Source organism: Bacillus rossius, chromosome 17 (assembly GCF_032445375.1).
Source record: "Bacillus rossius redtenbacheri isolate Brsri chromosome 17, Brsri_v3, whole genome shotgun sequence".
Taxonomy (NCBI): domain Eukaryota; kingdom Metazoa; phylum Arthropoda; class Insecta; order Phasmatodea; family Bacillidae; genus Bacillus; species Bacillus rossius.
The window spans coordinates 9,039,363-9,594,407 of NC_086344.1; the positions used below are offsets into that span (position 1 = coordinate 9,039,363).

Genomic DNA, 555,045 nt, shown 5'->3' on the forward strand with positions numbered 1-555,045 from the left:
CCGTAAGCGCTGGTAGCCAGCCGGCCGAGGGTGGGTGACGTCACTAGCAGTCCCGCAGCTGCCGGATTTGTTTTTTTTTTTTCCTAGCCTAAGTTAATTCTAAGTGTGTAGGGGAGGGTCCAGGTTAGGGGAGGACCTAAGTGTGTCTCAGGCCGAAGCCTATACACTCTACCATGCGGGTTTTTAACCATGCAGGACAAGGGCGCGTGCATCGTGTGCTATTGGGGTTTACTGGCCAGCCATGGCTGCGATTGGCGCCATGACTGACGCCCCATTGGTCGCCTAGCTTAAAAGCTAGCTAAGTGTGACCCAGGTAAAACCTGCATAGACACAGGGAAAACCCTGGGCCGGTTCATGCGGGGATCAATTAACATGCATTAAGCAAGCAGGTAACTACTGGACAAGAGGAAGAAGGGTCCAGGTAAGAAGAGTTGGAGGGGCTGAAAATCAACCTTGGTGGAGTTGGGTGCTTGGGCCTTGCGGCCCGCATTTAAAAGCAGCAAGTGTCGCGTCTTAGATCGAACACGTTGTTAATACTATTACAACGACCCTTCCATAATTGTTCCATTACATTTATACTCGGTCTAATACTGATATGGCTGCCAAATTTTAAATATTATTCCCCCCCCCCCCCCCCAAATCGTAATAAAGTAAGTTAACACGCGAAAAAACAAAGATTCCATTCATATGATAAGCACAAAAATTATTATGTACATAAAAAGCCATTTCACATCACTGATGATTGTGAGTACCTTGCAAGAAATAGGCCTACACAAAAAAAAAAAAACAAGCATATGTGGAAACAATAAAATATATCGGTACTCACCAAACATTGCAACCGTTGCATATTTGGTTTGCTCATTGATCGTCCGCAGTTTCCGATGTCGGATTATCTCTTTACTCTTGGAAAATAAAAAAAATTAAAATAAAAAAATTCATTCAGCATTAAGTTTTTGAGAGATTGCTTTAACACACGTGTAACTTAAAAAAATTGTTCAGTTGATATGCACCATATAAATAAAAATTCTGTCTTCTTGATCAAAACTAGACCTAATAAAATATTCCGAATGTCACTTTAGAAGTCAGCTATTTAATGCAGCATACAAATTCAGGTCTTAAATGCCTTATTACTTAATGTAACAATTTTTTTTTTTGTATTTTTAAATTATTTTTCTTCCGTCGTCTGACATGGCACCAGAAGTTCTCTTGGTAGATTTTCGGGATTCTTCTGAAAGACACTTCATCCTTATGAATGTTCTTTAAAGAACAAAGGCTCTGATAATTTTCTTTGGAATATTATTTAAGGAAGGAGCAATCTTATCCACCAATTTTGTCACGACGCCTGGGCCTTTTAGAAGTTCTTTACCATGATAATTTTGTAATTCACACTCTAGCTGTTTTGCTTGACGTAACCATAGTTCAGACGGTATACACAATCCCCCATAAGACAGATGTTTGACCCACGATGATGCAGTTGGTCTTAGAGTATTCGCCTCATTGCTACTTTCTAAGTAGGAGAACTCCGATTTGAGTTTTTTTTTTTTTTTTTTTGCCACCCAACCACAAAGGTTATTCAAAAGCATTTTCTTCTAAATCAGTAGAAAATTTAAATTCTGTTTGTGTTGTAATGATATCATCCGCATTAACGTTTCCTTCAGACTTGCCTTCTTTAAGAAAATTTGTTTTCGATTTTTCAGTTTCACTTACTGAATCAAAAAGAGCGCTAAGTTTAAGCACTTTGCTTGCTACAAATTCCGTGTCATATGAAGCAGCAGTCGTATTTGTGCTCGTCCGTAGCACACCTTGTTTTTTTTCCTAAAATTATCATCCTCGGGTGGTATAGTGCGTCTAAAGGCGTGGGATGGTCGTTTAATCCTCCACGGGTGCGAATCTGCGAAAACAAATTTTCAATAATGTCTTGATTGAGACGATGGGTCAATGTGTAACAAAAACCATGTGTCCGTTTTAGATCTCTGTGAAGAAGCTGTAATGATTTCGCAGACACAATGACACCTTTCTGGAAAAGTTACATAGTTTTTTTTTTTTTTCCCGCAGCAACGCAATTTACTTATTGTTTCAATCATTTTGTTTAAAATTTCGTCTTGAGCAGTTAATTCTTGGCCGTATGCTTTTCGGGATGGTTCGCCAACACTACGGGGTATATAACAGTTCGTGGTGTCAAACCATTGGTCACACAGGAGAATAAAGTCTGCAGTTGCTTGTGCAACATTCTTGTCAATTCCGGGCAGTTTAGTTTTCAAAGCGATAGCAGTGGTTCGTGACAATAATTCACTTGCTTTCCTTACATTCTGCCGCTGCGTTTTTTCCACCGATATGTGTGTCTTTGTTAGTTTGTGGCATATTTTGAGATCTAAGGATTCTTCTGCATTCATAAGGGCTTCGACTGGTCCTTTATTAATGTGCATGTTACCAGGTAAATTGAACCCTGTATCCAAAAACCAATTCCTGATGAGTTTCAAAAGATGTGGCGGATCAACAAACACATAAATTTTCTCGATTTCTTCACTAGGGTGGTTAAAAATTGTCTTGTCTGTACTGATTCCCATTTTCTTCCATAGGCCTACATTTCCTCCCCCAAGATCACTTACTATGGCTTTCACCACGTATCCTGCACCACGAAACTTATCAATAATTGACAGAAGAATATATTTCATCATTTTTGTGTCAAAATGTATGTAAAGTGGCTGCTTCCATTTAGAAAACAAGCCTCGAGCCATTACAACTTGCATGTATGAAAAAGGTCCGACAACTTCATCTTTTTTCACATCGTATTCCAGAGTTATCTTCACTTTAACTTCGTCAACTTGCAGGACTGCTATGCGTTCTTTATCAATCAGTTTTGATCCGGCACCTTCAAGATACTGAAACATGTGCTGAAGTAGGCCCTCACGCATTTCCAAAGATGATGCCCACCTCTGAAGCGTGAATATACCTAGCAAAGGGATATTAATTTTTTTCTTCAGAAAAAGATAGCAACATTTGCTGAGGTACCTTAATATGAAAGCCAAAGATATTTCTTCATTTGTCCACCTCACATATTTCCTTATTCCAAGAAGCAACCCTCTTTGATTTTTCGTAAACAACGATGACAGCAGTTGGAAACATTTTTTTGATTCTTTAGTATCTTTTACATTCTTTCTGTTCAGGTTATTATTTTTTTCTTTAATTTTTTTAATATTTTTGGCGTCTGAGAGAAGTTTATTTTCTAAAAGTAATATTTTATGTTTCAGAATGTTCTTTTCTTTTTTTTCAGATTTTATTTTTTATTTTCTACCTTATTTGTAGCACTGAGGCTGCTAGATTCAATTACACTTATTTCTTGCGGTTCTTTTATCAGCTCTGTTGCAATTTTTTTTTTGTTTTGTCTTGAATTGTACCGAGAATTACGTTCTACAGAATTTGTATCCTCCCGGTGAATATGATCCTTAGAGTCCAGTGGCGTAGCTAAAGTGACTGGCGCCCCTGGCCAGACTTGAAAATGGCGCCCCATCTTGGATTAAAACAGAAGTGGGGGGGGGGGGAGGGGGGAAGTGTTCAGTAACCGCGAAACCGTCGCGGCAGTGCCCCCCCCCCCCCTGCTTCAGCGCCCCTGGCGGGGGCCATCCCTGCCACCCGCCTGCTACGCCACTGCCTTAGACAACAGATTTAGAGATGGTACAGCAGATTTCTTCGAAACTTTCTTCGGTTAAGTTTTTAACAGTTCAGCCTGTAGATCTCTTTCATAGTCCTCGACCATAAAATGACCTGAACAAACATAAGAAGTATCAGGATTGAATTTATTTTGTCGTTTGCAGCGTTGCACCCATTGGCTTCTGAACACAATTTCTTTTGGAAATCTGTGGTATATGACGTTTTTTTGTTTTTTCACGACGATTTTTACAAACAGCTACAGCACACCCAGTCCCGGGTATTTTACCACACAGCCAACTAGTATTGAACCTGCATTAATGTTATAAAATATTCGTTCAAACGCCGAACACTGCACATGTTGACGTTTATCAGGCTAGGAAATAAAACTCTAAACACACACGCGAGGTACACATAAAGTAGCTGAATTCGTCGTGCACATAAAGATGAAACTAGAAGTACGCGTGTCATGAGATCGTCTCTATGACAGTGTGTCCAGTTTTGTCGGGACGGAAAGATAAATTTGTGAAAGCGCGCGCGTCTTGACTGCGGGGCGGGACGGGAGCAAGGTCGAGTCGGTGAAAGATGCGCAGAAAGATGCGCACCCGTCTGAGGCAACCTCCCCTTCTACCAACCCTGGGGCCGACCCGCGGCGAGAGAGAAAACTGGCGGGTATGCCGGGGAATACTCGGAGCGATACAGGTGACCCCTGCTCCCTTGGCGAGCGGTAGCGGGCGACGAGAGACGGGCCTCGTGTGCTCACATCGGAGCATCTGGTGGCGGTGCGGCGGACATGTGAGCAATACGACAGAGGTGCTTGGTAAGAGATGAACTGTAGAGAGAGCCTTTGTCGAACCGAGCTCCAGTGGGAGAGAGTCATTAGAGAACTTACTTAACTGAAATCGATCTTCTTGGCAGCCGTCCAGATTGTTGTAATTTAACTAATATTGTAAATATTAGCTCAATTCGTATTACTTATTTTGGTTTATCCTTTCTGAAAAAGTAATTTCAACAGTAAAAATTATAATATTTGAACGAGTGGGAAAATACAGGTTTGGACGTGTAGCCCAATTAATTACCTACAGTTTTGTGTATTTACTCATATACACACTATTAATAAAGTCCTTATTTCCACAGTTAACTCTCCAAACTAGAGCTTGGCTTGACAGTAGCTCTCTATACTGCTAGTTTCTTACCGCGCACCTCTATATCAGCACACTGCCTCGCACTGCCCACTCGTCCGCCGCACACAAAACACCAGGATTCTTCGGTACACGAAGCCGTCCACTATCACTCGCCCCGTCACTGCCTCGCGGGTCAGTCCCTGCCGAGTCCCGCCCTGGATAGGTCTCGTAGCCTTTTGATGTGTCGCGTCATCAGAATCCCCGAACTTAACACTTCGAAGCTCCAAGAACAATGGCGTCCTAGTTAAGCTGCTCCAAGAACAATGGCGTCCTAGTTTAGCAACTCCACGAACAATGGCGTCCTAGTTAAGCCACTCTGCACAGACGGGGCTCTGGGAAAATGCCGAACACTCTAAAGATGCAGAGTATATACCTACGGGCTCAGTGGGAAAACGCTTGGGAAGGGGAAGGGGGTAGAGAGGTGCCGCTGTCCTAAATATTTTATTACTAAACAGTTTTATTGAATTCCAATATTTATTTCACTAACCAATAATTTTCTAACAATGCCTAATAATCAATTACACCTAAATAAATGTCTATTCCCCAGTCACTCAGTTCTTACACACCGCACACCTCGCTGAGCCGCACCTCTCGTGGACCTCCGTCGCGGGACTCCGTTGGATCCAATATGGCGATCTCCAGCAGACGAATACTAGTTGACTGACATGACATCATACTGGCTGACGTAATCTCTACCTTTTAATTAGTTGTGGAAGGTCATTTTGCCGGTGACGTCCATGGAGGAAGGATCCATTGCATCGCCACCGCCGATCCGCTGGAGTGCGCTGCCAACATGTTAGTTTTATTTGCATGGTAGAAAGAAGTACTCATTTATTAACATACAGTCAACTGTCGTGATATCCGCCATCTTGTTGAACATTTTTGCCGCCATCTAGAAAATCCGTAATTATTTATCTAGAAATTCGGGAAAAATTCCAAAGAAATCATAATAAACCACTTGTTAAAATAATTATTGATTCTATCGCACACAGTGCTTGGTTCGATCCTTAACTAATGCAAAAAATATATAATTTAAATTACAAAAAAAGTGACAGGTTCGAGAAAAAAACAACAAAGTAACAAATAAAATTTATTACAGAAATTCTACAAGTACAAAAAAAAAAGCAAATTACAAGTTTTATTTTTCGATGTCTACACTCTTCTTAGAAGGCGAAGGAAGTGCTTTGCATGTCTTGACATGTGTTTTTCAGGACATCTTCACATGACAGTCAATTAACCAGCCACGTCCAGTCGTTTGGTCAGGCTAACACAACAAGTTGGTGGCAAGGTACGTTCAGTCGGCGACCATGCATATCAGTCGGTGGTTAGGCATGTCCATTCAGTGGGCAGGCACGTAATCGGTGACCAGGCATCATGCTAGTCGGTTGGCCAGGATGACACGCCGAGTCGGTGTTCAGACACATCTATGCAGTAACCAGTAACGTAGGTCCAGCAGGTTTACCAGCCACATCCAGTTGGTAGCCAGACGCATCCAGTAGGTGGTCAAACACATCCAGTCAGTAGCCAAGAGGTGACAAATCATGCGCATAGGCCAAGCGTCTCCAAAACCAAGAGGTATGATTCGTCGATACGCGACCAACATTTTAATCAGGTCATGTTCAGTGTCAAGCGTATAGACCGGTGATCTCCAAACCACGAGGCCAATCGTCGAAAAGGAAGCACATTTAGAAGCACAAGCGACTTTTGGCGGACATTGGCACCATCACGTCACACCGACTCCAGTGACATCTGCACTATTTATACAGTACTACGTTAAATAAACTATTGGTTCATCAAATTATGACAAATTGGTTTCACTGATAAATTAAATATATTTATATTTTTAGATATTGCTTTTATTTAGAGCATTTAAACCATCGGTGGTTTGTTTGATAATTGTTTAATTTAAAGTTGGATAAAAAAATTTTTTTTTATGTAAAAGAGTTGTGCATGAACACTTTAAAACTGTAGTTGTTTGTTGTTTAAGAAGCATAATTTTCAAAATACTTCACATCATAAGTTGATAATTTAGAGTTTTTGTGTACCATTTTTTGATTAACTATCCGCCTTTTGTTGTGGTGATCTGTACAATCTGCACAACAAAATAACTTATTATTAAAGCGATTAATCAATTGCCGAATGTGTGTTGTGGTCGTAAGAGTCGCTTGGATTAGGCATTAATACTTTCGTAAAAAAAAAAAACATTAGTCTCTCAATTGAAGATTTTCAGATTTTGTTAATGTGTAGTTTGAAACTTAATCTGTAAAAAAAAATCAGTTTTGATTTTTTTTAATTATTTGCAACACCCAAAAAAATCCAGTTTTGCAACACTGAATTTGTTGTATTTCAGTTGCCACACTCTTCTTTTGGACTCTACAGTAGTTGTGCCTGTGTTACACGCACCCGTTGGCACCCCTTAGTCTACTGTTAGGCCGCGCGGAATTCTCTCCCCCTCGCCAGAAGCAGGCTGGTGTCTGACCTTGAAGATTATTCAATCAACAAACCCGTGATCCGGTTCAAGGGACAGAGTGAGCATCAGTAGGACGAATTAAAGTTAAATTAAGTTTGTGGAAATAAATACAATTTTTATTTTATGTATTAAATTTGTTCATCGGTTTTTGACGTGACAACGTCTAATGAATCGATGAACGCCGGCTGGACGCACGAAAAAGTGTCCCGGAACGCACCTTGTCCCGTTACGCTGTGTCCCGTTACGCTCATTGTACGCTTGCGTCGCATCTATCTCTCTTCCACTCGATTGGAACAACCATCGATTTGACTTTTTCGAGGCACATTAAACTTGAAACACTCCCATTCGTTTCCTACTTTTCCTATCATCGTCCTATCTTTAACAGAATAATACAGATTGGAAGAAGTTAAATAGCAAACATGTATAAAAGTTATAGTTAAAATAATCTCTTTGTTAAAGTAATAAACATATTTGAATTAATGAGAGCAATTAAAAGTAAATTGTAGATTTCATTTCACTCCTTCTTTGTATCCTATACAAAATAGTGATAATTCAATAAAAATGATTCAATTTTATTCATTAAAGTATGAAATCATTTCATTAATGTTTTGTTATGACGTTTTCACGTTAAACTATCATCCGTAAACCGACTTTACAGACAGCCAATTTTTTTTTTGGTTTGGAATATCAAAGTATTAACGGGTAAAACTAGGGCTTTTTGTCCACGGAAACGAAACAAAACGGCGAAAGCTGCGAACGAGATATGGAGGAAAAGAAGAGAAGCAAGCAATATTGACTGTGAGGTAGAGGGTAGGCAAAAATATATTAATAAGCTAAGTTTAATCGAAATAGAATAACATTTAATTTTAACATGAAACAATATAGTTTAAAATTGGAAATAAATTCCTTGAGTTTTGTCGAACTAATAATTGGAAATATGTTAAAATTAATGTCTTCTCAATGCGAACTGGATTTGAAAATGTAAAACTAAACACATATTTTTGCAATTTTGAGTTTTGCAATGTGTTGCTTCAAACTTTTAGGTGAGAGCTAACTTTCCCAAACAGTTTTAACAAAGTGTTAAATTCTACATTTCAGTTGGTATTTTACTTTGTCGTAGTTAATTATATTAAGTTTTATATTTAATATATGCAATTGTATAAGCATACTGAAGCTGCTATCATTGTGTACGCGGTAGAACGCCAGCAAAATGATGCGGGTTTGAATACTGGCCAGGTTTAATATTTTTTTTGCTGTCATAGGTCTAAGTTAATATGTAAGCCGTTCCCATAAGCAATGCAAATTATAAACCCAATATAGCTAGATAACGTAAAGGTCCGCTGAAACTTGATTTAACTCCTGCTTAAACAACATGGCTATACATGGCAGTCCATATCGCGGGATTTCTCATAACTGTTTCTTAGATTATTACTTAAGATTAACAAATTTTCCACTTTATTCTTTCATTATTTTCTGTGTACACACACGCGCGCGCGCGCAAACACACACACACACAGGTATGGACGCATTTTTGGGTTGCAGTAATATAAAGACATATTATATATAAATATGCTGTATGTTAAAGTTATGCTTAGACTACATTAAAAATTACACCTCTTTCTTTTGCATCGCTCTTTCTTGCGGTCAAGCTTTTTATTACGTTTTTTTTTAATACTTCTTCAAAAAAAGCACTACAAATATTTCAGATAAATAAATATTTTCTCAAAAGTAGCACATCCAAGGTACATAGTTTAAATTGCAAACTAACACTCTTAGTATTTTTTGAAACGTTAATTTCTTTATATTTGTTCAGCTTTGATGTAACTTAATATCCAGGGTGACATAAAATTATTGTGTATATTTACTTTACCTTTTTTTCCCTTTAGGTAGGCTACATGATTGAGTTGTCCTGCCGAAACATATAATACTGAACGAGATTTTGTGAAAATTTTCCGCGAGTTCGTATGTGAATAGTGATAAAGTATACTTACTTTTGGGACTGCCGAACTCAAGTATCTCATTTTTGCTGTATCTATTTTTCTTGTGACCACGATCCTTTTCGGTATACCTACAGGAGTACTATTTCACCTTTGTAAATAATTGTCGTTTATGATTAGAAAATACCTGTGTATTTAGTGTTGTTCATTTGAATCTCGTAAAGTGACGATTTGATTAGCCGATATACATATAAGGTGGCTGCCCTGCGCGGTGCTGGAATTTGCAGTGGATTTGTCAATGTGAGGCTAAGGACTCATTGTCAAGTAACATAACGCGTGCCTTCAGTTCCTGGAAATTTTGCAGATAGACTTCCGTGTAGGAGGGTGTGATTGAATGACGTGTTGGGCTGGCTGGCAGCCCGGCGGGAAACGACACAAAGTCGCCCCCGAAACAACCAGAGCAACCTAAATCAATGTGGACAGCAATGTCCAAGCCCCCAACAACCCCCCCTCCCCCCGCATGGTAGACTCTTTTCTATTTTGTCCAACTCTTCTTCCAGATCCATCCTTCTGTTTCCCGTAACCAACCTGCTTGATATTAATGCATGAAATTTCTGCATCCCGCATGTAAGTGCCCAGGGTTTTTCCTGTGTGTATGCAGGTTATACCTGGGCTCAACTTATCTAGTTTTAGTCTAGTATAGTCAGTGAGGTGAGTTAGTCATGGCTAAAACGTCATGGCTGGCCAATCCCCCTCCTAGCACACGATGCATGCTACCCCTCCTGCATGGCTAATACCCTGCATGATTAGAGCGTATAGGCTTCGGCCTGAGACGCACTTACTCCCTCCCTAACCCGGAACCCTCCCAAATACACTTAGTTTTAGTTAGGTTAGGAAAAAAAATAGATTAATGTGGAGAGGGGAAGAAGGAAGGCAATGGGACAGTACAGTTTCGCCTAGAACTTTGTAGCCGCGCAAATAGCAGACTTGCTGGCAGGTAATTTGGCCTTAAAGACCTGTGGGCGGTCCGTGTCCTTATCCTAATGTGAATGACGTCACATTGTCACACGGAAAACTGCCATGTTTACAATTGCGAAGTCCGATGTCAGAATATACTGATTTCTAAAGTAGTCACTAGAGCGCAGTAAATGATTTTCGATTGTTTTTTTTTTATTTTCTTCATGCATGTTTTTCAAACGGGAACCGGGAACTCAAATGTCGTGAGTGTTTTGTTGTTCTGTTGGCACAAAAAGTTAAAGTGGACCAATGTATTCGGACCAGGAAGATTTGGACCTTCACCTACACCACGCATGACGTCAGAGGGTCACGTGAGTCAATCAGTGATCAGTGTCCGACGGGCCTTCAAGGTCCCTCCTATGATAAAAGGAAAATCGTGCCACTCAAATTTCACAATTATTTAATACTTATCATTGTTAAATTTCACCGCTAACCTCTTATTCGTTTCACACTACCGACTAATACACACGTGGTACATGACGTAGCAACAGTGCGGTGCGATGCACAGCGTCTGAAATGTGTGTTCCTACTCAAAGGTTACGGTATATTCCGTCAGAATGTCAACAATGGTCGGAGTTTAATGAACAATGTGTTCGTAATCACGCTGCTTTTTCCTGCGGCTATCTCTACGGCCTTCGATGTTCGCCGTGTCTTGTATCGCAAAATGTGTGTTCGTAACCAACCCCCCGAGCGGTCGCCTGGACTGGTGGCGCTGCCTGGAACTGCCTGGAACTGCCCGCAGGTCCGCGGCTCAAGACCCGGATATGGCGGTCGACCCACATGCCCGCAGTGGCTCATGACCAGCTTCAAAACTGAACTGGAGGCATTTTCTTCGGTCTTCGGAAGTCAACCTCGTTCATGGGGGAGGAGGCTACATAGTGACATGCAATTATAAGCAACTACAAAAGGATGTACATAATTTACTATATATATATATATATATATATATATATATATATACACACACATATATATACATACATATACACATACATATACACATACATACACACACATACATAAACACGTGAGAGAATCTTACAGTACTCGCCAGAATTTTGTAACATCTAACCTCGGTAACGAGTAAAAAATACGTGTTCTCATGTTGCGAATACATTCATAATACGAAACTCGTACACGAAATTTAACGACGAATTATTTTCAAATAAAGCTGAGCGTGTGTGTTTTCAACTAAGTACAATTCAATAACGCGTTAGTTTCCGCACCCGCTGTTAGAATCCGTTGACGGAGCAGCTTTTGTCGACCACTGAACCATTTGAGCGAACCTCGTGCAAAAGCCTTTAGAGGAGGGCAAAGTTAAGACGTGTAGCAAGGCGCCGTGGTTATAGAGAACTATTCACAAACTATTATTAAAGCAAATGTTATTGATGTGTCAATATTTTATCTGACTCAGCGATAACAAGTCAGAGTCAGCACATCCGTACGCTTCCGTATCCACATGCGTGTCCTTATTTATTTTTTAGGGTGTCATTTGTCTGTTCGCGTCGTGCACGGGTGATGGCGCGCATGCGCGAGAGATCGACGCGACGCGATAACGCGATCGTGGAAAGAAGCCGACAGTCAGCTGCTGCCAGGCGTCTCAGAAGAATAGAATAAAATAAAGGGGGGGGGAGGGGAGGAGGTAGCGGAGCGGCTACCGCAGCGCTGCTAGCGGCGGCGATAGGTACTCGTTCGTCTGATCAAGTCCAGCAGTCAGCGAGTGAAGAGTAGTTCTCCGAGAGACGCAACGGAGAGCGCGCGCGTGTGTAACTTGGGTGAATGTTGACGTGAGTGACTGCAGCCACATTTTCGCACCTGCGAACGAACAGCGCATTTTACATCTCGCACGATTTTTTTAAATTTCAAAAAATACTGTTTCCGACATGGTTCTTGATGTTACACGCTAGGGAAATTAAATTAATTTTTTTAAGTGACTCGGGGTGGCCGACTGAAATCAGTTAAAAAATATTTTAGACTCGTTTCAAAGGGATGGAAACATACCTTATTACGCGTGCGATGTTAATGGTTGGTTGATTTTTTTTTCTTTCTGGATGACCAAGTAATTTTCTTCAGGGAAATGAAATCACATCAATAGGTAAGTAGCCTTTTTTTTTTACTCGCCCCGATTGTGTTGTTATTGACAGGTGTAGTGTTGTGTTAATGTGTGTGTGTGTGAGTGTATATATATATATATATATATATATATATATATATATATATGACCGTAGTTTTTTAAAGGCATTGGATTTCTCTCTCGTTTCGAGAATGTTATACCCCGAGGGAGTACCCTGAGAAAACAAAGACCCATAGAAGCAAGCAGGTAAAATATCGCACCTCAATCGAAAGAGGCTACAAGAGAGAAAAACTACTTGGCACATCTGTGAAGTGAATTGGAATGTAGCAAAATCTATGACATCAGAACCATTGGCAGGGAGAAGAAACATTTGAAGGAAAAAACGCATTTTCTTACTCTCATTTAGTTATTTTGTGTCCACCATAACTTACAAACTTTATGCTTTAATTTTTTTTTTCAAAAAAGTAAGAAATTGGAAGTAACGAACACTGGTGATTAGTAAACACCCCCTCCCCCCCTTGGACAATGAAATAAGATCATAAAAAATTAGTTGTCTGTAAAGTCGGTTTACGGACGATAGTTTAACGTGACGTCATAAAACATTGATGAAATGATTGCATACTTTATGAATAAAATTGAATCATTTTTATTTCAATAATAAAAGAATAAATACTTGAAATTATACTAGCAATCAGATTTTTAAAATGCAAGAATAATTAACCTTTATTGCCGACATTGCTGTTGTAATAAGCAATGAAAACCACATTAACTTTTCACTTCACTTTATAAACAGTCGAGTGGAAGAGAGATAGATGCGGCGCAAGCGTGCAATGAGCGTAACGGGACACAGTGTAACGGAACAATGTGCGTAACGGGACACTTTTTCTTGCGTGCAGCCGGCGTTCATCGATGTATTAGACGTTGTCACGTCAAAAAGAAAATTAAACGCGATTCAAACACAACATAGTAAGACGACAGGAAGACAACCACCAGACTCCAGGTTGTTTCGGGCCCATGAAATGTGTCATCACCAGGCAAGACGCCGTATGCCACAAACAATCACCGTGTTCTACACACATTCATTAAAAGCAAAAATTATTCCTGTTTTTAAAATAATACTCTGTGTACGAGTGAAATGGTTACTCTGGTATACAAAAAAAAAGGGGGGGGGGTTAAGGAGATGACTAATTCTTACTGTTATTTCTTAAAATCTTAATTCTCAACGAGTTCTTCCGTAACACATATCCAAGTTTATCCCTGTACCCTGTGGTACATGATGCTTGCTGTTTTAACTAGTCGCCTACGTCGAAAGATTCTGGACATAACAAAAATAACAATACAAACAAATTATGCCAGGTATTGGGAAATTTACTTTTAGGTATTTAACTTACTGTCATAATGCATTGTTATATCACACTTTTTTGGTTGTCACCGGATATTCAAAATAAATCGGCCAGCATTGTGAACCACAGGATCAATGTATACGTGATCATGTCATCGGTATCAAGGGGTTAACTTGAATACGTGATAAAAAAAATTTACCTTTAAGCTGGAATTACAATAGTCCGTCATCCGTCTGTCACATAACCAGCAGCCAATCATATGGCCCCAAAATTTCCATCCGTCCGTCAAAAGCTTGGTAGTTTCACACTTTTGACGGACGGATAGATTCAATTGTAATATCCAAATGGTTGCAAGGTGTTTTTTTGTGTCAAATGATAAGTTTTTGAATTTTGTTTAATTTTGTAGATGCTTACATAATTATTTTTTTTTAATTGTGTATGAACACATTTTAAATTTTGTGTTTTGAAACAAAAATCGTCCGATTCACATAAGTGCAATTAATTACGTATGCTAACTCTTGAAATGTTGAAATGATACCAGAGTGAAAAATAATACTACGTTTAATAATGAGTTATAAGTGAATAGCTCTCATGATTGTCAATTTAATCTATTTACATAAGAGAAAATTTTCTCCAAAATTTAAGTTTATTCTCAATATTTGGCTGCATGTTTTACGGAAAATGTTATGAAGGACGAACGGAGTGTTGTAAATCGCCTGGCGGCTCGCTGACGAACGGATGATGGCCCGTCTGCAATTGCAATGTCCCAAATTGTGTCCGACGGTCACTGATCGTCGATTAATCCACGTGACCCTCTGACGTCATGGGTGGCGTGGGCGATGGTCCGAATGGATTAGTCAACTTAAACTTGTTGTCCCAATGTGTGCATAGAAGCAGAACACTCGTAATATATTTGCTGTTTTCGGATCCCGTTTAAAAAGGGCGAACATAAAATAACGGACGGTGTGGTAAGAAGCCAAGAAGAAAAAGGACGAAAGAAATATTGACCGGTGCTGTGCGTTTGCGACCGGCTCTTTTCAAAGACCGAACACACGATTTCAGTTATCAGCATTTACTTTTTGCCTTTTGGGTTAAATAAATACAATCTAACTCCCACAACTTTCACAAGTTGAATGAACATTCAAAACTTAGGCGCCCCATACACTAGCGGACATGCTCGCCGACTTGGCACTAGTGTGAGGGCTGGTTCGGCCTCTGTCAGACCGAGCATGCTCGGCTTGCCGTCGGATGGCAGTTCCCTCCGAGCCGAGCCCCGGACCGAGCATATCCGCCAGTGAGCGGCAGGTCCCAACATGCTCGCCCCGAGCCCACAGCGAGTGTGCCGTCTGCTGTCGCATCATCACGTGTTCTAATGACAATAAAGTTTTTTGGAAGAAGTTCATAAATTTATATCGCACGCTTCGACCAGTGTGGGATGTAAGGAGTAAGGAATATATCAACAGGCATATCAAACAAGAGTGCTACGAACATCTAGTGAAAAAAGCCAGAGAAATGTGAATGAACATTACTTGTGAATGTACATTTATCCGTCCTCAAATAACTGTGCAGGTCTGTTGGCTCTGAGATTTCCAGCTCTCTCAGCATTGACATGTCACTACATATAACGATTTCGTTCCACAAGCCACCTTTTATACCAAACTCGTCGTTTCTTTTTAGTTGCTGTTCATCCAAACGAAATAATCCGCCATACAGTGCAATGCTGCTTTCAGCCGTTGTGCAAGTAGAACACGGACTGTCGTTATAGAGAAAGAGACGAGCATGCTCGTGTAGTGTGTGGGAGCGGCCATGCGCCGAGCATATCCGCTAGTGTATGGGGCGCCTCGTCAGGAGTGTATGTGTGTTAGTGAGGCGGGATACAAAGCGCGACGCTCGCTGGTATTTCTAGCGCGGTATAGCCTCTAAGCGCAAGGCCCTGAACTGGCGCGCAGTCTTCTCGTCACAGGATAACTGTTTAATTTAAGCGGTGACGGTAACATATTGCGGAGAAATGAAGATAAATGTGTAATGCAAGTCCCTTAAGTGCTTTCAATAATCTGTACCGGTTGTTTTACGTCTAAAAATTACTCTGGAAACACGCGTTTTAAATATTTTCACTCTTCTAAAAATACAGTTCCAAAACTTAATCCGAAATCAAAAGTGCTTTTCGGTCCTCAGTGAACTATTAAATGCTTTTCGTAAGCAGACCCCGCTCGGATATCTCGAGTAGTTTTTAAATCGCGTTGTTGTTCCTGAAGCTCTGCGCACCGCGTGTGTGCCCGGGTGGGCGGGGGCCTGAACACACGGACATCCCACAGGTTCGGGCGGTTGTAGACGGGCTTTGACGGATGCGACGAGCTATTGTAATCCTGGCTTTAAGACCAATGACTTCACAGGGAAAACAATTTGTAGCAGCCTGTCACTATTGACTTCAAAACATTCCACTATGTTGTAACATATGCTTCAACGAAGCCAAAATTTTAAAGAACAAATATATATTAAAACTGTTGAAAACCAAATGGCGTTCTTCGGTTCCTTTCTGTCCCTCTTAAGCTGCATTTTATTCTTACGTGTGCAAACTTAATGGATGGGCTTAACGTGTCGTTGAGGTTGAGACGATTTCAAACGATGAGGGTATGAGAAGAGAATGGAACACTGACGGAATGAAATAGTGGAGTAGCGGGAGTACCGTGAGAATACAAACGGCTCATAGCAACGTCCGCCGCGTTTCCCACTCGCAACCTTAATAAAAATTAGCTGTTAATTTCCCTTTTTAACACGCTTTCATTATCTTCACTTGTATCTAACTTTCTAAGTAATCAAATCTTGTAAGTGGATTTTAAAACTACTTCTAATTGTCGTATGGATTTTAATATTCAGTATAGCCCTATGTAATCCCGATGGCAATAAAACAATTTCATGACTATGACCCGAAGACTAACCATGTTTTTTGTATATAAATGAATCCGGGGCATGATGGAAAATTTGCCCGACGTCGACTCTCTCCCCCCCCCCCCCCCCCAGGAAAAAAAATGGGGGAGGCGGGGGTTAGGGGGTCAAAACCAAAAAATTTCAAAAATTGATTTTTTTTTTTATTTGGAGTGTTTTAGAGCCATTCGGGGTCCTGAACATTCTACCCCCTGCCCCTTTAGGGGAGAGGTCATTTGTCCTAGAAGTTTTGAAAGTCGTAACAATTAAAGTACGTTAATTTTGACGTGCCCCCGAAGCTTTCGGACACCGTCATACCTCCTTGTGCGGACGGTGAGAGTGAAGGGGGGCGGGGTCAATGACTCCAAAATTTTAGGGACTATTAAAATAGATTTGGTAGTGCATTTCGAGAAACTTAATTCAATATAAACTAAAAATAATAAAAAATAATTATATTTTTAAAAAAACTTAAAAAGACTCGCTTTAATTGATGTATGAACCAAAAAATAAATAAATAAATCTTTAATTTTGAGTAATCTGTTCAACAGTGACAGAATTAACTTTAACTCTGTATAACGAATTTTTTTTAATTCATTAGCTTAAAATAAGAATTAAGTAATGAACAAAACAATTAATTTTAATGAAAAAAAAGCTTGGGGGTGCTTGATATCAGTTGTATTAAATTTCTACCACTAATGTCTATTCATTAGGACAGAGTCATTATGAAAATGAAAGAAGAGAGCCCCACGCTTTTTTTCATTAAAATTAATGGTTTTATGTATGTAACCCCCAATATCCGCAAAGAGGTTTGCTATTCCCCCTCAAATAAACCTCTAGGGGTACCTCATTCACCTCTTCATAGTCATAATAGTCTTGCTCATCCCATTTCGCTCATACATCCGCCATATTGGGTTTTATTTTCGAATGCTCTTATTTTATTATGTGGCAGCCATTCTGTTTTTAATCTGATCGTTCTCTCTCATTTCACTTACTTTACCACCTTCTTGTATTTCATTTCCCAATCATCTCATATATACAACCATCTTGAATTATATAAATATAGGCTATGTCTATCTTTTATTATGTATCCCTTGCTAGAGTATGTGATGTATTATTCGTTTTTTTAATATTGTTAGTTGCTTTAGAATGTATTGTATGCAGTTAACAAATTTTGCATAGAAAAGATTATTAATTTCATATTTTGTTGAAGCAGTGTATAGAATATAAGAATGAATCACCTGATCATTCTAAATACTAATTAAAAATAATTTATACCAAAGGATGTTAGGCTCAGACCACTCAACTATCAGGACGGGAATAAGCATCGAGTGACAACTTTTATATTTCACTAATTTAATAAGTTTATTTCACCTAAAATCCTTTATTATTTTTTACACACCACCAAACTAAAAACTATTTGTTTTAATTATCTTTTAAAGATTTGTGCAATGGGAGTGCATGACTTGATGTAAGATTTTGGACATACGCCATTGATAAGCACATGTATGTCTGTAAAAGAAAACTACAAAAAACACAAATTAAGGAAAAAATTGCTGTTGTCAACAGGATATAAACACCACATAATATTCCATAACAGGAATATGGTCAAAAACAAAGAAAAAACAAAGAAAACTGGACCAACAGAACGAAAGAAAAAACCACAAGTGGTGACAGCACAAAAATATTGAACCCAAAAAAATTCAGCACAACAGTTGAAACGAGACACAAACACAGCAAAGCGAAAAGACGAAACAAAACAATAGTTTTCAAAAAAAAAAAACAGAAGAGAACGAAAAAAAAACCCCACAAATGATGACAGCACAAAAATATTGAACCCAAAAAATTTCAGCACAACAGCTGAAACGAGACAAAAACACGACAAAACGAAAAGACGAAACAAACACAATAGTTTTCTAAAAACAGAAACAATCGACGTTTCGGGAACTGCTATCGGCTCCCGTCCTCAGGCAGAGACGCACATGGTACGAAAAGAAAATGATTTGCTTTTTTTTTTTTTAACTTTGAAACAGATAACACTGAAAAATGGATAATATTCTCTGTGACGTTACATAAAATGTTGATAGTAATAGTTCGGAAGCCTACATTTCACTGTGATGAGAGCCACACATTAACTGTTCCGAAATTTTGGAAAGTTTTCCTATCGCTCGTGGAAAGCCACCACATTGCAAGGATTTATATATTTTACGGTCGTAGAGTATTTTGAAAATCGCTAACCTAACATAACCAACCTTTCATTTTAGTTACGATAATCTAACATACCTTCCCGAGAAGAAGAAAAAAAAACATTGAACTGTTATTTGTCACACTGACAAGAACCTAACCTAACCTCACCTCAACATTTACTCCGGTTGACTTTGGAACTGTTCGGATCGTGGTCGTGGCTGTGGCTTTGATAGGACGATAAAACTGTAACCCCTCGGAAAGGGTACCTTTCATACTTTTGGTGGTGGTAGTGTAGCTGGGTAGAAACTGGAAAGGTACCCTTTCCGATTTCTTAAAATGCATATTATTTTCTGCTCTAAAATCGTGAAAGTTATCCCCTCTAACCTAACCTAACCTAAGGGCTTCAAACCAAAAAATAAACAAATATGGAAAAAATTTGGCTGTAAAAATTTTTAAAATTACATAAGAAACACCTTTATGATAAGAAAATAATATTACAATTATAAGCTAATTTTAACCTTTTTTCAACATTCTAATACGCAATTGGAAACTAAAATTAGGTTAGAGGGGATAACTTTCACGATTTTAAAGCAGAAAATAATATGCATTTTAAGAAATCGGAAAGGGTACCTTTTTAGTTTATTTTTTGCTGTGTCATTATACAGAAAATCCTGAAAGGTATCCTTTCCGAGGGGATGCCTTTCCAGTGCATATTTGCATTAAAACCGAAACATTTTAAGAAATCGGAAAAGGATACCTTTCCAGTTTCTACCCAGCTACACTACTGCCACCAAAAGCAGGGGATACAATTCAGCTTTGATGGCCGTGAACTGTCGGCTGTCCGTGCCTAGACAATACGCGAGGTGTCCGAGTGTTTCCCTCACAAGGGACAGGAAGGCGGATCGGTTACACTAGTCCCTGGCGCGGGAGTGTGTCGCAAGGCGGGCTCGGTAATAGCACGGCCCGCGGCAGGGCATTTCTCACTCACGATCCCGAAAGTAGGTCCTCCGCGGGCCCGCCAAAGAGACGACTAAATTATACGGCCCGCAACGGGGAGGGAAAGGGGTAAAAAAAGGCGTAGCTTAAATTACTGGCCTTTTTTTTATCGCCTCATCTTTGGCTATAATCTGATGATACTTGTTACCAACCTTTTTCTTTTTGTAGGTTATGTTTCCAAAAGGTAATGTACAACTTTTTTATAGCCTCTTTGACTTCATTAGAGCCTAACGAAAAAGTAGAATAACGAATGAATATATATATATATATATATACATACATACATACATACACACACACACATATAACCTCAGAGCGTTACTGGAATATTAACGGTAGTTTAACTGCATTGCTATTTGGTGCCGTGTTTGTCCCACTTGCGGATACGTAAACTGCACGTTACACACTTTTCCCCTCCTGAAGTGTTAGTATTAAACAAATTTTAAAACACTTAACTCACACATATTATGTAATTGCACTGTACTAGCGGGCACGACTCGTCAGAGGTGTATCTGTGTCAGTGAGGCGGGATGATAAGCGCGACGCTCGCTGGTGCTTCTAGCGCGGCGTTGCCTCTAAGCGCAAGGCTGTGAACTGGCGCGCAGTCTCCTCGTCGTCACAGGATAACTGTGAAATTTGAGCGGTGACCGTAACATTATATTGCGGGGAAATGAAGATAAAGGTGTAATGCAAGTCCCTTAAGTGCTTTCAAGAATATGTACCGGTTCTTTTACACCTAAAAAGTACTCTGAAATAATGCGTTTTAGAAATTTTAACTCTTCTAAAAATACAGTTTAAAAACTTAGTCCAAAATCAAAAGTACTTTTCGGCCCTCAGTGAACTCTTAAATGCTTTTCGTAAACAGACCCCAATCGGATATCTTGAGTAGTTTTCAAATCGCGTTGTTTTTCCTGAAGCTCTGCGCACCGTATGTGTGCCCCGGTAGGCACGTCCCTCGAATCGCGAATTTATGCATCATATTTTAGCTGTCAAGTTACTAGCTGAAAACACATGGAAGCAGCATCGCTGCTTGTAGCGAAGTTAGTGAGCTAACGTACGACTACAACCAGTCTGAAGTTTCGCTCAAACGCCCAGACAGCCACGCACCCACGAGTTTACTAAATATGCCTACAGTAAATACGGAACATTTCCCAATACATTTTCCCGGGTCAGTGAATCAAACAAGTCATGAAGGATATTTTCGATACTCTTCTTTTTTCAACACCATTGAGTAAATAAATTGCCTTGTTAGTAGGGAGCTGACTCTCACCGCTTTTGAAACTTCGCATTTTTTCATTCTTTATTCGCTAAAATTGACAAACATGAAAGCAGTTTTTTCCATGCATTTAAAATACGATAAACGCAATGTAAGTCAGTTAGAGGCATTTTATTAATATATAATGCTGGCCTTTTCTGTAGGTACGAAATAAATATTTAATACGTGTGTCTATCAAACCTGCGCGTGAAATTTATGTACACTCAGCAGCAAAAAAAAAAAAAACTTACACACTGATATCCCCCCATAATCCTAGTAAATAGATTTTTTAAATTTGTGATAATGATTAGTTTCTTTATAGGTTATTTAAACAAATTCTACCATAAATAAATAATCTTTAAGAATAATTCTGTAAAAAAATTATAAATAATGAAAATAAGAAATTAACATATTTTAAATATGATAAGTCTTCATTTTCATTAGTTTTTCTGATAACGGGTATTACATCCTCTTGCACGGCGTAGGGTCCTAACCCTGTCAGGCATAGAAGAAATTACATTTTGGACGTACTCCGCCGGGACAGCATCCCATTCTTCATGAAGAGCAATATGAAGCTGATTTCAATCACTAGGAGGAGGATGACGGTGCCTAACACGTCTCCATAAATTATCCCACAAATGCTCTAACGGATCCATTGGAGGTTGGAATTAATTGAAAATCAGAGAACTGTGCGGTATTCATCGGCAACCTAACAACATAAAAGTCGTTAACTTTTCGCAAGAAAATGTTGGGTACCACGATATGTTTTTGTCTTCCGTTGCTGGGAATATTTATCCTAAATCTTTCGGTATCTATTTTCCAATACGGAACAACCAAAACACTATGTTAAAATGCTTTATCTTTTGTTTCAAAACTTTAAAACTGCATGGCCGCAAAGTATGTGTGTTGGAATTCATGACTTCAGTTTAAATTGTCAAAAATACACACGTGCACACGGCAGCCATGCTTTATTCGTTGCTTCCAAGATAATTCAACACTATTAGAAAATAATGCCTGTGAAATTACGTGCATAAAATTATTTTCTTAATTTAGTAAAACAATCGAGATAAATTTTATTTAACAATATAAATCAATGATATGCTGAATGTTTATTTCAATTTATTAATTTCAATTTTGTTTAATTAATAAATTAATAATTTACAGTGAAAATAAATCATACTTATGGGAACATAACTTCACATACATAAATATACTTGAAAAAGTTTATAAGCACAATTTATATCACTAATATTTACAATAAATAAATGTATTTTAATTATATGTACCAGTATACAATAACAATCACTAGTGAACAAGATTTGGAAGCATATATATATATTATTATTTTATTGTATCCTATTTTTTTCTTCATCCAGTGAAAATAACGTTGCATGGTGCGCGCGCAGCGTAAAAATTCCATCTATTTTTTTTCTCTCATAACGAGCCTAAAGAAATATAACTTCAAAAATTGATTAATGACTGAAACGCATGGTTAACATATCAAAGATTTTAAAATGTACAAAACCTACTCGCAGTTCAGAAGTGTTGAATCCGGTAAAGCAACCTCAAGACAAATTTGCGATACACCGAGCCTCATCTCCTGCCTTATTTAAACTGAATGGATTATTTCAATTAACATTGTCCGTACCTACTCGGTTATAACCAGATTACCTACAAAAAATAACACATGATTCATAATTAGAGCCATGTACATGGTGTACATAGAAGAATGTCCTAGTTTCAATGGTATAACAGCTTAATTTAGACTATTTATAACAAATCATACATCAAATCGAAGGTAAACTAACCTTGTTTTTTCCTACAAATGACCAATATGTGCACCTTTAGTTATACGGCACACATCCAACCGAAAGTTAAATTCTTCCCACACTTTGGTTAACAACTCCGGAATAATGGAAGCGATAGTGTCTTCAGTTCTGTGACTCAACTCTGGCAAGTCATTAGATTTTTTTTAATTTTTTTTTCCTAACCTAACTAAAAACTAAGTGTGTTTGGGAGGAGTCCGGGTTAGGGAGGGACCTAAGTGCGTCTCAGGCCGAAGCATATCACGCCCTAGTCATGCTGGGAATAGCCATGCAGGGAGAGGGTCATATGCATCGTGTGCTAGGAGGGGATTGGCCAGCCATGGCAGCGATTGTTGCCATGACTAACTCCCCTCACTCTTCTCTCTAGTCTAAACTACTAGTTAAGTTGGGCCCAGGTAAAACCTGCATAGACACAGGAAAACCCTGGGCACTTTCATGCGGGATGCAAGTTTGCATGCATTAAGTGTAGGAAAGTACAGGAGACAGAGGATGGTCTGGATGAAGAGTTGGCCAGAGTAGAAAGAGTCTACCATGCGGGGGTTGGGCACTTGGACTCGAGGTCCGCTTTCTTTTTGTCCAGGACTGGAATTTTCTGGCCAGGGACGCAGGCGCCCCTGGCGGTGAGGGTAACACGAACCACTCACATCCGCTCCAGACAGCAGCACCTATAACTAAAAGAAAGAAAATTAAACATCCTACAGACTAGACTAATTTTAGTAAATGCATGTTGCGCGGGCTAACATGCCTTAACATGTGTTATAACGCATGTGTGGGCATTAAATGTTTTAATTACGTTAAGTATCCGTGAGCTGAGCCATGGGCCTTACTCCGGAGAAACTATAGCTTCAGGTCGCCTGTCGCCTGTCAATGGCTGTCGGCACTTAGAGAAATTAGTTCGTCCGTCATTGCTTAACCCATTATCACAGCATCTACGCATCCAGAGCTACGAATAATTAATTTAAACAGTGTATCCGCGAGTTGGCGCGCCAGGAAACACTCAGGAAGAGGATACAGCACTTGTTGCCTGTCGTCAGTAAGGGCAGTCGGACGGTCAGCGAAACTATCCGATTCCCTCATCGCGAGCCCTTTAGCCCCAACTTCTACGCTTTATTATCTACGAGGTTGTGTGCGCTTAGTATTAACTGTAAATGTGTAATTAAGCAAAACTAAAACTATGTTTTTTGTTTTTTATTTTTTTTAGATTTTTATATATATATTTTTTATATAAACATATATTATATAACATAATATGGGCTAATATTATTATACTAACGTCTATTCACTAGTTATAGTGGAAGAACTGTCGGCGTATGGGTTTAAGGCGAATGGTGAAAGAGCATTCGTATTTTATTTTTATTAAGTGAGGTTTTATATGCGTGCCACTTTCGAAGGACGTCGCCCATTAGCATACAGCATTCCACTCGTATCGGTATCCCCAACTCGATCGGTGTTTATTTGCACTGAATGCCCAGGCAGGCGCCTCCAGTCATGGCACGCAATCTACAGTTAGTTGTGTTTTTAGTTCTTCACCTAGCACTTTGGCATGGACATGCCCATCATGCAGACAGCTTGCCACCCTACGGAGCCGCAAGTCATTAGGTAGCGGCGGAAAGAAGACATGATCTTTTATAAAGCCTGAAAAGAAAAAGAAAAAAAGCCTGGCGTTTTGTAATGTGAACGTGGAGGCAAGCGAAAGCTCTTTTGTCTCGACCATTACGAGCAATCCAACGATCAGGGACTTTGACGTTCAACCACTATCGTGCAAAGAGATTCCAATGGGGAAGGACTCTCCTGAAATTACAGATTCAACCTTAGCACATTGCAGAACACAAAACGCTTTACACGGGTCGTTACCACATAGCCGAAATACCACAACGCCGAAAGTACAATAACGCCGAAAGTACCATAACGCCAAATGCCAAATTGACCGCAACGCCGACAGCTAGAAAACTGCTGTGTACCACAACGCCGAAATACAGTAACGCCGAAAAATGTTGCTGCGGAGAGGGGGGGCCACAGGAGCAAAATGAAAAACATCTGAATGAATTTGTGTGCTAATCTTACCGAACCTAACCTTTGTGGCAGTCCTGCAATGCCATTTTTCGGGGTTGATGTATTTCGGCGTTGTGGTAATTCGGCGTTGTGGTACACAGCAGTTTTATAGCTCACGGCGTTGTGGTACACAGCAGTTTTATAGCTGTCGGCGTTGTGGTCAATTTGGCATTTCGGCTTTATGGTTTTCGGCGTTATTGTACGTTCGGCGTTGTGATATTTCGGCGTTGTGGTGCGTCCCCGCTTTACATTCAGGAGTCGCCATTTTGCGTAGGTGGCGCTTCAAGTGAGAAAATAACAAAGCAGTACTCGCGCATGCGCTTATCTAAAACTGAGTTACTCTTTGATTGTGACCTTGAACCAACACTCTACAAAGCTTACATGTGATACAATTAAATTTATAACTGGGACATGCTTTTATGGACGTACGGTATTTTTCGCGAAAATATTTCGAGACTAGCTGAGAGTCAAAACACTGTAGCATTGTCTGTGTTTTGTGATTGGTCGAGTTTCTTTCAGGTACAATGTCAGCGTTCCAATCACAATAATTCAGCGCAGAAGCAAACTCGGCCTAACTGCCCGGTCAAATATGGTGACGTCTTCTCTTTTCTTTCAGCCACCCACTACAAGAGATAACCACTGGCTAGGGCATATTATATTGCTGTCTAAAGGACGTTAGGATTTTTTTTCTCGCTATAAATGCCTTCCCTTGCTCATAATCAGCCTTTAAAACCCAAAACAATGCATTTGATGATTTCTTATGCGTTCCCTGGAAACGGCCGCTGCATTTTTAATGCTTTCTTCGACTCCTGGCAATGGTAACTAGATTTAATTTTTTTTTTATCTTCTGGCAACAGCAATTATTACATTGTTATGGTTTTCTTTGTCTCCTGGTAACGGCAACTAAATTTTTAATCCAGCAATTGCATTTTTGGTGCTTTCTTCTCCTGGCAACAGAAATCGCAATGTTGATGCTTTCTTGTCTCCTGGCAACAGCCACTGCATTTTTAATCCAGCAATCACATTGGTAATGCTTTCTTCGTCTCCTGGCAACATCTGCTGCATTGTTGATACTTTCTTCATCTCCTAACAACCGAGTGTCGTATTGTTGATGCTTTCTTCAGTAGTATAATTTAATCAAGAGAGGCCATTACAGGTTCGCCGATTCGAGAGACTACTATTGAGTGGTTCATCGTAGAAGTGAAGCCATCAGTAAGTTAAAAACCCCGAATGTGGTGACGTTTTTATTTTACCTCGTCGACGACAGAAGTGATCCCCAAGGCTTAAGCTACGGCCACACAGGGTGCTATGCTCGCTATGCTCGCTACGTTAGCTGCGCAAGTCAAATATAGCCAGTTGCATTTCAGGTGTCACTGGCCAAACAAAGCTGTGTTCGCTATGTTCGCTATGTTGGCGACGTGCCAGAGGTTTTGTTCTAGTTATTTTTCCAAAACGTTGCTGACTTCGCGCATGCGCAGATAAAAACATCTGTTTTCGCGCGGAATCGTGCTGTACTTCTGCGTTTCTTTTTTGTGACGTTTAATTTCTCTCAGTATTGTGCTTCAAATAGTCAAGTCGACCGAAAAAAGTCGAATTTATCCTGAAATAATCCATAAATTTGATTTCGTCCTCACTGAAAATGCTTCATCAAATGAAATCCCTCGAATTCTTTTTATTTTTATATTAAATTAATGAACCCATTTCTAGAGACCTGCAAAATTCGCGGGTTCAATGACCTCCAGGATAGACTCTACTACACTCTACACACTCGGGCAAATGCCACCTGTTCATTGGCTGCTGACTTGTGAGTCGTCTCGACTGTCTGTGATTCGACACTTCTTTGAGCGAGGGTCTCTAATTGGCCCTCAGTCCTCCAGATTAACAGTGAACCAATGGTAGAAGCAACGCTAAGGTATAATTATTTGAATTGTAGCATATTACGAAATGAATCCGCGAATTGTGCAGGTCTCTAACCATTTCTTTTTACGTTCACACACTGTGAGAGACAGCAGAATATCATCACCGTCGGAATCATCACTCGAATCCCACAGCATACTTCTCTCCGACGTCGCGAACTGGACTATCCTGTCTGGCCGCCTGGCGCAGCGAACATAGCGAACATAGCAAACATAGCGTAGCTTTCTGTGTGACCTCGGCTTTATTCATAGGAGCTGCGGGTCACGAAGTCGATACATGATGTTGTGACGAAAGGACGAGTGTATAAGTAGATACAGTAATCTACAACTGTATGTACAAGGATAGGTGATTGTTCTAAAGTTATTTGCGTGTTTGTTTTGTTGAAAGTATCCAATATACATATTGAATTATCTTTTCATATCTTTTTAATATGAACTTATTTTGTTAATTTGTATTGTACCAATTTTCATATTAATATATCTTAATTCTTTACTCTCAGAAACTGTTGATTTTTCGTTTACTCAGTGGTTACATAAAAGAAAAGGGTTTATTTTTTTCATTTGTTCTCTTTTGGTTTTAGTTTTCATTCATTCATTGATAATTATTGAGAATTTTGTTTGTTGAATACGACAGATATTTGCTTAACTGATTTTTAATTATAATATGAAAATTTTCTATTAATTAGCTACTATTATTAGATTTTGGATACTATAATTTCCATTATTAATATTATATTTTATTTAAAACTTGAGAGTATTGTGAATACTGTCATGTTTCTCATGCCAGAATAGTTTCTCGTTGACCTGCGTGAATTACAGTTTGAGATTGCTAAATCGCGAGTTATTATTGAACCAGTAGTAATTAAACGTGTATTAAAAGGATTGGTTATCGTGGATACGTAGAGGCAGGCATTATTCGCGAATTAAGCTGAACGCCTATTAGACTGCAACAAGGTATACGCGCACCAGCGGTTTCTTCCTTGTGATTGGCGACCGTCTGCGAGAGAAGTAGTTGCCTTGTTTGGCTGAGCCACTCAGGACGCATTTGCTTTCGCAATGAATTACTGTGAATGGTGTTTTAAAAATCGTCAATTACCTGAAAGAAACTCACCCAATCACGAAACACAGACGATGCTACAGTGCCTTAACTTTCAGCTGATGGTCTCGGAATCTTTTCGCGAAATATGCATGGTCCTATGGATACGCTTAAGAGATTCAACCATCCCGGTCCATTATATTGTGTTTAACCTGGAAGTGAAATCTGTGTTTACGAGCGGGTTATCACTTCGCCCACTCCCCGTCCCCTACCCCTGCATTTCCCTCTACACGGTTCACCAGCCATCTGTGTGAACCGCTGCAGTCTAGCAGAGGAAAGCTGGCGAGCCAGTAAACACGTGGGTCTCAGTGTACTCAAGACGAGGTGGTCAGAAGCAGGAACTATTACATTTTTAGAATTACTCCCCGATAGTGATTGTGTTGGTTCTCTTTACAGTGTACATTACAGATACAACGACATGGAACAGGCAACAGTTGAGGATATTACTTTATCCCTTCTATGCACTTCTAAAGATTCCCGAACCTCTTTTGAAACGCCTTTTCACAATTTTTCAATACACTTTTTTTTTGTAAATGTAACTGAAATAATCGTGTAAGATTACAGATATCTGTTAATATTACATTTACATGAAAGCAACTATACCATTACAAAAAAAATGTTCGCAGCAGTACTGGGTTCGGATTCTTGCCCGGGCATTTATGCTTTGTGTTGTCGCAGTACCGTTTAAGTTATTTGTAAACCGTTCCCTGAATAGCTTTCCAGTATTAATTGCGCACATCAATGAGCATAATAAAACAAAATAAAGTCCAATCATCGTTTAATACGCTCATCTTTTCCATGATTTAAAACATTTACGTTTGTACAAAACATAAATTACATTTTAAAATTATGCGCCAGTTTTTTATAAGCGTGACAAGAAATACTCAGTTTTGTTTCCAAAAACGTATTTAATGTATGCTAAAATAACCACCGCAACGAGTTGTACAAATTAACAATATTTGACTTGTAGTACATAAAATTACAAACTATTTCTTGGCAACTAGTTACTAAGGTATTTTTCTAAAAGTACATAACAAAATTCACGTGAGCGAGTTTTTAAGTACTCGCCAGAAATGTGTAACAACTAACCTCGGTAACAAGCAAATTAATTTGTTCTCATGTTATAATACGAAACTAGGACACGACATTTTTACTTAGAACTGTTTTAAATATTGCCGAGCGTGATCAATATCTAAGCAAATTATATTTTCATCACAGAATAAATAAAGACATCAGAAGCGAACTAGCGAGTCGGCGCCTTTGATGTCAGCGAACTCGGGCGCTGATTGGCTAGTGATGTACGCCATATTATAACTGCGTTCCCAAGGTAAACAACCCATATACGACAATGTACTTTCGTGTGAAATGTTTATCGTCAAATATGTTTTTTCATTGCGATTGAGATAATTAACAACAATTTCATAAACACGCCGAAGCTTACGGTTCGTAATAGAAAAACGTTTTTTAAGGAAATGATAAAATTTTTATCATAAACTTGTTATTTTATTAACCTGTGTAGCTGATGCTGACTGGTTATTTTACCCGAATTATCACCTGTTCTGATGGAAGACAAGTCCTTCTTATCCATTAAATGTGGTTTTGCACGAGTAATAGGGCCTAGTGTTTGTTTTTTTGGGTGGTTGCAATAGTTGTGCAGTGCGCGACAGGTATTTTCTTGTTAATATGTCCACTTACGAAGTGTAGGATTTCGAGAAAATAAGACATAAAATGCTATTAATTTATTAATACGTATTCAAAATCCATCGGAAATTTAAAGGGTAAACGCATTTATATAGAAATGCATGTTTTTTTTTGGCAACAGAACACAGGTTCGTGATTCAAGGTTAGTACTGCTATAAATGAGTTATGCATTTAAGTCGTTTGTTTATAGTAAATGTAGGCCTACTAATTAGTTTAGTGGTATTTATATAGTAGCTATCACGCAGCTTCGTATTGAAAGTGTATGTTATAATAAATGATTGGCTTGATGAAACCATACTATAGGAAAGCTGGCCTTTGCTGTTTTCACAGCATAAAAATGAGATAAACATAAGTAGGCCTACTTACATTGCATATTAATATAAAAAGGTATTTGTCCATGTCTTCGTGATCCAATCACATCAGTTTGATATAGGTAACCAATTCGTGTACCAAGTGTAGGCCTCTGTTACAAAAGTCTCACGAAAGACTTAAAACTAAAGAAAAGTCCTCACATTTTGGCAATTAAAAAAGCTTCCAACAGCAGAACTCTTTCCAATACCTACCTTATTTATTTTCATAGAATGTCTTGAAGAACATAATTACATGCTTACAGAAACTGTATAGGTAAGATTCTTAGGGTGGATTTGGTGAGTATAGGGAGTTTTTTTTTAGTTCACATAGTTACACAAATAATTTACTTTTTTTTTTTTATTAATCCTAAATTCAGCTCTGGGCTGTTTTACATTTGGTACATGTTATAAATTCAAGATACATGGTAATAACATTACATTATGTTAATACAATCCAATTAATAACATTACATTATGCAAATACAAAACAAATACAAGAGTACTTGAGAAATTATAGGTATATCAGTTTTCTCTAGTTTTACATAATTTGTATATTACTTAAGGAAAGCCAGGGTAATAAGAAATTTTTTTTTATTAGTTTTAGTTCTAATTATATGTATTTGATAACATTTTACATTCACAATTTATAGTGAATTTATTTTTTTTTTATTTTTTGGTATCTTATGTATCTTAAAACCCCATCAGAGGGAATAAGAGACATACCTTTCACTGCCAACTGTATAAGAATAAAAACGTAGCAAATAAAATGGACATTTGTAAAAATCTTGCATAAGGACTTTTCCATAAAAAAAATTATAAGTCAAAATTACTGCTAAGAAAATAACAGTAAACAAAAATATCAACACAAACTGAATTACCATAAGCTACAAGCTGTATAACCAGCTGATATATTATATTACTAAAAAACATTAGGTTAAAAAAAATATTTTATTTAGTGCTGGAGATATGATTACAACTTACAATTAAAAGGCCTCTCTAAAATACATTACAAATGAATACAAGCTGTGTGCAGCAAATCTGTCATAAACATGAGTACATACACAACTGACTCATTAATTACAACATTAACTTAAATGGCAACATCCATGTGCGCTTCAATGCCAAAACATATAAAGTCAGCATGGAACATTAAATAAATAGCAAAATGTACACAAATATGCTCTGAAACACAAACCACACAATGGGGTAAGAAACACTAATTCCAAATAAAATTTATCAATCAATTTATGTTGAAGAGAAACATTGGAACTGCCTGCACTGGGCTGTAAATGTTTACTGTTTATAAGGACATAATTGTACAAACACTGTTGATGCAGTAACAGATAAAGTTCAACAATCACTTGGCATAAATGCAGATTTATATACTATGAAGATGCTTAACTAATAGATTTAACTGTGCTTTGCTACTAGTGTTCAAAATTTGAAAGACAAAATGTATCTCATGAGAATCTAACAACGATACAATACAATAGAATACAGTAGAGTAACAGAAATTTGATTAACCAGAGAAAAAATAACTGTACTGTAATTTGCACTGTTTGCCATATACCTGTAAGCCAAGAGTACACACACACACACACACACACACACACACACACACACACACACACACACACACACACACACACACACACACACTTGTTGAAGCACAATTACCTGTGTAAAACTTTATTGGCTTTCCTGTTTCTTCTCTTCTTCTGAAGTCGTTCGAAATATATGTCTCTGTTGTACCGTTTCACAGAATGGTATATCTTCATTCTTAAAAATAGCTTCATAGTAAATAATTTTGGAAAACTGGGGAAAGGATGGCAGAAGTCAACACGCTCAAATGCTTGTAAAATGGTGTGTGCAATTACATGTGTCTTATGTTTCTCAAACAACAGCTGGAACAATTCATCAAGTTTATCAATGAAACTAACAAAATCTTCAAAAGCATCATGAAAGCTCCAAAATCTCCACGATTACTTTCATATGCTCTGAAATAACATAACAATTGTGAACTGTCAGTGAGAATGGCATTAGCACGTTGTCCCGTAAGGCTTTTTACGTTTTTTCATTCTTCCAAGAATCAAGTCATTAAAAAAATTTGAATGGAAATTCTTGCAGACAAATTTACTTGCCTACGAATCTGAGTAGTAAATCCGATTGCACAAAATCACCACAATATTATTCCTAAACAATCTGTCGCTCATATACACTAGGCACACGAATACGTTGGAAACGCAGTTATAACATGGCGGCCGTCCACGTGGTCGAGTTCGTGATTGGCCAGTGGAGTTCGCTTCTGATATCCCTTATTTATTCTGTTTTTTCATCTACATTTCAGGACGCGATTCACGCGTAGTTCCCGCGCCCGCCGCTAGAATTCGTTGCCGAAGCAGCTCCGTCGACTACAGAAACAGTCCATTTGCAGACCGAATTTTTAAACTATATAATGAAACGAATCCGATAAATGCGAAAAATACCTGAAAAAAATACAAACCATAGCTTTTCGACAAGGGGAATTTTATTAAAACACTGCCCATCTTGTGAAAATTCATTAAACAGTTAATACCATAAAATATTCCCTTTGTATTTGTGAACTTTGGTTCGCGCCATCCGCCGCAGATGGCAGCACCGTGGTTACACATTTCCGTTCCGTGCGACTTCCGTTCCATTTTCACGAAATTACTCCCACCAAATGCCGTACACCGAGAGCTAAGATGTTACACATGAGAAATGTTGCTGTGTGGATGGACAGCTATTATTCTATGTATGGGACACTATAGTTGTCAGGTGAGATCACTTTCCCTAGTTCATATCACGTTTACGTTTTTTCGTTGTTATTTTGAAGTTTAACGTCTACTCCTTGCTGATTTGTTATCACATTTGTTAATCAATACTCACTTCATGATGGCAATTTAATAATCTTTCTAGCGAGTTCTTTTCAAGCTGTCAAACACAATTATAGTACTAGCCTGTTTTGCTAACCGATTGCTAACCAGAGTGACGTCAACTATAGAACAGACACCCACGTCAATGTCCTTTTTTCCATGCTTTTTTTTGCATAGTACGTAAAAGGTTTAACGTCGAATAATAAATAAACTTTTAGATACTGCTTTGTGAGATTAGCTTGGATAGAGAAGAAAAAAAAACGTGATTGGGTCTTTCAGTACTCACCAATGATGTAAAAACATTTAACCTCGGTAACGGAGCAAATTCGTGTGTTCTCACGTAGTTTTCGTTGCAAATAAAATTATAATGCAAACTCGGACATGGAATTTAACTTAGAATTCTTCTGAAATAATGCCGAGCCGGATAAAAATGAACTGATAAAAAAATATTTGTTGTCTGTAAAGTCGGTTTACAGACGATAGTTTAACGTGACGTCATAACAAAACATTGATGAAATGATTGCATACTTTTATGAATAAAATTGAATCATTTTTAATGAATTATCACTATTTTGTATGGATACAAAGAAGGAGTGAAATGAAATCTACAATTTAATTGATAATTTTACTTTTATTTGCACTCATTAATTCAAATATGTTTATTACTTTAACGAAGAGATTATTTTAACTAAAACTTTTATACGTGTTTGCTATTTAACTTCTTCCAATCTGTGTTATATTTTTTAAGGATAGGACGATGATAGGAAAAGTAGGAAACGAATGGGAGTGTTTCAAGTTTAATGTGCCTCGAAAAAGTCAAATCTATGGTTGTTCCAATCGAGTGGAATAGAGATATATGCGACACAAGCGTACAATGAGCATAACGAGACACAGCGTAACGGAACAATGTGCGTAACGGAGCAATGAGAAACGGAACAATGGGCGTAACGGGGCAATGAGTAACGGAACAATGGGCGTAACGGGACACTTTTTCGTGCGTGCAGCCGGCGTTCATCGATTTATTAGACGTTGTCACGTCAAAATGTGTTCGGTTTTCCAAGTACCGACTCTTCTGGACGAGGAATCACGCACTGAAGCTCCTCCCCGTAGCGCTGGCAGATCGCGTGGACGTTTGGCCCGCGCCGTAGCCACTACGTTCCCGACCGTCTGCGCGGGGTTTCACGCACACGGAAGAGTTGGCAGCCGACCAACTCGCTGCCGCATCGCGCCTTGCTCGTGGGCCAACGGGACTTGGTAGCAATGTTACGTCAGTAGTTCAGTAGGGACGACAGAATTGTATCCCCTTTTGGTGGCGGTAGTGTAGCTGGGTAGAAACTGAAAAAGTACCATTTCCGATTTCTTAAAATGTTTCGGTTTTAATGCAAATACACACTGGATAGGTGTCCCCTCGGAAAGGGTACCTTTCGTACTTTTGGTGGCGGTAGTGTAGCTGGGTAGAAACTGAAAAAGTACCCTTTCCGATTTCTTAAAATGTTTCGGTTTTAATGCAATTATGCACTGGAAAGGTGTTACCGCCCTGTTGCTTTACGCCAGCAACACCGCGGTCAACATTCTGTCCTCACACTCTTGCCCCAAGGAGGGTGAAACTTCGCGCGGGTGGCACGATCCCACCGCACGCGACTGTACAAAATATAGTTCCCCTTTTCATTCCGCAAGTGTGAGATGTTTTAAAACTAAACAATGTAAGATCAGGATTCAAATTCTTTAATTCTCTCATGGCTGTTACTGAGTAGCATGATTCAACCTTACTCCTAAGAACATTAAACTATAACTCTATATTTACATTTTACATTTAATTCACTTGATTAAATGAAAGGTCCTTGAGTCTCTATAGTTACTGTGCGCGCTCTTTTACGTCATCATGCATGAACTCGTTTGCTGTCTGTTTCGAGCAATCACGGCCTAAGTGGGTAATGTTGCACCTCTCGTAAAAAACATCCAAAAAAAAAAGTACGCCCACTTCAAAAACTAGTAAGACACGGGCCCGCCCTTCGCCTGTTCTGGCAACCAGGTGTAAGTGCGTCAACTCCTTACTTTATATGCTCAGTGCAACCACTCACCACCAGGGGCGCTTGCGTCCCTGGTCACTAAATCCAGTACTGGACAATTAGCAAAGCGGACCACGAGTCCAAGTGCCCAACCCCCGCATGGTAGACTCTTTTCTACTCTGTCCAACACTTCATCCAGAACATCCTCTGTCTCCTGTAAATTCCTACACGTAATGCATGCCAATTTGCATCCCGCATGAATGTGCCCAGGGTTCCCTGTGTCTATGCAGGTTTTACCTGGGCCCTACCTATCTCTAGTTATAGTCTAGATTTAAGAGTGAGGGGAGTTAGTCATGGCGCCAATCGCTGCCATGGCTGGCCAATCCCCTCATAGCACATGATGCATGCGACCCTCTCCCTGCATGGCGAATCCCAGCATGACTAGGCGTATAGGCTTCGGCCTGAGACGCACCTAGGTCCCTCCCTAACCCGGACCCCTCCAAAATACACTTAGTTTTAGTTAGGTTAGGAAAAAAAAAATCAACACTTGGCGTCCGTTTAGCAAACGATTTCAGTTTCATTTTAGCATCCTAACGAAAATACATTAACAAAATGGCAAAAACCAATAAAAATGAATATTTTCTAATTAAACACAAAAATAAATACTTCTTCAAAGAAAATAAACTCATGTAGGCAACAGCCAACTAAACAATGAAGAAAGTTACCGGAACCTCGGAAAGGTTACCTTTCGTACTTTTGGTGGCGGTAGTGTAGCTGGGTAGAAACTGGAAAAGTACCTTTTCCGATTTCTTAAAATGCATTTTATTTTCTGCTTTAAAATCGTGAAAGTTATCCCCTCTAACCTAAAATTAGTTTCCAACTGCGTATTAGAATGTTGAAAAAAGATTAAAATTAGCTTATAATTGTAATAATATTTGGTTATCATAAAGGTTTTTCTTATGTAATTTTAGAAATTTTACAGCCAAATTTTTTTCCATATTTGTTTATTTTTTGGTTTGAAGCCCTTATTTGGTGAAAAACAGGTTGCAATTTTTTTTTTAACTATTGTATTGAATGTACACGAAAATATCCAGCTGACAAAACCAACCCCATCGAATTGTTTGTCATCGTTCAGTTTCTATTATTGTTTTTATAGTCTCGTCATTAATGCACGACGTGGACCTTCCTAGCCATCTTAGCTCAGTGCATCTGGGCACAGGTATATCGAGAGAGTTCCGGAGAGGCTGACCGCTGATTCGACCTGACTGACGACCGCCAGTAAGATTTTATTTCTTTTACCCAAAATTTATGTATAATTCTCTAAAAATATTCTCTTTTAGGTGGATTTCGAAGAAAGACTACCTGTACTTATTGATAGAGACCGGAAAAATTCGCGGATTCATTTCACGATACGCTATAATCCAAGCAACTGTACCTTTATATTGCTTCTTTGATTGGCTTACAGTTTATCTGAAGGACTTTGGAGCCAATGGAAAACCTTCAACCAAAAAAGTATCGAATCGCAAGCGTCCCAGTTGACAGGTCTCACGAGTCAGTAGCCAATGGGCAGGTGGCATTTGCCTGAGTATGTAGGGGGTTGTGGAGTCTATCCTAGAGGTCATCGAAAGCGCGAATTTTTAGTCTCTACTTATTGAAGCAGTTACCATGTTGAGACTTCAGGAAAAATTTTATATATATCTTTTTTTTGTTTTCAACCATCGTACATTAAAAAAAGTTTATATATGTTTATGTAAATGTATTTTGTATTAAATCTATCAAATAAAAAGTAATGAGGATATTTTTACTTTCAAACCTTGTTATTTACACCTCTTGCAGTAATGGTTTGTTAGATAAAAATTTATTTTAACAATATTTTTTGTCAATATTTAGAAAGTTAAAATAAAATCGGATTCGGTAATCTACACGTAGGAAAGTTTGTATATTTTCTTATTTCTACCCGAAGTTTTTTCAACTCCTTGCAACATTGATTTGTTTTATCAAAAATTGTTACAGAAAAAGTTTTAGCTTAAAATTATAAGATTAATTTATAATTTGTCGGAATTTGATGTTGCGCCTACGAAAGAAGTTACCATTTTTTTTTGTCCTCCAGCCCTTGTTTTTTCAATCCCTTGCAGTTCTGGTTGGTTGTGTCAAAAACTCATCCACACAAAATATTTTGGTATTACTCCTGCGAGTTACAATACGTTCGAAAGGATGTGATATATTCCATATTATGGCAGTTATAGCGATTTTACTATTTTTCAAAACACTTTCCCCAATTCTACCCCTTTGATCGAATATTTCCCATTATTAATTCTACCGAGATTTTCTACCACTTTATTTTTTATATCAGTTTGGAAGTGATTTGTGAAAAATTGATAAACTTATAGTTTCCACAAAATTTATATATATATATATATATATATATATATATATATATATAAACTATTGAGTTGACGTTGGTTTTGGGGCGTACGGACCATGAGAGATAAAAGTTTTCCGAAGGTCGTACGATGGTAACGGCTAGAATAGTTAGTTGAAATCTACTTAAAATAGGGATTGAAATAAAAAAAAATCATAAATTCCGTATCACGTGCACTTTCAAAACAGTTTTTATTTATTGTAAAACCTTAAACTATAATCTAAATTTTCGTCGGAATTGATATTAATCGACCAATTATTATAACAAAGGTGTAGAAAACAAGGGTTGAAGGACAAAAATATTTATAACTCCCTTAGACGCATATAATATATTTTAATTGTTTGTAAATCCTATAAATTTTATCTAAACCTTTTGTATAAAACAGTTTTTTTTTATAAAACGAACAATTGCAGCGTAAAGGTGAAAAAGGGGTAAAATAATAAATATCATAATTTCCGTGCATTGTGCACTATAAAATCCATTAATATTTAATGTAAAACCTTTTATCTACAACCTTTGTCCGAAATAAGTTTTTATTAAACCAACTATTTTAGCAAGGGTAAAAAAAAAAAACAAGGGCTAAAGGACAAAAAATTTCATATCTCCTTTGTAGGTGCACTATCGAATCCATTAAAATTATTTGTAAATCTTCTAATATTGGCCTAAAATTTTTGTGAAACTGATTTTTTAAAAAACGAACTATTGCAACAAGAGTATTAAAAACAGTGGTAGACTTTATATATATAATATTTTTGTACCATGTACACTATTAAATCCGTTCTTATTTTACTGTAAATCTACAACATTCATTTGAAATAATTTTTACACGACTAAAAATTATAGCAAGGGGTAGGAAAAAGAAAAAAAAGGGATCAAGGACAAAAAAAAAACCATTTCTCTCTATCTACCTTAGTAGACAAGCTATTAAATACGTTCAAATTGGTTGTAAACCTTAAATATATATTTAAAAACTTTTGCGCAAAAATATTTTGATACACCCTGGAAAGGGTGGAATTATCAGGGGTTAAAGAAAAAAAATCCTTAATTCCCTTAGTAAGCACACAATCAAATACTTTAAGTTCTTTGTAAATTTTATAATTTTCATCTAAAACGTCTGAATGAAACATGTTTTTGATAAGACTAATCATGCCTGCAAAAGGTTGGAAAAAAACATAGGTGGGTCTAAAAAAATTTATAATTTTTGAACCATGTACACAACTACCTTAGTAGGCTTAATATGAAAAATTGTTCTAAGCTTTTAAATGCTAGATGCATTGAGTTTAAAACATTTTTGTGGCATGGAATAATAAACAAATGTACATTAAGTTTTCAAAATGATCCAGAAACTTATAGAAGTTTGCAGAACAATTACATAATAGGTAGGTACTTCGAAATCTACCTACGCCTGTAGGCTGTGCAGAAGGGTATTTTTTTAATGGGAAAAATACCCATTTAGAGGAGAAAATTTCCCAATTTTCCCCTCAAAATGGGGTTGTAATATTTCCCAATATTCCCCTCAAAAAAATTTGTTGTAATTTTTCCTAATATTCCCCTCAAAAAATTCGTAGTGGCCATTTAAGAATGTGCAATATCTGATATGTTGATGATTAAAGTCAAAATTAGATCGTCTCCCCACCTACTTCATCATCTTGTAAACAAAACAATTATTATTTTTGCTTACACAGGAGTTTAACGCTTATGCCTTGCTAATGTGTTGTTATCATCACCTTTGTTAAACAATACTCGCTTTATGATGACAATTTTTCTATTCTGTCAAGCGAGTTATTTTCAATATATTAAACAAAATTCTAGTACTTGTCTTCTTGCAGCTACGGTATGTCTTGCTAACCAATTGCTAAGCGAAGTGACTATAACTTTAGAACTAAAGTTAAGTAAAAATTATATTTAAAAATAAATAGTATATGTATTAATTAAATGTTCTTTTTCTTCATGCTTTTTGGTAGATTACGTGAAAGTGTTAGTTCACCAAATTTGGCAAATTGCTCTGTGGGATTAGCCTAGATAGAAAAATATTAAAGCACTTTAGTGTCTATTATTTCAAAATGATTGAAGGCCATGCAGTTAGTTGACTTTGGTTGTTTGCAATCCATGTGCAAGACTAACTTGGTTGAAATTTGCTATCCCTACTAAGTTATCTCAGATAACGTTCAGCAGCGTATGATATAATTTTTTAAGTGATTCATTTCCTCTGTTGTAGCTTTCTCTTGCTTTTGTGCCCGACTGCAGCTCATACAAACCAGTTTCAAACAACACCGACAATGCTCATACGAAAACATTAACAAAAAATTTTTGAACTTAAACTTATTTACACACGGCAGGGTCGACGTCATCAGAGCGCAACGGCGAAAAAAAAAATGTAAAGCTCAGAGCTTTACGGAAAGTGTTACGATCAATAAGGCCCGTTCTACAATGACACGTAAACGCAACGGACCTCACGGAACGAAGTTCCTAAAATGGCACGCAGACGTATACGGATCCGTACGGATCAGTTCGGCAATGCTGAGCTCTTCCTTTTACGTAGCTCCGCGCGACCAATGGAAGCCGAGTGCTTGGCTTTGGTGGTAGCCATGTTTGGTTATGTTCTAAATACTGTTACGAACGTTAGCAAGGCCACGTCACGCGCAGGTGCAGAGCTAGCTGGGCTGCATCACATGCCGCCGTAACATGAGATGTGCTGTGCGCACCTGGGTCGCCGCTTTATCTCCCTCCAGCCCTCAGCTCCCTGCGCGGCGCTGTTAGTTTGACATCCGAAACCTGCCAGCTGCGGAGTTACGCGAGCCACCGACACGTGTTACGAGAGATTTCTGCCATCGGAACGGCTCGCGATGACGCGACTGGCCCCGGCCGCTCTCGTGAGTTCTGGAATTGCGCCGGGGCCTATATATATATATATATATATATATATATATATATATATATATATATGCCCGAGGACGTCAGGGCATAGAGTCAGTGGAGTTCAGAGAGAGAGTTCAGGCGGGAGCCTTCCCGCGGCGGAGCTTCCGGGGCGATAGTGCGCGGGTGCGGCAGAGTGGCGAAGTCCTTGGACGAAGGTTCCAGGGCAGGGAGTGAGTCAGTTCAGTGGAGTCGGGAGTTTTCCCGCGGCGAAGTTTCTGAGCGATAGTGCCGCGGTTGCGGCGGAGTCCCGAGTGAAGTTCCGAGCGAGGCGTCGAGTGGGATCTCAGCGAAGGGGAAGTGTGACGGCGGCGGCGGAGTGCGGCGACGGAGGAGGACCACGAGGGGTGCTGCGGCGAGAGTTGCGCCAGAGGTGCGGCCCAGCGAGGCGTCTGGATTGTGAGAAACGAGTGACTGGAGGAAGCAACATTTTTTAAGTACATTTGATTAATTGGCATTTTTAGATTATTAGCTAGTAATGTAAATAGTGGCAATAAATAAAACTGTGTGTGATAACAATCTTTAATTGGGCTATCCTTTACGAACCCGCAGTAAATCGTAACAATACGTTACAAATTGTTTCAAGTACGAGAATACCTAGTGTTATGTTATTTCTTTGTGGTTTATTTTTATTGAATATGTAACTTCTGTCCGTACCATAATCTCAAAGCATAATATATTTTTAAAAATAAACTAATATTTCGAAAACCTTGAAATGAAATCTCATTTGTTACGTTTCCGTGCATTGTAGAAGCCATAGAGACGCGATACGTGAAAATTTTCCGGGGAATCCGTTTCCGTTTACGTGATCAGTCTGCTTTTCTGTGCCATTGTAGAACGGGCGTAAGAAAGTTTGTTCCACTTGCACTTGTATGGTGACACCGATCAATTGGGTTTAGCGAGACCTCGTAGCTGCGGCGACGTCAATTGCACACCACACAAATCATTCTGAAGTTTCTTAATAACACTAAAAGCTGAATTTTCAAGTTTAAATTAAATTTTAAAAAAAATCAGAACTTCCACAACCTGTAACTATATTCTTCTAGCAATAACACTAAATCCCCTCGAATCGCAAATTTATGTATCAATATTATCTACAAAATTACTTCTCTAAAACACACATGGCATCAGCAGTATCCCCGTTAGTGAGTTGACGCCAAACTACAGCCAATCTGTGTAGTTTCAATTCTAACGCGAGTAGTGGCAACGCAACCACGAGTTCCCCCCCCCCCAATTAAATTAATTATTAAGTGAGTTGTGTGCCCTAGAATATTAAAAAATGTAGACAATCTCGTTAAATAATTTCGAAAACTACCTACAGCTAAGCAAAATATCAGCAACACCTGTATTATCCCTGTTAAAACGTGTGTCAGTAAAAAAAATCCTTCATGCAGAGTTAGATTGCTCACAAATAGCCAGAAGCACTTGGAGAATACCATCAGATGTCTAGCCAGGAAAAAATCAGGAGCACTCGGAGAAAACCGTCAATATATAATGTCAGAAAAAATCAGGAGCACACATTTTATTTCGTATGTAATTTTATCACAATAAAGATGTTAAAATAATTTTAGAGGCATAAGACGAACAAGCACATTGATTTTAGTAAATCAAATTTCGTCAGAACTCTCTCGGGGAAGCTGTTTTCGCAAATTCCTGAGTCGGACACAAAATTTTAATCGCCTGGCAAGTAGGCTGAACCGCACGACACACGGTATGCCAGGGTGGTGGAGCACCCAGGTGGAATAAATGTCATATGCTGGACTATGCACCTATGTTGGCTTCAGTGTATCATTTACTTGGACTTTTGCGCTCTACTCTCGCTGTCCACGAGAACGGTTCGAGTGTTCGACCACGAGAGTCGATACAGGCATAGAGCACAGTCGTTAGTTACATCGACTGTCACCACGTGACAGGCGTCGCTCGTGTGCCGACTGCAGAGGTAGCCTCTGGATGAAATACCGTGAACCTAACCAGCGACGCACACGCCACGGATTGCGTTTGCAACTGTTTAACATTTACTTGCGTCTAGCTGTGGTACCTGGCTTCGCTTCGGGTTGATATACGTTATGAACAGGGCAAAGTTTTCTTTAAAGAATTTCTTCAAAAACTGATAACGAAATCATTAACAAGTTCCAACTAATTTCGACGAGTAACATCTTGGCTCATGGTATACGGCATCTGGTGGGAGTAATTTCGTGAATGAAGCGGAAGTCGAATGAACGGAAACGTGTAACGACGGTGCTGCCATCTGTGGCGGAATTGCGTGAACTAAGGTCACAGAGCCAAAGGGAAACTTTTAAGTCGTAATTTTTTTTTAATGATTTTAACAAGAAGGGCAGTTCTTTATTAACATTTCTTGTCGAAAATCAGGCCCAAAGCCGGGGTTTAGTATTTTTAAAAGTCTTTTTCGCTTTCATCGGAGCTGTTTCATTGTATAGTTTAAAAATACGGTCTGCAAATGGAATGATTCGATAGTCGACGTGGCTTCGGGTGCGGAAACTACGTGTGATTCGCTTCAAGAAATGTAGTGGAAAACACAAGTCGCGTTCAACTATCACGATCGGCGTTAATTTAAAGAACTCTACGATAAATTTAGTGCCATATTGGATTATAAAAAGGTTGCAATTTTCGTTATGGCCACTATCTTGAATTCTAATATCATGTATGCCATCTTGGAATTGATTCCACATTCTTCTTTTGGGTTCCGATATCATGTTTCGTATTATAAGAGTATTTGAACCATGAGAACACATGTTTGCTCGTTACCGACATTAGATGTTACATATCTCTGGCGAATACTGAAATACAAATTTTTGTTCTTATTTGGCTTCTAAATTAAACTTTATTCAACCAAAACTGTGCCTGTATGATGACAAAGATATTTAAACAAACAATGGATAAAGAACAGAAAATTATATTTACATGTGGAAGATGTAGGTTATTTAATATATATGAGCTATATTTGTAATGCAATTGCGTACTACATGCTGACATGATATATTTATTACGTTATATCTGTTACGGTTTAATCAGCGCGAGCCAAGAATGCAGTTATATTTGGTCATTTTTCTTCGGGTTTATTTACTATATATATTTTTTTTCAAAAATAAAACCATGGCCTTTGTCCATCTGGAAGAATGTAGCCCTTGTAACAGTGAAATAATTTTTGAAAGCGGGCCAGTAGTTTTCGAATATAGTTCCTTCAAACAAAGAAACTAACTCACACTCTCCCTTCATAACATGATTAGAGTTGGCGCCACTTCGGTGTATCCACCACCACTCCAGCGTATTGTGTGCCGTCGTGTGGCCAGCCTGTTCAGGCCACTCGAATTCAGCTTCTGATACGTGCGCATTTCACGAAAACGGCTTACCGGAGAATGTTCCGAAAAGATAACAGATTTGTTGTTAATTTCGATGCACTTGTTGAAAGTATTCAGTTAATAATCTATTGAAGTGCTATAAAATTGCATGAAAAAAAGGGTGACCACCCCTATGTCATTATTCAGGTCTGATGTTGTCAACTGTCTCTGTCATAAGTTATATTATTGGCTGATTTTCGACTTAACTGGTGGTCGTTTATCTAGATTTATTTTAAAAGGTGGCCTAAAGTATGGTTTTGTTTAAGGCCGCATGACTTTCTTCATATATAGATACATAAGCACATTCGTGTATATTTAAAATAAATTGGTCACGCGCGACGTAGCCTGCACAGCCAAACAAACTTCCGGAAGAGAACAGTTTTTGAAAATCAGGTTACGCATGTAGCTGCCTTGTCTCTAAGAGCGCGGGGGCGATAAGGACGACAATTGCTCGCGCACCATATCCCTCCTCGCCTCTACGCGCCAGCCACCGAACTGGCGTGCAGTCTTTGCGCCGGTAGCGCGCCTTCATGAGACTTGTATCATTTATACCACTGACAATACTGTCCAAAAAAAATTGGTTGTCTGTAAAGTCGGTTTACGGACGATATTTTAACGTGACAACGTCATAACAAACCATTGATGAAATGATTGCATACTTTTATGAATAAAATTGAATCATTTTTATTTTAATAATAAAAGAATAAATACTTGAAATTATACTAGTAATCAGATTTTTAAAATGGAAGAATAATTAACCTTTATTGCCGAAATTGTTGTTGTAATAAGCAATGAAAACCACATTAACTTTTCACTTCACTTTATAAATAGTCGAGTGGAAGAGAGATAGATGCGGCGCAAGCGTACAATGAGCGTAACGGGACACAGCTTAACGGAACAATGTGCGTAACGGGACACAGCGTAACGGAACAATGTGCGTAACGGGACACTTTTTCGTGCGTGCAGCCGTCGTTCATCGATTTATTAGACGTCACGTCAAAAATACACCTTTTAGACGAAACTTAGGAAGGAAACTTGTATAGACATTGTTTATACAAGGGCAGTAAGTCTTAAATGCTATTCGTTATGAGACGGCTTTAATAAATATTGAGTAGTTGGTAAATGTTTCGTTAACACCGGGAGGTCTGCTCGCCGTCTGGAGACACAGCCAGATTTGCTCGAGATTTTAAATTTAACATTTGGCCTGTTTTAAATTTGAAAACTGACAATCTCCCCGTGACTTAGTTTGCGCGAGAAAAAAAAAGGCCAGGTTATTTTGAAGAAAAGTTGAAAAGTTATAGTTTATTAATAGATACGTGCTCTAAAAGTAAAATTTTACATTTGAGCATGTGAAGAACGTTTTGGGTTTTATTTTGCGGAGAAAGCACAAACAATTAATTTAATAGAATCGCTGCATCTAAATCATTCCACGCATACCTGATTGGATTTTACTGAAATATTGATGTTACTTCTTTAAGACACGAGGAAAAAAAAGTAATAGAATAACCGAGAGTGTAAGAGAGTGGCGGTGTATAATTTATTACAATTGTAGTCATTCTTAAGAAACAAAAGTGAGCTAGTTTTTCAGTACTCACCAGTGATGTATGACAACTAATATCGGTGAGTGACGAGCCAATTCATGTGATCTCCTGTTGCAAATAAACTTATAATACAAAACTCGGACACAAAATTTTACATAGAATTTCTTTTTTAAATAATGCCAAAAGTAGGGACCGGAAAAATTCGCGAATTCAATGACCTACAGGATAGAATCCAAGATCCTCTATGCACTAGGACAAATTACATCTGCTCATTGGCTACTGACTCGTGACAACTATTAACTAGAATACTTTTGATTCATTACTTCTTTCGTTGAGGACTATTCATTGGCTCTGATTCCTTCAGGCAACCTGCGGTCCAATCACTGAAGCAGCAAAAAGTTAAATGCATTTGGATTCTAGCATATCGCGAAATGAAACCGCGAATTTTTCCGGTCTCTAGCCAAAAGTAATAAATAAACGAAAATAGTGTTTTCAACTAAATTTCAGGACGCGAATCACTGTTAGAATTCGCTGCCGGAACAGCTACGTTGATTATTGAATAATTTGATTAACAGATCGAAATGTTATACTATGCAATGAAATGACTTCGATAAAAGCGAAAAAGACTTGAAAAAATACTAAACCCCGGCTTTGCACTTGATTGTCGACAAGCAAATTTATTAAAATACTTTCCATCTTGTTAAAATTTACTAAACAGTTAATACTCGTACTATAAAGTTTCCCCCCATTCATTTTTTGTTTATGAACTTTGGCGCGCGCCATCCACCACAGCTGGCCGCTCAGTTGTTACACATTTCCGTTCCATTCCACTTCCGTCGAATTCACGAAATTATTCCCACGAAATACCGTATACCGAGAGTTTAAATGTCTATATAAACTTTAGGTATCGAAAGATTACGTGCAATGTTTTAACATATTATATTTATTATTATCTATGAGCATTTGTTTTAACCTAAAAAAATCTGCGATTCATTTTTGTGGCTAATCGGTTTCTATGTATTCTTAAAGGAAGGATTTTTTAGAGATGAGCAAAACTATGAATTCCAAGAAGCAGTATGTTGTTGGTATTCTTGCCGATTTACACGTAAGGAATATACTTGAATTTTTCAATAGGTTGTTATTTGGAATAATACAGAGCATTTTTTAGTGAATACTCTGAAATTATATATTATTCAATAAAAAAATATACAATAAATTAAGCGCGTCTGTTGATAGGACGGAACTAGTTATATTGATTGTTCGAGCCGGAAATTTCCAAATCTACAGTTTTCATAAAAATTGCTTCTGTTGTGTTCTGTAAAAAGTTACAAGTACCAGGATTGCTGATATTATACACATTTTTGGGCCAAACTTCGGAAATGAAAAAAAAATAGTTCATTTCATTTAAAAGCCTGTTTCAATGCCTGTCTGTGTTATCTTGTGTTCACTCACACAACGCCGTGAAAGCCAACAGTAAATAACCGTTCAACACATATTGATACTAATTATTTCGCAACAGTTATTGTAGTTATATGGGAAGTAGCAACGTTTTATTTTACTGATTCACAAAAAAAAAAGTTTGTTACTAGACCTCTACTTTCGCATAACTGTAAAAAAATAAAAAAACAGATTGCTAATTCACAATGCATCTCTGAGAAATTTTTGAACGTATTTAAACCACGTTTAACAATATAGATTTTGTATTTATTACCTTCGTTGTCTCGACAGGGCATTGAGCCTATAGTCTGTCTCGCGCTTAGAGTGCAGTACATAGCGAATTGTGACCACTATTGCCAGATTGATACTACCAGCTTGTTAAAATTAAAAATTTAATTTTGTATATCATCTTTACTTATAAGTTTTATTGAAGTGAAACTTCTAATGCGACTTCCAACAAAGTTGCGTTAAACGTTTAACGCTACCATGGAGAAAGCACTGTTGCGTTAAACGTTCAACGCTCCTGGGGAGGGGGAATAGAAAGAGACAGAGCGAGAGTGAATGCGTGGCACTCGAACGCATGCGCGTAGTATACCTGTTACAGGCCAGCGCGAGCGTTAGCAACGAGTAGCGTCCAATATTCCAACGCAAGAGGGAGAGAGAAAGAAAGATACACAAAGGTAGAAAGTAGGAGAGAGAAATAGAGTGAGTCGGTAGATCCCAAGCACATGCGCGTGGTATTCTTGCTATGCAGCGAAGTAAACAGCGAAGTTTCACTTCTCCGCACGGAGGGACTCCACGCACTATTTTTTATTTTTAAACTGTTCTGATAGTTTTTAAAACTTTATATTAGTGTCGATCGACAGTATTATTAACAGCGGTAGTCGTTCTGACCAAAAAATTATTCAACGCTGAACACCAATTATCATTTCACAGAAGAAACTATTTGCAGCAGTCTGTCACTACTTATGTCACAGCAGTCCATTTAATTATGCCATATGCTGAAAAGAACAAAATAATTTCAATTTTATATGATATGAATATCGATGATAAAACAGTTGAAAAAGTAGGACATTTCTATTACCATTCCTTATAAATAAATAATCAATAGTGTTAGATGATGCTCTTGATGAAATACCAACAGAAATATGTATTTCCAGGATTCTCATTCCCAATTTTTCTTTACAAAAAAAAGTTTCAAATACATATAAAAAAATCATTACATCACAAAGTTGTGTCTTAAAACGTTTTTGCTCAACGGCGTAGATCTAGTAACAGAGCACACCGAAACAAGAACAGCGCTAATATCAGATAAGGTGCGCTGGAAAGAGAGAGTAAACGCGCATTAAAAAAACACAATGCAATCTAAGGTTGAGACGCATTGTAGCTTTGCATTTAAGTGATTAATTAGTTCTGCTTGCAAACATTATTTTGGACATATCTCTTTGCTGGTTCAACTGTATGTAATAGAGAAAACCCGAAGAACGGACAAAGAAAGATAAATATAAAAAAAAAGTCTGTAAAGTCGGTTTACGGACGATAGTTTAACGTGACAACGTCATAACAAACATTGATGAAATAATTGCATACTTTATGAATAATATTGAGTCATTTTTATTTTAATAATAAAAGAATAAATACTTGAAATTATACTAGTAATCAGATTTTTAAAATTCAAGAATAATTAACCTTTATTGCCGAAATTTTTGTTGTAATAAGCAATGACAACCATATTAACTTTTCACTTCACTTTCTAAACAGTCGAGTGGAAGAGAGATAGATGCGGCGCAAGCGTACAATGAGCGCAACGGGACTCAGCGTAACGGAACAATGTGCGTAACGGGACACTTTTTCGTGCGTGCAGCCGGCGTTCATCGATTTATTAGACGTTGTCACGTCAAAAAAAGATTAAGAAAACAAGCAAACATCATGTGATGTCAAATGTACCAGTCATAGACAGCACAGAGAATTTCGCGGTAAGAACTATCCATAACAATTACACAGCACAGACGAACACAGTGGGAGGACAACGATGAGACAGTTGCAACAAGAACAATAAGTACGGACAAACAACCACCTAGGAATACACAGGAAGCTGTACACAATCGTCGTTTTGTTGTCCAGGATATCGTTTTAGTATCTTCGTTGAGTTCCTTTGTTTTTTACTGTGTTGTCCTACTGTTTACAACTGTCGAGTTGTTTAGCCCACTGTGTTCGTTTGTGCTGTGATATATCCTGAATAACTCCTTCAACGGAATTATCTGTGCTGTCTATGCATTTAATAATTGACAACTACTGATTTCGGCTTGTTTTATGTGTGGTTGTATATTAATTATTCTTTGTAGGTTTTGACGTATAGGGTCAACCAGCAATTGCGTGTGATGTCCAAAATAATGTTTAGAGTCAATCTCCCCATTCAAAGAACTAATTAGTTTTAAATTGGGATTGTTATGTATTAACTGCTACAACTATGAAATAGCAGCTCTCAGCAGAAAGCTAGAAACTTTTATCGTCTGTACAGATCGGTTCAAAGCTAGTTCGTCGGGACGCGCGGGATGTCCGCGGATTGGCAGTTTGTGCATCCCTGAAAGTGACTCTTTCTTGGTCACCCTGTTATGTACAGATCGCTGCCCTCTTATCACTCCCCGACACACAGCGGCAGCGCTGTTGCTAGGAATTACTGTACGTCTAAGGGATTTCGGAAGAGGAATAATCCTCTAGCAAACTAAGTGATTTTTTTAATCTATAAAATCTTAGCTCCCGTTACACGGTATTTGGTAAGAGTAATTTCATGTAAGGAACGGAAGTTGCATGGAACGGAAATGTGTTACCACCGTTCTGTAATCTGTGTCGGATGGTGCAAACCAAAGTTCATAGAAACTAAGGGAAACTCTATAAAATTAAATTTTCAATGAATTTTTAACCAGATGGGCAGTATTTTAATTAAACTCATTTTAAAAAAATAACGTCCAAAGCCGGGGTTTTGTATTTCATCAAGTTTTTTACGCTTTTATCGGAGCCGTTTCATTATATTAACATTTCGGTCTGCTAGTCAAATGATTCAATAGTCGACGCGGCTACTCCGAGAACGAATTCCAGCGGCGGGTGCGGAAACTAATTGTGATTCACGTCAAGAAATGTGGTTTAATTCACTATCTGCGTATATATTTATCACGCTCGAAATTATTGTAAAGAATTGTACTTAATTTTCGCGTCGGAGTTTCGTAAAGTGTATTTGCAACATGAGAACACACGAATTTGCTCCATACTATTGGTTTGATACTAACATATCTGGCGAGTAACAAAAGATTCGCTAAGTGTTTTTTTCAATGTGTTAACGTCTTTATTGGTGGCGAAGTTAAGGCGATACGCCTCTTCTTTCACTAAACAACATTTTCTGCTATTTCATAATACATTGAAAGATAACAAAAATATATACCTAACATAAACATAATAGATGATAAAATATGCAATAAGATAGAAATAAGAATCAAGCTTTAACTAAAAGTTCAGAGAGAAGAGGTAACCATTACAAAATTTAACCATGAAGCTAATTTACAGGTAACTAAAAATGAAGCATAGGCGTACTCGTGCTGGAAAGTAATTAACACTTTTAAAAATTCTACGTTGCCAACACATGATGATAATAATAATTAGTTAAGTATTTTAACATTTACACAGTCACTCACACATTCAAAGATTCAAGTATTAGGTAAATCACGAAGTGATCATGGTAACAGTGGCGTAGCGTGGGTGGGGCGGAGGGGGCGGCCCGCCCCGGGCGGCAGCCCGCGGGGGCGGGTCGCCAGTGAAGTGGGTTGAGATCTGATCTATGATTCATTCATTACATGTGTCAGACACACTATAATGTTACATTTTTATCTAAAATTTTGCGTACCAACTATTTTTTAATATTTATTTAAAAGAAAAACTGCGAAATCACTGACAGAGCTCTTTATAACGTTTGTTTGTTTACATACGAACGGTAACATCGCATCACGCCGCGCCGCCCGGCGCGCGCGAGCCGAGTTGAGCGGCACTCCTTATTATGTTAATTACTCATACAAAATATTTTGTTTCACGCGTCGGCCCGTGTCGATGCCTCTCTTTCGCACTCATTGAATTTAGTACTACACATTGTACTGTAAAGTTTGACCTTAACCCAGGGCAAACCAAACAACTTCCGCAAGCCGGGACACAGTAAAACTCCTATATTGCCCCGTACCGCGAGCGCAGGTAAACCCAAAAAAATATTAAAACCCAAACTAATAGCAGGCTTAAAAAATACTAATAAGGTTGTGAACAGTGAGAGGAGGCAGCAAGTTAAAAAGACACAAAATTTATATGACAACATTTAATATATATATATATATTAGGGTGATGCTTAAAAATGAAGGTTAAAAAATTTAATGGTTCACCCTCTCATTTTATTCTCCCACATGTAAAATGGTCTAGAATTTTTTTTGGCTCTATTTAAAGTGAATTTAGGGGTCGCTACCAGCATTTAAAGTTTATAAAATTACCAATATTGCAGCACATGAATTTTTAATATAAGGAAATAAGTAATTTTAAAATACTTGAGCAACCAACCACCACTTAACACGTTAAAGGGAACATTGTCGTGCTGAGCCTCCCCTCCAAGCCACATCACCCCTCCCCCTCCTCAAAATCCCTCATTTACTCCTCTCCAACCAACCCACAGCCGAGGTCATGTGTGAGTGGCCTGTCAGTACCTGTCTGGGCAGTGTGCCTGTCTGATCTGTGCAGTTGTTCATGTAGCTTATCCAGTGTGTTTTTAAAAGTAATTATGATTGTGAGTGTGTGGTTAAAGTTGGTTATTGAAAGTGATTTTGGTTTGTGAATTCATAGTAAGTGTTTTTCATTCATTGTTTAAATAGTAAACCAAATAATTACACAACAAAATAAAAAATATTATTTACTTGAAAAGTTTTTATCTATGTATGCTGCAAATTTATGAATTTAAACTGAAAAGTCATATAATTTATGGTTACTAATTTTATAACTATTAGTATTTACCATGGAACATAGTAAAAACTCTGCAATTTCTACAAGGAAAAAGACAGAAATATGGTTGGTCGGACAGATGTCTGAAACGTTCGTTCATACCATACTTTCATCTAACGGTAAAGCAAAAGATTCGTGAAGCTGCTTATTCGACCTCTAAAGATTTGCTAGCCGTTTGGAATAAGGCTAGGATACCTACCAGACAGCAAATACATGTTGTTGATAAAGTAGAAAAGTTATTCAAAGAGTGGCAGAATCTGAAGAAAAATAAAGAGAACAAATCTAAAAGATCAGCAGTATTAAGACTAAAAGAAGAAACATGGAATTACAATTTAGATTACTTATTTGATGTAGCGCATGCAAAGGCACTGGAAATGATTCAAATTCAAGAAGATAGAGACTTTTTAGTGTTGCAGCGTGAAAAAGGACGTCCAGGGAAAATAGGTGGCATTGACAAGAAGCTATCCAAGAAGGAAGAAGAGCAAGAGCGTAAAAAGGCTCGAATGGAGGTGCTTAAGGCAAAAGAATGTGATAGTATTAAGGCAATCACGTGTAAATCAGAAATTCCTAGCATTTTTTCCGATGATGAATCCTCACATGATTACGACAGTGACTTTGAGGGCCCTTCAACATCTAAATCTGGGGAAATACAAAACATAGGACTAAAGAAAAGAGAAAGAAAAAATCTGCTTAACAGAGAATTGACTACAAGCTTGGATGTTGCAAAAATAAGTGATCGCAAAGCAGCTCTTGTCCTTACATCCACTTTAAATCGGCTGGGACGTGATCCTACAAAATATAATCTAAATTTTTCTTCTATACGCCGCCAGCGAGTTGAATGCAGACAGAGCATAGCAGAATATATAAAAAAAGGAGTTTTCAGCTGCTGTACCTTTAACTGTGCACTGGGATGGGAAAATGTTAGAAGATATTACAGGACAGGAAGTAGTCGATCGTCTTCCAGTTTTAGTTTCAGGGAAAGAAATATGAGGAAGTCAACAGTGTTTTAGCAAAAAAGGCATTGAACAAAATTTGTGGCCATTTATGGCACATTTCTGAAGAACTGATTGCTCTATCTTTTTTTGATGATAACGTTGCAAATACAACAAAGAAAAAAATGGTGGAAGCACGGAATAAAGAAGGAGCTGAATTCTCTCCAAAGCGCATCACTGTTGACCTGGACACTATTAATAAGAAAGGGCTGAAGGATTTTGTCAGCAGTAAAACAAAACGATTCTTTTCCATCGCCGGAATCGATTCAAAGTTTATTGAAAAAAACATTGAAGATTGGATTAAAGACGAAGAATATGTCAATATGAAAGAAATAGTGAAGTCATTCAAGGTAGTAAATGATACTGCAGAGAGAGGAGTGTCCCTTATACAAGAATATAATAAAATTCTTATTCCTAATGAATACCAGAAACAGTACATTTTATTACTTGTAAAATCATTCAGGCAGAAGTATCCAGACTACAAAAAATCCACATTGTTGTCTGCCTAGTGGACTATAGCAGTTGGTTAGGTTTGATTTGAATAGTTTTCAAAAGACTGTGTCTGTACGTATTTTTATTGCATCATTACGTTAAAACAAAAAATTATACTCTTCGTTAAGAATATAAAATATATATATATAATTTCAGACACATAATATATATATAAAATATATATATAATTTCATCACTGTATTACAAGACCATGTTTGATATAAATTTGTAAGGAAAAGAAAATAATAATAATAATTTGCCAAATTTTGTTTTTTTTTACCATTTACCAGTTATTTTATTATGTAATTAAAAACCAAATTGAGATAATTTTAGTATTTAAATTAGGTTTTAATAACATTTTTATGCTGAACAATCACAAACAACTGGGTTGTGATAAAAAATATTAATTCCCTAAAAAAAATTTTTTTTTTGAAAAATTTTAATTTTGCAATATTTTTTATAACTTCAAAGCTTGGTAGCAACCCCTAAAAATTGTCAAAAAAAATTGAAAAAAAAATATATTTTGTTTCTCTCATCAGGTAGAACAAAACGGTGGGGTGAACTACAGCAAAAATAAAAATAAATTTTTTTTGGTCTTTTAAGCATCACCCTTATATATATATATATATATATATATATATATATATATATATCAATCATAAAATCGTTTCATCACAAATCGGTGCATCCATCATAAAATACATAACCTATTACTACTTATAAAAAATAGCTATATAATAATACTAAAAAAATACTTTAACAATTCCCCCGAAAAATTATAATTTGATCATATACTTCGGAGCTCCGAAAATTAAATATAATTACCAAAAAGGCATTAAAAATATATAAGAACATAACTCCGCTAGACTATCAAACTTGACTATATTGTCGATTGAACAAGAATTGGCTGCTAATATTGATTTTGACAAAGCTATTTCTGACTTCGCTGCTCATAAGGCCCGTAGAATCCGCTTGTAAAACCGCTCATCCTATTTTAACTTCAATAAAAGGTACCTCATTGTATGTGAAATTTAATTTTAATTAAGCACCTATAGAATGGGGGCGGCAAAATGGGTTTCCCGCCCCAGGCGCCGAGATGGCACGCTACGCCACTGCATGGTAAGTAGGTGTTCCAAAGATGATTTTTTTTTCAGCCTGTGTTTGAAATTAGTTAGGTCTTTTGATTTTCGAATGGATATTCGTAGCAATTACACAGTATATTTTCTTTTAAAGTTACGAACATTGTTTTTGGAAACCAGCTGCCAAGATTTTTTGTAAAAGTATGGAAAAAAGCTTCTGTACATTACATTATATTTATAGAGAACAATAAAAGAAGAAAATTCTGCATTCTACAAATGTGTTTGTAAACAGACAATATGTTTTTAATGTTGCAATATATGGCTTATTATGGCACAATACGTGGCTTATAAAGTCACAATAAAATTCGCTGTACGTATATAAAGTCACAAAAAAATAGCTTGCAAGGTCACATACATGTCTTTACTGGTGTGACCCGGTTGTATCTTTCAATTATTTATTCCTGTAATCGTACAGAAGACACAGGTTTACAAAAAAAATTGTTACTTTGAAAACATTTGTACTTTTACAAAAAGAAATAGATTGGTTCCAATCACAACTTTTTTTTGTGTAAACATTAGCGCTCTGTATACGACATTTGGTTGGAGTAATTTTCTGAAAATGGAACGGAAGTCGATGAACGGAAATATGACACAAAGATGGCGGACCCACATGTAGCAACATAAACCCGTACATAGTCACTTTTGTAAACATTAGGTGTGGCAAATGGAACTTTATGGTAGTGAAACTACCCCGGAATACATTTGGCAAACTAAAGTCGTCATAGTGAAAAGTAATCTGAAGTTTTAAAATACCTAAGAAATTAGGCATTGCAATTATTGGAATACAGATTCTCCTTTCAGTATGTGAGCGGTCTCGGTAACACAGCAGTCGAGCGCGCGCTTTTTAACATCAAGGCAATAGGCACGTGGTACAAATCTCGCCTCTGGAACGTTTTTACTTTTTTTTATTAAATAATATTATGTAATATTAATTTTGAATAAGCTCAAAAATGGTGAAATTTTTGTTTGTAGGAAGTATTAATAAAATGAGTTTAGCCTTTTTAAAATGAAAAACAAACATATACTTTGTTTTATAAATATATTCTAAAATGTTTCAGGTTAATATTGTTACGATCGCGGGTTCGTAAAGGATAACCCTTTTATAGATTTTTATCACACGCAGTTTTATATTGATTTCCAATATTTACATCACTAACAATCTTCTAAAATGCCTAATAATTAACTACACTTAAAGAAATGTATCTTCCCCAGTCACTCGGTTCTAACAATTCACACACCTCGCTGGGCCGCACCTCTGGCGCAACTCTCGCCGCAGCACCCCTCGTGGATCACAGCCGCGGGACTCCGCCGCCGCCGTCGCACTTGCCTTCGCCGATGTTCCACCCGACGCACAGTGGGAGATTTGCCCGAAAACGTGGTCAAAATGTAAATCGCGAACTTAAAATCCCGACGAAACTGGCGATGTGGTAGTAATGTTAGATCATCCCTGCATGGGAAACCGGATATGGCAATGAGAAATTCCCATATCCTGAGGTTTCACGGAAAATGACAAGTGAGGGTAGAGTGAGTTGGGTGTACCTAACTATGTTGAAGATAATTCCATGCTGTACTAAAGTGAATGTCGCGGCCGTAAAAATTGATATTTTTAAGTTCTGAAAAATGGATGCAATTCCTGGAGATATGGCGTCTATATCGCTGCCTTATGTTGTTATATATAAAGCTGTAATGTTTTTTGCTTTATTTTCTAAAGCTACTTTGTGAACATAATGAAAATTTAGTTTTATCATATTACATCGAGGCTTTTAGTTGGGTATGCCACATTATGCACCTTTCTTTCGAAATAGAGTGTTTAGTTTATTGTTTTAGTAATACGAATTTACAATAACTAGCTGCTAATATGTGCTACCCTTTGTGTAAGATATTTTTTCCTTCATTGCTGCACTGGTGGCGACTCCCTGAGGCTATGGCGGGTCTAAGCCGACCCATCATTGTCGACAATGTGCATAGCCCGTTCAATACCAGATGCCTTTTTTCTTATTCTTTCATAAGTTTCACTAATTGTCAGTTCATTCTCGACATCGTCATCGATGTATGTTAAAGTCTGGAGAAGTTTACTAGTGGTGGTCTAGCCTTTCAGAAATCTTTGATGAAAACCACATGTAGTGTTGGTATAGTGCGATTTTTTTATTGATACGGAATTTTTTACTACTGGTAAGAAACAAATCTAAAGTCCTTCAAAGTTGTTCACTAAGAAGGACAATTCTTTTAGATTTTCCAGCTGTAAAATAACCATTTAATGATGGGTGGGTACACACAAACCCATAAGGAATTTATTAAGTTTATGTCTTGTGTTGTTTTACAATTCAATTTTTGTTATCTAATGAGATGAAGAAACTTCCTAAATTAGTTCACGAGACTGTATGGAATGAAGAAATGGCAACAATTGAGAAATTTGAGCGAAGTTTAACAGCCTAGGTCTTCAGTGCCAGTGACTGTGATTTGGGGTAGAATCGAAGCATGAATGGAATACAATAGTGAAATGGGAAGCACTCCGAGAAAACTAGCTTTTCTAGGGCCAAGTCAGTTACATTTCCCCCCTTAAGAAATTCCGGATCGACCATAACCAAGAATGAATCCCGCGAATAAGACATTATTCCTAAGGGTCTACTGTTGCGAACGCAAATTAGCACTGAACAAAGAACTTGTAAACGAATTCACCAAAAACAACACAATGTAATGAACAATTTTCGACATCTTAATTATGGTAGAATTTTGTTGACTATTTCTTTGGTATTTTATTTTTTCACTATAACAGAATGGCATAAAAATATCAGTGCATTTTATTACACTATTGTAATTATATTCAACAAAATGGTATTAATAATTTGTGAATATTATGTTTTTAATATTCCAAATTGTTTTTCATCTATGTTACTCTATTCATACAAAAAATAATCCAAGAAAGGACTCCATTACTGCAAACCAATTTCCCTCTTTCCCTGATCTGAACATTTTTACCCGCCCAATGATTTTAATAAGTGCCATTGCATTGCAGTCAGGCAAAATTTTCATTTTAGGATCAGGAGAAGAAGAACTGGCATATACTAGGAGGGAGCTATTCTTAATGCTGAAGGGCTTTTTAACTTCAGATATAAGAACTAGTCTGGAACACCTACAGAAAGTGTTGTCTGAGAAACGGGGTTGCATTATAACAATACCTGCGAGTGCAAGGCCTGCTTTGTCCACGTTTTTTTCTAAGCTAAACACTAAATGTAAAGAATATTCAAGAAACATTGACTATTTTCTGAATAAAAATCAAGCATGGCTCAGCAAGAACATTTGTATTCCGGTAAGTAATCCCAGTTCTGGAGAGTCGGCAAAGAAACGTGGATGCCCTTCCGTGAAATTTTGTTCAAGTAGTGAACGAACGAAACGAAGGAGAACAGAGCAACTACGTACAAATGTAGACATGTCGAGGTTGTCTTATGCCACTCAGATGAGCCTTCGTTCATCTGGTAATATAGATACTGCCAACATAGTAAAAGACATAACCACAACTACCCCAACAAGAGCTTCGAAATATCGGAAGCGTTATATAGTATGCAAGTCAAGAAGACAATATCTGCAGATGAGGCTTTGTCTACAATAATTGAAGCTAAATTGAGTAGGCATCAATACAGTGTAATTAGATCAACAGCGCGAAAACACAACTGCAAATTGTATCCCTGTTATGAAGCAGTAAGGGAAGCGAAATCGAGGTGTTGTGCACCGCGTACGAGTATCACAGTTATTGAGAAAAGTGCAGAAGTGAAGTTTCAAATTCTGTTAGATCACACCTGTCAACGTATTTTACTAGTCAAAGAAGAAGTGATACAAAGTTTACATCCCGACGATGTGCGTGCATTAAGTTTAATTTGTAAATGGGAATGTGATGGGAGCTCGGAACACAATGAGTACAAGCAAAGATTCAACAACGATTCTGATTCGGATGAAAATGTGTTCTTAACGTCTTTTGTACCATTGCAACTTGTTTCTTCTGAACTGAAATCTCGGGACGAAATTGTTATATGGAAGAATCCGAGGCCTTCATCTCCCAGGTTTTGTAGGCCAATCAGACTGCAGATTCTCCATGAAAACACTGAATGCATTATAAGAGAAAAAAAACTATATCGAGCAGCAAATTGAATCACTTGTTCCACTGACTGTAACAATAAATGGGAATGAGATATCTGTTACATACAAAATGTTATTTACAATGATGAGCAATTTTCAATAAAATTACAAACATTTAATATGCATATTATAGACTACAAATTATATGTATTTTTTGTTATTTTAGCCTCTATAAGATGAATCGCCATTAACTAATTGATTTTAACATTAAATTCGTAATCAGCGACCTCGAAAACCCCTATAATGAAGTTTGTATGAAATAACATTGGTTTTTGTATTTTTGACCACGTTTTCGGGCAAATCTCCCACTGTGCGACGCCTCGCTCGGAACTTCGCTCGGAACTCCGCCGCGCCCGCGACACTATCGCCCGGAACTGAACTCTCTGCCCTGGAACCTTCGTCCAGAGACTTCGCCGCTCTATCGCCCGGAAAATCCGCCGCGGGAAAACTCCCGACTCCACTGAACTCACTCCCCGCCCTGGAACCAAGGACTTCGCCGCTCTCCCGCACCCACGGCACTATCGCTCCGGAAACTCCGCCGCGGGAAAACTCCCATCTCCCAGCTGAACTGAAATGAACTGTGAGGCCGGCGTCCCGGGCATATATATTGGCCCAGGTGCCCTTCTAGAATTCACGAGCGTGGCTGGGGCCTGTCGCGTCATTCCACGCCGACCCGACGGCAGAAATCTCTTGAAACACGTGTCGGCGGCTGCCAGGTGGCGCGCGAAACTCCCCAGCTGTCAGGTGTCGGGTATCAAACTATCATCGCCGCGCGGGGAGTGGAAAGGAGGGGGAAGAGCGGCGCTCCTTGTAGTCTTCCAGGCGCGCGCGGCGCATCTTATGTAGCGGCGGCCTCGTGACGTCAGTGGCCGTGTTGGGCTCCCAGCCAGCTCTGCACCTGCACGTGTCGCGGCTTTGCTCACGTTCGTAACAATAGAGTCTGAAGTAAAAAGTCAAACGTTTACGGGAACTTTATAGTATTAACTGTTTGGCGAATTTTAAGAACATGAGCATTTTTTAATCAAATTCTTTGTCGAAAATCAGGTACAATGCAGGTGTTAAGTATTTTTTCAAGTCTTTTATCGGAGCCGTGCTGCTACCTGTGCGAAATGGTGGCAAACGATGTTTACGATTCGGGCAGCGAATTCTAGCGGCGGGCGCATGATGCCTGTGTGATTCGCGTCTCGAAATTTCGGTATGTACTTGAAAAGCGAATATTTTATTGATCAGTATATTTATCACGCTCGGCATTATTTTAAAGTAGAGACCGGAAAAATTCGCGGTTTCATTTCGCGATAGGCTAGAATCTAAATGTGTTTAACTTTTTGCTTCTTCGGTGATTGGACCACCGGTTGTCTGAAGGACTCAGCTCCAATGAATAGTCCTCAACAAAAGAAGTATCGAATCAAAAACATTCTAGTTAGTAGGTTTCTCGAGTCAGTAACCAATGAGCAGATATAATTTGTCGGAGTGCGTAGAGGATCTTGGAGTCTATCCTGTAGGTCAATGAATTCGCGAATTTTTCCGGTCCCTATTTTAAAGAATCCTGCTTTAAATTTCGCTTCCGAGTTTCGTATTGTAAGTTTATTTGCTACATGAGAACACACGAATTTGCTCGTTACCGAGGTAAGATGTTTACACATCACTGGCGAGTACGTATATGCCATATTCCGACGTTTTAGTTCTGTGTTTTATTGTTATAACCACGATTATCTTACGGGTTATTCTCACTCCAGACTAGACTCCACTTGCCTATACATAATCAATCCATTTCCGAGTTCTCATTGGTCGATAACTAGGTCGTGTACTTTGGCGCGTTACTTGTGATTGGGTAACCCCTTCTTCTACTTGTTTATGACTGGTTCAGGATAGTCAAGGGCGTGTCCAGAACACTGCCGTCCAATCAACTTGAAGTGGATGTACATGTGCTTCTAGACGTCTGGGTCTGGGTCCATCCCTTTCAGGAAAAAAAAGAATTGAAAACTGAATAAGAAAATTATAGCAAATTTTTGTACATTTTTCTCCAGAGACATTATTTTATGATTTTTGTAATCCTTATAGTGTCCTACAATAATATATTTCTTCCTCATTGTAACCAGAAATGTCTGTACACAGAAGAGGCAGGAATATTGTGTTTCCAGTGCCGGTTTGCATACTTTTTACTGTAGTAGCTATGTCTGTCATAAAAATTTTACAAGTGTGTCTCATGTATTTAATAACATTTATATCGCCTACGTGTATTTATGACTTATTTTTAACGAAATCGTCAAAACTATTGACTTAGAAGAACATTTTAAAAACAATTAAATAAATACCAGAATATAAAACTTTGTTTCAAGCAAACCCTTACTTAAATTTCTATGTTTAAACGTTGGAGTTCTAAAAGTCTACTATTCCCTGATATTTTAGTGTGACAAACAACTTTTTTTAAAATTCAATTACAAATAAAACTTTTCATAAAAAATTGTATGTATAATGGTTGTGGCTCTAGCAATTTAACGTTAAGAGAAAGGAACTCAGTGTATTAATTATAGTATTCTTTTAACTTTCAGGAACCGATGCCCATTTTTTCTTGATTCGAGCAGTGCAAGAGGTGAGTTTATATATTAACGAACTCTAGAAATTCCGCCATATTGTATGACATCATGACCACTATCTTGGCCGCTATCTGTAACTAAACAATTATTAAATATAAAAAATATTCCTAGAATAAAACAAATGAAAATTTTTGGTTAAAAATATAAAACATCAAGTCACTCCCTTTGGAGTTATTGGTTCAAACCTTACACGTGCAATTAAAAAATGAATAATTTGTTTCATCTCTGGTGTCAACAAGAATGTTTTATTTTCTTATCTATTTAAAAACTAAGGTATTTGGAAGAGGTCTAGTTAGAGAAGACTCTAAATGTATCCCAAGCGAAGCATACACGCCTAATCATGCAGGGTTTTACCCACGCAGATGGGGTAGCAAGCAACATGTGCTAGTAGGGGATTGAACAAACATGGCAGTGATTGATACCATGAATAACTCATTTACTATCTAACTATACTCTATAAATTATTAAGTTTGGTCTACGTAAAACTCCTGGCTCATTCACGCAGGATGCATAAGTCATGCATTAAGCTAGCAGGTTGAATACAGTACAGAGAAGGATCGTCCAGAAAGTAGAGTTGGTTGGGCAGAAAAGAGACTACCAGGCATGTAGCGGTAAATTGGTCATTGCTTTCCGCATTCGTTTTGGGCTAAATTGAATTTTTGGGGAAGGCGTCCCTCGTTTCCCACCCGGCTGCCAGTCAGCCTGAACTTAATGCTAAAAAGTATTTAACGCTTATTAATTAAATTGATCTAACCTAACTAACGCTACTGTGGCGGTCCCACCTCAGCATTGCCCAGAAACAGCATGCGACCCGCTGGTACGTACAATAAGATTGACTCCTCACTTTCACTAAGGCATATATGGACACACAACCGCATACAATCCCCTTCCCCTTAATTATTTTTTTCCGAAACTCTTAGGAACCCTTACCTTACCCCATTCTCTTACTCCCTCGATTTCCCCATTCTCTTACATCCTCACCTTCCCTCATTCTCGTACCCCCTCTCCTTCCCCCATTCTCTTACATCCTCAACTTCCCCCATTATCTTTCAATCTCACTTTCCCCAACTGTTAGACTCACCTTTTACCCATTTTCTTACCCTTCACCTGCCCCATTCCTACTTTCCCACTTTCCCATTCTTACTCCCTCACCATCATTTCCCCCACGTTTACCCTACGAATACAGATTCACGGATCTGGACCACCCATTTCGCAGCAGCTAGAGCGCACCAGTCGCCATCTTTGTTTGCAATGCTTGCTACTAGTGTCGCACATTGAACACGTAGTTTGCTAGAGTCTATATTTATTCAGTTGTTACACATTAGATTGCCCTAGAATTAATCACCTGTAAAGTTGTCAACGACTTGCTGCCGAAGATCGTTGAATGGAATTCTGACTCATTCTGTTTGTTGTTGAAGCAAACAAACTTTTATCTTAGTGTACGCCAACCCCCGCATAGCTACAAGTGCAGCTAGTTTAAATTGTTTATATTCAGAATGTGTCTGGATTCGACCGACAAACGTCAGCTGCAGGTTCATTACGACAAAAATAGGTTGAAAACATCTATAAAATTAAGGTCTAAAGTGCTTCCCAAGGCTGTTATAAGTTCTTGAAATTGGAGATGAAAAACATTTTTATTGTAAACAGTAGAAAAGTATATAATATAGAACACTGAGTGTCTGAATTATGTTTAATTAAACGATGTTCTACAACCACTGCGAATTTTGTCGTTGTAACAAAATTAACTTGCCACAAAATGTAAAATATTAAATATTAAATAACGTGTAAAGTATTAAATGTTACCTTCAACTATTTATATTAAATTATTTTGCTACGTTAGCAAAATTCGCGGTGGTTGTAGAACTTTATTCCATTAAACGTACTCTAGAATCCCAGTATCATATCTTCAGTATTTTCTTTATTATTTACAATAAAAAATGTTCTTCAGCTCCATCTTCAAAGACTTTAAACCAGACTTGGGAAACACTTACGACTAAGTCGTATATATTTTGTCAACTTATTTTGTCGTGTTGAACCTGGATCATAAGTTGTTGGTCTAAATCAGACTCACTCTGAGTGTAGGTATACGAGTATCATTCAAATATAGACTTTTATAACGATTTATTGGTTATTTCTGAAAATACAAACGAAATACATTATTAATGTACATATTTTCCTTCACCTGAACTACATTTTCTCCACTGGATGGAAATATTTTTGATCCCTTCATGAAAAATAGGAGATGGTTGCCCCGGTAGCCAATTGCGCACGTACTGTTCGACCGCAGCGCTGTCTTCAAATGTTTCCCCTCCTGATGCCTCTTCGAGTGGACCAATCATATGGTAATCACATGGTGAAAAGTCTGGACTGTGTGGTGGGTGTTCAAGAGGTCGCTTTGATGTTCCACTTTACCACGACCGTTTCGAAACTTCTGGATCCAATGGCACACTCGGTTTTTTTTCTCAGAGTAGCACAGCCGAACTGTGCTTGGAGTGTCTTCACAGTTCAACTGGATCTCACACCTTCGCTGGCGAGAAGACCAGCAACTGAAGCCGGTGCTACCACAGCGACACTGACATGAGTGACGTCAGTGTGTGTCCCCTCTCCCCCCTCCCGCCAACGACTCCCCGCCCACGTCCACGTCACCACTCGAGTCGAATCAACCAAATTCCGGTTTATATCTGAATTATCTTCGTATATACGAGGTGTGATCAAAAAATATGGAAAATAATTTAATTACGAACAATACTAATAAGCAAAGGTACATAAAATTTTAACTAATCTCTTTCAAAATACTCATCTTGGCTAGCGATGTGCACTCATCCCAACGATGATTCCACGATTGGAAGCATTTTTGGAAGGTTTTTCGGAAGGGCCTTCAGCTGCTCTATCGTGGCTATCTCAATGCTGAGGAATCGTGTCAAAACCGTTTTTCCTTTGGGCACGACCGATTTTTCTGGTCTCCGTTTCGCAAACAAAACTTCATGTTAACGTGTTGTTGGAACTCAATGATCAGAGATAACGGAAATTTCACGCAATCGTTCAGTCGCAGGTTGTCACGCCCCTCTACGACCGTGAGCCAACGATGCCCTGCTAGGAGAGAAGCAATCAGGTAGTGCCAATAAACAAGGATAAAAATGTTCTCTTCGAGAAATCAACCAATGGGAAAAAGAACATGGTTTGAGCACACACATATGACTTTGAATTCTAACCTGAGGCCAGACGAATTTCCTGGTCCCTATTCCGTGATTTGCGACAGACACAGTAAACACGACCTCACTCTTCCGGCTCTGGAAGCCGACTGACAAGTCATAACTTGTTCAAACTCGACACTGACTATCTCAACTGATCAGGCTATCGGTCTAATTACTTCAGATAGATGAAAAGTCAGATTTTACTGCTATAACAAATTAATAGAGACTGGCAAATTTCGCGGATTCAATTACGTATAGGTTAGACTACATGATCCTATATGTACCCCGGAAAATTACATCTGCCCATTGGCTATTCACTCGTGAGACACGCCAACTGTGAGGCTTGCGAGAAGATACTTATTTTGTGGAGGGTTTAACATTGGGACAGAGTTCTTCAAGTAAACTCTGTTCCAATCACAGAAGCAGCAGCAATGTGAAAGAGTTTGGATTCTGTCCTATCGCGATATGAATCCGCGAATTTCTCCGGTCTCTACAAATTAAATTCCTCTTGTCACACCTCGTATGTGTTTTTAAATAGCGGTAGTTCCCGGTAGACGTGCAATCTTGTTGTTAGAACTCGCTGATGAGCAAAGCCTTGGGCGCATCCTGACCGCCAAGGACTTGAGAGTTCCGCGCGAACTTGCGACCTAGTTCTGCAACCAGCTACAGGAAACAATTACTCAACAGCTGCGGGTGTTTTTAAACTTTAAACACTTTGGTCGCGGAGCGAGATTGCACAATTTAATGCACGTGTCTATATAATAATACTGTTACGATTTACTGCGGGTTCGTAAAGGATAGCCCAATTAAAGATTTTTTATCACACACAGTTTTATTTATTGCCACTATTTACATTACTAGCTAATAATCTAAAAATGCCAATTAATCAATTGTACTTTAAAAAATGTTGCTTCCTCCAGTCACTCGTTTCTCACAATCCACACGCCTCGCTGGGTCGCACCTTAAACGCAACTCTCGCCGCAGTACCCCTCGTGGTCCTCCGTCGCAGGACTCCGTCGCCGCACTCCGCCGCCGCCGTCGCACTTCCCCTTCGCCGAGATCCCACTCGACGCCTCGCTCGGAACTTCGCTCGGAACTCCGCCGCGCCCGCGACACTATCGCCCGGAACTGAACTCTTCGCCCTGGAACCTTCGTCCAGGGACTTCGTCACTCTATCGCCCGGAAACTCCGCCGCGGGGGAAAACTCCCGACTTCACTCTCTCTCTCTGAACTGATCTCTCTGAGGCCGACGTCCTCTTTTTATATATCAGCCGTCATTTCTGGAACTCACGAGTGCGGCTGGGGCCAGTCGCGTCATTCCGCGGCGACACGACGGCAGAAATCTCTCGAAACACGTGTCGGTGGCTCGCGTAACTCCGCAGCTGGCAGGTTTCGGATGTCAAACTAACAGTGCCGCGCGGGGGGAGCGGAGGGCTGGAGGGAGATAAAGCGGCGACTCAGGTGCGCACGGCACATCTCATGTTACGGCGGCATGTGATGCAGCCCAGCTAACTCTGCACCTGCGCGTGACGTGGCCTTCCTCACGTTCGTAACAATACTATCCGAAGTACCCGGAGTTTCCCGGTTGTCATGGTACAAGGGAACATCATTACCGAGTTTCAAGTCTGCAGGACGTACACTTGAAAAACGGGGAAATTTGATTTTATTGCAAAATCTCGATGCATAAAAGCTACGTCTCAGCAAAACAGGGTCGCCAATTTTCAGCGTCATGTTGTGGGAAGGCAGGTGACCCCCTAGGCAAGACGTAATGGACGCACCAAACGATAGCGAGGTTAAAAGTTCAAACCATATATCGACGAAGTTCCAAACTAAACTGTTATTAGCGTCTTTAGTAGGTGTATATAGTTCATCCTGGGACACCGGTGGGTGGTGGGGGATCCGGGGATCCGTGGCGGCCATCTTGGATTACGTCACTTCCGGCGGCCATCTTGGAATACATCATTTCCGGCGGCCATCTTGAATTTGACATTGACCTTTGGCCCCCGGCGGCCATTTTGTTTTTTAGAACATCCCGACATTTCGAGTTTCATCCGCCATCTTGAAAATCTTTATTTATTATCCGATTTTAATAAAAAAAAATTTTAAATTTAAAAAAAATTAAATAATCAAAATTTTAAAATAAAATTTAAAAATATATTATTTAATAAAATTTTATTTAAAAACCCTATGCATCGAGTACCCCACTCCTCTACATTACTAATACACCATCTAGCCCCCCACTCCTATGTTACAATGACATCTTCATCGAACACCCCACTCATACCTGTTACAATTTTTCGCTACATTGCTTTCTTTTAAATAATTTATTATCAAAATAAAAAATATATACCATCGTTGTCTGCCGGAGGCAGCCATCTTATTTAGTGGAGACCGCCATTTTGATTTCATCTGATGGATGTTATCATCGGTTGTAGGTTTATAAAGTATGTTAGTGTACGTAAGGTCGAGTTCCTATCCCGTACCAGCATTATTATGATCCTTATAGACAAGAATCAACAAAAATCCACAAAATCCACTAAATCCACAAAAATCCACAAAAATCCACAAAATCCACAAAAATCACAGTCATTTTCGTTGTTGTAACCACCACTTTTTCTTAAAGTCTTATCATTTATAGGTTTTAACTAAAATATATGTTATCAATACTATCGTTGTGGATGTGATGGTTAAAGTAATGATAATTTAAAAAAAAAAACATTTATTACTCCATCTTAGCGGACCAGAAATGTTTCCGAGTCCTAACTCACAAGTAATATTCTCTCCTCATGTTTGCGTACTCAGGTTTTAAAAGTTGCATGGAAGCGGATATTTTTAATGTCTGCATATAATTACGTTCCTAAACAAGTTCATGTTTGCGGACTCGTGTTTTAAAGCTGCATGGAAGCAGATATTTTTAATGTCTGCGTATAATTACATTTTACAATTCTCTAAGACATTTATAAGTATTAGTACCTTGGATGATATAGGTGTTATGTCAAAAAATAAACAATATGTAGGTAAAATTGTATTTATTAAATTAAGAACATATTTTACACAGCAAAAATGGAGCAAAAACAGAAACTATACATAAAAAACTGAAACTTTACAACAAAAATGGAAACTATACAGCAAAAACATAAACTGTACAACAAAATGAAAACTATAAAACAAAAAACAGAAAAAACTATACAAAAAAAGGAAACAACTACAAAACTATTTATATCAAAAACTATTTACAGGAAAAAAAAATTATTCGTCGCCTCCAACATATCCGTGGGGGACTGTGTGGATACCATCTTCACAGATCAGCCGTTTGTCGTCCTCCCACGTTATGGCCAGCTTATTGCTGTACTCAGTATAGAGTATGTGCTGAGGGGAGCGAATTGCTCTAACGCCTGCCCTCATTGTGCGGTGGTCTTGCAGGGCATCCAGGTAGTCGTCGAATGTTATGTGTTTTTTGACCACACATCGCTGGATGCCCTTGGCCTTTTTCTCGCTCTTACCACCACACCTGTAGGCGTAGAGTTTGGCCCGTAGGCTTACAAACTCCTCCATCACTTCTCCCCCACATTCATCTTTGAATTTACCGACAACTTTCTTGTTGATGGGGGAGAAGCATGGGTGGTCGGAAGGGTAGCAGCTGGTGTCGAATTTAGCCATCAGTGTAGGGTCGGCTTTGAGGTCTGAGTAAAAGTCTGTTGTCTGGATCTCATACACAAAACTGTCTGTATCCATATACATCAGGTGAATATTGTCGTTGTAACGGGGTTTCATGGTATTGTAGTGGAAGTCGTACATGAGAGTCTTTGAAAGATCTAGTACGGCCAGTCCGGCATAGATCGGCTTGTCGAAAATGATGGTCTCGTGATTAAGGTGGACTAGAGACAAATTCGGTTCGTACATGGTACGGTCCTTGAAGGACGGACGACACACCAACTTCTTGAACCTCTTCTCGGAGCACACCAACTCCATTTTGAGCCTCCGCCTTTTATTTTCCATCAGTTTACCAAATGTCGAGTTCACAGCGAGCTTAAAGAACTCCTTCTCGAACTCGTTGGCTGCTGCTTTCCGCTTGTTGGTATTCAGCCGAATATAGGGCTCCAACCATGCCGACTGCTCAAACTGTAGGACTCGGTGTATCTTAGTCACTCTCAGCCCATGAGATACTGCTTGCTGTAGATTTTTGTAGTGGACAATGTAGTGCTCTTTATTTTCAAGAGTTGTCATCAGCTTTGATTGCTTTGAGCCGGGCGGGCACTGCTTTACGGGGAGAAATGGCAGGTCTTTATGACTTTCGTGGAGCTCGGGAGGGTACTCCACATCACACTCAATAATGTAGCCTGTAGGAGAATCATCTGGGACAGACACGACATCAATTGATGTGTCTAACCATTGGAAATGCCGAATTGGAAGCGGCAGAGACATCGCCCACCCGTACAAATTATTTGCATCAATGTACTCCAGGAATGTGGATGGCTTGGATGCATCATATGTCTCAGGTATGTAGGAGTTATTGGCTACGCAATGACGTTTAATGCTTTGTGCTACTCCTCCCCTAATACCAGCCTCCACAAACATATACATATCATAATCTGTGAGAAGCTCTAGCTGTACACCTGTGGTTCGAAGCATCGCATCGAAAGCGAATCCAGGACAAGAAATATAGTGAGACGGATCTAAACTATATGTCTCCAAACATATGGAACGGAAATTCTCGAATACGTCCGCCAAAATCAGAACATCCGTCTTTAGGTACAAGTCAGCGTACTCCCCCAAAGTAGCACACTGAAACTTAACCCAGACTTTCACTGCATGAGCGTACTCCATCTCTGAAATCATGGAATCAGTCAGACTATTGTAGAAATCGCTGATAGGTGGAAGACTAGTATCATCTAGTCGAGCAAAAGAATCGACAAAATCATACGGGAAGACACCCTTGCGGGTAACCAACTACAACTCATCAGGCGCGAAAAACTCAGCAGTACTGACAAACTTGTCTGCCGGCAAGAACTCAGCGAGCGAAGCAAGACCCCGACTCATGAAACGGAACGTATCGACAAACTGAATGCTGAACTTATCATGCAACTTCTTGGAAAAAGTTATCAGCTTCTCCTCTGAATTCGGGATTATGAAGATGTCTTTACTGTCGTACCCCAACTTCCTGATAATGAAGTTCTGGTCGTACGCCAGGTTGTGGAAGAACACAATCAACTTTTTTGGTCTGCGCCTGAGAAGGTTGCAGTCATTACATGCAGGTCCCAGATATTCACCGGTAAAGTGATTGTGATCACGAACTTTCTTTGCAGTTCCTCCGAACTTTCCTCCACAGTAGCAACACACACTTGCTTGCAGAAAAGCAGTGTTCTGTGCATGTGTGAGCGGAGTCATAGGAACAGATGTAGAAAATATTTTTTGTACATCATGACCAATCTCCACAATGCGAGAAATGAATTTATGTTCTGCATCACAACCGCGATACAATTCAGGCTCTGATGGAAGTGCTGAAGTGAGGTGTGCTGGAATGACTGTATTATCTGCTTTCACATAAATGCAGTAGCTGTATGCTTTATGCTTTTAATACTGCAGCGTGTATGCTTCATCAGGATTCGGGTGACACGTATGGATTTTCTCCAGAATAGCTTCAAAGTCGCAATATACCACGATGGGCATCTTATCAGCATGGTGGAAGTTTTTGAACTGCAGAACAGGAGGCTGGCCATTTTCATCAAGCTGAGGCATCTCCATCCGAACAGCAGCATGCTGTTTGCAGAGCTCACGGTGTTTTTCCAAACACTGAAGACCAGTGAGCCCGCTAACCCTATCCTGATCATCATAATGCTTGAAGCATCTTTTGCAAACATGAATAGCATCATGATGTGTAGTTATTTGGGACCGAACAAGGGCAGAAAATTTTTTAATGTAGGTGAAATGGGACGAATTGTCATTGACCAAGAGCAGAAGGTCGAAATGATGTTCTTTTTCTTCAGGAGCGACTCGTGCAGGTACAACATTCAGATTCTCGTCGATGCTGTAGATGTTGATGGAGACTCCAGGGTTCTGTTTTTCGAACAGCGGTATTTGTCTGATTGGAGTAGGAAACTCGATGTTCGTGAAGTTGAATTTCTCTTCCAAGTCATGGTATCGCTGGTTGACACGCTCTGGATGCTCTCCTTCCACGTACTTCACAAGAATAGACCACTTAAAACACATGTGGTCTTCGAGGTTTTGCGGATTTATCACCGCATGTCTTGACTCGATGCTGGTAGGCAGTTCGATGTAGGAGCTGGCACGGAGTGGATCGAGCTTGTTTATGCGAAGTTGAAGTCGCTTAACGGCCGACAAAGTCCATCCGGACCCTTTTCCCATGTAGTCTTCCTCCTCCTTGCAGATCTTAGAGATGGATTCAGTTACTGCTTCCTCCACCTCATGAACTGCGTAGAGGGGCACATTAATGGTTTTGAATGCCCTCTTGTCTTCGCTGACATCCACAGGTTTTTCGTAATCACACTCAAGCACGATGTTGAATTTGAGTGGACCGTTCTCCTCTATCTCCTCTACAAGTTGGCTTATTATATTTGCCTTGATGGAGTTCAGGTACGAGCAGATATCCTTGGCAGTACTTGACGTGTTTTCTGCCACGTACGTCTTCAAGTTGCCCTTGAATCCTACTTCAGCGATGATGAAGCCATGGAAATTGGCCAAACCAGTCCCAGTCACCACCTTTGTTCGGTTGGTCGAAGGCTTGGGCGTAACTGCAGGCTTAACTGCTACCATCCTCTGCTTCTTTGTCGGAGGTAGAGCAGGCCCCTTGCATACCTTAATGTGGTTGCGAAGAGTGTCAGCCCTGGCGAACTCCTTAGCACAGTTCTCGCAGGAAATAACTATGCGGTTTCGGTTAAGACCGCAAGCCGACTTCTCATGTAGTCTGGCGACATCAGCACGGGCGAAGGCCTTGTAGCAGAAGCTACACCGGGTGCCTGATGTCGTGGCGACAGCTCCAGTACATGATGCAAGGTGCTACTGTATCTTATCGCTGCGTGCGACCATCTTTCCACATAGGTGGCACTGCTGGTGGTTACGATGCTGGTTCTCAGCACACTGGCGCTCGTGCCGGTAGCGGTTGTTGCCTGCCGTGAATGTAGCAGAGCAGAAACGGCATTTCTGAACGGTAGACGCCATCACGACAATCGGTAGACTGGTCTCAACGTACGGAACACGCTAAGTAAGCTCGACGTACGGAGAACTATAAAAAAAGAATTAAGAATACAATGTAGCTAGATGTTACATGAAAACAAACATAACCTCAAAACTCTAGCCCTCAAGCTTACTAACCTAAACTGAGAGCAATGTTACTAAATAAAAATATTGCAAACATAACCTCAAAACTCTAGCCCTCAAGCTACTAACCTAAACTGTTAGCAATGTTACTAAATGAAAAAGTTACAAACATAACCTCAAAGCTGCTCCTTCATGTACAATCCTAAAAATGGTAGAATATTTAAAGTACTGATAAAAGTTAAAGCTGAAATAGTATTCAATGTTAACTAAAAATGATTGACACATAACCTCAAAACTACTCTAATGCACAACCCAAAAATGCTACAATATTTAAAGTACTGTTAAAAGTTTAATCTAAAAAATTCCTGGCTACCCACACATAAGTGTACAGAGAAAAAACTAGCTAGCTGATAACCTACGAAAAAGCTGAGAAACATTCAATGTTAACGAAACATGTAGCATACCTCAGAAAATAATGAAGTGGAGTTGTAGAACACGAAGTAGCGTTGGTGGTAGAAATCGTGGTAGCAGCGAAACACACACGAACTAGCTCACTCAAACTCCAAGAACACAATGAAGCTCCGACAGCTAATCCCGGCCTTTTATAGCCACGGACCTGCTTGTTCTTGGAAAAAAAACAATTAGGAACATAGTATTTTTACCGAACCTACCAATAGGAATGTAGTATGTGGAGGGGAAGTACCATTGTTTTCGGAAAAACCCAGAATGACTCATGCACAGGTCGTAGCAGGTATGTGGAGAGGGGGGGGGGGTGGGAGGTAGAAATGTAGGTAATAACTTAACATAGGAAACCACTCTCGAGTAAAACCACTAATAGCCTAGGTGATTAGAGATTAGGTCGCAAGGCACTGCATGCATCGTGACTCATCACTCAGGAATGTCGTCTCGCAGTGCCGAGGGGACCCCGAACAATAGACTTGACTGTGCATGTCACAACAGATCCATTAGTCGCCCCGACTTTGTGGTGCCATGAGGTGCTCAGGTAGCAGTCATGGTCTACGGCAACAGACTCGTTAAAGTGTCATTACGAAGCACTCAAGCTGCGTTCGAGGAACATACAGCTAAATATTCATTATAGACATGTAAGGAAATAAATAAAAATAAATCGGGTAAGTTTAATACATTTATTAAAAGTAAGAACACATTACAAAACTATAACATTAAAAATTTATTCTACATTAGTTATGACCAACATTCGTTAAAAATTTTTAGCATTTCATTGCGAACAATCAGTTGAAAATCCACAGTATGACACATTTTGCTGATGTTCCAGGAACCACCCCATTTCACAACCATTTAAGGAGACTTTCCTTAAGCTCTCTTTTCATTGGTCAAATAAAACATCTCCCTCTCTTCCCCTCATACAATGATGCTGCTTCACCATCATGCTAAAATTCTGTAAGACCAAAAAAATTTACTTCCCTTAAACCTTACGGTAGAAATTTCATCCTAGGATGCTGTTACTGCATCTAGAAATTAAAAATTATATTTTCTCATACAGGTTTTATTTACATGTTAGACTTAACCATCCTACCACACACATGCACACACATGCACACACTTACACACACATGCATACGCATGCATGCACTGAGATGAAATACATACTCGCCCACATAATGTACTTTTTTTACAAAGGCAACATATTAAAACACATAATATTTAAATTTTGTGTATATTGGATGGTACCAGAAACCATACTGCAAAACGAGCGGACAACACTCGAGTCTTTACTAGGATTGGGCTTACGGATTACCTCTGGAACGCCCTTGTTTCCTTCAACGACTCAGAATTAATACTTTTATCCATCAAAAAACAACAACAGTTTAACTAAGCAAACACACACCCCACACCCCTCAAAAAATTGTTATTACACAAGGCATTATTTACATGGCAGGAGACCGCACATACGAAGTGCGCAACTTCAGTTTAGAAATATTGATTAAAATAACCGCTAAAGATTCTAATTTGTTTATGAAAAAATTGCACATGAAATACAGACACTTGGTTATTTACACACACACACACACACACACACACACCCATACATACAGCCTGCATGGCTTCAGAAGGAAACAATATTTTGAAAACCACTTAAGACTTACATCTGTTTATGAAAAGGAGCTAAAAATTGATATTTTTCAAAGTTAATTTTAGAGATGAAACATCATGTGCAAGTCCTTGCATGCGAGAACATTTTATAACACAATTATCTTCATTTTTCCCAAACCATAGGTCTGATGTCTGGATACCACACAAATCTCATACTTAACATATGAACTATGAGATGACTGCACGTCAGTCCAAGACCCCTACACTTAGAGACGAAACTGCACTAGAAGCGTTAGCAAGCATTGCAATTATCTCTTTTCACTAATGCAGTTTCACCTCTGTCTAGGTGGACCTCCTGAAACAGTAAACACAGGACAGTGAAACACATTAAAATAATGCATTTCAAAATAATGAATAATATAAAACACTGCATATTTCTCGAAAAATCACCACGCAACTGACAGCCCTTTCATTCACAATTCTGCGAATGCTATCACAGATCGCTAGATTTAGAAAGAAAGGATCATTCATTCCTTAATTATGGAACACAGTAATACATCACATGAAGAGAAACAAAAAAAGGCACACACTTCGTTCTTAGACTCGTGCCGCCTCCTTGACAGAGAGAGAAGATTTTACACATAAAATAGTATATATTTCTTTTCCAGCGATGAAGCTGTACTAATATAACCTTGACAAGCTTAGATGATCTAGGGAGAGACAAAGTAAATAAATATATTAACAAAAAATGTCGGCTAAAAATCATTTACAAACAAAATACTTAATATTCCTTCGATTACATATTTTTCTCAATTTAATAAATGAGAGAACACAAACATTTGCTTAAATAACTAGTTATCAATTTTAAACTCTCGTGTACATCAGGAAAAAATATATATATTATCATTCATTATTAGCTGTAATATAAAAAATTCAAAAACAGTTTCTTTGTGGGATGTGGAATGCTCACTCACGATCGAAAAAAGGAAGGGGCTTCGCTGTAACTCAAGGGGAGGGGGAAACCATCTTGAAAGTTGACGTTTCTCATATATTTGGATATATTAGTAATAAAGCAAGTAATAACATTTGGTGGTATAATCTCCGTCTGATTAAAGTTTATTTGCTAACATGAATTCACAAATTAAACGAATCTCTGAGTACATTTGCATATATTTTATAGAAAAAAAATGCACAGATTGTTTTATCATGAATAACCAGGAGCACACTAAAAAAACCAACGAAATACTCGCCAATAATAACCAACAGCAGACAAACAATAAAAAAAAAAGATTTGTCAGTAATAACATGCAGCATGCGGAGAAAATCACCAAAATATTGTCAAGAATAAACATCAGTACATGTAGAATACCAATAAATTCTTGACATGAAAAAGGCTGAAGTGCACGGAGAAAATATTCAAATTCTTCTCAGGTAAAAAAAGCAGAAGCACATAAAAAAACCAACAAAATTCTAACACAGTAAAGTTGAAGCACATGTAGAAATTTATCGAAATTTCACGTGAAAAAATAGGAGCACTCAGAGAAAACCATTAGGGAGAAGACGTCGTTTAAAAACATCATAAATTATCAAACTTTTTTTAAAAAGTTCAAATTATTTCATGCTAGAACCCTCGTGTTGTTTAAGCAACATGAGAGTTCTGGCACAAGCCAGCTTGTGAACTCTTTGCTTAAGCAACATGAGAGTTCTAGCATGAAATAATTTGAACTTTTTAAAAAAAGTTTGATAATTTATGATGTTTTTAAACGACGTCTTCTCCCTAATGGTTTTCTCTGAGTGCTCCTATTTTTTCACGTGAAATTTCGATAAATTTCTACATGTGCTTCAACTTTACTGTGTTAGAATTTTGTTGGTTTTTTTATGTGCTTCTGCTTTTTTTACCTGAGAAGAATTTGAATATTTTCTCCGTGCACTTCAGCCTTTTTCATGTCAAGAATTTATTGGTATTCTACATGTACTGATGTTTATTCTTGACAATATTTTGGTGATTTTCTCCGCATGCTGCATGTTATTACTGACAAATCTTTTTTTTTTTATTGTTTGTCTGCTGTTGGTTATTATTGGCGAGTATTTCGTTGGTTTTTTTAGTGTGCTCCTGGTTATTCATGATAAAACAATCTGTGCATTTTTTTTCTATAAAATATATGCAAATGTACTCAGAGATTCGTTTAATTTGTGAATTCATGTTAGCAAATAAACTTTAATCAGACGGAGATTATACCACCAAATGTTATTACTTGCTTTATTACTAATATATCCAAATATATGAGAAACGTCAACTTTCAAGATGGTTTCCCCCTCCCCTTGAGTTACAGCGAAGCCCCTTCCTTTTTTCGATCGTGAGTGAGCATTCCACATCCCACAAAGAAACTGTTTTTGAATTTTTTACATTACAGCTAATAATGAATGATAATATATATATTTTTTCCTGATGTACACGAGAGTTTAAAATTGATAACTAGTTATTTAAGCAAATGTTTGTGTTCTCTCATTTATTAAATTGAGAAAAATATGTAATCGAAGGAATATTAAGTATTTTGTTTGTAAATGATTTTTAGCCGACATTTTTTGTTAATATATTTATTTACTTTGTCTCTCCCTAGATCATCTAAGCTTGTCAAGGTTATATTAGTACAGCTTCATCGCTGGAAAAGAAATATATACTATTTTATGTGTAAAATCTTCTCTCTCTGTCAAGGAGGCGGCACGAGTCTAAGAACGAAGTGTGTGCCTTTTTTTGTTTCTCTTCATGTGATGTATTACTGTGTTCCATAATTAAGGAATGAATGATCCTTTCTTTCTAAATCTAGCGATCTGTGATAGCATTCGCAGAATTGTGAATGAAAGGGCTGTCAGTTGCGTGGTGATTTTTCGAGAAATATGCAGTGTTTTATATTATTCATTATTTTGAAATGCATTATTTTAATGTGTTTCACTGTCCTGTGTTTACTGTTTCAGGAGGTCCACCTAGACAGAGGTGAAACTGCATTAGTGAAAAGAGATAATTGCAATGCTTGCTAACGCTTCTAGTGCAGTTTCGTCTCTAAGTGTAGGGGTCTTGGACTGACGTGCAGTCATCTCATAGTTCATATGTTAAGTATGAGATTTGTGTGGTATCCAGACATCAGACCTATGGTTTGGGAAAAATGAAGATAATTGTGTTATAAAATGTTCTCGCATGCAAGGACTTGCACATGATGTTTCATCTCTAAAATTAACTTTGAAAAATATCAATTTTTAGCTCCTTTTCATAAACAGATGTAAGTCTTAAGTGGTTTTCAAAATATTGTTTCCTTCTGAAGCCATGCAGGCTGTATGTATGGGTATGTGTGTGTGTGTGTGTGTGTAAATAACCAAGTGTCTGTATTTCATGTGCAATTTTTTCATAAACAAATTAGAATCTTTAGCGGTTATTTTAATCAATATTTCTAAACTGAAGTTGCGCACTTCGTATGTGCGGTCTCCTGCCATGTAAATAATGCCTTGTGTAATAACAATTTTTTGAGGGGTGTGGGGTGTGTGTTTGCTTTGTTAAACTGTTGTTGTTTTTTGATGGATAAAAGTATTAATTCTGAGTCGTTGAAGGAAACAAGGGCGTTCCAGAGGTAATCCGTAAGCCCAATCCTAGTAAAGACTCGAGTGTTGTCCGCTCGTTTTGCAGTATGGTTTCTGGTACCATCCAATATACACAAAATTTAAATATTATGTGTTTTAATATGTTGCCTTTGTAAAAAAAGTACATTATGTGGGCGAGTATGTATTTCATCTCAGTGCATGCATGCGTATGCATGTGTGTGTAAGTGTGTGCATGTGTGTGCATGTGTGTGGTAGGATGGTTAAGTCTAACATGTAAATAAAACCTGTATGAGAAAATATAATTTTTAATTTCTAGATGCAGTAACAGCATCCTAGGATGAAATTTCTACCGTAAGGTTTAAGGGAAGTAAATTTTTTTGGTCTTACAGAATTTTAGCATGATGGTGAAGCAGCATCATTGTATGAGGGGAAGAGAGGGAGATGTTTTATTTGACCAATGAAAAGAGAGCTTAAGGAAAGTCTCCTTAAATGGTTGTGAAATGGGGTGGTTCCTGGAACATCAGCAAAATGTGTCATACTGTGGATTTTCAACTGATTGTTCGCAATGAAATGCTAAAAATTTTTAACGAATGTTGGTCATAACTAATGTAGAATAAATTTTTAATGTTATAGTTTTGTAATGTGTTCTTACTTTTAATAAATGTATTAAACTTACCCGATTTATTTTTATTTATTTCCTTACATGTCTATAATGAATATTTAGCTGTATGTTCCTCGAACGCAGCTTGAGTGCTTCGTAATGACACTTTAACGAGTCTGTTGCCGTAGACCATGACTGCTACCTGAGCACCTCATGGCGCCACAAAGTCGGGGCGACTAATGGATCTGTTGTGACATGCACAGTCAAGTCTATTGTTCGGGGTCCCCTCGGCACTGCGAGACGACATTCCTGAGTGATGAGTCACGATGCATGCAGTGCCTTGCGACCTAATCTCTAATCACCTAGGCTATTAGTGGTTTTACTCGAGAGTGGTTTCCTATGTTAAGTTATTACCTACATTTCTACCTCCCACCCCCCCCCCCCTCTCCACATACCTGCTACGACCTGTGCATGAGTCATTCTGGGTTTTTCCGAAAACAATGGTACTTCCCCTCCACATACTACATTCCTATTGGTAGGTTCGGTAAAAATACTATGTTCCTAATTGTTTTTTTTTCCAAGAACAAGCAGGTCCGTGGCTATAAAAGGCCGGGATTAGCTGTCGGAGCTTCATTGTGTTCTTGGAGTTTGAGTGAGCTAGTTCGTGTGTGTTTCGCTGCTACCACGATTTCTACCACCAACGCTACTTCGTGTTCTACAACTCCACTTCATTATTTTCTGAGGTATGCTACATGTTTCGTTAACATTGAATGTTTCTCAGCTTTTTCGTAGGTTATCAGCTAGCTAGTTTTTTCTCTGTACACTTATGTGTGGGTAGCCAGGAATTTTTTAGCTTAAACTTTTAACAGTACTTTAAATATTGTAGCATTTTTGGGTTGTGCATTAGAGTAGTTTTGAGGTTATGTGTCAATCATTTTTAGTTAACATTGAATACTATTTCAGCTTTAACTTTTATCAGTACTTTAAATATTCTACCATTTTTAGGATTGTACATGAAGGAGCAGCTTTGAGGTTATGTTTGTAACTTTTTCATTTAGTAACATTGCTAACAGTTTAGGTTAGTAGCTTGAGGGCTAGAGTTTTGAGGTTATGTTTGCAATATTTTTATTTAGTAACATTGCTCTCAGTTTAGGTTAGTAAGCTTGAGGGCTAGAGTTTTGAGGTTATGTTTGTTTTCATGTAACATCTAGCTACATTGTATTCTTAATTCTTTTTTTATAGTTCTCCGTACGTCGAGCTTACTTAGCGTGTTCCGTACGTGAGACCAGTCTACCGATTGTCGTGATGGCGTCTACCGTTCAGAAATGCCGTTTCTGCTCTGCTACATTCACGGCAGGCAACAACCGCTACCGGCACGAGCGCCAGTGTGCTGAGAACCAGCATCGTAACCACCAGCAGTGCCACCTATGTGGAAAGATGGTCGCACGCAGCGATAAGATGCAGCAGCACCTTGCATCATGTACTGGAGCTGTCGCCACGACATCAGGCACCCGGTGTAGCTTCTGCTACAAGGCCTTCGCCCGTGCTGATGTCGCCAGACTACATGAGAAGTCGGCTTGCGGTCTTAACCGAAACCGCATAGTGATTTCCTGCGAGAACTGTGCTAAGGAGTTCGCCAGGGCTGACACTCTTCGCAACCACATTAAGGTATGCAAGGGGCCTGCTCTACCTCCGACAAAGAAGCAGAGGATGGTAGCAGTTAAGCCTGCAGTTACGCCCAAGCCTTCGACCAACCGAACAAAGGTGGTGACTGGGACTGGTTTGGCCAATTTCCATGGCTTCATCATCGCTGAAGTAGGATTCAAGGGCAACTTGAAGACGTACGTGGCAGAAAACACGTCAAGTACTGCCAAGGATATCTGCTCGTACCTGAACTCCATCAAGGCAAATATAATAAGCCAACTTGTAGAGGAGATAGAGGAGAACGGTCCACTCAAATTCAACATCGTGCTTGAGTGTGATTACGAAAAACCTGTGGATGTCAGCGAAGACAAGAGGGCATTCAAAACCATTAATGTGCCCCTCTACGCAGTTCATGAGGTGGAGGAAGCAGTAACTGAATCCATCTCTAAGATCTGCAAGGAGGAGGAAGACTACATGGGAAAAGGGTCCGGATGGACTTTGTCGGCCGTTAAGCGACTTCAACTTCGCATAAACAAGCTCGATCCACTCCGTGCCAGCTCCTACATCGAACTGCCTACCAGCATCGAGTCAAGACATGCGGTGATAAATCCGCAAAACCTCGAAGACCACATGTGTTTTAAGTGGTCTATTCTTGTGAAGTACGTGGAAGGAGAGCATCCAGAGCGTGTCAACCAGCGATACCATGACTTGGAAGAGAAATTCAACTTCACGAACATCGAGTTTCCTACTCCAATCAGACAAATACCGCTGTTCGAAAAACAGAACCCTGGAGTCTCCATCAACATCTACAGCATCGACGAGAATCTGAATGTTGTACCTGCACGAGTCGCTCCTGAAGAAAAAGAACATCATTTCGACCTTCTGCTCTTGGTCAATGACAATTCGTCCCATTTCACCTACATTAAAAAATTTTCTGCCCTTGTTCGGTCCCAAATAACTACACATCATGATGCTATTCATGTTTGCAAAAGATGCTTCAAGCATTATGATGATCAGGATAGGGTTAGCGGGCTCACTGGTCTTCAGTGTTTGGAAAAACACCGTGAGCTCTGCAAACAGCATGCTGCTGTTCGGATGGAGATGCCTCAGCTTGATGAAAATGGCCAGCCTCCTGTTCTGCAGTTCAAAAACTTCCACCATGCTGATAAGATGCCCATCGTGGTATATTGCGACTTTGAAGCTATTCTGGAGAAAATCCATACGTGTCACCCGAATCCTGATGAAGCATACACGCTGCAGTATTAAAAGCATAAAGCATACAGCTACTGCATTTATGTGAAAGCAGATAATACAGTCATTCCAGCACACCTCACTTCAGCACTTCCATCAGAGCCTGAATTGTATCGCGGTTGTGATGCAGAACATAAATTCATTTCTCGCATTGTGGAGATTGGTCATGATGTACAAAAAATATTTTCTACATCTGTTCCTATGACTCCGCTCACACATGCACAGAACACTGCTTTTCTGCAAGCAAGTGTGTGTTGCTACTGTGGAGGAAAGTTCGGAGGAACTGCAAAGAAAGTTCGTGATCACAATCACTTTACCGGTGAATATCTGGGACCTGCATGTAATGACTGCAACCTTCTCAGGCGCAGACCAAAAAAGTTGATTGTGTTCTTCCACAACCTGGCGTACGACCAGAACTTCATTATCAGGAAGTTGGGGTACGACAGTAAAGACATCTTCATAATCCCGAATTCAGAGGAGAAGCTGATAACTTTTTCCAAGAAGTTGCATGATAAGTTCAGCATTCAGTTTGTCGATACGTTCCGTTTCATGAGTCGGGGTCTTGCTTCGCTCGCTGAGTTCTTGCCGGCAGACAAGTTTGTCAGTACTGCTGAGTTTTTCGCGCCTGATGAGTTGTAGTTGGTTACCCGCAAGGGTGTCTTCCCGTATGATTTTGTCGATTCTTTTGCTCGACTAGATGATACTAGTCTTCCACCTATCAGCGATTTCTACAATAGTCTGACTGATTCCATGATTTCAGAGATGGAGTACGCTCATGCAGTGAAAGTCTGGGTTAAGTTTCAGTGTGCTACTTTGGGGGAGTACGCTGACTTGTACCTAAAGACGGATGTTCTGATTTTGGCGGACGTATTCGAGAATTTCCGTTCCATATGTTTGGAGACATATAGTTTAGATCCGTCTCACTATATTTCTTGTCCTGGATTCGCTTTCGATGCGATGCTTCGAACCACAGGTGTACAGCTAGAGCTTCTCACAGATTATGATATGTATATGTTTGTGGAGGCTGGTATTAGGGGAGGAGTAGCACAAAGCATTAAACGTCATTGCGTAGCCAATAACTCCTACATACCTGAGACATATGATGCATCCAAGCCATCCACATTCCTGGAGTACATTGATGCAAATAATTTGTACGGGTGGGCGATGTCTCTGCCGCTTCCAATTCGGCATTTCCAATGGTTAGACACATCAATTGATGTCGTGTCTGTCCCAGATGATTCTCCTACAGGCTACATTATTGAGTGTGATGTGGAGTACCCTCCCGAGCTCCACGAAAGTCATAAAGACCTGCCATTTCTCCCCGTAAAGCAGTGCCCGCCCGGCTCAAAGCAATCAAAGCTGATGACAACTCTTGAAAATAAAGAGCACTACATTGTCCACTACAAAAATCTACAGCAAGCAGTATCTCATGGGCTGAGAGTGACTAAGATACACCGAGTCCTACAGTTTGAGCAGTCGGCATGGTTGGAGCCCTATATTCGGCTGAATACCAACAAGCGGAAAGCAGCAGCCAACGAGTTCGAGAAGGAGTTCTTTAAGCTCGCTGTGAACTCGACATTTGGTAAACTGATGGAAAATAAAAGGCGGAGGCTCAAAATGGAGTTGGTGTGCTCCGAGAAGAGGTTCAAGAAGTTGGTGTGTCGTCCGTCCTTCAAGGACCGTACCATGTACGAACCGAATTTGTCTCTAGTCCACCTTAATCACGAGACCATCATTTTCGACAAGCCGATCTATGCCGGACTGGCCGTACTAGATCTTTCAAAGACTCTCATGTACGACTTCCACTACAATACCATGAAACCCCGTTACAACGACAATATTCACCTGATGTATATGGATACAGACAGTTTTGTGTATGAGATCCAGACAACAGACTTTTACTCAGACCTCAAAGCCGACCCTACACTGATGGCTAAATTCGACACCAGCTGCTACCCTTCCGACCACCCATGCTTCTCCCCCATCAACAAGAAAGTTGTCGGTAAATTCAAAGATGAATGTGGGGGAGAAGTGATGGAGGAGTTTGTAAGCCTACGGGCCAAACTCTACGCCTACAGGTGTGGTGGTAAGAGCGAGAAAAAGGCCAAGGGCATCCAGCGATGTGTGGTCAAAAAACACATAACATTCGACGACTACCTGGATGCCCTGCAAGACCACCGCACAATGAGGGCAGGCGTTAGAGCAATTCGCTCCCGTCAGCACATACTCTATACTGAGTACAGCAATAAGCTGGCCATAACGTGGGAGGACGACAAACGGCTGATCTGTGAAGATGGTATCCACACAGTCCCCCACGGATAGGTTGGAGGCGACGAATAATTTTTTTTTCCTGTAAATAGTTTTTGATATAAATAGTTTTGTAGTTGTTTCCTTTTTTTGTATAGTTTTTTCTGTTTTTTGTTTTATAGTTTTCATTTTGTTGTACAGTTTATGTTTTTGCTGTATAGTTTCCATTTTTGTTGTAAAGTTTCAGTTTTTTATGTATAGTTTCTGTTTTTGCTCCATTTTTGCTGTGTAAAATATGTTCTTAATTTAATAAATACAATTTTACCTACATATTGTTTATTTTTTGACATAACACCTATATCATCCAAGGTACTAATACTTATAAATGTCTTAGAGAATTGTAAAATGTAATTATACGCAGACATTAAAAATATCTGCTTCCATGCAGCTTTAAAACACGAGTCCGCAAACATGAACTTGTTTAGGAACGTAATTATATGCAGACATTAAAAATATCCGCTTCCATGCAACTTTTAAAACCTGAGTACGCAAACATGAGGAGAGAATATTACTTGTGAGTTAGGACTCGGAAACATTTCTGGTCCGCTAAGATGGAGTAATAAATGTTTTTTTTTAAAATTATCATTACTTTAACCATCACATCCACAACGATAGTATTGATAACATATATTTTAGTTAAAACCTATAAATGATAAGACTTTAAGAAAAAGTGGTGGTTACAACAACGAAAATGACTGTGATTTTTGTGGATTTTGTGGATTTTTGTGGATTTTTGTGGATTTAGTGGATTTTGTGGATTTTTGTTGATTCTTGTCTATAAGGATCATAATAATGCTGGTACGGGATAGGAACTCGACCTTACGTACACTAACATACTTTATAAACCTACAACCGATGATAACATCCATCAGATGAAATCAAAATGGCGGTCTCCACTAAATAAGATGGCTGCCTCCGGCAGACAACGATGGTATATATTTTTTATTTTGATAATAAATTATTTAAAAGAAAGCAATGTAGCGAAAAATTGTAACAGGTATGAGTGGGGTGTTCGATGAAGATGTCATTGTAACATAGGAGTGGGGGGCTAGATGGTGTATTAGTAATGTAGAGGAGTGGGGTACTCGATGCATAGGGTTTTTAAATAAAATTTTATTAAATAATATATTTTTAAATTTTATTATAAAATTTTGATTATTTAATTTTTTTTAAATTTAAATTTTTTTTTATTAAAATCGGATAATAAATAAAGATTTTCAAGATGGCGGATGAAACTCGAAATGTCGGGATGTTCTAAAAACAAAATGGCGGATAAAAACAAAATGGCCGCCGGGGGCCAAAGGTCAATGTCAAATTCAAGATGGCCGCCGGAAATGATGTATTCCAAGATGGCCGCCGGAAGTGACGTAATCCAAGATGGCCGCCACGGATCCCCGGATCCCCCACCACCCACCGGTGTCCCAGGATGAACTATATACACCTACTGTCTTTAGTTCGCTGGCAGCCGCGAGCTTCACTAAGCGGATGGGTTTCGTCAAGGAGAAAGATAGGAAGTTGTCAGACTTTACCTTATGACCGTGTGGCGGACCTAGAGAAATGACACAAACTCACTGTTTGTGTGTCTATGATCTACCTCCTGTGATTTTATATTAGGGCCTATAAAACTTTTTCAACCCCTTTTTTAGTCCCTTAGGGATGGAATTTCATAATTATATGTAGTCGATGTAATTCTCCGGCCCATAAACTATCTATATGGAAAAAAATCATGCCTATTCATTGTTCCGTTGTTGCGTGAAAGAATAACAAATGGACAAACACACAATTGCATTTATAATACTATTAAATAATAGCTGATACCCGCCCGCTTAGCAGATAATTACGTAATGTCAGTTATAAATTGTATTAGTTGGTTATGCATTTCATCATAAAATGAAAATCCATATAAAACAAATATTCATAACTCCCTTAGTAGGCACATATCAAATCCGTTCAAATTGTTCGAAAATTTTATAGTTTATATCTAAAACTTTTGTCTGAAACAATTTTTTGATAAAATAAACCATTATTGCAAGGGGTTGGAGTAAGAAAAGATATAAACTTTCTTACCTGTACACTACCGAATATATCCTTAATTTCTTTCCTAACTTTCTAAATATTGACTAAAACTATTGGTAAATTAAATTTTTATCCAAACAACCATTACTGCAAGGGATGGAAATAAGGTTTGGAAGTAAAAATACCTCATTAATTTTTTTAATTAGATTTACTATCAAATCGTTAAAATTGATTGTATGAGTCCTAAACTTCATTTAAAACATTGGTTGAAACAAATTTTGTTTAATCAAATTATTACCGTACAATAATGGGTTGAAATATTAAAAAAAATAACTTTTTTAGTATAAAATTCGTTTGAATTTTTTAAAACCATCTTAATATTATCTTAAACTTTGGTACAAAACAAATTTTTATACTACCACGCTATAAGTGCAAGGGATGAAAGATAGTGTTTGAAGTTAAAAAAAATTAAATAATTACCTTGGTTGGCATATAATATGAAATTCGTTCTAAGCTATTCAATGCCGGATATATGGAGTTAAAAATAATCGTAATATTTTCGCTGCATGGAAAAGGAGAAAATATTTAATCGATCATTTTGTAATATTGGATAACATAAATATATTATGTTCATTAAGTTTTTTAAATGTTCCAGAAGTTTTTAGGGGTTTCCAAAATATTAAATAATAAATGGGTGCTTAGAAATCCACTTACGCCTGTAGGCTGTGTCAAAAAAAAAGGGGGGGGGGGGGTAGAGTTATCGTTTCATGTTAATTGGAAAGCGAAGTAATATTATAAGAAAATACGCACGCTTCAAAACCTGATTAATCAGGTTTTTTTGTACTGGCCTGCAAAAAAACGTTTACGAACACAGATCCCTGCAAACTTGGTGCGCTGATATCATCTACCTGTATTTTGTCGCATGCTAGAAACATTATGTATAATATCAAATTTGGTAGGGCGAGTAAATTGAAAAAAAGATATGAAACGAGTACGACTGTACAATCTTCGCTTTCGTAAAAGGATTTTATCTTTGTCAATACGTGTCACATCATGAGATATCTGTTCTATCTTTTTACCTTTTTTATTCCCTTATCGACCTAACGATTCGACTATAGTGTGTGCCACATAAATTGTCTTAAATCTGACCGTTCTCGTAAAGTAGTAGGTACAACAGTGGTATCCATTTCCCAAACTGTCCCTTGTAAAGCATCACGTGATGTTTGATTAAGAGGACCGGCAACCACATGGCGATTAGTGAAGTATAGTTTGTATAGGGACACGAGGTTCGGTGTGGGGATTCGGGATTCGGCCGCCATCTTGGCTGGATCTCTACCGCAGTCATCATCTTTGATGACCTTGACGCCGGCCTAATTTTTTTTCTAGATCTTTCCGCCATCTTGGATTCAACCGGTTTTTTTGTTTCTATAGTACTTCTATTTTTTTTTAAGTTGTAATTAATCCGGGGAAAATTCTAAAGTTCATAAAAAATCACTTACTGATGTAATTATTGAATTATTGATTCGCTCGATACATGTCCTTGGTTAGATTCTTGGTCTGTGCTAAGAGTAATTAAAGCGTAAAATATATATTATTTAAACTGATTTTACCAGTACCATTCGACGAATATATTAATCATGATCTACAAATTAATATTACTTTCTGCATGACAACTGTACGATAAAATAAACATGTTATCACTATACCTACTTCTCCTTTGTTGAGCAAGAAAATAAATTGAAGGATGCTGATGGTTTAAGGAAGACTGAAACTAATGGAAGTATCACCGTGAAAAGTGAGAATACATTCAAGCCCATATTCAGTAGATCCTCCATACATTAAAATAATGATGGACTCTTAAGAAGGAAGATTTTAGATGATAAAGAAGCTTTTACGTCAACGATTTCGAGTTCTTACAGTAATTCAAGTGAAGACGCTACTTCTATGAAAATGAAAGTGACTCTGAAGCTGGCGACGTGATCGAAGACTGTGATGAAGCACCTAAAGCATGCAAGATCGAAGACTGTGATGAAGACCTTAGACAAAAACGATGGAAACGATGTAATAAAATAAATTATTCTGATAAAGCTTACGATGATCGCTGGGATAAAAGTGATATTAAAAGTATTTTTAATAAACATGCAAGGAATATGGCAGCAGAAGAGATTAATTACTCATCATAGGAAGATCATAACATATTGGTTGACAGGTTAAGACTTCTACATGCTTCGCTTTGTGCAGGAAACTATTTGCACATCAAAGAAGTAGACCTAATACTCAAAGAACTGAGGGAAGCTGGCTACATACTATAATGACTTGTTTTACCTGCATTTGTATAAATAAAAATAATAAATTGTATTGAGGATTCTAAAAGTGATAGTTGTTATTTCACGAATTATGATTTCTAGGCCTGAGTTTACGCTACTGCATGTTCAATATCTGCATTACATGCCCATTTCATATCCTGTGTGTGTGTAATGTGGGTCCATGTGTGTACTGTGTGTCCAGTGTGTGTACTGTGTGTACTGTGTGTCCAGTGTGTGTATTGTGTGTTTACTGTGTGTACTGTGTGTCCAGTGTGTTTTTTTTTTCTTTTGTTGAATGTTTGCCATTTCGTTAAATTCACGTAGTCAAATCTGTAGTAGCTCTGAATATTTACTAGTCCAAAACTTCTTTGTCTTGATAAAACACTTTTCAGGGATTCTTGGTCCTCTTGTAAGCGTTAAAACATGACCTGTTGGTCAAAATGCTTGTAACTGATTTTATTGATACTTTAGGTCTGACAGCTCGAAGACTTCGGCTTTACTGGCTGAAATATGTTATATTAGCTGTCTACAAAGATGGTCATGAGATTTGGAAATGTCTGGTCTATACGACTGACATTGTTCATGACCTGGTCTCGTGGTACATTGACACTTGGCCTATACATTTAGCATTTTACATGAACTGGTCCGAATGTATTCTAATAATCGAAAAATTAGTCTTCCATTTTAGGCATAGCGAAAACGTATTTAATTCGTTGGACAGGTATTTTCGGCTAGTGATGAATTTTGTAGAGTGAATGATTAATAAACACCACGAAAGGTAATGGGAAAAATAATATAAAATTTATTTTAAGCTTAAGTTATCCTTATCACTGGCCGAGAATCAAACCAAGGACGGAAATCTATCGCGTCAACCATTATTTTAATAAGTGCATTTTTTTGAAGAATCTTGGAATTTTCCCGAATTTCTAAATATTAACGAATTTCCAAGATGGCACCCAAATGTCAATATGGTGGGTTCCACACTATTAATAAATGATTACTGCACTCTAGCAGACAAAAGTTAATCTAATGTGGTGGTAGCACACTCTAGCAGATGGCATATGTACTAAATTACACTAGCACTCTTTTTATGGATTACTGAAATCAAAATGGCGACAGTGCTCTCTAGCAGATGCCACGAGTGTTAACTAGCGCTACTGGTAGCAATGATTGAAAATAAATATGGATGTTTGGTCTCGAACAGACAAAACTATTATTAGTACTTCAAATAAAAAAATACAAGCCCGGATGTGTGTTTTTTATATACTTTATTTAATTATCAGCCTGGTAAATGTCTCGGTGGCTGTGCGGTTAAAGGCGTATGTTTTCCAACCTAGAGTTCAGAGCTGCGATAGTTCGAATCACAGCGCTTTCAATGTATTTTGTATAATATATTAAATTTAATATGGCGATAAAGACCATAATAGCTATGGTAGATAATGGAATATCGACCTTATTTGATGAGACAGAATGACACTGGCACTCTCTAGGGGTAAACAGAGAAAACAATGATGAGGTATCAAGGATGGTGGTCTCCATGAGAACAGAATAAAACCAAGATGGTGGACGTGTCGTCATCCAAGATGGCGGCCTACAGCAGACAAAAACAATGACATATCAGAATCGAAAAAAATGTATTAGAAATCAATTCCAAGATGGCGGACATTTTATTAGAGTTCAAGATGGCGACCGTAACTAAAATTGCAAGGTTCTGTAATCCAAAATGGCGGCCGTAATGAAAATTGCAACGGTGACGTCAAACACGTCCATGATGGCAGGCATAACGAAATGTGCAGTATTAGTGAGTGGGTTGTTCGATTTAAATATGGCGGATCCAAGATGGAGGATCAAAAATGTCCGCCGGGGTCAAGGTCAAAGGTTAAGTCCAAAGGTCAAGGTCCAGGTCATCCAATGTGGCCGCCGTGACGTCACAATCCAAAATGGCGGTCGGCTCCTACGGCTCCTCCTGCGGAGGCCTGTTCACGGAGCACCATTTCCATACTCCTAGCCTGGGAATGTATTGTTGCGATCGTTTTTTTTGTGACGAAACAGTTGCTTTCATATAAATGTACAAGTTTACAATTATCAGTAATTTTACATGATGATTTCAGATTCATTTATATAATATAATTATATGTTAATGAGTAGGTGTAATTATATATGTGCGTTAGAAGTTATACTTACTTGGCATAATAAAAAACTAATTTTAAATTTGGATACAAATAATTAAAAGAAATAAAATAATAAAATGACTTAAATTATATAAATAAGGTTGGTAAAGTATAAATTAAATAAATTAAAATTTTTAATAAATACTTAGTATACAATACTAATATAAACATGTGTATACAATTAATTATTTAATTTAGTAAAATAAACAAGATGAATTTTAATGTTTGATGAAAATCAATAAAAATGCTGAATTTTTGTTTAATTTATTAATTTTAGCTATGTATATATACAATGTAACATTTATAATGCAAATAAATTATACATACGGGAAAATAACATCGCTTACATAAATACACTTGCAAAAGTTTATAAAAATCAATTCCAATCATTAATATTTACAATAAATAATTTTTTAATCATATGGACCAATTACTTAAGTATATGATTTAAATTACGTAAATAATTTTTTATGTATACTTTCTTTTGTTGTTTGTAGGGTTTTTTTTCATCCTGTGAATATTACGTTGCGTGGTGCTCGCACATCGTAAAAATTCACTCTCATCCTTTTTTTTTATAACGTGCCGAAAGAAGTATAAATTTAAATAAATAATAGTTTTAAAAAACTTGAAAACACGCTTTATATACAAAACCAAACTAAAAAATGAAAATAAATTTGAATAAATTTGAATTAAGAATAGTGTAAATAATTTTAATTAATATAAACTAATAATAGTGTATATAAGAAGAAAAAATGTATTTTATTAAAAAAGCGTGGGTTTCTTTTTAAGATATTATCATATATGTCAATAAAATATTTATAACTATTGACACCATGCACCCCACGCTTTTTTTAAATAAAATACATTTTTTTCTTATATACACTATTATTAATTTATATTTAATAACATTTTTTTACACTATTCTTAATTAAAATTTATACAAATTTATTTTCTATTTTTTAGTTTGGTTTTATATATAAAGCTAGTTTTTTTTAGTTTTTTTAAACTATTATTTATTTTCTACATTTTAGTTTGGTTTATTTATAATTAAAGTGATACTTCTTTACCGACGTATGAAATGAATTTTATAACAATGTAAAAAAACTTTATAGTTATTACATCAATTTACTATTAAAGTAGATTTTGAATAGATATTGACTGCAGTTAAAATAAAATCGATAAATATTGTTTTATCTCAGAAGTGTCTCTAGACGAGGCTCAATTTTCTATTTATCACATGGCTTTACTATTAAAATGAATTTGAGTAGATATTGGCTGCTTCTAAAATATATATCCAATATAGCGTGTTGAAGAACTACAGTACTCAATAATTTCAATATCCTGCTATGAAAATCAATATATTCGGGAAGTCATTGATGTTTATTCTAAGTCAGCATATCTGATGGGTGACCATCCTTTGTTTGCAAATGTCTCACAATAATTTTTCTCCCATTTGTTCCAGTCCGATTCCACTGTAAGTTTGATTTGCATGCAGTTATACCAAACTACACTGGAGTATTCTAAGAAATGTTTTAAAATTTCTATTTTCTTTTTGTCTTCTTTGATTAGGAAACGTTCACATAATTTGTTGAAATCTTTAATCCACTGGTAAGCATTTGAGTTTCTGCCCGTGAATTTCTCAATCATGAAATCTTTTGCTATTTTCCCTAAATTTTGAGTTTCAGGTATAGTTTTTTTCCTTCAAGAAATTTTCTAAGTTTTTCCAATTTTTTATTTGATCCACTAGGTATAGATTCAGCACTTTTTGTTTTTTCCTCAATTTCTTCCATGTAAAAATCCTTAAACTGTAAGTTTTGCTCTCTATCCAAATATGTTTTTGATATATAATCTGTCAAATTTAGCCATTTTTTCCGTGTTTTATGTCTTTTATTTAATGATATACTGACCTTGCCATAGTTTGGAGTATTCGTAACTGCTTGGTGTAGATTTGCAGGTTGGTGTTCGAGTGGAATTTAAAAAATCTGTCCATCAGGTGTAGCTATTGAGGTTATGCATATGGTGTTTGATTTCCTATCTTCTGTTGGTTTCACAGCAAAATCAACACTCAATTTTTCCATGTTTCGTGAAATATTTGCAGAAAATTTTGTTTTATAATAATGTTTCACTCTTGGTTAATTGGTAAAATGAAACAAAGACGTAATTGTGTTACTCTATTTAACGAAAGAAACAACTTTTAAAGCCCTTATTTCAGTTTTTTTCTTCATATTTTTACAAATATAGATAATATTCTCTTCAAGAAAGTATATTGTTCACAATAATCATAACCACTCTCACTTTTCATTTAATTTAATGCCACAATATTTAGTAGGCTTTGTTTATATCGCGCCAAAGACAAACTGAAAGAAAAGAGTTCGCACATTGTAAAGAAAACAATTTCGCTCAAGTGCGAACTCTTTTCTTTCAGTTTGTCTTTGGCGCGATATAAACAAAGCCTACTAAATATTGTGAAATTATATAAATTGACAAAAAACTTATTTTGCAAATTGAATATTGGAATAATCTTATCAGATTAGTCATCGGTCCTCGATAAATCTACAAAGTTTGAATGAAATATGGCCGTTTAAAGTGCGTCAAAATCGCACCCAAAGGAGTCGGTTACAAGCATACAAACAAAAAAAAACATACAGGTTAAGCTAATATAAGGCGTGTAAAAAAATCGCAGTGTAGTAGGAACAGGGCAGTAAGTTGGAACAACTGCCTGCTTGGTTCCAAGAAGAAAGGAAATTGTGAGATCAAGTGTGTGTTGCCGCCCCCGCCACTCTCTCTCTCTCTCTATCTCTCTCTCTCTCCCTCCCTCCCTCCCTCCCCCCCCCCCCCACACACATACAGGGAATAAATGCTGGAAACGCCACTGCAACAATTACGCTCGACTGGTCGAGGGAAAGTCCCTCTTCGAAGAGAAACCTAGGATTCACAATCCCCGAGTCAGACGCTCGAATGATTCGCGATCGTGGTTTGTGCACGTCGATGTGTGAAGGTGGGTTCACACCAAGCGCGCATCGTTCGCACACGTCTACAAACATATAGGCACCGCGCAGGGAGGGCCCCGTCCACACCTGCGCGCCGAGCAGTTGTCCCCGAGCACTCGGCGAGGTTCCGCGGCGCCCGCGATGTCACAGCTCGCCGTCTGCGCTGCGTCGACTGTGTGCTGGCTCAACTCCAGAACGAGAGAGCGCCCAAGGAGGAAACACAGACTGTGGGAATCATCATTTCTGAGAGCCACAAATTACACCCAATTGCTTGCTGACTTGAAGGTGGATGAAACTCGGGTTTTCAAACAATTTCAACCGCACGTCATCATCAGACTTAGATTTTTTTACTGAACAAAATTGAAGGAAAAGTGTCGAGAAATGATACTAACTACCGCAAGTATGTTCCTATGGGAATATTTCTTTTTGCATCAACCCTTATATTTTTAACTACAGGGGACTCGTATGCCAATCTCTATTATCTGTTCCGAGTTTCAAAGACAGCAATTTCGAAAATAAATCCTGAAGTTTGTGAAGCCATCGCAGACTCACTGAGGGAGTATGTAATGGTAAGAACAAAGTTTGAATTTTTTTTTATGAAAACTTTTATTACGTCGAGGCCTGGGTGTTGCCATCAACAGTAAACACGGCCGTTGCTGTGCGTGCATCCCCTCCCTCGGTATTGAAGGCGGCCATCGCCGAAGCTGAAGCATTGCTTGGAACAGATGACTGCGGAGAAGAAAGTGTAGCATAGCGTTGTGGACTTGGGTGGTGCAAGTTAGCTGTCGAATCATGAGGACGGGAGGACGAAAGAACAGAGTAGCGTTGTGAGATCGGCTGATGCTGATAACTAGCAGGCAATTAAAATAAGCCCATGTCGGCTTTGAAAATAATATTATTTACGTAACGCTTAACTATAGCTTGCGTCTTCTTTTTGTTAGTTTTTAATTTCACAGCGACATTTTCACCATATAAGTCACAAGCGTCACGATCTATTGAACGTTTAAATATGTTCATGACTAGGCCAACTTGAAAAAATGCAGTTGGTGATTGTTCTGTGCGCTTGTTTGGTGCACGAGACTTGAAGAAACTCCCTTCTGCTGGAATAGATGCTCGAGACCTTATTATCCCCTGTTCTGCTTCGTGTGAACCAGCTGCATTTATGTTCTCGTCCTCTGTCTCGCTTTGATCACCAGGTGTTGAACCCTCCGAACTTCCAGTCTGCGCATAGAATAAGGAAAAAAAAAAAAAAAACTTTCTTTTGAAATATTATTTACTTACATATGTACATAATTAGGCATATTTTTCACATCGAACAAAAGTCCCAGTCATCTGAGACTGGGATAATTTTAACGGCTGACAATCATAACGCGCAAGACAGGGTTCCCAATTTATTCGTCATTTTCTAACTGATATGTTGTATTCATTTCAAAAGTGTAAAAAATGTTCTTTTTTTTTGTTTACATATGCCATAAAACGGAGAAGAGTGGCTACGCGTCTCCCAGGGTTTTGAACAGAAGTGGAACTCTCCACGTGCTGTATGGAGCCATCGACGGGAAACACGTGGTATTACAATGACCGGCCGGCAGTGGGAGTGAATACTTCAATCACCAGTCAGATTTTATTGTAGTTCTGTTCGCACTTGTTGACGCTGACTACAACTTTCTTTTCGTGGATGTCGAATGCAAGGCAGAATTTCAGGTGGCGGGGTTTCCAGAAATTCAATACTGTATAAGTATATTCAAAATAGCTGCCTATGGATCTGCCAGAACCATCTAGATTTTCAAACGAGGACATTTTTGTACGGTTTGTTATTTTAGGAGATGATGCTTTTGCACTGACCAATAGTTTGATGAAATCGTATTTGGGACTCTACTCAAAAGGCTCTTCGGAAAGAATTTCCAATTACAGATTGAGTCGAGCCAGAAGGGTGGTGGAAAAAGCTGAACGACGCGCGGTTGACATGTTAGCTCTCGGTATACGGTATTTGGTAGGAGTGACGGAAGTCGCGTGGAACGGAAATATGTAATCACGGTGCTCCCATCTGCGGCGGAAGGCACGAATAAAAGTTCACAAACCAAAAGGAAACTTTATATATTATATTATTAACTGTTTAGTGAAGGTCAGTATTTTTTTATATAAAATTCTATGTCGAAAGTCAGGTCAAAAGCCGGGGTTAGGTAAAATTTTCCAAGTCATTTTTCGCTTTTATCGGAGCCGTTTCATTAAATAGTATATATCGATCTGCAAATCGAATGTTTATATATTCGACGTAACTGCTCCGGGAACTAAATTTAGCGGAGGTGCGGTAACAACGTGTGATTTGCATCCAGAAATATAGTTGGAACCACAATTTGCGTATTGAAAGACTCAGTTTCCTTTTTTTTTTATTGTAAGAGTTAAAAAAAACAGGTGAGGTTAGATGTGTTAAGTACAAAAAATATTTTTACAAGATTTGGTCTCTTTTTATAACTAAATTAAAGTTTACTTGGGTTGGATGAACGACGTATAATCTTGAGAATATGTCAAATCTCGCAAAACAATTTTTTTTTTCGACCTCGAATTTATACGAGCCAGCAGTAAGAATTCCGGATACGTTCAGGGACTGATCGGGGTTAAGTGAATACGTAGTCTTCCCCTCTCTCTCGCTACACTGTTCAGGATACCTTTCGGACCAGACCGGCAATTATATCGCCCACACTGGCCAACGTCAAATTGCAGCCTCCGCTCAAACCTACTTTTTTTTCCTTCTCCATCCTCTCCACCTTTTCTTCCACGCCTTAATCAAGCTTTTGTCGGCTGGGAGCTATGGCCGTTATTTCTCTTGGGCAACTCACATCGGTTATAATGCCATCGTGTGGTCTAGACCGATGGCCAACTTTTCTTTTTCCGAGAGCAAAAGATCATTCTTGAAACTAACCATAGTGCCAGATATCACTCTTAAAACTTATCCGAGAGCCAAACACATATGTATTTATAATCTTGCGACAATTAGTTATTTTCGTACCTATTGTTATTTTGAGTAACCAATTAATGCAATACGTTGCATGTGACGAATAAAATAAATATAACCTAATGGTATTATTTAAAAAAATAAAAATTAATAAAATTTAAGAAGATTAACGATGATACAATACAAAGTGTACATAAATTTAAAAAAAAAATTCAACAGTTTTTTGACAACTTATTCTACACAGAAAAAATTATTTTGCACTTTTACAAAAGATTCTTTTGGAAACCAATAGCCAAGAATAATTTGTAATACTACAAGTAAACTACTCTAAATTTTTACAACTAATGGTTACGGTTATTTTTTCATGTATGAAAAATGCTTTTTTTTATGTATATATTTTTGCATATGAAAATTGTTAAATATTGATTGATGTTTAATACAAACATTTAAAAAAAAAACCATTGGAAAGATAATCGATTATGAAACAATTGGCCTTTATTTTTTTATCATGCTTATTAATGTGCACATGTAATACTGGAAAACTATTCAGGGAACGGTTTACAAACAACTTTAACTAATGAAGGCACTGGGACAGCACAAAGCATAAATGCCCGGGTGAGAATCCGAACCCAGTAGTATTAAGAACATTTTTCGTTGCTATATAGTTGTGGTTTTGTAAATGTGCAAATTTACAAATATCAGTAATTTTACATGATAATTTCAGTTCCATTTACAAAAACATTTACTGTGTAAGTATGAAAACAAAAAAAGAAAGCTTCAAACGACAGTAATACTTGGTATTATTTCTTTGTTGAAAAATTTTCTGAAATGTTTCTTAACGATGTGCCTTCAGAGGAAGGGGAAAATATTTCTGCAAACTGTAAACTACAATGTGGTTCACGTATGTAAAACGGAAAAGCAGGCGGACAAGAGGGAAAGTGGAATGGGGTTGTTAGCCGTTAAGTTTAAAGTGTTAGACCGTAATTAGGTTTAAAATATTATTATTTTGGTCATAAACTTCTGGAAGCGATAACTTATTAAATTTAATAACTCTCAAATTCTAAATTTATACATTATTAAATAACTAGTTAGTATTTATTAATTATAGGCAAAAACCATTGCGGTTAATAAGGACTTTAGAAAAATAACATTATTATATATAATTATATATTATATTTAATTTTCTTATAGTCTTTCTCTTTTGGAGGAACCATATAGGGGAGAGTTGGGTAAAACAGGGTAGTTGGGTAGAACGGGGTACCACTGTTATTTTCCGTACACGTGCTGCTATCTGTGTGTACGTTTGGTAAGTTACTCCTCTACACGTCGTCACTAGAGTGAGGTAGTATGAAGTGTCGCACAGTATTCTTTCGTGCGTAATAATGGAAATTACAAATTTATGATGTTGGTTGCAGATATATTTTATGGTAAGTTGTATTCAAGTAAAGTATTATATTTGCTATGTTTTGCCATAGTAACCGATGTAATTGACGGGTGTTAAGATTTTCTGTTGTCGTTTTTGCTTGAAAACCTGCATGTAGGGTAAAACAGGGTACACAGGTAATGGGTAAAACGGGGTAGTACGATCCTGGGAGGTAGTACCCCGTTCTGCCCAACCAGTTTCCTGTTTTAACCATCTTTTCGATCAATTGTGCAAATGACTTTTAAAATTAAAAACAGTTTTTTTATGCATACTAAATGTTATACAGAGTTACCTACAGTACATTTATACAGTCACCCAAAATACAACTGACCGAGCTAACTCCAGGCCTTCAGAACCGAGTGTAAATGACACTGTCGGTAATATTCCACTGACTGCTGCAACAACTGACCGAGCTAACTCCAGGCCTTCAGAACCGAGTGTAAATGACACTGTCGGTAATATTCCACTGACTGCTGCAACAACTGACCGAGCTAACTCCAGGCCTTCAGAACCGAGTGGAAGTGACACTGTCGGCGATATTCCACTGACTGCTGCAACAACTGACCGAGCTTACACAAGGCCTTCAGAGTCCCATGGAAATGTCAGTGTTGGTAATATTCCTGGGACATCTGGTTTGGTATCTTCACCAACTGAATCTCGTTTAGGCCTATCTGATAAAAACAATCGAAATGCTTCATCAAACAGTAGCTTCACAATCCACCGACTACAGTGATGCCTATTTCCCATGCCAAAATAAATCCTGCAGAAGGAAGAGGACGACGACGTGGCAAGGCAGCTGTGCTGACCGACTCGCCATATAAGAACCAACTAATTATTATTCAGTCAGCTTCACCAAAAGCTTTAAAAAGGAAAAATGCTGGTGTGCCTAAATCTCAAAACAGTTCTAAAAAACATAAGAATAAAGAAGACAGCAACAAATCCATACCAACACGAACAGTAACTTTGCGTGTGTCTGATGATGATGACGTTCCTAGCATGTATTGCGCTGAACAATTCTCCACTTCAAATTCAGCGGAAAGTTGGGTGCAATGCTTAAAGTCATTCTTGGAGCCATGAAGGGGGAGGATGTGCTGGTGTAGACACAGATGACTGTAGGCCATTTGAATGTGATTTCTGCCAGTTTGGAATATAGACTCTGGCCTTATTTTGTGTTCTGATGGGCCTACTAAGCCATATTAGGCTAATTAAACAATCATATGTTTTGTCAGATATTTGGGTTAACCGCATATGCAAGGTTGTATTAAACATAATTAGATTATGCTATTAGACTAACCACTTCCTCAAAATTAACAGTGTTGTGTTATTGTGTTCAAACAATGTTTGTGATTTTCCGCAAACCAATGTTTTTGTGAAGTTTTACTGCAAATACAGAGGAACATGTAAGGTGAAGGCTTATATTTGAATTTTTTTTTAATTCTCATATTTTTACTGACAGTTGCATTTATTTGTCATACTACATATTGTTCAGAATTTTTTATAATGCACATATTTAATCATTTAAAAATCTGCTTTCTGTACCCCGTTTTACCCAACCAGTTGGGTAAAACAGGGTAGTATGCATACATTCAAATAATGAAAAATCTCTGCAATAATAATATTTCAGAAGACACGGTACTAGTTGCAGAATTAAACTCACATTATAATATACGCATGCTGGTGGTTTCAGACAGATACCGCAATATTAAAACAATAAATTAAAGCGATTTATACTAAGTACCCCGTTATACCCTACTCTCCCCTACCTACCAATTAATGAAGAAAGAAAACAACAAAGAAACTCTTATTTATTATTTCAAAACCCGATTTCCCGATGTTGAAGAGAAGTTAAATCGTAATTTATTCGACTGTTGTTACTGTAAGTCGTTTATTTTTGATGATAGGTTGAATTTAATTTGGACTCACCATAATGGTTTATGCTATAAACCCCGAATATTTTCCGTCGAAGATACTGTATTATTTTGTAAGGCCCACCAAATAATATATTGTATTTTTCAACACTCGAAATATGAAACAATATAAAAACTACTTCGAATTATTGTAATTGTTCCTTGAAAACTGTTAAAACGATTACATTTTGAATTTGTTCTTCAATGATATTCAGTATTTTTTTTTGTTTTTGTGAGTAACATCTTAACTCTCGGTATACGGTATTTGGTAGGAGTGATTTCATGAATGTAACGGAAGTCTCATGGAACGGAATGTGTAACCACGGTGCTGCTATCTGGTGGGTGGCACGAACCATAGTTCACAAAGCCAAAAGGAAACTTTAGTATTACCGTTTAATGAATGTGAACAAGACGGGCAGTAGTTTAATAAAATTCCTTTTCGAAAATCAGGTCCTAAGCCGGGGCTTGATATTTTTTCAAGTGTTTTTTTGACGTGACAACGTCTAATAAATCGATGAACGCCGGCTGCACGCGCGAAAAAGTGTCCCGTTACGCACATTGTTCCGTTACGCGGTGTCCCGTTACGCTCATTGTTCCGTTACGCTGTGTCCCGTTACGCTCATTGTACGCTTGCTCCGCACCCACAGAAGTGAAAACTTAAAACTTTGTTTATAAAGTGTAATATGATATAATTTCTACGTCAAATGTACGTAAGAAAATGAAACTGATTACTAGTATAATTTCAAGTATTTATTCTTTTATTATTAAAAAAAGTAGCATCTGTCGGTGAGTGCAGTAATTATAGGTTAAGTTAGATATTTGATTACAGTTTATTTATATGAAAACTTGTTTATAATTATATTTAAACTTTATAGCTAAACGCCAGTTTTTAAAATTAATTACTAGTCATCTTTACGTGAACTGTTTCGTCGACTGTTTATAGTCACGTTAAACTATCGTCCGTAAACTGACTTTACAGATAACCAATTTTTTTTTGCTTTAATCGGAGCAGTTTCATTAAAAACGTTAACATTTCGTTCTGCTTAACAAATGATTCGATACTTAACGTAGCTGCTCCTGCAACGAATTCTAGCGGCGGGTGCAGAAACTACGTGTGATTCGAGTCAAGAAATACAGTTGAAAACACAATCTACGTATATTTATCACGCTTGACATTATTTTAATTATTAAAAATAATTCTTCATTTAATCTCATATCATAAGTGTATTAGCAACATGAGACCACGTGAATTGCTGAGGTTAGATGATACACATGTCTGGCGAATATTGAAAGACTCGCTCACATGTGTGTGTATATGTGTTTTTTACTAACAGTTTCCGATTTAGAGAGCATTTAAATTATATAATTTCAAAAGAAAACTGATGGTGTGTAAATAATAATAATTTTTTCAAGTATTTTTCTGGTTCCGAAGTTTTTCCACTAAAAATAAATTGCTCATACTTCCAGTATCATTGAGCCTAATCAGAGAATTTTCGAGAAAAAAATAAATAAACGCTTTATTTGAGCTTGAACGAACTGAAAGCTATGAAAGGTTACTATCGAGCGGTTTCTCGCCTCAAACGAATCAAATGAAATTTCGCCGAGATAAGATAAATCTACTTACGTTCTGGTTTGGAGCACACGTATTTATTTCAATTGAAATAGAGATAACTACAAACGATGTCTCTGATAACAGCTGTGATACACAGAAAAAAAAACATTTGCTGTATTTTACAAACCCAGTTGCTAAGAAATAGTTTGCAATATTACAAGAAAGATATGGTTACTTTGTACAACACATTACTGTGGTTATTTTTTTGCCTATATGAAATATATTTATTCGAAATAATACTGTAACGGTAACAATTTTAATGAGTTTCTTTTTCCGACGTGAGTCAATAAGAAAATAAATGAGTAGACTTAAGCTCATGTTATCTTCTGGCGTTAGTTTATAATTCACAAACGTGTGCATAATCAAGAAAATCCCAGTTGTTACTGGCTATTGTCGCAATTAATTTTCTCTTCTGGTCACATGTGATTCGGTGATATTATGAATAATTTGTAATTTACTGGAAACGGCTATATTTTGAATCAGCGTAGAGCATTTCTAACAGGTTTTGCAGCGGAATTACACTGATTTGTAGACAAGCTGTTTATTAAAAAATTTATTCACATGGTAAATCACCGATTATACAAATAATTCGTGATACAATAAAAAGGGTCATTAAAATACACACGGTATTGCATTTACCTCCCTATAATACCAAATTAATAAGTTATTTTAAGTAGGAGAATGATTGCTACTAAAAAAATCTGCTAACTAATTTAACACTGACTGGTAAATCAAAAAGATTTCACCATAGATCTGTGCTTAAATAATTAAAATCACTGTAAAATCAGTGAAAATAATTTTCAAAGCAGTTAAATTCACTCAGCGACCTACTGATTCAAGCGGAGTAATTCTATCAAGTTTACAACAAAATGTCTACTGATTTGGAGCAATTAAATTTTTTTTGATGTAAGTAGGGAGTGTATCGACAGTTAAAAAAAATTAAAACAGTATTATTGCTTCTTTTTGAAATAAAACTTTTAAACCTAAATCTAAAATATATACATATATACTAATACAAACCACACCTCTAGAATTCCCACCACCTTTACAGAGACAACGGGATCACGGTATCTGTAAATGGAACAAAAATATTAATGTAAAATTACAGATATTTGTAAATTCGTACGTTCACATGAAAACAACTGTATCACTACAAAAAAAATGTATTTGTATTAATACTGCATTCAGACTCTTACCCGGGCATTTATGCTTTGTGTTGTCCCAGTACCTACAATATTTCGTTGTTTGTTAATCGCTTCCTGGATAGCTTTCTAGTATTAATTGCTCACATTAATAAGCATAATAAAACAAAATAAAGTCAATTTATTGAATATTTTATTATTTTTTCCAATGTTTAAAAAATTATGCTTGAATGAAACATCAATTAAAATATAAAAAAATGCCACAATTTTTTTAAGACATACTGTCTCGAAAAACGTATTTCATATATGCAAATGTTTGGAACCTGGCTTTCGTTTATAGATCGTTTTTTATATGTAACTAGCTAATTCACGGCATGCGTGACAATGCCTCAATAATTTTATTTTCTGTTATTTTATTGCAGTAAGTACACATATACTAAGCATATCTTTCTGATTCTCTATATCTCTATCTCTATACCTCTATCTACATACACACCTCTCTATATCTCTTTATCTCTCTGTATTCTATCTTCATATATTTATACCTCTCTTTATATCTATCTCTCTATATATCTATCTACATATATATCTACCTCTCTGTATAACTTTATATCTGTCTACATCTATATATCCCTCTATATCTATATGTCCCTCTATATCTATATCTCTCTCCTGTATAACTATATCTATGTATCTCTTTATGTGTCACTCGATAGCAATTAAAATATTAAAAATCTATGTTCTTACCTATTAAAATTTAATTTATATTTTTACCTGTCACACGTGTGACATAAGTATAAAAAAACACGCGCATATTCGAAAGCATGGGACATTGTTGATTCCTAAACGAAAATATCACTGTTAAAAAAAAATTATATATTTATCCATTTGCTTGAAGACGTGCACTGCAGCTAATCTCGAATGAACGTCGTGCTAGTTTCGAAAATTTCAGAGGCCCGTCAGAGAGCATTGCCGCCTTAATTGCTGGCACTCCCACTAGGAACCCTCAAGGACGGTGGCAACTGTGAAGAGGTTGAGAGTCCAGATGGTTCATGGTTGACCTCTGACCTGCGGAATTAACGGTTCAGATCGTGACGTTGGCAATTAATTCTATATTGCAAGAGAACGTGACTCTCTCTCACACTATCTCTCTCCCATCTCCCATCTACAGTTATAATGTGTAACATCTTAGTTCTCGGTATACGGCATTTGGTAGTAGTAGTTTCCTGACTCGAACGGGTCTTATGGAACGGAAATGTGGAACCACAGTGCTGCCATCTGTGGCGGATGGCGTGAACCAAAGTTCACAAAGTCAAAGGGAAACTCTAATTATTTAATAGTCGACGTAGCTGTATGGGCAACGATTATAGCGCCGGTTGCGGAAACCACGTGTTATTCACGTCCAGAAATGTAGTTGAATACATAATAAGTTATGCGTATATTTATCACGCTCGGCATTATTTTAATAAATTCTACGTTTCTTTCGTGTCTGAGTTTCGTATTATTAAGTGTATTCGCAACATGAGAACACGTGAATTTACTCGTTACCGCATATGTTTATATAATTTTAAGGAGAAAAAAATAACATATTCGTTACAATGTAGAACAAGACAATTAAAAAAAAAACTCAATTTAAGTCAATTTGATTCTTTCCATTTCCTACTGAGCTTCAAGTTCAAAACACATGAACTCACTATATGCACGACAAGAAGACTGCGCGCCAGTCCACAGTGTTGTGCTTAGAGGCGACATCGTGCTAGAAGCACCAACGAGCGTCGCTCTTATCCATCCTCTCTAACATCACTTTGATGACCAGGTGAGCACGTTGAGGTATATTTAAAGACCATAACGTATATTAATAGCATTGTTACATTTGTAGTCATTCCCGAAAAAAGAGTTCGATACTACAGACGCCAATGGCTTCACTGTGAAGATGGCCAGTGTGAAGTAGCAGCCAGTCACTACACAAAATTTTTTCTGTACTTTTACAAAAGGTTCCTGTAGAAAACAGTTGCCAATAAATATTTCGTAATACTACAAGAAACATATTGTATCTTTTTACAACACATGGCTATGGTTATTTTTGTTTATATGAAATACGTGTTCGAGATAACACCGAGTTTTTCTTACGATACATAATTATATATTATAATTGATGTTTCGTTCAAGCAGGAATTTTTTAAACCATGGGATGGATAATCTAGTGTTTAATAACTGGACTTACTTTGTTTTATAATGCTTATTAATTTGCGCAGTTAATACTGGAAAGCTATCGGGGATTTGTTTACAAATAAGTTTAACTGTTTTAGGTATTGGGACAATACAAAGCATAAATGCCCATGTAAGAATCTGAACTCAGGATTACTGCGAACACTATTTTGTAATGATACAGTTGTTTTCATGCTAATTTACAAATGTACAAATATCTGTAATTTTATATGAATACTTCTGTTACATTACAAAAAATAAATCAGTGTGTTAACTTCAGGAATTCAAATGAATTACATATGATATTTAAATCAAATGTTAGCTTGGAAAATTAAAACGATACAAAATTGTCATGACCTGAAAAAAAATTGTTGAGAAACCAAGATGGCGTATTTCTTTTCCTTTCTCTCCTTTCGTTTCCTTTCTCTCCTTTCTTTTCCTTTCTCTCCTTTCGATTCCAGTGCGTGTGACCTAATCATCCCACTGCTGTTGAATGAATAAAGGCCATGTCCACTGTCAAATTTTCGCTTCCAACACGTTTCAGAATGTGTCCGATAAAGTTGGAGAGTTATGACGTCACCTAAAACGTCACTGGAGTAGCCATGTTTTTTCTTTGACAAGTTGGATGACTTGAGTTATCATAAAACATTTTGCAGAAGTATATGACAGGTTCTAAAATATGTTGGATGTTGGATGAAATCGTGCCAATTGAAAACGGAAATGACATCCGTTTCTGTCACAACGAAGAAAACGTGGGTGATTTTAAAAAGTTATAAAAGTGAAATAACTATAATTATGAGAATATGAATGTTGTGTACGAAATAATTTTACGTGTAAAAAAAGGAAATTATGTTTATACAACTTATAATATTACTGAACATTTAATTTTTATTATGTAAGAATATATTATTGTGATTTAAATTTATATATGTTTAAAAACTTTATAAGTGCACACACAAATAAAAATTTCAAAAATTCTGTCCAGCACTGTGATGCGTTACTTATTTTTAAAATAAGGTTAAAATTTGAAAGTTTGCGATAGCTCAGACCAAAAATAAACTTTGACAGTGAGACGTGATTGAAAACATATCTGATGTTATTTATCTGCCCATATTTATTTTATGGAAAAAATTGGAAGCCATGTAGGCTACCGTCCACTTCAATTCCCCCAACTCTGTTGCCAAATGTAGTTTGAGACCAGTATTCGACAGTGTGACAGGGCGTTGACACGTTATATTTCAACAGCCTCGTGCGGATCGTTGGGAAGGCGAAGCGCCGTCAGCTGCCTCTGCAGTCTGTCTCCTGCCCAGCCTCCAGCACAGATTATTCCGACCTACAGCCGGCATTCTCACGGTCCCTCCCACATGTGCGCCCTATCAGGGCAGGATGGGAGTAGCATTCCTTTTATATACAGTCCAGAGCTTATTTAAAACAGAACTGTTAGGGATCACTCCCTGTTGTTTGATCGGGAGGGTGTTAGAGCTTCGGCAATGACCAGCGGCTGGGACTACCAACCCAGCATGGTCACCGCCTCAGCCCCGTACCTCACTCAGCTGACCAGACAGTTGGCTGTGTCCTGAGCCCTTAAGACTTTATCAGCACTGCTGGCGCCTTCCCCGATCTCCTATCCAACCTCTGCTAGCTATCCAGGCTAGTGCCGTAGCTGTGTCGTCGCTCACCACGTCGCGTCGACTCCGCATCGGGCTAGGGAACCCGTGGAGCCTGCTCCAAGCGATCGGAGCACCACTAGCAAGTACGAGTCCTACCCAGCCTGCAGCACAGAGCGAGTCACGTTAGCTGTTGCCAGTGTGGCCCACAGCACGAAGCCCGCAGCCATAGTTCACAATTGTCTCCGATTATACCCGCCTTTTAACATGTATATACATTAGAGTTCTTGTTTTGTATATGACTGATCATATAATAATTTTTTTTTCAATTTTACTATTTGTAGGTTTTGTCTAAGACCATTGTAATAAATTATTTTGGCAGTATTCCCACAGCATTGCTTTCAAAAATAGTAGTTTCTCTTCCTGAAAAATTGTTTTCAAATAAAAAAAAAGTCAATCTTTGGCTACATAATATATTTTTTTAAATAAGGATTAATATACAGTTGTAACTTATTAACTTGTCCTTTTCATTTAATTTTTTTTTCCTTTTTTTATGTATAGATTGTTCTAAAAGACGTTATAGTTTATCTTGTATGTAAATTAATTTTCTTTTTAACTTTAAACTTTATAAAAAACTAATGTAAGATATCTTAAGTTATATTTATTTATTTGTCAATTGTTTTAGTTTTTAAAATGTTTACGTTTGTAAAAAAATACCACACTTATATTAAGTGAACTAGATGCACTCACACACATTCTTGATTTATTGATTGCTAATTTTTCCTGTTTTTATTTAGTGAATTGTACTCATAGAGTAAAAAAAGTGGAAATAAATAAAAAAATGTTTAGTTGCATTCTGAAAGAAAAAAAAATATCAATTCTAAATACTAATATTTTTTTCACAGAAGAAACTATTTGTACTATGTTAAAACTGGGCCAAATTTTTTAATAACAATTTACATCAAAATTTGAGAGCAAAAACGTTTCAAACCAAGATGGCTTCTTTCAGTTACGTTTTCTTCGAAGTAAGAAAAAAACATTATCAGATGATCCTCTTTATAAAAAAAAAACAAGAAAATGTATTTCATTTTTTAATTTTTTTTGTAATTTTTTTTAAAAATTGTTGTTATAATTATAAAATTTTATTTAACAGTTTTGAGCGCTTTTGGTATATCTGGCAACATAGCTCACTGGAACACGGATAGTGCTGATAGCTATGGACCGGAAAAATTGGCTAATTCAATGACCTACAGGATAGACTCCAAGATCCTCTATGCACTCGGACAAATTACATCTGCTCATTGGCCACTGACTTGTGACACGTATTACATAACTAGAATACTTTTGATTCGATACTTCTTTCTTTGAGGAATATTCATTGGCTCAGAGTCCTTCAGACAACCTGTGGTCCTATCACTGAAGCAGCAAAAGGTTAAACAAGTTTGGATTCTAGCCTATCGCGAAATGTAACCGCGAATTCTTCTGGCCTCTACTGATAGCAAATATGTATCCTGCTCTCAAAAGAGAGTAAAATGCCCATTAAACTGCACACTGCAATCTAAGGATGAGACACATTATATAGCGAAGCACAGAACGAGGTCGTAAGCTGCGCGTAGAAGTTATGTGTGAGTAGAGCTACGATCATTTAACGGATTCATTTCACTGCATGCTGAACTCACCCAGCCAATCAAGAATGCTCATTGGCAGAGACTGAAAAAAAAATTCGCGGATTCATTACGTGAAATGCTAAATAATTATTATGCCTTTGTGCTGCTTATGCTATTCGTTAAGTTTTAATCTGGAGGATTCTCGGTCGGTTAGAGACCCTCAATCAAAGAGGTGTCGAATCCCAAGTCACCCGGTAGAGACGACTCACAAGTCAGCAGCCAGTGAACAGGTGAAGTTAGCCCGTGTATGCAGAGGATCGTGGAGCCTATCCTGGAGGTCATTGAACCCCCGGATTTTTCCAGCTGCTACTCATTAGTCGATGACAAGGTCACATCTTTTGGCGGGTTACACGCGAATGGGCGTCACATTGGAAGATGGCTAACATAGATGAAATTTGGAACATTATCAGTAGGGACGGCATTTTTCGCGAATAAATCTTAACGTCTATTAGACTGCAACAAGGTATATCCGCGCCAGAGGTTTCTTTCTTTTGATTGGCGGCCGTCTGAGAGCGAAGTCGTTGCCTTGTTTGACCGAGCCACTCAGGACGCATTTGCTTCGCCACAGAATTACTGCGATTGGTGTTGTAAAAATCGACATGCGCCTGGAAGAAATTCACTCAATCACGTTACACAGACGATGCTACAGTGTTTTAACTTAAAACTAATCTTGAATTCTTTTCACGAAATATGCATGGCCTTAATTATCAGTGATCTAATGAAAATTGACGTTGGCGAAGCATTGGATATGCTAGAAGCAGATAGAGATGGACTTTCTTCGAAGAAAGATTTATTCGTGATTCCAGGTAACGGGATTCTATAAAACTACGCCGTATTGCAACTTCCGAGTTCAGTGTTCTGTGTTCTTAACAAGTTTTGCAACTTTATTTTAATACTGTCAGTGCAGTGAGTCCAGGCCCAAAGGAAGTAAATTTCAGTAATCGTTAATTTACGAAACTGCAGTTGAATTTACAAAGATATCCGTGGATTTACGAAAATATCCTTGATTTACTGAGATCTCTGGATAATTTGTTCTTCGTAATCTTGAGGTGAACGTTTTTAACCGTTCGTTGAAATAATTCTTGCAATAGGGAATTTTTATTTAAAATAATTTTACGAACATATCTCTTTGGTGGTTTAAACAGGTGCTGACTTCGTTGTGTGGTCCAGATTATCTGTTAAGTTTCATCGTTGGGTACATCTTTGCGTCGCTGCATTGTCCAAGGATGTTCTTTGTTTTTTTTCTTCTGTATTTAGGTTACTGTTCTTGTTTATCGTTGTCTTGTCTCGTCGTTGTTAGCCCACTGTATTCGTCTGTGCGGTCATATTTTCTTCTAACAAAATTTCTTCCATGGAATTCTGTGTTGTCTAGATTTGTAACGTTTGACGTCAGCTGAAGTTGGTTTGTTCTCCGTGTGTTTCTGTATTCAATTTGTTATCCGTTCTTAAAGTTTTTCTGTAACAACCTGTGTAAATCAGCAATTGTGTATGCCCATGACATTATTTTAAAATTTTAATTGCGCATAGTGACATAAATTCTAGTGAAAAACAACTCGGAATTTTTTATGACGAATTGTTTCTTAAGTAAGTACCGTTTTGAAATGCAGCCGCTGCAGCGCTGCGGTCGGCATATGTAGGTACCTATATCTGTGGGCAAGCCACAGGCGCCATTACGGAAACATTCGACCGTGTTTACGTTTTTTCGTGAGTGTTTGAAATGCCTCCGTCGATTGATAATCCCGCCGACTGTGAAATGCGCGATGTGATTCGTTTTCTTTGTGCTCAAGGTGTGACAGCGGCTGTAATTCATCTTCAGATCAGTGAAGTGTGTGGAGAAAACATCATGTCCGATGGAATGGTACGGAGAATGGGTTAGAGCTTTTAAAGATGGCCGCACGAATGTTCATGATTAATTGTTCAGTTATTAGATCAGGCGGCGGACTTATATGAGTGTGGGATTCTAAAGCTGGTGGTACGATACGATAAGTTCGTAATCACGTCATCTGATTACAGTCTGTGGATACATGAGACTAGTGGGACGATGAATGGCCGTAGAGACCGGCAAAATTCGCGGGTTCAATGACCTCCAGGATAGACTCCAATATCCTCTACACACTCGGGCAAATGCCAACTGTTCATTGGCTGCTGACTTGTGAGTCGTCTCGACTGGGTGGCCTGTGATTCGTCACTTCTATGAGTGAGGGTCTCTAATTGGCCCTAAGTCCTCCATATTAACAGTGAACCAATGGCAGAAGCATAACTAAAGTATAATTATTTGAATTTTAGCATAACACGAAATGGACCCGCGAATTTTTCAGGTGTCTATGAATGGGACAATGACTCTGAAGGAGGCAACACAGCCAATGCACTGGAAAGAGGCATCTCGAAAAGTGGAAGTGCTGGCGATGTAAGCGTTTTAGGTACGTATAGGCCAACTATAAATTATTTTTTCATTATGTAGAAAAGTAGATTAAGGTGCAGGCTTTCATGTAAAAATTAATTTGTTGAGAAAAAAGGTCTACTGGCTTTTGCTTTATTTCAAAACGTTACTTACTTAAAAAAAAACACGCTTCGTATCTGTCATTGTGTTGCTATGACGCGTTGTTACGCTGAACCGCGGCGTCTCAATCGCTAAGTGCCAATTAGTTTTAAACAGTAATTTAATCCGAGGAGTGTACATACACTTACCTTTGCTTCGAAACTTCTTAAAAAAAAAGGTGCGAACTGACGAGATAAGATACGTCGAGTACTTGGACACGAAAAGTAACTTAAGTATTTCATTGCCTAAGTTACTTTTCGTGTCCGAGCACAAACTAATAGCAATATACGAAAATGTGTGTTATTTTAAGATGGGTGCGTGTTTCCCGGTGATTGGTTCTAGACGGTATGCCAGCCAAGGCCATCAGAATATTTTCAGTGCTCGAGGGGTTGGGGATAAAATTTATCAAGATTTCTGAGAGAAGTGACAGTGGACAGAAACTACGAATATATGTGCCCCGCCTCACCAGCACAGACACACCCCTGTTCAGGCGGGCTGGGTGTACGGGGGCTCTAAGGGAGGCAATTGCTCGCGCTTCACACGCCTCTTCGTGTGTACGCTCCAGCCACCGAACTAGCATGCAGTCTTTGCGCCGGTAACGCGCCTCAATGGGACTTAAAGCTGTGGATACTTTATCATTTAATGGTGGAATATTAAATATAATGGCTCCTTGCGTGTCACTATATCACTGACAATACTGTGAGTAGGATTTTTCATACCTAAAAACATCCTTTAACATCCGTTACAAGTATTTTCCACGGTCCAAAAAATACATGTTATAGACGAAATTTAGGAACGAACTTGTATAGACAAGTCCATTGTTTCTTGACTGCTATTTTTAATTATACACTTTTAATCAGGGGTGGCTGATTCAAACCATACTATTTCAAACCACGGTTAAAACCATGTGGATTTTATAAAATTATTTTTTTCAATAATTTATTTTTAAATAGAATTTCTTAATTTCGTTAGTAGAATGAACATTTCATTAACGTTTCTTGTGATTTACAGGAACAAAAATTATATACTAATCAAGATCTAATCATTTAAATTATCTAAATAAGTTGTAAATTATGCCAATCTAAATACTCTTCTAACATTAAAAATATCCTATTTTGTGATAAATCCCCGACTGTACTGCAAATCCCCCTTCTGTGGGAAACACCCGTTCTATGGAGAATACTCTACCTGTGGAGGAATACCCTTTCTGTGGTTAAGTCCCAGTCAGATGTGCAGATTTGCTATACTTCAGTTCTTTGATGTTATAACTTTTCTGGTTCAACATGAGTGGCAGAAGGCAGGATGTTTTATGCTTTCTTTTGAACAGGGTGAGAACCAAAATAACTAACGCAATAAAAACATTTTAAAACCTTTTGAAAAACAGGTTGTTTGTTTTTTTAGATTGTTGTTTTCCAACTCTGCTTTTCTATCAATTTTGAGAGGTTTGTAAATGGCGCATAACACCTGCAGTTCTGCAAGCCGTTTGATGAACCAGCCAGACATCTTTCCTGCTTGTCTGTAGTCCCAGCTTTTTACCGACGGCGTTTCACGTAAAGTAGATTGCCGGCGTCTGTGGATATTGTCTGTGTGATAAACTATCTTAGCTCTTGAGTTTGAGCCGCGTAGCAGTGGTAGAGCGTGCCGACGTTTTGATCGCATTTCAGCAGGCATCTTCAGGGTTCATATCCAACTGAGAGCTGGGAGGGAGTAGGGTTCTATTAAAGGAATACCCCTGGTAGGTATATTTACACAGCCAATCCCACACCTCCCAAGTGTCTCTTGATCATCAACCCTAAAGATGCATGCTGCAATGCGGAGCGAAACGTCGTTTCACACTAGAGTCAAGATTGTTTCAAGTTTTTACAATTTTATTAACAATAACGTTTTTCTACAAACACGCTTTAAAATGAAAATCATTCTGTGCATTGCAAAGAGTAGAACATTATTATAAAACTAAATTTTAAAAGAAAAAAATTACTTTAGTGACTTTTTTGTTTGTCATTGTTTTGCAGTGTTTTTCATTCTAAGTTGTCTCCACATACTTATAAACGAAAATATACAAAAATATTTTTTCTGCTTTAAAATTCATAGCCATGTTTCTCTTTGCAAATGTGATGTGTGTTTTCTGAACCTTGCCTGATAATATAATATTTAACACGTGAAGCCCTATCTCGGTGAATGGATAGGTCTTCAAGTTGACAGGATCCTTAAACACGTTCCAATTAAAGTTTAATTTCCTTATTTTTTCTTAACATTTTCTTTTCGCAAAAAAGGGTACAATTAATTAAAAATATAATAGCGTTAAAACTCACATGTTTTTTGTACTTCTATAGTTTTAATGGTGGTTTCGTTTCAGGGAATTTATGAAAAAAAATAATAATCGCGTCCTACAAAACACTCTTTTGAGTATGCCTGTAGTCATGATTAGTAAACCTTTAATGAAAAGATTAACATACCTGATAACGTTAACCTTATTTTAATCTTAATGCGCCTTTTTTTCTTGTATTTAGTGATACATTTGTTAACGCTTGTGAAAAAGAGAAAATGATAGGGTTTCTAAAAAATGTTTCGTTTTTGTTGATTGCAAATACTTGTCTATACCGTTTGTTATACACACACACACACACACACACCGTGCGTGCAACTGTAGAGCTACAGCTACAGCCACGCAAGCGCAAGAATTTTAATTAATTTACACAAGAGTGATTACCTATAGCTGAACATGGTTAGTTCGCTTCCTTAATATCCTTAAAAAGTCCTTAATTTGATTATATTGCTTAAAGGCCCTTGCGCGGATATATTTATTCTTTTGTTTTGAACTCTGACAGCGAAGCATGTTTCTCACGTGCAACTGTGAAGCTCATCGCCCACTACGGCGCGCCGCGCAGCCCCGCGCAGCCCTGGAAAGAATTCCGGCTCAACAGTTTGCATGTATTTAAACCAGGGTGCGCCCACTATGGCGCGCTGCGGAATTGTTCCGGCGCCGGAACTCTCGGGAGAATTCGGAGCAGAATATTTCTGCGCGGCGCGGCGGCTTGCTACAGTGTGCGGTGGCAGACGGAGGAAAATTTGGGCTGACACCACCTTCGGGTGCCTTCGGTGCCACTCGGTCATGATCGGTATCTTTGTTGAGTCTGTTTATGAGATGCACCACCAGGGGCGCTTGCGTCCCTGGTCACTAAATCCAGTCCTGGATAAAAAGCAAAGCAGACTACGAGTCCAAGTTCCCAACCCCCGCATGGTAGACTCTTTTCTACTCTGTCCAACACTTCATCCAGACCATCCTCTGTCTCCTGTAAACTCCTACACGTAATGCATGCCAATTTGCATCCCGCATGAATGTGCCCAGGGTTTTCCCTGTGTCTATGCAGGTTTTACCTGGGCCCAACCTATCTCTAGTTATAGTCTAGATTTAAGAGTGAGGGGAGTTAGTCATGGCGCCAATCGCTGCCATGGCTGGCCAATCCCCTCCTAGCACATGATGCATGCGACCCTCTCCTTGCATGGCTAATCCCAGCATGACTAGGCGTATAGGCTTCGGCCTGAGACGCACCTAGGTCCCTCCCTAACCCGGACTCCTCCAAAATACACTTAGTTTTAGTTAGGTTAGGAAAAAAAAAATCGTTTATGAGATGGCGGAGTGAGTGGTCAGTGTAACCACTCACCACCAGGGGCGCTTGCGTCCCTGGTCAAATATTCCAGATACAAATAAAATCAAAGCGGACCACGAATCCAAATGCCCAACCCCCGCATGGTAGACTCTTTTCTACTCTGTCCAACACTTCATCCAGACCATCCTCTGTCTCCTGTAAATTCCTCCATGTAATGCATGCCAATTTGCATCCCGCATGAATGTGCCCAGGTTTTTCCCTGTGCCTATGCAGGTTTTACCTGGGCCCAACCTATCTCTAGTTATAGTCTAGATTTAAGAGTGAGGGGAGGTAGTCATGGCGCCAATCGTTGCCATGGCTGGCCAATCCCTCTCCCTGCATAGCTAATCCCAGCATGACTAGGCGTATAGGCTTCGGCCTGAGACGCACCTAGGTCCCTCCCTAACCTGGACCCCTCCAAGATACACTTAGTTTTAGTTAGGTTAGGAAAAAAAATCGTTTATGAGATCTGCGCACGTGGCCGTACTTATCTAGAGTAAAAAGATTAGTTCAGGTAAAGTTTGAGAATTTATTACTTTATTTAATATCTTTAATGGAAAAACTTCCGCTGATCTTTAAGTAAATCGGGAAACAGGTGATGGAATTCCCCGTATATTTCTCACTTCTCGTTAATCGGGTGAATCCACATCTGCCTTTGTCTCTTCTCCTCCTCTTCCGATTCCAGTAAGCAATATAGAAACAAATCTTCCTCCTCAGAGCTGCTCATGACGTTAAAATTAACAAACCTAACATGCAAACAAATAACAAAACTAAACTAAAACAGAACCAGTCACGCGATACACCTGTACACCAGGTCAACACTGAAGGAACTGAGCGTTCGGAATCACAAAACGGCGTCTGTAGTGTGTGATTCCCACGAGCGGAACCTTCGGAAACTTCCGCAGGGCGGCGCGGCGCGCTGTAGTGGGCAATGAGCTTGAGTGTTCGTGACGCTGTGGGCGTGACTCATGGAATACTCTTCGTGCCTGCATTTCTTGTGTCTGTGATGAAGTAGAGAATGTTCAAGAGTTCTTTTTTTTTAAGAATTGATTTTACTTTTTGTGAAATGTAAGTTAAAAATAAAGAAATGTGAGTTTTAAATATATATATATGTGTGTGTGTGTGTTTGTGTGTGTGTGTGTGTGCATTCTCATCATTAAGATACTTTAAAGTCTCCCTAAAAATTTCCGTGTATCTAAGTGAACTACAGCCTGTAGGGTAAGTTGAAGCGATGACATCATCTGAGCATAACGAAAGTGTAACCCTCCGAGGGTAACGAAAATTGCAACGATTGGGAAAAGAGGCGTTCGATGTTTGTGAGGGGGAGGGGCTTGGGAATAGAGCACCCGAGAGCATTTTTTTTCATCGTAGCAGTCTCGCATGTTAGCGCACGTACATACTATATTTGCGCACTCGCATATTATATTTGAACACTCGAATATTTGTGCACTTTTATTAGCAAAGTCGCATGTGTACGCACTTGCATGAATTGTATATATTTGCGCACCTGCGTGTCAGCAGACTCTCGCAGATTTACGCGCTGACATATTCTTTTGCTCACTTGCACATTTGTGCACTCACATATTTGCTCAGTTGCATATTTGTGCACTCGCATATTTGCTGATTTGCATATTTATGTTTTCTTACATATGTGCTCACTGGCAAATTTGCACACTGTCATACTTTCACTTTTGTACTCTTGAATAGCTATATGCAAATGAATCACTTGCATACTCGCTCACATTCTTATACATCCTTACACTTGTTTCACAATGAACGAGCCTTGTGTTTATTTCCATCAGCTTCTCGAGAGGGGAACTAATCGGCGCGCGCCCGGGGCGGGCGTGATTGGCGGCGCGAGACAAGCTGTCCGCTGGTTGGCTGCCGCCGTCAGCCGCGGCGAAGCGCTTCCTTTGCGCAACTCCGCAGGGACGCGTCGTCGCTGTCGCCTCGGACCCCGTGCTCCGGCAGTTGCGTCAGCGGCGGCGTTGCGCAATACGTAATAAGCCTCTCTCGCCGGAGAACATTATTCCTCCGCGGAGAAACACCTCCAGCGGCAAGTTGTTAACATCTCCGGCTTCTCTTGAATGATAGACTCCCGCTCCTTGATCACCTAATGGTCAGAAAATTACGAATGCTACAAACCCTAATTAAGCTGACGTTAAAGAACGTCTTGTGATTAAGGCAATTCATTTCCTGTCCAAGCTACTCTGAGAAGCAATATTTTTGTGAATTCTTTTTATTACATTTTTATCGTGACTATGTTTTGTTTTAATCTCGTATACGATCATTACCAGCTAAGGGGGGAAATAAATTTAATAAATTATACTCAAACGCTGGAGTTATTTATTCCATATCACAACAAAGAGTTCTGATGCATTTGTCCGTGTTGAATCTGTGTTGGTGAGGCGGGATGTTAAGCGCGACGCTCGCTGGTGTTTCTAGCGCGGCGTCGCCTCTGGACTGGCGTTGTGCGTAAGATAACCACGAGGTTCGAGCAGTAACTATTACATTCATTATACAGCGCGGAAATGAATGTAATGCAAGGCTCTCGAGTGCTTTTAAGAATCTGTGCCTGAGGTTTTGTGTCTGAAAATTGATCTGAAAACATGCCTTTCAGCTATATTGACTCTTCTAAAATTAATTGTTTGTAAACCAAATTCGGAAAGCAGAACTTCCACTCGTCCTCAGCGTATTCTTAAATGCTTTTCCATAAACAGACACCACTCGGATATCTTCAGGAGTTTTCAAATAACGTGTTTTTTTCTTAAGCCCCGCGCACCTATGTGCGCCTGGGTAGGTGTGGACGTTTAATGCGGTACATTCTGTAGTTCGGCACCGATCGAGCCGCTTTGGCGTTCCATTAAAAAAAAAAACATTTACATTCGATAATCCAATTTTTCTTTAATATTTAAAATACGAGAACTTTTATGGTTGTAAAAACGCCAATTTTTATAATTATATAAGAGTGATGTATCGAAAAAGGCTATATACAAGCGGTGGGCTGACAACAATGAGACAGTTGTAAAGAGAAACGAAAATACAGACAAACAACAGTTTTAGACAACAAGTGACAAACCGACCAACACAGCGATGTCAGTTCCCGAAAAGTCGCAACTGCTTGTGTTAGGAAGCCTACAGGGTTCGTCTGTGAAGTCTCTGTGTTAGTATAATCGCGGAAAGAACAATTCAGAGGACGAATAAGCCTGCGGTAGAGCAAAAGAGTGTTTTTTTTTAGTAGAATTGATTATTTTAAGGTTTGACAGTAAAAATACTGCAGGCTTAGTTCTTTGACAGAGTTTTTGTACATTATAAATATAGCTGACGTTGCCACTGGATTTTATTTCGGAGAAACACGCGAATGTTAGTAATTTAACTAATTCTTAACTACTTATATTAAATGATGTTTTTACATTAATGACGGCACATGTTTCAAACACACAACAATTTGCCAATTTATTTTTATTTTTCTGAGTAGTTCTGTTCTAGACATGCTTATTATTACTACTAATGGTTTACTGTATATGTGCATCAGGTGTCGGTTAAAATAAGACTGTTTTGGGAAAATAATTACTAAGAACTATTTTATTTTCATATTTGTTTAATAATATACTTTTTTTAATGAATTAAGACAAAATGCAAAAATAAAAACAGTAACATTAAAATCTCCTGTTTTAAAAAAAATTGTCCTGTAAATAAAACCATAAATTCTTATCCCTACCTCTGATTAAAGACTTGCAATACTAGCGTTATGATTCTTCAAAAATAAACACGTAAACCAATGATGTGGAACCAGGACAGAGAGTCTACAGAATGGCAGCAGCCAATCAGATAACGAAAATGTCCTTATTAAGTACAACAATGCGGATCCTGCCCTGGTGCCATAAAATAACAAAACTTGTAGATTTTTACTTATTATTTTTAAAATATAATAAAAATAAGGTGCACATTTTTTTGACGTGATAACGTCTTATAAATCGATGAACGCCGGCTGCACGCACAAAAAAACATGACTTATTGTCACGTTCCGCCTGAGCCGAGCGTGCAAGAACCGGCCAACCACCGTGCGAGAAAATCTTCTATAATATCAAACCGGTTAAGGCGGACTTTTTAACTAATTGTTCGGGATTATATTTAAACAAATTATTTAAATTTGATTTGCAAAAACTGTAAATAATATTTGAAAATTATAAAGTATGCAATTTTTCATCGATGTTTTCATATGACGTTATCATGTAAAATTATCGTCCGTAAACCGACTTTACAGACAACCCCCCCCCCTTTTTTTTTTTAGAAAATTCCGTAAGCCTTCTGCAGTTTTCAAAGGAACTGCAATTTTTACTAAGTATGTTTTTTACACTTATTTCTACTAAACGAACGAATGTCAGTTCCCGAAACGTGACAATTGTTAGCATTAGGAATCCTATTGTGTTTGACTGTGCTGCCGTTGATGTGCCGTCCAGAATATCTGTCTTGTATCATCGTTGCCAGAATCGTTCAAAGAACGAATAAAGCCTTTAGTGAGCGAAAGTGAGTTTTCTTAAGTAGAATTTATTAATTTAGAATTGAAAGTAATCATACTGTAGGTCTAAGATCTTTGCTAGAGTTTCTATTAATTGTAAATTTGGCGGAAGTTGCCGACGGGTTTTATTTCGATGCCTAGTTGGCGTTAGCAGAATCCACTCCACAGTCAGGCGTAATTTAATACCTAGCATCGTTTCTAAAGACTAAGTCCTGACTGAGGTTGATCTTCATCCATCTGTTTACCAAATGAATTTTTTTTTTTTTTTTTTTTAGTAGAAGAAAAGGAAATATCATATTCGGCCTGAGACTGAGCCGTAATAGGTTTTTGCAACCAAACCATTTAGGCATTAAAAATATTATATTCTTTGGGGAAGAATTTTTTTAAATTTTTTTTATATTTTGTATGATAAAATCTACCTCTGCATACTTTTATGAATAAAATTGAATCATTTTTATTGAATTATCACTATTTTGTATGGATACAAAGGAGTGAAATGAAATTTACAATTTAATTAATAAATTTACTTTTATTTGCATTCATTAATTTAAATATGTTTATTACTTTTGAAATGTCGAGCGCGCCGTATTTATTTTTACAAGTACAAAAAAAAATCTCTCAGTGGTCTGGATTCGAACCGTCAACCTTTGTATTAGTAGTCAGCGATGCTAACGCCCGGCCGCGAGGCCATATAGAAAATAATTGTTTCAGATGTTATATATATTTATAAAAATTTTGTTTTGTGTTGTGGGAGTTTTAAAAACGTATGTAGTCCGCCATGTTTATTTCTTATAGTGGTAGGCGGGAAATTAATAACCGTACCGATTTTGCTGAAAATCGGTGGACGATCGTTAAATTACATAATATTAATAATTCAAACGACTAAAATATGATTGAAAAGTCAAATCGATGGTTGTTCCAATCGAGTGGAAGAGAGATGCCACGCATGCGTACAATGAGCATAACAGGACACATCCGTAGTGGGACATCCGTAGTGGGACAATGTGCGTTACGGATACTTTTTCGTGCGTGCAGCCGACGTTCATCGATTTATTAGACGTTGTTACGTCAAAAAATACAGACAATCAATAACACATTATTTTAGTATGAAGATACATTCTGTTACATAAATGTCTGAGCAGCCGGGACTTTAACCACGCCAAACGAGATCAGCCCCAGCGACATCAGTCGTATACAAAAATTATTCAATATCACATTCATTCGAATTCTAATGGATCATGGTTATCGTCAATGTCCAAGGAATTATCATCGTTAACGCTGCTTGTCAATTGCAATACATCCTCAACTTGCAGGGGCATTTGAACGCGAACGACCCCTGTTGGTTTCATATAGTCATCCACGAACCAACCACCATTTTCAGGATTTGTTTTTCTTTAGATTACTCTCTTTCACGCAGTTCTTACTTTAAAGATTTCTAAGTGAAATTTCGTGTCCAAGTCTCGAATAATAAGTGTATTTTCTTTATGAGAACACATGTATTTGGTAGCTGCCGAGGTTAGATGTTGCACGTCTCTAGCGAAAACTGAATGAATTGGCACCTTTATTTCTATGGATCCATTATAATGGGCCTTCCTCCTGTCGAAATAACACTCTGAAATAAATTTGTTTGCTTTTGACGTATTAATTTATACAACCGTAATTTAAGTGGTATTGCGCTGACGCAAAATAAATATTTTATAACGTAGTGTAATATATATGCTGACTATCATCCTGAGTTTGTAGAAAGTTCATCAACATTTTCGGGCTTGCGAAACCTAAGTTGAGGTTAGAATTAGTCAGCAGGATTGCGAATAACACATCTCCTTTCACCTTTTTTTTTTGCAGGCAAATTGCGCAGTTATTGAGAACAGATGCCTTAAAAGGACCGGTGGGGTTCTGCAACACGTGTAGCGATTAAAATGAGCAGCGTTTATGAAAGGTGTTGCTTTGAAAAGCAGTGAAACACTTTTGGAAGTGAATGTACTCCTGCGGGAACAGTCTGTCGACACGTTGAAAAAACCCATGCAGCTCTCTTTGCAAGGAACAATCAATGAAACTTATCAAACGTCTCGTATGATAAGCTAGGAGCTCGGATTATAATGTTTCAATGTACAAAATTTGTAAATTTTACAAAGGATAATTTTCTGGAAATTTTTTTCTAGTAGATCTTTAAGTAAACCAGTGTAAATATTACAATAAATTTATTTGGCGTATTTTCACATATATAAAAATAACTATACGAATTATGATACGAATTGAGCTGCAGCACACATTTTGTACGTCCCAAACCCACGTGTTAGAAATTAAAGAATACTTACAGCGTTACAAATAATTATAAATATTTCAACCACTAACTTCCAAAAAAATTCTTTGAGTGAGATCTCACACGCCATGTCATTGTTTATAGATTATATATTTTTTATCATATTGTCAATTTTTATTGTCAGTATTTGAAGGACTATTTCTGAAAAGAACACGATATCTTTCACAATAAAAAAATTTAATGTTAAAACCTTTTTAGTGTGTGAATATCTTAGCTCTCGGTACATAGCATTTTGTAAAAGTAATTTCGTGAAAAAGGAAAGAAAGTCGAACGGAAATGTGACACAAAGATGGTAGAATCACGTGTAGCAACATAAACTCGTATATAGTAACTTTCGTATACATTAGGGTACATACCAATATTGGTGTGCCAAATGAAACTTTATGATAGTGAAACAAGCGCGGATTATATTTGGTAAACTAAAATAGAGTGGTGGAAAGTTTATCTCAAGTATTAAAATACCTAAGAAAACAGGCAATATAATAATAAGAATACATATTGTTACGATTTATTAAAAAATTAAAATAATAAATCGTCGTGGGAAACTACTGGGTTCGTAGATGGATAGCTCAATTAAAGATTTTATTACTACACAGTTTGGTTGATTTCCAATATTTACATCACTAACAAATAATCTCCTAAAAATGCCTAATATTCAATTACACTTAAAAATGTCTATTTCCCAGTCACTTAGTTCTTACACACCGCACACCTCGCAGGGCCGCACCTCTGGCGCAACTCTCGCCGCAGCACCCCTCGTGGTCCTCCGTCGCGGGACTCCGTCGCCGCACTCCGCCGCCGCCATCGCACTTCCCTTCGCTGAGGATCCGTTCGACGCCTCGCTCGGTACTTCACTCGGGACTCTCGCCGCACCCGCGGAACTCTCGCTCAGACACTCGCCCCGGAACTCCGCCGCACCCGCGGTACTATCGCCCGGATCAACTCCACTCTCAACTCTCCGCCCTGGAACCTTCGTCCAGGGACTTCGCCGCTCCGCCGCACCCGCGACACTATCGCCCCAGAAACTCCGCCGTGGGAAAATTCCCAACTCCTCACTGACTGACTCGGAGGACGGCGTCCTGGACTTATATAGAACCAGGCGCCACTTCTAGAAGTCGCGAGCGCGGCTGGGGTCTGTCGCGCCATTCCGCGCCGACCCGACGGCAGAATTCTCGAGACACGCGGCGACGGTTCGCGTAACTCCGCAGCTGTCAGGTGTCATATAACGTGTCGAAGGCAGAGCGTCGCTTGGGGAGAGGAGGGGAAGAGGAGGATAAGCGGCGACCCTTATAATCTACCATAAGCGCGCGGCACGTTTCACGTTGCGGCGGCCACGTGACGTCAGTGGCCGTGCGGGGCCGCCAGCCAGCTCTGCACCTGCGCACCGCGGCCCTGCTTACGTTTCGTAACAATATTCTCCTCGCAATATGTTGTCGGGCTCGGTAGCACACTGGTAGATCACGCGCTTGTTAACCTCATGGGATATGGTTCAAATCTCGTCAATGGGAATGTTATTTACTTTATTAAATAGCATTACAATAGAATAATATTATACAAAAATAATTTAGTATCAGCTAAAAAGTTTAAGGATTGTTTGTAATAGTTATTTACAAGCTGATTTTAGTAGTTTGAACAAAAGCAAATATACAAACATTAACTTAGTGTTATAATATTTGTTTTGAAATGTTTCAGGTTAATATTTTAGTAATTCCCTATAAGTATAACTTTTAACCTGTGCGGGAATTTTATAGAGTTAACTGTTTAGTGAATTTAAACAATATGGACAGTACTTTAAAAAAATTCCTTGTGGAAAATCAGGTCGAAAGTCGCGGTTTAGGATTTTTTTCAAGTCTTTTTCTCTTTTATAGGAGCCGTTTCTAATAGTTGGCTTTGTGCTGCCATCTGCGTGTGATGGTTGATATATGTATATCACTCTCGACATTATTTCAAAGAACTGTCTAAGAATGTTTTTTTGTAAAAGTGCGACAAAAAAAAAATACGCTTTAAACTGTACAGCATAAATCTGGAGGAAAATGCTGCATTTCAACAAATGTGTTTTATACGGTTTCAGCAAGGGCGCCCATACCCGGGGGCAGGGGGGGGCCGTGGCCCCCCCCTAGCTTTCAGGGAAGGAAAAAAATATATAGTGTAGTCAGGTGTTTTACTTTAAAGAAAATTATTTAAATTCGGTATTATGTATAAGTGGTTCAACAGGAAGATATTATTGAATATTGTTTTTTACATGTCTACTTCATTTTTTATGTTAGTCCAAGCATTAGTTTCTGCTGCTGCGATATAAGGTGTTGTGTACAGGGAGAAAACGCTGTTCAAGCGCAATGCCCGTGGCGAGTCATTCCCCTCCGTAATGCTACCCAAGCTCACGCGATAACACAACACAACAGATTTAGACCAGTCAGTGTTAGATGACGCGACAGTTGACATGTGCTTGTAGACGGCGAAATGTTTTGCTACTTTTTCGTCATAATAATGTGTATGTTCACAAATAACATCTCAAAACAGAGATTTTTAAATAGCCTTTAGGTCTACAGTTTTATGCATCTGGTCTAGATTTAGTTTAGTGTATTCAGTCAGTATAAATAACTTAGGTGTAAATAAATCAGTGAAAAGTGTAAAGATAAAAACCATTGTTATTATGTAGTGTTTCTTAGTTTTCCTCATTTGTCACATCCGCTCAGAATATTCACAATTTTTAAGGTAAGCTTTCACCTTTAAAGTTACTCAAATAAGAATTATTGTTCAGAAAAATCTACAACGTAAAATTTATGTTGGAATTTTGAATTTAGAGGAAAATCACTTTTTCCCTTCAAAAGTGTTTAAAGGGATAAGGATCCCACTACCTTCAGTAGACTCGGAAGCAATTTACACTGGAATCCCGATTTTACGTACGCTCACGGTCGCTTGGATTGCATTCGTAAAATCGTTATCTTCATAAAATTTTAAACACCCCACCCCCTGAAGATACATGTTATAATTTATTGAACGGAATGAATATATATATAATATTAAATAGTAAAAACAATGACTGCCATCTGCCCTCTGCCCACCCCTGCGTTCCCCTTATTTTTTTAACATTCCACAACTTGCCTCATTGCACGAGTGATATAAAAGTGACATCTCAGCGACTAAACACAATTGCACCACGCATTGCATCATGTTAACTTTTGTGTGGTGACAGTAGGTTGTCTGACATGCCTTTCTTGGATATCTTTCCTTTTCGTAAGACGCGTGCTACTAAAATAAATTTATATTTGAATTTGCAAACTTGTCCACTCCTTGCCAGAGACGACTGAACACAGACGAGACTTTCCAGGGTCGGGTTGATGAGCTGGAAGAATTCCCTGCCTTGCATTTTTTTGGACTTCACCTTATCATATTTATCAGTTAATCTTTAACAGATCGGCTTGAACTCTTAATTCTAAAGTTAAGTACTGAACATGTTATTTAAGGGTTTATCAGGGCCGTATTTACGCACAGGCTATCTAGGCTGTAGCCTATGGGCCCGCACCACACGACACGAAAAAAAAAAAAAAAAAATGCTGTGATTTGGATCTTCTTATATTATTAAAATACGCGTCGACATAGTGTCCAGCTGTTTTGTGTGGATTAATTGCGCCGAACTAAACTCTTCTGTGGAAAGCTGATATATGAGTTGTGTCAGCATTTAGAAATTTTCGATTATTTTCATTGGTTTTGTTGTCACTTAATTCCTTAACCTCTAAATACTGTTTGGTTAAATTTTCTAGTTTAGTAATAAACTATTTTTTTCTGCGCTTTACTATCACTAAATAAACTTATAGTCATCAACTACTGAATCCATCTGTGCTAATTCTAAATGATAAGCAATTATGATTCATATCGAAACATAGTAATATTCATTTAATTGTGAAACAATTTTTGACTATAATTATAAGCGTAGTTCAGGTGTTACATTTAAAAACAACTATTTTCTGACTGTGATAACATATTAAAATTGTTTCTCTCCCAAAGTTAAAACTTTTGACCAACACGTTTTAAACTTTATAATCATTTTAATTTAATTTGTATGCGACATTTATTTAGGGGTAAAGAGAGCAATTAGTTGAAGGACTGTATTCTTGATATTCGTGTACCCCAGACGCTGCAAAAATATAAGGACTGTATTCCTGCATTTGTGTTGCTAAAAATGCATTTGTTTCAATAAAATAGTTAATATTAATTAATAAAGTAGCCAATAGTTTTTGTTATGGCGAATGAGTACTGTGGTCTAGTATTTTAGTAACAGGACAAAAATTTTTAACAGGGTCAGAACTGGAACTATTTTATGGCTAGTAACAAGCCGCAGTTAGTCTTCCAAAATATTAAAAATACTTAATACCCCTAAGTCTGGCCCCCCCCTACAAATTATCATATGGGCGCCCTTGGGTTTCAGTAACCTGTTTACCACTCAGTAACGGGATCAGTGGACCATATTATTCCAAGAAAATACTAAAGAACTCAATACCGGAGCTTCTCTGGAAATCATGGAAACCATTGCGTTCAGCGCTCCTGGCGATGGCTGTTTCCAAGCTATAATTGCAACAGTCGTGAACTTTAGTGAATATTAAGAAAATTATTTTATATTTATTAAAACTGATTCGTGAAACTGGCATTGCGACTTCAATAGATCTGGTGAATATAGTTAGGACTGTAAAGTGAAGAAAATGAGTTATTTGCAGTGTATGTCACAATGATTTAAAATTCGCTATTAAATTAGTTGGGATATGTTTAAATTAACCAAGTTTATGGAAAATCAGATAAAAAAGGGCAATATAAGACTTTTATAGTTATTCCGTCTAGGAGAAATCGATATCATTATATTGCGTCATGAAAACAGTTATGTCCCGTGTTATAGAAACACTTTTTTGATGATATAGTAAAAACACCGCATGATCGATAGGAGATACGTAAAGTTTTGAAGAAAGAATATTAATTGGTTTTGTGACATCGCTGTTTTATAATTATAGTATGCCTAAGAAGATATGAATATTATAAATACTTTGGTTAAAAATTCCGGGTGCACAATATGTAACAATATTTTTCCTTGATATAATATTATATTTTTTTTATTTTAGTTGCAAAGAGATTTTTACCGACAACGTAGGATACATTTGAATATAAATTGATAAATTTGTTTGTTAAGTTTTGTGCTAATAAAATTTAATATCTATTTGATACATTGTTTCACTGAGAAACATAAATACTTACAATAATAGCTGTAAAAATAATTATAAACAATTAATTATAGTATTTTTTTATCTTTCATCCTAATTATTAATTACAGACTGAGTACTCATGTAATTTGGGTTTTAAAATTTAACAAAACATAATTAATAGCTGTAATAAAATATTACTTGCGTTTAATATATTTTTATTTTGTTACAAACAAGTTACTAGTTGTTGATAATATACTTTACATACGGAAATTTAAAATAAATATTTGTAGAAAACTTATATACTTATATATATATATATATATATATATATATATATATATATATAGTTTTTTTCACATTTGTCTTTGATCTCAATTTTCAAAATATAAGTTTTGCAGTATGTTCTTCCGCTGTTTTTCGAAGATATCACATACCTCCACCCTCCAGTTTTTCGATTTAAATATATTTTATTTATAATGAAATGAAAACAATTGTAATAATAAGAACAGTGTACTTTATGTCACCAATCTTGAACGTTAGGACATCGACATCGAAACAACTCGGGAGGAGACCTACAAATTCATACTTTTTCCACCTGATTGAATTATTCCTTACACGGACAATTTCTTCAGGTGATAATAGTATACTTAAAAACACATTGTTTTTATTCATTTTAATATATGACAACTAGATATCATTATTTACAACACTATTAGTGGGAAGAGATGATAATTCGTTTGAATAAATTTTCCCTGTTGCATGTAATTTGATATTTGGCTGTGAAGCTTCGAAAAGTTTTTCTTTGCATAAAATTCAACCATTAAATCACAATAATTATCATTTTTAAGTCACCTCCTTCCTCTAAACCTCATGACCGTTTAACCAAAATAGTTTTCTTAGGTAGCTAGTTTACCACCCTCAATTTTTTTAAAATAATATACCCACCATAATTTCAAATAACTTAATCTTAGTAGAAACTACTTAATATTCCGACTTCTCAATTGTATGTTTCGTACTAAACAAAGGTAAACATTTAAAATAACTGAATCTTCATAGAAACTACGTCATATTCCGACTTCTCCATGGTATGTTTCGTACTAAACAAAGGTAAACATAAAAAATAACTGAATCTTCATGGAAACTATGTCGTATTCCGACTTCTCCATTGTATGTTTCGTACTAAACAAAGGTAAACACACACGTGGACGAAAAAAAGCATGTTCTTGCTGTAGATTTAACCAGCTTCTAAATATTTCGCAAATATACCAACTATATTCTTTTTGAAATAAAGTAAAAATTATTAGTAAAAATACGAAGATCCCTGGATAATATGTAACTAGCATTCAGCGTAAATTGAAGGTGAAATGTTTTAACAGTGTACCAACAAACGTCAGCTATAATTTCATAACAAATAAAAAAAAACTTTTTGGCTTCTGTATTTAGGCTACGTCCTTTTAAATGATGACGTGCGTGGTGTTGTCATAACTTAGAAACTACCAAATTAGAAACACAAAATGTTCTAACTTATTAAATTCTAAGTTCTGTGTTTCAGCGTTGTGTTTTTATAAGTTATGACAGTTCTAACTTTTATGTTTCTAAGTTGTGATCGTTATAACTTGTTTCCAAGTTGTATGTTTTTAAACTATGACTTTCTAGGTTATGTTGTTTCTAAGTTGTGTGTCAGGCAGACGTGTGTTTCTAAGTTCCGTATTTCTAAGTTACAACAGTTATACGTTGTGTGGTTCTAAGTTATGACTTTCTAAGTTGTTATGTTTCTAAGTTGTGGGTTTTTAAATTATGATCGTTATGACTTATTACAGTTATAATTAGTGGTGTTATTCAAGAATTGTAAGTCATGACTGTTATAAGTTGTGACTGTCTAAGTCATGTGGGGATCCCATGACGTACAACCGGCCTTAGGGTCAGGGTGGACCTGACTACTGCAGCTCGACACACTCATGGTCGTGACCGAAACTCGGGCCTGGTTGGTCGGGCCGTCGCTCAATTGACACGGTTTATCTGGAGCAATTGTCCGCGCGTTGTTGGCGGTCCGAGTGTCAAGGTCACTTCCCCCCTCCCCGCCCCAAACCCCTTGGAGAAGTTCCCTGAACCCTGCTCCGAATCCATAGTTACAACCAGAGACCTGCGATGTTAGCGTTAAGCTGGACTCTCAATGACCCTTCACCCGTCCGTCCGTCATAATATTTTTTCCACTTGGATGCTGCCAACTGGCCACACAGAAAAAAAAATTCTTTACTTTTACAAAAGACTCCTTTGGAAACCAGTTGCCAAGAAATAGTTTGTAATACTACGATAAAGATATTGTAACTTTGTACAACACACAGCTTTGGTTATTTTTGCAAATATGAAATACGTTTTTCGAGACAATACTGAGTATTTATTACGGAAATTGGCGCATAATTTTATATTTTAATTGATGATTCATTCAAGCTTATTTTCTGGAAAAGATAATCAAATATTCGACAATTAGACTTTTTATTTTGTTTTATCATTCTTACTTCGTGCGCAGTTAATACTGGGGTAGCTATTCAGGGAACGGTTTACAAATAAATAACTATTGGAAGAACTGGGACAACACAAATCACAAATGCCCGGGCGAGAATCTGAATACAGTATTACTGCGAACACTATTTTGTAGTGATACAGTTGTTTTGATGTAAATGTAAAAATTTTACAAACAATTGTAATTTTACATGAATATTAAAAATATAAAATTATGCGCCAATTTTCTTAAGAAATTCTCAGTATTAACCCGAAAAACGTATTTCATATATGCATAAATAACTATAGTCATGTGTAATATAAAGTGATTTTTTTTTCTGTGCAGCTGGTATTGAAATCTTTTTGCGGGGGAAAAAAACACACACACGCCTTCTTGATTAGACGTGCAGTATCGACCTATCGGCGAGCCCGCGTGACTTCCGCCCGCTCTTGTAGCCGGAAATAGCACGGCGTGAACACAAAACGGTCTGCGGCTATCGGAACGGTGACCTTGGAAGTGGTTTAATCCGTAGGTTTTCTCAACGACCAGCTAATTGGCGCTCTGTAATCATCGGGCCTATAACCGGTCGGGCGGGAGCGGTCTCTCCAATCAGGTGGCTCGCTCCTGCGGCCGTTTATAAAACCCCCCGGTAATCGAACGTAATGACGGGCCCTGTGTTTCACTTCCCTCCTCAGCGGGCCGGTCACGAACACACGTTCTGCGATGCAAGACACGGCGAACATCGAAGGCCGTAAATATTCCCGCAGCACAGGAAGAAGTTACGTGATTACGAACACAACCTTTTTCGTTAAATACCGACCATTGATGACGTTCTGACCGTACGCACCGTAACATTTGAGTATAAACACACGATATTTATCGCACCGGTGCCACGTTATATAACACGTGTGTATTAATCGGCGGTGTGCAACGGATAAGAGGTCAGCAATGAAATTCAACTATAATAAGTAGGGAATAATGTGGAATTTTTAATGGCTCAATTTTCATTTAGTCATACTTGGGCGTGTTTAAAACCCAAACGTATTTACGATGAATTTTAACGTAAACAATTTTTAAGGTTAGGAATTGTTACTGTAGTATTACGCTCCGTGGTTTAATGATTGCTATGGTACATAGGTATTGCATCGTTGACGACATAAATTTATTTTACTCCATCTTTAAATGAAATAATCATCAAACAAATCAGTGATAGTTTTCAAAGCCTGACATAAAAATGAAATATGAAAATGTGTATTTTATTTATCAGTGAAACTGATATTTTGGAATTTTGTTTTCATTTTTTAAATAATAACATCATATAATAATAATGATGTTGCACATCTCAGTTAGGTTGTTCGTTTGTACAAAGTATTTACAGACTGATTTCAGTCGTTTAAGAAATAAATTACAATCATATCCATAGTGTTATAATACGTGTTGTAAAATATTTCCGGTTAATATTTTAGTAATGCCATAGCCGTATAACTTCTAAAGTGTGCGGAAACTTTATGGTACTAACTGTTTCATTAATTTCATTAAGATGGGCAGTATTTTAATAAAATTCCTTGTCGAAAATCAAGTCGAAAGCCTTAACCTATTGGACTACAACTTTTAGTATGAAAAATACCTTAAAGATAGCTCCGCGTTCGTAATGCTTTATAGAACCAACCAAATCTTAAATATATTTGAAGCCATGTTCGTCCCAACATAATTTTCCTGGATAATAAAGTATAGAAATGTTAAAATTTGCTTTTTTATTTTTACCGTTTGGACCTAAAATGAATACTTTTTGAATATTTATCGTGTGAAATAATTCTCACGCACAAAAAAAAAATTCAGTACTTTTACAAAAGCTTCCTTTGGAAACCATTTACCGAGAAATAGTTTTTAATACTACAATAAAGATACCGTAATTTTGTGCAACACATAGTTATGTTCTTTTTAGAGATAATACTGAGTATTTATTACGAAAATTGGCGTAGAATTTTATATTTTAATTGATGTTCCATTAAAGAATATATATTTTTTTAAAGTATGGAATAGATAACCCAATATGCAATAAGTGGTCTTTATTTTGTTTTATTGTGCTTATTAATGTAAGTAGTTAATACTAGAAAGCTATTTGGAGGTACTGGGACAACACAAAGCATAAATGCCCGGGTAAGAAATCGAACCCAGTATTAGTGCGAACACTAATTCTATGATACAGTTTTTTCATGAATATTTCTGTTCCATTAACAAAAAAAATTTCAAAGCAGTCATGATGACTGCCGACAGAAATGAAAACTTAAAACTATAAACACAGTTGTTATTTTCAATTTTCTCTTTCTGTTGTCTGAAGACATCTTTGACGTTTTCCACACAGAATCGAGGATCTAAAAAAATATTAAAAATATATATTTAGAGAGAATAACAATATAATGTACACAACATTTTTTCCTAAACCTCAAATGATAGAATTAATAATAATAGAAGTAATTATTATAAATAGTAATAATAGAATTAAGAAAATACAAATATAATTTGAAATAACATATACTAACTTTGTAAAATATAATTGTATAACATAAGAAATTTTTTTTTGATAAAAATGAAAGAATTTTTTCGCAATTATTACGAAAAAATATTATCACACAACAAATTTCAAATTTGTCTTATCACGTAAGTAAAATAACTCCTAAATTACTTTAAAATACACATTGCATAGTAATTGTAGGTATTTAAAAAATAAATAATGATGTTCTTAATTTTTAGGTTATATTGCTACAAAGACTCCGTTTTCTTCGTTATTCAGACTATATATCTATATGAGAATATTAATATATTTTATACTCACTTTTTCTGCACAGTAATCGTATACTTCAGGTTTAAAATAAAAATTGAACAAAGACACAATTTGAACAGATATAGTGTTATCGTTTACACGTCACGTGACCATGTCGATGAAGACTTACATGAATTTACTCCCTATCCAAACATTCCTATAGAAATTTTCACTTCAAAAAAATGGGTTTTCTGTAAAGTCGGTTTACGGACGATAGTTTAACGTGACAACGTCATTACAAAATATTGATGAAATGATTGCATACTTTTATGAATAAAATTGAATCATTTTTATTGAATTATCACTATTTTGTATGGATACAAAGAAGGAGTGAAATGAAATCTACAATTAAATTGATAAATTTACTTTTATTTGCACTCATAAATTCAAATATGTTTATTACTTTAACGAAGAGATTATTTTAACTATAACTTTTATACATGTTTGCTATTTAACTTCTTCCAATCTGTGTTATTCTGTTAAGGATAGGACGATGATAAGAAAAGTAGGAAACGAATGGGAGTGTTTCAAGTTTAATGTGCCTCGAAAAAGTCAAATCGATAGTTGTTCCAATCGAGTGGAAGAGAGATAGATGCGGTGCAAACGTACAATGAACGTAACGGGACAATGTGCGTAACGGGATACTTTTTCGTGCGTGCAGCCGGCGTTCATCTATTTATTAGACGTTATCACGTCAAAAAAAAAAATCAAAGCCATAACGAGCACGCATCTCAGCAGCCGGGGAGAGGCGGGCAGTACAAATGGGCCACTCCGCCGGCTTCAGCGCTGTGGGCGGGGTGCTACTTCTGCGCCGCGCCCTCGCCGCTATAAGCACACGGCCACGTCGCCTTGTTGTAAAGTGCTGGGTGCGAGTGATGAACGAGCGGCACCCACCACTAGGAGGCGGAACATTCATTAAGCATACATTCGTGCCCACCAACCAAATAAACTAAATCGAAACGCGAAAAACAAAAAGAAAAAATGCCCCCACTAAAAAAAAATAGAACATACCTACACTGTAAATAGAAGTTTATTTTACACATTCGGTATTAGTGTATTTGTACTTTTTTTCTACGTGTAATTCCATAAATAATAATACATACATTTTGTGCACTTTTTTTTAGCGTTCCTTGTCTAAAGTTACTACTATATGGTGTGATTTTACACTAAATGTTAGTTTGTTTTCTAAAAAAAAACTCAACATTGGTGTAAAAATATACAGTTTCCGTTTAAATTAACGATTCTTCTGATAGTTTTACACCCACAAATATCCTTGTTAAATTACATTAACATAAAGTAAAGAAACCCATTGTGATTATACTACACCAACATGGTTTATGTAATTTTACACAAACAGTGCGTACTATCGACAAATGTTGTTCACTCATTTGAATTCTGGTGTGCCTGTCGGGCAATATTCCTTGTGAAATTTTCCACCACATCGTGTGAGTTTTCGCTGTATGTTGGTAATATTATTCAAATTAAACATTAATAAAAAAAACTGAGTTGCAGTGTAAATAAACGACTATTATGATGTGATGGTAAAATTACACTAACATGAAGTAAAATAATACTTTGTGTTGTGAAATAATACACCAACCTAGTGTGTAGTTTTTTTACACAAGCAGTATGCTCCATTATTAACAAGTATTAATTTACTTACTTGTATCCCCGTGTGTCTATACAAGTACGTGGAAAAGGGGTAAATTTGATTACCAGGCTAGACTACACAAGGCGCAGAAAAAATTCATGGGTGCAATGATCTCCGGGATAGACTACACGATCGTCCACACACTGGGAAACATCACCTGTTCATTGGCTGAAGTTCGTCTCTACTGGGTAACATGTGGTTCGATACTTCTTTGAACGAGGATCTCTAATTGGCCAGAGATCCTCCAGATTAACAGCGAAACAATGGCAGAATCAGCATAAAGGTATCATTAGAGACCTGAAAAATTCGCGGGTTCATTTCGTGTCGTGCTAAAATTCAAATAATTAGACCTTAGTGCTGCTTCTGTCATTGGTTCACTGTTAATCTGGAGGACTGAAGGCCAATTAGAGACCCTCACTCATATAAGTGTCGAATCACAGGCCACCCAGTCAAGACGACTCACAAGTCAGCAGCCAATGAACAGTTGGCATTTGCCCGAGTGTGTAGAGGATATTGGAGTCTATCCTGGAGGTCATTGAACCCGCGAATTTTTCCGGTCTCTAGGTATCATTATTTGGATTTTGGCATGTCACGAAATGAATCCAATTTTTTTCCGGGCTCTATAAACAGGGCATGGTAAACATCCACGGGTTAACTGAACTGATTTTTTTACAGCACGTTTACAGCTGACGACATGGTCGCCGCACGCTTACGCCCAGTGTGAATTGTACCGGCGGCTTGCGTCTACAGCACGTGAACCTGAATGGTTTAGTAATTTTTTAGATAGATTTAAAATAAATACTACCTTTTTAGAGCCGTTATTATGGTGCGACGTCAGAAGTATATATATATATATATATATATATATATATATATATATATATATACACACATATATATATATATACACACTAGATAATGCCCGGCATGCGTTGCAATGCCTCAATCGATTTTTTAATTTATTAATAATGTAATTTTTTAAACGTATACTAAGCATCTCTCTTTATCTCTCTAGCGGACCCGACAGACAATGTCCTGCCCAAATGTACTTTTTGTGAGATATGGAAATGGCGGTAAGTATTTCTACGCTGGACATTTTGTATCTTCTCATTATACATACCCTTCCTCTTGGGCACGCCACTGCCGTTACCAAAAACCTTTCCCATGGTTACGCAGAAGGCAACAACAATGCAAAAGCCCGTTGCCATGGAGGCTAATTATCAACAATGCTTAGTTTTTTTTTTTTTGCTTTTAAAGCGTGTTTTTTTAGTTTTTTCTTAACTCAGAATCGAGATAAAATATCCAATTGTGAATCTAAACCATCCTCGAATCCCCGTGAACTCACACAAAAAATTTCATCAAAATCGGTCCAGCCGTCTAGGAGGAGTTCAGTGACATACACACGCACACAAGAAATATATATATAAAGATATATATATATATATATATATATATATATATATATATATATGTATATATATATATACTAGCGGACCCAACCGACGTTGTTCTGTTCAAACGTTTTAAATTCGAAAATTTACAGGAAATTTCCCTGAATCTAATCGCAGCGTCATCTGCCGGGTCGAACTGAAATTACTATAATTACTATAAGATACTATAAATGTTATAATGTTATAATTTATTTTACAAACTTATATTTTTATTTTCAAAGAGACATCAATACGTCATAAGTTGCATAGAATAAAATGAGAACTAACAATTTAAAATTGTAGGTTAAGTTGATTGTTATTGAATGCACGTCTATACATAATTAAAAGTAATGAAAAATCGTGTTAAATACTCACTTTGATACTGCACCTTACATATTTTGCACAATGTATATTTTTTATTACATTTTAATATGTAGAATAAAATGAGAACTGACAATTTAAATTTGGAGGTTAAGTTGATTGGTATTGAATTCACGTGTATACATAATTAAAATCACGAAAAATCATGTAAAATACTCACTTCAATACTGCACCTCACAATTTTTAATTACACTTTAAAATGTTATTTCAATAAATAATAATATAATAATCTCAATAACCAATTCTATTTTAATTTTAATGTAATAACAACAATTCATAAAATCCATCCAAAGATTAACAACAACACATAAATAAATACACAACACACACACACATATATATACTGTAAACCTAAACCATTCAAAGATCAACAACAATTTATAAATAAAAAAATAATTAAATAAACATTTTCCAGTGGACCAAATTGTGAATCTAAACCATCCTCGAATCCCCGTGAACTCACACAAAAAATTTCATCAAAATCGGTCCAGCCGTCTAGGAGGAGTTCAGTGACATACACACGCACACAAGTAATATATATATAAAGATATATATATTTATATATATATATATATATATATATATATATATATATATTACATTTTTGTACACGATAACTGCCACAATTTTTCACAAATAACTTCCAAACTGTTATATAATATCTGGAAAATTTCGGTCGAGTTCGTTAATGGGCAATATCCGACCTAAGGGGTAGAAATGGGGAAGGTTTTTTAAATAAAAAAAAAGAACAATCTCTGTAACTCCCATAATATGGAAAGTACCACGTCATTTTGGATTTATTATAATTCGTAGTAGTAATACCAAAATCTTTTGTCTGAATAAGTTTTTGATTCGACCAACCATAACTTAGAGGGGTTGAAAAAAACAAGGGTTGGATGACAAAACATTTCATAACTCCCTTAGGAGACACAACATCGAATTCTTAAACTTGTTTGCTATTATTATAATTTTTATCTACAACTTTTATCTGAAACAATTTTTGATAAAACGAAACATTGTTGCAGGGGTTTAGAAAAATAAAGGGTATAATTAAAAATAAAAGGTCATATATTCCGTACTTTGCACACGATTAAATCCATTCTGTTTTATTGTAAAACCATAAATTATTATCTAAAACATTCGTCTAAAATAATTTTTATATTACCAGCCATTACTGCAAGGGGTGGAACAAACAAGAGTAGAAAAAAACTCCTTACTCCCTTAGTAGGCACATTATCAAATCCTTTCACACTGTTTGTAAACCTCACAACTGTTATCAAAAGTTTTGTCTTAAATAATTTTTGATACAACCAACCATTGCTGCAAGGGGTGGATAGAGGATTTAAAATACAAAAATATTTTTTTTTATTTTCTTACTAGGCATAAAAGTTATTACTGCAAGGCTTGAAAAAATCTGGGGTTGAAATAGGAAAATAAATAAAACTTACCTACTATGTACCTAGTCTATAATAATGTTTATTTTTATTTAACTTTTTTAATATTGTTAAAATATTTTGTCTAAATTAAATTTAATTTAACAATTCACTACTGCAAGAGGTGTAACTAACGAGGGTATGGAATATACATAAACGGGCACTTCTGGATTTTTATCAAAAGTCTTGATTACTTTTTTAATAGATATACTAAAAAATACATTATAATTTATTGTAAAACTCCTAAACTTATCTAAAACCCATGGCTAGAAATACTTTTGATAAATTGAACTGTTACTGTAAAAACAGGGGTTGAAATAAAATTAATTAAAACTTCCTTATCATAAAATTTGTCGGAATTTATTCATAAACACCTAAATATTACTTTAAACTGTGTCCCAAAAATTGTATACGACCATGCAAGGGATGAAAAATAATGTTTTAAGTTAAAAAATAAATGCATAACTTCCTTAGTAGGTATAATATGAAATTCGTTAGACATTCAATGCTGGATGCATTGAGTTAAAAACATTCAAATTATTTTCTCTGCATGAATGAGAAAATGTTTAATCGATTTTTTTTAATATTGGCGAACATGTGGGATGTTATGTACATTAAGTTCTTAAAAAGTTCCAGGAGTTTATATAAGTTTTCTGAACATTTTTAGAATAGGTACTTCGAAATCTACCTCCAGCATGAAGCAAGTGCAACATTTTTTTCAAGTAACTTGTTTTTACAAAACAATAAAGTATAAAGAATGCCCTGATGCAAAAAGATTCTTAAAACTGTGCTTCCAAAGTTTAAAATATTGAGTTTTAAATTCAGATGAAAATACATTTTTTTCAAGTGGTGCTCTAACAACTTTCAACACTAAATTAAATGAGTTTGTATCAAAAAGGTAGAAAAAGGTTTTTACCACACGAGCATTGTTAAACACTTAAATGATGTATATCTTCAACAATGTTGAAGTTTAATTGCGTAGCTTTCTTGCTGGAGCAGCTAAGACAAAGGCTTGCATTTTTCAGACAGATGTAATATTCAAAGGCCGTACAGTGCAGCGCTCTCGCGGCAAAGAGGCAAACTGCTTAGACTCGCCACGTATTTTCCCCCTACCCTTCTCTCCAAGGTTGTATGAATGAAGCCGAGGTGTCGTTTGACATGCTATCGGCGGTGGATCACGGGGTCTTCTTTCTGCCCGGGGGGGGGGGGGGGAGGGTAGGTAGGGCCCAGGACAGCGTTGCCAGATGTCCTCGTGGCAGGGGAATGCTCAGCCACGCTCAGTGGAAGGCTAGACTGCTCAAGCGAGTAGCAGTTCCGAGCAATATTGAGCACAGAGTGTTGTGTGGCTACAATAATTGTTATAAATCTTGATGGAGGTCGTAATGAGTGACGTGAAGAGGCCGCAATACACTAATTAATAAGTTAACGATGTATGGTATCCTGAAAACTTACACATTACACCAACAAATTAATTAAATGAACATCAAGCAAATTTTTTGTATCAGTCATTACATTCGTTATCGATTTATGTTTCTCAACCAAAACAAAAGATACAAAAGAAAATCATTTTATTTTGCATAAACAATTTTATGTATGCTTTTACTTGCTTTTTAAGATTTAAGATTTATAATTGTAAGATTTTCTAAAAATACACATATAGGGGCCAATGTTCATTTAATCATATTGCGATATGTAGTAGTTTTTGCCATTCGGATATTAATTACACCTGTTTGTAATGAGCCGTCTGGAGGGGAGGAACGAAAGGGGCAAACGTCCAGGCGTCCAGTTATATGAGCGGTCCAGGCAAGATATGGAGATAAATTGATTTATTAGTTACTTCGGGTAATATAATAACATCCAAAATGACATGAATTAGTTATACAAGTGTAAGGCATTCAATACAAGGTGTACTAAGCAGTTTAATTATAGTGACGCACTGTGAAAGGACCTTTTTCTTTCGTAGATTTTCAACTGACTCGAGTCATTCTATGCACCATCTTTTAAAGTAGATACAATCTTAAATATCTCAATTCAAAAAACATTTGCAGTAAATTTTATCTTTGGCAAAGCATGAAATAATTTTGTTCTTTATTGAATACATTGCGTTTAAGGTTTGTTTATAAAAAACGTTTAACACGGCGATGGGAGAGGGGGGAATTAAGTCAATGTAACGTATTTGTGTAAAAAGAAAATTATTAATGACTTTCATTCGAACGAATATTAAAATATGTAGTACTAAATTAATAGGACAAAGATTGAGAAAGTTCGTGGATTATGCCATTAACGTATTACGTCACACGCTACCGAAACATCGTCGCTAATTTTTTGAGGAATATTACCAACTGGGTGAGCGGAAAAAAATATAACTCAAAAACGCTTAGGCATAGGGTTTGGTGCAAGGTATGTTAAAACGTTTGACAAGTTGTATGTAGTAATATACTAATGACAATAATGAAAACAAGTCCAAAATTGTTTCCGTTTAACGAGTTGAACTTAGGTAACATTAATGTAAAATTTTAAAAATGCTTTTGTTTGAAAAAATATTAAAGAGAAATTAAAATATATATAAATAAATCTTGAATCGGCCTATCATTAAATTGAAAACATGTTTTAAATTGTACTCAATAATATTTACTGCAAACTTTTGGTTGAAACCACTTAAAAGTACCACAACGAAAGGAATTCTCTAGGAACACTCGTGCAAAACACAAAAATAACTGGTTATAACTGAACTAATATTCTTTATAGTTACATATATTTACATATTTTATATTAACATAATTATATTAAACAGTCCTCATGTGGGCACACAGCTACACTATTTAGAAATTACTTCCTTACCTATTGTCAGGAAAGCAGAAATCGGATAGTAACATTTAGGAATGAAGAAAATATTTGCAATTTCACGCAAAGTTGTTGACATAAACCATCATAGCAATAAACGAATAGCATGAGAAATACTGTATGTTTTCACATTTGTATTGCCATGAAAACAAGTTTTGAACGTTGGTTAAAAATGATCCAGCAAAGCAATAGCGAAACAATGAAATAACCTAGCATAAAATTTCGTATTCTCCACGGAAAAGTTATTTATTTGAGGTATGACCCAAGCAACACACAGTCTAATTATTACAAGGGAATTCCACAAAATTTAATTTGAAATTAGTACACGCTAGTTTGGATAAAATATTAATAATTTAGCAGCATGATTGTAATTTTAACACTTCAATGCATATAAACGATTTATCATAATTACTATACTACCAGAAATAATAGATGCATTGAAGTGGCACAAACGAAATTTCAAAACACTAAACTCGTAGAACGACACTTTTTTTTATAATATCTTAATACTGTAACAAAAACTACATTATACAAACATAACTTGTAGAACATTAAACACAAAATTCATTAGCCCTACATTTATCTTAATATGATAATACATCCACACACACTTTACAAATTTTTTATTATCTTATTACTTATTTTGTTACACTGTTAACACAATACCACTCACTGGTTGTGGTGTCTAGTGCACTGCTATGCACATTAGTTGCAAAAAGATAAAATATCAATTAGTGAAAAAAATAAATATTTGTAATAATATACACAACCCATGAATAGCTGACATTTACTTTTGGTAGAATCATAAATAGGAATACAAAATAATAAAATTATTTTAAACTAATATATTAATTAAACACAAATAAATAAATATAATGTATTCCTAAATTCAGTATTTACGTTTAACCGAAATAACATTCAGGTTTTTCCTATCCATCTTGGCGAGATACGATGAGCACACCGTTACAAATTTACAAATAAATTTACGTTTCGAATGTTTGCTAGCTCATAAATTAAATCAATTGTCCGGTAGAACTTGAGATCTATATAGTCTTAATACCTGTAAGTCAGTTGTGTATTTGAATGTTCGTATGATTGTGCCATTTAACACTTCAAAGAGGCTAATGAAATTATTCAATATAATATTTAAGAGCAGCGGGTTAAAGTTTATGAACGTAATGTCAATGCATTCAAAATATCGCTCGCAAATTTTAATATGTTACGTGGCGTCGGTATAGGCACAGAATAAACAATTGGTAACAGAAGCGACAGAGTGGGTATACACCCTAACTCGCTCAATGTTTGTTTACTTTTCGGTCGCCATCTTTTCGGGGCGCGTTTTGCCAATGCCGGGATAGCAGTTTAGTCGGATTTGAATTAAGTACTGTAGGTATTAGTAAGTGATTGCAAGTGAATTCAGGCATTGTAAATTATTTAAGTGTGTACTTGCGATGATATATTTTTGAGTTTATTTTATTTGTGCGTGCTATTATTTATATTCAAGAGTATACATGACGTAAGTTTATGTGGAGGTCGTGAAATGTTTTGCAATTTTTTCCAGTTTATTTTAAGGAATTGTAATGACAGTTGTAAAACATAAGAGGAAATAAATAATTACGTACTTACTATTTACTGTGAATCAGAATATCCCAACAATATAAAGCGATGTTTCGAATTTTATAAATCTGTGTGTATGGTAGGACACGGAAATTTTAAAATTTTAGTTTCAAAAGCGCATAACTTCCTTAAGGCACAAAGTGTTGTGTATATTTCCTATTTATTTTTCCACAAGGAACTACCTTCCTTATATTTTCAGTCAAATTTATATAGCCTATACTGTGTATTTAAATCTTGCATTATTTAATTTTTTTCCAATATTATTATTATTATTGAGATAATGAAGTGCTGTAAAGTCCTCAAAAGTGTTCAATTCTACAAATACATTTACTCTTGTATTTTAAGTGTAGTAGCAAGATTTGTGTGTCAGGTTAGCCTACTCCAGATAAACTTCCCAATTGCCTGCATGGTAGATTACTAGAACATGTCACTTGGATGCTTCCAGCAAACCTTGTACAGAACATATCATGAAATGGTGTCTTTGTGGCTAGGCACGATTACAAACTATTAATTACTGGTATATATTTCTACTGCATTATTTATAGTAATTGACAGGAAATTATGTAGGCTTCACATTTGCGTACACTGATTAACATTATGGAAGTTTTTTTTTTGTTTTTGTTGTTTTGTATTCACGTCTAATATCTATGTACAAACGTGTACACACAGAAGATCTGACAAGATGGACAAAATAAGCTAAACAAAATGACATAATGATATGTTGTCCTCCCATTAAGAGCTAAAATTTACAGACATGAAAGTTTCTTCAGTTAGTGTCAATAAGAAAATGGTTAAGTAAACTTAAATGTTTAATTAATTTGTGTTATGAGATTCCACTTAGTTAACACGCCAAAAAAAAGTAGGTAGGTATTTAGGCCAACATTAAAAATATATATGATGTACATTTACAAAGTTTATTATATTATAAGTATGTAAATACATTTTTGCTACGTGTTAACTACATAACGTAGGGGCCAATTAAAAGCAAAGACTTAAAGGAATTCACTCTCAACAATATTACATTAGCCCTACAGGGAAAAAAATCACACGTATGTAAAGTGTGGCATTTGTAGATAATATAAATGGCATATTAAATTATAGAAAAAAATAACACTACATTTTGATTGCTGTAGTCTCAGGTGCATTGAGGCAAAAAAAAAAAGCATCGAGACACGTTGCATGGCAGTCAGCACAGAGAGTTACACAAATATCACGCATTCTTTCCAGCAAACGAGATGACGGACAACCACGAACTAGCTTATTTATTCCAATACAAAAGAATAATGTTGATTGGAATCACGCATGGATACTCTAAATACTATGAATTCAAACATATTTGTGAAATTAGACGAATTATTGTATTTAATACCACACAAACTATTCATTAAATCATAAACCCCTTAATTCAATAGGAAAACATCGTTTATTTACATTCGTGTACACCCCGAGAGAAACTGGCCAATCAGAGAGTTGGTACGCACAAACCATGGATAAAGCCACATCTTGGCGCTTCTGTTACCAATTGTATATTCTGTGGTATAGGCTAGCGTTAGTGACAAAGCATTAACAAAATGGCCATACCTGGACGGACGATTTATTCTTACATTAATAACGTAAAATTTCTAATGCTGGTTCGCAACTTATTATATCATCAGCCTTATGATGATATCAGGTATCTTTTTTTTAAATCTAAAAATAGCAATCATTAATTATATTTTAATAGTGCACAAATACTAAGTTTATCTTCATCACTTCCTTATTAATAAGAGCATGCATTTTTGCGAAAAGATTTCGAGACTAGCTGAGAGTTAAAACACTAGTATTGTCTATTTTTCTTGACTGGTTCAGTTTCGTTCAAGCACATGCTTACTATTAGTACATGTATTACAGCCATCCAGTGCGGGAGAAAACGCGTTCTGAACGGAACGGTGAAATAGGGCTGTCTTCTCTTGCAGGCGGCCACCAGTTATAAGGAGGAAACCGTTGGCGTGGGCATACCTTCTGCGGTCTAATGGGCAATAGAATTTTTTCGCGAACTTCATGGCCCTACTTATTAGTCGTTAATAAATTATTTTGACGTGACGTCTAATAAATCGATGAACGCCGGCTGCACGCACGAAAAAAAGGCCCGTAACGCACATTGTCCCGTTTCGCTGTGTCCCGTTACGCTCATTGTACGCTTGCGCCGCATCTATCTCTCTTCCACTCGATCGGAACAATCATCGATTTAACTTTTTCGAGGCAGATTAAACTTGAAACACTCACATTCGTTTCCTACTTGTACTTCTCCTATGATCGTCCTATCCTTAACAGAATAACACAGATTGGAAGAAGTTAAATAGCAAACATGTAAAAAAGTTATAGTTAAAATAATCTCTTCGTTTAAGTAATAAACATATTTGAATTAATGAGTGCAGATAAAAGTAAATTTATCAATTAAATTGAATATTTCATTTCACTCCTTCTTTGTATCCATAGAAAATAGTGATAATTCAATAAAAATGATTCAATTTTATTCATAAAAGTATGCAATCATTTAATCAATATTTTGTTATGACGTTGCACGTTTAACTATCGTCCGTAAACCGACTTTACAGACAACCAAATTTTTTTTTTGGATATGCGATTGTTCTACGGAAATGTGTCTTTTTCGTTAGGCATTAGGAAAAAATTAAATACAATGTTCCTGAGACCTTTACCCATTTTTCTAACTGTTTTTAATAATAGGTGTTGCTTTAAGTCGCCCGTGTTTCTCCACTCTTGATGTCTGTACTAAATTTGCCAACGATTTCTTACTTTTAACACTGTTATTCAGTTTCTTGATAAAAAAAAAAGTTGGTTGTCTAGACCAAGCGACAAGGTAAACAAAAAATCTAGCTTCCTTTAAGTACAGGCTGAAAAAACATCTTTGTAACCAGTAGCGGCCGGTATTAAAGAGCACAAGTGCACGTGCACACCCAGTTTTCTACAGAACATTTATTTATTTTGTAGAGTTAAAAGTTCCTTTTTATCTACTTTTGCCAGTGGCAGAGTAACACTCGTCGCTTTGTTTGCATCTGTCACGGACGTCTGTTTTTATTTTTTCGATTGCGGCGATACGGCAACGTTGTAGTGTTCACAATGGATCTGTGCACGAAACGCGCTGCCTGCATGCCTGCCTCGGTCCTTTTGCGCATGCGCACGGAGGAATTACGTCACCTCCTACGGGACATTTAACACTGGACGAGTTCACGGCTCTGGTGTGCTCGTGATTGTCCTAGCGTTTCATTGATGTAGTTCCAAATTTCAGCACGCACAGCAGGACTGATCAGAGAAGTAAGTCATAACTTATGAATCAGCCCGGTAGATGCCAGGATTGTCCACTCCAATACTATCACCCCTAACCAAACAAACCTTTCGTTTTCAGTTTTTTACGTCCAGTAGAAACAAATAGTTGCGTGTGGTTCAATGCGAGCGTAAATATCTTTAAATAATTAGTGTGACTGTGCGTTTGTAAAATATTTTTCTGTGCCTTACGCAGGACAACATTTTTCTGAGGTACCTATTTTATAAAGTTTTCCTTTGTTGTAAGACTAACTGTGAAAATGTGACTGCGTTATTTAGCGCGTATAGCAAACATGTACAATTTTTAAAAATCGCCATAATTAATTCCGTACAAACAATTTTAGCGAACAGAAAACTTACTACAAGGAAAAGTTAACAATTAAAAATTTAGGAACACTATGTCAGAAGAAAGACTTACTGCTTTAGCAATGTTGTCAATAGAAAAAAGACTAATAAATAGCATGCATGATTTTAATCATATAGTCATCAACAAGTTTGCTCAGCTGAAAACCAGAAGAATGGATTTTTTTTACAAATAAATAATGGTGCAATACCTTTGTAGCATTAAAGTTTGTAAAATCATATTTTTTAGCTTCACATTGCTTTCAGGCACAACTCTTTGATAAGCTTAAGCCCAGCCACAAATTTGAAAAATCAAGAACATCAAACATAATTTATTATTATTTATGTGAGGCTTGATCAGCGATCTACCATTTTGAATTACAATTTAAAATCTCTTAAAAAACAACTAGTCTGCTCAATAAGCTTCGTTGTGTTAATTCGGGCTACAATTACAGGCATGAGTTTGTGTAATAATCGAAATATATCTTTCACGACTCCAAGATAAGCAGTAACTGCTACGGTGCCGCACCAACAGATAATCTGACACCAAAACAGGCTTCTAGTACGCAGTAAGGTAGGTCTTTTTTTTTTCTTTATGAGTGCATATGTGTTAGCATGTGTGTATGTATGAGTGTGTGAACACCCATAATTTATCACCGGCCGCTACTGTTTGTAACAACTGCTTACCATGACCACTTCGCCGCTACCCTATTGCTTGAATCTGCGTGTGAATGTGCGCTATTTGCTGTATGTTTAATCACTTTCCTTTTTATGTATGTCTATGCTTAATTTTTAATTACTTTAAATTAGTTATGGTTGAATATTTTGTAATAGCTAATATTTGAACATCAAGATAAAATTTTAATGTGTTCTTAATATTTAGTCAACATCTGTTAATATAATGCTTAATTTTTAATATTCCACTATTTGATGTAATTGCAGAAAAGTGGTTAAGTTTAAGAAAAGGCGTACCGCCTTAACTTCGCCACCAATAAAGACGATAAATAAATAAATAAATAAATTTACGCCACTTTGGCATTTTGACAGAACCGAAAATGCCGTACACTGCACTCCGACTCTATCGCTCCGTCTGCAGTTTGGCAACAACCCGGGATGGGACGAACTCAGCGTCATTTCTGTGAATCGGGTGTCAACACGAGTGTTTGGTGTCAAAGATAAAGAAAAGACCCGTGATGGGTCTGTGTGTGGGGGAGGGGGGGAAGGTGGGGGGGGGGAGGAGGAAAGGTTCGACGGAGGCAGTAGAAAATGACCTGACCTGGCGCTATCCTACGGACAACAGTTGAACTTTTTTTCTCATTCTTGCCCTATGTTTCTGAAAACGACCAACAGATGTGTTAGCATCGGAAATTTATTCTCGTAGCCGAGGGCCTAATAAGCCTTAAGAATTACTAATTCGGTGAAGAAAAATTCATGTTTTGAAATGAATTAAAAGGACATCGCTTGCTTAGCATTGTGGTCATAATGCTGTATTTGTTTCAGAGACTTCTCGTGCTTACTTCCTGTGTTTGCAACTTTATCTTAATTTTGATAGCCCTTAGTGACTGTAAATATCGCTATTCGTTGGATATTGTTTCAAGTATACAATGCGTAGTCTACAGCTTTGTACTTGTAACCCGTAATGCAGATTGTGCTTGTTACCTATTTTCCTATATTGTTAGTCGGTAGTCGATAGAGTAAAGATTATTTCTCGGATTCTTTACGCATCAGGTTAGACTCAACTGTGCTACATATATCAAAGTTTCTGTAGCACGCTCATTGGTAGAGACTCGAAAAATCCACGGATTCATTTCTGGATAGGATAGAATCATGCTGCTTCTGTGATTGGACCACAGTTTACTAGAAGGACTCCGAGCCAATGCAAAACCCTACACATAATAAGTATGGAATCACAAGCCTCTCAGTTAGCAGGTCTCACGAGCGAGTAGCCAATGAGCAGGTGCCATTTTCTCGAGTACATATAGGATCGTGGAGTCTATCGTAAAAGTAATTGACATTTTTCCAATCCCTACTATTTGACCGATACCAATCCACAGATAGAGACACGGAAATTTCGCGGATTTTTTTTTGTGACAGGCGAGAATCACTGTCTAATGTATACTATACCTAGGGACAGGAAAAATTCGCGAACTCAATGACCTACAGGATGGACTCCAAGATCCTCTATGCACTCGGACAAATTACATCTGCTCATTGGCTACTGACTCGTGACACGTATTAACTAGAATGCTTTTGATTCGATGCTTCTTTCGTTGAGGATTATTCATTGGCTCTGATTCCTTCAGGCAACCTGTGGTCCATTCACTGAAGCAGCAAAAAGTTAAACACATTTGGATTCTAGCCTATCGCCAAATTAAACCGCGAATTTTTCCGGTCTCTAACTATACCTCCCATTCTTTCCTTTTGGCTGATTTCTTGTGTAGACACACCCCTACTTTTTAATGGGTCAATGTGATTCTGTCTCTCTACTGCTAGCTGGAGGCTGACTGGCTCTCAGTCGAGGAGGGGTGTGGCCTAAACAATTTTGATCCAATCATCAACGCAATGCTCAGGTATATATATATTTGCAGTCTAACTTGTAACTAAAAGAATCCGCAAAATTTCCAGGCCTCTAACCAGATGCTTTACAATTTTTGGACTGGGTTCTACATGATTCGGTTCACATCAATTTCTGGGCCAGGGTCTACTTTGACTGTCGAGACACCAAACGTTGAATTATGGAAGTGAAGCAGATGTAGCCTACATGTGTTTGTAGTCCACTTTACAGGCGGCGAGTCCATCAAACCATCGTAATTATCTAGTAAATAATGATTAGATATAGGTGAATCTTGCGGATTCTTTATTTGGGTCATTCTCTGAAAAAGGTAGAAAATCAAGAAGAAAATTTTTTTTCTAGAAAATTATAAACTGAAGCAAATAAATTCTCTCATATTTTTTATTGAAGTAACTAAACTCTGCTAAGCAACTGGTCAAGTTTTTCAACAGTTATTTACTACAATATTAAATGTTATTCTTTATGCTATGTCCACGGAGTGGACATGTATGTCCACGGAGGGGAGATAATACTTCCAAGTCACAGATTAAAGTATGTAATTATGTATTAGGGATACAAGTGCCACATTACCTAATGTTTAGAATGTGAATTTGTATATTTAAAGTCAGGAAAGTACATAATGTTAGTTAAGTAAAAAATAATTTTGGCAAATTGGTGTAATGAGATCATAGATTTACTCTCATTTTCAACACACAAAAAAATTACTTATTTTAACAAAAACGGTAGTTGGCTCCCTGTTGCTATTGCATAATTAGTTATCAGTCCCATTCCATAATGATGACATGGGCCAGCTTCACAGCTATTGCATGATAGTCGTCTAACATGCAGACTTTGAGATCCCTTTTTGAATACAACTTCATGTATCTTCATTGTGCCTTTGAACACTTGAATATTATTTGGTATGTGCTTGTCAATACTGGTTATGACTGATTCCTGAATTTGTTTCACTTATATACACTTGCAATGGTCTTGTAGAAAAGGAACTAACGTGTCACAGTCTGGAATATCAATTTGATGTGCTACCAAGCCATCAGCTGTTCTTTTTAGAGCTGCCCCAACTCCATCTGGAGCACCCTTTCCATGAGCACTTTCGCTGAAATGCCAGTGAATTTCTTCCACATTCAATTCTCTTGATAAAAAGCCACCCATTAGCTGAAACATTTTCCGGTTTTTGTACTGGGTACAGGGTCCATCACTAAGGAAGTGAGCCTTTTCCAACTGAGGTATACGTGACTTTATATCCTGAATAATAGGCAGTAAATGGGCAACTATTGCTGCAGGATCATGTCTGTTGCACGAGCTGACTGTTCCATAACAGAGAGGTGATGGTGCAACATCCGTATGACAGTACAGAACACATGTATGGATAGTCACTTGGGGTTTTGATCCCCCAAAATGTGCTGCTTGGATTTCTTTTGAATATTTGCAGGTATAGTTTTCAGAAAAGTCAACATGTACATACCAACACTTCATTCTGTAAAATATTTTTCTTGAGTTTTGACATTTCCTCACATTGGTGGCTTATGTTTGACACGTGTGCCATGAAAAGTACAATTTCTCTTGAGAAAATGCATATGAGCTGCATTTTAGAAAATTCTTCTAAAACTTTCACAGTTTTAGAACACAATTTAATTTTATCTTTAAACTGTACAGGGTCTTTCTTTGTGGTCCACTTCTGGAAAAACACAGGACTATCGTCAGAATCTTCTTTAGTCTGTATACATTTTGATTTACAATCATTGCACTATCGTTCTAGGCATGCTTCATTTCTTGGGTCACAGCACAGTGTTATAAGAACTTCAAATGGTGTTTTTTCATCAACAAGGTTCAAAGAATTCAGCTTTCTTACTAAGAGAACCATATTTTCGTGTGTTTTGCATAAACATGTTGCTCTTTCAGATACCTTTGGAAACACAACCCAAAAAGGTCTAAGTCTGCAAAACATCTGATAGCTCAAATTCTGATACTCAGGACTTTCTTCTTTGAAGATCTTGTGCAGGTTCTGAAGTGTGTCATTTAAGAAACGCTTTTGCTTCTTCATGTTGTTTCTGGTTATAGTTTCCTTCTTTCCTGAGCACAAGCGACTCGCTTTATCTGTCTCTAAAAATGTAGTTACGTCAGATCTTACCTTCTCCAAGATAAATCTTCCTTTCAAAACTTTCTTGTGGGCTTGAACACTCTGAAACATTTTTTTTGAAGTAAGTGTACTCAAATAGTTCAAGTACCTATATTTTCGAACTATTTTTCTACTTAAAACTTTTACCATGACTCTTTTAACTTTGGATGACTTAAGTTTCTGAAAGTTGTGCTGTATTTGTTTGCTAATAACTTCTCCAAACAGCAGTTTTTTGTATGCTACATTTTCATTGTTTATGTCTCGACTTTTTAGGAGTTTTCGAGACCTCTTTTTGGGCTATCGTCTTCTATTTGCTGCTTTTTTTTAACCTACTTAGTCTTTTTTTGTACTTTTCTAACCTTGTCTTGGTTTTTTTGTTTTCATTTTCCAGTATCTTGATCTTTTGTTGTAGCTTGTATCTATTTCTTCTAATCATTTTCCTTCCTCTTTCAGTTCCACACTTAAATTTTTCCCTTTTATCACGATTGCTATTAATCTGTGTGGTAGGATTATTTGTTGATGTGCATTCTTCTGTTTTTTGCTCCATATTTTGCTGCTGTTTTTTTCTGTTTTCGATATCTTTTTGCTTTATCCTTCCAAATTTTTCTTGCTGCTCTTTTTTCACGGTCACTCATTGTTTCAATAATCTTTATTTTTCCAGATGCTGTTCTCTGGTGATAACGTTCTCTTTCTTTTCTCTTAGACTCTTCATACAAAACAGACTTTTCAAGTAACTTCTGTCTCGATCGTCTCTTGCTAAGTTTTTTCTGCTCTCTTCTTTTCTGAATCTGCGCATCTGACTGGTTCTTTTTCTTCTTTTTTGTGGGTGCCATCTTGAAAACAAGAAAATATCTCAGCAGTTAGGTTGACTGCACATCAAGCTAATATTTTTATATATGTATTCTTTGCAGAACATAAATTCTCCTCCGTGGAGAATAAGTATCCCCTCCGTGGACCAACATAGTCCACGGAGGGGATAAAAGTAAGGTTTTTTATTTTTAATGATTTTAATTTTGAGGTTAGGAAATTCTACAACTCAGTTGCTTAACCTACACAATATACATTTATACACTGAGTTTAACACAAATACACAAGAGTTCCCTACCTTGTTTATGATGACCACGGAGGATACGAATAGAACTTTGCGAAGCACCAATTTATATCTCAGTTATAAATATCAGAGCACCACATATAAATAAGAACATCAACACAAACAGCTCAATAAAAATGGCTTCCTTTCCCTCCAATTCCATGGAGAAATAACAGTTGCTGTACTTTTTAAATAATTTTTAGTGCATTATTATTTGGCCATAGAGGTAGATTCTTTAGATTATGGACAATGTTTAAAATATTGTTATTCAATTACATTTGCCCATTGAAAGTTAAATCGCATAGCCATGAGTTTGTGATGCTTCTAACAATTACTTTTTGTAACAAGAGTAAAAATTAAAAAAAGAGTTTAAAGAGTAACAATGGCCAGTGTCTTATAAAATGTGATTGGGGACGTCCACGGAGGAGACTGTATAGCTATTGCAGGCTAAATATTTAAGTAGTATTATAAAAATGTAACCAAAAATTTTACATCAATATGTTTATCTAAAAACTTAATCATACTTACAATTAAAAAAAATATTATTTTATGCAAATTGTTTGGTATTCCAGAGAGTGACACCAAATTGAACCTTTTCCAGAGAATAACCCATTTCCAAAAGTAGACTGCAAAAATGCATTCATATGATTAGACTGTGATTATTTCGACCCTTCCCTCTACTAAAATCATCCCTCAAGTAGCAGCAAAGGGTCTGAATCAAGTTAACTCATTTAATGGGGGAGGGTTTCCACAGTGTGAAATCAGCAAGTAGAAAAGTAACTGGGGGCATAGTATACATAGCACTGTGAATTTTAGCCTTAAGCCAAATGAATCTCCACAATTTTTGAGTCTCTAGACAAATAGTGGTTTTTACCAGAAAACTAACTTCACTTGATGAGTACGCTGTGAGTTTTTTGTAATTGTTTAAGACGTCATGTCAGTACCTCCAATAGTTAAAGTTATTTTCAAACCGTACAATGGGTCGCTTTCCAGTATTAACTGCGCACATTAATAAGCATAATAAAACGAAGTTAAAATCCAATTATTGAATATTCGTTTATCTATTACATGATATAAAAATTATGCTTGAAAGAAACATTAATTACAATATAAAATTATGTGCCGATTTTTTTGAGAAATACTCAGTATTTTCTCGATAAATATTTAATGAATTGTTACGATTATTAAAAATTAAATAATCGTTGTGTGGGAAAAATACTCGGTTCGTGAATGGATAGTCCAATTAAAGATTCTACCACTTCGGTTTTATTGATTGCCAATATTCACATCACTGACAAATAATCTTCTAAAAATGCCTAATAATCATTTACGCTTAAAAATGTTTATTCCCCAGTCACTCAGTTCTTACACACCGCACACCTCGCAGGGCCGCACCTCTGGCGCAACTCTCGCCGCAGCACCCCTCGTGGTCCTCCGTCGCGGGACTCCGTCGCCGCACTCCGCCGCCGTCGCACTTCCCTTCGCTGAGGATCCGCTCGATGATTCGCTCGGAACTTCGCTCGGTACTCTCGCCGCGGGAAAACTCTTCGGAGGCCGGCGTCCTGGGCTTATATAAGCTTAGGCACTACTTCTAGGTTCACGAGCATGGTATGGGCCAGTCGCGTCATTCCGCGCCGACCCGACGCCAGAATTCTCGAGACAGGCGTCGGCAGCTCACGTGGCGAGCGGTGGAACTCACCGCAGCTGCCAGGTGTCAGGTTAACGGCGCCGAAACAGAGCGCCGTGCGGGGAGCATAGGTCAGGAGGGAGGGGAAGCAGCGACCCTTGTAATCCACCAGGCGCGCGCGGCATGTCTCATGTTGCGGAGGTCACGTGACGTCAGTGGCTGAGCTGGGCCGCGAGCCAGCTCCGAACCTGCGCGCGCCGCGGCTTTGCTCACGTTCGTAACAGTATGCATTAATATCTATGACCATGTGGTGTACATATTTACAATGTATTTCTTGTAGTATTACAAACTATTTCTCGGGAACTGGTTTCCAAAAGAATCGTTTTGTGAAAGTACAAAAAATATTTTTCCTGTGCTTGGAACGGAAGCCACATTCGATAGAGCAGTGACGCGGCGCGTCCTGTGGCCAGGGTAATTCCCAGAATTCGCGTGGCGGCTCGGGGAAGAAGCACCAGTGCTCACTTCCATCTCGAGCACGAGTCCGCTACTTTCGCGTAAAAGGTCACGAGTTGTTCAGAACGGCGCTGGTGTGGGCTGGGTTCATAAACTCCCCAAGAAACACACAGGAGCGCCAGAACTTAAAACGCAGCACACGTCAGAAAAATATACGGCTGTTGATGAAGCACGAAAGTCGCAAGACGTTTCAAATTAACCATACAGATATAACACTACGATATTCAAATACATATGCGATGTATCAAAAATGAAATAACTACAAATAAATCGATTTATTTACCTTCTAAGCTAAATCAAAAATATTTGGAAGAGTTAAATTTAATTCGTGGTGGCAATCTGGCAATATAAGGTGTTGTCGCAATAGGTTTTGGTTTGGTTGGTTAAAAAAAAAAATAGTGCGCGGAGTCCTTCCGCGCGGAAGAAGTGAAACTTCGTAATGTGGAAATGAAAATGGGAAGGGGTAGAAATTGATTTTTAGTGAAATCATATTGTATCAAATCAAACTAAAAAAATTAAGTAAATAAATTTGTAACGATTCATAGATGATTTTCAGAGAGAGAGAGAGAGAGAGAGAGAGAGAGAAAGAGAGAATGTCTATAAAACTAACTTTTTTATGAGAGCAGATTTTCATGAAATAAATCATGAAATCATTCAACGATAAAAGCTGTTTATTTAGGTAAGCGGACGGGTTCGCCCCAAGGAGAAAATTGACGCGGCAAGACCTCGTGGACATAGAGAAATGACACACACTCACTATTTTTGTGTCTATGAAGCACGATTTTTTTCTTCAATTTAAATTGTTATATACAAAAAGGGTATTGAAAATTGAATAAAATATGGCGACACTACAAACTGTCAGGATCTTTATTTTTTTCTTACTCTCTACTTAGTTCCTTCCAATAGCAAAATTAATGGCTACGCCCTCCTTGGTAGCGTTAAACGTGTAACGGAACCTTGTTGGAAGTCGCATTAGAAGTTTCACTTCAAAAATAAAAAAGGGTTCTTGCTCCACGTGGAAACTAGTGTAGTTACGTCCCTGGGTGCTTTAGGTTTCGAGAGTTGGATGGCTTCTTGCCATCGGTAGTAGCCTAATTGCAACAAGGAAGACTAAAGGAAATTGTCTTTCTGAGGTATGAAGTGCTGAATATATTGATTTCTATATGTTATTTTCTTTCAATGACGGAAAAAGAGAGTCATTGAATAAAAAAGAAAATCGTCTGTATACAGAACGTTCATATCGTTCAAAGTTTTCTGAATAGTCCTTCAATTAAAATAAATAAAAGGTGGAAACGCAAGCCGAAACGAAGGAAGTTAAATGTTGAGCGATGGTTTCTTTTGCGTTTTTGCATCTTGCGCACAGAAAAACTTTTTTTTTGTACTTTTACAAAAGATTCCTTTGGAAACCAGTTCCTAAGAAATAATTTGTAATACTACAAGAATGGCATTGTAACTTTCTACAACACGTGGCTATCGTTTTATTTCATACATGAAATAAGTTTTTCGAAATAATACAGAGTAGGTATATATTACTAAAATTTGCGCATAATTTTATATTTTAATCGATCTTTCATTTGAGCATGGAAAAAGGACAACCGAATATTTAATAAATATACTATTTCGTTTTGTTATGCTTTGGAGGTACGGGGACAACACAAAGCATAAATGCACGGATAAAAATCCTAATCCAGTACTACTGCAAATACTATTTCATGTAAATGTACAAATTTATAATATCTGTAATTTTACTTCAATATTTCTGTTCCATTTACAAAAAAAAATGGAGTTTGCAATTTAAATGAGTTTTTTTTCTTTCTAAAATGTAGGTATTTAACTTTTTACACGTAGTGCCTCTTTTAAATTCTTGCGTAGGTATCTTGCGTAGTTTATGAACCTGACCTTGCGATACGACTTTTTCCCACCTGAAGATGTAGCACCAGCGGTTGCCTGGCGCCCGACCCACCGAGTCAAGACACCGGGCACCCTAGAAAACCTGCATTGTGCAAGCTTCATTTTTCACGCGTGGCTGTGGTTTATCCCATTAGAGGCGCTCGCCATATGTAGCGATGTAATCTCAACTAAAAAACCCCGCTCGGTGCAATTTTCCGTCATTATCTTCTTCAAGGCCTAACAGCGCGGGGATGAGGAGAATGCCATATAAAGACGTGATTCCACACGTTGCGTGCTCTTAAACAGGACTAGTGTGCTCGCAAGAACACTTTTGTAACCATATATTGAACTGGTGATGACATAATATGACAGGCTGTTTTGGTGATTTTAATAAGGCGTCGAAAACAAAATTAAATGAAGGGTTGAACTTCGCTTGGATACGTATAGAAGAGATTGCAGTCGCGCTGTTGAAAATGTCCATGTTAAAGTAGGCTTCAACTTATCCAGGGATCTTCAAAAAAATTATCGTTATCTTCGTAAATTTGCGGGAAAGTGTCTTTGAACATGAAACCACGAGGATAACCATGGTATGCAAGTACTGGCAGATCCATATTTTCTCCTCATTCCTTATCATAGTTTACTTAACTTACTGAAGTATTTTTTTTTACTGCAGTGCAATAGATAATATAACGTTTTTGAACCACAAATAAAATAAACAAAATATTTAAATTATAAATGTACTAAAATTGTATTAGAAATTTTAATTTGGCCCTCCCCTGACCCTCATTTTGGATCCGCCCTTGTAGGCAAACTAAACATTCAAAAACTGGCAACGACTTAGTACTCCAAAGATACAATTATTTCGTCTTCAAGTGTATTCTTACGACAAAAAGAACTCGGAAATCGAAGTACGGCGTAGCATCTACAACTCTTCGTTTAACTGAGGCGAATTTTTCGTTGGAATGTCCCGAAATTTACTGCAATTTCTAACAGTGCACGAGATTTATAATAATAAATTTTATTCATCACTATAGGTGTCTCCGCCGTCTATTTCGCATGGACGTAATAATTGGCTCGGGTTATTCGGATAGAAGTTGTAGACAGTAATTGAACATGTAGACTGAAGTTTAAGTTACATTAAAGTTTTCCTGTGAGCTGTGTTGTTGGTTTGATGTTCAGAAGCAAACAAAAACCTTTTAGTTTAATCACTAACTGTAAAAAAATACTACGTAACTTGTTTTCAATTTTTCTAAACTGTAAACATTTTATCTCTCGGTACACACAAAATGTATTGATGTGCCAAATGAAACTTTATGATAGTAAACTTACCTTGTAATGTATTTGGTAAACTAAAATGTTCATAGTTAAAGTAATCACAACTTTTGAAACACCTAAGAAACCTAGCATTAAAATGATTGAAACACACACAATCTCCTTGCAATATGTCAGTGGAATTTTTTTGCACAGTGATAGAGCATATGCTTCTTTACCTCAAGGGATATGGTTCAAATATCATCACTGGATTTTTTTTTAAAATAACATTATATTGTAATAACAATGTTGAATACGATCAAAAAGATAAAGGTTTGACTGTAGGAAGTATTTACAGACTGATTTAAGTTATTTAAGCAAAAACAAATATGCAAATATATACTTTGTGTTATAACGTGTGTTTTAAAATGTTTCAGGGTAATATTTTAGTAGTTCCTTGGAAGTATAACTTATAACGTGAGCGGAAACTTTAAATTATTAGTGATGATTGAATTTTAACAAGATGGGCAATATTTTAATAAAATTCCTGGTCGAAAATTAGGTCCAAACCCGCTGTATAATTGTAGAATTTCTAATAGTTTAAAATTTCCTGTTGTTTCGTGCTGCGTTCAAGATTCAGGCAGCGAATTCTAGCGGCGGGCGCCGAAATTAAGAGTTTGATTCCCATCCAGAATTTTTTCTTTTTGAAAAGCGACGATTTTATTACTAGTTCATCTATCACGATCGGCATTATTTTAAAGAATTCTACGTTACATTTCGTGTATAAGTTTCGTCTAAAAAGTTTAAAAAGTTTATTCGCCACATGAACAACATGAGAACACACGAATTTGCTCGTTACCGAGGGCGGATGTATACACATCACTGGCGAACACTGAAAGACTTGCTAATATTTTTTTTTTACATGTAGGCCTACGCTACAATAGGCCGATGTCAAACTTTTAATCCATAGACAGCACTGAGAAACCCATGGAAAGAATAAGCCAGAAAAACATCACAGCAAACACGGACACAGTTGTAACAAGAACAGTAAATAAAGACCAAAAAATTGGTTGTCTGTAAAGTCGGTTTACGGACGATAGTTTAACGTGACAATGTCATAACAAAACATTGATGAAATGATTGCATAGTTTTATGAATAAAATTGAATCATTTTTATTGAATTATCACTTTTTTGTATGGATCAAAGAAGGAGTGAAATGAAATGTACAATTTAATTGATAAATTTACTTTTATTTGCACTCATTAATTAAAATAAGTTTATTACTTTAACTAAGAGATTATTTTAACTATAACTGTTATACATGTTTGCTATTTAACTTCTTACAATCTGTGTTATTCTGTTAATGATAGGACGATGATAGTAAAAGTAGGAAACGAATGGGAGTGTTTCAAGTTTAATGTGCCTCGAAAAAGTCAAATCGATGGTTGTTCCAATCGAGTGGAAGAGAGATAGATGCGGTGCAAATGTACAATGAGCGTAACGGGACACGGCGCAACGGGACAATGTGCGTAACGGGACACTGTTTCGTGCGTGCAGCCGGCCTTCATCGATTTATTAGACGTTGTCACGTCAAAAAGATCTTGGACCACACAGCAACAGACGAACCCAACGATGATACTAAACAGATAATGTAAACGACAACACAATGACGCACAGACGAGTCCAACTGTGTGGCTAAACAAATATTCCGGACATCACAAGACGACAGCACAGACGAACACAGCAGGCTTCCTAAGGCCAAAGAGCTGCGCCCTTCCGCTCCCATCATCAGGCACAAATCAATTTTCTCTATTGCAAGAATCATTCAAAGAACGGTTGCTACGTACATATACGTTATCATTCACCTACTTGCTGCCAAATTGACAACTGTGAACTAATTTAAACTTATTTTAAACATATGAAAATGCACTTAAAGTTATTTCATTGATATTATTCATCAAACTTCTAAATCAATGTTTTTTTTTAAATTAATGAATGTGATTCTAAATCACGTTGGAATTTCAGTTAAATAGCATAAACAGTTAATTTTTTTGTTAAATCATTTTGCACATACCGAGAAAGAAAGTAAAATTACTAAGTAAGATTTGATTCAGGCATCAGACTTAATATATTTAATTTTTATAAGTTTAAATATAACAGACATATACTTCGATTTTATTTGTTTTATTTTATATGTAGATTCAGGGGATTTTTTCTGAGTCATTCGACTGCAAAGTATTAGACTTCAAGCACATATACATCTGAATTACTTAAATTCTACAGTCCAATAATGAGCCTTGGATGAACATTTGCCAGTAATGAACAAGTGGATGTGTTAAACCAATCATGTGGTTGAGTGTTCAGAGAACTAACCGTTAAATTGGTTAATTTATTATTCGTTTGCGTTAGAGAAGGACGTGTAGCTATATTAAGTACTTAGGTTTGTTACATTGATGATTTCGGGCAATGTTAAGTTTTGACTTATTGAGAATTGGGCAGAAAGTTAAAAAAAATGTAAGATGTATCTTGGGAAAAAAAAATAGCTAATAACACGTTCAAAGCCTATGCTGTTTGTTGGTCGGAATTTGTTTTGAGGATGGCTAAGTGTGTCGTTTTGAAAAGCGAATAAAAATTAACTGTAAAAAAACCAGTAAAATTAATACCCGTATTAATATACAGTTAAAAATATTATCTTTAAATTTGCGAAGAACACTGATTAAAATTAATTTTAGGGTGTTCATAAATTTACCGGAACTGAGTTACTTGCTGTGAAGATAAACTCGCTAGAATCGTATTGGAAGTAATGAAATAATCTTAGTTGCGTATTTCATTGAAGGGTTTGTAAGTCAATATGTATTAATAATGTAAACGTGGTTTGTCCATGCTTGCTACTGTAACTCCGCAACCCACACCCGCAGCCCATGGAGGTTGCATGGTAGTAGCCCTCCATCCCCCAATCCATGAAGAAGGTTTTGGTTTGGTATTGCAGGGGTTGGGTTCGAAGACATGGGTGTCAAAAGAGGGCATCGCACCAGTGGACTAATGGGAATCGAGTGCTGAAGTGCCCGATACTGGCCGGAATGTTCCTGAAAGTTCTAGAAGGTTCCATAATATTCCAGAAGGTTCGATAATTTTCTAGTTTTCCTAAATGCTCGAGAATGTTCTAGAATTTTCCAGAATGCTCGATAGTATTTTAGAATGTCCCAGAATTTTCTGGACATTGAAGTGACTTCCGGTTCCAGTTCGACAGGAGCTGGCTGAATTTGTCCGATCGAAGCGATGGTAACTCTGGATAGTTTATTATAATTTCTTACAGCATATAGGTGTAGGCTGAAAACTCCAGTTTACATACACGATGACGCTTTTTATTCCAAGTCATTAAGCTTTCGAGTCCATGGACGTGCGAAGGGGGTGTGATTGTGGGTTAATTCCCCCCTCCCCGAAATTGTACAAAATATATAAAAAAATCTATCACTTCCAGCAACAAAAGGAATTTTTTTTCATTATTATGTGTTTGATTGTTCTTTGTTTATGTAACGATGTGTCTCCATGGAAAATATTCTTGGTTTTACTATTGAAAAAATCAAGATGTCTACCATGTGAATTGTTTAATTTCCGGGTTTATCCCGTGGTCCTCCGGGCAGTTAATGACATTTTCGTGTCTCGCCACGATTTTTGGTGTTTCGGGTCTGATTATTTACTCGTGTGTGAACTATTCATGTATTTGATAAAAATTTTGGGATGTATGGAACGTAGCGCCATATGGCCAACAACCAGGCAACCATCCACGACAACAAGGCTCTGAGGAATTAAAATATTTCAGTTTTTAGTAAATTGTTTGAGAGGGAAGCCATTGCTGGTGAGCTTGTTGGAACTAAATAATCTACAGAAATCTATAGTTTTTTTTTTCTCTTTGGTTGTTGAAAAATGGAAAAAAAAATTCTATGGTGCATTAAGAGGTTGCTTTGGTCATAAAAATATATTTTTATTCAACAGGTTATGAGCCCATGATATGATAATTAATTATGATGATAAATAAATTTAAAGGAATGGAGCTAATTACTTTCTGGTCAGTGCTGAAATAAAGTTAAGAACTATAATGTGTCTGTGCTCAGAGCAATGCATAAATTATGTAATCGGGTTTAATCCGTTGTAAGCTGGTTTTAAGTAAGATTTTTTAGTTAGCTTTTATTGTTTTTGCAAGTTAACAAACCCAAACCAGCAGCATAACAACCTCAATTCGTTGCCATCAATTGAAAAATTAGAAGGCGCAAACAACCACAACACATGGGAGTTCTTAATGTAATTATATTTGACGCATGAGAACTTGTGGGAATGTGTTTTTCGATCTGAAAGTGCGCTTGAGGTCGATGCAAAAAGGTACCGAAAGGAAAGTGCTAAAATCTGTCTTATGGTACAACCACACTGGTTCATGCATGTACACTCTTCGAAAACATCTAGAGAAGCTTGGGACAATCTGCAAAGAGCCTATGAAGACAATGGTCTCACACGGAGGTTAGGCATGCTGCGAAAGTTGTTTGAGATAAAAATGGATGGCTACAAAAGGATGGAAGAGTGTGTCACTGTGATTATGTCATTTGCACTTGATGATGAGTTTGTTGGTGTAATTATGTTAAGTGGTTACCAGCAGAATATGACCCAATGGTGATGGCCTTGGAAAGCTCGGGAGCTTATATAACAAGTGAGTTTGTGAAAAGCAAGCTCCTTCAAGAGGATATCGAGCATTCTTTAGGGGACCATCGACTCTCCATTGATACAGCATTCTTGTCAAGTGATAAATGTAATACAGATTTTCGGGTACCAAGTGGTACATAGATGTTTTAGTTTTTATTGAAGCAGGATACATAGCACACAATTGCCCGAAGAGACTATACAAGGATAAGTCAAGAGGGCGTGACAGGTCATCACTGACAGCATTATCTGCAAACAGATATGGAGCAGAGCACAACATAAATTTTAGTGAATCGTATATAGACTCAGGCGCTAGTAATCATTCGACAAATTGTAAGGACTGGTTGGAGGACTATCATATGATGACTAGTCAGGACATTTCATGTGCAAATAATGAAAAACTATGACATTTTTGTCTAGGAAATGTAAGTGTGCATTTGGGAAAAAAGGTTTCAGAAATATAAAAAAGTTACATACGTGCCAGATTTATCAACCAATTTTATGTCAGTTAGTTGAACGATTAAGAAAGGTAGGATAGTTACATTTACTGCAGCAGGTTGTCGAATATATCGAGAAGAAAGCTGTAAAATCATAGCAAATCTCTTAACTGATAAATCCACGCAGCAACTTTGGCACAGAAGGCTGGACATTTAAGTAAGTTAACATAAAAGTACTTAAAAATTGTATGATTGCAGGTATAGTTATTTCCATTGGAAAGAAAAAACTGCATTGCCTGTCTAAAAGGAAAACAGGCTAGAAAACCTTTCAACACAAATGGAGCTAGAGCTGAACACTAAGACTTGTGTGGTCCAATGGAAGAATCATCCTTGAATGGCACACACGACTTGCTTATATTCATATACGATGTGACTAGCAAAACGATTGGTTACTTCCTCAGGTCAAAAAGTGAAGTCACAAATAAATTCAAAGAATTTAAGGCACTTGTGGAAAACAAGATGGAAATGGAAGAAAAAAAAAATCCCTCCATTCTGACAATGGGAAAAAGTATATTAATCCTGTTTTGAAGAAATTTCTCCTTAAAAATGGCATATACATTTAAATTACAGTAGAATATACTTCAGAACAAAATGGAATGGCAGAGTGGGCAAACAGAACCATTATTGAGAAGGCTAGTAATTTGCTACACGACTCTGGCCTTGGTAACTAGTATTGGGCTGAGGCAGTAAACAACCATTTACCTGAAAAAAAGATAATCAACAATGAAAGAAGCGACACCAGAAGAAGCTTGGACTGGCTAGAAGGTAGACCTGAGATATCTGCAGGTGTTTGGCTGCACTGCTTTTATGCATATCCCGTACAACAAAAAAGGTAGGATCCAATGGGCCAAATTATGGTATTTGTGGTATTCGTGGGGTACTTCGAGAACACAAAGAGTTACAGACTCCTAGAATCAAAAAATAAAAACTTTAAAAAATCCAAAACACATGTTTCTTTTATCGAATTATTGATTGAAAAGCCATGTTTGAGGTCCCGAAAAGATAAACTACAAGAAAGTAAATGCACAGGAAAAGAAGAAAACCTGGAAGAAACAATCACAAGGGTCAGTGTGAAGATTTGTTAGATCTTCCTCGATCAATGATAGCTAATGGGCATGAAATATTCAACAAAGAAAAATGCTCTTTATTGGAGTAAATTACTTATTTTGAACAACAAAAGGATACCATTCTTGTAGAGCAAGAAGTGGAGAGAAGATATCCAGCAAGAGAGAGACATTCAAAAGAGTGTCCAGATATGGTGACTATTACTCAACTTGTGACATCAATTAACCAAAGTCGGTGGAAGAAGCATTGTGTAATGACTTCAAGCATGAGAGGCAATCTGCTATGCTTGAAAATAAGACAGGGGTATAAGTTGACAATTACCAACACAAAATATAGTAAAAGATTATTTTTTTAATCAAGCAAGTAGCGGTCGGGCATGTGAGTCGCCGGGCTTGTCGCAAAGGGATTAATACAGCAGTGTGGAATAGATTACAAAGAAACTTTTACACCAGTGGTCAGGAATTCTACTTATAAGATACTATTGGCTTTATCAGCAGAAATGGATGTCACAACAGCATTTCTAAATGGTGACTTGAAGTTGAAGAATTCATGGAACTACCAGAAGGCTTCATCGTCAAGGAACAAGAAATTAAGGTATGCCTACTAAAAAAGGCTCTATATGGGTTGAAACAGTCATCTAGTGCGTGGAATAAAAATCTGCATACTGCAATGATATAGGATACAAACAGTGTGAAAATGTACCACAAGATCGGTGGAAAAGGTATTGTAATTGTTGCTGTTTATGTAGAAGATTTTTTTTTTTAATTTTTCCAACTACCATATATAAAAAGCAAGTCCTAAGGGTGAAATAATGTATAGATTCAAATCAAAGTACCTGGATGAAGCCAGTTATTTCTTGGGAATGAGAATTCGGCATGACAGGAGCAAGGGAGAGATCTATGTAGACCAGCACAAATATTTGCTAGAAGTTTTAGATACATGCTGAATAATATATTGCAACTCAGTCATTACTCCCATCGATATTAACCACAAACTCGTAAAAGTGGCCGCAAACACCGATAAACAAGACTTTTCACAGCAACCTTTTCAGAGTTTCATAGGTTCACTAATGTACCTGGACATGTGCACAAGACCGGATATCGCACATGCTGTAAGTTTTCTTAGTCAGTTTAATACAAAGTACAATGAAGAGCTTTTGAAATGTGAAAAAAATTGTTGAGCGACCTAGAAGGTGCATTGCATCATTGCCTTGTGTTTAAGAGAACTGGGTAAGATTTATTGGCAATTTTTGATGCTGACTAGGCAAATAACGAGTAGGACAGGAAGTTCTATACAGGTTTTGTATTCCAGTTAGCAGGAGCTGCTGTCTCATAGGAGTCTAAGAAACAGTGTATTGTAGCTTTTTCAAACACATAAGCAGAGTATATGTCCCTAGCAGAACCTACGAAGGAGGCCATTTATGTCAAAAGAGCTTCTTTATGAATTGCTGGGTAAAGAATTATGCGCTACTTTATTGAATGACAACCAGGGAGCGCAAATACTGGCGTGCAATCCAGTTTTTCATAATAGGACACAAAGCATATTGAGGTGCAGCAGCACTTTATCGGGGAGGCCATAGAGAAGAGAATGATAAAGCTCTTATATTTACCAATGGAGAAGATGGTAGCAGATGTCTTAACAAAAGCAGTACCAAGTACCAAGAATAGTGTATGTGTGGAGGGCATGGGTTTAAAGCCTGTCGTTTAAGGGAGAGTGTTGGAACTATAATCTACAGAATTTTATAGCATATATGTTTTTACTCTTTGGTTGCTGAAAAATGGAAAACCTTCTATAGTACATTAAAATGTTGCTTTGGTCATAAAAATATAATTTTATTCAACAGATAATTATGCTATTGCACAACAGGATCTATCATCGCATTACCAAAATTCTCAAAAGTTCATATAATCTTACAAATCAACAAAATTGTAAAGTTGTCAACTGTTTCTGCTAAAAACCACAATTCAGTTTGATATTTAGTTCATACTTTTTGGAAAATTATCTTGCATTAGATAGCTTAGGTAATGTGGTAACCAAAATAATGGTTACCATCTTGCTGAATAAATTGTATCTACCTCTAAGGAAAACATTTTAACATCATCGATGTGAGACTTCAGATATATCCCTATATTTTGATGAACACACAGAATTTTTACAGCTAGGATCTACCTGAATGACAAGTTCACATGAGGTAGGGTCCAAGTCAAAACTAAGTGAATCAAAATTTAGTCCTGCAATCTCATACCAAAACAAGCTAGGGAATTTTTAAAATAATGTATATTGTGTTAGCAGATGACTCATGCCATATACAGCTCTGGAGAGTTTTATGGAAAATCTCTCAATGAAAGGCAGCAAGTCGTTCGCAGCAAGAGGCTATGTTACAATGGTTTAGGCACATAAAATGTGGCCACCAGTTTGCTCAAAACAGCATATGTGTTCACTCGCTAGTTCACTTTGACAGATAGTCGGGCGATTAGCAGCCTAGTCCGAATCTATAAGAAACTACTTTACCCGAAGCCACTGAAAGAGTTATAACTGAATTGAATTCTCGGTTTGTCTGTGTATCCTCCAACACACTGATGTGTTGATGACTGATGATGCAACTTTCACAAATGTAGAACAATCTTGGACAATGCAGCTCAGGATATTTTCATGTCAAAATTGTTGGCTCCTAAGATGGGTTCATCCCAGGTCCATAGTACTGATGAAGTGTCTGGACTCGCCCAAGATTCGTGGGATGGTGACCACAAAAATCAAGCCTGCAACAAATGGGTCAGCAGATTGCACACATTCGTTGTTAGTTTGATCAAAAATCACTAATTTTTTGCCCTTTTCACATGTGACTCCTGACATAAAAAAGAGGTTAGGTCCTCTGCTATTAGCAGACTCCTCATTTGATAACTCTAGTCATGTCGAGTGGCACAAAAGTGGCACCCATAAAATGTGTTTCTCTACATCTTAAGCTGTGTGAAGCCCAACTGTTGGTAAGACTTTTTTACACACTGTCAACAGCTCCATTTTCTAGACTTCGGAAACATGTTGATTTATGGTCTGATTCGCTGGTAACACTTGCATAAATGGTACAGGGTTGAAACATATCATTTAAATTTGTAATCTACTTATAGTTTACTAATTAAAGCTCTTAGGATCAGAAGTGCTCCTTATCTCTTAAAAATATATGTAGCCAACAGTGTCACAAATTCAGGAGTGAATCTCTCATGAAGTTTGGAAGCAAACTACCTCATTAGATAATCCTGCCGACTGCACATCTAGAGGGTCATGGCCTCACAACTTTTCCCGATCACAATTTGTGGACAGGTACCCAATGGTTATCTCACCCATGCACTAGTTGGTCGATACAACTTTTCGTTGATACACACTTGGAAACACTTTCTGATCTCTGACAGTCCAACAAGACTGCTCTGGTCGCTACACAATGCTACACAAGACGAGACCCAGAGAGCATTTGAGAAAATTTCTCATCTTCGATAAAGCTGTACAGGTGGTTGCATGGATGAGGAAATTTGCTGACAATTCCAAGGAAGGACATAAAGTAAGAAACTCCTTGCACTTAATTAGTTGCATGATGCCATTCGAAGTATATTATATGTTGTTCAGCAGGTAGCAATTCCCAAGATAATACACTCTTCTGCACTCAGTATACTGCACTTTGCCTCCTTTTTTGACCCAGATGTATTACTCAGGGTGGGCGGACATCTTGAGAATTCAAACCTTTCAGTTTCTGAAAATAACATCCTATCATTCTACCAAAGAATAGCAATATTATTAGGTTATTAGATGATTAATTATTATCATATTTTATACTTGCATCCAGTTCAACTCCTGCAAGCCATGCGGTATGGTCGGTTTTGGATTCAATGCAGTAAACAGGTAGTACATTCATGTGTGTCAAAGTGTGAGCTATGTTTTCGGTGTTAGCCTAAAAACACACCTCAACTGATGGTCAATCTTCCGGCATTTCGTATTACCTCCAGTTGATGTTTCGACATTATGGAGTTGATTTTTTTGGGTTTTGTACCACCAAGGCCAGTAAACTGCGAAAATTTCAACTCATAATCTCGTCATAGGTCTCTCAACAAAGGCTGTTTGTCTCTGCTTTGTCTTACGAGACCTTCATTGCAGCACATACACGATTCGTGGCATACCATGACCTTTGTTCTCACATCTATGTCGATCGTGGTACCAGTTTTGTGGGTGCTGCTGTACATTTTCAGCGAACAGTGTCCACCCTGCTGAAGTTGCCTCCACATTGTGATCCCATTGGATCGTTTTCACTTCACTTCAACCCTCTTGCTGTTCCACATCAAAGCGGAATTTGGAAAGAAACATTTTTCAAAAAGTGATTGGATTCCAGTTATAAATATTTGAAGGGCTGGCAACTGTCGTATCAAGAGTTGAAGCAGTTCTAAACTCTATACCACTCAGCCTAAAGTCACCGGAACAATTTGATCTCAACGCATTAACACCTGGTAGACCACTGCTTGTCTATACAGAAGATGACCTAGCCCATGAAAACTTGGAGCACCTCATGCCTTTGGAAACTTGTCCAAGCAATTGGCTAACATTCCTGGAACCGGTGGCAGAGGGAGTATTTACACAACCCTTCGGCGATGTACAAAGTGGGAAAAAAACTTAGCCATAGGGATCTTGTTCGTGTCCACCAAGAGCTCACCACCTTTGAAATGGTGTTTAGCCAGGGTGGTTTAAATGTACCCCGGTCAAGATGGTATGGTAAAAATTGCAAAAGTAAGAACGAGTGGTGAATCTAAGTGTCCCACGATCAAACTTCGTCCAATGCCATTGTAAACTGTTGAAAACAAAAAACAATGAACTAATCATGCTGGGTCTGCAAGTTTAAAAGTGTTATATAAGGTGGACGGAATGTTCAGTGTTCATTTGTTTGAGTCTTATTTGGTTATGCTGTGATGGTTCTGCATGGCACAGGCTTTTTGTACTGGTGAAAAAAAGAAAACAAGATGTCTATGGTGTAAATATTTTCGTGTGAAAGTCTCTATTTATAATTTTTTTTCCGGGTAAATCCCGTGGTTCTCCGAACAGATAATGCCGTTTTCGTGTTTCGCCAACAATCTGAAAGCAAACACATCGGATAAAGTGGTTCTGGTTTTCTCTCTCTCTCTCACCCCCTCTTCAACTCCCTGCTCCCCGGAACCCGAAAATAAATTTGGCCAACGCTCCTGCTGTATACCGGTCGAGTTCCTGAGCCGGAAGGCTTATGATGACTATTCTAGGCGGTCCGTATGTGTTACGGCCGTCAACTATGCCCTTGTTACCCACCAGAGGATTCATTCGGCACAGCGCCCGTTTGTTTCCGGTGGTCAACCATGGGTATGAGATCTGGTGTAGGAACTCGAATCGTCTGCAGACGACTTACTTTAAAAAGTATTACTTTAAAAAGTAATACTCAGTATTATCTCGAAAAAAGAATTTCATATATGAAAAAATTTCCATAATAATATGTCGTACAAAGATACAATAACTTACTTGTAGTATTACAAAATTTGTCTGGGCAACTGGTTTCCAAAGGAATTTTTGTAAAAGAACAGAAAAAAATGTTTTCTGTGTACTCCCTAATCTGCTGTAGAAATTCTAAACATTTTATTGAGTTGTTGACATGCTTAATGTTCATGTCGTCACAATTAACTGGGCAAGCGCAATTTCTTTGAGATAAGGTCGGGTTCAGTAATTAATTCGCGCTGGAACGAACACTTGTGAAATCAACTTAGAACAAATTACATAACCGCTACTGCGGTAATTATTCACCTCGGATAATTACCTTCTTTTGAAAGCTACTTTCTAAACGAGTCGCTTTTGTTTGCGATGTGAACCATATTTGCTAAGTTTGGCAACGTTTGCGAATAATTGCGACCAGCTAGCAAGACTAATAAAAAAAGGGGGGGGGGGGGTTTCCGTAAAGTCGGTTTACGGACGATAATTTTACGCTATAAAGAAAACATTGATGAAAAATTGCATACTTTTTAATTTTCAACTATTATTTACAGTTATTGCAAATTTAATTTAAATAATTTGTTTAAATATAATCCTGAACAATTAGTTAAAAAGCCCGCCTTAACCTGTTTGATATTATAGAAGATTTACTCGCACGGTGGTTGGCCGGTTCTTGCACGCTCGGCTCAGGTGGAACGTGACAACGAGTCATGCTTTTTCGTGCGTGCAGCCGGCGTTCTTCGATTTATAAGACGTTATCACGTCAACAAATTTCCGTTGCTTGCAGCATGCATAGTAAAAATCTAATCTCTTCCCAAATTATGCTTTCAAAAGCTGTTTTGTTTTCGGCGTGCACTAGTGCAAGATGGCGTAGATATATTTCATACGAAAATGTTTGGGCGTATGATATTTGGCCATTTTAGAATGTTACAAGGTCGCGACTGACCAGTGGCGGATCCAGAATTTCATGAAGGGGAGTGAGTGGCTCGTGTTTATAAACTAATGCCATGTTTATCCAGGATATGATGTGATAACAAGATGCTCCCCCCCCCCCCCCTCGCCAAGGACACCCCTCCCTCCTTCCACTTTGGGTCACCGCAGCGTATAATACAGTTATAAATAAATTAAAATTATCTTCAAAATCTGCGTTTTACAATTTTTTTTGTAAAAAATTGGTTGTCTGTAAAGTCGGTTTACGGACGATAGTTTAACGTGCCAACGTCATAACAAAACATTGATGAAATGGTTGATCCAGAAGAAAATGAAATATAATATTCGGCCTGAGATCTAGATTTTTTAGTTTCACCCTTATTTATGTATTTTTGTGCTCCTTAAAGCTTGTTGAAAGGGCCCTGCCAGTTTCTCCTATGTACATACAACCACATTCGCAGGGGATCTGATACACTCAGTTCTGACTTTGAAACTTATATATGGCTGGGTTTACTTTGGTAATCATACTTTTGATAGTGGAATTTGACTTGAAAATGTTCTTAGTCTGTGTTTGTTTCCTAAACGTCTGATTTTTTCCCGAGAGACCTCGAACATAGGGAATAATTAATGTGCCACTTGATTTATCTGTATTTTTTTTTTTAAGTGGTTTGATGTCGTGTGCTGTTTTATGATGTCAGGTGGGTAGCCATTTGCTAGAAGTTCATACTTTAAGTGATTTTGTTCATCAGCAGCTGATTTAGTGTCGGTACAAATAACTTCAGCTCGGTTGATTAGAGTGTGAATTATGCCTGTTTTGGTGCTTTTCGGATTGTTGGGATTGAAATGAAGGTAAGCCTGTATGAGTTGGTTTCCTGTACATTTTAGTGGTGATTTTGCAGTTTTCCCTGGAAGCTAGGACATCTAGGAAAGGAAGGTTCCCTTTGGTTTATATTACAAATGTGAACTGTCTAGATGGCCTAAGAGAAATGAGGAACTGGACAAACTGTTTTAACTTTTGGGGGCCATGTTGCCAAACAAGGAATGTGTCTTCAACATAACGAAGTCATAGTTTAGGTGGAGTGTTTGTTGTGTTCAGTGCTTCTTGCTCGAAACTCTCCATGAAAATGTTGGCCACGAAGGGAGAAAGTGAAGATCCCATTGTCATTCCATCGGTTTGCTTGTAGAATTCTACAAGTAAACTGATGGAATGGCAATGGGAGAAATTCGAGCAAGATGCTCTGAACACATATTATTGTGTCCGTGCTGTCGTCGTGTTGTCCATAACACTTGTTTAGTTTCATCATTTGTTCCGTTTGTCCGACATCAGCTGCTTCAGTCTTGTTTTCGGTGAAATTTTTATCTTATATTTTTATTTATTTTGTTTTTCGGGATTTTTCCATGACAAACAGTGCAAATCTGCAATGGCTGTATGTCCAAAAAAAAACTTAATTAAATCAAAATTCCCCATTGCATGAATAATTTAAAGAACGGTGAAACTTGCCGTCTTTTGAGTGGCTGAAATTATACGTTTTGCATAATTAGCTGGAAAAGTTGCATTTTAAACTTTGTTTTGCAGAATGGGTACGGAGAATAAAATAGAATGTAAAATTGGAAGTTCTTAGGTGTAAAGCAACTTTACTGGCTACTATGTGATATGGTTTAGTTTCTTCCAGCAAAAAAATATTTAATTTTACTTTTCCTTTTTAAAATCCTTATAATTTTTATAATTTTTAATAGTTAAATTAAATAAAATTAAAAATTCTGAAAGAAATATAAACCATATCACGCAGTAGACACCAGCATTGCTTTCAATCCATAACATTTTCAGTTATTTATTCTATTGGGTTCTCCTTATTTATTTTGAAAAATAATGTTTAAAAATAACTTTGCCAGTAATTATGCAAATGTATACAATATATATTTTTCCTAATTTTTTTTAAGTTCAGCCACTCAAAATGTGTATAAGTTTAACCGTGTTGAACGTAAACATAAAATAATTACCTGGAACGGGACACATTTTTTTAACGCCACTAAAAAAGCGAGCTTAAATTCTAACGGTAATCACTAACTACTAAGTTTTTTTTCTAGTTTTGAGAATAACGCGGCTTTTGACAGTTTAAGTAACTATCATGATTAATTCATTTTGCGGATGCTTATTATTATCAATGTTAAAAATTTGTGGTTATTTTCAAAAATATGCATGACGAACGTGGTATTCTTAACGACTAAAACTAATAGTGTAAGGAACAAAATAACAGTAAATATTTTTAATGTCAATATTATTTGCCATATGCACCTATTAATTATTTCAAATTTAGTTGAAAATTCAAACAAAAATTTTTATTATTGATTGTGTGGTAACTTCTGTGAACATAAAGCTAAAACTGGCCTAAGTGTACATTTACATCAAATAGGAGCTTGGAGTAAATTGTTAAGTATTACCGGAAATTTCCGGAAATTTCCAACCTTGAATTCACCATAAATAAACAAAAATGTTCTTCGTTCTCACAGATAGATACTCTTAAAACGTCTCTCATGTGACTTCTGAATTCGTGTTCTATTATAAACAACGAAAACATTCGCACGAAAGTAAGAGGTGGACGCATCCTGTGGACTTATAAAGTTTGTGAAGGTTTTGTTAACTTTTCAAGATGGGCTTTGTAAATTCATGTTGATAAATTTACGACTATAGCCGTATATTTAGGGTGATCCTTTGATGGTTTGTAGCTATGGTGTTCGTCGTTAATGTAGGGGGAAACATTTTTAACACTGTAGACACGCATCGTTAACTGTATTGCTATGATTCATAATCCCAAGACCAAACAAACATTCGATAGCAGAGCTTGTTAATAATTCTGAATTATTAATATCTTAGATAAATCATGGTCACGTGATTAGTCGAGTGCATTAAAAACTGTTGGCGGAGGTACACGTTTCGAGTCGACAGCCAATTGGCTGCTATGAAGAAAACACATTACAAAAGCCAAGAAGAGGCAGTTGATTGGGCTAGAAACCCCCGAGTTAGTAAAACTGACCTTTAGAAACACGGGGAAAGCTAATCAAGGAATGAAATCATTAGAGAGGCCTTCGCAATTTTAATTATTGTTCAGTGACAGATCATTATTTCCAGCACGCGAGTGTATGGAGCACTCTTTTGATTGGACCTAAGTTATTTTATACGCCCGTGATTGCTAGGAAACTCAAAACTCATAACAGCAGTCAGGATTTTTTTAAAGATATTTTTAAAGATATGAAGTGATTTTATTTTGGTGGTTATTTTTTTATCTTGCGGGTTGTTATAAAAAGAATGTTACTGTCACCTCAGCCTATAGTAAAATTCATTGGTGACTTTTGTATTTAAAAAAAATGTATTTAAATACAATGTAAGCCCGATATGGCAAAAACATGCACAGCAAGTCTAACTAAAAGCTCATCGAAAGCCGAAATGCTATGTGGTTAAAGTCGTGAATCCCATCATATAACTCGTCAATTCAGCTTCTTGCTCGGATTTATATTTTCCTTGCGGGAAATGTGTAGGTACGGTGAAGTTGGGTGCCCTGTAAGAACTTGTTTTGTTAGTGCTCCTAAAAATGCGATGGAAGTTTTAAACCTATACCTTTGATGGGAAATTTTCCAACACATGTAGTGAAATTCACAATATTTCAGCTTATTCCTTTAACAAATATAGGACAGATACCGTATGCGTTCGTAGGAAGTATATTTTCCATCCGTAATTGCAGCTTCTTATTACGCTCATACATTAATAAGGTACAGTCCTAGAAACTTTTAAATGGCTATATTTTTAATTTTTTTCCCCCTATAGTTCGCCGACTGTTGACCTTGGAAAAATTATAAAACGGATTTCGCTCACGACGTGTTGTAGTTGAGACAAGCTGTCAGGCCGGGTAGGGAAATTTCGTTTCTTTGCTGACTGGCCGACATTAAGCATGCTAAGGCAACACTGTCAAGCCTTCAACTTGCCAAATATTATCAGGCAAGCAGATCTCTGACGTGCAATGTCTTGCAAGCTCCGAAACGCCGCACTTTACCATGCAAAACAGTTCTATGTACGTTGATAAAGATCATGGGCTATCGCGACCTTCCTCTAAAGTTTTTTTGGTTTGTGGGGTTTATAACGCGTCGAAGTTTCGGTCCACACAGCTCACAGCTGCAGTCAATCATGAAGCACATAGATCCCAAACAAGAGTATGTAAAGGCACGATGACATTCAATACACCAAAATAAGGATTTAGGTGTTGAAAATGGTACGCCTGTTCACTAACCGTAAACCTGGTGCGCGATAGGACGAGGCCAGTCCCTTATTTTTAGGGCATGGATTTCGGTGAACAATCCGTTGCCGATCTGTCTTCCAAATTCCGCGCATGCGCAGAGGTCACTTTTTCGTTGATTTAGTCCAAATGGCGGACCCTTATCTGGCGCCATTAACTCGTGTATAGTCACTTTCGTGAACATCGAGGAATTTACCAAGCGTGTTGGTGTGCCAAATGAAACTTTATGATGGCGAAACTATCCTGGAATACATTTTGTACACTTTATTGCCATAAAAAGAAATCACCGCAACTTAAATGTAGTAGAAAATAATTAGAAAGGCGGTTCTATTTTTGTGCGATGGTGCTGCTACCTCTGATGTTTTTTTGCCACAACAACTGTATCGATGGTTGCGAAACGTCCGCTAGAATGCGTTGAAAACAGTTTCTAGCCTCGCGCAGGGAACCGTTTATTAAAAAAGTTGCAGATTTGTTTCCTTACTGGGATCCGGATTGAACACGTTCTGGAGTACGGTAACCGCGAGTTAGGTTGTGTCCCAACAAGGCAGTGCTTATTCGCTACCTTACACGAACGTCTTGAAATACCGCCCTTAAAACCCTCGGTAGTATGCTACCCTTATTATGGAAACTGCAATCTCGACCGAAACGCCAGTGAAACCTTCGCTATCGACGCGGCAAATTCCCACAAGCCAATAAACATTATATCTATATATGTTTTATATTTTGCAAATAAATTAAGTATTTAGAACATTTAAAATATGTTATGCATCGATAGTAAAGCCATTCCTCATTCCACTTTAAGGTGCTACAACCAGTTTCTCATAGATTTAATTTAAAAAATAATAATTTATACATTTAATTAAACTTATAAAGGAGAAGGTGAAAACTGAGACAGTATCACAAGCTTGAAGATATGTGTATTTTATCTTTTACATTTTTCGAAATTTGACCGCTGACAGTTTAAAATGGGAGTAAGTTTGATTTTACGATTTATAGTAGCCATATATGTAAATCAATCCAATCATGTGGTGGATTTTATAAATGAATAGTGACCATACAAACTTCCCAAATTCCTTTTACATAACAAGTCAGTTAATAGAGTTTTTATATAAAGATATAGCCCTATTGTAGTGAAGTCATCGACACAGGGAAAAAACACCGTGTATAAGCTACTATGGACTGTTTTCGTGTGTACGGAGCGAGTTAAAGTATTATGACCCGATAACAAATTCAAGAGAGTTATTGAATTAAACTTATAGGAAAATCTTTCAATTAATAGTTATGACAAGTACATTAAATAACAAAGTCACAAGTGCCAATACCTTTCCAAATATGAATAAAAATCATATTCATGTCTATCTTGCTTTCTAGATTTTCCTGCGATTGATATCTTGTAATCTATAACAACTGTAGGTATCAGGATTGACATAACCTCGGGCTTTTTTGAAAAAATCCAATCCACGTGGATTTTTTCCCAGGTTTTTCAATAAAACCCAGGTTTTTTGACATTACATGGATTATTTTTCCAGAAATTTCTATATTGGGGGGGGGGGAATGTTTCTGAAAATAGTTTTTTTAAACACTAAAGTTGTTCATATTCAACCCATTGAAAACCTTCTGTTTATTTGTCTACAATCTTAATTTTTTTAAATGAAAATAATTTATTTCATGTATGAATTTCTTTGTCGTTAGTTTTAATGAACCGCAAACAGCCTGTGTTTTGTTATTTGAGGTGCATCTGAAATTTGCGAACGTACTTTTTAAATTTTCACAAAACATATTAATTTTATGATTACATTTTTTATTTATATTAATATTGAAAAAAAAACGATTGGGCCATAGACTTTTTTTCAGCTGTATTTGATTGAAGTCATCCAACCCAAAACCAGCGGGTCGGGTGAATGGCTGCCAAACCTGTCTTGTATTGAAAACCGCCTTAATTATAATATTCAGATTTCATGTGAGTGCGGGTTAAAGCTAGCCTAAGATAAAATTCCATTTGCAGTAGGCAATCATACTATCGCTGTTATATTTTATTTATTTACAGGTCCTATCAAACCTCTGGTACCATTTGTAAAATTAATATTATAATAATGTTCGGAACTATAGTTCAAATAGTAAGCACTTCTTAATCGAAAATTAAAAAAAACTTCTATCTAATGACATTTAACACCTAGTGAGCAAGTTTTTATAAGAATAAAAACCAAGCCAAGACAACAAATATTTTTTTTTCTCTGAACTGCTATTTGTTGACTCAGCTTTCTTTAGTAATTAAGTTTTTTTTCTAATTTATTACCGCATTCTCACGACTTCTTTTTTTTTACTGGATACAGGTTTCTCCAAATATAAAAAAAATATTGGTTGTCTGTAAAGTCGGTTTACGGACGATAGTTTAACGTGACATCGTCATAACAAAACATTGATGAAATGATTTATCCAGAAGAAAATGAAATATACAATTCGTCCTGAGACTGAGCCGTAATAGGTTTTTGCAACCAAACAATTAAGGCATTTAAAATATGTTATTCTTCGAGGAAGTAATTTTTTTTTTTAATTTTTCTGTCTTTTGTATGATAAAATCTAACTCTGCATACTTTTATGAATAAAATTGAATCATTTTTATTGAATTATCACCATGTTGTATGGATACAAAGAAGGAGTGAAATGAAATCTACAATTTAATTGTTAAATTTACTTTTATTTGCACTCATTAATTCAAATATGTTTAATACTTTTGTAGTGTCGCGCGCGCCGTATTTATTTTTACAAGTACAAAATTGAAGGTATTGCGGCGGGGATTCAATCCTTCAACCTTTGGATTGGTAGTCAGCGATGCTAATCGCACGGCCACGAGGCCATATTGGAAATAATAGTTTCAGATGTTTTATATATATTTATTAAAATTTTTGTTTTGTGTTGTGGAAGTTTTTAAAACGTATGTAGTCCGCCATGTTTATTTCTTATAGTGGTAGGCGGGAAATTAAAAATATATTGTCGGCTGCTAGTCGGCCGCCATGTTTATACTAACTTCAAGATCGTCGAGAATGTTTTACGCTTTTTCGCAATTACACATTTAACGACGAAGTTTGTTCGTCGTGAAATTAAACATAGAATTTAGTAAAAATGCCCTTGCAGTTAATAAAAAAGTATTAGTAAGTTTAAGAAAGAATTTCGGCTTTAATCTCCAACCCAGACGCTCGTGGTGCGCTGGGGCCGAGATTAAAATTCGTCGAGAATATTTTACGTTTTTATCCAGTGCTCAAAATGATATGCAGTTGTGGCCCCGGGCACGAAATTTTATTTATAGTTAATTAATAATAACGCTCCTCGCGATAAACAAAGGAAAATATGTATTAACGAGTTCCTGGTTTCCGCGGAAGACAGTTAGCGTAACGGGACACATCGTAGTGGGACAATGTGCGTAACGGGACACTTACGTGCGTGCAGCCGGCGTTCATCGATTTATTAGACGTTGACACCTCTAAAACGTATAAAAATAGTTTTATTTTAAAACTCTTAAAGAAAACACATGAAAATATTTTCTAGGAACTGAAAATTTTTGATTAACTTATAATTAATAAACTAACAATGCCTATTTAGTTGATTAATTATATATTTATTTAGGATTTCACGAGTAATAAAAAATTAATAAGTAATTTCAAGAAGACGTTCTTAACCAAAATTCTAATCATCTTAAACCTACTAATCGTCTTAAACATGTTGTGGGAGCTGTAATTGCAACAAAAATATTTTGTTTAGGTAATTAAGCTTTTTTATTTTGCAGTGTGATATGAAAATTGTTCGTTACTATAGAAACAGTAACGTGTCGCGTAACATGTCAGAACTTTGACAGTTCTGAAGAAGAAAAAAAATACGAACCAGTGGTAACCATTTCCCAACTGTCACTCGCAAAGCAAACACGTATTGTCATGTTCACAAACAGTGACAACCACGTCAAGATTTTTAGTAACACTGTTGGCGCGGGCAGAATATTGGTGTATACAGCGTGTCCGATAACTCACCGACAACCCGAGAGCAGTTGACAGGCCTATAATATACTGTTCTGAATATTTAAAAAAAAAAATTCAAAAAGTGTCGCAAAATTCGAGTCATTGGTACTTTTTATTTTTTCAAAAGTGATTAAATCCCCACCCGCAACAAATTATTAGAATCTACAAATAAAAACTTTTGCTGCGCAATCTTAAATAACCTTTCAATTGGTAAAAATTCGAAATAAAATAAAACATTCTATACTTTTAGGGGAAAAATATTATTTGGTAATCATATACGGCAAAAAAAATTTTAATTGGGTAATTTTGACTTGTAATACTTGTGCAGTAGAAAATTATTTTTTTTTTAACTTAACAAGTTATTTGAAAAATATGGATAATCAAGGAAAATAGCTCGCTAAGTTAACTAAGTAATTTTTTTACAGTGTGAATAGGGGCATAAATTTTTTGCGAAAATTCTGAACACCCATTAGACTGCAACAAGGTATGCCAGGGCCAGCAGATTCTTCCTTGTGATTGGCGGCCGACTGCCAGAGAAGCAATTTATTGCCCTATTCGACCATGACACTCAGGACGCGTTTGCTTCCGCACTGAATTACTCTGATTGGTATTCGAACTGAATACACGCCTCTTAAATAAACCCAATCACGAAACACAGACGATGCTACAGAGTTTTAAACTCTCGGCTTTACCGTACTCATAGTTACCCGGTTGAAAATTGTTGCCGCATTAAGTCGTACAAAGAATTCCCTCCCTCCCCCCCCCCCCACCAAAGTATTGCATGTTTGATTTGATTTTGATTTTTTATCAACAGTAGCAAACATTTGTTATCAAATGATTTAATAATTTGGTGCAGGGTGGCTATTTAAAAACCTTTAAAAAAATTTCTATAACTCAAATACTACGAAACCTTTTTTGAAATTTGGTTTTTTGATTCAGAACAGTGATTTTTTGCCTATGAGCTGTTCTTGACATTACGTTGAGTTATAGGACATTCTGCATGTACAACTTTTGAGAAACGTCGCATTTGAGACAAACTACAATTCACAGACTAATTCCTTTTTTTTTTTTTTTTCATTGATTCTCTCCGAAGTCCGAGCCGTGAGCCAATGGCCAGTCTACATCGGTTCTCCGTTTGACCAGATGTCCTTCCTGCATGGAATTGCAGATGCTTTCTATAAAGCAAAACACGAGTACTGATATGCGGAAAGTGAATAATAATCTTAAGTTTGCTTAGGTATTTTTTTTATTCAAAGGAATTATAATTTATTGTAAGTAATGATTTCCTATCGTGCATATTTAAGTAAGATAAATTATTTAAACGAAGATTTTTTAAATGACTATGAATTATAATATATATTAAGTGAGGGTATTTAGAACAAAAAAATATATTATGGTATGTTTCATTAGCTCGTGCGCCAGTTCATGAAATTTAAAAGGAGAATAAAGTAACTAATATTTGGTAATTTTAGACATAGAATGCTTAATTGATGTATAATTCACGAAACGGAATTTCGGTGAGTAATAAATATGTAGGAGTCCAAATATTTATATCCTATCCAGGGTTGTATTCGTGTTAGTTATGAGGAATTACAAGAGCGACGCTCGCTGGTGCTTTTATCGCGGTATCGCCTTCAGGAGCAAGGCTTTTAACTAACGCGCGGTCTTCTCATCGTGCATAGCACAACTGATGACATGTTATCTCCGTTTCACGAAAGTCACAAATATCACGAAAAAGAAACGAAACGAAAGGACTGGTCACGAAAGTAACGACCTTAAATAAACAGTAATAGTGCTAAAAAGTTACAAAACTTTAATCTCCGGCTGATTTTTTGCTGACTTGCATTTTTAATGACTCACTTCAGTTCAATGTTGCAAGTAAAATATAAAAAAGTTGGTGACTGTCTACTTAAATCACTATGTGAAAATTACCTCTGGAAAAGTTTTCAGATCGGCACATTCCTACGTACAGTAGAACTATTTAGTATTATGTAAAATTTTGCTTATTCTATAAAAAATACTCAAAAAAATTGTAAGAGAATTCAATTTCAATTTATTTAAAAAGTTCCGAAATTTATTTAGGCATCATATGAGATTTTACTGATAATCACGTCATTGTATGATGTAGAAATTAAAATCAAGGTGTATTGCAATTTTTTTAGTGCTTACAAGAATCTGTAACGGAAGTTTCATACCGAAATATTATTCCTGATTTTTTTAAATTTTATTTTTAGCTTTTTTCACTCTTCCAAAAAAAATACAGTTTTAAAAACCCAAATACGTAAACAGCACTACCATTCCAACCTCAACCTATTCTAAGATGCTTTTAGCGGACGTGCACGCTACGGTTCTTGTGAAGCTCTGCGCAATGTGTATGTGTGTCAGGTGGGCGGGGCTCTTAATGCCACTCTCGCTGGCTGTAAGCGTGAGGCGATATGTCGGCGAGGGGGGATGGCGAGGGTTGGCGCGGGGGAGGGGCTAATTGGCATCTCTTGGACCGCGCGCTGGTGGGCGGGATTGCTGAGTTATTTAGGGCGTGCGAAGTTTCGCCCCGAGGGGGTATTGCGAACTATGGAGGTTGCGACGTCAGAGAGAGAGAGAGAGAGAGAGAGAGAGAGGGTGGGGCTAAAGAGAGAGCTGGAGCAAGGTAAAGCGGTGATTACGTACCGTAAAAAAAAAGTCCGTATGTTCTTGGAATACGTAGTAGGCGTTTCTAACTGATACAGTGTATGCGAAATTGAACATAAAATATTATGGTTATAAGCCCTGTCACAACTGTCTGACAGCATAGTAGGAGTAATGGTATTGTACGGGAAATGGCTTCCAATTTTCTCCATCAAATTCATGTGGACAACCTCAAATATGTCTGAGCCATCTCAAACCTTTTTCAGTTTTAATCATATTTTGAAATTAAATAACGCATCACAGAACTGGATGGAAATTTTGAACTTTTTATTCTATAAGTGCAACTATAAATGTTTTAAAAATATATTAATTTAACCTATAAAAATAATTGTTACATAATAAAAATAAATATTCAGTGATTTTTTTAAGTTGTAGAAACATATTTTCATTTTTACACATAAAATTAATTCGCATACGACATTCATATTATCACATATTATCTTCTTTTTTTTTTGTTATTTCACTTTTGTAACATTTTCAAATCTCCCGTGTGTTATTCGCCATTTTAAGGATTCGTTGTGATGGAAATTTATGTCATTTCCGTTTCCGCTAGGCACAATTGTGATTTTCCGATTGCATCCAACATCCAAATTATTTTACAACCTGTCCTATATGCGAAATATTTTATGGAAACTCAAGTTATCCATACAGACCGGAAAAATTCGCGGATTCATTTCGCTATGTTATGCTGGAATCCAAACGCATGTACATTCATATCGCTTCTGTGATTTTCTCACAGAAGCCAATAATTAAAAACCTTCAACCAAAGAATTGTCTAATCGCAAGATTCGCAGCTGACAGGTCTCACAAGTCAGAAGCCAATGAGCAGGTGTCATTCGCCTGAGTATGTAGAGAATCGCAGAGTCTATCCTAGAAGTCATAAAAACCGCGAAGATTTCTAGTCCCTAGTCATCCATCTTGTCAAACAAAAATGGCTGCGCTAGTGACGTCATCGGTGACGGGGAAAACCCTCCAACTTTATTTGAAACAGCATATATTGGGAAGTGTTGGAACCGAAAATTCTACAGTATGACAAGATCTTAAGTTCAATAAGAATCTAACCCCCCCCCCCCCTCCCCCCTTCGGCTTAACAAGTGTCGGAGAGAGAACTTGGATTCACGAGAAATATACAAGATGTTCGAAAATCTCGGCGCATGAATTTAATAGGTGGTAGGAATCCCCCCAAAAAAGCAACTTTTGTTGAGAATCGTATGTCCAGAAACGAAACCCTTCAAAGTTACAGATGCAAATAGCAGAGCGCAAATTTTGAAATTCGCGCGCATCCAGACACTGCTCCACTGGCTGAGAGGTGTAGCGCAGTGACTTTCAAATTCTCCACGGGAAGCAGGCCAAGAGCCGTGCTGCTCTAGCGACGAACAGTCTGTTGGGCAGCTCAGCTGATGATTGGTGCAGTACGTTTACATATTTGGCATCGGGCGATTAGCGCGGTGTTGACTGTTAGTGAGAACGTTGCCGCTATTACAGATTTGACAAACGGCGATAGCACGGCAGAATTTACATTCGCAGAGATGGCAGGTAAGTTATTCGTGTACGGGCAGACAAAAAAAATGAAGAACGGCGCAGTTTGGGTCCGAGCTGTAGTTTGTAGTTTGTTTTTTGTAAAAACGTCGGGGTAAATTCATAAGAAGAGTTTCGTATTGTTAAGAACATTAGCAGGACCGCGGCGCGCGCATGTTCGGAGCTGGCTGGCAGCCCAGCACAGCAACTGACGTTACATGGCTGCCGCAACATGAGACATGCCGCGCGCGCCTGGTGGATTACAAGGGTCGCCGCTTCCCCTCCCTCCTGCTCTATGCTCCCCGCGCGGCGCTCTGTTTCGGCGCCGTTAACCTGACACCTGGCAGCTGCGGTGAGTTCCGCGGCTCGCCGCGTGAGCTGCCGACGCCTGTCTCGAGAATTCTGGCGTCGGGTCGGCGCGGAATGACGCGACTGGTCCCAGCCACGCTCGTGAATTCTATAAGTGGCGCCTGGGCCTATATAAGCCCAGGACGCCGGCCTCCGAGTTCATTTGAGGGTTCAGTTCCGGGGTGAGAGAGTCTGCGCGGTAGTGCGGCGGAGTTCCTGGGCGAGGAGTTCCTCGGCGAGCGAGTATCTCGGCGATAGTTGGGTGGCGAAAGTGCCGCGGGTGCGGCGAGAGTCCCGAGCGAAGTTCCGAGTGAAGCGTCGAGCGGAACCTCGGCGAAGGGTAGTGCGACGGCGGCGACCAAGTCCCGCAAAGGAGGTCCACGAGGGGTGCTGCGGCGAGAGTTGCGGCCCAGCGAGGTGTGTGGTGTGTAAGAACAGAGTGACTGGGGAGTAGGGGAGACCGGGGATGGTTGTAACATTTCAACTTTGATGACAAATAACTACAAAGTTTTTTGAGTTTTTGTTAAACAAGTCATGTAAATAGAAAGTCGGTAATGTTATTTACGATTGATAGCAGATAAAAAGTATCTTAAGTGATACAACTTACAAAAATTTGTGAAAACTATGTGGAGGCAGAATGTTACAACCATCCCCACGGCGGGGTTGATTGTAACAGGACTTGGGGTTGGTTGTAACAGCACATTCAGACAATGAATTTAAATCAATAAAGGCTGTAGACTACATGAAAAGTAACATGGATATGGATAGTATCTAAACAAAAGGATAATGTTCAAAATACACATCAAGGAAATATTTGCTTAAAATACATAAAAAAAATCCGTATTTAACAAAAACATTTCAAAATTTAGGCCTACCCTATAAAACAGAATTTTAATATTTACATAATTCGTCAGAAAAAACACTTGATCTGTCTGGTGCATATATATATTAATAATACACAAGGTATCAATTATAAACTCATGGGATTTCACTTTAAATAAATCAAAGAAAATACAAATATAGCTAATTAATATATTACAATGAAAACAAAGAAAAAAAATTAAATAATAATGCTTCTGCAAAAATTTTACTAGGCACTTCTTACTCGGATAGTCCATCTGACATGCAGTTGAGACATATATACAGCTTGGACTTCTTCGCACATTGAAAATGAGCCCATTGCTTGCAGTCCAAACATTGTACCCACTCCTCCCCAGGTTTGCTTTTTGAAAATGGTTCTATGCAGACTAAACACAAACAAGCTTCGTTATAATCTTCCTCTTCAGATGAAGTTATTTGAATATACTTCGTTATTCTTTTTTTCAGGCGTGCTCTTGCAGTAACTTTCTTCTTCTTTTCTATGTGTTCGTTCTTGGAAATTTTTCTTTTCTTGTATTAATTTTCGATAGCTTGCTTCTCAGGAGTATCTGTTAACACAGCACTCTTACGCTCAATCCTCTTCCTTGTTGTTTTCCTTGTTCCCGATTTAGGAAATGGTAGCACTATTTCAGGAGAAAATTTACGTTTTGATGTTATCACTTCAGAACCAGATGATGTAGACTGCTTTACTGGTGTTGACGGCAAAGAAGACACAATAACTGAAGTAGACCTAGGTGAAGTGGCCATTGGCCTAGAATACCCGTCAACTGAAGTGTTCATCTCTGGATTAAGCAACAAAGACACATTAGCTTGGGCAGCCTGTGTAAGTGTTTCAATCGTGGCCTTGCAGCGATCAGTTTTCCTCTTGGGATTTCTCATCTACAAATAGAAAAAAATAATTATTCAAACAATTTAAACATAGAATATAACTGATTTATTCCCACACATTTATTTCCAATATGCCGTTTGAAAAAATATATTCACTAAAATGTATTAAAATTAACTTTAAACAACGAAAAAACATCATGTGTGTTGATTGTTACACCAGAGGGGCCGGGGCAGGTTGTAACAAAGATAATTTATTGTTACAACCTGCCCCACACGACATTACCGAAAAAACCCTGCGTGAACAGAACTTTTCAAAACATTTGGAAGATAGAGCCAGGTATTTGTAAACCACAATTACGTCATTCGACAACGGATTCTAAACATCATCATTGCTGCATTACACAAGAGACGGGAACGTAAGTTCGATTGAGGATGTAATTCACTTACCTTTAAATAAATCAAATCATTTGATGTGGCGAACGTATTCTCCGGCGTAGGACGTTGACAGTCACGTATAAACTGACTCATGAACAGGCACGTCGGTTGATGTAGAGACAGCTGCGCTCTGTTGAGACCTGATCGAACTATGTCGTCTGTTACAACCTCCCTCGTGTTACAACCATCCCCGGTCTCCCCTAACCATTTTTAAATGTAATTGATTATTAGGCATTATTAGAAGATTATTTTTAAGTGATGTAAATATTGGCAATCAATAAAACTGTGCAGTAAAATCTTTAATTGGGCTATCCATTTACGAACCCAGTAGTTTTCCCACGGCGATTATTTATTTCATTTTAATAATAAGTAAAAAAAAATTCGCGGGAAAAATTCTGGTTTTCTTCCTCGAAAATTTAAAAATTACGATTTTGAAAAACCTCAAAAGACTTTAGCCTTAGAAAGAACACAAATTCCATATTGAGGCATAAGAATCCATATTTACAGCCTCCGATAAGCCTCTGAAGTCATCCAGGAATATGACGTCACCGTTACAATTTCTGTTACACCCGCCAACTTGAAAATCTCTATTCATTATCCGGTTTTAATGAAAAAAATTCTAAAATTAATAAAAAAATTAATTAAATTTTAATAAAAAATCTTAAAAAAAACACCGTTGCACATATCGTTACGGCCGCCATATTGGATTGTATAAATGTTGCTAGTAGGGAGAGCGTGCCGACTCTGGAACATAGGCGAGGGGGGAGCGGGGTAATCCGGGGATTATCCATTTTTTATGGTTTTTTACGCATTTTTTATGGTTTTTTATGTGCAAATCCAGTTTTTTATGCCCTAATCCAGTGGCTAATCCGCTAATCCAGTGGCTAATCCGCTAATCCGCAAATCCGCAAATCGCAAATTCGCAAATCCGCCATTTTGTATTTCTAGAAATTTCCACCAACTTCGAATCGTGACGTCATGATTCTGTGTCGTCTGCTGGAGGCCGCCACCTTGATTTCTTCTGGCCGCCATCTTGTTTCGTCTGCTGGAGGCCGCCATCTTGATTTCTTCTGGCCGCCATCTTGTTTCGTCTGCTGGAGGCCGCCATCTTGATTTTTCCTGGTCGCCATCTTGTTTCGGCTGCTGGAGGCCGCCATCTTGTGTGACGTCATATAGTTCTGTTGGTCGCCACCAGGTAGCAGCAGGTATTATTTTATTTTAACTAAAATATTTTCAGTGCCGAGGCTGGGATTCGATCCATGGGACGTGAAAACGTCCAGGATGTCGTGGTTACGAGGCGGACGCCTTGACCACTAGACCACGAGACCAATTGGAATATGGTGGAATAAATAATCTATATATGCTACGTACTGACGGCAAGTTTATGATAAATGGGGGAGGGTGTTTTTGCCTTCCTTAATGCATACCTAAGGCGCCACATTTGAAATTAAAATTATTATACAGCCGCCATCTTTAATTCCAGCACAGACTACCAGATGGCGCCAAATTCAAAAATTATTTGCCAGAGGCGCCGCCATCTTGGTTCTCAAGTTGGCTGGTAGATGTCGCTAGTATCGCGCGCCAAATTCAAAAATTAGTTGCCAGAGGCGCCGCCATCTTGGTTCTCAAGTTGGCTGGTAGATGTCGCTAGTATCGCGCGCCAAATTCAAAAATTAGTTGTCAGAGGCGCCGCCATCTTGGTTCTCAAGTTGGCTGGTAGATGTCGCTAGTATCGCGCGGCAAATTCAAAAATTAGTTGACAGAGGCGCCGCCATCTTGATTCTCAAGTTGGCTACCAGAGTGTGCCACCGTCGCCATCTTTATTTCATATTTCAGATGCCAGGGCACAGCACCATTCGATAGATCGAATGCTAATCGATATATTTACTTTTATTTCATATTTCAGCTGCCAGGGCGCAGCACCATTCGATAGGTCGAATGCTAATAGATATATTTACTTTTATTTCATATTTCAGCTGCCAGGGCACAGCACCATTCGATAGATCGAATGCTAATCGATATATTTACTTATATTTCATATTTCAGCTGCCAGGGCGCAGCACCATTCGATAGGTCGAATGCTAATCGATATATTTAGTAACAAGTGTTGCTACCAGAGGGCGCGATATTTAAATTTAAAAAAAATTACAACCTTTAAACAATTCTCCGCCATATTGGATTCAACAGCCCCACCATCTTGGAAGCACATGATACACCCAAGGACTCGTTCCAATACATGCACAGAGTGCACCGAAAAGATTGTTCCCTTACATGCACAGAGTGCAACATATTGAATGATCATGATATGTGTTCCTTTATATGCATCAGAAGCAGGCATAAGAAATTTTTTCTTATAGGCATACTTTAGTGTTAGCTTTCCTGTAATGCATTTAATAATAGTGTAAGCTCATTATTATTATTTAGTGATAGTGAATTTATAACTATGATGTGTAGTCTCATTCTCTTCGTCTCGACGTGGCGGAAGATTCCCTGGAGTGTAAGCCGAAAATAAAAAAAATAAAAAATTGTGTTTTGAATTTATAGTGGTATGCTGCTTTCCACATCACCTTAGAGACTATGTCTCAGGAGGTACAGCATTAGATACGTTAACTCCTTTTTTTTATACATGGCGAGTTTCCCCGAGAGGCCTATTTTCCATGTTTAACAAGGGCGCAAGCATTATGCTTCACCGTCACTCTCTCCCAAGACACTGTCCACTCCATCATCTGGCTCCACTTGCTCTTGAGCCTCCATTACAGCTTCAAAGCATGCTATAATACCGTTGTAAAGGTATGTTAGAAACTCGTATTCCTCTGGAAATGCAGCGAACAAATTGATCGCGGAGACCTCTAGATGGTGTACTATCGCATTAATATTCATGCCGATGCAAGCATGAAGCACATATTCAATGCAATTGCGCATTTCCTCAAAAGCAGCCATGTTCATTATGGAATTGTCAGAGACAGAATGAAGACTATAGTTGACCTGGTCTTAACAGAAAGATGGCATGCAACCCCGATGTCGCGCTACACATTCCAATGAGGCGCCCAGCGCGGGCTGACGTCACAGCTTGTTGATCCCAAGCTGCAGAGTGCTGGGTCGTGTTCAGGAAGTAGTCCACACATTATAAATACATTGCAGGAATATAATCTCAACAACAGCCCACACAAACGATTCCATAGAATATGCTTCGATTGAGAACAAGCAATAAGGTAAAATAAAATGTGTATATGTAATCTTAAACTCCCATATCCTTTCTCTTTACCCATGTCCTCACGGTATCGGGAAACCCCTTCCAAGACACCTGGAATCTTTCACCACGCTTTCGATGAATTTTATTTACCAAGTATGTATTAGGGTATTTTGTAATTTGAATTTCTGAAGCATAAAAAACACCTTGTATTTCATTTCCATCCATATCACTCAAGTTATACACACGCGGAAAGCTGGACCTCATAGCTGTTACTTTAAACACTTCGTGAGACCAATTCGGTGTAAACCCCTTTTCAAAAACTTTCTTGTTTCGTGACACGCGTACATGATCCCCCACACGAGCCTTAGGTTTTCTAGGGTCAATTGTCTTTACATATTTGTAAACACTTTGTAGCAAAGAGTCATCCTTCACTTGATTCGGAGCCATGCCAATGGTGCGGTGGAATCTGTTATTGTAGACACGTAGAACTTGTGGTAAAATTTTAAGCCACTTATAATTTCTTTTAGCTGAAAACTCGCGAAAAAGCAGCGATTTTAGAGATCTATTAAACCGCTCTACCACACTTGCTTTAATCTCACTGTGAGTGGAATAATGATTAATATTTTTTCTTTTCATAAGAGCTCTGAAAGTTGAGTTATAAAATTCTGTTCCCGCATCACTTTGAATACTTTTAAAACTTCCTGCTTTTTTCAAAATACTTCTCATGGCAGCAGTAACCATCACACCTGTCTTTTGTTTAACTGGAACTGCATAAGCACGTTTGCTGTACACATCTATGGCAGTCAGGATGTACTTGTAACCATTGTTCACTTTACTGTATGGTATCATTTCTACCAAATCAATCTGTAGTAAATCATGGAGTCCATATGTTAAAACCCTTCTGCGAGGAAATATAATACGTTTGCCTCGGTGAAGCTCGTATGCAATCCCACGCTGTGCGTCGCTCATTTTGCAATGTATCCTGATTCTTGTAACTCTTCAAGTATCGAAAGGATTTCGTTATTGTGTCCGGTGTGGCCAGAAGCCTGCGAGGCCATTAACAACCTGAGTCGATCTACTATCTCATTCGGATCATTCCAATAAATGAACTCTCGTTTACGACCTAAATCCAATGTTTTATGTAACAATCCACTTCCTCGTTGCTGCGAACCAATATGTGGAAACAGTTGCTTAATGATATCAAATTTCGCATGTGACGTGCTTTTATAGAGATTTGTTGCAGGATCATTCTTTTTAAAATAAGCATTTGTAAGCTCTAGTAGATTACCATATTGTTTAAGGGCCGATTCCGAGTACGTATGCGGCTCTCTGCGAAATAAAAGTTCAAATAAACCAGAAGCAGGTTGTATTAGTTCATCTTTAACGCGAATCATATTGTTATCGTGAAAAAATACTTCCGTGTCCCCTAAAAACCAGCGGTTATGTCGTTTAGATACACCATAGGTTCCATCACCAGAGCGAAGGTTGTAGCTCTGCAAATAAGACTGCACTCCACCTAAAGAATCATCATATGGAACACCGTGATGTTTTAAAGGAATAGCGTTCGAGTCATCACTGTCGCTTGATTCTAAATATTGTTTCACAGTAGCTTCTTCCGCAGAATCCTGCTTCACAGTATCGATAGACTGTGCGAGCGATGTAGTAGGTCCAAGTTTATCCAAACGCGAATTAACAGACTTGAATATTTCTTCATTAATTGCATCCCTCTCCAAACGAGCTCGTTTGGCAAGTAGATACTTTGCACGAACATTTTCTATGACGCGCTCCAACTTACTAGCCTCAAGAGCCATGACTGCAGAGTTAGCGATAGCATATCACCCTTTTATATACAACTAGCATCAATATGTGAGTGATCTAGGCATGTCTAGAGCTTGATGGTTTTGGAGGTGCTGGTTTTGGAGGTGCTGGTTTTGGAGGTGTTGGTTTTGGAGGTGCTGGTTTTGAAGATGCTGTTTTTGCAGGTGCTGGTTTTGGAGGTGAAGGTTTCTTAGACAACACACCGCGAGAATATTCATCAGGAGTAATCGTGAAAACACCAACAGTGCGATTCATTTGTGAAAGCTGTTGTACAATTCCAGCATTAATTTTCAATACCATCTTAACCATGTTAGCATTTAGTGCATCATTTAGTTCCTCTATAAAGGTTTGTGCGAATAAATCTAACCTGCTCTCCAACGAGGTGCACATATCACCCAACTTTGTCGACACAGCTGAAAGACTTTCATTTAATTGAGCAATTAAATGCTGTTCTTTAGCCTCCATATTGCGCAAGAACTCCATAATCCCCACTTGCACATCTCTTGTTACAGTAAGTGATCTGTTGATATCTGTAACTTGTCGTGTCATACCATCAGTCATCGAATGCAAAGCATGTGTAAAAGCCCCGCTTACTGCGTCAACAAACTTCTTATTAGCAGCATCACCATCTTGTTTAGGATCACCAACTCTCTTCAAATGTTTCCAGCTTAAGTCGCAGTCCCCTTCACGAGTAAACGTCATGCATGAGTCGTGCGATCGTTTAAGTCCACCACCACCGAACTTTGACATCATGATTCATGAACCTATCACAATAAACTGATCAAAACCACATCTGTAACGCCCTTTATGTAGAGGAAAATCTTTAGCTATCACAATGAAACCATGCTCATTAGGACTGTTCCAACAGTGACCGCAAAGAGTTTTAAATCTCTCAAAGCTCATATCTGTACCGACATGGTCGGAAAACACATGTTTTAGATTAAGATCGTCCATTAAAAACAAAATTATTAGATTACAATTATCTCGCACTAATTGCTTTCGGGTTTGGGTATAAGTTTGTACCAAGTAGAAACAGTCGATCTTGTGGTGTCGCCCCATAGAATAATACTTTTGAACAATGCTTTGTTTATCACAAGCAACATCATCGAAGATTAGCACAGAGTTGGGGAGGGCTTGACTGGGGTCTAAAACATCAGCATTTTCTCGAAATTTAAAAAATTTCACTCCCCCGACATTTTCCAGCACATGGGCTAAACGTTGATATTTTGGTTGTTCTAGGGACTTGCTATATAAATACACATTCTCAAAACGTATCCCATTGGGGTGTTCTAGAAGTGAAAGAATAAGACAAGTTTTGCCAGAATTCGAAGGACCTGACACTATACACCGTATGGTATTTGGTAACAGAGATCCATGACGTTCTTCAGTTTTACTAAACACATCATCATCAATTAGTGAAATTGGTAAAGCGAGCTGTTGTTGAACAACCTCCATTCTTAATACTAAACCTAAACACTATAAAACAGTCATCCTTATAGTGAAACCACTCACTGTCTTGATATGTCTTGTATGAGACGGAAGAGAGGTTCAGGCTTAGTTAATTCTGTTATAAATAAGCTACCATTCGAGGCACATCTTCCGGGCTACAATTTCTGTGGACCTGGCACGAGACTAGCCGAGAGACTAGCAAGAGGTGATCGTGGTGTGAATGCACTAGACGAGGCGTGTCGTCTTCACGATATTGTGTATGCGAATAGTAATAACTTGTCTGACAGACATAAAGCGGATAAAATATTAGCTGACACGGCCGAGAAGATTAGAAAGTCTCCCGAAACTAAATTTGGACAGAGAGTATCCGCGTGGACCGTTAACAAGATTATGAGAGTGAAACGTAAGCTTGGTGCAGGTTTAAGATTTTCATCATCATCAAAGAAGAGAAACCGTAAATCTGTCAGGAAAGCCCTGGGGAAGAAGGGTGGTCTATTACCATTTATATTTCCAGCACTCGCTGCATTAGGCAGCTTAATTGGTGGAGCTGCGGGTGTTGCTAAAACTGTTTCCGATGTCCGGAGTCAGGCACGTATGCAAGCGATAGCACGTGCAGCAAAAAAACGGTTCAGGACTTTATCTACGCCCCTACCCACAGTCGGGTGGTGGGGGAAAGCGAAGAGGAAGAAGAAGAAAGAAAAATCGCGGGAGCAGGAAGCGATAATCAAAAACTTACCAAAGCGAGCTCTTACAAACCTCGAGTTAATGAAGGCGATAAAAGAATTGAAAATACCATACTTTAGACAAATATACATGCGCGATTCGCTACCTAAGAAACCATTGCGTAATGAAAGTGCTATTTTGAATCTAGACTCATCCAAAGGACCGGGAACGCATTGGACTGCTTATGTCAAGACCGGTCCTAACGTTGAATATTACGATAGCTTCGGAGACTTGCCTCCACCAGTGGAACTGATACGATATTTAAACAAGTGCAACATAACCTATAATTATGACAGGCAACAAAAGTTGCATTCATGGAATTGCGGTCACTTATGCTTAAGATTTTTAGTATCAATATATAAGAAGCATTAGTGTTATCATAAGCCACATATGCGACAGAGTGTTTATAGAGAGACCACACACAACGCGAGACGCAGTGTAAACTAGACAAAATGTCAATAACATTAATTTTAACTGGGAAGAGCTCGATTATGAGAACCTACTACTTCCCTCCCTTGCAATTGGATGGAGAGTGGACAATGGCATTGATCGATCTGACAACATATAACTCGATACCGAACATTGATGAAAATAATCAAGTTTTTCGATACATCGCAAACAATGAACATCATGAAATGAAATTACCAACAGGTGCATATGAAATAAGTGACATGGAAGCTTACATAAAACAGAACCTACCTGCAGATTCAACATTTCTATTACGAGGCAACCCCAACACCTTACAGTGCATAATGTTCAGCAACAATATACATGTGGATTTTAGTGGAAAAAATACATTAGGTGAAATGCTTGGATTTTCTTCTCAAGTATACAAAGCAGGTGAGCTGCATGAATCGACAAATCCTGTAAATATATTCCCCGTGAATGTTATACGAATTACAAGCAATGCTGTGGGACACACATACTTGAATGGTAAATTAAACAATACTATTCATGAATTTTCCCCCATAGTACCTCCGGGATATAAGATAAATGAACGACCTACCACGCTCATTTATGTCCCAGTTACCGTTCAATCGATATCGGAGCTCGACATTCAAATAGTCGATCAGGAAGGACGCTTAGTTAACCTAAGAAAGGAAGAAATAACTCTAAGACTGCATTTGAAAAAACAATGGGAGTGAAATATTTTTCTAAGCATAAATGGAGCGGTTCAGGTGTGTCCTTATCCAGTAGACGACGAGACATCAAGCAGCTAACATCTGTTAACGGGAGATTCCTTAAAAAACTTGGATTTAGAGTTTATCCTCATGGAGAACACCGTTCTTGAAGTCGAGCAAGCACCACAATTTGAGGATTCTATTTCAAAAACTGAACTGCATATTTACAAACCATACTTAAATGGACCCTATGCCCCCAACTCTGAAATCCGTATAGTGATTCAAAATCATGATGCATACACAAACATCTCAAAATCCTTTTTGCGTATACGTGGAAAACTCGTAAAGGCAGACGGACGGAAACCGGACCATGCAAAGATTATAAACAATGGTGTATTACATATGATCAATCGGATAGGATTTGAACTGAACGGCGTTCTTATAGACCAGACCAGATCACTAGGAGTGGTATCTACAGTGAAGAATTATCTTTCACGAACTCGTGATGATTACGCCATCAGCAAAATGGAGGGATGGTGTCTCGAGGAAAACTATAGCTTGCCTCTAACAGCCGATGGTGTTTTCGAAATCTGTGTTCCGCTAAGCCATCTCCTCGGCTTTGCTGAGGATTATCACCGTATACTTCTAAACTCCAAACAAGAGTTAATTATAGTTTTAGAAAATACGTACATTAACTCGATCGTAGATGCGAGTGCGCAGCCTCAAGCAGTTAATTTAACCATAAACTCTATCGATTGGGCCGTACCACACATCCAAGTGTCTCCAGCGGAACGCACGCGACTGCTTAAGCTAGTGGAGAAAAGCAGAAATATAGATATAGCATTTAGATCTTGGTCTGTTGAAACATATCCCAGCATGCCACAAGCACAAAATGTCAGCTGGTCAGTAAAGACAAGCTTCTCGATGGAAAAACCACGATACATAATAGTCGGCTTTCAATCGGCTAAACATAATGTAATGGCTGCCGATAAATCGAGGTTTGACCACTGCAACATAAAGAATATAAAACTATTCTTGAATTCAGAAAGTTATCCATACACGGATTTGGACATAAACTTCGACAATGGATTTTACTTAATCGAATATGATATGTATTCAAATTTTCAAGAGTCTTACTATGGAAAGCAGAATGCACCTTTGCTTGACCCTCATCAGTTTAAGGAACTGGCTACGTTATTCATGTTTGATGTAAGCCGTCAAGCTGAGAAAATACCTTCGAATATCATAGATTGCAAGTTGGAGATCACAAGCTCAGACAACCTACCGATCTTAACACAAGCATTTGCAATAATATTGCACGACAGACTTGTCTCCTATAATCCACGAGACAAAGCTGTTAAAATACTGAGTTAAGCATAGTAGAGGCTCAGTCGTGTCTCAGCCACCATGAAGTATGTTAATCTGCAAGGATTTTTCTCTCAGTATGGCTTTATTACCAAGGAACTTAGCATTGCTGACTCTGAGGGGAACATAATTACGTGAACATTCAAACCGCCGTTTGAGTGGAGAGACATTAGTCGTAAATACCGGAGAAGTAATGCGTGGCTCACTAAAAATTTCCATAGTTTAAAATGGGAACACGGATTGTTTCCCTACAACAGTCTTTCCACCATCTTTTCTGTTCGCTTCCAGCAACTATTACAGTTCCACTCAAGTGAGTTGTCAAGATGGTGGAAAGACTGTTGTAGGGAAACAATCCGTGTTCCCATTTTAAACTATGGAAATTTTTAGTGAGCCACGCATTACTTCTCCGGTATTTACGACTAATGTCTCTCCACTCAAACGGCGGTTTGAATGTTCGCGTAATTATGTTCCCCTCAGAGTCAGCAATGCTAAGTTCCTTGGTAATAAAGCCATACTGAGAGAAAAATCCTTGCAGATTAACATACTTCATGGTGGCTGAGACACGACTGAGCCTCTACTATGCTTAACTCAGTATTTTAACAGCTTTGTCTCGTGGATTATAGGAGACAAGTCTGTCGTGCAATATTATTGCAAATGCTTGTGTTAAGATCGGTAGGTTGTCTGAGCTTGTGATCTCCAACTTGCAATCTATGATATTCGAAGGTATTTTCTCAGCTTGACGGCTTACATCAAACATGAATAACGTAGCCAGTTCCTTAAACTGATGAGGGTCAAGCAAAGGTGCATTCTGCTTTCCATAGTAAGACTCTTGAAAATTTGAATACATATCATATGCGATTAAGTAAAATCCATTGTCGAAGTTTATGTCCAAATCCGTGTACGGATAACTTTCTGAATTCAAGAATAGTTTTATATTCTTTATGTTGCAGTGGTCAAACCTCGATTTATCGGCAGCCATTACATTATGTTTAGCCGATTGAAAGCCGACTATTATGTATCGTGGTTTTTCCATCGAGAAGCTTGTCTTTACTGACCAGCTGACATTTTGTGCTTGTGGCATGCTGGGATATGTTTCAACAGACCAAGATCTAAATGCTATATCTATATTTTTGCCTTTCTCCACAAGCTTAAGCAGTCGCGTGCGTTCTGCTGGAGACACTTGGATGTGTGGTACGGCCCAATCGATAGAGTTTATGGTTAAATTAACTGCTTGAGGCTGCGCACTCGCATCTACGATCGAGTTAATGTACGTATTTTCTAAAACTATAATTAACTCTTGTTTGGAGTTTAGAAGTATACGGTGATAATCCTCAGCAAAGCCGAGGAGATGGCTTAGCGGAACACAGATTTCGAAAACACCATCGGCTGTTAGAGGCAAGCTATAGTTTTCCTCGAGACACCATCCCTCCATTTTGCTGATGGCGTAATCATCACGAGTTCGTGAAAGATAATTCTTCACTGTAGATACCACTCCTAGTGATCTGGTCTGGTCTATAAGAACGCCGTTCAGTTCAAATCCTATCCGATTGATCATATGTAATACACCATTGTTTATAATCTTTGCATGGTCCGGTTTCCGTCCGTCTGCCTTTACGAGTTTTCCACGTATACGCAAAAAGGATTTTGAGATGTTTGTGTATGCATCATGATTTTGAATCACTATACGGATTTCAGAGTTGGGGGCATAGGGTCCATTTAAGTATGGTTTGTAAATATGCAGTTCAGTTTTTGAAATAGAATCCTCAAATTGTGGTGCTTGCTCGACTTCAAGAACGGTGTTCTCCATGAGGATAAACTCTAAATCCAAGTTTTTTAAGGAATCTCACGTTAACAGATGTTAGCCGCTTGATGTCTCGTCGTCTACTGGATAAGGACACACCTGAACCGCTCCATTTATGCTTAGAAAAATATTTCACTCCCATTGTTTTTTCAAATGCAGTCTTAGAGTTATTTCTTCCTTTCTTAGGTTAACTAAGCGTCCTTCCTGATCGACTATTTGAATGTCGAGCTCCAATATCGATTGAACGGTAACTGGGACATAAATGAGCGTGGTAGGTCGTTCATTTATCTTATATCCCGGAGGTACTATGGGGGAAAATTCATGAATAGTATTGTTTAATTTACCATTCAAGTATGTGTGTCCCACAGCATTGCTTGTAATTCGTATAACATTCACGGGGAATATATTTACAGGATTTGTCGATTCATGCAGCTCACCTGCTTTGTATACTTGAGAAGAAAATCCAAGCATTTCACCTAATGTATTTTTTCCACTAAAATCCACATGTATATTGTTGCTGAACATTATGCACTGTAAGGTGTTGGGGTTGCCTCGTAATAGAAATGTTTAATCTGCAGGTAGGTTCTGTTTTATGTAAGCTTCCATGTCACTTATTTCATATGCACCTGTTGGTAATTTCATTTCATGATGTTCATTGTTTGCGATGTATCGAAAAACTTGATTATTTTCATCAATGTTCGGTATCGAGTTATATGTTGTCAGATCGATCAATGCCATTGTCCACTCTCCATCCAATTGCAAGGGAGGGAAGTAGTAGGTTCTCATAATCGAGCTCTTCCCAGTTAAAATTAATGTTATTGACATTTTGTCTAGTTTACACTGCGTCTCGCGTTGTGTGTGGTCTCTCTATAAACACTCTGTCGCATATGTGGCTTATGATAACACTAATGCTTCTTATATATTGATACTAAAAATCTTAAGCATAAATGACCGCAATTCCATGAATGCAACTTTTGTTGCCTGTCATAATTATAGGTTATGTTGCACTTGTTTAAATATCGTATCAGTTCCACTGGTGGAGGCAAGTCTCCGAAGCTATCGTAATATTCAATGTTAGGACCGGTCTTGACATAAGCAGTCCAATGCGTTCCCGGTCCTTTGGATGAGTCTAGATTCAAAATAGCACTTTCATTACGCAATGGTTTCTTAGGTAGCGAATCGCGCATGTATATTTGTCTAAAGTATGGTATTATCAATTCTTTTATCGCCTTCATTAACTCGAGGTTTGTAAGAGCTCGCTTTGGTAAGTTTTTGATTATCGCTTCCTGCTCCCGCGATTTTTCTTTCTTCTTCTTCCTCTTCGCTTTCCCCCACCACCCGACTGTGGGTAGGGGCGTAGATAAAGTCCTGAACCGTTTTTTGCTGCACGTGCTATCGCTTGCATACGTGCCTGACTCCGGACATCGGAAACAGTTTTAGCAACACCCGCAGCTCCACCAATTAAGCTGCCTAATGCAGCGAGTGCTGGAAATATAAATGGTAATAGACCACCCTTCTTCCCCAGGGCTTTCCTGACAGATTTACGGTTTCTCTTCTTTGATGATGATGAAAATTTTAAACCTGCACCAAGCTTACATTTCACTCTCATAATCTTGTTAACGGTCCACGCGGATACTCTCTGTCCAAATTTAGTTTCGGGAGACTTTCTAATCTTCTCGGCCGTGTCAGCTAATATTTTATCCGCTTTATGTCTGTCAGACAAGTTATTACTATTCGCATACGCAATATCGTGAAGACGACACGCCTCGTCTAGTGCATTCACACCACGATCACCTCTTGCTAGTCTCTCGGCTAGTCTCGTGCCAGGTCCACAGAAATTGTAGCCCGGAAGATGTGCCTCGAATGGTAGCTTATTTATAACAGAATTAACTAAGCCTGAACCTCTCTTCCGTCTCATACAAGACATATCAAGACAGTGAGTGGTTTCACTATAAGGATGACTGTTTTATAGTGTTTAGGTTTAGTATTAAGAATGGAGGTTGTTCAACAACAGCTCGCTTTACCAATTTCACTAATTGATGATGATGTGTTTAGTAAAACTGAAGAACGTCATGGATCTCTGTTACCAAATACCATACGGTGTATAGTGTCAGGTCCTTCGAATTCTGGCAAAACTTGTCTTATTCTTTCACTTCTAGAACACCCCAATGGGATACGTTTTGAGAATGTGTATTTATATAGCAAGTCCCTAGAACAACCAAAATATCAACGTTTAGCCCATGTGCTGGAAAATGTCGGGGGAGTGAAATTTTTTAAATTTCGAGAAAATGCTGATGTTTTAGACCCCAGTCAAGCCCTCCCCAACTCTGTGCTAATCTTCGATGATGTTGCTTGTGATAAACAAAGCATTGTTCAAAAGTATTATTCTATGGGGCGACACCACAAGATCGACTGTTTCTACTTGGTACAAACTTATACCCAAACCCGAAAGCAATTAGTGCGAGATAATTGTAATCTAATAATTTTGTTTAAAATGGACGATCTTAATCTAAAACATGTGTTTTCCGACCATGTCGGTACAGATATGAGCTTTGAGAGATTTAAAACTCTTTGCGGTCACTGTTGGAACAGTCCTAATGAGCATGGTTTCATTGTGATAGCTAAAGATTTTCCTCTACATAAAGGGCGTTACAGATGTGGTTTTGATCAGTTTATTGTGATAGGTTCATGAATCATGATGTCAAAGTTCGGTGGTGGTGGACTTAAACGATCGCACGACTCATGCATGACGTTTACTCGTGAAGGGGACTGCGACTTAAGCTGGAAACATTTGAAGAGAGTTGGTGATCCTAAACAAGATGGTGATGCTGCTAATAAGAAGTATGTTGACGCAGTAAGCGGGGCTTTTACACATGCTTTGCATTCGATGACTGATGGTATGACACGACAAGTTACAGATATCAACAGATCACTTACTGTAACAAGAGATGTGCAAGTGGGGATTATGGAGTTCTTGCGCAATATGGAGGCTAAAGAACAGCATTTAATTGCTCAATTAAATGAAAGTCTTTCAGCTGTGTCGACAAAGTTGGGTGATATGTGCACCTCGTTGGAGAGCAGGTTAGATTTATTCGCACAAACCTTTATAGAGGAACTAAATGATGCACTAAATGCTAACATGGTTGAGATGGTATTGAAAATTAATGCTGGAATTGTACAACAGCTTTCACAAATGAATCGCACTGTTGGTGTTTTGACGATTACTCCTGATGAATATTCTCGCGGTGTGTTGTCTAAGAAACCTTCACCTCCAAAACCAGCACCTGCAAAAACAGCATCTTCAAAACCAGCACCTCCAAAACCAACACCTCCAAAACCAGCACCTCCAAAACCAGCACCTCCAAAACCATCAAGCTCTAGACATGCCTAGATCACTCACGTATTGATGCTAGTTGTATATAAAAGGGTGATATGCTATCGCTAACTCTGCAGTCATGGCTCTTGAGGCTAGTAAGTTGGAGCGCGTCATAGAAAATGTTCGTGCAAAGTATCTACTTGCCAAACGAGCTCGTTTGGAGAGGGATGCAATTAATGAAGAAATATTCAAGTCTGTTAATTCGCGTTTGGATAAACTTGGACCTACTACATCGCTCGCACAGTCTATCGATACTGTGAAGCAGGATTCTGCGGAAGAAGCTACTGTGAAACAATATTTAGAATCAAGCGACAGTGATGACTCGAACGCTATTTCTTTAAAACATCACGGTGTTCCATATGATGATTCTTTAGGTGGAGTGCAGTCTTATTTGCAGAGCTACAACCTTCGCTCTGGTGATGGAACCTATGGTGTATCTAAACGACATAACCGCTGGTTTTTAGGGGACACGGAAGTATTTTTTCACGATAACAATATGATTCGCGTTAAAGATGAACTAATACAACCTGCTTCTGGTTTATTTGAACTTTTATTTCGCAGAGAGCCGCATACGTACTCGGAATCGGCCCTTAAACAATATGGTAATCTACTAGAGCTTACAAATGCTTATTTTAAAAAGAATGATCCTGCAACAAATCTCTATAAAAGCACGTCACATGCGAAATTTGATATCATTAAGCAACTGTTTCCACATATTGGTTCGCATCAACGAGGAAGTGGATTGTTACATAAAACATTGGATTTAGGTCGTAAACGAGAGTTCATTTATTGGAATGATCCGAATGAGATAGTAGATCGACTCAGGTTGTTAATGGCCTCGCAGGCTTCTGGCCACACCGGACACAATAACGAAATCCTTTCGATACTTGAAGAGTTACAAGAATCAGGATACATTGCAAAATGAGCGACGCACAGCGTGGGATTGCATACGAGCTTCACCGAGGCAAACGTATTATATTTCCTCGCAGAAGGGTTTTAACATATGGACTCCATGATTTACTACAGATTGATTTGGTAGAAATGATACCATACAGTAAAGTGAACAATGGTTACAAGTACATCCTGACTGCCATAGATGTGTACAGCAAACGTGCTTATGCAGTTCCAGTTAAACAAAAGACAGGTGTGATGGTTACTGCTGCCATGAGAAGTATTTTGAAAAAAGCAGGAAGTTTTAAAAGTATTCAAAGTGATGCGGGAACAGAATTTTATAACTCAACTTTCAGAGCTCTTATGAAAAGAAAAAATATTAATCATTATTCCACTCACAGTGAGATTAAAGCAAGTGTGGTAGAGCGGTTTAATAGATCTCTAAAATCGCTGCTTTTTCGCGAGTTTTCAGCTCAAGGAAATTATAAGTGGCTTAAAATTTTACCACAAGTTCTACGTGTCTACAATAACAGATTCCACCGCACCATTGGCATGGCTCCGAATCAAGTGAAGGATGACTCTTTGCTACAAAGTGTTTACAAATATGTAAAGACAATTGACCCTAGAAAACCTAAGGCTCGTGTGGGGGATCATGTACGCGTGTCACGAAACAAGAAAGTTTTTGAAAAGGGGTTTACACCGAATTGGTCTCACGAAGTGTTTAAAGTAACAGCTATGAGGTCCAGCTTTCCGCGTGTGTATAACTTGAGTGATATGGATGGAAATGAAATACAAGGTGTTTTTTATGCTTCAGAAATTCAAATTACAAAATACCCTAATACATACTTGGTAAATAAAATTCATCGAAAGCGTGGTGAAAGATTCCAGGTGTCTTGGAAGGGGTTTCCCGATACCGTGAGGACATGGGTAAAGAGAAAGGATATGGGAGTTTAAGATTACATATACACATTTTATTTTACCTTATTGCTTGTTCTCAATCGAAGCATATTCTATGGAATCGTTTGTGTGGGCTGTTGTTGAGATTATATTCCTGCAATGTATTTATAATGTGTGGACTACTTCCTGAACACGACCCAGCACTCTGCAGCTTGGGATCAACAAGCTGTGACGTCAGCCCGCGCTGGGCGCCTCATTGGAATGTGTAGCGCGACATCGGGGTTGCATGTCATCTTTCCGTCAAGACCCGGTCAACTATAGTCTTCATTCTGTCTCTGACAATTCCATAATGAACATGGCTGCTTTTGAGGAAATGCGCGATTGCATTGAATATGCGCTTCATGCTTGCATCGGCATGAATATAGATGCGATAGTACACCATCTAGAGGTCTCCGCGATCAATTTGTTCGCTGCATTTCCAGAGGAATACGAGTTTCTAACATACCTTTACAACGGTATTATAGCATGCTTTGAAGCTGTAATGGAGGCTCAAGAGCAAGTGGAGCCAGATGATGAAGTGGACAGCGGCTTCGGAGAGAGTGACGGTGAAGCATAATGCTTGCGCCCTTGTTAAACATGGAAAATAGGCCTCTCGGGGAAACTCGCCATGTATAAAAAAAAGGAGTTAACGCATCTAATGCTGTACCTCCTGAGACATAGTCTCTAAGGTGATGTGGAAAGCAGCATACCACTATAAATTCAAAACACAAGTTTTTATTTTTTTTATTTTCGGCTTACACTCCAGGGAATCTTCCGCCACGTCGAGACGAAGAGAATGAGACTACACATCATAGTTATAAATTCACTATCACTAAATAATAATAATGAGCTTACACTATTATTAAATGCATTACAGGAAAGCTAACACTAAAGTATGCCTATAAGAAAAAATGTCTTATGCCTGCTTCTGATGCATATAAAGGAACACATATCATGATCATTCAATATGTTGCACTCTGTGCATGTAAGGGAACAATCTTTTCGGTGCACTCTGTGCATGTATTGGAACGAGTCCTTGGGTGTATCATGTGCTTCCAAGATGGTGGGGCTGTTGAATCCAAGATGGCGGAGAATTGTTTAAAGGTTGTAATTTTTTTTAAATTTAAATATCGCGCCCTCTGGTAGCAACACTTGTAACTAAATATATCGATTATCATTCGACCTATCGAATGGTGCTGCGCCCTGGCAGCTGAAATATGAAATAAAAGTAAATATATCGATTAGCATTCGAACTATCGAATGGTGCTGCGCCCTGGCAGCTGAAATATGAAATAAAGATGGCGACGGTGGCACACTCTAGTAGCCAACTTGAGAATCAAGATGGCGGCACCTCTGGCAACTAATTTTTGAATTTGCCGCGCGATACTAGCGACATCTACCAGCCAACTTGAGAACCAAGATGGCGGCGCATCTGGCAACTAATTTTTTGAATTTAGCGCCATCTGGTAGTCTGTGCTGGAATTAAAGATGGCGGCTGTATAATAATTTTTAATTTCAAATGTGGCACCTTAGGTATGCATTAAGGAAGGCAAAAACACCCTCCCCCATTTATCATAAACTTGACGTCAGTACGTAGCATATATAGATTATTTATTCCACCATATTCCAATTGGTCTCGTGGTCTAGTGGTCAAGGCGTCCGCCTCGTAACTACGACATCCTGGACATTTTCACGTCCCATGGATCGAATCCCAGCCTCGGCACTGAAAATATTTTAGTTAAAATAAAATAATACCTGCTGCTACCTGGTGGCGACCAACAGAACTATATGACGTCACACAAGATGGCGGCCTCCAGCAGACGAAACAAGATGGTGACCAGGAAAAATCAAGATGGCGGCCTCCAGCAGACGAAACAAGATGGCGGCCAGAAGAAATCAAGATGGCGGCCTCCAGCAGACGAAACAAGATGGCGGCCAGAAGAAATCAAGGTGGCGGCCTCCAGCAGACGACACAGAATCATGACGTCACGATTCGAAGTTGGTGGAAATTTCTAGAAATACAAAATGGCGGATTTGCGAATTTGCGGATTTGCGGATTTGCGAATTTGCAGATTTCGGGATTTGCGGATTTGCGGATTTGCGGATCTCCGGATTAGCCACTGGATTAGCGCATAAAAAACTGGATTTGCACATAAAAAAACCCATAAAAAATGCGTAAAAAACCATAAAAAATGGGATAATCCCCGGATTACCCCGCTCCCCCCTCGCCTATGTTCCAGAGTCGGCACGCTCTCCCTACTGTTGCTTGTTTAGTTATGCCCGCCATCTTGGATGAGTATGACATCATCGTTTCACTTTACGTTACGTCCGCAATACTGTATTCTAGAACGTTGCACTTTTCGTTACGGCCGTCATCTTGAAAAACTGCAATTTTAATGCTATAAAATCGGAAATTTTTTTAAAAATTATAAAAAAAAATATAAAAAAAATTTTAATTAAAAATTATTTTAAAACGCACTTACGTCATGGAGTCCTCGGTCCTAACCCGGTGAGGGAAAAATAAATAAAACATCTATATATCCTTCCTCCATTAAAGACGCTGGCAGACTGACCTCCCACCACTAATACCAAGGTATATATCGTCAGCTGGTATGACGTCATGTCCGCCATATTGTTTTCGTTACCCAGTCCTGGGAACACGATGGCATCATTACCATCAGTAACGTCGACCTGGGTGGAAGGCCTGCCATCAACAGTTCAGACCTCATTGACAGCAGAGCCAACAGCTGCAGCGATCCCGATGACAGTGACGCCGGCAGCACCAAAGATCCTGTTTAAAACAGAAGCTCCTGCTGTTACAGCACTGCAAGAGATGTGTGCTTCATCAACTTCAGAGGAAGCATCGATAACTTCAATGTTTGAAGTTTCGCCATCAACTTCGGAGAATTCAACTAACGATGGATTTTATCGCACCTGTGCAAATACTGTGGTATGTTTTTCACCACAACTTTAAGTACTCGCAGACATGACAGGAGCAGATGTCCAAACTATGTACTGCAAAGAACACTGTTTTAGTGTGACAAGTGTAATAAAACATTTAGCCACCAAGATAACTTTAAAAGGGTTCTTATAAACTGCAGCATGTCTCTGACATTGTCTCGGAAGACTTAAGTGTGGCAAATGCGATAAGGTTTTTTTTCTTCATATTGTAACAGTCTGGGTAGTCACCAGAAGTTGTGCATAGGAATATAAACAGGTGCTAGTATGACTCAATACCATCAGACATCATCATTTATTGCAGTAGTCAGTTGTCAAAACTTGAACGATCAGTTTGGTTTTAAATGGAGTATTTTGGCAAGATTTGTCGAGGGAAGTCACCATAATCGTGTTGATAAGCGGTATAATGCTTTGGATAATTAGTACTTTAGTGGTTTAGACTATCCTCCTCCATTAAATCAGATAAAACTTTTTAAGAAAAATAATTCTGAAGTGTCAGTTAATGTGTATGCACTAAATGAGAATAAATAGGTACATCCGATTTGTATAGCTAAAAATAGAAAGAAAAGATTATTTCGATTTGTTGCTTGTGACAAATGAAAACGATGCTGCACACTACTGCTACATCAAAAACTTTTCCTGACTTGCGAGACCTCAGGTTACAAAACATAAGCGCAATAGATATGTGTGTAAGATGTGCTTTAAGTATTTCGTTGAACAGTTTCGAGAATGGGCCTTACAGCTATACAGTGTTTTGAACTGCACAAAATGAAATGTTAAAATGTATTTTAAAATTATTTGTCATCTTGTTTTTGTAATTGTAGAAATTATGTAATAAATAAAAAATTGTGGTGCTTTATTTCTCGAACCTATTATTTTTATGGCATTTTAAAATTAACTTTATTTTATTGCATCAAGCAAAGATCTAACCGAGAACGGATATCGATCGAATCAGTCAGTAAATGAACAAGTAATATTTTTGATGAATTTTGAATTTTTTTTTTTCGAATTTCTATGTTAATAGTTAGATAATTTCAAGATGATGCCCAAATGACAAAACGGCAGATGTCACATTAATTCCTTCATTCCTGCACTATAGCAGACAAGAATCAAACTAATATGGCGCAACGCACTCTGGCAGATGTTGTGTACGCTAGCACTACTGGTATAGATTCCTGAAAACAAAATGGCGGTGACGCCCTCTAGCAGGCGATGTGAGTTAACTAGTGCTCCTGGTACCATTTATTGGAAAAAAAAAATATGGCGGCTCGATTTCAAACAGGCGATGCTATTATTCCTTCAAATTAAAAAAAAAATACAAGTTAGAGTATGTGTTATTTTTATATACCTTAATTAATTCTCAAACTGGTAAATGTCTTAATGGCCGAATGGTTAAAGGCGTATGTTTTCCAATCCAGAAGTCAGAGCTGTCATGGTACGAATCACAGTGCTTCCAATGTATTTTCTAAAAAAAAAAAATGTATATTGCCGATAAGGACCACAACAACATTAGCAGGTAATAGAACATCGATGCATGTGCATGAGACAAAGCGATGCTGGTGCTCTCTAGGAACAAACAGCATAAACAAAGATAATGGAATCCAAGATGGCGGCCTCCACCAGAACAGAAAAAACAAGATGGTGATCGTTTCGTCATCCAAGATGGCGGTCGTTTCGTCATTTAAGATAGTGGCCTCCATCAGACGAAAACCAGATGGTAGACATGGCATCAGAATTCAAGATGGCAACAATAACGAAAATTGCAACATTCAGGAATTGGGGTTCTCGATGTCAAGATGGCGAAATTCTAAGTCAAATGTCACGGTCAAGGTTTGGAGTTATCCAAGATGGCCGCCTTGACATTACAATCCAAGATGGCGGACATCGGCTCCATCTCCTCACTCCAACTAGGGAGTGGGGAGATTGATGAAGAAATTTAAAATGGCAGATTTCAAACTGGCTGTAGAAAATGGCGGATTCAAAATAGCCGCCGAGGTCAAGGTCAAATGTCAAGGTTAAGGTCATCCAAGATTACCGCCGCGCCGTGACATCAGAGCAGTCGGTCATTGACCCCATCCACAATCCATTCCCAGAATGAACCAAACTATACTACTGATTAGTTAAAATATGATGTAAGCTTATTACTTTGTTCGTAATAAAATTATTCGCCGTAATTTTTAAAAACACCTCGTGATTGAACTTAGCACCCGTAATTTTACAAATATTCCTAGACAAATTGTAACCAGCGTGCTTCGTAAATTGTAAGGTAAACGTTGTCAACAGTGTAATTATTTCACGAAGATGAGCGCGATGTCACTTCGAGGTAGAGACCGGAAAAATTCGCGGTTTCATTTCGCGATAGGCTAGATTCCAAATGTTTTTAACCTTTTGCTGCTTCAGTGATTGGACCACAGGTTGTCTGAAGGAATCATAGCCAATGAATAATCCTCAACGAAGGAAGTATCGAATCAAAAGCATTCTAGTTAATAGGTGTCACGAGTCAGTAGCCAATGACATTAAATAAAAAAGAAACCAACCTGCATACCTACTGTGTGATGAGCTTCAGAAAAAATGAACCATGTGATTGGAGAACTGCTCAAGATATCCGAGTGGTATCTGTTTACGAAAAGTATTTGAGAATACTGTTGAGGGCGGATGAGTATTTCTCTTGTTTCCGTCCATATTTTATGAGCGATATTTTCAGAAGAATAAAAACAAATAAACGAGCTATTTTAAGATAAATTTTAGTGCATGAAACACCCGGCACATATTCTTGAGAGTACTCAAGAGACTTGAGTGACAGCTTTATCTTCATGTCTCCGCCGTATAATCTCATGGTCACCACACAAATCTTGAAGTTGTCCTATGGCTGAGGTCGTTACCACAACGCCGAAATACCATAACGCCGAATGTCAAAATTTACCACAATGCCGACAACTAGAAAACTGCTGTGTTCCACAACGCCGAAATAACAACTGAATGAATTTGTGTGTGTTTCTTAAATGTACCTTAACGCCGAAATACCACAATCAAACCTAACCTTACCTAACCTAGCGTAATATAACCTAACTTAACCTAGCCTATCCTAGCCTAGCCTTACCTAGCCTAACATAACCTAACCTAGTCTAACCTAACCTAGTCTAACCTAACCTAGTCTAACCTAACCTAACCTTTGTGGCAGTCGTGCAATGACATTTTTCGGCGTTAGTGTATTTCGGCGTTGTGGTAATTCGGCGTTGTGGTAATTCGGCGTTGTGGTACACAGCAGTTTTCTAGCTGTCGGCGTTGTGGTCAATTTGGCATTTCGGCGTTGTGGTATTTCGGCGTTGTGGTGCGTCCCCCTATGGCTGACGAGAAGACTGCGCGCAAGTCCACATATAAGCACCAGCGAGTGTCGTGTGTCACTAACACAGATACGTCCCTGACTAAGCCGTAATAGTTCCTCCTCCCCCCCCCCCCCCCCCCCACAATCCTGCGAGCGCGGTCGGGGTCTCTGGGAGTGATGACGTAGTGGGCAGGAAGGTAGCAAGAGAAGGAGGGGACACGGATGTACAGGGAAGCGATTGCCGAGGTCAGTACAGTTGTCGGCGCGCCTACACGCCTACGACCAATCAGCGTGGTGTCCCCCCTCCCCCTTTTTCATGACCCCATTGCACCACGGGCGAACGGACCAACCAAATAGCCCGTTAAGTACACACAACACTACCATAGGGAACTAATTATTTTGTGAATCCATAGAAACCATTCATGATTAAATACCGACTGAACTGTTTATTACGGATCTAAATGTATGGATTAAAAAATAAATGTTAATAAATACTTTAAGAAAATATAATTTAATTGTAGCTATTGTTTGCTAAATGAGGATATTTTTTCTAGGTAAATGCGTTACCCACCTGATAGCTTCTATAACAACAGAGGGAAATGGAATTAGAAGGTGTAATTTAGGCATAAACGAATTAGAACAGTTTCAGCATATTGAAATTGTATCGAACCTCATGCTATTCAAAATTTGATAATGGACAAGTGCTCAGGCGTTTTTATCATTATTAAAATTGCTACACTATATAATTGTGATAGCAATCGAGTTCCTCAGTTCGAGCTAGAAACGCGTTGACAGTCGATTTTATTCGATACATGTTGTCGTAATGCACTTTATAATTTGTATACTCGTAGATAGCAGTGCAGTCCGAGATTGTTTGTGGCTACAGAAAATCTACGTTTAGTTTCCGGTCTTTCGGTTGTACACTATCAAAAATTTTCACCATTAATTTACGAAGAAAGCTGTTCAAAAATTATCCAGGGATCTTCGTTAAATTTGTGGACGCCGAATTCACTTATTTTGAACATCAATCCAAAAGAATATTCTTGGCATGGATACAGAACTTTCAAAACCTTGTTAAGAACACTCTTTGTTTGTCCACGTTTATTTGCTTGGAACGAAAAATACAACCCTGAAATCAAAATACGGCGTGGTTAGTAAGAAGATTCAGTTTATATTCGTTTATTTCAGGTTAGTTCGTAAAGTAACTGTAATCGTTAACAGTGCATGGTCATTGCTCGGGGCCAACCAGCAAGTGGATGTGCCTGCAGGGTGTGTGTGCTGGACCCGAAAACATACTACTGGCCAGCTGTAGGAAAGGTTTTGATGGAGATTAAAAACTGCCGAAAACTAGCTTCTACTGCGTAGCTTAGGTTCCCCCCTCCCTTCTTTGTGACAGAGAGGGGAGTGACGTCACGTTAAACTACCGTCCGTAAACCGACTTTACAGACAACCAATTTTTTTTTTGTAAAGATACCCCGCTCAGATATATCGAGTAGTTTTTCAATCGCTGTGGTTTCTTCTGAAGATCTGCACACCGCGAGTGTGCCCTTTTCATATGCTTACATTAGCTACCCAGTGTCATTAGGGATTATGAATAAATATCAAGATTACGAAAATTTGCATTTTATCACCTGCCAAACCTAAAAATAACTTTTCGATATATATTTTTTTGCTGCGATATTAATAGTAAACTATTGGAGGCTATGTACCCTAAGTAGAGACCTGAAAAATTCGCGGGTTCATTTCGTGTTATGCTAAAATTCAAATAATTATACTTTAGTGCTGCTTCTGTCATTGGTTCACTGTTAATCTGGAGGACTTAGGGCCAATTAGAGACCCTCACTCATAGAAGTGACGAATCACAGGCCACCCAGTCGAGACGACTCACAAGTCAGCAGCCAATGAACAGTTGGCATTTGCCCGAGTGTGTAGAGGATATTGGAGTCCATCCTGGAGGTCATTGAACCCTTGAAATTTTTCCTGTCTCTAACCTTAAGGAACAATTTTATTGGTTAGTTTCTTCACACCGTTGCGAATTGCTGAGCAGGCCAGGAGTCAATGTTCCTTCTCGCGCGAGACCAAACATGGCGGGCGTCAATACCTGGTCTTTACAGGGCCCTAGTCGAGGCAACGAAAAAAAAAGGTTGGAGTAACAAAAAAAAGTGAATAAAGCTTAGATTGAAATGCAGAGTAAATGGCGAACACTGTTGCCACATTGATACCACCCTGGTTGTTAAAATAATAAGTAAAATATTGTATACCACCGTTATTCATAAGTTTTAATATATTTTTAAATTATAAATTTTCTTGATTTTTTCTTGTACCATAAAATATTGTCTACTGACAGTGTTATTATAGCAGTAGTCATTTTATCAGAAAAAATAATTAAATACTAAACATCAATTAATATTTAATCTGAGAAACTATTTGTAACAGTCAGTCACTGTTAATAACAAGGCATTCTATGAAAGTATGTTCAGTGATGAAAAAAAGCCAAACTAATTAAAATTAAATAATATAAACAAAATGTTGACAAATACATTTGAAATGAAGATGGCATCTTTCAATTTCATCTCCTCAGAAAGTTAGAAAAAAAATTGAAACTCTTAGATGATGCTCTTGATGAAATAAACCATGAAAATGTATTCTTCCCGATTCTTATTCCAAATTTTGCCTTACAAAATACAATTTTTCAGATACATTAAACAAATATTCATCACATTAGAAAGTTGTGTCTGAAACTTTTGGGCTCTACGGCGTACATCTGGCAACAGAGCACACAGAAACAAGGACAGGGCTAATGGAAGAATAGAGCATTGGAAAGAAAAAGTATATGCCCATTTAAATGCACACTGCAATCTAAGGATGAGATATGCCGAGGAGTACATAGTAAACAGAGATTGCATTCCCAGGTGAAGCATAATTCCTTTTTTTTTACTCTCAGAGTGGTCACTAACGATTCTGACACCATCAGCCACACAGCATAAATCCAAAGCAATTTAGTTTTGTCCCGAACTATATCAGGATCTAGGATCTTTACAGAATCCTTCGGGCTCAGGATCTATGTATTTTTAATAAATTTTTATGTTTCAGTAAAATATCACCTAATTTGTATTTCGGTGTCTTGATATTCATTACATAAAAATTAAGGATTTTATTGAGATTTTATTAGATAATGAAGTTAGTGTCCATTGATTTTCTATAAGAACGTTAGTTTAACTTAGTTGTTTCACAATACATAAACATCTTTGCTTCCTAAAACTAGGATATTTACATAAATGGCCGTCCAATGCAACACACGCGAATTGACTTTTTTTGAAAGTGGTAGCTAAATACAGCAAATACGCAAATATGAACGTACCATTAACTAGTGCTTTCAAGAATCAACTGATTCATTTAAACACACATGGGCATACACAAATTAACATAAATGTTGGTACATAAACGTTTGACGAGGTTTCGCTATTCCTTTTCTTTTAGGCGTTACACATTATTTAATAGTCACGCAACATACGTATTTATTATTTCAAATAAATCAGTCAGGCATATGCTAAACACAACGATCTTTAAACGAGAGCGATTTAAATTTTCGCACCTTTATTAAAAATAACTTTTGGTTAATGGTTTTTTTTTTTTCAACACTAAAATGATATTTTAGCTGTGAATTTGAATGACATTCTGAGGTTGGCACAGACGGAATCTATAGTGTACAATAAGCGACAGGCCCTGGGATAGGCTATAAGAATCAATTTACTTGCCGGAAGCACTGGTGTCACGTTTTAAATACAGCACACGTGCAAAACTTCCTCATTAACATAATTATTGTACACATTCTTATACACTCGCATACCTCGCATATTTATACAACCTACAGATTTATGAGCTGGCCGTTCTGTGAAGGTTCACTTCATACGTGTTGGGCCTCCCACCTGATTTTTTTTTCTTAGAAGATAAGGTTTTTCACTCGTCTAGGTGATCGTAACTAAAAACGAAAGATTGATCGGGTTAGGTGAGCGAAATTTAAAATGCTCTGAATGGTGTGAAAATGAATTTATTAATCCTCGCAAAATGATGTTTTTTTTAATCTTTTATTCCGACCGCGAAGTTGCACGAGCGAGCGATGAACTTGGGATGGGAAGCCTTCATTTCACAGACGAGAGAGCCACACCCAAAGTTCCCCGAAGTTCATGCTCGCTTTTTTTCCCGTACCACAACAGGTTTATTTATTTGAGATGTAGCTTTCTCATACGTCATACGCCGTTCTACCTCATTGTATAAACCGGTGTGGCATTAAATTTTGCGGTCGATTAGGATAGGTTAGTTACATTATAAATAATTTAAAACATTGTGGATGGTTGGCTATATTAGGTAAGTATAGCTACATTAAAAATACTGTAAAATCATTTTATGGTTTCTTAGCAAATAACTTTTTAATATGTAGCTATCCAGCGCTAGGAAACTGTTTACATGATTTCACAGTATCTTTAATGTAGCTATCCTAATCAAATCCACCGTCCACAGTGTTTTAAAGTATTTATAATGTAGCTAACCTTACCTAATTATTGACCATTAGTTATAATGAGTTGTCCAAAATAAACATTCATGGACACACGGCAAACGGAAAATATGGTGGCGTACAAATAAATACCGTGGCCTTGTTTATGGTCTTTCCTTTTATCAACACCGCCATATTTCTTTACAATGAACAAAAAAAATAATAACCGAAGAAGCACGATCGGGCCTTTGGCTCTTTCGTCTGTGAAAAGAAGGCTTCTCATTTGGGATATGTTCGGGACTGATCGGGGGTCAATGGATCTCGAGTGCGCCTGACCTCTGGCGAAGGCCGCAGGCGACAGGAATATATTCAGCCCTCACGCGTGAAGCGGATAGACAGCGTCGATCAAAATTCAACAGACAAACTTCGGCTGCAGATTCATTACGAAAAAAAATAATAATTGGGTAGAATAAAATATATGTATACATAAATAGCTTTTTTTTTTTACACATTTACACTAATTTGATTAATTCAAATTGAGCAAAAATCTTTTTTATATATTCGACAACCATTAAAAAAAACCTTCTCTTCAAATATTTACTTTTAATTAAAAAAAAATTGTATCCCATTTTTCTTTGATCCCGAGTTTAATTTAATAAGTTTTGGCAGTGTCAAAGATTGTAATATATATATATATATATATAGATATATATATATATATATATATATATATATATATAAAGTAAAAGTGTTTTTTTTGTAAAGTTTAACGTTGTTGCTTAGGCACTCATTTTCTTAAGATATATATGTTTTTACTGTGAGTCAAAAGCACAAAAGTTTTAGTCATGACTTAAGAATTTAAAAAAATTAAGTGTATTAAAAAATATTTTAAAGAGTAAAATTTCGAATGCGTTTTTTGTAAATACATTTTCTTGACGTATTTAATTATAATCATCTGATAATATTCAATTCTCTCGTCTAAGAAAATTTATCAAAACGACGCCATTTTGGTTTCAACCATTTTGGTCGACAATTTTTTTTAAATATCTTTAAATAGTAAAAATTTGAGCTCTTATCTATCATAGAAATTAATTAATGGAATGCTTTGTTAATAATAGTGACCTATTGCCACAAATATGTTCTCCTGTAAAATATTAATTGGGGTTTAGAATCGGTATTTTTTTCTTTCGTGATGTACCTATAAAACTGTAATAACTATAAAAACGCACTATTTTATAGTCTTAAAAAAATCAACAAAATGGTCAAATTTATAATTATCGATAGCATAAGAAACTGTGAGGCTGTAAGGTGCCTAAGGCGTCTGTTGAAAAATGAAGACTATAAAAAACACTTTAATTTAATATATACTAAATTTTTAATATTGTGCAAACGGAAATTACTTATATATGAAATTATAAAAAAAAATATAAATATTGTAACCAGTACAACTGTTTACAGTTGTATTATTATTATTATTTTGATTATTATTGTAACATTAATTGTATATTTCATAAGCCGATCTTATGTATTTAATTATTTTATTGTAAAGAGGACAACCAAAGTTAACTTATATGACACATCTAATTGTCAGAGACTACACACTTTTCAACTTCAGGGTCTTCTAAGCATTATTCTTTGGAAACTTTATTCATTTGCCTTAGTTCAGCACTCTACACGCTAATATCCAAGTTTTATTTCACTATGCAGTTAATTTTTCCATAGGTTGCTAGGGACGGAAAATAAATAGTTATAAGGAAGAAGAAAAGAGACGCCATCGCCATCTTGCAGCGGGAAGACGTTTCTCGGGCTGGGGCGAACCCAAGCCTTGGTTGCCTCCCGAGGAATTGAAGATTCGCGTCATCCGCGGTCGTGTGCTATCTAGAATTCTCCACACTATTATTTGTGAGAATAGTTCTGGACTGAATAAGTCTCAGATAGGGAGTATCGGCGACATCTAGTGCCAACTTTCGCGTCGGTCCCGTTCGTCCCGTAGTGGTTCCGGACGACTGATGTCAGCGCCAGCTACGATCGGCCACGGCGTTTGGTGAGACCGATCCAAATTAAAACAGACTTTTTAGGACGAGAGGGATGTCGATTCTTCAGCCAGACCCCCGGCTACATCAGATCTTCTGTAATTCGCCAATTACAGCTTCCAGCGTCCAGTGTTCCAGCGTCGCAGCAGACCACCTGGAGGTCCTAGGAAGAGAGCCTCAAGCCTCCGACAGCTTCTAGCTAGACCCGGCATGGTAGTCGATGTGTTCCTGTGACGTCATTTACATCTAATTACTGACACCTAGGTCTGAACAAAATGATAACATACACAGTAAATTATTTTGGTTGTTTCTCTCGCTGAATTACATGTTAACAGTAACTTCACGTCAATATCAAAGAACCCATTAAAATCGTATGTTTTCAAACTATTACTGTTTCATTTACAGTAAATGTCAGTTACGTATAAGACAGACTTGGCCATAGGTAATGCAAATTTACACTAGTAACACAAAACTACCAAATTTCCTTTTAATAATTATTCTCTTGACAGTGTTAAAATGTAGTGACGTGCTAGCTGAATTAGCACTCTGGGTAATCCATACAGCAGCAGCGTTCCCGAGATCTACTGCGGAGAGAATAGGCGCCAAAAAACCAGCAAGAACACCAATTAGTTACAGTTGACCACATAACATATAATACATATTTCAATTAGAGTGGCACCCATTATTGTGGGGCTTGTACAGTTACACACAGACTAATTAGAATATAATCATTTTTTGTCAAATAACAAGTGCATCTGTGCTATTAAAGTTAATTTTAACAGCAAGAAATTAAGTGACCACAAAATAAGAATATAATATAAAAATTTAAAAGGGCGTAACTGCAACAAAGTTAATCTGCAAAAAAAACTTTTGGGCTGACAATAATATATTTTATACATAAAATACTAAAATATCAAAGGTTGTTTTAATAAAATTATAAACTTAAAATATAAGCATATTTTAAAAAATAAAATAAAAGATTTTCGAAAGGGCATAAGTAAACAATTCAAAATATCATCAAATAATTAAGTGATGCAAAATTTATTCTCCAAAAAGGGAAACATTTTAACCTTTTTTCTTTCAGAGCCAATTTTTTTAATATTATCGTTTTTATTAATTATAAGCATAGTTATTCGTAAGGCACCGTAAGGCACCCACTGAAAAATGATGAATATAACAAACACTTTAATTTAATCATTAAAGTTTGTACCACTTATGTAGCTGTATTTGACATGTTACTCTATTGTTAACACTGCCATTTTCTATTTTATACACATCTCTATGGAGTAGGCTAATATTTGTGCTTCATGATACGCATGTCTCCAAGGTATCCACATCTCTTTGGCGTTAGAGTGTCATCGAGTCAGTGATGAGCGTGGCTATATTATTATTAGATAGGTCTAAGGCGCCCTTGAAAATAGACGAATATAAAAAAAGAAACAATTTAATATACACGAAATATTTATTAAAATTTCAATTAATTTTAATATTGTGAAAATGGAAAATCTTTCTGATTTATTTATATATATATATATATAAAGAGAGAGAGAGAGAGAGAGAGTAATAATTTATAATGTAGGGAGAACTGGGTTCGTAAGGGATAGCCCAATTAGGTTTTATTACAGTTTTATTGATTTCTAATATTTATATTAATAATAACTAATTGTACTTGAAAATTTCCTATCTCAAATTACTGGCACTTAAAAATGTTTATCCTCAAGTCACTCAATGTCTGTCAAGTTCCACAGTTCGCACTCCTCACTGTAGCTAGGCTCAACAGTGGTTCGCTCCTTACCTCGCGTCTGTCCACACACACAGTCTCGCGCCACTCAGTCGCCGCACTCTCCCGATTCAGTCGAACTCCGTTTCGCGGCACTCTTATGGGGGGTCTCTCACCCTCTTCGCCGATGTCGCACTTCCCTTCGCTCGGAATCCGCTCGTAACTCTCGCTGCAAACTCCGCATAGGCCGGCGTCGCTGCTTAAGTAATCTGTGGCGCTCTTCTCGAACCGAAGCGAGCAGCTGTGGCGAGTCGCGACATCCCGGGCCGACCCGACTTGCTCGCGGAATTCTCAAGGCCGCTCCGCGGTAGATAACAGCGCCGAGGCAGGGCGTCGCGCGGAGAGCCAGGGGGGAGGGGGGTAGCGACAACCCTCAGCCAATCACGCGTGGCATGCCGTACGCCAGTGAACGTTACGTGACTCAGGGCATGACGTCAGTGGCCGTGCAGGGCCGCCAGCCAGCTCCAAACCTGGCGCGTGTCGCGGTCCTGCCTGCGTTCGTAACACTATAGTGATGACAAAAAAAGTATATGACCAAAATTTTGTTTTTAATGAAGGAACCTCTTGAAAAAACTACATTGCGTGTGAATCACCTCATTCAGTAATATCAAGTGAATTATAACGACATACTCACGTAATCAAAATTGATTTTCAGCGATAAATGGAATATTTACTTAATTTGCGAAGTTATTATTCAAAGTAGAATAGTAAAAGAATATTTAAAAATATCACAAATTAAATAAAAATAAAAAGCTCTTATTTAACTTCTAACGCAATCTTTTGGTGATGAATTCAAATGCACTTCTTAAAAGATATATACAGTATGAATGTGTTGCTGTGTGTGCAGCAGTAAGTGCTGCTACCTGCAGAGTGCCGGCCTCAGACTCCTGGTGGAAGACTTCCCGTCGCACGCTGGCATTCTGCAGGCAGGCGCTGTCTCACAGTGTTACGCGATCTTTCAGTCAGTGATCAGCGTAACTATATATAGGATAACAATGTTTATGTTAACAAGCTGAGTAGTATCAATGCGGCTATAGTGTTTGCAAAGCGCCGCGTTTTCAAAACTACATTGGGACACTCGAGACTTTTTATTCACGGTGGAGCGTAGTATTTGCAAACGCTGCGTTTCGCAAACTGGGACGCTGGCAGTTGCGATGCCATTGTGTTGTATGATACCTTTCATTCGTAGCGTTGGCTCCGCCGTGCGCGCTCAGGGTTGCTAACTGTCGCTCCCTCCATTGTTGTCACTGCCACCAGTTTCGTTCTGCTTGATGTTGGGCCGTGGACTTGTACTCGGAGAAGTTAGTGCATGCAAAATCAGTAAATTTTATGTTGAATGTTTTATTTGGAAGCTAAAATTGAAGCCGTACATTTGGAATACTGCCTCTGAAAACTTTTAAAAACAGGGTATTCAAGAAGCAGCGGTTGGTTTAACTGCATTGGGGGAAGGGGGGGTTGAAGTGCCGTCACAGCTGGCAAACGTGCCAACACTGGGATCCTAATTTGGGCATGGGCAAGCTTATTAATAATTAGTTATCAAGCCGTTTCTAGCTATTTGGTGAGCAAGCACTTGTAACATCCGCTGCATATGTGTTTTCAAATCGCTTGAAAGTCGTTGCAGACTGCATTGAGCGGGCCTCGTCGTAAAACCGTTTATGTTTTGATGCGTAATATCTTAGTTCTCGGTGTACAGCACTTGGTGAGAGAAATTTTTTGAATGCGATGGAAGTCAAAGAACGGAAATGTGTAACAACCAAGTTCGCTGCCGTCTGTGGCGGATGGCGCGAACCAAAGTTCACAAAGACATAGGGAAACTTTATAGTATTAACCGTTTTGTGAATTTTAACGAGATTGGCAGAATTTTAATAATATTCCTACGTGTGATTCGCGTTGAGAATTGTAGTTGAAAACACAATTTGTATATCATGCTCAGAATTATTTTAAAGAATTGTATGTTAAATTTCGTGTCCAAGTTTCGTATTATAAGTATATTTGCAACATGAGAACACATGTATTAGCTCGTTATCGAGGTTAGATCTCTGGCGAGTACTGAAAGACTCGCTCATATTTTTTTTTCTTTTTCCGCTCGGATTCGCTGACTCATCACCTCACCATCCATCACACCTTGTCTCGCGTGGCAGGCTATCCCACAGCTGGTCCTTATTGTGTTCACTATCGTTGTCTGAAGAATTGCAAATTGTCGGCTGCCAGAGTTGGCTGATTTAAACCACAATGGTTAAAAACACTGTTTAAAACACAATGGTAAAAAACACGGTTTAAACCGAGTGGTTTTTATTAAAAAAAATTATTTTTTAAATAATGTATCATTAAATATAATTTTTTAATTTTTTAATGGAAGGTCTATTTCAACTTTAATAAAAACAAAAATTCGACATTAATGTCTCTTGTGATTTTACAGGGACAAAAAATTATTTACTAATCAAGATATTATTTAAATTATTTTAATAAGTTGTAAATCATACCCAGCCAAAAACTCCTTAAATAGTTAATTCCTATTCTGTGGGAAATCTCCGACTGTATTGTAAATCCCCATTCTTTGGGAAACGCCCATTCAATGGAGCATTCCCCTCTTTTGGGGAAATACCCTTTCTGTGGTTAAGTCACATTCAGATGTTTAGATTTGCTAAACTTCAGTTCTTTTCGGGTTTGACATGAGAGTTTTCTGGTTTAACATGTTGTGTGGCTTTTATTTGAACATGGTGAGAACCAAAATAACTAACGTAATAAAAAACATGGTTTAAATCTATAAAAAAAACCTGTTCCAACTAAATATTGGTTGTTTGATTTTTAAAACAAGTGTTATTTTTTGTCTTTCAAAAAACATGTTTTTTTTAATTCTCGGCTGCGCATAATATGCTCACAATACGGCCTACTGCTTCTGCAAGGCTTTAGATGGAAGCATTTTTAAAAAATGTCTAAATAAAATGTTTTCTACAAAATGTTTATATTACACCAAGTAGGTTTCCAATGACTGAACGGATTGCACTGCGCCTAGTAAAGAAGTTATGAATTGTTTTGTCCTTAAAACCCTTTTTTTTTCTCACGCCTATAGCTAATGGTTGGTTTTATAAAAAACATTTCAAACGAAGGCTTTTGGTACTATTCTTAACAGGACTCAATATTTATCATACTAGGGAATTTGTGATTATTATTATTATTTTTTTCTGTTTTAATTCTCTTGATCCGATTTCTGACATTTAAGACTCGACCGAGATGTTCCATCTCTATATGTTATGTATCAATTTATAAATAATGTGTGTATGATTACGACAATGATCGTTCACATAAAAAATAATGAGTGTAAAACTTTAAAGTTGGCTATTGTTTTGGGGTCTTGGGACATTGAAACGAAAAACAAGATAGAAAGTTTACGGTAGTCTCGCCACGGTAACGATTGCTAAATATGTTGGTTTTTTTTTTGGTCGACACTATCTCGTGCATAAAATGCTCACACGTAATTCAAAACACATAAAAACTACACAGATAAAAAAAAAGTTTCTTTGACTACCTCACAAATGTTTTAAGCATTCTCCCTGACTCATATTTTTGTCGTGTTTGTGTGTGTTGTTTGGTTGTATTTTAATCATCCGGTACTTAATAAAAGTTTTTTTGTGAACTTTAAAAAATTCTGAACACGATATTTTACTGCAACTCAATAGCTCTTACTAAATAACCGGTTGAAAATAATTGGCACGAAATAAAAATATTTAAGAGAACTTTTGTGAAAATTTATGTATGTAATTAAGTTACCGAGCCACACTATTTCTTTAAAATATTAAAGAAACACTAATTCAACATTTAAATTTAAAAAAAACATGTAAATAGTAGTAGTATGTTTTGGTTCCTACTGGGACAGGCGCCAGGCAATGGAGCCGAGAGCCGGTCTGCCATCTTGGATTGTGACGTCACGGCGGCCATCTTGGATGAGCGTAACGGGACACAACGTAACGGGACAAGTAGGACATTGACCTTTGACCCTCAAAATTTACCAAATTGGGCAAAATTTGCCCAAAATTCCTCAAAAATCGCCAAAATTTCCATTTCTATGGAAAAAAAAATTCCGCCAAAAAATCTCAAAAAATTCCACAAACCAAAAATTAGGATTTCGAAAATCCTCAAAAGTCGTTTTGCCCTAGAAAGAACCCAAATTCCTAAAAACGGCTTAAGCATCCATGTCTAAAGCCTCCGGTAAGCCATTTCTAGGAATAAGGATACCATGACCGCCATCTTGGATTATGTCGTCACCGTTGCGATTTCCGTTACGGCCGCCATCTTTAAAATCTTTATTTATTATCCGATTTTAATGAAAAAAATTTAAAAATTATAAAAAAATTCAATTAATAAATTTTAATAAATTATTTATAAAAAATGTACTTTTACGACACGGAGATCGGAGTCCTCGTTTCGAACCCGGTGAGGGCAAAAAAAAATAAAAAATGGCGACCGAACCTTCCCTTCCGTGGTGGCTGCTGACAGACTGACTCCCGCCACTTTTTTTCAAAGCATATATATCGCCAGTGAGCATTAAGTCATGTCCGCCATCTTGAAAATCCGTAATTTTAATGCTAGAGATTCGGGAAAAAATTTAAAAATCATTAAAAAAAATTAATCAACATAATTAAATAATAAAAAAAATCCTTAAAACCACCGTTGCACTTTTCGTAACGGCCGCCATCTTGAAATCACCTGCTGGAGATCACCATCTTGTTTTCGTCCGCTAGAGTGTGCTGACACCATGTTAGTATAATTATCTGGTCACCACACATTTGACATTGACCTTGAAATTCAACCTTGACCTTGAACTTTGACCTTGACCTTTAAATTTTACCTTGACCTTGAACTTTGACCTTGACCTTGAACTTTGACTTTGTCCTTGTCGACCATCATGGATCCGACATTTTATGATCAGTACATGATATCAGGAGCTACCACCTGCTGGAGTACACCATCTTGTGTGTGTACTCGTATTATAGAGTACATTTCTATCTGGATGATTTTATTATAACCCGCTACAGTGTAGTAATCATTTATTACACAATTTCTATCCTACTACAGAATCACTTGCGAAAGCCAGCAATCTTATAAACATTTAGCCCTGCATAGACGTGCAACGACTACTTCTTAACTCCAACAGCTCCAAATGCTCCAAATGGCTCCAACAGCTCCAAATGCTCCAAACGGCCTCCAAATGGCTCCAACAACTCCAAATGGCTCCAAATACTCCAAACGGCCTTCAAATGCTTGACAGCTCCAAATGTCTCCAGCAGCTCCAAATGCTCCAAATGGCTCCAACAGCTCCAAATGCTACAAAAGGCTCCAAATGCTACAACAGCCTCCAAACGCTCCAAAAGGCTCCAAATGCTTCAACAGCCTCCAAATGCTCCAAATGGCTCCAAATGCTACAACAGCCTCCAAATGCTAAAAAGGCTCCAAATGCTCCAAATGGCTCCAACAGCTCCAAAGGGCTCCAAATGCTTCAAAAGGCTCCAATTGCTCCAACAGCTCCATCTTCAATTGGTTCCAACTGATTACAATTACTTTTCTTATCGAACTTCGCATGATTACTAACATGTCTTTATTAGTATACATTTTGACTGGCAGTGGTAATGTATTTTGCACCTTTAAGTTATAAGTTTTATTTAGAAATCAGATTTCGATAAATGGTAGATACCATTTGGAAAGAAAATATATTAATTTATCTTCAAGTTTATACACATACATTTAATTTAAGCCATTATTGTATAAAACGAAAAAAATACAAACATTCTGCTAGCTTGTGAACTTCTCTTTGATGTGCAAAGTTAGAGTTCTAGTACAAGCCAGAATCAGTTTTTGAATTTTTTTCGATTTATTTTTTATTTTTTATTAATTTTTTTTGTAATTTTATGATATCAAATAAAACTTGTGGCGGTTTTCTCCGTGTGCTTCCGATTATTCTTGTCAATATTATGGTGGTTTTCTCCGTGTGCTCCCGTTTATTCTTGACAATATTATGGTGGATTTCTCCGAGTGCTTCTGATTATTCCTGACTAGACATCTGATGGTTTTCTCCGAGTGCTTCTAATTATTCCTGACTCGACATCTTATGGTTTTCTGCGAGTGCTTCTGGTTACAGATGAGAAATTGATCTCTGCATGAAGGATTTTTTTACTTAATGAAGCATGTCATTTTTTTAAAGGTTACATGTAATTAGTGAATTTCTGCTACTTAATCAACACTTGTAATATTTTTATCAGGTGGAAATTAAAAAAAAATATAATATCTCAGTCAAATAATAATAATCTCTGAGAAATCTAAGAAGCACTAACAGGAAGGACGAACTTCCTTCTCCTTGGAGTCTAGCGAAGCCATCCTTCTTTTGCGATCGTTAGTGAGCATCCCGCATCCCGCATAAAAGAACTAAATATTATTTACCTGCAAGTAACATGTGGCGACATCTGTTGTTGAAAAGCAGAACTACTTGCAACAAGTACCTTTGAATGAGATAAATTAATTATCGCTGATGAAATAATTAAAAAATTCTATTTAAGTAATATATCTAATTTAAAACTCTTAGTTTGCGTCTGGCATTAGTCTCAGTAACTAATATGAATCCTGATTCGGGATTTGTTGCTGTATCAAAAAGTCATCACTGTAGATACTGTAGCAAGGTGTTTACCTTGAGAAAGAATGCTAAACGACATGAGAGAAGCGAGTGTAATTTGGGTCCTTGTCAAAAACCATTTCATTGCAGTCAGTGTCAGAAATCCTTTGGTAGAAGATATTACTTGGATAGACATTACAAGACCTGTACAATTAAGATGAATAAAGATAACGAAGACTGGGCTACAACATCGCGGAAGAGGAACGAAGGCGAAAAAGCTAATGCTAAAATTACTGATCTAGATCAAGATAATAATTTAAAATTTAAAACAAACGAAGGAAGTTGTAACCACATTAGAAATGAAAATATATTTACTCCAATATCTAGTCGTCTCCATAAAAATGTGAAAGATGGAGAACCACCTGAAGCTTACAAGGTCGAAGACTTTGATGAATCATCAGAAGCTGGCATGATTGAAGATTGTGGTAACACATCTGAGGCTGACATGATTGAGTACTGTACTGAAGCACCTAAAGCAGGCAAGATCGAAGACTGTGATGGCGGTCTGAGACCAAAACGATGGAAAGGACGTAATAAAATAAATTATCCTGATCAAGTTTGTGATGCTGACATGATTGAAGACTGTGGTGACACATCAGAAGCTGGCATGAACGAAGACTGTGCTGACACATCTAAGGCTGACATGATTGAGTACTGTGCTGAAGCACCAAAAGCATGCAAGAGCGAAGACTGTGATGGTGGTTTAAGACCAAAACGATGGAAACGTCGTAATAAAATAAATTATCCTGATCAAGCTTGTGATAATCACTGGCACGATGACGAAAGTGACCTTGTGGTTGGTGTTAAAACGATAGACACCAGAGATAATAATATTTATTATAAACATGCAAGGATGATGAACGCAGCAGAAGAGATTGATTATACCTCATGGGAAGATCCTAACATATTGGTTGACAGGCTACGACTACTACATGGATCGCTTTGTGCAGGAAACTATTCGAACATTAAAGAAATATCCTTCATCCTCAAAGAACTGAGGGAAGCTGGCTACATACAATAATGGCTTAAATTAAATGTATGTGTATATACTTGAAGATAAATTAATATATTTTTTTTCCGAATGATATCTACCATTTATCGAAATATGATTTCTAAATAAAACTTATAACTTAAAGGTGCAAAATACGTTACCACTGCTAGTCAAAATGTATACTAATAAAGACATGTTAGTAATCATGCGAAGTTCGATAAGAAAAGTAATTGGAATCAGTTGGAACCAATTGAAGATGGAGCTGTTGGAGCAATTGGAGCCTTTTGAAGCTGTTGAGCCATTTGGAGCATTTAGAGCCTTTTTAGCATTTAGAGGCTGTTGTAGCATTTGCAGCCTTTTGGAGCATTTGGAGCCTTTTGGAGCGTTTGGAGGCTGTTGTAGAATTTGGAGCCTTTTGTAGCAATAGGAGCTGTTGGAGCCATTTGGAGCATTTGGAGCTGTTGGAGTCATTTGGAGCATTTGGAGCTGTTGGAGCCATTTGGAGCATTTGGAGCTGCTGGAGACATTTGGAGCTGTCAAGCATTTGAAGGCCGTTTGGAGTATTTGGAGCCATTTGGAGTTGTTGGAGCCATTTGGAGGCCGTTTGGAGCATTTGGATCTATTTGGAGCTGTTGGAGCCATTTGGAGCATTTGGAGCTGTTGGAGCTAAGAAGTAGTCGTTGCACATCTATGCAGGGCTAAATGTTTATAAGATTGCTGGCTTTCGCAAGTGATTCTGTAGTAGGATAGAAATTGTGTAATAAATATTATGTTTATAAAAGACTTTGTGGTGTTTTATTTCTCGAACCTTACACTTTTCTGGTACTTTTTTAAAATTAAAGTTGTTTTGTATCGGCCAGGGATCGAACCAAGGACCTTAGTCGATCTAATCAATCAGTATATAGATTACAAATTTATTTAATGAATTTTGAACCTTTACCCGAATCCCTAGCATTACAATTACGAATTTCCAATATGGTGGTCCTGATGTCTGATAGTATGATGGTAGTAGAGGATTTAAAGTCTCTTTAAGAATGTTGAACGTAGTTTATTGAAATTATTATTTTTTTCATAAAATTGAACATTATTGCATCGATCGAGTATCGAACCAAGGACTGGAGTGGATCGAATCGATATGTAAGTTAATGAGTGATTTTTTTGATGAATTTTTTGATTTTTTCCCGCTTTTATAGCTACATTATTACATGATTTCAAGATGGTGGCCGAATTTCAAGATGGCGGGAGCACCTTTGTAATAAATGATTACTGCACTGTAGCGGGTTAGAATAAAATTATCCAGATGAAAATGTACTCTATAATACGAGTACACACACAAGATGGTAGCAGGTGGTAGCTCCTGGTATCATGACTGAACATAAAATGTCGGATCCATGATGGTCGACAAGGACAAAGTCAAATTTCAAGGTCAAGGTAAAAGTTCAAGGTCAAGGTCAAAGTACAAGTTCAAGGTCAATGTTCAAGGTCAAGGTCAAATTTCAAAGTCAAGGTCAAAGTTCAAGGTCAAGGTCAAAGTTCAAGTTCAAGGTTGAATTTCAAGGTCAAGGTCAAATGTGTGGTGACCAGATAATTATACTAACATGGTATCAGCACACTCTAGCGGACGAAAATAAGATGGTGATCTCCAGCAGGTGATTTCAAGATGGCGGCCGTCACGAAAAGTGCAACGGTGGTTTTAAGGATTTTTTTTATTATTTAATTATGTTGATTAATTTTTTTAATGATTTTTAAATTTTTTCCCGAATCTCTAGCATTAAAATTACGGATTTTCAAGTTGGCGGACATGACTTAATGCTCACTGGCGATATATATGCTTTGAAAAAAAGTGGTGGGAGTCAGTCTGTCAGCAGCCACGACGGAAGGGAAGGTTCGGTCGCCATTTTTTATTTTTTTTTGCCCTCACCGGGTTCGAAACGAGGACTCCTATCTCCGTGTCGTAAAAGTACATTTTTTATAAATAATTTATTAAAATTTATTAATTGAATTTTTTTATAATTTTTAAATTTTTTTCATTAAAATCGGATAATAAATAAAGATTTTAAAGATGGCGGCCGTAACGGAAATTGCAACGGTGACGACATAATCCAAGATGGCGGTCATGGTATCCTTATTCCTATAAATCGCTTACCGGAGGCTTTAGACATGGATGCTTAAGCCGTTTTTAGGAATTTGGGTTCTTTCTAGGGCAAAACGACTTTTGAGGATTTTCGAAATCCTAATTTTTGGTTTGTGGAATTTTTCGAGATTTTTGGCGGAATTTTTTTTCCATAGAAATGGAAATTTTGGCGATTTTTGAGGAATTTTGGGCAAATTTTGCCCAATTTTGGTAAATTTTGAGGGTCAAAGGTCAAAGTCATACTTGTCCCGTTACGTTGTGTCCCGTTACGCTCATACAAGATAGCCGCCGTGACGTCACAATCCAAGATGGCAGACCGGCTCTCGGCTCCAGCGCCTGGCGCCTGTCCCAGTAGGAACCAAAACATACTTCTAATAGTTATATTTATCATAGTTATATTGTGAAATAAATTTAAATCATGAAAAATATATAAGAAATTATATATTGTGACGTGACTCCGCCAGACGTCCCGCGTACACCTATACACATAACAATAAATAACCTATAACATTTGGGGGGTGGTAGCTGTTGTTAAGCATGGTACTCGAGATCAAGTCTTCTCCCTATACAGAAAGTGTAGGGTATTATTTATGTACTGAAAAGAAACGTGATTAGTTCATTCAAGCACAGGTTTTATTCACTAGGATAATAAATAAAAAAAATAATAATAATCAAACAAATATTTTACCAACAAATTAATAACAAATCATTTAACAATGGGATGGGATTAACGAATAAATAAATACATTAAATACATATTAAAGTGACGTCCGCCGGCAAACAATTATCACTACAACATGGCGGTTCTCTCGTCATCGCAGCTCTGCGGAAGAATAGTATACTTCCCAGTAACCACTACCTACATGTTTATAACCAGACGTCGATTTTTCCCAAAATCAAATAATAAATAATAGGGATGGAATAATACTACATTATTACTTAAAAGATTAAGACGAAGATCGTCCAAGAAATGATCGTTGCGAACGAGCCATGGCCAACCACTTACCCTACTGACTTGAGGCGAAGCAAAGTTGTTTCAAACCGACGTGGACCCGGCTCCCAGAGAGGTCCCCAGGCAAAAAGCCTCGGCCCCTCCCTGGAAGGAGGTTTTAACTACAAAACTGGGCCAAGCCGGAAAAAAAAAAAACACGAACACCGGGGAAACTTATCCACAGGGCAACTCGCGGTCCCCTCCCTTCCCACAAGGAAAAAATTGGAAAACAAATGAAGTCAGCTATTCCTTCTGCGCAGACGCGAGCGAGTTTCCCCCTCTCCCTCTTGCGCTGCTCGATTGTTAATTTTCCGTCTACGTTTCCAAACTCGGACGCAAGATGGCATCACTAATCAGGACAGAGTCCTCGAAACGCGTACTCAAAAGCCTCGCGCGACAAACAAGAGACTAGCGTAGCGCAGCAGGTTTTTCTGGAACGGCTTGTTGCAACCTCTCAGCAGGCCCTGGCCAGCGACCCACGAGAATTAGCAACCCACGCAGCCTCGCAAAAGCCCGCGGCGCTTGCAAACTTCTATCGCAGTAACCTATATTCCCATACCCGCGTGTCGAAATCAACCGGCCGAGCCTGGAAACGTGCACGTACACCAACACGTAAACCTGACGAGAAACAAAAGTAAAATAAAATTTAAGAAAAAAAAGTAATGAAATTTTCAGACCGTGACATTACCCTGGTCTACAAGGGCTTGTGCCCCACAAGCCATAAAAAAAATTCCTAACAATGAAAAAAAACAAGGGGCAAAGAATTACAAGTTAAATGCCTACTAGAACAAGACAGCGCACGAAGGTTAGGTTTTACCACAACAATTAATTCCAAAGTCTAAACTGAAAAAGTTAAACCAATCCAAAATACAAAATAGCCCAGGAAACAATTCTTTCCTGTAAGAATCGATGGTGACTGGCACATCGTAAAAATACTCGTACGACATACAACTAGGAGAGGCATGAACCGTGGACAGATCAGCCCTAGTTGAAGCTGGAGAGAAGAGTCCTTGAAGTGTGATCTGCAGCTCACACCCAGGATCCAGCCTTCAGAGCAGTTCTGCCCTCAGCCTGCCTTCCTCGCAGCATGTCATCGGGGATGTCTCCCCAGTGAAACTGAACAAACATTTCAACACCAGTATCAAAATCTCACCAAAGAACATACACGACACTGTCAAGCCTATTTAAACAAGTTAATTAGGGGGGGGGGTTATTTTTAACGTCATATCAAAACATTATGTTAATACAAGGTTGATAACAAACAAAAGTTAAGTATTCCATTAAGTAAAACTGTGAAGTGACCCTATTGAATAATTAGCAAACAATGTTTACATTTTATAAAGTGACTGATTAACACAAAAAGATCCACCCTACATTTAATCTTTATCAGTTCCATAAACAGCATAACTAACCAAGGATGAGTCCAGGGGCATGTTATTCTCCAACAACAACAACAAAGATGATCATAAATATGTCAATAAAATGAAACAAACACAGCTAAAGTAAAATGGGAGCTTGGCCTCCAAGAAAAACAAAGGAATGGACTATACAAGTCAGGAAAACAAAGGATAAACATCAGGAAAGGAACCTGAAATGTCCAAAGGATTAGGTGAAGTCCAAGATCTTCATAACACGCCTCTGCAGCTACTAGCTACAGAACAGAAAAAAAAAAATAGCATTGTCACTGGTTGGCCGAGAGTAACTGATTTCTTCGTTCGGCACAAGTCGACGAAAACGAGCCCCATGCTGATCCGTTTCTTCATTCTTTTAAGACAGAAAGTTCACATACACACAGCAACCGATTTGGGAAGGGGCTTCCACAGTATAACTCCTCATGAGTTATAAGCAGCCCACCCCACAACAGGGGAGGAAACAGTAGTCCATCTCCCACACAAGTTCAATGGCTGCACAACACATGGTCCTCAGTCAGGAGGACATACATGGTGAAGGAAAGTTCTTCACATAACTTACGTAACGTAATCGTTGAAGTCTCTGGATGTGGTACATCGATGCACTGTCTCTTCTTCATGAAAGAAAAAGAAAACGTAAACACTTGTTGCTAACAACTCTGCCTCACTTGAGTCTGTGGAAAATGAATTACACTGTCATCAGAGGCACGAGTGCACACCGGTTTGGACAGGGGAAGGGATAGACCAGGAACAAGGTATCCCTACCCAGGTTAAATCAAAGTCGAGCGTAAACAAATAATTAAAAAAAATTAACCCTAGATTAATAATTGCTTGGACCCCTAGATTCATCCTCGATTGTTGTCTCTTTTTTTTTTTTTATTCTTTAAACAAAAAGTAAAACCTCTGAACTGAACAGTTAATTACAAAAAAAAATTATAAATCCTAACCACAAAAGTGTTTAATAACTATGTGCCCTCCATGAGGTGAACAAATCAAACATAACCAACAGTTCTGTAAAATTAATCACACAGGGTGAGGTAAACATGAAATTCCTCACCTGACTCACTAACCAACTTAGATTTTAATCGACAATTCTCAGAAAATTGATCACGTAAGTTAAAGGTTTCACTTGTAGTTGTAACATCAGTCTGTACAGTAGGTGAGATTTCCTCAGTTTTCCGTAATTTCCACTTGAGTGACAACCATTTCCATAGCAGAAAAAGAATCATACACATTATGACACCAAGTATAAATACAGTTATGCTTATCTCCATTGTTAACATGACATTTTCACTAAAAGCTGATACGCGGGGGAAGGTACCAATCCCCACTAGATAAGGGTTTCTTACAACAATTAGTAATAAAGTACCACCAATCACAAATAAAGAAATACTTTGTAAATGTTTTAACAAAAAGCTTACAACTTCCACCGGGTCTCGCAGCTGTAAATCGTCGTTCCTCGTAAAGGAACGTGAAACGACCAAATTCAAGTGAGGAATAACAGAAGGCCAATCCTCGTCTAAACAATCTTCTAATGAAGGAAAAACTGTGTGTGAAGATGCTGTTAAAGGTAAAATCTTTAATTTTTTTAATTTTGACCAAGCAGCTGGAATCACATGAATCATTTGGAATTTGGCTTTAGAAAGAAAATCACACGGATAAAGTTCATTAATTTTAAGCTCATCATTCATGTACAAGCGACAATCGCAAGGGACCTCAATGTCCACAGCGCCAGGTCGATCCGCAGCAGCTAAAAACAAGGTTTGGTTCTTATTTACTAGACACTGTACTTCTAGTTTACCAACAGGGTTAGTTAGAAAATACCGTTCAGGACCAGCTTGCGTAATCATGAGGTGACATCTGTAAGCACACAGTTCACCAAGTTTCTTTGCAGTCACTCCCTGAAATAAAGCTTTAGGACATAGAGAACTTCCCATGGCATCACCTGAAAATCTGGGAACAAAACATAAACTGTCTTCGAAGGGACGACAATCCAACAAATTTCTACCTTGAATGGTCACCAGTTGCTCATTATTTACGGCTAAAAAGTTTGGCTCGTGCTCCAAGTGGCAAGTGTTATTTTTCCAGCGGAAAGGTACCGCAACAAACTGAAATAATTTCCAATTGGAATTAACATGAACAATAGGTATCTTAAGTTTGACATACAAGTTCTCCTGATAAATGTGACAGCGACAAATAGGTAAATGAAAATACTTTTGTACTTGGTCAACACTAATAGTTAATCTATAACCGTCTTTGTTTAAAATAGTTTCCAAAATTTGCAATTGCTGTTTTAAGTGATCAGGAGTAACCAAAACAGAGGGTATCTTATGGGAACGACATTGGTCCAAAATTTCAATTCGAGTCAGAGAATGGGATTGCTTGAGCAGTTGTGCTGCCAACAAGAGCTGAAATTGAAAAGAATGCCCTATCTCTTGTACCATTCCAGAAAATTTCACTGTCATAGATTCTCTCAAATCTTTAAGGTAATTAGTAAGGTTAACAAACTTAAACTGAATTCGTTTTAGCACACCGGACATAGCTTCATTAACCACACAAATGGTATTACTTAGATTAGCCAGAGCAACATGATCATCTAAAATTTGTGATTCCATTAATCTAACATGTTGAGCCATTTGTTTTTGATTCAAAAATAAACTTTCAACTTGGCTGGTGACTGCGATGTCGCAACACCACCTAACAAATTCACCAATAAAGGATAGACCTCGTTTTTCTCTCTCGTCATCCTGATTGTAAACCAAATCCTCTCCAGCAGCATCATTTAATTTTGAAATTAACATATCAGAATGAAACATAACCTGTTTCAGTTCTTTGAAAATTTTACACCAATCATTGGAACCATCCCTGGGACAGGAAGTTAAAAGAACAATGCTTTCCTGAATATCAATTAGTTTGGTTGGCCACGAGACCTTGAAATTGAGGGGGACCGAAGAAGTGTATAACATCACCTGATTCAACGGCTCGAAGTGGGCCCCGGCCACTACTCCGACTGCATCCCCCTGGCGATGAGGGGAAGAGGCAGCCGAACCGTCGATGGCCCCCACCAGCACGGCCCCCACCAGCACCCAGAAGTTCATCTTCTGACCGTGGGCCCGAGAGGCTTACTTGTAGCAATCTATAACACTCTTAAATACTGATTTTAGGTACAAAATAGAAACTAGAGCACAGTCAAAAGCCTTTTATCAAACAAAACAAAACATAATCGAACTTCTGTTATCAATTTAGACACACTATTAACGATAAACGGAAACATAACCTGCAAGAAATAAACTAAACATAACATAACATCTGGACACATTCTTACTTCTCTAACATCAGAATAGATTTTGAGACGACCCCAGTAAATACACAAAAGGAAACTCAGGATGAATAAAAGGGTTTCATACGTTCCACATTTGTCACCTCAAAAACATCTTTCCCACGTCGACTCTTCTTCAGTCGATACAGGTTATCCGACAGCTTGTCCTCCACTACATAGGGTCCAAACCAGCGGTGAAACAGTTTCTCGGACAGACCTTTTTTTCGAATAGGGGTAAACACCAACACTTCCTGCCCAATTCTGTAATTTACAGCTCGTCTACGTTTATCATACCTGCGTTTGTCTACCTGTTGCTGTTTCTTCAAATTTTCAGCTGCTTGGCGAAGCGCATCCTTCCACCGAATGCGCAACCCCAGACTCTCGTCCTCATCTACGTGCTGATTTAAGTTGATCTCTGATGGTAGGACGGGTTCTCGTCCATAGAGCAAAACAAAAGGGCTGAAATTAAGGGTTTCTTGTTTCGAGGAATTGTAGGCGAAAGTTACCAAAGGTAAATACTCATCCCAATTTTTCTGTGAACTGGATACATACTGAGACATCATCATGGCTAGGGTACCATTTAAACGTTCACAAAGACCATTAGTGTTAGGGCGGTAACCAGAGGTCATTAAAGACTGTATGTCCATTAATTTTAACAGCTCCTTGACAATTTTTGAACTGAAAACCTTTCCTCTATCGGTAAGGATAGAAGAGGGTACAGAATGGCGACAAATAATTTGTTCCAATAAGAAATTAGCTACATCTGTTGCATTGCTGGTAGGAGTGGCTTTTGTCTCAGCCCACCTAGTACCATAGTCTATTGCAACTAACACATACTTATTTCCTGACGTCGTCTTGGGAAAAGGGCCTAGAATGTCAACTCCAATGCGTTCAAAGGGCTCGCAAACAGGTAAGGGTTGAAGTAGCCCAGCTTTCTTTTGAGGGACCCCTTTCTTCCCTTGACAGTCCCTACAACTACGTACGTATGCCTGAATTTCCTTAATCATGTTAGTCCAATAATACCGACGGGTGATTTTATCTATCGTGCGCGCTGCGCCTAGGTGTCCCCCAAAAATAGGGTTATCATGACATTCACTCAAAACTTCAGCTTTCAGATTATCAGGTACCACTAACAATTTTTCTTTACCAACCGAGTTGGGGTTATTTTTGTACAACACATCGCCAATCAAAGAGAAATTTTTGATTTGTCTGCTAAGGTTATTATTGAGTCCAGAAGGGTTTTTCATTTCATTTATTAAAGGTGCCAGACTAGGGTCAGATTGTTGTAATTTAGCTAAATCAACATCCTGTAACACAAATATTGGTAATTCCAGAGATTTATCTTCATCACTTAAAGTTCCCTCTGTTACAGCATTACGACTCAGACTGTCCACATGACCATGTGCCTTACCACTACTATAACACACAGTGTAATCATACTCCATCAGTTTCAAGGCCCACCTTGTCAATCTACCTGCACTATGTGCATTGAACTTTAACCTATCAAGGTAACATAAACTATGGTGGTCAGTAACAATCTTAAACGGTTTGAGGTAGATGTATGATCGAAACTGGTCAAGAGCATAAATCAAAGCTAAACATTCCAGGTGGGTTATTGGATATCTGGTTTCTGCATCTGTCAAGGTACGACTAGCATAGGCTATGGGTTGTAACTTTCCATCTACTCGTTGCAACAGGGTAGCCCCAATACCCAATGTACTAGCATCAGTGTGCACTTCAATGGGTAATTTCTCCTGAAAATGGGCCAACACAGGTGCGGTCGTTAATTTTTCTTTCAAAGTTAGAAATGCTTTTTCCTGTTCTGCTCCCCAGATGAATTTCTCATTTTTCTTTAATAAAGAGGACAAAGGTTTCGCAACTTGAGAGAAATTTGGAATGAATTTACGATAAAACGAGGCAAGTCCTAAGAAACTCCTAATTCCTTGTTGATCCCTAGGTTGGGGAAAATCCCTGACTGCACAAATCTTTCCAGGGTGGGGCTTAATGCCTTCACTGTTTACTACATGTCCCAGGACCTCAGTTTCAAAGTACCCGAATGTACATTTAGAGGGTTTCAAAGTTAGGTTGGCATCTTGCATTCTTTTTAACACTAATTCAAGTCTGCCTAAATGTTGGTCAAATGAATTTCCCACCACAAGGATGTCATCAAGATAAACTAAACATGAACCCCACTTTAATCCGGCTAAAGTTTTATCCATGTATCTCTGAAAAATAGAAGGGGCTGTTTTCAGACCGAAGGGCAAAGTTTCAAAACAGTAAGTCCCATCGGAAGTTACAAAAGCAGTTTTTTCTTTATCCTTTTCGGCTACTTTCAACTGATGATACCCAGCATTCATGTCCAGGTGAGTGAAATATCGGGCCCCCGTAAGGTGGCTCAAGAAATCATCTATCCTGGGTAGGGGATATTTATTGTCTTTAAGCACTACATTTAACCGACGATAATCAACGCACATACGAAAGTCATTATCTTTCTTTCGTACTAACACAACTGGAGAACACCAGCTGGTGTCACATGGCCGAACTATCTTGTTATCTATGTGCTCTTGTACAATTTTGTTAATAATTTCGCGTTCTCCTGGAGACACGCGATAAGGCACAGAAGAAATAGGAGGGCTATCTCCTGTATCAAGGAAGACAACCTCCTCATGGGTGCGTCCTATTTGTGTGGGGTTCCAACTAAAACAGCCCTTGTACTTGTAAAGCAGTTGTGTTAACTTCTCGCGTTGGTCAGGAGGTAACTTAGGATTAATATTCAATTGGGTCAGATCAAATTGGTTTTCCTCTTTAGCTTGTAAGATGGTACTTACTTCCTCAGAAGGGGAGGGGGCAGTACCTTCAAATTCATGTAGGTACCCCAATTTCATCCCTGGATGTAAGACCACTGGGTGGGGTGCGGTGTTGGTGATCCATATGTGGTTATGTTGTTTTTGATTTACGATGCTACGAGGGACTAACACAGAAAATCTACTATAAACATCCTCTTTAGGCTCAAGCAAAACCTCATCGGGTAGATCACCTCCCTGGAAGTAAACAGGTATCAGCTGGTGTGTTCGAGCATCTAGACGCAAGTGTTCGGCTACTGCCACATAACCTATCTTCACCATCCCTTCTGGTTGAATTTGGGTTAAGTTAGGTTGCTCTGTCGGAACAGCTAAATGGTTGTCCTTACCAGTTGTAGGGAAAGGATTTATTTGTTTTTGTTCGGTCTGTTTACATTTCGCACGATGACTGTTTTTGGCTTCCCTCACTTCTGAGCATCTAGTGGGGATACTTAAATCAGGATGGTTTAAAGTCAGAGACAAACTCCTATCTCCTATACATGTAATGACAGCCCCATATTTGCTCAAAAAGTCACACCCTAAAATAAGCCCTTTTATTGGTGTCTCCACAAGTCCCACAGGGTGAGAATATCGAAAACTACCGAGTCTAAAGTGTAGGCGACTCATGTGTTTCAACTGGTGAATTTGGCCAGACACTCCCGAGAACACTCTGGGTTCAGCGGGTTTCCAGTAGTTCTTTGGCATCAACCGATTCTCTAGTAGTGAAACAGCTGCCCCACTATCAATAAACACGGGGATTTCTGTCCCAAAAATTTTAGTTGTTAAACTCAACACCCCATCGCGCTTACAAAGGGACATTTTGTTTTCCCAGGACGAGTGCACACCCCGAATGTACCCCGCCCAGGCTAGTTTCCCTGTTTCTGGTTGTTGTGCAGAGATGGACACCCCCTTCTCATATGTCCGGGCTTATTACAGTTGAAACAGATGGGTCGTCCATCAGACGTCCGCTGAGGCCTATTAAGAGGTCTAGGACCCGAGCCTGGTGTTGTGTTCCTAAACGGGTTACCTCTAAACTGATTGTTTGGTGGATACAAATTGTTGGCCACACCCTGTCTTCTATATTCCTCCCTTGGCTTAAAACTCCTTTGTGGTGTTGATTGAACACGCAGTGTTTTCATGTCCTCACGTAATTGATTTAACTGTTTCCCAAATTCAAATAAGGTGCTTTCAAGTGTAGCATTGGTGTTGTTCGTATCCCTAATGTTCCTAATGGGAACGTGTTCTGGTTTCCCGATGCTTCCCTGTATCCTGTCATGGTTCTTTGCGTAGTATAGTCCTGCCTCAATGTTCCTGAGGTTCCCTAACAGTTGCTCAACTGTATTGTTTGGAAATAGCATAACCTTTTCAACAATATCCGACCTTAGTCCTCTTAGTAAGTACCTAACCTTGTTGGCTTCAGACATTTTTGAATCGAGTCTATTGCACAAATGTAAAACATCATAAAAAAAAGCTTCGAAGGGCTCATCCCTATCCTGTATCCTTGACTGAAGTCTTAATTCCAAATCTTCTACTTGCCCTACTCGTGTGAATGCTGCTTTCAATGCAGTGGCTAGCTCCTCAAATGTGGTTAGGTTTTCTAAAGTTTTTTCGAAACTATCGTACCAACGCCCAGCAGGTCCCCTAAGGAAAGTTGGTAGATAAGAAATACATTTTTGTTCGTTCCACCCATTAACCTTGGCTGCTCTCCTGAACTGCTTCAAAAATTCTTCCACATCCTCACACTGTTTTCCCCAAAAATGACCTGGGTCTACATAGAATTTTCCTGCCTCCATGTTTTCGGAGTCTCCACAAGAATTCGCTAGCTGCAGTAATCTAATTCTATCTTGTAAGTTCACTAAAGGTTCTTCATCCGAGCTACTATTCCCTATTATGTCCTGTATTCCTGATTTATCATCCTCACATAAGCTTATGGTGAACCTCTGTGACATACCTCAACCCTTAAAATAATTTAAGCTTAAATTAACTCAGAGCCGATAATGTTTACTATATGTGAGAGAGGAGAAAAAAAAATTTCTTTTAAGAAAATACATATAACTGTCTGCGACACCCGAAAGATAAGTAGTGAATCAATGATCATTCATCCTAACAAAACAATAATAAACAGATTGGCGATAAAAAAAAAAATAAAAAAAATTTCTCGCTATTAATTATAGTAAACAAGTCAAATATAACTTAAATAGCATGGTAGTTTATCTCAGTGCTTGATTAAAACAAATGCTTCGTGATTTAACCTAAATAATTGCAACTTATATAACCTAACTTAAATTTAAAAAATAATTTAAATGTACTTAATTAATAACATAGTAATTAAATAGGTAGTTTGCTTATCCTAACAACAACAACAAAAAAAAATGCTCTTATTTTAATCTCGGACCTCCTAACACAGGCTGCTGTAAGAGAGAAAAAAAAATTAACTTAAGTATTTTAAAGTCTGAGAAACAACACATGTATTGACGTCGGCCCAAAGGCCTCCTTAACTCTTACAGGCCTATATGTCACGCCAATGCCTTCTCCTGCCGAGTGTTGCTTCGTGGAAGTGTTTCTGCTCGCCGAGGGTGCAGTGTAGACTTGTGTTTCCTTTTGTATGTACTTATTTTGTATTGTATTTCATTTCAGATTAATTTGTTTTTATAGTTCATATTTCATTTATTTTATTTGTATTATTCACCGGGCGCCTAGGCCGTGGTTCTCCGCCTGTGGCCAATCCGCGCGTTCTGCGGGCTCGCGGAGGGGGGGAGTCAAGGTCGCGGCACGTGGGAGGGGAGTCGCTTGCGCGGCACGTGGGAGGGTAGTCGCGCTCGAGAGACGCAGGGAGGTGGACGCAGGGAGACGTCGCTCCACAGCTAGGCCTTTTTAGTCGCGATTACAGTACAGGTTGGACGCCCCTTGCAGTGTGCGGGAAAATTAAAGTGCGCGGAACCGGGCATCGCCCTTATTGAGATTGCCACAGGCGGGACCGCGGTAGCCGCATGTAAAGGGTATGTTTTATCGTGCATAAAACCATAAAAACTTCATTCGGACTTTATTTCCTGAAGTCACCCTGGGCAGGCTAGATCCCTTAGGCCACGAGGCACGAACCCTAATCTACCGCCCCTGAGTAGCCGGAGACGCGCCACTAATAACAGGGACTAGCCGCGGCCTTGTCAATTGGCGCCCTTCTCGTGTGGCCACGACTTACAAACTTTCAAATTTTCTCAAATTAGAAACTCAAAATTTTTCAAGTCGGTAAAACCCAGTGACGCGACAGTACGAACGGCGGAACAGGAAGACGGCGCGGCGAGTTACAGATAAGGGATGACCTGAGAAGCTTCTTAGTTACGCGTCTCACGCTCGCATCTCCGCGCCTTATCGCAACTCGACTCCGCTCCGCGCCTTATCGCAACTCCGCTCTGCGTGTAACCCAACCCAAGTCGGCCCGTCAGCCGCGCGCGATAATGTCGAGATAACTACCGAACATTGTGAGAACATTATTGTGACATTGTTAGGACTGTGTGAGTCGGGTGACGTCATGCAAGACATACGGGAAGTTGCTGTGGACATGGAGGGCAGGTGCGGATGGTGTTCATTGCCGCGGGCTACGAATGATATCGCGGGAGGTCACGCGGGAGAAATATGTTCATGTTCACTGAACATTAAAACGGAGTCAGATCAGCAGAGAGAGAGGCGCGGGCAACAGGAAACTTGCAGTGCGGCCGGCTGTCGCGGGCAGCCTGGAGAAACAGCTAAGTGCCATGGATGCGGGATAGTGAAGCATCGCGCGTGCACCGATCGGGGTGAATTTCTCCAGTTCCGAGACGGACTTTTTATGTGTCACAGGTGCGAGTACGAGGTGGTGCAACAAGGACACGTACAGGCACAACCGATAGTCCGATCAGTAGGGGCACCGGCGGCACTACCGGAGTTTGCGGGACAAGCCCACGAAAATCCGCGAGTCTTCATTCAGGCATGTCGCGAACGTCTCTTGAACGTGCCAGTGGAGTGTTGGGTGGAGCGGGTCAGTGGTCAGCTCCGGGGCAGAGCCCAGGCCTGGTGGGCCGAAACGGGGGACATTTACGCAGGCTGGGAGGAGTTTGCCGCCACAGTGGAGCGACGATTTGACGGACCGAGGGCACGTGCGGAGGCGCAACGTCAGCTGTTCTGCCGCCCACAGGCGGAAGGAGAAGAGGTCGAAGCCTTTATCTACAACAAGGCTCGCCTACATCGGCGCTTAGGGGGAACCGAGCTCATGAGCGGAGTCACGTCAATCGTGTGCGAGCTGGTCGTGCCGGAGTTGCGACCGTTCCTGCGAAGCGCCACAGGGCTACCACTAGCAGACTTCGTTGATCTGGCCAGGGAAATCGAGGAGGATCTACGCTCGGCCGGGGCCGTGCGCAGGGCACCACCAGTGCCGAGGTCAGCAACACCCCGGGAGGCAGTGGCACCGGCAGACGCCCGAGCATTAGTCCCTTATGGGGGCCTACCGTCTCTGCGGAACCTGCAGCCCCCCATCGGGCCGCGACAGGAGCGAGCGAATCGTCGTGAAGAGCGGCGCCCAGACCAGGAGGAGGGAGGGGCCGGTCGGCCACCGCGGTGCAGGTACTGCAGGACAGAAGAATACCATTGGCACAATGCGTGCCCTACCAGGTCCGAGGTATGGATGAAGAAGGAAGGCAGGGAACACCAGACGGGAAACCGCCAGTAGGGAGCAGTAGATCAGCTGGCCATTGCTCCTTTACTACACGCCCAGCACGCACGCTTGCACCGCCGCTGACTGCCACGCCTGACAGCCACGGCGCGCATCACCTGTCAGCATCCCGCACCAGGTCGTCGGCGAGCACCACCCATCAACAGGCATCACCGATGGCCTCGGTCGCACCTGCGGTGCCTGACTACGGACCGTCCAGGCTGGGACGACTTGGGGACAACACCGGCATGCTGCTCCGGGTGCCCGTCCTACTGAACGGACATCCAGTTCAGGCCTTGGTGGACACCGCGGCCAGCCACACATACGTCGCGACCCACCTGGTGCCAGATGGGGACCTGGAGCCCGGCGAGGAGGACGTTCAGCTGGCCACAGAGGGGACTTGCGCGCTCACATCTGGGCGCGCCGAGGTAACTGTTACCGTGCGAGATCAGTCGAGTCGAACAACTGCCCTGGTGGTACGAGGCCTGAGGGACGACCTCATCCTGGGCCTACCATGGTTGGTCCAGGAGGATGCCACGATCGATGTTAGAGAGGGTAAGGTGCACGTGGGCCGGCAGGGCCGGAGGACCATGTATTGCCTAGGACAGCCAACCCCCCCACAACCCACACACCCTGTCTCATTGGCCGATCTACGCAACGAGGTCCCACATGAGTTTGTACCAATGTTTGAGGACGTCTTGGCCCAGCAGCCCCAGGTATTTGCAGCCACCGACATGTTACGGCGCACCAATGTCACCGAGCATACCATCCCCACCCGCCCCCACGAGCCCCGGTTCGTGAAACCACTTGGTTTTGGGCCCAGAGAAAAGGAGGTGATTCAGGCTCAAATTGACGAGATGCTGAGAGATGGGGTCGTGGAACCAAGTGAGTCGCCATATAATTGCTTAGTGGTAATGGCAAAGAAAAAAGATGGCTCACTTAGGTTCTGCGTTAATTTCAAACCGATAAACTCAATCACTGTACCTGCACCACCTCCTTTAATTAACATCACAGATGCACTGGCCGGGTTGGGGGATGCCCGTATCTTCTCGTCACTGGACCTGAAATCCGGATATTGGCAGGTGCCCGTACGTCCAGAAGACCGCCCCAAGACCGCCTTCACTGGCCCCGACGGTCGCAGATTCCAGTTCTGTGCCATGCCGTTCGGGCTGATGGATGCCCCCGCAACCTTCCAGACCATGATGGTCCGCGTCCTGGATGGGTTTGTTGGCAAGTTTGTCACGGCCTACCTGGACGATGTGATCATCTGGTCACGGACATGGGAGGAGCATGCGCAGCATCTTGCCATGGTCCTCGAGCGGCTGGCCAGACACGGCCTGACATGTGCGCCACACAAATGCCACATCGGGGCAGCAGAGCTGGAATTTCTGGGTCATGTGGTCAATGCAGAGGGGTGCCGGCCAATTCCGGAACAACTGGAGGTGATTGAGTCCAAGACTGCGCCCCACACACGGAAGCAACTACAGCGCCTCATAGGATTACTTAACTGGCTTCGGTCCTTCATCCCCAATTTTGCCACTGTCACCGCCCCCATGACAGATCTCCTTTCCCCCAAGCACAAGTTCCGGTGGACGCCAGAAGCTGACCGCGCCCTTGCCAAAGTCAAGCAATTGTTCCGGGAATGCCACACCCTAGCTCGGCTGAGGCCAGAATCTCATATTTACCTCCAAACAGATGCTAGTCAGGTAGGCATGGGGGCAGTACTCTACCAGCTGGGTGAGGATGGGGAACGGCACGTGGTGGAGTACACTAGTGCAAAGTTCGGGCCAGCCGAACGCCGCTACCACGCGAACGAACAAGAGTGCCTTGCAGTCGTGTGGGCAGTGAGGAAGTACCGGCACCACTTGGAGGGGAAGCGGTTCACGTTACGCACAGACAGTAAGTGTTTGAAGTGGTTAGATTCTATGCAAGGCAGTAAATCTAAGTTCACAAGGTGGGCAATGACTCTACAGAATTATGATTTTTGTGTGGAGCATGTGCCGGGACGGGAAAACCATCTAGCAGATGAGCTTTCCCGTCACCCAGACCCAGACACCACGTACCAGGACGACAACAGTTGGGAGGACCTGTTGCCTCCTCAGGGTAGTGCACCGACACCACCGGAAAACCCGCCATGCGCAGCTTTGTATGTCACCACCCAGGCAAACCCCGAGCCAGACAATAGGCCCCCAAACACTTTGTCAGACTTACTGCAGGCCGTGCGACAAACTCAGCAGGCCGACACGGCAACGCAGGAGGCTGTGGAGGTCTGTGGCCGGCAGGTGCTTCCTTATCAGCGGTGTGTAGATGGCGTATTACAGACACGCACGCCAGGGGATATGGAGGCCTGGCGCACCCACGTACCCATGGGAGCACGAAAAGCTACCATAAAGTTTTTTCACAATCATGACTTAGCAGGCCACCCAGGCGCGGAAAAAACTCTGGACGAATTGCGTAAAACATTCCACTGGCCGGGGGTTACCCGGGATGTCAGGGATCATGTACGTGAGTGTCAAGCCTGTCAGCAGCGTAAGGCACGCCGTGCTGACGGAGAGGAGCAGCAGCGCCCTCACAGACCCCAGAAACCTTTTCACACAGTAGCGTTGGACATTATGGGCCCCTACCCCCGTACAACACGGGGAAAGCGTTTTCTTGTAGTGATAACGGACATGTTCACGCGCTGGGTTGAAGCTTTCCCTGTCACTAACGTCCGAGTGGGAACAATAGCGGCCCTGTTGGAGGGGGAAGTCTTTCCCCGCTACGGCTATCCCGCAATCCTTCTGACAGATAACGGCTGTCAATTTGCGGGCAGAAGATGGCGAGAGAATTGCCGTAGGTGGGACGTCACTCACCACACCACCCCCACCTATCACCCCCGTGCCAACCCCACCGAACGGAGGAATCAGGACATAAAGGTCCAACTCCGTCTCAGGTTGGGGAAGGATCATTCTAAATGGGATATCCACATTCCTCAGCTCTTGTACTGTCTCAGGAGACGTACAAACAATGTCACAGGTTATTCACCGGCAGAGTTGTTACAAGGGCAGACTCTAGCTCTTCCAGGCGAATGCCGGGTAGCGGCAGCAGCCACTGTGGGCCCCCTGGGAAATGATCTCAGGGCAGAAATAGAACAGCAAAGGGAACAAGCACGACACAACCAGCAACAGTACCTAATAAGTCACACGCCACAGACCGAACGCCCACCCCCTCCTCTGGACCTGGGGACTGGGTATACGTCAGGCAACATCACCTGTCGTCGAAAAGACGTAATTTCTGTGCCGGGCTGGCACCAAAGTGGTCAGAGCCACGGTTGGTGTTGAAGCAAATAGGATCAACTTCATACACAGTGCGCACACCGAGTGGTAGGCCGGCCAAAATTCATAGGGACGACCTTCGCCTAATAACATGCAACCCACCATTCACGAACAGCAATGCAGTGGGAAAAACCCCACCAGGTTTCGAACCTGGGAAACAAACAACTGACCAGGAGAGAATCGAAACACGAGAGTATAACGGTCCCGGGTCCCCGAGGGAAGAACAGCTGTTATTGACAGGTGCCGTGCCAGCAGGTACGAGTTGTCAGGAGGAGGGGAACTCACCCGCGCCATGGGACGAAACTCCGTCAACCGAAGTAGAAAACCAGGGACAGGACACAGAACACGAAACCTTAGGTAGCCATCTACCGAGCCACACATCCGAAACAGTGGCGTGGCCGGATTTCACTGATGAGGAGTCAGACTCTCAGGAGCCATTTAAGGGGTGGCCGCCAGATTTTAGTTTGTCAGATGCCATTTTTAAGGTCACGGTCACGGAGCCAGATTCGGAGGGAGAGGAGACTGAGATGGAGGGGGGGCATCCTCACCGCGAGGGGCGGGCGCAAGCCAAGTGGTGCTGCCGAAGCATCTGCGAATCCGTGGTCCGGACAGTGGCGGGAATGTCAGGGCAGGACACTCTTAAGGGGATAGAGGTAACATCGCAGGAGCCAAGCAATGGCAATGATGTGTTTCTCAGGTCGCCACCCAACGACCAATCTGGAGGGACAGCTTCCATTCCCAACCCCGTCACCCTTCGCCCATCGCGAACACGTAGGCCCCCCAAGTACCTTGAGGACTATCAGTGGCATACAGTGCCGAAAACAACACAACCCCCCAACAACGGACCCCGCTGTAGTGTCATGCAATTACTCCCGTACTTCAAGTGGAACAAACACACTATTCCAGCCCCTACCCATCAGGTCACCCACATCACCCTGCTGCCCCAGTGCTTCGACATGGAAGACCAAAGTGAAACATGTAAATGAGAGGCATTGGTGTGCATATTGGCCTCGTCGGAGGGGGGGGGGGCATTTGACGTCGGCCCAAAGGCCTCCTTAACTCTTACAGGCCTATATGTCACGCCAATGCCTTCTCCTGCCGAGTGTTGCTTCGTGGAAGTGTTTCTGCTCGCCGAGGGTGCAGTGTAGACTTGTGTTTCCTTTTGTATGTACTTATTTTGTATTGTATTTCATTTCAGATTAATTTGTTTTTATAGTTCATATTTCATTTATTTTATTTGTATTATTCACCGGGCGCCTAGGCCGTGGTTCTCCGCCTGTGGCCAATCCGCGCGTTCTGCGGGCTCGCGGAGGGGGGGAGTCAAGGTCGCGGCACGTGGGAGGGGAGTCGCTTGCGCGGCACGTGGGAGGGTAGTCGCGCTCGAGAGACGCAGGGAGGTGGACGCAGGGAGACGTCGCTCCACAGCTAGGCCTTTTTAGTCGCGATTACAGTACAGGTTGGACGCCCCTTGCAGTGTGCGGGAAAATTAAAGTGCGCGGAACCGGGCATCGCCCTTATTGAGATTGCCACAGGCGGGACCGCGGTAGCCGCATGTAAAGGGTATGTTTTATCGTGCATAAAACCATAAAAACTTCATTCGGACTTTATTTCCTGAAGTCACCCTGGGCAGGCTAGATCCCTTAGGCCACGAGGCACGAACCCTAATCTACCGCCCCTGAGTAGCCGGAGACGCGCCACTAATAACAGGGACTAGCCGCGGCCTTGTCAGTATTATTAACAGAAATCAAACGTAACTAATAAAACAATAGGTGCACTGGCCTTTCTTCTCTTTCCATCCTGAAATAAAGAAATGTTATTAATTTTAAAACAACACAAAATACCCTACAACAGACTTTTAATCGGCGCCTCACACCACTTGTGACGTGACTCCGCCAGACGTCCCGCGTACACCTATACACATAACAATAAATAACCTATAACATTTGGGGGGTGGTAGCTGTTGTTAAGCATGGTACTCGAGATCAAGTCTTCTCCCTATACAGAAAGTGTAGGGTATTATTTATGTACTGAAAAGAAACGTGATTAGTTCATTCAAGCACAGGTTTTATTCACTAGGATAATAAATAAAAAAAATAATAATAATCAAACAAATATTTGACCAACAAATTAATAACAAATCATTTAACAATGGGATGGGATTAACGAATAAATAAATACATTAAATACATATTAAAGTGACGTCCGCCGGCAAACAATTATCACTACAACATGGCGGTTCTCTCGTCATCGCAGCTCCGCGGAAGAATAGTATACTTCCCAGTAACCACTACCTACATGTTTATAACCAGACGTCGATTTTTCCCAAAATCAAATAATAAATAATAGGGATGGAATAATACTACATTATTACTTAAAAGATTAAGACGAAGATCGTCCAAGAAATGATCGTTGCGAACGAGCCATGGCCAACCACTTACCCTACTGACTTGAGGCGAAGCAAAGTTGTTTCAAACCGACGTGGACCCGGCTCCCAGAGAGGTCCCCAGGCAAAAAGCCTCGGCCCCTCCCTGGAAGGAGGTTTTAACTACAAAACTGGGCCAAGCCGGAAAAAAAAAAAACACGAACACCGGGGAAACTTATCCACAGGGCAACTCGCGGTCCCCTCCCTTCCCACAAGGAAAAAATTGGAAAACAAATGAAGTCAGCTATTCCTTCTGCGCAGACGCGAGCGAGTTTCCCCCTCTCCCTCTTGCGCTGCTCGATTGTTAATTTTCCGTCTACGTTTCCAAACTCGGACGCAATATGGCATCACTAATCAGGACAGAGTCCTCGAAACGCGTACTCAAAAGCCTCGCGCGACAAACAAGAGACTAGCGTAGCGCAGCAGGTTTTTCTGGAACGGCGTGTTGCAACCTCTCAGCAGGCCCTGGCCAGCGACCCACGCAGCCTCGCAAAAGCCCGCGGCGCTTGCAAACTTCTATCGCAGTAACCTATATTCCCATACCCGCGTGTAGAAATCAACCGGCCGAGCCTGGAAACGTGCACGTACACCAACACGTAAACCTGACGAGAAACAAAAGTAAAATAAAATTTAAGAAAAAAAAGTAATGAAATTTTCAGACCGTGACAATATATATTGAGGCCACTTGTGGCAGCCTCAGTCGTCTTGGTTATTACTATTACCTTTATTTTGCGTAAAGTTTATTATAAGATGAGTAAATTTTTTCAATAACATTATTTATGTTTTTATATTATTTAATGGTGTATGTTATTATTTATTGTAACTTTTTAATCGTATCTCTTTTATTTTACGTTAAGTACCCTTATTCTGGAGTGGGACTTGCAAGAAATAACCAGAACGATCTAGCGGAGTGAGGGGTGGTAGTAGAGGAGGGGGGTGACGTCAGCTGACGTGACCAGGGGAGGCGACGGCCAGCTGTTTGCAGCGGGGGAGTGTGTGTTTGACCGCCGGCCGCGGAACTACTCGGTGGATAGTAGAATTTGCATCCCAGCGATGAGTAACTGGTGTTACGTTACGTGAATAAGATTTAATATGACGGTAACGCCACGACACCTTGGGCGAAGCAACATAAGTGGTGGTATACAAGAACGCGATATTTGGGGGCCTAGTGCACGGGCCACCGATACAGCGCGATGCAAGAGGTGCTAAAAAGTGCGTGGGGTTTACACCCGACCCCGGCAGTCACCAACTACAGAGGTATGCTTCAGTAACAAGTAAGTGCGAGAACTGGATTTTGTACTTTTTGCCCGGCTGGTATGACTTATGGAAGACGTATTTGAAAGACAGAGTGCGGCGACGGGAATTGCTGGTTGAATTTATCTAGACTGAAGGACGTCACTATTTCGTTTCCCCCCCCCCCCCTCCTCAGTAATAGACTTTGTGGGACTTTGGAATATAATTACGTTTACTGTAAGAGTGTCTGTATACAAATGTCGCTACATGCGTTGAATTCAATTATAGCAATTTAAATGATATCTCGAATTAACCTTTTAGATCCCTTTACCCTTTTACGGTACTTAATTTTAGCAACTTATTTTTGGTAATTCATTATTACCTATAACTATCACAATAGGTTATGCAGGACTGTCGGTAAATTTAGCATGCTAATGATTTATTTTGCGCACTGGCCAAATGTTACATCAGTCCATGCGCGTCTGTTGAATTTAATTTTACTACACTTTCAATATCAGCATGGCAGTGGTGACGCGTATACGGGACTGGCGTGGCGAGTGCGGACGTGTGCAACTACCCTGGTATAAGGGGGGTAGGCCACAAGTGCGCCACTCTGCTACGGCAGTCTTGTTGTTGGTCCTTACTGTGATAGTGCTTCTGAGTATCCGTGAAACGATCAGCCTAGCTATGGCCGTAAGCTGGTTATATAATTTAGGCAAAGCTGAATTGTTGGCTAATATTCGAGCGGCAGGTTTAGTAGCGGCCGAGGACCTGGACATTGACGGGCTCAGGAAAATTTTTTCAACCCATTTGAAAAGTAAATTACGTGTGGAACTTCTCGAAGGTCGAGAGGAGGATGTACTGGGGATTAGTGGGTCGATCAGTGAAAAAATGGGTTGGGTGAATCAAATTGAGAAAAATCAACTGGTAGAATACGTAAACAATATCCCGAAAATTATAAGAGGAGACGCTGGGGAGTTGATTGAGTTTTGTGTGGAAACTGAAAAAGTGAGGGAATTGGGTATTTTTGACCAAGATAAGGACTTGTTAAGGTGTTTATTAGGAAAGTGTGGAGGCGTAGCTAGACAGATAATGGTTCGTTGTTTGGAAAATTGTATGGATTGGGAGCACACTAAGTCCAGTTTGTGGGAGAATCTTTTCCCTCGTAGATTAAGGGAAAAACTGATTAAAGAGAAAGTGTACCGTTTTCAAGGGGAGGAAGAAAACACAGGGGTATTTGTTGAAAGTATATTATCCATGAATAGAGTATTTGGGACCGGCCTTACTGATAAAGAATTAATAGAAATAATTCTTGAAAATATGTACCCCAGCAAAAGAAGGGAATGCTCATTTGTACAGAGGCCAACAAAAGTAAGGGACTTGTGTACCTGGGCTATAGAAGTGGAAAATGTGTGGCAAGCCCGGCGTGATTCAGGGAACTTTAAGAATCATAAAGTAGAAAGGGTGTGGGGTAAATCGAATGGTCCTGGGGGTAGTAAAAGGATTTGTTTTAAATGTGGCTTGGAAGGGCATTACAAGGTAAATTGTCCGAATAGCGGCAATAGTATGTTTAAGTGTAATTATTGTGGAAAAAAAGGCCACGTAGAAAAGTTTTGTTACAAGGCAAAGGCGGATAGGAAAAGGAACGTACCAGAGGAATTATGATGAACTTTTGTTGGACAGCATAATTTTGATCACGTTTGTTGACTAGCTCACTTAACTGCCTTTAGATGGTTAATGGAGTCTCGCTGTATCTTCAATTGTTAAAACATCCACATTGTATTGTTTGCTTTAATAAGTTAAGGAACTATGTGGCATAAGCTTATTGTTATCCTTTTTTGGTGTTTTAAAATTTTAGATTGTTAGTATGTAATGTATAGGATACGTTTTGCCTTTTGCATTTATTTTTGCATTAGCCATTTTATATACGTATATTTTTGATAAGATTTTTTTGGATTGCTACAGCTCTTGTTTAAAAGGGTTTGTTTTCCGAATGGATTTTTTGAAAGTTAGTACCCTTTAGGATCGTAGCTTTAAAGCTTTTAATGTTATTCCAGTTTTATAAACTGTAAGTTCTTATTCTGTAATAATTAATTTATTTAGTATTTTTTTCTCGTTTAAATTTCAATTTAGTTTTTGGGTGATGTAAAAGGTTTTTGAGACTTTGGCTGTAGGTCGTGCTTTTTGCCCTTTCTTTGTGCTTTCGAGTCTTCTTACTGTTTGCGAGGTTTTCTAGTTTTCTTTCCTAGTCTTTTCGCGTTTCTTTCTTCTCTTGTACCTTTTTTTTTTTTTTTTGGGTGGCTTTACGTGTCGCGGACCTGATAGTTAAAGGGCTCAAGGAAGTTATCTATATTTTTTTTATTTATTTTTTGTCGGGGTGGTTGAGGCCACTTGTGGCGGCCTCAGTCGTCTTGGTTATTACTATTACCTTTATTTTGCGTAAAGTTTATTTTACGATGAGTAAATTTTTTCAATAACATTATTTATGTGTTTATATTATTTAATGGTGTATGTTATTATTTATTTATTGTAACTTTTTAATCGTATACCTCTTTTATTTTACGTTAAGTACCCTTATTCTGGAGTGGGACTTGCAAGAAATAACCAGAACGATCTAGCGGAGTGAGGGGTGGTAGTAGAGGAGGGGGGTGACGTCAGCTGACGTGACCAGGGGAGGCGACGGCCAGCTGTTTGCAGCGGGGGAGTGTGTGTTTGACCGCCGGCCGCGGAACTACTCGGTGGATAGTAGAATTTGCATCCCAGCGATGAGTAACTGGTGTTACGTTACGTGAATAAGATTTAATATGACGGTAACGCCACGACACCTTGGGCGAAGCAACATAAGTGGTGGTATACGAGAACGCGATATTTGGGGGGCCTAGTGCACGGGCCACCGATACAGCGCGATGCAAGAGGTGCTAAAAAGTGCGTGGGGTTTACACCCGACCCCGGCAGTCACCAACTACAGAGGTATGCTTCAGTAACAAGTAAGTGCGAGAACTGGATTTTGTACTTTTTGCCCGGCTGGTATGACTTATGGAAGACGTGTTTGAAAGACAGAGTGCGGCGACGGGAATTGCTGGTTGAATTTATCTAGACTGAAGGACGTCACTATTTCGTTTCCCCCCCCCCTTCTCCGTAATAGACTTTGTGGGACTTTGGAATATAATTACGTTTACTGTAAGAGTGTCTGTATACAAATGTCGCTACATCATGCGTTGAATTCAATTATAGCAATTTAAATGATATCTCGAATTAACCTTTTAGATCCCTTTACCCTTTTACGGTACTTAATTTTAGCAACTTATTTTTGGTAATTCATTATTACCTATAACTATCACAATAGGTTATGCAGGACTGTCGGTAAATTTAGCATGCTAATGATTTATTTTGCGCACTGGCCAAATGTTACATCAGTCCATGCGCGTCTGTTGAATTTAATTTTACTACACTTTCAATATCAGCATGGCAGTGGTGACGCGTATACGGGACTGGCGTGGCGAGTGCTGATGTGTGCAACTACCCCGGTATAAGGGGGGTAGGCCACAATATATATATTTGCACACACACAAGGTGTTCAGAAATCGCTTGGTATAAATTTGATGTGTGGCACAAATGCCAAAACAAGCAGGTAGTGTTCAAGAACAGTGATGTTTGGAAGCACAACCCTTGCAAAGTTACGGTTGCGAACATCAGTGCGCAAATTTTGAATTTCACGCTCAATCATGCATCATCCCATTGGCGTAGAGGTCTATATATCACAGCGGCGTGAAGTATCACGTTCAGGTGCTCCGAGGTGAGCAGGTGTCGTGCGTGGCTCAGTCGTTAAGAGTCAGTCAAATGCACCAGCAATCAGCTGTCTGCTGCGCGGCACAAGGAATGTCTGCGTTTCATTGACAGTTCGTCCAAAGATCATTGATAATGAAGCGAACGATGAAGAACATGACTTATGCATAACAAAGAAGTTCCTTTTCACAGACATCATCTGTTTTAACTGACATTGTAGATAATAATAGTATTTTTTAAAAAAAAAAGGTGGTTGTCTGTAAAGTCGTTTTACGGTCAATAATTTTACGTGAAACCTACATATCAAAAATTTTTTTAAATTGCTGCTTTAAAAAAGCCCGCCTTAACCTGTTTGGTATTATAGAAGATTTTCTCGCACGGTGGTTGGCCGGTTCTTGCACGCTCGGCTCAGGCGGAACGTGACAATGAGTCGTGCTTTTTCGTGCGTGCAGCCAGCGTTCATCGATTTATAAGACGTTATCACGTCAAAAAAAGATATCTCAATTAAAAAGATCCGAAGGCAAACAAAAATAAAAACCCTCACAGAAATGAACGATGCAAAATTATACGTCCATCACAATGACGACCCCAGCTGTATGCTTCGGATCATTATGTTTCTGAAAGTGTAGGCACTGTCAATACACGGCTTCTGTACACTAGGGCTCAGGTACTGCTTCAATATATTCAGATACTCCAGGACCGCAGCCAGGACGGTGGTGGTTGTGGTCCTTGGGGGGGGGGGGAGACCTTCTTCCTTCTCAGATTAAAATTAGATATTTACAGCAACTTAGCTATATGAGGTTAGTTAGAGATTATTTTGGAAGGATTATTTTAATCCATAGTGGGCTACAATAATGCATTTTCTCGCCTTTATAGCCCAAAATGCCTCATACACAGAACCTGCAAGAATTTTGTCTCCAATTAGTCTTTATTTAATGCCGGTTTGCATACGTGTTACTGTAAGATTTTTTTTTTTTTTTGCAAACTTGACTTGTGTGTTTCATGTATTCAATAACATTAATATATATATATATGCATTTATAACTTGGTTTAACAAATTCATCAAACAATTGACTCAAGAACAAAGTACAATGCAAAGTAAAATATAAAATGTACAGTTTTCTGTAAACAAAGTTTTAAAATTTTACTATTCTGAGAATTTTAATGTGAAAACCATTTTTTAAAATTTTATTGTAATTAAAACTTACATATAAAAAATAATATAGTGGTAATACTGTACCACCTTCACAAAATTCTGGCTACGGGCTGCATAGTTGCAGGCATTACGTGGCAATTTCCAGTTCATCGGCCGCATATATCCCCATACCAACATTCTTGCGCCGCCATACTTCCCTGCAGGTTGCATGTTCTTGGACTTTCTTCACGTACTGCATTTGTCCCATGAATTAAATAAACAGAAATTGCAGTCATAATTAAAGACCATTCGCCTCCAGAACTCTGGTGGCTTTGTAACATGGTGTTTTGCAAAATCATTGATTTTTTTTCTTGTTTTGCTTTTTGCTTATGCTTTTCACTAGTCTAGCTCTGTATAGCGCCCATTCTACTACGTCATTGCTGATGCTCTTCCCCGTAACAGCTTTTCCGTCAGATCCCAGCTCTGTATAGCGCCCGTGCTACTACTTCATTGCTGATGCTCTTCCCGTAGCAGCTTTTCCGTCAGATCCCAGCTCTGTATAGCGCCCGTGCTACTACGTCATTGCTGATGCTCTTCCCCGTAGCAGCTTTTCCGTCAGATCCCAGCTCTGTATAGCGCCCGTGCTACTACGTCATTGCTGATGCTCTTCCCCGTAGCAGCTTTTCCGTCAGATCCCAGCTCTGTATAGCGCCCGTGCTACCAGGGCCGCAACTAGAGTCTCTGGCACCCGGGGCATGAATGGATTCATGCGCCCCCCCCCCCCCTCTGTTTTTGCACATACCACACCAATAAAGCGGGGGGTCCGGGGGCCCTCCCACGGAAAAATGGTGCTATTTAAGCATTTTCCATACCTACATGTAACAGTTTCTGTGCTTCTGTAACTTTCATGCATGAACCCACTACGTCCATAAAGTAGTCCGTATAATCGCTAGACTTGTTCATTAAATATGTTGAGACGTTATATTGTAAATCAGATTAGACATTCCTGGCATGCAAGTTAAAATCTTTTTACCAGTTACCAGTTGTAGTAGGAATACAATGCAAGCGATTTCGGCGCCCCCACAGCTTTGCGCCCGGGGCGTATGCCCCGCTTGCCCCCCCCCCCCCCCACCTAGTTGCGGCCCTGCGTGCTACTACGTCATTGCTGATGCTCTTCACCGTAGCAGCTTTTCCGTCAGATCGAAGCGCAGTTCCGTAAATTTGACAACCTTGCTACACCGATCGCACAATGCTGCTCTGTTCTCGTGGTGTCAGCTTCCTTGGTCGTCCGCTTCTTGGTTTATTAATCACAGACGAAATATTTTTACATCTCTGGACTGTTGTTCGTGGTATTCCTATTGTTTCAGCAATCTTTTCGTTTTGGATTTACGTTCGCATGTAGTCGGATACTGCGTTCCCTTTCAACAACAGTTCGTTTTCATGTCTTGCTCATTCTACCCTGCTGGGGGTTGCTTAAACGCAAACACTCAAGTTAACACTGAGTCAATGGACCTGGCAGGTGTCTGCCTGGATTCTGCACACATGATTCTACAGAGTGGACGAATACTATGACGGTTACCGTTTACGACAATTAATTGTTACGAACAACTTTCTTATTTAGTTCCATTCTAACGACAAAAAAAAATGTCTGGGGTTTGTGTTCACAGTCAAAGGCAGTTTTACTGCGACTGGTATGACACATAGAGTAGGGTTGATGATATTATGTTTTTATTAATTTCCGTCTCAGCCAAGTTCGTGGACGAATAGGCCCTACACTGTTAGAAATTACTTTTCTACGAATATTTCAAATCAAATAAACGAAGAAATCTTCCAATTTTCAAATACTGAATCTTCATATAAACTACGCCGTATTTCGACTTTGAGTTATATGTTTCGTTCTAAACAAAGATCGTGAAAAGAAGAGTTTTCTTACTGTAGTTTTGACCACATTTCGAATATTTTGCTATGATATACCAATATTATTCATTAGAATTCATGTTCAAAGTAAGTTAACTCAGTGTCCGTCAATTTACGAAGATCCCTGTATAATTTGTAACCAGCTTTCTTTGTAAATTGGACGTTAAAATTTTTAGCAGTGTACTTTTGCTATTTACTACATATGTTTAGCTTTGGGTAATTAGCGCAATGTAGTAAGTACGGTGCTGCAACTACAGATTTGGTGAACAGCAACGGCATGGCAGACTATCATTGCATAAATGGCCGATATGCCGATATGCACACGGTGTTTTTGGGTGGCAAGAGGATTTGCAGCAGAATCAGTTCGCATTTTCCAAGGGCGCTCTCCTGTAGTTCGCCGCACGCTTAGATTGCAAAACAAAGCCAATGGCGTACACTGTTGCCAGATTTACACTACGCAACTCTTTTAACATTAAATATTCTTATTTTATATACTATTCGATAACTATAATAAAATTTAAAAATATCATTAATTTACTATTTGTTGATTTTTTTTAACACAGTAAAATAGTGTCTTTTGATGGTATTATTACAGTTTTACAAATTTTGAAGGGGTGAAAATATGAATTCCAAACACCAGATATTATTTCACAGGAGAAACTTCTTGTAGCAGTCAGTCGCTATAAATTAAACCATTCAGTTAATTATGTCCCAGGTCAAACACATTTTCAATACCAAACAATATTTAAAAAATATTAAAAACAGTTGAGACCAAGATGGCGTCTTTCTGTTACGTTTCCTTAGAAATAAAAACAATCAATACTATCAGATTATGCTCTTTATGAAATACAAGAAAAAGGAATTTCTAAAATACTCAATCTGGATTTTCCTTTTTAAAATCATAGGGGAGAGTTGGACAAAACCGGGTGGTCTGGTAAAATGGGGTACTGCTGTTATTTCCACCATACCGTGCTGCCATCTACCTCTGATCGTGTAAGTTAATTACTCGTACGAGTACCGCTAGCCAGCAACAAATAGCGCGGCAGTCGGCAGCGTCAAGCGTTGTCTATTGAGAAAAGTGTGTTTTCTGACTGATGTGATGTAATTTTTGGCTTTTGTTTGTATGATAACTGCAGATGAATGAAACCGTCATACTATACAGGTGAGTGGGCATAGAAATGAGTGTAGTATGCACTACAAATACGTGTGTGTACTAACTTGTACGTTTCTCATCTTTCCTTAGAAATGAATTTATTTTGTAGCAAGGCGTAGTCTGACAAAACAGGGTACTGCGTGGTCGGTTAAAACAGGGTAGTACCCTGTTTTATCCGACTGTACCCTGTTTTATCCGACTATACCCTGTTTTATCAAACCGTTTCTTAAATATAGCTTTAAGTACAATGATCATTTGATATTGTTACCCATAAGTTCTAAACCATTATTTATTTGGTTTCGGGCACAAATTAATGTACAGTATTTTATTTAGACAGTGAATCATCATGCCTTATGTTCGCCAAACCAACAAAAAGTCTTGATCTCAAGATGCTATGAAAAATGCAGTTGCTGAGGTTTTGGCTGCCAGAATGGGATACCTTAAAGGCTTCTAAAATGTTTGGCGTCCCACAATCAACTTCTTAAAGCGAGAGTGAAAAAAGCCAGAACTGGTTTATCGCTTGAGGATTCTACTAAGAAAGGCAAGCACTTTAAAATTATTGCATTCTAAGAAGTGTAAAAAATAAATATGTATCATTTTTTAATATATTTATTGGGGAAAAAAAAAACTAAATAAAATCTCTTTTATTTTGCTGAATGTTGACTTTTTAAAATAAGAAGCATCATAATGTGTGAATTATTATGTTTTAGGCTTGGGCTGGATGTTTCAACCTGCTGAAACCACTGAAAGGCCTCTAGAGGAAATGTCTCGTCAGCAAAGTTTGGCCATTTCAAGCATCCACCAACCATTGGTACAACCTACCATGGCTGAATTTGAACCTATGGCCAGCACACCTGAACCTGCATCTAGCCAACGTGAATCTCATGGGCCATTTTCGCAGTGTCTTTTGGATTCTGAAGCATCCACATCAACAGCCACATCGGCATTTGCTGTGTCACCGAAAGACATTAAACCCATACCTATAGCTCAGAGGAAGGTTGAAACCAAAGATAACAGGAGACGTGGCAAAACTGTGATCCTCACAAGCTCCCCTTATAAAAATGAACTAGGCCTAATTGCTGCACAAAGTAAGACATCTGCGCATAGTTCTACTGCCAATCCTAAAACAGTAAAAAGAAACTGAATTCATCTAGAGACAGGTCACATGTTAATGAGTCTACAACTCGCAAAGCCCACAGTAATAAAAAATGCAGTAAAATATCCGTAATGACCCAGGACAACTCTGAAACATCTGATGAAGAGGAAACATATGCAGCATGTCTCTTCTGCTATGACTTGTATTCAAACTCCAAATCAGAAGAAGGGTGGATTAAGTGTGTTATGTGCGATGAATGGGCACACGAACAGTGTGCAGGTATAGACAGTGATGATGTTGGTTCTTACACTTGTGATTAGTGCCAGCGATAGAATATTGTTTTTGGTATAAATGTGTTGTATAACTTGCACTGATACTCAGAGAGTCTGTGATTTCAGGCATTTTGAAAAATGAGATCCTCAGAAACTGATAATGATGACATTTGACTTCCTTATTGTGCTATTTGTTAATGTATCATAGTAAACTGTAATATACATGCAAGTCATAAATCATATGTAATAACGTTGTCAACACTTTTTATTAAATATGTCTCAATTTGTATCGAAATACCTGCACTAATATGTTCGACATTGATGTACCCCGTTTTATCCAACCGGTATGATAAAACAGGGTACTTAGCAACATGAAAGAAAAATATTAATGTTTTATTTCACATTGCTTGGATCCGACTCTTCATATGCAATATATCAGTAGGGATATATATAGTGTTTCCTTGTAAATAATGGATACTCAGGTATAATTACCAGCCACTTAAGCCACTTACAAGTTATCCTGCCTTTATATATTATCGCCTGAGAGGTATTTCATTTATTTCATTACGTTTGGGTATATTCATTTAATTTGTATTGTATCAATTCATTTTGTTGTGTATCAATTCATTTTGTTTCTGAGGGGCGAGTATATAAAGGCAGGATAACGTGTAAGAACCTCAGTAGGTAACTGCACCCTGATGATGGCGACTGCAATGTCGACCGAAACCTCGGTTAATTATTCGCCAAGGACACTGCTACAACCCAGAAGCCAAGCTACTTCAATACAAAGTTTTGTCTATAAACGTTTGTGCTCTTTGGATACATCTGGTAACAGAGCATACTGAAACAAGGACGGCGCTAATAGCAGATATCGTGCATTGGATATATTGCACACTGTGATATAAGTATGAGACACGCTATAACAGACGTATGCCAAATAGGAAGACGTTCAAACGTCTTTAGTCTTAACCAGCGACTGCGTGAGTCTGGGTCTCAGCCAGTGGAGCAGTGCCTGGATGCGCGCGAAATTCAAATAAGTACGCTTCTGTTTGCGCCTGTAACTTTGCTGAATTGCTTTCCCGGACATGTCTTCTTTGACAAAAAATTGTTTGCTTTGGCAGTTTTCTGCCACCCCTTAAGGGTCCTTTGGGCGTATGGTCTCCGCGAGAAGAGCTCTCCATGCCACGTGTTCGAGCAGTCCGGGAGGCGTGGTGTAGGGTCGGGGGCGTGGTCTACCCTAGTGACGCACCTAAAGACTGTTGCAGTGGTGGGGGTGCGAGCCGCCCGGCTTGTCCCTTCCCCTCCGTCATTGTCCGCTAGGCACGCCGAGAGCGAGGGTCTGGCGGACTGTCGCGGCGGCAGGTACAGCGCCTCTCGCTCGCTATCCCAGTAGCGACCGTATGATTTTTTTTTTTTTTTTTTTAAACGCTCGTGGAAACCAATGGATCAACTATTACGTAACGCAATTTTTTGATATTTTTGACCCCCCCTCCCCCCCATGTAACGCGCCGTAACGTTTTTCTGTACCCCCCCCTCCTCCCTAGTAAAACGTTACGTGACCATTTTTACCTAAAGTTACAATTATGTGGCGTAACGTACCGGAATAAGTCACTAAAATACCTTTGTTATTGTTTTAATCGCTTTAATGTTATTTATTAACATTTGAAATATCTTGTTTTTAAAAGCAAGAGCTTTCTAATGTTTTTTTTTTTTCCTAATAAATTTTTACTACTCAATCATACATTTAGCAATCAAACATTTAATTACGTCGTTTTCCTGACTTAGCCCTGTCCTTACACACTTTTTGCTTTATCCGCCATTTTTCTTCTCACGCATTCTCCTATTTTAGCGTTTTACTAATAAAGCTATTAAAATCAAATAACAAATTTTATTTATAATAATTATTTTTACCTTTGGCAATGCAATTACAAACATAAAACTAACTGAAATAAAACATATTTGTCAAAATATAATCGTATTTAAGAATACGATCGAACGAAAACGAAAAACATTTAAAATAAAATTAGCCATAATTAAAATAAGTAGATTGTAAAAAAACAAACAAAAAAAACAATTCAATTGGAGTTTTACTGCTCCTCTGTCCATGGGCTTGCCAGCCACTCAGATTCTTTCATTACTGGCATGCAGAGAGCAGACGAAGAGGGTTCCGGAATTGTTAACCCGCTTGCATCAACTTCGTCTTCGTCAAGCCAATCGGCATCCTCAGACGATGTTTCACAGCGACGCACAATGCAGAGAAGCTCATTTGCCCTTCTTGCAGCAAATCGCTGTGGCCGTACTCGACTTTCATGAAGGTGTTGGGCAGTCTTGCCATGCATGAAACGATTGTGCATTTGCACACTCTTGTGGGATGTAAAATAAATCCCACAGGTTGAACATACTCGGTTCTTTAGGTCGGATTGTACCGATGGACAAAATAAATCGTAAGGCATCTGCTAAACCCTTCTAGAGGAGGCGACAGATCAACAGACAACCTCACAAGAAGTGGCGAAAACTTGCATGATATTTTGTCTATCTGACTAGGTACCACGAGCTTGTTTGTGGTTTGAAGGATTGGGCAGGGTGGCGGCAGGAAAGTTTCTGGAAAGACATATTTTAATGCACTCCTCAAGCGGGAACAGCAGGATTCATCCGCGCATTTAATAACTTGCAAGAAATATTCCGATTTACGGACGTGAGCGCTATACCACGCCATATTAGGTTCTGCTGGATCCTGCAAGCTATCTTCAGGGTTTCTATATTCCGCCGAAACATCGTAGTTGTCAATTTTCATACAGTCGGCCAAGTGCTTGGAGCACATAAACGAAAAGGGTTGCCATCTTGGGAGATTTTAATTCACTAGTAGTTTTATTAACCCTTCAGACCAATCGTCTTTCGGACCACAACATTACTGTTGTGATGAGAGAAAATCTCACACATAGAAAACCGTGTATTGTGAATATAAATACCTACATAATTTCTAATATGGCGATTGGAGTCTACGTTGACAACCGAAGTATAACGAAACCATCCGAATAGCGGTATTTTTTGTTTTAACTACTTTACTGGAGTGACGAGAAAAACTATCACAGCTGTTGATAAATATATATTTTTTTGCTTTACGTTTGGAGTTAAAAAAAACACTCTCTAATCCTGTAAAGCAAGCAGAAGCAATTTTGTGAAGGTAAAAAAAATTAAGTTATCATGCCATTTGAAATTTTGAGAAGAAAAAAAAGGTTTAAAAAATGCGTGAAAGAATCTGTCTACGCGACCGTTCTGAAGGGTTTAAAAAAAAACAATGTGACGTAACGCGTAGGTCAGCCCCCCCCCCCTCCCCCCCTGTAACGCATCGTAACGTTTTACAAGACCCCCCCCCCCTCCACCCCAAATTCGTTACGTAATACTTGAACGCTCCCCAATGAGGTATATTTATTGATAGATTAGCAAAAAATTAACAACTTTTGAATCGTTTCTCCATTACCACGTTCACTTTCGGGAGTTCTGTAATTTTTTTCTTCTTTTCACATCTCTAATTATTGTTAAATTTCGAAAATTCGAAAAGTTAGGTAAGGGAACGTGCGTTTATTTAGGCAATATTATACAACCAAAAAAAAAAAGCGATAGTCTCCAGATTATTGAGATATATAAGATTGTTTGAAAACACATGTCACCCCTTTTTCTCTCCTTAATTTTACCTTCCATGTTTTAATTTTTTCCTAAAATTTCGTATTAAGGAGTTAACAAAAATAAATACAACACTAATATTTGTTTACATGATACAACAAACCAAAATTATACTTTTCTAAAGACCTATTATAATTGGCAAATTTTAAACCAATAAACTAATTCCATTAAGTTACATTTATAAAAAATGTGTGCTGATAGCTACAACAGCAGCAGTTCTAGAGTGAGTACAAACACAGGATTTTTTTTAATGAAATATTGTATTTACATAGGTTTTTACTGTCAATTTATAAACACTGAGATAATTGTCATTATAAAGTATTCCTTACAAAAAATTTTTATGTAATAATTGTACTGGTTTTGCTAAGCCCATGCGCTTTTTAAAAACCTTTACGTTATGAAACGATTATAGGGTCATAGAAATTTGGCGGATTTCACGTAACACTATTCAGCTTAATGAAAGCCTTTTTACCAAAAAAAAAAAAGTACTTTCAACAGTCATTTGTACAAAATATAACAAATATATAATTTTACACCAATGTAGGTGGCAGCTGTATCTTCACCGATGTATGCGTATTTCTACCCTCACGTGATCGAGTGTATTATAATCCACATTTGTATGTGTAAAGAACTCTCTTTTGTTATTAAATTGCATCCAACAAAGTAAGTGTAAATTTACCCATTACTTACACATAATTTTTAATAGCTTCGGTGATGGCCCCTCGCAGTTTCAAAATCTTACTTCGTACATTTTTTCTGAGTGTTGGTTTAGCAATTTTTGCCTGCTCGCACAGTACTTTCAATTTATTGCAGTAATTCCTCAGGAGGTGATTACGGCAATCAATTTTTTCTATTGTTATCTTTGCATAGGGTCTAGCTTCCAGAATTTTTGTGTAGCAACTGCTGTCTCCATCGGCTATAAGCTTACCAAATATAACACCATATACAGTTTCACTTTGTTTAAATCCCTCTACGATAATACTTGCTTCCATACTTGCTGAGCTGCCAGTTCAGTTTTTGTAGCTGGTGTGGGCAGGAATCTCTCCATCAAGACTTCGACTACAGACAAAGCAAAACTTGTTTCTAACTCCCATAAACAGAACTTTTTTTTTTGTAGAATACCCCACTATTGCTGTAACACCATAAAGAGCATTGTATTGACATCTATATGAACGTTTTGACCAGCAACCATTTGCTACAACAGTTAAAATAGGAGTACCATCTGCACTCACATCTCTCTCTACTGCTAAAGCTGCTTCTTCTCTTATTGCCTTCTCCATTTCTTGTAGGGCAGCTTTCTCCCATCCATTACATATTTTGTTGCGAACCTTGGTATAAGTTTTGGATGACATGACAGGAATACCTATAGATGAGCAAAACTCTTCGATATGCGAATGACCTCCGCCTATACTCATCATCCCAGCAACGGCTGTTGAATTTACATCTAAATGTGTCTTGTCTTTAACTGGATCCTCTGTACGTAAGTGAATTTTTGATTACACATATTACAATACATTACAAAAGTAGGAGACTAATCATTGGGGATTTCCTTGTAAACATTCATATTGCGCAAAGAACATCCACAGTGTGGATTGTGATTTGAGATTTCAGTGATTCTTTTCAGGAAGTATTCTATTTCTACCATTCTAACTCCATGAAGAGGAATTGTTACTGTATCTGTTCCTGATGTAAAAGAGCATTCATTTTCTATTACAAGAGGTTCTTCATCACATTTGTAAAAAATGTATTTTGCATTGTCTATTTCAAGCATCTCAATAAGAATATGTTTTTCATTATGTTCCCGAAGTCATAATTAATTTTGAGAAATTCGACCTCAGGTATCTCGTTCTGTAGATTGCAATACGATTATAGCATCTTAAAGTAAAATAAAGTCCTGAATAAAATAACATCATTACCATTATGTTTATTCTGCATTTAGTATTACATAAAGAATGGGAGAAACCTTTATCAATGAATACTAATATTTGTGAAGACTGCAAAATTCCGAATATACCATCAGAATGGAAGGAAATTTATTACACCATTACGAAGGACAAAACTTGGAGATTGATCTTCACAAAGAAAAAATATTTACCATGCAAGCTATAGTGTGACGACAAGGAAAAGAACCTGCGCAAATCTCACTGCCAGCAGACAGTCACATGATGAGCGCGTCAGGAAGTGGAGGGGGTTAGTAATGGAGCCGCTGTCTGGCTGAAAACACCTTCGCGCTCGGCTGTCTCGCAGTCCGTATTACACGAACCGATCTACGTAATGGCTTCTACTTCGGGATTTAAATCACGTATTAAATCTAGCACGCCAGTGCGGGGAAAAGCTCGTGAGATTGTTTACAATGTTGCAACACATCTCAGTAGACAAAAACAGTTGTATAAATTGACGTACAATGTCTCTGAAACAACAAGTGCTGCAACAGGTGTCTCAGTATCAACAGATAGACGAATTCTAGCAGAAGGTAAGGCGAAATTAACGAGCAAAACCAGTTTAGCTTTTTCGACACCGACGCGTAAGAAAACAGAGCATAGGAAAATAATCGAAGTAGACGATTTTACATGTGGTGCCGTGCGGAGAAAAATTCAAGAGTTTTATACAGTAAGGACATTAAATAAGTTGACTAAGGCTTTGCAAGAAGACAATGTTTTGAACTGTAGCAGGGAATACTTGCGAAAGTTGTTGAATAGGTTAGTGTTTCGCTGGAAAAGTGTCAATCGAAGAGAAAGATTTTGATTGAAAAGCCAGAAATAGCTGCTTGGAGAGGGCGCTATCTTGAACAAATGCGTGAGTTACGTGAGGCTGGCAGAACCGTAGTTTATGTTGACGAAACTTATGTTCATGCTACACACAGCGTAAGTTCTTGTTGGCAGTCAGATACGGAAATAGGCGTCACAGAATCCATTGGGAAAGGTCCAAGATTAATTATTGTTCATGCGGGTGGAGAAGAAGGCTTTGTTCCGAATGATTTACTTATTTTTAAGTCAAAACAAAAATCTGGAGACTACCACGATGATATGAATTTTGAAAATTTTTCAATGTGGGTGTAAAGTAAATTACTGCCAAATTTACCTGAAAAAATGTGTTGTAGTTCTGGACAACGCCAGTTATCATAATGCACAGCTAAACAAAAAACCTACAGCATCATCCTTAAAACAAGACATACAAAACTGGCTAGCAATAAACAATATTCCATTCTCTTTAACAATGACCAAAGAGAGTCTTCTGCTTTTAGTAAAAAGTGCGCCAGTAAAGAAACAATTAAAAATAGTTGCGTTAATCATGGAGTGTGGCTATGATGTCATTCGCCTGCCTCCATACCATGCTGATTTGAATCCGACTGATCTGGTATGGGCAGACATCAAAAACAAAATTCGGGAAGGAATCTCTTCATCGCTAGATGATAAAAGAAAATTGTGTGAGGAATTGTTCAGTATCTATTCTGTGGACAAATGGAAAGAGTGTTGCAAGCATGTGAAAAATATTGGACTATGTTAGCAGTGACAGGAGAATTGACATTGAAATTGATAAAATAATAATAAATGTCGGATGTTCAAGAGACACGGACACTGCAAGCGATGCAGACCGTGAGGAAAGCAGTCTTTGTGATTCGGAATAGGTGAGTATGTTAATTGTGGGCTATCTTTTTTCCTTGTTTACGAAGTGGTTATTTTCTATGCCTGTTTCAATGTTTTGAAGCAGTACTTACATTTAAAATGGATTCTAAACCACTTCGGTATAATCTTTGCGCAAATATAATTTTTAACTTCCTACATAATAAATTAGACTCGGTGAATCTAAGTTTTTTTAGCCATGCATTTGAATGAGCCTTTATATATATATATATTAAAAGTGTTAAATGTTTGTGATTTAAACGACGAGTCGATACATGAATCTTCAATCAAAACACCATCATGAAATTAAACATCAAAATGGGAAAAACAATAACAATAATGCTATGCCATGAGGGAAATAGACTTTGATCTGGAAAACTAATTTAAAAATTGTGAGGCGCAATTTAGTTGCCACTGTGGTCAAATGATGAAATGAAATGCATAAGTACGCCGTTGGTGTTCGTGTAAGACGGGCTCAGGCGTGACGGGTTGGTTTGCCACCCCTTTTTTCCCACCGTGGTAGGGGAAGTCTGTGGATGCGCAGAGGAAAATCTGTGAACGCTCTTTTATTCGTTGTCGCATTATACACATCATATTTCGCTGTTTGAAGGACACATTGTGCTTCTATTTATTTAAGTATCTAATAAAATAGTTTTTATTGTATTATCGTATAATTCAATCAGTAAAATACGTATGATATGAATATAGAACTCAACAGGTGTTGGTCTCGTCTCACACAAAATTACTTCAGAAAATATCCAGAAATCTATCTCTGATATATAATCGCTTTGCGAAAAAAATTCTAACTATACCTTTGAAAGCAAATTCCATGACATATAATAATACTGTTACGAAAATATTGCATGAAGTTAAGTTCTTGTCCATTACCGACCCGACCCAAAATTATGAGGCACCTCAGTTTTCCACATTGTTTATAGCCAAAGTTAGTTTAGGGACTTCTTTTTTCCTCAAATAATAGAAAGAGAATAATTTTACTTATATTACAATTCTGAGTGTTCTTACTGCCGATAAGACCTAAATTAGCATCTTCAGAAATATTAGGGACAAATATCCTATGTATCGTTAATTTAGGAGCCAGATCCTTTTACCTTTTGAATGGTGGTTTTCAAAAAAAAAAATTGTACGGCACGATATGTGGTTCAATTTTCACAAAGAACTTCACAAAACAAATTTGAAATTCACCTGCTGATGCCTTGTATTTATTTGAGGAGGTGGAGCTGGAATTATCTGTATATGCTATTATTCTCTTTATAAACATATACATTATGAAAAACTTAGAAAGAAACTCCCTACAGCCAATGGTTAACACCTTCTGCTATTCATATTCAGCCTTACACTGAACCTAGAAAACTGAACTGAACGCCGAAACTATAAATCTTTAATGTTTTATGTTTTATAAAATGGAATTTCAAGTAGGCCTAATTTGTATCTAATTTATTTTGAGCAATTATTTAACTTTAAAGACATGGGACATCATGGGTTCATTGACCTTAGACGAATAACCATTCTGAAAATAAGAGCTGAGTGTTGTATTTTGAATTATAGTTTGTAACCATGTTGGTAACACAATTTGTAATACAAACAACAACGTCCGAGGTTACTAAATGTTACGTTTGACGCAAACAATAAATTAGCGCAAACACTGAATGGGCCTTATTCCTAGGTTTTTAATATGATAGGTATAAAAGGTTTTCATTTTTGCACATACATACGTTTGCACAAACCATTTCAACTGTTCATGGAGGTAAAATTACAGTATGGTATAAAACAGTCTCAAACTCTCCAGTAGGTCATTCCAAGATGACTAGGCCGTACAATTGAAGGAATTATTTGTCAATTTTCGTAGATAATTGAAAACTTAACATTTTAGTTAGGGGCTAAGTGCCAAAAAGGAACATTCGAGAAAACAGAAGAAAAAAACAGTATGCTTTTGAAAAATATTAAATAGTAGTAAAAAATGAAAAACACTTACATTAAACTTATGTAAACAAAAGTAAGATTCCGAAAAAAAAATATATTGAAAGCTAAATTAATTGAATTTTAAGGCGATTAAAACAAATGATGTTTTAATTTCCACCGAAAATTGTAAGAGTGTGAACATTAAAGAACTTCTCTTTAACAAAGTAATACAAGATATAACAAAATAGTATACCAACAAAACGAAAATATCATTTAATTGAAGAATTTGCTATGTCCACTTTAACTGTTGTAGGCCTATTATATTAGAGCATCATCAGGGCATAGAGCATTTTACATCTGTAATATGTTTAACCAAATAATGCTTAACCTATAACATAGCTGTTATGCCAACCAAAAAAAAAAGTTAACTGAAGAATTAATTTACGCCACATATTAATATTCTTTTACGTTATATGCATTGTGTTCACACCAAACATCAGTACATTTAGTGTTAATTAGACATACCTCTTTCCTTGTGTTTTCTGAGGTTTCTGCAAACAGTGTCACATGAAAATCTATTTTGTTTGGCAACACAATCGTTTCTTCAGCACAGATGAACTTCCACCGTCTTCCACAAAAGAAGAAATGGAAAAAATAGGTAGTTCATGTGGTGGCACAGGCTGTAGAACAGTGTATGTTACGACCTGTGACGACCTAAATATAAAAAAAGTAAATTATTTTTAAAATACTTATGTAGTAGGAAGTAGCTAGTAAAATGAGGTGATATTTTAATCTGCAGCCTCTATAAGCCCAACGCTATTTTTGGGGGGAAGGGGTGTTAAAGGAAAATAAGAAAAATGGGGAAAAATTAGAAAAGGTTTGATGGCAATGGTCATTTAAAAGAAAATAAGCAAATTTTGAGCGAAAATCCACATTTAAAGGTAAATACCAAACTTTGAATGTTCTGTCGTCAGCCTAAGTCCAAAACCTGTTAACGTATGCAGCTCGAGATATCTGTATTTCAAGAAATGTTTCAAAGAGTTCTTTATCTTTTCTTTTTCTTTTTTCCCCGTCAGATTCATGAAAAAAACTAACACGGTGGGGATTGTAGTCGCAGGGGCAGAAACACATAGCGTGATACTGCGCGCGGACTGAGGAAATCACTATTTTATTTTTCCTGCAAAGCGCGCTTCTTCTGTAAAGACGCGCCCCGCCGCCGCTCTTCTCTCCTCCTGAGTGAAACACTGAGCAAGCATGGCGGCTTCAAAGGCGCCGCCGAAAGCCCGTTTCCCGGAAGAGAAACGTCGGGGACAGGAAAGCCCTGACAGGGTGGAGTCGAGACGCGATAACTGTGACGAAAGACGTACTTGACGTGCCTTGGGTGTTCACGTGGTGAAAATCTAGCGTTGTTGTCACGTCGATCCGATTGATGGCAGACCGTATGCCCGGTATGAACAACCTTATCTTTTTAGTACATTTATGGAACCAACGTTATGACAGCAAAGATAACCTTATTTTCATTACAAAAAAAATAAGCTTTATACAGATACTAGCTGAAGTAGCCGGTGTTGCCCGGACTAAATACATCACAATATAAGGACTACCAGTACCGAGTTTCAAGTCTGTTGGACACATACTTAAAAAACGGGAAATTTGATTTTAAAGCAGCCGCGAGTTGCACCAAGCGGGTTAGTCTCACCAAGTAGAGGGTAGGAAGTTGCCATACTTTACTAGCCTATATGACTGTGTGGCGGACATAGAGAAATGAAACAAACTCACTTTTTGTGTGTCTATGACCTATCTTCTTTGATTTTCGATTATAAAACTGAATTTATCATTTTTTTTAGCCCTTAGGGCAGAAATTTCATTATTACATGTAGTCTATGTCACTCCGGTCCAAAAAATATCTATATGTAAAAATCATGTTGCTCCGTTGCTCCGTTGCTGCGTGAAATAAGGACAAGCAGACACACACTTTGGCATTTATAGTGTTACGAACGTAAGCAGAGCTGCGGTGCGCAGGTGCAAGCTGGCTGACATCATGTGGCCGCCGCAACGTGAGACGTGCCGCGCGCGTCTGTAGATTACAAGGGTCGCCGTTTCGCCCCCTCTTTCCCTCCGCTCCTCGCGCGGCGCCGATAACCTGACACTTGACACCTGACAGCTGGGGAGTTCCGCGAGTCACCTGGCAGCTGCCGATGCGTGTCTAGAGATTTCTCGCGTTGGGTCGGCGCGGAATGATGTGACTGGCCCCAGCCGCGCTCGTGAATTCTAGAAGTGGCGCCTCTGACATATAAGCCAAGGATGCCGGCCTCCGAGGGGAGTTCAGCTGGGATCTGGGAGTGTTCCCGTGGCGGAGCTTCCGGGGCGATAGTGCTGCGGGTGCAGCGGAGCGGCGAAGTCCCTGGACGAAGGTTCCAGGGCGGAGAGGTCAGTTCCGGGCGATAGTGTCGCGGGCGCGGCGGAGTTCCGAGCGAGGCGTCGGGAGGATCCTAGGCGAAGGCAAGGGCGACGGCGGTGGCGGAGTGCGGCGACGGAGTCCCGCGATGTTGGTCCGCGAGGGGTGCTGCGGCGAGAGTTGCGCCAGAGGTGCGGCCCAGCGAGGTGTGCGGTGTGTAAAAACGAGTGACTGAGGAAGCAACATTTTTATGTGTAATTGATTATTTGGCATTTTTAGATTATATCTTAGTGAAGTAAATAGTGACAATAAATAAAACTGCGTGGTAGTAAATTCTTTAATTGGGCTATCTTTTACGAACCCGATCGTAACAATAGTATTAGTAGTGATGTATGTGGGAAAATAGACATCCATTTCTTAAAAAGAAGTTAATCGTAATTGATAATAGATAATGTAAAATACAATTTATAATGTTATGTATAAAATATTTTTGTACCTACACGTCTTGCCACTAGATTACATTTCACACTCTCGCCTGTGCTGTCAGTACAGAGCTGTCCAGCAAGTCTCTAGTGTGTTGATAAAAGGCATACGCCTGGTCAGGGCCGTTTCTGTGCTAGTGAGGCGGGATGATAAGTGCGACGCTCGCTGGTGCTTCTAGCGCGGTATCGCCTCTAAGCGCAAGGCTCTGAACTGGCGCGCAGTCTTCTCTTTGTGCGTAGGGCAACGATGTAATATAAGCGGTTACCGTAAAATTTTATGGCGTAGAAGTGAAGATAAAGTTGCAATGAAATGTCCCTTGAGTGTTTTTAAGAATATGTACTGGGTGTTTCGTGCATAACAATTATTCTGAAAACAAGCGTTTTAATCATTCTCTTATACAAATACAGGTTAACAACTAAATTACAAAAAATAAATAAATACTATTCAGCCCTCAGAGTATTCTTAAAAGCTTTTTCTGTAAACAGACATCGCTAGTATATACTGAGCAGTTTTTTTAATCGCGTTAATTCTTCTGAAGTTTTGCAACTCGTATGTATGCCCTGGGAGGTGGGGGCCTTAAATACGACTGTAAACCGTGTGTTCTGAAATTGAAGGCACTCTGGTCCTAAACAGTGCCATTACGTGTAAATAGTCGCGCAAGTTTTTTAATTGTTACCGCTTGCGCAAATATTTACAGCAATTTTTTCACACATAGTACACATCCTTCAAAATATTTGTGACAGAATAACCATTGCAAGAGACGTAAAGCGTTAAATTTATAGAAATAGCCTTTAACAAATAGTAATGACAAGAAAAAAAATTTACATGGCTTGTGACATCCGACTTTAAGCGATAAAAAACCTTTTTGGCATAGAAACTTTTGAATCTAATATGGCGTCATTTCTTTCCAATTTCTACTCTTTCATAAATATTGTCGTATCAGGAGGTTGCCAAGTTTGCATGATCACATGGCAAGTGTGTGACGTCTTTTTTTTCCCTTAAGCTAATAAATTGTTGCGTCATGTTGGTTAGAGGCTAGTGTTTGAATTGTGCAAAAAAAAATTTAAAATATATTTTTATTAATGTGACTGTTTATAAGGACAGAGATTCTAATTCATACTTACTACCCATCATCAACACAATTTTCGCAATGCTTTGGGCGGAACAATATAGCGACGGGGAGGTTAAAAACTTACCTTCAACTATGTCACACAGCATGCCGTCTCCTGACGATTTTTTAACTCCATGACTCGTACAATGCAATAATATTAATTCTTTGAATATTTTGATCGCGTGAGAAGGCTTTCACACTATGGCCCGCGAGTCGCGAAAGACGTTCGGGTGAGGTAGCGAACAAGCACTGCCTTGTTGGGACACAGCCGTAACCTAAAGGGCCCTACAGACGATCGGACGGTGTCGACCCAACAGTCGACCTGACCGGATCAGGTATTGCATCCAGACGATCTGACGTGCGCCTGATGTAAACAGTTGACTACGGTCCCTGAATGAGAACACATGTACCATGGCACCTGTTTTATCCAAGCACCAAAATTTTGGGATTGTGCTTGCAGCGACATTGACTATTCCGAGGAAGAAAAGGAAAACGTGGGCAAAGAAATGGTTAGTGAATCGAAACAAATTTAGTAATATTTTGTTACTAAATGAACTTGATTCGGATGATCACCGGAATTTTCTGCGAATGGACTACGAAAGTTTCAGTACATTGTTGGAGTTAGTGAGTCCATTTGTAACAAAACTTCCCGCTCCATCTGCACGGCTGCCATGTCCGCTCTCTGCGACGTTCAACGCTTGACTGACCAGTCCAACCGCCTGATAACGCTACAGACACTCTGATATGGCCATGCGGTCAGGCGGTCAGATGGCTGTCGGATGGCGCGGCCACCTGACTTCACCCAACCACCCGCCAGGATTTCCGTCAGACGACACAGCTACACACTGCCGGATATTACGCCTGATCTTACAAAATCCACCTGACCGTCTGACCAAATCCGTTCGTCTGCAGGGCGCTTAACTCACGGACCGTGTTCCAGAACGTGTTCAATCCGGATCCCAGTAAGGAAACAAGTCGGCAACCTTTTTAATAAACGGTTCCCTGCGCGAGGCTCTTAACTGTTTTCAACGCATTCTAGCGGAGGTTTCGCAACCATCGATACAATTGTTGTGGCAAAAACATCAGAGGTAGCAGCACCATCGCACAAAAATAGAACCGCCTTTCTAATTTCCTAAAGTACTTTTGACGTGATAACGTCTTATAAATCGATGAACACCGGCTGCACGCACGAAAAAGCATTACTCATTGTCACGTTCCGCCTGAGCCGAGCGTACAAGAACCGGCCAACCACCGTGCGAGAAAATCTTCTATAATATCAAACAGGTTAAGGCGGGCTTTTTAACTAATTGTTTGTGATTATATTTAAACATTTTATTTAAATTAAATTTGCAAAAACAGTAAATAATATTTGAAAATGAAAAAGTATGCAATTTTTCATAAATGTTCTCTTATGACGTTATCACGTAAAATTATCGTCCGTAAACTGACTTTACAGACAACCCCCTTTTTTTAAGTTGCGGTTATGTCTTTTTATGGTCATTAAAGTGTACAAAATGTATTCCAGGATAGTTTCGCCATCATAAAGTTTCATTTGGCACACCAACACGCTTGGTAAATTCCCCGATGTTCACGAAAGTGACTATACACGAGTTAATGGCGCCAGATAAGGGTCCGTCATCTGAACTAAATCAACGAAAAAGTGAGCTCTGCGCATGCGCGGAATTTGGGCAGCAGATCGGCAACGGACAGGACACCAAATCCGTGCCCTAAAAACAAGAGACTGGCCGTGTCTTATTGTGCTCTAGGAATACCGTTAGGAAACAAGTGTAGCACATTCAACACTCAAACCCTTATTATTTTTGTGTCTTTGAATACCGTACTTAAGATACTTAACCGTCGCAGAGACGCAACTCTCGTTATGGACTGATCAGCTGCTACCGGGCCTATTACATCGAGGGGATAATTTCCGAGCGCGATGCCGTAAATAATTTCCCGGCTCCTCCCACTTGCAAATTACCTCGTAAATTTAACTAGGTAATTAGTGTCGTTGGCAAGTAACACGACTCGTGCTAGCGACTGAAGATGGTCTCTGACACATCACAGTTCCTGACGATAAACTCTAACCACGATAAAATAGAGTTGAAAAATTATGAGAATCAGTAACTACATCCGTCTGATATTTAATGATAGAACTGCGCTAGCATGAAATAGCCCCTAGTTTGTAGTTAACCTACCTAGACTACCTAGACAAACTAGACCTGCATTGAAAGCCTCCAAACACTGAAATCTACCCTGCTCGAAACCGAATTAGATAATACGTAGATAACTAGGAAGAAGTTAAAAAGCAATTAAACTAAAATTAAGTCAAAACACAAAAATGCAACAAAATTCACATGTATTTCCTAGTCTAGTCAACTAAAATGTAAAATTAAATTCATAAATAAATTAGTACGTACGATAAGATCATGTATGATTTTCCCTAAGTAGCCAATATTGGGAAAATAAATAAATAAAACGTTTTAATAAAAATATTTATCCGTTATACTAAGTAAATAAAGGCCGTCAATATCGTATGCAGTCATACAAAACATACATGGTTAAAGGTCTACTTAATAAAAACATTGGGTTTTCAACATTGAATTAATAGAGTTGTAAAAAAATAATACTGTGGTAAAAAGGAAATTATTATAAAACCATGTCAGCACCAGAAAGAAATATAAACCCCGCAATCAATCAAACCCCCTACCATTTTCTGCTGTACAGTTATGTAGGTTTAGAAGTTCCAGTAACATCGTTTATTCTTCAATTCACAAAATATGATGTATGCGACTTACATGTTTATGCACAATGTCAGTGTATTGTGTAAAACATTCATGCATTTAAGAACGGAACGGCAATGAAGTCGCTGGGCCGGACACAAGAGGTTGCCTTGTGCGCAGGCGCGGGCCATGTCGACGGCGGGCATCGAGCTCATCACACGCAACAGCCTCAACTCGCTGCGCCATGTCAGCCAGACGTCCAACTACCTGCGGGAGACGCTCAACTCGCAGCCCGTGGACGACCGGAGCTGGTCCTGGGGCTACCTGCGGGTGAGCTGTGAAGTCGGAAAGGGTACCTACCTTTCCAGTTTATTTTCTGCTGTGTCATTGTGCAGAAAGGTACCCTTTCCGAGGGGATACCTTTCCCGTGCATATTTGCATTAAAACCGTAACATTTTAAGAAATCGGAAAGGGTACCTTTCCAGTTTCTACCCAGCTACACTACCGCCACCAAAAGTATGAAAGGTACTCTTTCCAATGGGATTACAATTCAACCCCCCCCCCCCCCCTCGATTCGACTTGCTCTGAAACGATTTCGCTCTTTCAGATACACATTGGTGTGTCAGATCCATAAACTAACCTATGTATGGTATCTTGGCTTCTGGGTTATAGCCACGTCCTTGGCGAATAATTCAACAGAAGTTTTCGGTCGACATTGCAGTCGCCATCATCAGGGAGCAGTTACCTACTGGTAACAGGTAACTGGTCCCTGATGATGGCAACTGAAATGTCGACCGAAACGTAGGGTGAATTATTCGCTAAGGACGCGGCTGCAACCCAGAAGCCAAGCTACTTCAGACAATGGCCGTGAAAGCATGTGAACATTATTAACCTATGCATGGTCAATTTGCTTTCTGTAATAAAGTATAAGTATTTTTTCTCCTGCATCTGTGTTGTCAAATATTCAATGGTTTCAATTAAGTATTTAAAATAACGTGTTATTCTTGTTTATAGATTAGAGTACCATGTCCTAGTATTTTACTAACAGGACAAAGTTTTCAACAGGGTCGGAACTGGCACTTTTTTATAACTATTTACAAGTCGCCATTCGTTTTCCAAAATATTAAAAAAACTCCATACCTACCCCAAGGTCTCTGCCTCCCCCCCCCCTTTTTTTTACATACCATCATATGGGTGTCATGGTCCGGACCCCTCCCTTCCGGGATTTTAAAGAAAGAAAAACACCCGGTAACATAATTAGAGAAAAAAAACAGCAATTTTACTGCATAAGGTTTCAAAGATATAATTTTGTAAATATTACTGTAATCCTTTGTAGACAACATTAGTGCATTTCCTCCACATTATTTCCGTGATTTCCAGGTACTAGGCTTGCCTTTCCCTTCATCGTATCCAAAATACAGCTCTTTACACATGAAACATGTGCAATCATTACTGATTACTTAATTTCGCATGACACACGCCTCTGATCATTGGTTCTCCACACGTAGACAACCGACCCACTCCACCCTCACCACCAGTCTACTCCACCCTCGGTAGACGGGCCTCTAACAAGAAGAGTTAGATTATCCTGTGGTAGATTCCCACTAACCGGGTCGGAGACAACTCTGAACTGTGCATGCGGTCTTAAAGCAGTTAGAAACTGGGTTTCCAAGTGCAGTCTTGTGTTTCACTCCAGTTGCACGTGTGTAAGCATGTCTTTTCACACAACCTTCACATGTGTGTTTCATGTATTGATGAACGTTAAATTATATGTATTTATGACTTGTCTTAACGAAACCAAACAATTGTCTTGAGAACAGAGTATTAAATAATCAAATTAAAAATAAGGTTCAGTTTTATTTTCTCAAGAAATTTCATTACAAAAAAATTCTTTGTGTAAACGTTGGAGTAGCCTACGAAAATTATGCTACTTTCTGGGATTTTAGTGTGACAAACTATTTCCATTTTACAATTCCAAAAAATTCCATTATAAAGAATACTTTCTTGTAAAAAATTATATAAATGTTATACTGGACCCCTGTGTTGTAAGTAAATTTGAAATGTTATGACGTCATCGTAAACGTATCCAGCGCAGCTATGTTTTGTTTGAAAAGTTGGAAGACTTGAGTTCGCCTTTAAATATTTTGCACATAGGACGGGTTATGAAATATGTTGGATATTGCATACAATGAACCAATCAAAATTGTGCCTAGCGAAAACGAAAATTACATCCGTTTCCGTCGCAACGAATCTTTAAAATGGCGATGAACACAAGGTCGATTAAAGAGGTTACAAAAGTGAAAAAACTAAAATAATGTTAATATGAATGCGAAATTATTTTATGTGTAATAAAGGAAACCATGTTTCTATAACTTAAAAAATATACTTAACATTAATCTTATTATTTACGAATATTATTGAGAGTTAAATTTATACATGTTCACAATTTTTTTTAAAATGCACAAATAGCATAACAAGCTCAAAAATTTAATTCAGCGCTGAGCTGTATTATTTAATTTAAAAATAAGTTTAAAATTGAAAAGTTTGTGGTAGCGCAGGCCAAAAAATAAACTTTGTTAGTGTGACATGATTTAAAACATATCTGAGGTTATCTGTCCAAATTTATTTGATGGAGAAAATTGGAAGCCATTTTCCCTCCAACTCTATTGTCAAATATTGTTGGGATTGTCGCGCCAATTTTAGTGTGGTCGCACGAGGTCTCATAAGCTCTCGAGCATTAAAGGCGACAATGGCTGACCGTCGCACACTTACCTCTCACGTGCGAGACACTGGTTTCGTATGTATATATCTCTTTGGTTAGGTACCTCTATGTAACATAAATCGGTATACATTTTAAATGTTGAATATTAAAGATGGTGATTCCTTGCATTTTAGTATGCCACTTACAATTCTATTAACAGAATTTTACATTCAACCTAAAAGTCCTTTTGCATTTTTATAACATATTGTATTCCAAACAGAAGCTCATTTTTTTGACGTGACAACGTCTAATAAATCGATGAACGCCGGCTGCACGCACGAAAAAGTGTCCCACTACGGATGTCCCACTACGGATGTGTCCTTTTCGCTCATTGTACGCATGCGTGGCATCTCTCTTCATGCTCATTGTACGCATGCGTGGAATCTCTCTTCCACTCGATTGGAACAACCATCGATTTGACTTTTCAATCATATTTTCGTCGTTTGAATTATTAATATTATGTCATTTAACGATCGTCCATCGATTTTCAACACAATCGGTACGGTTATCTAAAAGTAATGTTGAAAATTAAAATACGGTTTGAACCAACAATGGTGTTTTACAGTTACACATAATAATTCAAATTACACCCGGGATCTTTTGCACAATGTTTTAAAAAATATTGTAACACATTATAAATAAGTTTGGTGTATTTGGAATGTGTATTTGTTATAAAATCGTGTTCATATTATCCCCTACCGTGAACAAAATTTTTGTAAATGTATATATAACATCTGAAACTATATTGCTTTAGGATGGCCTCGTGGGCGTGTGGTTAGCGTACCTAAGTCTTAAACTATAGGTTGTCAGTTCAAAACCCGGCAACTGTAAGTGTTTTTTTTTTGTACTTGTAAAAATAAATACGGCGCACGCAACATTTCAAAAGTAATAAATATATTTGAATTAATGAATGCAAATAAAAGTAAATTTATTAATTCAATTGCACATTCCATTTCACTCCTTTGTATCCATACAAAATAGTGATAATTCAATAAAAATGATTCAATTTTATTCATAAAAGTATGCAGAGATAGATTTTATCATGCAAAAGATAGAAAAATTTAAAAAAAATTCTTCCTCAAAGAATATAATATTTTTAATGCCTAAATGGTTTGGTTGCAAAATCCTATTACGGCTCAGTCTCAGGCCGAATATATTTCCTTTTCTTCTGGATCAATCATTTCATCAATGTTTTTTTATGACTTTGTCACCTTAAACTATCGTCCGTAAACCGACTTTACAGACAACCAATTTTTTTAAAACAACATATATATATATATATATATATATATATATATATACTTTTTTACTAAATGAAATATTTATTTCAATGTACTAGGCTTGACATCGCATTACCCCACTATTTTTTTACTAACTAAATTTTAAAAAGTTAAGTTATTTTAATTGTAACTAGCCTTTACAGTAAATATTAACAATATATATTTTAATATACAACGATTTTCATTTCGAATGCATGAGAACAATCTAGTGACTGCTTTATAAATCAGTTGATTCCTACATTAGAAATCACAATATTTGTAGATAGGGTAGTTTCCGTGCGGAAATGTGACGTCATGCACATTCCGATAAGGACGCGGACCCATGACCCCCACATTCGATTACGGTCCCTGGACCCAGGATAGGAGACTGTTTCACCCCACCCCCCTCCCCGTGCTACATTGTAATTGCATGGTTATTTCTTACCTACACTCTTTTTGTGATAACGTCTTATAAATCGATGAACGCCGGCTGCACGTACGAAAAAGCATGATTCATTGTCACGTTCCGCCTGAGCCGAGCGTGCAAGAACCGGCCAACCACCGTGCCAGAAAATCTTCTATAATATCAAACATGTTAAGGCGTGCTTTTTAACTAATTGTTCGTGAATATATTTAAACAAATTATTTAAATTAAATTTGCAGAAACTGTAAATAATATTTGAAAATGAAAAAGTATGCAATTTTTCATCAATGTTTTCTTATGACATTATCACGTCAAAGTATCGTCCGTAAACCGACTTTACAGACAACCCCCTTTCTAGAACGTAATTTAACCTGAAAATACAGGGTATAATTATTATGGTTACAATTTTATAAGTCCAAACTAAGTTTTATTTATTGAATTATTTTACTTTAAAATAACCACAGCGAGTATGTAGGTATATTTATTTCAAACACTGAGATGAAAATTAAAATTGTTACGGAAAAAAAATAAAATTAGGATCTATGTAAATCATAGACACTGGCTAAAAAAAAATAAGACTACTTAACTTAATAACAGTTTTTCGAGCTTTCTTCGGCCTAAAATCATCAATTGCATCGGGAAAGTCAAGTTTCGTGGGCAATTCATTCTCAGTTGCTAAATTGCTAAATTGTAATAGTTGAACAGTTGAAAATAAACAGGGCTGGGTTCGGGCCCAGGACCCAGGATAGGAGACGGGTCCCCCCCCCCCATCCTCTTGCTACATTATAATTGCATGGTTATTTCTTACCTGCACTCTTTTTAGGATGTTATTTAACCTGAAAATACAGTGTATAATTATTATGGTTACTATTTTGTAAATCAAAACTAAGCTTTATTTATAATATAACCAATGTTTTAAAAAAATTGTAATAGTTGAACAGTTGAAAATAAACGGGTTGGGGGGGTCCACCCAGCCCCATCCTTGTGGGGGCCATGCACAGAACCCTCCACAGGTACGGACTCCACACACTCACACGCACACTCACTCGGTCTGGTGTGCCGTGTTCGCAGAGGCAGTTCCGAGTCAAGAACCTGGACGAGCTGTACAGCAGCTACCAGCAGCGGCTGCAGCACGGATACTTCTCCGTCTTCCTCGTGCTGCAGATCGTCGTCTCCCTGGGGCACATATCGGCCGTCGTCGCTCTGGTACTTGTCTGCGCAGTCTGCCCCAGTCGATCAGTGCATGACCTTGTCACGTCCACGAGTGCTACCTATTGTCTTTTTAGCTCGCCCAGGAAACTGCTGAGATAGCCTGCGTGACTACATGGTAAATGTGTGAAGCAGAGATTAGGAAATAATACAGATGGAGCACACACCACACCTCCCCCCCCCCCATTTTTTGAAGTGATAACGTCTTATAAATCGATGAACGCCGGCTGCACGCACGAAAAATTGTCACGTTCCACCTGAGCCGAGCGTGCAAGAACCGGCCAACCACTGTGCGAGAAAATCTTCAATAATATCAAACAGGTTAAGGCGGGCTTTTTAACTAATTGTTCGTGATTATATTTCAACAAATTATTTAAATTAAATTTGCAAAAACTGTAAGTTATTTTTAAAAATTAAAAAGTATGCAATTTTTCATAAATGTTTTCTTATGACGTTATGACGTAAAATTATCGTCCGTAAACCGACTTTACAGACAACCCATGTTTTTTTCCTAAGTTTCACATACCAATATGGCACATGTTTGTTTATATTTGTATCAGCGGTTCTGGCCTGTACCTAGTGAAGCTGTTCGGAAGAAAATTTGATCAAAATATTACTGGTTAAATGTTTATATATATATTAAAAGTCCAAAACGAATCAACATAATAAGAGTTGACATTGTATTCCGATTTAACCTCCAATACAGGTAAACAAACGGCCGCCATATTGGCACGTGTAGTACACTGAAATCCTTCTCCCCTTTTGGCTTTGCCCCCCTCGTCAATAATCGGACCTTATGCTCTATCTGTATGATTCCCTTATCTCTGGTGTGAGTCAGTTTTTTTCTTTGAGCTAATTTAGCGCCATATTAGTTAGACGTACAAAAAATTGGCTGAAGCTTAGTGTTGAGATTGTGGAAACAGTTTTAAATGACGTTTTTGATAAAAGTGATTCTAATCCATACTTACTAACCATCACCAGACTTATCAAGCACCATTTTCACAATTTTTGGGTGGAACAAAAACAAAATGGCGATGGAGAGGTTGAAAATTGTCTTCAATTACGCCACAGCATGCAGTCTCCTGACTTTCCTAACTCCATGGCTTGCGCCACATATCCTATATGCTACTTTCTAAAACTGCTGTAAGCTGTACTTATTCCATGAAGAATGTAAGTAATGTTAATATAATTCCATGGTACGATTTCCTCCACATCCGAACTCTCCCGAAATTCTCCGTAGTTTGTCGATCGCTAGTGGAAAAACACTTCAATCATAAATATCAGTCATAGATTATTTTAAAAAAGCTAACCTCACTTAACTTTCGTTTTAGTCACAATAACCGAACCTAATATAATCTTCTTTCCTGAAAAAAAAATATTATTTAGTTATGGAGTTAGGAACTGTCAGTAGACAGCATACTGTGACGGAGTTGATTGAAATCACTTTTTAATCTCACCATCGCTATATTGTTCCACCTAAAACATTGCGGAAATGGTGCATGATTACGTCTATTGATTGCTTATTTATCTGTCTCTGTAGTTAAAAACAGTCACCTATATAAAAAAAAAATATTTTAAACGTTTCCCACAATGCAAACACTACAATTCAGCCAATGTTTTCGGCGTCTAACTAATATGGCGCAACAATTAGCTGAAGAAAAAAAACCGTTCCACACACCATGTAATCATTCATAAGTGGTCACCCCCCTTTATTTATTACACTGCCCGAACCTAACCTAATGTCACTTTTACTTCAGTAAACTTAGGAACTGTTCGTGTGGTGGTTGTGGCTTTCGTCGCTGTGAACTTTAGGCTATCGTGCGTGTTACTCCCTGTTTCGAGGAAGCGCACTTTCACATGTTGGAACTATGCCATGCACCGGCTGGTAGGCCAAACAACACGTTACAGTATGCTTCACACTGGCTAGTACGAACTTCCGAAATTGTATTCCCGGCACCAAAAAAGTCTAAATTTGGCTGGGTGCAAGCTTACCAGCCAAATCTAATTGTTTGGGTACGATGATTGGAATCAAGAGTGGTGTCTGGACCTTTCAGTATTTTTACACATTTTGCCCCTATCGGATGCCATGTGTGTGGCATCAACGACACAATAACCCTATAGACCAAATAACAACCACCAACACTATCATGGTTCAAATCCAGGCATATCGAACTCGGATTTTTCGCAATTGGGAACATGGCAGAATTTGCAGTGAGCCAATGTAGATATTACACCATTCAGTATGATGTCTTAGCGGCCATCTTTTTTTCTTCAGCTTGAGGTCACCATCTTGAATTAGACTTACTGTTTTTCGTCTGCTATATGGCACTGTCACCATATTAGTTTAATTTTTACTCACTAGAGTGCAGTATTCATCTATTTCTGTGCGCCCATCATTTTGAAATCAGCCGCCATGTTGAATATATTTAATTATTAAGCTATAAATTCGGAAAAAATTCCAAAATACATGAAAAAAATTACTTGTTAAAATTACGATTGATTCGATTACCTTGGTTTGATACTTGACGGATGCATAAAGATAATTTAATTAAAATTACCAATAAATTGACAGGTTCAAGAAATAAAAAAATATATTTATTATGTAATATCTACAAGTACAATAAAGCAAGCAAATTACAAGCCTTTCTCCTTTACTACAGTGTTCGTGGAAGGCGAAACGAGACATTTGCATGCCTTGGCATGTGTTTTAAGGGCAGTTCTTCATGTCAGTCGATTAACTAGGCACATCCAGTTGCTGGCTAGACACCTCCACCAGTGGCCAGACACATACAGTCTGTGACCAGCCGCGGCTTCATGTAAGCCAGACCCATCTATTCAGTGGTTAAGAACGCATGTCTAGTAGGTGGCTAGCCACATACACATGAAAGTGCCCAGGGAAAACCCTGACATAAAAGCAGACGTCTTGAAAAATACAATTACGACTTAAGATTCGTCTGAAGGTGAAATTGCTAAAGCTATACCTAATATTGGGCCAATAAATGATGAGAGATCAATCAAATAATATTGCATGTGTTTTAACATATTATCGTCAATAAGATTATACTCCACATAACCTGTAGTATTTAATAAACACATGTTAACAAAAATACTTTGTTCAAAATTTCATCGTAACCATCATTGTCATTTTTCATTTTGAATGTGATACATGAGTTGCAATACAATGAACGTTACAAACAACACAGAAGTAGATGATCATGCCGAAACAACCAGCAGACAAATAATATAGGAATGCAAAAATGGCATTGCAGTAAGCTCCAAATAACAGTAACGAACGTTTATTAATTTTTCCTTCAATGTAAAACTGTAAACAATGTTGATTGTAAATAATGTACCCAAAAATGTATCATTGAAAAACTAGACAAAAGTGCACTGAGTGCTGGCATGTCTACTAAAATTGTGAATGTACCAAATGTAAAAAATGACCAATAAAAACCTATTGATTTGAATTGAATTCGCAACTCTTCCTCGAACGAACATGGAGGACATGACCTGAGTGCATATTCCCCCTCATCCGCCAGTTTTGCCGGCAAGTGAAACGCGCGCGAGGGCGCCCAGGGTGACTCGGAGTAACCCGAGTGTAACACACGTCTCTGCCGGCAGGACGGGCTGGCGCACACGTGGCCCGACGTGGTGTGCTACGTGCTGCTGATGCTGCTGTGCGGCCCGCTCGTGTGGCTGCTGGTGCAGGAGAAGAAGGCGGAGGAGTACCCCTGCGTGCCGTTCGCGTCCTCGTGCGCCGTCGTCCTGGTGATGGTGGCCGCCGACCTCACACTCACGCTGCACCACGCCGGGGCGCACGACAGCGGCGCCGGGGCGGTGGTGCGGCCCTCGTTCACCACGCACTCGCTGCTCGCCTGCTACATGTTCCTGCCGCTCAGCAACAACGTGCAGGTGCTCGTCCTGGGCGTGTCCATCAGCCTGTGCCACCTGGTGGCGCTCGGCAGCGTCGTCTACAGCGGCCAGCCGCGTCTCTGGCAGAAGGTTAGTCTGTGCCGGTGTCGCCACAGAGTCACTTCTGGTGGCTCAGGGGCTTTCACATACTTGATACACGGTAATTATTGTTTTCCAGGGACTTTTCGGTTCACGCCATTTCATAACTGAAATAAAATAGAATCAAGTCCAGCTATTTGGGATCCAATATATGATGCCTAGAGGATATAACATTTTACAAGGGAAGGCGGAATGTGTGAGCAATTTCGGTCCCAGATTTTGTGTACACGGATGCAAGGTATTTTTTCTATGTATTTTATAATTTCTTAACATAATACAAGTAATACCGTATTTCCTACTGTCGTGGGACTCGCTCGGAACTCCTGTGGTGGCCGGCGTCGCTGCTTAAGTACTTTAGGCGCCCTTCTAGAACCGACGAGAGCTGCTGTGCCAAGTCGCGTCATCCTGGGCAGACCCTACGCCCGAACAGTCTAGAAGGGCGGCGTGAATTCTCGCTAATCAGCATGGTGCCCCGCGGAATTCCCAAGGCTGCTCAGCGATAGATAACAGCACCGAGGCAGGGCTCGCAGGTGGAGCGAAGGGGAGAAGGAGGAGGGTAGTTATGACCCTTATAATTCGGCCAGGTGCGCGTGGCATGCCTTACGTCAGTGCAGTAGGCCGCACGTATCACAGCGCATGACGCCTGTGGCCGTGCAGGACCGCCAGCCAGGTCCGAACCTGGCGCGTGTCGCGGTCCTGCATTCGAAACAATACTTACATGCCCATGACCGTATCTGCGGCACCCCTAAACAAACTCGAGGTGTGTCTGCTCGAAGAGACTTAAGGCGTAAGAAGGAATTTATATCAAACCAGGGCTTATATAAACATGGAGGGGTATAACTCCACATGTAAAAATTAGTACCTAAAAACAGGAGAGGGGCGCATGTGCAACACGGGACACAGGGAGGGAAGCTAACAGCAGAGGGGCAAGGAAAAGGTGGGAAAGGAAAGAGAGGAAGGAACATTCTGAGCCGAAAAACGCACGAAGGCGAAGATAACCGAAGAACTACAAAGATAGCATGAGCGATTCCTAAGGACAAATATAAAATATAACCATCTCTGTTAAGTCTTAAGTCAACATATGATGCACACACGACCCATCATTATTCCTACACGACGATCATAAATAATTCCACTAGTATACACAGAGTCATGTCAAGTACACAGGGCCGGAACTAGAAGATTTATTAGGGGGGGGGGGCAAAGCTTAATTTGCCGCCCCCTCCTTACCAACATTATAAAATACCTTTTTTCGTTAGAAGCGGTGGTTGAAATGATACCATTCACATACATAATTGAGAACTTTTATTTATCAAGTATACTAATTGGAAAACTAATACAATTGCATTTTTTATTATAATGAAATAGACTGTTATCAAACTATTGTTTATTGTTTGCACAACAGTGAAAATTAATATCCTACCAATAATTTTATAAGTACGTACTAAAATTACATAAGGAACATGTGATTCTGAATTAATATTGTATTGATAACCATACAAAGAAATTCAATTCAAAATTTAATTTTTCGAGCAAGATTAGCTGCAAAAGTGTTAATAATATCATCAAAATTGATCAAAGCAGCTCGTTTGTGTTCAATAGATATAATACTTAGATTTTGTTAATCTCTGCTGGCCCATCGTGCTTCTCAAATAGCTGTTAATAAGTTTATGTTTACTAAAACTTCTTTCACCTGACGCAATTGTAACTGGAAGGGTGAGAAACATTCTCAGAGCAGTAGTAATGTTAGGATATGCCTCCTCCAGTTAATTTTTGTAGATAAGGCTCAACATTGTTGATGCTGTAGCATCTTTTAATTCATAGTCTACTGTTAATGCATGGTGCTTAAAACTTTCAATATCAAATACGAATTCTTCTTTGTTAAGATCGGCACTGTAACTGTTTCCTAATTCTGCTGCTTTGACTTTTAAATCTTCTACTTCCATTTTATGAATTTGAACACCACTTAAAAATCCAAACTTATTGTTAATGTTCTCCAAAGCCTTAAACCTGTTACTCAGTTCCATAATTAATCTGTCGATGACTTCCAACATTGCTGCTTTATACAAATCTTCAGTACATGCAGAAACTTCATCTTCACATAACTCACCGGGTAAAGTTTTCTTTTTTCTTTTCCTTTTTTCTGAGAACTCATTTGATATTTCATTGATGCTTGCTAGGAATTTAGCTTCAGTGATAGCTTCAGATGGAGTAAAGTCTCTACAAGATTTCAGGGATTGTAGAAGACCCTGATGGTTTCGGGCAGCCAAATCTACTGTAAGGTCTTCTCTTTGCAAAAACTCATTGACATGATTGATCTTTTTCAAAATAGCATGCCAAAAACACAACATAGTTATGAATTCCAGTTTCTTAATAGTTTTTAAAAGAGAGCTGGCCTCGCATTTAGTTTCAGGTGTCGACAGATTATTATTTTTAAGCTCCTCTAGGGCCTGTAAAATGTTGCTGTAATGTTTGTAGACAGCTTCGACCGCTTCTAATCTTGCAGACCATATAGTCTTGCTCTCAGATTTTGATGTTAGTGGCACATGTTTCTTTAAAACTTCCCAACGTGAAGTTGAAGTCACAAAGAAAGAATAAGTACCTACTATTTAGAGTTCCAAAAAAGTTTTGTGCCTCAGTAGTAGCACTTATACTTCCCTGCCATGTTTGCCCCGTTGTCGTAGGATTGCCCTCTACAGTTTTGTATGCTAAGTCCATCTTTTTCTATTTTTTTAAGAATATCTTGGCTGAGACCTTGACCTGTTTTGTCACTAACTACAAAAAAATCAATAAAACTTTCTTCTACTTCTGATGAGTTTACTTTGACATAGCGAACTACTTGAGTCATTTGCTCATTGTGGCTGATATCTGGGGTGCAGTCAAATATCAAGGAAACATATCTGGCATCAAAAATGTATTGAATTATGTTTTGCCTTATGTTATTAGCAATAATTTCAAGGAACTCGTCTTGTATTTTATGTGAGATATATGATATTTGCCCCTTTTTATGCCGCTCAATATGCTGTTTAAGAGGGACACTATAATGTGATATTAGTTCAATTGTATTCAAGAACTTTCCACTGGCTGGGTCACTAAAGTCACAAACTTCTTTAGTGCCTCGGAATGGACTCCCTTGTTTTGCTAAGAATAGAACAGCATCAATAATGCAATGCAATACTGCCTTCCAGTGAGATTGCTCTTGTTGAATCTGATTCTGAAGCTTTGCATAAATACCTCCCTTTCCTAAACAAGACTCCAAATTTTTCCACGAGCAAAAACATAGTTTGTGATTGGATGAATTTTCATGTTCAGGCAATTTTTCATTAAGTTTTTTCCAATTGACGAATCCCATTTCTTTGGCCAAGGAAGACATTTCATACTCAGAACCAGATACTAAGTGTGAAAACAACCTGCACGGTACACAGTATAGAGCATTTTTGCTTTTGTTTCATTTTTAAGAACCTTAAAAAAAAACAATCTTTGGTTAAGTTGCGGCCATCTCTGCTGCTATTACTTATATTAGGTTCAATTTGATTTTCACACCTCATTCTTGTTATATAGCACCTTTCTGAATCAGAAACATTCTGTGGCCATGAACCAGGATCTCTAAAGTCAAAGGAAAACTCACATATTTTGGATGTTTGTTGAAGACCAGTTGAAGTTCCTGGAAGAGGTACAAATTCATCCTCATTCACTATACCAGTAGCACTCATTTTCTTGTGAAGTGTGTCATGCTGGTTTTCTTCCTCTCCAACTTCAGTGACATCTGTAAATATGAAAAGATGCAATTAAAAATGTTCACTAATACATTTTAATAGGCCTATTAAAACATTAATTTGAACCCTTTGAGTCACCTTGTCCTATATATAGGACGATACAAATTATATTTTTTTTGTTTGCATATTTTATTAAATATCACTTTTGTAAGCCTACACTTTTTTTTCATTTTGATAGGCTAAATATAATTTTCAAACATTTATTAGGTGATTTTTACATTGTTAGACTTATTTTATAAAACAATGGCCGGTTTCGAAACAGAAAAACGAAACGAAAAGATAATTGTCTATTTTATATAATTAAAGGTCTAAGTTAGGTTTTGAGTTTTAAATTATTACCTTTAACAATATTTTTTTAAAACACATAGGCGATAGGCATACAAACAGACGGAAACATGTGTTAATAGGGCTTTGTATCTTATCTAAATTCAAGCAGCATTTCCTCTGTTTCATTATTGTTGTAAGAAAAAATAGAGGCACAAGTGACTCTATACTATAATTGAGACAAGTATCAGTATTAGCTTACCTGATATTTGTTTTGATTGTTCATCTTCACTGATTCTAATTCGCCTACAGCACATCGCTTTCTTTTTTCCTTTTCTCTTTGGCAGCTTTCCTGTACTCGGCTCCACTCAGCCGTTTTCTGCCGTCCATAATTTAGAGACTGATAAAAAAAGCGTAACCCAGGTTATAATGGACAAATGACTCAAAATAAATATATACCTATTTTCCTAATACCTATAAATGGTAAATACTGAAACAACTTAATGTCGCACTCGCAGGCACACACTCAAACAACATAATTGTAGCACTCGGCGAATTACGATGTCTGTTTAGTGACAGCAGGAGCAGACAGCCCAAAAAGCCGCTTAAATGCGACAACAAACAAAAGAGCCTGCTCCGACGTCCCTCTGCGCATCAACAGCCTTCCCCCACAGCGCCGGGAAAGGAGGTGTGGTAAACCATACCGTCGCGCGAGAGTCCGTCTTACACGAGAACCAACGGCGTAACTAATGCATTTTATTTCATCATTTCACCACACTCTCAGCCACTTAATGACGTCCCAGTATTTTTAAATTTTTTTCAACATCCTTTTGTCCACAGAATAGCTCATCAGGGAGTATTTGTGTTAGTGAGGCGAGATGATAAGCAAGACTCTCACTGGTGTTACTAGCGCGTTATCGCCTCTAAACGCAAGGCTCTGAACTGGCACGCAGACTTCTCGTCGCACACAGGATAATTATGAAAATTGAGCGGAAACCATTACATTAAAGGGCGGCTACATGTAGATAAAGGTGGAATGAAATATTTACCGGGCGTTTCATGTCTAAAAACTATACCGAAAACACGTGTTTTAGCTGTTATCCTTATAAAAACACAGATTTCAAATGAAATACAGAAACAGAACTACAGGAGAATCCTAAATTCTTCAAAAAGTTTCGCAAGTATTCCCTGCTACAGTAAAAACATCGTCTTCTTGCAAAGCCTTTTTCAACTTCTTTAAGGCTAAGATCCTTAGTTTTGCAGCCTCCAAGAAAATTATTTCTCCCATGAATATCGTAGTAGATAAAAAATACATACTAGACAGAATTGTAAATAAAACTTTGAATTTTGTAAATATGACGATAAAATTTTTTTCAAAAAATGCTTTCTTATTTAATTTTAATTTTGAAATTTTCAAAACTAAATATTAGGTATATTTTTAACGGTACACGGCTGTTACTTTGCACACAACTTAAAGGAGGTACAATGAACAATTCTGTCTAGTAATTTTTTTAATACAACGTACAGAATTTAAATAATCTGAGTATTAAATACTGTGATTTAACTGTCACTTGCTGCTGATGAAAGGAACGAGTTCAACAGTTTGCCGCTAGAGCTCCGATTAGTTCCGAGTTTACTCACTAGATGGCTCTAATATCGCAGGAGTTCAGGCGGGAATATTATCGCTTCGAAACGGTCAAAACACAACACTAGTATCAGCAATAGTAATCAATGAATTGAAAACCGTCTCACGTTGTCGACAATTTCTATAGATATATTTGTCAGCTTTTCAGCGATGTAAATTATTATTAATATGCTTCACTTGTCGTGACAAATTTATTCATAGAATATTTTTTATTTAAAATCATCTAACTACAATTACTGAATTGTTTTAGTAGATAGAGATTTATTATAATAGTTGGGCGTCTTAAAAAAAAACTTATTTTGGAAATACTAAAGTGCTAAATATGATTATAATATCTAACCTGTTTCGTTTACGGGCATCTACGTGAACGTCGCACATTACATTTTATTACAACATTATTTCACATATTATCTTAGTGACTTCATTATGTATTTTGATATGACTCTTTACCTTAACACATGAATGAATCCTGCAATCACGGTGTATTACAATAATAGCAAAATGGTTTCATATAATAATATAACTTCCAAAATCAATTTAAATTATTAAATTATTATTTATACTTCTATTCAGGAATCGTACATTCAAGACAAATAAATAATGTTTAAGATTTTATTAGAATATTTCAATTATTGTAAAAAAAATTATTTGCAAAATGACAATGATTTTCTATAAATTTATTTAATTATATTTCTTTAGTTATATTTATTTAATTGTGTTTCTTTAATTATATTTGTACCTCGACTTTAGCTCTAGTAGAATGGGCTATAGCTCTGGGTGTAATGTTACATAAATGAGTTATGATCAAAATATTAATAGTTACTATTGCAACTCTATAGAAATGTTTAAAAAAAATAGTAACTGAAGGACCAGCCGACTATGGCAACTTCCTTCCGTAATGATTTAGTTATGTATATAACGATACAAAAATAAGGGCCAATCTCTCGATGCTGTCGAACAATGGTTAACTAAAAGTCGTTTAAAATTACCTTTGGTTTTTAACAATAGATTTTTCACTACCCAAGCATTTATTGTACCACTAACCTTGAGCAGTTAAACATTTTCGTTAGTTACACAAGTTCGTTAGAAACACAATTACAAAGCAGTGGCGATTCTTTTTTTTTTTCTTCTGGGGTCATGTAAAATTATGTTTGTAAACAAATATTGGCCAGAAAGAATTATATATATTTCAATTTAACTTCCGCTACATTATTTGCAACTATAAATTATCAAAGAAACATAAGTTCCAAGTGCGCGCACACACGCACGCATATGTATACATGTAAATACTTTTGAACAAGTGAAATGAGGAGTTTTAGCAAATAAACATTCAGGTAATTTTCCAAAATACAATTTTAAAGACCTTTATATTGTGTTCTTACATTTTCAGTTAGATTTATTTAAATTATTTTGCAAATATTACAATCTAAAAACTTTTGTAAGTATGTCCAGTAATTTTTTTAGGTAATTTTATTTGTGTTACAAGAAACCGAAGACCTTGCTGAAGTAAAATTATTATGTATATAAAATGTGTTTAAATGGGTGTGTTATACTTAGATGAAATTGATCTAGAATTATATGAAATCAAATTCTATTGTTTTACCAGCCTTTGAGCTTTCTAGCTTACGTGAAATTGTTATAATTAAACTTTATTGCCTAAGTTTTGAATTGCTTGAATATGCAAAAAGTAATTCACTCGCTCACACACTGGCCTATAAAAATTCCAACCCACTACCAAAAGGGCTGGAAACTTGAAACTTGGGTCGCAGCCTCAATGAGTAAATTCGGAAAAGTACCGATTTTTATTTTCTAATTACTAAAAAAATAAAATTAAGAAATAGGGACGCACCTTTAAAATCGGTTTATACCTTCTTTCGGAAGAACGTTGTTGCAGAAATTATTGTTTACTTCTCATGATTGTACAAATTGAACAGTACTGTAAATGTATTTGATATAAGCAATAGTAAGTTATTAGCTGATATTGAATACAAACAATTTTTTTCGTGACTACAAAAAATAAGGTTCTCTGCTTGGCGAGTGATTCAATTATACTAATGTCAAAAAGATGTTATCGGGAAAAAAATAAATGAAGTTATTTTATACCATTGATTCACTACCCATAAAATCAAACTGCAAAGTCTTTGCAACTGGTATCTCACACAAGAAATATAAAACATATTCGTGCTTCATTTTGTATAAAAATAAAACACATTTCATATAATATCGGGAGATATCGGGAGACTGCCTTGAAAATCGTGTCTATCACCAACATGGCCAATCAGACTCGTAGTCATGTTTACGATGGCAAGACAGCTAGCAAACCAGTTCAGTTTATATGCAGCTTAACTGAAAAATTTATTCAATATTTTCGGGTTAGTTTTACGCTCAAAATTAGTACAAAACCAAATCAGCAATCCTTGTATGATCATTTATAATACTACAAAAAATCTTCCATTTCCTTCGAATTGTATTGAGCACTAAAATATTGATTTACTTTTGGCCCAGGTTTTATTTGACGATACTCTGTAGAGTTTCGCTTGTTTGCATTATTTATTTATCAGGTTTAATTCATGGCCAAATTAATTGAAGTGTAACACAAATTATTTATATATGTGTGTCTGGTTAGGAATCAGTATGATGTACTAGAAAAAATAGTCCTATCAGTGTAATGTATGGTTGTACCCTTACAAGCGTTGAATATTTATGAAACATTTTATTTCTTTGATATTTAAAGCCGCAGACTTGTATTTTATTTATTTCATTTAGACAACAACATGCGTCCGTGTTTTCTACATGGTACGTTCTGTAATATTTTGAATGTTATAGTAAATTTGGTTTTTTAAAATCTGTGATTTATGTGCAGTAGACTAAATTGTAATTTTTTATAATTTATTTTCACATTTTTAATGATCCATTTGCTAATAGTATATACACTTCTCCATTAATTATAATGAACATATATTCCATTATTGGAATTCTTTCAAAATGGATATCACAAGACTACAAAAACTATTCTCCTGCCAAATACCAGTAAAGAAAATTATCGTCAGAGAGCAATTACGTCTTATATCTAGGGAAACCTGTATTTCGCGAATACATTTCGTGTCAAGGTATTTTACAAAACACTGTAGATTTTTCTTGTAATTATTGGCTGTGGTCGGTGAAGGCTGTTTTCCCGCACTTGACGGGGCCAATGAGGACGTAGTTACCGTACTGCTGCACGCCCGCAATTCGCCAAACCTCTAAGAAAAAAACTACAGTTATGTGTGAAATAGCCTGACACGACATGTATTCGCTTTATACATGTGTCCTTACTTATATCGAAAAATATTTGAACATTGCATGATAATTTTAAGTATGAAAAGTACAAAATACTTTCAAATTTTAGACATGGTTTTATATAAACTCTAAGCAGTAAAACATATACTGCTTATTTTCTACAAATTATATCTATACACGGCAACTGATTATGAATCACTTGAGTTTTTTTTATAAAGCATCTAAGCCCTTGACTGTATAAATATATTGTTGGATAAATTAACTAAACTAGGAATACTATACAATGCACAAAAACAGAAGAGTTTGATCTTAATGACATAAAGCATAAGCTATCTATTTAGCACAGCCTGAATAATTCATTCCCTATTGTCAAGACTAAAATTTAAAAAAAAAACCGCGAAAGAATCAGTATAAAATAACTATCTCATTATCTTTGCGGGTAACTCAAACATCATACAAACAATACGAAATATTCTTAAACGCTAGAAAGCATATTTTAAACACTGTAAATAACTTAGATTTTAAATCAAAGGATAATATTCAGTCTGTAAAATTTAGTTTTAACGATGAGTTGGAAACAGAACATCAAACATATATCATAGGTGTTACTGCCAACAGAGAACTCTCGCAAACAATACAATTACTTACTGCGCAACCTGCAAGCTCCGGTACCTTCTGTAAAATAAATATATATATATATATATATGTAAAACTTTTCCGGAAGTCGTACCACGGTAACGACTGATATATGAAGTCTTACTTCTAAATCTACTTATCTAGAGAACAAATTGTATTACATTATGTTCATAAAATTAACACCTTTATACTAACAGAAGTTTGCTCTTTTATTCATTTTTTTAGTTACGTGATAATTTATTTTGAGTTATAAAGGAATCCAACTTGAACAGTAAAAAAGAAAGGCTTTTAATGAACAAACCAACTAAGTCATTATAGATAACTGTTCAAACCATTTAAGATTCATCCTGTTACATACATTTTTATATTTAAATACATCTAATGTATAAACAAATCTGAAAAAAAAGGCAATAAATTCAGATTGACTTCATTATTGAAATAGAATAAAACACAAAATACACTTGCAGAGAACCACCAAATATATTGCGTAAGTGTTTCTGAAATGGAGTTAAACTTTAAAATTGCCTTTATTATTTCAAAAAAATAATTGAAAACTCCAAGCAAATGTAAGAACACGTCTTCTAGATATAATGGAAGATTATAATGCCGTGTCCGAATTCGCCTGAAGAATATACTTGTAGATACTTTGGAAGTTACTTCGCAAGGCTGTCAGAAATGGACGTGAAGTATGCTATGCAATACGCAAGTAAATGAATCTGTGTAATTCTCGCGTACTTCCAGTTGAAAATACGTCTTCATTTGAAAAAAAATTTGGTCATATTTTATTTATCATTTAAATAATTTAAGAGGTCATAAAATAAATATCATTTATTTTGTATTTTACTGGTATCAATAAATAAATTGACAAAATTAATTCATGGATGTTTAAAACGAAGTTTCAACAAACACATGTATATATTTAGCCTACCGATCGTTACTACAAAACAAAAGTACAATAATAATGTAAGATGCCTTAAATTCACGTGACAGCGATGAAGTGTTAAAAGAAAGGACTAATTTCACATGTGTTTAAAAATAAAATCCAAACATCCTTTTCGGCTGGCTAAACATTGAACATATCCGGATTCGTCAAAGGCAAGTGAAGTATGCAAGGTTGTAAACATGTAACTGCATTACTTTCTGATTAATTTTAATAAAATTATGCATACCTCCAAAAAATGTTCAGTTAAAATTAGTATTGTATTGGTGTTTGTATTAAAATATAATGTATACCGGGTATATTTTTATTGTGTTTTAAGGTTTGTTGACTTTTGTACCTCATGTACTTTTGGTGAAAAGTGAAAATGTAATTATGTAGGTATTATTTATTATCAGGGCCCAAAGCATAACTTTATGTTCGTTGGCCGAAAATGAATTGAAGTTATACTTGTATGTCCAAGAAAAAATATTTGTATTTTGTATGAATGTAAGTATTTTATTATATAAATTTTTATTACTTACAAATATTTTGTACTCATATTATCTAGTTTCTATTTGTCTTAAGACATAATCAAATTATACACTCAGCAAAAAATATTTATTGGTTCGCAATTTTTCATTGTTACAATATTTTAAAATGTAAATTTGCTATTCAGCAATATCAAATTCTAAAACGTGAGTAAAAATTATCATAAAATTATATCAATGGCATATTTATTGGATTAGTATTCCTTGCTCCTAATCACTTACTCTGGTTGATTACCTTCTGTATAACCTCAGTCAGTGATCGTAATTTATGTACACCTTTTCCCCACTAAGACGATTCAGGTGCAGATTGTGGAGCAGTGTTTTTTTATGTACGGATGTGTCAATAAACCCGTCAGTTTGTGGGCGGTGTTGGGGGGGGGGGATTACTACTCTTAAAATATCACTTTATCTGTATGCTTGATAAAATATCCTTTGGTTAGCTCCCTCCGAAATATTCTTATACAACCTATGACGTGTAGCCTACTCCTTAGATATTTTACTTCCAACACGTTTGATTGCGTAGAGAAGGCGATTCTTCGAGTATGTGGCCCTTTCAGAATTAAATTATTATTATTAGTTACAACTTATGTTTATTTCGAGCCTCTTTGACTTCCAGTTCATACATAAAAGACGAACTACCAGTGATGCTTGACGTCACCAGTAGGGATAGCGTGAAGGAGCTCCTCATTTCGCCAGACGCGACTGGCATACACACGTATTTATATTGCAATAATAAATTACTAAATGATAGCTTATTTTTCTAAAATATGATTATGTTTTTTTACAAGTACGAATGCCAGGACATTTACAAATAACATCGTTTTTAAACATCACATATAAAAAAAGGAAGTGTAATCAAAAGCCATAAGCTGCAGGTCAGCTAAAAACGGAAACCAAACATTTTTCTAGCTCTAGCCTCATGTATATATGCTTAAAAACATAATACATTTAAAACACTAAAATTAATGCAATAACCTGCAATATTTTGAAGACAGATATTCAGCTACAAAATATTCTCCGATAGTATAAAAAGTTCACCTGTATATATAGTTGCAAAGAAAAATACAGTCCTAATGAGATATTAAATATAGCAAATAATACCGCTTTGCAACATAACGTCATGCTATTAGATGGTCAACGTTCAACTGTTTGTGTAATACACATACGCACACACCTGTGACAAAATGTGTAAAGAAATAAAATTTGTAGGAGCGCAAAACCTTTGTAGTACACAGTTAAAAATTATTATTATTTTTTTTTACGGGGGCAGGAAAACTACATTACTGGCCAACTTATTTGAATGTAGCGGTTAGCTGTGAACAAGCGTTCTTGGAAAAGAGACCAAATCTTGATAGTTTTGGCCACATAATCACCGCAGTAAAACATACAATTTGTATATCGTATATGTATAGTGCACCAAATTAATATTTATTATAATTACCTTGGGTTGCACTCGGTTACGTACGGGTTTCTAACTGAAATGTACGCTTTGTTGAGGATCGAGTAGTCTTGGATGGGTGTATGGGAAAGGGACAGAGAGGCAAACGGATTGGAAATATAATGCTCGCCGAGGAAGAGTACACCCTTCCCCACCCCCCTCTGCCTGACCGGTCGTAAACATGACACCCCGCTGGGCGATAAGAATTCTGAGAACAGCGTCCTCTTGCCCACCCCCCTCTTTTTTCCGCGCGTCGCTACATCGTTCAACCGTACTGCTAGTGCGCTCTGTTGAGGACAAAGATAACTACGCGTGTCTTAACCGCTAGCGAGAAACTCAGGATCTTAGCCTTAAGAGGCCGTGTCAGTAAATGTTTATTTCCAATATTCTGCTCTAGAAGTTCTCTCTTTTAACAGTGAGATTTAGTGGCTTTTTCAACCGAAGGAACTGTAGCCGCAGCGCGTGATAAAGCTACTATACCCTTATCACAGGATTAGTGGGAAGGTTGACAGCTCGAGTTTACTCGACGAAAAATGTATCTGGTTCCTCGACAATCTGAGAGGATGACAATCTGACCGGCGGCTCACTAGGAAATTGCAGATGCAGGGATTCAGAATCAAGAAACCTCACTTTAACAAATGTAGTATGAGTCGTATCTAAAACTAAAACTAAAAATTTTAATACTTTAAACGTATCGGAATACAATTAATCTTCAAACATGTGGTAATTATTCTTTATCTGGATGTAATAGTCCGTGAAAAATAATGTTAGTTGACATTAAAAAGTATACGAAATTCATCATGTAACGTTTTAAAAGGATAATAACATAAATGCATATGCTTAGATATTGCATATGCATCACACACAATCTAAATACAATCTCACTTAAGTCAGACTACCTAATTTTTTACAATGCACCATCATACAGTTTAACAGAGGTAGGTGAACCTCTTATCGACGTTGTTTCAAATAATTTAAATTTACAAATATTACTATTTATCTTAATACGATATGTAGCCTACCTTTATGAATACGAACATACAAAAAAAATATTGAATTTATCACATTACACAAGACTAAAACACTAACAAAACTTAATTTTATACATTGCTGTAGCATATTAGAAGACGAAATAACTCACAAGACTAACATTAAGAGGGCTGCATTACAAATTTACTTTACAGAGAAGAAAATATCCTTTCAGGATATTTCATTACCTCATTGATTACATAATACTGCCGTTGATGTGATCGTAGATATAAAGTATTTAAAAAATATATTCCATTATGTTTATGTAAATATTTTGAAAACGTTATTGCTTAAAGATGCTCATTATTTAAATAATAACGAATCTTTTACTTTTATGTACTGAACAAACAAAATACTTATAAGTTAATAAGAATAAGCTTAGTTGAGTAACATCTTCAATTTGTATTGAATTCAATGTACATATCGAAAATCATGTACAATGAATGCAACAGATTGAATTCAATAAATATTTGATCTTGTGAAACGGCCATAATATTGATGTAGATTAGGGACCGGAAAAATTCGCGGTTTCGACGGCCTTCAGGATAGACTGCACATTCCCCTGTACACTCGGGCAAATAACGGCAGTTCATTTGCTGCTGACTTGTTAGTCGTCTCAGCTTGTTTGTCTGTGATTCGATCCTTCTTTGGTTGGTGTTTTATAATTGGTTGAGATTCGTCCAGATGAACAGTAAGCCAATAGCAAAATCATCTAAAAGGTATATGTATTTGACTTCTAGCCTATCGCCGAATGAATCCGCGAATTTTTCCGGTCTCTATTAATTATAGATGCTCACATGCATCGTGAGAGTCCGTATAAAGCCTATTACAATTCTATAAGTATACATTAAAATGCTTTTAAAATATACATGTGTAATATAATTAAAACTTGTTTAAGTAAGATCATCACAAAAAAAATGAAAATCCTTCAACAGTAAGTGATGTTTTATAAGATTTTAACAAAACACATCTTACAATAAGAGAATACTAATCATACCACATAATTCAACACAAAATATACATTCCAGTAGGCGCTACGTAAAAACAACTTCTATTTTTATGCTGATTACTCTGCATTGTTTTATATATATATCATTATTTCTAACTTTTAATATTCTCTACACATTAACTGAAATTACTTATTTACAGAGTCTTAGCTAATGTTGGTCTGTACCACATACAGTTCGTACGATATCTCTACGCAAAACACATACAGTTCATTATTAGTAATATCAATTATATTTCATGAACATAATGAAATTAGTATAGGCCCTAGGTTGTTCACTGTTAATTGAGTACTTCTGAAGTATTTTCATTGTGAGTTAACATACATACCAAATGCCATTCTTCCAGTAAAGTTACAAAGAAGACAACAAGATAATATAAATATGTATGTAGTACCATATTTTAAACTCCTATTAAATGAATAATAACTCAATCTCTATTCTGGACTATTAAGTAATAATTTTTATTACTGTTATTTATAACTTAAATAAAATGACAACTAACAAATTAGTAAAAAATAGAATTATGTGCGATATAGTGTGACATTTGTACTTGGACGGCAAACGAATATAATAAAATGTCTATGACAATGTTAACTTTACTCATTATTATGGAAAGAAACAAAATGGGCAGATAAGCATATTCTACGCTGACATTTAAAAATGCTCAATTCAAAATGAACATTCCCTAGCAAGAAAATTTATTTTATATCACCACAAAAAATCAAACTGCGGCGTCATTTTCCCGATGACAAACAAAAAAGTTGTATGGTCGCGAATAATACATTCGTATAGCGTCACATCAGCGGAATATTCCCTTGGCATAAATGTGTGAAGTCTGTGGCACTTATGGAGAAGTAAACCTTCGCTCGAACACAAAAACAAATGAACGAACAGCTTTTTTTTTTTTTTTGATAAGATGTGCAATCGGAGACCCCTGGGGTGGTTGAAGAGTGTCAGGTCCGTCGCCAGACCAGATAGTAAAAGCTCAGGGGCTGAGGATAGAAAAGGCATATCTCCAAATTATTAAGTATAAATGTTGTCATGTAATTGTTAAAGACTTGATTACACCCAGGTTTATAAACCCATCATGATCATGAAGACACTGATCGGAAGGTAATGTGCAATACATTTCAATGGCGTTTTCAGTTTTTGCTAAATAATTATAAATATAAGCAAAATTTCAATGTATCTGGACAAATCAAAATATTGATAATATTATTTTCATCACAGAAATAATATATGATATGATAACTAAATTTGAAAAAAGCGGTTATGTTAAATGTATTGTATACTTTCAGTAGGCAAAATTTCCGGCCCCTACCTCTTATAGACTTTGAGAAAAACTGCCTTTTAAAATAACATTGATATAGATAGGAGCGCAAATTTGTGACACGGCCTCTTAACTTCGGAACGAATTTTCTTACACTATAAAACTCGTAAATTTTTCTCTGCACAGTACCACATGTGAAATCGTCTACTTAGATTATTTTCATGTGCTCTGTTTTCGTACCCATTGTTTAGCTCTTTGCCTTACCATCTGCTAGAATTCGTTTTAAAGTTAAAATTGAGACACCTGTTGCAGTACTTGCTGTATACAATTTTAACAACTTTTTGGTTCGCTAAAATGTTTTGCATTATTGTATTGTAGACTATCTCTCGAGCTTGTTCCCGCAGTGGCGAGCCAGATTTAATACATGATTTAAATCCCGATGGTTCGTGGTTCGTGTAACTAGGATTGCCAGACAGCCGAGCGCGATCGGTGTTATCAGCCAGGAAGCGATTAAGTTACTAACCCCCTCCACTACTCGACGCTCTCGTCAAGTGATCAGCCGCGCAACGGGTTCTTGAGATGCCAGCTCTCATCGCAGTGGTTTTACTCACTCCAGACCACGAATTATGGTAATACGTGTTTCTTAGAGTGAAGTAACGCATTTCAAGTACGAATATATTTACAAATTATGCATAATCAAGTTAAATAGAATTTCTTAATTTCTTGGCTAACTTATTGGTTGCGATTTGTACACTTTGAAAACTTTTTTAAATGATTAGTTTCGTTTTGTTTTAGTGAACCACTTTTCATATTTTGCCGCCCCCTGATATTTGCCGCCCGGGGCACATGCCCCCTATGCCCCCCCTTAGTTCCGGCCATGCAAGTACACAAACAATTCTAAATTCTTACCTTCACCCATGGTCTTTTGGTTCGTGACCTGGGGTGAGCCTAATGGGGGCTAGCGTGAAAGAAGTTTTCGACTTTGTTCCAGGAGGACGCCAGGCTAGCTCTTGCTGCTAACACATAATGTTTCGTGGCCCACTAGGCTGGATACACACTAGGTAGGCATTCTACGTCACGGGTTAAGCTGAAAAGGTTCTCTGAATGATAGAAGCGGTAAGGGAAGCACGTGGCTTTATTGCTGTTTTTGCTGGCAGTGGTACACACAATAGATTACTTTACATGATAAAAATATGAACAATACACAAATCAAACATGTTGCACTTCACATTACACGTTTGCGTTTCACTGTAAAGTTTGTGACATGCAAAGTTACAGATAAAAAGAACAAGACTGAAGATGAAATATTAATGTATACGTAACGCCGCTGAAAGTTAAATTAAACCTGTTTCACTTCATGTTACATGAGATAAGACCTGTCGACAGTCTTGCGCGGTGTTACCGGAGTCGGCCAGTACCGTTAATTGCTGTAATAACTATTTATAGACTCTTGCCGGCTCTGGTGAGCCGCGAATTTGCGTTAGTAATTACAAAGTCTGTTGATGCCGGCAGAAGTATGCTCTGCTGTTATTAAAATGGTGAGTTGTAGTCAACCAATGTCGTAATATCTGGATCACTCGTCGGAAAGACCATAGGGCCGGTGAAATTAATGACGGCAGTAAATAGTCCGGGGCTGCGTGGTGGAGGAAAAGCAATAAGGTTTAGCATGAAAACTTATAGTTACCAGAATTACTGTAGTCACTGAGAACAACAACTGTAATCGCCCCCCACGGAACAATGCATCCGCCCCGGACCGCAGCCTGTTGAAGACTAATGGGTAATACTCGGGCATCGCGACTTATTAGGATGGAAAAAAAATAGTTGTCTGTAAAGTCGGTTTACGGACAATAGTTTAACGTGACATCATAACAAAACATTGATGAAATGATAGTTTAGTTTGATGCGAACCCCGCTACCTCTCTTAAAAGTTACGTGGTTTTAGTATTGTTCGAAATCTCAGGGTAGGTTCGGCCTTGTCGCTAGAGGTAGTGTTTCGACACAGTAGGGCCCCCTGAGCTGTTTAGGCCACTCGGGATGCCTGAAAATATCAAGAAAAGACCAACTGATGTCTGATTAATTTATTACGGCACAGCCCTATACATAGTGCTGCCCGTCCTGGCCGTAACGGTTGTCCCGAATTGAATTGTCACACGCGCGACCACTCTCTCAGTGGCGGCTCACGATATTATTCCCCGGTAAGGTCATACACTTGGACACGATGCGGTGATTACAAAATAAACCCTAACATGACATACTACAATCCTGATTAAAAATTACACTGCACAAGTACAAATTACGTAGTACACTGGGCTAAGCACACGTAGGCCCGTAACTCCGGCGACGCTACCTGACTCTTAGGCCCGTCCCAGAAATTGATGCGTTAGTAAGTTTAAATGTACGTGTTGCCTACTGGCTGCCCCATGCGGGCTGAAACTAGTTAGCCGGTTGGCTAGATTATCGCGTGAGGCGCCGAAATAACATGTCGTAGTTCACACACAGTACTTACGTATTTCAACGAACGCTCGTCTTGGAGCACAGAATAATTAAGTTAAATACCACTTGGTAAGTCAAGGCCGACCACGGAACTGAAAGAAAAAGGTTAACAAAAAATTAGACCTATTGAAACTTATTTTTTTTTTAAAATGTTTTCATGTAAGAGAATATACGGCCACGCCGTTACTGCTGTCGCCCTTGCGCTGCGGGTGGTCGACCCCTCCCATTAGCCCGAGGACTAGGGAGCTCGAGTGCCACCATTCCTGGCGCGGACAGTACATATCAGTGAACGTAAGAATTTCTGGTCCCGTGTTGCGCGGAGGCTGCCGGCCTCTATCAGCTCCGGAAGGATACTGCCGCTCTCACCGCGCGCGACACCCCTCCCCCACCATACCCTCCCGTGGAAACGTGTGATTTTCGCGGGAAACTGAACCGGCCAGGTTCGGGACAAGTCGCACGGTGAAACATAATTTTGGAAAAAATAAAGTATTAAATAATGAATATAATGTATAATAATATCCTGTGGAAAAAATTACAAACATTACATTTATTGTAGTTCGGCGGAGGGATATGCCACACCCGGCCGGATCCTTCCGTCGACGTAGCACTGGTTACCTGGCGTTCGCCTCGTTGCAATTTCTACACTCCGGTGCATGCACGAGCACATTCGGTGCACACGCCGTCGCGAGATGTTGATGAGGCATAGCGGTCTATGCGACATACGGGAGCATTGGCGGTCGGCGTCAAATGCTCCCCCCTTCTATGAGACCGCGATGTGCATCAACGCCTCGCTTCACACGCTGAGCATTTCACTGTCGTCCGCCGCACTGCGAGCCCTACACTGAGCGGTGGAGTTGTGGTGTGTGGTGAGGTAATGATCCTGCCCGCAATGCCTTTCCCACTCGATGAATGACAAGGGGGGACTACATGACCCGTGTCCGTTTTCCGCTTGGAAAGGGGCGGCCACTCCGTGCGCTCCCCCTAGCACAACCTGCTGACATGTGGGTGGAGGGGTCAGTGGGCTTGGGGTGTAGCGTGGTGGTGGAATGGGCGATGCTGATGGGTGGGAAGATATGGGTCCAGCCACGTGTGTTGGAGCCACTGGAACGTCCCCTACAGGCAGCGCCTGATTGGAGTAGCTCGACGGGGACCTGGACCACTCGTACTCCACCAGGTAGGCCGGGGGTCGGCGGGTCCTCTGTGGTCGTGTGGCGGGGACTGTGATGGTGTGTGTCTCGACTGGGCAAAGTGTGGTAGGCTCACTCGTGCCCGGTTGGGTGGTCGGGAAACTCATCTCCTCTGCGGGGATCGGGGTGAACTCTACCGGCTCGCTTTCATCCGCGCAGCACGCCCTGACCGGGGCCCCGACGTCTGCGTGTGGGGCGCTTGCCCCTCCTGTCCGGTTCCTCCTCCCCATCCTCGGGCTTGTCCACGGACACCAGGAACGTGGCGTCCGCCAGGCTCAGGTCCAGCGGCCACAGTGGCTCGTCGTCATCCTCCTCCTCAGAAATCTCTCCCCCCCTCCTCATCAGGGAACCATACTATCGGACCCCCTACCTCCGCGGGGACATGCGGAACTGTGACCAGTTGCACCGGGGACCTGATCTGGGTTTCCCGGAGGTCGGGTTCGGTGCGTTCGGGTGTCTGATCGTGGTTACCCCCGTCTGGGCCGTCCGTGTGCGTGTCCCCCCGGGTGGCGATTTCTGGTCCTGCTCCTTCCCGCGGTGTCCGTGTGGTATCCTGGGGTGTGATGGGCGGGGAAGAAGGGACAGTGGGGTCAACTCTGACTCCGTGCGCGACTAAGCGCAGGTCGTCCCGATGTACTTTAGCGGGTCGCCCCCTTGGCGTCCGGACCGCATAAGACGAGGGGCATGTCTTCCACAGGACCTCCTGCGGCTCCGACCATCGGGGGGCTAGCCCCGCACAAAAGTTTCGTGCCCCGGATGACAAATGGTGCACCAAAGTTTTTTGGTGCGGCTTCGGAGACAATAGAGCAGCTTTGGCAGGTGGACGTCCCACTTGGAGTGGTCGTCGCCCAACCTTAGCCGCAGCTGCACCTTGACCTCTTGGTTTCTTCTTTCAGTGTGGTTGGCCTGTGGATGGTAAATGGGAGTGGTGTGGTGGTCGAGACCCCATCGGTGACAGTCAGCTCGCCAGCGCCTCCCGCTGAACTGACAGCCCTTGTCCTTCAACAACACGCGCGCAAAACCATACCGCGGGAAGATTTTGTGGTCCAGTACTAAATTTAAAAGCTACTTTTGAAAAGCCCACCTTAACCTATTTAATATAATAGTAGATTCATAGGCCAATTGAGTGGAAGAGAGATAGATGCGGCGCAAGCGTACCATGAGCCTAACAGGACACAGCATAACAGGGCACTTTTTCGTGCGTGCAGCCGGCGTTCATCGATTTATTAGACGTCACGCCAAACAATTGGTTGTCTGTAAAGTCGGTTTACGGACGATAGTTTAACATGACATCATAACAAAACATTGACGAAATCGGCGCAAGCATACAATGAGCGTACCGGGACACAGCATAACGGAACAATGTGCGTAACGGGACACTTTCGTGCGTGCAGCTGGCGTTCATTGATTTATTAGACGTCACGTCAAAAACATGGTTTTTAAAAACTACATACATTCCTTAATTTACCCTGAAGGAATGTTTTCTTAATTCCTACTGGTTCGTGAAAAATAACAGTTTAAAGCCTACATTACAATAACTATGATTTCACACTGCCGCCGCAATTCATTGATTACTCCGATCTGGTATATATTATGTTTTTTAGCTCAACTGTAGCCAACTATGGAGACTAGAAAAATAAGTTAATTCTTTCATTTCATATATTGAAGATTATCCCTGGATCCTGAAGGCTTGATCCTGATAGCATTATCCTATTGGCTTGTTCTTGTTGTACATTATGCTTGCTGTTTTAATTCAGTACTTTGAAAGATTCTTGATGGCATGATCATGTTGGCTTTATCATGTGTTACATGATGCTTGTTGTTTTAGTTCAGTATAGCAAACGATCCTGATAGAATGATCCTGATGGCTTGATCCTATGATGATTGCTGTTTTAATTCAGTACCTACGTCGGAAAATCGTGTAACTTACATAATTATAATTGTTATATAATAATGAATTATGATCGTAAGTAAAATAAAAAGTTTTTTTTTTCAACCTACAATCATAAATCTGTCTTGTTTCGCAATTTATTTCATGTGCACGATCTTCAGACATACATTAAAGAATTCCTCGGAAAGACCCCAAAAATTCAATGTGTCAGCTACTTCAGTGCACAGCATGTATTCTCCACAGAAAAAGAATGACGACATGATTTCACAATTTAACGTAAGCAAAACATTTTAAAGAATATAATTATATTTTATATATTTCTTATCATTTGTATCTAAATTTTATATGCACATTTAAACACATCGTTAAGAGTTTTTCATCGACTAGTTCATAAGATTTCTTCTAACAGTACCTAATGACCTAACCTAAAAATAACATTTGTAATTTTTTGTAAAATTAATATAAAAATATTTTTCTTTCTTTATGAACTATATTACACATTACAAATTTAACTTCATATTACCCAAAAACGAACAAAACAGAATGGTCACCGTTTCTAATTGAATTTAAAACGTACTTATAAAGTTAAGCCCTTCTTAACTGCTTGAAGTTAGTGAAACTCAAGAAATGTGTGGTGAAGTGAAAAAGCTGAACAGGTGTTTAGAAAGGTTAGGTAACTTTAAACTACTACTTAGTTAACCAAATTTTAATGATAGTGTAGAGAAATTGGCCCCAATGGGATATCGGAAAATGGCACATTTTTTGAAAGGTTGATATGGGGATGTGTCATGGAGGTAAGAAGTGGGATGTGTACTAAACTGTAGGGTAATTTTGTGACAACGCACTCACATATTTTACAATGGATGTTGGCCAACTTGATTGAGAAGTATGATTTTTGAAGTTAGTAAACAAAAAACGGCGCGAAAAGTTAGAATATCTGTTTAATCGTTTTGCCAGTAACAATTATTTTTAAAATGACTCGTATACTGACGTTAAAATAAATTAAAATGTAAGTAATAAATGATGTGTACGCACGAAGTATCAATGCATTATCGCTTTGGTGAAACTTGCTATTCATCTTCTACGTATAGTTAATAATTTTTAACATTTAGTATTGTTTTTATTTTTGTTACAGAGGTTCAGGTATCATATCAGTACAGTTATTACGTTTTGAAGCTAAAAATGGGACAGTTAGTGTGAATTCTCTCCGTTGTGTTCTTTAACTGTTTTGTTGAGTTTATCGGTCCCTAATGACGACGTAACAAGACTTCGAGTCAAGTTAAAAGAAAAAAAAAATGGTTAAACATGTTTCTGGACAGAATCTTATAGGGCAACAGCAAATAACAGTGAAATGTTAAACCATGCCGTAACTATTTTAGGCGAAGTGAAAGGATAAAAAAGAAACAGCATGTTTTCTGATAAGAATACAGTGCAGAAATGAAATTTTACTGGATAGCAAATTCACCACGGTTTTCTTAGTTTGCCTTCATCTTCATATAACATTGTCCTATGGAGCGACAGAACCTCAGATTATCCTGATGGCATGATCCAGTTGGCTTTATCCTATGGCACATGATGCTTGTTGTTTTAATTCAGTACGTCAGAAGATCCTGTACATAAAAAAAAATATTGTCATAATGAATTTTGATCGTAAGTCAATAAAAATAAATTTTTTCAACCTAAAATCATAAATCTTTCTTTTTCGCAATTTCTTTCGGGATCTTTCAACATACTGAATTAAAACAGCAAGCATCATGTACCACAGGATCAAGCCAACAGGATCATGCCATTAGGATCAAATCTTCAGGATCCCGGGATAAATTTGGATACATGAAACACAAGCCATATCAAACACAGAATATACATCGGCTGTAATGAAAGAATTCCTTGGAAAGACTGCATAATTCAATGTGTCAGCTACTTCATTGCACAGAACGTATTCTGCAGAGAAAATGAACGACCTTAACAATTCAATTCAAATTTTTGCCTCCCATATTAGACTTTTTCGTTACAACTTGACTTAAAATAGTATGTACTTTAAATGCAATGTAACAAAAGAAACAGTTTGCAGTACAATTATTTTCTTTATAAATCATTAACATGAAGTATAAGCATTAAAAATTCCTTACAAGGGCAATAGTCTTTATTTAAATGAATTTCATTATTACAATACCACATACTTTGACTACAGTTCACCAAAACAAATTAAAAAAACCCACAAGGGTAGACTCTAAAAAAACGAATGTCTGCAATTGCGTGAATACATAGGTACTCTAATGCTGTAAACTGTTATTTTTTCACAAACCAGTAGCAATTAAGAAACCTTCCTTTTAGGGTTAATTCAGGAACGTCTCTTAGTATGTGTAAAACATATATTCCTATATATCGAGGGTAGACAATGAATGGTGGCAGCAGCGTTAAAGCTATATATATATATATATATATATGGTATCGTAATAATGTAATATATAGATATATAGATATAGATAATAAAGATATAAAATTTTTAATTTTTCACAGACTAGTAGAAATTACGAAACTATACCTTCGGAGTAAATTTAAGGACGTTCTTTTTCTTTTCATGCTAAAAGGCCAGGACATCCAATAATTACGAAAGGTTCACCAGGTGCGCTAACGACACCCAATGGTTACCGCCTGTTGAGAGGTCACATGTAGCTCTTCTTGCTGCACGCTTGTAGAGCAGGTGGAGCATCAAGTCCGAACTTTCCTGACACCCCGGTAGGGAGAGGCACAAAATACGTCTCTATGCTCCTATCCGCTGTGAAACTTTATTGACAGGGTGACAACCCTTGTTTTAAGCTCGGAGGGTTGGATTTCGAAAGAGTTGTGAACTATGGCGCTACCGTATGAAAAGGGCACATGGACCCGGCAGAGACTCTTCCCAGGGCATGACGTCGCCTGTGGGGAGACGAGATTCGGCCCTCCTTGTCAGCCAGAAACTACCCAGGTCTGGCCCGCTCTCGGCGTTGGGCTTGCTCGCACAGGTGGAAATGAATGTGGGCTCTCAAGGTGTCCCACATGCATAGTTAATACAGGTGGTCAATATGTGGCTAGTAAGAAACAGAGACTTCTCTCACACGGTTTTATTCGTTTAGACAGATACTTTACGTTCTTGTACATGGTCATATTAAGCTGCGATTAGCCTGATGACATGAACTCATCAGGTGAGGGATGAACCACCCTCATGGCCACACAAAGGATTAACGTTTTCTTGTTTCAAAAACCTCAGTTACGAGATAAAATGAAATATTCTGCCAACCGGTAGGCCCCGAGGACGTTTAATAGTGATTTGGATGATTTAAATACAACAGAACAACTTATCAGTGATTACAATGGACGCTGTCCTCGGGTTGCTGGGGCCCTACCTAGGCCGGTGATGAAGACAGACTAGGCCGGAAGAGCGTGCTCTCCGAGGCATCATGGAATCTACGCGCCTAATAATGAAATGCTATTTTGTTTGAATTCGTGCCATGTGTTTAAGGCACGCCCTCGAAACTTAATTAAAAACAATAATCAAATACTTGGCTGCTTCGGCCAAGTTCGGGTTCGCTTGGGGTAACCTGGCAAAGTCTTTGTGAAATAACATAATTACGTACATATTAATTTTAAAAAGTAAGGTGCTTCAAGCCAGTTTGTTGAAATACACAAACACTAGGGCTAAAGAAAAACGGTTTACAATGAAACTTATTACTTAATTGCAGGGTTGAGGCATGGACACTACTGTGCCCTCTTGCGTTAGTTCGTGGTACGCTGTTTAAACACTCGCACACCAACGCATGTACGACGGTGGTGCAAATGCCGGGAAGGGGTGGGGAAAAGTGGGCTGTGTCGTAACAGGCTCATGGGGAGAAGCCCCTGTCTACGTCACCGTGGATCTCATCATTTGATCCGAGAGTCGTGTAAGAGTTTTGGGCAACTTTGACAAGACAGTCATCTGCAGGTTGGTGTGCACACAGGGTAATCGAGAGAAATTAAGGGTCCGGTGGCAAATAATTTTGTCGGTCCCCTTCCCCATCATATATCCACAATTTTTCAAACTCCTTAGTTAAAAAATAATTCTAAGGACTAAAAATTACCATGGCAATACATAATTGTAAATGTTTGCTGGAAAAAATTGCATATTTTTGTAAGGTTTCCAATGAATTTTATTAGCAATAGAATTTTAATTTTTGTCCTACTCTCAGGGTAAATACAAGCATAAAAATACATTTCGGAACTAAACCAGCGCTTGGCGCTGGTGGTGTCCTCCCCGCGACCCTCGCTTTCTCTCGACGGCCCTGTCTGCACTAAAATATTTTTTACTACGGTGTTTGAGATTTGATCTACAAAACATTTGTTGTGCAAGACCCTTTCACCAATATTTCAAGATACTTTTGTATATATTGCTTGAATGTAACCCAAATCTACCGCTATTTGAAGTAAAACTTGGTGGTAAACCAAGGCAATGGGTCATTAGAGGGAACGAAAAATATGACAATTAGGAGTGGAGCACTCTATGTCATGTTTGCATTATATCACACTTGCATATTCATGCATTTGCTTATTTGTGCACTTTAATATTTATATAATTGTGTACTTGCATATGTGACACTTGCCGGTACGCTTCTATACTTGCTTGCACACTTGTACACATGTTTCAAATATTTGTGCACCCTATTAATTCCCTATTCCATTTGTAACTGCGTTGTGGCCACACATACATGTGTTTTTTTTTAATGTATCAATTATTTATTTAATTTAGGATTTTTGTTTCAGCTTACATCCGATGCAGTTTACTTGATATGTGTCAATTTCCATGGCTTGTACTTCCGTCTGCTGAACGAAATTTCGCTGAGACGCACGTTCCTGGACAGGCGGGCCTGCGTTGAAGCCACACACAAACTGCAGTATGAAAAAACACAAGAGGTGAGGCGAGGTTGGGCAATCACAATTTTCTAGTTGCAGAGTGAGGTGGCCCGTTCATAAGAGACTTTAGTTCGTGTTTCTGAGGGACTTCGAGTAGTAATCCTGCTTTCTGCTCCCCTCGTTTGGCCCAGTTTTGTGTTTTGGATGTTTCCCTTGCCTGATGACCTTACTGTAGCAAAGAGACGTAAAGATGATTATTATTACAAAAAATACAAAGCATTTTAATATGAAAAATATAAAATAATATGTAAATAAATCAATAAGTAAGCAAACTTGGAATATTGTAACTTTATTTTAAATTATATATTCGCAGTAACAACCAGTGTCACTCCTACCTTTGAATATATATACTGTATAGAAGTGGCGAGTGGATAGGATTTACTCTACCTTTTCAGAAGCGTATGATGAGCAGCTTGGGAACTTCACCGCTGCAGTGCGCTGCCGTAACGCCCTGTATCGTCTTAGTTGTTATTTACACGTTAGAGCGCAGCACTGTCGCCCGCTGTCAATTCCCGCACCCTCCACCTATCATTCACTGCAGCTCAAGGTCGTTCAACGGGAGGGGGAAGGGGTGTTTGAAGAGTTTGACACTTGTCCGCTAGGGACCACCACAAGTCGATGCCCTAGAGATGGTGGCGATTGCGGCGGTGAATTAACGGCACCCGACCCGCTCCACTGTTGGAGAATTCCGAGTGTCTGCGCTAGTGGTATTGTTCAAGTAGAAAAGGTCGGTCTTATCTCCGTCTCTGTCCTGCGTGGGACCTCTCTTTCTATTAGGCTCGGGCATTCCCGTGGAAGATAATCTCCTGAGTCCCGTAGCATGAAAGGGGCGGGATGCCATGTTGCCAAACGTAAACCTAGCAGGAGGGGCATTCTTGGAAGTGCGGTCAATCATCCCTGCCTTCTGTTCGAAGACTTCAGCTACCTGCGTTTCCTTTTGCTGCTAGACAAGCCAGACAGTGGCTTTCAGTGTGAAGCGCAACAGCTTGTGGAAGAGTGATAAAATGTACCTAAGCAATAAGAAAATGGTTTTACTCTTTAGTATAATTAAACGCAATAATTTGCTAAAGTGAATAATTAAAGAACGCAAATTAGGAGCAAATCGTCAAGATTCGTTAATTTAATAAATGGCCTTCGGTAAGATATTTTATTGGCCAACGATTCAAATCTCATTTTTAAAGATAATGAATGAATGTTATCTAACAAAATACTTTAGCCACGCATTTAGTTAGTATTTCAATCAAATAATTTTTAATTTATTTTTGGTGACATGGCTCTTGAAAGTGGTTTGAGTTACAATCAAGACACACAGCAGTATTTTTTAAATAAAATATATTTTAGAGGTTTCTGTAAATAATTATACAGCAGAAAGTGATTACATAATTTGATTAATATACTTACAGGCCTACCGATAAATCATATGCACATGCTAAAAATATTGGTTTAAAATAAATTTTAAGCTACACAGTTATAGGCAAGTAATGTTTTTGTGATGGAAGACCATTAATTAACATTTTTGAAATTCACCCTTTAAATAACTCCTGCCCATAAATGCATATAACGTAAACTTATTTAGTAAACATCCGGTCAAGTTGGCAATGAGAGCGGAGTAGTATAGTTTAGTGCAATAACGTCATATCGTCTTATATAAAGTATAATATTTAAATTGCTTGCTCCTGTAATCGGTATATTTGCTCTATGTGAACAAGAGTAATAATAATTAATATGTCAGAAACATTTTAAAGTTTGCAATATTTTAACATTTCTCCGCAATAGTGTATGGACATGTCTCAGTACGTAAGTTTCGCCGTTGAGCAGAATTATTTAAAACAAGATCAGATAGTAAGCAGGGATTTCAAATATGTTCAGCTAAGCCTTAACACACAATTTTAAAATTTATTTATAAGTAAGCACCTCAAAATACACAGAATGAGAAACTGCACAAATATTTGAGGTCACAAAATTACTCCTGTTAGGCTACATTGCATTATTGAACCCAAACTAACTTATGGATATTCTACATGTGTAGGCCTACTACTATTTTCCTACTTTTTAGTAAAGAAACTATTTTCAAATATCTTGACAGTTAAAGTTTTGTCCAATCTACACATTTATGTTACTAATGCTGGGGGCCAAATCCATTGTTAAAACAACCAATAAAAATAGCAAAACCAAAACTTATGACGTCTCACTACATTTGCAGTTTGTAATGAGTAGTTTTTGTAAGAACAAGTCATGCTTATTCTTTGAGGTGACTCGAAAGAGGAATGTTTGTTCTTATATTTGACTACTAGGAATATCTGAATACTGAATAATATAATTTTAGGGTAAAAGGTAGGTTTAATAGCTGATAGGTTATTTAGAGCGCAAAGAGGGTAAAATAATATCCTGAAAAAGACAACATCTTCCATTTGTTTAGAAACTGTCGTTTGAATTTCAAAAAAATAAATTTCTTAAACAAGGTAGCCTCAGAGGCTTATTAAAATACGCTGTAATTTTATCAAAAGCCCTAAAGGTTATAGTGTGCTTTCACATACGCCATAAATAATCTATAATGACTTGATCTTTATGTGTGATATCCAATCCTTTTATTAATTTTTTAATGTGGTTCACCACCACTTACGTACTGAATGTATAAGGGTGGTATTCATATTTATGTCTTGAGCAATTCCTTCGTCAAGAAATTCTTATATGTTTTTAAATGTTTGTGTGCTATAGATGTTTCTTGAGATTGTCTCAAGTGATCAAAAACAAGACAGTCTTGATGAAGACGATCTTATGGTTGTCCCATATTTCTTGTTTCTGAGAGAGCATTTTCCTGTCTCATAGTTGTTGCTTGAGAACACCATCGCAGGAGCATGTTTCATAGTCACTGAGACATTGCTTATGAACACAAATAAGACCGTCTTGGCCAAGACCACTGCAGACATATCTCAAGCAATTGCTTGTTCAGAGTGCAGTGAAGAAAATGGCTGCTTCTTGTAAACCTCGTATTTTTAAACTTATATAAATACTGTATGAAGTGCCGTATTAATTTGATATGTGTTTTAAATAATTCTAGGGTTTGTTTGTGAATGTTGATTACATATTCTAGTTCTAAACAGACCTGTTTATTTACATACTGATAGCAGAACGAGTACCTACTATGAATGTGGAAGACGATGCATTTAATGATTTTGATGTCAGAAATATGTAATCTATATTCATGACGACTAAAATCAATTAAAAACAATAAGAAAATATAATGGCACATACTGATATTATTATTATCTCTATCAAAAATTTATGACAGCATCGGTAGCTCGATTGATAGAGCAGTTATTTGCTGAGCTGGTTGAGATGGTTCAAATCTCGACACTATCAAAAAAATTTAAAATAATTATTAGTGAATAATACACAGTTTTAAGAAACAGATAAAAAAATTCTTTTTTGTATCCAATTATTATAATATATTTAAATAATAGCTCAGTAAAATGGTCTGTTTAGCTTTGTGACAAATGTTGTACTTATAACAAGAATAAATTATACTATGCCAAGTAACTTGAACTAGAAAAATTAATTATAATATATAAGGAAATGAATGTTATATATTACTGATAAATAAACGAACACTCCATACGGACTAACTACATGCCTGTTTGCCTAAATAAAAAAATTAGATGGTTTTCTTCCACTTTAGATTTAAGTTTATAATGGCATGTGCATTTGCATGAAAACAATTGTCGAGGGTTGAGTGGGAGATAATAAATTACCTATTTTAAATAAGGGGGAAAAACTGTCTATTTTAGCTGTTACAGAGGTGATACATCGGAGGAAAGGTTTTTGAAAATTCAGATTTTTCTATAACTCCCTTAATAAAACCAGTATTGCATCTGTGTGATGTTAGATTTCGTAAGAGTAATACCAAATAAATTTTCATAATCTATATTTCTAATATTAACTGCAAGAGGTGGAAAACAGCTATTAAAAGACAAAAGAATTCATAACGTATTTACTATTAAATTTCTGTCAAGTTATTGTAAATCTTCAAACAATATATAAAAAGTTCTTCTGAAATAATTTCTGTTAAGACGAAACATTACTGCAAGAATAACCAAGTGGGGCTGGAACAGAAAATATATGCCCAATCTTCACTGCAAGAGGTGGAAATAAGAGTTTAAGAAATTAAACTTTTGTTGAAATAATTTATTTTATACGTCCAGTCTTCACTGCAAGAGGTGGAAATAAGTGTTAAAAACACAAAATTAACTAATTATAGTCAAATACATTACATTTTATTGCAAAAACACTGAACACTGTCCTAAATATTTGTTTGAAAGCAATTTTAATGTTAAGGACTGTCATGAATATAGACCAGTGTGTCAAGATGGCTGGCCTATGTAAACACAGTCAAGTAGTCGCTCGTGTTATTGTATGCATATTGTAGTCAGTTGACGAATAAATTAATTGCAAACAATCTCTCCGAATTGTCAACGTATTCATTTGCTAATGAATACATGGTGCCGAAACCCGGGACTGTGTTATGAAGAGTTAAACGAACATACAACTAACGTTAACAGTTAATAAGAAATCGTCATGGCCACGGAGTCGGGGGTAAGCTTAAAACCACCCAAACCATTAGTAATTACAGAACAAGGTATGGCGAATGCGTGGAAATTATGGAGTCAACAGTTTGAATGGTATTCTGTCGCAACTAACCTCATGAAAAAAAGTCCAGAAGTACAAGTTGCCACCTTCATGACAATAATAGGCCCGGATGCAGCTAATATATATAATACCTTCTCACTCACACAGGCAGAAGAAAGAAATTTAACAGAGATCAAAACAAAATTTGATGCATATTTCTCTCCGAAATCGAACATAACCTACGAACGGTATATCTTCAACAAGATTGTGCAAATGGACAACCAGCCCTTTGACGATTTCCTGACTTCTGTCATAAATCAAGGGAAAAAATGTGACTTCCAGGAATTGACAAATAGCCTTTTGAGGGATAAAATAGTGGTGGGCATCTACAGGGATTCTGTACGTGAACGACTGCTAGCTGAAGAAAAGCTAACCTTTGACCAGGCAGTAAAAATTTGCAGAGCTGCAGAACTAACTAAACAGCAATTACTAACGATGAAGACGGATAATGCACCAGCAGTTGAAGCCATCCGCATGGACAGACATAGAAAAGGAAGGCCTTCATCAAGAGGAACAGAAAGGAATCGGTCACCACCGTTTGAGTGTTCCAGGTGCGGCACTTCCCATCAAAGGAGATCATGTCCGGCGTTTGGGAAGTCTTGCAGAAAATGCGAGAAACCAGGGCACTTTGCACACATGTGCAAGTCCAGGCAAGTTACAACACTCACAAGTGTGAATTCACAAGTAGAACAACAGCAGAACTCTGGCCAATTAGAAGACTCGGAGGAAGTGTTTCTAGTGTCATGTTTGGCCAGGTCCGAAGCAGAGTTTGACTGGATGGAAACATTGACCCTACAAAATAAATACAAGGTAAACTTCAAGCTAGACACTGGCGCACAGTGCAATGTCATAACTGATTCCATTGCTCACAAATGTAAGCTGGAAATTGTCCCATCAAAAACCAAGTGCCTCTTGTCCTTTAGTAAAGACGCAGTGGCAGTGCTGGGTGAAGCACACTCAACAGTAGTAACTAGCAGAAAGAGAGTAGCAGAGATCAAGTTTCTGATTGTTGAGAAAGGACACCAATGTGTACTTGGAAGGAAAACATGTGAAAGCTTACAGTTTGTTAAACGCATGGAAATTGTGGACACATGTGATGAATTATTTGATGGTATAGGGCGCTTGAAGGGTTTTGTTTACGATATAGACTTAGTAGACCAACCTAACCTCAAAGTACACCCACCTCGGAAAGTACCATATCCTATAAGGGACAAGGTCAAAGAAGAGCTTGACAGTATGGTAAACAGCAACATCATCACACCCATTACTGAACCTACCCCGGCGGTCTCGCCCATGGTTGTTGTACGCAAGGAAGGTCAAGTTAGAATATGCATTGATCCCTCTGACATAAACAAAAACCTGAAAAGACGGCATTTCCCACTCCAGACGCTGGAGGAAATTGCAACTCGCTTAAATAAATCCAAATACTTTACACTATTAGATTGTAGAAAAGGATTCTGGCAAATAGAAGTATCAGAAAGGACCTCTAAATACTTGACCTTTGCAACACCCTGGGGCCGATATGCTTGCAAACGCATGCCGTTTGGCCTAGCCTCAGCTCCAGAGGTATTTCAGCAAGTAATGACTCATCTCTTGCAAGACATTGAAGGTACAGAATGCTCAATGGATGATATGCTGATTCATGCCCCCACAAAGGAAAAACTGGAATCCCTTACAACGACCGTGATAGCCAAACTCAAGGACGCGGGGCTGAAGCTAAATGCCAGTAAATGCTGTTTCAATAAAGAGCAAGTCAAATTCCTGGGTCACATCATGAGCAGCCAAGGACTCTCGCCAGACCCCGAAAAAGTGGAAGCAATCGAGCAAATAAAGAAACCCACGACAGTGCAAGAGTTACAGAGATTTCTTGGCATGGTGAACTACTTGTCCAAGTTCATACCAAAGGTGTCAGAAATATCGACACCCCTGCGACAGCTCTTGGAGAAAAATGTCGCTTGGTACTGGGGACAAGAGTAGGATAAAGCCTTCGAGACACTAAAAATCTGCCTCAAGAATCCCCCAGTATTAACATATTATGATCACCACAAACCAGTTACCTTATCAGTAGATGCAAGCAGCCACTCAGTAGCATCAGTTCTGATGCAAGAAGATCAGCCCATTGCCTATGCATCAAAGGCACTGACAAAGGCTCAGCTAAATTATAGCCAAATGGAAAAGGAAGCCCTGGCCATATTAACAGCATGTAAAAAATTTCACCAGTATATTTGGGGAAACACAAACCTACTAATTGAGACTGACCATAAACCTCTGGAGGCCATTTTCAAAAAACCACTCCTGGATGCGCCTGCCAGACTGCAAAGGATCCTGTTCGAGGTATTGCCATATCACCCCACAGTAACGTACAAAAGGGGAGCGCAATTGTACATAGCCGATGCATTAAGCAGAGACTGCCACAACATTCCAGAAACAGACAGTCCAACCTCTTTTGAAATCCACGTCTTACTGCCATTGTCAAAGGAGCGCACTATGGAGTTGCTAGAAGCCATTAACAATTGTGACGAACTATTCACCTTACGGGCAACTATACTGAAGGGATGGCCGTCCAAACAGGAACTCCTACCAGAATGCCTGCGTAAATATTGGACTTATCGAGAAGATTTAGCAGTGTACAAGGACATAATTTTCAAAGGGATGCGCACCCTCATTCCAAGTAGCATGAAACCACTGGTGCTGTCACACTTACATCGTCCACATAAGAGCATCCTAGGTACCTTACAGCTCGCACGGGACCATGTGTTCTGGCCAGGAATGACGCAGGACATCACAGAATTTGTCCAAAAGTGTGCTACCTGCAACCGGTCACAACGGGACCCTCCTCAAGAATGCCTCAGTGCAGAACTCATCCCATCTCGTCCGTGGATGTTCGTGGCATCGGATCTATTTCAGATAAAGGGTGACAACTTCCTCGTCATAGCAGATAGTTATTCAGGCTACTTTGATTTTATACAGTTACGATCAACTACAAGTGATGCAGTTATCAAAGAACTGAAACGATGGTTTGCTCAACAGGGGATTCCAGACGAACTTAGGACAGATGGAGGCCCACAGTTCACCTCCTTTGAATTTGGAAAATTCCAAAAAGAGTGGAACTTCTCACACCGCATCTCTAGCCCCCATTTTCCCCGCTCAAATGGGTTAGCGGAGCGATACGTCCAAGAGGCAAAAAATTTATTGCGCAAATGCAGCATAGACAAGACGGACACAATGCTTGCCCTCTTGCACCACAGGAATACCCCTCGAGGAAGGCTTGGCTCTCCAGCCCAACGCCTCATGGGCCGCAGGACAAAAACGCTGCTTCCAACCAGTGAGAAGTTGCTGCTACCAGCACTAGTAAAAGGTGTTGCAAATAACCTCAAATTTTTACGACAAGCGGAAACACAAACGTTCAACAAAAACAAATCAAAGCCAACCACTCTTTTACCAGAAGACGAAGTCCTTTACCGGGAAGCACACAGGAATTGGGTTCCTGCAAAAATTGTTCAACCAGTACCAGAGGCACGCTCGTACATCATCGACACACCCACTGGTAGATATAGGAGAAACTCGTGGTTCATCAAACCCTCGGGTCCCTCCTCCGTGACTCTCAGCAACCACGTACATCGGAGAATGCCGCACATTCCAGGGGAAAATAGTAAGGACGAAGAGGAAGTGACACCACATCCAGCGGGCGAAGCAGCACAACCACCCACGTCTGATAGGACACTCTCAAGGAGCACTTCTCCAGACTTCCTGGGGTTCAAGGAAAACCTCCAGCATAGGAACACTGCCACGAACACCAGTTTCAGCCAAAGGAACACAAGCATGGATACACATATCCCCAAGATGACTCGCAGCGGAAGATACGTGATTCCTCCATCAAAAATGAACCTGTAATGTAAAGTAATACCAGCCTAGTGTACTGTGTATTTAGAAGTAGAATTAGTAATTGTCAGACTGTCAAGATAGCACTGGAATAGACTCGTTGGAAAAGGGAGGATGTCATGAATATAGACCAGTGTGTCAAGATGGCTGGCCTATGTAAACACAGTCAAGTAGTCGCTCGTGTTATTGTATGCATATTGTAGTCAGTTGACGAATAAATTAATTGCAAACAATCTCTCCGAATTGTCAACGTATTCATTTGCTAATGAATACAAGGACAATTACTGCTAAAGATTCAAATAGTAAAAAGGGTTTTAAAAGATTCTAGATTTCTTACTATGTACACGTAGCTTACAATATCAGATTCGTTCAGACTTAATGTTAACTTTCTAAGCATACAATTTTTCTACCTTAATTTTAATATTTCATTTTACTGTGTATTTAAATCTGATATTTTATCAAATATGCGGTATCTTATCTCAAAACATCGGATTCTAAGATTTCAGTTCTCTGTGAGATAAGTAGCAGAATTTTTGACAAACGAGTCCAGTTGGCAAGATTCGTGTATGCTCGTGTGTTTTCGGCTGTCTTAAGATATTTCTTCGTCAAGCAGGAAGTATGTGAAACAAGCGTTTGCTTGAGCATGCAGTCTTCATGAAGCTCATCTTATCCAGGGACTATGAAACACGGAGGTGGAAATACCATCTTGAGAAACAAGACTGTCTTTGCCAAGATGGTCTCAAGACATTGCTCAAGGGACGACTATAAATACCAGCCTAAGCTACGGTTATTGTCTAAAAATGTAATGTAAATGTATCCCCCAGATAATGTTTACTACTACATATGTATGGTTATTTAATGGTTACGTAAATAACTGCCATTTTCTTTATGAATAAACGAAGTCAGAAATTAAAGACGCCAGGTATTCGTAACTGACTCTAGGGTAAAACATGGCACGGAAATATATATATAGTTTTAAATGTGTTTTTAAACAAGTCTTTTAATCGCTTCGTGAAATAAGTTTTGTATTAACATTAACCTTTTGCAATTTTCCCGTATAATTGTATCTAAAAAAAAATCATACTAAGCATTGTACACATAAAATTGATTTATTCAGTATGTCTGCAGCATTGAGAATACAAGTTTAGATCTTACACGAATATATCTTTTATACATTAGGAAGCAGATAAAGTTAAATCGTTTTTTAATACAATACTATCATAAATAAGTTTTGCAAATTATTTAGCAGTCTGACGACCATGTACAACGATTTTTATAAAAGAGGTTACCATGCATTAACAATCAATATCAAGTTGTAGTTGTTTGACGCTTCAACAATGCAGAATGTAATGTTCATCTGAAATTATATGAATACTTTCAAATTGTATGAAGCGTTTAGATTTTAAATATATATGGCAAAAATGCATTAGCACCTTCAGAAACGATTGGTACCTAAATTAAATAATTATACATCTTCAAAATTGATTTAATTATTCTCTGCAATCCATAACTAGTAACAAAATATATCAAATAAAAATAGTTTTATTGCATTATTTCATTGTATTAAAATTTAGCACAGGTTATCTTTCGCTTCTGAATTCATATGGCATGCTAAAAGTTGACGTGTTGTTCTCCTCTCATCGATGTCTCTCTTGGGTGAGAGCCAGGTATCGGGTGGAGAAGGAGGTCCAGGCTGCTGGTCTTGCCCCATGTTGGGCGCCAGCTTGTTGTTGGTATTCGTCTCCTCTTCTTCTCACCGATGTCTACGTGCTGGCGTAGTCCTCCTCGCTTCTCTCGCACCGATGTCTCTCTTGGGTGAGAGCCAGGTATCCTGGGTGGAGGAGAAGGTCCAGGCTGCTGGTCTAGCGGCAGGTTTCACACTCGGCTGGTGAAGGCGAATAGCTAGTGGGGTGAGAGATAGGGACTAAACTATTGATTGAAAATAATGTCGGTATTTTCCACGGAACTTTTATTGACCTGAATTGTCGAAACAGTTCAATTTGTTGCCTGCATCGGCTTTTACAACATACACAGAATTTATACACGGTACACCCTATCGTCCAGAAAGGGGGGGGAAGGGAGACAAATTCCCTAGGCCGAGATAGGTCCTCGGATGGCCTAACTCGCGAAGGAGGGGTGCGAGCAGCAGAAAACGGATAGCCAGTCGTTCTGCTGCTCCCCCTATGATCGTCCTATGGCCAGTGGGCGGAATCCAGCCACACTGGCCGTCGGGCCGATCAACTGACTTTCAGGTGGATGACCTCACCTTTATATAGGGAGAAATGCGCGGGAACGAAGAAATGAAGGGAGGGGCGAACTAACTCCTCTTTGGAAGGGATGAGATGCGTGCGCATGAATCTCGCCGAAATTTCCTTCCCTGGTGGTGGAAGTATAAACTAGATATTAATAATTAAAAAGAAAAGATAAATTTGACATAAATAATTACATGTACATATTCAATCCTAGGTATTAAAAAGTATTTAAACTTGCTTTCACAACTTAATTAGTTAAATTTATACTTTTATAAAATATAAATACAGTTGGTAGATCGCCGTTCACAAGATGGCGTCACAATGTACATGTTTAGCTGTGGCAAGAGAAAAATATACATTGTTTACATAACTCGTCCATATTTACTATTATATTCTGAAGTATGTTTATTTGTGTGTTTATAACGACGTAAAAAATAAAGGGCGAAGATGGTTGGTTGCTTTTATGAATTATTCTATTATTCGTCGCTTTGTTTATAACCTACGACGTTGCACAGATTCGTTGCCGCATATTACGTGAGTAGGCCTATTGCCGAAATACCTTTTTCCCTGAATTGCTTCTGAACTTATTAAAACTCTTTTTGGGTTTAATTATCACGTAAAGTAACGTGATATTTAATATAGGAAGGGCGGGCACGCGTCAATTTCCCCCCTAGTGGCGAGCGTTACTTTACGGGAGAAGAAGCTAGGACATCTTGGAGGAACACTTTACACATAGATAACTGTCATTCTCTGTAATGTACGAGTCTCTGGGTTATCACTTCGGATATGGCTTCTTCAGCTTCCTGGAAGTCCTGATTGGGGACAGCTGCCGGTGGTCTCCTGGGAATGCCTATTGGGACAGCTGCCGGTGGTCTCCTGGGAACGCCTATTGGGACTGCGGCCGGTGGTTGTAGGATTCGGCCATTGATAAGGCCGTTGGTTTGGTGTCCGCCAAACCGTCTCTCGGTACCGTCCTGGTAGGTCCTTGGGGTCTCCTTTGCAGCTCCGCCACGGCATCTGGCGATGCTGTGGAGGCTGGTAGAGGCCTGGTAGAGGCCTGGTAGAGGCCTGGTTGGGTCCTTCCCACTTTGGTGCGAATCCGGCGCAGAAGTGGTTAGGCTTATTGCTGAGTGGATGGGTCTTGACTAGTACCCTTTGTCCTTCAGCAATCTGGTGGTTGGGCGGATTCTTCGGTGTAGGATACTTGCGGGCTAGGTACCCTAGTTGAGCCTTTCGTGCGCATCTACTCTGATGGCAGCTTGTAGACAGATCTCTTCGCTGAAGGGCGGTATGTGGGGTTGGAACTCCACTTCATTCTCCAGGTTGCTGGATCTATCGTCTCAAGTTTAATTCGCTGGTGCTGGTTCCGATTGCTTCATTGTGCCTACGCCGCAGTGTGAAGAGGATTTCTCCCAGGTAGCGATCCCAGTGGCGATGATTGGCCGTGGTACGCATCCTGAGCCCTTTCTTCAATTCCTGATTACGGCGCTCTGTAGGGGTTGCCTGGGGATGGTAAACTGGAGTGGCCCAGGTTTCTAGTTCCCATTTGGCGCAAGTGTCGGCCCATAATTTGCTAGTGAATTGCACCCCATTGTCTGTAAGTATGCTTTTGGGGTATCCCCATCCAGGGAACACTTCATCTTGGAGTAGAAAATGAATCAACTTTAGCGAGGGGAAAGGCTTCGACCCATCGTGAGAAAAGGTCTGTGATGACGAGTAGGAAGCACTTACCCGTCGTGCTTCTGGGGTAAGGTCCCATCAGGTCTAGAGCTAATTGGTTCTATGCTGCAGCAGGATTGTCTCTGCTGGCATGCGAGGCATCGATATTCTAGTCCGGCGTGATCTCGGGGCTCGTCTGGCCAAGAGTGATGGAACAGGAGTCCACAGCTGATCTGGTGGATTTCGGTGCCAGAGCAGTCTTCTACACCGCAGAGTCGATGGACTGTGTCTGCCGTCGTTGGGTATGTACAGGTAGGTGAGTTGTTGGGCGCCAGGAGGGGAGGCGGTTCCCCTCCGCAATCTGGGTCTGCTTCTTGAGGATCCCTGGTGGTAGGAAGGTCAGGAGCACTTGCCTGCTTGCTGCTGTTCCTGGTGCGGGCCATGGTGTGCCTGCTGTTGGTTAAGTCTTCTATGAGCTGCAAGTGGTGGCAGGCATCCATTCCATTGGTTGTTGGCTAGTCCGTCTGGTAGAGCTTCCAATGGGTTTTCACGGGTATTGTAAAACAATCAACGGGCCCCACGTTGGTGCGCCAGAATGACGTGTTGTTCTCCTCTCATCGATGTCTCTCTTGGGTGAGAGCCAGGTATCGGGTGGAGAAGGAGGTCCAGGCTGCTGGTCTTGCCCCACGTTGGGCGCCAGCTTGTTGTTGGTATTCGTCTCCTCTCAATTGCACCGAGCCCTCTTGACAGAGAGCCAGCAGGGGTGGAGGAGGTCGAACTGCTAGTCTGGCCCCACGTTGGGCGCCAGCTAGATGATCCTCTCGCACCGATGTCTCTCTTGGGTGAGAGCCAGGTATCGGGTGGAGGAGGAGGTCGAGCTGCTGGTCTGGCCCCACGTTGGGCGCCAACTTGTCGTGATGATTTCTCCTTCTCCTCTTCTTCGTACCCCGATGTCTCTCTTGGGTGAGAGCCAGGTATCCTGGGTGGAGGAGAAGGTCCAGGCTGCTGGTCGGGCGGCAGGATTCGCAGTTGGCTGGTGAAGGCGAATAGCTAGTGGGGTGAGAGATAGGGACTAAACTATTGATTGAAAATAATGTCGGTATTTTCCACGGAACTTTTATTGACCTGAATTGTCGAAACAGTTCAATTTGTTGCCTGCATCGGCTTTTACAACATACACAGAATTTATACACGGTACACCCTATCGTCCAGAAAGGGGGGGGGGGAAGGGAGACAAATTCCCTAGGCCGAGATAGGTCCTCGGATGGCCTAACTCGCGAAGGAGGGGTGCGAGCAGCAGAAAACGGATAGCCAGTCGTTCTGCTGCTCCCCCTATGATCGTCCTATGGCCAGTGGGCGGAATCCAGCCACACTGGCCGTCGGGCCGATCAACTGACTTTCAGGTTTCTTTTTTTTTTTTTTTTTTTCCTAACCTAACTAATTACTAAGTGTGTTTGGGAGAGGTCTGGGTAGGGAAGACTCTAAGTGCGTCTCAGGCCGAAGCCTATACGCTCTAGGCATGCAGGTTATGAACCATGCAGGAGAGGAAGCATGCATCATGTGCTAGGAGGGGATTGGCCAGCCATGGCAAAGTTTTAGCCATGACTAACTCCCCTCACTGACTATTCTAGGTTAAAACTAGATAAGTTGGGCCCAGGTAAAACCTGCATAGACACAGGGAAAACCCTGGGCACTGACATGCGGGATGCAAAATTTCATGCATTAATTACAGGCAGGTTGGTTACAGGAACAGAGGGATGGTTCTGGAAGAAGAGTTGGACAGAGTAGAAAGGCTACTATGCAAGTGGGCGGGAGCTTGGACATTTTGTCCGCATTGGTTTTGGTGGCACTGGTTGTTTTGGGGGCGACTTAGTCGTTTCCCGCCAGGCTGCCAGCCAGCCAAGTAGTTAAATAATAATTTTATATAATTATACGGCCGCAACGCCCAGGTTGCCCCAGTTGCCGCAGTCGTGTGTGCCGACTCATTGTGCTGCCAGCCTGAGCATGTCAATCATCGGCTAGTCCAATGTTGAATATTTGCACTGCAGGACGTGGTCAGGCACATGGTCAGACACCTATTAATCTAGAGTGAGTCTACTCACTGAATATTTATATTTAATTCAATCTAAGGGTCAATAAATGTCAGGGCACATGTGTGTAATTCATTAGAGCCCCGCTGGGCCAAAACGCGACTGGTTTCATTAGAGCCCCGCTGGGCCAAAACGTGACTGGTTTCATTAGAGCCCCGCTAGGCCAAAAACACGACTAGATTCAGCGAGTGGCGCGACGAGTGTACTGGGGGTTGTGGGGGCCTTAATTCGGACACATGATGCTGCCAGCCTGGGCATTTTCGCCGCAAGACGTGGTCAGGCACATGGTCAGAATCCTATTGATTAATATTTAAAGTTATAACTTAAAAATAATATTTTGAAAATAATAATATTCTTAAAATTAAATTGGACGAGCTGCCAGAAATACGAGTGTGTCTGTGCGTGCTACAGCATAGGCAGAATTCTCTCGCCAGTCCGCAACCGCAGTGTTGGGGTCAGGCCTCGGCCGCGCGCGCCTGCGCTGTGATTGGCCGGAGATCCAGCCAATCGCAGGCCACTACGGCGGCCGGTGCGCCAGGAGTGATTTCGGTCGCTTATACTTCTGATCCACGTCCGGATCATAGTTTCCTAGAGAAGTAATATGTGGATTCAGACTATGTACGCATTTATCATAAAAAGTCTGAGTTGTGTGAATGTAAAAGTCTTGCAAAGTTGCCGATCTGGTTTCACGATGCAATGCTTCGACAGGGCAGTACACTGGGGCATCTGTGGCGATTCGAATGCATCTATTCTGAATTCGCTGTAATTTTATTAAGTGTGTCTTTGCTGCAGTGGCCCATACAGGGGCTGCATACGTGATTATTGGTCGTATGAGGGCTTTGTAGAGCAGTAGGCCGGTAGTGACTCTGCTGCCACATCGTCTACTCATAACTGGATACAAGGAGCACAGTCTAGTCTGAGCCTGTGCTCGCTTAGTGTCTATGTGATGGCGCCATGTTAATTTCCTGTCCATGTGTACACCTAAGTATTTAACCACATCTTTATGCGGGATGTGTTCGTTGAACAGACTCAGTTGCGGCCTGCGGTCTATTGGTGGGAGGTGTTTACGAGTGAACACAATAGCTTCTGACTTCGTTGTGTTCACTTTAATGCGCCACGTTGTGCACCACTGGTCTATTTCAGTGAGCGCAACTTGCAGCCTAGTCGTGGCCAGCTGTAGGTTATGCGATCTGCTATATAGGACAGTATCGTCCGCATAGCAGCCTAACTTGACGAGTCTATGTGCGGGGCGTGGCATGTCACGCACGTATACATTGAATAGAACAGGGCCTAGGATGCTGCCCTGTGGCACTCCTGCTCTGATCTGTTTTAGGTCTCCTTCAGTTGATACTCTGAAGGTTCTGCCTGCTAGGTATGACGTGATTAGCTTGACATAGCAGTCAGGGAAATCAGCTTGGTATAATTTATAGAGAAGCCCTGCTTGAAACACTCTGTCAAAGGCTTTCTCTACGTCTATGAACGTCGCGACAACATAGTCTTGCACGTTAAATGCACTAGTAATCTCTTCAGTGAGACGTACTAGCTGGTGAACGGTCGATTGAGCACTGCGAAAGCCGAATTGCTCATTTGGCAGCAAGTTATTTTCATGTATGTGGCAATTTAGTCGATGCAATATTATGCTTTCGGCTATTTTTGACACAGTACTAAGCAGGCTTATTGGTCTGTAATTCTGGGGCAGTTTTTTATCTTTGCCTGGTTTGTGGAAAACTATTACGTTAGCTTCCTTCCACTGGGAGGGGAAAATACTGAGCCTGAGCATTGCATTAATGCATTCAGCTAAATATTCCAGGGCTTCATCTGGGAGCTGTTTGAGAACGATAGCTTGTATGCCGTCATTCCCAGGTGCTTTTCGCGGCTTCATTTTCCTAATAGCTCGCTTGATTTCCTGTGCCTGAGTTAATAGAGGCTCAGAAATAGTGGGCTGGCGCAATTTTTCGCGTAATTCGCGGTAAATTTGCGCTGTGTATTGCCTATCGCAAGGCACCATGTTAGGCTGAAAGGCTGTTTCCAGTGTATTTGCAAATGCTTGTGCTTTGTCTAGGGGTTTAAAGACTAGGCCATTATTGGTTTGAAGGGGCGGAATTTTTTCAGATTTATTTAAAAATCGCTTCGTCATAGTCCAGGCACTCCCGTCCTGAATATTTAAACGTGCGATTTTTGCTTCCCACTGGCTGCTTCGCCACAGTGAAATTTCGTCTGAAATAATTATTTGCAATTCATTGATTCTTTGTTTTGTTTGGATAGTGCGTCGTCGTGTGTATTCACGACGCAGTCTGTTTTTGCGCGATATAAAATCGCGTATGTATACTGGCAGCTCGTCGTGTACTAACTTAACCTCCTTTTCTGGGATGCACTGGCTTATACCATCCTGGATTTCCGCAGTAAGTTTAGTTATTGCGGTGTCTAAACTGTCTGTTTGGGCATAGTGCTAGAATGTGTGGTGGTTTGGATATTTGAATTTGGCGCCATCGATCGTGAGTGCGCCACTGTGGCGGCCATCTTGTTCAGCAGTGCCATCTGTAAATAGTTTCGTCAGTCTTTTACCGTTTCTCCGCGATGCTGGGCGTCATGCAGCTAAACAATTAGTTTCAATTCAGTTTTGTGAACATTTTGGTCCTCCGGGCCGGATATCTGTATGTTTGAGCCAGTTTATTCTTTGGATCGCATAAACAACGTAAAAGCCATTCAGATATCGGTCTTCTTTGTTCAAAAATAGACATGTGCAGTACCGTTACGAATCGCGTGCGTGACTTTATCCGGGACTATAGTGTTGTGCTATCAAGGAAATATCAGTGTATACGCAAACACTGTATTATTTGAGCTCATAAATGTATTTTACGTAATTTTGATTGCGTGCAAGCAATTATAGGCAACACATGTGGTTTTAGGTTAGGCCTAGGTTACCTATCTTGCATTGGTTCGTGTATTGCCGGTGCGTCCGAACGTTTTCAAGACCGTTACTTAAAATGTCAAATCAAGCCAAAACGCGTTTGCGCCTCGTTAAGTGCCGCATTACAAGACTTCTGACGCTCGCCGACGAAGTCGAGCGCAACCCAAGTCGCGCGGGACTTTTCAAGGCCACGTGTACCGATTTACACCAATTGAAGACAGACTTTGAAGAAAATCACATGCAACTTGCTATTCAAGCTACAGAGACCGAGTCGTTAGTGGAATCTGAAGCCAGCGAAAGGGAACTTGAGGAATTTGATGAAGCCTACTATAGGATACAGGAAGTATTTAACAAGATCACTGTTAACGAAACAGGCCAGAACAAACAACGCAATCAAATTGCCAAGACATCTTCGAACGTTAAGTTGCCGAAGCTGCAGTTGCCAGAATTCAAGGGTCTCTTGACTGACTGGCCCACATTTTATGACCTTTTCACATCCTTGGTGCATAATAATGAGGGCCTGTCAGATGTGGAGAAACACCAATACCTTCTTACATCACTATCAGGTGAGCCATTTAATCTAATAAAGACACTCCCACTGTCTAAGGAAAATTATATTCTGGCATGGCAAACTTTGGTAGATAGGTATCACAATGTCCGGGCAATTGCAAACATGCATTGGGACAAGATTGTGCAACTTCCTCGACTGTCAATTGTTGCGCCTGACAAACTGAGAAATATGGTAGATGTTCTAAAGGAGAATCTGGGTGCCTTGAAAGTTCTGAAGTTGCCTGTTACTGAATGGAGCTTTGTGTTGCTGAATCTAATGTTACCAAAGCTTGATCCAGATACAAGAAATCAGTTTGAAATAGCACACAAAAATGTTCAAATGCCCACATTTAATCAATTGTTAGAGTTCGTGGAGCTGCAGTCTAAGGCCCTGATGATGTCAAATCACACTCCAGCTGTAGTGCCTGCCGCACGCCCTTTTCCAAAGAGGTCACTGCCTCAAAACCCAAATTTTAAATCCTCATTTCTAGTGACAGCAGAAGCAGAGCCCTGTAGTGCCTGTGGAGACATGCATGGACTTCACAAGTGCCCTGTTTTTACGGGTCAGTCAAGCGATGACAGGATAGAGTTTGTACGTAGGAAGATGCTGTGTTTTAACTGCCTACAAGGTCACAGAGTGAAGGATTGTAGGTCAAGAAGAAACTGTTATCACTGCGGCAGGAGACACCATTCTCTCCTTCACACTGCGGTTCCCAATCAAGAAGTGAAACTACCTGCAGGTGAATCCATCCAAGAGATTTCTATGCCACAAGCAAGTCACAAGGAGGATGCTGCGACAGTGGTATCACTAACTTCTTCAACTGCAGTTTCAACCACTGTCGTTCTAGGTACTGCTATGGTACGAGTCCAGGATGCAAGTGGAATGCTGCAAAATGTTAGAGTACTACTCGATTCAGGATCGCAGAGCTCATTTATTACCGAAGAATGTGTTCATAGGTTGGGGCTAAAGTGTCGAAGGGCTAAGGTTCCTGTTGTGGGTCTGGCTCACTCTGTTGTTGTTGCTAACAGTGGTGCAGTTACTTGTTTTCTAACATCATGTAAGGGCGTAGGAACTGGCGTTGTTACTGATGCTTTAGTGTTGAAGAACATAGCTGCCAATTTACCCACCATTCCCCTTCCCCACCATGTGAGAGACATGTATCGACATCTGGAACTAGCGGACCCATCTTTTGATACTCCAGGAGCAATTGATATCCTTCTTGGTGCTGATGTATATCCAGACGTGTTTGATGGTGGGCGGTACCAGCCTTCGAAGGGTGTTCCCGTAGCGTTGCACAGTATATTTGGTTGGGTTATTATGGGTAAGGTGACTCAGGTTGCAGATACTTCCAGTAGTGGTGTTGTCTCAATGTATGCGTCATCGGATACAGCCCTAACAGATACCATCCGCAAGTTCTGGGAGACCGAGGAGTTACCATCTGTCCAGCATTCCAGCCTAGAAGACACAAAATGTGAGAATCATTTTGTTGAGACTCACTCACGAAACCTCGAAGGAAGATTTGTACTGAGACTACCATTTAAGGAGAGAGACCCAGATTTAGGAGATACACGTAGTCATGCAGTTAAGAGGTTACGTCAGTTGGAATCCAGACTACATCACCAACCGGAAGCCTATACCGAATATTGCAAGTTCCTCCGTGAATATGAGCAACTGGGGCACATGCATAGTCTAGATAATGCAATTGGTCAGGAACGTCGTTACTACATCCCTCATCACTATGTGTGCAAGGAATCCAGCTCAACAACAAAGTTACGAGTTGTGTTTGATGCCTCAACTCGCTCCACTTCAGGGAAGTCACTCAATGATGTTTTGATGACTGGACCCAAGCTTCAAAATGACATTGTGGACATAATCACTCACTTCCGTCTTCACCGTGTGGTATTAACTACAGACATCTGCAAAATGTATCGTCAGGTTCTCGTGCATCCAGACGATGCACCATACCAGGTAATTCTGTGGAGGGAGAACCCTGACCAACCAATACGTGAATTCCAACTTGACACTGTCACTTATGGAGTCTCAGCTGCTCCATTTATGGCGATGAGAGCCTTACAGCAACTTGCAATGGAAGAGGGTCCTCGGTATCCGATGGCAGCAAGGGTTGTGATGGATGACGTGTTTGTAGATGACATTGTGACTGGTGCAGCATCAGTCACGGAAGCTCTCGCGTTACAGCAAGAATTAATAAATCTCCTGAAACAAGGTGGTTTTGAACTAAGAAAATGGTCCAGTAATAGTAAGGCAGTTTTGGATGCAGTTCCAGAAGATCACCGGGAGAGTCCACTTAGTTTTCATGGTAGCAATGAAGTTATTAAGGTACTTGGTCTTCAATGGGATTGGAAGGCAGATGTTTTCTCATATCATGTTCAGCATGCCAGTGCAACAGTCACCAAGAGAACCATCCTTTCAGAAATTGCTAGGTTATATGATCCGCTAGGGTGGATTACTCCAGTCATCATTCGAGCCAAAATCTTTCTCCAAAAGCTTTGGTTACTGGGAGTTTCTTGGGACGACACCCCACCACTAGACTTAGTTGCTGATTGGCAGGTTTTCATTGGCCAGTTGGATGTCCTAAGCAAGCTGTCCGTACCTCGTCTTGTTTCTGCACCACAGTCTGAATACCAGCTCCATGGTTTTAGTGATGCATCCAATGAAGGTTACGCAGCTGTTGTGTATTTGCGGACTTCTAGCCACGGTGAAACAAAATCACATTTGCTTCTCGCCAAGTCACGTGTTGCACCACTGAAGACCGTCACACTTCCGCGACTTGAATTGCAGGCTGCACTCTTGCTTATCAAATTGATTGAATCACTGATCACAACACTGTCCGAGCGAATCCATATAAGTTGCATTTATGCATGGTGTGACTCGACCGTAGTGCTTGCTTGGATTAAGATTCCGCCACATCGGCTGAAAACATTTGTGGCGAACAGAGTTTCTCGTATTCAGGAGAGCAAGGTTCCGGTCCACTGGAGACATGTTTCCTCTGCTGAAAATGCTGCAGACTGTGCATCAAGAGGACTCTCACCCAAGGAGCTTCTAACACACCCACTTTGGTGGACTGGGCCAGGTTGGTTGACAGCAGAGGTGGATTTATGGCCCAGTCAAGGATATACCAGTTCAGAGGAAGGTAAAGAGGAGTTGAAGGCAATCACGCTAGTCTCATTGGTTGGTCAGTGTATACCGAACATTCTTAACATCCTTTGTAGGTTTTCGTCCTGGTCACGACTGCAAAGAGTACTTGCGTACGTGTTGAGATTTGCATTAAATTTGAAGGTTTGAAGGAAGTTGCGACACACAGGTCCTCTCACTGTAGCAGAAATTGACGCTGCCAAGAAGGTGTGTTTGAAGCAGCTTCAGCAAGAGAATTTCAAATTAGAGTTTGATTGTTTGGCTGCAGCTCGCGAATGTTCTTCTGGAATTAAAAGACTACAGCCATTCATTGACGCTGATGGGATCATCCGTGTAGGTGGACGCCTGCAGAATTCACATGTAGCCTATGAAATGAAACATCAAGTTCTGCTTCCCAAAAGGAGTTTTGTGACAGAAATGATTATTGACTACTATCATGTCTTACACCTTCATGCTGGCCCCAGTGCCACACATGCTGCAATTCGGTGTGAGTACTGGATAGTGGCAGGTAGAGGAGCTGTCAAGACTAGGATACACGCCTGTGTAAAATGTTACAGATTCAGAGCCACCAATGTGCAGCCATCCATGGGAAATCTTCCACCAAGTCGAGTGCAACAAACAAGACCATTTCTGAATGTGGGTGTTGACTATGGGGGCCCTTTCCAAGTCAGGCTTTCGAATGGTCGAAACAGTCGTTCATCCAAGGCCTACCTGTGTTTATTCATATGCTTAGCAACTAAGGCAGTACACTTGGAAGTTGTTTCATCATTGAGTACCACTGCCTACTTAAATGCCTTTTTCAGATTCGTGGCTAGGCGTGGACTCTGTAAGGTTGTTTTTTCAGATTGTGGAACCAACTTCATAGGGGCACGTCGCTACTTCAATGACCTTCAAAGGTACCTGAGGAACACCTCTAACTGGCATTGTGTAGCAGACACTCTGGCTACTCGTGGGATTCAGTGGAACCTCAATCCTCCATCTGCGCCACATTTTGGAGGCCTGTGGGAGGCAAGCATCAAGTCTGCGAAGTACCATCTCAAGAGAGTCGTTGGCCAGCAGATACTCACGTTTGAAGAGCTGTCGACTTTGTTCACTCAAATTGAAGCTGTCCTCAATTCACGTCCACTCTGTGCCATTTCATCAGATCCAAATGACGTGGAGGCCTTTACGCCAGCACATTTCCTTGTTGGCACTTCTCTGACATCTCCTCCAGCTGCAGACCTCACGGAAATACAGACCAACAGATTAGACAGATGGCAGCTGGTACAGAGTGCATCACAGCACTTCTGGCAGCGGTGGCACAAGGAATATTTGCACACTCTACAACCACGTGGCAAGTGGACCAAAAGCGAAGGTGACCTGCAGGTTGGTGACCTTGTCCTCATCAAAGAAGACCACCTTCCACCCCTGCAGTGGCAACTCGGCCGCGTCGCAACCCTACATCCTGGTCAGGATGGTGTGTCAAGAGTAGCTACCATCAAACAGCAGCATCGAGTGGTGAAGCGGCCAGTGATAAAATTGTGTCGGTTGCCAGTCAACTAAGAACCAGTGTAGTGAAACATAAAAAATGTTATTTTTGGTGGGCGGTATGTTTGGGCATAGTGCTAGAATGTGTGGTGGTTTGGATATTTGAATTTGGCGCCATCGATCGTGAGTGCGCCACTGTGGCGGCCATCTTGTTCAGCAGTGCCATCTGTAAATAGTTTCGTCAGTCTTTTACCGTTTCTCCGCGATGCTGGGCGTCATGCAGCTAAACTATTAGTTTCAATTCAGTTTTGTGAACACTGTCACTATTATTTATGTCCGCGATGTCTGACAAATTTTGCGCGACTTGAGTTTTAAATCCTTCCCAGTCGGCGTGTTTGTAATCCCGAATTTTACGAGGCGGGTTGGTTTCCGTGTTTGCACTGTCGAAATGTAAGTGAACAGGGAAATGGTCGGACGACATGTCGTGTACGACCTCGAGTTCGAACCCCGAGGTGACACGCTTGTTAAGCACGATGTCTAGTATGTCTGGCAGCTGGTTCAGTCTGCCCGAATCAAATGTGGGCTCAGTAGGAGCATGAACCTGATAGTTCTTATCAAGCTGATGCGCATAGAGAAGCCCGCCATTTGCCGTCGCACACCTGTAATTCCACTCCAGGTGTTTCGCATTAATGTCACCTACAGCGAGGAAGTTCGGAGCGGCCCCGTACAGGGCATCCAGATCCGCCACACTGAGGGACCTACCTGGTGGAGCATACATTGAAATGATTTTAATGTTTTGTTGGTTAATGTTTAAGCTTATTCCAACAGCTTCTAAATTTTGAAAAATGGGTAGCTGGCATACAGTATGTTTGATGCTACGGTGAACTACTAGAGCTACTCCTCCCCATCTATTGTGCTCTCTATCGCGCCTATAAACTGTATAGTTTAGTATTGTCAGTCGGTCGGTCGGCTGCAAGTGTGTTTCGTTAATCGCAGCTATTTTGATTTTATATTTTTCCAGGTGGTGGATGAATTCCGGTAATTTATGTTTAATTCCACGTGCATTCCAGAAGAGGAGGGAGTGTATGCTTAACCTATCGGCCGGGGTTGTTACGCAACTTGGGGCCTGTCTAGTGGCTGCCATTGAGCTTGGCAGCCAGTGACTGGACGAAGCCCATCATCGCATGGACTTTTTCTGTTAGGGTAACAGATGGGTCGCACCATATAACCATAAGCTGGCACATGGGGACAATTGTGGCCGCCAGATTTTCATCTGTGTTGAAAGTGCGCGACTGCTCGAGCACTTTCTGGAAGTCAGCCAGGTCCGGTTTCGAGGCTGGCTGCTGTTGGGGCGCGGGCGGTGCAGTTGGCAGCACTGGAGCTGCGTCTACCGCCATGCTCGTCTCAGGTGCGGGGGCTACCTGCGGCCGGGAGAGCACGGTCGTGCGCCTCGCCGGGGCTGGCGCAGCCTTGGCTGCCACGAGCTTCTCCTGGGCAGGCTGTCGCGGCCTGTCCGGTCCAGGCTGCTGCGGCCTGTCCTGAGTGGGTCGCTGGGGCTTGCCTTGGCCATTTTTGTGGCCCGTCGGGTGCTTCTTATACCCCTTCCGCTGCCAGGGGTTGTTCGCCAGCACTGGGTAGTCCAGCTCGTTGTAGCTGGGCTCGCAGTGCTGCTCCAGGGGCGCAAATCGGTTTCCACCTGCCTGCTGCAGGTAGTCACCGAAGTTCTGGGGAGGAGGGTACCTCGGTGTACCCCAGGGATTTTGTCTCGGGGGGCCAAAGTAGCCCGGAGGGGGCCTTGGCATTGGCTGCGGCTGGGGCTGCATTGCAGCTCGCCTGTTGTCGCGCAAGTCGCGGCGAGACTGCTGCTCGCGCTGCTTGCGCACCTGGGGCGGAAGGTGCCTGCGGGTCTCTTTTTTATAGACCTGGCAGCCCTTGTAGTTTGCGCAATGTGCCTCCTTACAGTGCGCGCACTTCTTGAACTCCAGGTTGCCCCCATTGGGGCAGTCGGGAGCTCGGTGTGGCCCGCTGCACCATCGGCACACAGGGGCCGCGTGGCAGGCCTTGCCAACGTGGTTGTAGCGCTGGCAGACGCTACATTGGGAGGGGCATGAGGGGCGACGGTAGTCGTCGACACGCTTAAGCATGCCGGCGAACTCCTTTAGGCCGTAGATGCGCTCAGAGTCGCAGCTCTGAGGCACCTCGATCACGAGTGCATCGCACTTCTCGCGTCGCTGCCGGTTCTCCAGGAACCAGTGGTTCTGGACCGGCAGATTTAGGGCGCTGAATTCCTCCTGGAGGAATTCGGATGGCGTGTGGCGGTGCACCCCGCGCAGCACGAACTTCTTAGGCACTTCGTCCCTCTGAAGAAGGACGGAGTGCTGGGCACCGATGGCCTGCAGTGCCTTGACTGCCCTGTGGTAATCGGGAACGGAGGCCACGTTGACCTGGATCTCATCACGGCCACGATTTTGGCACGTGAACTTCTCCAGCACTGCATGTTTCAGGGCAGTGTATACCCTCGGGTACTGGTGCCCCTGGTCGAGAAAAACGAACAGGGGCTTGATGCGCGGCGCCCTCTTGGCAGCCTCGGTCGTGGTTGGTTGCTGAGGGCGGGGGGAGGGGCCCGCCTCGTCGTCACTGCCTGCACCGGACACCTCCGTGTGCTGGCGTTTGGCGCGCTTGCCGGTGGCCATTGTCCACCCGCTTGCTTCGTCGGAGCTCGGCCCTGAAGGGGCCTCGCTAACTGCCATGTCGACAGTTTCGCTGGTCATTGTCCTGTTCTATTGTCGCCTATCGCTTGGGTACACCCACTGACCGTCCCCCGGGGCTAGTTAGCCGGGTTCGGGCTAGGCTACAGGGGATCTAACTCCCCGGGTGTTGCCAAGGTCGTCGGTCGTCAACTTTCACTTACTGTAAACCTTTACCGCCTGTGCGCATTTAGCACACAGGCACCTTTCTTTGTTGCTGGGTAGCACTAAAAAGTGCTAACCACAGCTTGGGCGGTGAGCACTGGGCTGCACTAGGTGCTAGCCACAGCTGATGCTAAGATCTGGTAGAACAGCTCCGGGACACGTCTTTCCTCCACCGAAGCGCAGCTGGAACTCTCCTTTCGACTTTCAGGTGGATGACCTCGCCTTTATATAGGGAGAAATGCGCGGGAACGAAGAAATGAAGGGAGGGGCGAACTAACTCCTCTTTGGAAAGGATGAGATGCGTGCGCATGAATCTCGCCGAAATTTCCTTCCATGGTGGTGGAAGTATAAACTAGATATTAATAATTAAAAAGAAAAGATAAATTTGACATAAATAATTATATGTACATATTCAATCCTAGGTATTAAAAAGTATTTAAACTTGCTTTCACAACTTAATTAGTTAAATTTATACTTTTATAAAATATAAATACAGTTGGTAGATCGCCGTTCACAAGATGGCGTCACAATGTACATGTTTAGCTCATGGAGTTAAGAAGTTAGGGAGTAGGTGTGTGTAATCTCTGCTGTGTTAACAGTTGAAGTCAAAACAAAAAACGACCACGCCCCCTTGTGAGAGCAAAACATCACTGGTTGCAATGCATTTAAATGCAGAATACTGTATTTTGTTAATCCGATATTAGCTACCAACGGCGTATATGTGCAAGTTTATCTTGTTAAGATTATGAAATGAAATATAATGTTGTGTTGCAAGACTGTAACGTGTGATTTTTTAGTAGAAATAAGGCAATAAATCCCGATATATGTAATGACGAAATGGGTTATAAAATTAATTTATTGCTTACTTAACAGCATTCAGGTAGGGTGCATTGATGTTATTAAGGCAGTATGTTGTGTCAATAACATTATAGTACCCTTGTTTACATTATTTGTGCTTAAAGAAGGTTTTTTTTCGTCATTTCATTTATCGGACTATTACAATGTTAAAGATATTAGCTTATTACCTACATGTTACTGTAAACGAAATGAACAAATTAACTGATATTTAAATTCTCGTCATAATTATTAGGCCTATGTGTATGGATGGATTAGCTGTCACGAGCCCACTCGCCTATATTAACTTGTACATGCTACAACTTTTGCATTTTATTTATATATTTATTTATTTATTGCAGTGGCCACGCAATAGTAAACATACCAGTAGTTTCTTCAGAGCTAAATTAGTCCTTTGCACGAATATTTCACTTTAGGAGCCAGTACTGTAAAGTAACAGTAATAACAGAGGGTACACATGCCTACCTGCAGCAATGTTGCAGTGATTACATTTGCAACTTTTTTTTTTTACTATAGCGATTCCAAGTGTTATATATTTATACTGTCTACGTTTTAATTATTTTTCATCCCACAATTTTAGCCTTGAATGTGTGCCTTAAGCTTCTTTGAGATCAGTGAGGATTATAAAATGCTAGTGAAGATATATTTAAATCGAAAATTATATTTTTGTATTTTTTGTTCTCATAGGGGGCAATATTTACCCACAATTTCCCTAATATTCATATCCATTCAACTATAGATTTGCAAAAATTAGTTCATAGAAATTTTTTCTAGGAAACCTAATTATTTTTGTCAAGATTTTTTCTTGGTTTCCCTTACTTGATGACACACATAAATACTATGTAGCAATAACCAATCAATACTTACTAAGACTGCATATAAATACAAAAAATACTTATGTTTCTGATTTGTAATAGGTAAAACAGTTATTCTTGAATGGAATAACAAGATCACTTGAAGCTCAAAAGGAAGAATGCATACATAGCTACTATAAGTTTGACTGCAAAAATTCTCATTGACCCTTAAACAAAATTGTCTTCGTAAACATCTTTTGAACAGAATCACTAGTTTAAATTATATTCTTAGCAAAATAATTGAACCTTATACAAACATACTTATCAGAAACTGCTTTTGTCAAATAAACAATATGATTATTCAATGGGGACATGTCATGCATATGCTGATTCAAAGAGGAAAAAAATGTCTTTTCGTCTTACAAATACTTTGCACGTCCTTAGACAGGTATGTTATTCCACCTCTATCTTTCTGTGCAATTAATGAATTTTCAGCATTTCCCTCTGGCAACTGGTACATCTTAAATTGGTAATTCCTGAAAAACACTAAAAATATTTTACAGCATTTTTAATGTAGCTATACTAACCTAACCTACAATGTAGTGTTGTTACTAACCTAGCCTAATCAAACACTATCCACATTTGACTACTTCGAAATAAATATTTTCGAAATTGATTTTTATTACTTTAATTACGGAAAAGTTACGCCGAGGGAATTTTAGAACAAAATGATACTAAACCACATTGCATAAAACTAAAAGTGAAATGTTTTACAGATTAAATCACTTCTCCTCATCCATTTCCTCACCATATTTTTTAAGTTAAGTCTTATAATCGTCGACGATAAAATTGGTACATTATTGGGCTTTGGTAAAAGCAAGCTGGTAGCACAGTGTTGCAAATTTAAAATAGTGTGAAATTATGCGAAATCAACTACAAAACAAGACGTACTGAAGTAAAAACTATAATTTATTAACAAATAACAAGACATTACATAAATGTATATAATTTGGACAACAAAAATCAATGGAAAATATATTATGGTTTCATGCAGATAACACAATCTATTTTATTTCATTTTTTTTATTTTTTTCAATCCACCTGCAGATCCCTACATGAGCCAACAGCTCAAGGGATATTGACCTTGTCACATTATAAACAAAAATTAAACATAGTTAAAATTGCAATAAAATAATCAAGTTTACAATTATAATGAATTTTGCTAATCTACACTTTCAACAAATAATCACAAATTTTATAATTTTCACAATTTACACAACACAACAAACAGTACATATTTTTCATTTAATATACTCTGAATCATTTGTAGGGTGTCCTATTAATTATACAGCAAATTACATATTATTTATATTGTCATTACAAGGTGTTATTACACCAGCTAAATAAATATTTTTTTCCTTTGATGTATTCTCGAACAACTTTTTTGAATTCATTAAAATTTTGTAGTAATATAATTTCTTTAGGTAGTTTATTAAATAGTGTTATACCTCTTAAGTGTGGAATTTTGGTTTCAGTTTATAGTTATATCTTGTGATATATGGTCCAGTATGTTCAGATTCTACAAAATTATTTACAATTTTACAAATAAGAGCAACCTATAAATATATTACGAAAAAAAAGGGAATATATTCAACTCAGTAAATAAAGGTTTACATGAGGCTCTTGTATCAGCTAAACATATAATACATATGGCTTTTTTTTGCTATCTAAGAATTTTAATACTATTACTACACTTACCCCATATTTCAATTACATATACCATGTGTGTGTGAAAAAGTGCAATGTATGCAGTTCGTAGAGAATTTCTGTCTATAATTTGGCTAAGAATTCTGAGGGCGTAGCAAGCTTTACTTAATTTATGAATAGTTTGATTGATATGTTCATTCCATTTTAGTTTATCATCAATATGTAAGCCCAAGAATTTAGTTGATTCAGTTTGACTTATCGCTTGATTCTGAAATTCAGATAATACTTGATCGAGCAGTCTTTTATTACCAAATTTAATAAATTTTGTTTTATTTATATTAAGTTTAAAATTATTTGCATCAAACCACTTATTCAAGTTAATTATTTCAAATTCAGTTTTATTTTTTAATTCCAATATTTTTCTGGAGTTATAAGAAGATTTGTGTCATCAGCAAAAGATACCTACTCGTACAAAATTGTACTTACTACAGTCAGAATTTTTTCATTAGTTTTTCATTAGTTTTCCTTATCCCTATGAGTTATCCATCAAGTCAAATCTGTGTGGGATTGTACATACCGCCACTTTTGTGTTACATAATGAAGGTAATACATATTTCAAACTGAGATACACAGTTTTTGATTGTTTCTTTAACACGTAATTTCCACCTGCTACTATAACTATCTCATCTTCTTTCTTGAGACATGTCTTGTCTTCTCTTATTCCTCTCACCATTTCAATTATAGAAGCTCCTGGTTTGATATAAACTTACTTGTGAAATGTAATTCCCGTCTGCTTTTTCGCTAGCCTATTTGTACAACCATAAGCACAACACGAATTTTTTTATTCTTTCTTGAACACGTAATTTCCACCTGCTACTATAACTATTTCATCTTTCTTGAGACATGTCTTGTCTTCTCTTATTCATCTCACCACTTCAATAATAGAAGCTCCTGGTTTGATATAAACTTACTTGTGAAATGTAATTCCCGTCTGCTTTTTCGCTAGCCTATTCGTACAACCATAAGTACAACACGACATTGTTTTATTTCATTAAAAACACCATTTCAAACTTGTATTCGCCGTTTGTTTTGGTCGCATTAGTGGGCGTGTCCCAAAAAGCAAAATGACTTCAGCATCCACACCAAACAACCACTCCCTAACTTCTTACCTCCATGGTTTAGCTGTGGCAAGAGAAAAATATACATTGTTTACATAACTCGTCCATATTTACTATTATATTCTGAAGTATGTTTATTTGTGTGTTTATAACGACGTAAAAAATAAAGGGCGAAGATGGTTGGTTGCTTTTATGAATTATTCTATTATTCGTCGCTTTGTTTATAACCTACGACGTTGCACAGATTCGTTGCCGCATATTACGTGAGTAGGCCTATTGCCGAAATACCTTTTTCCCTGAATTGCTTCTGAACTTATTAAAACTCTTTTTGGGTTTAATTATCACGTAAAGTAACGTGATATTTAATATAGGAAGGGCGGGCACGCGTCAAAGTAATAAAAAAGTGAATTAATAGACAATGCAGTGTCTTAGAGGCATATCCCATTCGAGGTTCTTGCCTATTTTCCAGTTAAATTAAAAAAAATCATGGTTACAATGAAAAAACTCATGGAAACAAACAAATGATATAAATATGCTGAGGCAAAAATACCTTTTTATGTAATATTAAAAACACCTTTTTTAATATAATGTATCTAATTATTAAAACACATTATTATCATAGAATTGTTGATAATGCTAAATTGGCAAATGTAATTAAGTGCGCCTTAACATGTATACACATGTACACATATTTATGTACATTCATCCTTTTAGATACAATTTCATAAACACAGGAACAATTCACACAATAGCCTACTATTCGATTGAATAATCAAAAAGACACACTAACTGTAATTTTTTATATAATAGTAAGTCCTACGATAAAATATTTCTAAATTTAGCTGCTGTAAATTGAGCAAACATGAATAGAAAATTAAGGATTTTTATGAATTTGGCATGCTGTGTAGAAATTAATTAATTAAATTCAAATTATACTAAGTTATTTCGGTTGGAAATTGTTAATGCCCGACACGTATGCAACTGATTCACAACATTTATTACAAATAACCAACATTGTGTGTGACTCCTATGGAAAGCATAGGCTACGTCTGTAATGAATTGGGAGACAAAAAAATGTTGCGAATTTATATTAGGTCGTTACACCTTAAACACGCCTACATTTAAGTTACATATGTTATTGTTTCGCAGTAATCTGGACACACCCCGAACACCTATAAGCTAATAACACATTTTTCACTCAATAACCTAGAAAACTACATTATTGTGTGAAAATGGAAAACGCTGGTGCAGTAAATGAAAAACTGGCAAAGGCTTCAGTATACTCACATACTTAATTCTGTCCCACTCTTAGATTGCAGTACACGACTTACATGGAGCGCGCTGTTGCCAAATCTCTAAACACATTACGAATTTCAGGAGATATTATTTTTCATTGGAATTCTGATTAAACAAGAATCATTTTAAGAACCCAAATCGTTATTTATAACATTTTACATTATCACACCTACACATTTGTAATAATTGCCAGTTTTGGGTAGAGCCTACATTTAAAAAAAAGCTACCTACTTTTGCAGCCGTTCCCTTGGAGCGGCTTTTGGAAATTTTTTTAATCGTTTTATGATCCCAAAAATAACATAACCATCATCAAGTAAAAATGTGTATACATGTATATATACACATATATATACACAAACACAAACGATAACTACCGTATATTTGCACAAATTACTTCCTAACATATATAAAATATAGTAATGGAAAATCTCGGTCGAGTTAGTTACGGGCAAAATTTGACTAACTGGTTAGAAATGGGGAATATTTTTTTAAAAAAAAAAAAAATCGCAGTTACTCCCATAATATAATATATAACGCATCTGTTTTAACATATGATAACACGTAGCAGTAATACCAAAAATATTTTTTTTACTATATAGATTTCTAATACAACCATAACTGCAAGGCGTGAAAAAGAATTAGGGTTATAGGAAAACATATTCATAACTTCATTAGTAGATACGCTATGAAAACCAATAAAATTGTTTGCAAAAATTATAATTATTATCCAAAAATTTGGCTGAAACATTTTTTGATAAAATCAAATATTGCTAAAAGGGGTTGTAGCAAAAAAAGGGTATACTTTTTTAAAAAATCTGTACTATGTACACTATTAAATAACTTTTTTATTGTTTAACTTTTAATTACTATTTATAACTTTCGTCTGAAATAATTATTTATGAAATCAATTATCCCCCAAAATTTCAAACAAAAACGGGGGTTAAGGAGAAAAAAAGTAACTATTATTAGGCAACGATTAAAAATTCAAGTTGTATACAAATTTAGAAATATCATCTAAAAACATTTGTATAGTACCAGGCGTATTCGTTGGTCATTGCAAAGGAAATTGTGAGTGCCAATAGACGAATAGAGAACACGTTTATATGAAAGGTGATAGTCAATAATAATTAGTTCAGGAGGCTAGCGCTCTGGCCTTTACACAAATTTAAAAAAGTTATGTGATTTGATTTTCAATAATTTGCAGGGTCTATATATAAAAAATGACACTGAATACACGGTGCTGAAGTTAGCTCTATCCGCTGGCTCTATCCAGTCGCCTGGGTGCGTCATTACCAATGACTATGGTAGCTACATGTGAAATATTTGCCCCATCTACAATTGCATTGCATCGCACCAGCAAAAATCACTATTGTATAGCAGTTCAATTATTTTAACTACACTAATACATTTGACATATTAAACCGCAAGCTATAAACCACTGACCACTACACCTGTAAACTCGTTTAACATTGCCGTGGGGAAGGAAGAAAGCCAGCTGGTCTAGCGGCAGGTAGAGAGGATACTCAGAGACGGGACAGGTACCTGGCAACACCGGGCCAAGTCCGCGTGCTCTTTCCGAGAAGAGGGAAAAGACGAGCGAGACAACGCGGCACCACTAGTGTTGCGGGTTGCATTCAATATATTTTGGAATTCCAGCGGTTACATTTCTTTCGTAGAGGCTCACAGCTTTCATATAGTGAAAGTCACATTTTTGTTATTTCAGATGAAAGTATATTGAGATTAGTATTTCGTAATGGTATTTTTATATATTTTAAACAAATATTTTTGGATCTAGAAACAACTTAAATTTTCTCATTTTCTGGCTCAAGTACACGAATAAATTATTTTTTTAAAAAAATTTAAAATACATCACTCAATAGTATGCATAATGAACTCGCAAATTACCAAAATTTCATAAATTACATTGAACGGCTACTGAAATAATCTCTACAAGAAATGCCATATTTTTTAACTTTGAGTGCCAGTTATGAGAAAACTATAAGTTATAGCGCAAATCGGTTTTGCACAGAATCTTGTATGTATAAGGCCAACATAAAAACAAAATAATATGCTATAAATAAATTTGGGCCTAACAGCCTTAACCAACTACCTCAAAACCGTATTAGAAATTTTAACCTGGGCTGGCGACTTCTATACAGTATATATTTTCAAAGTCTCCTACAGAAGGTTCAATGGGTTCGCCTTCCCCCCTCCCCCATTAAAAATCTTTAGATCTAATATATATATATATATTTTTTTTTACCTGACCCTTGAAGTTGGTTTAATTTTTTTTTGTAAAAATGTATTAAATATCTAGTGCAGGTGTATTTTGTAATTTTGTTGAAGGTTATTATTCTTAAAAAACAGTTTTTATAAAGAATTTTCAAGACATCAGAAATTCTTTAACTTAGTCTTTTTTTTAGGAGCTTTTAATTAGCAAATTTGCAGTCGCCCCGTTCAGCAAAAGGGGTATTCTATACCAAACAAACTTCTCCAGTCTCATCCTCTCTTACCTCTATTTCCACAAAATTAAAAGCTGGGTAGGCCACTGATATCATTCCGTGGGAGGATACGCAGGGAAGAATTATTTGGATTTTAAAATTTGGCAGTGGTGTAGGCCTAAGCTTTTGTATATTTGCAAATGTCTATAAATTATTATTTTCTCTTTATAATTTTCAATAATGTATGTACTTATGTATCTTTAGTGAGGCATGTATGTATCTACCGGTAATTTTGTTTTTATATGGTTGAAAAATAAAATTTATAGAATTAATAGTGGTCAGATCTTTCCTCTTTCACATAGAACTCTCAGTTCTTTCCAAAGTGACAGACTTGTTGGTATTTCCCACGAGCTGATGGGTTTTTTCAGGGTACTCCCCCCTCCACCTCCCCACTAACGGTCACACTTGTATCCTATCACTAGGGACAAGATTGTACGGTGAATTGCGATAAAACTGAAATAACACAGCAAAGCATGTCAATGCCACGTGTAACACCGAATTGCAAGTTAATAAACCATTTAGCACTGAAATGTAACTAAAAACATGGAGTCAATCAGCAATCTGGAAAAACTTAACTCAAATTACAAAAAAAGAGGATATTTATCATGGTTAATTCATTGAATGTAATTTATGTAACGTAAATTTTATCATGGTTAATTCATTGAATGTAATTTATGTAACGTAAATTTAATACCAGAATGTATTAACTAAATTGATTGGAAAGAAATTAATAATATGTTGTTGATCTTGCATCTCTTGCATTACCTATTAGTATAACTTTACTTTAATGATGGCACACAAAAATTTGCGGATTAAATTTTATTTTTCTGAGTGGTTGTGCTATTGACATGCTTATTACTAATTATTTTACTTACTGTATCAGTACATCAGGTGTCAATCAAAATGAGACTGTTTTGGTGAAAAAGTGTTAAGGAATATTTTAGTTTCATATTTGTTGAATAATATAATTATTTTTAAAGAATAAAGAAAATGTATAAAAATAAAAACCTTAACACAAAAATCTCCGGTTTCGAAAATAAAAATAATCCTAACCCAGTTTTCACCTGGGCTGGTCAAAAATAGTAGTCGTGCTAACACAGGCCTGACTGCTTTCTTATGTTACATGGTCGGGAAACAGTGGTTAGATCACTCTACATGCTGGGTTCAATTCCCTGTTGGGGTTTACCTCAGATTGTTCGCAAGTGGGGAAGTGATGAATGGTTCATTCCCTCACCTATGCAGTCTACCAGCGCTCTCTTGTGATCCTGATGTCAACAGATGTTAAGCTATAATTCATTCATTCATTCATTCATCAATACTCGTGCATGAATTTTAGTAAACTGTAAAAGGTTAGTGTGGGCAAGATAATAATTTTTATAATATTTATTTTAATCCAAACATAGTTTCTCTAATTCAAGGAACACCTGCTTCTCAGCATTCTCCCGAGACACATCGTGGACAGCGTCCGCGACGACATACGCAGGATCATCCAGCAGATAGATCATCCGCCCCGGAAAAAGCCCTTCAGGTAATAATACTTGGGTCCAGATTTGTGCGATTGTGATAGAATACCTAGCTGTTACTATTCGTACTGGTGTATGGTGTTGGTAAATGCTGCTTGATCCTGGTTTTTTTCTTCCAATTTTGATATTAATGGAAGCAAAGCATCCCAGGGGAAGTTGATGACTTAAGAAGTCTTCTTACTTATTTGGTACAGCATGAACAGGTGGCAATTTTATACTAACACATGATTTTATCATCTTATATAGTATACAATTCATAATTGCAAAAGACAAAAATTACAAAAACACAAATGTATAAATACACAGGAGATATAGTCACTGCATGTGGCCAAGCACCGCAAGCAAGTCAGCACTATGCACAGGTGGCCACTACTTACAAGAAGCATCCATGCAGGTAGACACCAGCCACAAGTACTGTAGTTACAAACCAACCAGTCGGCACTTCACACATGCAGGGAACATATGATGGCACAAAACAAGGAGTTATAAATTAAAACATTGCACAACTACAATCATAGATATAATATAACTACATAACGACAATAAAAACATAAACTGAATTAGTTGTGACAACAGAGGATAATATATTAAGATCAAGCATAGCTATTATAGTCCATGAATGATAAAGGGAATAAGAGATAAAGAATACTTAAGCTAACATTAACATTATTGTAGGGCAGAAGATAAAACTTTTTTAACATGTTGTTTTTATCACTAGTTCGTTTAGGTAAGTTCACATGTTTATTGAAATGCGTAATGGCTTTATAGATAATGTCGTTAGAGTTGTTAAGGGTAGATAAGAAAGGTGGGTTGCAAATATTAACTGCAGAAATTTTAATATCAGAGACTTCACATATGTTGACATCGACCGGGGCTACACCCCTAAGCCAGATGTGCCTCGCCCTGCTTCAGGCCCCTCTCCACTCACTATCACCCTGTGTTCAAAACTACTGCCAACGAGTGTGTGTATGTGTGTGCATGCGTGTGTTTGCACGCCCTGCCATGCACCCCTAAAATAATACTTTAATTTATGTAGTTTGTAATTTTATTTATATTTTATTCCCCAGAGTGTTTTCTTTTCCTTTTCAGCTTAAGTAAAGACAGAACAGCGCAATGCACGAACACTTTCGGAACACATCACAACTCTGGCAGTTTATTTAATTAAATTTCCTTTTTAATTGCCATTATGTACAAGTAAATGTTATTAATACATAATAATTATTTGTAATTTACTATTTAGTGCTCGAAAGTTTCTTTTGTATTATCTGTTTCATCATGTAAATATAAACTGTCTAATGGTAATTCAACAGCTTCCTGCCACCATGACACCCGAATGAACGACCCAGTCTCTCATCCGCTGCCCGGAGTAGTACGTTTCCTACGCACCTCGTCGACTTCACCGTTCTATTGCAACTGGTCTTTAGCATCCGCCGTCCCTAATACTGTTTTAAACCTTTTTCTTAATCTTCAAGGCCTGTCCTGAGTAGCAGACTGCCTTATTAATCATCTACATCCAGAAGAACATCTTTAATCAACGACGTGACTTAATCTCTAGGCCAGATCACGTGGTGTCCTGGTCCGCCCCTAAACCGTTTAAATTGCTGTTGAAATTTTTTTGCAGCTTATTATGTAAAGCTTTTTTTCACAACTGTGTTAACCCTTGTACGTCTTGACTCTAACTACACCCTCCAACCATATCCGTGAGTACTTTATTGTTCGACTAGGTGTGCTTCCTGCATAATGGACCGGGGCGTGTGGGACGCCCTAAGAGACCACTAACGACCATCATTCGGCAGTGTGAGAGCATGCCCACCGCTCAGAGTGGGTTGGTAGGGTAGGTTCTAACACTGTATAGCAGGGGGGGGGGGGGGGTTGAGCCTAGCACCCACACGGGTCACGTCAGGCCCAGAGACAGAGTCGCCAGCCGGGTCCACGTGCCCATCCATCTGGTGGCGCTCATGTCTGCGGTACACAACGCACCTAGTGGTTTAAGCATGGGAGTTTTTATTGGAGCATCAACAAAAATTATTGATAGAGATTGATAGATCACATAACCCCCCCCACCTCCCCCGTGGTGTCAATATAAAGACAAGTAAGGTTGTGATTATAACAATTATATACAAATATAGAATCTAGTAGAAAGAGAACCAAAATATTTAAATTTGGGTTTTTTGTTCATGAAATTATAAATTATTAATTGAACTCTATTGAGTTTTTCACTATCAGTGTTGTTGAACTGTTCCAAATTATTGAACCATATTCAAGTTCAGATCTTACTAAAACTGTGTAGAGAAAGAATGGAATCAAGTTTTGAGGTGTTGAAGGTAGTAAACTTGATGAGACCTAAGTATGTTGTTAGAATAAGACAGAAGGAATTCTATATGAAGATGGAAATACGTAAAAATGGCTTTTGATAGAGTAAAATGCCTAGTTGTTTAACATGTTGTGATTTCAAAATAAGTGAAATGTGTAGTCTGTATTCATATATAATAGGATGGAGTTTTCTCGTGAAGGAAATGATAGTAGTCTTTTCATCATTAAGAAGTACCAATTTAGAGTTGCACTATTCAACAACCCCTTTAATGTTACACTGGAGTAAATAACTGTCATGATAAGAGGAAATTTTCCCGTAAATTTTTTGTCATCAGTGAATATAGTCCCAGTTGAGTTCTTTAATCCTAATATTATATCATCAATGTATATATTGAAAAGTAGAGGAGATAGGGTACCACCTTGTGGGATACCAGGAATAGCCAACTGATTAGATTTTATATTTTGTACTAGAGAACCAAAATTTTTTATTAAGATAACTAGTTAACTAGTTAAAATATTTATCACTTAGGCCCAATTTAAAACAATTAATATTATTATAGTAAAATTAATATTTGATAATTGACAGTCTCAATAGCTTTAGCTAAATCGAAATAACAAGCGTTGACTTGACCATGTGTAATTGCTTCAGAGTATATAGCATTGAGAAAAGAAACTAAGTTTGTCATGGTAGTTTTAACAGTTCAGAAACCTTGTTTTGTGAATCAGTTAATCTAGTTTTTAAGTTCAATTGAAGATGTTAAAATATAATTTTATCAAAGATTTTAGCAAAATCATTTAGAAGAGAGATATGCATTTAGTTTGAAACATTTAAATTGCTACCTCTTTTATGGATAGGCATATCCTTGGCGATCAACTTTGTGCTTTCCTTTGAAATTTGTTCTGAGATAGCAACATGTGTAAACCATGAGATTTGAGCTGTATAAATGAAGAATGGGATGAGAAATGAAGAAAAATTTATAATGCAAATCTCTGGAGTGATTTCAAAAATTATTACAGGCCGTTTCATGTCTAAAATTGATTCTGAAAACACGAGTTAAAGACATTTTGTTTTTTCTAAAAAAAAAATACTGTTTAAAACAAATAATGATGTGCTTCATCTTTGGTGTAATGCATAATTGGGTGTGAGTCAGTGGAGACCTGAAAACAGATTTTTAAAAATCAGAACAAAATTGAGAACAGGAAAAAAGGTAGAAACAATGCATTGCTAGTTATAATGTTCAAATTGATGTTACCCCTTCTGGAAATGTATCAGAAACATTGTGTGCTGTGTGGGCTTAGTTTTTGAGAAGGCATAAAGCCTGAATAAAATAAAATGAAAATTGGCCTGTGGGACAGGAAGGTTTGACTAAGTGTGGATGAGCATTTGAGCACTTTGAACAGCGGAAGGTCCTGTGTTTCGGCACCAACCAAGCTGCACTCACTGAAATGTTTTGGGGGTATTTGGGTTGCTCACCTCGGTCACTAGGTCGCATCACAGCGCTGCTAACATTTTTAGTTTGTTCAAAGTTTATGGTTACTGCCTGTTTTAATTTCATTATGGAGTTTCCCGCTTTTAGCGGGTTACATTTCACAGACCATTTTAGTGTCTTTTATGTTAGCAGCAGAGCGGCCTGTGTTTACACAGTATACTTTTAGAAGGAAACACAAACATCAGCATTGTTGGCAGCTCTTCTTTACATAGGCGTTATTACAACAGAATATAAATTAACATTTTTATTTTCGTATTTATTTTGTCAATGTGTGTGTGTGTGTACATATATATATATACACACATACCCATACATGTACATATATACATACATACTACATGTACAGTTATGTTAATTTATTTAATGATTAATCTAATGGTAAGGTTTAGTCTTCAGCTGTTTAACGTTTGGGGCAGATGAAGATTTACTTTAGTAATACTAATGTACCAATATAATAAAATTAAATATTAACTTAATGACATGCACTTATAATATAAATAATAAAAAATCATGCCACAGAAAATTGTACATAAACTTGCAAAAGTAAAATGCATAGTGAGTTGCTCATTAAATTTTATATTGTGATACCTGAACCAGTTTTCAGTTTAGGACCTACAATGGTCCATGACCGACGCACTTTATGGCCATCGTAGGAATTTCGGATGGCAAGGCATTCCATTCTTCATTGGACAGTACTGTGGTGTACCATTGTACTGTATATATTAATTTTTCTTTGGTATGCCCTTTAAAACTCTATTGACATTTGATAATCTGGCTAATTGCTAATCTTGCACTGTCGTGGTACAGAACGAGCTGGATTAAAGCCTTTTTACTGTATTTTGTGTGTGATTTTGACGCGATATAAAAACCGCATGATATAAAGATGGGCCAGTGTCTCGGCTCGGACGAGCGGCGGAGTGACATTGCAGTGCCTTCTGACCCGACAGCGACATGTACGTGAAGGAGCACCAGAAGGTCAGCATCCTGTACGCCGACGTGGTCAACTACTCGCAGCTGACCGTGTCCCTGCCCGTCCAGAAGCTGGTCGAGGTGCTGAACGAGCTCTTCGGTCGGTTCGACGACGCCTGCGAGGTGAGCCTGGCCCGGCCCCTCTCCGTCTGCCACACGTCTGCACGCATGAGCTCAGGTCCACAGCCACGCGCAGGCACAAGGTCATATGGTGATAAAACTGAAATAACACTGAATTTATATTACTGAAAAGCAGGTCAGTACACCATCTAACAACAAAATGTAAGTCAGTATGCTATAAAGCACCGAAATGCAACTATGTACTATCGATGAAATTTATCAGCATTTTCAATCAATCAAAACGTAACTTAAATCACGAAAACATAACATTTGATAATATTAAATTCAATGAATGTAATGCATTTTTACGAAAATATATGTACTAAGTAGATTGAAAAGATTTATTTCACTCTTTTTTTAATCTTAAAACTGTTAATAGTAACTCATTTTTACATTATAACGTGGTTACATTTTTCAAACCAGTACTTGCAGATTTATTTTTACTGTTCCAAGTGCATCATCTATGAGTCAAAATGACACAACTTTTGGTGAAATAAGTATCATAAAACATGTGTGTGTCATCTGTGTTCAATAATATGATTAAACAGAATTCATAAAAAATAAAAAAAACAATAACACCAAAATTTCTTATTTTAAAAACGAATTTGGCCAAAAAATAAAACCGTAAAATCTTATCTCTAACCATACGTGGTTGTGAAGGTGCAGAGAGAGTGAAATCAAGCTGTTTAGACATTGCCTTGCCATTTCAGGCAAAAAAGAAACTTTGACATCACCGATAAGATTTATTCTTGTGGCGCTAAGGCTCGCAGATACAGTAGAAGCCCGATTTTACATTACCGCTTTTTACGTTTTCCCGTTATTTGCACTATTTTTTTTTGGGCCCGTTTTAACCTCATTTGATGCAATGCAATTAATTCCCGTTTATTACAACAAGCCCATAACCTACTTCCCGCTATTTACGCTGTTTGTTTTTGCTATGACCTACATAAATTCGTTATTCCCGTGTTTGTCATGGAGATCTTACCTTTGAAGATATAACTTTTGTTTGAAATACAAAATCCTAACTGCTTTTGGTAACACTAGCCCTATATCCCGTCAATGTTTCGAAGTTCTCTTCTATTAAAAACGGTATCAACAGGCTGCCAACACTGGTATAATCATGGACTTCACGAGAATACATTCAGGATTTCCGGCATGTATCTTTGTCAAGTCTGTTATTGACAACGTGGTCGGCAGTATCGTGAAAGGAAAAAACATTTTTTACCCCTGTAATTACTGTTTTTTTTAACAAGATGGCAACAGGTAAAAAACGTGAAACATTATCAATTGACGAAAAACTTAAGTTTTTAAAGTGCGTGGACGAACTTGTAGGTACTCGTGTTTCACTCGCTGAGAGGTTAGGCATCCCGATTTCAACACTGAACACAATTGTGAAAAATCCGACATGATACAAGAAAGGTCATCGCAGTGTGGTAGTTTTTCGAAGAAGCGAAAATACGTTCGTGCATCGAAATACGAGGAACTTGAAGTACTTTTGAAGGAATGGTTTGTCGGTGCAAGGGCCTCAAATGTACCAATAAACTGTGTTTTGTTAAGAGACAAGGCACTATTTATAGCAACACAGCTAGGAATATTAGATGAGTTTCGTGCATCCAATGGTTCGATTGACCGTTTCAAACAGACATAACCTTATATATAAAGCAGTATGTGGAGAAAGTAGAAGTGTAGACTCTACAACTGTAGAAGCGTGGAAACAAGAGCAGTTACCCAATTACATACAAGGGTATGCACCGAAAGACATTTTTAATGCGGATGAAACAGGCCTGTTTTATTCTCTACTCCCAGACAAAACACTGTGTTTGAAAGGAGAGCAGTGTCATGGTGGAAAACTTAGTAAACAAAGGCTCACTGTTTTGCTAATGAGCAATTCAGATGGCAGTGAGAAACTTCAGCCATTGGTGATAGGTAGGGCCTGGAAAATTTCGGTGTTTTCAATATGCAAAAAGCGGTACTTTCAAATTAGAAAAGCGGTGGTTTAAAGTCGGTATTTTCGTTATGCAATGGAAATTTTACCGGTATTTTAAATGTTGACTAAATTGTGCAGTTATTGAATATAATAGTTTACATATTTAATAAACAATCCATGTATACTAGGAATAGGCTAATATGCATAATAACAGCCAATTAAATCCAAAACAGTTACACAAAACAGACACGTTGCTATAGATGTTTGCAACTACAAGTTTATTTATTTTTTTTTTTTTTTTGGCTGCCAATGCCACATGCTTAGCCAACTTTAGGTGTTTGTCAATGAAATCTTTTCTATCCCATGAAACTTTACAGTTGCAAAATTTGCACATCACTGTGCTATTGTCAGTACAATAAAACCCATGTTTCTGATACTGATATGCTCGTATTTAATGGAGTGGAGAAACACTGGGTTGCCACTTGAACAAACCCCAGCGCACAAATGAGAAGAAACTTAGTGTGAACTATACCCCAGATCAATTTTGAGCATCAAAACCATACACGAACACGGCTTATGTAAAAATAAGGTAATTATGCTGAAACACAAGACTTGGGTTAAAGGATACTTTAACCTTGTGTGGATCAAGTAGAAAACATTCGGCTATAAACGAAAGAAATAAGAACAATGCTATCCTGAAATGCTGTGACATGTTTTTGGAGTAGATAATCACAGCGACAGACCGACAGGATGCGCTTCCGCCCTTGCCGTCAGCGATGTTTATTTTGACAGCTCAAGCAATTATCTTTTCCATGTCCCTTCGCAGCGTAAAAAAAAAAGAGAAAAAAAAACACGCTGACAGTTTTTCACGCAGAAGGTTGAAATAAGGGAGGGAATGTGTTGAAATGTTAGCGGTAAAAAAAAGGGGGGGGGGGTTGTTTTTACATGGTTTGTGGCTCTGGGAGGGATGAGCCTTGAAGAATTAGCAGGGGATGGGAGAGGTAGCGTCGCGTCACGTCACTATGACGTCAAGCCGCCGGCGGGTAAGATAACATGACAGCTGAGACGGCTTTTCGTGCGATAGTGGAGGCGCCGAGCTCGTCTAGACACTGCCGCGTGGCCAGTCTAGAGGGGTGGTATCTATTTTTAGACGTCTTTTGTATGCCTGGCTGCTTACAGTACAGCTCTCGCCAAGATAAACGTGAACACATAGAGCCCAACAAAGTGTAACAGACTTGTTTTTCAGCCGATTTTACTCAAATTTTTGACTTTCTCTGCTTAAATTTTTCATGTTTTCTCAAAAAACGGTCATATAAACGGAATGGACGCATCAGAGGGGCTCGCATCGGCGGGATTCTACTGTAATGGTACTTTTCGGGGATATATTCGCAGTGTAATATAGAAATGTTGTGGTTTTCGCGAATGTACTTACTTTTCACATTTTAATGTGAAGTTCGCGCGAATTTTCGCAAAATTCGCGATCGCGAAAAATTCCAGGCCCTAGTGATAGGGAAGGCACAAAAGCCAAGCTGTTTGAAAAACATAAAAACTTTGCCAAAAAAATATTTGGCAAATCAAAAGGCCTGGATGACATCAAAAATCTTCGAACAGCAAATGCGTGCTCTGGATGCATCAATGGGTGTTAATGGAAGAAAAATTTTGCTGTTTCTTGACCAGTGCCCAGCTCACCCTCAAAACTTGAATTTAAGGAATGTACAGCTTGTTTTTTTCCCTGCAAACTGCACCAGGGAGCTTCAGCCTTTGGACTTGGGCATCATTCATGCCTTCAAGTTAAAATACAGGAAAAGGATTGTCCAAAAATGTTGAATCTCTTGGATGCTGGCAAAAACCACAAGAAAAAAAAATCAATGTTCTGGATGCAGTGCATGAAATTGCCTATGCATGGAAACAAGTTGCATCAACAACAATTTAGAATTGTTTCAGGAACACAGGTTTCCAAATCTCAGGAACAGTGTGTACAAATGAGGACAGTGAACCAGGCAGCAGCATAGAGGAAGAAGACTGGAAGAAAATTCAAACAGGCAGTTTGTTTAGCGACTTTGTCAATATTGACAGTCATGTGCAAACAACAGAAGTACAATTGATTGATGAAATTGTCAGTTCGCATATGAGGGAACAGCAACCTGAAGAAGATGATGGTGGTGAAGATGAAGAAATCCTTATGCCTCACAAGCATGAAGCTCTCAAAGCAGTTTCTGTTTTGAGAAACTTTTTTTCTGGGTTAAACTGTCCTGACAGTTTGTTTGACCAGTTGAACCATATAGACAAAAATATAGAAGAACTGAGCAGCCAGCAATTAAAGCAAACAAAAATTTCAGATTTTTTCACATAGTGTTGATATAATTGTAAATTCTTTTTTGTAACCTATACATACTTATTTGCTTTTTCTGGGATTAATTTTAAATCTCTTTCATAACCTATATTGTAGTAATTGTAAACTGGAATTTAATATAGTATGTAGTTGCCTTGTGTGTGTGTAGATAGACTGTATGAGTTGTTTCTTTTTTTTTTACATTTAAAAATTAAACTTATGCATTAGTAAACTTTTATTACTATCTGTATTATTTTTATTAATATTCTTAGCCTATGAATGTCTAATGTTAGTATGAATTGCTAGTTAAAGTAAGGAAGTATGTACATAGACTGTGCCAATTTTTACCCTCTACAGAATATATATATATAACTATGTGTCAGACACTCATAATGAATAATTATGTGTATACCAGAGTACACTGTGTTTAGGTGTTATAATATAACAGTTCTTCGGGCAAAAAAAAAAGGAATTTTACACATTTCCCTTATTTTACAACATTTTCATACACCCCCTTGAATAGTTAAAAAGGGGTTTTACTGTATGTGGCACGCAGTATACAGGCCACGAAATTTATAAAAGTCACAAAAAAATAACAAAATTGAAGAACCGGTCTGGATAGTCAAAAAAAAAATCCCTAAATAGCAGCTGTGTAGAAAGTCACAAAATTTTAATTTCCCGCAGACTTTTTTAATAACTTGCATTTTGTTTCCTGAAGCCTTACTTTAGTTATTAATTACATAAATTACCATTGTATTGTACATACGTTTATTTTTATTTAATGATATTCCCGTTAAAACTACACGTAGTCCCGCTACTCCAGACAAGATGGGACATTAATCCTGTCCAGATCACTGGAAATATGGATTACATGGAATTGGCCTTGAAATGCCTGAAACTAAATACGCCTACAACTTTTCCTGCAGCTTATTTTTAGTTTCAATACTAATGTATACCTAAGTTTTAAACTTACAAACTAACGCACAATTAACAAAACAAAGCATATATATATAATTTTTAAACCCGTCGGGATTGACTGGATGTCAGGATGTACACTGATGTTGGGTGCTCTGGTCCGCCCGTGGTCCCGATTGTGCCGAGGGAAAGATGCCGGGCGGGTATGACCGACCGTCCCGTTGTCGTCCCCTCAGGAGCACGGGGTGCTGAGGATCAAGTTCCTGGGGGACTGCTACAACTGTGTGTCCGGGATCCCCGCCGTGAACCCGTCGCACGCCAAGAGCTGCGTCCGGCTGGGGCTCGACATGATCTCCATCATTAAGGAGGTCAGGTGAGACTCGACTACGCCAGGGTGCCCACTCTCGCTCTTCAACCGTGTTCCCTGTTTCCCCTCTCTTCCCTGTTCGATATAACTCTTTCCCCTGTATAATCAATCAGATTGGCAATATGACTGACTTATTATAATGCACAGTCTGTCTGTTCCCGTTACCAACACTGCCAGTCTGATAAATGAAACAAATATATTTGTACGATAAAAAATTAATGATTGATCATGCTTCAAATTAATTCCCGTATGTTTTATCAATGCTAGAATTAGAGATTATTAACATTTCTAGAATTATAATGAAAATACACACCAAGTTTGAAGACATTTAAGTACAAAAAATTACTGATACTGTCTTGCAATCAAGGTTTTGTGAAATTCCGGGTGTTGTCCAGGTTTTTGAAGACATTTTCATTTCCCTGAATTTTCCCTGTTTTTCAAGTTGTTCTTTGTTGTGAGAACCTAGCTGTGAGCACTGATCTAGATTGGACTCTGGATCGTGTCCCGGTCCATTTATCCCAATTTTGGTACTCTACAGTTTCCCCCAAATCATTTTGAGACAAATTCTATATGGCTCCTTATGGCCCATATGTAGGATTCCTTCCCTAATCTCTCCTGAGTGTAGAGTGTTCTCCTGTCTCTAATAAACTAGTCATTGAGACATAAAAGGGGGTGGAAATATACATTATGTCCCAGGAGCATGAGCTGAAATTCATTTCGGTTGAGGGGGGGGGCAGAGGGGGTAAAAGCACTTTGCCTACTGTTGCTTTCAAATTCTCTCAATTTTTTGGTGCGAATGATAGATTTTCTTGGATTTCGGGGCAGTTAAAATTTCTTACAACCTTGCTGAAAAGAAAACAAAAAAAAGGGTTAAAATCAGTTGCTGGGCCAAAAAAAATTCTCAAATACCATCAAACCTTTAGTATTCATAAGATTGAAGATTCAAAGAAGAATATCTGAGGAACGTATATTCAGAAATCCTAGTACCTGCCTAGTGGACAAGAACTACATTATTCAGCTATCAAAGACTTGTTATATGTAAATGCCACTATTTTATTTAGCATTTCAGAGAACAATTTTAAAAAAAAGTTTATTTTAAACACATAAAAGTGCTAACTTTTATTTTAAAACATTCTAATTTAATTAGTTAAAATTTTTCTCCACGCTTATAACTTTTATGTTCCTACATGTTGTAATCTAATTTTTTTTTTTCAAGGCACTGTTATGAGAATTGAAGTCGAGGTCCGTATTTGAGAAGAAAAAAAATAGATTTGACCAATAAGTAGGTTGGATCACAAACTACTTGCTGGCTTCTAGGTCGTTAATTGCTAGACACAAGATTATATGGTGAATTATGATAAAACCAAAATAACACCGCAAGAATGTCAATACAACATATACTAACACCAAAATGCAAGCTAATACACCATTTAGCACCGAAATGTAACTAAAAACATGAAATCAATCAGCAGTTTGACAAATATTAACCCAAATTTTAAAATGTTATCTTTTATTATAGTAATTAAATTAAAAGTAATTTTTTGCATGAATTTGTATCAAAATGTATGAACTGTATGGACATGGATTGGAAAAAATTATCATCAATGTTCTTTGATCTTGCATCTCATTTTATGAATGCGTTTTGACATTAATGGTCGGCACATTTTTCAAGCACACAAAAATTTGAGGATTTATTTTATATTTTAATTTTTGTACATAGTTCTGTTTTAAACTTGCTTATTAGGAACTAATGATTTTATGCTATAAGTGCAGAATGTGTCAGATGAAAGGTACCTATTTTTTGTAATAAGTAAAGCATAGATTTTATGGTGTTACAAAAAAGCTAATTTCATCTTTAAAAATAGTGAGTATCGTCTTTATTGTCATTAAAAATTCAAACAAATGTAATGCACATATATAGAACAAAATTACATTGATCAATTTGTGGTAAGACACTTAAAATATGTACATAAAACAATACTTCATCTGATGAGAATAAGTTAAACAAATCCTGCGAATAAAACATGCAATAATAAAAAATCAGTGTGCAATGTTAAAAGTCCAAAATAATAATATTTATACATTTCCTTGAGATGTTCCTATGTAGGCCTGTACCCTTGTATAGCTATAGACTGCTTTTATTTACTTTTAAAACTCCATAGATAGAAACTAAATATTGTTTTACTTAGAACTTGATATTTTATGTTTTTAAATAAAAATTAAACTAAAGCTTCATGAAAATTAAATTCTATATTTTAATATCCTAAATACGATAATTGAGGCGTTATTGACTTCTATTTCAGTATTTGGCGGTGTATTGACTTAATTTCTCTGTTTTATCGCTATTCCCCATTATTTAACCTTGCCTCTAGCAGTAATAACTAAGAAATATTTCAGATTCATAACTGTTGAAATAGTATACACATGTTTTTATCATCAAAGATACTGTGTAAAAATAAAAACAATAGTGCAGAAATCTCCTGTTTTGAAAACGAAATTGAGCTAATGATAAAACCATAAAATCTTGTCCCCGGTTAAGCACGACAGTGGCTGCGACGAGGCTCCAAGGACCCGGGACCCGGTGACTGGCTGCGATGTGGAAGCTGTGTGCGCAGGGGCGCCAGGCGGCTGAACGACCGGCTGAACATGCGCATCGGCGTGCACAGCGGCAAGGTGCTGAGCGGGCTGCTGGGCGTGTGCAAGTGGCAGTACGACATCTGGTCCCAGGACGCCATCATCGCCAACCACATGGAGCAGGCGGGCATACCCGGGTGAGCCGCCTCCTCCTCTTCCGAGAGCGCACGTCGGCGTGCACGGGTCACTGATATAAACAGTAACTCTGCTGGAAGTCATGAATCAGTGTTCTCACACTCGTCTTTAGAAAATTTCTTCAAGTGTTCTCAGTTTTTCCCTGTCCAACCAAGTGTTATTGCCCTGTCTCATCAACATAGACAAAATTATGTGGTAAATTGCAATCAACCCGAAATATAATTCCACAAAACATGTCTGTACAACATTTAACACCGAAATGCAAGCTAATACACCATTTAGCACCAACCTTTAACTAGAATCATGAAATCAATCAGTCTTTGACAAAACTTAATGGTAAAACCTTTCAATGATTTATTAAGCATGAATTTGGTACTAAAATAATTTGGAAAAAAATGAGAAATATATTGTCTGAACTTGCATGTGCCTTACATTAGTAACACGATTTTACATTACACAGGGCACGTGTTTCAAACTCACAAAAATTTAAGATTAATTTTTTATTTTGCTGTATAGTTCAGTTCTAGACATGGTAAGTGCTGTTTAAGTGCATCAGGTGTCAATCAAGATGAGACTATTTTAGTAAAATCAGTATTAAGAAATATTTTAGTTTTATTTTGTTGAATAACACATTAATTTTTTTAATGAGTAAAGACAATATAAAAATTAAAACAATGACTCAAAATATCCTGTTTTAAAAACCAAATTGTTCTAGAAATAAAACCATAAAATTTAGTCCCTACTCATCAATCAATCTTGCAAGATAACATAAACAAATATTTATTAAACACATTTACATCAACAAGTCAAACTGATCATTAAATTTTATTCTACAAAATACACACTTTGCACTGTATTTAACAATAATAATAATTTTACCTTCAAATCCTGTAATCTTCATTTAAATTATTTTCAATTATTTGGTTTTTTGGGGTTAGTAAGAGGTTATATTGCCTTGTCCCCATATAGATATAATGTTGTTATATTCATAACATGTGTATTCTGTCCGTCTTATCCTTACGTACACGTTTAGTTCTCACTTGGAAATCTTTGATAAACTCTTCCTTAGAAATATCAATTTCTGAGAGATTTTGTTCATAAAGGTCTTCTGAAAAATTTTCAGAATCATACTCTTTGGGCACATCAAAAATTATAATTTTTGGGCCCCTTGACTTAGGTTTTTCAACCCGAATTCCCGATTCTTTGAATCTTTCATCCTTCAATAATTTCACAATAGTTTCCATATCTTCAGATTCTATAAGAATCCCTCCTCTTGAGATCTTCCGAATACTCTGGAACTGCATTTTCTCTTTGATAGGATTAATTATTCTTAGAAGATCCTTCTTTGTAACTTCACTTGTTTGATCTTCCTTTTCAGGAAGAACAAACACAATTTCCTTCTTTGGCTTCAAAATGGGCCATTCTGTTGACGTTTCATCAATTTTCCCACTGATCAAGGTAGATGAATAAGTTGGTCCAGCAGCAACAACTCGTGAGGCCATCTGTTGTTGGGTTTCAATAATACCCTTCATTTTAGCATTATCAAGTAATACTCTATCTACTAATCCTTTTAATTCCACAATTCTTGGAAGCATATAGTTTGTAGCACTCTTGTTTACCTTAGAAATCTCCGTAGTTGAGTAATGAGTAAGATCTTTAACAAGTTTTTCAGCATGAAATAACAATTGTTGCTCGTCCCAATTTGTTGAATCAAAAGATTCCATTTGACTAATATCTTTATCAGCATGTTTCTTCTGCATTTCTTCACGCAGAATGTCTTTTAACATCAGTCCTACGACTGCACGATCTTGTCCATGGATGATGGGCCATAGATTTACAATCCATTTTCTTTCTTCTCGACCAGGAGTTCCAATACTTGCCAAATTAATATTTGGTTCCAGCATTTTGTCCACCAATACAGTAATTTTCTTTGCATCCAAATTCTTTCCAATTGTGACATCAGCCATAGCCTTCTGTCTTTCTGACCAGTCGCCTTGAAATGGCGAACTGGGAGGTTCCAATAGGTCTTCGAACCATATCTTCTGTTCTTGTGTCATTATGTGCCGGACAATGGACTGTTCAATTTATCGGTACTATTGACCGTCAGGTCTTCTGCTTACTGCAGTGGGTTTTAAACCCACGACCTGCTGCCCTCTTAGCCGTTGTTGGAGCTTATAGCGGCAAAGCTCGCGCTCTCAGCTGTAAATAAACCAGCTGGCCGACTTATTGCCAACAATCGTTGCCACCCATTGGCCCAACGATGAGGGAGGGCAGAGTCCACAACCTCTTAATTTGCTCAATTCAATTCAATTCAATTCGTAACCAAACCGTCCGGTACTACGAACGTATCTCCTCAAATTTCAGAGATCGCAATAGTCACCAAGCGGTATGGAGGTTTAGTTCGAGGTAATGAACAGTCCAGTGGGAGATACCCCGAGAAAACCGAAAAAGCATATCATTTAACAGTTAGTTTCGCACTGAATACAGCCTTTATCTTTGAAAGATTTGTGCAATGGGAGTGCATGACTTGATGTAAGTTTTTGGACATACACCATTGCTAAGAACTTTTTCTGTTGAAGAAAAACTAAAAACTAAAAAATAAATAAATAAATAAAAATACCCAAAAAAGACAAAAAAAAAAACACAAAATTAGGCAAAAAATTGCTGTTGTCAACAAGGATATAAACACCACAAAATATTCCGTAACAGGAATATGGTCAACAAACAAAGAAAAACAAAGAAAAATGTACTAAGAAAACGAAAAATAAAAAAACCACAAATGATGACACAGAAATATTGAACCAAAAAAAAATCAGCACAACGGTTGGAACGAAACAAAAACACGACAAAACGAAAAGACGAAACAAACACAATAGTTTTCCAAAACAGAATAGAACAATAAAATATACGATAAAATCAATATTTTTGTGCTGTCATCATTTGTGGGTTTTTTTTATCTTTGGTGAAATTTAATGCTGAAATTTCTTAAAAGATTTTTGTTTCGGGCATGTTCTACACTTTTTTGAGTATGATTTTTTAGTCTTTTTTGTATGCCTTTAGATCCTTTCCACAGTGATGCATACACGTAAAACCAGGGGTGACCGTAGACTCTGCGGATCCCTGGGTATTTACTTTTATGGAGGCCCTTCCCTGTAAAATTTGTAAATTTAATTCTTCCAAACATAATTTTAAGCCAAGCTGGAACTTAAATTTCAATGATTTCAAGCTAATTTAGCTTAAGAAATTTTTATATTCTTCCCTCGGGTAAATTTTATAAATGCTTACGATTCTAGTGGAATTGCGTTATTATGTGTGGCAGTAAAATTCTGTATTCACCCAAAAATGTGACCCCAAACTTTTTGATTATGAGTTTATGAAAAATACTTTATGGGAAAAATTCAAGCTCACTGAAATAAAAAATTATTTAAATTAGTTAATTTATAACATACATATTTTGATATTTACTAGCAGCTTTTCTGGTGCCACTTTCTGTCAGTAAGCGGCAATAAAAAAATGGCAGCAATTATAAGGAAAAGAGTTGTTTGGCTATGGTGCAAGGTTCAGAAAGCTTAAAACAAGAGGGGACTAAAGTGGCATAAGTGATGCAGTTCACAGGCAGTTCATGTTGTTTCTAAAGTAAGCGGAGTTTCAGGATGTAATAATTACTAGCGGTCTAAAGTGGCTTAAGTGACAAAGTTACAAGGCAGTGTGTGTTGTTTTTTAACTAAGCTATTCCCATCCCTGTAAATTTACATCTTCCAGCTGAAATATGCAAGTTTGCGTTTATAATGTGACTCTTAATTTTATGTTTTATCAGTTTTGATAAAAACTACATTATCTTCATGTAAATACAGTGTTTGAAATTTTTTCTAATACGATATCACGAATTGAAACCGCAGGGCCCTTCCCTGCAGCTGCCTCTGCTTGAAACACAGAAACGGAACACGGAAGGGGAAAATATTTATACTTCGTTAGCAGTCCAACAATTTCCGGTGGGTTGGAACCCAAATTTTTTTTTGCAAGTGGGGAAACATGGTGAACGTTGCTGTGCACCGATATGTTCCCTCGAGGCTTTCCTATAGATGCTTCATTAGCATTTCATCACCTTTGTCCATCTCTAATGACCTTGACGTGACAATATCTTAAGCTCAATTCATTCGATTTTTCAAGATGAGCAGTTACCAGAGATTAGTTAAAATAAAGATGGACCATTCAAACCCTTTAAATAATCAAATACCATCAAATTCTTAGTATTCTAAGGATTCAATATTAGAGGAAAAAGATAAGATGAAAAATATTAGAGGAAATAAAGTAAATTAAAAAAATCAATCGTGATAACCTCTGAAGTTCACTAGGACAATTTTTCCTTCATTCCTATTGATTGTGGAATCTTGGTTTGTTAGACCATTTAAAGGTTAGAATATTTGAACACAACAGTTAATATTTTTCATTTATTTTACATTATTTTATTGGGACCCTTGGTACCTATATTCGGATTTGAGGGGTATATTCAAGGTACTCACTGAGATTCGAATTCAAGAAAATTGGGATTTGGCCCATCACTCCTTTAAAATTATAATAATTTGGTAATCACAAAATTAGTTTCATGATTTTAATTGCATTTCGATGCTTTGTGGTGTATTAGCTGGAATTTTGGCGTTATATGGTATATTAACTGCTTTATGGTGTTATTTCGGTTTTATCACAATTCACCTCATACTCTTGTCCCTACTAATGACCCGAAGTTGACCCCAGACTTCAAGTCGTTATTTATTTTAATTAAGTCATTCATTTACCCCATATTGAAAACTTCTGCTGTAGCGATATTATTTATGTGACTTACAAATCATATACAATATTTTACACTATTGTAACTACTATCAGCCCAAACCCAAGATATGTCACGATATTTCAGCCATGTCCATGTCACCAAAGACACATTACTACTGCTGGAGAACGAGTTCCAGTACAAGCCAGCCAATGGAAACAAGAGAAACAAGTTTCTGGAGAAACACAACATAGAAACATTCCTGATCATACCAAACGAACCCCGCTCGCACACGAAAATAGAAAAGCAGGTATGTTTATGGTGACTATGCATGGATATTCTTTTCATAATAAGTGTAACTGTAAATTACTTACTTAAATGACTGATTCTGTCAGTACCTGCTGTAATATATTTTTTTAAGAGGGTACATTTAGTATGCTAGACTCATATAGTACGCTATTGAGAACATTTAAATGAGTTTGGCTACCTTTTGACTAGATTCAATAGAGTTTCTAATTGTTTTACTTATTTTTTCACTTGGATAGTATCATACATCATTTTTTAGTGAAGGTTGGTCCCTGCTGTTTTAAAATTTTTAAATATTTACTTCCAAATAATAGTACTAATTTTTTTATGATTATGTCCATTAGACATAGTTTTCAACAGTTTTTTAGTTTAGGAATAATAATTTCATAAGCATTGGGGTAAGAACAGGATTATCTTCAGTGATATAATAACAGAGCTATGGATACATAGATAACTTAACATCTCTACTCTATCTTAAGTTCAATTCTGCCAATATAGTTGTCTGCAAAAGCAAAAATTCTCATTAAACATTGCCACATAAAAAGAGTTCTCAGTGCCAATGATGCTGTGACTTTGCACCTCATTTGCTTTGTTTATGAATACAGTAGATTGCTGTTATAACATTTTTGAAAGGGAAGAAAAAATGTGGTTTCCTTTGAAATGTTATTAACAACTAAAATCAAGATGCATATTTTATTTTACTTTATGAATTTCTATTCTTGGGTGTTAATTTTACAGATTAACCATAAAGCATTTAAACATTTTTAAAAGTGTGAGTTAATAACATTAAATTTCTTTCTGGAACCGTTTAGACATTTTTACCAAATTTCAAATGGCCATCATATAAGAAAACCCACAAATTTTCAGTACTGTTTAAAGCTATCTGCTTCTTCTGGTGCATAATTTTCAAGTAATTTACTTTGAAACAAAAATGAGTTTTTACAAATCAGTCCTTGAATTCATTTTATTTTTATTTATACAAAATCAGTTTGTGACCTCATTGTTTGATGGCAAAATGCAAAATGAATGAAATTTGTACCATTTCAAGGTGTACTTCACAATGATATCAGCAGGAAATATTAAAACGTAAAATGTTACGTACAAACAGTAAATTCGTGTCTTTCTCTAATGAATTGAATGCCGGGACTGTAAAATTATGGTGTTATAAGCAGTATCCTTGTATCAGATGCTGTAAGTTTCTTCTTCTCAGCAATTGTAAATAGAGGCTGATTGTTAACATCAGACTATAAAGACTATGGAAGCTATTATTAATGTCAATACCTTTTATAAATTGAAATACTAGTTTTAAAATTGGAGTGTAATGAAAATGGGATGAATTTTGAAACATTATAAAATATAAATTGGGCTTAGTATACCTATTCAAATTGTGCATATACCAGATAGGTAGGGTAAGGGTTTGTCATGTGCCATTGTAGACAGAATTTTAATATTTTTAGCTTATTATGAGTACTAGGTAAATGTCTTAAACATTTGATTCTGTGCGAGTCATCTACTTTGAGATCAGATATTGGAAACACTCATTAACCAGAATTAATCAACTAAAATTAATTTTGTGCAGAAAATAAAAAAATCTATGTAACCCACATAAAAAAAAATATAAAAGATATAAAAATATGTGGTACAAAATTACAAGGAATGTGCAGAAAATTAAAAATTCAAAACACATGGTAAATTAATACAATCGTAATTGCAAGAAATGACGATTCGAAGAAAGAACAAATTGTGATGATTCCTACGAGGTGCCTTTCACCAGTAGCGAACGGCTCAGACACTGCAGGGAGAGGAAGGAAGATAAAATGGCGGTATGTAGCCCGGCCTAGTACGAGTGCAGGCATCACCGTTAGTTATCAGCTGCAGCTGAGTACGAGGTATCTGCATCCCGACACAGCCTAACCCAATTTTTTATGACCTCTCGAGCTGAACAGAAGAAAAAAAATTGTGGCAAATTCTAACAGGCAGGGAATAATTCCTATGCAAAAATTACAAAGTTAATCTTATGGGACCGTGGTCGAGCTCTGAATAATGTTTTTAAATGGATTGAGGGACTGAACATCTAAAAACTCTACTGAAATAGCGAGACAACACTGTGGTAACACACCGATCTCACATTCCTGGGGACCTAGGTTCGAATCCCGAGATAGCCATCTTGATCGTATTTCTCCATGCTCTCTGGGAACTATTCCGCACCAATGCCGGAATAGTTCGTTACTGCTCGGTACGGCTAGGGACAGTATTACTGGATTTACCTGACGATAATGCTATGATTTTCACCAAAACTGTGGAAACTAAAATTGGGGGTTGCATTATAATCGCAGACTTGTATCTTGCCACTGGGAACAGCTTAGTTTAAAAACTACATGCTGTGCCTGTAACATGCATCACTTATGCCACTTTAGTCCGGGGCTTCCTGAACCTATGCGCAGGTGTGACAGATGAGAGATGCAGGATGGAGAGGGTGCAGATGGAGTTAGTCACTGGGTTCCTGTTGCTTCTCTTCACTGTGGCTCCACTCTCCCTACTGATGAAAGTGGCACCAGAAAGGGTGTAGTAAAAATAGAATAAATTTAATACTTTAAATAATTTCCAAGTGCTGCGTATGTGAATTGCGATTTCCAATCCATAAAACCTTTTTCATGAACTCATAATTAAAAGCTTGGGATCCATTATTTAGTCACATTTTCGGGTATCATACAACCAAAATAATTAGAAGAAACTTGTCAATACACCATATAACACCAACATGCTCCCGAAATCATGAATTTAATATTGTTTTTAATTCAATGAATGTAATTTATTTAGCATAAGGTTGTACCGAAAGGTGAGTAATAATATATAGTTTTTTTTATTTGCAACTGTTGTAACTTTTATTTTACATTACTATTACTTTACATTACTTCATTTGTTAAACACCTAAATACCTATTTGGAAATTAATTTTTACTGATCCCAATAATTAAACACACTTATTAAAATTTATTATAATGTAAAAGTGCCTTATTTATCAGTTAAAATGGCAAAGTTTTGCTGAAATAAGTATCTTGAAATATTTGTTAAATAATATGCTATATTTATGAATTAACAGAATTAATAAGAATATAAATAATAACACACAAATCTCCTGTTTTAAGAAAGGAAACTGGCCTAAAAATAAACCCAAAAATCTTGTCTCTGTGGCCAATATCCAGTATCCCTCGACTATGTAATAATTTTGCATTTTACATATACACATACACACACGCATGCTCTCTCTCACACACACACGCACGCACATATGCACACACACGCACACACACGCACACACACACACACACACACACAAGGTCACAAGCTCGCTCACACAATCACACTCACCCGCGCACTCACACTCACTATCACTGGAATTAACAGTAGCAGTTGTGAAATTGTATTTGCAGTTCAGAACAATTGATTGTTCGTGACTGTTGTGTGTGCTCATTGAATGATTGCTAGTTGCATTATCAGGAAAAATGTGAAAAACAGAGAGACCTCAGGGAATTACCTAGAAAGATGTCTTTAAAGCCTTGAAAACACAGGGAAATTGACAATATCTTAAGTACAAAACAATATCAAAATAATATTTTAAAACTGAAAAGCAATTTTGTATGCCGTTGACTTTCCGTGTCTGATGTTACTAACATTAATCAAATGTAAGGGATGCAAACTAGTTTGAAGCACAATCATATATCTTCAATCTTTCACATGGTTGCAATTGATAATATATTGCTTAAAAGTTTGATTATGCAAATTCATCCATTTTCTTTTTCATTCTAAAAGTTATGAGGGAAACAGAGTAAACTGTAAAGTATGCACAGGAAAAATTTTATAGTCTAGTAGCTGAAGTACCTAACGCTGCCAGGGCATTAGGTCATATACAAGAAAGACGGGAAATTTTTAATATTTAACGCCCCGGCAACCCGCCTTTGTAGCTGATTTTCGTAAAATTCTTTCTTAGTGGATGTCTACGTAGAAAAAAGAATAAACGTCCTAAATTTCTAGTTTAGGTCTTATAGTTACGGATAATTAGCAATGAGTGAGTCAGTGAGTGGTATTTTGCTACATAGAAACTTATAACATTTCTTTTCACCCCTTTAGTGATGGAATTTAAAAAATTTGTCCTTAGTGCAGTGCACCCCTAGGGCACTCAAAGAATATTTTCCCCAAATTTCAGTTTAGGCTTTGCGTTGTCAGTCAGTCAGTCAGTGTTAGAGTTTAAGTAGATGTTATGCATGTTTGTTGAAATGTGTTTTGATGCCAAATACTCAGATTAGACAGAGGAATTATTTTTAATGTAACTGGGAAAGCTTAAGGTATATGGCCGAAGTAAAAGTGTGGCAACTGCCGTGCCCAAATGAATGCTCATTCAATGGTTGTTTGTTGCAGCCGAAGAAGAGCGACAACAACAACTATGAAGCGAGAATTAGTTTCTCCAGGAGGATAAGCAACGGCAACGTCAGGCGGCTCACGAGCGGCAGGGCAAGTAGAGTTTATTCTTCCAGTGTTGTGGTTGGATTACTGCAGCTTCTTTCACAGACAGATTGCAGTGAAATAAAACCATACTCGAGCAGTGACAGTTCAAACTATAAAAAATTCCTTTTGAGAGCTTCAAATTTATGCTCAAATTTGGCAGAGAGCTCAGTAATTTGCAAATATATATATATGTATGTATTATTTATGAATAATAACTATGGAAACCACCCTTGAGACAATAAAAAAACTGGCTATGCATTTTCCTAAAACAATGAAATTTTAGTTTGATAATAGTTTTTTAATCCAATTATTATTAAAAATCTTAAATTAATTTATATATATATATATATATATATATATATATATATATATATATATATATAGAGAGAGAGAGAGAGAGAGAGAGAGAAAGTATTATGTTGCAGGAAACAAATCTAAATTCTTCAATAAATCATCTCTGCCTCGTAAATTAATTTTTTTTTCAGTTTAATTATTTGTGAATGAGTCCCATCCCACCTGGTGTATCTGTTGGTAAGAAATAATTTCAATCATACATCAAATTATTCATGATTATTGAATAATAAACTATTCACTAACACATAACACTTTTTTGAATACTTGCATTCTTATGATGCTAAATGGTCATAAACATCATCAGAGTCATGAAAAAGTAATGAAACTTACCTGGCTGTACAAGTCCCAAAATAAAAAATAATGGTGGTGCAAGTCAAGAAACTTTAATTTCCAGCAGCCTTTCCCTAACTTGAATTTTGGTTTCTTGATGCCTCACTTCTGTTTATAGTCCCACACCTCAATGTTATAGGCCGTCGACTATATTTAAAATTATGTTTACTAAGTTTTTATGATACTCATACTATAGGTCTGTGGGTATTATTTTAAATTAATTATTCATGAATAATTTGAAATTTAACTCAAAATTAACTGAAAATTTCAAATACAATAATTTTTTACTATTCATTACCAATATACTCACCATGAAAGGCTTATTAAAAAAAAATTAACAAAGTAATGTAAAATATATGAAGTTAAAAAGAATTATTAAGAATTTTTTTCTTTAAAATAAATAATATACACATCTTATTTACAGGTAACAAATAATCAAAATACCTACTTCTTTTGAATGTTTATACTAATCAGATGGATCAACAATAATGTTTTCAAAATTAAAATTTTAATGGTTTTAAAATTACATTGCCAGTTTTGTTTTTATTTTATTTAATTTTACAACAATGTATAGTTCCATATATTTTTCTCAATTTTTTTATGTTACTGTATTTTGCATCAACTTTTCTTGGTCTCCTGTAAACAAAAAAAAGTCTAAATATTTGAACTCTATTCAAAAAAATTTACATTATTTGTAAATAATTTGTTGTTCCAATAAAAAAAATCGCAGAAGCTTATCATATAAATAAAAATCAATCTTATATCATAAAAAAAGGTATAAGAAAATACAAGAGCTGTTTTTTTTTTCAACCTCCGGTGGGTTGTAAAAAAAAATTACATAACATAATAAATGTATCATAGAAAGTACCCCAGGGTATTATTTTTCTACTTAATAGCCAAAACGATCGAGGCATTTTTCATATCGTGACACAAGCTTCTCGATGCCTTCTTCGAAGAAGTCAGCCGCCAGTGAATAGGCCAGCGCCTGGGTCTTCCTTGTGCTCATGACGCTGCTGTGAGGCAGATGGAGTAATCACACTGTGCATTCTGCCCCACTATTTGCATCTCTTGTAATAATTCTTGACGCGGGAGCCAGTGCGTCGCGTGATTAGTCCACCCGCCGCACACCAGCGCCGTGAAGGAGAGGGATATCCAGGTGCTGGCCCTGTGTGTCTATTCACTGGCGGCTGACTTCTTCCAAGAAGGCATTGAGATGCTTGTGTTACGATTTAACAAATGCCCTGATCGTTTTGGCGATTATGTAGAAAAATAATTAAGACTGTACGTATGGTAATAAAATTGTAATGCTATGTAAATTTTTTTTTATAGCACATCGTAGGTTAAAAAAAGATAGCCGTCGTATTTTTTAAAGGTTTTGATGAAGTCCTCAAATTGGTGTCCCAGGTATAAACACCCTGACAAGTCACCTGCCACATGACGTACTCTACATTGTTTGTGGTATCCAGGTGTCTGATGGCCAGAGACCGCACCAAATTCATGGATTCGTTTCGCGACTGGCCCAGATCCAAAAACGTGTATGGCTGCATCTACCATGTCTTCACAGTTTATCTGGAGGATTCCGAGTCACTGAAAAACTCTGAACCAAAAAAGTATTGAATAACAGGTTACGCAGTTTTAATAAGCTGATGAACACGTAACATTTGTCCGTCATACTGTTATTCACTGAGGTTTAACAGAGTAGTATTCTAAATTATTTTGCTTCTAATAATTTGTGTTTTAGCACAAAATTTAAAAAAAAAATTAATAATGAATTAATGTTGACATAATAAACCTTATCTTCAGAAACTAAGGCTTTATTAAGCACAAAACATGACTTAGATTGTTACATGAATTAATACATAGATTTGAATAAGAGGTAATATTGAAGGTTAAACAATGTTCATGCAAAGAGGTTGCTAAGAGGTTGCTAAGAGGTTAAAACCAATATCACCACATTCGCCCCCTCTTCATTTAAGGACATAGTCCTTGAGATATTCAGAAGGTCTAGTGGTGCGGGAAGATCTCCGGAGTGGAGGTTGAGGTCTGGGAAGAGATCTGGGTGGAGTCGGAATTGGGTTCACTTGAGGTAGGTCTTGATCATTCATGTTCTTCTCAGGTGAATCTTGTGGAGTGAGGTTCAGCTGGGTGTCTTCAGATGCTTCAGTGTGTTGATTAGGATCATCAGCGATGTTTGGAAAATTCACGTCTTCTAAGTTAGATTCATTGTTGACAATATCCCCTGCAGGAGCGAGATGCCTGAGGTTGACTGTTGTCTCCTTACCATCTGGAAGTTGAACCAGAGCATAGTCAGGGTTCGCCTCAAGCAGAGTTACTTCTTGCACCAGGGGGTCATATTTACTCTGACGGACGTGATTCTTCATTAGAATTTTCCCTGGTGTAGTAAGCCACGAAGGAAGAGTAACTCCAGAACTGGCCTTTCTCTTATGGTAGAACATACGTTCGTGGGGTGTAGCGTTAGTAGCAGTACAGAGCAGTGTGCGGATGGAGTGCAACGCTTCAGGTAACACCTTCTCCCACTGCGTTATCACGAGTCCCTTCGTTTTCAGCGCCAGCGATACAGTTCTCCATATTATCCCATTGTAACGTTCTACTTGGCCATTTCCACACGGATTGTATGGTGTAGTACGACTAGTAGCAACTCCATTGGAATGTAGGAATGATTGAAGTTCTCTGGATATAAAGGATGTGCCTCTGTCTGTGTGAATGTATGAAGGATATCCGAAGAGTGTAAAGATCTGATTTAGTGCTTGAATGACGGTTGTGGAGGATAGGTCGTTGCAAGGGATGGCAAAAGGGAACCTGGAGTACTCGTCGACTACCGTTAACAGATATTTCCGAGGAGTGTTGGATGGTAATGGTCCCTTAAAATCAACGCTGAGCCGTTCGAAGGGTGCGGTGGCCTTGATGAGGGTGCTCCGCTTGTTGTGAAAGCGAGGTTTGATTTCGGAGCATGTTCTGCAGGAAGACGTGACTCGGCGTATCTCGTCGATGGAGTAGGGAAGGTTCTGATTCTTCACCCAGTGAGCCATCCGGGTGATCCCTGGGTGACACAAAGCCTTGTGGTAGTGGACAAGTCTGTCGAAGGTATGGAGCGAGCCGCAAGTCCTAGAGAGAGCGTCAGCCGCCACGTTCTCCTTCCCCGGTCTGTAGATGATGTCATAGTTGTAAGGAGCAAGTTCTAACCGCCATCTTGTAAATTTTTCGTTCTTGATTTTCCCAGGATGCCGAATGTTAAACATGTAAGAAATAGACTTCTGGTCGGTTATAAGTTGAAACTTTCTTCCTATCAAGTAATGCCTCCACTTCCGAAGGGCTTCAATGATCGCATAAGCTTCCTTCTCGACAGCTGAATGGTGTTGTTCGCTCTTAGTGAGGGTTCTCGAGAAGAAGGCTACTGGTCTCTTGTTTTGAGTCAGAGTGGCGGCGATGGCGACGTCAGAGGCATCTGTTTCGACGCAGAATGGGATGTCTTCCTCTACGTTAACGACGAAGGATTTAACTATGCAGTTCCGTAAATTGTTGAAGTCTTGGATTAGTTCAGGGGCCATAGGAAATACTTTACAGTTCACTAATCTACGTATTTTATCTGAAAATTTTGGAATCCATTTAGAATAATAAGCGAACATCCCTAGTGCTCGTTGCAAGGATGCTTTGTTTCTAGGGATAGGGAAATCAATCAGTGGCTTAAGTCTGTCGGGATCTGGTTTGAGTATATTGTTTTCGATGAGATAACCGAGGAGCTTAAGAGACTTCAAATTGAAATGGGATTTTTCTTGATTAATGGTTAAATTATATTTCTTGCAGACGTCTAAAAATTTTCGTAGATTGGAGTCGTGTTCAGATTGGTCTTTTCCGCTCACCGTCACATCGTCCAAGTAGATGTCAACTCCTTGTAGTCTTTCTTTGGTCTTGATCTCGTCCATCTTCCTCTGGAACGCAGACACTCCATTGGTGACGCCCATTGGTATACGTTTGAATTGCCAGAGTTTTCCTGCTGCCTCGAATGCGGTGTATGGCCTGTCTTCAACCCTTATTGGTATTTGATAATATGCGCTCTTGAGATCTATTGTGCTGTGGATATTATATTTAGCTACATCGGAAACTATTTTCTCTATGGATTGGGTAAGCGTCTAACATCGTGTATCGGTTTATAGTCTGAGAATAGTCGACGACCATACGTTTTCGATGTGTTCCACTCACGACTAGTACCTGCGCCCTCCAGGGTGAGTTGCTTTCTTCAATGACACCGTCAGAGAGAAGTTTTTCTATGTGGGATTGAATGTATTTTTCGTCTTCGTTTGAGTGTCGTCTGGACTTGATCGCGATAGGTCTACAATTTGGTGTTAAGTGTTCGAAGAGGGTGGCCGGACCGACTTTGGCACATGCTAAGCTACTGATTTGCAGTTCAGGTTTATTACCACCAAAAACTATCGACAGAGTGGAATGCTGCTTAAAGATATCGTGCCCTAATATAACATCTGCGCAACAGTTGTTTAGAACGTTAAGCTTTGTTTTTCTGTATATATTGTCCGAGATTTGTAAATCTACGGAACAATAAGCTTTTATAGGCATGGCCAAAGAGGACGATGCCATAGCTACTTCAGATGACATAGGATATTGTTTTAATTTATGTTTGGAGACAAAACCATCATTTATGTAACTCTCCGAACTCCCCGTGTCTATTACCCCTCCAGCTGGAAAACCATTTACTTTCAGTTTGACAATGGTTTTGGAAAGGCTAGTTGGAGAAGCAGCTGATGTTTTGGAAGATGTTGGTTTGGTCTTACGATTACGATTAGATTGGTTAGTAGGGAAAACCAGAGACTTAGCAGGAAGGCAAGCAATAGTTGAGAAGTCATCTGTGTCTTGAGGAGAGTCAGGTAAGGCGGCAGTACGATCTTTGGGCTTAATTGACCTACAGACGTTTGCATAATGGCCTTTCTTACCACAGAGTTTGCATGTAGCTTCTCGCGCTGGACAGGAAGAACGAGGATGACGAGGGAACCCACAGAAGAAACATTTCTGACTACTGCTGGCTGCGGTTACAGGAGAATTTGGTTGCTGAACCGGCTCAGTTGAGGCTAAAGGTGTCTGGCTAGGAATATAGGATTCAGAAATTATATGAGCTGATTCTAATGATCGTGCTTTTGCAAATGCTTCATCCAGGCTAAGAGTTGCGTTTTCTAACAAACGTTGTCGGATACTGTTCGATGAGAGACCTTTTATAAATGCATCTCTAATGTATTCATCCCTATAAGCTGCTGCTTTAACATCTTTGAACTCGCAGTCAGAGCTAAGGTGACGCAAAGATTGTAAGAATTGATTTACACTTTCATCAGGTTGCTGGTGTCGGCTCATTAGTTTATGCCTTGAAAATATTTCATTCTTAGGTTTAATAAAGAGTGAATCTAGCTTTTCGATTGCAGACGCATAAGAAGTACATTCGCTAATAAGTTTGTATATACTGTGACTCACGTGATTGTAGAGTAGTAACAGCTTATCAGCTTCAGAAGCCTTGATTGAAGCTGTGAAGACTTCGAATGTTTTCTTCCAGTGATTCCATTGTGAGGAGCTTTTCCCAGTTGTGTGATCTGCTTCAAATCTCTCGGGCTTGAAATACTTGTCCATTGTTTGTATTAAATGTTTCTTGATAGAATGTGCTTAATAAATTGACATAATAAACCTTATCTTCAGAAACTAAGGCTTTATTAAGCACAAAACATGACTTAGATTGTTACATGAATTAATACATAGATTTGAATAAGAGGTAATATTGAAGGTTAAACAATGTTCATGCAAAGAGGTTGCTAAGAGGTTGCTAAGAGGTTAAAACCAATATCACCACAAATGTTTTATTGTATATATTAAAGGCTTTTTATACTATACAACAAGTCCTTATTTAATAGTGTTGATGAACTTCAAAGCAAATTTTGATGTCAGTCCTACATGTACTGAAAGCATGCAGCAATGTGATACACATTTTTGGATTAACTGTTTGTATGTAGCCTTTGTCTGAAAATTATGTTTTCCCAAAAACCTGTAAACCTCAGGTTCTTATGATTTTTGGAAAACATAATTTTTAGTGATTGAATGAATGATATGTATACTATTATAAAACTGTATCTGTTTGTTTGTTTGAGTATCACGCAAAAATTACTGGACAGATTTTCATGAAATGTTTTGTGTTTAAATTAAAAGCTTATTTTTTTTATTTAATTTTATCTCGCTACGATGACGAGAGCCCGAGATATTAAATAAAAACTTCATTTCTTGCGTAGATAATTCCTATCCTTCTCTTGGCGAGATCCATCCGCAGTGAAGCTCGCGGCAGCTAGTGAACTAACAGCGCTAATAATAATTTTAGTTTTTTACTTCCTCAATAAATTGTGTTGCCTGGAATTTGAAACGCGTTATCGCTTGGTGCGTTCATCACGTTTTGTTGTTCGATCACCACGTAAAAACTACTGTACCTATTTTTAAGAAGCCTTTTGTGTTTAAAAACTTATGATTGGACCTAAAAACTTGTACATATTTTATCTCTCTAAAACACGAGAGCAGCTTCAAGGAAATGAAAATTAAGGTTGTGTTGAAACAAACATGGCGTCAAAAATATTTAAAATGTTGTACAAAAAATTATGAATGAGGTGATATTTTTTAACACTCTATTATTAGCTTCTCATGTAAGTAACAATGTAATCAAATCTTGAAAGTGAATTTTAACCTACCCGGTACTTATAATTGTCGTATCGATTTGAAACTTTGTGAGTTTATGTAATCCGTATGACAAAATAATACTTTTATGACTATAACCTAAAGAGAGAAGGTGGGAGGGAACTTAAACTGTACTCAAAATTAATCAATGTTACTTTTTACAACAGTAAGAGGCACATTGGTCGAGTGGTTAGGACATTCACCAAACACCCCCCCCCCCCCCCCCCTTCTCCCTCCACCTACCCCAATCATGGCGACCGGGGTTCAATTCCCGGCAGATTCGAACCCAGATTTTTGCAAGTGGCAAATGTGGCGGATGATGACATGGCCTGTGGATTTTCTCAGGGTACTCCCGTTTGCCGCACCAATTCATACTCCCCTCATGCATTATTCCTCCGATAGGGCAGCCGGCTCCTATGAATGTCAACCCCATTCCATCCATGTAGACCCTTGCCTTTGGCGAGACACTGTATGTCGATTCTCAAGGTACTCTACAACATTACAAATTTCAACCTTATATAGTTTTGTTATGGATAAAATCTTAAATATATCTGTTATTCAATGTGATTCTTTTCAGTTAAAAGTATTAGCATTATTTACAAAAATGTCTGACAGGTGCAATATCAGCAATATTCTGAACTTGCCACGAGCGAATCCGCGGGTGATAAGCTATTACCTTCTAAAAGTAAAGAATTTGAAGATGAAAGCTACATAAGTACAAACGGTTAATTCAAAACTGTATACATGTATACTGTGGAACATGATTTCAGTGCATGCTAGGACTTGCATCAAAAATTTTTTCCTTTAAGTTCATTAAAAATGTTAAATAATGACTTGTTTAGTAGCAAAGACATTTTATCAACAATAATATATGGTTACATTATGAATTCAGTAAGAAATAATTTGCAAAACCAAAATAATAGAAGCAGAATAGTTCAGGATACTGCTCCAGAATCACTTGGGGTGCGGGCTCAACGTTCGTATGTTTGAAGTCGTGCGGGGGCGTTGGCATCGAACCCACATGGGTACTTGGAGGACCGAGGAGTCCACCCCAGGGGTCGTCGAGTGTCCCCGCTGACGACGGTGGTTCTCGCTGCCCCGCAGATCCACAGCCTCCGGGGGTCCAGCGCCGAGGTGGCCAGCCCCGTGAGCTCCAGGCGCCGGATGGCTTTCATGGACAACAACTTGTACCGGTACCAGCAGACGCTCAAGGTCGCGGACGAACAGATGGCGGAGGCCATCAGGAACATGCCTGTTGGGGTGTACCAGTGAGTTAAAAGTAGCGGTTAAGGGCACCGCCTACCCGGGCACACATACGGTGTGCAGAGCTTAAAAAAAATGTGATTTCAGAAGTACTCAAGATAGCAGAGTGGGGTCTGTTTACGAAAAGCATTTAAGAATTTGCTGAGGACCGATAAATAGTTTTGTTTCCAAAGTTTTTAAATGGAATTTATGAAGAGTTAAAATTGCTAAAAGTGGTGATATCAGAGTAATTTTTAGGGATGAAACTAGAGCTGTACTGATTCACAAAATTTTGCCAATGTGCTGATACGCCGACGTAACTGTCGCCGATTCAAGATTCCGAACCGATACAGGGAAAATATTAGTTAAAATATTTTTTATGTTTTTACTAAACTACCCAAAATAACTCATTGTGAGAAAAGCATGCAACGCAAATGCACATGTACTTTAGTTTATAAACGTAACATAACCTCTCTCTTTTTTTAACTTGTATTCTTAGGTTGTTTTCATTTGTTTGTTGATAACCTGTTGGTTACTTATTGAATTATTAATAAATGAATGGAGCCTGGAAAATTGAATTATTTAATACATCATTATATAAATAAGATTATTTAATAATAGGTAACTATGAAATATATTGATTCACAAAATGCGAAGTTTAAAAAAATGAATCAAAATGTGCAAAATAGCAAGACTTTGAACATGTTTACAATTCAAGAACGGGAATTCCAATACCATCTTTACGCATGCGGCGGCAAACATTTACGGAACCAAAAAAATTTACGGAAATGCATTTCATGCGTTCTTTGGCATTGTAAACAGTAAAAGTAATTTACGTTATGTGAAGCCCTATATTATTTGGTTATTAATTTTTTCATTCAATTATAAATACTTTACATAAGTTAATTAAAAAATGTTCCTGCCACAATATACAAACATTTCTTTGCAATTCAAGCAGTTGGTATTTTTTGTTGTTTGTAGTGGTAGCCATGCTCTAAATAAATTAAGTTTGGGTTCTTATCTAACTTTACCATGTTGGTGATGTAATTATTTACAATGTATTAGATTCAAGAATGTTATTAAAACATTGAATATTTACGTTTCATATGTACGGCTGGTACACGTAGCTAAGAAATGTTGTTCAAAGTATGTAGTAGTACGAAAAGTGAAAAGGATACTGGTGGATTTTTAGGTTATGATAGACTTTTTCATTTTTCAATATTATCGGCCGAAAATTAACAAGTGGATCGTGAATCTGCAGAAATGCCAATTCAACTAAATATAGGCAAAATCAACTTCTGCCGATTCGGATCGGCACAGTTCTACACAAAACTACCGGTACAGGTTCTTGAAAGCACTTAAGGGACTTCCATTACACCTTTATCATCATTTTTCCACCATATAATGGTACGTTTACTGCTCAAATTTCATAATTGGCCCATACACAATGAGAACATTACGTACCAGTTCAGATCCTTGCATTTTAGATGCGACACCGCGCTAGAAGCACCAGCAAGAATAGTGCTTATCATTCCGTCACACTAACACAGATACATCCCTGACTAGGCTGACCCCTTAAGTTTACAGCTCAGTGTCAAGGATACTACTATTTCTAAATTATTTTAATTCTCTGACATTACCAGGTTTTCCCTTCCAAGCTGACAAATAAATAACTGTGAAACAATTTGGTGCAAATTTTATACACCATTCTTTCTAACAAAAAAAAACTTTAGTTAATTTACATCCAACAAAATACATGTGACATTTGGTTTTAATTACATCATTTTAATTGTACAGATAATTAACCTTATTTCAATTTCAAGTTTATGAGTGTCACACTTTAACACTTAAGCCAGTACCTGTGATACACATATCAGTGCCCCTGACTGTTAATGGTGTGATCACTCATTGAAATATCATCTTGAAATATAAATTAGTTTTGAAGTCCTCTTCCACTAAGCCTCCTGAAAAATGGGATGGGGACTAAAGGTGTATGTCCCATTCCAGGTCATAATTTTATTTTTATGTTTTTTTAATTTCTTTATATAATTTTATTTTAGAACCCCTGAGACCTAAATTCAGATCGAGGGATGTATTCAAAGTACTCTTTTGAGAAGATTGGGATTCGACCCATCACTATTACAGTAGAACCTCAAAGATACGTTTCCGTTTCATACATTTTCCCGTGTCATACGCCGATTTATTTTGGTCTCGCCGAAAGTACTGTATTTACAACGGTTTACTTTCCCGGAACATACACTAATAAATTCATTAATTTCATGTTTTATACGTCTCTGAAAAGTCCCAAAATTTACAAATGTTTTTTTATATTCCTCCTTACAAACTACATTTTAATGCTTTTATTTTGAAAAATGTATATTGTTTACCTTTGCAAAAGTAAGAAAACAACTTTAGCGCACCATAGATATGGATAGTATCAGGAAGACTGTGCACTTTGCACAATAAAGGACTTCATAACATTTTGTAGGCCACTGTTTCTCATGTCAGTTTTACTTAATTATGTACTGTATTTTACATTTCTGGTGGTTTTATTATATGTATAAAATGTATATAAAATGATGAATTCATATCTTTCATGAATATAATGCAATTAATTACACATATGTATTTATGTTTAATCTGACATTGTGCTGGTATGCTAGATTGGAAATTTTTTTTATTATTGCCATTTTACTTTTTATACACATCCCCGCATCATACACCATTTTTGTGCCCTCGGTTAAAAAGTGAATGCCAGGGGTTCTACTGTATTTTGATCTACATTCTTCAGTTGCATTTCCTTTGAACCAGCCTGTGTAGCCTGTGTTTGTCCCTTGCAGCAGGTGGATGTTCCGGCAGACGAACATCAACCCCTTGTTCTTGAACTTTGAGAACATGAAGTGGGAAATGCCCTTCCTGCGACAGCCGGACCCTCTCTTCAAGTTCTACATCGTCAGCTCCCTTGCCGGCGTGGTGGGCATGATGGTCATCCAAGCTCTGGGCAGCTCTAGGTGTGCATGAACGAACCGCAGAGATCCCCGAAATACAGTAAACCCTCTTAAGAAATTTCTCGTATGGTATTCATAATTTTAAAAAATCTAGCGCTTGACCTGTTGATTTAATACATAAAAATTTACCCTTCTAATAAGTTTTCTCAGTTATAAGTACCTTGAGAAACTTTTTAACAGGGTTTTACTGTAACTCAAAATCCAATCCATATAACACTTAAAAACACAAAGTTAAAAAGCCACTTAAATGACATTTTAATTTCAACAATATTTCAAACATATTTTCTGCAAATCACCTCTTAAATCCAAAAACCTTATACATACATACACACACACACACATATATATATATTTCTTGCAATACCTACCTGTTTAGTCATACTTAAACGCAGTAAGTTAGCTGCAACAGTGTTGCATGGTAGCAGATTTATTGTGACAGTCAATGTAAGCCATTGCAACTACAGTTAAGGCACTTGAATCCAATACATTCGGGCAACATCCGTACCGGATTAGTGAATGTCAATATAGTTTTAATGGGAATACCAAAGAAAAATAACATACAGTACAGTTATGTTCAAAACAAGTTTAACTTTGGGAAGAAAAAAATTGGTGTGGGTAGTAATGCTACACTACGTAATTTTTTCTTCGTAAAAACATCTTTCTTGGACCATCGGGTATAATTTAAAAGGAAAGAAATAAAATTCACCTTTTAATGAATGTATTCATTTATATTTTTTCCGGTTAATCTTAAAATTATATTTTACAATTTTCAAGTGTTTTGCATCATGTGTGACAGTTGTTGCAGAGCTCAAAGTTAACCACATTTTCGCCCTGAAAGTGTATGGCTACAAAGATTGCCACTGTTGCTTTTATCAGCTTTAGATCTACCTTAAACCATAATCTATCACATATGCTGCACACATACCCAAATTCATTCTTGATAAACTGGTGCCTAAAATGATTATATATTAGCAGCTGCCAGAGCATACATTATTGATCCAGACACTCGTTTGGAATGAGCTTTCTTGGCTGTAGAGTTATATAAGAATCTATAACAGCACCCAACGCTTCTAGTTTACGGCGCTTACGAAGGCACCTCATTCATTCTGTTGATAAGTCCTAGTGCTCTTTTGATACATGTACAAACCGGCCTGAGCACTCGAGCGTGGCATTACCTAAAACTATCCATTTTAGAATGTTTTGTAAGCTGTCACCATGCACAACTTTTCACTCGACAAGTTATTGATTTTATGCTTAGCTAACCTTTTAGAGCACCCTAATATCCACATGAAGATGCACAAATATCTCAGGTAACCCTTCCCGTTACGGAGTTTCAACTAATTATTTGGTTGCGCAGAGTGAATTTTGCGGCTCTTTTTCATCCCCTGTTTAATGATGTAGGCACACGATGGCATAAGTGTACTAACAGGCAATGTACAGTGGTCTATTTTCAGAATATATACAACACTTGGCGATACAACCTTAATGTCACGGGATATATTAAAATTTTTGCCGAGATCTTAGTATATGAAAGCCTTTATAAAAATATTTTCACTTTAAAATACACATGACTGTTAGGTACTGATTTAAATAGTCTGTGATGTCTCATTGTGCAGTGGCATTACCTTGCAGACAAGGTCAAGATGAGCATGGATGCTACAAGTTTGGAATTCCTGAATTGACAAATTTCCTTGACCTTTCAGATACGAACTATCCTGGGGCACAATATGATGTTGACAGTTTTTCTGCATAAAAAGAAGCTGATATGTGCTGTTCAAATCTCCCATTTTCATATTAAAACTTATGCATAACAAAAATTTAATAAGTACATGATAAAACCTCTTTTCTTTGAAGAAAACACTAGCAAAAAACTTCAACTGCACCTATAACATGTTTTTTCTCTGTATAACTCACCCTATTGCAATTAATCATTGGTAATTCTGAAGAAAAGCCTCTTTTCTGGAAAATGATATAAGCTGCTCTGACACAGTTCCAAAATTCAAGTTGTTTACAAGTAGTTTACGACTCTTGAGTGGTTAGATGAGCTTTTATATATTACAAATAGTGTGATATCATAATAATCAGTTTGATTAGATTGGCTACATTGAAATATTTTTAAATTGTGAAGACAGTATTTAAACATATATTTGTACTGAGTTTTTATTTTGATGGTATTAATGTCTTGATTAAAATGTTTGTCAGCATGCACATTTACCTGTTTGGAAAAAAAATTATGTTTATTAACATATACTCTTGTAGAAAAAAGTATTTGATTATCGCTTTGTTTTCCTGGAAAGAATTAGGGCCTTACTTCTACGAGTGAGTGTATTTGATAAATCGGGTTTTGAAGTGAAAAATCTTCAGCCACAATAGCGCCAGCCCAGCTTAATCGGACAAGATAAAATGTGGAATACTTCCTTCAAGCTAAAACCCAGGAGTGGGAGGAAATAATGAATTACCCTACAATCAGCCATCAATTTTGTTGATCCTTTTAAATGTCTAGTGACAATATTTTATGATTTTATTTTGAGTTCAATTTCATTTTCAAAACAAGATTTCAGTTCTATTGTAATTATTTTTATAAAAACTGTTTATAATATTTACTCCACCAAAAAAACCTTTACATCCTGCATTAAAATGATAAAATAAACTGTAATAAATTGGTCTGAAAAAAACAATGAAAATAAATGTTTTCAGTTTAAAAGTGATTTAATAAGAGATACACAGTAAAACAAATTAAAATTTTTTTTCTGATTCATGCACTTTGGTACAATGTTTTGTCCGGAAATGACATTTCTTGATTTCAAAAATTAAAGGATTATTATTATTTTTTTAAAATTTGAATTAGGTTTTGGTTAAATACTGCATTATTCCATAATATAACTTGCTTTTTTGTGTTATTTTGGTTTTATTGCAATTCATCATATAATCTTGTATCTTGTCCCTAGTAATTAGTTAATTCCTTACAATGTTAATTTTAGGTAGGTAACATCTTGTGTATCCAACCCTCTGCACATTATTCCCATTCCTCAAAATTGCTTTGACGATAGTTATAAAATTTTAAAATTTGTGCGTGCCTTACAAGCATGAGTAAAATAAAGAATATTTTACTGTAGATTGTCAAACTTTGGACAGCAGATTATGATTGATTCAGAATTTACTCAATGTGTGTCTTGAGAATGGAGTCTGTCATACAATCAATTGAACTCTCGGTTTTTGGAATTCTCTCATTTCTAAGCTGTATCTTTATTGTGAAAATTAAATTGGAATTTTACTCTCTTAGATATTTGTTTTCTCAGACAAGTCAATTACTGAAAAAGTTTGGGAATCTATGGCATCTTAGATTTGAGTAAATACATGATATGTTTCAAAATTCATATAAATAGAATTTAATTTTTTTTTGTTTGAAAATAGTTAGTGAATACATCTTGTGGTTTGTCTTTGAAAAAGGCGCATTCAAACACTCTAAAATGCAATTAAATTCCCAAGAGGGCATACCTCTTATCATGGACAATATAATTAATTAATGAAAAAATTTTATTTTCTAGGCTTTCTCTTTCTACTCTACTTTCACTTCTCTCCTAAAGTTCTCGGTGGCTCTTACGTTTCAAGGATACCGTTTTTTATCGCATAATCGTCACACATTTTATACTAAAATCAAGTTAGAAAATAAGGGCTGCAATGTTTATGCGGGAAAAAACAATTTTGTTAGGTAAAGTTATTCATAAAAACAAAACCCATTCATGGAAAGTACATTTATTTAAAAATGGAGTATACAAGAGCATACTAAACAATTTAAATTAATAAGTCATGCAACAAAAACCTTTCTTTAAATAGAAAAAGAAAATGTGAATGCACATGCGAGCCTGAACTAACGCATATCATCATAGTATACACTTAACACGAAAGAGTGCGGGCTATCAAATGTAGTTAACTCGGCACTCGACAGAGAGCGCACGTTGCATGCACTCGGCGAGATATAAATATTTCACTACGTGTGCGCGCTCTATACGGGAAGCAACAAAACCAAACATGAATGATGTCAACTACCGCTGGCTACATTTTTGTAAGTGGTACACCGTGGCGACGCAATCTAACAGATAAAGGTTATAACTTATAATTAGGGATGGTCGGGTACCCGAAATTTCGGGCAGTGTTTCGGGTATCAAATATACCCGAAATTCCGGGCGGGTATTTCAGTGCCCGAAAATATCGGGCACCTTGGAAAACGGCAATACCGCATGGCGCAAGTAAACAAAGCTTCTTTTTTTTGGAACGCGCGGCAGCTGCAGGAACATGCCACGCCGCCGCCGTCCCGGCACCAGCCGGTGAAGTGAGTGTGCGTGAGAGATAAGATAAAGAAGGTGCCCGGTCAGCAAGTGTGTTTGTGGGAGGGGGAGACAGATATAAGAGAGCGAGCCCTGCAGCAAGCGGAAGTGGTCAAGGTCATTTACCGTTACTCTCGCTGGCTGACTAACGATGCAGCTGGTCGCCCGCCTCTCTCTCTCTCACACACACACACACACACACAAACGCGTGCGCGTACGCATGGCGGATGCTCACTGCTCAATAGTCACAAAGTAGTGTTCAAGGTCGGTGGAGCTGCTGGCTGTGTGCGAGAAGGATTATAAGCTGACTTTAATTACACACATTGTAGTTGCGTGGCATTTGCAGAAAGTGGTTGTGAATTGTTTCTATTTAATTCATGTCATTATTTTACCAAAATGGATACCAGTGGAAGTGTAGGTCAAACAATCAACAAGGTCAATGAACCTTCAAGCAGCTACCCAAACACAATTTAGTTAATAAGCACTTTATTTCCAAGATTAATATGCACTCTATTTTTTAGTTTAATGTTTAACTTTCATATCAGTGCGGTATAGTAAATAAATAAAAACAGTTCAGGTTTGTCAATGCAAACTTAAGTACGACTATTTTATGTTCAAAATTTATTTCATTAACTGATTTTGATGCCCGACCGAGATTGCCCGAGCCCGAAAATTTTGGACAATTACCCGCCCGAGCCCGCCCGAAGTCAAATTTCTCTGCCCGACCATGCCTACTTATAATGTTTAAAAACGTCTTTAAAAGAAAATTTACACATCAGACAACTTTGTATTTCCGTTAATTAAATAAGTATGTGGTAATGTCCAAATAAATATTGGATTTCTACTTTAAAATACATAGTTTTATACGGAAAAGATATCTGCACAAAGCGCTAGAAATCTAACAGCGGGACCAAAATATCATGCGACATATATGCGAGAGTTTTTTTTATCCAAATTTAGACGCACTAAAATTTTGGTGCGATGATTATGCGTGTGCGACGTTTATGCGATAAAAGAGGTTTTAGTTCCAGAACGCTGGCACGACCCAAGTTCACGAGCACCCACGTGGTTTATAGCCGGTTGTTATCCTGGAGAGCCAGTGGCTTAAAGCTTCCAAAATAACATAGAACATCTCTCTCAATTGTCATCAGTCAAAGGCTCAGACTATTTGCAGAATGCTACCCACTACCTTTATTTACAGAGCACCTACAAATACCTGGTAAACCAATTTCATGACTTTTGAGGACCTTTTTGGTAACAAATTTCGTACAACTTTTATATAGGATAAGCAGAATCAAAGATGTTACAAAATAGATCTACTACTCACAAAAACGTTATGAGTTTCATGTTTAAAAATTTAATCTCTTTTCAAGCGATAATTTCCATGTGATGTATGTGAACAGTCTCCAACCATTCTGTATATTTTAGTTGCGTCTATAAACGAGTGTTGGAGGGGCAGAAGGGAACCATGAAAGGGGTTTGTGACGTGCGGACATGCTGACCTATGAAGCAGGACCAGTTGCTGCCTACAGGCACTGGATGACGTGGGCGGGCTTCGGGCTGGTGGCGGGCTGCCTGCTGGCGCTCGTGCCCTTCACCTGGTCGCACTACGCCTGGAACAAGCTCAAGGACCCCCACCAGGACACGGACGCCATAGAGGAGCCCCGCCGCGCCCTGCCGCGCCTGCTGTACGCCGCCTCGCTGCGCGTCATGTGGCGCTGCGATCTGCGCTTCCTGCTCTACCTGCTGCTGTGCGCGCTGCTCACGTCCTGCACCGTGCTCGAGCTGGTACGGCCGGCGCTCTCCGGCACCGACGTGTCTTTGGAGGGACTACAGATGATCGTCCATTCGTCCACCCAAGTGGACAACTTGTATCTCAATGATGCACGGAGTTTATCAAACCTTGAATGTGTGGACTTCATGCTTTATGGCTATGAAATGAATAATTATACATCAACATTATAATTGTAGCGTAAGATTATTATTACAAAAAAAAATCCAAAAAATAGTTTACATACAGTTAAAAAAATTAAATTAGGTATATCTTATGTTATGAGTTGACAAGTGTGACTGAAATGGTTGAACATTATTACATAAAATTACCAGTGAGATTTAAAATGTAAGTTAATATACCGTGTTTTATCGCATAATGGTCGCACACGCGTAATCGTTGGAACCATATTTTAGGCGGTCAAAATTGGGATAAAAAAACTTCTCGTGTAAACGTCGCATAATGTTTTTGGTCCTGCTAGTAGATGCAGAGTGCTTTGTGTATGTATTATTTCCGTATAAAACGATGTATTTTATAGTAGAAATCTAATATTTATTCAGTCATTACCACTTACTTAATAAATTAATGGAAAAATACGAAGTTGTTTGACGTGTAAATTTTCTTTTAAAGACTTTTTAAACGTTATTTCCTTTATCTGATCGTCTGCGTCGCCGCGGTGTAGGTATAATCTAAAATTTAATTTCGGTCATTACCACTTATTTATTTAATTAACGGAAATACGAAGTTGTTTGACGTGTAAATTTTCTTATAAAGACGTTTTTAAACATTATTTCCTTTATATGATTGTCTGCGTTACCGCGGCGTACCGCTTATAAAAACTTAGCCAGCGCATCATTCATGTTTGGTTATGTTGCTTCCTGTATAGAGCGCGCGCACATAGTCGAATATCGATATCTCGCCGATTGGATACAACGCGCGCGCTCTCTGTCAGGTGCCGAGTTAACTACATTTGATAGCCCGCATTCTTTCATGGCAAGTGTGTACTACGACACGTTAGTTCATGTCAGATTCAAGTGGCTTGCGTTCGCGTTTTTCTATTTAAATATGAAGAAAGGTTTTTGTTTAAGGAATCATTAATATAGATTGTTTGGCGTGCTCTTGTATACTCCACCTTTTTTTAAACAAACGTACTTTCCATGAACGGGTTTTGTTTTTATGAATAACTTTACCTAACAAAAAATTTTTTTTACGCATATTCGTCGCACCCCTACTATTCTAACTAGATATTAGAATAAAATGTGTGACGATTATACGAGAAAACACGGTACCATAAAGCACTGAAATGCAACTACTGTCATGAAATTAATCAGAATATTTAATCAAAACTTAACTCAAATCATGAAAACATAATATCTAATATACTAAATTAAATGATTTATTCAGCAAATTTTTTTTACTCTTTTTTGATCTTACAACTGTTATTTTATTAGTAACTGAATTTTACGTTACGCTATACATTTTTTGTTCCGAGAAAATAATCATTCATAATGACACTGTTTGGTTAGAAATAAGTATCATAAAACACATATATGTTTTATGTGTTCATTAATATTATCTTTATGAATAAACAGAATTCTAGGGTTGTGCGAATGTTCGGTATACCGATACCGAAATCGAAATTTTGCTACTTTCATTTTCGATTTCGGTAAGAATTTCATCTGTCGAAGTTCGTTTTTAGCGAAATATTTCGAGCCAAACGAAAGTTCAATAGCTTACCGAAGTTAGTTTGTTCTAGTTGAAAAAGAAATCGTAATTTAATTAAAATGTACTTTTTTTTAAGTCCCCGCCAAAAATCATATCTTCGCCATGCAAAACGGTTTCAGTTTAAAGTATCATATTTTCACAATAACGTATAAATTCTACTAGTAGCGTGGTATTACTACACCAAAATTTACTTAAACTGGTAAATAAATTTCCAGCTAAATGATTAATGTAGTAGAACAAAGATACACAAATACCACCGCAACGTATTTTCTAACCTCTAAATTCTCAAAACAAAGTTAACAAACAGTTGCGCGCACAACCATAGATTATACCGTACGTAGTATGCGACGTGAGCAACACAACACCATTCGATACATCGAAAGACGGAGGTTTGAGAGAAGTATTAATTATTTAGACAAAAGTGTTACGCTTCGCTAAAAATACTGTTTGATGTCTGTGCCGGGATTGTTTATTGTTATTGTTGAGTTTATTTTCAAGTTACGTTATTTAGACACCGCATTGTATTTGTGCTACAATATGAATGATCCTGGAGATAAAAAAGAAACGAAAGCAATTCACGCTTAAGGAAAAAGTGGATATACTCAGAGAACTAGACAAGGGGAAAACCGCAAGTCGCAGTTGCGAATACATATGGCATTGCGGCTCTCCTGTAGCTATTTTTTTTATATATTTTTTTCTCTTTGTAAAGATATGTATGCATGTTTCAGTACTAAGTACAAAAACTTGAGGTACCTGTAAGTACTTAGCACTGAGATTCTACTGTAATGTCTTTATATGATTTGCTTGTTATTACTAATAATGTAATAACATATGCAAATCATATAAAGACATTAATTAGAAAAAAGATTTCCATTAAGATTAATTTACGGGGTGATGAAAAAAACTCACGTTAATGAAAATACGGTAAAATCATAATTTGAACAAACATGGCAGATAAAGTAAACAAAATTTAACCGTGATTACAGTAGGCCTAGGTATCAAAACAAAATCATGCAATATTTGAAAAATTACCTGATTCATTTGCTTTCAAACAGTAGTGTAGGTACTATATTAGTAAAACATACATTCCAGAACTGTTAGTACACTATTTAGTATTTACCGTATACACATAAACAAAGAACGTACCTACTTTTATTCGCGCACAGCCAAACAAAAACATTGTCGTCTGCTTTATTTAAATTTTACATACTCTGACTGGCATATAAAATCCTCATAATATACAGCCAATTAGACAAAAAGGTCAAGTCACTGCATGTAATGACCACTTGGCAGCAACCATTTGTTATGTTTTGTTTTGACCATGTCCCTTGCCTGGTTTACAGCTTCTTGAGCTAGCCATGTGTGACAGTGGTGCAAGATGGCGGCCGTTCCGCAGTATTCACGTATTTTTTCATCAGTGCCATGCACGAATAAATATATTATCATAGACTGCGACATTACGACTGTAAAGGAAATAGTCTGTGCGCTGAAAGATCTGGATTGATTCTTAAAATTTACGAGTGACATGGGGCTGTGTTGTGTGGTCTAGGGCGGATGTTGATTATATTAAATAGTAATATTTATATATACATCAAAAGGTACCAAAATGATTTATGTAATAGAATTTATTACTGAAGAGCAAATTTTGGGGCACTTTTTTTCTTTGTTAATTAAAAAATTTCGCTTAACTTTCGTTAAGAATATATTTATCTCATAGAAAAATTCATTTTTATTTCACTTTCGCGAAACTTGATAAATTTTCTTTCACTTTCATTTCGTGTGGATAAAGTCACTTTCGCACATCCCTACAGAATTCATAAAAAAAAAAATAAAACAATAAAACCAAAATCTCCTATTTAAAAAAAACTAAATTGGCTTAAAAATAAAAACCTTGAAATCTTGTCTGTAATTATTAGCTGTCAAACTGTCCTAAACATTACACCATAAATACTCACTTTTAATGTAAAGAGTGCCATGTTTATGGTAAGATAACAATCTCTATTTCAAATTTATATCATAGTGATCAAAATCTCTTGATTTTACTGTAGTTGGTTTTATCTATGTGCAATGTATTTCAGACATTGGCTGTTTCTGAATACTTTACTGATGCATTCTTAATTATAGGATCCTTAAATGTTTAAAGGCTGCATTTGGTGAGAAACCAGTCATCAAAGTCTATTAAAATTTTGTCGGCACTAACACAACCCTGTCTATCAACAAAGAAAAACATTGGGTAAATATGTATTGTACGGATTAGCGCCAAAAAAAATTGTACAAATATGAAATAACTTTCATTATATGCTATCTTACGTCCTCTTTTCAGAACCGCCTGCGGAGATAAAAAATTCCAATTACTTTTGGAGATATCGAATTTTTTAATATTCATTTTTTGGCGATTTTTTTAAAAAAAAAAAATTAAAAATCCGAAAATACCTTTATTCTGTGCTCTTTAACTTCCACTTTTCATTAAACCCGGCGGAGATCAGAAATTCCAAATACTTTAGGAGATATGAAATTTTTTAATTTTCATGTTGTGCACATGCGGCGTTTCAGCGGGAAGCCTACGATTCACACATCCTTCTGGACATACCCGAATACTTACGTTGGCAAGCCTTCTTTTCTTAAAATTAGCAAGAAGTAATTAAAAATACTTTAAAACACTGTGGATGGTTGGTTATATTAGGTAAGTATAGCTACATTAAAAAAACTGTAAAATCATTTTATGGTTGCTTAGCAAATAAATTTTTAATATGTAGCTATCCAGCGCTAGGAAACCGTTTACATGATTTCACAGTATTTTTAATGTAGCTATCCTAACCAAATCAACCATCCACAATGTTTTGAAGTACAGTAAAACCTCGTATTTACGTTCTCGTTATTTACGTTTTCCCGCAAATAACGTCATTTTATGTAGGTCCGTTTTATTGAACATTAACTTTCGTGTTGCATTTTCCCTGAAATTACACCGCTACGTAACCAAAAAACCCGGAATGTACGTTTCAAAACACGGTAAAAATGTAAATACTCGTCACGTTAGTCATAGATGTGAAAAGTTTGAAGTAGTTCGCCTATTGTCTGTAACCTTTCGTTTTGATGTATCGACAAGTTCTATGGTGCCTCTCCTCTACTAACGTTTTAATCTTTGCTGCCATAGAGAACTTTCGTAGCAGAACCACAAACGGTTTTATTTATGGTGTCATAGAGCACTCTCGTAGCAGAGCATAGTCCGAAGCGCTGAGCTATCGATACTACCGGAAAGCGCTCATACACAGTACGTATATTTAGTAGTGCTGCATTATGTACAGTACATATCTATGATGGCTTTCATTGTTTACATTAGTCAACGTCCGTTTTGGTTAGCACGTGTTTTTTTATCGTTCACAATATTATTTATGGCAAGATTTTGATTGAAGATGGATAGGTATAAAGTTCCACGAAATACTTTATCTATTGAAGATAAAATTAAAATTATTGAGAAGTTTGACAAGCATGTGGGTACCCGAGTGGTTTTGGCCAAGGAACTGAATATTCCTGTTAGTACTTTAAACACAATAATTAAAAATAGGTAAATGCTGATACATTTTTTTAAGCTAAAATTTAGCATTAACTGCCAATAAAAGTGCTTTCCCACAATTTACACTTTCCCGCAATTTACACTTTTTCCTTGGGGTTCCTTGAAAAGTGCAAATAAGGGGTTTTACTGTATTTATAATGTAACTAACATAACCTAATTGACCATTAGTTTTCATGAGTTGCATATTTATTTACAATAAAAAAAATAAAAAAAACAGAAGATGCACGATCGGGCGTTCCTCTCGTCTGTTGAAAGAAGGCTTGCCAACGTGAGTATTCGGGTATGTCCAGAAGGATGAGTGAATCGTAGGCTTCCCGCGTTCACCATTGTTGCTTGTTTACAAGTATGATTTTTTTTTTTCGCGACGTAGTTGAACGACTACATCACGTAAAAAGAAAATTACGTGAGTTCCTACTGTTCATCCTTTTTCCGGGTTTGTTAGGTCAGGTCAGCTACATTGTAAATACTTTAAAACTAAACAACCATTAAAATTAATTTTTATTATTTTTAATGTCCATTCAGTTTCAAAGTATTGATACTGTAGCTGACCTGACCTAATCTACCTTTGTCCCGTTTTGTTAGGTCAGGTCAGTTACATTATAAATACTTAAAACTATACAAGTAAAATTAATTGATATTATTTTTAATTTCCGTTTATTTTGAAGTATTTATCATGTAACTAACCTTACCTAATGGAAAATTTCTGTTATTTAGGCATTCACGCACACACGGCAAAATATAAAATGGCGTCTGTTGAATGATTACATAGGGCTTGTATTGCAAAATAAGAACGGCGATATCTCCAAAAGTAATTGGAATTTTTAATCTCCGCAGGCGGTTTTGAAAAGAGGACGTAAAAGAGCATATAATGAAAGTTATTTCATATTTGTACGATTTTTTTGGCGCTAATCCGTACAATACATATTTACCAAACATTGTCAGTTGTGATTTGTTTGTCTTAACAATTTCTTTGCAATCTGTTTCCAAGAAATTTTTTAAGTTTTACGTGTTCCAAATTTATCAGGTTTCAATAATAAAAATACAAGGAAAAAATGTGAACAGCTGGTTCAACTTACAACTATCATCACATTTCTTCTAATGCGAGCGGTACAAGAATGCATGAAATGACCAAGTGACATATCCTTTCACGAAAGGCTGTATCAGTGATTCTGTAAGGATCCTTGCAACTATTCGTTAGGTCAACATAATAGGCTGACATCCGTTAGATGCTATTACAAGGAATTTTTAGGCTAATTAAGTGTCATTAAAGAAGGTACATATGTATTTGGAAACAGCCAGTATCTGTTACCAAAATGTAACGAATCGAACAAAGTGTTTTACAGAATAACTTTTTTTTTTGTTTCAGGTAGAATGTAGCATGGATCTGGAAAGGAATAAAAAGGCTTATAACATGACCGGGCAGTTAAATGCAACTGTGTTGATGGAAAGTCATTGGCTGGAAGAGTGTCTTGCTCCTTGGGTTAGTATTGTGTTCGGTTTCTTTACTTGAAGCACATTTTCAGTAATTAGGGTTCATGTCAACACAACAACAGATTAAAGTAGGTACAGTCAAACTTCTCTGAAATTACCCCTCACGGTTCCCAGGAATAGGGTCGTAATAGAGGGGGGGTCGTAATAGATGTTTTCCGTAATTTTCAGTTCATTTCAAACCCCCCCCCAGAATACCGCTACTCGTTAAGAAACCAGCCGTACAATGGCAGGATGCTGTCACTCACAATGCTAGACGGCTTCGCTTTAAACCCACTTCAACCTTCATGACAAGTCCGTCGCCCTACATGCCACCTCTAAAGAAAATATGTCAAAAGACAGTTTATTTTTACCGGTTAGTTTACATGTACGTTTTCTGCTTCCCGTAGTTAAATACACTATTACCCCGATGTCACGAACCCCGGATTTAACGAAGCAGTGATTTTACGAATACATTCTCGGGAACCGTAAAAAATTGGACATTTTGACCAAAATGTGAAAATTTGAAAAAAATTAAAAAAAAAAAAAAAAAGAAAGATCATTAAAATCTGTTAATTTTAACACACAGCGTATTTTTGTGTCGGCTTTACTTCCAATAATGTTCATGTAAGAATAACAAAAAAATAATGGGACATTTCCTTTAAAAATATGGCAGCAGTAGGTTCTGCAACGCGAGTGGGCGCACACTAAGCTCGCCCGGCTGGCTGGCGGCAGCGGCTTCATGACGCATAAGCTCACCCCTCCCTCCCCTCGGTACACATTCTTCAAGGATAGCTCATCCCTCCCAGACAATATGTCACTTTTCACACCAAGTTCGAGTTTAGTCATCTCTGGCAAGGAATTTACAAGCTTTCAAACTTAAATATAAATGTATTTTAATAGCAAGGGTCCTATGAAAAGGAATGTAGGATCCCGCTGATGCGACCTCTCACGGTTTCCGGAAAAACAGACTTATAAACGGAATGGTCGCAATAGAGAATTCGGGCCAACTTCCCCCCCCCCCCCCCCCCCCCCCCACTAAATAGATCCAAATACATAAAATACTCGCGCTAAAGGAATTCGCATCACCTGAGTTCGGCTATGCTAGCCGGCTGGTGGTTATTTTCGTTCAAAACGTGGCGAAGGAACTTGTGTGGATTAGGTAGAAAACATTCGGCTATAAACGAACGATATAAGAACAATGCTATCCTGAAATGCTGTGACATGTTTTTGGAGTAGATAATCACAGCGACAGACCGACAGGATGCGCTCCCGCCCTTGCCGTCAGCGATGTTTATTTTGACAGCTCAAGCAATTATCTTTCCCACGTCCATTCGCAGCGTAAAAAAAAGAAGAAAAAAAAACACGTTGGGATGCATATGGAAAAGTAACTATGCAGTAAAATAAATATATTTACGGCCCTGCTAAATTTTTCTATTCAATAAAATTCGAGGTATTAGTGATTTTTCAGCAGAAACTTCTGTGTGATTAATAAACAAATTGTATCATAATAACTTAAACTTATAAAGTATTTATTAACGGCGAAGGACAGTCGTATAAGCCCATTAAAATATTTATTTTACCGAGAATGGACTATACAACCTGTCTTTTGTCACACGCGGTGTGGGAGGGGAGGAGGATGCTGGCCGGACGAGTTTCTTACGCTCTCGCAGAAGCTACCACAGCGGCTTTTCATGCGGGGCGGGTAAGATAACATGACAGCTGAGACGGCTTTTCGTGCGATAGTGGACGCGCCGAACTTGGCTAGACACTGCCGCGTTGACAGTCCAGCTCTCGCCACGATAAACGTGAACACATAGCGCCCAACAAAGTGTAACAGACTTGTTTTTCAGCCGATTTTACTTAAATTTTCGACTTTCTCTGCTCAAATTTTTCACTGTATCTCAAAAAAACGGTCGTATATGTAAACGGAATGGACGCATCAGAGGGGGGTCACATCGGCGGGATTCTACTGTACCGAATAAATTCAAGCTGCTGTCGCCAAACAAAGCATAAAACGGCCCAATGCGTGGTCGCTGCGTTATTGCTCGCGCGAGAGGCGAGACGTGGAATGTTAGAAGAAAGATAAATGCAGGGGAGACAGACGGCAGCCTGTGTGTTTCCTTCGTGGGGAATAAGTGGCGTAGCTTTTTTTTTTTTTTTTTTTTTTTTTTTGCTGGGAGAAGCGACCTTTTTCTATCAACCCACGGGAAAAGATAATTGCTTGAGCTGTCAAAATAAACATCACTGCAGCAGTTAAAACAAGACGGCACTCGGCAAGAGAAACGCAGTAACACGCTACTCACCACAAGAAACTTATCTTCTGTCCGATTTTCTTCGGATTTTCAGCAATTTTTTCATGATTCCTCGAAATCGGGTTGTAATAGAGAGGTGGTCGCAATAAATGGGGTCGCAACAAAAAGATTTTACTGTAACTGAATTATTGGTGGATGATCGTAAATACCGTAAAATATTCATCAAAACAAGCATAAAGTGATAAAATATAAAATACTTCAGAAAATAATTTTTGCAACTTATTACCTCTTGAGGGAAAAATCTGTTCAATACTTTAATTGATAATACAGTCAAAACTCTTTACAACACACTTAAAAAAAAAATGGCACTAAATAATGGATGTACATTATACTGTTACTAAATGTAAAACATCTTGTAGAGATTTGAAAAAAATTCTTAAAAAGAAAAGAAAAAGAGGTACTTTATTATCAGGTTCCTCTGTAGTAGCTTTTTGTGTGAATACTCAAGTCAGCATTGAACTATTTCATTTGGCTTCAAATTTGGTGATGTACTGTGGTTTGATAAGCAGTTTTTAGTTAGTGATTTTATTAATGATTCGATTGGAAAATTGCTTAAAGTTCTCATCTTACAAGTTCATTGGTAAAAATAAGATTTTGTGGTGAATTGCAGCAAAACTGAAATAACTACAAAATACAAGATAAACAAACACCATGTTTCCATATAGCATCAAAATGTAAAAAAAATAATGAAGCATTTAAACAATTGTTAACTCAAATTAAATTTAAAAAATCATTTATAAAATTCAATGAACATTATTATTTATCTTGAAGTTTGTACCAAAATACTTGGACCAAATGGTTTGAAAACAATTCTTACTCTTTATATCTTTACATATTTATCTCTTTATATACAAACAAAATGTAAAAAAATAAAAATTATAACACAGAAATCTCTTTAAAAAACCAAACAAGATATCAACCTAATAAATATAGTTTAAAAAACTAAAGAAACATGCTTTTAAAGATTATCAAACTAAAAAGTTAAAAATAATTTTAAAATTTAATTTATGACAATAGTATATAAGCAATAATAGTATAAATGAGAAAAAAGCTTGAGGCGCTTTGTGCCATATTTTTTGTATATTAAGCGCCCCATGCTTTTTTCTTATTTATACTAGTATTGCTTATATACTATTGTCATAAATTAAATTTTAAAATTATTTTTTACTTTTTAGTTTGATTATCTTTAAAATCATGTTTCTTAATTTTTTAAACTATATTTATTTTTAACTTTTTAGTTTGATATTCTTTAAAAGCATGTGTTTTTAGTTTTTTAAACTATATTTATGTATAATTATCATAGGGAAATGAGTTACCGACACTACCTATTACCATCTGAGATAACTATTTGGAGTTGCAACATCACAAAGAAATGGTAAAGTCTCTCCGAATCATTTACAGTTAGATGTATGGATATAATCTTAGAATTTACCGGAAAAAAAATTTTTTTTCGGCGTGGCCGGGAGTAGAACCCACGATCGCTGAATCCGAAAGCTGATGTCACAGAAGTTGCGCACCTTAGACCGCTCGGCTAACGAACATAATGAAATTGGTGGGACATTTTACAGTGATGAGCCACTCACTCTTAGTCGAAATGAAACCCATCTTCCTACTAACTCGGAAGAGTAGCCCCGACCCACTCTGGGCGCGAAGGGAAATTCCAAAACTTATGAAAAGGTATGAAAGGCAACACAATAAAAAATTCCCCATACCAATGCCCAGGGGTCAGGCCAAAAATTTAAAGCATACAAAGCAGAGCAAACGTAATTCCAAATAAAGGCAAGACTTTGGGTAATTACTATTAAAAAAAAAAATAATTTTCAAAAATTAACATTTACTATAACAATATAACAATACACGTTTGGTTACAAAAAAAAAAAGGCAGTAATAATGGCAGTGTCTTAACCCATTCTCAAAAATACTCATTACAGATTAAATATTATAAAAAAATAAATAATGATGGTAACAAATATATATATATATGTATGTAAATATTAACAACGGCCTTACTAATAATTAAATGATCACAACGAAGGTCGTGAGGTGTGGCCACAAAAAAAGGTTAATGTAAGATGGCCTACCTTAATACCAATTATAAAAAAATATATAAATCTATATAAAATACTATATAAAATTCTACATAAAACGTTCTAATACAAAAACAAGAATTAAACGTATTTCTCAGCTCTCGTTAATTGTTCTCTTGAAATAATTTGTCACTACAAGCTTGCCATTATGTTAACATTCTAGACGTCCGCCAGCTCGCTGACCTTCTTCAATAAACTAGACAGTCTAATGCCTCGCCGACATACTGTTCCATAAAAATTAATAAATTACGCACTAACTTCAGTCCGTGCGTGCGGCAAAACTCCCTCGTATGCACTCTATAATACTGCAGAAAGTCATTAGGATTAGTAAAGTCCAATTGAAAATACGCTAATTTCGCCAAAGTCTCAAAACGTTGCTACAATTTTCCAAACGCCACATTATTTTAAAAACACTTTCGTGTCCCACAAAACAGGCAAACGGGCGACCGTTAACAAAAACACGTCATCACATCACCAATGTGTGACATTAAAAAAAATGGGCCTCTTCTCACAAAAGGGTGCAAAAGTTCCGTCCAAAGTAGAAAAGTTCAGCATGGGCATAAAATCAAATTACGATCTTTGCAACAGTTGGTTTAACACCACGAGGAAAAAAACTCAATGCAGCTGCCTCTTTTTACCTTGTACGAAGAGTGCATCGCCGGGCAATCCCTTGCCCTGTCGTCCTGCGTGGTGTCTCCATGCTGACCCTGCCCATAGCCGCCCGCTGCCGCCCGGCTCTTCAGTCCGCCGTCACATGCTCCGTTCTCCGCACGAGTCTCGCGAAAAGTCCTCGCTTCCAGCTGATACCCCTTACTCCCGGCCGGCCGCGTCGGTGACGTCATTGCCAAACCGTCGGTAGCGCACCAAGTGGAATTCAAGCGAAACACAATCGATATCACGTAATTACCAATCCATAGTTACAAAATAAAGCGCTTAGCTTAAAATAAAATATTAACAGTCACAACCATTATTTAAAGAGATGAATTAACATCAAATAAAAAATAAAAACGTAAAAATACGTAAAATAAAACTATATAAAACTTAAAGCTATTAACCTCATTAAAGCCAAATTTAATTACAAGGTTAAACGTGGCCCTGACGGCCACAGAAAGAGTTACAGACGGACAGACAAACAAACATACAGGTGAAGCTAATATAAAGCATGTAAAAATAAAACCTTAAAATCTGGTCTACTCAGTGGTAGAACTCTTTTATCTTCCAAGATGTACTTTCACTGTTTGTTGCTGGGATCACAACAGTACGATGGAGCATTGCGATGATGGCAAATTGCAACAAAAATATTACGGTATTGTGAACATACAGTTTTTACCTACGCGAAAACCAAAAATAAACTATCATATATCATATGTTTCTTGCTGTTACATATGCACCAAACATACAACATCCATCAAAATAAGTAGGTTTTTGTATGGATTTCAGAGATTTCACAGATAAATATGCAGTTAAAAATACAAGAATATTATGGTATTGCCAATGCACTCGTTTAAGTGTCTTTTGAAAACAAAATTTTCACACATTTAAATAATGCAGAGCTAGCGTCACGATGGAAATAGAAATTATTTGTAATCAGGAAATCTGTTGCATTCGCCATGTTTATTGTGCTGCATTCATAGATGTGTCGACTATAATCTGTTAGAAATGTTCGCGTCGCACTGTTGTGGTTCCAGCTTGTGTGTACTCACACCTGGGAGGAGTATTTGTGTCGACGTGGTTGGCGTGCTTGCAGAACGTCACCGAGTCATGCATGCTGGTGATGATCGTCAGCTTCATGTTCCTCAGGATACACTTCCTGCTGAAGCTGGTGGTGTGCGTGTCCATCTTCGCCGTGTACACGTACGGCATTTGGTCGGTGAACCCACAGCTCTTTACAGCAAGTATTACCCACTTCACTCACGCACACACGCATGCAGTCGGCGCTCTGTGTCCCGTGATCTGCTCGCGCTCAGATGTTTTCGGGTGTATTCTGGCATTTTTCGACCACCAATGCCGCTTTAACTCTTCAGAACTCATACATTTGTGCATAATACATAAACTATTTTGCTCATCGTTCCATATCATGTATCCAAGTTTATCCCTTGATCCTGATGGCATAATCCTGTCTAATCTATCCTTTGGTACATGATGCTTGCTGTTTTAATTTAGTTCGTAAAAAGATACTGGCCAAACAAATTATATCCGGTCTTATGAAAAAAATTTTAAATTTAACGTACAATCATAATTCTATATTGTTCAATAACAAGTTTTTTTTATGTCCAAGATCTTTTGACGTACTAAATTAAAACAGCAAGCATCATGTACCACACGAATATTGTATTCAGGATCATACCATCAGGATCAAGGGATCAACTGGAATACACTATGCAGAACTTTTATCATTAATTTTTTGAAGAAGAGATCTTGATAATGGGTGCAACATAATATCAGAGACATTTTTAAACAGTAACATTTATTATTATTTTTTCTTGTCATATAGCAGCTGATTACAGATAGTTTACAGTATTATTGTTCTTTGCATTAATTTTTCTTTGGTATTCACGTTAAAATTATATCAACGTTTGATAATCATTAATCCAGCACTGCTGTTTTCCCGAACATGCCTGGTCAAAGAGCCTTTTCTGCGCTGTATTCCTTTAATTCACCATTAAGACAAACACACATTGGTCAGTCAAAGATATTTAATTTTTAATATCATCATGTAGAGACCAGGGGATTATTATTTTTTAATAAAAAAAAACAGTATTAGACGTGGGGAAAGGAGTTTGCTGTGGCCTGCTGTAAGACACCATCTCAGTATTTACCTAGTGACATCAGGAAATTTAAAACGGAAATCAGTATGGTCGAAACCCTTGTCGTGTGAGAGTAGCTTTCAAGCATACGTTTAAGTTTTTGTGCGTGCGAGTGCAATTACAAGGCTACGACGACAAGATTTCATAGGCTTGTGTCCTACACCACATCTGAACTCAAGACAAACACAAAGATCTTCTCTAGATTAGTTGAACATAATAAATTTTTAAAAATTATTTTACTATTTATTTTTGGGTAATATTTTACAGGTAAGATAGTATTCTTTTATATTTAGAAACCTCTTGCAGTGTTTCAAAAAATGTCTAAAACATATTAATTCTATTTTCCCAGATTATTTACAATCTTAGCTATGACTGCCATTAGTGTTCAATTTATAATCCATTTCGTGGTACTTCACTTATTTTTGACAGTCATTGTTGCCAATGAAACACTTAAAACACGCAGTAGTGCTGCGATCCCTACAGAATAAGTTACCAAGCAGACATGCATTTCACTGCTTTCGTTATAGGTGATTTGCTTGCAAGCTGTTTTTTCATAAGTCAACATGCACCTGTAGTTTTTACCTCTCATCTCTTCATTGTATCAAAAATGTGTATCAAAAATGCTAAAGATTTTTTCCACACCAATCAGCATTCTCAGGGGGAAAAAAAACTTTATTTTAGCAGGTTTGACACGTAACACCCGAAATACTATAAAATTGAGGACAGAAGAACGTAACACCAGGCAACATGAGACTGGTCTAAAATACTTGGGCATAAAACTTACAAACTTATTAACACAGAAAATAACAAACACAAACAGTTTACCAGTATTCTAAAAGAGAGTAAAACAAATTCTTATGGATCATCCTGCCTACTCTCTGAAGGAATTCTGTACTTTAATAGAAAATAGAGGAATATAACTGTTGTTTTATTGACCTGATATTTTATTTTGTAGCAGCTATTACATTTATTGTGTAATGTGCTAAAATTTGCTTTATGAAAGCTGTTACCTAAATTAAATTTACCATTATTATGTACACATACTCAAGAAAGTAAAGTGAGATGCCAGATGGATAAAATTGGAAAATGATCCCAGCTACGTTTAGGGACATTGAATATTGGAACACTACTGGGAGGATAGATTTTTTGGCCGGAGTGAAATGAAGTGGAGAGGTAGTGGGCAGATGGGACTGAGGGATGGTTATAAGCTGTACTGGATGGGACATGATGGGGGAAGGAGGAATGGAGTAGGCCTGGTAGTGAAGGAAGGATGGTAGAGGGTATTGGAGATGGGATTATAAAATTTGTATTGTTTGATAAAAGAAAGAGACTGGCGGTGCTCCAGGCATATGCACCACAAGTGGGTTGTGTGGCCGAGGAGAAGGACAAGTTTGAGGAAGAACTGGAGAAACGATTGAGCAGAGAACGGCAGATAATAATGGGAGACCTTAACGCACAAGTTGGCAAAGATAGAAAAAGTTTTGAGGAAGTATTAGTAAGCACAGGGTGAAGACAAAGAAACAATAAAGGTAAGAAGTTGCTGGAACCATGTGAAAGAAACAGAATGAAGGTTGGGAACAGCTGGTAAAGGAAAATGAGAGACACACACAAGATAACGAGGTACAGCTGGGACAGTGAACATCAATCAGTCATAGACTACTTCCCCCTGGAAAAAGATGTGATAAAGCAAACTAAAAATATTTAAGTGATACCAAGTGTGTCCCTTGGTATTACCTTTACAGTAGAACCCCTGTCATACACTTTTCAACGGAGGGCACAAAAATGGTGTATGATGCGGGAAAGTGTATGAAAAGGGAATGGCAATAATAAAAAAAATTTTCAATCTAGCATACCAGCCCAATGTCAGATTAAACTTAAATACATAATGTGTAAATAATTGCATCATATTAATAAAAGATATGAATTCATCATTATATATACATATAATAAAACTACCAGAAATGTAAAATACAGTCCATAATCAAGTAAAGCAGTCCTTTCTTGGAGAGGGGAAAAGTCACCAAGCCTAAATTAGAAATAAAAAAATTAGGCTATTGTAAAAATAAAAACAGAAATTTTTGCTGGTTTGTTTCATTTTACAAACAACTTTATGCAACAGAACAATTTTCAATAAAATTTTAACTTGAGAAACGTAAAATATAAAACAATCCGATCGTAAGAAAACAATAACAAACAAGTATATTCAGTTCATAGATTAATGAATGCACAAAATATGAGATCCGTGCCTTGGTAAATCGCGTGCACCATTTTCATAATCATTCGCGCCATTAGTCTCGCTTGGTGCTGGCCATAGATGCTAATAGCGAAGTGCACAGTCTTCCCGATACTATCCATATCTATGGTGCGATAAAGTTATTTTCTTACGTTTGCAAAGGTAAACAATGAACGTTTTTCAAAATAAAAGCATTAAAACGTAGTTTATCAGGAGGAATATAACAAAAAAATTTGTGAATTTTAGGCCTTTTCCGCTTAGTAAAAACGTATGAAACGGGAAATTAAAGATTTTATAAGTGTATGTTCCGGGAAAGTAAACCATTGTAAATATAGAACTTTCGGCGGGACCAAAATTAATTGGCGTATGACACGGGAAAATGTATGAAACGGGAACGTATCATCGAGGTTCTACTGTATTCGTATTACTCAGCAAATTATCCATTATGGGATTGAGCAACAAATATATCAAATGGTTTGGCAGCTATTTGAAAGATAGGAAATACTTTTTTTCTATTAATAAAACTAAATCTGATTTACACATGGCAAACTCTGGAGTACCTCAAGGTGGTACCCTTTCTCCCCTTCTTTTCAACATTTTTATTGATGATATAACCAAAGCACTAAATTATTCTGTTGGTCTGTTATTTGCAGATGACCTAAAAATATATAGAAAAATTACTTCATTAAATGACTGTCACTTACTTCAACATGACATTTCTTCTGTTGTTGCATGGTGTAAGACTAATCTCGTTAAACTTAACTACAGTAAAACCACCACAATAACCTTCTCAAGAAAATATCATCCTATTGTATTTGAATATAAACTAGACAATCGTACTATTGCAAAATGAAACTGTGTCAGAGACTTAGGTATTTTGCTAGATTCAAAATTATTCTTTCACAATCATATTGAAACACTTAGATCAAATGCTAATAAAATGTTAGCGTTGATTAAATATATCACATTTAATGCATCTAATTTAGATTCAACACTTAGTCTTTATATATCCTTGGTGAGATCTAAATTTGAATATTGTTCTTTGATTTGGAATAACATTAATAAATCAGATAGTGACAAATTGGATAAAATACAATTCAGACTGATCAAAATTATAAACCTAAAAAGTAACATTAATCTAAATGTAGATTTACACTCCCTTCTTGGTTCCTTACCATTAAGAAGAGAAATATTAGATGCATTATTTGTACACAATTGTTACAAAAATAAAATTAATTGTAACTATTTTCTTCACAATACTGGAATTAGAATACCTACTTTCAATAGTCGTAATCAATCTTTAATTTGTACGTTAAGTAAAACAAATGATCTATTAAACAGAATAACTAAAAATTACAATAAATATGCAAGGTTATTTCCTGAATTAGATAGCAAAATAAAATTTAAAAAAATACAACTATTCCTAACTTAATTTTTTTTTTCTTTCTTGTGGTTAGTAATCATATTGTTTCAAATTAGTTTTTCTTTTTGTGTTATTCTTATTTACTACATTATAAAATTTGCAAATAAATTATTTACTAATTGTTAAATGTTGCATGTTGTGTGTATCATTTTGTTTTGTTGTCTTGTATTTTGTATTGTTTTGTTATGTCTGTATGTATCTGTGTTGTTGGTATCGTGCCTACCACCCAAGGCCATAAGCTGTAGGTAGGCATGCAACAAATATTAAATAAATAAATAGTCGAGTTGATCAATATTTTGACGATTATCTAAATGAAAATGATGCTCTTCTTCAACAACACGTAAAATGCATCTATTCCTGGTTGAGTTTGAGATTCAACTGCTCAGGTTTTAAACAGAAAACGAGTTGTTCATTGCTAAAGTGATTCTCTTATTATTTTTTTATAATTCACACTTAGAAACTGCAATTTAAATTAATCAATACTACCTATGTAATTAACATGAAATGACCAATCATAGTCTGGCTTACAAGATCAGAAAAATTACATAATCTGGTTAAAAATGATTAATACACCAAAATTTTGAATATTTAGCTAATGTGAATACCTGAGTAATTTCTTTAGCTGCCGTTCCTATCCACTGACCGTCCAACAAAACATTAAATATTTGTTTAAACTTAAAAAACACGCAGTCTAGACATTTACTAAAATACATGCTGATTGGTGGTTACAAAAAAATTGAATTTGTAGGCAAAGATATCATCAAAAGAAAAAAATAATGCCAAACAAGAAACACATAACACTAATAATACTGATATAATGAGTGTTCAAAATATCTTTGGCGAAAGTTGTTTTTCTTATTCTTTGCTTTCCACCTTAATAATGCAGAAAGGAAGTAACCCAACAAAAGAAGAAAATAACGGTGTGGGAACTGAAGAATGCAGAGGAGAGACAGAAATATATGAAGAGATGCAAGTTGTCGAGAAGATGTGGGATAGATTTAAGAAATGCTTAGTTGTTGCAGCAGAGGAGGTGTGTGGAAGAATGAGAAATACCTAAAAGGAAATAAGAGTAATTACCATGGTGGAAGAAGTATGTGAGAGAAGCAGTGAAGGTAAAGAACAAAGCCTTCAAAGATGGTTTCATAGCAGCTGTTTCATCACAGAAAAGTAGTATAAGGAAAGGAAGAAAGAATAAAAGAAAGTGGGTGGGGACGGAAGAAGAGGAAAAGGTACTGTGTGGTAAATTTTGAATAGGTACTGAACCAAGACTGAAACGAGAAGGAAGAAGATACAGGTGAGCAGGAAGTTATCTGATGAGGATATCACATGGAAAGATGTCGAGGAAGCACTGATAAGGATGCCGAATGGCAAAGCTCCAGGGATGGATGAACTGACTGTAGAAATGATAAGACCAGCAGAAGTAGGAATTCATTGGCTGTATAGCATGATGGGGTGTATTTGGAAAGAAAAATGCATACTAGAGGACAGGAATAAAGAGGCAATGGTGCCAGTGTTTAAGAAAGGAGACAGGAAAAGATGTGAGAATTATAGGGGGATGGATCACTTTGATGTGGCACTATGCATAGGTGTATGAGATCTTGGAAAAGAAGTTAAGGAAGGCCATGGCAGGCAAATGGCGTGAGGAGCAGCATGGATTTAGAGAAGGGAGGTCTACCATAGATCTGATTTTTGCCATACGACAACCGATTGAGAGGAGATACGAATTGGGAAAGATCTAGTAACGATATTCCTGATGTGGAGAAGGCATACAACAGTGTGAAAAGACGGTGTGTTTGGTAGGCTATGGAAGTAGCTGGGATTAAGAAAGAGTTAATAAGTAGAGTAAGGAGTATGTATAAAAGAAAAAGTAGCAGTGTAAGAACTGGAACTAATAAGTGTAAGAACTAGGGAACCAGGGTAGTGCACTGTCACCACTGTTATTTATTATAGTGATGGAGAGAACAATAAAGCAAGTGGAAGATAAGATTGGAGAAGGAAAAATTGAAGGCCATGCTATTTGCTGATGATTTAATGATTTGACGATTTGACAAGAAAAGGAAGATGTAATACAAGAGCAGTTATAGGCATGGAGTGAGGAAGTGAGGAAGGTGGTATGAGATTCAGCACTAAAAAGAGTGAAGTGATGGGCATGTTGAGGAACAAAATGATGTTAGAAGATGCATTGAATTAGATGGTGTTGAGTTAAAACCAAACAGTATCTAGGAATTGTTTAGAAGGAAGGGGGCAAAAACAAGGAGGAAATTGTAAAATGAGGACGACAAGGGGATGCATTCTACAGGTGTGAGAGATTTGCCAATACCTTCTTAGTGCCCACAGTCATATATGGAGCAGAGACTTGGACTGAAGGTAACATCTGAGCAATAGGAATGAAGTTCATGAGGCGTATGTTAGAAGTTACGAGGTGAGGCAGGATCAGGAATGAGATGTACAATATTATAGAATATGATGTTAGCAAGCTTAGGTAATTCTTCTCATATTATTATAAGTATTACATTTCTTCAGTTCATCATAATTTTATTCAAATGATATTTGAAATCAAATTCAGATATATCATCTATATTATGTCAGCAATTTTCTTACATTTTCAGTAGTTGATTTTCTTTTAAAACCAAACTAGATTTCTGGACCATTTTCAGTTGACTACATTTACCTTAGTTACTCATAACTGCTTTAAATCCAAAATCAAACAATTTTATTTTCATGTCCATAGACATAACTTTGCAAAGAGTAGGTATAACTATCACAGAATAATACAATTTTGTAACATCATTTGAATTAAATTTATATAAATTATAATTAGCGTGTGTTCCTAAACAGCAGAAATAAGCAGGGTGTCTACAGACTCTGAAGAAATTATTTTAGTGACCTTTTGGGGACCTTTTAGGGACCCTTTAACAAAATATTTTGTATAACTTTTTGGGTTTAAAATTCATCAACAATACATTTTACTTACGATTTATCAGGGTATCTACAGATATCCGGCAAACCAATATCAGGACTTTTTCAGGACCTTGGTGACCACTAAACATAATTTTTTGCGTAAAACTGTACGCAGCAATTTTTGTTTCAATCTGATTCAAGTAAACTTGAATCAGTAGCATCAAGCCCACAACATGATGGTTTAGGCCTAGTATCTGTCACATCACTACAAACATTTGACTTAAGCTTAAGCCTACTAGTTATTAGGGATTGTTTGCCAGAACTCAAGTCATTCACTAACTGAAGATGATATTTACCCTTTTCATGTGTCTTAACCGAGTTGACACCTCCATGACCAATATCAATGTTTGTTCTGCAGATGCAGCAAAATGCTCTATTCGTATCAGTTTCATCGCATCTCAGCCACAACTTACAGCTGCCTGCATATGGCAGTTCATACCAGCTGTTTCGAAAACTACATTTACCATTTTATAATCACAATTTATCCACTACACACAGAAACACCCACGAGACATTTCATAATACACACAATCTGGAAGATATTTTCAACACAAGTGCTTGTTTAATGCTAATTTGGCGGAAATGTACTTGTGTTTATACTATAGAAAATGTCTTAATAAAATAGAATTATCCTAAACGTGTATGATGAAAGAGAGAAAATATATTTTCGTAGCACACACATGAATATAGGCCTATATATAACTGAAATATCACTACATATTTGTTTGTGAAATACAAGGGAAATTTAATGTGTAAAACTGAAATTAAAGGGGTATAACTCGGAAAATTATGGCATTGGTTGATGTATGGTCACGTCACGTTTCGTTAAATAAAAAAAAAATGTTTGTTTACAAGTTTAAAACTCACGCGAGTTTAAACGCTTGCTTCCACTTTCGCATAAATAATTACCATAATAAAGAGTAAATAAAAATTATGTGATAAAATGTAACTTACCTAGTCAGATTGTAATTTCTGCCGCCAACAATAATTATAATAAAGCAGAGGCCAAATGTGTTAATCATAACGTCGTATGTACATCCTTTCATGATAAATTATTCGTCGTGATTTGATTTGTAACACCTACAGCACTAAAATACACAGATTGCTTTTGTGATGTGTCTCAAGTTTAGTCATAAAGCCAAATACCGCACTGGCACATCACTGTATGCCGTTTCGAATAGTTGTACACTCTTAGTTCTGGCTTACTTTACAAACGAAAAACCTAACTTCGCTCGTTAAAAGTATTTTAGTATCACAGTTAAAAATACAGCTTCCTAGTACACGGAGACGTTCAATCATGCGGTTAATTTCCTACACGGATGAACAGCCATGTACTACGCCATCTTGTAACAGCAAAGGCCAGTGCACAAAGTGGAACAGCCAAGAAAGTCGAAGAGCCAATTGAAATTGTTCATGTTAACCAATAGCAAAAAGTCACTTTCTGAGTATTATCCAACGGTATTACCCCACATAAATGCTACTACGAATACATGTATAGTTGGTAGACCTGTACATTAAATTTGTCTGTCCGTACGAGACATAAACAAAAAACAATAAAAAAAAGTCCGTTTTATTAAAGTTTCGTGACTTTTTACACTTTTTACATTAATTTCCGGACTTTTTCGTGACTTTCGTGACCAATCCCTCAATTTCGTGACTTTCGTGACTTTCGGGACCTGTAGACACCCTGAAATAAGTAAAATGTTTGTATGGTATGTCTGCATGTGTACAATAGAACAAATAAATAAATAACTTCGCTGACTGTGGAACTTAAGCCATTGTAAGATGTGTGCATTAATTTGCAGTATGGCGAGACGATGAACCCGGGGATGAAGCCAGCCGTGGCCCACACACTCTGCGTGCTCTTCCTAGGCACGACACTTCACATGTTGGACCGACAGGTAGTTATGTGCTCGCCATGTCGCTGGATGGCCTGGAACGTCCGCTCAATGTATTTATGGTTGGCAAAAAATGTGGCACCATAGCACTTGGCTGTGTGAATACTAGTTTTTTTGATGCGAAGCAAATATCATATTGAATGTTTAAAATATTCTCAAAGTTGAATCAAATTGCAAATATTGTTTTAGGCGAAGCTAGGTATATTACATTTATTTTATAAAATACAGGATTGAAGTAAAAAAAAAATATTTGTAATGTTTGAACTTATTAAGTGATTAACCAATTGGGTTATTCGTTTCATTATAAAATTAATGCAAAATATTAATATTAAGCATTCATAAACACATACAGAGTGCATTATTTGGATTTTTTTAAGTAATCAACTTTATTCAAGCAAAACTAGGGATGGGCCGGTCGAATCCTCGAATCCTGGAATCCCACCGAATCTCTAGTATTCGAAAGATTCAAAATTCGAGGGAAAAGATTTGGGATTCAAGGAAAAATATTGATGTAAATGTAGTACTTTAAAAACTTAAATGCTTACAATTTACTTGGCCTGTTTACGTTTTCCTTGGAACACATCCTATTGAGGTACAGTAGAACCTCGTTAATACGTGATGTTCGGGACCGAGATAATCACGGATTACCGAATTTCACGGTCTAGCGATTAAAAGCCGGAAGGTCTTGTCAAGCTTCTCAGACACCGGCGTGCAGCTGGGTTAAGGCCAAGGTCATGTGACAACATCTCCCGAGGCTTACTGCGCCTAGGGACAGATGGATAAAAAATAGTAAACTTCCCATTGTTCGTGTTAATTGGGACCCGCCAATGCCCGGATAATTTAAATCCTGTAAAAAAAAAAAAAAAAAAAAAAAAAACCAGATAATCCGTTCACGGTAAGGGCCGGCCGTGTTCGAATTAGTGTCTCGGCTTAGTAAAATACAGCACTGCCTAGCCCCCCTTCGTACAGCCGAATGCCAGCCAGACACGTCACTCGCCAGGTGCCTGCCGTGTGTTGGCGGGTGGAAACAAACAAAGGGAGACGGGAAGCAGAAGTCAGGACATCCCCCTCAAGTTTAAAGAGTGACAAATGTGACAGCTGAAAGGGGGGTGACACAAAGGGTCGGTGATGTTAATTTTAAGCGCCGACAATTTTTACTTCTCTTTTTTTTCTGCTCTTTTAAATCGTCCCGGATTATCTGATTCCTGAATTAGCGAATCACGGATTAACGGGGTTCTACTGTATTGTACTTTTAAGCACATTTAGGATCTAGACTAGTAATATAAATATATATATTTTTTTTAATAACTTTACAGAGAAATCTCTTAGTAATACAACAATAATGCCGACTTTCATCACAAGTTGCGGTCGCACATGTAGTAATAACAATGAAATAATGAATGACAAAAATTAATACATTATACAATTATTATTTTAATCACGATTCAATTTTAAATATTCTGATACACGTTCTATTTATGAATTTTTTTAGGACCAAGTTTGGTTTGTGTAGACTACTAATGTTAAAATATGTATTATCTGAGAATTCCATGATGGCCAACCAATGAATTTGTTAGCCAATCATTTTGAGCAACACAAAAAATAACTAATATTAATATAAAGAATTTTAATGGGTAAACTAGAGAAAACACCCCGTCACTTTTAACTTCGGACATATTAATCACTATGCTTTAGTGAGGCTTAATTTTAAAAGACGCATGACAATATTTCTTATGGCCTAAAACCATTGAAGCCAAGATGGCGCCTTTCAGTTTCCATTAAATATTTCAGGAAAGCGTTTATCTTCATTTGGGACTTAAAACAAATGTCAAGTTGGTAACTACAAAATATTGTTCCGTCGGATGTTGAATTTCGTTTTCAGATTTCTGTGGATACATTAATCACTGTACTCACAGATAATGCCTGAATGCCTTAAATCCACCAAGTCGGATTCTACAGCAATTGATGAAGTGACCACATTCTTACGTGATCCTACAGTTAACCCAGAAATAAACATCCTCGAACACTGGAAAACTCAGTCTGCGTGTTCGCCCAGGCTACATAAACTGTCCAAAAAATATTTGTGTTCACCACCTGCGACAGTGTTCTCTGAATGTTTGTTCAGCACTGCAGGAAACATATGTGACCAAAAACGGAATCATCTTGATCCAGACCGTGTCAAAATCCTTGTTTTTTTAAATAAAAATTTAAAGGGTTAAATAATTCTGCATAATGTTTAATTTTTTCTCTTAACTTATAAATTATTTTATAATCAACCCTTTAGATCTGGATTCGGATTCGAGGGGTGGATTCGAGGTACTGTTTGGGATTTGAATTCAAGATTCGGATTCGGGAAAAATGGGATTCGACCCATCACTAAGCAAAACAAATGTGAACAATTTTTATAAGCGAATGTTAGGCTTTGGAACAGCTGAAACTTAAAATAAAATGAATAGCAAATTTACTGGTGAAGTCAAATCAAACAAAGTTTTTCTTTTTATTAAATTGGTGTTTTTCCACTACATCCAGTCACAAAATTTTGAGAAGAATAATGCAGTAAAGCCAGATTTAACACAATATTTGCAACCATTACTAACACCCACGTTATCAGCTACCATATTTTACAGAGAAAAGAGTCCGCCAGGTTGTTAAAAATAGATTAGAACTGTTAGCATACTGATAAGGCTAAACACATGTCCCTAAAAATACACAACGCACATGTTAACGTTGATTGTTTTCAGGAGACCAGAGGGTAGAAACACGGCATGCCGCTTGCCGGCTCTGTGATTAGTTTCATTCAGAACCTGGCGGATAAGCGAGAGAAACTTGTATAGATCTCGTGTAAAAATCTGGCCGCATACTCACAGCAAAGACTCCTAAAGCCTAACAAGCTATGACAATGTTTTTCTGGTGGATAATACACTCTACAACTGGAGACAGGCCCACACTCACTCTTTGCGTAGTGACAGCTCAGACATGTATCTTGTCCTGCGTAGCCCAAAACAAATAAAAAAAGTCACATTATGAGGAGGAAAAAAACATTTAAACATTTAAAGAAAATATTTGCCCAAACCTGCCACACAAATGTGCAGGTAGAAACTTTCCTCACCAGCCGGCAATATTGTGACTTGTAGAAAACTCCCCGAAAATGTAAAACAGCTTGTGTTTCTCCACAAAAATTTAACTTAGCTGATAACAGATTTATTATTTGAATGTAAATTATCAATAAATTGAAAAAGAAAAAAAATGCTCTCAAATTTTTTAATTATAAATAAATTGTATCACTAAATAAATATGTATATGTTATGTTGTAATGTGATGTGACAAATTATGTTTTTATGAGATTCCAATTATCTCAAACTTATTATTCGTATTTGAGAATAATAGGTACTCGTATTTGAGTCAAATTCAAACTAAAAAAAACTGATATTTGCACAGGCCTCGTGACATAGCATACTCCTGCCCTATGTTAATAATATGTTAACTAATTTGCATAGTATTTTTTCCTTCATAATTTATACTCATGTTTCTTTTATCATGCATAGGCAGTTCAAGTATTTTGTTTGAGCTTTAATAGTGATTATTATTAATTTTGATTAGATTTTACATAAAGCTGAATGTAATAATTTTTTATTAGTACCCTTTCACTCTAATTTGTTTGGCCAGTTAAAGTTAATATGTCTATTAATTACGTTTCTAAAATTACAAAGCACACTATGGGCAATAAGACTGAAGTTCTAGAACATTCTATAAGATTGGAAAAGAGAGGAAAACAGGCGCGACACTGTCGCCAGCTAGTTATTTTTCACCCCTCAAGTTAGTGCGTTGTTGGGAAAACCCAGCACGTGGGAACATGACTGCGCAGCAATAGACTGGAACTTTCGCTGGCCGCTGCCTCTCCAGCCAATCAGGGCGAGCCATGTGGTAGTGTGATTTTCCCTTCCAGATTTTTATGGAATAAAATTTGTAAGCACAATTTCCCTGTATGGTCAGGTACAGAATACTGTGTTGTGATTGGTCAGTTGGCCCACGGGGTGGCCTCCCTTTGTTTCTAGCTTTGTAAAGGAAGGTAACTGCGTGGTGTCACTTGATCGTCGCTACGACCAGCCGTGTCGTCGGCAGCTCACCAAAAAAAATGAATTAAATTTACGAATAACTAACTTCACACCTACTAGTTGGGGCCAGGCCAAAATGTAACTTTTTCTTTATTAATTTTTTTAAACTTTTAATTTAAAATTTGATTACAGGCGTCACCCTCCTGTGATATTTTCTGTGGGTTTATTGGTACCTACCTTTGTTCTACATTAAAATAAAGGGACTTGAATTTTTTTATTTTCGTTAATTGAGCGACATGCTACAGAGAATAGGTGATACCTGGAACTGTTATGTAAGTTATGATTATTATTTTTTTTGTTGAGGAATAATAATAAAAGATTTTCTTGAATGCTTTCATTTTTAATACAACTACATAATAAACTTTTATCCTAATTTATCTTCGATATTGGCAACTAGACGAACTTGAAAAACCAAACTTCTAAATCATTGTATATAAACGTAAACTTTTTTCAAGTCATTAAAGTGTATTGTTACTGTTCTGGGTTGTATTGCCGGGCCAACCTGGGATGTAACAGCTTATTACGTTATTAGTTGTTACATAACATAAAGCATTTTTTACTACAAAAAAATTGTGGTTTTATATATATATATATATATATTTAATGCCATATTTAGACTATAATTAAGCTTCCTCTTCGGTCACATGAATTACTGTGTAACTTACCTTAAACTCATTAGTATGTAATTAAAAATCCACGTAAGAATCAACATCAGCATCAGAATAGATGAAATATCTGTATTTTGGCATTTCTAATTTCAAATCTTTTTTTAAATTAAAAATTTATACAAAATGTTTGCTCAGAAAGAGTTTACAAATATTATCTTTGCTGGTACCAGCAAGCCTGAGCAGTTGTACAGGGAACAGAAATAAGGTAGCACACATGTTGGTTCACAGAGAATAATAAAATCAGTTTGCTTTTCCTTAGCATCGTAAATATCTTACTTATTTTTAGGATGATGTACCTGTTTTTAGGATGAAAGTTATTTTGCTTCTGTATTGCTCATTAATTGATGCAGATTTTTTTGTACTGAAGTGCTGCAAATCTCTTCCACAAAATGAAAATTTCTTTAGGTTAAATATTTTATGCAAATTAATTATGAAACCTGAACTTTCAGTGTAAGTCTGATTATATTAACTGGTTGATTATCTGGTGGAAGTACGAGGGGCGGGGGGGGGGGGGGGGGGCAAAAATAACCAACCAGAATCGTAATGTTGTGCATCATGTACTTGTAGCACCATCTTCCGTCGCTAGGAGCTGTTGTAGAACCTCTCCTAAGTCACTTCACAAGAAAACCATGAGTGTGGTTTCTCTGCCAGTTTTGTGTGAGTCTTTAGTGCACTTGTGACACGGAAAAATGGTTGATTCTCATGAAAAATGTGCAGGTGTGAAGTTTCATCTGCGCTCTTGCCACGTATAAAGCAACTCCATTTTTTTGCGTCACGAGTACACTACAAAACACACACAGATAAATAACTAACAGAAAAACCACACTGATCGCTTGCTTGTGACGCCACTTGGGGCAGACGGACTCAAGAGAGGTCCTGCAACAGTCGCTAGCGACGGAAGCTGGTGCTACAAGTACATGATGCACAACATTACGATTCCAGTTATTTTTGGATCTCCTCTGCATTTTTTTACATCTACATTCTATACTAACTAAGCAATGCAAATGCCAAATAAAACGTTGTTTAGCTGTATATCATTAAAAAATTTTAAACTGTGCATATAGTGAATTTTTTTAAAATATAACTGTCTGCAAAATGAAAATATCTTTATTTTTTCAATCATAAGATTTTTTTTTCCCTTGCAGACTGAGTACATAAACAGACTGGATTACAAGTGGAAAAGACAGCTCTCGGAAGAACAAGACGAAGGAGCAATCACTCACATGGTCAACAAGATGTTGCTGGAAAACATCCTGCCTATCCATGTTGGTAAGCTATACGTACAGTTGGGTTGAAAAGAGCCATGCGGTGTGTGAGCGTTGACTGAATATGGGCGCCACCACATGGTTTAAGGACACGTGGGCCCGGCTATCACCTCTCAGGGTCTTGACGTAGCCCCAACTACTCGAATCTGGCCTAACCGCCCGCTCTTAGCGGCGGGCACGCTCCTTAACTCACAAGAATACACCAATGTTGGCTCTAGGCGTCAACACATGCCGGAGGACGGGACGGAATCACACGTGGTCGCTGCGTCCTGTCATGGTGGCAGGAAGCAGTTTAATTACCGTTTGGCCATTTATATTTACGTGACGAAACAGATAACACAAGAGAACCTCTCGAGCACTGAATAATAAATTACAGTTACTTATTACAGAATACTAACATTGACTTGTATTGGCAATTATTAAGTTCAAAACATAAAATACCCGCCTTGGGGGGGAGTTCTGAAAGTGTTTGCGCATTAAGCTGCTCCATCCTTACTTAAGCTGAAATAAAACAAAACACTCAGGGAATAAAAAATAAGTAAAATTAAAATTACAAACTATTTTAATTAAAATATTATTTGAGGGGTGCATGGCACAGATTTCAATCGCCTCTTGCAGGGCAGACCAAAATGCACGCACGCGCGCTTACACTCGGCGAGCGGTTTGAAACAGGGTAATGGTGGGAGGGGAGGGGCCGGGCACAGACCTGGTCGACGTCAAATTATATTTATTAATTTATTTATCAACAACGATGTTTGGAAAATAAAAATTTCTTCAAGTGTTAAGATCTTGATTTTGTCAGCTCTGTTCATACCAAATGCAAATTCATTTTAATAGGATAGTCTTTGGACTATGAAAAAAAAATTTGTATGGTACGCCTAATGTTGACTAATATAAATGCTTTTCTTCACGTTTTAACTTTTGCATTTTTGAAAAACATTTAAGCCTGAGAAAAAAATTAATATTATTAAAAATTTAAGGAACATAATTTCCAAACATAAGGCTAACGTAAATTTTTTGGGTTATATTTGTACAAAATTAATTTATAACATTAGGTTTTTCATGTTTCAAATAAAAATGTATTATTTTCATTACAATGTACCTTAAAAAGTCCACACAGTTAGAGCTTAATAATAGTTATGTACCGATATTTACGATTTTCTGGATTTAAGATATAATTTATTCCAACTAGGGGTGTGCGAATACTCGAAATTGCAAATCAAATATTTGATTAAATTCACATTCAAAACCAAATTAGGTATTTGAAAATTTCAAATATTCTAAAGTTTTCGAATGTATTAAATTAATTACTTTTGTTTGACAAAACGTGTGATACAATAATATGTCGAACCTCGACAAATCATTTTCCGAGAGACATTGGAAGAAAAAAACTGTAAGCGGTTTACTTACATCAAATTTTAGGTTAGGTAAATGGGCATACTGAGAACAGTTAAAGCCAATGTAGCATGAAAATTATCATAAATGCTTCCGATTTTACTGCAAACTTTATGTGATGTGTAGCATAATTAATTTATTATATCCAGTTGTCCTTAGCACAATTTTCGGGTGAGCCATGTTTGTGCCATATAAAAGTGTAAAACTATTTAAAACAATGCCAGCGCATCAGCTTTCACCTTTAAAAACTAATGCACACATACTCTTTGGTCACCATTCTATTAATTTTACTAATACAAATCTAGAAAAATTTTTAACGATAGCGGCCATCATGGCTACAGCAAAAAAGAGAACTTGTCCGTTTGTGTTGATGGCCAGCAGAGCGGCCCATGGCCAGAGAATTGTGTTGCTAAAATTGCTCCAGCGCAATCGCTTTTTAAACTACTGAAAATGTTAATTAAATAATTAGATAAAATTAAAAAGACAAGATAAACAAAATTCATTACAAATTATTTTGCCTTGACACGTTTGATTCGAAAAGACTCTGAGAACGGAATATTCACCATGCTTACGAGCAGTTTTAATAAACAACTCTTCGATATATCGATTGGTAATCGCTTGACTATTTATTGCGGAGAATAAAACTGATATATTGAAGATCTGTTTACTTTCATAAACCTTTTTTGCCGTTTTTAATTTTTAGAAGAAGAAGTGAAGTTCAGAACGTTGTTTTTCTGCTTCTGGGAACATTGTCACTTCCAAGAGGCAATTCCTGGATCCAGAACATGTAAAGGAATTGGTCTTTTTGCACATTCTACGTAATGTTGATGGCAAGGTGTAGGCTTGGCTTTTGATGAAGACATTTCGATATCACTGATTGTGTTTTATTACTAAACCATTAGAAGAGACATAAAAATTTACATTTTACTTGAGTAATAAAAATGTATATGAAGCTAAAAAACATTACTCTTTTAAACAACAATTTATAATATGCCAAATTTTTACTGTAATTATTCAGATTTATACCTAGAACTTTATTAGAAAATATTTGCAAATTATTTGCTATTTGCAAATATCTGCAATTATTTGATTCACATTTGATTTGCATTGAAAAAGTCACATTCGCACAGCCCTAATTCCAACAAAAACTTAAAAAAACAGAAACCCATGAAAGTATTACAATAATTTCATCCATTCAGGTGACACTCATATTTTCTATTAACTTGTTTATAGCTTCATAGGCAACTTTCACTCAAATTTTTCTGTAATTTAAGGCATTATTTGAATGTTGAGTTTTGTGTTCGTTATTTAGTCAAATGCATATTTTGACACATTTTATGCAGTAAAATACATTTTTTCTCAGCTACCAAACATTCTATTACAAATAATTTTATTAATGTACTGACTTATTACTTAAAAATATTGAATTTTTGGAGACTTGCTCTGTGATTATTTACAAAATGTATTGGTAATTGAATCGGTATTGGTTTTTATCCTTGTACTCTTCATTACTTGAGAATAATAGTACTTTATACTATACTGTACTATACTATACTATACTATACTATACTATACTGTTGAAAATAGGTACAGTCTAACCTCATTAATACGAATCCGCTTAGTACAAAATTCCTGTTTATGCAAAGTACTTTCACAGACCTAGAAAATGAAGTAAGCTCACCTATGTTATTCAGTATTTTCAATACGAAATACTGAGGCGTGCTCTCCTCAGCTGAATATTATTTCATATTATTTTATAGTGGTTAGCTACTGTAGTTTTTATCTGTTTTGTTTGGCCTAGCAGCTAGCGAGTGTCGCAGACTTTGAGTGGTTTGCGGAATTTTGGTCACCCCTGTTTTTGCTACGTGTGTACTGGGCTGTTGTGTTTCCCGCAAGCGACGCTTGGCATGCGGCAGTTGACTGTGGCCTGACAGGCAGTACACAAGGGGATAGCGGAGTATAAAGCGAGTCAGCCAAGCGATAACATTGGCGAATGGCGTGTTTGCAAGACTGTGTGTGACGAGACATCGTGATCGAGGCCGGGCCATCGTCGATTCCGTCATGAGACAGCACCCAGGGACGGCGCTGCGACTTCAAGAAATTTTTAATGCAAGTCCGTCCCATCGCGCCCCTCTTGCCCCAATAAGAGCATTAACTGTGAATAACTGTGTGGAGTAACTTTGGCGACCAGGGTAGCAGGCTGTGTAGGGCCAAAGTTTGAGTAGCATTCGAAAGTGGGCGAAATATTGTAAGATTTTGCGATTGCTGCCGAACTTTTAAATTGGTTTGATATAATATATTTGGTGTGCTATGCCAAGCCAGTCAGTTTGTTTGAAGCCATTCCGTTAGTTTGAGCGCCGTCATACAATTACGTTTTCGTCGTATGCACTGTCCCCGAGATTTGACTGGCTGTGAGATACTGCGCTTATCAAATGTACATGTTCATAGAAGTTTATGTTTTTGGGCAAGTTACTGCTGGCAGGATATTCGAGGATTTGTTGGTGGTCAGTTAGTTTGTGTGGTGGCCCACGAAGCCGTTGAACAGCACAGTAAATTGTGCGAATAATGGAACCAACTGGTATTTTACACCACAATAAAAACTTGGGTGGCTCAGTGTACACTCATGGAAGCACCGCATTTACCGCCTGCTACGTGCCTGTTTAACTGTCTGTGTCGTCGCGGACTTAATTTTATCAAAGTAATTTTGTGAACTGCTATCTGCCTAGACTTAAGTAGACAATTTATTTTGTAAGTGAGATATTTTTTTTCTAAGAATGAATAAGTTAGTTTTACTTAAGGTATTTTCTTTATTATGTCGGCTACAGCTTAATTTTTTTTTGTTTTTGTACCAAATCAAATAGGTATATTGGCATTTACAGTATTAAGGTTGTCAGCAGCAGCAATAAATCGTCGTATACTTATTTGGATGCACGCAGTATATTTGAATGTTATTTAGGTAACCTATCCCTGCAAACTTCTTTAGTTTTGTTTTCTTTGAGGTCTGCTATTGTGTTTATGCTAACCACAAATGCACTGCACTTAGCTAGGCCCAGAGTCTTTGTTAGGTTGGAGTTATTGGAAGATGAGTATACTCCTAGCTGGGTGGTGTGTTTGCAGTGCCTTCCCCAAAGAGGGGGGAGGGGTTACAATACGGTTAATATTAAATACAAAGTTGTTTTGATCCCTCGAGTTACTGTTTACATGTTGAGGGCGTACCGGTGTTGAGGTTGGAATATCGGTGGAAATTAATGGGCGCTACCACGTGAGTGGGCACGTGGACCCGGCTGGAAAACTCTTAACTCAGGGCGTTACGTGGCCCGTGTGCGGCGAGATATTAGCCCTCCTGATGTTTTACGCACCACCTGTCCCTAACCAAGCCCGCTCTCAGCGTCGGGCACGCTCCTAATTATCACAGTGGGCTCTCAGGGCGTCCCACACGCCGCTGAACAGGTTAAGGACCCACGTGGCCCCCCGAACACAGAAACACGAGACTCAGTTAATTGGTTTTTATTTACTCACTGTACACGTTCTAACATGATCCTCCGTTGGTACAGCTATAAAATGCCCAGGGCACTAATTGAATTAGGTGAGGAGGCGAACCATGCACGTGGTCGCCTCAAGTCGCAGACACGTCCGCCCTTGGCTGGCTGGAGAAAGAGACTGGGCTGAGCTCATGGCACAGAGTAAATAAGTGAACCAGAGACGAAATAGAGGTGCGGTCTCTTTGATCTTGGCGAACTCGACAGTAGACAGTCGAAAAGTTGGCCGCAATGTTTGTGGCGTGTGCGCTGCTCATAAACACATGTTGGATGCTACGTTTTCCTGAAGTATGGATCATTATTCCGTAAAATTTCTACTTGACACATAATTATATTCAATTTGCCATTAAGGTTTAATGCGTGGACCATACGTAACGAATGCATTCAGTTACGATTCATGTGTAGATTGGCTAGTGGTGAAGTATTATGAGACGGTGATTTTTTGTTGTGTTAGAGCGTGTTTAATTAAGTGACGAGCCTATTTGTCCGTGTGTGACGGCGTGTTTGCATAGGCAACTTACGAAATATTTTATTTGCGTGAAATCAGAGGTTATACAGCACAAAATCCATGACCATATCTGCATACAAGAAAAAAAATAGTGGGAAGACTATATCAAATTTGTTGCTTTTGATCCTCCAGAAATATTAAAATATAAAAAAAAAATAATACACAAATGACGTGCACACTATAGGTAATTCCTTTCTTTTGGTACGTACCTAAGTGAGTAAAGCATGGAAAGTATTAGGCCTAGTTCTAGGACAGTAGGTAGTCAACCTGTTGCAATAAATTCAAATTATATAGTAAATATCAGGAATAGCTTCTCGTGCAAAAGTCTTGAAAAAAAAAATCCCTGTTTTTACTAAAGAACTAACTTAATCTCATTTGGGTGAAAGTTCCGTATTGCGTATCCAAGTTAACCCTGTGGTCCTGATGGTACGATTCTGGTAGCACGGTCTTGTACAGCTGACCATGTGGTACATGATGCTTTTTTTTTTAGCAGTGGGAGAGACACGTAGCGCTGAGGCGTAGCGCGAAACCTGATGTAATTTATCTTACAAATAATTTATTTTTTATATCAGCTTTCGCGCTGTAAAATGCGTTGGCGCTACGCTCATCCCCACTGCTAAAAAAAAGCATCATGTACCACAGGTTCAGTTGTACAGGATCATGCCATCAGGATCAAAGGTATATCTGGATACACCTGGATACGCAATACTGTAAAGTGTTTGCACTCCCGGGCTAAGGGTTTTTTGATGTGTTATGTTTTTACCTGGAAGGTATTTTTATTTGTGTTGAGAATTTAGATTGAGAAGGTTGGTATGGCCAGATGTGTTTTTTTTTATTTGTTTTGTTTTGGAAAACAAAGGAGGGATATTACAATGGTGGAGGAGAGTGATGATGAAGCTTAATATGTTTGTGTTCCGTGGTGAATAAGAATAAAAAAAAGAACTCCACCAACCCAAGGCTTGACTTGAAGATCCCGAAGCATTACAATACGGAACATTTACCCTCATTTGTTAAGTATGATAAGGTTAGATTACATTGGGATAAGGTTTATTAGGTTAAAATTATGTTTGGTTAGGTTTACCTTAGGTTAGGTAACAACTCATTATGTTTCAATGTTATGAAATCATTACTCAACACTATACATCTCGGCCACATAACATCACGGATAAGAAAATGTACACTAGCTCATATCCGGGCCAGATCTGCCCAACCTTAACACAGTCATGTAATAAGAACAAGAAAAGAAAGTGCCAACTATCCGTGATTTCTCTAAATTATAATAAACCAAGGGAAACATGTGCTACAAAGCCATTTACACTCGCTTTGAACACCTAAAACACACAAATCCAGTCACCGTGAAACTAATATGTTATAGTTAAAAACTGATTCAATTAAGAGACTTACCTGCAGCCTAAGACGATTAGGCCTACCTCCTAAACGATATGACAGGTGAAGGTTCCCATTAAAACTTGGCAATTATAGTGGTCCTGATTCATCTACAAATTAAGTTACTAGCAGCTAATGTAAATTAACTTAGGTCATTGACAACATGCATAACATATTGACGTCAAAATTGTAAGATTTCACTACAGAAATTTTAATTATTTTATTGCAAGTTACCTATTTTTATTTTTATATTGCTCATCCTTTTGTTTCTTCTAACTATTAAATTTGACAAAATTTGTTTATGCATTCATGTGTATTGTGTGTAATGTAATGGCATGAGTTTCAGATATTCAGTAAAATATATAAACACCCACACTACTCCCTGTACTCTCTAGCCTATAGGGAGCCTACACTAAGTTCAGTACATTACAGCATCTCTAGAGGAACAATGAAGACATATATGGTGTTATTTCCTATTTCATTACAATTACAAATTTTTAATCATGACACAAAGGCAATACTTAATTGCAACAGACCCGAGTTCATGACATTCCATCTTCCTTTTCACATGTCTTCTTGTAGAAGAAATACGCGGAGGAGGATTTGGTATGTTGAAGAGGGTGGGGACAGCATGACTATGTCTTCTGTTCTTCAAATCGTTCAAAAACATTCTCTCTTCGAAGTGGTCGCTACATATTCTGCAGTTCTTGTACAGATATGCTGAACTTTTATCATCAAGGTCGGCACGCCTACATGCAACAACCCATTTCCTGCACCTAGTAAAATTAAACCAAACAGTTACAGTTCCATATTTGCTTTATGAAACTAAATACAAAAAAAAATCTACAAAGACTACAGGCAGACATTTCATAAACATATTGAATAACAACACGATTCAACCAAATGCTCATTATTTCATTTATTAGCCACACAAGAATACTCTAATCAAAAAATTAATTCCTTTTAGAAATGTGATGAACAACTGTAAATTAATTTGTCGAAGTTATTTTTATAGCGGTAGGTAGTTAATTATTTTAATATTAGGCTTATGTTTGTCTAGTATGTAAGATGAGCATTAGGGCCTACTGTTTGGGATCATTCAAAAGGTAGTCCAAAACTTGTTCCTTGGTGATTTTGAAAATCCCTCGTGTTGTAACTAACACTATGAGGTTGGAACTTTAGACATCCGCCTAATATTACTCAAATTTTTTATTATTGCCCTTTTTTTGCATTGGTAAAATAAAATATGCTAGCGTAATTGCTAGGTAAACAAATTTTTATTATTATATGGCAAATGGGTTTCAATTACGTTTGGTTAGGTTTAACTCAGGTTAGGTAACCGAACTGATTACGTTTCATGTTAATGAAATCATTACTCAACACTATGTACCCACATGAAAAAAGTACATATATAAATGAAAATTTTAGCCAATCACTTATGTTTTAAAGCACTCTGATGGTTTTACTCGAACACTTATAGGTCTATAAGCAGCTATTTTATTTTAACACGCTAGAACAATTTTAATCGCGATTATTCCTAGATTCGTTTACTGCATAAGTTAACAAACCCACATTACACTCTAAAATATTACTGATAATTAAGATAACAAATGGAAGGAAAGTAACAGCCACATTTTGCAAGTTGTGGAATCAACATTGCAGAACTTATAGGTACTAGGTTGACACGTTATTTTTACTTACAGTATTTCATCTCTAGGAAATCTGAAGAAGCTTCTTTTTTCAGGTTGACCACTGTTGTTTGAACAGTTTGGTGCCGAGCACCAAGTGGCTCCAAAACGTTTACGAACCTCATTCATTTTCATAAAACTGATCTCTGCAGCATCCCAAAGTTTAAAACGCTATACCAACGCCAGAATTATACTTGCCACAAAAATGGCGGCTAGCCTATGATGTGTCAACACGGCGAGTTCGGGTGTGCACAGCCATAGAAAACAGAGGGAGATATAGAATGGCCACTCTCTGTATGGCTGCTGATACACAGTTAGCAGCGCCGGGTGGCCGACTGCAGAACTAGACACGGCGGGCGGGAATTTTGAATCCTTAGTAGTGTAAGAGTGACTCAAGTCACATTATATTTCATAATTTCTATTCAGTTAAATTTTAGATATTATATGTGCATTACTTTAAATATTTAAGAATAAATGAAAATATATTTATATTAGGGATGGGATTTTCGAATCTTGGATTCGTCGAATATACCGAATCCTATGGATTCGAGGATTCGTAGGATCCGAGGTGGGATTCGAGGTGGGATTCGAGGTGGGTTTTTAAGAGTTTTAGGTAGTAATTGATAATTGTAGTGCTGGGCGAAGTTTGAAAATTTCGAACCGAACCGAACCCTTACGTTCGGTTCGGTTCGAAACCTCTTAAAATATATTCGAAAAACCGAACGATCGTTTAAAAAAAATACGTTTTTCTAATTTTCTAACCCCCATTTGAGACCATTCACAAAACAGCTCAACAAAATTCTATTACTTGTAATATTCCGACTTTTATCGCATAATCGTCGCCTCAACAGTTTCAAGCGCAGACAAAATAAAAATAAAATTATTAATCGTCGCATAACTCGCATAGCATTTTTTCATATGGGCGCGCTTTGTTTTTTGATTACTTTAGAGAATTTTGTATGCATTTGTCGTACTACGTAATATAAACTATCGTACAAATGCCAAAGGTATTGTATATTATACCTTTAACTATAGTGCGTATACGAGAAGTGTTGTAAAATCACCAAACATTGCGTACCCCATACGTTAAACTAAAGCGCATGTACGAGAACTCTCGTATTTCGGCAAAACTAACGTGATCAAGTTAACACAAGACAAATGCGGTAGGAAATGATTACGTAAATTACGTATTTTAAATTACTGGGATGTATTTATTTTCTTTGGCCTTTTTGGTTATAACAGTCAGGTAATGAAAATATTAATTTAATCTTGTGTATTAAAAGTACTGGTCCAGTAAATGTTACAGTACGGTACTAAGTTGACTAGCGTAGTCGCGGCAGCCATCATTATTTCTCGTGTTTTCTTTTTTCCGACGCAAATTTCTATAACCACACTTTTTACGTTACGTTTACAATATTATTGTTCTTGAGGTGATTTGCGATGAGCAGGCTAACGTCGTTTAAGTTTTCCAAATGGAGAAAAGATAATGACGACCCGGATGACCCAGAACCACCCCAAAAAAAACCGTCTAAAGTTTCTTCTAACGAGCAGCATTCTTCTAAGAAAACAGCAACTGCAGACAGCGGGTTTTGTAATGTAGATAGGTAACTTAATTCACATTCGCCTTTTTTTGATGTCCTATTAAAAATGTTAGGTTATGTCTACCACAAAAATATGTAGATAGGTAACTTAATTCACATTCGTCTTTTTTTTATGTCCTATTAAAAAGTTTTACTTATTAAAAATGTTTAGGTTACCTATGTCTACCACAAAAATATGTTATGTGGCCTTATGCTGAATGTTCGTCATCTTTATAATATTTTTTTTAAATGAAGGTTAGTGTACACTTAAAAAGGAATATAGTCTTTTTGAAATTTAGATGTAACTTCTTCACGAATTAAAAGTTGGTATATATATAAGCTAAGCTATATAATGTTTTAATTTTACATATGGCTGGAGAATCTTTCTTTCTCACCACTCAGTTAAAGACCAAAATGCTGGTCATCTGTTCATTTTAATTGAAAACAATTATTTCTGTATGAGGTTCAGTTCGGCTCGGTTCGAAACCAGAGAACTGAGGTTCGTCCAGCTCTAGAAAATTGTAGGTATACCTAAACTATATTATAAAGGTAACGGGAATGGCACAAACATAAGATAAACTACGCTGCATTTTGTCAATTAGCATAACTACTCTATCATTTCCAACTTTCAATAATATAACATTGCAGAAAAAAAAATGTAACTTTTTTTAAATGGTGTCTGTTATACAAACGTATTTTATTGAAAACATAGGAAGGATTAATTTAACAGAGAATTAGACAGATGCAAACTTACGTGTGTGGTTTTTGAGGTTATTTCTCTCTATTTTATATCAGGTGTATACACTATGCACTTATTTTATAATTTTATAAATACACATGTGATTTTTTTTAATACATAGGCCTATGTAATTTTTTAAAATAAATGTGTGATTTTTTTTAATAACATGTGGTGAAGTTTAGTGTGGGACTGGGATTCGAGATTCGATGACAAACACTGAGGATTCGAACAAGGATTCGGATTCGACCAAAATGTGGATTCGTCCCATCCCTAATTTATATACTACAGCATATATGTATGTAAAGATGTAAAAATACATATTTGTGAAAAGTGCCAGGAAAGTAGACTAAGAATTGTCATGGCATTATTAAAGCATTGAGATATATCAGGAGCCATGGCACCAGGGGGCTGTTGTATTTGCTGCTACACATTCTTAATTTGTTTTGAGAATAAGGATTTGCATTTAAATAATGGGAGTAAATAAATTTGATTTTAACAATATACATCACAATTTAATATATTTATTTTCATTACACACACAAATATTTAACATATACAAATGTACAGTAACAGATTACCCATCATAAATTATCAATTTTGAAACAATCATTACAAAAAACTTAAAATATGTTCAGTAAATAATAACCTCTCCAATAATATTACATATTACACTACTACCCTAAATACATGCATCATAGACAAAAGCAAGCCCTCTGTTTTCAAGGCAAAAATAATCTCACAATGTCAAAAAATCATAAATTAAGATGTTACAAAAATGTATCTGAATCACTGGTTGGAAGCAAATAAACTTGTACTAAATGCATCTAAAACAAATTGTACAAATTTTAGGAACAGACATTATCTAGTAGAGGAAAAGTTTGAATTAAATTTTAACAGTAATATCATAACTAAAACATCAAAAGTTAAATTCCTTGGTGTGAACTTAGATGAACAGCTAAAGTATAAAGACCATATTAACTCTACAGGCTTTGTGTATCCTGCTATGTATTAAGACGACTGGCAGAAGTACTAGTTAGTATTGAAACATTAAAAACTGTCTACTACGGTCACTTCCACTCTATAATGACATATAACATATAAATATGGGAAACTCAGTGGGAATTGAAACAATTCTAAAATTACAAAAAAGAAATATTAGTATAATGACACATAACAAAATGTCAGCTCACTGTAAACAAAAATTCAGAAAACTTAAAATATTAACAATCATAAACAAATATACTATACTAAGAATACTCTTATTCATACATAAGGAGAAACACTATTTTCAAAAAAATATAGATATTCATTTACATAACACAAGAAACTCCAAAACATTAAGGATAACAGTTCATAATAAAGTCAGTTTGAAAAGAGCACAAATTACATAGGCATAAAAATTTACAATTTATTGCCACAAAATGTCACAAATATAAAAAATTTATCTATATTCAAAAGAACAATCAAACAAGTTCTGTTAGAACATCCTTCCTACTCTCTGATAGAATTCTTTGATCTAATAACAGATAAGAAAACAAAACTGGTAAATCTTACTTAAATCCATCACATAACGAGGAGAAAAATATTGTTTTTGTATTCTAACACTTTGCTCTGAGCATTAGACTTGAGTTTATACCATTTCTTATGTACCCATGTTTTTTTTTCTTTTTTTTCTCTTTTCTCTCTTCTTACTTTTGAAATGTAAAAGTACCCTGTAATGTTTGGTGGTAATTGTGCTTGTACAGTATGAATGTATAAATGTATATATTTGTATTAATTGACTTGTTCTACATCCCGGAGTCCTAACTCCATATGGGATCTACAGAACAAAAACTGAATTAATGAATAAATAAATAAAGAGATTACACCAGCAATAATCGAGAACACATTGGCCTGATTTCAAATTGAAGATGGATTTACAAAAGGAGTCCATCATGTTACAAAAAATTGATTAATTTTAAACATGTTTTTAATAACTTACCAAAATAATATATTTTGAGGTAAAAAAAAATTAATGATACATAAAATTTATAAACCATAGTAAAAGGAGGGGTTTCCAAATAATTTTAATTACCTTAGAAAAATTATTATGCACTTCTTCTAAGTAATCGGAAATAAAAACATTGGTGATAGGAACTATAAACATTATGCGTTCCGTGATCAGAACCAGCGCGTACAATGGTCATTTTGAAAATTAAGTCGATGCCTGGTAGTTTTGCAGTGATTTCGAAAATAATTTATTCAAAATAAACTAATATGTGTATAACAATATCGCTACAATGTTTTGACAATAACATGTCAACATTTGAATCTTAATTTTTTTGTTGCAATAAACCCAACAGATTTATTGATTCTTTCGTACAAAAATAACCCAAAATGGAGCTTAATTTTTTTGCCGACAAACGGCACATTATTTAAAAAATAATTTCATTAACTGTGCATATTATGACTTTACACAGTCTCAAATTTGTTTCAAAGCATTCGGTTAAAAACTATTGAAGTTCTTTGTACCAACCTGAAAATACGAAACCGAATATGACCCTAATAAAAAGAACCCTGCACCCGTCATCAATTGTACATATTACAATGCAAAGAGGAAGGTTCAAACTTTCGTCCTGTACATACATTACCTCGTTGCGACTATTTAATTGATTTCTAGAATTTTTTTGGAAAACCACCCTTAAGCAATCAGATTCCCCCCCCCCCCCCTCCTTTTTTTCACCTTACATGGCAACTTGATGGGGGATTTCAACAATTTACGACTTTGAATTCTAAATTATCTTTCAACAACATAACAAATTAATTTTATAGTTGAACATATCAAAAGGTCACTGTGAAGTACAGGTCAGAGAATTCTGGCTTACAGAAATTTACTACAGACAAGTGTGTAAGACAAGAGAGGACATTCAATAACTTCTGAATGCCAAACTATTCACAGCAATTGTTGTGAATAACGTTAACAAAATATGAACAGAAATCACAATGTTGTACTACAGAATCGACACACAAACATCAGAAAGCACTATTTAATTTTAAAAATATGAATAAAATAATCCTTAATTAATTAAGGACCATTGGGTGCCATAGAAAGGATTATAACTTGACCAAAGTTACTTATGTTTATACTTCACATACCTTTTGTATGCCAGCTGCTTTACAGTATCTCCAAAGAAGTTTGCATTAAGCTGGGAGTGATGCACATTCTTTCCAGCTAATATTCTATTAACATTTTTACACCAAGTGTGTATCATCATTTTGACTGCTAAAAAAACCAAACGTTTTTTGGTATCATGTTCCTTACAAGAAAGGAAACTTAAATCCACCAACTTCTGAACTTCAACAGTTAGATGTTTCAGCACACCACTATGATGAGCCACTACAGGTAAATTACTAACAACTATGTGAGCAATTTGATTGAAGGCCATGCTGAACTGGGTGTTTGGGTAGCACAATGCTTTGGGAGAATATGCCCTTGCAGCTATCATGAAATCATCCTTTCTTCCCCCTGTTGATGACAACTCAGCATAGCATGTTTTGCAACCTTTACAACTGTTCATGATTTGTCTCACTAGATAACCACTTATGTATACCTTTACTGCTGCAGCTATTTCATTCTTCTTCACACGTGGTTGATCATCTGCCATTTCAAATCTTGTAGTACCTGCATGATCCTGAAGCTTGTGAGTCAATACACTGACTGCAGCACTTTCAGTCTGTGAATCGTTTTGTAAAAAACCAACCTCGAGCTCACCAGTAACAAAGCAACGCAGAGTATCTAGTGCTCCAGTTGAAGTATCTTCTTTGCAGTTAGAACCTAATGAATTTGGTGACATAAAATTGTTTAAGAGGAGTGACTTGAATGAACTGATGAATGAGGAACACGTTGGATTGACATTACGGCAACCATGACTTCTGACACAACCAAAAAAGTTTTCTAATGGATCTTGGTTCAAGCTCCTGACACTTAAAAACTCAAAACCACACTTGCTCAGTTTCTGCCAAAGATATTTAAGGGAGCGAAGAGTGAAAATCCAATTTTTTACAGAAGGTGTAACTGACACCTTTCCCTTGTTATCGTAACACTTGATAGATCTTAGAACATTAATAGCATCATTCCAGAAATCCACATGAGGTGAATTCGATGTGACAGCACAACGAAGATACTTTCCTTTTTTGGGTTTCACCACAGCACCATTCACACTATCAAAAAGTTTGTCCATGAAAAGTAAAAAGTCTGCTGTATCTGCAGCTTCTACAGCCAAATCAGGAACATATTTTCCATCTTTGGCCAACATTCTCATTGCTGCAGATACCCGCTGACTAAATACCTGAGCACAATAGCTTACCTTCATTTTCTTTATTTTTTCTGGAATTACATGTTGATCTGTCAGCTTGGGGCACATTTTTACATCATCATCACCGGCATCAAGTTGATAAAACTGTATTATGTGTTTCCAAGAAGCTTTCTGAATGTCAGTTTTCCATATAAAAGTGATGTCTTTTGTCAATAAATTGTTGTGCATTCCTTTCAGTAAATGGCAAACATCATATAGTGGCATGACTTCCTCATCATCCACCAAGAAGCCCACATATGTGTTTTCACTGTTATTTCTTAGGCAGTACTCATTAGTCTCTTTCAATAAGGTGTTGATTGCTGCCTGATTACTGGACCCCTGATCACACACAGTGGCTGCAACCTTCAGTCCACATAGCCGAACACTTCTAATTACCTCTTTGATTATTTTGCAAAGTGGAGCTGTTTTAGTTGTGCTGTCACAAAAGAAAAATGCCACAGGCTGCTTCCACTTTTTTCTTAATCCACGGACCATAAAAACAAGAACATGGTCAGCAAATTTTGTACATCTGTCGTCAACACCCAAATCCTCGAACCCATGAATGACATCTGATGAAAGATTGTACTGAAGGCCTGGTTCGACTGCCATTTCATCAAACACCAAGCAACAGTGCCTATCTAATTCTGACAGTTTGGAAACAGATTTTTCCAAGTGTTCCATCACTCTCTTGTTGATGCCAGTATTGAATGGAATTCCAGACAGCAACTTCATGATGGTCTTCCTTGAAGGCAAAGAAAAAATTCTTGACAACAGTCTATATGCCTTACCGCTGTGTTTGTACAAAGAAAGAGCTAATATTTTTTCATCAAGTGAGAATCTTCTCCCCCTAGGTTTCAGTCTTTGAGTTATAACTTGCGACAATATAAACTGATAGGTAACATCATCAACATGAGCTGCCAATTCCTGAAAACACTGTACGTTACACATTTCTTCAGCCATTTTAAGTCTTTTTCGAAATGAACAAGCCTTTTTCGATAAAATTCTGGATTCCCTTTTAAATTTAGCTGCCAATTTATACATATACGTAGCTTTTGGGGTTAGCTGATCCTGACGTGTTACACTGACAGCTTTCAACAGACTTGTTCCTCTATTTCTTCTAACACCTGAAAAAAAAAATCAGTATACCATTATCTTAACATTTAATGCTACATTTACACCATATCTGCAATTTAAAAACTTATCCAGCCCCAATTAGCAGCCTTTCCCAAATAATCATAATATAAACAGTACCATTATCCGGAAAGTTTGTTAAATTAAAGCATTTTATATCTTACGTATATGTTTACATGAAATTTGTATGGAGCCATGACGATCAAGCAGTAACAGGTTTGTGTTCCACCAAGACTGAATATTCACATATATATATATATATATATATATATATATATATATATATATATATATATATATATATATATATATCTGTGTGTGTGTGTGTGTGTGTGTGTGTGTGTGTGTGTGTGTGTGTGTGAATATTCAGTAGTAGTAATTGTTTCATTAATTCTTTCAGTAAGCACAAACCATATTCCCGGATTCATTGGAAAAACTTACAAAGCCCAGAAAACATACCTAATTTTAGTAAACACTACTGTTCTGAATGCAGTAAAAACTTAGCCCCATACACTGCAGTCAACTTTTCTGTAATATATGTAGAATTGGTTTAACCACACACAAGCTCCTCGTAGGGTTAGCTAAAACTTCAGTAATGATAATTAATATTTGTAAAACGTTTGTCATTTATTATTAAACAATATATCTGTAAGCACCAACTGTGTAGTAAGAAATATGGCTTACAAAATGCTATCCTTTTGTTAAAATACTGTACTGCCTTGCTCAGCAGTTCAGTAAAACATATCATTAAGATAGCAAAACTGGGAAATGGAAAGCAGGTTGTGTAAATAAGTATACTTACTGGTCAAAATAATTAGGAAATGTTTAAAAAAAAAAAACTTAAACTGCAGCTAATAACACATAGTGCCTGAATGTGTTACATATTATACAAAGGGTAAATATGTAGTTTAGCTGTATTTGCAAAAAGAAATGTTAATAATCCGAAAATACTTTTATTACGTATATGCTCTTTCACTTCCTCTTTTCATTAAACCCGGCGGAGATAAGAAATTCCAAATACTTTAGGAGATATCAAATTTTTTAATTCTCATCACAATACCTGTGCATTCATGCAGGATTGACAATTGTTTCTTGTTTACGAGTATGAATTGTTTTTTTTTGGAGACGTAGGTGAATGACTACATCATTTTCTACTAATGGCAAAAGAGTTGTACCCGTCTCTAACTTAGGTGAGTTTTTAACGTTTCAAATTTTAATTTTTTATTTAGCAAGTAATAAGTAAAAAAAAATTACGTGAGTTCCTACTGTTCCTTTGTCTCGGTTTGTTTGGTCAGGTCAGTTACATTATAAATTCGGTAAATATGTAGTTGGGCGGTATTTGCGAAAAAAAATGTTAAAAATCCGAAAATACTTTTATTCTATGCTCTTCAACTTCCTCTTTTCATTAAAAGCGGCGGAGATAAGAAATTCCAAATACTTTAGGAGATATCGAATTTTTTAATTTCATCACAATTATACCAGTGCATTCATGTGGCATTCCGCATTGTTTCTTGTTTACCAGTATCTATTTCTTTATTGGATAATGATGTCACGTGATTGATCCCAGAATTCAAATTAACCAATACGTGATTATTTAGTTCAATTATTGTTTTTAAACGGTGTTTAATTACCGCCTCCAACTTAGGCGAGTTTTTAACATTTCTAATTTTAAAGTCTTATTTTTTATTGTTGCGCAAGTAATAAGTAACAAAAAAAATTTACGTGAGTTGTTACTGTTCATCCTTTGTCCCGGTTTGTTAGGTCAGGTCAGTTACATTATAAATACTTTAAAACTAAAGAACCACTGCAAATAATTTCATATTATTTTTAATGTACGCTTAGTTTCAAAGTATTTATAATGTATCTGACCTGACATAATCGACCATTTTCATTAATTAGGCATTCACAACACACTGCAAAATAAAAAAATGGTGGCGGTCGAATGATAAACACAGGTCTTGTATGCAAAATAAGAACGGCGATATCTCCTAAAGTATTTGGAATTTCTTATCTCCGCCGCTTTTAATGAAAAGAGGAAGTTGAAGAGCATCTAATAAAGGTATTTTCGGACTTTTAACATTTTTTTTCGCAAATACCGCTCAACTACATATTTACCTTATGATAAATTAAATGTATGTACGGTAATTTAAAACAAAGCAGTTACCTGTCTCAAATGGACTGTGGGGTGGTGCACATGGTGTGGTATCATTTGGTGAGCCTGACTGCACAGGTTGCTTCAGCAGACTTCCATTGAGTTGTATGGGGTTCTCAGTACTTCCGCCATCAATTACAATGTCGGTTTCACTTCCCACTTCTTGCTGAACAAGTGAAGGGAACTCAAAAGCATTCTCTTCCAACGGTTGTTCACTATAACCTGGAAAAAAGTTGAAACTTTCACTTTTCTGCTGTGAAACTAGCATAGAAAACAGGCCTAACAGCTCTTAGTATACTAAATAAATGTATGTACGATACATGTATTCATATATGTACTCAGGGTTCCCGCTATATATATACTAATACACACACATAAATATATAGGACATAGGACAGTAATTGTGCAGATTAAATACTTTTGGGAATTACCTTTTCTCCCCCCAAAATAAAATATATTTTACTTTTTACGTTAGCAAGAGATGGAAAACCGTGAAAACCGTGAAAACAAAGGTGCACAAAGTAAGATTAAAAAGGGTATATAATAGTCACAAGTGGACCAATCCAGAAAGTTTTCAGCACCATAACCTAAATTATTGATTGGTAATTTAAAAAAAAAAATCAAAAACTATTAGTATATAAACTTTTTGTATTTATACTTCAAGACACTTTTGATGTAAATTATGACAGTTAATACTTAGCTTACCTGGTAAATTAAGTGTTGGAACAGAATAATGTTTCAACCTCTTCGAGCCAGGTACTACGCATATAGGCAAAAAGTGTCTGCCGCATACATAATACGTCTTGTACACGTCTAACGGGTGCTTATTTTCCAGTTTTTCGTTCTGAATTCTGGCGATCCACGTGTTGTACACATCTTCTTCGTAAATTGGAAAGTGATGCCGTGTAGACGTTGTATCACTACAATTTGGCACACAGCACTTAACAACACGACCCATTATTCTCTTACATGCAATAACGCCAATAACACCACAAACGACTTATATTCAAACTATTAATGCAACTATAACATTTCAAATAACCTGAATAAACTCCATTATCATCGTGAAAAAACATAAACAAATTACGTCACCGGAAATTCGCCCCGATACTAGCGCTTAGGTGTCTGCCTGCAAAATTACAACGCTGTTTCAGCAATCTTATATACAGTGCCCACCCCATGTGCACAGCTGATTTCGCCTCTGGTTCTTATCTCCTCTGTGCTCATGGCTTGCGGGTGGTAACATGGCGCCCTTCGCGCCGAACACAATTACCGTTACAACTTAGCTGTGGCGTGCCCCGGGTTACTATTGAAAAATACATAAATCCTTTTACAAAAATTAGTACATTACATCCATGCCCAGACCGTCTGTAATAATTACTTCTATGAATAAAAATGGTTTAAATGAAGTTGCATGCTAGTTCCTCCGTCGCCCGCTAGGGAGCGTCCTTGTTCGTGCTTGCACTTATTAAATAACAAAACAACATGAATTAGTTAAATAAAGACACTCACATGCATAGCCGTCGTGACACTGTTTTGGGGCAAAAAGAAAAGGATTACAATATTTATTAATATATATTAGGGGTGCGGCGCACTGCATCTAAGCGCCCTCTTGCCGGGCTAGCAACACACGCACACACGCACGCACAAGCGGGAGGTTTGAACAGATGGTGGTGTTTGGGCGGTGAAATATCGGGCTCAAAAGGGGCCGCAGGCCCGGACGACGTCAATTGCCCCCTCCGAAAGTAGGCAGATATGACAGCGCCGTTTGACAGATGTTGGGGGGCGTTGCCGGCAATGTTTACATCGCGCACTCCCACGTGGCAATGTTGATGTTTAGGTCTGTGCGGGCAGGTGGCAATGTTGATGTGGCGGGCGGACAATGTTGACATGAAGACGGGCAGGCAAAGTTTACATGATGGAAGGGCGAGCAATGTTTACACGATGGCGGGCGAGCAATATTTACACGATGAAGGACAATATACACGGGCAGAATGGGCGCTGGCTGACTAACCTTGTGGGTGGAGACCCACCAGTTGTCCCGAGCCCCGAATCTGCGGCTGCGGCGGCTGCTGCGGCTGCTGCGTGTGGCGATACGGCGGTGGCCAGGGCGCCGGCCGGCAGGGCACTTGACCGGTGTTCCGGTACTGCGGCGATCGGCGTCGGAATCGGGCGTCGTTGCGTCTCGGTCGTTCCTGGCGTCGCGTCAGGTGGGCATGTAGGCAGCGTCAGCGTCGGCGTCGCGCGCGTCTGTCTCACTCGGGCAGGTACAACCGGCTGTGCTTCGAAGCCAGGCGGGCACAGAGGAGCGAACCCAGGTGGCGGGTCAGCGCTCAGGCGTCTCGGCGTCATGGCCCTGGACATCGTGTCGCAAAGCGTCCCGTTTGCGACTGCGCACTCTGGTGGCGGTGACGAAGGCATGATGACGTCGAAGCCAGGTGGTGGCGACAAGGTGACACGAAGCGTCGGCGTCGAGTCTGGTGGCGTCCGTGGCGAGTCGTGTGGCGGAGACGATGCGGGTTTCGCCGGAAATGACCTTGATGGCGTCGGGACGGCGGTTCGGTGCGGTGGCGAGGTCTTTCCGGCGTCGGGAGGTGTCTCCGACACGAGGCGGGTGCTGGACGGCGTCGCAGACTGCGGCGGGACGGTCGTCGTCGTGCGTCGCTCAGTTAGCTTCGGCGAGTCAAGCGTCATCACAGTCGGGATGAGTGGCGTTAGGTCGGCGAAACGAGGTCTTGCTGGCGATGATGCGTTTGGACCAGTGTCGGGAGACGTCAGGTCGACGAGAGGTGCCGAGGTTGGCGGCTCCAGGACAGGAGGTGGCGGGAGCGGAATTGTCGGCGTCGGGATGACGGGCGTCGGCGTCAGGACGACGGGCGTCTTTGTCAGGGCGGTAGGCGTCGGTAACGTAACATGTGACGGTGCGGGTGACGTCAGGACGTACCTTCGTGGTGCTGGTGTCGGCGTCGTGCGTGAGGAGTCGGCTTGGTGCTGCGGTGACGTTCCGGCAACGGGCGGCGTCCTTGACATGTGGTGCGTTGGCGAGTCGAGCAGCGTCTTTTCCGGCGTGGCTGGCGTTGGCGTGAGCGGCGTCGGCGTGGTTGGCGTCGGCGTGAGCGGCGTCGGCGTTTCGGGAAGCGTCGAGGCGTGTCGTGGAGAATTTTCCGGCGTCTCTGCCTCGTACTGCACCTGAGTGGCTAGGTAGGCGGTACATCGTGCGCACGTGAAGGTAAAAAACTTGCGCAGTACAGTCCTTTCACGCTCGCCGATACAGCCAAAATGCCACAGGCCGGCACATTCCTGGCAGCGGTATCCCTCGCTACTATCTCCGGGACACGAACAAGCTCCGCACTTCGTCACGCCGTGTATGCGGTACTCCGTACAGTAGCCACACTCATACCCGGCATACCATGCAAGTCCCAACTCGGGCAGGGGAAGTAACACCCGATACACTCGTCTGCGTACATATTTACCCACGTGGTACTCTTTACACGAACAGTCCTCACGTCCACGTTCTCACGAACTACTCACGAATATCTCCGTCCACATCAGTACTGCGGTAACTTACTGCGCTCGGAGTGTGTTGTTTTCGCGAGGAATGCAGCCACCTGGCTGCTCGCTGCGAATTCTTGGAAGCGCGCGCGCTCGGCTGGTCACGTGCAGGGGCGGATACAGGATTGACTTCTGGGGAGGGGGGGGGGGCACTGGGAGTCTGTATTCCCCCCCCCCTCCCAAAAAAAAAAACCGGCGATGGGTGAAGCTCCAACAGAATTTTCTTTTAATGTTAACGGGTAGCCATATAAATACCATTTACAGTTTTATAAAACTTATATGTTTAATAAAATGATAAGGACATCAATAAATTATACAAGAGTAGTTTAATTCTTACATAAACATAGTAATTTAATCTAGTCTTAGGGATATTTTTCTTTTATGTTTTCTGGCAAACACCTCAAGAACTTCCTCAGCTGTCTTCAAAGATACAAGATCTTGGTGTATGTGTAGTAGTGCTAGTCCGTTTAACCTCTCTTCAGTCATTCTGGCTCTTAGGTAAGTTTTCAGTCGTCTTAGTGTTGAAAATGAACGTTCTGCTGTACTGGATGTGACTGGGAGTGTGCAGATGATCTGAAAAAGTATTCTTAGATTTGGCAAATCTGTTGCCAGTTTGTATGCTTGAGCAGGATGTTTTGGCATATCATCGGGCTTAGATAACCACATTTGTTTCCAAATATTCAGCTCTCCCTTCACAGCAGAAAAACAAGGTAAATCATCCCGGTAAAGCTGAACTCCACGCAGAACAGAATCTTCGAAGTCCTCTCCAAAGTCTGGTGACATAAGTTTGTTTAGTTCGGAAATTCGCGTCATTTGTGATTTTGGAAATCTGGAAGAGAGTTCGCAGATTAGATAATCTAAGAATGGTACGTAAATACTGATTCGAAAATACTCTTCATCAGACTCTGCCTCAACATTTGATCGGTTTCTTTGCAATTGCACTACCCTTGGCTTTTTAATCCTAGTCCCTAGATCATGAGCTAGCTCTTCACATTTTTCGAAGATAGTTTTAAACTTTTTGTTGCTGTGATGTCGATGCTCTTGGATGCTTGATATTGTGTCATTGACTAGTTGCATTGCTCTGAATACGTCCATGTACTCAGCCTGTAACTTTCGAGACAGGGGTAAAGTGATCCCTAAAATATCGCCTAAAACAACAACAGAGATGATAAACTCCGATGATAGTATGCAATGTATCAATGCAAATGCATTGCTCCCTTGAGATGATTTTTGGGCTATTTCTTGTAGTACTGATGGTAAGACAGGGAGAGCCTCTAGAAAGGTAAGTACAGCATCATGCCGTTCAATCCATCTTGTTTCACACATTTCCTTGAGAGTATGTTTCCCTTTCTTCAGCCTGTCTCCCATTTCTTGGTCTAATGCATGAATTCTCCCAGCGGATTCACGAAAAAAGTTTGCTACTGAAGAAATCACCCCTACAGCATTCCTTATGCTGGGCACAGTACAAGCTCTACTTACAGCCAAATTAAGTCTGTGATTAGCACAGAGAGTGTTGAGGGCCAGCGGCTCTTGCTGCATTATTCTAGCCTGAACGCCTTTAAACTTTCCACTCATATTTGACCCGCCGTCAAATGCTTGTCCACGACAGTTATGAATGTCCAGGTTCAATTTGGCAAGTTCTCCTAATACTGTACGGCAAATGTTTTCTCCAGTGAGGTCTACAACGTCAACAAACCTTATAAAGTCTTCTTTAATGGAATAAGTAGCAAGGTCGTAATAGCGAATACAGACAGACACTTGTTCCTTAATAGAATTATCTGTTGTTTCATCAACAATCAAGCTAAAATATACTGCATTCTTGATGTTAGATGCAATTTTGTCTGTTATTACCTCACCACAACACTGGATTATATAGTTTTGAGTGGTCTTGCTTATATACGTGCTGTTTTTGCTACATGACTCTATATGTGACAATAGGTCCTTGTCTCCAGCATCCACTCGAAACTTCAATAAAGCCCTAAAATTCCCTTCTCCATAGGACGACTGCTCTATTTTTAAGTCTTCATCATCCCTGTGTCCTCTAAGTGGAATATTTTGGACACCACAAAAAATTACCGTTTTTATTATAGGTATCAATTTCTTTTTGTTTTCTTCGACAAGAGCCTTTTCTGCACTTCTGGTTTGACAAATCACATGAGATTTTCCCTCCATCACCATTACAAAATTTTGGCTTGCTACTACATTTGCTTTATGGTATTTGGTGTTCGAATGATGTTTTAAAGTTTCTGTTGCCTTTTTGAAAGTACTTAAAGGCTCTACAACCAGTTTACCTAAATGAACATCATTCGTACCACCCTCAGATCGTCCAAAGAGTACGCAACTTTTACACGTAAATGATAACTGACTACCATTTAAATCAAAACCCTTTCCCCCGTTTAAATTAAATTACAAAACTAATTTATATCAAAAGCCATGTTAAGTACATTACATTAAATTTTGAATAGCCTGAAATTAAATTTAAAAACATTCGCGTACCACATTGTTCACATAATAACGGCTTGGGCCACTTGGGTTTTGGGCCAACATTCCTAAGTAGGCGCAAAATAAATATTTTAACAAAAAATAACGGAATTCAAAATAACAGTTTTCAATAAAGAAGCAATAAAAAGTAAAAAATAATTGCTTTATTAATTTACTTCTGTTTAATTTAATTAATTAATACGCCTGTTAATGTAATTCCCGCATCTGCTTTCTAAATGTGTATCTGAAATAAAATGACACACCAGCGCGATCTGGTAGCGTGAGGTAAAATAGTGCTGAAAGCTTCTTGTTTTTCTCACCAGAGCTGTTACTGATGTGGTAGATGGAGTGGCGTACTGTAAACATTGGCTGAACACGGAATGAAAATGAAGGAAGCGAATAGCTATAAAGGAAATATATTGTTAATTGAGCGTCACATTTATTTGTCGCATTGTATTAACTACACACATGATTTTGATATTTTGTGCGCACAGAAACAAACATATCATAAAAGAAAACAGCGCTACTTTGAATCTATATTTGCGCTACACTTAAAATCATGCCCTAATTAATTGGCGTCGTTACTTTAAAACAGCGCCAATCAAACCACGTTACTTCGAGGGGCTTTTCTTAAAATTTATTTTCAGTTCATCATAGTGATTACGTTTCGCGGGTATGAACTTAGATAGTACTGTCCGGACCAAACGTTGTGGTAGCTGGACTCCCTAGTGCTGTAGGCGCGTAATGTTGGCACGGCCCGGTCACACGCGGCGCACATTCGGCACGGCCCGGCACGGCTCGGACGTGTTGTCTCTGTTACAAAAACATATGCGTGTATCGCTTTCTCATCGCTCCCCAGGCCACAACGCTTTGGGTTTCACTTGTCCTTATCATGACACCTTAGGCCCATATAATTTTTTTTACTATATAACGAGAAATGTAAAACCGATGGTGTGACTGATATTAGCAACCCAAAAACGGCAATTTAATCAACACATATGAATGCAATGCACACGTTACGTACCAGTAGTCTGAATTTCACCTCGACAGATATTTTTATCCAATAATCATCTGTCTCCAAATGTTGTTAACTGAAAAACAAGGTTAAATATAGATCTGAGTCGGTATCAAGGAATGTGTAATGAAATAAATATGTTACGCGCAAATAAATTTAGCAAATGAAGTTTACTGCAGGGGGAAAAACATATTTTTAATATACATCGTCACAAGTATAACTTTAAAAAAATCAATTACGTGAAAATATAATACTCTCTTGGTAAAAGTGCCACATACTGTAGAAAGAAAATTAAATAATATCACCCTGTACGGGTAATTAACTCTTTAAATTACATGAATCAATAAAACATAAATCTCACGAATTTAAAAATCAAATTGACCTGGTCGCCGGTTTTGGTTCAATGCATAATACTGTAAAATGCAAAATTAGACTATAAAATGCCACTATACAAAATTATGAAAGATACAAAATCATTCACAATAGCAAAATCGTAAGTATCAATGTCTACAGAATAAATACAATTTCCAAACAAAAATATAAAGGTATATTATAAATAAACAATGTATTGATAACCTTCCCCTTAAGGCATTGAAGTCATTGCTCAAAATTTAGCAATAATGTCTCTTTCTCGACTATGAATAACTTTATGAGGCCGTCGGCAGCGTCCACGTCCACGTCCGTCCATTTCCTTACGTCTCGTAACACGCGCTGCGAGTTGGTCACGTAGCAATGTTTTCATGCTGAACGTACACGTACCGACCTGCGCGCGCATCGCCTGCCCCTCCGCCGCCTTGCCCCTTCACCCCCGCGCTGCCAGCTATCACAACGTTTGGTCCGGACAGTACCTAATTATTGTTATTGCAAAGTCTCACAATGAAAATAAGTACATACACAGCCCTATAAGTATAATTTTGGGATTCACTTACCTTCGATTTTTTGCAGAAAAAAGAATCCAAGCCCAGTTGTCTCTTCTTTTTCTTACTATTCATCTTGACAGCACTGCATTAAAAACACTAAATATAAACTAAAGCATAAATAAAAATACTAAAATGCTGTTGGGCGAGATGATAACTCACTAAGCCCTTGGTTATAGATACAATCCCTTCTGCCTGGATCCTGGAACATTATTGGCCGTTCCCAACAGTTCCTAGTAAACCCTGGCGGCGTTAGCTGGAACTACGTGTACTACCTTGAATCGAGATTATCGATTATTAGAAGTAACTTCGATGTGCGGCTCTAATGAATAAATACCGTAAAATGTATACTACATGAACGTATTTTCATTAAATTATACAAAAATTTATTTCATGCACTAATTTATCCAGTGCATTTTTTAACCTTCTGGGGGGGGGGGGGGGGGGGCACGTGCCCCCGTGCCCCCTTCCCCCCCCCCCCTGGATCCGCTTCTGGTCACGTGGCCGGCCAGTCCCGTTATCTCTCGCGCTCCGGTGCACAACCGCCTAACACATGCTAACTCGTGTGGGTCTGGTATTCACGGCACGTTGAATATCTCGCCCCACGTTGGGCGCCATTTGAAGGCGTACCGGTGTTGAGGTTGGAATATCGGTGGAAATTAATGGGTGCCACCACGTCAGTGGGCACGTGGACCCGGCTGGAAAACTCTTAACTCAGGGCGTTACGTGGCCCGTGTGCGGCGAGATATTAGCCCTCCTGATGTTTTACGCACCACCTGTCCCTAACCAAGCCCGCTCTCAGCGTCGGGCACGCTCCTAATTATCACAGTGGGCTCTCAGGGCGTCCCACACGCCGCTGAACAGGTTAAGGACCCACGTGGCCCCCCGAACACAGAAACACGAGACTCAGTTAATTAGTTTTTATTTACTCATGGTACACGTTCTAACACGATCCTCTGTTGGTACAGCTATAAAATGCCCGGGGCACAAATTGAATTAGGTGAGGAGACGAACCACGCACGTGGTCGCCTCAAGTCTCAGACACGTCCGCCCTCGGCCGGCTGGAGAAAGAGACTGGGCTGAGCTCATGGCTTGCGGGTGGCAACATGGCGCCCTTCGCGCCGAACACAATTACCGTTACAACTTAGCTGTGGCGTGCCCCGGGTTACTATTGAAAAATACATAAATCCTTTTACAAAAATTAGTACATTACATCCATGCCCAGACCGTATGTAATAATTACTTCTATGAATAAAAATGGTTTAAATGAAGTTCAGGGTGTCTACTGACCCTGGAAAACCTGGAAAACCTGGAAATATCAGGGAATTTTGTAATCAGGGAATAATCAGGGAAAAATCAGGGAATTTTTTTAAAAATCAGGGAATTTTTTTTGGTAGGTTGTAGTTGGCAATACAGTTTTTGTTTATTGATCAGCTTGTATTGATGTGGCATCATGTGTATCCCCTCTCATTTTTATTTTTGAATGGCAAATAACGAACAGTTCCCACGTCCATTTTCTTTTATTTACCATCAGATTCGGAAGTGGCATCAAATCACGTGATACAAACTGGTTCAAGCTGGTCTGTTATCCTGCTGACGTGACGTGCTGCAGCATTGCTTCCCACGTTCGGATTATACCGACAGGTGCATTTAATTTTAAGTATCTATGGATGCCCTCAACGTAAACTGGACATTTTTGTTAGCTTTGAAAATATGTACATACCACAGACACTTTTGGTGAAGATTCGCCATCGTTGCTAGAAATTGGTAGCTGTGGGCTTCATACGGTCCATGGTGCTTTCGAAACCTGGAATTTCTGCTACACAATGGGACGTTGTTAGTTTTTTGAGGCACAGTTACTATTTGTTTAAGCACGTACCTGCAAGGAGGGCAGATTACATTAGAATAACTGGATCAGAGCTTTTTCCCAAGAAATTTTGTGCAATCAGATGGAATACTGCAGTTGCTGAGCGTGCCATGAAAACGTTACCCCACCTAAAGAAATTTGTTAGTGAAGTTTCTATTTCATCTCTCTCTTTCAGTGTAGTGAAAAGTGCTCTTGAAGATAATCTTCTAAAAGTAAAATTGACATTCTTCCACTTTTTGGCATCAGAGCTGGAATTGTTTCTCACAATGTTACAAAGTGAAGCACCCATGGCACCTTTTCTCTATGATTAACTGGTAGACATTTTATTAGCTTTGGCAGTAAAGTTTTTGAAACCGGAAGTACTGAAGAGCTTTAGGGGAAACGCAATGTATCTCGATTGGATGTAGATAACCAGGAAAATCTATTGACTGCTAACAATATCAAGTTGGGTTATGCAGTACGCCATGCCATCAAGAAAGAGAAAGTATGTCCTGTTACTGAAAAATGATGTTAGGACTTGTCCAAAGGTTATGGTCCCCTGAAGTACAATCTTACCAAGGGAATTTCCTGCTTATGTCCGTCTGTGGCTTTAAATTCGGGTGTGAGGAAACAGCGTGTGAAGTACAGTTTAGAATGTTGTCTTCAAAACAGGTGATTATCAGGACAAGAAGCTGATAACATTGAGTGATCATATCATTGGTATGTTCCTTGCAAGATTCTGCAGCACTGTTCTCGTCTTTTTCTCGAGAAGACGGGCGCCTTGATCACTTGTGGATGCTCATACAGTAGCTTCCAAAACAGGCCTTCTAAAGTTTGTGAGGATGGTGTTGGTACTTTCCCATGGAAATGCAACATTGGAAATAGGATTTTCAGTGAATTCTAATCTGCTGACTGAAAACTTGCAGGAAGAAATACTGATCGCACAAAGACAGATGTATGACTTTGTTCAACGTTCTGGAGGTGTAGAGCATGTTGATATCACCAAGTCCATGTTACAGTATGTAAGAAATGCTAGTTGTAGGCGTAAGGAAGCCCTGCAAACAAAACAAAAAGAAAAGGAAGCTACAGACAAGAAGAAGGCAGAAAAAAGAAGAGGTGAAGAGGTGATCAAGGCATTGCAGTTGAAGAAGGCTCGAATGTTGGATTTGGCTCGTTCTGAAGTAAGTGCAATAGATGCAAAAGTTGAGTCGCTGCGAAATTGATGGGAGTTTCCTTTTACTAATGTTTTTTTGCAAAAGGAAGTGTGTGAAATATTTGTAGCAGCATGTTTTATTTGCCATCAATTGAGTCACTTTGGCCACGTTTGGAAGAAGGTAATTTTTTTACTAATTTAAGTAAGTTGAAATACTTTGAAACCCTTCAATGTAATATAATGCAGTTTTTTTCAGTTTCTTGGTATGTCGTAATTGTGTTAAAGAAAACCTGGAAAAATTCAGTTTTAGACCTGGAAAACCTGGAAAAATCAGGGAATTTAATTTACTAGATCTGGTAGACACCCTGGAAGTTGCATGCTAGTTCCTCCGTCGCCCGCTTGGGAGCGTCCTTGTTCGTGCTTGCACTTATTAAATAACAAAACAACATAAATTAGTTAAATAAAGACACTCACATGCATAGCCGTCGTGACACTGTTTTGGGGCAAAAAGAAAAGGATTACAATATTTATTAATATATATTAGGGGTGCGGCACACTGCATCTAAGCGCCCTCTTGCCGGGCTAGCAACACATGCACACACGCACGCACAAGCGGGAGGTTTGAACAGATGGTGGTGTTTGGGCGGTGAAATATCGGGCTCAAAAGGGGCCGCAGGCCCGCACGACGTCAATGTATAAGTAAACGGTTAATACAAATTTCACTATAGAAATTCAAAATAAATAATAATGTTTTTATAACCATTAAGTAAACAAATATTTTCCAAAGATGTTTGTATATATCCTGCAGCGCAAAATGGTTGAAAATAAGTTAATCAGAAAAGTTTTTGGTTTGAAAAATAAAGACGAGTTTAAACTTCCATTGTTTACTACTTTCTTCAAAAAAAAATTACAAATTATTAATCACAGTTTCGTCTTCTGATCGAAATTCATTATTTGGAAAAGTTTTTATTTTTTTCAATGTAAAAGAGATCTTAAACTTATCTGATTACTTCCTGACAAAGTAATGTCTCAATACATAACAAGCACAGTTCAGCTGATTATCATAGCTTTATGTCACTCAGTATATAAAAAATTAAGTCTTTTAGTTAAGATTACTTAACTAGGTACGTTATCCCGTGGAATTATCCGGAGGGGGGGGGGGGGGTGGTGACGACGGTCACCCTGGGCCGACGCTGACGCCTGGGGTCAAATTTCTAAAAAAATACAGTCTGCAAATACCACTAAAAAAAGGTTGAAACTGGGCCTGGCGCTGACCACTGACAGATGGTCACATAAGGAGTTCTCATCAGAATTTCACGAGTTGCCGACGATGCGACCACATTCAATGACAAACGAGTGACATGTAGCTTGCACCATACAGTTACCTGTACAAAATTAGAGGGAAAAAAAAGGGAGGTTGGTCACAGTAGGTGTATTTGGTTCATCCTGGGACTGGGGTGTGGGGTGGGGGATCCGGGGATCCGCGGCGGTCATCTTGGATTACGTCAGTTCCGGCGGCCATCTTGGATTACGCCACTTCCGGCGGCCATCTTGTATTTGACCTTGACCTTTGACCCCGACGACCATTTTGTTTTTCTAGAACATTCCGCCATTTTGTTTTCTAGATCATTCCGCCATTTTGAGTTTCGTCCACCATCTTGAAAATCTTTATGTACTATCCGATTTTAATGGGAAAAAAATTAAAATTTATAAAAAATTAAATAATCAAAATTTTAAAATAAAATTTAAAAATATATTATTTAATACAATTTTAATTAAATACCTGCGCATCGAACACCCAATTCCTCTATATTACGTATACACCATCTAGCACCCCACTCCTATGTTACAATGATATCGTTATCGAACACCCCACTCACCCCTGTTACAATTTTTCGTTACACCGCATTCTTTAAAATAAATTTACTATCAAAATAAAAAATATATACCATCGTTGTCTGCCGGAGGCAGCCATCTTATTTATTGGAGACCGCCATCTTGATTTCATCTGATGGATGTTATCATCGGGTGTAGGTTTCTAAAGTACGTTAGTGTATGTAAGGTCGATTTCCTATCCCGTACCAGCATTATTATGACCCTTATAGACGAAAACCACAAAATCCACAGTCATTTTGCTGTTGTAACCACCATTTTTTCTTAAAGTCTTATCATTTATAGGTTTTAACTAAAATATATGTTATCGATACTATCTTTGTGGATGCGATAGTTAAAGTAATGATAATTTAAAAAAAAAAAATTTATTAACCCATCATAGCGGACCAGAAATTTTTCAGAGTTCTAACTCACAAGTAATATTCTCTTCTCTTGTTTGCGTACTCGTATTTAAAAAGCTGCATGGTAGCAGATATTTTTAATGTCTGTGTATAATTACATTCCTAAACAAGTCCGTGTTTGCGTACTCGTGTTTAAAAGCTGCATGGAAGCAGATATTTTAATGTTTGTGTATAATTACATTTCACCATTCTGTAAGATATTTATAAGTATCAGTACCTCGTGGGATATAGGTTATATATTAAAAATAATAAACAATATGTAGGTAAAATTGTATTTATTAAATTAAGAACATATTTTACACAACAAAAATGGAGCAAAACAGAAACTATACATCAAAAAACTTAAACTTTACAACAAAAATGGAAACTATTCAGCAAAAACACAAACTGTACAACAAAATGAAAACTATAAAACAAAAAACAGAAAAAAACTATACAACAAATGGAAACAACTACCAAACTGCCAAACTATTTAAATCAAAAACTATTTACAGGGAAAAAAAATTATTCGTCGCCTCATACATATCCGTGGGGGACTGTGTGGATACCATCTTCGCAGATCAACCGTTTGTCGTCCTCCCACGTTATGGCCAGCTTATTGCTGTACTCAGTATAGAGTATGTGCTGACGGGAGCGAATTGCTCTAACGCCTGCCCTCATTGTGCGGTGGTCTTGCAGGGCATCCAGGTAGTCGTCGAATGTTATGTGTTTTTTGACCACACATCGCTGGATGCCCTTGGCCTTTTTCTCGCTCTTACCACCACACCTGTAGGCGTAGAGTTTGGCCCGTAGGCTTACAAACTCCTCCATCACTTCTCCCCCACATTCATCTTTGAATTTACCGACAACTTTCTTGTTGATGGGGGAGAAGCATGGGTGGTCGGAAGGGTAGCAGCTGGTGTCGAATTTGGCCATCAGTGTAGGGTCGGCTTTGAGGTCTGAGTAAAAGTCTGTTGTCTGGATCTCATACACAAAACTGTCTGTATCCATATACATCAGGTGAATATTGTCATGGTAACGGGGTTTCATGGTATTGTAGTGGAAGTCGTACATGAGAGTCTTTGAAAGATCTAGTACGGCCAGTCCGGCATAGATCGGCTTGTCGAAAATGATGGTCTCGTGATTAAGGTGGACTAGAGACAAATTCGGTTCGTACATTGTACGGTCCTTGAAGGACGGACGACACACCAACTTCTTGAACCTCTTCTCGGAGCACACCAACTCCATTTTGAGCCTCCGCCTTTTATTTTCCATCAGTTTACCAAATGTCGAGTTCACAGCGAGCTTAAAGAACTCCTTCTCGAACTCGTTGGCTGCTGCTTTCCGCTTGTTGGTATTCAGCCGAATATAGGGCTCCAACCATGCCGACTGCTCAAACTGTAGGACTCGGTGTATCTTAGTCACTCTCAGCCCATGAGATACTGCTTGCTGTAGATTTTTGTAGTGGACAATGTAGTGCTCTTTATTTTCAAGAGTTGTCATCAGCTTTGATTGCTTTGAGCCGGGCGGGCACTGATTTACGGGGAGAAATGGCAGGTCTTTATGACTTTCGTGGAGCTCGGGAGGGTACTCCACATCACACTCAATAATGTAGCCTGTAGGAGAATCATCTGGGACAGACACGACATCAATTGATGTGTCTGCCCATTGGAAATGCCGAATTGGAAGCGGCAGAGACATCGCCCACCCGTACAAATTATTTGCATCAATGTACTCCAGGAATGTGGATGGCTTGGATGCATCATATGTCTCAGGTATGTAGGAGTTATTGGCTACGCAATGACGTTTAATGCTTTGCGCTACTCCTCCCCTAATACCAGCCTCCACAAACATATACATGTCGTAATCTGTGAGAAGCTCTAGCTGTACACCTGTGGTTCGAAGCATCGCATCGAAAGCGAATCCAGGACAAGAAATATAGTGAGACGGATCTAAACTATATGTCTCCAAACATATGGAACGGAAATTCTCGAATACGTCCGCCAAAATCAGAACATCCGTCTTTAGGTACAAGTCAGCGTACTCCCCCAAAGTAGCACACTGAAACTTATCCCAGACTTTCACTGCATGAGCGTACTCCATCTCTGAAATCATGGAATCAGTCAGACTATTATAGAAATCGCCGATAGGTGGAAGACTAGTATCATCTAGTCGAGCAAAAGAATCGACAAAATCATACGGGAAGACACCCTTGCGGGTAACCAACTCCAACTCATCAGGCGCGAAAAACTCAGCAGTACTGACAAACTTGTCTGCCGGCAAGAACTCAGCGAGCGAAGCAAGACCCCGACTCATGAAACGGAACGTATCGACAAACTGAATGCTGAACTTATCATGCAACTTCTTGGAAAAAGTTATCAGCTTCTCCTCTGAATTCGGGATTATGAAGATGTCTTTACTGTCGTACCCCAACTTCCTGATAATGAAGTTCTGGTCGTACGCCAGGTTGTGGAAGAACACAATTAACTTCTTTGGTCTGCGCCTGAGAAGGTTGCAGTCATTACATGCAGGTCCCAGATATTCACCGGTAAAGTGATTGTGATCACGAACTTTCATTGCAGTTCTTCCGAACTTTCCTCCACAGTAGCAACACACACCTGCTTGCAGAAAAGCAGTGTTCTGTGCATGTGTGAGCAGAGTCATAGGAACAGATGTAAAAAATATTTTTTGTACATCATGACCAATCTCCACAATGCGAGAAATGAATTTATCTTCTGCGTCACAACCGCGATACAATTCAGGCTCTGATGGAAGTGCTGAAGTGAGGTGTGCTGGAATGACTGTATTATCTGCTTTCACATAAATGCAGTAGCTGTATGCTTTATGCTTTTGGTACTGCAGCGTGTATGCTTCATCAGGATTCGGGTGACACATATGGATTTTCTCCAGAATTGCTTCAAAGTCGCAATAAACCACGATGGGCATCTTATCAGCATGGTGGAAGTTTTTGAACTGCAGAACAGGAGGCTGGCCATTTTCATCAAGCTGAGGCATCTCCATCCGAACAGAAGCATGCTGTTTGCAGAGCTCACGGTGTTTTTCCAAACACTGAAGACCAGTGAGCCCGCTAACCCTATCCCGATCATCATAATGCTTGAAGCATCTTTTGCAAACATGAATAGCATCATGATGTGTAGTTATTTGGGACCGAACAAGGGCAGAAAAATTTTTAATGTAGGTGAAATGGGAGGAATTGTCATTGACCAAGAGCAGAAGGTCGAAATGATGTTCTTTTTCTTCAGGAGCGACTCGTGCAGGTACAACATTCAGATTCTCGTCGATGCTGTAGATGTTGATGGAGACTCCAGGGTTCTGTTTTTCGAACAGCGGTATTTGTCTGATTGGAGTAGGAAACTCGATGTTCGTGAAGTTGAATTTCTCTTCCAAGTCATGGTATCGCTGGTTGACACGCTCTGGATGCTCTCCTTCCACGTACTTCACAAGAATAGACCACTTAAAACACATGTGGTCTTCGAGGTTTTGTGGATTTATCACCGCATGTCTTGACTCGATGGTGGTAGGCAGTTCGATGTAGGAGCTGGCACGGAGTGGATCGAGCTTGTTTATGCGAAGTTGAAGTCGCTTAACGGCCGACAAAGTCCATCCGGACCCTTTTCCCATGTAGTCTTCCTCCTCCTTGCAGATCTTAGAGATGGATTCAGTTACTGCTTCCTCCACCTCATGAACTGCGTAGAGGGGCACATTAATGGTTTTGAATGCTCTCTTGTCTTCGCTGACATCCACAGGTTTTTCGTAATCACACTCAAGCACGATGTTGAATTTAAGTGGACCGTTCTCCTCTATCTCCTCTACCAGTTGGCTCATTATTTTTGCCTTGATGGAGTTCAGATACGAGCAGATATCCTTGGCAGTACTTGACGTGTTTTCTGCCACATACGTCTTCAAGTTGCCCTTGAATCCTACTTCAGCGATGATGAAGCCATGGAAATTGGCCAAACCAGTCCCAGTCACCACCTTTGTTCGGCTGGTCGAAGGCTTGGGCGTAACTGCAGGCTTAACTGCTACCATCCTCTGCTTCTTTGTCGGAGGTGGAGCAGGCCCCTTGCATATCTTGATGTGGGCTTTTAACTTATCAGCCCTGGCGAACTCCTTAGCGCAGTTTAAGCAGGAATTCACTATGCGGTTTGGGTTAAGACCGCAAGCCGACTTCTCATGTAGTCTGGCGACATCAGCACGGGCGAAGGCCTTGTAGCAGAAGCTACACCGGGTGCCTGATGTCGTGGCGACAGCTCCAGTACATGATGCAAGGTGCTGCTGCATCTTATCGCTGCGTGCGACCATCCTTCCACATAGGTGGCACTGCTGGTGGTTACGATGCTGGTTCTCAGCACACTGACGCTCGTGCCGGTAGCGGTTGTTGCCTGCCGTGAATGTAGCAGAGCAGAAACGGCATTTCTGGACGGTAGACGCCATCACGACAATCGGTAGACTGGTCTCAACGTACGGAACACGCGAAGGAAGCTCGACGTACGGAGAACTATAAAAGAAGAATTAAGAATACAATGTAGCTAGATGTTACATGAAAACAAACATAACCTCAAAACTCTAGCCCTCAAGCTTACTAACCTAAACTGATAGCAATGTTACTAAATAAAAAAAGTTGCAAACATAACCTCAAAACTCTAGCCCTCAAGCTACTAACCTAAAGTGTTAGCAATGTTACTAAATAAAAAAGTTACAAACATAATCTCAAAGCTGCTCCTTCATGTACAATCCTAAAAATGGTAGAATTTTTAAAGTACTGATAAAAGTTAAAGCTGAAAAAGTATTCAATGTTAACTAAAAATGATTGATTACATAACCTCAAAACTACTCTAATGCACAACCCAAAAATGCTACAATATTTAAAGTACTGTTAAAAGTTTAAGCTAAACAATTCCTGGCTACCCACACATAAGTGTACAGAGAAAAAACTAGCTAGCTGATAACCTACGAAAAAGCTGAGAAACATTCAATGTTAACGAAACATGTAGCATACCTCAGAAAATAATGAAGTGGAGTTGTAGAACACGAAGTAGCGTTGGTGGTAGAAATCGTGGTAGCAGCGAAACACACACGAACTAGCTCTCTCAAACTCCAAGAACACAATGAAGCTCCGACAGCTAATCCCGGCCTTTTATAGCCGCGGACCTGCTTGTTCTTGGAAAAAAAACAATTAGGAACATAGTATTTTTACCGAACCTACCAATAGGAATGTAGTATGTGGAGGGGAAGTACCATTGTCTTCGGAAAAACCCAGCATGACTCATGCGCAGGTCGTAGCAGGTCTGTGAGGGGTTGGAGGTAGAAATGTAGGTAATAACTTAACATAGGAAACCACTCTCGGGTAAAACCACTAATAGCCTAGGTGATTAGAGATTAGGTCGCGAGGCACTGCATGCATCGTGACTCATCACTCAGGAATGTCGTCTCGCAGTGCCGAGGGGACCCGAACAATAGACTTGACCGTGCATGTCACAACAGATCCATTAGTCGCCCGACTTTGTGGCGCCATGAGGCGCTCAGGTAGCAGTCATGGTCTACGGCAACAGACTCGTTAAAGTGTCATTACGAAGCACTCAAGCTGCGTTCGAGGAACATACAGCTAAATATTCATTATAGATATGTAAGGAAAGAAATAAAAATTAATAGGGTAAGTTTAATACATTTATTAAAAGTAAGAACACATTACAAAGCTATAACATTAAAAATTTATTCTTCATTAGTTATGACCAACATTTGTTTAAAAATTTTTAGCATTTCATTGCGAACAATCAGTTGAACATCCATAGTATGACACATTTTGCTGATGTTCCAGGAACCAACCCGTTTCACAACCATTTAAGGAGACTTTCCTTAAGCTCTCTTTTCATTGGTCAAATAAAACATCTCCCTCTCTTCCCCTCATACAATGATGCTGCTTCACCATCATGCTAAAATTCTGCAAGACCAAAAAAATTTGCTTCCCTTAAACCTTACGGTAGAAATTTCATCCTAGGATGCTGTTACTGCATCTAGAAATTAAAAATTATATTATCTCATACAGGTTTATTTACATGTTAGACTTAACCATCCTACCACACACATGCACACACATGCACACACTTACACACACATGCATACACATGCATGCACTGAGATGAAATACATACTCGCCCACATAATGTACTTATTTTTACAAAGGCAACATATTAAAACACATAATATTTAAATTTTGTGTAGATTGTATGGTACCATAAACCATACTGCAAAACGAGCGGACAACACTAGAGTCTTTACTAGGATTGGGCTGATGGATTACCTCTGGAACGCCCTTGTTGCCTTCAACGACTCAGAATTAATACTTTTATCCATCAAAAAACAACAACAGTTTAACTAAGCAAACATACACCCCACACCCCTCAAAAAATTGTTATTACACAAGGCATTATTTACATGCCAGGAGACCGCACATACGAAGTGCGCAGCTTCAGGTTAGAAATATTTATTAAAATAACCGCTAAAGATGCTAATTTGTTTATGAAAAAATTGCACATGACATACAGACACTTGGTTATTTACACACACACACATACATACATACATACACCCTGCACGGCTTCAGAAGGAAACAATATTTTGAAAACCACTCAAGACTTACATCTGTTTATGAAAAGGAGCTAAAAATTAATATTTTTTCAAAGTTAATTTTAGAGATGAAACCTCATGTGCAAGTCCTTGCATGCGAGAACATTTTATTACACAATTATCTTCATTTTTTCCAAACCATAGGTCTGATGTCTGGATACCACACAAATCTCATACTTAACATATGAACTACGAGATGACTGCATGCCAGTCCAAGCCCCCTACGCTTAGAGACGAAACTGCACTAGAAGCGTTAGCAAGCATTGCAATTATCTCTTTTCACTAATGCAGTTTCACCTCTGACTAGGTGGACCTCCTGAAACAGCAAACATAGGACAGTGAAACACATTAAAATAATGCATTTCAAAATAATTGAATCATATAAAACACTGCATATTTCTCGAAAAATCACCACGCAACTGACAGCCCTTTCAATCACAATTCTGCGAATGCTATCACAGAATGTTAGATTTAGAAAGAAAGGATCATTCATTCCTTAATTATGGAACACAGTAATACATCACATGAAGAGAAACAAAAAAGGCACACACTTCGTTCTTAGACTCGTGCCGCCTCCTTGACAGAGAGAAAAGATTTTACACATAAAATAGTATATATTTCTTTTCCAGCGATGAAGCTGTACTAATATAACCTTGTCAAGCTTAGATGATCTAGGGAGAGACAAAGTAAATAAATATATTAACAAAAAAAGTCGGCTAAAAATCATTTACAAACAAAATACTTAATGTTCCTTCGATTACATATTTTTCTCAATTTAATAAATGAGAGAACACAAACATTTGCTTAAATCACTATTTATCAATTTTAAACTCCCGTGTACATTAGGAAAAAATTTATATTATCATTCATTATTAGCTGTAATGTAAAAAATTCAAAACAGTTTCTTTGTGGGATGTAGAATGCTCACTCACGATCGAAAAAAGGAGGGGTCTTCGCTGTAACTCAAGGGGAGGGGGAAACCATCTTGAAAGTTGACGTTTCTCATATATTTGGATATATATAGTAATCAAGCAAGTAATAACATTTGGTGGTATAATCTCCGTCTGATTAAAGTTTATTTGCTAACATGAATTCACAAATTAAACGAATCTGTGAGTACATTTGCATATATTTTATAGAAAAAAATGCACAGATTGTTTTATCATGAATAACCAGGAGCACACTAAAAAAAACCAACGAAATTCTCGCCAATAATAACCAACAGCACACGAAAAACAGAAAAAAAAACGATTTGTCAGTAATAACATGCACCATGCGGAGAAAATCAACAAAATATTGTCAAGAATAAACATCAGTACATGTAGAATACCAATAAATTCTTGACATGAAAAAGGCTGAAGTGCACGGAGAAAATCATCAAATTGTTGTCAGGTAAAAAAAAGCAGAAGCACATAAAAAAACCAACAAAATTCTAACACAGTAAAGTTGAAGCACATGTAGAAATCTATCGAAATTTCACGTGAAAAAATAGGAGCACTTAGAAAAAACCACCAGGGAGAAGACGTCGTTTAAAAACATCATAAATTATCAACTTTTTAAAAAAAGTTCAAATTATTTCATGCTAGAACTCTCATGTCGCTTAAGCAAAGAGTTCACAAGCTGACTTGTGCTAGAACTCTCATGTTGCTTAAGCAAAGAGTTCACAAGCTGACTTGTGCTAGAACTCTGTTTTTGCTTAAGCAAAGAGTTCACAAGCTAACTTGTGCTAGAACTCTGTTTTTGCTTAACATGAGAGTTCTAGCATGAAATAATTTGAACTTTTTTTAAAAAGTTGATAATTTATGATGTTTTTAAACGACGTCTTCTCCCTGGTGGTTTTTTCTAAGTGCTCCTATTTTTTCACGTGAAATTTCGATAGATTTCTACATGTGCTTCAACTTTACTGTGTTAGAATTTTGTTGGTTTTTTTTATGTGCTTCTGCTTTTTTTTACCTGACAACAATTTGATGATTTTCTCCGTGCACTTCAGCCTTTTTCATGTCAAGAATTTATTGGTATTCTACATGTACTGATGTTTATTCTTGACAATATTTTGGTGATTTTCTCCGCATGGTGCATGTTATTACTGACAAATCGTTTTTTTTTCTGTTTTTCGTGTGCTGTTGGTTATTATTGGCGAGAATTTCGTTGGTTTTTTTAGTGTGCTCCTGGTTATTCATGATAAAACAATCTGTGCATTTTTTTCTATAAAATATATGCAAATGTACTCACAGATTCGTTTAATTTGTGAATTCATGTTAGCAAATAAACTTTAATCAGACGGAGATTATACCACCAAATGTTATTACTTGCTTGATTACTATATATCCAAATATATGAGAAACGTCAACTTTCAAGATGGTTTCCCCCTCCCCTTGTGTTACAGCGAAGACCCCTCCTTTTTTCGATCGTGAGTGAGCATTCTACATCCCACAAAGAAACTGTTTTGAATTTTTTACATTACAACTAATAATGCCTGAAACTATATATTTTTTCCTGATGTACATGAGAGTTTAAAATTGATAAATAGTGATTTAAGCAAATGTTTGTGTTCTCTCATTTATTAAATTGAGAAAAATATGTAATCGAAGGAACATTAAGTATTTTGTTTGTAAATGATTTTTAGCCGACTTTTTTTGTTAATATATTTATTTACTTTGTCTCTCCCTAGATCATCTAAGCTTGACAAGGTTATATTAGTACAGCTTCATCGCTGGAAAAGAAATATATACTATTTTATGTGTAAAATCTTTTCTCTCTGTCAAGGAGGCGGCACGAGTCTAAGAACGAAGTGTGTGCCTTTTTTGTTTCTCTTCATGTGATGTATTACTGTGTTCCATAATTAAGGAATGAATGATCCTTTCTTTCTAAATCTAACATTCTGTGATAGCATTCGCAGAATTGTGATTGAAAGGGCTGTCAGTTGCGTGGTGATTTTTCGAGAAATATGCAGTGTTTTATATGATTCAATTATTTTGAAATGCATTATTTTAATGTGTTTCACTGTCCTATGTTTGCTGTTTCAGGAGGTCCACCTAGTCAGAGGTGAAACTGCATTAGTGAAAAGAGATAATTGCAATGCTTGCTAACGCTTCTAGTGCAGTTTCGTCTCTAAGCGTAGGGGGCTTGGACTGGCATGCAGTCATCTCGTAGTTCATATGTTAAGTATGAGATTTGTGTGGTATCCAGACATCAGACCTATGGTTTGGAAAAAATGAAGATAATTGTGTAATAAAATGTTCTCGCATGCAAGGACTTGCACATGAGGTTTCATCTCTAAAATTAACTTTGAAAAAATATTAATTTTTAGCTCCTTTTCATAAACAGATGTAAGTCTTGAGTGGTTTTCAAAATATTGTTTCCTTCTGAAGCCGTGCAGGGTGTATGTATGTATGTATGTGTGTGTGTGTAAATAACCAAGTGTCTGTATGTCATGTGCAATTTTTTCATAAACAAATTAGCATCTTTAGCGGTTATTTTAATAAATATTTCTAACCTGAAGCTGCGCACTTCGTATGTGCGGTCTCCTGGCATGTAAATAATGCCTTGTGTAATAACAATTTTTTGAGGGGTGTGGGGTGTATGTTTGCTTAGTTAAACTGTTGTTGTTTTTTGATGGATAAAAGTATTAATTCTGAGTCGTTGAAGGCAACAAGGGCGTTCCAGAGGTAATCCATCAGCCCAATCCTAGTAAAGACTCTAGTGTTGTCCGCTCGTTTTGCAGTATGGTTTATGGTACCATACAATCTACACAAAATTTAAATATTATGTGTTTTAATATGTTGCCTTTGTAAAAATAAGTACATTATGTGGGCGAGTATGTATTTCATCTCAGTGCATGCATGTGTATGCATGTGTGTGTAAGTGTGTGCATGTGTGTGCATGTGTGTGGTAGGATGGTTAAGTCTAACATGTAAATAAACCTGTATGAGATAATATAATTTTTAATTTCTAGATGCAGTAACAGCATCCTAGGATGAAATTTCTACCGTAAGGTTTAAGGGAAGCAAATTTTTTTGGTCTTGCAGAATTTTAGCATGATGGTGAAGCAGCATCATTGTATGAGGGGAAGAGAGGGAGATGTTTTATTTGACCAATGAAAAGAGAGCTTAAGGAAAGTCTCCTTAAATGGTTGTGAAACGGGTTGGTTCCTGGAACATCAGCAAAATGTGTCATACTATGGATGTTCAACTGATTGTTCGCAATGAAATGCTAAAAATTTTTAAACAAATGTTGGTCATAACTAATGAAGAATAAATTTTTAATGTTATAGCTTTGTAATGTGTTCTTACTTTTAATAAATGTATTAAACTTACCCTATTAATTTTTATTTCTTTCCTTACATATCTATAATGAATATTTAGCTGTATGTTCCTCGAACGCAGCTTGAGTGCTTCGTAATGACACTTTAACGAGTCTGTTGCCGTAGACCATGACTGCTACCTGAGCGCCTCATGGCGCCACAAAGTCGGGCGACTAATGGATCTGTTGTGACATGCACGGTCAAGTCTATTGTTCGGGTCCCCTCGGCACTGCGAGACGACATTCCTGAGTGATGAGTCACGATGCATGCAGTGCCTCGCGACCTAATCTCTAATCACCTAGGCTATTAGTGGTTTTACCCGAGAGTGGTTTCCTATGTTAAGTTATTACCTACATTTCTACCTCCAACCCCTCACAGACCTGCTACGACCTGCGCATGAGTCATGCTGGGTTTTTCCGAAGACAATGGTACTTCCCCTCCACATACTACATTCCTATTGGTAGGTTCGGTAAAAATACTATGTTCCTAATTGTTTTTTTTCCAAGAACAAGCAGGTCCGCGGCTATAAAAGGCCGGGATTAGCTGTCGGAGCTTCATTGTGTTCTTGGAGTTTGAGAGAGCTAGTTCGTGTGTGTTTCGCTGCTACCACGATTTCTACCACCAACGCTACTTCGTGTTCTACAACTCCACTTCATTATTTTCTGAGGTATGCTACATGTTTCGTTAACATTGAATGTTTCTCAGCTTTTTCGTAGGTTATCAGCTAGCTAGTTTTTTCTCTGTACACTTATGTGTGGGTAGCCAGGAATTGTTTAGCTTAAACTTTTAACAGTACTTTAAATATTGTAGCATTTTTGGGTTGTGCATTAGAGTAGTTTTGAGGTTATGTAATCAATCATTTTTAGTTAACATTGAATACTTTTTCAGCTTTAACTTTTATCAGTACTTTAAAAATTCTACCATTTTTAGGATTGTACATGAAGGAGCAGCTTTGAGATTATGTTTGTAACTTTTTTATTTAGTAACATTGCTAACACTTTAGGTTAGTAGCTTGAGGGCTAGAGTTTTGAGGTTATGTTTGCAACTTTTTTTATTTAGTAACATTGCTATCAGTTTAGGTTAGTAAGCTTGAGGGCTAGAGTTTTGAGGTTATGTTTGTTTTCATGTAACATCTAGCTACATTGTATTCTTAATTCTTCTTTTATAGTTCTCCGTACGTCGAGCTTCCTTCGCGTGTTCCGTACGTTGAGACCAGTCTACCGATTGTCGTGATGGCGTCTACCGTCCAGAAATGCCGTTTCTGCTCTGCTACATTCACGGCAGGCAACAACCGCTACCGGCACGAGCGTCAGTGTGCTGAGAACCAGCATCGTAACCACCAGCAGTGCCACCTATGTGGAAGGATGGTCGCACGCAGCGATAAGATGCAGCAGCACCTTGCATCATGTACTGGAGCTGTCGCCACGACATCAGGCACCCGGTGTAGCTTCTGCTACAAGGCCTTCGCCCGTGCTGATGTCGCCAGACTACATGAGAAGTCGGCTTGCGGTCTTAACCCAAACCGCATAGTGAATTCCTGCTTAAACTGCGCTAAGGAGTTCGCCAGGGCTGATAAGTTAAAAGCCCACATCAAGATATGCAAGGGGCCTGCTCCACCTCCGACAAAGAAGCAGAGGATGGTAGCAGTTAAGCCTGCAGTTACGCCCAAGCCTTCGACCAGCCGAACAAAGGTGGTGACTGGGACTGGTTTGGCCAATTTCCATGGCTTCATCATCGCTGAAGTAGGATTCAAGGGCAACTTGAAGACGTATGTGGCAGAAAACACGTCAAGTACTGCCAAGGATATCTGCTCGTATCTGAACTCCATCAAGGCAAAAATAATGAGCCAACTGGTAGAGGAGATAGAGGAGAACGGTCCACTTAAATTCAACATCGTGCTTGAGTGTGATTACGAAAAACCTGTGGATGTCAGCGAAGACAAGAGAGCATTCAAAACCATTAATGTGCCCCTCTACGCAGTTCATGAGGTGGAGGAAGCAGTAACTGAATCCATCTCTAAGATCTGCAAGGAGGAGGAAGACTACATGGGAAAAGGGTCCGGATGGACTTTGTCGGCCGTTAAGCGACTTCAACTTCGCATAAACAAGCTCGATCCACTCCGTGCCAGCTCCTACATCGAACTGCCTACCACCATCGAGTCAAGACATGCGGTGATAAATCCACAAAACCTCGAAGACCACATGTGTTTTAAGTGGTCTATTCTTGTGAAGTACGTGGAAGGAGAGCATCCAGAGCGTGTCAACCAGCGATACCATGACTTGGAAGAGAAATTCAACTTCACGAACATCGAGTTTCCTACTCCAATCAGACAAATACCGCTGTTCGAAAAACAGAACCCTGGAGTCTCCATCAACATCTACAGCATCGACGAGAATCTGAATGTTGTACCTGCACGAGTCGCTCCTGAAGAAAAAGAACATCATTTCGACCTTCTGCTCTTGGTCAATGACAATTCCTCCCATTTCACCTACATTAAAAATTTTTCTGCCCTTGTTCGGTCCCAAATAACTACACATCATGATGCTATTCATGTTTGCAAAAGATGCTTCAAGCATTATGATGATCGGGATAGGGTTAGCGGGCTCACTGGTCTTCAGTGTTTGGAAAAACACCGTGAGCTCTGCAAACAGCATGCTTCTGTTCGGATGGAGATGCCTCAGCTTGATGAAAATGGCCAGCCTCCTGTTCTGCAGTTCAAAAACTTCCACCATGCTGATAAGATGCCCATCGTGGTTTATTGCGACTTTGAAGCAATTCTGGAGAAAATCCATATGTGTCACCCGAATCCTGATGAAGCATACACGCTGCAGTACCAAAAGCATAAAGCATACAGCTACTGCATTTATGTGAAAGCAGATAATACAGTCATTCCAGCACACCTCACTTCAGCACTTCCATCAGAGCCTGAATTGTATCGCGGTTGTGACGCAGAAGATAAATTCATTTCTCGCATTGTGGAGATTGGTCATGATGTACAAAAAATATTTTTTACATCTGTTCCTATGACTCTGCTCACACATGCACAGAACACTGCTTTTCTGCAAGCAGGTGTGTGTTGCTACTGTGGAGGAAAGTTCGGAAGAACTGCAATGAAAGTTCGTGATCACAATCACTTTACCGGTGAATATCTGGGACCTGCATGTAATGACTGCAACCTTCTCAGGCGCAGACCAAAGAAGTTAATTGTGTTCTTCCACAACCTGGCGTACGACCAGAACTTCATTATCAGGAAGTTGGGGTACGACAGTAAAGACATCTTCATAATCCCGAATTCAGAGGAGAAGCTGATAACTTTTTCCAAGAAGTTGCATGATAAGTTCAGCATTCAGTTTGTCGATACGTTCCGTTTCATGAGTCGGGGTCTTGCTTCGCTCGCTGAGTTCTTGCCGGCAGACAAGTTTGTCAGTACTGCTGAGTTTTTCGCGCCTGATGAGTTGGAGTTGGTTACCCGCAAGGGTGTCTTCCCGTATGATTTTGTCGATTCTTTTGCTCGACTAGATGATACTAGTCTTCCACCTATCGGCGATTTCTACAATAGTCTGACTGATTCCATGATTTCAGAGATGGAGTACGCTCATGCAGTGAAAGTCTGGGATAAGTTTCAGTGTGCTACTTTGGGGGAGTACGCTGACTTGTACCTAAAGACGGATGTTCTGATTTTGGCGGACGTATTCGAGAATTTCCGTTCCATATGTTTGGAGACATATAGTTTAGATCCGTCTCACTATATTTCTTGTCCTGGATTCGCTTTCGATGCGATGCTTCGAACCACAGGTGTACAGCTAGAGCTTCTCACAGATTACGACATGTATATGTTTGTGGAGGCTGGTATTAGGGGAGGAGTAGCGCAAAGCATTAAACGTCATTGCGTAGCCAATAACTCCTACATACCTGAGACATATGATGCATCCAAGCCATCCACATTCCTGGAGTACATTGATGCAAATAATTTGTACGGGTGGGCGATGTCTCTGCCGCTTCCAATTCGGCATTTCCAATGGGCAGACACATCAATTGATGTCGTGTCTGTCCCAGATGATTCTCCTACAGGCTACATTATTGAGTGTGATGTGGAGTACCCTCCCGAGCTCCACGAAAGTCATAAAGACCTGCCATTTCTCCCCGTAAATCAGTGCCCGCCCGGCTCAAAGCAATCAAAGCTGATGACAACTCTTGAAAATAAAGAGCACTACATTGTCCACTACAAAAATCTACAGCAAGCAGTATCTCATGGGCTGAGAGTGACTAAGATACACCGAGTCCTACAGTTTGAGCAGTCGGCATGGTTGGAGCCCTATATTCGGCTGAATACCAACAAGCGGAAAGCAGCAGCCAACGAGTTCGAGAAGGAGTTCTTTAAGCTCGCTGTGAACTCGACATTTGGTAAACTGATGGAAAATAAAAGGCGGAGGCTCAAAATGGAGTTGGTGTGCTCCGAGAAGAGGTTCAAGAAGTTGGTGTGTCGTCCATCCTTCAAGGACCGTACAATGTACGAACCGAATTTGTCTCTAGTCCACCTTAATCACGAGACCATCATTTTCGACAAGCCGATCTATGCCGGACTGGCCGTACTAGATCTTTCAAAGACTCTCATGTACGACTTCCACTACAATACCATGAAACCCCGTTACCATGACAATATTCACCTGATGTATATGGATACAGACAGTTTTGTGTATGAGATCCAGACAACAGACTTTTACTCAGACCTCAAAGCCGACCCTACACTGATGGCCAAATTCGACACCAGCTGCTACCCTTCCGACCACCCATGCTTCTCCCCCATCAACAAGAAAGTTGTCGGTAAATTCAAAGATGAATGTGGGGGAGAAGTGATGGAGGAGTTTGTAAGCCTACGGGCCAAACTCTACGCCTACAGGTGTGGTGGTAAGAGCGAGAAAAAGGCCAAGGGCATCCAGCGATGTGTGGTCAAAAAACACATAACATTCGACGACTACCTGGATGCCCTGCAAGACCACCGCACAATGAGGGCAGGCGTTAGAGCAATTCGCTCCCGTCAGCACATACTCTATACTGAGTACAGCAATAAGCTGGCCATAACGTGGGAGGACGACAAACGGTTGATCTGCGAAGATGGTATCCACACAGTCCCCCACGGATATGTATGAGGCGACGAATAATTTTTTTTCCCTGTAAATAGTTTTTGATTTAAATAGTTTGGCAGTTTGGTAGTTGTTTCCATTTGTTGTATAGTTTTTTTCTGTTTTTTGTTTTATAGTTTTCATTTTGTTGTACAGTTTGTGTTTTTGCTGAATAGTTTCCATTTTTGTTGTAAAGTTTAAGTTTTTTGATGTATAGTTTCTGTTTTGCTCCATTTTTGTTGTGTAAAATATGTTCTTAATTTAATAAATACAATTTTACCTACATATTGTTTATTATTTTTAATATATAACCTATATCCCACGAGGTACTGATACTTATAAATATCTTACAGAATGGTGAAATGTAATTATACACAAACATTAAAATATCTGCTTCCATGCAGCTTTTAAACACGAGTACGCAAACACGGACTTGTTTAGGAATGTAATTATACACAGACATTAAAAATATCTGCTACCATGCAGCTTTTTAAATACGAGTACGCAAACAAGAGAAGAGAATATTACTTGTGAGTTAGAACTCTGAAAAATTTCTGGTCCGCTATGATGGGTTAATAAATGTTTTTTTTTTTAAATTATCATTACTTTAACTATCGCATCCACAAAGATAGTATCGATAACATATATTTTAGTTAAAACCTATAAATGATAAGACTTTAAGAAAAAATGGTGGTTACAACAGCAAAATGACTGTGGATTTTGTGGTTTTCGTCTATAAGGGTCATAATAATGCTGGTACGGGATAGGAAATCGACCTTACATACACTAACGTACTTTAGAAACCTACACCCGATGATAACATCCATCAGATGAAATCAAGATGGCGGTCTCCAATAAATAAGATGGCTGCCTCCGGCAGACAACGATGGTATATATTTTTTATTTTGATAGTAAATTTATTTTAAAGAATGCGGTGTAACGAAAAATTGTAACAGGGGTGAGTGGGGTGTTCGATAACGATATCATTGTAACATAGGAGTGGGGTGCTAGATGGTGTATACGTAATATAGAGGAATTGGGTGTTCGATGCGCAGGTATTTAATTAAAATTGTATTAAATAATATATTTTTAAATTTTATTTTAAAATTTTGATTATTTAATTTTTTATAAATTTTAATTTTTTTCCCATTAAAATCGGATAGTACATAAAGATTTTCAAGATGGTGGACGAAACTCAAAATGGCGGAATGATCTAGAAAACAAAATGGCGGAATGTTCTAGAAAAACAAAATGGTCGTCGGGGTCAAAGGTCAAGGTCAAATACAAGATGGCCGCCGGAAGTGGCGTAATCCAAGATGGCCGCCGGAACTGACGTAATCCAAGATGACCGCCGCGGATCCCCGGATCCCCCACCCCACACCCCAGTCCCAGGATGAACCAAATACACCTACTGGTCACCCTGGCCAATCACAACACAGAACCAGATACAGGACCATACAGGGAAGATGTGTTGCTGAAAATAATTCCCTGAAAGTCTGGAAATTTACATCAAACCACCTCATGGTTCGTTCTCATTGGGCAGCTGAAAAGCGTCCAGCTAACCATCTGGGCTATTGCTGCTCAGTCATGCGCCTATGTGATGGGTTTTCCAGCGATGTATTTCTTAGATAGAAAAAAATTTCCTCAGGGCGCCAGAGTGTCGCATTGTTGTCTTATTTTCTTTTTAAACTTTCTGGAACTTTGACGTTCCTCCAAATGCAAAAGAATAAAACCACAGAGCAATGAAATAATAAAGAAAATACCTAAATTGTAGGTAAAACATAACCAAAATTAATAATGATTAATTGATATTTTTTTAGCAAAATCAAAATACTTGAAATGCGTATGAATAATAGAAGAAACATAATTACAAATTAATTATTAGCAGCTGACATGTCATAATCTATGGTAATATGAGTTTAGATACTTTCTTTTGTTCACACATTTGCCATAACCTGAATTTTAAGTGTGTGTTGTGTTGTAAAAAGACTGCGAAACATAAACGTAACATTATTACATTGCAATTTTAAACTAAAATTATCAAATATGTTGACAATGGAGAAAAAAAGAAAACTGTAATCACTAGAGATTTAACATCTTGCAATCGTCCTTGTTAACAATTAATACGTGAGTTATTAACTAATACAAAAGAATGCGAGGTTCAAAACCTGCAGGAAATTTGCCAACTTCTGGATCTATGATGCAGAAGAAGGCAGATTACTTAGCATTGAGGTTAGGGATTTCGGAATTTTCAGCAGTGGTTGGCTACAACAGTTTATATAATACAGGTATATAATATTCTTTATGGTTGTAATTATAAGAATTATAAGGTAATCAAGTTTATTTATGTCGTAATGATTTCCCAATAGTTATTACAAAGTGCTAAAATTATGGTGCCTACAGGTTTGTAATAATGGGATTTGACTACTTTGAAGTGAGAAATCATTTATATTAAAAGTTCACTGCTATACATGTTTACTAGCAGTTTGGTGATAAAGCAATTGATATCAGGAGTGTTGGGAGTATCGAGTTGATGCTGTTCTTGCGTTCCAGCCAAGCTGTACTTGAACACGAACAGGGCGTATGGGGAGCTGTACCACGAGGAGTACGAGACGGTGGCCGTGATGTTCGCCACTATCACCGACTACGCCCTCTTCAGCGAGCACGAGTCTGAGAGGCTGAGTCAGCTCAGTAGCCTCAAGATGCTCAACCAGATCATTTGCGACTTCGACAAGGTAACATATTCTTGCTCATTTATTGGGGAATGTGGAATAGTTCTTGCTAAATTAACTTGTCAGGGTTCCTGCTCAGGGAAAATAATGGAAAACAGGACAACTCAGGGAATTAAAAATACATCTTCTAAACCTGAAAAACACAGAGAAATTAACAAACTAAGTTTTTAAACTGGATTAGTAATTTTTTTTTAAAATAGTAGTGTCTAAAGGGAAGGGGCGTAGTATCGAGTTGGCATAAATAGAGATCTTGGGCGCCACCACATGGATGGACACGTGAACCTGGCTTTCGACTCTGTCCCTGGGCTGTGATGTGGCCCGTGGGGAGCTAGCCTTGATTTCCCCCTGCGCGGATACACTGGAACTTATCGGCCCGCTCTCAGCGGCGGGCACGCTATGTTATTGGCGAAGACGACTGCCAGTGGGGTCTTTAGGCACCCCACACACCTCCGTCTCTGTACTGGGAAGCTTGTGGTCGAGAGAAGAATACGAACAAGTCAGGGTGACTTCGGTTTTATTGGTGCGTCACGTACACTGACAAGACTAAGGCTGGTATTTATAGTCGCATCTTGAGCAATGTCTTGAGACCGTCTTGACGAAGACGGTCTTGTTTCTCAAGGCAGCGATTTCGATCTCCATGTTTCATAGTCCGCGAACAAGACGAGCTTCATGAAGACTGCATGCTCAAGCAAGAGCTTGTTTGCCGTACTTATGGCTTGACGAAGCACTTACTTGAGACAGCCGAAAAGACACGAGCATACACAAACTTTGGCGATTGAACTGTTTTCGTTAAATTCATTCTGGTACTATTCACACCAAGCACTGAAACCCCAGAATTTGAGGCTATTTATAGTTACAAGATTTAGTGAGTATATATCACATTCGAAGTGCGTTTGTACGTTGATGTGAGGAATTCGTTTATTGTTTTAATACTCTTGAATCTCACATGGAAAAATTGATGTATTGCGACCACAAATATGCATACCTTCTAGTACATCTCAGCTTGTGTCACTTGAGATGAATGAAATTAAGAACTTTATAGACTTTTGTCTTTCCTGTGCAAGTTTAACATTAAGAAATTATGTATCTAACAATTTAATAATACCCTTTTAAAAAATAATAAAATTAAGTTAGAATCTTCAGAACTGTTAATACTGAATTACTACTTGTTTAAAAGCTACCTGTCTTTACAGAATTATCAAAAAATATTTCAGGTAGTGAAAAACTTTTTTTTTTTTTTTAGAAAATGTCACTCTGCTTCAGCTTCAGGATAAGGTACAGTAAATGTTAGTTTAATAAAAATATCTGATTTAAATACACAGTAAAAGAATTTTTTTAATTTAAGTAAGAAAAATGTATGTTTAGAATTATAACAATAAGTTAGAACGAATCTGATAAGGGTACGTAGTAAGGAACTTAAAATTTTGTAAACCCCTTTATAAAGTGTTTGTTCATCAATAATATAAGACATTAATTTCCTCATATAATAGGTTAATTTTTCTTGTTCAAGTTACTTGTGATTCTATAATTTAATTGTATTATAAGTAAAATATATAGACTACAGTATGTCTCAAAGCCTACTGCGTATGAAATAACCAAATCATTAAATTGAGCTATGTATTTAAATATATTATAACAATTAGATTTGAAAAAATTAATGTAATAAAATTTCTCTCAAAGCTATATTTGCATTTTTCATTTACTGTAACTATATTAAAAAAAAAAATATATTGTCAGTGCCAGGATTTGAACCACATTCACATTGCGTTCTCAGTCTACGGACTTGAAACCCATCTCCCTAACGATTACACTACGAGACCTCTAACAAAATTATGCGGAAAATTATGAAATATCAACAGTGTAATGCCACTTTTTCTTAAATTATTTTTAATGTATTTTGGGTGTCACGAATGTAGAATTAAATTTTCTGATTGTGATATGTACAATCAACCATCATTAAACGCATCGTTTTCCACATCCATTGTACTCGTTCTGTGATCGATACGTAAATAAACGTGTATGTTTAGCACTTGAAAATGTAACCACTGGTCACAAACAAACACTAAACTCATTTAAAATACATATGAAATTGCTTCAGCACTTCATACAGGATTTATTTAAGTTTAAAAATATGAGGTTCACGAGAATCCGCCATTTTATACATTGCGATCAGAACAAGCAATTGCTTGAGACATGCCTGCAGTGGTCTTGGCAAAGACGATCTTATTCGTGTTCTTAAGCACGGTCTCAGCGACTATGAAACATGCTTCTACGATGGTGTTCTCAAGCAACGACTATGAGACAGGAGAATGCCCTCTCATAAATAAGAAATATGTGACTATCATAAGATGGTCTTCATCAAGATTGTCTTGTTTGCGATCACTTGAGATCATCTCAAGCAACCTCTATGGCACACAAATGTTAAATAAGAATGCATATAAGAATTTATTGACGAAGGAATCGCTCAAGACGTGAATATAAATACCACCCTAAGTAATCACACAATGAGGAGTTGTGACGTATAAAATAGTTAATATTGCCAATGGCAAGTAGTCCAGCTATAAATGCTGACCAGGACACACCGTGGCCTGGCCCTGAAAGTACAAAGATAGTCCTCGTGTATTTAAAATGCTCTGGGTAGCTTTAAATAGTTAGGTAAAACAGTCTACTGCCGGGGTAGGTCTCGAAGATGAATAAAAAAGGTTTAATGATACTTAATGATGGCGGATGTTAACAGATCAGTAACGAGCAACAGGTTGAAGTCGATGAGATGCGGAGATGCTTCCTACCTCAGACGGCGAACGGAAGAAACTGCGCATTGGCCAGGGTGTCATGGCCGCAGGAAGTGGGGAATTAACCGTTAGTCGATTAATGTAGCAAAGCAAATATACATAACATGTTTAAACCCTTCAAATACCATATATACTCGTGTATAGCGCGCCCTTTTTCCCCCTCAAGTAAAGGAAAAAAATAAGGATGCGCGCTAAACACGGAAAAAAACAAGTGAGTAGATGAGGCGGGGAGGAGTGGAAGTCGTTAACTGCCGTTGATGGGTGACGTTTCTGGCCAGCCCCCACACATACGCACAAGCAACAAGGCCTCTCTTTCACACACACACACACACACACACACACACACACACACACACACACACACACACACACACACACACACACACACACGTGCGCGCGCAAGCTCGCAGGTCTCTTGTTTATTTTTAGACCTCCCCCTCTACAGCTAGTAAAATAAAAGAGAGAGAGAGAGAGAATGTTGACACCAGTCCCCCTCCCACTTCCTTCGCTTCGTCGCAGCTGCTACCGGTGAGTCATCTAGTCCTCCGTGTCACATTCCTGCCTGCCTCCCTTCCTCCCGCCCACGTACCAGTTGTGACGATACAGCGCTTCATTATCTTCCGTCTACACAGCAGAGTTTAAGTATTTTCCTGACGCATCACTACACATCAATTTAAATTATCATTTGTTTCATACGTAATTACTTAACAGGTACCACAAAATGTTAGTACAATTTATTTACGGGAAAAAAAAATTTTTTCTTTGGAATTTGTTGCAAAAATCGTGGTGCGCGCTATACACGAGGGCGCGCTATACACGAGTAAATACGGTATTACACGTTAATTTAGGATTAATTACTACGTATTACAATTATTTATTAAGTTCATTATTTTTAAAGGGGAAGTCTTCACCGCTCAACTGAGGGTGTGCACAGAAAGGGATCTCGCTTGGTGTTGCTCTGTCCTCATAATTAGCTGAAAGCAATTACCCTGGGGAAAAAATATAAAATATTAAAGGAAACCATACTTATTAATTTGACTAAATTATAAATGGTATGAGGCCGTAACACGCCTCTTGCCGGGCGGCCGAACACGCACACACACACTCGTTGGTGGGAGGTTTGAAACAGAGGGTGTCGGTGGGAGGAGAGGGGGTTGGCAGCAGCGTGAGGCACATCGGGCTTAGGGAGGATGTAGCCCTGGTTGACGTCAGTAGTGTGTTTCTTTAATGTTTGATGCCTTAAAACCAGTCTGTACCTTAATCACAATTTCATTTGTAGTTGAACATTAAACTGATGTCATCAGCTAAACATTAATAAAAAAAAAAGTAATGAATTAACTGTATATTGATAAAGTGTCGATAGTTATTCACCTGGTCACAGTCAATAGTGTACGTATTGATTCGAAAATTGATAAAATATAGTAGTTTTATTTTACAGACTGACACATTGATAGAAATGATAATAGTGAAAACTTTGTTTTGAGAAAAGATTTTATGGTCAATTAGACATGTTACATGTGGTCGAAATGTGTTTCAATTTGTATTTTTAATGTAATATATTTGTATTAGCTTCCAAAATTGATTAATGAGACAGGGAAAACTGAGAACACTCAGGGAAATTGTCTATAGTAAGAGCATGGGAACCATGCTTGTTCAGTCTTAATTGCTAGAAAAATATAATTGTTCTATTTATATAGTAAAAAATAAAGCCAGTGGTTGTAAATGACACAAATAAAACATTATTTCCATGATGTAGATATTAACTGCAGCAATTGTTCTTTTAATCAAGCATTCCACGATTTTGCATATTATGTAATTCGGCACCAATTGATCTGTTTACACTCAGATTTTTGTGTGTGGATCCCGGCTGTTGACCTTGGCTACTAGGGGCTCGATTCTGAACTGCATTAGCCTCGTCTTGTCGTGACTCTTGCTCACGACAACCTGTCTTCCGCCAGTATTGGTATTCTCAAATGTAAAAAAAAACATGGATGGGCGACATCAAGACTCCCGCCTACTCATTGTTCCAAATGTGCTAACCTTGCACTGTCGTGACTCCCGCTCACGACTACCCACCTCCCGACAGTATCCGTATTCTCAAATTATGAAAACACGGGTAGGAGACATCACGACTCGCGCTTACTTGTCGTAGCCCCCGAGCACGGCGGGCTACTAGATGGTACCACTAGTGTTGAATGCTGATACACCACGAGCCCAGGCTGTCAAGATATGGTAGACCCATGCGTGTGGCAGCACGCACCATCATATGTTCGCGTTTCTGGACATCGGGAAACTTACTAAAAATATTGGTGTGTTAAATGAATATACATATTTTAAACTTAAATAATTTTAATATCAAATAAACACAAATTTAAGTATTTGTGATTAAACTAGCTTCATTTTATTTATGAGGTGGGTCTCAAGGTTGGAGGTTATGTGTGTCTGTAGCACAACGGTACATGGTGCCAATGAACGAAACATGAAGGGCAAAAAATGTTTTAGACGCTGTCATTGTATTTTATATTATTAATAGTATTTATTTCTCTAATTGCTTTTAATCCATATTTCTGCCTATTTGTTTTATTATTTCATATTAGTTATGCCTACAGACATGTTCAAAAATGATTATAAAATAAACAAAAACAAAAGTAAACTAAAATACGTATTATATATTTATGTTAACTTTGTAACTGAAAGAAATTTACAAGAAAGTGAGTGTCCATATATTATCTATATTTAAACAAACAATTGATAGGAATGCTAGGTGATTTAAGATTTTATTTTATGATGAGGACTTCACTTATCTTCAACTTTGCTTGTTTCTAGGTTATTACTTCATAAACTAATGGATTATTCCAATTAATCATAAAGGTTAATAAGTTATTCAACATACTAATAAACTAACACAAAATATATCTAAAAGACATGACTTGTCAATATGAACTATTAAGATGATCATGATCATATTTATAACAGTGAATGTGGATTATCCCTATGAATTAAATGCTTTTTAAATCTCTACATCAAATCAAACACAAATTCTCTTGCGTACTTCTTAAAATAATATGAGATGAATAAATTTCTAAATTAGTCAATCAAGAACGAAAAATTAATCTCATTTAGTCCAGAAATGGGCAGAATTTTTTTTTTTCAATTGGTAACACACAAGTTGCATTATTTTTTCAACTGACGTGGAGAAAAAAATTATTAAAAAATCAATTCCACTGATAACATTCTTTTATAATCAATGGCTTACAATTTTTGTGTATTTTCAGTATTTGGTTACATTTACAGCAATTTCTACCCAGATATACAGCCACTATACATCAAATTTATCAAAGGATAAAAACTAAACTTATATAAAAATAAAAATTGATATGTTTTCTCACTTTGGCTTTGGTTGCATAACAACTTTACTGTGTAAATAAAATAATTATTGCTGTGTCAAATGTGTGGTTTTATTTAAAAAAAAAAAAAGGTTTTAACAAACTTTATCCTTATGAAGCTCTATTAGTGGTACAACATCAATGAAAGAAATGTTGCTGTGCATACTTCAGCAGTGATGTCCTCATGGTTTTAAGAACATGGAAGCTTAAAGAAAACCTTACTATATAAAATATTTTTATATTTAAACTACCTAGTTAGATTTATTTATTTCACAAATTAATTCTTCCCTGTTATACTACCTATGCAAAAATCAATTACACAAAGTAAAAAAAAAATGCAATAAAAGGAATTACCGACCATATTTCATAACCACATAATATTGTATTTAAATAAATTTTGTGACATATCGGCCAGCAGAGACACTTTAGGTTGCAATTAAGCCCGCCTTACAGTATGTTTAAATTCTGCCATATCATCCCCATAGGTATAAAAATGGGCAAGAAAATGTGTATACCAGTAGAGAAAAATGAATTTGGTTCTTCACACATACAATACATAATGTGCCAACAACATTGCTATAATTTGACCAAATACTGAAAAAAAAAAACATGAACATTTCAGTAGTGGAATCTAAAATTATGTAACCTGGAGAATGGATATTTGTTATTTTTTCTGCTATACCTCATTTGCCCAAAATGCAACAATGGTGTCTTAATATACTATGTATAAAATTATTCTGGGCAATTTTTAAAATAAAAAATTGAATTTTTCTGCTATGCTATTGTGAAAAGCCAGTAATATGTATTAAGTAAAAAGGAATGTAATGGAAATGGGGTCTGATATAATGTAGGTTTTATATTATATAACTATAAAATTACACGCAATTAGTCATTTCATCAAGATAATAACTTTACGAGTTAAAAATACTAACAATTTTTTTTAATTTGTTTGATTATTGAACTTATTAAACTATGTACAGTAGTTTGAAAAATTGTGAAAAAATTATGTATCTTACCAACTGAGACAAAGGAACAAGCACATTTTAACATAATAGTTACCATAAAATTAAAGTGAAATAAAACCAGCTCGCTTTTCCATTTAACAGGGGTGCAGTACTTATAAATAATTTTTTTATCCATGAATAATTTTTGGCATTTTATTTGCTGACAAACATTATACTTAACTTTTTTGTTCAAGGAGATTGTGCTTATATTATTTATTTTTGTGATAAGTGACAAATAAAGGCTACATAGTATGAAATAACTGAACCAACAGACTTAGTTATGTATTAAAAATGATTACATCAATTATATACAGAAAAAAATATCTGTTTGTGTGGGCACACATCTAAAGTTTTTTTTCCCGGTGATGTGATTTGAACCGAATCAAATATAACCCCACCTGATTCGGAGACATGCTTTGCCAATGCGCTATCAAAGCACAACATTAATTGTCAAGAGATTGTAGGTAATCAATTAGTAATGCCAAATTTCTAACGTATTTTTTAAGTTGCGATTACTCCTTTCTATGAATTTAAATTTACCATTTGTATTTGAGAATAGTTTTGCTACTAAAACTTTTTGGTGCACCCCTCATAGTTTATGAATTGGGAATAGGTATATAGGTTTATGCTGCAGCACGTAGGTCCATCATGTTGATGACTTCGGTTCGGCGGTAGTGATGACGGGTCTTCCCACCTGTGGGCCTCATTGTACCTAGTATTCTCAAATACTAACGACAAGACACAGCAACTGTCACAGTTCATCAATTTCAGAGCTCCTGTGAATGAGGCTACAATCACTGGCCACATGAACGAACTAGTCAAAACACTGGGGAGCTTGTAAAATGACATTCTGGTTGTAGAGAGTGCCCGGGACTTGTCGTGAGTATTAGAGAATACCACGACACTCCCTGCAGGCAGGAAACCCGACAAAACTCACGCCTAACACCTACTCGCGGTGTGCATTTTAGAACCGAGCCTGAGGTCCACTACCGTGCTGCCAGTAGGCCTGTGCGAAACTTAGACTAAGCGAATCAATCAAAGCTTCTTTTAATATTTGATTTTACTTTGCCAGGAAATTTGCTATTCCAGTTATTTGAAGCTTCGATTGTGATGCAAAGCTTCGAGTCTGATGTCAAGCTAAGCATTTTTCAAAGCATCAAGACATGGAAAATAAGATCGATCATGAAAAAAAAATTTTTTTTTGTGTTGTGTATGGTTTTGCAAGTTAAAATTGGTAGATAAAAAATTTAAAATGTGGCACTCAGGTTTGCATTTATGAATGCTCAATATTAATAGTATTAATACTATGCATGGTTAGTTTATAATTTTTATTGAATGGTGTTTAATATAGCATAGGGCTCAATTGGTTAATCACACAGTCAGTTCAAACATTACAAATAATTTTTTTCAATCCAGCCTTGCCGAGAACAATATATGCAATTCAATTTGATTTCGTGAATTATTTTAACATTTGATTTGATATTCGCTTTGCATTTAAAAAAAACTAGTATTTGCACCGGCCTAGCTGCCAGAAGTTTTTAGTTCGCTCTGTGTTGATCAGTATTGTTGGTTTTCATTTCAGTACAGCACTTCTTGTTTCCTAGCGGGTACAGTTCACATATTTGCGATTGCTGATCTCGCATGGTCATGGTCATGGAAAGTCCCGTAATGCAGCGCCATGCTTGCATTGCAGCTGCTGTTCGAGCCCAGCTTCCTGCGCGTGGAGAAGATCAAGATGGCGGGCTGGACCTACATGGCGGCCTGCGGCCTCGACTCGGGCCGACGCGACTCCACCGTGTCGATGGCCAGGGTCAACGTCTCGGAGCACGTAGTGGTCGTCATGGCGCGGTTCGCCGCCATGATGATGCGTGTCCTCCAAGAGAACAACCGCGAGAGCTTCCAGAACTTCAGGCTCCGAGTGGGTCAGTGTCGTCCTTGCGCACAAATGTTATTGCAGTCTCGAAAATAACGTCCGTTATGAATACAAAAACTTCTCTTTTATAAGTCATTCTACATAAGTTTCCAGTGTAAATTTTCAGTCATGAATTTGAAATTTTTGAGAAGAAAAGTTGTGATTTTATATTATTGTGGTTTTTTAATAGATATACAATGAAAATATAATTCTTTGTATTCCGTTTACTACACACCATCTCAGAATGGATTTAAGTCTTCAAGATTCCAGTCAAGCCACATTTCATCCACCTTTTGGACTTTATTTTTCCACTATAGTAAGGTTTCTTTTCGTTTTTGGCCAAGAAATTTACTAACTTCTCACTTAAAACATAAAATTAAAATGATTAAATGCGATACACAAATATTTTAATTTGGTGTGCAGATATAATCATCATTAAAGGGGCTCTGTTTTTAGCCTGGGTGAAAACCATAGCCAGATTTCATCCTCCGCTTGTACACAAGATCAAACTCTAAAAATACGGAAGACTACATCCAAGCTGTTGTATTTACTTGGAATTGCAATAATCTGTTAAATTTCTGAAGAGTTCCAAAATCAATACCAACCATAAGAAATCAGTACACATGTTTAGGTTGGCATTTCATTTTATTTTACCCAATACAAATTTTAAAAAAAATTTCAGAAAATTTAATTGAATCTTATGAATGTGTTTGTACAATCTCTGCAAAATCACTATACATATAACCATAGGCCATAACTGAAACAAAAACGTAGGCAAAAACAGGGTCATAACATTTTGTCTATTAAATACAAATCACTTTGGTTATTATATATCATGTTGATAAAACATAACTGATTCAATCAAAATTGAATGGGCACAAAGTGGCAGTGTGCAAATAACATGTACATGTGTTTTATATTGGCAGCATCGAAATGTAGGGAAAGGTGTTTAATCTTGCGCATTTGGGGTCATAGCCATGACATATTAGCGATTTTGCCGGTTTTTAGAACGCCACAGCAGTTGACAGGAATACCAAGTGTGAAAATGTAACCTGCTAGAAAACAATAAAAATTGCACTGAAATAAAAAAAAAAATAGTGACTGAGGTGACCTGCCAGCCATGGTTCGTACCCTCTTGTAAAATCAAAAATTGAGGATATATTAAGGGGCCTTCCTAGTAGCACCAAAAGTTAGTGAACACAATATTTTTTGGAACCATAACAGCACATTAGTTATCGATACTACAAATCTGAAAATTTTTCACCTACAAAAAAAACTACAAAAATTGTGCCTATAGTTCTAAATTTTTAATTTTATGCATCAAAATATAAAATAAAAAATTATCAAATGTCAAAATCGGTGTCAATTTTGTACTGTTTGGGAGAATAAAAGAGAGAATGTAAAACTGTAGGTAGAAAGGTATTTTTTTTCTGAAGAAATTTATGTATTAAAAACCTATAGTCATCTCTTTAAATTCAGATATTTCTTTTCTGCTGTTTACCAAAATATTGGTAGTTTTCCATCTGTCTTGTGCTGCAGCTCGGCGAAGCCAGCCCGGAGCCCACGGTTCAGTGTGCGTGGTGGGTCGGAGGGGAGGCAGGTTGTGAGTGCGTGCGTGGGGAGGACGATAACGGCATCGAAAACGATGCCCCTGTGACTGAAATAAATTCTCAATGATTGCTTTCAGTTTGCCTATCCACATTACCTTTTCTTTTGGGGGAAACAGTTTGTAACTATACTGCTCACTACCGTCATGCGGCATTCATTGCGGCCTGCCGCGCGCATGATTATGACACGCTCACAAACTAACACAACTCGAATGGGTTTCCATAGCATTGTGTGCGCACACATTTGTACCTTATAAGAACATTAAAAATATTTCTGAGTTTGTAATAAAATATTTGAATATCCAGCCATGGTTTCACAAGTCTTTTCCTTGTGTATTTTCATTAAAATAAAGTTACAGACTTATTTTTAACATGTGCAATTATGGAAAATATTTAATTTATTACAAAAATTAACCATTTTAAAATTAGCTGTATAAAGGAAACGGTTGCATGTTCAATAAAGATTATGTATACTTTCAGAGACTTATTCCTACAACTCAATTATGTAAGTAATAAAATGCAGGAAATACATTTGCTCAACAGAAAAGTATGCAATTAAAAGGTGGAAATTTTACTAACTAAAATTGATTTATTCAAAAACCAAACTTAAATCAATATTGCCAATATATCACAAGAAATGTAAGAAATAACCTTGCAAATAATTTTAATTAGATACATTATTTTGCTTTCATCTTAATTTTTATACTTCTCCTATTTATAAAAACTTCTTGCATATTTGCTGTATGGTCCGCTACTTCCGATTAAAGGCTCTGTATAAGTTAGACACTTCCGCTGTGATGGTAAATAAAGTGAAGGTGACCATTCCTTGTCAGGTATATCCCACGGGGAGGTGACGGCGGGAGTGGTCGGCTCCCACAAGCCTCTGTACGACATCTGGGGGGACGCCGTCAACATGGCCTCACGCATGGACTCCACTGGGGAACCAGGTCGAATACAGGTGAGCATGCTGCTGCCGAGTCCAGATACACACAACAGGATTTATTTAGTTTATCAATATTTTCATTGATGATGGCTGCAACAAGGCACATCATTATATCCATACACGCGGCCACAATCCTGAAACCACAAAGGTTTTTTTTTACTTTAACCAAGTCTACAATGAGTCATTCCGTGTGAAATCACCAAGGCTTGCTTGACCATTTTAGAAAATTTTAATATTTTTACCCAATAAAGTATTATCAGTAAATAGCACAAAACTATTTTTATTTAATTTTTTCTGCCACCATTTTGAATCAGGGCTCGATTATCTTCGCTACTGCGTGCAAAAATAAGGCCTCGTAGAGGTTTTGTTAAAAGTTTATTGTTGGCCTTGACTAAAAGATAGAAGTTTCTTGTCTTTACTGATAAAAAGAGAACATTATAGGCTTACTTAAAATGTATAAAAATATATTAAATACATTTGGGAAACATAAGAAAAATGACCTTGAAATATGCCAAATTTTGAACATTTTCAGCAATTTTCATGACCTTTTAAGGTAACTATGGGTTGGAACCAAAAGACCAAATTTTCTGTGTAATAACTACGGCTAGAGTACTTTCCAGCTGTGTTGAGTTAAAGTAATGGTTTTAAGCCCTTTCTGCTTTTTTTTTAGCATCAAAATTTCAAAATTTTCAAATATTGCTAATTTCAAGGTCAAATATCTTAAAATGGGTACCGGATAAAAATTTTAGTCATGCACCGATTATGCAGCCGGTTAATCGGCAACTGCGATTATTGACGCAATGCCGATTAATCGTAATCGGGGATTACCAGGTTAGGTTATAACCGATTGCCGATTATTGTAAAATTTGTTGCTGAAACCCATACGACTTGAAAGAAAAGAAAATACATTTAAAGTTTGAACCTTAGTAAGTTCTTGAATTGAAACTACAAACGGCTGAAATCTCTTAACGAATATGACCGTGGAAGGTAGGGAATGTCAACGTCTTGGAGTGTACATAGATACACTCGCTTGTTTCGTGAATTGTGCTCGTACATACATAACTGCCCCGTTTACTATTTACAGTATTTACCCCTTTCAATTCAATTACTTACTGTACAATTTATCCTGTTAAGTTAACGTCGTGAATGGTATTATTGTCACAATATTTACCATCTTGATTTCTTCACACAAAATATTAAGTTAAGAAAATAAATGCATTTTTAAAGCTGTCACAATTCACAATATGGCATATGTTACTTATTTTAGTAAAAGTAAGTATGAAAAAAAAAATTGGACATGGTATCGTATAAACGATTGCGCCTAACTAATTTTCACTGCGTACCGTATGTCGGCCATGTTTGTTATGTATGATGTGAGGTTGGAACGGACAACACGCACAAATACACAATAGCGCCATCGGTTGGGAAGCCTACAACTCACGTAGTTTCGGTTCCCTGCAAGAATTGCCGAAGATTTCCGAAGTTTTGCGTGGTTCCCTGCAAGAATTTCTGAAGATTTCCAAAGTTTTGCATTTTGGTATTAACGCCACTTCAGCCGCTAAATCAGAAGTTTCCAATGAAAACAAGCATATTGTGACTGACCTAACCTAACCTAACCTAACTAGGGGTGTGCGGGAATGGGTTTTTGTACTGCGGGAAATTTTCGGGAAAAATAAATTATTCCCGCGGGAAACGGGACGGGATCGGGAAAATAAAATAAAAAGGCAAATTTTTAATTATAATATGAGAAGATGGCCATTCAAACGTTTCTTGCAAAGTTAGTTGTTTTTTTTTGCTGCTATTTCTTTTGTCTGCTTCACTTGCCCTTTTTTCAGCGGCGACTTCATATTTTTTAGCATCCTCAAATTATTTTTTTATAGCCAGACGTGCTACCATGCTCGCATCTCAAAAAAATTTTCACACGACACACTTTGCCAGGGATTTACTGTCTGTCAGACGTTCAAAATACTTCCAAACACTTTTAGGTTTACAAGTAACAAGCTGATCGGTTGCGACATCCATTATTTTTAGGCTGCTAGTTTGTTTTAATATACAATGGCATCGAAAATAGGAACAGATACTTTGCACAAGCCTTAATAACGTAACGTCAGCCGAAAATGCCCGCCAAACAGGGTCTCCAGATTGAGTTTTCAAAATTTCCCCAAAACAGACAAAAAATTTCCCCAAAATGATACAGATTTCCCCAAAAATCTTTAACCTACCTTATCTACCTATTCCTTTAAAATATTATTTATTATCAGTGTTGACCGCTTAAAGGTGTGGTATTATATGTTCAGAGCTGTAAAACTATCGTACGTATCAAGAATCAAAGTATATAAATTAATTTTTTTATATATAAATAAAAAAATTCGTCTAACCAGAAAAATAAAAAAAAAATAAAACCTGCTGCACGGGCATCTTTTTTGATTTTTTTATGATTTTGTTTTTTTTCGTTCTATTGATTTATCGATCACGATGTTTTTTTTTAATTGTATACAAGAGAGCTGATTTGTGGTTTAATGACTGACTAAAGTAAAATTACAGCATCATAATTTTATTTATTAATTTTTGATAATATTGAGTACCTATATACCAACACAAAATATACATTTTCTCTGTCATAAATATTACAGTAGATTGACCTATTATAGTAAAAATATTGTGTTACATAGTACAATTAACGAATGAAATTAAGTGAAATCTACTATACATAACTATTTTACTAATGTAAACACTATATATCATTTATACTGGAATAAAACAATAATGTCAGTACAACCATACTTATGCCAAAAGCAACATGACACCGACATCGTTATGATTAATATATACATCCTCTGACTTAAACTTGGCAAGCCTTTTAGTGATTAGCTCAAATTTATTACAGCCTTCGTTTCTCAAACTGTACCGCACTCTAATTATGAGATCTGCTGTGCTTGTATGCATTCTATTTCTCAATTTGTTTTTCACCACATTAGCATTCGAGAACACCAATACCTATCAACTTATTCAAATCAAGGCCATCTGTAGCTAGCTGCTTTTTAAATGCATTCAATAAAGTGAGTGTTTAAAAAACTAAACATGTTTTGTTTGAAAAAAGGATAAGAGATGGCATTAGAAGTAATACTAGGCAGGCAGATTAAATACTTCCCCATTTTTCCCCGTTACCGAAATATTTTTCCCCAAAAATTTCCCCAAGGATCTAGTTTCCCCAAAATTTCCCCCCAAAAAATAAATTTCCCCAATATGGGGAAAAAAAACCCAATCTGGAGACACTGCCGCCAAACTAAACAGTAAACAACTATTTTTTTCTCCCAAAGCAAAATCATAGATGTTAAATACTCGTGAGCAGTCGTGTAAAACTACGTGATTTCATATTTTTCAAAGTGCCAATACAGTTCTCTACATCGCCACTGATATCAAGTAATGAGAACGGTTACGCTTCGTTATGTAACGAAAGTCTAGTATTTCTTATATCTTTGGCGAAAAGGTTGGATTGCGCGTGTGTTTTGTTTGTGTCTATGGACACACAGTGGTTTTAGGTTAAGTATTCGATGGTGACGGCAATAACGTTATATAACTGACTATTCACGTATCTTGAAAATTTGTGCCCTTGAAGAAATATATTAATGAACGCATACAATATTTAAGGTACTCCATGTACGTTTTTTATATTCCAATTAGATATGTGTAAACGATTATCATAATTCACTGCACACCACAGCTGTCGCTACGATCGGCATACGTTTAAAAGATGTTTTGCGTTTAAATAGTACGGAAACCCTTCAAAAATGTACGAATCCATAATAAATAAAGTTGTAAAAACAGTTTGAATTGATAGAAAACATTTTCACATGATTAGTAAACATTTGTAAATTTTTAAACAATTTCCCGAAAAATTCGGGAGTAATAAAATTCCCGCCCGGCATTTCGGGAAGCCTATTTTCCCGACTTTTTTCCCGAAGCGTCGGGATCCCGCACACCCCTAAACCTAACCCTTCGATTTTTTTTATTTCGATTTTAATTTCAATTTTTGAGAGAAATCCGAAGTTGCACGAACGTGGTAGGGAACCGAAAATACGTGAGTTGTAGGCTACCGTTCATGAATATTGAATACTGCAGTTTTTTTTTTCTTAGACAATGGCCATTAACGTAAACACATTGTAGTTTAGCTTTGTATTTTGATTGTTGATCAACATAATGACGTCTTCAAGATCGAAAAGTGACATATGGAAATTTTTCTCAGTGAATTTAATAAGTGAATCGAAAGCAAAATGCTTAATATGTGGAACACTCATCTCACGAGGCAGTTGCAGGAACCGGAAGTCGTACACAACTACAAACATGTGGAACCACGCAAAATAATTTCATTCCAGTGAAGTGATTTCAGAAAAAATAAATAATAGTTGGGAAAGTGAAGTAGATGATCCTGATGTCACTCCTAGACCACCTGAAAAACGTGCACTGTCACAAACAATACTACCAGCCATGGTATCAAAAAAAATAAAGTACTTGCCCACTGATCCAAGAGCACAAGAAATGACTCGAGCTGTTGCAGAAATGATCTGTGTTGACATGCAGCCAGTCGATATTGTCAACAACAAAGCTTTTAAGCTACTAATGGAGAAAGCAGTACCAAAGTATGAACTTCCTTCCAGGAAACATTTGAGTACTGTAATTATACCATCTATGTTAAACGACGAGTAAAAAACGAACGGCGTTCAAGTAGGAATATTTAGTAAACGACTTTGTTTTTTATGTCAACTTTACGCAAAAACTGATAATCGGTAATCGTAATCGGGAATTGCAATTATTAGTGTAATAATCGGTAATCAGTAATCGTAATCAGCAAAGTATAATCGGTGCATCACTAAAAAATTTTCTGTTTACAAAAAATACATCAATTAGTGATTATCAAAATGTGCAAGTTTCATTTTGTGGTTCAAACTGGTTTAAAAGTTAGAGTTATTTGAAATATGTGTTAAATTGCTATACACGTAAGTACATATAATTCAACAGTTGTTCATGTTTTCATATTATTTTAAAAAATGTCTGCCATTAAAATTAAATTACACTTTTAACATGATGTACAAAAAGGCTGAGTTAAAAAACTCACAATAACATTCTTTACACAGTTTGAAATTCACTTGGTACAGTTGTGATGCCGATGTTTTATTTGTGAAAGTGGGCTTCTAGTTTCAGTGATCAGTATTTTTCTCTTCTGTAATATTAAATGTTCTTCCTGTCATAGTTGTGAACTCTGTAGGTCAGAGGACATCCAAAACATTTTTGATCTCCACCCATGAGACTTCATCGCTTGTTAAACTGAAGCTTGTTGATGGACCACCTGGTTTGTAGAATTACCACCTTGACATCATTTTTTTTTCCTTTGAAACCTCACAAACTTTACCAATGTACCATCTGTTGTCATAAACACACACAATATTGTCCTTCACTGATATATCACTGACGTGTAAAACTACAGGAGTTCCATCAGTATATTCTTGATGGTTTCTGATGAATGATGCTGAAATGGTACTGACTTGTATTCTTGAACTATCCTTTGGTACATAACAATGATGGTTTCTAGTACTTACAATTATTTTAGCTTCATCAAACCGACTTTTTAAACGAAGCTCTACCTTTCGAACTTCACTTTCCTCTACAAAGACAAAGTCGATTCCTTTAATGTTTTCCACTCAAAAATTGAACATGTTGATTGGTGTTGTAATGTGGCCTTCTACTGTTAGTTGCAGACTTGCCTTAGCCACAAGTCGCTTTACGGTTCCACCTACCCCATCACAAGGTCCCTTGCCGTGACTTGTTGCAAAAAAATACCACTCAGCATCAACTCCAAAGTTACTCCAGGTTAGTAAAATTGAACCTGTTCTTGTACTCACCTCCTGCTCCATCTCAGAAATAAACAACTTTATTCAAATTGTGAACAAAGGACTTAATTTATGGTATCAACTTTGTTTGGAATGTGTACACAGATGATGTATTATGATTCATACAGTCACTTATAACACAAAGGTGTGGAATACATAAATTCCTGGTCTCATCTCTGTAGTACACACAGAAGGGATGAAGTGTGGCCTGAGAGTTGATCCAGTGATAACTCTGGATCTCATCTTGTATGATAAATGTGAAGTTTTCAGAGAAATCACCAATCACTACACATTCATCACTTTTAAGATTTTCTTTCTGTGTTTTCAAAAACTTTGATTGACTATGTGAGATAAAATGATGTTTTTTAAGCACCATTAGTTTACTAGCAAATGTTTCTTTGAATTCAGCATATGTTTCAATAATAGTAACAAGACTGCATCATCCACTGCTGATATGTTATATCATCATCTTCATCACAGTAACAGTTCAATGTTTCATCTAAATTCAAGGTTGCTATTCCGGGACACTTTGCACATTCCCCAAACATACAGTCTTCACTGTTCAGATCACACACAATTTTTTCAAGAAGGATCTTCCAGTAATCTATTTTAGCTGCTATTGTCATTAGTTTGAAATTTTAGGTGAATTGAACACACACAAACAGAATGAGTGCCACTCGCTCCAGCCAGGATGCACCACTTGGGGCGTAGAGAACAGAATGTTGAAAATCCCATCTTTACTGATGGATGTTCTTCTTTAAACTTTCTGTATAGTTCTTTTAAATTGCATAGGATTAAATATTTTTGCTTTAGTTCTTTCATTTTCAAGACGAACTGATTTAGTATCCTTCATTCCAGGACACATTCTGCTAACTTCATCACTTTCATAAAATTCAACAGCCAACTCTCTAGTTTCTTTGGACAATTTTTTCCCTGATTTCTTAGATGTAAGCTGTGGAATGACACCATGTTCCTGAACTAGGTATTTCGTGGGTTTTTCTAACTAGGTATTCACTCACACCTAACTCTTGTGTAGTTTTTTTTATTGACCAGCTCTTTGGTACTACACTTATAACTTGTATCTTCTCATTGTTGGGTGTGCTGGTCATTAATCTTCGCTTTAGATCTTCAACAAGATGTTGTAAGTCTTTTGTGGCAGTATCAACAATCTTCAGTTTTAATTCTTCTTCCTTATCTTGAAATTCACAGCTGATGTTAAAAGTGTCACTTAATTTTTTCTGAATCGCACCAGAAAATTTGCTTACAGTTCGCTTTACTTCTAGGTATTTATTTTCAGCACTAAGTTTCATTATTTCAGTAGGCGAAACTCCTAAAACAGAGCCTGCGTCATTGATATATTCCACGACAATTTCAGGTGAAAGGAATGGTTCTTCATCAACACTTTTTCCAACATCATAGTTCTCATAATTACTACTTGAAGGTGTTGAGAGTTTTTTATGGCAAGAACAACAAACAGATTTACCAGGAATCAGTGTGGGCCATCTTTCAGACAACGCTAGGGTTATTTGATTTCCCTCAACTGTTTTTTAATAACATTTGTATGGCAAAAAATGGATCACAACACGAATTTCCAAACAAATGATGGTATTTCCCCAAATATTTATTTTCATGATAAGTACACACACTAGCTAAACAATCTATTTTAAATCTTTTTCTGAGAAGGTTACGTTGTGGTTCATTTAATTGTGATGCAGTCTTTAATTCTGACTTTCCATAGGACTGATTTTCACAGCATTCATTTGTAACCTTTCCCACAGAGCACTTCATTTTTCTTGTAATATTGTTGCTATATATTCATTTTAAAATATGTATTTAGAAACCAGTTGACATTCAAGAAATCTGCTTCACTGCAGAAGGATTATTGAAACCTCTAAATTAAATTAAGTGCGGTCATGTCCTCACAATATCATTTGCGTTTTTACTCCTAAAATCTAAAATTAAACAAATTTTATATTATAGTTAGGTTCAAACAGATATTTACATATAAAAAAAGATTATATAATTTCAAAAGTGTACTGTAGGGAAATACTTCCGTGAAAAACGAAAAGCAGATGTATGCTAACAGACATAATTTTCTTTATACAATTTGTTTGGCCTTGAGTAGTGTGAATAAACTTGCCTCGTGGCGTCGAGAAGATTTTATTGCATTCGTTATACATTGCCGCCAAACTTCCCGATTCTGTGAAATAATCCAAATAAGACTTGTTCTTTTACGCTTTAAACAAAAACCCGGTGATTCATCAGAACTTTGGCTTGAACTAGCCATTTTACATGGTAAAGAGAATGTTTACTCTTTGTCGTCATAATCTCAAACCTCACGACTAAAAACAAAATAGAAACTACGGCCGTGGCTGCAACTCGAGATTGTTAATTGTCGATGTTCATTTGTTCAATAAAATTGTATTACGTGACAATTAATATTCGTATTCGTAGCGTGTTTGATGATTTGCAGAGAAAACTAAGGCTGTATTGGGACTCACTTTCTCGCACAATGGTATTTGCAGACTTTTTTTTTTTTAAAAAAAAGCTTCGCAATGCACGTAAAGCTTTGCATCACGTTCGAAGCTTCAAATGAAACAAATAGCAAATTACTGGCGAAGCCGAATCGAATATCAAAACAAGCTTCGATTCGATTCGCAAAGTCGAAGCTTCGCACAGGCCTAATATCCATGAAATAATGAAAGGATCCCTTATCTTGAAAAACCCAAAACCTCCGAATACTGGTATTATTGTCATTTTGTTGTTTGGCTTGAAAATCTGTGGCTGGGAAAAATTTGGTTGACTGGTGGGTAAGAAAGGCATATGAAGGGAAAAAAACACTCTATTGATGAAGAGGGTGGGAGTAAAGAAATATTAAGCAAATAAAAATTTGTGGATATTCGTGAATAAGATACGAAAATGGATTAAAATCATTTACAAAAAAGTTTGCCAGTGACTCCGAAGTCAAAATACCTTTTAAATCATATTTAACTTTTATTAGAAGAAATATTTTTAACTGTTTAATGGTATAAAATAATTTTTTTGCAAATTCGTGGGTCTCTAGTTATAAGTGATGTAAAGCTGTAAAAGTCGTAGGTAATACCTACAGTTGTTAAGTATTAGACAACTTTAAATCATGGTATTTTTTTGATAATTTTTAAGTATGTTGATTCTGTGTTATTTTTCTATAGGTCTACTTTTAGTTGAAATAATCATTTCTGTTTGCTAGGGAAAAGAGGGACAAAAAACGTTTGGGATCTTGGCACAAAGAACTATGTTTACGTTCCGACACTTCCTGCCGGCGTTATCTTTCCATGTGGGCGGCCAGCGACTAGCGCAAGGTGATGAAAGAAGGGAAGGAGAGACTGCCCTTTGTCAGTGTCGCCTGCAGTTTTCAAAGATTTACCGACCATTCACTTGTCACGTGGGGCTTAAAGTGAAGTTAAAAAGACGTGTGCGTGTAGGTTGCTGACAATATATTTACGGTCCTCGGTGCCGGTTACTTTGCTGAGAGCTGGCAGAACCGAGAACCGAGAATGATCCATCACTACTATGTACATAATCAGTTATATAAAAAAAACTATTTTCAACTTCTAAATTTTACTGTATGCTATTTTTTTTAATTTGTGTACATTTTACATATCTTTTTTATGTTTCCATATATATATATATATATATATATATATATATATATATATATATATATATATATATATATATATATATATATATATATATATATATATATATATATATATATATAGAGAGAGAGAGAGAGAGAGAGAGAGATATTTTAAAAAAATAATTATTTAATATTTGTGATTACTGTTGTATTTGATCCAAATGAATAAAAGTAGTCATTTCCTAGTTGTGGAAAGTTTGAATTTAAATGGAAAATGTTTTTCTTTACCCAAAAATGTTGTGTTGTTTTCTGCTTAGCAATAATTATGTTTTAAAAACAAGCTAAATGAAAATTATCAACAAAATATTTAAAAAAATATAAATATAAATATAATGTTAAATGGTGACATAATGAAGGCTGATAGTCTAAATACGTTCTTTTCAAAAATTAATTACTGCTTACAGGTGACAGAAGAAACAGCGGTAGTTTTGAGGGATCAGCAAGTCAGTTGCCAGTGTCGCGGACTGACCTACGTCAAGAACAAAGGCGACATGATGACTTATTTCGTGGACATTGATTCAAACTTCAATTTGATTGAATCAAGAACACCAGTACACACTTTTCATCAGTGCACCGATGAAGAAAACACTAGGTTATGACACTGGGACATTCCTAAGCAGTATTAGTGTCTTGTACATAAGTGATCCACTTTGAAGCTACTACAAAGTGTAACAAAGATTTAGTGACAACTGTAATTTTTATCATTGTAAGATTGACATTTTATAAATACTTTGTTTTTTTCTTTCAACAAAATAAAATAAAAATGCCAGAAAGAAGCTAATGCCCAGAAGTATTCCGAATCTTTTACCAAAAAGTGGGAAGAACCATTTTCATGTCAGATTTGGTGATTTTATATAATATTTATAAATAAAAGATTATTTTACTATAATCTTAATTTTTTTCTGTTGTATATCTTATACATTGATCCATGCAGATTAAAACTATTTTTTGCATAGCCTACACAAAATGATTTATTTTCAAAATCTTATTTCTTTTGGGAACAGTTAGAAAATTAAAAATAATTGTGAAAAATGCTCAAAACTTATAGAATATTTTAGATACTAATGAAAACATCCAAGTATTTGAATTAGCCGTTCCAGCAAAGTATCTAATCTCATTACTGTACTTACAAAGAATTACATGCATCCAGGTGTTTTTGCAGTGATCTAGATATGTAGGCATCTATAGCAAAAAATTTTAGTTTATTAAAGTATTTGTTGACAAGACAAGCCAAGGAATAAGAATAAATTAATAACTACCATAATTTTACCTGTCCCCCTGGTCCAAGAAATATGGGGAGAACGATATTAAAACAATCTGGTAGGTAGCCACAGAACTTAGAACCTGCAACAGAAGAAATACAAGAATATCACAAGGGCGCTCGAGGTGTCTCACAAGATTAACATTTAAGAAAAAGGGGTCGTAATGTAGTATGTAGCAATGTAATGTAGCAATGTAGCATCTACAGAACAGTTCAAGGGCTGAAAAATGTTTCTTTGCCAACAGTTTAATCCAATTAAATTGGTAACAATTTTCCATTCTCCCTGACCTAAATGCATGATTTATCTCATCAAACAAAGGCATAGTTAAAATTTATTTATTCAGTAAGCAAATCTGTAAGATAAAAATAATTATAAGACTCAGATAATACAGTCTAGTTGTTTGACAACTTTCCCATTGTACTGACCCGAATAAAAGTCGGCTCGGTACAATTCGATGTATGGCTTTACAGTTTAAAATTTGGGAAAAAAATTTATTAAATTAAAAAAAAAAAAACTTGCTTACAGAATTTTTTTTTTTTAGATATGCTTATTTATGCATTGTAATGGTTCCTTCAATGGCCATTCATTATGAAACTTCGAGTTAGCTGTATAATTTTCAAAACTGTGTCTGCATATTACAGTATTCACACAATATTCCACAAAGAATTATTTTTCTTAAAATGTGTGTTGAGAAAGCACGGTGCGCTGCAATGCTGCGTAGCACAAGTTCCTTAGAACTCCAATGTTGGTTAACCTGCTGTTGCTTAATGGACAATAATCATCTTGCATCTAGTTTGAAAGTGCATTTTTTTTGTGAAAAGGACGTTGCAGTGATTACTGAAGGTCTGCAGATTGCAATTATCTATTGTTACACTCCTCAGTCTCTCTTGATGATTGGGGTTACTAGTGGATCTTTGGTTTCAGAAGGCAAAATAATGATTTAGTCTAGACATTAGTACCTCTGTTTTTATTTTACTTTTGATTATTTTCACATTATATTATATAATTGAATTAACAAAAAAACATATACAACATAGATTTAAAATCACATTATTAAAGGAATGGGCCATCCCTTATTAGACAATTAAATAAATCTTAAACATAATTTGAATACAATTCATAACAATTAACTGAGTCGCAGTCCCAGGATGTTTTAAGTCCTAATGAAAAATTGCTGGTTGTCTGATCTGTTCAATGTTGTGATTCTATGCTAGTCCAAAAAGGTTTTTAAAAACTGAAGGGCTGGCGGTTTGAATGTTGCTGGAAGACGTGGAACAGCTGACGGGACGTTAATGGGCCTTAGTCATCCGGCCCGTGGAGACTGATCTGGTCCTTGGAATGTGCCCAGTTCTTGTAAACTGGTCCAGTAATTGTACCCTGGTCCGGTACTTGTACCCTGTCTGTGAACAGATCCGAAACACATATGTTCAGGACTGATTCACAGACATTTGGTGAAATAGGCAGAAAATGCCTTCTAGTCACGATGATGGTCTGGGAGTAAAGTTAGTAATAATTCGCCAAACAGGGCGATGTCTTCCAGGATCTTCCCAGGTGATGAGCACACGAACCTGTCGCGGGCGTTTCATGATTAAAAAAATTAACTATTTATGATGATTATAACATGACTACTCGAACTAGATCTACACTGACTAACGCCAAAACGCTACCGTTGTGGGAATCATCCCTGGTCTAGTTGATCACATTTTAAAAGTAAAACGGAGAGCGTCCTGCTGATGTAGATGCAAAGTAGTGTGTGAGTGGGAATGAGGGGCCGCATCGGCAGCGAAGGCCATGAGCACCCACAGGGTGTGTTGTGAACGAGACAGAATTACAAACAACTCTGTTACGGACAGACGAGAAAGGGACGGTAGACAAGGATAAAAACTGTCCACACAGCAGAGAAAGTGACAACATATACAAAAACAGATAAAATCAAAGATACAGTAAAAAGTGAGGGACTCACTGAATAAAAAACAAGACAGGAAAAGCCTGCCATGCTGACAAAAACTCAGTTGTCACAAAGCGCTAAAAAGGCCCACGGTACGTAAAAAAGGGAGAAGAACGCTCGCAGGCGAACTCGCGGCACCAAGCAATTGTCGAAGCGTAGCGGGGAAGTCAAAAGTACGGCGGGCCTGGTGATATGGATACTCCAGAAGAATGTGGCATACAGTCAGGGAAGTGGCGCAGGCATCACACTCAGGCGGGGGCTCCCCACGCAGCAGATGCCGGTGAGAGGTTGGTGTGTCCTATTCGGAGGCGGGTCATGATCGCATCTTCCCGGCGGGTAGGATGATCGACCAAGCAATGGCATTGTGGTACATCGCAGATTGAACGTAGCATGTTGGTCAGGGGTAGCGACTGCCATTCCCTCTGCTATGCAGTCCAAACGAATGCTCGGGCAGCAAGCAAAGCATTGCACACAGGGACACAAAGGACACAAGGTGGGAGTTCGCAAGCCTCCTTTGCCGCTCGATCTGCATCTTCATTGCCAGGTATTCCCGCATGCCCTGGTACCCACAGGAACTCTACTCGAGTACCCCTGTGTTCCACCTCGCGCAGTTTCGGCCGAATCAGAGGAAGGATAGGGTGGGAAGTCGAGTGTGACCGGAGGGCTGATAGTGCACTCATAGAGTCGGAGCACACCAGACACCTGCGGTGGACGCCTCTACTAAGGAAACACAGGGCTTTGAGAATAGCGTAAAGCTCTGAGGTTAAAACACTACAGGTAGGGTGTAGCCCAAAAAGATACCTTCCCTGATCACAAATAGAAGAACACCCTACGGATCCCTCCAAGCGGGACCCATCTGTATACACGCAATAAAAGCCACGGAAATAATTACATATTAGCTCAGTAACAAGCATTCTATAAACAACGCCAAACACGCCAAGACAAGGTGCACCCGAGGCTCCTGTTGCAACCAGGTTTGTTCATGTTGCATGGAAAGCATCATATCACTCGGGAGCTCTGCGGGTGCCCAAACGGATTGGAACCTCATACACGTGGACGCCTGAGGCTTCGATGCGTACAACTGTGCAGAAGGCGGACACAGAAATGTGTTGTAAAGAGGGTGAGTCGGGTCGGAACGGACGCGTACTTCATATGACGGGAGCAGTAGGTCTCGTCTATACTGCAGTGGAGGTTCACCAGCTTCCGCACACATGCGAACGACCAGGCTGGTAGGAAATGCACCGGTGGCGATGCGGATACCAGCATGGTGGACACTCCAACTGCTTCAAGGTAGACGGCCGCGCCGAGGAGTATGCCACACAATTGTAATCCAGTATACTCCATATTAATGCGCGGTAGACTCGAAGGAGAGTAATCCTATTCGCACCCCAGCTCCGAATACTCACCAGTTTGAGGAGGTAGAAATCCTTCAAACAACGAGCTTTCAGATCTTTAGGGTGAGGCAACCAGGTCAATTTCTGGTCAAAAATCAGACCCAGAAATTTAACTGTATTAGAGACCGGTAACACTGAGTCATACAGTCGAACCTCCGGAGCAGGAGAGATAGAGCTCTTCCGGTAGAAGTGCAGCACTTGGGTCTTTGATGTAGGAAACCTGTACCCATTGGAAACCGTCAAACCCTCTAGCCGCCGTACTGCAAGCTGTATCTGGCGCTTAGCCATGGCGAATGTAGCGGAGCGTCAAGATGGCCAGGTCGTCGACATACAGCGCACATTGCACCGGGGGTCGAACAGCTGAGGTGATACTGTTGATGGCCACTGCAAAGAGGGTAACGCTAAGAACGCTGCCCTGTGGAACACCGTTCTCCTGTACGAACGGCCGGGAGATGGTAGTACCATTACGAACCTGAAAAAATCGGTTGCACATAAAATTAGAGATGAAAAGGGGAAGATAGCCGCGGAAGCCTCAGTCATGCATCTGCTGAAGGATACCAAACCGCCAGGTCGTCTCATAGGCCTTCTCCAGATCAAAAAACACTGCAAGGACGTGCTGTCCATGGAAGAACGAGACCTGCACCACAGATACCAAGGCAACAAGATGGTCAACAGAGGATCTGTTACACCGAAAGCCACACTGAAGCAGTGAGAGGAGCCGCCGTGACTCAAGGTTGTAAACGAGGCGGGAGTTAACCATCCTCTCCATGGTCTTTCAGATGCAACTGGTACGGGAAATGGGGTGGTAGCTAGATGCCTCGCCTGGTTTTAGAATGGACTCCAAAAGTCTCAGACATCCAGATGCGGTTTTATAGTCCTACGAGAGCAGCTTTCCCTTCTGCTGAGAGATTACTTAACATCGCGTAGTGTACGCCGTCTGGGCCGGCCGATGACTGCTTGAAGTGTGACAATGACTTCTCCAGTTCGGTAAGTGTGAATGGTAGGTTGTAATCTTCTCCTTTGGAGGGACCAAAGTCAACCACAGTACCCTCGCGAAGAGCTTTAAGCATTTGAAATGCAGGGGTGTACCGTGCGCTACTCGAAACTGCGGCAAAAGCATAGCCGAGCTGATTAGCGACGTCCATTTCATCCTGTGCTAGGGTACCATTGATTCGGAGATAGGGAACATGTGTGTTACAATTACGTCCATACAACTTCGGAATAGTGTGTTGGTTGGAGGAACACCGTAAGCTGCGAGATATATTCCCGTCAGGAGTTTCGACGGCTCTCTCGGATGGTACGTTGGGCTCGGGCCCTACAGATGCGGAATACTTCCAAATGTTGTTGTGTTGGTCGAGCCGTAAACCGTCGGAGTGCACGTCGCCGGGCACGAATGGCATCACGACACTGGTCGTTCCACCAGGGTGTGCGACGCCGGCTGGTAGGCAAAGACGTAGGAATGGACACCTCTCCCGCTGATACCAACATGGTAGTAAACTACTCCACAGCCATGACCACGTCAGGGTGGAAGGTGGTGGGTACGTGGAGGTTGTCCTGGAATTTACCCCAATCTGCCCTCTTAATCACCAATCGAGACGGAAGCTGTGGGGGCTGCCTCATCGAGGTATCCAAAAGGATGGTAGTGATCACTACCACAGAGGTCATCGCGGACCAACCACTCAAAATGAGTGATGAGTGCAGGGCTACAGAAAGAATGATCTATGCAAGAAAAAGAGCCAGTGTGGGAGGTAAAGTGAGTGGCAGAACCGGTGTTTAACAGGACCAGGTTGGTACTGGTGAGGATCCTCTCGATCATTTGGCCTCTGCTGTCTCTACGCGAGGAGCTCCACAGTTCATTGTGGGCGTTAAATGGTGGTGGTAACTGTGAGAGAAGACCCTCGAGATCCGAACGATGGAAGCTGTGAGCGGGAGGTACATAAAAGCAGCATACTGTTACGAAAATTCCAAGGGAGCAGCGAACTGCCACCGCTTGAAGAATCGAATGGAGATTAATAGCCTTGTGAAAGATGGAGTCCCGGGTAATAATACACACGCCACCACACGCGTGGCCCGCCTGCACATGGTACGTGCGATAAAACGTGTGCCCTCTAATAGAGGGGGAATCAGTGGGACGGAAGTGGGTCTCTTGCAAGCATATAAGCACGGGAGTGCGCGATTTTAAGAGCAGTTGCAGTTCAGTTAGATTGCAGAAGTACCCCCTGCAATTCCACTGGAGAAGAGTCATCAAGTAAGAGGGGGAGGTAGGCGGTAACTTATTTTCCTTTCACTTTTCCCCTATGTCTGTGAAACACTAGTTTGTATACGCTCTGGTCGTTGTTGTAATCCTCAAGGGTGCTGTCATCCATAACCATCGTCGTGTCAGAGTCAGCAACAGGAGGGGCGGGTTGGCGGGATGGCAAGAGCCAAGTCGCCTCCCGTTCGCCTGCACAGGTACGGGAAGGGGTGGAGGAAGGCGAATTGTGAGACTTCCTTACAGGTGTATGGATGACTTTATCAGAACGTGCCTTAGCAGGTGGCATTAGCTGTTTGGGAGTGGGACCATACTGTGTGCTAACTGACACAGTTCGAGTCGTCGGAGCGCACTGAAGGGTAGGTGTCAGTCTGGGTCGCCACGTCAGCAGTCTGTGTACCCGCATCTCTCATAGGTGGGCGGGAGGGCTCAACCTTGCTATAAGGCACAGATTGCTTAGGTCCACCGTAAAGTGACTGATACCTTCTCCTAGCTTCGCCTAAGAAGATCTTGTCTTCAACATGCAACTTCTGGATGCCCTGTTCTTGGAAGATAGGGCACTCCTTGGACCACACGGGGTGTTCCAGATGGCAGTTGGCAAACTGCAGCGGTTGCGTGCATTGAGGTGAGTCAGGAGAATGCTGTGGATCAGAGCACTTCGGGCATACTGCAGGTTTCTTGCAGTTAGCAGAAGAGTGACCGCATAGGCGTGCGCAGGACTTCAGTAGTGGTGGTGCCAGATTACACAACAGCCCTAACATTCACTGACCCTGAGCCTAAAGTGGGGGGTCCGGGGGTCCTCCCCCGCGGAAAAATTTGTATTTGAAAGCGCAAAATGGTGCTATTTAAGGTGTGTATTATTTCTGCTTGTAAAACAGAATAGCGTTAACCCTAATGGTGGTGCCAAGGCACCTGTGGCACCTACCGTGCGCACGCCTATGAGTGACCGTATTGTTGGCAGTTGTAGCAGCGAAGTGGAGAGGGAATAACCAGCTTAACCCGGACATTCAAATAACCGATCTTTAATGTAGCAGGGAGATCACATATACCAAATGTAACAATCAGCGTTGCTGTAGGAGTCTGGATGCCATTAGATTTCTTATGTACACAGCACACATGGACAACATACTGGGATTGCAGTTTTTGCATGAGCTCACTCTCAGGTACATCAACAAGGTCAGGACACCATATGATGCCCTTGCACGTATTCAGGGATGTGTGGGGCTTAACCTCAACAGGGAACCGTGTGGTCGCCCCGCAGAACAGCTTCATGACCATCAGTCCACGCGACTGGGCGGCATTAGACGTTTCCAGGAGTATGTCCTTTCGGTCGTTAATCTTCCTACAATCCTTGACAGGTCCACCAGCGGCACCATCAATAACTCTCGAGTTCAAAAGGTGACACCTTTTGAAAGGTGTACTCCTCAAGACCCCTGAGAACGAGAAAACGAGGCGTGGGTAAGTTGACAGTGGAGGTGGACCTGCCTGTTTCAATGTCCGATGTGTCGCTTGAGTCGTCGTTACACCCTGAGTGCTTTTGGAAGCCATGGTAAAAGTCCCCCCCAATAGGACAGTCGGCATCAGCCTGCCATTCAGGGGGAGAAAGAAAATAAGCCAGCAGTTAGAATACCCCACGGTTTGTGCCGTTGGGAGGGGGACCAGCCTCCCACAGGCCTAAACTGTACATAGGAGCAGCTACCCTTCACCGCTATTCACTGAGAATCACTGACCCAGTAGCACACGAGCATGTGCATCGGGGCAAACCAGGGACAAGTCGTACATCCTGGGCGAGGCCGGTTTTATTCCCCTACCTGGGAAAACCTCCCAGGCTCCCCACTATAGAGGTCACCCGAGATGCCATTTCAGGGGACTTGTGGTTGATTACACCGGCCTTCCCTGCACAGCGGTAACACGTCTTCCCAGCGGGTATGGCTGTGCGGGCAGGTCGGCCTCACAGACCCCCACGCCAGGGCGGCACCAGTGGTGCTACGTGAGTGTACATGTGCATGGATACGGGCTCTGCACCTAAACTTGCCTGCTGGGACAGTGAGAAGGGTTCGCTAAACTGTCACTGGCAAAGGCACCACGTATGGTCACACAAGTTGGAGGCAGCACTCAGTTTTTATAGGCCCTCATTAGGAAGGAATACATCAACCTGACCTGAGACGATGCCGAAGAATAGGAAGGTACGGCGGGACCGGGTGGGATGAAAAGGAAGAGAGAAAGAGAGAGGAGATGAAGAAAAAAGAAGTATGATGTGGGAGTCCACACAAATTACAGGTCCCGTACGCATCCCGAGCAGCCGCCTCTTACGATAAGCACGGGTCGGCTGTGATGATATTCTAACCCGTACACCACACGGGGAAGATGCGAAGTAGTCAGTCCCGAATCGCGGCATGCTGTAAGTTTGGGGCGGCAGTGCCTCGTAATTAAAAGGCGAAGTTAAAGAAAGAAAGGCTTTCGGACCGAAAGGTTCCAAAGATTACCTAGGGGCTTGTCGAGAAATACTGACTTAGATATCTCGAAGTTGGTGGTACTGCCCGATGTCAGCGCGACCTACTGAGGTGTGTCTGAACTAAGTAGAGGTCGACTCACATCACACGAGGCGACCGCTAGCAGCATGGGGCTTATGAAGCGGACTAAGCCAGCACTCTGGTGGCCGGGGAAGGAACTACGGGGTACTGGTTACTGCGGGAGACGCCAGAGGGCAGGCGTTTAGCGGGCTTTCAAATACCCAGGGGAAGTGATTCGCAAAACTACCGCCAGTTGGAATAAGCATGTACTTTTGGAACTAGTGTCGTGGCCTTGGGATGGACCCCCTGGCCGGGGTTAGTGGCCGGTCAAAGCTCTGGGCCGGTGTTCTCAGGAAAACTTGGAGAGGTGGGGTGTGTGGGGAACTGCTGATGACAGTGGGAAAGAAGCTCTACAGGACCCGGAGGCGTGACTATACTTTGGTGAAAATGACTAATGTCAGGCGAGGTCTTAGAATTTGCCTGCCCTGAGAGCTTGCAGGACATGGCAGTTCTTGTCACGGATCCGAGGCGGATTACAAGCGACGTTCGTGCGCCAAGGCGGGGATAAACGGATACCCAGACTGACTGGCAAAAAACTCGGCAAAAATCGGATCTAGGGCTGGGAAAAATTGGGGAGACAGGCCTGGCAAAGATTGTGTACAGGAGAGGAACAAGTTTATGTTCTTGCAGCAAAAGAATTACTGGTGACTTTATTTTTTAAAAATTAAAATTTAAAATTGTGCCAAAATACTAGTTTGCGGCACACTATGGTGGAGAAAAACCGTAAAAAGTTTAAATTTGATGAGGAAATGGAAAAAAAAAAAAATTGTCGCCGAAATTTTACTTCACTGCCTTAAACAAAACATATCTTCGGTCAGTATGGTACTTATTTTTCATTCATGACCATTTCTTCCTCGCTTCACAGTTAATCCATAAAACTACCTAATATCTGTAGAGACATGCACTTAAAAATTTTTAATGGAAGGTTTAAAACAGTATTGATGATGGCGGATGCTAAAGATTAGTTGAAATATAAATGTGAATCGACGAGGTACGTAGGAAGCGTGCTACTCCGGGCAGCGGATGAGAGAGACTGGTGGGTTCGTTCGGGAGTCGTGGTGGTAAGAAGCAGTTGAATTACTGTTAGACTGTTTATATTTACGTGATGAATGAAACATATAACACAACAGAATCTTTCGAGCACTAAATAATAAATTACAATTAATTATTATGTATTAAAACATTTACTTGTACATAATGGCAATTAAGAAGGAAATTTAAAAAATAATAAACTGCCCACATCGGGGTGCGCTCAGAAAGTGTTTGCACTTGCACTACTCCATCCTTATTTAGGCTGAAGGAAAACAAGACACCAGGGTGAATAAAATATAAGTAATATTACAAACTACATAAATTAAAGTATTAGTTTAGGGGTGCGTGGCACACACTCTACCCGCCTCTTGCAGGGCGGGCAAACACACGCACGCACGCACGCACACGCACTCGTTGGCGGGAGGTTTGAACACAGGGTGATGGTGGAGCAGGGCGAGGCAAATCAGGCTTAGGGAGGGCGTAGCCCTGGTCGATGTCAAAGTTAATGTGGGAAAATCGTTGAAAATCCGCGAAGACAAGTGATGCTCTCATAAAAATGTAGGTACACAATTTTTAATTTCACACGCTTGCTTACAGCTCATGCCTCTAGGATCGCATGCTTTGCCTGAGTTTCTTATATCTCTCCAATATTTTACCTCGTTTAGGGTAAAATTTCAATCCGGATTGAACCTGGAGTGGAGTGAACTCGGAGTGAATGTGTAACGAACATAGACTGACGAAATGTGTTTATAGTAAATATGGGTACCCGCCAGTAGGCCTAAAATAATTTGTCCTAAAATTAGGCTAAATATTTTTAGGCCATGTGACTTTATGCCAAATAATTTAAGGTCAAATGACTTTAGGTCAAATATCTTTATGCCAAACGACTTTAGGCGAAACAATTTTAGGTCAAATGACTTTAGGCCAAACAAATTTATGTCAAATGGCTTTAGGCCAAATACATTTATGCCAAACATCTTTAGGCCAAATAATTTTAGGTCAAATAAATTAGCTTATGTCACGTTATGCCAAATGCCTTTAGGCGAAATAATTTTAGGTCAAATGACTTTAGGCCAAACAACTTTATGTCAAATGGCTTTAGGCCAAATCTGTTTAGGCCAAATAATTTTAGGTCAAATAAGTTTCCGAAAATTATTTTAGGTCAAATGATTTTAGGCCAAACAATTTTTGGTCAATTGGTAGAAAGTAACTTTATTTCTGGCAATAAGAAGCTCTCTCTATCTCTAACTGCCACACGCTTCGAACATTCAACATGGATAGAAGTCTTAAAATAAGTTTAGTGGATTAAACACTGATGAACTTTTTTGTTCGCAAGTTTTTTGTTTGCTTGTTATTTACATATTGCTTCTCTGGTGGTTATTTTAATAAGCGAAATTGGTGAATGAATATTTTATTTTCTGGTTAATTCGTTTAATAAATACCCCGTCCCTGGAAAATTCCAATAATGTGCACCACATGTTTTATGTGAGTGTCTTGTCATACTGTCCTTATCACAATTGTGTGGTTTGAGTTGAGTGAACCAGAATAAATTAATAAATAACATGAGTAAGACTTGTTTAACTATATTTTACTTAGGTGATAGGTTAATTTCCCTAATAAATAACTAACAGTATCAGTATCAGTATCCAGTAGGCTACCTACCTAACTGAATACAAAAATCCAACTGTAAACATAACATCAATAAACAACACGGAAACCAGGGGCGTATCCTGACAAATTTGGTAACGCATGCAATATAGAATACATCCAACCCCCCCCCCCCCCCGGAAGGAGGGTCCGGGGGCCCACTCCCGGAAAATTTTGGTTTTCAGGGAGCAAAATGGTGCTGTTTCGGCAGTTTTTTTTAAAAAAATAATTAAACATAAAACTGGTAACAACATTAAATTTTTTGTGATAAACTTAGAGAGAAAAATTAACAAAGATATCAAATTGTCACTCACCATGTATTTACTTATAAAGGAACTCGGCTCTGCGGTTTTTCCTGCAGAACTGCTCCGTGACTTCGTCGAAAAACGAGTTGCGGGCTTTCATCTGCACCAAAAGATCTTTTTCTATGGACATGATGGAGAGTGCAGACAAACGACTTTGTCCTTGCGCATTTCTTGTGAATGATTTTATTCGTATTAGTGCAGAAAACGAACGTTCTACGGATTACGATGTAGCAGGAATAGTTGAAACCATTACACACAGTTTATAGAGTTCTGGAAGTCCACTTTGGAGTTCATTTTGATACAGGAAATGGTGCATTTCTTGCACTGTCTTTCCCTCAAAATGTTTAGATGTAAACATAGCACTCAATTCAGATTTCAGCCTAACAATATCAAATAATTTTACATAGAGTGTCCTTAATTTTTGAAATGCCTCCTCGGGGAAAACATTTGAAAATGTTGAGAATTTTTTTGAATCAAACATTTCAATGAACTTCAAATCATGCAACGATTGAAACCGAATATTCAGCTGCATGATTACTGTGTCCAAAATCTCAAGGTACATCCTCCTAAAATCGTCCTTTACAGTGGATTCTGAGCAGTTTCCTTTTCTTTTCTTCCTTGCAGGCTCACAGTCAGATACGGTTTCAGTTTTCAACCATATTTTATCAAAACCGCAATTTCTCCTTGTGTTTAGCTTATCCTTCAGAGCTTCAACTTCTTTGCTGCAAAATGTAATGTCCAAGTATTTTGACTGTACAATGTTAAATGTAACATCTGTCAACGAAAATAACTCTCCAAATACACACAACAAGAAGTTGAACTGAAAATACCTTAACATTATAAGAAATCCACGAGCTTCGTTAATAGCAGTTGTGTCCCAGTCTTCCGGATTTTCTAAAATGTGCTCGTACAGTTCTTCAAGTTCTACTTTATGATCAGCGACAGTCTGAACTAAGCGACTTGAATAACTCCATCTTGTCGGTGCAAGTTTAGGAAATCTCTTCTGCACTATAGTGTCTAATAAATTGGTTCTTTTTGAGGAATGGACAAAAAAACTGACAAAGCCGCTAAGGTTAGCAAAAAACACTCTACATACATGAAACTGCTTGCGATAACACCAAATTCAACTTGTGGGCGTAACAATGTACAAATACAGCATGAGGAATCACTTCTCTAACTTTTGCCTGCACACCATTCAAATGTCCGGCCATGACCACCGCACCATCATACGTCTGCGCGACCAGTTTGTCCTTACATTGAAATACTTCAAGAGTGTCTATTGCAAGTTTTGCTAGTGCCTCTGCTGACCTGTCTCCACTGACATCATGAAAGCCTACGAACCTTTCGTATACTTGCCCCTTGTACACATATCTTAACACTGTTGATAGCTGTGAAAAATTTGTTACATCACATGTTTCGTCAAGCAAAATAGCAACAAACGTTTCTTCTTTAATCTCATTTTTTATTTCCGAAATCATTACATCATTGATACTTTGAATTAAATCATTTTGAATTATTGGTGATAATCCAGTGAACACAGAGCTTGTAGACAAGTGGACTCTCAATTTGTCGTCAAACTCAGCCAACAAATGAACTAGCTCTACATAATTGCCTCGATTGTTAAAATCACTGTTTTCCCTATGTCCTCGAAATGACAGTTCCTGCTGCCCTAAAAAGCATGTAGCTGCAGTCAGTCTCTTCAGTATTTCCCGATTCTGTTTTACAGTTTCATTGTGTTTTAAAATGCTTGCACGTTTCTGTGAATCCAGTTGCAAGTCAACCCTACTTTTGCCGAATGTACCGAGCGATATCCACGCATGTATATGAGAGACTGACTTTTCATGCCTTGAAATTGCCGTGTGCAAATTATTAAGATATGAATAACCCCGGTCTTTACTGTTCCAGGGTGATTTTTCATTTGCAAGCAACAAACATGGCCAACAGAAGAATTTGTTAATGTTTCACTGCCACATAACCACACAATTTTGTTATAAAGCTCAGGATTAAATGTCCGTACAAAATTTTTAGTTTTGTTATCTGTTTTTAGATTGCTAAGCGCTGGCGTCGGGCGCCCGTTTTTAACGATTTATAACTTTTCATCAAATGAACATGATTGAAAAGGTTTATTAAAAATAGTCTCTACGACGTCATTTTTACAGTTATTCATCTTGCAAAACTACAATTTTACAACAAACTTAATTGTAAACTTATCACTAAATCACTAACCATCACACAATCTACTCCTGTTCATGCTGAATAAAATGTCACCTTCAAGCACCTGCAACCTCCCACGTGACACATAAGCTTAACACAAGCTGCGACAAGCACCCAAGCCCAAACGCGTTAAGATTGCAGTGAAAAAGAAAAATAGTAAAATTAAGAGTTGAATTACAACTAAATGTGTCCACGAATGTTATATAATTCTAACCCAAACATTTAATTAAAAAAAAAAAAAAAAACCGACTGAACAGACACTAAATGGACTCGTTCGCGGCCGCGCTGTGTTACTGATCAGTGAATTAGTGATGGGTCGTTCGTGAACGATTCGTTCAAAAAGAACGAATCTTTGAGAGAACGAAATCTTGCCGGTACCTTGAAAGATTCGGAAGAACGAAAACGCGGAGAGAACGAGAGAACGAGAGAACGAGATGAGAGAACCGGCCACGCGCCCGGTCTGATTCGTTCGTGAAATGATTCATGACGTCAGGAGTCTGAAGAATAAGAATTAGTAATCACAGCGTGCGCATGTTCACAAGAGCAAACGATAACTGATCAAATAAAATAGTGTAACATGAAAAGTATCTATACCTGAAAATGTCAACTGTTAAGTAGTGGTTTAAAATTGCTTTTTCACATTCACATACACAAATTTGGAAAAAAAAACTAAAAAAAAAAAAAAAGTATGAATTAAAAATAACAGGGAAAGTAACTGCAAATGTTCACATTTACCATTTTTGGGTTAATTAATGTACTTCATTTGTTTCTCTTCATACTGAATCGCAGTAGTAGTATTAAATTTTTCTCTTTTTTTCTCTAAATGTGTTGGTCTACATGTAAACACTTTACTGTCACTAGAGTGTAAATAGCCTATATATTAATATTTGTAACTTAAAAGTAATAAAATATAAATTATCTTGTTTCATATACGCAACTGTGATTCACTGGCTACGGAACGCAATGTTCAAATTTAAATACAAAAACACGTACCTAATACTCTAAAGGATGAACGAGTTACGACACCTGATAAAAGAGCCAGATCCAATACACAGAAAAGAACGAATTGACCGAGATGAACGAATCGTTCTGAACGAATCTTTTCACGGAACTGATCCAAAAGAACCGATTCGGTCAAAAGAACCGTTCTGCCCATCACTACAGTGAATGCAGAAGCAACTAGTGCATGCATGCGACCCCGTCTTCGCGAGAGTTGGTAGTGACGTCACATCTGGAGAGTGGCTGTTGAGAACACCACAGCGCCGTACCGCGACAATCTGAGGAACTATTACAAGTATCATTCACGCTGTATTCAATAGGTAGCGCTAATGCATTTGTTTGCCACACGTCGCACAAATCGTGAACGGAACGATATTAGCTATAAAGAAAAGGGAATAACTTAAGCAGAAAACAATTACAGAACTAAACAGCGAGATAGTGATCAATGCCACAATGCCCATAAAATATTAGTTTCATTTAGAGCATGCACTGCATGCATTGCATTCATGGAGAATACGCCCCTGACGGAAACTATCTTTGGTCTACCATCTGGCGATCTCGGGTTCGGTCATTATCCTTGGCTGAGAGAGATTTTGGAGAAAATAAAAACGACAGTGGTGCCGTCTGGTTCCGAGTGAGGATATTATGGAGTAGGCGGGTAATATGGAATAGGTGTATATCTCAGCTGTAAGGTGCTGAAACCTGTGAGAGAGCGGTCGAACTACATCCATGTGTTCGCCAGAGGCCATGTATTCAGTCACATGAACGTCGGTCATGTATGGGCAGTTTTATAATCAATTGTTTGGTTTTTGCAATTGGAAAGTTTGTGCAGGTGAATGTTTCAAACATGTTAACAGTATTTAGAAGTTTCTTAACACTGTTAATCATAATGTATGATTAAGAGTAAGAGACCGCAGTGTTATTTCCAAGAATGTAGTCTTTCATTTTCATCTAGTATAGGAGAAGGCAAATTTTAAACATGGCGAGTCGGGTAATATGGAAATACCTTCTATAACATTTTACCTGACGAAAGTGTAGGAATTCCATATTGACCGACATTTGATAAAAAAGTAAATGTATGCTATGAATGTTTATTTAATGTGTAAGAAAACAAATATAAATATTTATATTCCAGTTATTGTAAGAAATTAGTGTAATTACAAATAATAAATATCTAGGAATTAGGTAAGTGTAAATTGTTTTCATGCTTAATATCGTATGTAAGGCCACTTAAAAAAACAATTATTGCTATAGCGCTAAAAATAACACATGCACAAAGAATGCAAATTAAATATTCTAATGGCACTCGTTACAGCGTATTGTTTAGGGAGTTTTAATTTTTCAATATTGCCAATGCACGTTCGCACATTTGACAAAAAAGAAGTCACCTAAAGTAGCCTATTAGGCTTATGCAATGTTTTTCTGCGCATGTGCCAAATTTGAATGCAACTTTTAGGCATTGTACATGTCACCTTGTGCTAGTAGGTACATTATCTGTGTACATGCTAAATAAATTGTTGTGGAGCCTAAATCCAGGTTTTTAACTTCTTATGACGACCATTACAACACAAGGGGTTATATAAGCTACAGTCTGTTTTTTTCTCTCTTCCAGAGATGGATAAAAAGAAAGAAGACAAAACTAAGAAAAGGAAGCTATGTTAGGAGGATCAAATGGCAAAAACAATTCGCGCTGTTAGGGAGAAGAAGATGGAATACCTCAATGCATCTAAAGTGTTTCAGGTACCAAGGGATACACTCTTTAGACTTGCCAACATTAAGGAGCTTGACACCAAGAAAGCTGCATCTACAAAACTTTGTCGTAAACCATTATTGACTCCTGAGTTGGAGGACTTAATTAGTTGAAATGGAAGCTACCTATGTTTTATGGCCATACCCGCAAAGATGTTTGTGTATTAGCATTTCAGCTAGCTGTGCGCAATATCATAGGCCATCAATTTGGACAAAACGACAGAGCAGGGAAAGATTGGTTTCATGGGTTTATGACAAGGAATAATAGTATATAATAGGGTCTCCGAGGACACTGGTCCGGGGCGAGGTACGAGGTGCCGAGCCACATATCTGAATGTGACATCACGGCGGCCATCTTGGATGAGTGTGACCTTGACCTTTGACCTTGGCCTTGACCCGGCGGCAATTATAGATCCGCCATCTTGGATCCACCATCTTTAAATCGAGCGCCCCACTCACTCTAAATGAAATTTTCGTCATGACCGCCATATTGATTTTTTTGCTGTTCCGCTGGAGGCCGCCATATTGGATGCCGTCGACCTTGTTTCTGCTGTTTGTTCCTAGATAGCGCCAGTGTCGCTCTTGATTTTTTTTCTGTTCCCCTGGAGGCCGCCATCTAGGATACCGTCGACTTTGTTTCTACTGTTTGAATATAGAGAGCGCCAGCGTTGCTCTGTCTCATCACGTAAGGTCGATGTTCCATTACCTAACATAGCTTTTATGGTCCTTATCGACATATTAAATTATTTTTTTTATACAAAATACATTGGAAGCGCTGTGATTCGAAACCTCGCAGCTCTGATCTCTAGGTTGGAAAACATACGCCTTTAACCGCATGGCCATCAATACATTTACCAGACTGAGAATTAAATAAGGGCTATATAAAAATAACATGCATATTCGGACTTGTAATTTTTTTTTAATTTTAAGTAATAATGAGCACCATCTGTTCGAAACAGAACCACCATCTTGTATTAAGACGTAACTGTTGCAATGATCGTTACGGTCGTAATCTTGAAAATCTGTAATTTTTATGCTGGAATTTCCGAAACAATTCCAAAAAATAATTTAAAAATTTCCTACTTCAAATGTTTAGTTATTTAGGTTTCGGTCCTCGGTTTGATTTCCGGCGAGAGTAAACCAGTAATTTATTATGATATTTAAAAAATTCTCAATAAAAAGTAACCACTCCCGTCGTTTTGAACTATGTCACCACTGGTTTCAATCACAGTGAAAGGCACCATCTTGAAAATCTTTATTTATTATACGATTTTAATGAAAAAAATTCCAAAATTCATTAAATAAATTTGTAATCTATATACTGATTGATTAGATCGATTCCCGTCCTTGGTTCGAAACCGGTAAGAGCAAAAAAAAAAAAAAAACAGATCCTTCCTCCACAGAAACCACATACAGACTGACCTCACACCACCAATACCAAGGTGTGTGTGTGTGTGTATATATATATATATATATATATATATAATATCGTCAACCGATATGACACCATGTCCGCCACATTGTCTTCGACCGCTGGAGGCCACCTTCCTGTTTTCGTCTGCTGGAGGACACCATCTTGTGTGTGTACTCGTCTTGCTATCATTACCATCAGGCTAGTTTTATTCTAACCCGCTAGAGTGCAGTAATTATTTATTACTACTGAGGTGCCCACCATATTGAAATTTGGTCACCATCTTGGATTCGTGTAATTATTTAGCTAGAAATTCGGAAAAAATTCCTAAATTCATTAAATTAATCACTCATTAATTTACATATTGAAACGACGGATTCCTATCCTCGGTTAAATTCTTGACCAGTGACAGGTGTAACTAAATATTAAATATATTTATATATTTTTTCCGTTACCTTTCGTTGAATTTATTAATCATTCACTCTACGAAAAACAACTCAAGACAATATACCTGACCAACGAATTAAATACAGTACCGCTATGTCTTACATGAAAGTCGAATTTTTCGATAATCTGAATAACCTATAAATCGTTTATGCACAAAGTCACACATACAGGCCCAAGTGGCTCCGGACCATGAGACCGAGTCATGACAATATCAGACGTATAGGCTAGTCATTTGTCACCGCATGACCTTCTTCGTCTTTAGCTAATTACAGTCAATTAGACCATCGTGAAATTTTTATACATACTAAAGAACCAAGTGACCTTGAAAAATATTTTAGTAACACCAAGAGGTTTTGAACTAGTAACTATTCAGTCACTACAGATTTTACTACGTGCAATCAACAAAAATATACCACATTTGAAAGCACAATCAAAAGGCAGCACATTTGGAAGCACAATTTACGAGAACTAAGTCTTAGTTAGAAATCAGAATGCAAGAAATATAAACATTAAATTACTACTTTCAATATTTAATTTATTTCTTAACATTATACAAATGCAAGTAAAACAAGCCATTAATGTATGTAGCCAGCTTTCCTAAGTTCTTTGAGTATGAAGGATATTTCATTGATGCACAAATAGTTTCCTGCACAAAGCGAACATGTAGACGTCTTAGCCGGTCAACCAATATGTTTGGATCTTTCCATGAGGTGTAATCAATCTCTTATACCACCATCTTACTTGCTTGTTTATTATAAATACTTTTAATATCACAATCGTCCCAGTGATCAGAACAAGCTTTATCTGATTTATTTATTATAACACGTCGTTTCCATCGTTTCGGTCTCAGGACACCACCACATTCTTCGATCTTGTCAGCGTTAGGTGCTTCATCACAGTCTATGCCTTTGTCATCAGCATCAGAGTCACTGTAGCAATCACCGTAGAAGGCATCGTCTTCACCCAGATTACCGTAAGAATTCGATATCGATGATGTCGAAGTTTCTTCATCGTCTTCATGCTTCCTCTTTATGAGTCCATCATTTTTACAAAGTAGGAAAGATCTACTTGAATTCGGCTGGAATGTATTCTCACTTTTCATGTTAAGGATTCTTCCATTGTCTTAATTCTTCCATAAATCATAATCGTCCTTCAATTTAAGTTCTTCGTCGAGATCGGAAGAACCACGAACATAATCTCTCCCAAGACAAGGAAAATTATTGTCGTAATGCAGATAACGCTTCCTTAGTCTAGTAGATCCATCGTTGTCCTCTAGCTTGTACGCAGGCTTGACGTTACAAGTTCTGTCATGCCTTTTTAAGCTCTCTCTCCGCGTAAACGTCTTGCTACATCAAACACAACTTATCTTATTGCGTAGTGGATTTTTAACACAGTCATTCTTCTCGTGTTGTCTTCCATTCTTTCTCAAGATAAATTCTTTGTTGCAAAACTTACACCTGTGCCCTTTCGATACAACGTCAGACACCGAATAAAGATTCATTTTAGTTACTGAGACCGATGCCAGATGCAAAACTGAGTGTTTTAAATTCGATCCATTACTTAAATAGAATTTTTTCATATTTCATCACCGAGAATTAAGTTACCTCATACAAAAGAACTTGTTACAAGTAGTTCCGATTATTAGCACGAGTTGTCGCCTCGTGTTGTATTGAGTCATAATTTATTTAGTTCTTTTATGTGGGATGCGGGATGCTAACTAACGTTCGCAAAAGAAGGATAGCTTCGCTAGACACCAAGGAGAAGGAAGTTCGTATTGTACATTAGTGCATCACATATGTCTCATGGTATATTATTTGACTGAGTAATGGTTGTTTTTTTTTAATTCCACCTGGTATAAAAAATTGCAAGTGAGGATTTAGTAGCAGAAATTAACGAATTAAATGTAACTCTAAATAAAATGTCGTGACATATTAGGTGAAAATTCCTTCATGCAGAGAGCTGTTTCTCAGAATAGACAGAAACACTTGAAGAAACCACAGGAATAATTAGGAGCACACGGAGAAAACCATAAACATATTGAAAAGAATATTCAGGAGCAAACGTATTGACAAGAATAATCGGGAGCACACGTAGAAAACCATCAACATAGTGGCAAGAATAATCAGGAGCAAATGTATTGACAAGAATAATCGGGAGCACACGGAGAAAACCATTACACTTTTCTTTGATATCATATAAGTGCAGAAAAAAATTTAATAAATAAAAATAAATTTAAAAAAATTAAAAATGAAAAAAATTACAAAAAATACACAAACTTCTGGCTTGTACTAGAACTCTATCTTTGCTCAACAATGAGAAGTTCACAGATTAAAAAAAAAATCATTACCACATATATCTTTCTACTTGTTAGTTCACAAAGTATAGTACATGTAATTTTTTTTACTGAAGTATGAATTTTCATCCTTTTTTTTTTTTTTTTGTGAACGAAGTCTTAACATATCATCCAATATGTTGATATCTCCCCAGTCTCATGAAATCAAACTCTTCTGCTGCTGTTCCCATCTTATTTTCACTGTCAATATTTGCATAATCTCAAGTGTCTTCATCGCTAGCACCAGTCTCAGCAACTGAAAAACATCCCGACTATATTCATCTTTGTCATCATTACCCATCCATTACAAGTGGTTTCATAACTATTTATTTTAACTCAATGTTTCCAACAATTTAGTTTCAGAGCTTTATCATATTCATTCAGTGTTCACAAGTTCACGGAGACAACTATAATTAAATGTAATTTTTTTTAATTTCCCCATGAATATTCTACTTTCGTGAACAAAATATCTCAAAAAATGCCAGCACATTCAACAAAAAGACAGAAAAGGTGTAAAACAAGTCACAAAATCCAAGCACTCCTTCACAACACAGTATAAGTGTGTAAAAAAATTGAGTTGTTTTGAATGTTATAAATTTATTTCAACAGTTAGCATTAAATAATACAGTTATTTTCACATTATGTGTCGTAGTAAATTTATATTTAATTTACATGTGAATGTAGGATGTCTTCTCACAGCCACAAGAGAAGGAAGGCTTCGCTCAACCTCAAGCAGTGAAGGAAAAAAATGTTTAGCATTATTATCATTGTACCGTTTCACTGCAGACTCCGAGAAAATATATGATTTTATACGAATCTACAGCTCGAATAGTCCCTCTGTGGGAAGCGGTATTAATTAACTAGAATCTCGTTGGTATACAATGGTTATATGTGTGCGTTATGATCTGCAAGTCAACTTGTGTGCTCTGAAAGTTCAGCCCCCCAGATTTATACTCCATCATAATGTAAACATGATTGAACATATCGATGCATACCATCAGATGTAATACGTGGTGCATAGCTGCATGCTTTTCATAATGTCTGGAGGTCTCCCGGCTGTTGTATGAAAACCATTAACATAAAAATAAAAGAAAGCTACAAGAAAATCCATCTTTACTGACTAATAATTAAAAAAAAATTAAGGAAACAGTTATATGAGTCAAACGACGGCAGTATATAAACCATATGTCCCTATAAATGCTTGCTAATAAACAATTTTTTTAGGTTTTATATATCGATAAAAGGCTTAGATAAAAAAAAAGCCAACAATTCCACAATGTCAAAATATACACCAACGCCCATGCATACTTTAGAAGAAATTCTGTTGCAACATACCCCGAACATTCTGAAAATGATTTCTGCTGACACATCCGAGCATAACATAAAAAATTGTCTTATGCAGCTCTAGATCATTTTCGAAACAAATATTTTACCACAAGCAGACTGGAAACGGTGACACAGACTATCATTTCAGCAAGCAGACGTACACACGGGTCAATGTCAGATGAGCAAACAAGCAAAAAAAATAATTTTCTCCTCTCAGTATTTAAGCAACCTAAAAAAATTGAATTGAAAGTGAACATTTACGCAAACAAGCACAGCCACCTCCCCAAGACCAAATTTGGATACACAAGATAATTTAAGAAGTTTAACATGCACAAAAAAATATATTGGATTATTTTTCGAATAAGTTTATTTAAAATCTACATGCAACATATTAAAAAAAAACAGTAATACGTTTTATTTCAACGCGATAATGCAAGTCAACAGAGGCGATCGGTCCGCAACGCACTTTGCCGCGCAGTCTGACTAGAAAGAAATAAGCTTAACAAACCTGTTTCCTAGGCACAACTTTTTCACCCCTCCATCACACAGTAACCACATGCACGATCTGAATGGCTAATAAACATAGTAGAGACGGAGCGTCCTGCTCGCACCCCCGTCAGTGCAAGGCGGCGAGAGAGCCCTCACCGCTCTGGGGAAGAGATCTCACATCGCTGGGGGTGAGATTACAAGTCCATACAGGACCAAACTCCCCATGAATGAAACAAAAGTGTTTCAACTTGTGCAAACACTAAAACTCTGGCAAGTTTATGTATTGAATATATCTTCCAATGCATTCACTTATGAAAGTCGAACACGAAATTAATATATAAGAGATGCTAAAATAACCATAGCATGCATTGAACAAATTTACAATATATTTCTTGTAGTACATCAAAACATGTGAAATCTTATACTCTCGAACCCTCAATTTAAAAAAAAAACCTTTAGCCAAAGAGAGACGAGAATCAGCTACATGACCATTTATGCTCATTTGGATGGGAATATATTTTTTTGTAACATAAAACTATCACACACTGGTATTTTAAATAAAATCACAAATAATGATCAAAAAAAGTTACTCATTCCCAACACTTAGTTTAAAAAAAATAACATATCAATGAGTTGTTTACGTCCTTACAGACAAAATACTGTAAAACTCGAGACTTACTGTTTATCATACAAAACACACTTCATCATTTCAACCAAACTAGAAGTTTTGCCGATGTTCCTGGAACCAACTTTTTTTTTCACAACCATTTAAGGAAACTTTCCTTAAGCTCACTTTTCATTGGTCAACTAAAAAATCTCCCCCTTTCCCCCCTACTACAATTATGCTGCTTCGCCCATCATACTAAAATTCTGTAAGAGCAAAGAAAAAAAAAAATACTTTCCTTAAACCTTACGGCAGAAATTTCATAAATCCTAGAATGCTGTTACTGCATCTAGATATTATTAGAAAGGCAACAGATTAATACACATAATATTTAAATTTTGCGAAGATTGGATGGTACCAGAATCCATACTGCAACACCGGCGGACTCGACACTCGAGTCTTTCCTAGAATTGAGCTGACGGATTGCCTCTGGAACGCCCTTGTTGCCTTCAACGACTTAGAATGAATACTTTTATCCATAAAAACCAGCAACAGTTTAACTAAGCAAACATGCACCCCCACACCCCCTCAAAAAAAACTTACGTATTTCACGTACTGGCTCGTGTCCATGCACTATCGTGGACAAATGTGAAAATATTACAAACATCAAAATGGTTGGCATACTAATTGTTATTACTCTTGTTCACATAAAGCAAACATAAACCAATTACAGGAGCAAGCAATTTAAAATTTATACTTTTTATAAGACGTTAATGCACTAAACTGTACTTCTCTGCTCTCATTGCCAACTTAACCGGATATTTACTTAACAACTTTAAATTATATGCATTTATAAGCAGGTGTTTCTTAAAGGGTGAATTTCAAAAATGTAAATTGATGGTCTGCCATCACAAAAACATTACTTGCCTATAACTATTTTTCTTAAAATTTATTTCAAACCAATATTTTTAGCATATGCATATGATTTATCGGTAGGCCTGATATTAATCAGTAGGTAATTATAGTATGTATGGGGACACCGGTGGGTGGTGGGGGAGCCGGGGAGCCACGGCGGCCATCTTGGTTTACGTCACTTCCTTCGACCATGCACACACGAAAAAGTGTCCCGTTATGTTCATCAGCCATGTACGCACGAAAAAATGTCCCGTTACGTAACGAACGAACGGAGGAGGACGGACAGACCAGCTCGCCAGGACGTCTCGCTATGAAAAGTATTAGGCGGTAATAAACAGCCAGGAGGTAACGAATATAAGCCTACTTCTACACGTGTTATGAACGCCGGATACATACGGCCAGGCAACCGTGTGTTTTGGCGCGCTCTACTTCCACGACGCGCAACGGCACCGGCAAGTTTTTATTACTACCTCCTCTCAAGTTCTGATCTCCTAATACTTCACAGCAGAGAAGCGCTGTTGGTCGGAGCCCGTAGGTACTTCCTTCGCACGCCTAACCTAACCTAACCTAACCTAAACTACCCTCACCTAACCTAATCCATATGCTAATCTATGCTAACCTAACCTAACCTAAACTAAACTAAACTAAACTAAACTAACCACACCTAACCTAATCCATATGCTAATCTATGCTAACCTAACCTAACCTAACCTAATCCATATGCTAATCTATGCAAACCTAACCTAACCTAACCTAAACTAAACTAAACTAACCTTAACCTAATCCATATGCTAATCTATGCTAACCTTACCTAAACTAAACTAAACTAAACTAAACTAAACTAAACTAAACTAACCTAACCTAACCTAACCTAACCTAACCTAACCTAACCTAACCTAACCTAACCTAACCTACCCTAACCTAAACTAAACTAAACTAAACTAACCTAACCTAATCCATATGCTAATCTATGCTAACCTAACCTAACCTAACCTAAACTAAACTAAACCTAACCTAACCTAACCTAACCTAACCTAACCTACCCTACCCAAACCTAACCTAACCTAACCTAATCCATATGCTAATCTATGCTAACCTAACCTAACCTAACCTAATCCATATGCTAATCTATGCTAACCTAACCTAATCCATGCCAATCTATGCTAATCCATATGCTAATCTATGCTAACCTAACCTAACCTAACCTAATCCATATGCTAATCTATGCTAACCTAACCTAATCCATGCCAATCTATGCTAATCCATGTCAATCTATGCCAATCCGTATGCCAATCTATGCTTATTCGTATACCAATCTATGCTAACCTGTATGCCAATCTATGCTAATCCGTATGCCAATCTATGCTAATCCATATGTTAATCCATGCTAATCCATTTGCCATTTTGTATTTCTAGTAATTTCCACCAACTTCGAATCGTGACGTCACCGTTGCAATTTTCGTTACGGTCGCCATCTTGAAAATCCGCAATTTTTTATGTTAGAAATTCGGGAAAATTTTTAAAAATCATTAAAAAAATTAAATAATCGAATTAAATAAAAATCTTAAAAACCACTGTTGCAGTTATTGTTACGGTCGACATATTGGATTATATAAATGTTGCATATTTCGTTACACCCGCCATCTTGGTTGAGTACCATATCATTCTTACACTTTTCGTTAAGACCGCCATATTGGGTCCTATTAATGTTACAATTATCGTTATGGTCGCCATCTTTAAATTTAGACGCCATCTTGAAAATCTTTATTTATTATCCGATTTTAATGAAAAAAAGTTCAAAATTCATCAAAAAATTAACTTAATAGAATTCTGTTTATATCGATTCCCGTCCTTGATTCGAAACCGGCGAGGGCAAAAAATATAAAATCAACAGATCCTTCCTCCACAGAAGCCACCTTCAGACTGACCTACCTCCACCAATAACAAGGTATTTACCATCAGCTGGTATGACGTCACCACACCTTTGACCTTGACCTTGACCTTTGACCTTAACCTTGAAATTTGACCTTGACCTTGAAATTTAACCTTAACCTTGAAATTTGACCTCGACATTGATCTTTGACTTTGACCTTGATGTCCATCACGGATCCGTCATTTTATGTTCAGTACATGCTAGTGGTCATTGCCACCATCATGTTTTCGTCTGCTGGAGGTCACCATATTGTGTGTACTTGTCTTACCATCATGCAAATTCTATTCTAACATGCTACAGTGCAGTAATAATTTATTATTGCTGAGGTGCCCACCATCTTGAAATTTGACCGCCATGTTGAAATCATGTAATTATTTAGTTAGAAATGCGGGAAAAATTCCAATAGTCTCCGAAAAAATCAATTATTAATTTACAAATTGAATCGATGGATCCATGTCCACGGTTCGATTCTTGACCAGTGACAGTTGTAACTAATTATTAAATAAATTTTAAATTATTTTTTCCGTTACCTTTCGCGGAGTTTATTAATCATAAGTCAATATACCTAACCAAAGAATTAATACAGTGACGATAAGCCTATCATGAAAGTCTAATTTTTGAATAATCTGAATAACCTATAAGCCGTTCATGTACAAAACCGCACATAAAGAACAATTGTCTTCAGTCCATGAGACCGAGTCATGTCATTATCAGACGTATAGGCTAGTCATTTCAGGACCACATGACCTTCGTCGTTAGCTAATTATATTCAATTAATCCATCGTGACATTTTTATACATTCTAAAGGAGCAAGTAACCTTGAAAAATATTTTAGTAACACCAAGAGGTGATAAACTAGTAAATATTCAATCACTACATTTTGTACTACGCGCAATCAACAAAAAGGAAGCACCATCAACGAAAAGACAGCACCACCAACGAAAAGGCAGCTCCGCCAACGAAAAGGCAGCACATTTGGAAGCAACGACAACGAAAAGGCAGCACAGCCAACGAAAATACAGCACATTTGGAAGCACCGACAACGAAAAGACAGCAGCGACAACGAAAAGACAGAACATTTGGAAGCACCGACAACGAAAAGGCACCACATTTTGGAAGCACCGACCACGAAAAGTCAGCACCGCCAACGAAAAGGCAGCTCATTTGGAAGCACCGCTTTCGAAAAGACAGCACATTTGGAAGCACCGTCAACGAAAAGGCACGGACCGCAAGACCGGGCCATGAACAATGTCAGTCATATAGTCCATGAACACAGTACACACAGAAAAACGAAATGTACACCCAGTACACACAGGAAAACGTAATTTACACACAGGAAAACGGAATATACACACAGTACACACAGGAAAACGGAATGAACACACAGTACACACAGGAAAACGGAATGTACACACAGTAAACACAAGAAAACGGAATGTACACACAGTAAACACAAGAAAACGGAATGTACACACAGTACACACAGAAAACGGAACGTACACACAGTACACACAGGAAACGGTACGTACACACAGTACACACAAGAAACGGAACGTACACACAGTACACACAGGAAACGGAACGTATACACACAGTACACAAAGGAAACGGAACGTACACACAGTACACACAGGAAACTAAACGTACACACAGTACACACAGGAAACGGAACGTATACACACAGTACACACAGAAAACGGAACGTACACACAGTACACACAGGAAACGGAACGTACACACAGTACACACAGGAAACTAAACGTACACACAGTACACACAGGAAACGAAACGTATACACAGTACACACAGGAAACGGAACGTACACACAGTACACACAGGAAACGAAACGTATACACAGTACACACAGGAAAAGGAACGTACACACAGTACACACAGGAAACAGAACGTACACACAGTACACACAGGAAACGAAACGTACACACAGTACACACTGGAAACGTATACACACAGTACACACAGGAAACGGAATGATCACACATACAGTAGCGGAAACACACAGGCTTAGTTGGAAATCAGAATACAAGAAATAAAAACATTAAATTTTTACTTTCAATATTTAATTACTTCTCAACATTACACAAATACAAGTAAAAGAAGCCATTATTGTATGTAGCCTGCTTTCCTCAGTTCTTTGAGTATGAAGGATATTTCTTTGATGCACGAATAGTTTCCTTCACAAAGCGAGCCATGTAGAAGTCTTAGCCGGTCAACCATTATGTTTGGATCTTTCCATGATGTGTAATCAATCTCTTCTACCACCATCTTACTTGCTTGTTTATTATAAATACTGTCAATATCACAATCATCCCAGTGATCATAATAAGCATTATCAGATTTATTTATTATAACACGACGTTTCCAACGTTTCGGTCTCAGGACATCGCCACATTCTTCGATCTTGTCAGCTCTAGGTGCTTCATCACAGTCTATACCTTTGTCAACAGCCTCAGAGTCACTGTAACAATCACTGTAGAAGACATCCTCTTCACCCAGATTACCGTATGAATTCGCTATCGATGATGTCGAAGTGTCTTCATCGTCTTCATGCTTCCTTTTTAGGAGTCCATCATTTTTACAAAGAATGGAGGATCTACTGAATATAGGCTTGAATGTATTCTCACTTTTCACGGTGTTGATACTGCCATTAGTTTCAGTCTTCCCGAAGCCATTAGCATCCTTCAATTTATGTTCTTTCTCACGATCGGGTGAGCTAATACCATCACGCTCAGGACAAGGAAAATTATTGTCGTAATGCAGATCACTCTTCTTTAGTCTAGTGGATCCATCAGTGTCCTCTATGCCGTAAGTAGTCTTGACTTTACATGTTCTACCATGTCTTTTTAAGCTGTCAATTCGTGTTAACAACCTGCTACAACGATTACAGCTTAACATGTTGCGTAGTGGGTTTCTAGCACAATCATTCTTCCCATGACGTCTAGCATTCCTTCTCATGGCAAAATCCTTGCCACAGTAACTACAGCGGCTTCCTTCCGATTCAGCTGCAGATAACAAACCACGATCCATGGTAGCTTCTGTGACTAATGCCAGATGCAAACTAAGAGTTTTAAATTAGATCCAATACTTAAATAGAAATTTTTTCATATTTCATCAGCGAGAGTTAATTTATCTCATACAAAAGTACTTGCTGCAACTAGTTCTGCTTTTCAACAACTGATGACGTCACGTATTGCTTGCAGGTAAATAATATTTAGTTCTTTAATGCAGGATGCGGGATGCTCACTAACGATCGCAAAAGAAAGATGGCTTCGCTAGACTCCAAGGAAAAGGAAGTTCGTCTTGCATGTTGGTGCTCCACAGATGTCTCATGGAGTAATATTAATTTGACTGAGTAATGATATTTTTTAATTCCACCTGATAAAAATATTGCAAGTTTTGATTTAGTAGCAGAAATTATCGAATTAAATGTAACTCCAAATAAAATGACATGTCTCATTAAGAGTAAAACTCCTTCATGGAGAGATCGGTTTCTCAGAATAGTCAGATACACTTGAAGAAACCACAGGAATGATTGCAAGAACACGGGAAAAACCATCAAAATATTGATAAGAATAATCAGGAGCACACGGATAAAAACCATCATAATATTGACAAGAATTATCGGGAGCACACGGAGAAAAACCATCATAATATTGACAAGAATTATCGGGAGCACACGGAGAAAACCGACAAAATTTTGACAAAAATTATCGGGAGCACACGGAGAAAACCACCACACATTTTCTTGGATATCATTTAATTTAAAAAAAAAAAATAAAAATAAAAATAAATTAATAAAAAATTTAAAACAAAAAAAATCTACAAAAAAAATACACAAAATTCTGGCTTGTACTAAAACTCTATCATTGATGAGCAAAGATAGAGTTTTAGTACAAGCCAGAATTTTGTGTATTTTTTTTGTAGATTTTTTTTGTTTTAAATTTTTTATTAATTTATTTTTATTTTTAATTTTTTTTTTTAAATTAAATGATATCCAAGAAAATGTGTGGTGGTTTTCTCCGTGTGCTCCCGATAATTTTTGTCAAAATTTTGTCGGTTTTCTCCGTGTGCTCCCGATAATTCTTGTCAATATTATGATGGTTTTTCTCCGTGTGCTCCCGATAATTCTTGTCAATATTATGATGGTTTTTATCCGTGTGCTCCTGATTATTCTTATCAATATTTTGATGGTTTTTCCCGTGTTCTTGCAATCATTCCTGTGGTTTCTTCAAGTGTATCTGACTATTCTGAGAAACCGATCTCTCCATGAAGGAGTTTTACTCTTAATGAGACATGTCATTTTATTTGGAGTTACATTTAATTCGATAATTTCTGCTACTAAATCAAAACTTGCAATATTTTTATCAGGTGGAATTAAAAAATATCATTACTCAGTCAAATTAATATTACTCCATGAGACATCTGTGGAGCACCAACATGCAAGACGAACTTCCTTTTCCTTGGAGTCTAGCGAAGCCATCTTTCTTTTGCGATCGTTAGTGAGCATCCCGCATCCTGCATTAAAGAACTAAATATTATTTACCTGCAAGCAATACGTGACGTCATCAGTTGTTGAAAAGCAGAACTAGTTGCAGCAAGTACTTTTGTATGAGATAAATTAACTCTCGCTGATGAAATATGAAAAAATTTCTATTTAAGTATTGGATCTAATTTAAAACTCTTAGTTTGCATCTGGCATTAGTCACAGAAGCTACCATGGATCGTGGTTTGTTATCTGCAGCTGAATCGGAAGGAAGCCGCTGTAGTTACTGTGGCAAGGATTTTGCCATGAGAAGGAATGCTAGACGTCATGGGAAGAATGATTGTGCTAGAAACCCACTACGCAACATGTTAAGCTGTAATCGTTGTAGCAGGTTGTTAACACGAATTGACAGCTTAAAAAGACATGGTAGAACATGTAAAGTCAAGACTACTTACGGCATAGAGGACACTGATGGATCCACTAGACTAAAGAAGAGTGATCTGCATTACGACAATAATTTTCCTTGTCCTGAGCGTGATGGTATTAGCTCACCCGATCGTGAGAAAGAACATAAATTGAAGGATGCTAATGGCTTCGGGAAGACTGAAACTAATGGCAGTATCAACACCGTGAAAAGTGAGAATACATTCAAGCCTATATTCAGTAGATCCTCCATTCTTTGTAAAAATGATGGACTCCTAAAAAGGAAGCATGAAGACGATGAAGACACTTCGACATCATCGATAGCGAATTCATACGGTAATCTGGGTGAAGAGGATGTCTTCTACAGTGATTGTTACAGTGACTCTGAGGCTGTTGACAAAGGTATAGACTGTGATGAAGCACCTAGAGCTGACAAGATCGAAGAATGTGGCGATGTCCTGAGACCGAAACGTTGGAAACGTCGTGTTATAATAAATAAATCTGATAATGCTTATTATGATCACTGGGATGATTGTGATATTGACAGTATTTATAATAAACAAGCAAGTAAGATGGTGGTAGAAGAGATTGATTACACATCATGGAAAGATCCAAACATAATGGTTGACCGGCTAAGACTTCTACATGGCTCGCTTTGTGAAGGAAACTATTCGTGCATCAAAGAAATATCCTTCATACTCAAAGAACTGAGGAAAGCAGGCTACATACAATAATGGCTTCTTTTACTTGTATTTGTGTAATGTTGAGAAGTAATTAAATATTGAAAGTAAAAATTTAATGTTTTTATTTCTTGTATTCTGATTTCCAACTAAGCCTGTGTGTTTCCGCTACTGTATGTGTGATCATTCCGTTTCCTGTGTGTACTGTGTGTATACGTTTCCAGTGTGTACTGTGTGTACGTTTCGTTTCCTGTGTGTACTGTGTGTACGTTCTGTTTCCTGTGTGTACTGTGTGTACGTTCCTTTTCCTGTGTGTACTGTGTATACGTTTCGTTTCCTGTGTGTACTGTGTGTACGTTCCGTTTCCTGTGTGTACTGTGTATACGTTTCGTTTCCTGTGTGTACTGTGTGTACGTTTAGTTTCCTGTGTGTACTGTGTGTACGTTCCGTTTCCTGTGTGTACTGTGTGTACGTTCCGTTTTCTGTGTGTACTGTGTGTATACGTTCCGTTTCCTGTGTGTACTGTGTGTACGTTTAGTTTCCTGTGTGTACTGTGTGTACGTTCCGTTTCCTTTGTGTACTGTGTGTATACGTTCCGTTTCCTGTGTGTACTGTGTGTACGTTCCGTTTCTTGTGTGTACTGTGTGTACGTACCGTTTCCTGTGTGTACTGTGTGTACGTTCCGTTTTCTGTGTGTACTGTGTGTACATTCCGTTTTCTTGTGTTTACTGTGTGTACATTCCGTTTTCTTGTGTTTACTGTGTGTACATTCCGTTTTCCTGTGTGTACTGTGTGTTCATTCCGTTTTCCTGTGTGTACTGTGTGTATATTCCGTTTTCCTGTGTGTAAATTACGTTTTCCTGTGTGTACTGGGTGTACATTTCGTTTTTCTGTGTGTACTGTGTTCATGGACTATATGACTGACATTGTTCATGGCCCGGTCTTGCGGTCCGTGCCTTTTCGTTGACGGTGCTTCCAAATGTGCTGTCTTTTCGAAAGCGGTGCTTCCAAATGAGCTGCCTTTTCGTTGGCGGTGCTGACTTTTCGTGGTCGGTGCTTCCAAAATGTGGTGCCTTTTCGTTGTCGGTGCTTCCAAATGTTCTGTCTTTTCGTTGTCGCTGCTGTCTTTTCGTTGTCGGTGCTTCCAAATGTGCTGTATTTTCGTTGGCTGTGCTGCCTTTTCGTTGTCGTTGCTTCCAAATGTGCTGCCTTTTCGTTGGCGGAGCTGCCTTTTCGTTGGTGGTGCTGTCTTTTCGTTGATGGTGCTTCCTTTTTGTTGATTGCGCGTAGTACAAAATGTAGTGATTGAATATTTACTAGTTTATCACCTCTTGGTGTTACTAAAATATTTTTCAAGGTTACTTGCTCCTTTAGAATGTATAAAAATGTCACGATGGATTAATTGAATATAATTAGCTAACGACGAAGGTCATGTGGTCCTGAAATGACTAGCCTATACGTCTGATAATGACATGACTCGGTCTCATGGACTGAAGACAATTGTTCTTTATGTGCGGTTTTGTACATGAACGGCTTATAGGTTATTCAGATTATTCAAAAATTAGACTTTCATGATAGGCTTATCGTCACTGTATTAATTCTTTGGTTAGGTATATTGACTTATGATTAATAAACTCCGCGAAAGGTAACGGAAAAAATAATTTAAAATTTATTTAATAATTAGTTACAACTGTCACTGGTCAAGAATCGAACCGTGGACATGGATCCATCGATTCAATTTGTAAATTAATAATTGATTTTTTCGGAGACTATTGGAATTTTTCCCGCATTTCTAACTAAATAATTACATGATTTCAACATGGCGGTCAAATTTCAAGATGGTGGGCACCTCAGCAATAATAAATTATTACTGCACTGTAGCATGTTAGAATAGAATTTGCATGATGGTAAGACAAGTACACACAATATGGTGACCTCCAGCAGACGAAAACATGATGGTGGCAATGACCACTAGCATGTACTGAACATAAAATGACGGATCCGTGATGGACATCAAGGTCAAAGTCAAAGATCAATGTCGAGGTCAAATTTCAAGGTTAAGGTTAAATTTCAAGGTCAAGGTCAAATTTCAAGGTTAAGGTCAAAGGTCAAGGTCAAGGTCAAAGGTGTGGTGACGTCATACCAGCTGATGGTAAATACCTTGTTATTGGTGGAGGTAGGTCAGTCTGAAGGTGGCTTCTGTGGAGGAAGGATCTGTTGATTTTATATTTTTTGCCCTCGCCGGTTTCGAATCAAGGACGGGAATCGATATAAACAGAATTCTATTAAGTTAATTTTTTGATGAATTTTGAACTTTTTTTCATTAAAATCGGATAATAAATAAAGATTTTCAAGATGGCGTCTAAATTTAAAGATGGCGACCATAACGATAATTGTAACATTAATAGGACCCAATATGGCGGTCTTAACGAAAAGTGTAAGAATGATATGGTACTCAACCAAGATGGCGGGTGTAACGAAATATGCAACATTTATATAATCCAATATGTCGACCGTAACAATAACTGCAACAGTGGTTTTTAAGATTTTTATTTAATTCGATTATTTAATTTTTTTAATGATTTTTAAAAATTTTCCCGAATTTCTAACATAAAAAATTGCGGATTTTCAAGATGGCGACCGTAACGAAAATTGCAACGGTGACGTCACGATTCGAAGTTGGTGGAAATTACTAGAAATACAAAATGGCAAATGGATTAGCATGGATTAACATATGGATTAGCATAGATTGGCATACGGATTAGCATAGATTGGCATACAGGTTAGCATAGATTGGTATACGAATAAGCATAGATTGGCATACGGATTGGCATAGATTGACATGGATTAGCATAGATTGGCATGGATTAGGTTAGGTTAGCATAGATTAGCATATGGATTAGGTTAGGTTAGGTTAGGTTAGCATAGATTAGCATATGGATTAGCATAGATTGGCATGGATTAGGTTAGGTTAGCATAGATTAGCATATGGATTAGGTTAGGTTAGGTTAGGTTAGCATAGATTAGCATATGGATTAGGTTAGGTTAGGTTAGGTTTGGGTAGGGTAGGTTAGGTTAGGTTAGGTTAGGTTAGGTTAGGTTTAGTTTAGTTTAGGTTAGGTTAGGTTAGCATAGATTAGCATATGGATTAGGTTAGGTTAGTTTAGTTTAGTTTAGTTTAGTTTAGGTTAGGGTAGGTTAGGTTAGGTTAGGTTAGGTTAGGTTAGGTTAGGTTAGGTTAGGTTAGGTTAGGTTAGTTTAGTTTAGTTTAGTTTAGTTTAGTTTAGTTTAGTTTAGGTAAGGTTAGCATAGATTAGCATATGGATTAGGTTAAGGTTAGTTTAGTTTAGTTTAGGTTAGGTTAGGTTAGGTTTGCATAGATTAGCATATGGATTAGGTTAGGTTAGGTTAGGTTAGCATAGATTAGCATATGGATTAGGTTAGGTGTGGTTAGTTTAGTTTAGTTTAGTTTAGTTTAGGTTAGGTTAGGTTAGCATAGATTAGCATATGGATTAGGTTAGGTGAGGGTAGTTTAGGTTAGGTTAGGTTAGGTTAGGCGTGCGAAGGAAGTACCTACGGGCTCCGACCAACAGCGCTTCTCTGCTGTGAAGTATTAGGAGATCAGAACTTGAGAGGAGGTAGTAATAAAAACTTGCCGGTGCCGTTGCGCGTCGTGGAAGTAGAGCGCGCCAAAACACACGGTTGCCTGGCCGTATGTATCCGGCGTTCATAACACGTGTAGAAGTAGGCTTATATTCGTTACCTCCTGGCTGTTTATTACCGCCTAATACTTTTCATAGCGAGACGTCCTGGCGAGCTGGTCTGTCCGTCCTCCTCCGTTCGTTCGTTACGTAACGGGACATTTTTTCGTGCGTACATGGCTGATGAACATAACGGGACACTTTTTCGTGTGTGCATGGTCGAAGGAAGTGACGTAAACCAAGATGGCCGCCGTGGCTCCCCGGCTCCCCCACCACCCACCGGTGTCCCCATACATACTATAATTACCTACTTTAATCAAATCAAATAACCACTTTCAGCTGCAGAATTATGTACGCTAACCTCTAGAAAAATATTTTATTTAAAAAATACTGCTGTATTTCTTTATTCTAACGTAAACCCTTTACAAGAGCCATGTCACCAAAGAAACATTTTAAAAACTTGTTTTACTGACATACTAACTAATTGCGTGGCTAAAGTATTCTGTTAGATAACATTCATTAATTATCATTAAAAATTCCATTTAAATCGTTGGCCAATAAAATATTTCACCGAAGGCTATTGTATAAATGAAAGAATCTTGGCGATTTGCTCTTTATTTGCATTCTTTTAAAGTTGCGCCTTTCGTAAATGATTACATTTAATTATAATAAAGAGTAAAACCATTTTCTTATTGCTTAGGTACATGTTCACCACTCTTCCACGAGCTGTTGCGCTTCACACTGAAAGCCACTGTCTGGATTGTCTAGCTGTAAAAGAGGAAACGCAGGCAGCTGAAGACTTCAAAAATAAGGCAGGGATGAGTGACCGCGCTTCCAAGAATGTCCCTACCTGCTAGGTTTATGTTTTGCGATATGGCATCCCACCCCCCTTCCTGTTACGGGACTCCGGAGATTATCTTACAGGGGAATGACCAAGCCTCATAGAAAGAGAGGTCCCACGCAGGACAGTGACGGAGATAAGGCTGACCCTTGCTGGCAGAGCTTATGTGCTGCCTGTGCTTCCGGTGTTTTCGGTGCTTTCTTTGATTATGGTGCTTCCGGTGATTAATGTGCTTCTTTTGATTCCGGTGCTTTATGTGCTTCCTGTTCTTCCTTTTCTTGAGTGCTTCTGGTGCTTCCTTTGCTTCCGGTGCTTTATTTGCTTCGGATGCTTCCGTTACTTCCTTTGCTTCGGTGCTTCCGGTGCTCTATTGCTTCCTTTGCTTCCGGTTCTTCCGGTGGTTCTGGTGTTTCCTTTGCTTCCGGTGCTTACGGTGCTTCCTTTGCACCCGGTGCTGCCAGTGTTTCCGGTGCTTCGTTTTCTTCCTTTTTTTATTGTGCTTCCTTTTTTTAAATGAGCATCGATATGTCTGTACTCATGACATCATTGATATTGTGGTTTAGAGATTATTAGTATATATGCCTGAGATTAAAAATGGTTTGGTCACATGGTACGAAGACATTTGGTCTATACATCTAACATTGTATTAGACCTGGTTGGAAGGTATTCCAATTTTTGAAAAATTAGATTTTATTGTAGATACAGCGACATCGTATTTATTTCGTCAGGTAGGTTTCTTGTTTAGAGTAGTATTTATTGTAGATAATTTTTAATAAACTTCACTAGAGGTAATGGGAAACGGAATTTAAAATTTGTTTTAATTTTAGTTACTATTATCACTGACTGGGAATCCAACCAAGTGCAGGAATCTATCGAATCAATCATTATTTTAATAAGTAATTTTTTGATGAATTTTGTATTTTTTCCTGAATTTATACTTTAATAATTACATAATTTTAAACTGGTGACCATGATGGCTTACTTGAGGCTGGTAGACGAGAAACCTAAGCCTCTTTTAGGACTTTTTAACGTATTTATTGAAAAAGTAAATTTTTACATAAAAATTAAATTTTTTGTATCAGTCAGGAATTGAACCGAGACGATCGAGTCAATATTTATTTTAATGAGTTATTTTTTTGATGAATTTTGGAATTCTTCCCGAATTTATAGTTTAAATAATACAGATTTTGTAGATGGCATCCAAATTATAAGATGGCGGGTGGCATGACAGTTCACTGTCACTTAATAAATTAATACTGCACTCTAGCCAGTAAGATTTACACTAAGAACAATATGGCGATGTAAACAATATGGTGGCATCCTGCAAACGAAAACAAGATGGCTGCCATGACATCATACCAAATTATGTAATATAAGCCTTGGTATTAGTGGTCGAAGGTCAGTCTGCCCGTGGCTTCTGTGGAGGTAGGACCTGTCGCCATTTTTTTTATTATTGACCTCACCGGGCGAGAACTCTATTACATAAGTGCGTTTTTTTAAATTTAAATTTAATTAAAATTTAATTAATTATTTTTATACATTTTAAAATTTTCCCCAAATTGCTAGCATTCAAATTACGGAATTTCAATATGGCGTACGAAATTAAAGATGGTGCAAGTTTTTAAAATTAATAATTTTTATTTATTTTGATAAATTAAAAATTTTTTCCCATTGAAGTCTGATAATATTTATGAATTTTGAAGATGGAGACTGTAACGAAAATTTCAACATTCAAGTTGTTTTAAAATAATAATAAAGTAAATTTTTATAAAATTTAAAAATGTTTACGCTAATATTAGATAATAAAAAAAGTTTAAGATAGAAGGCATAACGAAATTTGCAACATTAAACTTTAATTAAAATTTTATTAAGTAATTTCTTTTATGATTTTATTTTTTTAAATAAAATCTGATAATACATCAAAAATTCCAAGATGGTGGACATAATTCAAGATGTTGGCCGTAAAGAAAAGTACAACGGTGTTGGCAAAGGTCAAGGTCATGTCCTCGGTGGCTTAGAGCGGCCTGACCATGGGAAATTTCAGCCGCAATGGAAACATTTCGATATTTTGAATTTTTCGGAAATAAAAACGGGAAATTTTTTCTCAAAATGGGATTTTTTATTTTTCAGATTTTTTGAGATTTCTGGCGGAATTTTTTCTAAAATATTTGTAAATTTTGAGGAATTTTGAGAAATGTTTTGGCTAATTTTGAAGGTCAGTGTCAAAGGTCAAGGTAATCCAAGATGGCCACCGTTACGTCACAAATTCAAGATGGTGGTCATCTCCTCAGCTTCTCCCTGCGGTGCCTGTCCCAGTACCGTCATTTACATACTACTCTGGTTTATTTGTTGAAAAAATGTGGTTTATTTGTTGACTTGACATACGGGTTTCTAGGGGCAAGTCCTGATGGCTTATTGAGGACTGATAATTCAATCATCGAAGTGATGTGTGTTTCTTCAGCTATTGGAATAGGTCTCAAAGAACTGGCCAAACAGTAGGAAAGGTTATATTTAGAAGAAAAGGAAGGCAAGCTAACGCTGAGGATAACACACAATTATTATTATCAAATTCAAGGGACACTGAAAATTTCAGAACGAGAAGCTTGCTACTTGAAAGTTATGAGTGACCTAAAAGAAAATTTGCATATTGAAAAGGTTTACAGAGGATGTATATCTATTTGGAGAGATAAATGGTTCCGAAACTTCGTCGAGTCCATATCCACTGCTTGTTGCCGGAGATTGTTGAACCAAATGTGAGCCAAGGTAAACATATTCGTGAACCTGAATATATATTAAAAGCGCAAGTAGAACAGAAGAATAAACTCCGTGTCAATGAGTGAAAAGTGTATGTAAATAATAATTCAGTATAAAAAACATACATAACTTACATGGCAGTTAGGTTAAGGTTACCTTGTAGACTCATTGCATTTTGAGATCAAAATATCAGAATATTTCTTGTAATATAACTTCAAGGTGAATCGGTGGTTGATTTTAGAAGTAACTGATTTTATTTGTCAGTGATTTTTCAAAAATCTAAGTAAGTTAGGGTACTGATTTAAGAAAAGTGTTTGAGTATTTTTGTTTTGTAGATAAAATGATTATTATTTCTCGTCAGTTGAGTGCATTCATTCACTCTACAGCCGGTATATGTAACACAAAATTTCTTAGTGTTAACTGACTACCTGTTTTTACTCCTTAACTTAGAGCATTGAATAATAACTTTAAGATGTAACTGATAATCATTGTAGAACTTTGTAATTATATTCATACTCTGTGAACTCAAACTGAGACTCCACTGTCCCAAAATCCTAATTTTTGAGTTCCTTAGACTGCAATTAAGTCAAAGTTTTACAAGATGCTTTTTTTTTTGTTATTAGAAGATGATATTATTTAACACTGCCAAGTTATTTTTGCCTATTCACAGACTTAGAATATGGATTATTTAGGAAAACCGTGTTTATAGTAAAATAATAAAAAGTTTTCCACAGATGGCAGCACCTTGGTAACACATTTCCGTTCCATTCACGAAATTACTTCCACCTAATCGCCTTATGCCGAGAGCTTAGATGTTACACATCAATAAAAAGTTAAAACGACATTTTTCGGATCTTTGGAACCTCTGCAGTTACGAATTTAGAAAAGTGCTGAATAGAATAACTTCTAGGCAGTCGTAATGACAGCATTGTAGCATTGTTAAAAAAAAACATTTTGTGGCGGCCGCACATCTTTTTACATTTTTAATTGGGCCACGTTTATTATGTATCGACTTGCATCGGCTGCCTAGAGGACAACAGGACATTATGGTAGTTCAGTCTGCCGTGACTCTGACAAGTACCATCCAATTTATACGCAGGAGATTAAAGAACACTTCAAGTATCATTGCATCTTAAATTTAAGTTTGGTAACTGTAACAATAAAATACGGTTTGAATTCATTTTAGTTGTGATTATGAAGGGAGAAACTATCATGCAAAGACACAATCTCTTTAAGACTTTTCAGAGCTATTATATAACATGTATTTACACTTCCAACAAATAAATAGGGTCTCCGTAGATCAGTTTACAATTATTGCTAACTTGCATGACTAATTGTAGAAGTAATAAAGATGGATCAGTGCATATGTTGGCTGGGTGGTTGAATGACAGTGGGTATGGATACTCGTGGGAAGAGTAACAGCAAGCCAGCGAACTTGCCGCCACTGCGCTGGACCGACCGACCAAGTCACAGCCACGAGGTATGGGGGCGACTGTCAGTACATCTGGCAACACTGCTGCGGCTGTATGACGCTGCAGGTGGGGGAAGGTCTCAAGCACGCGGGTATCTGCAAGGCTTATCGCGCAGCAACGATACATCCTCCTCCTTCGACAGCTGGCTCTCGAATGAGCGCTCCGTGTTTTTTTTCCCATATCCCGCTATGCCACCAGCATGAACCCCTGTGGGCCCTCCAGCATGCATGTTAGTAGCTAAGAGCGGTTGGAGTATGTATGCGTTTCAGGGCAAGTCATATACGCGCCAGTCAGGGTTTTTATTGTAAAAAAGTCGCATATATCGCGGCTGTAGCAGGGTTGCCTGGTGCCACGGCTGCAATTGTGGCCATGGGCACACCCCGAAGTAGGAAGAGTCAGATTGAAGGGCACAGGAAAACCAACATTTGTATACAGCATAGACATTGCTTCACCTGGACAATGAAAAAAAGTTTGAAAAACACATGAACGCGTCTTTCCATTCATATCAAGGCAACCAGTTTAATGTTTCAATGTTGTAAAAGTTTAAAACACCATAGCATCGTCTGTGTTTCGTGATTGTATGAGTCAGAAAGGATGTTATATTATTATGTTTATCGAGGATGAGACAAGTAAAAACTAACTTTAATGTCACACATTGCATACATCTAGATATTTCATAATAATTATTCAGGAAATAATATTGATTTACATGATTTATTTTGCCCCTTATTATGAATTGAGATCATGTTGGGTACAGCTCCATTCCTTTGCATTCTCCTCAGCATACCAATCAGCACTTTGCAGCTTATGCGTTGTAATCAACACTCTTTTATTTTCTTCTGTTTAATCATCAAAACAACCAATAAAAAGTAAATTTGTGCTTAGATGTTGTGAATATGAATACTAGTAGTATGTTTTGGTTCCTACTGGCACAGGAGGCAGGTAGTGGTGTCTGTGGTGTTTTCCGCCATATTGGATTGTGACGTCACGGCGGCCATCTTGGATGAGTGCAACGGGACACAGCGTAACGGGACAAGTAGGATATTGACATTTGACTCTCAAAAATCGTCAAAATTTGTCAAAATTGGGCAAAAATTGCCCAAAATTCCTCAAAAATCGCCAAAATTTACATTTCTTAGGAAAAAAATTCCGTTAAAAATTCTCAAAAAATTCCACAAACCAAAAATTAGGATTTAGAAAATCCTATAAAGCTGTTTTGTCTTAGAAAGAACCCAAATGCCTAAAAGCGGCTTAAAACTCCTGAGAGCTAGCTGCTTTTAAGCCGCCGACCTTGAAAATAAGGATGTCATGGCAGCCATTTTGAATTATGACGTCACCGTTGCAATTTCCGTTACGGCCGCCATCTTTAAAATCTTTATTTATTATCCGATTTTAATGAAAACAATTTTAAAATTTATAAAAAAATTCAATTAATAAATCTTTAATAAAAATTTTTAAGAAATAAACATTTACGACATGGAGCTCGGAGTCTTTGGTTCGAACCCGGTGAGGGCAAAAAAAAATAAAAATGGCGACCGATCCTTCCTCAATGGTGGCTTCATGCAGACTGACTCCCACCACTTTTTTTTTTTTCAAAGCATATATATCACCAGTGAGCATGACGTCATGTCCGCCATCTTGTCTTCGATGCTGAAAGCCATCATCATTGTATCGTCGACGAGAGTGCGCTGACGCCATGTTAGTTTAATTTTTACCCGCTAGAGTGCACCCGCCATCTTTAAATTTGGACGCCATCTTGAAAATCCGTAATTTTAATGCTAGAGATGCGGGAAAAGTTCCAAAATTCATTAAATAAATCACTAATTAATTTACATATTGATTCGATCCGCTCCTGTCCTCGGTTCGATACCCGATCGATGCAATAATGTTTAATTTTATGTAAAAAATAATAATTTCAATAAACCATGTTTAACATTCGTAAAGAGACTCTAAATCCTCTACAACCATCATTCTATCAGACATCAAGATCACCATATTGGTAATTCGTAATTTTAATGCTAGAGATTCGGGAAAAAGTTCAAAATTCATTAAATAAATTTTTAATCTATATACTGATTGAATAGATCGACTAAGGTCCTTGGTTCAAACCCTGGGCCGATACAAAACAACTTTAATATTTTAAAAAAGTACCACTAAAGTGACAGGTTTGAGAAAATAAAAACACCGCAAGTTCTTTTTTTTTTTTTTAAATTATTACATACACACTACACTACTATAAGTACAAAAAAAATACACAGTCAAATTACTAAAGTTTTGTGGATTACTCGATTCAAACAGTCTTCTAAATGTACGAAGTAAGTCTTTTACATGTTCGTAAATGTCTATTCAGTTTATCTGGTCGACATATTGGTACACCACAATTTTCACACAAAGACGAATGATCGACTTCATTAAAAGGACAGTGATATATTTCGTGTCGTTGTGCACTTTGAATATTTGCCAATGTTTTGTTACAAAATATACAGCTTGATTCCGATGAATGTACAGCCAGTCTATAACAATTCCTGAGGTGCCGTTTTAATCTTCCATATTGTACAAACTTGCTTAAACACCTGTTGCACTGATATTTAATGCGTTCAGAGTTATTACTACAATTGTGTATTACATAATCCCGTAATTTCAAGTTTTTGATCTTCTCACAGTACGTACAGTCAGGTGATGGAACACCGTTGGATGCACCTTCCTTCATCAATGGCACTGGAATTGTTGACAACCATTGTAACACTGCTGACATGTTAACTTCTGAAACCGTTGAGGTCTGCTCTGCAGAAGATGTTGCACGCGTCGAAATCTCCTGCTGTGCTGAGAGAGCAGGTGTAGCTGTAGACATCGTTGACATAGAGCTCTGCACTGTTGATGGTAGACCTTCAATCCAGGTTGGTGTATTTAGTGGTAATGATGCTCAAGAATAGCTAGATACTGGTCTATTATTCAAGTCTAACTATCCGATCCGTTCATCACCGAAGTCAGAGACGGACTGAAGTTCATATCACCAGGGTCTCACTTATATAGTCTCATCATCTGGTACAACACGTGAGTCAAAACAATAACCATGTTCATTATACTCGCACTTAACTTTCTCGGAGCATTTTTTATAATGATGATGTAAGCTATCGAGACGTGAAATTAGTTTATTACATTTTATACACTGAAACATTATTCTTTGAGCATTATTCTGACAGCTGCTTCTTTCATGTCTGCGCGCATTTGTAGGTTTAGTAAAAGATGCGCCACAATATTTGCATTGATGCGCTGTACGCTCTTCATTAATTGATGTCTGGAATGCAGATGATGAAACTTCAGCTGATGATAGAACAGCACGTATCGTTGTCTCCTCTGCAGTCGGTATCGGGATCTCCGACTCCATCGTCGCTGCTGCCATCGAGGTCCCCGCTGCTGACGGTAAACAGTCTATTCCGGTCGACATAACTAAACCTCACGAAACTACCTGAAGAGAGCAAGTCCGTACTGCACCGTGGTCAGAGGTGAACTGCGGGTCCAGTCGTCTGAACCTCGCTTATATACCCGCGGTCTACTGGTATACTACATGAGTCAAAATATTGTCTGTATTTAAAATTATTTTATAAGGTACCTAAAAATTATAGAAATAAAAACACACACAAGTTCAAGTTTTACACATTTATTTATAAAATATACACAAATACACATTAGGTTAAGGAATCAAGCATTTTCACAAGCAAAGTCTTTAATGCCGCACGCACTGTAACATCGACTCCGGTTCCAACTGGTTCGCAGGCCACGGGATCAGGAACACAGGTTTCCAGCTGGTCATCTTCTGCGACGTCGACAACTCCGACAAGACATGGTCGATGACGTCTGTGACCACGTCTACGCCTGGGCTTTGGCTCAGTGCCAGTTGGGACAGATTCACTGCCTGAACTGTGACGACGAGACGCACACCGTTTGGACGTCTGCGTAGAAGCATCACAGGTCGCAACAGGTTGCAACACATCCATGTTTGGTGTTGCACATGCAGACGAGGCGACTATCTCAGCGATGCTAGCAGAAAGGATTGTGTGTGGTCTCATGTGATAGACGGCACAGTTTCCAGGTTCGCAACAATCTACCAGCTGCTGAGTCGGTTCGTAGGACACAGGAAAGTGCGCAAACCGCCAATGCTGAGCGCCTCCATCACAGGTTTCTGTATATGTACGTAGATACCCGGAATCCCAGTAGCTGTACTCGACACTGCTAAAGCTAGGTCTTACGCTCACGTACACGTTAGCAGGATGAAACGTAAACATCTTCTTGCAGGTCGAACGACAACTGAAGGCACGTACGTAGGTACGTCATTTATATATGCAGGCTCCTACTAACACTGTGCGTGCCATTTCTGCATTAACTGCGAGTTTGTACAGGCACAGACACGATCAAACTTGTCACGTGGCTGCACGTCATATATTGCACTAAGCTTGCGCAGGGAAGGACAGCCGTAGTCGGTCTGTAGGTCTACAATTACAACTGACGCATCACACAACTTGCTCAGCCATTTCTTCTGTTCAGGTCCGGCAACGTAGATTATTTCGTTTTGAACTAGTAAATATTCAATAGTGTTTTTCACTTGGTGGTACGGAATTTTTCCTTCGTCCCACTCTAGTCCGTGATAATATTTACATAGCCATTCATTCGACCGTTTACTTTTTTCGTCTAGTAGTTTCCACGGATACGGAGGTCGGAAAGTGCGTGTTCGAGTCTTGTCTCCGGAGGTGACGCTAATTTCCTTGAGCACGAATCCATTTTGACTCTGAAAACCTTGCAGGTTGCAGTACATCTTGTCGCTAGCAATGCTCGGTCGTAACTAAATTATTATCGAAAACGAAACAGTATTTATGTCAGAATTTTCACAAGTTTGTCTCGACAATTGTACGATGCAAGCCGATCGTGAAGTATCAGACAAAAAGCGGAATATTTCCGCTAGTCGTTATCTCGATCCTACAATCGATGATGTTTGAATTTATTCGATCATCCTGTTTGGAAACGTCAAACACCATTAATGGAGCCTTGTTCTTGAAACTGTCGGGACTCAGGTGCATGTCGCCAGCCCCCCCCCCCCCCCCACCTTCACCGCCAATCAGGATTAAATTTTGTCAGTGGTTTGTGCTCAGTTTGTGCTAGTTTGTGCCGCAAATTTTAGAGTTTGTGCTAGTCTGGTTAATGAGATATTAATTAATTAAAGTGGGGGGGCTGGCGACATGCTAGCCCCCCCACTTCCACCGATCAGGATTAAATTTTGTCAGTGGTTTGTGCTCAGTTTGTGCTAGTTTGTGCCGCAAATTTTAGAGTTTGTGCTAGTCTGGTTAATGAGATATTAATTAATTAAAGTGGGGGTCGAGCATGTCGCCAGCCCCCCACCTCCGCTGATCAGGATTAAATTTTGTCAGTGATTTGTGCTCAGTTTGTGCTAGTTTGTGCCGCAAATATTAGAGTTTGTGCTAGTCTGGTTAATGAGATATTAATTAATTAAAGTAGTGGGATAGCATGTCGCCAGCCCCCCCCCCCCCAATCTCGATTAAATAATGACCGTGTTTTGTGTTGAGTTTGTGCTAGTTTGTGCCGCAAATATTAGAGTTTGTGCTAGTCTGGTTAATGAGCTATTAATTAATTAAAGTTGGCAACATGATAGCACCCCTACCTCCGCCGATCAGGATTAAATTTTGTCAGTGGTTTGTGCTCAGTTTGTGCTAGTTTGTGCCGCAAATATTAGTGTTTGTGCAATTCTGGTTAATGAGCTATTAATTAATTAAAGTAGTGGGCTAGCATGTCGCCAGCCCCCCCCCCCCCCCCCCAATTCACGACTAAATAATGACCGTGTTTTGTGTTGAGTTTGTGCTAGTTTGTGCCGCAAATATTAGAGTTTGTGCTAGTCTGGTTAATGAGCTATTAATTAATTAAAGTTGGCAACATGATAGCACCCCTACCTCCGCCGATCTCGATTTAATTGTGTCAGTGATTTGTGCTCAGTTTGTGCTAGTTTGTGCCGCAAATATTAGAGTTTGTGCAATTCTGGTTAATGAGCTATTAATTAATTAAAGTAGTGGGCTAGCATGTCGCCAGCCCCCCCCCCCCCAATTCACGACTAAATAATGACCGTGTTTTGTGTTGAGTTTGTGCTAGTTTGTGCCGCAAATATTAGAGTTTGTGCTAGTCTGGTTAATGAGCTATTAATTAATTAAAGTTGGTGACATGATAGCACCCCCACCTCCCCGATCTCGATTTATTTTTGTCAGTGGTTTGTGCTCAGTTTGTGCTCGTTTGTGCCGCAAATTTTAGAGTTTGTGCTAGTCTGGTTAATGAGATATTAATTAATTAAAGTGGGGGTCGAGCATGTCGCCAACCCCCCACCTCCGCCGATCAGGATTAAATTTTGTCAGTGATTTGTGCTCAGTTTGTGCTAGTTTGTGCCGCAAATATTAGAGTTTGTGCTAGTCTGGTTAATGAGATATTAATTAATTAAAGTGGGGCCTAGCATGTCGCCAGCCCCCCACCTCCGCCGATCAGGATTAAATTTTGTCAGTGGTTTGTGCTCAGTTTGTGCTAGTTTGTGCCGCAAATATTAGAGTTTGTGCAATTCTGGTTAATGAGCTATTAATTAATTAAAGTAGTGGGCTAGCATGTCGCCAGCCCCCCCCCCCCCAATCACGATTAAATAATGACCGTGTTTTGTGTTGAGTTTGTGCTAGTTTGTGCCGCAAATATTAGAGTTTGTGCTAGTATGGTTAATGAGCTATTAATTAATTAAAGTTGGCAACATGATAGCACCCCTACCTCCGCCGATCAGGATTAAATTTTGTCAGTGGTTTGTGCTCATTTTGTGCTAGTTTGTGCCGCAAATATTAGAGTTTGTGCAATTCTGGTTAATGAGCTATTAATTAATTAAAGTAGTGGGCTAGCATGTCGCCAGCCCCCCCCCCCCCCCAATCACGATTAAATAATGACCATGTTTTGTGTTGAGTTTGTGCTAGTTTGTGCCGCAAATATTAGAGTTTGTGCTAGTATGGTTAATGAGCTATTAATTAATTAAAGTTGGCAACATGATAGCACCCCTACCTCCGCCGAGATCGATTTAATTGTGTCAGTGATTTGTGCTCAGTTTGTGCTAGTTTGTGCCGCAAATATTAGAGTTTGTGCAATTCTGGTTAATGAGCTATTAATTAATTAAAGTAGTGGGCTAGCATGTCGCCAGCCCCCCCCCCCAATCACGATTAAATAATGACCGTGTTTTGTGTTGAGTTTGTGCTAGTTTGTGCCGCAAATATTAGAGTTTGTGCTAGTCTGGTTAATGAGCTATTAATTAATTAAAGTTGGCAACATGATAGCACCCCTACCTCCGCCGATCTCGATTTAATTGTGTCAGTGATTTGTGCTCAGTTTGTGCTAGTTTGTGCCGCAAATATTAGAGTTTGTGCTAGTCTGGTTAATGAGCTATTAATTAATTAAAGTTGGTGACATGATAGCACCCCCACCTCCCCGATCTCGATTTATTTTTGTCAGTGGTTTGTGCTCAGTTTGTGCTCGTTTGTGCCGCAAATTTTAGAGTTTGTGCTAGTCTGGTTAATGAGATATTAATTAATTAAAGTGGGGGCCTAGCATGTCGCCAGCCCCCCACCTCCGCTGATCAGGATTAAATTTTGTCAGTGATTTGTGCTCAGTTTATGCTAGTTTGTGCCGCAAATATTAGAGTTTGTGCTAGTCTGGTTAATGAGATATTAATTAATTAAAGTGGGGCCTAGCATGTCGCCAGCCCCCCACCTCCGCCGATCAGGATTAAATTTTGTCAGTGGTTTGTGCTCAGTTTGTGCTAGTTTGTGCCGCAAATATTAGAGTTTGTGCAATTCTGGTTAATGAGCTATTAATTAATTAAAGTAGTGGGCTAGCATGTCGCCAGTTCCCCCCCCCCCCAATCACGATTAAATAATGACCGTGTTTTGTGTTGAGTTTGTGCTAGTTTGTGCCGCAAATATTAGAGTTTGTGCTAGTCTGGTTAATGAGCTATTAATTAATTAAAGTTGGCAACATGATAGCACCCCTACCTCCGCCGATCTCGATTTAATTGTGTCAGTGATTTGTGCTCAGTTTGTGCTAGTTTGTGCCGCAAATATTAGAGTTTGTGCTAGTCTGGTTAATGAGCTATTAATTAATTAAAGTTGGTGACATGATAGCACCCCCACCTCCCCGATCTCGATTTATTTTTGTCAGTGGTTTGTGCTCAGTTTGTGCTCGTTTGTGCCGCAAATTTTAGAGTTTGTGCTAGTCTGGTTAATGAGATATTAATTAATTAAAGTGGGGGTCGATCATGTCGCCAACCCCCCACCTCCGCCGATCAGGATTAAATTTTGTCAGTGATTTGTGCTCAGTTTGTGCTAGTTTTTGCCGCAAATTTTAGAGTTTGTGCTAGTCTGGTTAATGAGATATTAATTAATTAAAGTGGGGCCTAGCATGTTGCCAGCCCCCCACCTCCGCCGATCAGGATTAAATTTTGTCAGTGGTTTGTGCTCAGTTTGTGCTAGTTTGTGCCGCAAATATTAGAGTTTGTGCAATTCTGGTTAATGAGCTATTAATTAATTAAAGTAGTGGGCTAGCATGTCGCCAGCCCCCCCCCCCCCCAATCACGATTAAATAATGACCGTGTTTTGTGTTGAGTTTGTGCTAGTTTGTGCCGCAAATATTAGTGTTTGTGCTATGTACGTTAATGAGGTATTAATTAATTAAAGTTGGCAACATGATAGCACCCCTTCCTCCGCCGATCTCGATTTAATTTTGTCAGTGATTTGTGCTCAGTTTGTGCTAGTTTGTGCCGCAAATATTAGAGTTTGTGCTAGTCTGGTTAATGAGCTATTAATTAATTAAAGTTGGTGACATGATAGCACCCCCACCTCCCCGATCTCGATTTATTTTTGTCAGTGGTTTGTACTCAGTTTGTGCTCGTTTGTGCCGCAAATTTTAGAATCTGTGCTAGTCTTGTTAATGAGCTATTAATTAATTAATGTGAGGGGCTAGCAAGTCGCTAGCGCCCCCCGCCCCCGCCGATCACGATCCTTGTAGACTTGTAGCCTTGTAGCCTCATAGTCTCTTAGACTCGTAGCATTCTAGCCAAATATCATTGTAGCTGTTGAAGCAAAAGGATGTTTAAACCAATGACTGTTGGAACCAATGACTTTTGGAGCCAAAAGACTGCTGGAGTCGATGACTGATAGAGCCAATGACTATTGGAGCCAATGATTTATGGAACTAAAAACTGATGGATTCATTGACGATCGCATCCTAGCGAGTTGAATGAACGAGAGAATGCACCTCCTTTTCGTTAAATGAACTTTCGTTTTGTAGAATTTTCGTCGAAACGTGCTTCGTTTTCATTAAATGCTTGTCCTGCGCGAACTATGTGTAGTTATTGTGTGTACATTGCATATATCGCGTACATTGCGTGTACTTTGCGTACATTGCGTGTACTTTGCGTGTATTGTGCGTCATATGCGAGAACATTACGTGTTCGTTCCGTTTACTTTGTGTACTATTTCTTCATTTCGTTTCTTGTGTGTACTGTGTATTCATTACATTCATTGCGCGTAAATTGCGTGTATTACGTGTACATTGCGTACATTGCGTGTTGGAGCTTTGGAGCTTTGGAGCTGTTGGAACACTTGAAGCTGATGGTCAATTGGAGCATAGGAGCCAAATGTAGATGGATCTGATGGTGTGAATTGTAGCTCTTTAAGCCACGAATTGAAGCTCTTGGAGCCTAGCGTATATTGGTGAGATAGAATTAATGAGACGAGAACGTATCACTCTGCATCTAATTTTTTTGAACATATGTGATTCTTTTTTAAATGATGGTTCTTGATTTGACTAGCGTATTATTCTATCGGGTGCATGTATATAAGCAAGTCCTTGACAGCAGACCGCTCAGTTTGTTACTGTCTTCGACGGTGTAAGGATCACATAGTTTGTTTCTTCTGGTGCATAAGTCGCGTAATTACCTGTTCTTGTGAACTCGATGGCATCTTCTACCGTCTTTAACGTCGAACTCGATGGAGGTTGTACAAACGACTACGGGAACCCTGACGTCAGCGTCGACGAAGAAGGAGCAGATCCCGTTGGCAACGACGATGTCAACATTGGAGGAGACTTCAACAGTCGCGGTACCACCAGAAGAAGAGACTTTAATGACTACAGAGCTGGCTGCACAGGAAACCTCGATGAATGACGTTTCGCCCTCGATGGAGACTTCAATGGCTGTTATTCGACATCAACTAACGAACAACGGTGCCGTTACTGCGACAAGATTTTCTCAAACAACAGCAATGATTGACGACACGAGAAGAGAGAATGTGCTAAGAAACTTTATCGAAAAATGTTTGGCTGTGAGAAATTTCGCAAGCAATTTAAAAGAAATGCCAATTTGCAACAACACTTGAAGACATGCAAAGGACCTGTTGCGCGGCAGAACGTAAAGGTTTGTATACAACAGCGAATGATTGATGTGCATAAGAGTATGCCTGGAAATGGTACAACTGCAGCAACGTCAGTATCTGGATCGAGTCTGAAAGGCTCGTCTTCATCACCGCGGTATCCTTGCAGCTACTGCGATATGACGTTTGCATTTGCTCATGACGTACGGAGACATGAGAGGAGTAAATGTACGAAGAATCCTTCTCGCACGAAGTTTCGATGTGATGACTGTCATGAATGGTTTACTCGAATTGATAATTTGCGTCGACATGCAAAAAATGTAAAGGTGAAGTCCGTGCGCCTACTGCTGAACTACCTGCAGAAATTACGACTCCTTGCTTTAGATTGGAGACTCGAAAGCGTACAAGCAAAAAAACAGATGTGTAGCAACCGATTGCTATGGCATCTGGACATGGAACTAAACCTAAGACTGTTATCGGTGCTCTACAGGTGAATGATGATGGCTTCTACTTGGCGCAGTCTGCATTTCGTGGAACATTGAAATACTACTACTATATAAATATGCTTAGTGAGTCGAAAGACATTTGTAATTTTCTTGATATCAGACAGAACATAATTAATCAGCTTACTGATGACGTAGCAACAAACGGACCTTTGAAATATTTCTTGTGGTTGGACTGTATATATGAAGAAGTGTGCATTCAAGACATCGGCTGCAGTAATTTACAGTTGTAACGATGTGAAGCAAACTGTTAAACACGGTATCCAGAAACTCTGTCAAGAAGAGGAGGACTATGTTAGTAAAGGTTCTGGTTGGTCTCTGTCTAGTATAAACCGATTGGAGCTAAGAATTAGTCATTTCGCGCCTATGCATGGCTAAATGATTATAATATTGCTGGCTTTCGCAAGTGATCCTGTAGTATAATAGAAATTATGTAATAAATATTATGTTTGTAAAAGTACTTGTGGTGTTTTATTTCTCGAACCTGTCACTTTTCTGGTATTTAAATTAAATTTATTTTTAGCTTCGTTCAGAGATCGAACCAAGTATCGATTTAATATGTAAAGTAATGTGTGATTTTTTTGATGAATTTTGGAATCTTTCCCGAATTTCTAGGTCAATAAATACAAACATACAAGATGGTGGTCGTAATGGCTTATAGGATGATGGTTGATTTGGAAACTATGCTTCTTTTAGGACTTTGATCATTATTTATTGAAATTGATATTTTTTACATGAAATTAAGATTTTTTTGCATCGCCCAGGGATTGAACCAAGGACGGGAATCGATCGAATCAATCAGTACATTTATTGTCAATTTATTTGATGAATTTGGGATTTTTTCCCCCCAAATCACTAGCATTAAAATTACGGATTTTCAAGATGGCGGATATGACATCATACTACCTGATGATATATATGCTATGAAAAAAGAGGTGGGGGTCAGTCTGTCTGCATCCACCATGAGGTAAGGATCAGTCGCCATTGTTTTTACCCTCACCGGGTTAGAACCGAGGACTCCTATCTCCATGCTGTAAATGTATATTTTATAAATATTTTTTATCAAAATTTTATTAATTGAATTTTTTTATAATTTTTAGCATTTTTTTCATTAAAATCGTTTTCAAGATGGTGGCCGTAACGGAAATTGCAACGGTGATGTCATAATCCAAGATGACATAATCCATGATGTTGTCAGAGGCTTATCGGAGGCTGTCGATATGGATGCTTAAGGCTCAATATGGACGAGGTGTTCTTTCTAAGGCAAAATGTCTTTTGAGGTTTTTTGAAATCTTATTTTAAGAATTTACAAATTTTTTGAGATTTTTTGGTGAATTTTTTTTCATAAAAATGGAAATTTTTGCGAATTTTGAGGAATTTTGGGTAAATTTGGAGAATTTTGAAGGTCAAATTCAAAGTCAAGGTCAAAGGTCAATGTCACACTCATCCAAGATGGCCGCCGTGATGTCAGAATCCTAGATGGCGGTCGGCACCACAGGCACCACACCCAGGACCCAGTGCCCGGACCGGTCAACCTATACTACTAATGGGATACAAACATAGCATTTTTAACCTGGGCAAGATAGGACAGTCAGACTCCCCTTAAGTTAGATTCATAATAACATATAACATTGGCGTACAGCCAATCAGATGGCTACGTAACTTTTTTCTGTACATGCTGTTGCCTTGTTTATTCTGTTACCACATTCCCAGGACGTTCTTTTTCGGGAAAATAAGATTTTTTAACATTCAGTTTAAAAAATAACTCGCCATGCAGTGAGTTTGTCTTTGTTTGTACAGTTCATTTCGCACTTATGTTTACATTGCTAATTATAAGTAATGGTTGTCCAAGTAAGAAGTAAACCACGACTATTGGTACATTTATTTAAGCTATTTATGTTATGTACAATACAATATGTCAATAAATAATTTGATTTATTTTAGGTTCTTCTACTCTTGCCGAAAATGGACCAGAGGAAAAATGTGTGGTTGACCCGAGAAATAGAAATACCCGGCAAGCCAGGGACAGTAAAGTTCCTGATATTTCTTTTACCAGCGAGAAATGTCATCCTCAAAGTACATTTATCTTTCCTACCAGAACCGACGGAGCTAGTCGTGGAAGGAGAGCGCGGCATCAGTGGTTTAGCGATTACGGATGGCTTCACTATGATAGTGTAAACGATAGTGTTTTGTGCTTCGTGTGTATTATGGCATGCAACATGGTGAGCAAGGAAGACAGGCCATGGTATAGTGATGCAGAATTAGAATTATTTATGTGCGCTTCCGCTCCTGGAAGGATGCGACAGCAACATTTGCAGGTCATCAAAGGAGTACATTCCACAATAAATGTTTGCAGCTGATAATAAGCAGGGAAAAATTTGTTCCGGTCGTTTCTCAAATGTCAGATGCTCATGTGAGGGAGCAAATGAAAGCTCAAATCTGCTTACTTGCTATGATTAGCTCTATTCGTTATTTAGTGCGCTCTGGAAATGCTGTACGAGGTCACGAAAGTGGCACTGGTAATCTTGTCATGCTCTTAGAAGAGAGGAAATCAGAAATTGAGGAACTGGAGCTGTGGCTGTGACAACTACCTGAGTCCTGAAATACAGAATGAAATAATTGAGATTATGACTCACATGGGTTTGCGTGAAATTGTATCTGAAATTGAAATTTATTGCTCCATGGTTCTCGGTTATTGCAGATTACACTACTGATTGTGCTGGTCAGGAGCAGTTCTCTGTATGTATCAAACTTTAGTTGCAAAAGAGTTATTTGTAGGATTTTACAACCCTCATGATAGCAAGGGGGCGACACTTGCTGCGGCCATTTAGGATCTGCTTCTACGAATCAATCTTCCAATTTCTGATCTCAGAGGACATTGCTTTGATGGATCTGCTAATATGTCTGGAAGAGAGAAAGGAGTTCAAAAGATTTTAGAGAGTATTCAGCAAAAATCTCTTTATGTACACTGCTCAAACCATGCACTTGACTTAGCCTTGCAAGAAGTAGCTCGTCAGAGAAATGGAATGTGCGATTTACTCTGCACAGTTAAAGACGTATCCAATATAATTTTGGATTCGGCAAAAAGTAGAAAAATCTACGAAGATATTGTTTTGCCTCCTTGCGAAATTGGAGCTGAAGACGAAGATGTGGTCACTGTAAAACCAACTCAACTTCTTGCTCTGTGCCCTACATGTTGGAGTGTCAGGGTTGATTCACTTAAAAGATTTAAGAAAGAATACAAGCGAGTTCAGAGAACTTTGGATGCTATCAATGACAAAAAAGGAACCATTTCTGATGAAAGAAAGTCTGCTGTGCGTGGATGGATTGCCAGGTTGAGAAAATTTGAAACACTTTTCTATCTTAATGTAAGTATCGAGGTGTTTAGTCCTTGCGAAGAACTGGCTCGGGCTCTACAAAATCCACGTATCACTGCTTCAGGTACAAAGCATTCTGCTCTGTTGGTGATTAGATTAGAAAATTGGAAGAGTTAAGAACAGAAACAGATTTCAACAGAATCTACCAGCAGACACATGGAACTGCCAAGAAGCTTAAGTTGAATTTTTCAGTGGAGCCCAGACAGAAAAGGTTGCCAAAACGCTATGACCATTCGTCCATGACACAGCCATCAGCAAAAATACAGGCGACAGACAGTCTTCGACTAGAATACTATCAAATCATAGATATCCTTAAGAACAAGCTGTCGGACCGATTTGAGCAGAGTGGGCTGTAACAACTATGTGAACTCGAAAGGCTCATGATGAATTCACTGCTATTAGGCAGGCAATTAAGCAGGCAATCAGGCAGGCAATTAGGCAAGCAATTAGGCAGGCAGGCAATGAGGGAGGTAGGCAATTAGGCAGGCAATTAGTCAGGCTATTAAGCAGACAATTAGACAGGCAGGCAATTAGGCAGGTAGGAAATAGGGCAGGATATTATGCAGGCAATTAAGCAGTTAATTAGACAGATAATTAGGCAGGCAATTAGACAGTCAATTAGGCAGGCAATTAGGGAGTTAATAAGGCAGTTAATTAGCAAGGCAATTAGGCAGGCAATTAGGCATGCAATTAGGCAGGCAATTAAGCAGGCAATCAGGCAGGCAATTAGGCAGTCAGGCAATTAGGCAGGATACAATTAGGCAGGCAGGTAATAAGGCAGGCAGGCAATTAGGCAGGCAGGCAATTATGCAGGCAGGCAAATAGACAGGCAATTAGGCAGGCAATTAGGCAGGCAATTAAGCAGGCAATCAGGCAGGCAATTAGGCAGTCAGGCAATTAGGCAGGATACAATTAGGCAGGCAGGTAATAAGGCAGGCAGGCAATTAGGCAGGCAGGCAATTATGCAGGCAGGCAATTAGGCAGGCAATTAGTCAGGCTATTAAGCAGACAATTAGACAGGCAGGCAATTAGGCAGGTAGGAAATAGGGCAGGATATTATGCAGGCAATTAAGCAGTTAATTAGACAGATAATTAGACAGGCAATTAGACAGTCAATTAGGCAGGCAATTAAGGAGTTAATAAGGCAGTTAATTAGCAAGGCAATTTAGCAGGCAATTAGGCAGGCAATTAGGCAGGCAATTAGGCAGGCAATTAAGCAGTTAATTAGGCAATTAATTAGGCAGGCAGTTAGGCAGTTATTTAGGCAGGCAATAAGGCAGGCAATAAGGCTGTTAATTAAGCAGGAAATTAGGCAGTTAATAAGACAGGCAATTAGGCAGGCAATTAGGCAGGCAATTAAGCAGGCAATCAGGCAGGCAATTATGCAGGCAGGCAAATAGACAGGCAATTAGGCAACCTATTAGGCAGGCAATTAGGCAGGCAATTAAGCAGGCAATCAGGCAGGCAATTAGGCAGTCAGGCAATTAGGCAGGATACAATTAGGCAGGCAGGTAATAAGGCAGGCAGGCAATTAGGCAGGCAGGCAATTATGCAGGCAGGCAATTAGGCAGGCAATTAGTCAGGCTATTAAGCAGACAATTAGACAGGCAGGCAATTAGGCAGGTAGGAAATAGGGCAGGATATTATGCAGGCAATTAAGCAGTTAATTAGACAGATAATTAGACAGGCAATTAGACAGTCAATTAGGCAGGCAATTAAGGAGTTAATAAGGCAGTTAATTAGCAAGGCAATTAGGCAGGCAATTAGGCATGCAATTAGGCAGGCAATTAGGCAGGCAATTAAGCAGTTAATTAGGCAGTTAATTAGGCAGGCAGTTAGGCAGTTATTTAGGCAGGCAATAAGGCAGGCAATAAGGCTGTTAATTAAGCAGGAAATTAGGCAGTTAATAAGACAGGCAATTAGGCAGACAATTAGGCAGACAATTAGGCAGGCAATTAAGCAGGCAATCAGGCAGGCAATTAGGCAGTCAGGCAATTAGGCAGGATACAATTAGGCAGGCAGGTAATAAGGCAGGCAATTAGGCAGGCAGGCAATTATGCAGGCAGGCAATTAGACAGGCAATTAGGCAGGCTATTAGGCAGGCAATTAGACAGGCAATTAAGCAGGCAATCAGGCAGGCAATTCGGCAAGCAATTAGGCAGGCAGGCAATTAGGCAGGTAGGCAATTAGGCAGGCAATTAGTCAGGCTATTAAGCAGACAATTAGACAGGCAGGCAAATAGGCAGGTAGGAAATAGGGCAGGATATTATGCAGGCAATTAAGCAGTTAATTAGACAGATAATTAGGCAGGCAATTAGACAGTCAATTAGGCATGCAATTAGGCAGGCAATTTGGCAGGCAATTAGGCAGTAAATTAGGCAGGAAATTAGGCAGGCAATTAGGCAGTTAATAAGGCAGGCAATTAGAAAGGCAATAAGGCAGGCAATAAGGCAGTTAATAAGACAGGCAATTAGGCAGGCAATTAGGCAGTAAATTAGGCAGGAAATAAGGCAGGCAATTAAGCAGTTAATAAAGCAGGCAATTAGGCAATAAATTAGGCAGGAAATAAGGCAGGCAATTAAGCAGTTAATAAAGCAGGCAATTAGGCAGTTAATAAGGCAGGCAATTAGCAAGGCAATTAGGCAGGCAATTAGGCATGCAATTAGGCAGACAATTATGCAGGCAATTAGGCAGTTAATTAGGCAGGAATTAGGCAGTTAATTAGGCAGGCAATTAGGCAGTTAATTAGGCAGGCAATTAGGCAGTTAATTAGGCAGGCAATTAGCAGGCAATAAGCAGGCAATTAATCAGGCAATTAAGAAGGCATTTAGACAGGCAATTAGGCAAGCAATTAGGCAGTTAATTAGGCAGGCAATTAGGCAGGCAAATAGACAGGCAATTAAGCAGGCAATTAGGCAGTTGATTAAGCAGGCATTATGCATGCAATTAGGCAGGTAGGCAATTAGGCAGGTAGGCAAAAAGGCACGCAATTAGGCAATATAGGCAAATAAATATCCAAATTACTCGGAACAATATGAATGAAATGATATTTACTTAAAGGCACTTAAATAAGTAATATAAATTATAAAATGTGGAAAAGCATCAAAAGAACCCATTAATAACAAAATAATTTACTTAAATAGAAACAATTTCCAATTATTAAATGCATGATTTAATCTAAAAACAATTAGCAGTTTGCTGTTCGCTGTTTGTATTTCGCATTTCGCAGTTTGCAGCTCGCAGTTCGCAAATCGCAAATCGCAGTTTGCTGTTTACGGTTTTAGGTTAGAGGTTTGCGGTTTGCGTTTTGTAGTTTGCAGTTTGGGTTTTGCAATTTGCGGTTTACATCTCGTAGTTAGCAGTTCGCATTTTGCAGTTCGCCGTTTACGGTTTGCGGTTTACAGTCCGCAAATTTAATTTTGCATTTTCCATTTCGCAGTCTGCAATTCGCTCTTTGCTGTTCTCCGTTCGCAGTCCGCAGTTCGCATTTTTCAGTCCGCAATTCTTAGAAAGCAGTTGGTAGTTCGCAGTTTGCAGTTCGCGGTTTGCAGTTCGCAATTTAGGGTTCTCAGTTTCGAAGTTTGCAGTTCAGTGTTTACAGTCCCACTTTGTGGTTCGCAGTTCATAGGTTTGCATTTCGCAATCTGCATTTCGCAATTTGCAGTTTGCAGTTTTCATTTTGCAATTTGCAGGTTGCAGGTTGCAGTTGCAGTTTGCAGTTTGAGTGCGCATTTCACAGTTTTCTATTCCCAGTTTGTAGGTTGACATTTCGCTGTTCGAAATTGGTAGTTTGCAGTTTGCAGTTTGCAATTCGCATTTCGCAATTAGCAATTCGCATTTCGCGGTTTGCAGTACGTAGTTTGCAGTTATCATTTCGCAGTTTGCAGTTCGCAGTTCTCAGTTCGCAGTTTGCAATTCGTATTTCGCTGTTCGCAGTTCGCGGTTTGATGTTCGCAGTTTGCAGTTCTCAGTTCTAAGTTTGCAGTTCGCAGTTATCAGTTCGCGGTTTGCAATTCGCATTTTGCAGTTCGCAGTTCGCAGATCGCGGTTTGCAGTTCTAAGTTCGCACTTTGTAGTTTGCAGATTGCGGTTGCAGTTCGCCATTTTTATGTTTGCGGTTCGCAGTTGTAGGTTTGCATTTCGCAGTTTGCTGTTCGCAGTTCGTAGGTTCGCATTTCGCAGTTTGCATTTCGCAGTTTGCATTTTGTAGTTTGCTTTTCGCAGATTGCAGTTTGCTGTTCTGAGTTTGCTGTTTGAAGTTTGTTTTTTGCGGTTTGCGGTTTGCAGATTGCAGTTTGCAGTTCGCAGTTTGCAGTTAGATGTTTTCACTTCAGTTTTTTCCATTTTTCAGTTAGCAGTTTGAAAATTGTCATTTGCGGTTTACGGTTTGTAGTTTTCAGTTTACATTTTGCAATTTGCAGTTCGCAATTTGCAGTTCGCAATTTGCAGAGCGCATTTCAAATTTTTCTGTTCGCAGTTCGTCGGTTCGCATCCCGCGATTTACAGTATGCAGTTCTCAGTTCGTAGTTTGCTGTTCGCTGTTAATAGGTTCGCATTTCGCAATTTTTCATTTCGCAGATTGCAGTTTGCAGTTTTCAGTTCGAAGTTTCCTGTTTGAAGTTTGTGGTTTGCGGATTGCGGTTAGCATTTGCCATTTTGCAGTTTGCAGTTCGCATTGTAAACTGGCATTCATTGCCAATTAGAAAGGCAATATATTTATAACTAATTTCGTTATAATTGGATTTAATTTGTATTCATTGCAATCGTTTTGATATTTTAGTTGATTCACATTATATTGTACAAGTGGATAACATTCACAACACATCTGAGTCCTTTCCAATGGTTCATTTATTTAAAATCATGCATTTAATAATTGGAATTTGTACTGTTCGAATAAACTTATTTTGTTATTAATTGGTTATTATGTTGCTTCATTTTTATTTAAATAATTATATTTGGGTCGAAATTTGATTTGATGTAATAATTTTCCGAATCAATTCGTTATAATTGGTTTATTTTTTATTCATTGTAATCGTTTATGATTTGTTTGTTAATTACTATTAAAATGTACAATTATATAATATTTCTACACTTTGAGTCCTTTACAATGGTTTATTTAGATTAAATAATGCATTTAATTATTGGAAATTGTTTCAATTCAAGTAAACTTATTTCGTTATTAATGGGTTCTTCTGATGCTTTTCGACTTTTTTCTACTTTAAATAGCTTATTTAAGTGCCTTTAAGTAAATATCATTTCATTCATATTGTTCCGAGTGATTTGGTTTGATATAATAATATTACCCACTAATTTCGTTATAATTGGATTTATTTCGTATTCATTGGAATCGTTCATGATTCTTTTGGTTAACTCTCATTAATTTGTACAATTGGATTACATTTCCACACATTTGAGTCCTTTACAATGTTTTGTTTGTTATATCATTAATTTAATGATTTAATTTGTTTCTATTCAAGTAAACTTATTTCGTTATAAATGGGTTCTTTTGATGCAATTTGACCTTTTTCTACTTCTTTTACATAAAAAAGTAAATTTTGGTAGATATCAATTCATTTAAATTGTTTCGAGAGATTTGTTTTGATGTAATAATTTTCCGAATCAATTTGTTATAATTGGTTTATATCGAATTCATTGAAATCGTTTATGATTTTTTAATTACTATTTTATTGTACATTTATATAACATTTCTTCACATTGGCAGGCAATTAGGGCAGACAGGCATTTAGGCATGCATTAGGCAGGCAATTAGCCAGGCATTTAGGCTGGCAATTAGACAGGCAATTAGTCAGGCAGACAATTAGACAGGCAGGTAATTAGGCAGGCAGGCAATTAGGCAGGCAGGCAATTATGCAGGCAGGCAATTAGACAGGCAATTAGGCAGGCAATTAGGCAGGCAATTAAGCAGGCAATCAGGCAGGCAATTAGGCAGTCAGGCAATTAGGCAGGATACATTTAGGCAGGCAGGTAATAAGGCAGGCAGGTAATAAGGCAGGCAGGCAATTAGGCAGGCAGGCAATTATGCAGGCAGGCAATTAGACAGGCAATTGAGCATGCTATTAGGCAGGCAATTAGGCAGGCAATTAAGCAGGCAATCAGGCAGGCAATTCGGCAAGCAATTAGGCAGGCAGGCAATGAGGCAGGTAGGCAATTAGGCAGGCAATTAGTCAGGCTATTAAGCAGACAATTAGACAGGCAGGCAATTAGGCAGGTAGGAAATAGGGCAGGATATTATGCAGGCAATTAAGCAGTTAATTAGACAGATAATTAGGAAGGCAATTCGGCAGGCAATTAAGCAGTTAATTAGACAGATAATTAGGCAGGCAATTAGACAGTCAATTAGGCAGGCAATTAGGGAGTTAATTAGGCAGTCAATTAGGCAGGCAAATAGACAGGCAATTAAGCAGGCAATTAGGCAGTTGATTAAGCAGGCATTATGCATGCAATTAGGCAGGTAGGCAATTAGGCAGGTAGGCAAAAAGGCACGCAATTAGGCAATATAGGCAAATAAATATCCAAATTACTCGGAACAATATGAATGAAATGATATTTACTTAAAGGCACTTAAATAAGTAATATAAAGTAGAAAAAATGTGGAAAAGCATCAAAAGAACCCATTAATAACAAAATAATTTACTTAAATAGAAACAATTTCCAATTATTAAATGCATGATTTAATCTAAAAACAATTAGCAGTTTGCTGTTCGCTGTTTGTATTTCGCATTTCGCAGTTTGCAGCTCGCAGTTCGCAAATCGCAAATCGCAGTTTGCTGTTTACGGTTTTAGGTTAGAGGTTTGCGGTTTGCGTTTTGTAGTTTGCAGTTTGGGTTTTGCAATTTGCGGTTTACATCTCGTAGTTAGCAGTTCGCATTTTGCAGTTCGCCGTTTACGGTTTGCGGTTTACAGTCCGCAAATTTAATTTTGCATTTTCCATTTCGCAGTCTGCAATTCGCTCTTTGCTGTTCTCCGTTCGCAGTCCGCAGTTCGCAGTTTTCAGTCCGCAATTCTTAGAAAGCAGTTGGTAGTTCGCAGTTTGCAGTTCGCGGTTTGCAGTTCGCAATTTAGGGTTCTCAGTTTCGAAGTTTGCAGTTCAGTGTTTACAGTCCCACTTTGAGGTTCGCAGTTCATAGGTTTGCATTTCGCAATCTGCATTTCGCAATTTGCAGTTTGCAGTTTTCATTTTGCAATTTGCAGGTTGCAGGTTGCAGTTGCAGTTTGCAGTTTGAGTGCGCATTTCACAGTTTTCTATTCCCAGTTTGTAGGTTGACATTTCGCTGTTCGAAATTGGTAGTTTGCAGTTTGCAGTTTGCAATTCGCATTTCGCAATTAGCAATTCGCATTTCGCGGTTTGCAGTACGTAGTTTGCAGTTATCATTTCGCATTTTGCAGTTCGCAGTTCTCAGTTCGCAGTTTGCAATTCGTATTTCGCTGTTCGCAGTTCGCGGTTTGATGTTCGCAGTTTGCAGTTCTCAGTTCTAAGTTTGCAGTTCGCAGTTATCAGTTCGCGGTTTGCAATTTGCATTTTGCAGTTCGCAGTTCGCAGATCGCGGTTTGCAGTTCTAAGTTCGCACTTTGTAGTTTGCAGATTGCGGTTGCAGTTCGCCATTTTTATGTTTGCGGTTCGCAGTTGTAGGTTTGCATTTCGCAGTTTGCTGTTCGCAGTTCGTAGGTTCGCATTTCGCAGTTTGCATTTCGCAGTTTGCATTTTGTAGTTTGCTTTTCGCAGATTGCAGTTTGCTGTTCTGAGTTTGCTGTTTGAAGTTTGTTTTTTGCGGTTTGCGGTTTGCAGATTGCAGTTTGCAGTTCGCAGTTTGCAGTTAGATGTTTGCAGTTCGCTTTTTGCAATTTACAGTTAGCAGTTTGAAAATTGTCATTTGCGGTTTACGGTTTGTAGTTTTCAGTTTACATTTTGCAATTTGCAGTTCGCAATTTGCAGTTCGCAATTTGCAGAGCGCATTTCAAATTTTTCTGTTCGCAGTTCGTCGGTTCGCATCCCGCGATTTACAGTATGCAGTTCTCAGTTCGTAGTTTGCTGTTCGCTGTTAATAGGTTCGCATTTCGCAATTTTTCATTTCGCAGATTGCAGTTTGCAGTTTTCAGTTCGAAGTTTCCTGTTTGAAGTTTGTGGTTTGCGGATTGCGGTTAGCATTTGCCATTTTGCAGTTTGCAGTTCGCATTGTAAACTGGCATTCATTGCCAATTAGAAAGGCAATATATTTATAAATAATTTCGTTATAATTGGATTTATTATGTATTCATTGCAATCGTTTTGATATTTTAGTTGATTCACATTATATTGTACAAGTGGATAACATTCACAACACATCTGAGTCCTTTCCAATGGTTCATTTATTTAAAATCATGCATTTAATAATTGGAATTTGTACTGTTCGAATAAACTTATTTTGTTATTAATTGGTTATTATGTTGCTTCATTTTTATTTAAATAATTATATTTGGGTCGAAATTTGATTTGATGTAATAATTTTCCGAATCAATTCGTTATAATTGGTTTATTTTTTATTCATTTTAATCGTTTATGATTTGTTTGTTAATTACTATTAAAATGTACAATTATATAATATTTCTACACTTTGAGTCCTTTACAATGGTTTATTTAGATTAAATAATGCATTTAATTATTGGAAATTGTTTCTATTCAAGTAAACTTATTTCGTTATTAATGGGTTCTTCTGATGCTTTTCGACTTTTTTCTACTTTAAATAGCTTATTTAAGTGCCTTTAAGTAAATATCATTTCATTCATATTGTTCCGAGTGATTTGGTTTGATATAATAATATTACCCACTAATTTCGCTATAATTGGATTTATTTCGTATTCATTGGAATCGTTCTAGATTCTTTTGGTTAACTCTCATTAATTTGTACAATTGGATTACATTTCCACACATTTGAGTCCTTTACAATGTTTTGTTTGTTATATCATTAATTTAATGATTTAATTTGTTTCTATTCAAGTAAACTTATTTCGTTATAAATGGGTTCTTTTGATGCAATTTGACCTTTTTCTACTTCTTTTACATAAAAAAGTAAATTTTGGTAGATATCAATTCATTTAAATTGTTTCGAGAGATTTGTTTTGATGTAATAATTTTCCGAATCAATTTGTTATAATTGGTTTATATCGAATTCATTGAAATCGTTTATGATTTTTTAATTACTATTTTATTGTACATTTATATAACATTTCTTCACATTGGCAGGCAATTAGGGCAGACAGGCATTTAGGCATGCATTAGGCAGGCAATTAGCCAGGCATTTAGGCTGGCAATTAGACAGGCAATTAGTCAGGCAGACAATTAGACAGGCAATTAGTCAGGCAGACAATTAGACAGGCAGGTAATTAGGCAGGCAGGCAATTAGGCAGGCAGGCAATTATGCAGGCAGGCAATTAGTCAGGCAATTAGGCAGGCAATTAGGCAGGCAATTAAGCAGGCAATCAGGCAGGCAATTAGGCAGTCAGGCAATTAGGCAGGATACATTTAGGCAGGCAGGTAATAAGGCAGGCAGGCAATTAGGCAGGCAGGCAATTATGCAGGCAGGCAATTAGACAGGCAATTAAGCATGCTATTAGGCAGGCAATTAGGCAGGCAATTAAGCAGGCAATCAGGCAGGCAATTCGGCAAGCAATTAGGCAGGCAGGCAATGAGGCAGGTAGGCAATTAGGCAGGCAATTAGTCAGGCTATTAAGCAGACAATTAGACAGGCAGGCAATTAGGCAGGTAGGAAATAGGGCAGGATATTATGCAGGCAATTAAGCAGTTAATTAGACAGATAATTAGGAAGGCAATTCGGCAGGCAATTAAGCAGTTAATTAGACAGATAATTAGGCAGGCAATTAGACAGTCAATTAGGCAGGCAATTAGGGAGTTAATTAGGCAGTCAATTAGGCAGGCAAATAGACAGGCAATTAAGCAGGCAATTAGGCAGTTGATTAAGCAGGCATTATGCATGCAATTAGGCAGGTAGGCAATTAGGCAGGTAGGCAAAAAGGCACGCAATTAGGCAATATAGGCAAATAAATATCCAAATTACTCGGAACAATATGAATGAAATGATATTTACTTAAAGGCACTTAAATAAGTAATATAAAGTAGAAAAAATGTGGAAAAGCATCAAAAGAACCCATTAATAACAAAATAATTTACTTAAATAGCTAACAATTTCCAATTATTAAATGCATGATTTAATCTAAAAACAATTAGCAGTTTGCTGTTCGCTGTTTGTATTTCGCATTTCGCAGTTTGCAGCTCGCAGTTCGCAAATCGCAAATCGCAGTTTGCTGTTTACGGTTTTAGGTTAGAGGTTTGCGGTTTGCGTTTTGTAGTTTGCAGTTTGGGTTTTGCAATTTGCGGTTTACATCTCGTAGTTAGCAGTTCGCATTTTGCAGTTCGCCGTTTACGGTTTGCGGTTTACAGTCCGCAAATTTAATTTTGCATTTTCCATTTCGCAGTCTGCAATTCGCTCTTTGCTGTTCTCCGTTCGCAGTCCGCAGTTCGCAGTTTTCAGTCCGCAATTCTTAGAAAGCAGTTGGTAGTTCGCAGTTTGCAGTTCGCGGTTTGCAGTTCGCAATTTAGGGTTCTCAGTTTCGAAGTTTGCAGTTCAGTGTTTACAGTCCCACTTTGTGGTACGCAGTTCATAGGTTTGCATTTCGCAATCTGCATTTCGCAATTTGCAGTTTGCAGTTTTCATTTTGCAATTTGCAGGTTGCAGGTTGCAGTTGCAGTTTGCAGTTTGAGTGCGCATTTCACAGTTTTCTATTCCCAGTTTGTAGGTTGACATTTCGCTGTTCGAAATTGGTAGTTTGCAGTTTGCAGTTTGCAATTCGCATTTCGCAATTAGCAATTCGCATTTCGAGGTTTGCAGTACGTAGTTTGCAGTTATCATTTCGCATTTTGCAGTTCGCAGTTCTCAGTTCGCAGTTTGCAATTCGTATTTCGCTGTTCGCAGTTCGCGGTTTGATGTTCGCAGTTTGCAGTTCTCAGTTCTTAGTTTGCAGTTCGCAGTTATCAGTTCGCGGTTTGCAATTTGCATTTTGCAGTTCGCAGTTCGCAGATCGCGGTTTGCAGTTCTAAGTTCGCACTTTGTAGTTTGCAGATTGCGGTTGCAGTTCGCCATTTTTATGTTTGCGGTTCGCAGTTGTAGGTTTGCATTTCGCAGTTTGCTGTTCGCAGTTCGTAGGTTCGCATTTCGCAGTTTGCATTTCGCAATTTGCATTTTGTAGTTTGCTTTTCGCAGATTGCAGTTTGCTGTTCTGAGTTTGCTGTTTGAAGTTTGTTTTTTGCGGTTTGCGGTTTGCAGATTGCAGTTTGCAGTTCGCAGTTTGCAGTTAGATGTTTGCAGTTCGCTTTTTGCAATTTGCAGTTAGCAGTTTGAAAATTGTCATTTGCGGTTTACGGTTTGTAGTTTTCAGTTTACATTTTGCAATTTGCAGTTCGCAATTTGCAGTTCGCAATTTGCAGAGCGCATTTCAAATTTTTCTGTTCGCAGTTCGTCGGTTCGCATCCCGCGATTTACATTATGCAGTTCTCAGTTCGTAGTTTGCTGTTCGCTGTTAATAGGTTCGCATTTCGCAATTTTTCATTTCGCAGATTGCAGTTTGCAGTTTTCAGTTCGAAGTTTCCTGTTTGAAGTTTGTGGTTTGCGGATTGCGGTTAGCATTTGCCATTTTGCAGTTTGCAGTTCGCATTGTAAACTGGCATTCATTGCCAATTAGAAAGGCAATATATTTATAAATAATTTCGTTATAATTGGATTTATTATGTATTCATTGCAATCGTTTTGATATTTTAGTTGATTCACATTATATTGTACAAGTGGATAACATTCACAACACATCTGAGTCCTTTCCAATGGTTCATTTATTTAAAATCATGCATTTAATAATTGGAATTTGTACTGTTCGAATAAACTTATTTTGTTATTAATTGGTTATTATGTTGCTTCATTTTTATTTAAATAATTATATTTGGGTCGAAATTTGATTTGATGTAATAATTTTCCGAATCAATTCGTTATAATTGGTTTATTTTTTATTCATTTTAATCGTTTTTGATTTGTTTGTTAATTACTATTAAAATGTACAATTATATAATATTTCTACACTTTGAGTCCTTTACAATGGTTTATTTAGATTAAATAATGCATTTAATTATTGGAAATTGTTTCTATTCAAGTAAACTTATTTCGTTATTAATGGGTTCTTCTGATGCTTTTCGACTTTTTTCTACTTTAAATAGCTTATTTAAGTGCCTTTAAGTAAATATCATTTCATTCATATTGTTCCGAGTGATTTGGTTTGATATAATAATATTACCCACTAATTTCGTTATAATTGGATTTATTTCGTATTCATTGGAATCGTTCATGATTCTTTTGGTTAACTCTCATTAATTTGTATAATTGGATTACATTTCCACACATTTGAGTCCTTTACAATGTTTTGTTTGTTATATCATTAATTTAATGATTTAATTTGTTTCTATTCAAGTAAACTTATTTCGTTATAAATGGGTTCTTTTGATGCAAATTGACCTTTTTCTACTTCTTTTACATAAAAAAGTAAATTTTGGTAGATATCAACTCATTTAAATTGTTTCGAGAGATTTGTTTTGATGTAATAATTTTCCGAATAAATTTGTTATAATTGGTTTATATCGAATTCATTGAAATCGTTTATGATTTTTTAATTACTATTTTATTGTACATTTATATAACATTTCTTCACATTGGCAGGCAATTAGGGCAGACAGGCATTTAGGCATGCATTAGGCAGGCAATTAGCCAGGCATTTAGGCTGGCAATTAAAAAAGGCAATTAGTCAGGCAGACAATTAGACAGGCAATTAGGCAGGCAGGCAATTATGCAGGCAGGCAATTAGACAGGCAATTAGGCAGGCATTAAGCAGGCAATCAGGCAGGCAATTAGGCAGTCAGACAATTAGGCAGGATACATTTAGGCAGGCAGGTAATAAGGCAGGCAGGCAATTAGGCAGGCAGGCAATTATGCAGGCAGGCAATTAGACTGGCAATTAAGCAGGCTATTAGGCAGGCAATTAGGCAGGCAATTAAGCAGGCAATCAGGCAGGCAATTCGGCAAGCAATTAGGCAGGCAGGCAATGAGGCAGGTAGGCAATTAAGCAGGCAATTAGTCAGGCTATTAAGCAGACAATTAGACAGGCAGGCAATTAGGCAGGTAGGAAATAGGGCAGGATATTATGCAGGCAATTAAGCAGTTAATTAGACAGATAATTAGGCAGGCAATTCGGCAGGCAATTAAGCAGTTAATTAGACAGATAATTAGGCAGGCAATTATACAGTCAATTAGGCAGGCAATTAGGGAGTTAATTAGGCAGTTAATTAGCAAGGCAATTAGGCAGGCAAATAGGATGGCAATTAGGCAGGCAATTAGGCAGTAAATTAGGCAGGAAATAAGGCAGGCAATTAAGCAGTTAATTAGGCAGGCAATTAGGCAGTTAATAAGGCAGGCAATTAGAAAGGCAATAAGGCAGGCAATAAGGCAGTTAATAAGACAGGCAAATAGGCAGGCAATTAGGCAGTAAATTAGGCAGGAAATAAGGCAGGCAATTAAGCAGTTAATAAAGCAGGCAATTAGGCAGTTAATAAGGCAGGCAATTAGCATGGCAATTAGGCAGGCAATTAGGCAGTCAATTATGCAGATAATTAGGCAGGCAATTAGGCAGTTAATAAGGCAGGCATTTAGGCAGTTAATTAGGCAGGCAATTAGGCAGTTAATTAGGCAGGCAATTAGGCAGGCAATTAGGCAGTTAATTAGGCAGGCAATTAGGCAGGCAATAAGGCAGTTAATTAGGCAGGCAAATAGGCAATTAATTAGGCAGGCAATTAGGCAGTTAATAGTCAGTTAATTAGGCAGGCAATTAGGCAGTTAATTAGGCAGGATATTAGGCAGGCAATAAGGCAGTTAATTAGGCAGACAATTAGGCAGTTAATTAGGTGGGTAATTAGGCAGGCAGATAGGCAGTTAATTAGGCAGGCAATTAGGCAGGCAATTAGGAAGGCAATTAGGAAGGCAGTTAGGCAGGTAATTAGGCAGGCATTTAGGCAGAAAATAAGGCAGGCAATTAGGCAGTTAATTAGGCAGTTAATTAGGCAGGCAATTAGACAGGCAATTAGGCAGGCAATTAGCAGGCAATTATGCAGGCAATTAGCAGGCAATTAGGCAGGCAATTAGGCAGTTAATTAGGCAGGCAATTCGGCAGGCAATTAGGCAGTTAATTATGCAGGCAATTAGGCAGTTTATAAGGCAGGCAATAAGGATGTTAATTAGGCATGCAATTATGCAGTTAATTAGGCAGGCAAATAGGCAGGCAATTAGTTAGTCAATTAGGCAGGCAATTAGGGAGTTTAATAAGCAGTTAATGAGGCAGTTAATTAGGTAGGCAATTAGGCATGCAATTAGGCAATTAATTAATCAGGCAATTAGGCAGGCAATTAGGCAGGCAATAAGGCAGGCTTTTGGCAGGCAATAAGGCAGTTAATTAGGCAGGCAATTAGGCTGTTAATTAAGTAGGCAATTAGGCAGTTAATAAGACAGGCAATTAGGAAGGCAATTAGGCAGTCAATTAGGCAGGAAATAAGGCAGTTAATTAGGCAGGCAATTAGGCAGTTAATAAGGCAGGTAATTAGCAAGGCAATTAGGCAGGCAGTTAGGCAGGCAATTTGGCAGGCAATTAAACAGTTAATTAGGCAGGCAAATAGACATTTAATTAGGCAGGCAATTAGGCAGTTAATTAAGCAGGCAATAAGACAGTTAATTAGGAAAGCAATAAGGCAGGCAGGTAATTAGGCATTTAATTAAGCAGTTAATTAAGCAGGCAATAAGGCAGGCAAATAGGCAGGCAATCAGGCAGGCAATTAGGCATGCAATTAGGCAATTAATTAGGCAGGCAATAAGGCAGACAATTAGGGAGGCAATTAGGCAGGCAGTTAGGCAGGCAATTAGGCAGGCAATTAGGCAAAATAATTAGGCAGGCAATTAGGCAGTTAATTTGGCAGTTAATTAAGCAGGCAATTAGGCAGTTTATTAGGCAGGCAATTAGGCAGCCAATTAGGCAGCTTATTAGGTAGTTAATTAGGCAGGCAATTAGGCAGGCAATTAAGCAGGCAATTAGGCAGGCAAGCAATTAGGCAGGCAATTAGGCAGTTAATTAAGCAGTAAATTAGGCAGATAATTAGGCAGGCAATAAGGCAGTTAATTGGGCAGGCAATTAGGCAGGCAATAAAGCAGGCAATTAGTCAGGCAATAAGGCAGTTAATTAGACAGGCAATTAGGCAGGCAATTAGGCAGGCAATTAGGCAGTTAGTAAGGCAGGCTATTAGGCAGGCTATCAGGCAGTTAATTAGGCAGGCAATTAGGCATGCAATAAGGCAGTTAATTGGGCAAGCAATTAGGCAGGCAATAAGGCAGTTAATTAGGCAGGCAATTAGGCAGTTAATTAGGCAGTAAATTAGGCAGATAATTAGGCAGGCAATAAGGCAGTTAATTAGGCATGCAATTAGGCATTTTATTAGGCAGGCAATTAGGCAGGCAATTAGGCAGGCAATTAGGCAGGCAATTAGGCGGCAATTAAGCAGGCAATTAGGCAGTTAATTAGGCAGGCTATTAGGCAGGCTATTAGGAAGTTAATTAGGCAGGCAATAGGACAGTAAATTAGGCAGGCAATTATGCAGGCAATTAAGCAGGCAATTAGGCAGGAAATTAGGCAAGCAATTAGGCAGGCAATGAGGCAGGCAATTAGGCAGGAAGACAATTAGGCAGGCAATTAGTCAGGCTATTAAGCAGGCCATTAGACAGGCAGGAAATTAGGCAGGTAGTCAATAGGGCAGGATATTATGCAGGCAATTAAGCAGTTAATTAAACAGGCAATTAGGCAGGCAATTAGGCAGTTAATTAGGAAGGCTATTAGGCAGGCAATATGTCAGTTAATTAGGCAGGCAATTAGGCAGTTAATTAGGCAGGCAAATAGGCAGGCAATTAGACAGTCAATTAGGCAGGCAATTTGGGAGTTAATTAGGCAGTTAATTAGGCAGGCAATCAGGCATGCAATTAGGCATTTTATTAAACAGGCAATTAGGCAGGCAATTAGGTAAGCAAATAGGCAGATAATTAGGCAGGCAGTAAGGCACGCAATTAGGCAGGCAATTAAGCAGGCAATAAGGCAGGCAATAAGGCAATTAATTGGGCAGGCAATTAGGCATTTAATTAGGCAGGCAAGCAATTAGGCAGGCAAGCTATTAGGCAGGCAATTAGGCAGTTAAAAGGCAGTAAATTAGGCAGATAATTAGGCAGGCAATAAAGCAACTAATTAGGCAGGCAATTAAGCAGGCAGACAATTAGACAGGCATGTATTTAGGCAGGTAGGCAATTAGGCAGGCAGGAAATTATGCAGGCAGGCAATTAGACAGGCAATTAAGCAGGCAATCAGGCAGGCAATTAGGCAGTCAGGCAATTAGGCAGGATACAATTAGGCAGGCAGGTAATAAGGCAGGAAGGCAATTAGGCAGGCAGGCAATTACACAGGCAGGCAATTAGACAGGCAATTAGGCAGCTGATTAATCTGGCAATCAGGCAGGCATTTAGGCATGCATTAGGCAGGCAATTAGCCAGGCATTTAGGCTGGCAATTAGGCAGGCAATTAGTCAGGCAGACAATTAGACAGGCAGGTAATTAGGCAGGCAGGCAATTAGGCAGGCAGGCAATTATGCAGGCAGGCAATTAGACAGGCAATTAGGCAGGCAATTAGGCAGGCAATTAGGCAGGCAATTAGGTAAGCAAATAGGCAGATAATTAGGCAGGCAGTAAGGCACGCAATTAGGCAGGCAATTAAGCAGGCAATAAGGCAGGCAATAAGGCAATTAATTGGGCAGGCAATTAGGCATTTAATTAGGCAGGCAAGCAATTAGGCAGGCAAGCTATTAGGCAGGCAATTAGGCAGTTAAAAGGCAGTAAATTAGGCAGATAATTAGGCAGGCAATAAAGCAACTGATTAGGCAGGCAATTAAGCAGGCAGACAATTAGACAGGCATGTATTTAGGCAGGTAGGCAATTAGGCAGGCAGGAAATTATGCAGGCAGGCAATTAGACAGGCAATTAAGCAGGCAATCAGGCAGGCATTTAGGCAGTCAGGCAATTAGGCAGGATACAATTAGGCAGGCAGGTAATAAGGCAGGAAGGCAATTAGGCAGGCAGGCAATTACGCAGGCAGGCAATTAGACAGGCAATTAGGCAGCTGATTAATCTGGCAATCAGGCAGGCATTTAGGCATGCATTAGGCAGGCAATTAGCCAGGCATTTAGGCTGGCAATTAGGCAGGCAATTAGTCAGGCAGACAATTAGACAGGCAGGTAATTAGGCAGGCAGGCAATTAGGCAGGCAGGCAATTATGCAGGCAGGCAATTAGACAGGCAATTAGGCAGGCAATTAGGCAGGCAATTAGGCAGGCAATTAGGCAGGCAATTAGGCAGGCAATTAGGCAGGCAATTAAGCAGGCAATCAGGCAGGCAATTAGGCAGTCAGGCAATTAGGCAGGATACAATTAGGCAGGCAGGTAATAAGGCAGGCAGGCAATTATGCAGGCAGGCAATTAGACAGGCAATTAGGCAGGCAATTAGGCAGGCAATTAGGCAGGTAATTAAGCAGGCAATCAGGCAGGCTATTAGGCAAGCAATTAGGCAGGCAATGAGCAGGTAGGCAATTAGGCAGGCAATTAGTCAGGCTATTAAGCAGACAATTAGACAGGCAGGCAATTAGGCAGGTAGCAAATAGGGCAGGATATTATGCAGGCAATTAAGCAGTTATTTAGACAGATAATTAGGCAGGCAATTAGACAGTAATAAAGCAGACAATTAGGGAGTTAATAAGGCAGTTAATTAGCAAGGCAATTAGGCAGGCAATTCGGCATGCAATTAGGCAGGCAATTAGGCAGGCAATTAAGCAGGCAATCAGGCAGGAAATTAGGCAGTCAGGCAATTAGGCAGGATACAATTAGGCAGGCAGGTAATAAGGCAGGCAGGCAATTAGGCAGGCAGGCAATTATGCAGGCAGGCAATTAGACAGGCAATTAGGCAGGCTATTAGGCAGGCAGTTAGGCAGGCTATTAGGCAGGCAATCAGGCAGGCAATTAGGCAGGCAGGCAATGAGGCAGGTAGGCAATTAGGCAGGCAATTAGTCAGGCTATTAAGCAGACAATTAGACAGGCAGACAATTAGGCAGGTAGGAAATAGGGCAGGATATTATGCAGGCAATTAAGCAGTTAATTAGACAGATAATTAGGCAGGCAATTAAGCAGGCAATAAGGCAGGCAATAAGGCAGTTAATTAGGCAGGCAATTAGGCAAACAATTAGGCAGTTAGTAAGGCAGGCTATTAGGCAGGTTATCAGGCAGTTAATTAGGCAGGCAATTAGGCAGGCAATAAGGCAGTTAATTGGGCAAGCAATTAGGCAGGCAATTAGGCAGGCAAGCAATTAGGCAGGCAAGCCATTAGGCAGGCAATTAGGCAGACAGTTAGGCAGGTAATTAGGCAGGCGATTAGGCAGGCAATAAGGCAGGCAATTAGGCAGAAAATAAGGCAGGCAATTA

General features: G+C 38.2%; 1 protein-coding gene across 4 annotated transcripts; it reads left to right on the forward strand.

The window, feature by feature from the left end:
* The first annotated feature begins 11,940 nt into the window (after window positions 1-11,940).
* Window positions 11,941-481,638, forward strand: LOC134541023 (adenylate cyclase type 2-like). Of its 4 annotated transcripts, XM_063384159.1 has the most exons (24): window positions 11,941-12,351; window positions 60,887-60,927; window positions 268,917-269,066; window positions 274,252-274,386; window positions 278,011-278,391; window positions 304,559-304,708; window positions 339,960-340,069; window positions 344,815-344,959; window positions 350,367-350,503; window positions 353,113-353,268; window positions 358,182-358,344; window positions 362,759-362,851; window positions 371,366-371,529; window positions 374,344-374,514; window positions 380,372-380,627; window positions 387,276-387,389; window positions 393,526-393,669; window positions 403,008-403,103; window positions 409,029-409,152; window positions 459,465-459,646; window positions 468,519-468,747; window positions 471,178-471,302; window positions 477,038-477,155; window positions 481,262-481,638. In XM_063384159.1, the coding sequence occupies exons 3-24, from the start codon at window positions 268,926-268,928 to the stop codon at window positions 481,372-481,374; spliced, it is 3,447 nt and encodes a 1,148-aa protein (XP_063240229.1). In that variant the 5' UTR covers window positions 11,941-12,351; window positions 60,887-60,927; window positions 268,917-268,925; the 3' UTR covers window positions 481,375-481,638. The 4 variants fall into 4 exon arrangements, with proteins under 4 accessions (XP_063240229.1, XP_063240232.1, XP_063240230.1 ...); XM_063384162.1 differs by lacking the exon at window positions 304,559-304,708; XM_063384160.1 differs by lacking the exon at window positions 60,887-60,927.
* Window positions 481,639-555,045: the final 73,407 nt, after the last annotated feature.

Coding starts and splice junctions, on each gene's coding strand:
- LOC134541023 (XM_063384159.1), top strand. CDS start 268,926: ATGTCGACGGCGGGCATCGAGCTCATCACACGCAACAGCCTCAACTCG. Junction 304,709..339,959: donor AGTATGAAAAAACACAAGAG/GTGAGGCGAGGT, acceptor CTCTAATTCAAG/GAACACCTGCTTCTCAGCAT. Junction 350,504..353,112: donor TCCATCATTAAGGAGGTCAG/GTGAGACTCGAC, acceptor CTGTGTGCGCAG/GGGCGCCAGGCGGCTGAACG.